Source organism: Ambystoma mexicanum, chromosome 1p, assembly GCF_040938575.1.
Source record: "Ambystoma mexicanum isolate Mex_15411 chromosome 1p, UKY_AmexF1_1, whole genome shotgun sequence".
NCBI lineage: Eukaryota > Metazoa > Chordata > Amphibia > Caudata > Ambystomatidae > Ambystoma > Ambystoma mexicanum.
In genome coordinates, this window is record NC_090921.1 from 1,077,148,650 (window position 1) to 1,077,725,365 (window position 576,716).

At 47.3% G+C, this 576,716-nt stretch overlaps 1 protein-coding gene and 1 pseudogene across 2 annotated transcripts; one reads left to right on the plus strand and one right to left on the minus strand.

The window, feature by feature from the left end:
* Window positions 1-12,568: 12,568 nt before the first annotated feature.
* PRCC (proline rich mitotic checkpoint control factor) lies at window positions 12,569-446,200 on the minus strand. 2 transcript variants are annotated; one of them, XM_069604586.1, is made up of 7 exons: window positions 445,545-446,200; window positions 352,175-352,225; window positions 300,284-300,901; window positions 264,244-264,342; window positions 139,704-139,847; window positions 80,740-80,805; window positions 12,569-13,403 (listed from the first exon to the last, which is right to left on the minus strand). In XM_069604586.1, the coding sequence occupies exons 1-7, from the start codon at window positions 445,911-445,913 to the stop codon at window positions 13,317-13,319; spliced, it is 1,434 nt and encodes a 477-aa protein (XP_069460687.1). In that variant the 5' UTR covers window positions 445,914-446,200; the 3' UTR covers window positions 12,569-13,316. The 2 variants fall into 2 exon arrangements, with proteins under 2 accessions (XP_069460687.1, XP_069460689.1); XM_069604588.1 differs by having other exon boundaries at window positions 300,284-300,898; window positions 445,545-446,118.
* LOC138448050 (cofilin-1 pseudogene) lies at window positions 284,643-285,100 on the plus strand (annotated as a pseudogene).
* Window positions 446,201-576,716: the final 130,516 nt, after the last annotated feature.

Sequence of the window (576,716 nt, forward strand, 5' to 3'; positions counted from 1 at the left end):
CGCGAACCTCAGGTACTTCCTGTGCTTGGGATGAATCGCCACTTGAAAGTAAGCATCCTTGAGGTCGAGAGACAGCAACCAATCCTGAAGTTGAAGGGCCTGGAGGACTTGAGAAAGAGTGACCATCTTGAACTTGTCCTTCCTGAGGAGCTTGTTCAGCCGACGCAAGTCCATGATGGGTCTCAATCACCCGTCCTTTTTCGGGATCAAAAAATAAGGGGCATACCATCCATTGCTCCTCTCCGCTACAGGCACCAGTTCTATGGTGCCTTTCTCCAGCAGGGATAGGATTTCCTGCGCAAGGAGCGGATCCGGACGCTTCAAAGAGAGTTTCCCCGGTGGATTGTCGTGAGGCCTCTGCCATAAGGGAAGACAGTAGCCGTGGGCTATGATCTCCAGAACCCACACATCTGAAGTAATGGCTCGCCATTCTCCAAGATGCTGCACAAGTCTGCCCCAAACCGGCGAACCATGGGACATGGCCTCATGACTGAGCGGACTCGGCTGAAGCAGTGCCTGAGGGCAAAGAGGCAACTGCCCGAGCGGCTTTGCACCTCGAGTACCTTGCTTTCCACCTCTGGTACTCCTACGGTGGCCCCTTTGACTGGCAGCTCCTCTCGATCTACCAAAGGAAGAGTAGTACCGAAAGGAACCTCCCCGCCATTGCTGTCCCCTGGAGACGAAAAGGCGGAGGTTGACTGACTGCAGCGCTCAAAGACTTTGCTGCAGCTTTGGAGGTCTGCAACCTCTCAAGGCTCTCGTCAGCCTTGCTGCCAAACAGATGGACACCATCAAAGGGCATGCTGAGAAGCCGGGATTACATGTCAGGAGCAAATCCCGAATTCCGCAACCACGCAAACCTGCGTATCACGGTGCTCGCAGCCATGGACCGGCTGACACAGTCTGCCATGTCCAGACCAGACTGAACGGATTCACACATGGCATCCTTGCCGTCTTGCACGAGGGCTAGAAAACCATCCTGTTTTTTCCCTTCGGGAATATGCTCAGCCGCCAAAGATGCACAATTCCACAGAGTGCGAGTGAATCTCGCCAAGGCACAAACGGAATTGGCTGCCTTCAGAGCCATACCCCCAGAAGAAAACACCTTTGCCCAACCATCAAAGCGCTTGTCGTCCCCATCAGGAGGGATGGTAGGGTCTGCAGCCTGCTCTGCTGGGGCTGTAGCCGCCTGCACCACCAAACTCGCTGGAGTACGGTGCATCGACAAGTAGCAGGGGTCACTACTGGCTGGGCGGTATTTTTTCAGAGGCGACTTACCAACTGCCGGGAGACTCTCCGGAGCAGTCCAAGCCGCGGCCACCCTTCTTTGCAAAGCCATGTGAAATGGCAACACTGGGTCAGTGGGTGGACCTTGGTTCAGGATGTCCATCAGATCATCCTGATCAAAATCAACAGGTGGAGCAGACTACCCCAAGTATTCAGTCACCCTGCACTTGGGACGCCTATAGGAGGATTCAGCATGTGTGCCCGGCTCAGGCCTGCCAAACTCAAGGTGTCAAGACCACTGGCATCATGCAAGGACTGACAGAGTTCTTCCATCTGACTGTGACCAGACAAAGGTCATCAGGGACATCAGGAGGCACAACCATCTCCTCATCAGACCCTTCCTCCACTTCTGAAATATACTCCAAAGGCTGGAACAAGTACAATCTGGGAGGAGGAACAGAGTAGGGCTCAAAAACAGGCCTCGCAGATTTACTGAGAGCCTTCCTCTGAGCTTCCACAGCCCTCCGGGGCACCTACGGCAAATCCTCCACAAAAGGCGTCGAGGGAAACGAAGTCGAACGAGGTGGAGCCCCGAGAGCGTCCTTTGACGACACAGCACCAATGGCGTTGATGACTTCTTCGAGGGTGGAGCCCCGATAGCGTCCTTCAACGGACACTGCGCCAATGGTGTCGACGCCTTCCTCGACAGCGTCGAGGACTGGGACCTGGATCTGGCATGGCTACAGCGATCTTCCTTGTCCGGACGGGACCTCTACGGCTCTCAATGATTGCGCCGACCACCCGAGCCCGAAGGCGTGCGAGTGGTGGACCGAGCCCGTTCCCTGCCGGCTTCTTTCGAAGGCGTGGCCGGAACTGTGCCTTGCGATTCGAAAATCGCCATCATCTGCTGGCGGAATGCATCCCATTCTGCCCGCGACGAAGACTTGGTGGGACAAGTCAACCGCCGTCTGGCGGAGTCCTCCGATGAGGACGGGGAAGGCGACCAGTGACAGCGCTTATGCGAATGCCTCGAAGAGGCAGAGGAATGGCGGGAACCACTCTGAGACCGAGACCCCATGGACTTTCGCCGACGCAGAGAGTCACCCCTCGAGTCGTTGGTCGAAAGCCCAGCAGATTTCCACTTATGGGGCTTGGACACCCTAACTACTGTTAATTTCTTCTTCTGTTCCCGCAAGGCCTTTGATGTCAGGGACTGGCAGTCATCGCAGTCGTCTGTGGCATGGCTTTTGCCGAGGCACCAGAGGCAGATGTTGTGCGAGTCTGTGATGGACATTTTCGAACCGCAGTCCCGACATTTTTTAAAGCCCCGACTTCAGGGTTGAAGACGAAGACATCGTTTTCGAAGTAGAAGAATCGAGCGCGCCGAGATTCCGAAGCAAACACGTTTGCGGAAAAAACTGAACTGAGGCTACGGGTGCCGTGCGTCCTATATATAACATCTGGTGACTTCGACCCTCGACGGAGGCCCTCGAGGGACTTGTCAACGTCAGACGTCTACGCCCAAAAAATTTCCGAAGCAGCACAGCTGTGGTCATTGCCCGTCATAGATGTGGAATACGTCGGAGGACACAATCCCCTCGAAATATCCCTAGTGCAGTGAAGACCTCTCTCCAGCTAGCTCTCCTCTCGGCACTGCACCCCATAGAATACAGTTCAGGGCCATGATGAATTTGGTACAATAGTACACATAGCTCCACCACTTTTTCCTTCTCATGCCTTCCTGCACGTCTTATTTATCCCTCACCTTCATACCACCTATCACCACGACCTTGCACCTCGGTATCACTACTGAATGTTCCATTATACTCCTCCTTTGCCTCTGTGACAGGCAAAAGTGTTTTGACACCACAACTTACGGCAGGAGGTGCTATACAAATTCAAGATAACATAACACCCTAGATAAGGGAACTGGGCTTATCCAAGCTTTTTGGAAGGGTGTAGTTTATTCAAGTGCTGCAATTATATTTGTGTACCTGGAAATAGGCTGCAGTTTGCTTAGAGAATTCATGCATCATCAGACTTTTAGAATTACTGCATATCATTCGATGTAATGGTCATTCAAATGTAGTGACAGACTAGTGGTAATAACGTAAAGCTCCTTTCATCTTTGTGCGCACCCCATTCTACTGTTTACGGCTGCAAGACCATAGTGCCATGTTTGCAGTTTTAGCACTATAGATCAAACTTATTAGCTTGACCGTAAAGTTCAGTGTGTCTGTTCCACCCACAAAAGTAGTGAGAAAGAGCTAACATAATATCCTCCAACTGCACGTAGATTTTCTTTGCTAATGGATGTGCTAGAAAGTATGGCCTGGATAGTTTTTTTAATCTTGGGGATTTTTATAGTTTTGGTAATAAACAAGCGTATTTTTTTCCATTTTCCTCAGCATAGGTGAAGTATTTAACTGTGCTGCCCAATTAATGTATTTTACCTATAGTAGGACCTACTTTTTATTTTCAAGTATAAATCCAGACACTTCGATAAAAGTGTTAGTTACAGCTTTACAGACTGCTTTCCATTAGTTTGGAAAAATGTTCTGGCATATTTGACAGTTATCAAATACAAAATAGCATGTTGTGTCTGCATGCTATAATGAAAACATTTTGGCCACAGAGTGGCAAGTAGTTTTCTAAGGACAGGTAGCTTTCTCTAACATTTTTCTCTTGGACAGCTAGATTTAAAAAACTAGTCCACACCCCTGAATAACATGCTGTTATTCCAATACTTGACTATTTATTAAAAGTGGAAGGCAAAGTGATACGTAAAACACCTCTATTTGTTTACTGTTGGTTTACAGTATAAGGGGGGGTGCAGAGAACCAAATAGGTTCTACCTCATGAGAGAAGAAAGTAGTAAACTATTGTTGTGGCCGAAATTTAATATGGTCTTCTGTTTACGTACTTGATCTTTCTCTCGCTCACGCTAGCTCAGCCAGCCGCGGCTGCCATGTTAATCCCTGCCTCACTGCATTGTCCTGCGTCATTGGGTATGTCTTAACGTGAAGGTGATTCTAGTTACAGCACTCGATGCAGCTTGCTTCTGCTTTACTGACTGACCTAGTTCCTTTTAGGCACAAGCAAGTGAGTTTTAGTTCATGACCTCGCTTCTGCAGGTAGAGTTAGCACCCTTAGGTGGACAGGCCACTGCCTGAGCTGTGAGAGAGAAAACCGTGGAGTTGCTAAGAAACGTATCCAATGATCTCTACTGCTTGCTGCAAGAATTATTTGCCAGGATGTGATAAGCTAATCAATCTCGGGGAACCGCGTAATTCTCACTGAAACATAGTATACTGCTGCCACAGTACAATACATGGACCACCCCCTTCCATAGAAAACCCCTGTGGCGCCTTACTGTATGAACACAGCGTCACGGGAAGGGGGTTGCTGTATTGAAAACAGTTGAATCATTGGTTTCATGTCCTGTCTTGTGAATAATTTGTATGCTGCTTTGCTGACTGCCATTAGAAGGCGTTCGCCTATCTACCCAAAGAGTATGCGGTTGATTTGCCACAACACTATGGTATCTACAAATTAGAAGCAAGCGAAACACCAGATGAAAATTAAGAGATGAAGTACAAGTATTCATTAGGGTGGTATAAATAACTGAATTCCTCATGAAGCACATTAACATTGTTTTTTTTTTAATAACTATTGAATTTAAACAGCACAAAAATAACATAAAAATAAACCGGCATTCATTAGAAAGGCAAGGCAATATCGACAGCGGCCATGGCAATGCTGGGCCGAGGGCCATGAGACGGTTTTGAGACAAATAAATGCTGGCAGTACTGGTTGCGTAATGGGGAGGGGTGGGTTTCATTGAGAGTCGAGCCATTTACCCCTTACCTTTTCAAATTTACGGGGGCAGCCCCGCGCGTTATAGATTCGCCGCTCCGAAGTTCCACAACTGTTTAGTTCGTTACTCCAGCGGTTCGGGTGCAGTGGGTCTGCAGAACCCCAGTTGGCAGCGATGAGCGTTTTGCCCGACCCCAGCGCGACAGCCAAAAACAATTTTTCATACTTTGTCAGGCCCACTTCTCCCCAGATGTCCAGAAGTGTCATTTTAGGATCTCTAGGGATTGGTGACACCAGGACCGTAGAGATTGCGTCAATGCAATCCCCCAGAAGACCTGCAGCACCCGACAGTCCCAGATCATATGGTAGGTGGCCGGTTCACTCTTGCATCTGATGCATGTCCCATCTTCGGTTCCCCCCCACCTGGCCATAGCAGTGCGAGAGAAGTGAGAGTGGTGGAGGATTCTAAGTTGTATTAGTCCAAGTTTTGCTTCTATCCAGATTTCTCTGGGGGACATTAATGCGTCTATCCAGTCTTCTGGTTCAAGTTCACCCAAATCTCTCTCCCACCTTTCCTTGAGCCTAACGAGTTGTGTGGCCCCGAAACAGTTGAGGGCCTGATGGAGGGTAGACGTGACCCTAGAGGGGATTCGTTGCGGGAGGACATTGGTCTCAATGGGAGAGCAGGGGGGTATAGTTGTTATGTCTGGGAACTGGGTGCGAATGGCGTGGGCCAAATGCACATGTCAAAACTGATCCATAGGTGTCAAGCCAAATTGCTCTTGCATAGCCTGAAAGCTTAGGAGGCGACTCCCTTGGATCACGTGCGCTAGTGTGTTTATCTCTTTTGCCCTCCAGTGTTCAAAAGAGCACATTTTCATTATTTCCGGGAGGTATGCATTATGCCATATGGGTTGGGATATTGTAGGCTTTCCTTTCCAGCCAACCAGTTTGTGTGCGTCTCGCCAGGCGCGACGGATATGTGTTATTTTTGGCAGTGTGGGGAGCCGATTGCTGGCGGCATACAGGACCTGTAGTGGGGGGACTGGGGACATGGTCTCCCTTTCAATGCGGATCTGTGGCAGTGTGGGTTCTGCGTGTAACCAATCATTCACCACGCCTACCTCCGCCGCTAGGTAATACCGATCTCTGGAGCGTGTTAAGGGCAATTCTGGGTGGCGTCCCTCCCCACAGCAGTGTGCGGAGGTTCCTATCAATGAGTGCGAAGGTTTCCTGGGGGATAGTGAGCGGGGCATTTTGGAGAACATGAAGGAGTCTGGGGAGGGTCATCATCTTGAACAGCGCAGCCCTGCCCATTAGCGATAGGGATAGTGATTGCCAGTGGGAGACATCTCTATTAAATCGTGAGGTACTCGGGTTGCTGAGGTATATAAGGAGGTCATCCGCGTAGAGCGAAAGTCGGTCCTCCCCTCCCCCAGGCCAGGCGAATCTGGACCAGTTTTGGTTTGATCTGAGCTCTATTGCTAGTGGTTCGATGGCGAGAAGGAAGAGAAGTGGGGAAAGGGGGCACCCCTGTCTAGTACCTCGGCCCAGAGGGAATGGTTTAGAGGACCTGCCGTTCACCCTCGCAGTGTCCTCCGGGAGTGCATAGAGGAGTTTGACCCATGATATGAATGTTTGCCCCAGGTTCATTCTGGCCATGATGGCCCATAAGGCGTCCAATCCCACAGAGTCAAATGCCTTTTCAAAATCCACCGTCAGGAGGACCAGTGGTGCTGGTATTTCGGCGGCTCTGCTCAGAGCAAGTTGAATTCTTCGTAAGTTCATGCAAGTGGGTTTGTTAGGCATAAATCCACATTGACCTGGGTGGACGAGTGTCTCAATCACCTTTAGTAGTCTATTAGCAAGTGCTCTGGCGAGAACCTTGGCCTCTCCGTTGATCAGTGAAATGGGACGGTAGGAGGCACATTCCTCCGGGGGTTTTCCGGTTTTATGTACAACGACTATGCATGCCTTCCTGAGGTCCTGTGGAAGTGCTCTTTGTTCCTTACTACGTAAGAACATGCGGTGCATATGAGTCGATAGTGCGCCGCCTATGGACTTCCAGGTCTCTGTTGGGAAGCCATTGGGGCCTGGGGTTTTCCTGGGGTGGAGCTGTGCGAGCACCTCTTGTATTTCATTCTCCGTAATTTCAGTGTTCAGGAGGTCTGTTTGCTGTTGTGAGAGTTTCGGGATCTCAATCCGGTCAAGATAGAGCGAAGACTCGAGTGTGGGGCGTCAGATGGGCGGGGTGTAGAGCTTCTTATAGTAGGCAGCAAATGTTTCGACTATATCAGAGTCTTCCGTCAGCAACACTCCCTCCGGAGATATGATAGCTTGCACCTGTCCTCGGCTCAGTTCACGTTTCTCCAACCAGGCCAGAGTTTTGTTAGCTTTATCACCTCGTTCGTAAATTTTACTCCGGACCAGCTGATGCGCCATTCGTGCGTTGTCCAGGGCTATATTGCTGAGGGCTTCCTGTGCCGTGATCAGGGCTTCCTTTGCTGCTTGAGTGTGATGTGCAAGGATTTGCCGTTCACATCCTAGTACTTGGGCCTCTGCCTCCCTGACCTTTTGGGCATGTCGTTTCCGGTGGGCGGATATCGCCGAGATAGCCTCCCCTCGGAGGACTGTTTTAAATGCCTCCCAAATCGGGATCGGGCCTTCCACTGAGCCTTCATTCACCTCGAAGTATTCTGCAGTCTTTTTCTCAAGTTCTTCCGCGATTTCAGGGAGCCGTAAGTGATGTGTTCAGACGCCAGTTGCTATCCGGACGTTGCCCGGCCTTCTTCATGGTTATAAGGAGCGGAGAGTGGTCCGCAATTCCTCTTGCAAGGAATTCAGCTGATAGGAGTCTATGGGTTGTGCTGCAGGGGATGAAGGCGTAATCAATTCTTGAGAATGTTTTATGTATGCTGGAGAAAAAGGAAAATCCGGCCTCATCGGCATGAAGTGAGTGCCATGTGTCTATTAGCCCCAGCGTTTCGGCAAACGCGGCGAGCGAGGTCGAGGCCTGTCAGGTTCCAGGTCTCCAAAAAGACCTATAGACAGTGACGTCCATCACTTCTTTAAAGTCTCCTCCTATCACCCATAGGCTGGCTTCTTCTTCCAGGAGCAATTTCCGCAGTTCAGCCAGCAATTCTTTCGTGAGCGTAGGGGGGGCATAGGTTGCGGCGAGGCCCCACTTCTCACCCCAGATGTCAGCGAATAGTATCAAATAGCGGCCTCAGGGATCAGTCATTACTTTTCTGACCTGTAGGGGAACTCGTTTATGGATGAGTATCATTGCACCCGTGGCGCCTTTTGTGAATCCAGCTTGGTAGGTGTGCAGGTAATTTGAACGTTTGAAGAAGTTGCAGTTCGTGCCAATCAGATGTGTTTCATTGAGGAGAACTATGTCTGGTGAATATCGGTTAAGATACTGAAGCAACAATCTACGTCTCATGCTGGATCCAAGGCCGATAACATTCCAGGACTATAAGGATAGCGCGTTGGTGCTTACTTTATCTGCGTGGGTCGCGTAGTGGGGCGTTTGGGAGGATCAATGGTGGTCACATATTTTCAAGGTGTGTGGAGGTATACACCAGAGGGAGACGTCCGGAGGTTGCCATGTGATTGTGTGATCGATAACTGGGTAGCTCAGGTATCATTGGCCCCGCCTGTGGACAGTGTTTTATTTCCATGCCAGTGTGTGCCGGTGTCATGCCTTCTCATCCTGTGATTCAGGTTACGTGTACCCCTAAAACTCCCCCCACTCTGTTCCCCCTCACCTCCCCAACTGGGATCACCTGTGGCCCAAACATTAAACTTGAAATGAGAGAACTTCTTCGGGATGACCCGGACTGGGGTGGTGCCTACACCGCTTGATGAGCGGCGGCCGCTAGGGTAGAGTTCCCGTGTCGTTGCACTGAAGGTCAGCACCCGTTTTGCAGAGGACTCATCTATTCTCTGTGGGGCTGTCGGTCAAATGCTGCGTGGTGTCCCCATCCGCACTTGTCAGGGATAGAGGGGGCGAGGGTCGCCCGGGCCGGGGTTTTTGCACCGGCGGGCCAGGTGATGTGCGGCTTGCTCTAGAGTTAGTGAGGACTCGTGTTTCAAGCCAATCCCATGTGTCCTTGGGGTTGAAGAACAGATGAGTGGTGCCCTCGTAGTGGACTTTAAGTAGTGCCGGGAAGAACAGGGCATATTTGACAGATAGCGACTGGAGTTGCTTCTTGACTGAATCGAACGACTGGTGAGCCTTCTGAACTTCCTTAGTGTAATCGGGGTAGAACCGGACCCTGTAGCCGTTGTATGCGATTGGGCTGGAAGCCCTCACCATCTGCAGGATCGCATTGCGGTCTCGATAGTTCAACAGGCATGCAATTATTGTTCTAGGCGGGGCACCAGGAGTAGGGCACCCTGTGTGCTCTTTCTATGGAGAAGAATTTGGATAATTTTTTGGGAGTGAAGACGTGAGCCAGCCAGTCTTCCAGGAAAAGTTCAGCACTGGGGCCTTCCTTCTTCTCCGGTATCCCAAGGATCCTGAGATTATTACGACGCGCCATTCCCTCGCTGTCCTCAAGGCGATATTCCAGCTGGGTGATTGTGGCGAGTTGTTGTTCCAGCCGGTGACACCCTCTGTTCTGCTTCACCGACCTTAGCCGACAGGTTGCGTAAATCCTGGCGAATGAGGGACACCTCTGTGGATAGGCCTCTCCATTTGAGCTCCAATGATTTTCTCGAGTCCCCAATCGCTTTCATGAGGTCTGTCAAAGAGATTGGAGGGTCGTGGGGCTCCTCGCTGGCACCTTCCTCTTCTGGAGTTTGAGTCCCTCGGCGGGGAGGGGCCCCCGTCATGTACAAGTCCATTTTACTTTGAAGAGTTTGCCTTTTAGACTTTTCTTTTCCCATGTTGCGGTTGGCGCGCCAGGAATGGCAGCAGGTCCGGGTATTCCTCGTTGTCAGACAGGGAGGGAGGGTGGGTGGGTGTTGCGGCCTGGAGGGACCTTGCGTGGGTCAGAATGTTATATCGCAGCAACACAGGGTATCTACGGTGCGTCTACGCAAAGGGTGGCGCCGAAGCCAGTAGAGCGTGTTCCCCTTGGATGTGGGCCCCCTCTTCCAGGGCTGCCAGGCACGTGGGTTGGTGCAGTGTGTGCAGGGGAGAGTTCGCCTTTGCTGCACTGGCCCCCCATAGGAGCTGTTCTGAGGGTTGTCTCCTGCCGGCGCACCCCCACCGCAGCCCGATTATGCGTAGGTCCTGCTGAGGGGTGGGGATATGATCTTCTCAACAAATGCGGGACCTTGCCATTGCACTGTTCACCAGCGTAGCACTAGCCAGTGCTTATTCCCACCACAAGAGTTCCGTTCACAGGCTTGTGGGCCCTGTCACCGGTCCGAGTGTATGAGGAGCAGTGGGGGGTAGTGGGGAAGACAGTGCAAGCCCCCCCACCCCACGGGCACTCCTACCTTGCTGTTTTTGGGTCCGTTGTCGATGTGTTGTCCACCAGCGGGGGAGCGCAGCACTCAGCCCTTCTTATCGTGCTGCGACTCGATCCCTGGCGATGCAGTCTCGCTGACGGGAGGGGGGGAATTGCCAGGGGAGGGCAGGCAGTGTGGGCCCGGGCCTGGGCCAAGCGGTCACAGTGGCTCTTAGGTCCGTGCGTAGGGTGCGGTGGTCCTCCGCCGCACATTAACATTGTTGACAAAGAAAAATTGAAACAGTTAGCTAAATTATAGCACATCATTTAAAAACAATTTTTTAAATGTCAGTGCAACTCGGCTCGATTCTCTCTTGAACAATCTTCTGTACTGCCCATTAGGAGAGAAACATGCTAGACATTCCCAACGATGTCGACACTTGGTTGAAATGGAAGTACTGGATCTTTCGCAAAACTCTTAAAACACAGCTCTTCTCTTATCCTGCAACCCCTCCCGCTCATCCCACAGACCTGTAAATATTATCAGGACTCTGGTCACCACCATGCATGTTACTATTTCGCTTCTATGCAACCAATTTATTGTTCTCATTACTGACGTAATCTGCTAACTGTATGACAAAGTATGCTTCCTTGACTTGTACCTGCAACAGCGCCTCTATGCCTTCGGGCTGTTTGTGCACTTTACAGATGAAATAAGTAGTGCAGAAAGATCATATGTAAATCTGTATGTTATGCAACTATGATTTACCACTCAGAACACGGGGCCAACAGAATATTCTGAATTTTGCACATAACCAGTTTAGGAGATGAGATTAATTCTGCAATCATTAAATAAATGCTTTGCCTTTATCGAGCCCGGAAACTAAATATGGTATGATTTCCATAATCTGCACAGTTTGCCATTTATGCATATCTTTTTGTAATAAATTTGTAAATAAAAAGTATATATGTATATTACAGACTGCATGAGTTAATACAACTAAAAGCATTTTAAATCATAGGGGACTATTGCAGGTGTGGCAAGCAATTCAGTATCATCCTGTGACATAACCATTTTCGAAGTGAAAACAGTGTCTGCATGTTCACTTTAGATTCAGCTAATATTGTGTATGTTTTTGTTTATAGAATTGTAGATTTGTAACCATCAATAGGAACGTATTCCACCAAAGGATTTCAAGTGACTTCTGAAACAATAGGGAAGCTTGAGTTGGTGATTATGTCGCTCGCATTCCGTAGGTGAAATGTAACCCATTGATTTGCGTCATTACACTTTTTTTTGTATACCCCACCCACATCAGTTTTGCAGCTCTTGTGTTGTCCCTACAGACTAATGCAAGTGATGGACAAGAGAGACATGAGTTGCCTAGACAACCCGGGCTAAAACAAAAACACATGTGACCTCCCAAATCAATAGATCATCTTCTTGTGTCCTCATCCTTCCCCTCCAACACATTACCCGAGACCACAGAGAAGCATAGAAAGCACCATATTTCCCTGTTCATACTTAACACCACTGTTCAGGACTTCTGTTCCACTCGTGTGATGTCAAAGCACAAAGATATAGCATTTAGAAACGTCTTTGTTCGCTCTAGGCTTCAGAGAAAAGTAGCAATTGATACTATTAAATACTGAAGCTCAGATCTGATTAGCTCTTAGAGGCTTCTACAAGCTCACCGCTTCTGTGTTCCTTTGAAATTCGTGCATGTGTTAGGTGCAACAGTAGCAGATTTTAAAATGGAAAATAAATTAAAAGTAGGTAATTTAGGCAGGCTTGTTATCTCCAGATTGGTTTTGCTAAGGGAAGTTAATCGTTTTTGGCATAGCATTCGTCCCAGGAGCTAGAGATAAACCCCAGACAGTGCATTGCCACAATTATGCCCTTATGAAGTTTTCATAGAAAGACTGGCAACATTAACATAGCAGTGGAAAAACATCAGTGCCTGTCAGTTCTCTGACTGCATACCCAAAATAGTTAGGAAAACAAAATTATTGCTTGAGATTAACATTCAGGCCTGCACCTATAAAAGGGAATACAGTGAATTTAAATGTACCTTCATGAGAAACAACATTACATGCTTCCCCCCTGCAAATACAGAGACGGGTTAGATTTCGTTTTTTATTACAACTTTTCTGAATGGACAATGCTAGCCTTATAGAAAATAAGAGGTTCCCTGTGGTAATCAAGAAAACAGCTACAGATTACACCCGGAGTATTAAGAGCTAATTAAAAAAACATTAGGAAATCTCGACCTGTAAGGACGCATTACGTGTCTCCGAAATCAGGAGTTGAAATTAGTTTTTTATTTAAAAAAAGGATAAATACTTTTGATTTCAGGTATTGCAGAGAGCAAATGAGCATGAAAATAGCACCTGCTAACACAACGTTCAAGGAAAGCGGTGACATAACTGCGGTTTTCTTTCAACACATTTTAAAGTCTACGCCTAAAAATGGGAACCATATAACAAAAGCAAAATAAAACCAGCATCCTAGTAGTCCATTTATCAAGAGGCCGAAGACATCCGTGTGCTCGTCCTTGATGCTTTCAGACAGGTCCCATATCAAATTTATCCTAGAACTTCCAGTTCATAAATCAGTCTCTATTTACACAAAAGTGTTTCTCAGTGCCTCTCAATTTTCCACAATTAGGACTTGCATCATGGTCGGAGCTGTGGATCAAACAAACTGTTAGCCACAAACAGCTTTCAAAGAAAGAGGATTGTGCCCGCACACACCACACATCCATGTTGGAAAACACTGTCTGATTAAGCGCCTCGAGGTGGAATAGCTGAATCCAGGGAGCAGGTTTGGGTCGTTAATACCAAATCCAACCTGGAAGCAAAACAGACACCCTAAAATCCATACTTGGCTTGGGTCTGGCGCCTGCTAAGTTTGTTTTCCGACCAGGCATTTTTCAGCTCCAATTCTCGCTCTTTCGCCTAGGACAAGAAAAAATAAAAGTTACATTTAAAATCTGTGCATAAGAAAAGAAAATGTATCCTGTGCACTAGCAAGAGTATCCTACTCGAAAGCTTTGTAGTAATTCCCTGCCCGTATTCTGGATACCAGAATACCAACAAATTCAAACAAAAAAAAAGCGCATTTGAAAGTCTTCTGGAAAAAGGACTCAATGTGTAGGTTTATGAACGAATTTATGAATGGCGTCCCACAATGCATGTAACCGCATAATATATCCGTTTGTATTCTGCGGTTCAGATATAGATTTCTTATTCTCTCAGGAAGGATAGAAAGGGATGGTCATCCCGACGCTGGGGCGGACATGCCTTGCGGGGCGACTACTTTTTAAAAGGTGAGTAACTTTCCCTTTCCCAGATTCATAAGATTTAGAAGTCGTCATGTTGCCTTGCAAATGTATGCCATATATTATGCGCATCGAGTTTAAGGGGGCCGTGGTAGCACTGGTCTTCATGTAGAGAGGACCCTAGGAAACCGGAATAGAGCTCTTTTGGGCTGTACAATATCCTGGTGGGGTTGCAGTAGACTATGCTATCAGAAGGCGGTTTAAAAATTGCAGCACTTTTTTCAAGCAGGAAACCGAAGTAATGAGAAAAAAAAAACCTTGTTCTAGTTTTTCTGATTAAGGCAGTTTATCCAACCCTACATACTAGACACTAGAAAAGTGATCTTCCACAGTGAAAATGTCATCTCACACGCATACTTAGGCTTAAAGGGATTCAATTAAATTCCCACATATGTGTTTATGTACATTAAGGAAGTTTGATTTGCAGCATTACAAAACTAAGGCAAAATGAAACTATAAATAAATATTTCTACAATGGAAACTCTAAACTGTGGTGGACGATAAATGGACTCACAGAGAAAAATACTTGCAACCAGCCCTGGCAAGGTGCAAAATGAAAGTCGCTTATTGTAGTAACTCCTGTACTTCAAGCCTTCACTGATACGCTTGATGTCCAGATACAGTTTTGCACCAAAGTAGGGTTACAAGTGAAGGAACCTGACAGTGGAGTGTGTTTCCCAATTCCAATTATAACCACAGCCTGGCCTACATATCACTGTTTAGCTGAGCCACTTCTCTGTTCACGAGGGAATAACAGAGCAAGAGCTACTGCCTGGATTATCTTCCTCAATCCTACTCGCAAAAGGACTGTCAAGCGTAGGTTACAATGGAGAGATTTTAGCACGATGTCCAGGAAACAATGAAACCATAACTGTTTTCCAACATGGTCTGCCCAAACTAGGAGCATACACTTAACACCCGACACCATGCTAGGTCCCTACGAGCAGTCAAAAGCCTAATTTAACGCACATAAAAATAGAAAAACAACATAACCAGCACTTTCTGTGCCCGTTTGCTTGTCTAGGAATAACGAGACATGAGACATGTAGCCACTCCTGTTTGCACAGAGAACACCCGCACCTCCAAACACTGCCACCACCAACCTTAATATTGTACAAATTTAGAAGGGGTCTTTGCAATATGTTGCCCCAATCATCTATCAATAAAGAACTATTAGGACTACAAGTACCATTTTCTTCTCCATCATTGGATTTTTGTTATTAATCAGAAAATCCATGCTTGCGGCAGCAAGCCACACCCCAAAGAGGAAGTGGCCATGTCATTCTGGCGAATCAGATTCCAGCAGCCTTAAACTGCAAGCCCCATCTATTTATTTAGTATGTATTTATTTATGACACTACTTAGTTCCAAAGAAACGTTTACAATTCAATCTTAAATAAACAATCACATTTTGAGTAACAAATCACATCACAAACATCTTTGCATTCATTATTTTACATTTTTAAGAACAGCAATACACATTTAATATTAAACGTTACTCTATTAAAATGTAGTCAAATCTATTTTACAAAAATAGAAAAATACAAGTGTCAGGGATATTACAAATTTCCACCCAAATATTTCCGCATATTCTGCCATACTCTAAAATGTGCTATGTGCGCTGCAGTAGATTCTGTATCGAGGAAGTAAACCCAAAATTCTGGCGATTTAATTGAGGCGTAGTTATGCAACATTTTACATAAGATGGTCATGTATACAGGGCCAAAACGCGGATATTCAGCAAAGAGATGTTTAATGGTTTCTTTGCTAGTCTGTACTTGGCAAATTCTGCAAAAGCATACATCTGGGTGTAACTTCCATTTTGTCCCACAGGTAGCCCGTAAAGGTTATTGGTTTGAATGTGGCTGCAAACGGAAATGACACACTAGATCTGGACATTTCACTAGGTAGGATTGGGGTTTCATATAACTATGTACCACCTGCGCCACGTGGGGGGGGGGGGGGATTACGTAGCTTCATCAGGTGTTCATAATTCTCCCCCACTACCATCTAGACAGCCTCCTCTGTAATGCCCCCCACCCCCTTAGAGTAGAATAATTATTACATTGTTTGAAATCAGGGAACCAGTTTAACACATCACACAGATCTCTCATCAGCATGGTGAAAGGGTCTCGAGTTTTACCTGCGGTATTCAGGTTGAAGAAAGCTCCTAAATTCCCCAAAATGGGACACAAAAGAGATGTTTTGGCTTTCAAGAAGAGCTCTCCTCTGCGCTTCAGTAGCACGGCCTTCAAGGAAAGCAAACCTAGCTCAAGGCGGATATACTCAATCAGGGTTCAGCGCAGTAGGCCAGAAATAGTGTGCCAGAAAAAACCCTCCATAGTATTCAGCCATTTCACATCCTTTAGGCCCAGCGCCTCCAGACCATACAATACTGACGGACACAAGCACTGATGGAAAAAGATAAGTATACCCCCTAGAGAAAAACCAGCATATTGATATGCACATTTTCATACTAGCAGCGTAATTTGGTTTGCCCTTCTTATAAGCGGCAAGCCCTATTAGAGGGCAATTAGTGAAAGGAGTAATAAAGACATTTAGAGCTCTCTTGGCTCAATTAAACATGTTATGCAGGAACCCTGACCTACCTGGTAGCCAATACAGTCTAAAACAATAATGCCTAATAAATGTGTGAACCCATTTCCATGTAGCCCATCTGAAATAAGGAAAAATAGCGGTTTATTCACAGAGCAAATATTGCTGCCTTGGACTACAACTCCCATCAGCCATAGGCAGCAAAATCCATGTTTAGGGATCATGGAGGTTGTAGTTGAAAACATCTGGAGAGCCACAGGTTGCAGACCCCTGCTGTAGAGTAATGCCAGACTGCCTTCTGTAAACGAGATTTGTAATGCTTTCTTCTAATCAAGCACCACAATTCCTCATTTTCTGCTCCTCATCCCCAAAAGTAAAAAACAGTGTGGTCCCCGACAGCGTTGAGCTGTGCATCTTCTCTTCTGGGTGTCCCACATGAATGATTTTCATCTTGAAGACAACTTGTTAAGTGATAGGCTGTGGCAACAGCTTTTTGATGAAAGGTCTGCTGAAGTCCAGTTGACTTGATTGGACACTATTCTGCACCCTCACTCCAACATCGCACCCACGTTTTTTTCCTCCTGGGCATATACACAGCTATGCCGGACCCTAAATCCTAGAGGGACCTAACCAAAGAATAAAACGAGGCTCAACACTAAAAGCTCTCTGACCTGTGTAACCAGAGATGCTTATTTGCTTACATGCATGATGCAGGTTTCCCTTAAGGAGGCACGCAAGGTGGGAAAAGTGTTGCCACTTGCAAGACCCTCGGAATGGATAGTTGGCTCAAGGCGGTCTGGGATAGTGGACTTCAACACTTGTCAGTTATTTTTGCCTTCACAGTGAGAGCCTTCAAGGCCTTCCACCATAGCTGGGTTCCCGCATTAGTGTGAATTTGATCGAAATTGTTGTAGGCCACCCTGGCCTCTGTGTTTAAGGTGGTCAAGCATCATTTTCCACTACATTTCCCCAACACCCACTGCGGACAAAATACTACGTCAATTGTGCTTAACATTTCATTAAGCTCACCCTATTGTACTAGCTTAATGTGCTTTAAACTGCACAATATATCATTTGAGGGAAGCACCATGGAAGAACCCCAGATTCATGGTGGAAAGTAGTTTTAAATTGCCATTTAGTTATGACCAATGTTACTTCCCCCTTGAGCTTTAAAAACCTTCCGTGGGAAAACATCACCAACCGTCAGCTTGAAATGTTATGTCAGGTTATGTTGATTTATACCACACACTGCTGCCATTTCCATGGTCGCCAGAGGCTCTTCTGGATCTGAAATGGAAGGGGGTTGGGATTGGTTAGGGGAGAAGAGGGAAAGACAAGGTGTTATGCTTAGTCATTGCTTTGAGTAGAACCAGGAGTAACTGGTGACTGTGCTTACTGGGTGGGGTTTGAGTTGTATATCAGAGGTCTAGTATTTCTGGATGGTATGTCTGGTGTTTGACTTTTTTGAACCAGTCATTGTGCTTTGCATGGTGGTTTGAGAGATGTGGTTCTGGCTATTTCTGTTTGCGTGGTTGGTCAGCACGTGGTGAGTGAGTGCGATTGAGAAGGAGCTAGTTAGTGGGTATTGTAAGGAAGGCATGATATCAAACAGTAAGACAGACAACTGATCACAGTTCAAGGGTGTTTATTGAACTTCAATTGGGTTTGAAAAAAATGCCCATCTAAACCTAATTCTAAAGATGCGAGCAAACTACGACCATCAAATAATAGCAGTCCTAGTCTGTCAAAATAAAAGGGCCTATACTAATAAACCTATTGCCAATCCTTACTTCTAAATACAAATAGTGTGGGAAACAATGTTATGCAAAAGAAAAGTGTCGAAGAAATGATTTATCAGGATATTCAAGCCGTTGGGTTCCCTTACCCACGTTTTCAGCACAGGATAAGGCAGCACACTCGAGCTTAGCCCACTCTCTGGCTTCTCTAGCACGATGATGCAGTTCAAAACCTCAACATCAGGGCCTTCTGTACCAAAGTCTCTTTGCCATTCAAAGTCTCTTATTTCAGAGGGCCTGATGCAACACGACAAACATTAAAGTTCCTTTCTACTTAGGATTTCACATATACAACTTCTCGGGTGATTTACTGTTAACTCTGGGTCCCCCTCTGTCGGGCTCAGTCCCACTTCAGCACAAAAACTTCAATTCAGTCTCCCTCTGCTGGGTTCGGACCAAACTTATCTACTTTTTCAAACTTTCTCTACTTCATCAAAATCGAAGACTTGCGACTGCGCGCAGGATTTTGCATGACTCGTTGCAGGACCACTTCGATTCACAATTACTTGTTCTCTTCTTGATATAACCTTTTTCTCACTTTTGCCACTTTTCAGCTAGATACCTTACAGAGACCTATGATTCAGCACCCACGCAGTGCCGGACCACTCCGTCAAAGGAACAAGTTACTTACCTGTAGCTGTTGTTCTCAAGCATGGGTCTGGCATGGATTCACATGCTCATGAATATTCCCCGTCAGGCCGGGAATCCTCGGTAAAGAAAAAAATCAGTTTCGTTTCTGATCTGTCTTTCTTAGTAGTAACCAATCACTGATCTCTGGGTCATACTGCCCCCAGCCAATGACCGCCCTCTCCATAAGCCCCTCCCCTGGCAGCCATCCTCATATTTGGTAGCACGTAAAGTGGCAGTATGACCAAGTGAAGAGCCGCAGAGGGGAAGGAGGGAGGGTTCGCATGTGAATCCATGCCAGATCCATGCTGGAGAACAACAGTTACAGGTAAGTAACTTGTTCCTTCTCCAGCATGGGGTCTGGCATGGATTCACATGCTCATGAATATAAGAATACATAGCAGTATACACATGCACAACCACGGGAGGTGGCAACAGGCTCAACATTAAGCAATACAACAACTCAATATTAAGCATCTCTTACCTCCTCACCAGGATCACCTTAAGCGAACAGGTTGCCCAGCACTGCTTGGCCGACCCTGGACTCCTCCCTGGAGTCCGATCGACGCAGTAGAATCTTGTGAAGGTGTGCGCCGACCTCCACGTAGCAGCCCTGCAGATGTCCAGCAGGGGCACACCAGACAGGAACGCTGTGGTAGCAGCTATCGCTCTGGTCGAATGGGCTCTCGGACGGCCGGGCAGCGGTCGGTTTGCCAACCGGTGACAGTGCATGATGCAGCCGGAGAGCCATCTGGAAATGGAAGCCTTCGAGAGAGCCTTCCCTTGATTCACAGGTCCAAAGTTCACAAACAGCTGTGATGTCATCCGAAAACTCTTTGTGCGGTCCACGTAGAACTTCAGCGCTCTAGCCACATCCAGCGAGTGCAAAGTCCTCTCGGCCGGAGACGAAGGCGACGGGAAGAAAACTGGCAACACCAAGGGCTCGTTGAGGTGGAAGTCCGACGGCACCTTGGGCATAAAGGAGGGGTGCGTCCTCAGCACCACCCTCGTGTCGTGAAATGTCAAGTATGGAGGCTTGCAAGATGCGGTCTGGATCTCTCCCACTCGTCGTGCGGAGGTGATGGCCACGAGAAATGCTGTCTTCCACGACAGGAATTTCAACGGCGCCGAGTGCATAGGCTCAAATGGGGGCTCCCATGAGCCTGGTCAGCACCATGTTGAGCTTCCACGCCGGGGCGGGCGCCTTCACCGGTGGGAACGATCGGAATAGTCCCTTCATAAATTCCTTCACCAGGCGATGAGACCACAAGGACGCCCGTCCTGTAGTTCTGGTGTATCGGGAGATGGCAGCCAGATGTATCTTGATGGAGGCGTGAGCCAGTCCAGCTTTGGCCAGCGACAGTAGGTATGGCAATACTTGAGGGGCCGTAATCCGCAGAGTGTTAATCTTCTGTGCACGGCACCAGACAGAGAACCTCTTCCACTTACGTCCATAGCATTTGAGAGTTGAGGACGCCCTGGCTTTTGCAAGAACCTCTCTGCGGTCAGCCGGGATATCGTATCCTCCAAACTCTAGTGCTGCAGGAGCCAAGCCTGCAAGTTCAGCGACTCCGGGTCGTGATGAAGAATGGCGCCTCCTTCTCTGGAGAGAAGAACCGCGTCCGTCGCCAGCTTGATAGGTGGGGACGCTGACAAGTCCAGAAGGTCCGGGAACCAGATCTGTCTCGGCCACGCCGGTGCGACGAGGATCATTCTGCACCTGGACCTCTTGAGCTGGTCGATGAGACGGAGCAGCAACGGCAACGGAGGGAACGCGTACAGGAACAGGCCGTCCCAAGGGAACGAGAAAGCATCGCCCATGCTCCTCGGTTGTGCGAACCTGCTGGCGAACCTCTGGCACTTGGAGTTCGTCGCCGTCGCAAACAGGTCAATCTGGGGTTTGCCCCACCGTTGAAAGAGCCGATCCACCTGGTCCTGGCGTAGTTCCCACTCGTGGCACAAGCACAACTCCCTGCTGAGTGAGTCGGCAATGGTTTTTATTCCTGCCAGGTGGAAGGGAACCAGAAACATCCCCTGGGCGACGGCACAGTGCCACAGATCCTGGGCCTCTTTGGACAGGGCTGGGGATCTGGTACCTCCCTGCTTCCGGATGTAGAACATTGTGGTGGTGTTGTCGGTGAAGATCCTCACCACTTTGTCCTTGAGGGACGGAAGGAACGATTTGAGCGCCCAGAACACGGCTCATAGCTCCAGGATGTTGATGTGGAGAGACCTTGCCTCCAGGAGCCAGAGGCCTCTTGTGTGGAGATCTCCGGTGTGGGCCCCCCATCCCTCCAGGGAGGTGTCCGTCGTTACCGTCTCCTGATACGCCGGGGCCTGAAAGTCCATGTCTGCCGTGAGGTGCGCACAGGCACCCCACCATAGAATCGCCCGACAGAACTCCTCGTCGAGCGGGATTCTGTCCTCGAAGCTGCCCGCTGCTTGAATCCAGCGGGCGCCGAGGAACTCTTGTAGCGGTCGCATCCGAAGTCTGAAAAGGGGCACCAGGTAGATGCATGAGGACATCATCCCGAGGAGGGACTTTATGGACCTCACTCTGGCCACATGAGTGGCTAACAGGCGCTGCACTTTGCCCAAAATGGCCTTCGTCCTTTCTTCCAACGGAGATGCCAATCGCTTCACTGTATCGAGCTTCGCTCCCAGAAACCGTGCCACCTGCGACGGGACCAGATGGGATTGGGGTAGTTGATGGCGAATCCCAGCTCCGTGAGCAGGCGGATGGTCCTCGCCGTGTGTTCGACGGCAAGTTCTCTTGACCTTGCACGGATTAGCCAGTCGTCCAGGTAGGGGTAGGCGTGGATCCCTTGCAGGCACAGCCGCGCCACCACAGGTGCGAGGTACTTGGTGAACACTCTGGGTGCTGACTTTAATCCGAACGGCAGGGCTCTGAATTGGTAGTGACGGCCCTGGACTACGAATCTGAGGAACTTTGTGTCTTTTTAGAATGGGGATGTGGAAGTAAGCATCCTCCAGGTCCAGTGACGATAGGAAGTCGCCCTCCTCCAGCTGTCCCAGCACATGCTGGAGGGTGACCATCCTGAATTTCTGTGCCTTGATGTACTTGTTCAACCGACGCAGGTCCAGGATGGGGCGCCAACCGCCTGTCTTCTTTCTGACGAGGAAGTATCTTGAGTATACTCCGGAGCCCCGGAGCCTCTTGGGGAAAAGCTCGATGGCACCTTTCTTGAGCATCGCCCTTACCTCCAACAGCAGTTGAGGGACGTGATTCTCCTTCCTGGCCACGGGAGGAATGCAAGGGCACTTCTTTTGAAATTCTAGTGAGTGTCCACGGGCCAGGGTGTCCAGCACCCAACGGTCGGTGGAGATGGACTCCCACATGCTGACAAACTTCGTCAGCCGGCCTCCCACCGGGGTGCTTCGGTGGGGGCACGACACTATGGTCAGTTCAGTCCTGCTTGGAAGGGGTCTTGCCGCCTTGGCCTCCTTGCCGATGGCGGCGAGACCCTCCTTGCTTGCCGCGGCCCCTGTAGGCCTCCTGGGACAAGGAGCAAGCCACCTGGCGGTAAGTAGAAGAGCCACCGCTGGATCCCTTGGAGGCTCCCCTTCTGCCTCCAGAGCTCCGAAAGGGCCGCCGTTGCTGAAGGACTCCTAGGGCTCGGGCTGTTTCCGTGTGTCTTCATGGCCTGGAGGGACTCATCCACCGTCTTTCCAAACAGGTTGTTGCCATCGAACGGCATGTCCAACACTCTGGTCTGGACGTCCTGGCGAAAGTCTGTCGCCCTGAACCATCCTCGTCATCGGAGGCAAATCCTGTTGCCCAGTTGGCGAAATCCGGTATCGGCAATGTCCGTTGCCACCGTTATGGCGTGATCCGCCGCCACCTCACCTTCCTGCAGAATCTGTAGGGCCTCCACCCTCTTGTCGTCCGGTAGGAAGTCTGACAGCGGAGCTATCTGGAACCAAAGCTCCCTGTCGTAACGGGCCACAATCGCTAAAGCATTGGCCGCCTAATCGTCGTCGCCGCCGATGAGATGACTCGTCGTCCCATGGAGTCCAACTTCTTGCCCTCGCTGTCTGGCGGGGAAGTGGAAGTTGAAGCCGCCGCACTCGCTGCCTTCTTCTTGGCTGCTGCCGAGATGACAGAGTCCGGCGTGGGCTGGGCCCTGAGGCACAAGGGGGCGGCATCGGGGACCCGGTACTTTTTCTCCTACCTGTCCCTTTTGGCGGGTGTCGTGGAATGGTTCTTAAAGATAGCCAGCCCCTCGTCCCAGATGTCGTCGAGGAACGGCACCGCGAGGACCGTCTTTCTCTTGGCCTCCCGCCGTTGGTAAAGAAAACCTTCCTTTTTCTATTCCTCAGGGCAGAGCTGGAAGAGCTCGGATGTCCTGGCTATCATGGCGTGAAAAGATCCAATTTTGTCGGACGGAGGGGCCCGAGGTGGGGGTGATGAAGGGATGTCCGTTGTATCATTGCCGCCGTCCGTCCCTGTATCCGTCGCTGTATCCTCCTGAGGGTCCGGCGAGGGGGATGAGGGGTCCGCAGGCCTCGCGGGCAAGAAGTGCGGAGCGGGGTGGACTCTCCTCCGCTTGTTAGGAGGGCTTCCCGACAGTCCTGGTTCTGGATCCTCCGTCGGGGTGCTCCACTGGGCCCTGGACGTCGCCATCGTCGCTATATTCGATCACATCAGCGGGAACCTTCCCCTGGGATCGAACCTTCTGGAACCTTTCGTTGAGGCCTATGAATCTCTCGTTGAGGCCTTTCACGGTTTCCATTGGATCCTCCTCGGAGGCTGAATCCGAGTCCGTAATGGCCACCAGCCCCTCCCTCTTTTTGCGCCGGGGTCTTCACGGGGGTCTTAACGATGGTCTGGAAAGAGGATTCCCTCTGTGGTGGCAGGGAAACTCTGGGCCCCGAAGCCGCCTCCACTGGCGTAGCCTCTGCCGGCTTCGCCAGGGCCGCTGCGACAACCTCGACAGAGGCCTTTGCCAGATGGATCAAGGCCCTCACCACCTTAGGCGCGTCCTGGGCCTTCGCTTTGGGGGGAGGGTCATCGCCTCGCTCCCCCTCGGCTCCCTTCGAGATCGGCCGGGGCCTCTCCAGAAGCTTACCCGGGTTCTCAGACTTCCTCTACCACGAACCAGAGCGCTGGCTCGTGGTTGATCGTGCCTGGGAAGTCGCGCCCTGCCTGGCAGCAGAGGAGCCCGACCTTTCGGCGCTCCCGGTGCCCTCAGACTCACGGTGCTTGGCCTTCTGTTGGGCCCCCGTCGCCGGGGCGCCCTCACAGGACTTAGAAGACTGCTTAGACTTTCTTTGCCTTCTCACCTGCTGTGCCCTTCTCCAGCCAGGCGGCGAGGCGGGAACGACGATCTTGTTTGGTACGTTCCGACAGGTTCTTGCAGAACGCGCAGTCCTTCTCCACGTGCGTCTTGTCCTCATGAAGGCAGTAGAGGCATCTCAAATGCTCGTCCTCCTTGAAAACATTTTGCAATCCACATCCTGGGCAGCTCCTCTATAGCTTGGATCCGGGCGTCGAGCTTCCCTTGTCCTGGGCCATGTCCGTTGAGGTAGGCCACAGATCTTCTGGAATCCTCCAAGAAGCGTAACTCGACGAAAACTTCACCCTTGAGGGGCATAGAAGAATTCCGAAACGGGTCCCCGTTATCAGAAGTAGAAACGGTGGAGCTTGAGGCTCGTTTGACCGAAAAAATGAGAAAAATCTCCTGAAAAAGCGCGAAAACGCAGTAAAAGCACGAGGGCTAAAGCACGAGGACTCCCAACACTTGAACGTGCGGTAAAAATCTGAGGATGGCTGCCAGGGGAGGGGCTTAGGGAGAGGGCAGTCATTGGCTGGGGGCAGTATGACCCAGAGATCAGTGATTGGTTACTACTAAGAAAGACAGATCAGAAACGAAACTGATACTGATTTTTTTCTTTACCGAGGATTCCCGGCCTGATGACGGGGAATATTCATGAGCATGTGAATCCATGCCAGACCCCATTTAAGTTCAGTCACTCATCAGCAGTTCAACTTTACTTGCGTTTCTAATTACACGCGTAACATTGTTCGTTCCAGCACTTGCCATACAATGTTGCTGCTTGCAACCTTGGCTTCAACAAAGGCTGCTCTTGTATCGCTCTCCCCAACTCAACTAAATATCCTACCTGGTAGGATGGGGCAAAGGCGTTCTAGGGAAAGGGATATTGCCTCTCACCATCCTCTGTCCATCTTCCACAAGACCCCCTCATCCAGGTGTTCCTCCAGGAACTGGATCCAAAAGCGATGGCTGTGTCCTGGCCACCTGGATGACAAATCCCAGGGGACTATTGGGTGAGACACCTTCTGGTTTCACACAGTATTCATGACAGTTTGCAAGATAATGCTGGGCATAGTACAAAAGGTACGGTTTGCCTTAGCAGCAAAGCCTTCATGCAAACACAAAATAGCAAGTTTCCAATACAGTGCTGGGATCCCTGTTGTACCCAGATGTGGGCCATACCGTAGGTGCAGTGATGCAAGCCCTCTTGTTCAGCGTGTCCAGGTGGGAGGCCCATACACAATGGTATAGGAGAAGGCAACCACAGCGGTCTACTCCTGATTTTAAAGTATATTTGAGCAACTGAGACCAGCATCACTGGTTCTCTTGGTGACATGAAAGAGCTTCCATGGAAGGTCTGTGTTTGTAAAGGAGGTGCACGAGTGGCACGACTGTTAAGTTTCTTCTGTGGTTTTTGTGTTATTAGCTTTCAAAAAAGTTAGTGCATTATTTTGATTATTTCTGTGTGCCCTTTGACTGGTGGCGTCTTCTTGTTGTGAAAAGCCAGAGGGCGTTTCACTGCCTAAACCCCGGGGGATCCCTTATTCTGGCGGCCAGGGCACGGCCATCGCCTTTGGATCCAGACCATAGGAGTGGACAAGTGCGGGATGATCACCTGGGTGAGGGGTCCCCTGGGAGTGGGGGAGGAACGCCTGATGGCGCGACATGGCATCCCCTTTTCAAATACCCCTGTCCCATCCTATTTTATAGGATATTCCAACTTCCTCGATGCCCCCCTCTTTCCTACACAAACACTGTGCCGAGGAAGAGGAGATTTCAGGCTAAAAGGAGTACTACCCATGCAATACATTGGACATGTCCCACTAATAAGATTAGGCAGGGTCAGGCACTTGATCTTAATCACAAACACCTGAAAACTATTAGCTCTCCCCACATGGTTAAAAGGTGGAACTCTGAGTCACTGAGCAAGGCGGTGCACGAGAAGGAGCAGTTCTTCCAGGGCGAGAGATCGTCACCTCCGAAGGGCCTTGAAGGTTGCACAACGAAGCCCAGCCAGAGAGAAGTGTCAAACCTCTTTTGTATTTCAAGGATACCAGCCACCCTCCTGGGTGAACGACAGAGTTTGGGAGGTGCAGCAGCAGTTGTGGTGAATTGGGACAGCCAACCCAGCCCTTTAAGATGAGATAGCAATACTTGTAGACAGATGGGGATGCAGAATATTACTCAAACATCAATAATCTAACTCAGGAAGTTGGCAAAATGCGACCGTTTTAATATCAATTATCTAAAACAGGGAGTTACAACGAACATCAACACGTTTGCTCGATCCTCACACTCAATTCAACACAAAAAAAAATCAGGTTATGTACTACAAACTTGTCACTGTTGACGTCAATCTATGTTGCAAACTACAAAAACCTTCTTGGAATGGTGATAGGCTTACAAGGAGCATCTAGGTATATGTTCCATACTGGTCAGGGAAAGTGATTGGGTCTCTAACATCAAGTGGGCAACTAAGCCCTCTAGTGCTGGTCACTACAAACGTCAAATACACAACGTCCCATTGGTTATACAAACTATAGGGCTTTCCATTACGTGTCCCTCTACAATTGGTTGGCACCCTTGTACCCCTATGTAATATTCCACATGCGTAAGCAGCACGCTGGCTGGCATCCAGGTGCCAGTGGGCTGGCCACAACCCTAGCTTCCCACCAATTAGCCCTGGCATCCATCATCACACTTGCTGTCTACTAGTGAATTAAGACTTTGAACTCAGCCCTGGAAATGTTCTCTGTGAAGAATATGAGGGAGTATAGCATACTCAGTCTTCTCGGTTTCGATACAGTTCATCATAGTGTCTATTTTCGTCTGACCACGTGACTGTAGACCACGGTTTCAAGTCTTACTGCATTAAAAATACAATTTGATGAAGCTCCGACGTCTTCAATGTTCTCGCCTCTCACTAGAGACATGAGTTTTGTTCTTTCACACGTTCTGTAATTGTTTGTGCGCACACCCAGGCCCAAGATGGTCTTGGCTTCTTGGTGTTGATCAAACCAAGCCTTTCTTTGATCCACCTCCATGCTTGAGTTTTCGATTTCTAACAGCGACATACTGAAAACGGAATCCAGCTCTGCTAAAGCGCATTGTGGAATCATCCATAGTCCCTATACTTCTCATGTATATACGATACGTTGGCGCATTGGCGCAATCTATTTACTACATAGCCAGCGTTTAAAGATTACTTTGTCTACTTGTGTTACTGCTTTTGTACACTTATAAAATTATTCAATAACTTCTTCATTATTTCTGTAGCATGAACATCATCTCGAGCCCGAAATGTTGCTCATCTTTAACACCCTGAACTTAGTGCTTATAGAATCTTTATGTTCTCTCGTCTTCTGCATCTCTTCTGTGTGCGTCAATTCTGTTTTTCATGACATCACCAATCTGCTTTCTCACTTGCTTTTCCCTCTTCCTCAGGGATTTCATTCAAATGGCCATCATATTGTCATGGAAGCATGTACGGCTTCCTCAATGGAAATCTTACTTCCAGGATTCTCTTCGGTATAGGTATTCTTACTGGCAATGCACGTGTTTTACATTCTGGCTCCCAACATATAGGCATCACGGGAGAGGAGCTTTGGGTGGGGGTACTCAACTCCTCCTCTACAGTGCTATCAGTGAAGAGGGATGGGGAAGTTTACCCCCTCCTCCCTTCTCCTCTAAGATACATGACGCGGAAGAAGGCCAGGAGAGAACGAAATCGCCCATACTATTTTGGACCAATTCCTAGTGCTCCAATGATAGATAAGTATGTTGAGAGATATCCCCTCAGACAGCCCAAATCTACCCCAGAATGGACGAGGAGCCCCAGGCTGCAACTAAAGAGAGCTCAATTGACAGTATTGATTAAAGCGCCAAGAAGCCATATTCCTGACGTCGATAGAGGCACCACGACTTAGCAGCGTTAGACATGAAGCACACGTGCCATCTGCACTTCGGGACACAAACACACTCGAATACACAAAGAACACAAGCGTACAGTTCTATAGAGGACAGATACGTAGACATACTGTCATTGCTTTTATTATTTTGCCACTAGCTAGACACAGCAATTCAGAAACCGCAAGAGTAAGAGATCCTGAACAGAGCTTGCAGATGCTTACACACAAATAACCTTATGGAACCGCAGGAGCACCTATGGGACCTGACGGAACCAAGTGTGACTAACCTATGGAGAATATAGAATAGCACAAACATTGTATAAACCGCATTATGGTTAAGGAAAATTACAGCAGGCCACAGGCCTCTCAGCGAGGATCAAGCTGAGCTGAATTCAGGCTGGGCAAGAGCAGAACGTTTGAGACAGGACCCCCTGCCAAGGCTACCAGATACAGATGACATTGCATTCCCTGAACGACAGTAGCCCCAGCTGCAGTAAATGCAAATAATTCCTCATAATTCAGAGCTGCACAGCTCTAAATCATGGTCTTGGAACACGTAACCCTGCCGATGCAGACAATGGACAGCAACCAGCGCTGAGAAAGGGAGCCGATCTCAGGCTACCAGACAGAAGCTTGCAACAAAGATACCACAATGTGGGACAAGTGTTGCACTGAGCAGAAGAGCACTCGTATAGACTAAGGTGGTTCACACAAGTTACAATGCAGACACAGTCACTCTTGTTACCTTGAAAAGGTACACCAAGAGCTGAGAACCTATGCAGTTCCCATGCCTGGGGATGTCAGCTCTAGCCAATCACAGTTCAGTATCCTAGGAGTGGGTAGCAACGGCCAAGAACCAATGGTAAGACCCTTGCACTGCAACACTGTTATAGATAGTGACTTGGGGATGGGCCAGGCCAGCCACCTGACATGGCAGAAACAGTAGAATAACACATATAGGCGATCATATAAGGTTATTAGGCTCCTTGCGGGCAATACCAAAGGGCGATAGGTTTTCTGGAGTACGGCCCAGGTTGTAGCATCACGCTGATGTCATTAGGGTACACAACTGCCCTGCGAGCCAGAAGTTGTTGAGACGTCCACGGATTTCTTCTGTCCTTGTGATGATCCCTGTTGGTTTTATTTGACATTAAACTGCAGTTTGAACTTTCCGTTGACCGAGTCCTCCGTTTGTCCTGTGGAAGGTGTTGGGCCTTCTGAGATTCCGTGAACTCCTAGTGGCCCTCTGGCATACCTGGGAGTTTGTCCCAACAAGTTGCTAGCAGAGGGATGGTCGGCTGAGCCAGCCCGGCACCAGGTCGACTCCGTCGCATATTTCGAAAAGACGGGAAAGCGTGTGCCCGTTTACAGGTCGTCAGGAGCCCCCTAGAAATCATCCTGCCCGAAGTCAGCGAGTTGTCCAGGCAGACCAGGACGGGGAGGCAAGAGCCTTGACGGGGAGCCGGCAGTCAAGCAGCACTAGCAAACCACAGAGTGCAAGTATTGACCCAGTCTAACGGCAACTGCGGGTGTGAGGGAGGGTATGGAGTATTGTTTAGTATCATCTAGTATTGTTTGGTAGTATTATAGTGAGTAGGGCCGGGCGCAGAGGTAGAAGTCCCTTTTCTATTTTTAGTGCACATTCGGTCTTCGAGGTAAATGGTTCTGGTGAATAATTTGGACTATTGACTTGAGGGCTTCGATGACAAAAGTTATGTAAATAAGGTATTTCTGTGGGTTGGGTGTTTTAGCTCGGGTCATAGATAACTGTATTCGCGTGAGGGTTAGCAAGGGAGCTAGCATAGATTGCGGAAAGTGAGTTGAATGGTTAAGACTCCTGGAGTGAGGTGTTTCACAACGTTAGGCAACGCAGCGGGTGCAGTTAGATCACAAGAGAATTAACTAAGTTACTCACCGTAGTGACCATCAGTCCATAGTCCATAGTCCATAGTCCATAGTCCCCTTTCCTCTATACTTGTGGGACATTCTGTCCTTTTGGACGGGACCGGAGCACTTTTGTCAAAAAGCATCAAATTTAGAATGTTTGTCCTATTTTTACGTGGGGCCATAGCACGTTGCCGTAACCTCGCCCTCCTGAGCTCCGCCCCGCGCAGTGCCCTTCAGTCCTTTTCTATCGCCAGGTCTGAGACCATTTAAGCTATAATAGAGGATACTTTTTAGAGGGGCATGGCAGGCGGGCATATGTAGGAAAGGGCACTAGGAGCAAGATAGTCACTATGGTGAGTAACTTTGTTATACTCCTACATCCCATCCCCTTTCCTTCATACTTGTGGGAGATTCCCAAGCACGCACCACAGTTAGTACGAGTGGATGGATAAACCCCTTAACTGGAATAAGTTCTTAAGAACAGCCTGGCCGAATTGGCTATCAGCCCTGGAGCTCAGGTCGAAGCAGTAATGCCTACAGAAAGCTGATGGGGAGGCCCAAGTAGCCGCCTTGACAATGGACTTCCAAGGCACATATTTTTGGAAGGCAACAGCAGCCGCTTTGCCACATACCAGATAAGCATAGATGCCTTTCGGGGGTTGAAAGCTTTGAATGGGATAGGCTTCTGAAATACATGAGGCTATCCATCGGGAGATAGTTGCTTTGAAAGCCGGTTTCCCTTTCAGGTCTCCGAATGTGACAAAGTTGTGAAGAGATCCTGAGTTCACTCGTCCAAACTGTGTAAAACTCTCTCGGCATCCGATGCCGGATTAGGAAAAAAAACAGGTAAGGAGATCGATTGGTTCAAATGAAAATCGGTAACCACCTTAGGCAGGAAGGAAGTATTAGTGCGAAGCACAATCTTATCCTTTTGGAAACTGAGGAATGGATGATGTTCCACGGAAAGAGCTTGGAGCTCACTTAAGCGCATTGCCGATGTCACTGCGATCAGAAAAGTGACCTTCCAGGAGAGGTATTTAAGATCGGTAGTGGCCATGGGATCAAATGGCTAATGGCATAACGCAGTGAAGACCACATTCAAATCCCATTTCGGATGAGGTGTGCGCACCGGCGGGAAGAGGTGAAGACCACCCGCAAAATGTCTTCTAATGACCGGGTTAGTCAGTGAAAAAAACAGCTGTCCGTGGACAGGTAGGCCGCAATGGCAGAAAAATAAGTTCTGCAAGACAGAACATGAATGCCGGAAGCTGCGAGGTGAGACACGAATGATAAAACAGTGTCAACTGTAACGTGCCTGTGGTCAAGCGGTTTAGCTAAGCACCAGTGGCAAAAACAGAGCAATTTGCTCCTATATCGAGCCCTCGTCGGTGGTTTTCTGGCCGCTTGGATAAAAAGCATATTGTCCTCAGGCAGATTAAATTGCTCTAAAGCTCTGAATTCAGGCACCAGGCCGCCAAGCTTAACTATTGTGCGGAGGGATGCCACAGCTGGTGATCGCTCTGGTGAATATCATTGGGAATCAGCGGCAAGCTGATCGGAGGAAGACTCAACAGATGCTGAAGTTCCGATAACCAAAATCTCTCTTGCCACCAAGGAGCTATGAAGAGGAGAGTGCAATTCAATGTGCCCCTGAGCTTGCAGAGGGACTGATGAATCGGAGGCAATGGAGGCAAAGCATAAGCCTTCCTGTTGTGCCACGGAATCTCGAGTGCGTCTCCCAGTGAGGACGCTCCGAGGCCGTCCCTGGATGCATAAAGAGGAAGTTTCCTGTTTGAGAACGTCGCAAAGAGGGCCACTCTTGGAGAACATGTTGGAGAACATCGCTGTTCAATTCCCACTCGTAGCTGGCTGCTGAGTGAGTCTGCAGTCACATTGATGTGACCCGGGATACGTACAGCCTGGCGTTAGACCTTGTGCTGGATGGCCCAGTCCCAAATTTGTATGGATAGGTCCACAAGGAGAAGTGACTTGGTGCCACCCTGCTTGTTGATGTAAAACATCGCCACAGAATGGTCTGTGCGAATACGGACTACCTTGTTGGTGATAGACAGTTGAAAAGCTCTGAGCGCCAGAGAAATAGCCAGGAGTTCCAGATAACTGAGATGGAACTGCCTGTCCTGAAGCATCCACATGTCGAATACTTCCAGGTGACCTAGCATCGCTCCCCACCCTAGAAGGGAGGAGTCCATGGTAACAGTCACTTGTGGGCAGGGCTCCTGGTGGGAGGCCACCACTGAAAGGTTGCTGGTCGAAGACCACCATTGTAGGTCCGCTGTCATGCAGGATGGAACTGGGATTATCTTGGAATCCGGGTACGTAGTCTGAGACCAACTGCTCTGAAGAACCAGCTGAGTACACCTCATCTTCAGACGTGCAAGTGGTAGAGCTAGCACGCAAGAGGCCATGAGACCCAGAAGTCTTTGGAACCACCAGGCCATCATGTGCGAGGACTGGAGGAAGAGACGACATGTGGACGACAGGTCTGCAATCCTGTCTGCCGTTAGGAACACCCTGGTACTGACTGTATTCCAACAGAAACCCCGGAAATCAAATCTTGAGAGACCGCCGTGGACTATTTCCGCCAATTCACTGACAGCCAAAGATGGAACAGGAGCTGAAGGAGAGACTGAAGATTGGTCAAGGCCGTCTGTGGGCAAGGACAGAGCAGGAGCCAATCGTCCTAATATGGATATACATGAATCCCCAGCAGTCTGAGGAAAGCTGTGATGACCGACCTCTTCGTAAAGACACGCAACGCCGCGACCAAAAGGGAGCACAAAGAACTGGAAGTGGTCCTCTCCCAGGGAGAACCGCAGGTATTTCCGATGTGGGCTCCATATCAGAATGCGCATGTATGCGTCCTGAAGGTCCACTACACTGAGCCAGTCGCCCTTCCGAAGAGAGGACTTTATTTGGCAAGTCATGATCATCTTTGAATTTCTCTTGGTGAAGAGAAATATTGAACTTGGAAAGATCGAGGATAGTGTGCAGGCCAGCCTGGTTGGGTTTGGGATCTGAACAGACAGTAGTAGCCCTCCCCTTGCTCCCTGAGGGGAACAGGCTCCACCACCCTGAGGACTAGAAGTTTCGGTACCTCAGCTCTGAGGGAGGGCGACCCAGTGTGCTGGAAGGGAGGGTTGAAGTGTGGGGTAAGGGGGGGGCGCGCAAGTGGAAGCCCGCCCGAGCGATGGACAAAGCCCATCGGTCTTCAGTGATGGTCTGCCACGCCTCCAGATGAGATGAGATTCATTCTCCCACCGGAGTCTCGTGCAACTCAAAATATCATTTGGTCTCCAGGGTCTCCAGGGAGACTACCTGTCCCTGGAGAGGAGGCTGATGGACGAGAGAAAAACCGACCACCTTAACGTTGTTGCTTACGATGGGGCACGCCAATCGGAGCTTCAGATTGGCGCGCACAATGATCCTGAAACCCCTTGAACCCAGGGAAGGACAGAGTTTGGGACCCTGACCTCGGTGTATAAAGGGCCTTAGCTGGATCTTTCGCTAGGACAGATTAAGACTCGTCAGTTTGGGTACTCGCCTTAGTCTTTGGGAGTTCCTCATTTGTGGAGGAATGGAATAACTCCTTGCCATCAAAAGGAAGGTCCAACACCTTGTCCTGCACTTCCTTTGAAAACTTTGTCACATGGAGCCACGCTTGGTGGGAGATATCGACCAAACCAGAATACCTCGAGCTGAGGTATCCACGTGATGTGTCACAGATTCCAGTAAAACCTGTGCCAACAACTTGGCGTCCGACAAGTCAGCTTTGAAGTCGTCTAACCTATCGGCAGGAACACATTCTTGGAAATCAGCTAGCTACTTCCAGAGCCTAAGATTGGCTGCTGCCAGGATATGCTCGGTGTTAGCTTGGCGAAGCGCCGAATTGGAAAATACTTTCTTGCCAATGGCGTCCATAAGTTTATCCTCCTTGGAGAGGATTTGGGTCGCTGCAGTGGAGGATGCGGATGCCGGCTTGAACTGGAGAGTGGCAGCTGCCACCACCGTCGACTATGGGAGCAGACAAGCAGACAAGGCTAGATCTTCTGAGGCATGAAGCTTTTATCGAGCGTCAATCCTCTTGTGGAGATGGAGCCCGGTATGGAGTTCGTACCAAACTTTACGGGGCTCGGTCAAGACGTCCTTCTGGAGGAACAAGCCGGTGCGCTCCTGCAGTGGTAGGGGGAAAAGCTCCAGAAAGCACCCCCCTCCTGTAGAGCGGGGGCCTCAGGTACTGGAATATCAAGCAAGTTCATCATATCCAGCACCCGGTCATGAAATGATCTGATGGAGCTGGGCTGTTCATCACTGTCCGGGTCAGCATTCAGTGAAGCGGGAACAGAAGACTGATCCACTGCACTTGGTGCCTCAGTTGTTAAAGTGTTGTCTAGTGGCGCACCCAATGTTTTTTCTATAGGGGACAGTGTAGGCAGAGGAGGAAGCATTGGAGGATGTCCAACAGGTAGATGTGGAGGAAGTGGCACCAATGGGACCTGCATAGGGTCAGCTGGGGCCAAAGGCGGTACGGGTGTAGCAGGGTACAACTCCCTAAAAAGGACCTTAAAGTACGCCCTCATGGGATCAGAGTGCATGAGCGTCTGAAACTTCCACAAAAAAAAAAAACATCCTCCAACAAAGGTCTAGGCGCTGGCAGAGGCTGCTCTTGAGGGGCATACCCCCATTAGCGCAACAAGAATGGTTGCCAGGACAGCCCACCACTGGTTGGGTCTACGTAAATGAGTGGTGCAGAACCAGGGGGAAGCGAGACTGTATGAGGCAGCGGTGCCCGAGCACTCCAATCCATGGATGGGCAGAACCGGTTCTTGTTGTCCACATGGCGTGGAAAAAACTGCTCAGCCCCAAAAGGAATCCTCCCAGAACCTGCTGTCGTGAAAGTTTGTGTAAGGGAGGTATCCAAAATGGCCACCATAGACCACGGCAGTTGAGCCACCATTTTGTTAACACCTGAGGAGAACTGCGTCACAGAAGAAAGTGAGGCAACTGTCTACTCAGGAGTGTCAGGGGTCTTAAGTGACATTTTAGCCTTGAAACAAGGATCCTCGGCCGAGCCGGTGCTGGCAGATCTAGAATTTTACTGGACATCTTCGGTACTGCCCCAAAATTAGCCTCCAGTGGAGGAACCTCGCCAGAGCCGGTACTCGAATGCCTATGGTGCGTAACCGCATTCTTTGCCCCCTCGACAGAACTGGTACCACCACGACCCTGAGCGTGGGAAGGTTGAGGAATGTACCTCACCGACGGGGACCCTCAAAGAGGAACCCTCGATTCTGGCGATATTGGATTTAACCCCAAGAAAGGGAACCTTGGGTTCTAACACGGTACGTTTAGCTCCCTCAAAAGGGAGCTCAAGTCGCAACTCTGTGTGAAATGCTCCACAAATGGAGACCTCAGGGCGAACCCCGGTATCGGTGTGGAAAGCTCCAGAAATTGAGACCTCAGGGCGAACCCCGATATCCAGAGCCCCAGAAGAACTGGGCTGAACTTGAGGCCCCAAAAGGGGAACCTCGGAACATCCGGTTTCGGCAGGCCCACTGCGGGAACCCTCGGAGGAACCTCTGGTGTGCCTATTAGGCCCCTTGTGGAGCACCTCAGGGATGCCCCTGGTAACAGAGCTATGTAAGACCCTCCTGGACCTGGAAGACCCCGGGAAGGAGTCACCTGGCCGGGCCGCCCTAAAAAGTAAAGAACTTACCGGGCGTTTCTTCTTTTCGTCGATGAAGAGCTGAAAATGCGGTGGAAGAATGCGTTGAAACACCTCCTCCCACCGAAGACCTTGTTGGCGTGCCGGGACGGAGAGGGAATCGCAATAAAAACACAAGTGCCAACGATGTTCTGGGCCTCGACACTCTAGACAAAGAGTGGGGATCCGCCCTCGCGAAACGAACAGGAAACAAATCCCAAACGCTCCGGCATAGACGGAGGACAAGATGACTGTGGAACCGGAGCAGGAAGGAAGGACAAAGGGAATAAAAAGAAAAAATTCCCAGTGATGGTAGTGCGTCCAGCCCCTACTGCGTGCAGAAAAGGACTGAAGGGTGCGGGGCAGAGCTTACGAGGGCTGGGTTACGGCCACGTGCTGTGGCCCCTTGTAAAAATAGGTGAACAATTCCACATTTTTGATGATTTTTGACAAAACTGCTCTGGTCCCATCCCGAAGGACGCAATGTCCCACAAGTATGGAGGAAAGGGGACGGGACGTAAGAGTAATTGGTATACTCTGCCTGGAGTGCATGGTTTGGGAGTAACAGGCTATTGTGAGCGCAATATTTAATTTTCCTATGGCGTTATGGTAGCTTGGTGACATCACCCTTAGGTTTGCATATAGGACACGGAGAGCTTGAGACATTGAGGAGCTAGTATTGGAAACTTGGGATTGGTAGACTAGGTGAACGAGCGACAGTGTGCGGAAGGCGCATGCACAAGATTATGGGTGTACTTGAGGAGGCGGTGGTTGCAAAGACGGCGGTGCGCAGAGCCCGCCTGGTAAGTTGTGGAGCCAGAGAGGCTTATAGAAATTGGTAAGTATTGCATCATGACTTATCACTAAACAGCGGATTATCAAAACCCTCGACTTGAGGTCGGTTAAAAGGTATTGAGATGTACCCAGGTAAACGTGGGGGGATACGCCCCTACAGCACTTGTGTAAAACGCTTCCACCTTATAAGGGAAAGATCTGTAAATATAGCATAAAATGGTCCAAAAGTACTGAGGGCACATTAACCAAACCATGGCCACCTTGTGGGAGTTTGTCCAAAGACTTGCAGTAATCTCTATGGACACACATGCAGGGTACCTATAAAGGGAAGAAATTGACCAAACGCATGGCCATATTCGAGTTGTGGTGCATGTTTCAGGAGGGGGAGGGGGATGCTGCGAGGCATCAGTGGATGCTAAGCCAGCAGGAGGTGAAGGACCAAGGGACCCATCCATCCGCACCTATCCCTGCCCCTCCGAGTGTAGTATCTGATGATACAGCCGATGAGCAGGGAATGGATCCCATGGGGGACTTGGAGCAGCAGAAGGGTATTCAAATCTGACATAAAAGCCAACAGTATATACGAAGGAGGAGAACCCGAAAGGCGCACGGCAGCCAGCTAGTGATTCAGGGGCGAACAGTGAGCAGCGCGCAAATGGATAGCAGCGCAGGTACTTTTGAAGCTCGAACGGCAGACAAATGGAGTGGCAGAAGGGGGCGACTGAGGCAATAGAAAGCCTAAAAAGGGACAGCAGCACGACAGACTGGGCAGAATTAATGCACAAGGAGGATTGAAGAGAGAAGGACAGGGAGGTAAGATTAGAGCGAAAGGACAGAGAAAGAAGGCGAAAGGAGAAACTGGAGCGGGAAGACAGAATGAAGAAGGGAGGAAGCGAGGGAACCTTGGAAAGGGAGCAAGAAGAAAGAATATAGAGATCTTGAAGAAAGGAAAAGGGCAGAAAGGGAGATGAGGAAGAAAAGGGAGCGGGAACTGGAAAAAGCAGAGGGATGGAGAGAGATAGCAGAACAAGACAAACGCAAGTTAGCAGAGATGGAACAGAGGAAGTTGCAGTTGTACAGGCTGGCAAGGGAACAATCGCGCAGGGAGGATGACGAGCGAGCAATATGGGCAGTGAGGACACAGGCAGCGCTTGATGGGGAAAAGAATAGACGTAAGGACAGACAAGCTGAGCCAGATAGCACAAACCCACAAGTTTCTTCAAAACTCTTATCCACAAGTGCCTTCACGATCAAGCACCTCCCTATCTGACACAGAGGATAACTAGACAAACTGTCTCCAGACCCTCAAGGGCAGCCTATGCCAACCGCATCACTGTTCCACACACACGGAGAGTGCGTGCAGGAGGCACCAGCTTCCCCACTATGGTGGCTACCCTTTGGAACAACCTCCCAGCTCAGATGAGGTCAATCGACTCACAAACGGCATTCCGCAAGGCCTTAAAAACCAAGCTCTTCATCTAAAGAGCCTGTCACTCTAGGTATGCATTATTACTGTATTCACCATGTATAGGAGACTATATACCTAGAGAAGATTAGTAACAAACTGTAAATCAATCTGTATCATATGTAACCATGCAAATGTGCATAAGCGAATGTATTTAAACAGACCTTTGGGGCCGCTTACTGTAACCCCTCAAGCAAGCCTTCTTAAAAACTCCTTATAGCGCCTCGTTGCCTGTGGGCTGTAGTGCGCTCTACAAATGCTAAAATAAAATAAATAAGGCAGGAGCGCAACTGAGGAAGGAGGAGCAGGCTTAGAGGCCTGGGCAGGAGGTAGCAAGTAGGATTTAAAATACATCAATTTTAGCATGAAACCTAACAGACTTGACATCGATAATTTCTGTAGCAACATGGGCACAGGATCCGATAATGAAGACAAATACAGAAGGGACTTGAGGGGGGGGGCGATCACAGTCCACGGGGACAGACAAGAGGGCGTCATGGGAATTCAGGACCCAAATACAAGGGGCCGATTCAGAAGAGCAGGCACAGCAGACGAACGAAACAAATCAGAGTCAAAAGGTGGTCGACTTCCGTCTATACCTTAACCGTTATACCACATAAATGACAGAAGGATGATTGTTAAAAAGTTAGTCCTAACGCTGGGTCCCTAGCGAGAATTGGTTAGCCCTATAGGTGAGGAACCTCCTACACAGTCGATACCAACCCTAGTTAGTGCTGGTGTGCCGCCTGCAAATGGGGTGCAGAGGTCCCGACCCTGTTCCCTCTCACTACTTTCCTAGTTTCTAAAAGTAAGTGCACATGTGGTGGGGGTCGGTCTAAGTCTTTAATGTTGCCGCCTCCAATATGTTTGTCTTACCACAAAAAAAAAAAAAATTCTATGACCAATGGTCATGGAATGTTAAAAAAGCTATTTTTCAGTTCACCTAACAGTAAGTTAGATAGAAGAACAAGTTACTTCTTACCTTGTAACGTTCTTTTGATGGGATGTTCCTCCGACGTATTCCTTATCTTTGATAATTCATCTCCAGCTTGCTGGCCTCGGAAATATTTTCTCTGTAGAGGGCGCTGCACGTAGACGTCCGCCGAGTCTATGTCCCTCGACAGCCACTCTATCGGCGCCGACATCACCATGCCCATAAATAGTCACGCGCGGCGTCCGTTGCTCAGTTCCGTTTTGTAGCATAAGATAAGTCATGCCTGAATTGGTTATTGACCTTGAAGGAGCATAAGCTGCAACCACAATTACTGTGGGGATGGATGCGAGGGGCGATAAAGAATACATCGGAGGAACATCCCATCGAAAGAACGTTACAAGGTAAGAAGTAACTTGTTCTTCGAAGGGATTGTGTCCTCCGACATATTCCTCATCTTTGATAGACTCCCATAGCAGTGGCATGTAATTGGAAGTGGGAGCAATAATGTCATGTATCCCTTTTAGGAATGAACCGCATGTAATACGGCTTTTCCAAATCTGGTCTCTTGACTAGCGGAGGAATCCAGGTTGTAAAATTTTGTGAACGTATGTGTGGACGACCATGTGGCAGCCGCACATGTCTCACATGTGTCTCGGACCGGTACCCCTCTTTGTAATATGAAATTCAGAAACCACCTTTGGGAGGATATTAGGCTTCACCTGTAGGACAACTTTGTCCTTATGGAAAATTGTGCGGGGGGGGGGGTTTACAAGAGAGCTTGTAGCTCGCTCACCCTCCTAGCAGATGTTAGTGCTACCAATAGGACAGTTTTAAGCGTGAGAAATCTCAGCGAACAAGAGTGCAGTGGTTTGAATGGAGTACCCATTAGGAAGTTTAAGACTAAATTTAAGTCCCATAAGGGAACTTGGAATGGTCTTGGAGGATAAACATTAGTTAATCCCTTGAGAAATTGTATTACTAGAGGTAGTTTGAAACACAATGGTTCCTCCGCAGTGCGCTTGAAGATTGAAAGCACTGCGAGATAGCCTTTTACAGTGCCAACTGGAAGGCCCGAGTTTGCCAAGTAGAGTAGAAACGATAACACCGTTTGTGTACCACATGAAAAAGGGTCGATATTCCCTTCTCTATACCAGCTGCAAAATTTGTTCCAACGGCAGCGGTATAAAGACTTTGTTGCTGGCCTTCTGACCGAAAGCAACACCTCCACAACGTCATCAGGGAGGTCCCAATCCTTGTATCTCACCCTTTCAGAAGCCAAGCGTGAAGGTTGAGGGTTCTGATGTCTGGATGGAGAACCGGACCTCCCTTCTGTGAGAGAAGATTCTCTTTGAGTGGACGACGGATGGGAGGGCAGATGGACATATCTAGAAGGTCCGGGTACCACGTTCTCCTGGCCCAGTCCCGGGCAATAAGGATCATGGTTTTCCAGAATCTTCTCAACCTCCTGATCATTTGAGGAATAACAGGGACTGGTGGAAATGGGTAAAGGAGTGGGAACTCCCAGTCCACTACGTACGCGCCTCCTAGAGCTCCTCTCGGGGGAAATTCCCTCGAACAGAACAGATCGCACTTCCTGTTGGTGCTTGTGGCGAATAGATCCACCTGAGGGGTTCCCCAAAGGGCAAAGATCTCTTGAAGGACTTCCTGAGCTAGCTCCCACTCGTGTGAGACTATGCTCTGCCTGTTCAGAGCGTCCACTGTCAAGTTCTTCTCTCCGGCTAGGCGGACTGCCGATAGAGAAATTCCTTCCTGAATTGCCCAAAACCAGAGCTGCATTGCCTCTCTGCACAGTGGCAGTGACCCAACGCCCCCTCTTTTGTTGAGGTAGTGCATGGCCACCGTGTTGTCCGTCATTATCAGGACATTTCTCCCCTGTACTGATGGCAGGAAAGCTTTCAGCGCTAGTCTGATCGCTCTCAGCTCTAATAGGTTGATGTGTAGTCTGTAATCAGATGGAGACCAACGACCGCTGATGGTCAAGTCGCTGGCATGGGCTCCCCACCCCGTGAGTGAGGCGTCTGACTACCGTTATCTCCGGCCATGGTTGCCAAAACAGTTCTCCTTTCAAGATGTTCTCTGGATAGGCCCACCATAGAAAGTCGTGGGCTACCTTGTCCGGAATCCGGAGGAGATCTGTCATTCTCCCTGAGAATTGTGACCACAGAGTTCTCAGCGCCCACTGAAGAGATCTCATTCTCAGGCGAGCCTCTGGCACAAGGAAGATGCAGGATGCCATGAGGCCTAGCAACCTCAAAAAGTTTTTGAGTAAAGAGACTCAATGTCCATGGTCACAATATAGATGTCATGGCTCTCCAGTGTGAGGTTATTCAGATGGACCAGGACTGCAGTGGTGTCTTTCGTGTATGAGCGCATTTTGCTGACTTTTCCCCTTAGGAAAAAGTCTGCAAATTGTGACAATGGTTCTAATATGGAGCCAATGCCAGAAACTATCGGATGCCCAGGTATTGGAGAGATTCCCTTATGAATTTTAGGCAGGGCATAAAAGGCGGATCACTGAGAATGTTGTGGAATCAAGAAATCTGCTTCTTTGGCACTAATGTAGCCTTCGGCTTCTGCTTCCTCAATAATTGGATTAATCATATTCCTCAGTCTCTCTGTGGGATCACTTCCAAGGTTTTGATAAATTGCTCGATCTTCTATCAGAGTATTTACCATACTGTCACAATCTAGTTTGTTCATGATAACGATGGCTCCCCCTTTATCCGCAGGTTTTATTATTATATCTCCATTCGTCTGTAGTTCTTTCAAGGCTGTACTTTCCATTCTTGTCATGTTATGGAAGCCGCCGCTGGTTTCTTCTGCTTCAATTTCTTCTAGTTTCTTGAGAATGACTTTTTCAAAGGTCTGGGATTTGTTGTGACTTGTAGAATGTGGAATGAAGAGAGAATAGAACTAGAATGGGTATGCCAGGAAAAGGATTGAAGAGCAGGCAGTTAAGAAATGGAATAAAAGGAGTTGCGACATGAAGGTTGTCTCCTGGCATTATTTAATAGAAACATGGTGACTAATGATATAATCAGATACATTACATTTGGCGACGAGGTAGTGACTGACTAATGCTGTAAAACAGGAAAAAATAAACGATCAAGACACAGATGGTCTGTGGAGGTGACTGGAAGAAAATGACTGGTGAGGAGCCAATTGCTGGACAGATGGGGAATGAACCTATATGATAAGCAAGGGGGGGGGGGGGATGTTGTGGCTTGTAGAATGTGGAATGAAGAGAGAATAGAACTAGAATGGGTATGCCAGGAAAAGGATTGAAGAGCAGGCAGTTAAGAAATAGAATAAAAAGGAGTTGAGACATGAAGGTGGTCTCTTGGCATTATTTAATAGAAACATGGTGACTAATGATATAATCAGATACATAACAGGATTCCACTGTAACTGCATGTGGGGGCGGATAATAAGTGGATTTATTATGTAGTCCCGTGACATCAGGTGCTCCTTCATAGATGTTTTTAGAGGAAAATTGTTTCAACCATATTTGTCTCATCAATTGGATGATTTCAATTCTAGTCTGGAACGGATCATGTGAGGATGTGGGTTCAAAAGAGGCACCTTTTTGGAGAACTCTTAGATGTTTAGTTGATAAAGTAAACGCTGAAAGGTTGACTACCAATGATTCTTTCCCGGTTTTATCGGGGTCTGTTCTTACTCTTGGGGGGTGTTCTGAGGGTACGCATTCTGTTGGTACCACCCTTTCCCTCTGTTCCTGGTGACCCTGGGTGATTGTTCCTGCCACCAACCCCTGTCTCTTCCGCATCCTCTTGGGGCCTGAAAACCCAGAGTTTTTCCACCTCTATTCTGCTGTTAGTCTTCAAAGCGGACGTTACTGTTGGTTCTGCCTGTGTCTTCATCCGAGCTACCGCTCGAGCAGTTCCAGTTCCCCGGCCTAGGTCTATTTCTTTGTTGGTATGGTTTGCTTCTCATGGGTCCTGTACAGGGCATTTTTGCATTTTTCTCTTGTTCCTCATAGTATGCATCCGTTGTGTACGGGCACTTCTTTTCATGAGAGTATGCTGTGATGTCCTTTTTTAGTTTGATCACGTTTTTGTTGATGTTCAAATCTTTGAACTCTTTCATTGTTGCATCCAAGGCTGCCAGATACTCTCCTACAATAATTTTGGTTGTTATGGCATCTTGTTTGGCAATAATTTCATTCATTAGTCTCTCTAAGACAGTTTTTGCCGCATTTATGATCAGTATGATCCAGTCCCTTGTACACTTGTTTGAGATAAAACTCCAGTCCTTTCTAAATTTGAGTTCTTCCAGGAAGATTCGGGGTTATATTCGGATGATGAGACCATTCGGGGATATATGCGCCCGAAGATACTCGGTCATTATGGCCCCATGGAGTTCAGTTCTAATCAACTTTTTTCGTAGCGCCTCCAGTTCGTTCCAGCCATCGCCTTTCGTTGCTATGGCGGCTTGTTGTTCTACGCCCAACATTGAGGGGTTAGCTAAATTTCCCTCTATTAATTCCTCTGCAAAGGCCAAGTATGTTGCCTCTGCCATCGCGTTGTCTCTTTGTTAGAAAGCACTTGTATATGTAGTCCACGTCCATTCTTATTCATTATTCTATGATTTTTAAAATGTCCTATTGGTACACTGAGTCACGGTTTTAGACACCGCCAGAAGATAAAGTAACAACAAATCAGAGTCGAAAGGTGGTCGCCTTCCGTCTATACCTTAACCGTTATACCACATAAATGACAGGATGATTGTTAAAAAGTTATTCCTAACGCTGGGCCCCTAGCGATAATTGGTTAGCCCTATAGGTGAGGAACCTGCTACCCAGTCGATACCAACCCTAGTTAGTGCTGGTGTGCCGCCTGCAGGACTCGGGCCTCTAGAGCCTGGCATCCTCTTCAAAAGCCCTAATGGGGCCAGAACTGGCGCCTATGAGCCAGTCCTGGCGCCTGTGGCGCCAGGCTCATACACCATGAAAAACAATGTGCTTGAGAACTAATTTATTGTATTGTCAGCCAACATGGAGGCATCCACATAGCTTGGTTCCTAAGAACCAACCAATGCGGTCTAGTGTTTTGGGTGTGGAAGCCTAGGGACTACTTTACCTGGACTATTTTGTTGGGGCCATTTAAACCACACCAGAGCAAGACAGCACGCTTCGCGTTATTTTGCAGCTTGCAACGCGACACTCACCGTGTCCAGCTATTCCCTCGAATCTCGGAGAAGTAGAACATGCAAGGAGAAAAAAAGAAAGGCATGCAGGATAGCAACAAAACTAAAGAACAGCAATAAGACCTACCTGAACAATATCAAACGGGCCGGCGTCAGTGAAGTAACTGGACCGCACTCGCCCATGAAAGACAACGCGCTCCTGCAAAGAAGGCAGGACGTAGAGCACGCCTAATTCTACCACAAGGTGAGGAGAGGGCACCAGAGGGACTGAAATCATACGGGGGTGGAGGGAGGATACTTACCCCAGTCGGTCAGTTTTGAACACAGTCCTCCTGTATTTTCAGGCACAACCACATCAGGGCAAAGCTGAGAAGCATACCAGCGAGTAACCTGGCTGGGTGGCGTCCCTGTGGATACCAGGTGAGCGTAACAGAACGCGAAGCCTACCATAACAAATCTACCTGGGTTCCATGGAGACATCAGAAATGGACCCAATTACTAGGAGAACTTTGTGCTGAGGTTCATTCTGCCCAACAAGAAACTAATGCCCTCCGGAGAGACCTAATAGTGACCAAAGAACGCACTGAAGAGATTAGCAGGCAATACTTGCAATCACAGGCAGCACAGGCGCCTCTACCTGGAAGCAATCCAATGATGCAGAACCCCGCCGTATCACCCACTCCAGTACAGAACACCTTACCTAGAACACTGCCCGTGGCACCACCAGAAAGGTTCTCAGGCGACCCACGGAAGTATGCAGCATTCATCAATCAGTGCCACCTTCATTTTCTTTGTAGGCCTGGAGCATTTCCAAACGACCAAGCTCGGGTAGCTTTTGTTTTATCATACCTGAGTGGTAGTGCAGCAGATTGGTCGGTGCCATTGGTAACCCAGGACGATCATCTATTACATGACTTTGAGGGGTTCCAGAGAGAAATGAAAAAAGCTTTTGCTCGCCATACCCAGGAACAAGCAGTAGACAATGAACTCGTGTCCCTCCGACAGGGGAATCAGGACTTGTTAACGTACATTGCTACCTTCAACAGACTGGTTGCCGAAGCTAGGTGGCCAGAAAACAAAAGAAACACGTTATTCCATCAAGGCTTACGAGGCGAATTAAAGGACGTCTTAGCCCAGGTGGTTGATCCACCCAGAGACTGTGCAGCATTCATAAATCTGGTCGTGCAGCTAGACCACCAGTTGCAGGACCGAAAGGCAGACCGGTCTAAGACGGACCCTCGGACCATGTATGTTCGAGCAAGGGAGAAAACGCCATGTGTACCTGAAAATGCTGAAGAACCCATGCAGATTGGAGGGATACGGCCTCCATTAACAAAACAAGAGCAGGACAAAAGAAGACAACAGCAGCTTTGTTTGTATTGTGGGAAACCAGGATATTGCCTGAAGGACTGTCCAGTAAAACTCCCAAGAAGAACAGTCGGGGCCACAGAGAAGGATGAAGCTAAGGAATCGGAAAACTACCAAGCTCGACAAACGTAGAGGTCAGTTTGTCGAGAGAGAAGAAAGAGTTGCTGACATCGCACTTTGCAATACCAGTGATCTTAATTAACCACCAACAGTCATCAAGAATGCATGCCGTTGAAGCATACCTCGACAGCAAAGCAGTTGGAAATTATATTGATCAAGAACTGGCAGCAGAGATGGGGTTTCCTTTGTGTTCTAAGCCAACTATGGACAAGGTAACCACCGTGGATGGGACAGAAAACGCTTCCTGACCAGTAACCCAGTGCACCGCCAGGGTAACCTTGCTGTGCCAGGACAGACATCGGGAGTCTATTTCATTCGATCTCATCAAGGCACCTCAGTTCAGGCTAATACTAAGGATGCCATGGTTGGTTGCTCACAACCCTTTGATAGACTGGCGGGCACGAAAATTAACCTTTCCCGGTGACTGCTCCCCTGCCTGCCTGGTAATAACCAAGAGGAGAAACCAGACGTCTGTATCCCCATGACTCCCGGAGCGACAGTATCAACCCTCGGAGCAACTAATACCTTGCCAAGTGAATGCCATGATTTCCAGGATGTTTTCCGAAAGGACCAAGCCAATACATTGCCGCCACACAGGCCCTATGACTGTCAGATCGACCTTGTTCCTGGTGCACAAATCCCTTGCGGCAGGATCTACGCTCTCACAGAACCAGAAAACCTTCATTTTAAATCCTATTTAGACCAGTACCTTGCAAACGGATTTATCCGTCCTTCAAAGTCCCCGGCAGCCAGTCCTTTGTTCTTCGTACCGAAAAAGGAAGGAGACTTGAGAACCTGTATGGACTACCGCGCATTGAACCAGATCACCGTGAAGAACCGCTACCCCCTTGCCACTTATCCCGAAATATTGACCAAGTTAAAGATGCCCAGATTTATACTAAAGTGGACCTTCGAGGAGCGTGCCACCTGGTCCTAGTCAGAAAAGGAGACGAATGGAAAACCGCCTTCCGTACTAAGTACGGCTTGTTTGAATATCAAGTCATGCCCTTCGGGTTATGCAACGCTCCTGCGGCATTCCAGTATTTCATGAATGACGTCTTAAGGGAGTTAACTGATGTGTGCGCTTTAGTGTGCATAGACGACATCTTAGTATACTCAGCCTCGGAACAAGATCATGTCAGGCACGTTTGTTCGGTCCTCACCAAGCTCCGTCAACATCGCTTGTTTGCAAAGCTTGCAAAATGCTTTTTTCACGTCACTGAAGTAGAATTTCTTGGTTTTATCCTTACTCCAGGAGGCATCAGAATGGACGTGCACAAGGTAGATGCCATTCTGAAATGGCCTTCACCGACGTCTCTGAAAGGGGTACAAAGCATGCTGGGCTTTACGAGCTACCGCCGGTTCATCCCAGACTTCTCTCAGGTTGTGCACCCAATCACAGTACTATTACGAAAAAACAATAAAAAGTTTGCTTGGACCGAAGAAGCAGAAGAAGCCTTTCAGGAACTTAAACAAAGCTTTACCTCCGCTCCAATCCTGCGACATCCTCGTCCAGACCTCCCTTATGTCGTTGAAACTGATGCGTCCAGTCTCACAATGGGGGCTGTCCTTTCACAGAGAGACCCGTAAACTGGCCAGCTACATCCTGTGGCTTTCTGGTCGAAAAAGTTCTCACCTCCAGAGATTAATTATGCCATCACGGACAAGGAACTCCTGGCTATCAAATCCACCTTTAAAGCCTGGAGGCAATACCTTCTGGGGGCCAGACACACCATTACAGTCATCACAGACCACCGAAACCTGCAATATCTCAAAACAGCCAAGGCCCAGTCCTCGCGCCAATTACGGTGAGCCCTTTTCTTCGCCAAATATGATTATGTAATCACATTTCGACCAGGAGTCAGAAACGGAAAGGCGGATGCCTTATCTCGCATGGGCATAGATGAAATAGTATATACAATTCCAGACCCAGTACCTATTATACCTGAAGACAAACTCTTGGGTATCACGACAGCCTTAACACAAGCAGAACTACAAAAAAGAAATCCAACGGACAATGAATCCTGATGCCTACCTCGCATGGCAAACTCAAGGAGAACAATATACCATCAAGGACCATCTACCCTTTTTTAGGGATCGCCTATATGTACCCAAGAAGGAATTACAACACCATATTATTTCAAACTATCACGATTCACTGATCGAAGGGCATCCTGGGATCGTCAAAACCCTAGCTAAGGTGAAAGAACTTTTGGCGGCCTACCTGGCGTAAGGACCTCATTCAGTATATTCAGTCCTGCGGTGTCTGCGCACAAAATAAATCACAGAAACAAAAACCATCTGGTCTCCTACAACCATTGGACATTCCTCCAGTTCATGGCACACTCTTTCCCTTTACTTCATCACTGATCTACTTCCAAGCCAAGGGTTCAACACCATCCTTGTAGTTGTGGACCTATTCTCGAAGATGGCCCATTTTATTCCTCTCAAAGGCCTCCCAGACACAGCGACTTTAGCAAGAGTGTTCCTGGAGGGCATGGTTAAGCTATATGGCTTCCCTTCGGTTCTGGTCTCTGATCGAGGCAGCCAGTTTGTTTCAAACTTCTGGAAAAAATGTTGTGCAATGGCGCAGATCGATGTTCAGCTATCTACCAGTCACCATCCCCAAACGGACGGCCAAACCGAGAGAACCAATCAGACACTCGAGCAATATTTACAGTGCATGCTGCACCACGCACAAAGGAATTGGAAAGACCTACTATGGATAGCCGAATAAGCATATAACAGTTCTTTGCATTCAAGCACAGGACAAACGCCCTCCTATACCCTTTATGGCAGACATCCACATACCTCTGAACTAGACCTTCCAGCCAGCTTGGAAATGCCAGCGGTAAAGACTCTACACACAACCATTACTCAGGCTTTCAAAAGGGCAAAGGAACACCTTAGTCATGCCAAAGAAAAACAAAAGAGATTCCCCGACCAACACCGGAAAAAGGCCCCCGATTATCAAGTAGGAGACAAAGTTTGGTTAGCCGCTAAATTCGTACCCAGCAAGGGAACCCGGACCTTTCATCCCATATTCTTAGGACCCTATACCATTAAGGCAATTACCAACCCAGCAGCCGTGAAACTGGATTTACCACCTAATCTACACATCCACCCGGTATTCCATGTGTCCCTCCTGAAACAAATGCAACCCGGCACACGGATTGGGACACCACCTAAACCCATACTTGTTGACGGAGAACCAGAATTCGAAGTCAAAGATATCTTGGACTCTAAATACTCTAGGACCAAGCTATATTATCTCGTCGATTGGAAAGGATTTGGACCACAAGATATATCCTGGGAGCCCAGTGAGAATATTCATGCACCACGTCTAATCAGGAAATTCCATTGGAACTTCCCAACCAAACCTGGGCCAGACAGAGGGAACACCATGGGAGGGGCCTTAGGGGGAGTGCTGTCACGACCCTCGCCCAAAAACCCTCTGGCAAACCCATTGGCCAGGTGGAGTCAGGACTCGGGCCTCTACAGCCTGGCATCCTCTTCCAAAGCCCTCATGGGGCCAGTCCTGAAAAACAACGTGCTTGGGAACTACTTTATTGTATTGTCAGCCAACATGGAGGCATCCACATAGCTTGGTTCCTAAGAACCCAGCTATGCGGTCTAGTATTTTGGGTGTGGCAGACTCGGGACTACTTTACCTGGACTATTTTGTTGGGGCTATTTAAACCACACCCGAGCAAGACAACAAGCTTCGCGTTATTTTGCAGCTTGCAACGTGACGCTCACTGTGTCCAGCTATTCCCTCGAACCTCGGAGAAGTAGAACCTGCAAGGAGACAAAAGGAACATCATTAGCAGCAGCAGCTTACCTGCAGTCTTCATCTTTAAACACTCGCAGCTACTGAGAACAGCTTTCTCGAATCTGCACGCCTCCCGGACAGAATGAACTGAAAAAGGAAGATAGAGGCAACATTAAAGAAAGCAGTAGAGACATTTACAAATTACGAACTGCTCAAAAGGCTTACCTGGCTGGTCGCCTCTCGGCTGGCACCACTCTGGACATTCCACTTGCGCTGAAGAACACCGCGACCTACAAGGAAGGAAAACACAGGTTAGCAAAGGCAAGACTTCGCAGAGCTGCGCATAGCGCTTACTTACCGCATCATAGCACTCTTAATGCGTCATCATTTACCAGCAGGGCTCAACCAAGCCAGTTCGCCGCGCTATAGCTCCGCATACCTAAGGGAGTAAAAAAAAGGCATTTTAAACAAAGAAAGGCATGCAGGATAGCAACAAAACTAAAGAACAGCAATTAGACCTAGCTGAACAATATCAAACGGGCCGGCGTCAGTGAAGTAACTGGACCTAACTCGTCCATGAAAGACAACGCGCCCCTGCAAAGAAAGCAGGGCAGAGAGCATGCCTAATTCTACCACAAGGTGAGCAGAGGGTGCCAGGGGGACTGAAATCATACGGGGGTGGAGGGAGGATACTTACCCCAGTCGGTCAGTCTTGAACACAGTCCTCCTGTATTTTCAGGCAGAACCCTCCCCGCAGACCACATCAGGACAAAGCTGAGAAGCATACCAGCGAGTAACCCGGCTGGGTGGCGTCCCTGTGGCGATCAGGTGAGCGTAACAGAAGTGATGTACATTGGACTGGTGATATCCAAGGACGGCCGACAGATTAAGCAACGGGGAGCAGGGACAAAACGCAAGACACCCCAGCCTACAACAATGAGGGAGATGCAATAGTTCTTGGGGTTGTTTTATTACAACAGAGCATGGGTCTTTGACTACATCACATACACAAGACCACTACTGGGCGCTCTGAAAGAGGCACAGAGGGGAACAAAGACATTGACATGGACCGCAGAGATGACTGAGGCCTTTGAGGAACTGAAGAAAGCCGCAATCCTTGTTAGCTACAGCGTTCTCAGTGGAGAAGTCATCAGCCATAGCAATGGGGTGCACCACCACTTTGTATGTGGAGCACGCCCTCTTCACGATACTGCGTAAGCCAAAGAGCACATTGACCACACAGAGCATCAGGGTACGAGGTGATACTATCGCATGTAGGACTTTAGATAGTAAGATGCAAGACTGTAAACCCAGCAACATTTATGGCATATGTTTTACAGGTAGATTATGAACACGACTGTACAAAGAACATCGATATGTTCACTGAGACACGCAAAGCGGTGAGTAATGTATCCCTTCTGAGGCTTGTGGAATCTGCTTAGATCACATGCTATGCATAGATTAGCGAGCAGTATTAGGAGAAGGTGGTGGGTTGTGAGAAGGAGCAGCAGCAAATAGATGTTTTAGAACCGCTTGTCCCACCTGTATATCTGCTTTGGAATATGTGTCAATGCAGTAGTGCTGAGTGAAGGTGTGTACTGAGCTCCATGTAGCTGCTTTGCAAATGCTGTCTAAGGGTACATTTGCGATAAAAGCCAGAGTAGCTGCTGCGCTTCGTGTGGAGTGAGCTCTTGGTGTGAAAGGCAGTGTATTATTTGATAAGGAATATCATCATTGTATACATTTGACTATCCAATTGGAGATGACATTCTTGCAAATGTGGTCTCCTTCTCTGCCTGTTGCTATTGAGACAGTTGGTCTGTTTTCCTAAACGGCCTGGTCGTGTATACGTAGTAGAGGACCACTCTCCTCACATCTAGTGTGTGGAGTTTAACCTCAGCTGAGCTAGTTGGATTCTGAAAGAAAGCCGGAAGCTCAATGGATTGGTTTACGTGGAATTTAGAAATCAATTTAGGAGAGAATCTAGGATGAGTATGTGAAACCAATTTATCTTTATGGATAATAAAGAAAGGGTCCTGCACTGACAATGCTTGCAATTCACTGACTCTTCTTAAGGAAGTAATAGCCACTAAGAAGGCCGTTTTGTAAGTCAGGTGTTTAAAGACTTGACTGATGCATAGGCTCGAAAGGGGGTCACATGAGCTTTGCAAGTTTTACAATGAGATCCCATCCTGGCGGGGGGTTTGAAATTGGAAGGTGGAGTCTCTTTACTCCCTCCATGAATGCCTTAATGGCTGGCACTTTCCACCACAATACTTTACTTTGAGAGGTGGTATAGGCTGATAAAGCTGCCCGGTGGACCTTTATAGAGTTGAATACTAACCCTGAATCTAACAAGTGGAGCATATCATTTAGAATGTGTGAAGGAGTACATTGTATGGGGTTTATTTGTTTTGACTGGTACCAAATTACAAATCTTCTCCACTTGTCGAAATAGCAGTGCCTAGTGTTTGGTTTTCGTGCCTCCTTGAGGATATCCATACACCGCGGTGGTAGATTAAGGTGTCCAAACTCTATGACTTCAGGAGCCAGGCTGCCAAGTTCATAGTGTGTGGCTGTGGGTGCACCGTTGTTCCCCCCGTGTTGGGTTAACAGGTCGGTCAGGTATGGGAGCTTAATGGGATCGCACATCGCCAGTTTGCGCAGATGTGGATACTATGTTTGTCTCACCCACATAGGAGCAACTAGGATGAGCGTCATCTGTTCCCTGTGCATCTTGTTCACTATTCTGCTCATTTAGTGTGTCAGGGAGTTGGGGGGGGGAGGTAGCGTAAGCAAATTTCCCTGACCAGCTCATCCATAGAAGTTCCCCTTGGAGTCTGGCTGGGGGAACTTGGACGCGAAGTCTGGGCATTGCTCGTTTTCTCCTGTAGCGAACAAGTCTAGTGTGGGATAACCCCACTGAGAGAACATGTGGTCTTCGTCGCTTGAGTCTAGTTGCCATTCGTGTTCCTCTGGTAGGGGATCTCTGCTTAGAGAGTCTGCTAGAGTGTTGAGTACCCCTGGTCAGCTACCTTCGTTGCTTGTAGCCTGTGCAAACAGATACTAGTACCATTAATATAAAAAAAAAATGTTTGCCCCATAATGGCAACAATAAACAATACAGCCCTACCAGTACGTGCCGGAGTATTCCGAGGCAGAATTACTTGAAAGTGAAAGATGCGCAAACGATGGGGCTTCGGACAACAGTTTCGAGGACGATTCAACAGATCAAGAGCCTGAGCCTAGTCGCATGGACAGCGTTTCCACCTGGTGTACCTGCAATCGGTGTGCGCTAATGCCAAACGAGGAGGAGAGCTGCTGCTGCCGAGAAAACTTTGGATGCTTGTCCTACATATCGGAAGGCGAGACACAGCCACAATGCGTTACCAAGCTGGCAGCCTGCCTCACAAGGTCCGTGTTGAAGATTATGATGATGCTTATGCACGAACTTCGAGTAACAGTTCGCCCTCGCAATCCAGGTAACGAGTAAGTGTATTCTAGTTGTGATATCACTTAGGCACTTAGGACACTACCATTTCATGGTCGTCTCCTATATTGTTGTAACTTTGATCTAATCAATGCCAAACAAATGTAGTCTTGCAATTCTATACATCACTCGCAATTTGGGGAAATCATAGTGGTCTCCTTCTGTTTATTTCATGTACAGCCATGAAGCAATATTTCTTTGTGTCCCAAATGTAATGGAATGCACAGTCGTTCAATATTGTACAGTGTTTAAGTAACATTTGTACTGGCAACAATGCCATTGGATACAAGATTTGTCATTGGCAACTAAGGTTTAATACACTTATCTTGTTAATTTAAAAATAGTTTTTAATCTTTCTCTTTCACAGGTGGTACAGGCTGGTGGCCTATCGCTCATTTACATGGTGGCTTCATGGGAGGCTTGGACACTGCGTTCGACGAGTAATACCCTGTGTCATTGGTGCCATTAGAGAAACCTTCCCCAGTGACAGCGGTCAGTACAGGGGATTTTCCCACACTGTGCTGCAACCAGAAGTTGTACATTTATGCCATCAAAATCAGCAACAAAATAAAACACAACTGAACTTTTATCAATGGTGGTTTCAGTTTTTCAGTGAATCAAGTGCATCTCCATTCAGCAGTGTTTCGGCCCTTTCCTGCACGCCTCAGGCCCATCCATCCCCCTTACATTATCAAAGGCAGTTGGCACCAGTGGATGTGCGCTGCCAAAGGGGTGGGAACGGCCAAGGTGCCAAACACCATGTACACTTCATAAATGGAAAATTGAAAACAAATTCTATTCAAAGTACATTCTCTGAAAAACGGTTCAGGCTAGCTGGCGATGGACAGTGTGACAGCCCCGGATTTTCAGCTAAGTACTGAACATACCACTTTCAGGACATGGAAACTAAAAACATTGTGAGTTTGGTGGTCGTGCAGGTGTCTGAATGTAAATCCTCAGTGGCCATGGAGAAACTTGGTTTTATAAAATCCCTGGAAGATCTCCAATCGAGGGGAATACAAATCAACCTCATAGCCACGGACAGACACGTTTCAATAACCAAGAAAATGAGAGAGCAGTTTCCAAATATTCACCATCAATTTTATGTATGGTATGTTGCAAAATCAATCAAAAAAATCTCAGCTGCAGAAAAAAAAAAAAAAGGTTCTGAAAATATTTGACAGTGGTCCCAGTCTTTCAGCAACCATCTTTGGTGGAGCTCCAAAACTTGTGATGGTCTGTGGAAATTCTACTAGAGAAATGGCGGTCACTAATGCACCACTGTTCCAACATTCACTTTGGACAGAAAACCAACATTTCCACCAATGTGCACATGGCCCTTTGTCCCGGAGCAGGAACGGAAGAAGTGGTTGATTCCATCTTCACCTCCACACAAAGCTCTTGAGAAGATTCTGTTTGATAAAACTCTCAAGAGATCTGAAGGGACTCTCAGAATTCTGTCACATGGGAAATTTGGAGGTGTTCCACAATATGTGCCTAAAGTACAGGCCAAAGAAATTGCATTTCAGCATAGACGGGATGCAATATAGGACATTACTGGCGGCATTGGCGCATAACAAGAATGTAGGGCGTGAACAAGCAAGGACTGCGGGAAACTTTGGGATGCTTCTCTACACAATGGCCTTTACGAAAAGAAGCAAAAATGGGTGGTCAAGCCAATATATGAGGAAATGTAATTCGATTTTGTGAAAGATCTTATTAGGACCTCTTGGAGATACAAACTCACTGAATTGCACACGATTTTGTTCCGAGGACACATACATTTGATTGTTTGTTTATTTATTTGATAATGCGCCCCAAGCCCTTGGGCAGCTGGGCACATCAGTACAAGAAGTCTCGAAGCTCAGTTACAGTGCCTGCCACAGGCTGGTACATACATGTAAGTACAATGTAAAATACAGTATATAATACAGTACAGACAATTGCCAATAGAAAAAAACAAAGGGAATATCTGATCATATGCATAACATGGATCAGGCTTAACACTGCGTATGTTTAGGGAGCGTCTGCAGCTTTGGACAAACAGGTTCAGAGTGTAAGTTGCAGTGATGATGTTAGTGTGGCAGTGGGGGGGGTGGTTACGGGTTGTTAGTGCGAAGCCATTTGAGAGCGTTACTTCTAAATCTGGCGTAAGGTAGTGGGCGCCTGAGGTCAATTGGGAGTGTGTTCCATGATTGCGCAGCTTTTGACAGGGAAGCTGGTTCCTCCAGCTGTGGTCAGTTTAAATCTAGGGATTTCAAGCATAAATGTGTTCGCAGATCTCGGTCGGGTTGTGGATCTCCTGGTGATTTTTTCAGATAAGTAGGGAGGTGCTAGATTATTTAGGCATTTGGAAGTGATAGTGATGGTTTTAAGGAGGATTCTATCCTTTATTTTTAGCCAATGGACTTCTGTCCGGAATTTAGAGATATGCCCTCTAAGTGGGATGTTCAGCGCTGCTCTTAGGGCGTTATTTTGCAAAATTTGGAGTTTGTCAGTGATAGACTTTTTGGCTCCTGAGTACAGGGCATTGCAATAGTCTAGTCTAGACATAAGAGCATTGGCCAGGATGAGACAGCTGGCACTGGAGAGGAATGGTCTAGCAGCTCGGATAAATTTTCAGGTGTAAGCTGTTGTGGAGGAGAGGGAGTTGACTTGCTTCTTAAGGGTGAGAGAGGAGTCCAGATAGAATCCTAGAGTTTTTACCTCTGGCATAACCTTAATGATGATGTTGTCAATGTTAAAAGGTGCGTAGTTGGGGGTGAGTTTTTTTTAGGTTAGAGTCAAAACCGAGGAGCCGGATCTCAGTTTTATCGTCGTTACGGCAGAGGCCATGGGTTGCCATCCATGCCTGAATGAGGATGTATATCTTATCCACCAAGGCCAGGTCCGCTTCATAGTTGCCGAAAGGCTTATGAGGATCTGGGTATCATCTGCATAATTAGTGTACGTGACGCCCAGTCTGTCAAACAGTGGCTTGGTGAAAATGTTATACATGGTGGGTGAGACACAGGAACCCTGTGGGACTCCACATGTTATTTGGATAGGATCAGCGCAGGTGAAGGTAGAGAAAACGCTCATAGTCCGGTTGGCTAGAAAGGATTAGACCCAGGTTATAGCTTCCCCTGTGAAGTTGGCAGCGTGCCTAAGGTGGTTGCATAAAACTGCGTGATCCACCAAGTCAAAGGCTGCTGACAAGTCCAGTAAGAGTAACAAAGCTCCTTTTCCGCTATCCTTTAAATCCTCGATTTTTGTCTTGAGGTCTAGCAAAGCCGTTTCGGTGCCATGGAGGGGGCGAAAACCCCGATTGCCGAGACCCTAGCAAATGGTTGGCTTCCAAATAATCTTGAATTTGTAAGTAGGCTACTCTGTCGATAATTTTAAGTAGGAAGGGCACAGTGGTGATGGGCCAGTAGTTAGTTGGGATAGATGGATCAAGGGTTTGTTTTTTGAGTAAGGGGAGGACCCAAGATTCTTTCAGGTTAGACGGTACTGTGTTTAATTTAAAGGAGTTTATGAGCTTCGAGATAAACGGGGCTAAGTCCCTAGCTGCAGCCTTTATTATTTGCGCTGGGTAACTGTCACCCTTACAGTTGGAGGGTTTGAGGGAGAGAATGACCTTTTCAGTATCAATGATTGAGATGGCTTTGAAGCTAAAGGGCGGGGTAGTGTTAGGCTCAGTGGGCAATGGAGCTTGTTGATCAGCGAGGGGCAGAGAGTCCTTTTTTTGGTTATTTTAAGTTGGAGGGTAGAGATTTTATTCGATAGGGCGTTTTGTATGTTAGTACACCATATCTTGTCCTTGGGGACAGTGTCAACTGGTTGGAGGGGGGATTCCATTTCCCAGAGGATGGAAAAGACTTCCTTAGTGTTTGATTTGGCTTTTGTGATTCTGTCATTTGGGGTGGGGGGAGAGGGCCACCACAAATGGTGGGACAGGCCCCCCAATAGATGGGGCAGTAGGGTTTGGGCACCATGGGAGCAGATAGGCACATTAATGTGGCCATCTGCGCCAAGCAAAGTTGGGTAAACAAAGAAAATAATACAAAATTGTAGGCTGCTTTTTAGCGGGGGCTGAGGGGCACCCTACATTGCCGGCAAATGTTCTACTGTAACAGGGGGTGGCCCTCTCCCCCCCCACCCCAAATGGAGAGCCCCACCTCATGCATCCCTCCCTGGCGTCAGATAGGGGGGGCCCCACCTCATGCATCCCTCCCTGGGGTCAGATGCCCCTTCCAAGGAGCAGATATCTGCCCCCATGGAGGGTTGCATTAGGTGGGGCCCTCTATTTGGGGTGGGGGGGGGCGAGTGCCACCCCCCGTTGCAGTACAACATTCGTTGTCAATTTAGGGTGGCCCTCAGCCCCCCCCAAAAAGCAGCCTACGATTTTGTATTATTTTCTTTGTGTACCCAACTTCGCTTGGCGCAGATGGGCACATTAGTGTGCCAATCTGCCCCCAGGGTGCCCAAACCCTACTGCCCCATGCATTGGGGGGCCTGTCCCACCATTTTTGGGGGCCCACTCCCCCCCACCCCAAATGGTGGGGGGGTGTACCTCACGCAGCCGTTTGTAGGAGGCCTGCATGAGGTGCCCCTGCCAATAAGGGGCAGTAAGGTTTGGGAACCCCGGGGCCAGATTGGCACACCAATGTGCCCCTCTGCACCAAGGCACGTTTAGTAAACAAAGAAAAAAATGGAAAATGGTGGAACGCTTTTTAGGGAAGGGCTGTGGGGCACCCCAAAGGGTCTGGGAAGTTTCTAATGGGATGGGGCATTGATCCCCCTCTCCCCCAGCCGCAATGGAGTGGGTGCCATGTCATGCAGCCCTCCCTGGGACCAGATATCTGCTCCTAGGCACGGACGCCTGAGCCCAGGGAGGAGTGCAGGACAGCCCCCCCCCCCCATTATCTGCCCCTGGGGAGGGCTACATGAGATGGGCCGCCCCTCCAATTTGGCCATGTGTGGGTTCCCACGGGTGTCCTCTTTTGGAAAATGTGTGGGGTTCCCCGTTTTCCTTGCTGGCTTCGACACCCTAGTCCCAAATCTGTAGGTTGCCCACATGAACAAAATGGGCAGTGGCTTAAGGCTTGGGGTTACCAGTGGATTACCCTTTTCCTTTTGCGCCCACGGTAGGTGCACGCACACATGTGAGGTACTGTTTTCATTGGGACACGTGTGGGGACGCGGGAAGGTAGGCCACGTGTTGTTGGCGGTGTGTTACAGTGGGTGGCCAGAGCGAAATGTCTGAGAATTGTCTGCATTTTCAGCCAATTTCAGAGACATTTCCCTGTGTCCACTCACCGAAACACGTCGCCAACAACACGTGGCCTACCTTCCCGTGGGCAACCTACAGATTTGGGCCTCGGGTGTCGAAGCCAGCAAGGAAAACCGGGAACCCCATGCATTTCCCAAAAGAGGGCACCCGTGCGAATGCACAGAGGTCTGACTTGCGCGAAGCGGCCCAGAATTTATTACCCAGAACCCCAGACAAAGTGAACATTGTGTTTTTTCCCCACCAAATAGCACACTTTGTCGGGGATTGTGGCTAATATAAACTGGGGCAATTTGCCTAAGGCATACCTCTGTGGATTCACACAGGTGTCCTCTTTTGGGAAATGTAAGGGGTTCCATGTTTTCCTTGCTGGCTTCGACACCCTAGGCCCAAATCTATAGGTTACCCACATGAACAAAATGGGCAGTGGCGAAAGGCTTGGGGTTACCAGTGGGTTACCCTTTTCCGCCCCCGGTAGGTGCACCCACACATGTGACGTACCGTTTTCATCGGGACACCTGTGGGAACGCGGGACGGTAGGCCATGTGTTGTTGGGGGTGTGTTTCGATGTGTGAGCCCAGCGAAATGTGCGGAAAATGCGTTTTTTTCCCCACATTTCGGACTTTGCGGGGGTGTCTGGGTAATAAATTCTGGGGCGATGTGCGCAAATCATACCTCTGCGGATTCAAACGGGTGTCCTCTTTTAGGAAATGCATGGGGTTTCCTGTTTTCCTTGGTGGCTTGGACACCCGAGGCCCATATCTGTATGTTGTGCCGTTCGGCAGAGCGTCTGAAATTCCGGTCTGAAAACAGACTTGGGGTTACTTGTGTTTTAGGCTTTCCCCTTGGCGGCCAGGTAGGTGCACCCACACATGTGAGGCGCCGTTTTCATCGGGACACCCGTGGCAACGCGGGACGGTAGGCCATGTGTTGCGTTTGTGTGGTTTTCATAAGGTTTTGACCCATTTGCTGGTGCCCTTTGTCACACAACCCTTTAATTTCCCAAATGTGCCCTACATTTAGTCGCTGCTTTAGGCACCATACACTTTAGTAACCTGCACAAGTCACCTACCCTTGAAAAGGTCTGCCTGAGCCCTTTCACAAAAATGTATGCTTGCCGTTCCTTACCACATTGTTTTTCCCGATTTACACATGCTAAGTGCGTCTGTTCAGGCCGTGAGTGTAAAACTCCTGTGTACCATGGCTTAGTGTTTGGCTTGTGGTAATCCTTGTTTTGTAAAACACTACAAAAAATGTGTGCTTTCCTAACTGCAAGAGTCGGGGGAATGTAGGGAAGCATTGCTTTTCTCAAAATTCATAGAAGCCCTTGCCGTACCAAGCCAACCATGTCCAACACACCTTTTTTTCGGTTATTTTCCCGCTTTTCCCCCGACCTATGGCAGTTTCCCCTACCTAGTTGTTGCCTGACCTACGCAAATCACCCCTCCCTAAACTTGGAATTTTGTCTACTTTTCAGAAATATATGCCTTTCTGTCCTCCAATTCGGCTTTCCTACCCTTTTCTCCCATTCCGTCCATGCATGTCCAATTGGCAAAAATTGGCAAAATCGCCTACCTCTCACAAAACGGTTGAGAACCACATCAAAATATTTCTTTTTTGTTTCCACTCAACCTGTTCCTGAAAGCCAGGAAATTCAGGAACTCAGCACAGCAAACCATTTGTTCCTAGCTCTTACAAGGAAAAAACCACAGGCTTCTTTGTACGTCATTTTATTGGCATTTTTTGAAAAAACCCAACATTTTCGCCCTTTTTGCTTATTTTCTCTCACCCCCCTACAGCAACCTAGGATTCCTGGGTGGCTTTACAACCGCCTACATGTGGGGAAAAAAGGAGCCACATTTGGCCGAGATAGCTCATGTAACAAAACAAGTTACAAGCCATTGAATGGCCACATACCAAAATCACCAAAAAAAGGCCGTGGCACTGGGGGGAAATACCCATGGCAGTTAAAGGGTTAAAGATAGCTAAACTGTTTACATAAATGCAAGACTGGGACAGCAAGGTATGGTACAGGTAAACAGTAGCAGATAGCGCTGCAACAGACAAAGCGAGGCTGGGCAGTTAGTGGCACTAATGTCAGTAGTACTCTTGCTTTGGGTCGATACACACATGAGTCAGCAGGCTGCAGTAGAAAGTAAACATGAGTCGTGGTAAATGCACAATGTGCGCAGTTGTTTAGCACAAAGTAGTGTGATAAAGGGACACAATATGATTAGTGGGGAAGCGGACACAGCACTGTAATAAAAGAAATAGTAAATCCGCACACAGATGTAATACCCAATACAGTCTCAAGCAAAGTTGTGAGTAATGGTTTAATCACAAAACATCGCCATGGTGTACACTTCCAGGTACAAATGATTACCATCTGTTTTTTTGATCCACAATGTTTATATGAAGTGTCCAAATATAACAACAAGTACCATTTTTACGAATGCCATACAATGTAATGCTGTACTTTCACACTTCCCAGTTTGGTCGAGCTACTGTGGGACATTCACTGATCGTGGGAGGGCCAGATGGATAACAGAATGAAAGCAACTTTGGGGTTCTGCAGTTGCCTTACAAAACAGTTGCCTAAATAGCTGAATAACTACTCGTCCCACAAAAGGGATGAGACCTAGGCTAGATAAGATACTCGGCACGCAAGAACTACTGACTGTGAGCAAAACAGTGCATCAAAGTGGGTTGTTGGTGAGAAATAGCTGCACTCTGACCAATATATTCATGGGGGCATGTGTTGGGGGTCGTTTGAGTGGGTCGTTTGAGCCCCCGGCCCCCATACATTATACGCAAAAGTGACACCCTGCTCTTGCAGTCGTGGGGGACGCCTCCTTTGCCCTTCTACTGCCATGGGGAAGAAGGCCCTGACATAAGCAGAGGTAGGGCTATTGCTAGACACACTTGGAATCCATTTTGTGTACCCTCGACTCCAACTATGGACTACGCCGCATTCTGTCATTGCAAAGTTTCCCCTACCCCTCAGCAGCGCCGCGAGCTGCGAGCACTAACAGCCCCCACATTTTTCCTCCTGTGCCTGTGCCTCACAAGTCCCTTTCTCATGGATGCACCGAGACAAGATGTTGCAAACTAAGAATGTATTAATTTAAATCTTCCTCCGAGATCACTGTCCTGTGTGCGTCAGAGCCAAACCATGACTTGTAGTTGTTCATCCATCTCAACAATTGTTCTCCTGCACCTCTCACCACTGCTGCTGGAATATTACTGCTTGTTCAACCTTGTGCCCCTCTAAAGCTATTCTTTTCATGTACCAGAAGTGTGACCCTTCCTTGCTGACCACCCCAGAGTGCCTCCCAATAAAACAAGACCCCAGTCAGAGTATATGCTGCCCTAAACTAACATGCGTCACTCCACCCCCTTTCTAGCTCTGATGTGCCAGACTTGTGAGCCATCAATATCGACCACCGCTGGTTGCCTCAGGGGCAAGACCCCCACACCCTTCAACTCGCTAGTGACCCAAAGTGGGATAGTACAAACACATGTTCAATTTATAGGCCCTCTAATATATAATTGCGGTCATAGGTTCAGGGGACCGCGGCCTGGCAGGAGGGGGTTGCAGCAGGGCTTGTTCGGACATTCTCGTACAAGCACATTTTGTCAGGGCTCGAGACTTGCTCCTTGAGAAAAATGTGTACGTGATTTGCCGTGTGAACACAAGGCGGGCTGAGCTGACAGGTGGTGTGGTCTGGCTCTGGGAGTCGCTGAGAGAGTGTGAAGTTCTCCAGAGGAACCAAGTAAAACACTAGAAATTTCGAGCGCCATTGGTGGATGGCAGCAAACAATTTCTAAAGTCACTATGGTCTGAAGGGCTATTGGCTCCCATTCTGAGTGAAGGTCAGCAGCTTTGAATTTTTGCTTGCGAGCTGAGCAAGCCCACGCATCGCACACATTATAAGGTTCAATTGTTTTTCGACCTTGAGAGAAAGGGATGATTCCGAAAGCAATTAATGAAGGGAGCGGTGTAATACCGTCAAATATGATAAGGTTCACCATACCAAAACTGGACAAAGGAACATGTAATTTCATTTTATGAAAAATCGTTAATCTAAACGGAGTCTGAATTACGCCAAAAGAACGGAAATGCCGAATATTATGCAAGTTTCACTTTGGACGATTTTATAGACCAACGAGTCAACTTATCATTAGCTGACTATTATTGCTGGCTTACATTGTACTGGTTGTTTTTTGTGGCATATTGCAAAGACACGCAAATACAACCTGTGTATGTACTTGTCTTTGTCCCGGGCACATGTGCAGTCAAACATCGAGATGCATGCAGTCCACCACTGGGTTTCCCCAGGTTCAACGCTAATATTTTATTAAAATGCCATCTACGTGTTCTTCAAATTGTAGCATCAGCTTCTGCATCCCATTTCGAGCTGAACATACTCCATAGCACTAACTTCTGAAGCAAATTGTAGACTACTTTCTATGTTGTTTCTCTGTGTTCCCATTGTTTCACGTCTGTGTTCATCATTAGTTTTAACAAAGGGCCGAATTAATGGGTAAAATGATGCATTGTAATAAAGATCGGCTACTGAGACACATTTCTGTTATGTTTTTCAAACAGCTACATCCTGCCTTTCTGCGATTGTCATCGATTCCAGATACCAACAGATGGATTTTTTAATTGGCAGCTGCAGATACACTTGAATGGCTGGATCACAATGCCGCTTTTTTGAGATGATCGCCAAGGGCCGATATGCCCTTACGCAGTCGCAGCGATAAGGAGCAACTGGACATGGTTTACGGTGGCCTAGCGCCAAGCTGATGCCCAATGCTTTGCGATTCACAGTGCATCCAATGCGCTTCTTATACCCAAAAAGGAACACTGCGTTACTCACGATAAACTTTCGTGGATCGAGAACAATGAAAAAAATTACCCATTTGATTGAATATGGCAATCGCCAGATGTTCTCACAGTGTTTATTGTGAAATAAAAGTACTTTACAAATTGTACAGTTTTGCTATTTCCTTTAAAAGTATAGTTTTATATTCCAAATTGTGACGCGCTGTGTTGTGAGATATGTGTTGATATTCAGGGTTCTGCGTCAACTAACGTTAACATGTAGGTGATGAGTGGGCACGTTTGGCCACGCTTGGCCACGCTGCCCAGTAACGTCATGGAGATAGGCGGAGAATATCACTAGGTTTGGGGATTTCAGCCTCAGGGGCGGGGGATATGATTTAGTGCCGCCAGTGCAGTCCACCTTGGGCGATGCAGCAAAAGATAAGATTATCACAAGATGGCCGTGCCCTGCTGCCTGATTTCGCATGTGTACAAAAGAGGAAAACTACGGTAAGGTGCATAGGAAATGTTTGTACGATCGATCAACATCTGCTTAAAAAACACATGCCCCAACCCTCGGGACAATCAAGGAATAGTGCACTCAAAAATATTAAACTGCAATAACAGTTTTTAATTACTAGAAATCCCTTTTCTTCCCTAATCTAACCAACTCAACCCTCCATCTCAAAGCACCTTGCACAACACAGACCACCATGTACATAGTTTTATGCTTCCCATCATATTAATACTATGGAGCAATAGCCAAGCTTACATCTTTAGCGCCATCAAACACCTCCCACCAGTGGCTCACCCAATCACCCAGCACTTCAATTTAATAGACCTTGGATTCTCTGGCTGGATAAAACGCATACCAGTGGACAGAATCTGCTTGCCTGCTTAGCTGTACCAATGCCAGAGGGTATGGCATGCTGCTCTGGATCTAGACCCCACTACCAGTAGTAGGTAGCATCTGCTTCACTGAAGGCAGCACCATTACCAATGGTTAGCATTTGCTGTCTGTGGTTATGATAACCCCCAGAGCAGCATACTTGAACAATCAACAGTGTATACTTCCTCCAGTGACCACCCTGTACTAGTGTTCAGTTTGATTAATCAGAGGCAGCAGCATTTTTGAATAGGAATTGCTTGCTGCTTAGGAGGGACCCATTTTTGCGATTGGACAGTAGCTTATGTCTTGGAGGGTGTGGCAATGGGAATTGTACACTGCCTTGGAGCCAGCACATAATTTCAATGGGAAGAACATTGACAGCATTACGGGAGCCTTGTTGATGGGGCTGCATGGTTATATCATTTGTGCAATTGAGAGCCGCACATTTGGGCACATCTTATCCATGTCTTTGTCTGGATTACATCACCTCATGGGGGCAACAGCTGCCTGCATTTATTTTGCCAAATAGAGCCTAGCACTTTCAGGCCGTTGGGCTTGCCCTGGGTTACCATTTCACAGTTTGTCTTTGCAAGTGTTAAATGGCATTTTCTAGTGGATACTCGGATGATGGGGGAGGGGATGCGTCTCCTTTTCACCAGCCTAGTTTGCTTAACCTTTTTCTAGATCGGTGTTTGGAGGAGTGAATCCTTTTGGTATAAATATTGGCAGTGGTAAGTTATGCTTTATAGCATGTTAACTTTAGGGTCTGAACCTACAGCTGATTCTAAGTTTACCTCCTATTCTTTCCGTATCTATTCGTATGGCACCCCATTCCATGCTGCACATTGGTAGGATTTGCCATGGCTAATCTGTCATCACTTGAAGTCCGGTCTGTTTTTACTCTTTTCACATCTAAGCAGTGCTTATGCTTTCAGGTGGGTAGGAGGCACTTGCACGAGTCATTACATGCATAATCTAGTTACCGTAGTCTTTTATGGTTGTTCTCCCTGCACGTTTCAATCAATACCTTAAACCACACTCCTCTATTGCCTTCTTCGAGGTCAAAGGATACTAAGTGCCATGTTAAGATTTTGCAGGTGAGACTAGGTTTCACGGTCCGTCCACTCAGGCTAGCCTAACTTCCTTCCTTTAAGGCGGGGACATGCTATATACTATGCCCGTATGGAGGTTTTTTGTCATTGCCATTGAAAAGTTTACTAATAAGAATATTGTTATATGGCCTGTCAGAGAGAAAGCTCCCATAGCTAGCACAGGCTACCCCATCTAATCATCCAATGCACAGCGCAGGAAAACACCATTCAGTATATTTTCCAATGGTCCCTTATATCGCAGGATTAGGTCAGGCCTTTCTGTAACATAATTGGGCACTCTCATTCTCTCACTACCATGGGATGCTATCATAGTACTGCTCTGGTTGAGAGGGTGCAGCAGGAAGGCTAGGACACAAAGGTGGCATAGTTTTGGCTATAAACATGTATTTAATAGAAAAGGGGTTGGGAAAATGGCCCCTCTGTCCCTAAAGATATGAGGGGTTTCCCTGCCTCAAATAAAACTAGTGATCATGTCAGGATGACAAAATAAAGAGTCAGTCACGGTCGCGTCCCAAAGACCTACTTCTGACCCCAACACTAATAACCTAAACTAAATGTGCAAGGATGTTCTTTTCCAAAGTAAAGTGGTAACGACAGTGCTTGCCAACAGAAAAGTTCCCAGTGGCTCTGTTGATTAAAACAACAAAAGAAATGTTACACAATATGCAAATCTGAGGATTTAGGGGTTTATGTCTTTCCCTTCAATTCATTCTGGTTCTATTTTTCATTTATGTCTTTGGATCCCAGACCGTGTATTTTTTTTAATGTACTTCACTGTACCTGTATAGGTTCACTGTACCCGTATAGGTTCCTTGGGTGTGAGTCCCAGACTGGAGGTCTGTATTATATCAACTTGGTGTACTCTGCCGACAAGCATAGGCTCTCCTCGGATAAGTATTTTGCTGTCATGGTCCCAGACCCTCTTATTCTCAACTTCCATGTGGGTGCAGGCCCCAGACTTGCAATGTGTGGTTGCAGTAGTTTGGTTTACTCTCTTGCCAAGCCTATGGTCCCTTATGTACTGTCTCTGCTTCGTTCAGGGCCCCAGACGCCCAGGTTAGCCCACTCATTTAGGTGTGCGCCGCAGAACCTCTTATCTCATGTTCTGCAGCCGTTCACCACTTCCTCCTGGACCTCCGGCACCTCTCGTTCTGCCCGGGTACCTGTTGCTTTGGTTCACGCCCTCAGAACAGCGGTGCTTTCCTGGGGCTACTGCAGCATTCGGGTGTTCTTTGCGGTCGTCGGCGTCCTCGCTGGTGAGCTTGCTGTCAGGTTTCTCTTTTCGGCAGTGGTCGCTCTGCCAGTCTCGTTTCCCTTCTCGGGAAGGGGCTTTTGCTTTCTAGCAGCTTGCTGGAGGTTTGCTTGGGCAGCGTGTCAAGTAGCTGCTGTTGCTTGGATTAATTCTGTGCTCCCGTTTGCCTCTGTGCACAGCGTCTCCTGCTGCAGTCCCCTGTTCACCGATTCGGCGTCTCCCAGGCTTCCTCATCGAAGGATGGCTCTCTCCACGTTTCCCTCTACAGATTTGTATTTTCCATGACCAATAAAAAGCGGCGATACACTAGACTGTTCACTCTGGTTCTCTGGAGTGTTCATCATACTCCTGTTCATCATCTTTTCTTGGTCACAGTACTGGATTTGATTTATATGGGAAACAGTTGATATTTTCTGGGCCACCAGTCAGATGCAACATAGCAGGTTGCTTGACCTGACAATAAAAGATATTGGCACTGATTGGGCCTAGGGAAGGAATAAAGCTGAGTAATACTGCGTTCTCTGGGAATGGTCGTCCCTAATTCCATAAGGGTCTTCCTCTGCCATGCGATTGTCCCCGGTGCACCATCCCCAGGGAGACTATTGTACCGTTGACGCACTGCCCTGGCCCTATGGGAAAGGTCTCCCCTCAGGGGAGAAGGGACCACATCCTCATTTGTCACAGGGAGATTAGTTTGTCATTTCGCCCCCTTTGTGCTCTCCATCTTTCCTTTCCGAACAGTCAACTCTTGTCTCGGACACCTCTGTCAGTGGGCTCAGTAGCACCAGTTCCTCAGGGAATCCTCATAAGAGACAATACGAATATCTAGTCTCCAAGACTCCGCAACATCCAGGAACTCTTGCACATCTCAAGGACATCACAGATCCATAGCCTTACTTGTAATTAAACCTACCGCACATTGCACACCTAACTGACGAGATAAGCGATTTGCCCATTCGGGACAGCTCCTGATTCTTTTCATGACCGTTTTGGTCTAAACCTTTACTGCGCTACATACATCCAAGGTATTGCTACCACTCAATCCTCATGTTATCTTCCCCTCTCCTCGTCACCTTTTTGTTTTCTGCTCGCTCTGACTTTTCCAGCTGTTGCCAATTCCCACTTACCTTTTTCCTCATTTACATCTCACTCCACAGCACACATTCTGCTTCGCCCCCTGAGTGGGGTAACAGTTCACCCAAATGGACAAAGTTTCAGCACTGTAAGAACACTATGGTGGTGAGGTGAGCAATATAAAAGCTAAATAACATAACAAAGGCGACATCACCACAAATCACATCAATACTCCTGCCCTGCACTGAACAACCCAAGGCATCACATCTGCCTCTCCCTATACCCCACTAACATTCCAACTCCACTTTTAGCTTTAGAGCTACATGCAACAAGACTACCAAAAGAGCAGAGGTGACTAAACAAAACCTTACATTAGGGAAATAGAGGGAGAAATGTATGGTGTGGTCAGTCAACCATATTGACAGAAGATGCCAAATACAGCATGTGAATTGGCTAAGAGTGAAAGAATACTGAGAGCAAGTAATCTGGGAAAGCCCAATCAAGGACTGTGCGATCCACTGAGGGGGGGGAAACTACAGTTCCTAAATACCTGACCAGAACAAGAAAAATACAAGGTTTTTCTGGAAGAAATGCAATCCTTTTTTGGAAAGATCTGGGAACATTAAGGGATTCCTTAAGCACATAAGAACCCTTAGGAAATAACATTAGACAAGAACCATACCAGCTAGCCAAAGCCAGAAAGTAAATTTAGGAGGTTGAAAAACAGGAAATAGGCATTGGAAAGAAACAAGTTACTTACCTGTAACTGTTCTCCAGCATGGGTCTGGCATGGATTCACATGCTCATGAATATTTCCCGACGTCAGGCCGGGAATCCTCGGTACAGAAAAAAATCAGTATCAGTTTCGTTTCTGATCTGTCTTTCCTAGTAGTAACCAATCACTGATCTCTGGGTCATACTGCCCACAGCCAATGACTGCCCTCTGCCTAAGCCCCGCCTCCGGCAGCCATCCTCAGATTTGGTAGCACGTAAAGTGGAAGTATGACCAAGTGAAGAGCCGCAGAGGGGTAGGCGGGAGGGTTCACATGTGAATCCATGCCAGACCCATGCTGGAGAACAACAGTTACAGGTAAGTAACTTGTTCCTTCTCCAGCATGGGGTCTGGCATGGATTCACATGCTCATGAATATAAGATTATATAGCAGTACACACATGCAAACATGGGAGGTGGCAAAAGGCTCAACATTAAGCAATACATAAACTCAACATTAAGCAACTCTGACCTCCTCACCAGGCCTTTCAGGCGAACAGGTTGCGCAGCACTGCTTGGCCGACCCTGGACTCCTCCCTAGAATCCCGATCTACGCAGTAGAATTTAGTGAAGGTGTGCGTCGACCTCCACGTAGCAGCCCTGCAGATGTCCAGCAGGGGCACACCAGACAAGAACGCTGTGGTAGCAGCGATCGCTCTGGTCGAATGGGCTCTCGGACGGCCGGGCAGCGGTCGGTTTGCCAACCGGTGACAGTGCATGATACAGCCGGAGAGCCATCTGGAAATGGAAGCCTTCGAGAGAGCCTTCCCTTGATTCACAGGTCCAAAGTTCACAAAAAGCTGCAACGTCTTCCGAAAACTCTTCGTGCGGTCCACGTAGAACTTCAGCGCTCTAGCTACATCCAGCGAGTGCAAAGTCCTCTCGGCCGGCGACAAAGGCGACGGGAAGAAAACACCAAGGGCTCGTTGAGGTGGAAGTCCGACGGCACCTTGGGCATGAAGGAGGGATGCGTCCTGAGCACCACCCTCGTGTCGTGAAAAGTCAAGTATGGAGGCCTGAATCTCTCCCACACGCCGTGCGGAGGTGATGGCCACAAGAAAAGCTGTTTTCCATGATAGGAACTTCAACGGTGCCGTGTGCATAGGCCCGAAGGGGGCCCCCCCATGAGCCGAGTCAGCACCACGTTGATCTTGCACGTCGGGGCTGGGTCCCTCACCGGCGGGAACGAGCGGAATAGTTCCTTCATAAATTCCTTCACCAGGCGATGAGACCATAAGGACACCCATCCTGTTGTCCTGGTGAATCTGGAGATGGCAGCCAGATGTATCTTGATGGAGGCGTGAGCTAGTCCAGCCTTGGCCAACGACAGTAGGTACGGCAGTACTTGAGGGGCCATGATCCGTAGAGGGTTAATCTTCTGTGCCTGGCACCAGACAGAGAACCTCTCCCATTTGTGTCCATAACACTTGAGAGTTGAGGACGCCCCGGCCTTTGCCAGAACACCTCTGCAGTCGGCCGGTATATCGTATCCTCCAAACTCTAGTGCTGCAGGAGCCAGGCCTGCAAGTTCAGCGACTTCGGGTCGTGATGAAGAATGGCGCCTCCTTCTCTGGAGAGAAGATCCGCGTCCACAGGCAGTTTGACTGGTGGGGACGCTGATAAGTCCAGAAGGTCCGGGAATCAGATCTGTCTCGGCCATGCCGGTGCGACGAGGATCATCCTGCACCGGGACCTCTTGAGCTGGTTGACGAGCCAGAGTAGCAGTGGCAACGGTGGGAAAGCAGAGGAACAGGTTGTCCCAGGGGAACGAGAAAGCATCGCCCATGCTCCTCGGTTGGAGGAACCTGCTGGCGAACCTCTGGCACTTGGAGTTCGTCGCCGTCGCGAAGAGATCAACCTGGGGTCTGCCCCACAGCCTGAAGAGTCGATCCACCTGATCCTGGCGTAGCTCCCACTCGTGGCACGAGCGCAGCTCCCTGCTGAGTGAGTCGGCGATGGTGTTCTTTATCCCTGCCAGATGAAAAGGTACCAGAAACATCCCCTGGTCGACGTCCCAGTGCCACAGATCCTGGGCTTCCTTGGACAGGGCTGGGGATCTGGTTCCACCATGCTTCCTGATGAAGAACATCATGGTGGTGTTGTCAGTGAAGATCCTCGCCACCTTACCCTTGAGGGACGGAAGAAAGGACCCGAGGGCCCAAAACACTGCACGGAGCTCCAGAATGTTGATATGAAGCTGTTTTCCCTCCGGGAGCCAAAGGCCTCTCGTGTGGAGATCTCCGGTATGCGCTCCCCACCCTTCCAGGGAGGCATCCGTCGTCACCGTTACCTGGTGAGCTGGGGTCTGAAAGTCCGCGCCCGCCGTCAGATGAGTGCGGGTGCTCCACCACCGGATCGCTCGTCGGAAGGTCTCGTTGAGTGGTATCCTGTCCTCGAAGCTGCCCGACGCCTGGATCCAGCGTGCGTCGAGGAACTCTTGCAGTGGATGCATTTGAAGTCTGCACAGGCGTACCAGATAGATGCAGGAGGCCATCATCCCGAGAAGGTATTTGATGGATCTTACCCTGGCTACGTCCGTGGCTAGCAGGCGTTGCACCTTGCCCAGGATGGCTTTCGTCCTTTCGTCGGACGGCGAGGCCAGCCGTGCCACTGTGTCGAGCTTGGCTTCCAGAAACAGGGCGACCTGCGAAGGGACCAGGTGGGATTTGGGGAAGTTGATGGAGGACCCCAGGTCCGTGAGTAGCTGGATGGTCTTCGCTGTGTGTTCCACGGCGAGCTCCCTTGTCCTTGCTCGGATGAGCCAGTCGTCCAGGGAGGGATAGACGTGGATCTATTGTAGGCGTAGCCACGCCGCCACCGGTGCTACGCACTTGAATACCCTGGGTGCCGACTTTAATCCGAACGGGAGGGCCTTGAACTGGTAGTGTCGTCCTTGGACCACGAACGTGAGGAACTTCCGGTGTCTTTTTAGAATGGGGATGTGGAATTAGGCATCCTCCAAGTCCAACGACGACAGGAAATCGTCTTCCTCCAGCTGTCCCAGCACGTGCTGGAGAGTAACCATCCGGAATTCTGAGCCTTGATGTACTTGTTCAGACGCTGCAGGTCCAGGATGGGACGCCAACCTCCTGTCGTCTTCTTTACGAGAAAGTATCTGGAGTAGACTCCAGAGCCCTGAAGTCTCTTTGGGACGAGCTCGATGGCACCTTTCATGAGCATCGCCCTTACCTCCAGCAGCAGCTGGGGCACGTGCTTTTCGTTCCTGGCCACGGGTGGCACGCGAGGGCACTTCTTTAGAAACTCGAGGGCGTGCCCCTGGGCCAGGGTTTCCAGCACCCAACGGTCGGTGGAGATGGACTCCCACACGCTGACGAACTTCGCCCGCCGACCTCCCACCGGGGTGCTTCGGCGGTGGGGGCCCGACACCACAGTCGGTTCAGTCCTGTTTCGAGGCCGCCTTGACCTCCCTGGCGACGACGGCGGGAACCTCCAGACTTGCCCCGTCCTCTATAGGCCTCCTGCGACGAGGAACGGGCTGCTTGACAGTAGAGGAGCCGCTGCCGGAACCTTTGGAGGCCCCTTGCTTGCCTCCGGTGTTCCGAAAGGACGGCTGTCATTGCTGGAGAACTCCCAGGGCCCGGGCTGTCTCTGTGTCCATTTTGATGGCTTGCAGGGACTCATCGACTGTCCTCCAAAACAGGTTGTTCCCGTCGATGGGCATGTCCACACTTTGGCTTGTACGTCCTGGCGGAAATCCGTCGCCTTAAGCCATCCGCACCGTCTGAGGCAAACACCGTTGCCCAACTGGCGGAAACTGGTGTCAGCGATGTCAGTCGCCACCATTATGGCGTGGTCCGACGCCACCTTGCCTTCTTGCAAGATTTCCAAGGCTTCTGCCCTTTTGTCGTCCGGCAGGAAGTCCAACAAGGGAGCGATTTTATACCAAAGTTCCCTGTCGTAAAGGGCAACGATAGCCAGGGCGTTGGCCGCCTTAATCGTCGTCGCCGCTGACGTGATGACTCATCGTCCCATCGCATCGAGCTTCTTTCCCTCGCCGTCCGGCGGCGAAGTCTATGCCGATGCCCCCCGCCTTCTTCCTGGCCGCCGCCGAGACGACTGAATCCGGGGTCGGCTGTGTTCTACGGCAGAGGGGCCGCGTCGGGGACCCAGTACTTCTTTTAGTATCGCTCCCTTTTTGCCGGCGTCGTGGACAGGTTCTTGAGGAGGGAGAGCCCCTTGTCCCAGATGACATCCAGTAGAGGTACCGCGAGGACCGTCTTCCTCTTGGTCTCTCGACGTTGATAAAGGAACCCCTCCTTTTCTCCGTTGCAGAGCTGGAAAAGCTTGGATGCCCTGGAGATCATCGCATGGAAGGATCCAATCTCATCGGGCGGAGAAGCCCAGGGAGGGGGGGACGACTGGAGGTCCACCCCGCCGTCACCGCCCTCGGCGTCCATGCCCGTCATGGCCGTGTTCGTGCCTGTGTCATCCCTGCAGACCGTGTACGGGGAGGAGGGTTGAGCAGGTCTTGAGGGCTGGAAGGGTGTAGGAGGATGTGTTCTTCTCCTCTTGGGTGGTGGACTTCCCGACGGGCCTTCCGCTGGCTCCTCCGTTGGGCCTGGCTCCGGCTTCTCCTTTGGGGGTAAAGGCAATCTCGTCCTTATTTCAGAGCATAAGGATTGAATTGCCATCAAATTGGCCGCCGAGTTGTCCTGCTGCGACGGTTGGTCTGGGGTCCCGTCGGCGCCGCCGCTTCCGTTGTCCCCAGCGTCGGGATGCCTCTCAACGGGCTGGTCCTCCATGCCCGCGTATGGTTCTCAGGGACTTCGACAAGTTCCTCCTCGGAGGTTGTGTCTGAATCCACGACAGCCACTGCCCCCCCCCCTCTTTCTCCGCCGCGGGCTTTGTGGGGTTTCGATGGGCTTGAAAGATGCCTCCCTCCGAGGTGGCAGGGACACTCTGGGCCCCGAGGCTGCTACCACAGGTGCAACCTCCATAGGCTGCACCAGGGTTGCCGCCACCACCTCGATAGAGGCCTTGGCTGGGTGAATCAAGGCCTTAGTCACCGACTGCGTGCTTGTGGCCTTCACCTTGGGGGAGGGCTCCCCGCCTCGCTCCCCATCAGCCGAAATCTTCGAGATCGACCGGGGCCTCTCCAGAAGCTTGGCCGGGTTCTCGGATTTCTTCTTACCCGAGCCAGAGCGTTGGCTCGTGGTCGATGGCGCCGGGGAGGATGCGCCCTGCCAGGCAGCCGAGGAGCCCGACCGCTCGGCGCTCCCGGTGCCCGCGCACTCGCAGTGCTTAGCCTTCTGTTGGGCCCCCGTCGCCGGGGCGCCCTCACAGGACTTAGAAGACCACTCGGATTTCTTCTTTTTCTTCGCACCTGACAGGCTCTTTCCCTCCAGCCAGTTGGCGAGACGAAGATGGCGGTCCCTCATGGTCCGCTCCGACATGTTCCCGCAAAATGCACAGTCCTCCTCCACATGCGTTTTGTCCTCGTGAAGACAGAGGCATAAGGCATGCTCTTCTTCCTTTAACACGTTCTGCAGCTGGCATCCAGGGCAGGCCCTGAACAGCTTCCCGGGCGTCGAGCTCCCTTTCTCCTGGGCCATGTCTGGGGTAGGCCTCAGAAACTTCTGGAGTCCTCCAAAAGCGTTGTTCGATGAAATCTTCACCCTTGAGGGGCATAGAAACTTCGGAAACAGGTCCCCGTTGATCGGATGTAAAGACGGTGGAGCTTGAGGCTCAATTTAACCGGAGAGTGAGAAATTCTCTTTGAAAAAGCACGAAAACGCAGCAAAAGCTCCAGAGCTATAGCACAAGGACTCCCAACACTTGAACGTGCGGTAAAAATCTGAAGATGGTTGCTGGAGGCGGGGTTTAGGGAGAGGGCAGTCATTGGCTAAGGGCAGTATGACCCAGAGATCAGTGATTGGTTACTACTAGGAAAGACAGATCAGAAACGAAACTGATACTGATTTTTTTCTGTACCGAGGATTCCCGGCCTGACAGGGAATATTCATGAGCATGTGAATCCATGCCAGATCCCATGCTGGAGAAGTACAGTTAACAGTCGTACGAATTTGGCAACAGGAGGAGAAAAACAAAAAAAAAAAAACAGAGCTGAACCACTATAGGGACCATAATCAGGATGCATTGTACCAAACACTTTGGGGAAGCTGTGTGAAGTACAAACAGTTGATGCTGAACTATTCAATTAGAGGCAAACTTGCCAACACAAGAAGACTGCAATCTCCAATATTATGGAATTCACAATCTTGTGAATCCTAACAAAGACAAGAGGCCAAGACTGCCATGTCAAAGAAGAAATACAGAGGTTTATGATGAAGCTTCTGCAAGACTGCTAATCTGAGAAGGAGTATGAGAGCTGGTGTCAAACCTAGAGGAAACGAAGGTGCCATTCAACTCATGTCACCAATAAAAGAAAAACACTTTGTAAAAATCCTGGTACATTTGTCCTTTTGACCTTTTATCATCGACATTAGTCAGGGATGTTGTGTAAAGCTGCATTTCCTACCTAGAGTGGGTAGGGGAGAAAGAAAAACATAACTGTGGCAACCACAAAGAAATACATTGCACAATCAATAAAACGAAGAAGGTAAACATTTTGGTTCTCGGAGATGGCATAGATAGAGGAAATAGGGGAATAAAGCTAGCACAGCCTCAGATCATAGAAGTGGTAAACATCCACCATCATGAGCCTGTTGGGACATTCTTATAGAGCAGTAATAGTCTTGAGGAGGGGGTCCGGTAGACTTCGGCAACCCAGATGCCATAGAGGACTCCCGCAGATTAACGAGAGCAGCAACAAAACAAGCGGCCAGAAAGAGTCAATAAACAATCTTGTGATGAACCTATCAGATTTTGAACTAGATGATGAAATTAGTTTACTAAATAAAGGATTATCATTTGCCCCTACATCATACATGGAACCCATGCAAGTACACATAGACCTGTTCAAGTTTGTACGAAAACTTAAAAAATTATTTTCTACTGCAGTGACATCAGGAAAACAACAACCAAGCAAAGTAATCAGGAGTGAAGTGACAATAGAAGAACTAGGAAATATACATCTTCTAAGATCATTGCAAGAAACAGAATCTTTTCCGATTCATCAAACCATGGAAGAATTAGCAATTGTGCCAACAGGCTTAACCACAAAAGAACTGAAAGCAACTTCCAAATTTTTACCACAATTTCCAGCAGATAACATGATTGATGCTTTCTACAAATCAGTAACGAAAGACTTACAAGAAACAGAGGCCAGACAAAGAAAAATGGGTAGAAGGAGAGAGCAGGAAAACCTCACACCACAAGAAAGAAATTCCCTTAAAAAATTGGAGAAGAATCGCGCAATTGTCATTAAAGAGGCTGATAAGGGTGGAAACATAGTTATTATGAATCGTCCAGATTACATCAAGATGGCCCAAAACCATCTAGACACACCAAACGTATGAGAAAATACCCAGGAACCCAAAAGCTGAAATTATACAAAACCTTAAGGATGCAATTGATGGTTGGTACAGACCAGGCCTCATAACTGATGAGGAAAAAAGATTTCTGTTCATTCCCAAACCGATCTTGCCAACCATTTACTTTCTTCCCAAAGTACACAAACCCTTTGAAACTATTCCAGAAGGCAGACCTATACTAAGTGGAATAGGCTGGGCTACTGAGTCCATTTCAGAATATATTGACAACATATTAAGACCAAAAGGTTCTAACGTGGTTAAAGCTTATTTGAAAGATTCAGCTGCAGCAATAAATATCATTGAAACCATCCAATGGCATTCCACTTACTTGAAACTTTGGACGTTAAGGCCCTTTATACTTCTATAGGCCATGACCTCGCCATGGACGCAATTGATCACACCTTCAGACATGAATCAGCATCCTATCTTCCATTCATTTATATGCTCAAAGAGATGCTCATGGCTACACTGGATAATAGTGTCTTTATGTTTAACAACAGCTTCTTCAAACAGAAACGCGGTGTGGCGATGGGGGTAAAATATGCACCGGCATTAGCAAACCTAGTAATGGGGATGTTCAAGGATGTACGGATTTATCCCACAGAGACATAGTCAACATGTTGTAAAATGGACTCGGTACATCGATGATGTGTTGTTCATATGGAAAGGAACATCTGAAGAATTGGAACTGTTCAGACAAGAAATAAACACAAATGATTTAGGCATTGAATTTACAGGGGAATCAAGTACATCAGAGATTAATTTTTTAGATTTGACGATCTATGTATCAGGCAACTGTCTCAAATCCAAAACATACAGGAAGACCACTGAAGTGAACTCTACATTGCATGCAACTAGTTGCCATTATGAACCGGTGATTCGAAATATCCCCAAGGGGGAGTATATCAGAGCTAGGAGAAATTGTTACGAACAAACTAATTTTGAGGAAGAATGCAACATCCTTTCTACCAGATTTAAAGCAAGAGGCTATTCGGGGAAAAAATATTAAAACAGCCTACAAGAAGGCGCATCAAATACATAGATCACAAACACTTGTACAACGCAACCACCCAACTCAAAAAGAAAGGGTGCAATTTATTACAACGTTCTGTGCCAATAACAAATTGATCAGGAGAATCCTTAAAAGACATTGGGACTTGCTCAAGTTGGACCCACATATTGGGCAATTGATAGAGGATTATCCATCAATAGTTTATCGACGGGCTAAAACCTTGAAACTGAGCCTTAGTCCTTCATTACTACCAGAAGACAATAAAGAGAGACCAGAGAATTGGCTAGACAAACCTAAACTGGAAATGTGGAACTTGCACTATGTGTTAACATGCGGTTTCTATGACAATTTCATGAACACGAATGGGATAAAAATTAAAATCGGATAACAAATCAATTGTCATACCAAGTACGTGATTTATGCAATTATATGCATTTGTGGAAAAAATCTACATCAGGAGTACGATTCGTGAACTTCGGGTGAGAATCCGAGAACACCTGGCAGCAATTGGGAGCCAGGATAAGAACTTACCACTTGCAGAACACTGGCAGAAATCCCACCAAATGGACCGCAAGCAAGACATCAAATTTATTGGTCTCAAGAAGGTTTCCCTAGGGCGTAGAGGTGGAAATCAAGAATTACGGCTACGCCAGGAGGAAGCAAAATTAATTAACCATTTCAGATGCATTGAGTCTGGTCTGAACACTGACAATGAGATGTCTAATTTCTTGTAAAGAATTAAGGATCAAATACGTTTACAGTGTGTAGGAAACAATAGGCTGAATATGTTTGGAGCGGGACTTACTATGAATAAACTCTTAAATATTCTAAAATTTTATATCACATAAGTTGACTAATAAGGAATTATAAAAACACATACCAGTTAAATTTCAATGTGAACATATGACCTTTCAAATATCATACGATTACATTCTTATACATTTTGTGCACCTGCGCTGACGACACAATGGTGGTTCTTTTTTAAAATTGCAGGAAATATATGTTTTGATGAAGGAAGTTGTTAACCATAAGCAAAACGTATCTCCCTAGAAAAACTAAGGAGAACAGGCTGAACACTAGAACAGGCTTTGAAAACTACAAACCCCATGAGGTCAGGGGTACATACACACGTAAAACTATGTGGTAAATATATGCAAAACCAAATTGAGTTTACAAAATAGTTTTTGTGTAATGCTAACGAACATATTGCCTATTATGTTTTTCCCATATTGTTCAAATTCAATCAAAATTACTGAAGGGGAAAGACGGAAACTGATATTTACATATGGACCACAACTCCCATGAGTCCACGGTAGTATAGAACTACATGATTGAGTTCAATTAACCCACTAAAAACAAGAAAGATATATACATATATATTTTTTTTCCGAGATATATTTGCATTTAAGTAACAAGATTATTATTCGTAAATAAGAAACTAATATGAGAAACAGAATTGTAAGTAACAAGTAGGAGCTAAAACTCTGCGTTAATATGGCTGAGTTCAATTGCCTTCCTGCTAAAAACAAGGAAGATCTATTTTTCTCGCGATGAACTTGTAATTAAGGAACAAGAATTAATATTCGTAAAAAAGAAACTATCATGAGAAGCGGAATTGTAAATAACAAATAAGAGTCAAAACTCTGCGGTAAAATGGCCGCCGAGTTTTTCCTCAGAATCCGAAATGGAGATAGGACGAACAGGTTACCCTGGATACAATACATATACATCACACGACAACCCGAGCAAGCTCTCAGAAGGGACGCGATACGTGATGCAGGACACATGAATTTGTAGGTAAGCCCTAGCAATCTATGCGGGACCACCCATCTGCACCTCCAATTAGGTTCAGATCCGCATGAAAAGCAGGCGGCTATTATGTACCGCTGCCCGTTTTTGTAATGCAGAATTCACATTTCAAATGTGTTTAAGGTTAAATTGTTTGTATTGGAAGGACAATAGCTCTACTCCTCGGCAGGAGATGGGCTGTAAGTAACAGCTACGTAACTTTGACAAAATAAGAAATGGAAATATGTAGATTTTTCCTTTTAACAAATGCACATGAATGGGCAGACATTAAAATTAACGTATTTTGAGCATATATAGAGTAATTAACACTATGTTTATTATCTTTTACCACTAAAGCTGAGACTACAGTACAAGTCTGATGGGACTCCAGTAATTCGAATACATTATTAGAGAGGTTATTCTTGAACACCAAACAATAGGTAAGCTTCTTTGTAACCAATTTACAAAAAAGGACATGAACAATAGCAAATTAGCCAACTGTCTAAGGTTGTATTCAATATCACCCTTGATGACCTCTGTTCCCATTTTTCGTCATTTTCCTGATCTCCTTTCCCCCCCCCTTTTTTGGGGGCTATTCATTTATCCATTTAATTAATCTTCCTAAATTAGTTTACTCCTGACCTTCGGTTATATTTGGTCCTACCGTTCATCTCTCCACCTTCACTTCACCTTGGTGTTGCATCTATTCTAGTCTCTCTACACTGAAGTCTAAGATGGCCGCCACCTTTCCGCCCCCTTTTTGGGCCCTTTGGGACTCTACTAACATGGTAGATGGAATGCCGCGTTTCCATGACTACTCTGAGGCGTTGCCTCCTCGCGCTTTCAGTCGACCCACGGAGCCGTCCTGACTGGTACCTGGCATATTTCGCCACGTACTTTCTTCACTAGGTAAGCCTCGCGTCCGATTGCTAACGTTAAAACCATGCTGGCCCAGAACAATGTAGATTTACACGACTGATGGATCGTTCTTGTTATTTATGTAATTGCTTTGTTACAGCGTTGAACGAAGGGAATCTCTTCCTTCAGCCAGCCCGACTCGAGGCGTGTCTGTAGACTGTACCCCAGCTGTCACTTTTACAAGGTATTCTTTCTCCCCGTCCCGTGCTGTCTCGGCAACTCTCATCACTATTCTGATTCGTATTGAGGGGTCGCAACCGGCACGTGCACACCACTGGCATCTGCAGCTTTCACTTTGTTTCATTTTTCATTCTACTCTCCCCAGGGCTCCATCCTTTCATCTGTACTGTTACACGGTGCCTCTTTTCAACTGTTTCTGATTAAGAACATACGCATCTCCTCGTTTATATTGGTGCACATGAATGTTATGGGTCACTGCTGCTCTCTCCGCTCTCTTTCTTCTCTCGGAACTCCCATTTTTCGGGCTCCATGTTATGGCGTGTCCCGCTTATGGCTCCTCTTTAACCCAGCCTAGTTCTTTCGGATTGGTCTTTTAATTCTGCTTTATCGCTGTGAGCACATTTAAGCTTCGTTTTAAGCAATCCCTGATGCTTAATGGACATTTCTATCTTTAGTAGGACCGACCTAGTCGTCTCCCACAACCTACTATGTATAGTAGAGAGCTCCCACCAGCACCATTCTAGGTAAATATTCCCCTTCATATGGTGCTCTAGTTCATGTACTAGAACTCTTCAAAGCATTTAGCTATTCATAAGCTGACCCTTTGTTTTTTGTGTTTTTACTTTTCAGATGCTATGAAACTTTTGTTGTTGCTAAGATTGCTCCAATTGTAACTAGGCTACGTTGTTAAAATTCTCCCTCCTGATGAATGTTCCACACTGAAGCCTTGATGAACAGAAACATGTCGAGACATCTCTCTGGACTATAAACAGATATAAATCTTTTACACATTTATTCTAACAAATTGGGTACCATACTATTTGCTTTACAAGTACCCTATGTGTTTGTTTTTTCTGTGACACCGTTTTAACTTGCTATTCAAGGTTGATACGTATTCCTTGTTGTTTTACATATTGGATGTTAAGTTTTGTACTGTGCACCCCTTTAATGTTTTAATTATTACGCTTCTTTATTAAAATTTGATATGCACTTTTTATCCTGATTGGTCCCCCATTTGAATTACTTTGAGTATTTATGTTCTGTATCTCTAGCATCTGCACTATAGCTTTGTCTTCTTATATAATGATGACTTGCCAAAATGTTCCAGTTCTACAACGCAGTTTTGTTCATAGGCCCATGGACACTTTAAACAACAAATCAGCAACCTGAAAGTCGTCTGGCCAGAGTGTTCCAGCTGACATTCCAATGCTAAACATGTGAAGCTGGAAACGTGTGTATGGTATTAAATGCACAATGGTGGCTCTACAGTGACAAAAGGTCTACTAGGAATTAGGTATCTGAGTTTTATGACGGCAGTCCTACCCAGCCATTTGAATGTTATCACGAAATTTAAAGCACACAAATTAACAACTGCCAGCCTAGGAATTCCACTTTAAAAGAAAAGGCGTCACGTATGTGTGAGCACACGTAAAATAAGAGCTTCCTAAGGAGAAAGCCAGCAGAGCAAGATACTTTACCTGGTGGATCAAGTATGTGATCTGGTGCTTTCTTCTCTGCTGTCCTGTGGGTTGATCTCCTTTTTTCTAAGAAGGAAAGAAAAGGGCCTCAATTACAAGACAGGCACAGCATTTGTTATGACATGTAACTATTGCATGACGATCACTATTACACTTAATAGCTTAGTGGAAACAAATACGATCACTGAAACGGCTGAATTGTTTTCTAAAGTCATTTTTTGAAGTGTTCCTTTTGAAGGTGCCCTTGACTTCATTTAAAGTTCTACTCATTTATATTATTACATTAATAGCCTTGTTCTTCAGCATTTAATAAAGCGGCACATTTTATTATTCAGCATCTCCTAGTAACAGTTGTAGAAAGTATCTGGATAAAACAAGAAGCTTAACAAAGTTTCTGTGCGAGGTAAACAAACTTCTAGATGGTAGAACACTGGTAAACATTGCAAAAAGGCTCGAAAGATTTGCTACCTGCCTTTTTACTTTGTAAAACTGTTTTCTGACACCCAGATAACCAACATTCGGTTAGCCGGCATACCTACTTATCCCAATGATAAGACCACTTTTCTCAACAGGTTTTTAGTTTTGTCTAATAGGTGCTGCAGTTCGCGCTGCTTGTAAACAAACTCTTACCATGGGAAGTGAACAGTGGAGATAGACGGGAAGTGAAGAGGGACACATCCTGGTGGTGTTTGGCGTTTTACCCAACAAATACCTCCAACAGCTATGCCATCCTATAGGATCTCTCCGAGCTAGCTCTGTGCTTTTAAGGGTATTCAAATGTTATTTGCAAGAAGACTTCTGAAAGGTAATGGCTTAGTTCCACCTGTAAAGCAGCTTTTGGAATTATATCTTAATTAAATGAGCCTTCATCCACTTCATATTTATGAAACATGTGAATTTGGTTAACAAAATACATTAGAAAAGCCAACGATTTGGGTTTTGTATATGAATTACATAGGCATTTGTCAGACCCTGCCAAAATCTACCAAGGTACTAAACACTGTTCTAGCTGCTGCCATTTTATAGCCAAGAAGTACCATTATGGCAGGGCTTGGAAAATTCCTATCCTAGGTCTACACAAAGGCCAAAACTGTTGACTTTGCCCAAGCTTGTTATAGAACTCTTCTGGTCCAATTCCACCAGCTTTTAAGCACTGTCATGATAGCTATAGTTATCCAATTTACAACTACTGAATTATCAATCACAGAAAACTAAGGGGCTTCATTATTTGACTGATGATTTAAATGACCATTCGCTGCATTTTAATCAAGGGGAAATTTACAGAAGTGAAGATTTTTAACAAAGCCGTAGGGGGCCGGGATATGAAGAAAGCTTTCAAAATGTGTACCTCTATCTTTTAGGTGAAGGCCAAGAAGCACAATGTATTTTACCTATTCACTTCACATGACACCGACATGCGCACCTAAATTTTCATATTTCAATGCAGAGGTTATTTATTTAAGCATGCAATATTGAACCCAAATAATTGCTACATGTTCTACGTTTCAAATAAATATACCGATGGTCAAACAAATAGTAATGCCTAATACTCTCATCTTTCCCATATTAAACATGAATCATCAATTTTTCATGGTGCCAATCATACATTTCCTTTGATGCCATGAATATTCTTTCGTGCCACCATGTGAATGGATCCCTGGGATTTTCTTCAAGGCTTCTGTATATTGTTAATATTCATGATTTCAATCTGATTGGTCCTATCGCAAAGTATGTGCAAATCTATTCTTGATCCCATTTCAATGATCCTTCATTCAATATGTCCTTTTCAGTAGAATACCTATTTCCAATGATATGGTTCTGTCTGCTTTTGATGCCATAAGCAATAATACAAGGTCAAGCCAAGAAGTGAGCTTACTGAAAAGTATCAATGTAAACAGAAGTATGTACATACAATATATGAGAAAAAGCAGACAGCCTTATTGGAAATCTGCATTATATTGAATAGGACATATTGAATGAAGGATTATTAAAATTAGAGCATCTCTGCCACTTGCATAAAAACACAGGGCCGATTAAAACCCAGCTCAACGATGGCCACCAAGGGGCGCGCTCGTATCGAGCACGTAGCTCCTGTGTTGCTGGGCCATTTGGTGCAAAGAGCCCCTACATAGACCCCAACCAGGCAGGCAGACACCAGTGGCACCACTTAGGTGCGAAGTATCAAGGTGCATTCCCCAAAGGTTGGAAGGAGTTTGAGCACTTTGCGACAGAGTTGTGGCTGACTGAAGCCAGTCGCGGGAAAGTGAAAGTATCTTTCCCTGATGCAGCGGCCCAGCCCGAGAGACCATTGCGGCTACAGCAGCAGTGTGAGGTGTGTACGTGGAGGTCCGAGCAACAGAGAGGATCGAATTTACCAGCGGAGGGGAGAAACCGGGCTTGGAGCAGCTGTCAGCGCATGCCCAGCGAGCCCCAGAGGAGAGGGACGTGCAACAGCGGTGCGCCTACAGAGGGACAGTGTAGCATCTGAGAAGTGAGGCTCGCCTGGAGACACGGAGGCCCAGCAGGGGCAGGGGGCCCACAGTAAGGACCAGCCCCCTGTGAGGTGAGACTGCAGTGTGGGTGAAGTGCGTTACCGGCTGCACCAGAAGAGAGCCAACCCACCTCAGAATCAGCGCGGCTACGCCTTCGCCTGGGAAGGTGCAGGCCCCCAGGCTGTGGCCAGGGGCATGTGCCCGCCTCCTGGGTTGGCAAAGGCCCCTAATTAGGGACTGCCATGCGAACTCTAGGTGACGACCTACTGGAGTAGTGGGGGGAGCTGCCATCGAGGAGCAGTGGACCCGGTGAGAGGAGCTCCATGTGAGGAGGAGCAGGCCTGTGGAGAAACTCAGGAAGGAGTGTGCTAACATCCTGGGCCCCAGAACTGAGCAAGCACCTATAGAAGGGGCCCCGGAAAGGAAGTTGGGTCAGGTGGGCATTGGGAACCCAGCAGAACCAGAAGGCACAAGGGTACATCGTAGTGTTTGGGGAAGGTAGGCGGCCGGTGACCCTCCGGGCCCCTTGTAAGGAGGCACCACTGCGGAAGAGTGGAGACTGGTGGTGATTCCCAGTAGAAGCACACTCTGTGGTCCTTCCCGACCCCTAACTGTGCCGGCCCCGGACAGAGGGACTGGACTTTCACATGGACTGGAAATCGAAGTTGGGGCACTTCCAAATACACAAGGAACACGGAATTGGGAGGGGGTACCTTGCCTGGCAGCATGGCGGAGGGAGGTGAGGACCCCATGTCCATGAGGGATGGATATTGCCTCTTTGCTGGATGAGATTAGGGGAATGAGGGCTGATATCGGAGGGAAAGTGGGCAAAATCAATGTGCGGATAGACACGATGGACAAGAGGCTCCAGACGGTCGAAAACAACCAGACATCCATGGAGACACTGGAAATACAGATGGACAGGAGAATAGCGGAAATGGAAAGGAGGCAAGGGGAAGTCGCCCTCAAAATGGACGATTTCAAGAATCGTGAAAGGAGAAACAACCCGAGATTCTTTGGAATACCAGAGAAAGAGGGCAAAATTGAAAGACCATGAGAAGGATCGTACAGGAGGTAGCGAAAGCACTATTCAGGGATGATGCCATCGACGAGACGAAATTAGACAGTGCACAGAGCGGGAGGGGCAGGTAGAGGCTCGCGAACCATCCTGATGTGCTTTCACAACTACCCTGACAAGCAGAATATCCTGGAGAGAGCGAGGGGGCAGTTGTGGTGGCACTGGGAAATGCAAAAATCATGATCTTTCAGGACCTCTCATCACTTACGTTGGCAAAGCGACGACAATGCATGCCGCTTTACAAAGTGGCTGAACGAGAAGGGAGTGAGGTACAGGTGGGGCTTCCCCTTCTCCATCTCCATCTCCATCTCATTCGTAGTGGACAGATAAGGATACAAACTGGTCACGGAGGAGGACATACGCAGGGTTACAGAACCAATTGGAGAGTAGATGGGCCCAATGGAAGGACTGAAAGGCCTCGAAGATAGACAATGGCGCATAAAAGGCCCAAACAGGTGCAGGGTTCCTGGCTCAAGGAAATCTAGGAAGTTGAACACGCCGCCGGAATTTCAACACCTCCTTGGGCACGTACATATGAGTGTCTCATATGCAAGTAGTTTATGGTCTGTTGGTAATGTAAGAAGGGTCCGGGTTCGAGTTTCAGGGGAGGGAAGATTCTGATGAGCAGACGGGCTCGGGTGGGCGTTGGAGGATTGCACTGGATTACACAGAGGGGTCTCTCTGGTGGGGACCCATCGAAGAACACAGTTGTCAGTTAGGGGAGGGACAAAGGGGAGTTCTTGGGGGGAGTTCAGAGGAATAAAGACAGTGGGGGCTCTTGATGGTGAGGCAGCCTGGATCCTATTGGTGGTCTGGTTTTCGTCCAGTGATGTTAACTGGAGCGGATTGGGTGCCGTAGGGAGGAGTTTGGGGGGCGGGTGGGAGGATGGAGGAGGATGAGGACATGGTTGGGAAAGGGGAGCAACGAGTTCGTTTTTTTGGCCTGGGGATAAATGCAGAGTATTGGATGCAATCTGTCCAAAGAATGAGACTTGATGTAAGGGAATGGCGGATCTGAATAGGGGAGAAGGGGATAATTGGCTCAGAATTTGCACACTGAATGTTAAAAGGCTCAAGTCACCAACGAAAAGGTCCTTAGTGGCCAGGGAGTTTAGTAGAATGGGGATGGATGTGATATTCCTCCAGGAAACTGGGTTCACCAGGAGTGAGGAAAGGAAGATTCCATGCAGATTTATCGGTCAGACATTCTGGTGCTCAGGGTATGCTAGGAGAGGGGGCTTGGGCATTCTGATACGTAAGCAGCTAAAAATGGAAGTTGAGAGGGTGTTGTCTGATGGGGAGGGGAGAACAATATTGCTGGAAGGCTCATTGAGTGGAGTTCGATTCACCTTTATGGTACAGTATGGCCCCAACCAAGGGCAATTGCACTTCCTTAAACTCATGTTAGCGAAAGCCCTGAATGATGGAGTAGGACACTTGGTGGTGGGTGGAGACTTCAACATGTGGGCAGACCTGCAATGGGATAGGATATAAATGGGACAGACTGACGGCAGTTCCCGCATGGGCGGAAGGAGGCTTACAGGATTGTTTGGAGACGCATGGCCTGCGGGATGTGTGGCGATTCTTCCACCCACAAGAAGGACGATTTACTTTTTATACCCGCTCCATGGGACCTACAGATTACCTTTGTATCTCAAGAGACATCCAGGAGGGGGCGCTGGGCTCAGAGATTCACCTGATTGCATGGTCCAACCATGGCATGGTATCCCTAAATCTCACTTGGAGACTTAGGCCCCAACAACTTCAAATGGAGATGTAATGAATCCCTGAAGGGTCGGGCATTCCGAGAGAAATTTGAGGGGGCGATGAAGGACTATTTCCTGCTGAATGACATGGGTGAGGTGGATCAGGGGACGGTATGGGATGCAGGGAAGGCGACTTGGAAGGGCCTGCTGATTAGAGAGGGGGCACGCAGGAAGCGAGAGAGGACCCTACTGGAGAACAGGTTGCGCAAGGAGATTAGGGGCCTAGAAAGACGGGTACAGGCAGCAGAGGCAGGAACTGATAGAGGAGGTGAGAGGGAAAAGAGGAACTGCGACTGCTGGAGGTGAGCAGGATAACCCGGAAGCTTCAGTTTCTGAAGCAGACATACTATGAAAGAGAGGACAAAGCAGATGCTCTCCTAGCAGCAAGGCTATGTGGCCAGCATGCAGACAGATTGATATCGGGGGTTTTGAGTCCAGGGGGCATGCTGAAGACGTCTACAGGAGGAGTGGTTGATACTTTGCAGATTTTTACGAGGGCTTAGACCCTTCGGGGGGGGGGACGGGACGCTGTGGGAGCCTACCTAGGAGGTTTCCCTACCGAAATTGACCCTGGAAGAGGCAAGGGAATTGGATGCCCCCATTACAGGAGAAAAGATTGCCACAGCAATCCGTAGGTTGCAACTGGGAAAGGCACCGGGGAAAGATGGGCATACCGCTGGATTCTACAAAACGTTTGCAGGCATCCTTGTTCCAGACTTGGACAAAGTATTCAACCATATCCTGGAAACTGGAAGGGCCACAAATACATTTGTGAGGGCTCTCATAACGGTGATACATAAAGAAGGTAGGGACCGCAAGGTGTGTGGATCGTATCGCCCGATCTCACTCCTTAATGTGGATGTGAAAATGTTAACCAGAGTCCTAGCAACGAGACCTGACGTGCATATGCCGAGATTGGTCCACTCTGGCCAGGTGGGTTTCATAAGGGGGAGACAGGGGGCTGACATGATGCACAAATCCTTGCACTTGATCGTGGAAGCCCGTGAGGGAGGGGGTAACCCCACACTGTTGTCTGTGGATGCAGAAAAGGCATTTGACAGGGTGAACTGGGATTGTTTTAAAGGCAACTCTGATCAAGTTTGGATTGGAATCGGGCTTCTTAACGGGTTTCCTGTCCTTCTACTCGGACCCGAAGGCGTGTTGCTGCCAATGGGAATTTCTCACGATGGTTTGGACTGGGTCGGGGCACAAAACAGGGCTGCCCCCTCTCGCTGGAACCCTTGGCCCAGAAACTATGCGACGATCCTCGAGCAGAAGGGATTTGTGTGGGGTCGGGGGGGCGAGTACAAGCTGGGCTTAAATGCAGATGACATTTTGCAGCACCTCAGAAATCCGGGGTCCTCAGTGCCAGCAGTGATCAAGATAGTTGAGGAACACAGGGCACTTTCCGCCTTCCTAACCGACAGGGGGAAATCCATTCTGTTCCTGTTAATGGAACTGAGCGACAAGCAGGGCCTAGATACATTGGGGATGAGGCAAGAGGTGGAACTGTTGCAATATTTAGGTGTTAATGTTACAAGGGAAATACAGGATTTATACGGAGCAAACTTCCCATCACTCCTAGCGAAACTGTTTGAGGACCTTCAGAAATGGGGGAAATTGACGATTCCCTGGATGGGCCGGTTAAATACAATAAAAATGAACTTTCTCCCAAGAATCCTCTACTTAATGCTTCTGATCCAAATTCCAAAGCTAGGTTCTGAGAAATTAAGGGCGGTCTCTTGAAATTCCTGTGGTGGGGTAAGAAAGCGAGAGTTGTCTAAGAGGTCCTGGTGCTTCCAAAGGAAAAGGAAGCAGTGGTATTCCCTTACATCTTCTGATACTACAAGGCGACACAGCTGAGGGTTCTGGTCCTGCACTTATGGGAACAGAGGGACTGTCGGTGGGTGGAGCTGGAGAACTCCCATCACAGACCGCCGAACTGTAGGAGAATGGATCTGGGTGCCGAGAGAATAACTTCCGAGGACGATTTGGGAACACCCCATCCTAGGGGTCATCTGTTATCTATGGCGGAAGGGACCAGAGATGAAAGGTGTCACGACATGGCCTCCCCCTTCGAGTCATCTGTGGACCCCCAGGGTAAGGGACCGCATCACAAACCCAGAGAGGTTCCAGATTTGGTTTGATGCCAGCCTCAAGGATTGGTCAGTTATGGAGAGTGATCCAGTTTATCTCATTGGTTGACCTGGAGGGGGAACTGAGAATTGGAAACTTACCAGTCTTTTCTGACTTGCAGTTGAAAGGTGTTCTCACTCTGACGACTGGAAGGACAGGGGACAGAGGGGCCCAACGGCCTGGGAGAAGTATTAAGAAAGAGTTGATTTCTGCCTTGTATAGGGCCTTGATAGTGGCGGGCAGGGGAAGTACAGAGAAACTCCAGAGAAGGTGGGAAAAAGCGCCATGGCAGAGAATGTGCTGTAGGGTGTTCCAGACCTCTATTACTTGCCAATATAAACTTCATAGTATCAAATCGCTCCATAGGTGGCAGTACAACCCAGTGCGCCCCTCTAAGACGTTCCCATGGACGAGTCCTCTATGTTGGCATGGATGTAGGAAACAGGCGGATTACTGGCATATGTGGTGGGGGTGTGCCAAGGTTCAAATCTACTGGGATGAAGTCTTTGGGTGAATCAAGGAGGTAGAGGAGATCCCCAGACTGAAAACACTGCTCCTGGTCCTGTTTGGTTTGGAAGAAAGTGAGGGGGAATACAGCGGCCTTCATCACTTGTCGCACACACTGTTGCTGGCGGGAAGGGCCTGTCTGGCAATGCCAGGGAAAAGTCCTGCCCTTCTGATTGAGAGGGAATGGATAAACAAGGGGAAGACTATATACGTGATGGAAAAGATTATGGCGGCCATACCGGGTAGAAGGGGAGGGGGGGGGTGTTCCTCTTGGCGGAATGGGTGGAATTCCGGAGTAGATATATGCCTTCGGAGACATGAGTTGGGCACCCCAGAGGTGGAGAGGAAGGTGGGCAGGGACACAGGGGAAATAGTGCAAAGGTTTGAGCCCATCAAATTTTTTGAAATGAGCAAGACATTAAAGTGGACAAGTGGGACAGACTGCATGGAACTCAACAGCCATGATTGTTCCTTGTGCCAAGTGGTGGATTGGGTGTTAGGGGCGGGAGGGATATAGAATAACAGTTAAGAGTAAGGTTTTTGTCAGCCAGAAGAGTGTTGACTTTTCTTGTTCATGTTCTGTGATGGGCCGTATTGTATTGCATACAGGAAGCTTGCGTGGGAATGAGAAGTGAAGTGTGAACAATTTCATTAACACACCCCCTTCAAGGATAACACATTTAATTACTGGGAGAACTTGTAGATAAAAAGTATTGATTGGTAGTGGTCCATGCTAAAAAGTAGTATTGCATTACCAGTAATGAGATACCAGTAATGAGATAATGCCCCATGCAGTACCTTAAGGTGCAATTACATATAAAAGCATGAGTAAGGGCTCGGGTAGAAAAAGGAAGTAAATTATGTGGCATTACGTTCCATGTACATGCATAAGTTAAGGTTTTCATATGATGCCTGAAAAGAAAAAACATTTTCTATGTCAAAAGGGCACCTACGGATGTCAATATTGCATCAGAATCTTATCTGATTCGGTTGTTCCACAACCCTGTATGTCCCTGTCCACGTGCATCAGCAGATACCTCGTGTATGACAACAATCTTTATTGGAAGTTGCTTTTGGGTGTAAACCTTTTCCTGGCAAATGCTTATTACCATGAAAATGTGTAAATCAGTTAAATTTACTCTGCCTGTTATTTTATGGTGCATTATCCAAACAGTATGATCTCTTATCTGGATAGGATGGTGAGCAGTAAAGTCAAGCATTCAGAGAGTTATCACATTTGTTACCATTCTGTGTGCCACTCACAAGGCCATAGGCATTGCGCTTTTTAGAAACTTTTGCAAGTTTAATTGCATGCAAATCTTAAGGGGATGCTACTAAGAATCTTGGTTCCAACTAGTTGCCTTAAAACTAATTTCATACTTCAAAATCTCTGGGCAAGTCCACTGACACAAAAGCAATACTTCCAAATGTTCAATTATGACCACTATGTCCTTAAAGTGCTATATGTCATGGCCCTGCCTCAGTGTCCATCTCTTGTACAGCTCACGCTGTAGTCTTCCCTCCAAACAGTAAAAACGTTTGAAGTGAATATCTTATGTTAGCTTCAGGAGACAACAGTCACCTGCAAAACACATATGCTTCCATCGTTCATGTCCTCTGTCACTTTAAAAACAGTCCTATCCTTTGGAGTTAGTGGACTGTGCTGTAGTACGAAAGTAGGTATTTGAAAAATATATGTGTTCAGTAATGTAGGAAAGTACTCCTATTCTCAAAATAGAATACACAAAATAATCACCACCAAAGGCAATTAGCAAACACGAGGATTCTCTGTAGATTCATACAGATGAAGTAATTCTGCACTGCCAGGCCGAGGAACAGTTCCTGAAAATTAAATTAAAATGGTATTCCTTATGAAAATCAAAATAAAGGAAAATAGACGTGCTAAATTTCAGAGGGCTAATTATTTGCAAAATGCTTAACAGCAAGCACATTCTCTCTCAGTTTCCCGGTGCAAATGAGCGACCCTGCTGCTGATCAAAGTGAGGAAACGGAAAAGGAAGAAGAGTATGCCAGCATAGGAGACAATTCATGACAGTGAAGAAGCATGCAGCAAGGGATCCATCCCAAATTCTTACCCGTACGAGAGACTTCACAGCATTACCCTCACGGAGGGAGGAGGCAATGAGGAATACACGATTTTCCAAACGATGACTGAAAGGCTTTTTAAACTGACATGGTTTCTAGAAATGTCAAAGGCTCCTCATGTTAATGCCAGATTAAGGCAATTTAGAGAACACCCCCCATACATTTGAAAATACTATAGAGCGGAAGCTAGCTTCCTGCTAGCAAAACCCTACATAGGAGACCAGGCCATCAGAATGTGGTGTGCTTAATGCAAATACTCTTCCCCACGCTATCCAAGACTGACATTTGATCCAAGAACACGAGTGCTGAAATGTACACTGGTAGACAAAGTGCAAATTTGACCTCTTCTTAAGTGACGGCCGAAACCAGTCCTAAAATTGGGACGATTATCTAGCATGGCCCAAGAGCGGCCGGGAGGGCGAAGCGAATTACAGCCAGTAATCAAGTCTTAAACTCAATTATTTCTTAACGTGGTCTTAAAAAACTTAATTTGGCAAAAAGCATCACGGCCAAGAAAGATGGCAGGCTGTAACAGCGTCTTGCTCCATGACGCGTCATGGTGCGGGCCCGCACAGAGTGATGACGAGACAGAGTACAAGCGGAGGTAGAGGCGAAAAAGAAGAGTGCAGAGCAACCGCTCCAGCTCAATATATATGCCAGGGGTTTGTTACACATAGGCAACAAGATTAAATGCATGTCCTAACCATCACAGACTCCTTAACCTCATGATAAGAAGCATCCATTTTCTACAGTGGCGACGAAAGTGGGATTGGGTCATGCGTAGGTCCTGCAGCGCAACACCAACACCCAAAGGACATCACGTATGAGAGGGACCATTTTTACTGGAATTGCAAAGACACGAAAATCATGCAAGGAGTCACTGTGCATTGCCCATCTACGTGCGAACCCTAGGTGAGCGACCCATTCCATGGGTCAAGTGGAAGACCCAGTTCCATATATACATTAAAGCGACCAAATTTGCTCAAGAAAGAAAACTGATTTACTTAGAAACACACTACAGACAGAAGGCCAAAGACTGCTCACATTAGCAGATGTTGCTAATAAACCAGATGGGGCTGCACAGGACGATGCCTACGAAGAAGCACTAGCCAGGTTAGAAAGCAGATTCGAAAAATCCCAAACATAGCACGAGAAGGACAACCATTTTCCACCATGCTACAAATCAGAGTTAATAAACGACTTTGTGACCGCCCTGAAGGAACTAGTGACTATGTGTGCATTCAGCAACATGACCGACCAACTCACAAGAGACCAACTCAAAGTACAGTGTTGCGATTATAGGCAGCCGGGACCTGATGGTTTTGACAATCACCACAGCACAACGGAAGAGTAATTTAATGCAATTAGTATTGGACACAGAAGAGAAAAAATTCCGAGAGGACACCACAGTAGTAGATGCAAAAAATATATTAATTTACCTCCAGAAACAGTTTGAGGATTTCAAAATCGCAACTCTAAGTAGGAAAACAAAGAAACTTCATAAGGACATTAAGGACTTCCAACTAGAAGTGGTCCATCCCTACATTGCCAAGAACTACGTCCCCACCAACTCAGGAGGATCCCCAGGCTCCTCAACGGGCTCAACATCAGCAAGACCCAAGAGGAGGCGACGCAGAGGGGTAAACTTTTCGGGCTCCAGCAGTGGGTCATCCTCGGATGACCTACGCAAACAACCGGCCCCATCCTTTCAACCGAACTACCCCTACCCACCCCCTCAACTTTTTCCCCCTTTTCTAAAAGGAGGCCATTTTGGCAATCAACCAAGGGGCCCTCCACAATGGGGTCCGCCCCCCAGAGGAGGCAGACCAGGCAACGCAGGAGACGACCGAGGTATTAACCTCCCAAGACGAGACCTCGACCACTTCCATATTCAATCTGGCCAATATAGAACTCACAGGACAGGAAAGCATTCTGAACAAGGGGCTCACATTCGTACTGGTCAAACAAACAGACTGGTACGACTTGGAGATGGAAATCAGAACATTTCTACGAAAAGTGCGACTCCGAACCTTTTTCAGACAACATGAGCCAAACACACAGGAAGAAGTGGAAGACACAGGTCTACATCCCCAATCCACCTTTACTCCGATGGACAACCAAATACCACCAGAATTGTTAACATTTGAGAAGTGCATCCTCCAGGACCTCGAGAAATTGAAAACCAAGAAAATAAAACTTAAACACAATCTCACATGGAAGGAGCGACACACAACAAGAACATAACAATCAAACCAGCAGACAAAGGAGGAGCTATAGTCATCATGTCAACAATCCAATACCAACAAATGGTACACACTATCCTAGAAGACCGAGAATGCTATTACCCCCTTCGTAGCAATCCAACTAAGAACTTGGAGCAAGAAATTGCAGAAATAGTTGATTTCGCAATGCAACGAGAACGGGTGACAGAAAAAGAAGCAGCATTTCTGACCAGGAAGGGGGGACGTACACCTTGCTTTTACGCTCTACCCAAAATTCACAAGGACCCCATAAACCCCCCGGGCCGCCCAATTGTGTCAGGATGCTGCTCAATCCTGGAACCTCTGTGCACGTTTATAGACACTTTCCTACAACCATTGAGCATGCTAACTGATAGATATTTACGTGACACGAAGCACACAATTACCATATTTGAGGGCAAAGAATTTAACCCAGAAACGGACATACTGGTCACTATGGACATAAAAGCCCTGTACTCCAATATTCCACAAGAGGCAGCCATTGAGTGCATACGAGAATGGCTCACCAGAAACCCATTACAACAAAGGGTCCCGATCAACTTCATCCTCGAGCTGATGACAATAACCCTCACAAAGAACTTCTTAACATTCGATGGACAGATGTATTTACAAACAAAAGGTACGGCAATGGGGGCAGCCTTTACCCAGAGTGTGGCCACCTTATATATGACCACATTTGAAGAAAAATATGTACTATCACAAACAAACCAGTGGAGGACACACGTGAGCTCCTGGTTTAGGTACATAGATGACGTCATCCTAATATGGCGGGGAGATCAGACCAACCTTGTACAATTCTGGCAATGGTTAAACAATTGTAACCAAGATATCCAATTCCCTATGGAACATGGCACCGACCAAGTTGCCTTCCTGGATCTGATTATCCGACACAAGGGCGGAAAACTGGAGTGCGATCTATATCGGAAACCATCGGATAGGAACACCCTTCTGCACCACACTAGTAATCATCCCGACCATACAAGAGCCAATCTACCATACGGACAATACCTACGAGTAAGGCGGACCTGCACGTCCAAAGATGATTACAAAAAACATTCAAAAGCCCTTACCAACAGGCTCAGAAACAGAGGGTACCCAGTAGCAGCCCTCAAACAAGCAGCTAAAAGAGCCCTCAACACAAATCAAGAAATACTACTAGAACAGGACAATCAAACAAGGCAAGATGGAGAGGATGAGGACCAAATGACATGTGTTATTACCCATGGGGTTCATACATCGCAAATGAAAAAAAACATATGCAGACATTGGCACATAGCCCCATTAAATTTACCAGATGATCCTCCTCCTCGCTTTGCATACAAGCGAGGTAACAATTTAAAGGAATCATTGGTACACTCCCTTTTTCAACCTGATCTAAGACATCAATCACAAAGAGTTCTACAACCACTAGAAGGACACCACCCATGTGGAAATTGTACGGCATGTAAATTCACGAACAAACTCAAATCCTTTAAAATAGGTCAGCGCGAATGGCACCTCCGTGACCTTACAAACTGCAAGAGTGAATGTGTGGTTTACTGTATCCAATGCCCATGTGGACTTAAGTACGTGGGCCAGACCACAAGGGCAGCCAATCTATGAATATCGGAACACCGCTCACGGATCCATCGGGAGTCGAGATGGATACACCGGTTAGATACATACCACCATGGACTGAACGAGTCCTTTCAACCCAGCCTTTTTTGATCCTGGCATCTACAGACACACACCCAACTCATGATCAGAGTGGTAATGTCACTACAGAGATACTCATCCTTAAACCCCCCTCCTGTTGCGCAACACCTTGAATTCTACTCTCACGGGCTGTAGTCTGCCACACACCCTGTGTAAATCAGTTGGGTTAGTGTACCCAGACTAGCAGACCACCCGGCAGACCCCTTTCCTGTTTTTTCCACCCCCCCCCCCCACACACACACCCAGGAATTAGGTCCCCTAAGATATGGGGCACCTCCGTACTAAGACCCCCACGGGCCTTTTTTAATGGCATGACTGTACGGCCACGCACGACCATACAAAACATACCGGCAGACGTCGATCCTCACATACTGAGGCAGGGAATGGCTAACGCAACATGATGCAGCCTTACACACTTCATTCCCCGGTCCTTATACTTCATGTCCCTCAGCGTAAGACTAATGACGGCCTCGCATGTCACTTATCTTCCACGTATCACAGCTTCTGCCTCAGTGCCAGAGCCCACGGCTTTGTTCAAATCGTCACACACCGTGAGCCCCGCAGCCCAGACATCGTTTGGGCAACGAATCAGGAAGCACGTTGAACAACGAGCCCCATGACGCCTTACGCCACACAAATCCACGCATAGCTTGCTCTAACGGTCGCCATAACTACCTGCTGGTGTCCACTTCAGCAAGGCTGAGGCGAGGCACTCGGAAGCAGACACCGGAGCTGCAGACAGGGACCACTAGAGGGACGCAGAAGAGCCCTCCGCACCATGTGCGAGCCGGATACACAATGGTATCGTCCCTAACCACATGCACGGGATTAAGGGTGAGGGGCACGCGCAGCGCCAGCACCTTGCCCCCAGCGCTCTGGCCCTCGTGGCACAGTCCATCTCAGTACAGGAGAATTCTTGCATTTAAAGTACCTCTCCACCCCCGGGCATGGGATAAAGGGAGGGGGGCATGCCTACCACCACTGCCCCCGTCCATCTGACCCCCCCCCTGGGCCAGACCCACCCTATAGAGTGGGCTCCTTTTACTACAAGACACAGGCATGATTCCGCACCCGGGACACAACTGGCCCAGAGGCCCTGGCAGCCACCTACACCAGGTAGTCATCCGGCTGCACCAGATACCCATCCTACTTAATGACAACACATTATAGTGGACCAGGACCATGTCAGCTCACACTGGACTATGCTTGCTTTACGCAGACAGACGCTCCTACTCCCTAGAGGCAAGCGCCGTAGAGAAGTGGCTTTCCGCTCTCCCTCCGGATCCTACTTCCACAACCACCGCATGGCATTATGGACAGCTGGAAGAATAGAATAGGTCTACATAAAGAGACCACCTAGAAGGTAAACAGATCTCATCAGCCGGAGACACATTGTTCCTCTCTCCCCTTCATACCACGTCTCTGATAGATGCTGATTCCTGCCTCTTCTCTCTCCCCAAACCCCCCTCCCCTCCTTTCCCTTTCCTTGCCCCTTCTTTTCTTTTCTCCCTCTCCAGAGAGGTACTTCCGACAACACACGTAAGCCCTCCACTGTCTGCACTAGAAGCCGCCTGTCCACGGTCCTCTGTGAGTGCCCCTTCCAACCCGGATCCTCCAGGAAACTTGGGATATTGATACCGGCACAGCTTCAAGTATAGCTGGTAACTAGAGCTACCCTGTTAAATCACTAAATATAAAGCTGCACTCACAGCTTCATAAACCTGAGAAACTCACACATCTCTCTTTGCTATCTGGTCTCCACACAGGGTCTACCCACTGGACGCCCTGAAGAAGGTGCCCTATACTTTCTAAGTATAAAAGAAGCACCAAAACGTGTACACACTAGTCAGCATACTGAAGATGATTAAGGACAGAATAGACCACAATACTTCTCTCACTTAGTGTGTCTAACAAATGTTTTTTGAAAACGTTGGCCACAATTCGAGATATCCCTTAAGTCCAAAGACTTAGACCTCTTTTCAACAAATAATTATTGTGAGCATTTGAAATGAGACCCGTCAACAAAATCCCTCTCAAATGACTAATCGCAGAGGAAACTGTTCCTCACAGCACCTACAACATCCCAGATATGCTCTAATTGTTTAGTGCAATTGTATGTCAAGAGGAATATGTCTTTTAAGAACCACTAAAGTTGAATGTATGCTTCTCTCTACTTTGTATACCAAATCTTTGGCACTGAATATGTAAAGTGAAACATGGTTATATTTGGTTTTCGTTTGAACACTGTATATATGTGTCACTGTGAATTTGTCAGTATTTCACCACACACCTGTTCCATATAAATTATTATTTTTTTCAATACACTTGGTTATATATGGTCATTTGTTTTCCAGTTTGGTACGTACAGAGCCTGAATCAATAGAGGCGTGGTACAAACTGTAGAAACAGACATAGACCGTGACCAGCGCAGACGAATGTTGCAAGTTTCTCAGTAGTCCCTTTGTCCAAGACCTAGTGTAGATTCAGACAGGGACAAGGCAGGAACCAGTTTATGCCCCCACCAATGTAAGGAGGGCATTTGACAATCTGTACAATGGGAAAGGGGACAACTTTTTCTTTGTTGGCATAGCGATTATAGGCATCAACAGGCATGGAGGACGAGCACAGACCCTTTCCTCAAACACAAGCTACCAACATTGCAAAAACAGTGGAACACTCCATTCAATCAAAGAAATTACCCAAGCTCCTATCAAAGAAGAAGTTGGCATGGTGAGAAGAAAAGAGACGGTACGGGGGAGGAGCGAGTATCATCACAAATCGCAGAACCTCAATGGACGCTCAGACAACCCTCAGAATACCAGAGACAAGATCAACCACAAGAATGTTTCAGATGCATAAATCACGACATGCCCTGACATGAGCAAGTAGTGCCTGGAGTGCATGGAATGCCACAAAATAGACCATTTTGCTATGTTGTGCAACTCCAAGAAACGACGCACCATTGCAGCAGTGCAAGACATATCAGAGGATGATAAACCAAGCGAACAGCGAGAATTAATCCTGTACATGGACAAGAATAACCACAGGAAGCAGAACTGTAACATCAAAATAGATAAATTACTGACATACTAGCAGACTCAGGATCCAATTGTGCCATCCTGCCACAGGAAAGATACTTCAAAATATTTCTATAACGCAGAGATCCCCCTTCAATACTCAAACATAGCACTGGCAGCTTATGGTGTTCACAAGATTGAACTAATAGGATAGATGCAGCACGATATCCTTCAAACGCAGCTCAGATATGTTAAAGCTGTACGCATCAGAGAATTGTTGCGACCAAAGACTATTCAAGATGAAATTGATGTCTGTTCTCCATTGCAACCAACGACCACTACAAACTTGCTCAATTGTCATGACAGGAACATTCAAACAATATGTCCATAAAATCATTCAGCATCTGAATGCTGTCCCTGTGAAGCTTAAGGTATGCCAGGTTCCATGGATCACACGCATGAGCTAAAACTTCTTGATGTACTGAACCATAGAATCAGTGGAAGCCACGGGGTGGGTGAGTCCCGTGGTGCTCACAAAGAAACAGGGCACACACAAACTGTTTGTGTGTGGACCTTCACAGCCAAAACATGAACAAAGTCACAGATTTGTATCCACTGCCAAAAATCACAGAGCTGCTGCTTCTGGTACAAGATGCTAGACAATTCACCAGACTAGACCTTAAGACATCATACCACAAAATTCGACTTCACCCTGACTCAAAAGCATTCTCGGTCATCATCACACCAAACGGAAAGTCTTAATATACTAGGATGCCTTTTGGCCCATCCTCAGCAGCTACTATGTTCCAAAGACTCATCACAAATGCATTTTTCTAAGAGGACACACTACTCTAGGGTCGAGACGCATTCACATTGCACCACACAAGAGAGTATGTAAGATGCTGGAAGAAAGCGGCCTTATACTGAGGAAAGAGAAGTGATAGTTTGAAAAACCAGAAGTAGAATATTTAGGCAAAACACCATGTTTGCATAGGGCATTGGTACCAAAGTCTCTCCACTACAAGCCGTAGCAAATGCACCCAGTCCCACCACAAAAGAACTAATACACTCCATCATGTCAGAATATTAAACTAAATTTGTGGAATCGCTTTCAGCAAAAAACAAACCACTACGAGCTCCAATCAAAAAGAATGTGCCCTAGGAGTGAAGACAGTCATGCCAATCCGCATTTGACACAATCAAATTAAACTTCTATAGTGCCCCCACCTTGCATTCATTTGTATCTGATAAGCCAGTCATCACCATGGACACTAGTGCCTAGGACCTTGGCATGACTTTGAAGCATAAAGAAAAGGAATGGCACTGCATTGAAGCTTTTGCTTCCAGAGAACTCATAGATGCCGACTAAACTATTCAGTCACCAAAAAAGATGCTTGCGCTACCGAACATTTCTGAACCTACATATGGGTAAGACAATTGACCCCTTCATACCGATCACAAACCTCTGTTCCACATCTTGACATAGGCAGTACCAGCAAAGGAACGTATCGACAAGTACAGCTAGAAGCAATACTGCAGGAGTTCATGTTTAAAGTACGATATGTCTCTGGTTGGCAGAAGACTTTCACGATTCCCCATGCCGCACAAACCCATTGACGGAAAGAACGCAGAAGACTGTAGTCGCATTTGCGCAAGACGAAGGAGGCATGGCATCCAGTTTCATGGCACACAATGGGAGACGAAACACTCAAGACGACCACACACTACGGCTCAATGCAGCATACACCAAAGTTGAATGGCCATCGAAAAAAGACCTGCGACCCACCTTGTGTACATTCAACAGAGTACCAACCAAAACCACAGAGGAAGATGGTCTGCTTTGCAGAAATGACAATCCAATTCCTTCCGCAACACTCACTGGATCTGAATTCATTAACACATGACGTTCGAAATGCAGATTATGAGAAAAACTTGTGGCTAGGAATGGACAGTGAAATGAAGACATGTTACTACCTGTACAGCCTGCAAATAATGTGACTAACGGCTCATCACACACACGGACAGGAGTTCTCTGGCAGAAACTAGGAATTTACTTTATTGCCTCCATGGAGCACATGCCCTTCGAACAGAAATACGCCCTGGTCCTAGTTGACTATACATCAAAGTGGGTGGAAGCGAAGGTCATGCCTACTATAAACAGCAACAACTATCCAAGAACTCACAAAAATATTCAAAAAAGAGGAATGTCTGGTGGCACTAGTACCAGACAGCTGAATCTAGTTTAAATCCAGTGAAATGGCGAGTTGTCTAAAAAGAAAATCATCAGCTTCATGTAGCTCTTTACCACCCCAGGGACAATGGGCAAGTAGAAAGGTGAATAGAATGATAAGGAAGAGATACAACAAGCTAGGGAAAATGGCTCCACTGTCACAAAACAGTTTAAAAGACAATCTCAGTACGCAAAGTTACAGTCAACTCCACAAAAGGTTTCGCACCTTTCTAACTGGTAGGACGCCGAAGAACAAACACAAAGCTGAAACCTTCATGAACGAACTCATGTCCAGACACATCGGAAATACATTCCCCAGGAGTACTTGTCAAAGTGTCAGGTGTACAGAAGTACCAAAAATACTCATTCGACAGAAATACTACAACCTCCACGAGATTACCATAGAAAATCAAGTGAAAATGAGAATGCCCCGTAAGGACAGAATCACCTTATCGAAATACAGCAACGTTTTAATAATTATGGGATACACCAAGACATTAACTACCGAAGTGGGCAAGAAGTGGAACATTTCAAAGGAATGGGCTCTGTAACCAGAGTAGTAGATGATCATCACCATGACCTTAGTAATGGATACCTCCTTCCAAGAAGATGTAGAAATGCACATCAAGGCATAAATTAGATTTCAAAAATTGATTAGCCGAGTTTGCTAATTAAAATGTACTTGATTAGCAAACAAACCCATTTGATTAGCAATGTTCTACTCATTTTAGTAATGTCACAAGAAGTTAATTGTACACACGACAATGTGAGCTACTGTACAACGGTTTTATGTACAGCTGAAGACATAAGTGAGATGAGCCAGCCCTGAAAATTCTTTAAACTTCCCCTGCAGGTCGAGTAACTTAGTTTACCTACTCGACCTAAAAGAAATGCACTCTCCCCATGGCAACGGATGACAACGAAGTTAAATGTGCTTTCTGTAAAATGGTGCAGGTCCCCACCAACCCACTTTGCTTAGCACACTGCTGCCACTCAGAGGCCAGCCATGCACAGTCAAACTTATTTGAGATTTACTGCAAAGTACATGTTAAATAAATGTTTCAAACATCCCCTGCAAAAGGTACTTGCCCTTCATAAAATCTACTCTACTATTCGAGGGGGCAATGAGACTTTGCAAGCCCTGGAAGAGTGCCTACAAAATGTAAAAGGTTAGCTGCACGACAGGACACAGATGTGATAAAAAGACACTGAAAACCGGTGCCAACATATAATGCAATCCTAATCCTAGAACAAAGCAAGCACGAGAGGATAAATACAGTGTATGCTAGTGCGTTAGATGGAAATTCGATGGAAATATTGATAACTACTTTGCGTAAACATCTAGTGAGCTTATGTATTCGTTATGTAAGAGGAAAGAAAGTAAGAGACTAAGTAGATTGGATGGCGTAGCAGGCAGAGAACTGAGCAAACCAGGTGAAATATTGCAGTTTGCGGCCATCTCACTTTCAGGGTAGCAGGCATAAAGCAACAGGGTGATAAGCTAGAATGTCAGAGCATGGGATCACCTCATAGGCACCAGTTGCACAACGTATGCAACCAGCAGGTCACAGAATTAGGTTTGCCATCACACACATTTTGGTTGTCTGATCATGTGCATTTTCAAAAACGTTCACTCATAAATATGATACATCTTCCCCAACAAAATGAAATATAGTTGACACTGCGATTTAGATACACAAACGTATTTATTTCCTGTAAAGCATTGAGACCATGCAGTGTTCTACAGTAACAATAGTGTAATTATGCATTATGTAACAACTTACACTTTTAGGAATGGAATTGCATGAGTGTCTTTTAAAAGAAAATAAAGCTAACATATATCTGTCTTTGCCACACAGGATGTAGTTCGCTTAATAAAAGTATCATCCCGATTACTTCTGGTTTGCAACTATTTGAAAAATAAAATAAACATTCTTGCCTAGCACTCGCACACATGCCTTTGGCATGCAAGATTGGAGGCTACTGCACGCACTCTCCATCCGCCCCTTTGAACTTATAGAAAAGAGGAGAGAGACCTGAAGGCAAGAGAGGACTGCAGAGACAGCTATGTTTTCATTGAACAAGGCAACTTAAATAGCTAGCTTTGCTACACAAGTGCTTATTTAATTAGCAAACGTGCAAAATTGCACAGCAATTCGCTATGCAACACTGCTTATGTTACGTCTTGCACAGAGAGACTACAGACCAAAGAGGTTACAGAAGACAACAGAAATACAACAGGAAGAAATAGCTAAAGAAATGGGGAAAACAGATCGCAGTACGCCATCGACAGACCAATGAGGAAGAAGAGCATACCGAGAGATTCAGTCTGTATGAACTTTATTGAAAAACAATGGGAATGATGCATTATCACGTCCTGCTCCCTCCAACACTGTGGCACTGGCCCGCCCTGGGTGATGACACAATGTGGAGTACGAGCAGAGGTGAGCAAGAAGAACGTGGAGCAGATGCTTCCCCTGGGTATTGGTTAGTGTTAAAATAGATCTCTAGAATATGGCATGGTGGACAGATTTTCAAACGCCACCCTGGTTATGATGAACAGGTAGCTCCGAGATGTTAGACAAAACACAATCAAGGTATGTGGATGGGCAGTCAAACTTAGAGTTGGGAGAGTGAAAGTGAGATAAATACCCCTCAATGAGTCCACACAGGAAAGCACACAATTCAATTTAGATAGTTAATTATAAAAATAAAGTTATTTATTTTATGCCTTTAGAACACACTGGCAATGAAACTAGCAAGTAATACTAACCTCTTCTTAGTCTTCTTGATGCCAAAATGACCTGCAGGGGGGACCTAAAGCACCAATTGCAGGAGGAAGTGTCTCACATGAAGGGGGGCCACTAACCCCCTAAGGTCTCATTCAGTGGACTCTGCAGGTTCACTATACAGTAACCCACATTCCAAATAAATCTTATGCTTCCCAGGGGGTTTCACCAGCCAATTGGAATGGGCCTTTTTCCTTTAGCCTTCAAATGATGGACACTCATGTTGGCCCTTACTGGTCTCATCCCTAGAGGGAGCCCATTCTGCAAGGACACTTTGCAATCCAGGGTGCTCATAAGGAAGGAGAATTTCAGGCAATCCCTCTTGTCAGGTTCAGGGGTTTGACCAACTACCTCAACCTCGGCTCAGTAAGGGGGAATGTTCTCTTTTCCTCTTCTTGGTTGTTTCACTACTTTAGCGTTAGGTTTCCACTTTGGCTTAGGCTTGGCTGAGGCCTCCTTGGTCCGAGACCTAGTGGGTGGACGTTCTGCAGTGTCCCCCAAAAGAGCCAAATGCCTGGGGTAATTCCCTAACAGACCTTTTCTTGGAACTTGCCTCTGCACACTGACAGGTATCCTGACCTCTCCCCCATTAGCAGCTAGAGTAACAAGCATAGCTGGGAAGTTGAGAGCACCCATCAGCCAACTTAGTGGGCATCAGAGGAGCTCTGTCCAAGTCTGAGTTTACCAAAGTGGAATCTACTGCACTTCGACTGGCCCCAGTACCCCCAATAGCAGAGGTGTCGGCACCATCTACCAGTACACTATCCTTAATGTTTAGTATTATCAGGGATGGAAGAACACGCTTCAGCAACTCTAACTTCCCAGGATATCAGGCAAACGAAAACATCTTCAGATCCAATGCCACTGGGAAAGCGGTCTGAAAAAAAGGATGCTCATTTGAGAATCTCTTCCTCTTTTAGAAGGAAGTCCGATTCACAAAAAGGATCCCAAAGGTCTTACCCTTACATCTGGGGTCCCCCTTCACGTGTCCACTTGCTCCACAGGTTACACAAGGTCCAATGGACCTTTGCATGTCAGGAACTCCACAGTGTCCACCTTCTTGCTTGGTATGGGGAGTCCCACTAACCTTTCCATGATCATGTGATTTACCCCCCGCCCCTTATTAGACAAAGAATTTTCAGAGTGCTCAGCATCTTTCCCTTTTCGCTTTTTCCATCCTTGTGCTTACCAGAAGCAGGTTTGACCTTTATGGGACACTATGTGAAACCCACAGATCAGCATCAATGGCCAGCTTCTTAGGATTTAGCTCCTTTGAATCTGCAAAATGCTGTTTCAGCTCAGGGAGAACAAGAGGCTAAAATAAGTTCTTGCAGGACAGGGTTAATCAGTCTTTCAGATTTGGTTACTCTATGGCCTTCAACACAACCACACACATTTTACAATGAGTCTTTCACAAATGTAACTCAAGTACTACCTTCTTTCTTTTTGTGGTCTCTAAATCTCTTGAGGCATCGGGCAAGAGTGTTCCCAAACTTCAAGAGCAGAGCCTGGTTTAATTTCTCCAAGTCTTTTCTGTCAGGCTTCGACAACTCCATAATGGCACTGCAGCCACTACTGAGAAGTCTACTGAGCAACCATGCAATCTTATCAGGCTCTCCTACTTTTTAGACTTAACATGCATACTCAAAAGCAGTCAACCAATCGATTATATTTTTCTCTTCATACATGAGCACCAAATCCAGGAAATCTTGCAATGTGACGGGGACCCAAAGCCACTTCTAGATCCTTTAGAGTAGCCTTGAGACCCTTGTAGTCTGGCCAACTTCAGCTGGAATGCTAGTTCCTTCTTTGCAACTCTATCAAACTCCAGCTTGACCTTGTTACACTCAAGTTCTTTCTCTTCGAGCACACGTTTTTCTTTCTTCAATTCAAACAAAGCTTCAGCTTCTGAAGTAGACACCGAGATAGGAGACGACCTCTCCTCATGTGTCTTTTCAATAGCAGTTACCACAGGACCATTGCTACTGCTAGGCCCTGCCCCAACATCAACTGCATCCCTAGCCATAGGCAAAGGAATTATTCTAGATTCCTGGTGATCCATTAATTAAGCAATATAACCCAAGGAGGGGGTCATTACCAGTGAGGTATGCCCCGGGCAGCAGCCAGAAGCCCGAGAGAAGCAAGAGCTTTAACGTGAGCCTGGGGCATTAACTTGCTGGTAATGCCCCCCTCTGAGGGTTATATTGCTATTAGTACCCCGGCACGTTCTACTGGGGTACTAACAGTGTTTTTATCACAAGCTGAGAAATGGCATCTTTGCTGTTTCTCAGCTCGTGATAACACTACAAATAAAGATGGCCGGCATGGATTGGGGAGAAGGTAACTGTTTGTTGTCCCTTCTCATGGCAGCCATTCAAATACAAATACAAAAATTCAAAAGGTTTCCCTATTACTGATAGTCTGATGGACTGATCGGTTTGCCTTCTCTTCCAAAAGTCGGGGTAGGATAAAAAACTGAGCAAAAAGAATGGAAATCCACAGGAAACTATGGAGGGAAAGTTGCAAAAAGAAAATCTTTTCTTACAGTTACACATATGCCACAAAATTAAATGTATTTCAAAAATGTTTTTTTTTAAATGATTAGTTAAAACATGTTCAACCTTAACAATACAAACAGTAAAGAAAGAGGAGAAAAAAAAAAATATATATCTTTACATTAATAAATAGGTTATTTCATTAGACCACAATCTGGCAAGGCATAAATCATTGTGCCACCCTCAAAATACATAACCGAATAAAACCGTCAGTTCAGTTATAATAAATTCAGATATTTGTGCAAACCTACAATATAATTTTATCAAGCCAAATCCAACCCACAGTCTTTGAAATAACGTAGTCTTTTCAAATAAAGTTCTGATAAACATCTTCAATAGCAAATTTTAAAAAATGAAAATCCTTCTGGTGGCCTTAAACTTCTCCCCTCTATTCTATTTTCATTTCCCTCCAAATGCAAACTGTTAAATGAAATTCACCAACAATATAGCAATTAATGCAGGGTAGCCGCTCAAACACTTTTAAAGTGCATTAGTCTTTGTACCTTCAAACTAGGACACAACAACAGTACGTGCTTTATGGTTTCCAGTATTCCAAATGGTTTACAAAATCTGCAACCTGATGCCTCCACCTAAATTATTTTGAGTCTTAAAGTTTCACACGTGAGATACAAATTCCACCTAAAAGTGACAAAATCTTTCCCAACCCGGGGGCACGGAAAGACTTTAAAGGTGGGACGCAGCGAACCCCATTCGCTTATGTTCTCCCGTTAGGTGTATTAAACTAGTATAGCTGTGAACTTTTTGCGTTGTACACCAGTCATTCTTGAGTCAAGATCTTTTAACCCTATGAGGCTCCTACATCAGGTACTTTTTGTGAGGCAGCAAGCACCCAAGAGAAGCCCAAATGGTTCAGCATAATCATAGCCAGTACTGAGCCTTGGTCAAATAAGATCCCAATATTATCATAGAGCGTGTTAACATGAGGGCACAGGAATTTATGGTACAGAGACAGGATATACCACTGTCCTCTAAAATTAAGGGAGTTTACCCCCATTTCGAACCCAATTGCGACTGTTGGCACCGCATTAGGGGATCCCTAGTACCATGTGCATATTATACTTTATGGAGTTCCTAAATAATCCAGCAGCCACTCATGCAATAATGTTATCCCATAAAGGAATTTTGGTTTTACTTTCCCCACAAAGTATTTAATTAATGGGAGGCACGAAAATGTACAGTACCAGCTCTTTATAAATTTCATTTTAGAAATAAAGGCCTCCGCTTTCCCCCCTCAAATGATTTGTTAAGTAAACCTTGTCAGGGCTGCCCGTAATATGAAATCCCAGATAATCAAGTTATTAACTTTATCTAAAGGAATTTCCTTCAGAGTCCATCTCATAGCGGCTTGTTTTTTTCTTTTTGTTAGTGAAATAATTCCCTGCATTAATCTTTTAAAAGTTTGCAGAACTATAAAAAGGTGACGGGAGTCTCTGTAACCCTATACTGATGCACTCTACTAAAATCAAATCATCGGCATCAGCCAACAAATGTAGAGCTTTCCAAATCTGGGTGTAGTAAAGGCAGCAGGTTCCATACATTTACCCACGTCCAATACATACGGAATTAAAAAGCAGGGGGCCAAAATGCAACCACTGCATTAGGCCGTTACGGGTAGCGATATTCTGAGACAGGGCCCCATCGTGATTCAGCTGCGCCTGCCTGTTAGAATCTTTGTGCAGCTTGATTACCAAATTTAACAGAGACACACAGATACCCAATCCGTGCAATTTTCGCCATGATCGATTTCGCCAAACCATGTCAAATGAGGAGGATAAGTCGATGGCTGCTAGATGTATAACTGTACTTTGCTTTATCAATTGAATCTTGGAAGCATCCTATAATTAACCCATTAAGATTAGTCCCGTGTAGCTTTCTGAACCCCGTTTGGTTTTTATTAATTCTTCCACTACCCATCGCCCAATCTTCTAGATGTTTCAATGCCAGACTTGCAAAGATTTTACTGTCTGCGTCTAGTATTGTGATCGGATAATAGTTTTTTGTGGTCCGATCTTTCACCACTTTTGAATATGGGTATGATATCATATGTTATTTATAACACAATACCCAGAGGTTTCTAAGCGCGGACCCGGGGATCGAACCTGCGTTGCTACGTCTCATCTTGTTTCCAAGGTGAGAAAGTTGCCCCTGAGCTATCCTTCCGAGACCTATGATACAGGATGTCTGCCAGGTAATTGGAAAGTTCCCCCATTCAAGATATTGTCAAACAGTAAACGGTACTTTTAAAATTACAGCCCAAGTTTTCAAATCACCCTTGAATAACATGTTAGATGTCTGATTAGGTCCAGAGCTCTGAAATTACTGGCACTCATGATGATTGTATGCACATCCTCCACCTCGTATTCAAGGTCGTTATATCGACAGTTATTAGTCATAAAACCCATTTCCAAATCACCTGGCTCTCTATATGCAGCACCCAATCTGTTCCGAAAACAGCATTGATACTCTGCTCACCATGCCCCATTTTCAAAGCATTAACTAATTTCCAAAAAGATCTTGTATCCTTTAAACAAATACTGGACACCATTTCCTCCACATCTGCTTGCAAGAGCAAGGCTTTATGATTTGTTACCCAGTTTTTGAATCGGTGCATAACTTTTTTATTCTCTCATTTTGTTCAGTCACATTTGTTTTACCCCTTTTAACATCCCCAATAGCCCCCCTCATTTCTTTTTTATGTAGTTAGTTATACTTATGCGTTTTTTGGGATATTTTCAGTGTCCGACCATCCCATTTTAGTTTCTCCCCAGAGATCTTTCCATCACTTCAGCAAAGGAATTGTTAAAATGATCATGGGTGAATTTGAGGAGCTTCCAGTCAGATGTGAAGGCTCCCAATGCCCCTGCTAGTTCATTATTTGCTCTTTCAATACGGTTGCCATTCTATGTGACTATTCAATGCAACATTAGGAGTCACCACTTCCATGTAGTAATCATTGGAAGATTGCAATTCCAAAATGAAGGAGCACTTCAGCATGTAGTGGTCACTCCACATATTCTGGCTAATTTCCAACTACTTCCCAAAGAGGAGCTTATCCACGAAAATGTAATCCAAGGTGGATGAAGCAACTTCACTATAACATGTTGGGCGACCCTCCAAATTGCCTTCTATTACACCTTTCAATGTATGCAAGCCGACATTACTAAGTCCATTAAACCATTTGCCACCGTTTTCAGTTTTAACTTAATTATTTTTTTGTGTGTTAAAAGATTGAAAGGAACCAACACACGTTTCGGCTCCTCTTTTCCTTTTGTACAAGACAAATTAAAATCTCCCAGAACCAACACATGTCCATTAGCATGCTTACCCGTCCAACAGGCAACAAGTTCCAACAAGCTTACCAGGAACGTGTCTGGTTGGCATACCATCTATGCCAGTAAATGTTGCACAATAAAAATTGCAAAGAAACACCTCTTTCTTTAATACGATACTCCACTGCTAACAAACTCTCTCTAATATACTTCTTAATGTCAACAAAACCGCACTCTGATTTCAACATAATTAGCAAGCCCCCCTTAGGTCTTCCCAGGATGCCTTTGGTAGCAGGCTGATGGCAGGCAGTATACCCATCCCAATCTGGGCGTTCAATCAGCCAAGATTCTTGCAAACAAAGAATTTCACAATTTATTAGCAAACACCCTAACTCAGGATTTGAACAATAACTGTGTATGGCCTCTGGCGTTCCATGATAGCATGTTCAGAGAGATTGGCGCTAGATTCTATTCGAGGAGTTCAGTGTAAACGTTTGTTTACTTAGCGAGCCGGCTAACCAGGGCCAGTCTTCATCTTTATTTCCGTTCCTGGTTTCAACCCTGCCAAAGTTTACTTTCCTTTGTATGAGGAAGCCATCATTTACAGATGTTTCATTAGGAACACACCTTACTATATCCAAGCCTTCTCCACTAAGCCTCCCTTTATTTAGAGTACCGGATTCAAATGGAGACACGAGGAAGCCAATTTGCCTCAATGTTATTGACTCCTTCAAAACCAGCTCATAAACAACTCTGGACTGAAAACTGAGGAGCACCATATCTGTTCTCTCTCGTTCAAAAAAGTCCACCCTCTGTATGTCCCTCGAGGTTATTGCACTTAAAATAAAAATCTCTGAAAACAAAATGCCAGACCTATTTAAAACCGGTCTCCGGTTATCTTTAAAAATAATTCTTCCAATCATTATCTTAAACAAGTTGTGTGGGGGAGTGATACATGAAGTTGGTGTGGTGTCCATTTCGTTTTTAGACCTCTGTGTTCAATTCTCATGTGTTTCCCCATTTGGCATGGGCCTTGATTCCAAGCCCCTGGCCCACTTCAAAATTAAATGTAAACAGGGCCCTTTTGGGCATTGGTTCATACCAACCCGTATGGTTCAAAGCTCTAAAAGGACACAACTTCTCGTGTATGTATGTATTTTAACAATCACAGGCTACTTTTCTTCATAGTAAGACGTGCCAGGCTTAAATAAAAACAAAAAGGCAAAAAAAAAACGCTTTTGTAAAACTACTGTAACTGCTTCAACTCTAATTGCGCGAGCAAGAATAGTCTAACTTCGTACAACTTTCCAGCAAATAGAGGCATTTGAACCCTTTGTCACAGTTGTGTCTGCAAAAACAGAACTAATATAATACATGTTGCAATAATTAAATAGCACAAAAAAGGCGCAAAGAATAAGACTGGGCCAATAAATTACGTAATCTGAAAATATATGTTCCTAAATAAGAGCAACTGGCTTTTGTAGTGCTTTTTCAGATAAGGCTTCCTAATGGCCTATAGCAGCCAGGTCTCGCAAGAGAAAAATGAAGCAAGCAAAAATACTTTCAGGAACCAAGAACACAACAGTCATGAGGGCGGGCGGGGCTAAAATGCTCTCTCATTCAGCTCTCTAATAGAAAATAAACAAAGAAACAGTGAGTAGCATGAGATCTAAAATAATGTATCTGAACACGGCCAATGAGGAGCAATTAAGATTGCATTCATGGAGCTCTCATTTTCAGTTTTGCATTAGCCTTCTGAAACGGTTGTAAAACAATACAAGAACGGCCTTGAGTTTATTGCTTTTCAATATGCAAGAGACGATCCACTGTGCAACAGATACCTTACATGTGCTCCTGAATGGGGAAGACCCCACCACAAGTGCCAAAAAGCCCGTCTGAAGAGCGAACTGCTTAATTGTGTCCAGATAAAAAAAAAACTTAATGGCTCTCGAATGTCTAAATTCAGAGCTCACTCAGCTTCTGCAGAATGGTTCGGAAAGCAGGTTGGGTGATCAATGTCATCTTAGTTCCAAAGGACTGAACAGGATTTCATATCAAAAGGAAGGATGTGTCCTATGCACAGGGCTTTAAGCGGGCCGGGGCTAGTCGGGGCAGAGCCCCGGCAGGCTTTGAAAATTGTTGGGGCCCCGATTAGGCTCCCTTAAATCCCGTGCTAATCCCAGCTCAACAGCCTGCTAGAAGGCAAGGCTTTTTTCGAAAGCCTGAAGCTCTCGCATGTAAGCAAGAGCTTCATGCTTTAGAAAAAAAGCCTCGCTTTTTCATTGCTGTCGCCTACCCCCTCGCCCCCTGCCGGGCACCCCCTTTTTTTATTAGAGATGCAAGGGTGATGATCCTTGCATCTCTAACGGAAGGGGCGTCTGGCAGATGATCGGCAACACAATGAAACGGCAAGGCACTCTTTTTTAAAGCCTGGAGTGCTCACGTGTAAGTGAAAGCTTCAGGTTCCACACAACAAAAGCCTCGCCTTTTTATTGTGTCGCCGACCTCCTGCCAAACGCCCCTTTCATTAGAGATGCAGGTATCACTCTTGCACCCCAGGTGTCCGGGTGATGATCCCTGCATCTCCAGTGAAAGGGTTAGGGGCAGCAATTAAAAGTTAGGAAAAACTTACCTGACATGAATGCTGCCTGTTAGGCCCCAGTCCCAGCCCTGTTGCAAAATCTGCGGTGGGGGTGGACACTCGGGATAGCAACTAAATTTAATGGGGATAGAAACAAAATTTACTAAGCCAAGGACAAAAAAGTCCCCTTTCTCTAAAAAAGCCAGAATCTACAGAGAATCATGCCTCTGCGGCAGAAAAAAGACTGACCACCAGAGCTGGAAGTGATTAAACGAGGTGATACCTCAGGGTGGATGGAGCCAATCCCAGGCTTTCAAGACCATTGTTTTCAAAGCTCCACCTTCCAGTAGAAGGGCACCTGCATCATCATCATCCAACTTGAGGCCGACTCAATCATATAATTTCTGGGATGTTACATTACAAATCAGATTAGTGAAATGCATAAAAAAGTAGTCCTACCTACCGGTTCACCTTCAGGCAAGATGATCATTGTTTTTGATCAAATTGAAAGAACGATATAATATTTCTCGAGGTGCAGAAATGCAAGGGATAGTTTCCAGGCCCATATAAGTACATTCAAATTCATCCAATCCGGTGTGTTTCAGATAGGAAACCCCCATCAGTAATTTGAGTTAAATGTCTGTACGTGATGAAAATCCACACTTCATAATTCTTAAAGAAATAGTAAGTTCTAAGACTTTAGAATAAAGGAGGTGGAAGATCCCCTTGAAGAGCTTACACCTAACACTAGTCAAAAAAGGACATCTCCAGGACAACAATGCCCGTCAGATAGACAAAAGGTCAAATTAAGGCATTGGTCGAAGGAAAGACTGCTGCCTGCTAGACGAGCTCCAGCCTCCGCCTGCATTTCAGTAAAGTCCCCTGCCACTCCTTCTACCCCTGGAGTAAGTTGCACCTTGGTGACTGTGAATTCCACTCCCAATACAGCCAGGGCTGTGGAGTGGAGCAGAAGGGCATACAGAACACCCTCCGCTGGACTACGCAGGGCTAATAGAAGTTAGCATAAGGAGGCCCTCCATACCAAATGTGCAAGTGTCCCAGACATGGCTAGAACAATGGACGTGCAGGGGGAACTGGCATAGAAGAGGAAGATACACTTTGAGCGTCATTTGACCGTAAGGCTGGAAGTTCCCCGTCTGGAAGTAGGACTGGCCAACTAGGATGGGGGTACTTTGAGGACAAAAGCACATATTAGCGGATGCTACGAGGCTACTCTAATAGACAAATTATATGTTGATTCTTCATCTGTGTCCCAGTCACAAAGGCGATCTATGAACTTCTTGGCAGTCAGAAAATGAAAGTGAGGAAAAATAAAATTACAGGCAGGGTTTTGCTTGCCCTACAGGAGTAGGAGTTTGTGATGTGAAATCACAAGGGGAAGCAGCCCCAGAAACACAGGGGAGAATATGGAGACAGCCACCCAGCAAGATATAAAGGATATACTTCGAGAAATGTGAGCGATGAGGTGTGTAGTTCAGGTAACCATTACAGAATTTAGGATCAAAATGGACAAGGTCAAAGTTAGACTGCCACCGATGTCCTGGAACTTAGATGGAACTTCTTATGAGAACTCTAGCGATGAAGATTAATGAGGAAGGTGAAACTCCAAAAAAGGAAGTGTGAGAGATAGTAAAGGAGCTTTTTAAAGATGATCCCACTTTCACCTTTAAGATAGAGAGCCCATCAATGAGGCCAGATGAGAGTTGGCCCGAGAACTATAGTGGTGAGGTGCCACCGTTTTTGCGATACAGACCAAATTCTGAATAAAGCTAGAGAGGTGAAGTATGTAGTCTACAAGAGTGCCATGGAACAAGTCTTGCATCACAATCAACATTAAGATTAGCAAAAAGGAGAGAATGTAGTCAGTTCACTGGTTGGCGGAGACAAAGAGAGACAGGCTTAGCACTTAACTTTGGTTTCAAAATAGAGAAAGCATACCCACTTTCCCAAGTAGAGAGGTGTGTCAAAAGACTCAAATATTAGCGTGGAAATGAAGAAAGGAGAAAGGGCGAGATGAGAAACTCATTGTGTATAACAGGGACAACAGGGACAGAATGAAGATCCCAGTATCCACGAAGTTTAGAATATTGAATACTCAGCCAGTCAGAAAGAGTGGTAAAGGCCTATGTTTCACGTGAGATTCAAACATGACTTTGGCTGTGCGACAGAGGGTGGAACTGTGAAAACAATATAAAACTGGAGAAAAGAAAGATTGAAAGCTTGCAGGCATAGATAGGCCAGACCTTTTGGGCTTAGACAAGATACATAAAAAGCTGGGCTTGGGATATAAATATCCCATAAATCTAGGTTTAAAGAGAGGAGAATGCTGGGGGGCATGTTGCTCCTGGCTAAAGGGATCATTAAAAGGAGTCAGGTTGACCTAAGGCAGTTACGTGCCCAATGTGACCCAGGTTAGATGTTTGGATAGGGTGCAGAATGCGATTCAGACTTGGGTTGAAGGCTTCCTGATTGTGGGTGGCGACTGTTGGTGCTATATCGGACAATGTATAGGTTATCTCAGATTGTGAGAAGGCGAAGGGGCAGATGAAACGATAACCCAGAGGAGTTCCTTATTGCAAAAACATATCTTGGCAGATGCATGGAAGTGTGCTTACCCACAGCATAGGGCGCGTACCTTCTCCCCCCTGACACAGTCTCACTCTAGTTATTCTGGACTAGATAATTTCTAGTTGAAGGAAAATCAAAGTCAATTTATAGGAAGGGCAGTTCTCACTGGTTGTCTGGTCGGATCACATTATGGTGGCGTTGAGCCTCCCAGAAGGGGTAGTGGGATGGGCAGATGGTAAGGATAACCAAGGTAAGCAAGTGTTCTCTATATAATGTCATAGCACTGCCAAGACTTCAAACTTTGAGCAGCAAATTGCCATGACAGGATCTCGTGGCTAAATAACCAGGTGTCTATGATTCAATAATTAATCCACATCCCGCGTTTACTCAGAAAGGTTTGAATTTGTCGACAACCCCCGATTTGGCGACTACCAAATATGCCCGATTAGAAGCTGGATGTGTATTGTGAGGAGACAGGAATGAGTCGCAGACACAGGGGGTTCATGGTTTTGGCCAAGCCCTTCATTGACAAAAGTGAAGGGCATTGGGAAAAGCCTCTCTGTCCCAACTCTAAGAGGTGTTGCCCTACCTAAAGCAAAACTAAGGATCAGTCAAAGTTCGGAATGTTCAAAGCAAACCCTCCTCTGTGTCCAAAGTACTATCCTGGCCCTCACATTCTAAAAATCAACTGTGAGGTGAAAGGGGAAAAGAGGTCTTTGGCTTTAAGTAGTGTACAAATGTTAATAAGGAAATGCGTAATTCCAAAACAAAAGTTCCAGAAGGATAGAGTTCCTTGTTCCAGAGGGTGGTTCATTTCCCCTGTATTTCTATTCACTCTGTTTCATACTTTCAAGAATATTAGTTCCTTAAGTATATCTCGATCAACAACACAACTGTTACACAACACAATTTGGCTCTTAGTCTGTATCTTGGTAGGATACCCGGTGTACTCTTCTGCCATGTTTTCATGTATGTATGCTCTTGTGACTTGAATCTGCCTGGTATACTCTTTTGCAAAGGTTTTCATATATGTATGCTCTTGTGACTTGAATCTGCCTGGTATACTCTTTTGCACAGGTTTTCATATATTTATGCACTTGTGACTTGAATCTGCATGGTAGACTGTCTCGGGAGGATAGCACAGGGGCAACGTGCTCGCCTTGGAAGCAAGACGACACGGAGCAACACAGGTTTGATCCCCGGTTCTGCGCTTAGAAACATCTAGGTATTAAGCGCGTTATAAATAACGGATCATATCATATATCCTGCCAGGGCTTTCCTTATAGGTATATGGCATACACTTACAAGCTTGACAGTCTCTTACATTTACTTTGCTCCGTCTTCAAGTGTATTCACTTGCTCGTCCTTTCTCATATACTGTATTCACCATTATTTGCTTTCTGCAGGATTGCCAATACACCCTGTTGTCTCTTCTTCCCTTGGATGGAATCACCGGCTCTTGCTGGAGTGTGTAAGCTCTCCCGTGGACGTCTCTCTTTGGCGTTCCACTCTTGCTCGCTGCCTCTGCACAGTAGCTTCCGTGTCTCCTGCGGCTCCCGCTCATCTGTTCAGCATCTCTCTGGGCTCGGGTACTGTGGAAGCTGCCTTTCCATAAAAGAACGCTCTGAAGCCTTTCTGCCGCTTTGGGCGCCCTTGCAGGGTACCGTACTCTGCAGTCAGCTCTCCTAGGGCTCTTCGGTGAGCCAGTTGGCTCCACAGATCTCGCACCAGCCCTGCAGTTCCGTGGTCGAGACAGGACTATAGTTCTCCAGCCACTGGCTCCCGATCACCTGGTTCGCTGGTTTAAATTTCACAGCATCAGGCATGTTCCTGCAACAACTAGAGCGCAGCTTGAGCTCTTGGGCTCCATTGATCTCCATTACTTGCTCATCTTCGTCACAGCATTTTCATATTTCGGTAAATGGAAGTCAGTTCTTGGTGACATGTATAAAAAGTCTGGGACCGTGTTCTCAGTGATCTTGAAAGGCAAGTCAGTTCTTGATGACTTGTATGCAGAATATGGGAAGATGTTTTCAGGACCCTTCCTAGGTTGGTGACGGGAGGCATGAAAATATGCCATTAAGGTATGGGGAATGGATGGGGTATCCTCAAAACAAAAAGGGGATACCATGTCTCGTCCAATGATATGTCACCTCCTTGAGAGTTGCCCCCCTCGTTGTGATCCTCCCTTATATTGCCTCCCGGAGGTCAGGATAGGGTAGCGGCATCCGTCCCCTGGCCACACGGGGAGAGGTCACCATTGGGGAAGGAGTGATGACACCATCGTATTCATCACAGCATCCAGTTCCCAAGTGGGCCATAATAGTGACCACCGTCGTCTTAGTCCATAGCTCCCTTTTCTCTGTACTCATGGGTGCCTGTTCCATTGGAACGAGATCGTTTCATTTTGCACCAAACATTTTAATTTGGAGACGGAGCCCACGTACACACAGGGCGATGCCTCGGGGACATGGGCTTCTCCAACCTGCCAGTCCCCCTTCTTCCTCCCTTAACAGACTGGCTAAGCCAACTACGCATTTTAAAGGAGAGAGGCTAAGCAAATGGAGGAAAGAGGACTAGTGACTAGAAGGACAGTAGTCATTACAGTAGTAACTTTTACAGTTTTACAAAGGAGGGAACTCAGATGTCTGGAGTCCCCGAGTTGTACACTTTGGTTGGGGGATGGAACCTGGAAACCCTGCACAACTGTCGCTGAACCACAACTATGACAGTGCCTTTTACCTCTAATCAGGAGGCTCTTGGCCCATCTTTGTCAGAATGGATAACATTGCTTCATAGGATTCTGCAAAGCTTTGAAAACTCCTTTTCTCCCATACATTTAAATGTTTACCACCCTGCTCTCCTTTTGAGACATCCGAGATTACCTTGCCACATTTACCGTCTGCGCGAGTCTGGCCTAAACCAAGAGAGTCTGAAACCTAGGAGTAGATTCCTGGACACAAAAACGTGCTGTATAGGGAAAAACCCTTCTAGCATGGAGGGCAAAAACAGCAAGTCTCTAACAGATTTTGCAGTGCCATCACGAAAAAAATACAGACTTCAATTTTGCAATGTTGGACCTACAGTGACAAACCAAGGGTATCGGCCTGAAATGATCCAGTCAGAGAAAATTACTCTCCTCACACCAAAATCCTAGCTAGCGCAATAAAGGTCTCATCAGCTGCTCACAAAAGCACATGTAAGAAAATGGACAACTGGAAAGAGAAGACCCATTACACTCAGCTGGGCATCTTTCATCAAGTTTGGAAGATTGAGTGGCTGTGCAAAACCTAAGCTCAAGACACTGCAGCTGGCATACAATGGCTGTGTCTAGCGTAAAACAGAAGTACTCAGGGATATCAAGGCAGTACCTGAATGCAGCTCGGCATAGCAGCGACTTCTACCTCGGTCAAAAAGTCCCATAACCTGTTTCCCCTTCATTACTTCTAGTGCCTGGGGTGTCGTTTATATGCCTGTCTATAGCATGCCATCGTCTTTGTTCTGCTGCCCTCAAACAATGGTGCCGTATTATTAATTTGTATATCTCTGTATTTAACTTAATGCAACTTTCATTCCCTTGAATTTCCTCCCTTTCTCATCTTGCTATGTACAGGGCTACATGTCTCGTAGGACTAAATTAGCATTTTCGAAATATTCGTAAAATAAGAAGATTATTAAAAGAAAAAAAAAAGAAGTTTACACATAATACACCGCACATTTAGATACAATCAATAACAGTGTAATGCAATTTAAAACACTAAGCAGCAAGTGCACATCACCTTGCCTTAAAGACCATCACTGGCTCACAGTTAAATTCAAAATAACTTTCAATTTATTTATTTTTAATTTTTGTTAAGCGTTGACCCTACCCAGAGGGTCGCGGAGCGCCTTACATGGTTCAAACATTGAAAAGGTGGTAGTTGGAAAAAAAGTTATGCAATGTTTTCAGTAAAGGATAGAAAGATTAGGATAGACAAGTGATAGCAGTGGAGGGGGAAGAAGGGTTGTGTGTGGGGAAACGGGTATGTTTTGAGGTTCTTTCTGAAAGTGGTGATGGAGGATCCAGTGCTTATGTGGAGAGGTACAGTGTTCCATGCCATGGGTACCCATTGGGTAAATGCTTGCGTTTGTGTCCATATGAGTTTGCAGAGTGGAATGTGTAGAACGTGTTGACAAGCTGGTCTGATGTTTGTGTGGGTGATGGGTTTGAGTTGGATATGATATACAATATGATATGGCATTTATAATGTGCCTGTAAACAATGTTTCTAGGTGTGACAAGAAAAGGAGGGTGAAACAGAAGGAAAACAAAAACCTTACTAAGCCCTGTGTCATTCATATCGCGCAAGTGACAGGAAGTGGAAGGGGGGAAATGCCAGGGGGTGGGGGGGGGGGGAGGGGGAGTGCAGGTAACTCAATAAGTGCAGCCAGCGGGTGGCTCATAAGTGCAGAAGAAAGGACTGTAGGGTTGCAGATACAGACCATAAGTGCTGGGGGAGCTCGGAGGTAGTGCGAGGACAACCGGACATGCCTGAGCCTGGGCCGAAGTTCAAAGGGTAGCCAGTTGACTAGTGTGTGGAGCAGTCGGGACATCAGCAGGGGAGCGGAAGAGAGAAAGCAGAAGCGAAAAGGAAGGTCTTCAGTTGCTTCCGGAACCAGAGGTGGTTCTGCTCAAGTTTGAGAGAGGCAGGAAGGTCCCAGCCGAAGAGAGAGATTTGCCCCCAACTCTGCTTGGAAAAGCGTCTGACCGTCAAAGATTTGGAAGTGGATGAGTGGAGAGCTCGAGAAGGAAGATGTTTAGGAAGAGAGTTGGATGTAGTGCGGTCCCAGGCCCCAGAAAGCCACGTGGACGGGTCTTGAACTTGATCCTCTCAGCCACAGGGAGCCAGTGAAGAGATTTCAGAGCTGGAGAGACAATCCCTGGATTTGAAGTCAAGGACAAGTCTCACAGTCCTCTTCTGGATAAGTTGTGGCGGTCGGAGAGTAAAGGCAGGCAGATTTAGAAAGAGGCTGTTGCAGTAGTCCAACCTAGAGAGTACCAGAGCTCTGGAGACAGTGAGCTTCTGTGGGAAAGTGAGGAAAGGGAGAATACCTCTGAGGAGGTGCAGCTGTTGGTTTGACTTCTTAGAGACAGAGATGTGAGGAGAGAAGGAGAGGGTGGAGTCGAAGATGACACCAAGGTTCTTAGCCTCACAGGTAGGAGCAGGAAGAGGGCCCACAGTGGGCAGCCAGAGAGAGGGATCTGGTGTTCCAATGAGGAGGATATCAGTCTTACTGCCATTAAGGCAGAGATCATTAGCGGCACACCCTTCCTGATTTGCAGCCACACAGTCTGGTTCGAGAGATGGGGGAAGAGGCGGCTGAGAGGAGCCTGAAAGAGCTGTGTCTCATCCGCATAACACTGAAAGTTGGAGCAGAAAGTAGCGATGCAGTGGGCAAGAGGTGCCGGGTAGTGATTTAAAACCCAGGGAGAAAAATTGGACCCCTGGGGAACACCACAAGTAGAGAGAGAGATAGAAGAGGAGGAAAGACCCCAGTTGGACCTGAGAGGGTCGGTCAGTGAGAAAGGAGGTGAGCCAGGCCATGGCCTGATCAGTGATATCCAGGTTATCAAGGAGGCGATTGCGCAGGATGTCAGTTGACCGTATCAAAAGCAGAAGAAGATCGAGGATAATGAGGACAGAAGGAAGGTTAGAGTCATGGCTAGAGAGCAGGTCTACACGGGTGTTCAGGAGATGCGTTTCCGTGCTTCTGGCAGCTCTGAAGCCAAACTGGTGGTCGTGGAGACAACCAACAGATTCAGTGTGCAGATTAAGCTGGGAGATGGCAATTTTTTCCAAGAGTTTGCCCAGAAAAGGAGTGATGGAGATCAGGGGATAGTTATCCGGAGAGAGGAAGTATCAGCAGAGGGTTTCTTTAGTAGGGGGTGCACAAGAGAGTGCTTAAGGTGGAGGGGAAGGTTCCAGAGGCAAAGGAGGGACTGCAGAAATCGGCCAAGGCTGGAGCAAGAGTGTCAATGTGGTCCTTGATGGTTCTGGATGAGCAGGGGAGGACCTGCTTTGACAAGACTTTCATAGATCTGACTTGTCTAGAAACATCGTCTGGGGTGAACAAGGGAAAGGAAGAGAAAGGAGGAGGAGAGACAACCACAGGCGGGCTAGGAGTGGTGGTGGAGGAGGTGGTAGAGGAACAGAGAGTGGACAGGAAGTCCTGTGTTTTAGTGATGAAATGAGAAGCCAAGGCCTTGCAGACGGTCTGGGAAGGAACAGGAAAGGTCGAGACTGCAGCAGGATTGGCCAGCTCCTTGCAGATTTTGAAGAATTTGGCTGAGTTGTTAGATGCTGCAGAGACACAGGCTTGGATGTGGGCTCTCTTCATAGCGAGGACAGTCTGTATTGCCTTTGGAGCAGGCGGCAGGCCAGTTTATCAGGCGGTGTGCCTGATGCCCTCCACTTCCTCTCAGCCACCCTACAATTGCGTTTAGGGTGACTAGGTCGGAATTGTAACAAGAGTTGCACTCGGATTTCAAACAGATCCTGACGACAGGGGAAAAGGACATCAAGAGTGATCGAGCTAGAGAGATGAAGGTTAGATAAGGCTGTGTCTGGGTGTGAGTCAGCCAAAGTTGCAAAGGAGGAGCGAAAGTAGCAGCAAAAGCCTCAACTGAGACACGCTTCATGGGTTGGATGACCAAGAAGGCAGGTGGCAGTGCTGGAGTCGGCTTGGCATGGGGGTAGAGAGAGAGGTGGGAGGAAAGGAGAAAGTCATCACTCCAGGAGCTGGAAGTGGTGAGAGGGTTAGAAAGGGGAGGTCTGAGGAGATCAGAACATCCAGGGTGTGACCTGCACAGTGTGTTGGACCAGAGGGAAGACTAGAAAGCGAGAGAGAGAGTCACAGAGGTTGCAAAAGAATCACAAAAAAGGGCAAGTAGCATCCATGTTTAGGTTTCAGAGCAGGAGAAGTTGAGAGATAGAGGCAAGGAGGAGAGGTCAGCCCACTCAGAGGAAGAGGGTGACCTGGCCAGGCGGCCTGTAGATAGTGGCTACAGTGAGAGAGGCCAGGAGAGAGAGAGAGCCTGCAGGCCAGGCATTCAAAGGAGTAGTCCTGCACAGGATCAATAGAGGCAATCCACTCAGGGAAGATCTAGGCTACACCCACACCGGGACGGTTGGTTCTGGCTCAGAGAGGATCTTGTAGCCATCAGGAAGGAGAGTGTCAAACCTTGCGACAGAGCTGGCTGTGAACCAAGTCTTGGTGAGACCCATAACATCCAAATCAAGTTCTTCCAGGAGATGGCAGATGTCAGAGGAGTGTTTGACAGCTGAGCGAGAGTTGAGAGTAGTGATGTGGAGCAGGTTGCCACCCTTGGAGGACTTCCGTGGAGGGGTACATGCGAGAGGTACACCTTGCGGAACTGTTGGAGGTGCCCGAGGATGGGTGGTGGAGGAGGAAGGCAAGATAGCCAGCGAGGAGGAAGAGGGTGCCAGAGGGGTGGCGGAGCAAACAGGCAACAGGGTGGCCATAGAAGCTGAGGGTGCCGTAGAGGTGGCAGAGGACGGAGGCTGCAGAGGAGCCAGATAGGGGAAAGAAGGGATAGCAGGAGAGGAAAGGAAGTCGATACGTCGCAGGACGCATTTATCTGAAAGGACGAAGTTGGCCTGATGGCCCTGGACCAAGACAGTGCCATTTAAGTAGACATTAATGATGGTACTGGAGGAGTGGAAGGTAACCAGGAAGGCCTCTCACTGGGGGGGCCACCATTAATGGGAGAAGAGGAAAAAGGAGCGAGAACAGAGACCATATGGGGGGGGGATCCATAGGCCTGGAGAGGGAACGACAAAGAGGATGTCGGTAAGGGTCTGTCTGGAGGTAGCACTGGTGTAGCTATCAGCAAAAGGGAGGCCTGGGTTGGAGATCAGGATGTCCTTTTTGAGCTTCTTCCTGCCAGACATAGTGAGAGGGATAGGATAGTCAATAGAAAAGCAGTTGGAGAAGTTTGATGAGACAGAGAGCACCATAGAGGGTGCAGAGAGGAAGAGTGATGGGTGTGTGGGGCTGAGGCGAGTGCTGGGGAGCAGGTAGGCGGGGGAACCATGAGGAGGGGTACATGAAAAGGGGGGGCAGACAAGGACAAGAGCAACGGACCAGAGAAATCGGATGCAATACATAATCAACAGCAAAGTACAGCCCAAAATAGGGAACCTAGAAGAAAAAAGGATGCAGATGCAAAGGACCAACAACAGAGCAAAGGGGACCTAGAAGGGAAGAAAGGCAGAGCCACAACAAAGAACTGAGCACAGCAGGGGACCTAGATTGGAAGAAACAGGCAGAATAGCGTGATACCAAGAACCGTGGAGAACAGCACAAAATCAGAGCAAAGGACGCCACAAAAGGTTAATCACAAAAGGAACCTACAAGTAAAGAATGTACACAACAGGAATGCAGGCAATGCATGTAAGCCAACAACCATGGAGCAACAGAAAAACCGTCAAGAACAGTACACAATAGATCAAGGAAGGGAGCCAATATGAGAGGGTGAGGCAAGAGGCGGCGGGTACTAAGATGCGAGGGAAAGCAGTGACTAAGAGAAGGAGGGGTGCACGCGGCCAAGTAGCGAGGAAGCCCACACGTCCTAAGTCACGGGGAGTGCATGCGTCCTAAGTTGCGCAGGGGCACTCTCGGCCTAAGTTGCGAGGAAGCGTACGCGCCCTAGTATGCGAGAGGTAAGATGGCGTTAACATGTTTGAGGTGGATGGCTTTGAATGCAGAGTTCTTTGAAGGCAATTCTCTGAGGGATAGGGAGCCAGTGGAGCTAGGCAAGAGCGGGGTGATGTGTGAATGTTTGGGTAGGAGGAAGAGGAATCCGGCTGCTGCAGTTTGTATGGCTTGCAGGGGGGCACAGGTGTTGGGGAGACCAGTGAGGAGAGCATTTCCATAGTCCAGCTTAGAGAGAGCCAGTGCTTGGACTGCTTTGCGGAAGTCATCAAAAGGAAGGGTAGGTCTGATTTTGAATAGGAGGTGTAGTTGTAGATTGCATGTTTTGGTCACAGCGGCTATGTGGTGTGTGAAGGAAAGGTGGGAGTCGATGGTGAAGCCAGGGGATTTAACATGTGTGGAAAGAAATGTGTGGGTTGTCCGTGACAAGTTCTTGGATGCAGGGGGTGAGGTTGGATTTCTGCATTGGGGGACAGATGAGGAGGTACTCTGTTGCGTAAAGGTCGAGTTAGAAGAAGTGAGTGGCCATCCAGCTGGTGATGGTGTGGAGACATGTTTTAAGGGTGTGGAGTTGTGATGGGGGGATGAAATTTGGGAAAGTATTTGGGTCATCAGCGTATTGATGGAAATGTACTTTATTTTTGCCAAGAGTCTGTCCAAGGGATTCAACATATAGGTTGAAGAGGCGTAAAGGAGAATACGCCCTTGCAGGCCCCTATTCTTGATTGAGGTGGGGTCTGTAAGGAAGGCATGGTATCAAGAATAGACAGACACAAGTGATCACAGTTCAAGGGTGTTTATTAAACCTGATATGCAGGTTGGAAAAACACCTAATATAAACCTAAAGCTAAGATGGGAGCAAGATACAACCATCTAAAGAAAAATAAGGCAGTCTTAGTGGCGTTGTGTAAAAATAAAAGGGCCTATACTAAGAAAAACCTATTGCCAATCCTTATGCTAAATACAAAAAGAGTGTGGTATACGTTTCACAAGAAAGAAGTGTTCAGAAATGATAAGTCAGGAAGTGTTAGCCGGGGGTCTCTCTTCCCTACGTTTTGAGCGCGGGACAAAGCGGGCTTCCTGAGCACAGCACACGCTCGAGCTTTCCCAACGCAAGACAACAGTTCCGTTTCCAGTTATCAGGGCCTTCAGGGGTGAAGTCTCCTTTCTACAAAAGTCTCTTTCCTCCAAGGACCTGATGTGTTCAAAATAAACAAAAGTTCCTTTCCAAATTTGCGTTGGGTGATGACTTTTCACCCATGGACCTCCCCTCTTCCGGTCTCAGGTCCACAAACAGTTACTATCGATATCGGGACCTTCGGAGGTTAGCTTTCTTGCTTCCGATGGCCTAATAGGTTCAAAATAACAAAAAGTTCCTTTCTGAGTGCACATGAGATGACGATTCTGCACCCCCTGGGTCACATCTCTTCCAGGCTCAGACTCCTCTCGAATATCAGCCTCCCTCCGGTCAGGTTCACTTATATTCAAAATTATTTCTCGGTTGCATTCACAAATCGTTGGAGTGATTGCTTCTCACCCCTGGATCCCCCTCTTCCGGGCTCTGACCCTTTCTTGAATGTTTGCCTCCCTCTGTTGGGGTCACTCTGGCTTTTGCAAAGATCTTCTCCCCTTGGCATTCACAAATCTTAATCTCTTTTTAAACAATTCACTGTGGACATCCCTGTCGGGTTCACCTTTGTCAACACACTGTTCATTCGGACTTTAGGCTTCGCCCCTTTCCATCAGCATCCCTCTGTCGGGTTCACTCTTGCCAACTTTTACCAATCGCATAATTTCTTCTGCTTTCTTACGATGCGGGATTCACGTCCCTTAGTGTTACAATCTTCTGTCGGTCAAAGACTTGACCGCACAGATGATTTCACTAGACCCTTTCTCACCCCGTTCCCAAGGCCTTCTGGTAACGATAGTTTCAACAATAGGGTGATCGCCCAGAGTTTCTCGAGTAAACACCCACGTGGTGCCGGACTCCTCTGCAGCTGGTTTTCCCCACTCATATAAACAGTTATTTGTACCTTTCTTTAATTACCTGTTTGCTACTTTGCTCCACACAGTTCGGTTTATCGGTTCTCCCCTCGACTCACCGGCTGTGATAAACCACTTGGCTTTTCTTTTATCTGGAGTCAAGGATGGTACCCCGGGTAGCATGCGTCCCTCTTGGTCCTGCTCATCAGCATAAGCATGCTCCGTTGACATCTGCTGCAAAACACGTTGGCTATTGTCTGCGGTCTTACGATTCCTTTCAGGGAGGCTTCAAGGGTCTGGGTTGGAAAGGGCAAGGTCGCTTCTCTCCTTGTCACCCTCTCGATTCTCGCCGCCTTTCTCCTCCTCTTGAACTGCCGTGCCTGGATAGCAGTCTCGTCGTGCAGTATGCCTTGTTCGTCTTGTGTTCTCATGCTCCACCTTTTATCCCTGTGGGGAAAGGAAAGGGCCGTCGGGTGTGTGTGATTCTGGTCAAGTGCCTGACTTTTCCTGATCCTCGAGTTGGGACATGTGAGGTAAACTGCTTCAGTGTCAATCCGTTGTCTTGTGTGTCAGGATAAAGTGTTTGTGTCGAAAAGGGGAGGGAGGGCGTTCATGAGAAATTATATTCTTCGTCCTAAGGGAGTTGGTTAATTCAGAAGGGTGAGATTGGTAGGGTTTGAGAAACAAATGGAAATTACTGGGATTATTAACATTTATTTATAAAATGTATTACACGCCCAGACCCTTGGGTATCACGGCGTAGTTACAGACATCTTTAGCATTGAACTTGGGCATAGTTGCATACATATTAGCAGCAAGATAACGTTACAAAATAGTTCTTAAGGAATATGCTTGATTAACATGAAATGAACACGGGGGCTTGTGGAAACTGTAGTGTTTTGTCTGAGCAGATTGGGAGTGCGGGAAATAATTAGAGGCACAGGAAGGGGAACGACTGGGAGTATTTGGGTAGAACATAGGAAAACAGGGATTTTGGGACATAGTTTCTGGATATAATGGGGGTTTGGGATCATAAGGGATTTGGTATATTTGGGCAAGAGAGGAAAGGTGAGGAACGGAGGCAAATGTGGCCCGGCCTACAAAAGCCTCAGGGATTTCCGTCCTCCTCACCTTCCTCTTTGGTATAATACCACGTCTCCCCTGGGTTAATTCCCCGAGCACAACCCTGGGCTCCCATACACAGATTTTTACCCCGTTCGTCTACCCTTGGGTTAGGATAAGAGGGCCAGTTCTTCCCTGGCCACCTGAATAAGGAATTTCCAGAATCTACTTGGGAGAATACTCTCGGGTTTCTCACAGGTCTGAACGATAAGGGGGCACAGAGACAAAGTGTCCTGTCAGAGAGAAAGGAGGTGTACCAGTAGAGTACAGTGCCAGAGAGATTCATCCTATGGGTTAGGATGTCTAGTAGAAAGGTGTTATCGATGGTGTTGAAGGCTGCAGAGAAATCGAGGAGTATGAGTCGAACCGAGTGTCTTTTGTCGGTGATGCTGTGGTCACGAGGATGTGTAGAGTAGCAGTGTCCGTGCTGTGTCCAGGCTGAAAGCCAGATTGGGAGAGTTTGAGTAGGTTTGTGGTAATGTGTTGTTGCAGTTTCACGGTTTTATGCATCATCCACAATGTAATTTGAAACTCAAGACCAAAGTACCTGACATCTATTGACTCCATGTTTCATCCAAGAAGCTGCGCTGAGCCACCAATGGCCTCTAAGAACATCCAAACCATGATGAGAATGCGGTTATCAGCATCCCCCAAAATTCAGAATGAGCTCCCAGAGACCCTCCAACTACAGCAGAGCCACTCAAAAATCAGCACACTTAATAACCAGCCTATCCAGACAGGCCGTCTAACATGTCCTTATCTAATATCCACCTGTCTGGCTAGCATCTGGTTGGCCTCATACCCAACATCAGGACTACTCCCCTCCCTCTCACCCTTGATTTTCTAGGGACTTTGACTATGACAGAGGGGCGCAGCAGCAAAGAACCTAGAGTATGGCTTGTTTCCCAATACAGCTGCTACAATTATCACTTCCTCCCTAGTCTCTTGGTGTGTTACAAAAGAAAACCGATTGGCGATGCTCAATTAAAGTTGACTGTTCTATGTAATAGGTTATTACTGTGCCTTAATGTATGCTCTTTGGAGAAATGGCACTTCCTCCTCTCTTGGTATGATAAGGTTGGAATGCCTCTGTGGGTAGAGGGATGGGAGCAGAACCACAAGATGGGTGAGGTACTAACCAGAGGTAGCGTTATCGAGCACCCAAAGTGCCCTTTTCTTAAGTCATAAAGATGAAACTATGACATATTGGACTCCATCTCCTATAAGGCGGCATTCCCATGCAGGGAAGACCCAGAGTGAAGCCAGGAGTGAAGAAAGCCTGATGGAGAAAGTAGAAACGTGAAAGGGAACGCTAAACATCTGAAAAGCCCTTTCATGCATTTAAGAACTACACCCTCCATGATGCACTATTTAAGATGGGAAGATAGAGTGTAAGACAATAGAAAAAAATAACTCCCAAAGAGCCCCTTCACTTTAAGCCAGTACCTGGATTGGAGTAATATGACTACAGTTGCTGAATTCCTGAATCTGCCCCAGAATTTTGCACTGCCTCACAGAATGAGCAGGGAGACTGCAGAAGCCAGGTAAGCCGGAAAGAGGCAGTACAGGAGAAGCAGGCACACTAGATCCACAAGGTACAGCACACCACCAGCACCTCAAGCAGAGTCGCCATTTTGTTTTCAACAACATCCAAGATGGTTGGCAGTCCTTTTAAGCCCTCCAATAACCTAGAAATAGAAGAACAACCAGATTCCAAGTCATCTAATGGGAGTAAAGGAGATGGAAAGAAAGGAATGAGAGGGAGAGGCACCAAGCGCCAGGAGCAAATCAGAGGAGCGTGACTCAAATGTTTGAGAAGGGGCTGATCAGGAAATGGAAAGCCATGGGCAAGGACTATAAAAAGAGGACAATCAGAACAGCGTATCCTGGGGGGGGAAGGATGTTCCCTGCTGCAGTGTTCCATAAGGAAAGTAGAGGAAAAGGCTGTAGCCCACTTGAGGCAGAGAAGAGGGAACCTTTACCTGGTTGCTCCAGTACAAGGAGGAGACTGGTGAAGCAGATGCCAAGAGTCTGTGGCTACGCTGGGAACAAATTGTGGGCAGACACACGCTGTACTGCAGTGTTGATCGGCGATGCCGTACATTATCAGGAAATGAATAGCAGATTAAACGTGAAGACAAAAGGGTGTAATATGGCATAGAGTTGGTTGCTAAGCAGTCTATGGACCGGCTCACTGGAATTTCTCCAGTTGACAATACAATGTTGAAGATGTAAAATAGGCATGTTGCATTCATCACAAGAGGAAATGGGTGGACCAGTGACTGATGGAAAACACCTTTTTGTCTTGAGAAAGGCCAAATTCAAAATGTAGAGCCAGAACTAAGACTCCAGTACCTAATCTCAATGGCTGAAACAGAGTTATATTGACACAAAGATTATTGGTTGTTTATTTGCATAGGTTTCGATGCATATCAAGGTTACCTGAGACCAATCTACATTGTAGAGTGCGGAGAGGCCTTCTGTTCCTAGTCTCTTCCTACAGATCAAGGATGTGGGACATTGCTTGAATGATGTGATCTGTTCATAGGATCTATATAGTGTAGGAGGTTTCTGATCGTATAAGATATCAAATTTAAGTAATGATCTGTATATGACACTACAGATATTAAGTCACAGTAATACATAACCATCACAAAAACGCCTTGGAAGAACGATAATCTAATTTGAGAAGTGATGTCTGTTGCAATAATATTCAATTTAAACAAGTTTTAGAAGAATAAAAGGAGATACATGACAAGTGTGTGTGTGTGTGACCATTCCCTGTCAAGTAGTGAGAGCTGAACGTGTGCTACTCCAGTTAAGTGCTTTATGAGAGAGTCCTACTGCAAATCCTGCAGCTTATGATGGAGGCCTGCTGTAACCATTCAAACCTGGGGCCTATGAAGCCTAAACCCAATGTCTGGGAGAGCGAGTGTTGGAGTAGTTGATAAGGGCCCCACGGGTAAAGAGATGTTTAAATTGTGCGTGCCATATTGGTGGCTGATGTTGACAATGTGGCAATTTAGCATGAATCCAGTGTAGCAAATGGGAATGAGGTATGCATTATTTTTAGTGTCGTTTATGTTTTAGTTGATTCATTTTCAAATTGGATGTGCACAGCATGATAAATATCAAAACTGCTGATACAATATAAACGCAAAAAGGTGCCTCATGCCACATATATCACTTAATCAAGCAGCGAGGAGGTCTACATGTGCATGCGAGGAAGGAGATTTGAAATGGAAAAATCAGTGCGAGAGGATGCAGTAGTCCTGAACATACATGTATAGGTACACATTCATGGGGGTCTCTAGGGAAATAGGTTTTGGGCAGCATGAATGATCTGTTTTTCTGCAGAGTTCTCTGATAAATTAGGAATTGTGCTGGCTGAAAACCTGGGTTGGGCAATTGAACTCTGTGTGACTGAAAAACTAGCTTTACAAGGTTGGGGAAGGACAGCAGCAGCTGTGATGAATATCAGATGGTCAGTTTCGGGCAGCCCATTTGTATGGCCTAAGTGCATTGTGAAGGGGAGAAGCAATCTCTGTATATGATATGGCATTTATAACGCGTCTTTACACAAGTGTTTCAAGGCATAATTATATAGGCGTCTGTCACGAACCTCGCCCAAAACCCCCTCTGGCAAACCCATTGGCCAGGTGGAGTCAGGACTCGGGCCTCTAGAGCCTGGCATCCTCTTCAAAAGCCCTTATGGAGCCAGTCCTGGCGCCTGTGGCGTCAGGCTCCTACACCAAGAAAAACAATATGCTTGGGAACTACTTTATTGTATTGTCAGCAGAGATAGAGGCATCCACATAGCTTGGTTCTTAAGAACCAAGCTATGCGGTCTACTGTTTTGAGTGTGGTACCCTAGGGACTACTTTACCTGGACTATTTAAACCACCCCGAGCAAGACAACACGCTTCGCGTTACTTTGCAGCTTGCATAGTGACGCTCACCATGTCCAGCTATTCCCTCGAACCTCGGAGAAGCAGAACCTGCAAGGAGACAAAAGGAACATCATCCCACTCGCAGCTACTGAAAACTGTACGCTTCCCGGACAGAACGACCTGAAAGAGGAAGATAGAGGCAACATTAAAGAAAGCAGTAGAGACATTTACAAATTACGAACTGCTCAAATGGCTTACCTGGGTGGTCGCCTCTCGGCTGGCACCACTCTGGACATTCCACTCTGAAGAACACTGCGACCTACAAGGAAGGAAAACACAGGTTAGCAAAGGCAAGACTTTGCAGCGCTGCGCATAGCGCTTACTTACCGCATCATAGTGCTCTTAATGTACCATCATTTACCAGCGGGGCTCAACCAAGCCAGTTCGCCGCGCTGAAGCTCTGCATACCTAAGGGAGAAAAAGGAGACATTTTAAACAAAGAAAGGCATGCAGGATAGCAACAAAACTAAAGAACAGCAATAAGACCTAGCTGAACAATATCAAACGGGCCGGCGTCAGTGAAGTAACTGGACCGCACTTGCCCATGAAAGAAAACACGCCCCTGCAAAGAAGGCAGGACGGAGAGCACGCCTAATTCTACCACAAGGCAGAACCTTCCCCGTAGACCACATCAGGGCAAAGCTGAGAAGCATACCAGCGAGTAACCCGGCTGGGTGGCATCCCTGTGGATACCAGGTGAGCGTAACAGAACGCAAAGCCTACCATATCAAATCCACCTGGGCGCCATGGAGACATCAGAAATGGACCAATTGGCCCAATTACTAGGAGAGCTTCGTGCTGAGGTTCATTCTGCCCGACAAGAGACTAATGCCCTCCGGAGAGACCTAATAGTGACCAAAGAACGCACTGAAGAGATTAGCAGGCAATACTTGCAATCACAGGCAGGACAGACGCCTCTACCTGGAAGCAATCCAACAATGCAAAACCCTGCCATACAACCCACTCCGGTACAGATCACGTTACCTGGAACAGTGCCCCTGGCACCACCAGAAAGGTTCTCAGGCGACCCACGGAAGTATGCGGCGTTCATCAATCAGTGCCGCCTTTATTTTCTTTGTAGGCATGGAGCATTCCCAAACGACCAAGCTCAGGTAGCTTTTGTCTTATCATACCTGAGTGGTAGTGCAGCAGATTGGTCGGTGCCGTTGGTAACCCATAACGATCCTCTATTACATGACTTTGGGGGGTTCCAGAGAGAAATGGAAAAACGTTTTGCTCGCCATAGCCAGGAACAAGCAGTAGACAATGAACTCTTGTCCCTCCGACAGGGGAATCGGGACTCATTAACGTACATTGCTACCTTCAACAGACTGGTTGCCGAAGCTAGGTGACCAGAAAACAAAAGAACCACTTTATTCCATCAAGGCTTACGAGGCGAATTAAAGGTCGTCTTAGCCCACGTGGTCGATCCACCCAGAGACTGAAGAATTCATAAATCTGGTCGTGCAGCTAGACCACCGGTTGCAGGACCAAAAGGCAGACCGGTCTAAGACGGAATCTCGGACAGAGTATGTTCGACCAAGGGAAAACACATCACGTGTACCTGAAAATGCTGAAGAACCCATGCAGATTGGAGGGATACGGCCTCCATTAACAAAACAAGAGCGGGACAAAAGAAGACAACAGCTTTGTTTGTATTGTGGTAAACCAGGACATTTCCTGAAGGACTGTCCAGTAAAACCCCCAAGAAGAACAGTCGGGGCCACAGAGAAGGATGAAGCTAAGGAATCGGAAAACTACGAAGCTCGACAAACGTAGAGGTCAGTTTGTCGAGTGAGAAGAAAGAGTTGCTGACCTCGCACTTTGCAATACCAGTGATCTTAATTAACCACCAACAGTCGTCAAGAATGCATGCTGTTGAAGCATACATTGATAGCGGAGCAGTTGGAAATTATTTTGATCAAGAACTGGCAGCAGAGATGGGGCTTCCTTTGTGTTCTAAGCCAACTATGGAAAAGGTAACCACCGTGGATGGGACAGAAATCACTTCCGGACCAGTAACCCAGTGCATAGCCAGGGTAACCTTGCTGTGCCAGGACGGACATCAGGAGTCTATTTCATTCGATCTCATCAAGGCACCTCAGTTCAGGCTAATACTAGGGATGCCATGGTTGGTTGCTCACAACCCTTTGATAGACTGGCGGGCATGAAAATTAACCTTCCCCGGTGACTGCTCCCCTGCCTGCTATTACCAAGAGGAGAAACCCGATGTCTGTATCCCCATGACTCCCGGAGCGATAGTATCAACCCTGGGAGCAACTAATACCTTGCCAAGTGAATACCATGATTTCCAGGCTGTTTTCCGAAAGGACCAAGCCAATAAATTGCCGCCGCACAGGCCCTATGACTGTCAGATCGACCTTGTTCCTGGTGCACAAATCCCTTGCGGCAGGATCTACGCTCTCACAGAACCAGAAAACCTTCAGTTGAAATCCTATTTAGATCAGTACCTTGCAAACGGATTTATCCGTCCTTTGAAGTCCCCCGCAGCCAGTCCTTTTTTCTTCATAACGAAAAAAGGAGACTTGAGAACCTGTATTGACTACCGCGCATTGAACCAGATCACCATAAAGAACCGCTACCGCTTGCCACTTATCCCCGAGATGCTAGACCAAGTTAAAGATGCCCAGATTTATACCAAATTGGACCTTCGAGGAGCGTACCACCTGGTCCGAGTCAGAAAAGGAGATGAATGGAAAACCGCCTTCCGTACTAAGTACGGCTTTTTTGAATATCAAGTCATGCGCTTCGGGTTATGCAACGCTCCTGCGGCATTCCAGTATTTCATGAATGACGTCTTAAGGGAGTTAATTGATGTGTGCGCCTTAGTGTACATAGACAACATCTTGGTATACTCGGCCTCGAAACAAGATCATGTCGGGCACGTTCGTTCAGTCCTCACCGAGCTCAGTCAACATCGCTTGTTTGCAAAGCTTGAAAAATGCCTTTTTCACATCACCAAAGAAGAATCTCTTGGTTTTATCCTTACTCCAGGAGGCATCAGAATGGACGTGCACAAGGAAGATGCCATTCTGAAATGGCCTTCACCGATGTCTTTGAAAGGGGTACAAAGCATGCTGGGCTTTGCAAACTTCTACCACCGGTTCATCCCAGACTTCTGTCAGGTTGTGCACCCAATCACAGTACTATTACGGAAAAAATAAAAAGTTTGGTTGGACCGAAGAAGCAGAAGAAGCCTTTCAGGAACTTAAACAAAGGTTTACCTCCGCTCCAATCCTGCGACATCCTCATCCAGACCTCCCTTATGTTGTTGAAACTGATGCGTCCAGTCTTGCAATGGGGGCTGTCCTTTCACAGAGAGACCCGGAATCTGGCCAGCTACATCCTGTGGCCTTCTGGTCAAAAAAGTTCTCACCTCCAGAGATTAATTATGCCATCACGGACAAGGAACTCCTGGCTATCAAATCCGCCTTTAAAGCCTGGAGGCACTACCTTCGGGGGGCCAGACACACCATTACAGTGATCACAGACCACCGAAACCTGCAATATCTCAAAACAGCCAAGGCCCAGTCCTCGCGCCAATAACGGTGGGCCCTTTCTTCGCCGAATATGATTATGTAATCACATTTCGACCAGGAGTCAGAAACGGAAAGGCAGATGCCTTATCTCGCATGGGATGGGCATGGATGAAATAGTATATACAACTCCAGACCCAGTACCTATTATACCTGAAGACAAACTCTTGGGTATCACGACAGCCTTAACACAAGCAGAACTACGAAAAGAAATCCAACGGACAATGAATCATGATGCCTACCTTGCATGATAAACTCAAGGAGAACAATATACCATCAAGGACCAACTACCCTTTTTTAGGGATCGCCCATATGTACCCAAGAAGGAATTACAACAGCATATTATTTCAAACTATCACGATTCAATGATCGAAGGGCATCCTGGGATCGCCAAAACCCTAGCTAAGGTGAAAGAGAACTTTTGGTGGCTTACCTGGCGCAAGGACATCATTCAGTATATTCAGTCCTGCGGTGTCTGCGCACAAAATAAATCACAGAAACAAAAACCATCTGGTCTCCTACAACCATTGGACATTCCTCCAGTTCCATGACACACTCTTTCCCTTGACTTCATCACTGATCTACCTCCAAGCCAAGGGTTCAACACCATCCTTTTAGTTGTGGACTTATTCTCGAAGAAGGCCCATTTTATTACTCTCAAAGGCCTCCCAGACGCAGCCACTTTAGCAAAAGTGTTCCTGGAGGGCGTGGTTAAGCTACATCACTTCCCTTCGGTTCTGGTCTCTGATCGAGGCAGCCAGTTTGTTTCAAACTTCTGGAAAAAATGTTGTGCAATGGCGCAGATTGACGTTCGGCTATCTACCAGTCACCATCCCCAAACAGACGGCCAAACCGAGAGAACCAATCAGACACTCGAGCAATATTTACGGGGCATGCTGCACCACGAACAAAGTAATTGGAAAGACCTACTATGGATAGCCGAATATGCATATAACAATTCTTTGCATTCAAGCACGGGACAAATGCCCTTCTATACCCTTTATGGCAGACATCCATGTACCTCTGAACTAGACCTTCCAGCCAGCTTGGAAATGCCAGCGGTAAAGACTCTACACACAACCATTACTCAGGCTTTCAAAAGGGCAAAGGAACGCCTTATTCATGCCAAAGAAAAACAAAAGAGATTTGCCGACCAACACCGGAAAAAGGCCCCCGATTATCAAGTAGGAGACAAAGTTTGGTTAGCCGCTAAATTTGTACCCATCAAGGGAACCCAGACCTTTCATCCCAGATTCTTAGGACCCTATACCATTAAGGCAATTATCAACCAAGCAGCCGTGAAACTGGATTTACCACCTAATCTACACATCCACCCGGTATTCCATGTGTCCCTCCTGAAACCAATGCAACCCGGCACACGGATTGGGACACCACCTAAGCCCATACTTGTTGACGGAGAACCAGGATTCAAAGTCAAAGATACCTTGGACTCTACATACTCTAGGACCAAGATATATTATCTCGTCGATTTGAAATGATTTGGAGCACAAGATAGATCCTGGGAGCCCAGTGAGAATATCCAAGCACCACGTCTAATCAGGAAATTCCATTGGAACTTCCCAACCAAACCTGGGCCAGACAGAAGGAACACCATGGGAGGGGCCTTAGGGGGGAGTGCTGTCACGACCCTCGCCCAAAACCCCCTCTGGCAAACCCATTAGCCAGGTGGAGTCAGGACTCGGGCCTCTAGAGCCTGGCATCCTCTTCAAAAGCCCTCATGGGGCCAGTCCTGGCACCTATGGCGCCAGGCTCATACACCATGAAAAACAATGTGCTTGGGAACTACTTTATTGTATTGTCAGCCAACATGGAGGCATCCACATAGTTTGGTTCATAAGAACCAAGCTATGCCGTCTAGTGTTTTGGGTGTGGTAGCCTAGGAACTACTTTACCTGGACTATTTTGTTGGGGCTATTTAAACCACATCGAGCAAGACAACACGCTTTGCGTTACTTTGCAGCTTGCAACGTGATGCTCACCGTGTCCAGCTATTCCCTCGAACCTCGGAGAAGCAGAACCTGCAGGGAGACAAAAGGAACATCATTAGCAGCAGCATCTTACCTGCAGTCTTCATCTTTAAACACTCGCAGCTACTCAGAACAGCTTCCTCGAATCTGCACACCTCCCGGACAGAACGACCTGAAAGAGGAAGATAGAGGCAACATTAAAGAAAGCAGTAGAGACATTTACAAATTATGAACTGCTCAAAAGGCTTACCTGGCTGGTCGCCTCTCGGCTGGCACCACTCCAGACGTTCCACTCGCGCTGAAGAACACTGCGACCTACAAGGAAGGAAAACACAGGTTAGCATAGGCAAGACTTTGCAGCGCTGCGCATAGCGCTTACTTACCGCATCATAGCATCATGAGATCCAGTGTGTCTATATGGGCGTGTAATCTATGGGCTGCGCGTGATGGGGCTCTGCGGGCCGTCCCGGACCTATCCAGGTCTTTGTCTAGAATCAAATTCATGTCACCGCCCCATATGATGGGACTCCCAATATATTTCAGAAGGGTGGTGGTGATGGCATCAAAGAACTCAGGGGCATCAAAATTAGGGGCATATGTGTTCACTACGAGGCATCCCATATTAGCGAGTGAGCAATGGAGGATCACGTATCTACCCTCAGGGTCAATATGGCTGGAGCGCAGGGAAAACTGGACTGACTTATGGATTAGAGTTAGGACCCCCCCCCCTGGATTGGGTGGAGTACTTTGTATAGAATCTGTTGCCCCACGTGACGGCGAGACATGCTGCTAGGCGCCCAAGAGCATGGGTTTCTTGGAGGAAGAGGATTTTGGCGCCATGTCGCTGGGCATAGGCAGTTATCCTGCGGGCCTTAGTGAAATTGCTTAGGCCACAAATATTCCATGTGACAATGTTCAGAGACATAGCGACATATTATGGACCATCCCAGTCGTAGTATTCGTTAGGAGTTTTCCTTATACGCTTGCTGTGTGCACAGTAGTGTTGAGTTGAAGTCATGCGTCTCTCAGCCATGTTTTTAACTGTTAACACAACCCCAATTACGCCACCCCCCCACCCTCACTGCCCAACCCCAACATGCAGTGCAGACCTCCCACCCCAGAACCGAAGCCCCTTGGGCCTGCTCCGACCGGAAACCAAAAGTTAAGAGGACCAGATCCAACGTGGGTAGGGCCATATCCTAGCCCAACAGGGGCCAGTCAATAGAAAGTGAAAGCAAACATTGCAACTGCAACGGGGGTGGCGCTGGTGCCGTGCGGCCGGCCTTTGTGGCTTGATGTGGGGCAGCAGATGCTGTCCCGAATGTGTTGCTGCGGTACAACGGGTATCACAGACAGCCTCTGAGACCAGAGAGTACCCTCTGGCAAGTTGACATCGCGAGAGAGAGCCGGGTACAGGGATAGCTCCAGGAGCCAAGTGGGGGAGAAGGCAAAGAAGCAGTTTAGGAGCTAGCCTGTGGCCCGCATACACATGTCAAGAGGCCGCAGTTACTGAGTGGACACGGTGGGGTTGCCATCAAAACATCGAAAGTCATGGATCCGTGGACATTTTTATAAAATCGTGGGCTGTGTAGTCTATGGCGTGTGGTCGCCTCGCGGCCCGGGAAGAGGTATATGTAATTCAATGAACTTCACCGCTTCGTCAGGGACAGTGAAGAAGCAGATCTTGCCATCATGAGTAATCTTTAGTCGTGCCGGGAACAGGATGGCGTAGGGGACGTTGCGCTCCCTGAGCAGCTTTTTGACGCCTAGGAACTGGCGCCTTTCCTGCTGCACCGCCAGCGAGAACTCCGGGAAGATTCTAACAGTATGGGCTTCAAATCGCAGGTCTCCCTTTTCCCGCGACAGGCGGAAGATGAGATCTCTGTCGCGGTAGTTGAGAATCCTGGCGATAATGGGTCTGGGGATGTCGCCGGGTCTGGGGCACGGAGACAGGGCCCGATGAGCCTGCTCGACCGTGAAATGCGGAGAGAGGGCAGGGTCGTCCAGTAGGTCCTTGAGGAGTTTCTCCACTACATCCTCCGTCCGCCCCTTAAGGGCATTCTCAGGGACCCCGATGATGCGCAAGTTGTTCCTACGGGAGCGTGACTCCAGATCGTCACACTTCGCCTTGACACTTTTCAGGTCGCGCGTTAGGGAGGCCACAGTGTCCTGGTGTGCGGTGATGCCATCTTCGTTCACCGAGATCCTATTTTCAGTCTCGGTGATCCTCGATCCCGCCTGGTCCACTCAAGCCTTAAGCGAGGCGACATTAGCATTGATGTCTAATTTTTCATGGAAGAAGGCAAAGATTTTAGCCATGGATTCCATTAGTAGGGTGCGGTCAGGGGCTCCGACCGCTCAGTGCAGGGTCAAGTCTGGCTCGTCTTGGGGCGATGATGTGCTGGCTGGCTCATCTCGAGGGACCGCTTTAGCGTACTTGTCCATTGTACCTCCTTGGGCCCCCGCCTTGTTTCTGCTAGGCATTGTCGTTGTGGTGGGCCCGGTTGCATTGAGGGCCCATTTATGAGTAGGATGGAGAACTGAGAAGGGCAGGGGCCGGCAGGCTCAAACGCAGTGTCCTTCGGTGGCGGTAGGCGGTAGAGGGCAGTTGGGGGGCCACCACAGATAGCAGAGAGTCAGCGGTGGAGCGGCAAGTCTGATGGCAAGCGATCGCGGCCTCCTCATGTGTACAGGTTGCATGGGGGTGCCAGCGGGATCTTTCTTAGGAGGGCGCCGGCAGAGGCGGCGACAATGTCAGCGGGAAAGTGGGCAGACAGTATGGTGAGGGATGCTTCCTTATGACAGTACTGGCCCGTAAGGTTGCACACAGCGGGCAGAGGTCTCGACGCCCACCGCTCCAGCCCCTACTCACCTGGTCCGCTGCGGCAGCGGGGCGATAAGATCCTCCGTGTTGTCGGCACCGGGGAGGTTGCGATGATCAGTGACGCAGCAGGTGGCATTCACAGTATGGCGGCGTCCGCAGCAGGACCCCCAGGCACCCACGCGATTACACATAGCGGCGGGAAGCAGGAGCGGGGAGGGGACCCAGAAGTCAGGCAGGCCAGGCGGGAGGGCCGGATGTTAGGCAACCGCCGGGGCCGGGTGGAATACTAGGCCCAAATCCGACAGGGCCGTCAGCCAGGTCCCAGGTGGGCCGATCGAGACCAAAATCGCACAAAATGTCCAGTGCAGTGGCAGATAGTCCTTCACAATGTCGGGAACCGCATATGGGAGCAGATGAACGCCGAGGCCGCACGGAGCTGAAAGGCTAGGCAGCCATCTTGGGCTGCTCCACAGTGCCACCCCCGGTAAGTCACATAGTTTAGAATGAAATGTGGACACCAACATGTTTGGGCGATAAAACCACCAACAATAGATCAAAAGGAAATTTGTCTTCACATCAATGGTATTTTCATAGAATAGCTTTGTGCGTCACAAGTAGAGGTAAAGGTATCTAACCAGATGGAACCTGTGATAATTGAAATTGTAAGTTGTGTGAACTGTGTAACTAGGAGATGAGGCTATGACCAAACATGGAAAGGCCCCAGAGAGGGGTGTAGAGCAAATATGGAACATGCAAAAAGTTAGAGAGGATGGTGCTTAGATTAATGTACTAATACGAAGTGTGGGAAGTGAAGGGATTATGAATACATTGTGTAGGTTTAACCAATCATGTGTTGGGGGGGGGGTTGACTCTAACCAAACCTTTGGGAGTGTTTTAACTGTTGCAAATTGTATAACATGTGTGCTTCTGGGAGACAGGTTAGTTTGACTCTTTAATGTCATCTAACCCCTCCCGGCCGATTGTACAATAAACTTGCTTTACAGACAAAGCATGTACATACTCTTTAAGGGTGGGCCTGCTTTTGGTTCCAGTGATCAAAAGGCCCATTGCTACATTAGCCCTGTTTGGAGCCTGAAATGCATGTTTCAGGAGTGACTGGTTGTAAATCCAGAGAGAACTAAAGACCAATCTGTTTTTTGTATCACAATCAGAATGATCTTAAAAATAGGATTTAAAACGGTTTGCTCTGGCCAAACCTTGAAAGTTGTATGTCATTAGGTTAGGGTAGCCAGAAGGATATGGACTAAAGACTATGGGCCTACAAGGATTAGGTTAAGCAATTTAGAGAGTCGGAACAGTAGAACCGCTTATTTTGTTAGCCCATACAGACACATTTTTTGTACAGCGAAATCACTTTAGTTTTAGGGTTTTCCCTAGTTCCAGTAGGCGTTTGTCGTGGCACCACTTTGATCTTGACAGTAAAGTAAGGGTGTTAAACCAGATTTATAGTTTTGACGTTTCCCACTGTCTAGTTACGCACAGCTTTAAGGTTTCCAGAAACAAGACTAATTTAGCTCTGATTGATGGCCCTCCCCTCCCTGTACACTGAAGCATTGTTGCATGTGGAACGTAACAAAAGCCCAAAAAAGGAGTTGCAAATTTCAATGAATTTTAAAAACCTTTAGTTCTTTTTTAAGTAGCATCCAATATTGCGAAAAAACCTGAAAGGTTCTGTGGCTTGCTTTCTTTGTAGACTCTGACACGTCAACCTACCTTACTGAAGGATTTCATGTTTTTTTCTTCAGTCAGAGACTTAGTCAGCCACTGTTGGTTCCCACTCAACTGGTCATCTCCTTTAATCTCCAGAAAATTGATCTCTTCTCTGCCGCGGTTTCGCTTTCCTTGGAGACGCTTAAACTATATAAAGAAACAAAAAGAGACCAGAAACATGTATACTTGAGTATCAGTTTGTGGGTAACACTCTTTCATACAGTGTCAATTCAATAAGGGATTACACATCTTACATTATATTTTATAGGACTGAGTAGTACAGGAATTGCACTGTAGTTACTGTCCTCAAACAAGTAGGTTTTGAAGCATAGTATAAAGACCAGAACATGGCTTGTCTAATAGGCTTGGAAGAGAGGTTTTGGGGTCCAGCAAGAGATGGATGAGGACTGGTGGCATATGTGTTAGGGTGGTAGGCTGAGCGAAACGGTGTTCTGTCTCACTGTTTACTGAACAAGACAGTTGGTTATGAACCAGATACAAGGAGGGACAGCGAATTACATTGTTGATTGAGCAATATCCCAAAACTATAGTAATCGTAAGAAATCCAATCAAAACCAATCCTGTTGGAAATGCCCTAAAATAATATCACTAAGGAAATCCTAGCATTAAATAGAACATACCACTCATGTTGTTGGAATCAATCGACACCCAAAGCAGGTTTACAATCACAGATATTACCAATGTTTACTACACTAACTTGAAGAAGCAAGGGTGCCCTAAACACAGGCCCCGTGTCGGCACCATCTTTTTACTTTTGTCAACTTCACATATCCATTAAAAATAATAAATTCACATACACATGATTACTTTTCACAGGTTTAAATATAAATTGAGGAATTAGTGCAGACTACTGAAACCCATAAAGACTACTCCAGCTTGCTTACATATGACACAGGGTATACTGCACCTCGCACATAAAGGAAGTTGAGCAACATTTGCATAGTATTAATTTGGCTTCGCACAAGGGATGCAAATTCCTCCTACACAATATATGCATACATAAACTGAGTAAATATCTTAGTTTCAAGTGAAGATGGCTCCTATTCCATGGTGCTCTTATGGAAGAGCTTTACTTCTTCGCCAAGGAGGTGAAGGCGTTTAGAGGATAACTGCCAGTGCCTGGGGTTGTATACTGCAAAGCTTTATCTGCAGTTCGATGTAATGAAGTACCCTATTTTACAAGTGTCCAATACCCACTTATCCAAGGTCATTTATGTCATCCATCCCCCAAGGGTGCAACAGAGAGGACCTGAATTTGGGAGTCATTGTTTTGAGGAAGAGAATGGGTGTTCCTCTTCCGAGGCATCTGTCACGGTACTGCAGCTTTCATTGTGAATGAGAGAACGGTGGGAATCCTGTTGCACGTTCTCCCCAAACTCTCTTGGTTGTCTGTGATATTGGTGGGGTACACCATAACTGTGGCTTTTAGTCTGGACATTTTGGGACCCGACGATGCCCGCCCAGAGCAGATAGGTCTGCGTTGTGTGTTGGTCCATTGTTTTTAAGTTATCAAACTCGGGGTGTGGCCAGCTGTCTGAGCATGAGCATGTAGCTCTCTGGTGCGCCCGAGCCACCTGACAACATCCTAAATAAATCCTGCATTTGTGGATATCTAAATTTGCCCACAACAGACTCAGTGAAGTGACTGTACAGTGATAGGGGGAGCATCTCCTTCACCTTCTTTATTCACTCAGTGAGAGGAAACCACGAGATAAGATTCTGCTTGCATTGGGGCAGGTTTGGAGGAGGCAAGGAGGGTCTCAGGGTGGAGGGGCAGACCTCTGAAGCATCTTGGCACTAAGTAAGTGCAGACCCTTGTTGTACATAATAGAGCAACGTAGACTCACAGGGAGAAGTGGGGGCTAAGAACTGGCACATCGAAGCACCCAGCCTAACCCTTATATCTGGAGGACTTGAAGAGGACGGAGAAGCAGCTGAGGAGCCGGGAAGCAGGCAGCCACTCTGGGCTTGGTGAGGCATAGAGATGGAACAACCCCATCCTACCCCCAGTCGGAATATCCTGCAGCTCGGTGGCCAGAGAGCCTGGGGGAGAACTAACGGACTGAGCACCCCTCCTGAGAAGAGCGGGAGTGGGTAAAAGGGAGCCAGTTATATATGATATGATATATATATATTTTATTTATATTGCGCCCATACACAGGTGTTTCAGAGCGCGACCAGGCAAAGGGAGGGGGAGCAGGGGAGAAAAACAAAACAATCTTACTAGGCCCAGTGACATTGAGAATGCGCAAGTGCACGGGATAGGGTAAGGGGGAAAAGTGCAAAGGAAAAAAGGGAGGGGGTAAGGAAGTGCAAGACATAGGAAAACTATAAGTTGGTGAATAAAATAAGTGAATAAATAAGGCGATAAGAGCAGTGATTGGTGCAGCCCGTGAAGGGAGAAGTGCAGGGCAAGTCAGATAGGGTAACATCTGATAAGTGCAGGAGAGGAGTGGGGGGACCTGTAAGGGTACAGATAACAGATCCCAGTGCAAGTGTGGCCAGGAGGCAGTCCCGTAGATGTCCGGGAGGGCACTTAACTGAGTCAAGGGGGCCCCGTTGGCAGGTGAGGCAAAGCTGAGAAGAGAAGGCAGATCAACAGGGGAGGACAGTGGCAAAGGCAGATGCGAAGGGGAAGGTCTCAAGGAGCTTCCGAAATCATGGATGGTTTTCCTCCAGTTTCAGGGTGGCAGGGAGGCCATTCCAAAGAGATCTGCCCCCTGCACGTTTCTTAGAAAAACGGCTGACCCTGAGGGAGTTAGAGGTAGAGGAGCGAAGGGCTCGGGAAGGCAGGTATTTACGGAGGGATAGTTGAAGGTATTTTGGACCCAGGCCCCAGAAAGCCTTGTGGACGATGCAAAGGGTTTTGAATTTAATCCTTGCATCCACTGGGAGCCAATGGAGGGATTTCAGTACTGGAGTGATACAATCCCAGGGCTTGAGGCCAATGACAAGTCTTGCAGTTCTGTTCTGGATTAGTTACACAGAGAGCTGAGAGGGAGACACCAGAGGGAGTCGGGACAGAAGCCGGAGGCTGCGAGGAAAGCAACAGGAATGCGAGAGAGAGGAGAAATCACCAGAGGGGGGCGACCGCTGGAGGGTCTGGGGGAGTGACACTGGAAGCCCTAATGGAAGCCATTCAAGCCACGAGGACCTCACTGGAAGGGAACATCAAAGTAGTGGAGGTATATGTATCCCTGGTCAGAGCAGACTTGCAGAAGGTGTGTCAAAGGTTCACAGAGGTGGAGCAGAGAGTAAGCAATGTGGAGGATGATTTGCAACACCTTAAAAACCAGGTAGCCAGCATGGTGGGAGTAGCAAGAACGCTGGAAACAAGAGCGGAGAACGCAGAGGGACAATCTCGGCACTGTGATATCCAGCTGATTGGGGCTCTCCCCCCTTTTAGGGACCCCTATGTGGAGAATCTCGTCCAGAAGACTCTTGGTGTTAAAGGACTTTCAAAACTCTTTACAGTGGATCGGGCCTACCGAATCCCAGGCAAGGCTCCGCCACCGGGGGGACCACCGAGGGAGACAGTAGCCAAGATACTACATTTTCAGGCCATAGATGCTATTTGGGGATGTGGGGGGGGATGAGCTACAGAGGGGTAGAATGGGCGATGCCATAAACTAGAGTTAAACTGGCTGGAGGTGATGGAGAGAGGCAGGAGGGTTATGCAGTAGAAGTTGGAATGGGTGGTGTGGGGGTAGAAGAGAGACCCCCAAATACTTCTGGTAGTTTCTCTACGGAGGGGGAGAGGAGCGTGGCGAGAATGACCAAGGGGGTTAAGAGTAGGGGTTGGTGGAGGGCACTGGTTGGGGGAAGTTAAGAGGGGTTAGGGGAGTTGAGACAGGGGTAGGATGGGAGACATGAATAAGGGAGGGAGGATAGAGGGGGTGGGTGGGGGTGTTTTGGGGGAGGGTGGCTGAGCAGATGGTTAGGGCAAGCCTGCCATGTTGGTTAAAGTCTGCAGCTAGGTTGACGAAGCAGACAGACATGGTTCAAGAATAGGGGAGGTGCACAGGAGGGAGGGACATAAGGAGAGATGTACATTTCCGTATCCAGCATGAGGGGTCATAATTTGAAAATTGGGACTTGGAACGTCCAAGGGTTGGGTAAGAAAATGAAATGTCAGCGAATTGGGGAATTCTTGAAGTGACACAGGGTGCACTTAGCCCTGGTGCAAGAAACCCACTTGACACGGAAAGGTTTGGAATCATTAACAAGGTGGGGGGGAGGTAGGGACGTCTTTCAACATACGCTAGAGGTGTTCTGATTTGGATAGCGGCAGGGGTGCCTTTGCAGATGAACAAGGCGCTGACTGATGATGTTGCGAGAACGGTGGTTCTCTTAGGCTCACTAGAAGGTAGGGATCTCTGTGTGATTAACTCCTATGTCCCCAACGTGGACGATAAGAGACTATTTCCCATCAGTAATGCAACTGGCAGGGGGATATCGGAAGAGCTGTTTTTAAACTATGATTGCCTTTTAGATCTGGGATTAGATGGTACCGGGAACTCCGGCCAAATCAAACAGGCGGCAACGTCTTTACGGAATATTGTAGGTTACCTGGATCTGGGTGAGTTGTGGCAGGAATCGCATGGACAAGAACGGGGCTATTCCTACTTTTCAGGATCCTACTCCCGTCTGGATTATATTTTTTTGGGGGCGGAATACTTCCATAGATTTGGTAATACAGCATATCTAGGGAGGATCTTATCAGATCATTCGCCCTTAGTCACATATCTAGAGGGAGAGCGGAGGAAATCGTCGGCAAGCTTGTGACACCCATTGACCACAAACTTAGCTGTGGCATTTGGGGCGACGTTGTGGAAAGAAATAGTACCATTTTATTCAATTAATGACGGTTCGGTGAAGGGACTGGGGACCTTGTGGGAGGCATTTACGTTCATGGTCAGGGGGATTTGTATTTCCAAAGTGACGGGAATCAGGAAGACATTGCAGGAGAAGCTAAGGGAACTAGGAGTGGTCCTCATCTTAGAGAAGGGGTTAGAGGAGGCCCGGGGGATGGGATCAGAGCTAACAGGGACCCTGCTTTCACAGTTAGAGACGCAGGATCCACTATCAAAGTTTGATGGGAGTAGGCGGGATGGAACAAGTTACTTACCTGTAACTGTTGTTCTCCAGCATGGGTCTGGCATGGATTCACATGCTCATGAATATTCCCCGTCGTCAGGCTGGGAATCCTCGGTAAAGAAAAAACCAGTATCAGTTTCGTTTCTGATCTGTCTTTCGTAGTAATAACCAATCACTGATCTCTGTGTCATACTGACCACAGCCAATGACTGCCCTCTACCTAAGCCCCGCCTCTGGCAGCCATCTTCAGATTTGGAAGCACGTGAAGTGGCAGTATGACCAAGTGAAGAGCCGCAGAGGGGTAGGCGGGAGGGTTCGCATGTGAATCCATGCCAGACCCATGCTGGAGAACAACAGTTACAGGTAAGTAACTTGTTCCTTCTCCAGCATGGGGTCTGGCATGGATTCACATGCTCATGAATAAAGAATACATAGCAGTACACACATGCACAACCACGGGAGGTGGCAAAGGCTCAACATTAAGAATTACATCAAACTCAACATTAAGGATCTTACCTCCTCACCAGGCTCACCTCAGGCGAACAGGTTGCGCAGCACTGCTTGGCCGACCCTGGACTCCTCCCTGGAATCCCGGTCGACGCACTAGAATTTCGTGAAGGTGTGCGTCGACCTCCACGTAGCAGCCCTGCATATGTCCAGCAGGGGCACACCAGATAGGAACGCCGTGGTAGCTGCGATCGCTCTGGTGGAATGGGCTCTCGGACGGCCAGGCAGCGGTCGGTTTGCCAACCGGTGACAGTACATGATACAGCCGGAGAGCCATCTGGAAATGGAAGCCTTCGAGAGAGCCTTCCCCTGATTGACAGGTCCAAAGTTCACAAAGAGTTGTGACGTCTTCCGAAAACACTTCGTGCGGTCCACGTAGAACTTTAGCGCTCTAGCCACATCCAGCGAGTGCAAAGTCCTCTCAGCCGGCGACGAAGGCGACGGGAAGAACACAGGCAACACCAAGGGTTCGTTGAGATGGAAGTCCGACGGTACCTTGGGCATGAAGGAGGGGTGCGTCCTGAGCACTACCCTCGTTGCGTGAAAAGTCAAGTATGGGGCCTTGCAGGAAAGGGCCTGGATCTCTCCCACTCGTCGTGCGGAGGTGATGGCCACAAGAAACGCTGTTTTCCACGACAGAAATTTCAACGGAGCTGAGTGCAGAGGCTCGAACGGAGGTCCCATGGGCTTGGTCAGCACCACATTGAGCTCCCACGCCGGGGCCGGAGCCTTCACCGGCGGGAATGATCTGAACAGTCCCTTCATGAACTCTTTCACCAGACGATGAGACCACAAGGACGTCCGCCCCGTGGTTCTGGTGTATCGGGAGATCGCAGCAAGATGAATCTTGATGGACGCGTGTGCCAGTCCAGCTTTGGCCAGCGTCAGCAGGTACGGCAGTACTTGGGGGGCCGTAATCCGTAGAGGGTTAATCTTCTGTGCGCTGCACCAGACAGAGAACCTCTTCCATTTGTGTCCGTAGCATTTAAGAGTCGAGGACGCCCTGGCCTTTGCAAGAACCTCTCTGCAGTCGGCCGGTATGTCGTATCCTCCAAACTCTAGCGCTGCAGGAGCCAGGCCTGCAAGTTCAGCGATTTCGGGTCGTGGTGGAGGATGGCGCCCCCTTCCCTGGAGAGTAGATCCGCGTCCACCGGCAGCTTGATGGGCGGGGACGCTGACAAGTCCAGAAGGTCCGGGAACCATATCTGCCTCGGCCACGCAGGTGCGACGAGGATCATCCTGCACCGTGACCTCTTGAGCTGGTTGACGAGCCGGATTAGCAGTGGCAAAGAAGGGAACGCGTAGAGGAACAGGCCCTCCCAGGGGAACGAGAAAGCATCGCCCATGCTCCTCGCCTGGGGAAACCTGCTGGCGAACCTCCGGCACTTGGAGTTCGTCGCCGTCGCGAACAGGTCGATCTGGGGTGTGCCCCACCGTCGGAAGAGGCGATCCACTAGATCCTGCCGTAAGCTCCCACTCGTGGCACGAGCGCAGCTCCCTGCTGAGTGAGTCGGCGATGGTGTTTTTTATCCCTGCCAGATGAAACGGCACCAGAAATATCCTTTGGGCGACGGCCCAATGCCACAGGTCCTGCGCCTCCTTGGACAGTGCTGGGGACCTGGTTCCGCCCTGTTTCCTGATGTAAAACATGGTGGTGGTGTTGTCGGTGAAGATCCTCACCACCTTGCCCTTGAGGGACGGAAGGAAGGACCTGAGGGCCCAAAACACTGCACGGAGCTCCAGGACGTTGATATGTAGGGATTTCTCCGTCAGGAGCCAAAGGCCTCTTGCGTGCAGATTTTCGGTGTGCGCTCCCCACCCTTCCAGGGAGGCATCCGTGGTCACTGTCTCCTGGTGGGCTGGGGTCTGGAAGTCCATGCCCGCCGTCAGATGCGCGCGGGTGCCCCACCACCGGATCGCTCGTCGGAAACTCTCGTCGAGTGTGATCCTTTCCTCGAAGCTGCCCGTCGTTTGGATCCAGCGCGCGTCCAGGAACTCCTGCAACGGGCGCATCCGGAGCCTGCACATGGGAATGAGGTAGATGCAGGAAGACATAATTCCGAGGAGGGACTTGATGGACCTCACCTTGGCCGCGTCGGCCACCAACATCCGCCGCACCTTGCCCAGGATGGTCCTGGTCCTCTCCTCCGACGGGGAGGCCAGAAGGGACACTGTGTTGAGCCTCGCTCCCAGAAACAGAGCGTCTTGCGCGGGTACCAGGTGGGATTTGGCGTAGTTCACGGAGAATCCCAGGTCCGTGAGAAGTTGGACGGTCCTTGCCGTGTGAACCACGGCGAGCTCCTTCGTCTTGGCTCGGATGAGCCAGTCGTCCAGGTAGGGGTAGACGTGGACCCCCTCGCGGCGCAGCTGCGCCGCCACCGGTGCGAGGCACTTGGTGAATACCCTGGGTGCCGACCGTAGTCCGAAGGGGAGGGCTTTGAACTGGTAATGACGCCCTTGGACCACAAACCTGAGGAATTTTCGGTGCCCCTTTAGGATGGGAATATGGAAGTAGGCATCCTCCAAATCCAACGACGACAGGAAGTCTCCTTCCTCCAGCTGACCCAGGACGTGCTGGAGGGTGACCATCCGGAACTTCTGCGCCTTGATGAACTTGTTCAGACGTCGCAGGTCCAGGATGGGGCGCCATCCTCCCGTCTTCTTCTTCACGAGGAAGTATCTCGAGTAAACTCCGGAGCCCCGAAGCCTCTTTGGGACGAGTTCGATGGCGCCCTTCCTGAGCATCGCTTTTACCTCCAAGAGAAGTTGAGGGACGTGAAGTTCTTTCCGGGCCACGGGGGGGACGCGCCGACACCGTCTCTGGAACTCGAGCGCGTGGCCCCGGGCCAAGGCGTCCAGCACCCAACGGTCGGTGGAGATGGACTCCCACACGCTGACGAAGCTCGCCAGCCGGTTCAATCCTGCTTCGACGAGGCTTTGCCGCCTTGACCTCCTTGGCGACGACGGCGGGGTCTGCCAGACTTGCCTCGTCCTCTGTAGGCCTCCTGAGACGACGAGCGGGCCGCTTGACGGTAGGTGGAGAAACCGCCGCCGGAACCTTTGGAGGCGCCCTTGCCTCCGCTGCTCCGAAAGGGCGTCCGTCGTTGTTGCAGAACTCCCAGGGCCCGGGCCGTCTCAGTGTCCGCTTTAATGGCCTGAAGGGAATCGTCCACTGTTTTCCCAAACAGATTGTTCCCATCGAAGGGCATGTCCAGGACTCTGGTCTGAACGTCTTGACGGAAGTCCGTAGCCTTGAGCCATCCACGCCGCCTAAGGCAAACGCCGTTGCCCAACTGGCGGAACCCAGTGTCGGCGATGTCCGTCGCAACGGTAATGGCATGGTCAGAAGCCACCTCACCTTCCTGCAGGATCTCCAGGGCCTCTGTCCTCTTGTCGTCCGGCAGGAAGTCCAGCAGGGGAGCCAGTTTGTACCAGAGCTCCCTGTCGTAGCGGGCCACGATAGCGAAGGCGTTGGCCGCTTTAATCGTCGTCGCTGCCGACGAGATGACTCTGCGTCCCATAGCGTCCAATTTCTTTCCCTCACCGTCCGGTGGGGAAGTCGATGTGGAGGCCGTACCCCCCCCCCGCTTTCTTCCTGGCCGCCGCGGAGACGACAGAGTCCGGGGTAGGCTGCGCCCGGAGGCACAGGGGGGCCGTGTCCGGGACCCGGTACTTCTTCTCGTACCGGTCTCTTCTAGCTGGCGTCGTGGAAGGGTTCTTGAGGAGGGTGAGGCCCTCATCCTAAATGTCGTCCAATAGAGGCACTGAGAGGACCGTCTTCCTCTTGGCCTCGCGCCGCTGATAAAGGAAACCTTCCTTCTTCTTCTCCTCAGGGCAGAGTTGGAAAAGCTCGGATGCCCTGGTGATCATGGAGTGGAACGATCCAATCTCGTCGGGCGGAGAAGCCCTGGTGGGAGGCGACGACGGTACATCCTCGTCGTATACCTCATCGTCCGTACCCGTCGCTGCCGTGTCAGTCCCCGTATCATCCCCTCGGGTGGACGGGGAGGAGGGCTGGACGGGGCGCGACGGCTGAAAAGGAGGTGGAGGGTGGATCCTTCTTTTCTTAGTAGGGGGAACACCAGAAGGTCCCGGTTCTGGGTCCCCAGACGGGAGAGGTTCCTCCGTCGGCAACGGTAGTCTCGTCCTTATCTCTGAGCATAAGGACTGTATAGCCAACAAAATGGCCGCCGAGTTGTCTCGCGGCGCTGGCAGAGGGGAATCCGACGGGCGAACAGGGGCCCCGTCGGTACCCTCGGCGATGTCGTCGTCACCTGCGTCGGGATCCAACCCGACGGGTCGGTCTTCTTCCACGCAGAGGCCGTGGCTTAAGACCTCGATCAGTTCCTCCTCCGAGGTTGAGGCCGAATCTACGACGACGCCCTGCCCCCCTTTCTCTTCCCCTCGGGGGATTTCACGGGGGTCCTATCGATGGGCACAAAAGAGGACTCCCTCCGAGGTGGTAGGGAGACTCTGAGCCCCGAGGTCGCCACCACTGGTGTAGCCTGCACAGGCTGAGCCAGGGCCGCCGCGACAGTTTCGATAGAGGGCTTGGCCGGATGGATTAAGGCCTTCAGCACCTTAGGTGCGCTCACCGCCTTATCCTTGAGGGGGGGGGGACACCGCCTTGCTCCCCCTCCGCCTTCGAGCTCGACCGGGGCCTCTCCAGGAGCTTCGCCGGGTGCTCGGCCTTCCTCTTACCCGACCCAGAGCGTTGGCTCGTGGTTGATGGTGCCGGGGAGGGTGCGCCCTGCCTGGCGCCCGTAGAGCCCGACCGTTCGGCGCTCCCGGTGCCAGCGGACTCGCGGTGCTTGGCCTTATGTTGGACCCCCGTCGCCGGGGCGTCCTCAAAGGTCTTAGAAGACCGCTCGGATTTCTTCTTCTTCTCCTCGCCGGACGGGCTCTTCCCTTCTAGCCAGTTGGCGAGACGTTGATGGCGGTCCTTCATGGTCCGCTCCGACATGTTGCCGCAAAACGCACAGTCCTTCTCCACGTGCGTCTTGTCCTCATGTAGGCAGTAGAGACAAAAAGAGTGTTCGTCCTCCTTGAAGACGTTCTGCAGCTGGCATCCAGGGCAGACCCTGAACAGCTTTCCGGGCGTCGAGCTTCCCTTCTCCTGGGCCATGACCGGGCCTGAGAAACTTCTGGAGTCCTCCAAAAGCGTAGCTCGACGAAATCTTCACCCTTGAGGGGCGCAGACGAATCCGACACGGGTCCCCGTTGATCGGATAGAGAGTCGAGTCGGTGGAGCTTGAGGCTCTTTTGACCGAAAAAAAAGAAGTTTTTTGAGAAAAAACGTGAAAAAATAGCACTAACGCTCGAGAGCAATAGCCAACACATAGGATCCCAACACATGAACGTGTGGTAAAAATCTGAAGATGGCTGCCAGAGGCGGGGCTTAGGTAGAGGGCAGTCATTGGCTGTGGTCAGTATGACAGAGATCAGTGATTGGTTATTACTACGAAAGAGATCAGAAACGAAACTGATACTGGTTTTTTCTTTACCGAGGATTCCCAGCCTGACGACGGGGAATATTCATGAGCATGTGAATCCATGCCAGACCCCATGCTGGAGAAGTACAGATTCACGGGGAGGGGGATAAAGTGGGACAATTGCTGGGCTGGCTGATCCGCCGGGACAACCTTGGCACACTTACTCGGATAAGGCAGAAGTCTGGGGAACTAGCCACCACTCAGGAGATCAAGGAGACCTTCCAGGGTTTCTACCGATCCCTATATACATGAGCGAGGGCATGTACTCGGCTGAGGATGCAGAGGAACTATTAGACTTGGTGCAGCTGCCAACCCCGGCGGGAGAGGCTGGAGGAACCCATAGAGGAATCTGAAATAAGTGGGGTGTTGCAATCCATGCATAAGGGTAGGTCCCTGGGGAATGACGGCCTTCCAGTGGAGTTCTGATTGTAGGTATGAGGGTCTCCTGGTCCCCCGACTCAAGAAAGTCTATGATGAGGCCTTTGCGACGGGAGTTTTACCGGACTCAATGCGAGAGGCGGTAATAACGGTTCTACTGAAAGAACGTAAAGATCCCCGGATTGCGCATCCCTCAGTCCAATCTCCTTACTAAATGTCGATGCAAAAATTCTGGCGCCTAGACTGTCCAGGGTGGCTCGGCTATTGGTACATACTTGCCAGTGTGGATAGGGAGGCGTAATGCCACAATTAAATTTATACCGTTTACATCATGTGATGGATCAGGTCAAAGGCTCTCACGTGGACATGGCACTGGCTTCTTATGATGCTATGAAGGCCTTTGATTCCGTGGAGTGGAAATGGTTGTTTAGGGTGCTGGGGGTCTTTGCATTTGGGGATATTTGCCGGTGACTACGACTCTTATATAATAAACCAATGGCAGGAGTGAAGACGAACAAATGGGTGTCGCTGAGGTGGGAGTTGGGTAGGGGGACGGTTCAGGGGTGTCCTAGTCTCGCCGATATTATTCTCAATGGCACTGCAAACACTGGAGCAGTATCTCAGGAAGGAGGGGCCGGTATATTAGCAAGGAGAGTGAGGCACAGTCCCCCTATATGCTGATATGTTATTGTTATATGTGGGGAAACCCGGTGGAAAATCTGCCGATATTACTGGGGGTACAAAGTAATTTCCAGAAGTTGTCCGGCTTTTGAATCAAAAAGCAAAAGTCATTGATGTTCCCACTGGGGGGGCCTTCGCAGCCGGGACCTTGCTGACCTTCCTGACTGGGGGGGGGGATTAGGTGAGCGGGGGGTTGGGGAGGGAATTTAGATAGATACTTGGGTATCTGGATTTTTCATGACATCGAGGACACGTTTGTGCATAATACGGGTAGGGCACTGTTGGGGATAGGGCATTCGGTCCAATTCTGGAGGAAGTTGCAGATATCTTTGATGGGAAGGGTAGCATTGTGTAAAATGGTCATCCTCCCAAGACTCCTACTACTTCAGTAAATTGTTACTCACCGTAGTGACTAGCGTACTCTAATAGTTACTCACCCATATTCCCCTTTCCTCCATACTGTATGGGCGTACCTCGCAAGGGACGGGAGACTGAACCTTTTTCACCGAAAATCATCTTCCCCTTTAAATTTAAAGGCGTGTGGGGGCGTGGCCCTGGGGTCGTGGCCCTGGGAGCATGCGCTCGTCTGACTCCACCCACCAGCGCCACTCAGTCCCAATTGACGCGTCGACAATATTCAGAATTGCCAAATGACACCAGTATAATTAGGGGGGAGGATGGTGGGACATATGGAAGAAAGGGGACTATGGACTAAGAGTACATTAGTCACTACGGTGAGTAATTATATAATTACTCTTATGTCCCCGCCCCTTTCCTCCATACTGTATGGATGATTACAACTGAATTAGCCCCAGGGTGGAGGGGAGACCTTAAGAAAACCGGTTTCTTAGAACCGCCTGCACGAACGCCGCATTTGACCTAGAGGCGGCGTCCAAACAGTAGTGCTTACAGAAGGCCAAAGGGGTGGCCCAGGTAGCCGCCCTGCTGATGACCTGCCACGGCACATGGCGTCGGAATGCGATGGCCGTGGCCTTGGCTCTGACCGCATGGGCATGCAAGTTAGCTGGCACCAGCTTGTGCTGCCCCTCATAAGCCTCCTTGATGGTCGCGACCATCCACCTTGCTATGGAGGCCTTACAAGCCTGATAACTGGGTCTTGACCCACCGAAATTGACAAACGGGGCATCCAACTTGCAGAAGTCCTTGGTCCTATCCAGGTAGTATTTCAGAGCGCCTCTGGGCAAGACAGTGCAAGACACTCTGAGGCTCATCCTTGGGGTCGGCAAAGAACGTGGGTAAGACTATCTCCTCGTTCAGATGGAAGGAGGTGGTCACCTTGGGTAGGAACGCAGGGTGCATTTGCAGGACCACTTTGTCCTTGTGAAAAGTGGTGTAGGGCTCTGATGCCACCAGAGCCTGAATTTCGCTGACTCTGCGAGCGGAGGTGATGCCAACGAGTAGAGCTGTCTTTATGGTGACCAGCCTGATGTCTGCGGATGCCATTGGCTCGAAAGGTTTGTGCGCCAAGGCGCCCAACACGGTTTATAGTCATAATCTTGAATACAAATATGTCGAAAGTCATAATGTCGAAAAAATAAAGTCGAAACAAAAATGTTGAATCTTTTGTTGATTTTTATTCGAAATGGGGGGTTCCCCCTAACCCCCCTTTTTTAATTTTTTTTAATGTTTTACCCCTTTTTTTTACCACCGGAACCCCAAAAAACATGTAAATAAAAAAATGAAAAAAAATTAAAAAATACATTTTTGTTTGACATTATTGTAATTCGACATTTTGTTTGAGATTATGATTGGACACCGCCCAACACAAGATTGAGGTCCCACACGTGGTTTCTTTATAGACGGGTAGAGTCTGTGGAGACCCACCAGATGTCACTTGACCACCGGGTTGGAAGAGGAGAAGAGGCCCTTCTCCAAATTCCTGTAAGCCCCTATGGCTACCAGATAGGTGTGGCATGTGTCCACCTGTACGCCGGCGTGAGCGAGGTGTGCTGAGAAGGAGAGCATGTCGTCCAAGGTGCACCTAAGATGGTCGATCCCCTTAGAGTCGGCCAAATGACAGAATCTCGACCATTTACTCCTATATTGGCTCCTAGCAGCCTTTCTTCTAGCGCCCTGGATGATCTCTAGGTTAGCTTGAGAGAGGTTCAAGTGTTTCAACTTGACTTGCTCAAGAACCACGCTGCGAGGGCTAGTTTGTGAGGAGCCGGGTGCAGTACCCTGCCCTCCCTGCTGGGCCAGGAGAGGAGCCAGGCTCAGCGGGAGGTGAATGAGTGGCCTGTTCGATAGGCTGAGTAGCTCGGAAAACCACAGTCTCGCCGGCCACCATGGAGCTATCAAAATGATGCAGAGGCGATGAGATTCCTTTATCTTACAGATCTCTGCCAGGCCAGCCTGGCTCTTCTTCTTTATGGTGAAAATCCTGGAATAAAAGCCCTAGCCTCGCTGGGAGGTTGGACCTTCTTCCACAGCTTGGCTCCCGACGAGCGACCGGATCTCTAACAACAGAGTTGCTGTCCCAATCTGTGGGAGAGGAGGGGAGGGGAGGGGAGGAAGGTACCGGTAGGCGGTACCCTGTGGAGACTATGGGGAATATCCGGGGAAGAGCGTGTGGTATTACATGGCTGTAGCCAAACCCAGAAGCGCTGGTGAATTCAGCCCTTTCCCGTTGACGCGGAAAATGGGACTGAGTGGAGCTTGTGGGCGGAGTCAGGCGAGCACATGCACCCAAGGCCGCACCCCTGCATGCCTCTAAATTTAAAGGGGAAGAAGAATTTTCTGGTGAAAAAAGTTCCGTACCCCGTCCCTCGTGAAGGACGCACATACAGTATGGAGGACAGGGGACGGGACTTAAGAGGATATCCCCTACTGTATTAAGAAGATCTTTTTTAAGATGTTGATGAACAGTTTGGGGAACTATTGTATAATGCGGGGAGGAGAGTCTCAATGGCGACCCAGCAACGTCTGCATAGGACGGGGGCCTCAATTTACTGAAACTATGAATGGCACTTCATGGCAGCGCAACTGCAGGAGAATTGGTATGGGTGGACGAAAAGGGGGGACCTTCCAGTTGGTCAGAAAGGGGTGCAACTGTTGTGGGGTACGATTGGAGGGAAGGGGGGCCACTAATATATTCTGGGTGGTGCAGGAAATCTGGAAGAAACTCCTACGAAGACTACGGGTACCAGGGCTCTACAGCACAGATCTGCCATGGAGCACAGACCTCCGACTCTGGTCGGCGATACTGCAGGCAGGGTTCTCGGGCCTGGTGGATAAGGGATGTCGATCAGTGGGGGACTTATTTGAGGGAGGGGAACATGAAGCCGTTTAGAGAATGCAGTAGTATAGGGTCTCAAGAGGGCAATTCCTTACTTACGGGTCAGTGACCAGGCGTCTGGCCGCTATGTGACAGATATAATGGAGGAACCTACCACAAACCCACTGATGCAGCTGCTGCTCAGCAGGGTGAGGGGAGAGCCAAGATCTCTCAGATCTATTGGGTCATAGGGGGGGCCGTTTCACCTGGAGGAGTTGACGTTTAAGACCAAGTGGGAAAGAGATATGGGGGACCCAGATCTCCGAGACAGACTGGGATACAATGTGGAAGCAGGTTAGCAAGGTTTTGAGAAATGCCAGATTTCAACAAATTCCGTTTAATATCTTGCATAGGGTATATGTGACCCCAACTAAATTTCATGCAATGAATATACACCAAGTATGGATTGTCCATGATGTGGGTCTGGACCTGCGGGTATCTGGCACATGTTGTGGGGATGCGCAGTCACGCTATTGGCAGGCAGTGGTGTCCAAGATTAACGAGTTGCTGAATTCCAGTTTAGATTGTGGTCCAAAAGTGTGCCTCTGAGGATAACGGGCGGAAAGCGGCACACTGAGGAAACGGTTGGCACAGTTCATGCTGATCCTAGCGAAAAGGAGCGCAGCCATTGCCTGGAAGAAACCCCAGGGCCAGTCCTTGGTGCAATGGATTAGACGAAGGGGTGTTGGTGGTTTAGAGCCAGCTGTTAAATGAACTACACTCCTCGGTAGACCTGATACCTTCCTGAAGGGTAATGAAGGGTTGGCAGGTTCAACGAGGTATTGGAGGAGGAGGGGTGGGGGCTGTTATTCCAAAGCTTTCAATGTTTTTTCTCCTGGTTTTGTTGTGTAAAAATGTGTAACCGTCAATACAGTATTGTGCTTTGTATGCATATAAAAAACCTGAATAAAAAGATGTTTTAAAAAAAGGTATCAAACTCTTTTTGCTTTTTCCAAAGCCTTGTCAAGGGATTCCCAAATAAAGAAGATTTCTACAGGAGCTTATCAATTAGGGGATCCTGTGTTTTCAAAAGTAATCCTGTACGAAGAACCCAAGTATCGCTAAAACCACCACCCTGCAACTGGCCGAACGTGCTGCTTCTGTGGCAGCAAGTGTATTCTTCATTAATACATTAGCAGCTCATTGGCCCCTCCTGAACCATGGGTTGTACTCCATCCTGTAGAGTGGTTTGCATGTTTTTCATGAGACAGATTTTCCCATTGAGCACAATTGTAGTGTGCCATGAAAACTGTGGCATTGGCCACACATACAATGTAAGCCGCTCTCCTTTTCTCTGAAGGGTGCCTCCAAGGGCAGCATGCCTCTTCCTAGCTTCAGTGACCACCAGTGGTGTGATGTCCCCTAATATAAACAGGGTCGGATGGTGCAGCATATTTTTTCAATTCAAACAGTTAAAGCTCCTGCAGAGGCCAGTGTTTGACTTTTGCCCTCTACTTTGTAGCCACACTGGTCCTCTATGGGTGAATTAGTAAGGGGCGGTCTGTTAATGTCTAATTATGGGGTACCCCGGATGTTTCTCAGGTCCTGAAGTATAACATTTGTTCCGTTTTAGTCTGACTCGGTGCAAGTCTCAAAATGTTACACTTTTGGGCACCAAGAGTAATCAAGGCTAGATGTCTCTGCACTATAGTCTCCCATTTTGACGAGTGACAGAACTGAGGACTGAGTGGTCTCCGGCTTTCTTGGAGACTTGTGAAACTGATCCTGTTTAAAAAGAATCTTGTACTGGCATGTATGCTTAGTGTCAACCCTGAACCATTGGTGCTGATCTTGCAGGCAGACGTCTCAGTGTCATGCTTCAAAGCCTTGGGATGGGCCTTGGTCTTTGAGGGTGTCTGGTGTGACACATTCTCATCGTCTCCAGATGTTGTCTTTGAGCAGGTCCGCTGCAGTTGGGGGCTGACTGCAAGGGTGACCCAGCAATACCCTCAGGTCAGAAATATCCCCTTCTCTCGACTTTCTAAAGATCTTAAGAAGTGGACTTGAAATGAGTTTAGTGGAAGGTAGAGAGAGAAAAGTACTGGAAGGAGAGTTGGAGGTTGAAGGAAGAGGCACTGTCAGAAAGAGAGACCTGGGAAACTGTCACCTGGAAAATAATTGTTGGGAAGCAGGGGGGATTGGGGTAGAGTTGTGAGGAAGTTGGACGAAAATTGGGTAACACATGAAGGAGAAGAATGAAGACTGAAGGGAGTTCTTTGAAAAGGCAGAAGAGGGATTTGGTAACACCTGGGAGAAGGGGAGCAAGGTTGAAGGAAACAAATCATCAGGGGCAAAGGAGAGCAGTAAGGGTCAGATGGGGGGAGGAGATACTTCCATCTGCTAAAAAGATTCTATAAGTGGAGACGAGACCCAGCTACAATACCGTAGGAAGAGGAAAGAGGGCATGAACTGCTTCTAGAAAGAAGGTTAAGGACAGTTTTGGCAAACCAGGTAATCTAGGGCAGAATATAAGAATGTAGAGGCATTGCTAGGAGGAACAAGAGGGCCCAATCTCACCAGGGGACAGGGAGTTTATGATTGCGGGGGTGAGTCAGCAAGTTGGTGTCTTGAAAAACTTAGGAGCAGGGAGGGGGGCATAAGAGGGAGAGCACCCCTTGGCTGCGACCCTGGGAGAGTGCACTGCCACTGAAGAACAACAAGAGCCTCAACATCATGGAGTTCTTCAGATTTTTTCCAAGCTCAGATTATGCTGGCCTCGCAGGGCCTAACATCGTACTCAAACAAGGGTTCAGGAATCCCATGAAACGACAACTCAAAAACCAGGATCATCGACTGGACATTTGAGCAGGGCCAGACAGCCTACTTCTTGGGATTTTGTAAGAACTTTCATTGCAATCCGTTTGTTTAAAGACTGCACTGAAGAAGCAAGATTACAAGATTCCTAGCTTTCTAGATCCCATCCTTCCTGTTTGCATGCATCAAGGGCTTATATAATCTCGGGTATAAAGCCAAAAACCCCAAGACGGCCCTATAAACAAATCCAGTTTAAGCCAAGCTCATTTCCTTACTTATGCACCTTTTACTTTGTTATTCCCCACACTCGCTTGCCTCAACTACATTTTTATTTTGTAAAAATAATACAAATCCAAACTTTAGCACTGAGATTGATCTTGCTTTTGTATCCCTCTTTCTCACACTTTGTCAAAAAAGTTGCAACTCCTGTTGAAAGTCCCAGAAGGAATTTTTTGTTCTCATCTACAGAAGACAAAAAACACAACACATACTGGAGAGATCTGCAGCAAACATTTCCATGGAGCTAGCACCTGGGACAACTTGAGTGCTTTGCTTGGCAAAAAATCCATAGTTTTGTTTTTTTATTAAAAAAAATACAATAAATCTGGAGTAATTTGAATTATGGCAGATGCAGTCACAGATATTCATGTTAAATTGGGCCGCAAGGATGGCTCAGAGGAAACATGTTTTGTCTTGGAAGCAAGACAAAGCAGACCACCACAAATCCAATCCCAGTCCAGCGATTAAAGACTGGTCTGTGGTATTGAGCGCGTTATAAAAAGAATTCATTCAATCTCAAAGTTTGTGTTAATTGGCACGTATGCTGTAATTTGAATGGCTAGATCTGGATCTGGGAGTAGTCGCAGAGATGCATTACCAAATATTGCATGACTTAATTTGCATGACTTAATTTGCTGATCAGAAATATGAAATGCCTGCCATATTGGATCTGGAGATTTGATGTGAAACCTGCAGATCCAGCACGGAAACATGTTATGTCAAAAAGCTTAAAAAGGACAAAAACACAATGTGGAGATATACAGCCCGCATTGGGTGAGGATATGCTCCATAGGGGAATAACTGCACGAAACCCAACCACAATGCTTTGTCATTACCCCTTGTCCTGCTCCCCATTACCCCACGCATCCTCGTCCCCAGTTCCACATCACCACGCGCATCCAGGTCCCTTATTACCACACACATACCCGTCCTGCGGCCTCATTACTATATGCATCCTTGTTCCGGTCCCTCACGCACAGTAGAAAATTACCTTTTTTTTTTTAACAAAATCTGAGTGAAGGACACCAGACCAGGGTCCCAGGTGAAAGCTCACTATAAGAGAGTCACGTTGTGCAGAGGTGGAGGGGTGGGGGGGGTTTGATTTGTATAAAGTCTCGGAGACTATCAATAAACTCTGAAAGTGGATCTTTGAAATGCGACCAACACAATGGTGGAAAAAAACAATCTGAGCACCTTGTCGCGTGAAGGACCATGGTTGGAGAACACGCCACAGTATTACAAACCGGTCCTGTCTAATAGATAAGGTATGTGGTGTAGAATGTTGGATGGTGAACATTCAATTGGATTTAAGGACTGGGATCTGCACCATACCACAAACCTTTTTCACATGTTTAACTAACAGTGTCTGGTGTTGGGTTTTTGTGACTCCTTTAGAATATTCATACACCTTTGAGGAAAATTTAATTGATCAAACTCTATGGACTTCAGGAGCCAGGCTGCCAAGTACTAAGACTGAGTGCTGTCCCCTCGTGTTGGGATTTGGGTTATCATTTCGCAGCGGATTTAAGAGCAGCGAGAAAACTGGGGCTGAAATGTTAAAATCCAAACATTCTGCATGCCCCTATTCCCACTACCCACCATCCCTTTACCCCATTAAAGCACCATAAAATAACCCCACCCACCTGCGTTTGTCAACCACTGTCCTACTTCTCCCTGCAACGTCAGTTCTGCCTCCCAGTTATGGGCGGCAATTGACGCTGCAGGGTCCTTTCCTTTTTTTTTATTGTCCCCCGATTTCCATGTAACCAGGCACATCTTCATCCAGGTCCCTCATTACCGTACACATACTCATCCTGGGGCCTCATTACTATATGCATACTTGTTCCGGTCCCTCATTACGAAGAGATAGAATATAGCCTTTTTTTTAACAAAAACTGGGTTAAGGACACCACATCAGACACCTTCTCTCCGCACCCCCCCCCCCAAGGAGTGAAAGTTCACTATAAAAGAGCCATGTTGTGCATAGAAGGGGGTGTGTGGGGTTGGAGTTTCTAAAGTCTCTGAGAAAATCAAACTCAGAAAGTGAAAATCTGTGAAATGCGACCGACACAATGGCGGAAAAAAAAACAATCTGAGCACGTCACCGTAGAGTAATTGTTTATTTGTACAGCGCTTATACACAAGTGAAGTGCTTCAAAACGCTTCAAGGGGGGTGGGGCTAACAAAGGGGATGCAATAGCCATTCTTAGGCCTTGAAGTCTCTGAATGATCTAACAAAAAATAACTAGCGTACTAGGCCTGACAGCATTTCTCCTAGTGCATGTGCATGAGGTGTTTCAGGCGCAATCAAGCTAGGGAGGGGAGACAAAGGGGGGAACCAGACAAACTTACTAAGCCTTAGTACAATCAGGTCATGCAGGTGTACAGATGGAAGTGCAAGGGCGGGGTGTGCGAGAGTGGGTGAGGGTGCAACAAGTACGTCCAGTCCAGCCGGGCTCTGGGTTAAGTACAGGGAGTTTATCCCTCTCATGGAACGTATGCTGAAGTGTAGTAGGTCTGAACAAATTGCAGACTGGGACCTGTGAGGCTCTGGAGGTGAATCAGGCGACCAGTCCGCAAAAAGCTGAACAGAGTTAGGAGGAGGGAGGCAGAGAAAAGAAAGGTCAGCAGGGGAGAAGGAGAAAGAAAGAGGAAGAGAAGAGGAAGGTCTTGAGGAGTTTCCAGAACTTAAGGATCTCTGGCTCAAGACGGAGATGCAGGGAGGCTGTTCCAGAGGGAGGCACCTGCGGAGGATAAAGATCTACCTCCAAAACTCTATTTGGAAAAACGACTCACACGCAAAGAGTTGGAGGACTACCGGAGGGCTCTAGTGGGAGACTATTGGGAGACTATTTGGGAAGAGAGTGTTGCAAATAGTGCAGACCCCAGCCCCAGAAAGCCTTGTGGACTATGCAGAGGTTCTTGAACTTTATCCTTGCGGCCACAGGGAGCCAGTGGAGGGATTTCAGAATTGGAGAGATGCAGTCCCTGTGCTTGAGGCCAAAGATAAGTCTTGTGGTTATGTTCTGGATGAGTTGTAGCGGACAGAGAGCAGAAGTAGGAAGATTGAGAAAGAGGCTGTTGCACTAGTCCAGCATAGAGAGAACCAGGGCTCTGGAGACAGTGAGCCTTTGGAGGAAAGTGAGAAAAGGTAGAATACCTCATAGAAGGTGCAGCTGGTAGTGGGACTTTTTGGAGATGTCAGATGCGAGAAGAGAAGGAGAGAGTGGAGTCGAAAATGACCCCCAGATATTTTGCCTCACTAGCAGGTGGGGGTGCAGGGCCAAGTGGTAAAGAGGGAGCAGTGGTCCCAATGAGGACGATCTCTGTCTTACTGCAATTGAGGCAGGGATCATTAGCAGAAAACCAATTGCAGACAGTCAGCTAGAACAGGAGGAAGAGGCCGCGGGTAGCCTGAAAGCGAGCTGCGCGTCCTCCACATAACACTGGAAGTTAATGGTGAAGGTAGAGATCCTGTGCGCCAGAGGGGCCATGGAGAGATTGGAGAACCAGGGGCATAAGTTAGATTCCTGGGTGACACCACATGTAGAGAGGGTGATAGAGGCGAGAAAGGAACCAAGTTCCACCTGGGAAGGACAATCAGAGAAAGGAGGCACGCCACGCCAGGCCAGGGCCAGATCTGTGATACACAGGGTATCACGAGACGGGCGATCATGATGTTGTGGTTTACCGTGTTAAAGGCAGAAGAAAGGTCAAGGAGAAAGAAGACAGAAGGAGAGTTTGAGTCTAGATTTGAGAACAGGTCTTCACGGGTGTCCAGAAGACCAGTTCCTGTGCATCCGGATGCTGTAAAGCCAAACTGGAGGTCATGGAGACAACCAACAGATTCAGTGTGGAGGGTAAGTTGAGAGATAGCTAATTTCTTCAGGAGTTTACCCAGGAAAGAAGTGATGGAGATCGGGCGATAGTTTGCTGGGATAGAAGGGTCAGCAAAGGGTTTTCTGATCAGAGGGTGCACAAGAGTGCTTGAGAGCAGTGGGGAAAACTCCATTGGCAAAGGAGGTTGCAGAGGTCGGCCAAGGCTGGAGCAAGCAAATCAATGTTGTCCTTGATTGTTTTAGGAGGGCATGGGTCCACCTGTTCAGAGGAGGCTTTCATGGACTGGACTTGTCTAGAGACCTCCTCAGGTGTTACAGGGGAGAGGGAGGAAAGAAGGGGGGATGGAGATGCGGGTCGGGGGGCAATAAGGGCCCAAGAGATGTGGGTGCAGGCAAAGCTGGGGGGGGTGCAAGAAAGCACAGGATGTGTGGTTTGGGAGTGAAATGTGCAGCCAGGGCCAAGCAAAGGGCCAGGGTGGGTTCAGTAAAGGAAGAGGCTGCAGTACGATTGGCTAGTTCCATGCAGACTGAAGAGTTCAGCCATGTTGTTGGATGCAGCTGAAATGCAGGCTTGAATATAGACTATTCTTGTAGTGGATGCAGAGTCTATATTGCCTTTTGAAAAAAGACAGCAGGCCAATTTGTCAGATGGTGCACCTGAAGATCACCATTTCCGTTCCACTGCTCTGCACTTTCATTTAAGGGCAGCCAGCTCTGAGTCGTACCAAGAGTTGCACTTTTTGGAAGGCTTCAGGCGGACCCTCATGACAGGGGCAAGAATGTCAAGAGTGTTGGAAATGGAAAGGTGAAAGTTAAAGAGGGCTGTGTCAGGGTGGGAGTCAGCCGCAGGAGTAGGAGAGTAGGTGGAGGTGAAGGCAGCCACTGTCACTTTTCATGGGTCGGATGAACTTAAAGGCAGGAGGCAGTGAAGGGTGTGCCAGTGCTAAAGGAGATGAGAGCTTCAAGTAGAAAGAGGAGAGAATGATCAGTCCAGGAGAGTCAGGTAGTGAGAGGGATAGAAAGCGGGATGTCTGTAGAAATAAGAGCATCTGAGGTGTAGCCAGCGGTGTGCGTCGGGCCAGAAGGTAGAATGGAAAGAGAAAGTCTTGCATAGGTTGCGGAAAGGACCCGAAGAGTCAGGAAAATCAAGATGGATGTTAAGATCCCCCAGAAGGAGGAGTTGGGAGGAGGAAAGCAGAAGAGGTCAGGTCAGCACATTCCGAGAGGAAGCGGGTGGACTGGCCCAGCAGCTGATAGAAGGTGGCCAGAGTAAAAGAGGAGACCGGAGAGAGAGTCTGCAGACCAGGCATTCAAAGGAAGAGTAGACTTGAGTGGGAATGATGTAATCAGGGATCCAGTCAGGAAAGATCAGGGCAACTCGGTTAGGCACAGTTTGTATGCAGTACCCTCTGGGAACACTACAAACAACTGACTACAGGTATAGGAAACCCAACCTTTCGTAGAAGCTTGTACTACACAGTTTTGGTAGCGTGTTGAGCAGCCAGGCTCCTCTCAAGAGGGGTCAATGTGAGCTGTAGTGGAGGTACAGAGATTTACAGTTACAAGTATTCAAATAAACTCTTCCACTCAAGATTTCTTGAATAAACAATTATTAGTTTGTCAGTTAGAATAAGCCTTCTTCAGAAGGGAGCAGTATAATAGTAACACTCCAATACTTTTTTTCATTATTTATTTGTTTTGGTTTTACACGAAAAACCTTTACAAAACCACAGTAAAATATAAAACCGACAATTATATTTGACTACATACAAAAATAGGACGAGGAGAAAATATTCCGAGACAATATTCCAAGAAAACCAGGGGCAGCAAAGGGAGACCGATCAAGACCCTCTTGTGCTCATTTAGGTGGGCAGTGTCTTATAAACTTGAGTATGTAACATTTTCCAGGAGTTTTACAATTGTGGCCGTGAGCATAATTTCTTGGCCAGTGATCAGTCTATCCCAGAAAAGATCATGTAAAAGACTCTCTTCTTTAGCCACACATCTCCTGAGTAGCAACAGTCTTGTTTCCCAGGTGCCTTCGCACTCCATTAGCAAGTGTCTAAGAGATTGTCGGCTTGGAGAGTCACATTGTCTGCAGAGTTTTTTTGCTTTGTCCCCCTGGTTTCTTCGGAACAAAATTTCCCCCGTATAGGCTATGTTAAGTCTTAGTCTCAAAAAGTTATTTCTTATGCTTTTATCTGGGAACTTTTGAAGAGATTGCGGAAGAGTGCCAAGCTTTCTGTCCACCTTTAATAGTAATACTCCAATACACTTCATGTAATACACACTCTTAATATCTCTAAGTCAGTAGATACCCTTTTGGGATGGCCCACAGACACTACCTACACCCTCGGGTGACTTCAATTGCTAGGGTGCTGGGGACATTAATATATCACTGTTGTATTTAGGATCATATAGTAATAAGTCAAAAGAAAAGGATTATTTAGAACAAACAAGAGACCACAAATATTCTTTAGTAGGCAAATACTTTCAGATCCTCCAATAAGAGTCATTCAGTGGAAGAGGCTAAGCCAAAGTCAATAAGCCAAAGTCTATGTAAGCTGAAGCACTTCTTTGTAGGTAAGTAGGAAGTCTTTGCACAATGTTTTAGAAGTCTTTGACGAAAAAGAAGAATCAAAAGTAGGGCCACAAGCTGATTAGACTTGTGAGTAGTAGAAGATGTAAGCAACTCTACAGCAAGCGGTAAGTTCTCTTAGACTTTGTACAGTACCTTTACAAATGAAGAAAAGATGCAGCAGATGTTAATGTTAATGTTAAAGGTCATTTGTACAGCGCACTATCACCACCGGAGTGGTCCCCTGGCGCTCTGGCGGCTCTGAAAGAGGGGGGGATGGTGGGTTAGTGGGTGGAGGCTGGAAAAGTGCAAGATTGCAGTGATGTGCTGTTGGCAGCCTCAGCCCGGTGGTTCCGTCGGCTGGGCCTGGGGTGTATGCGGCCGGTAGTCGTCGTGTGCTGGTGTGCGAGTCTATGTGTTTTTTTGTTTTGTTGTTGCAGTGTAGTGAAGTTCATGCGGTTTGCTGCGCTAGAGGTTTGTGGTTGTGTTTGGTTTGGAGTTTGAGAGGTGTATGCAGAGAAGGAAATTGTTAATGGTATTCGTTAGTCATCTCTATCCTGGACTGAACCGGTTGGGCTCGTGTAATCTTACCCGACGGGATGCTTGTACACCCTGAGCCTCAGGAGGTACGTGCCCGATTTTCCATTCGAGGCCGTTTGAGGATCTAGCTGTCCCCTCCGCCCGCTCCCTTAATAAACCTTGCATGCTCCTCCCCCCCTCCACATGACTAGCGCTGCTGCTAGTGTCCATACACCCGGTTGGTGGTATCTTGTCTGTGGTGATTGGTGGTATCTTGTCTGTTCCACAGCCTCGTGGGACCTAGTTGTGGCTGTAAGGGCGGTGGGGGATGGTAAGGGTTGGCTGGAGTAGTTGTATCCGTTTCTCTGTGTCTCGCGGGTGGACCCCTGTGTCCAGCGTCAGCCCTGCTGGTGCCCAGGGTACTTCTGTCGGTTCTAGCGGTTTGTCACTGTCCTTTTTTGATGATTCGTTTGTCTTATTGTTGTTTCGGTTTTAGTCTCCGGTGTTGAAGAGGTAGGTTTTTAGTAATTTTCTGAATTTAAGGTGGTCTTTGGTGTTCCTTATTAATTTTGGGATGTTGTTCCAGGTTTTCGCGGCTAAGTGGTAGAAAGCGGTGCCTCCAAGTTTCTTCTTGATGTAAGGTTTTTGTTCCAGTCGGATTTCGTTGGTTGACCTGAGTGGTCTTGTTGGCTTGTAGATTGTTATTTTTTTTTTGTAGGAATTCAGCTCCTTGTCCGCTGATTGCCTGTGCGTTATGCACATTGTTTTGAAGATGATACGCTGTTTTACTGGGAGCCAGTGTAGTGTTTTTAGGGCCGGGGTGATGTGGTCTCTTCTGGATAGTTTGAGGAGTAGTCTGGCTGCAGTGTTTTGGATCCGTTGTAGCTTCTTCAGTAGGTATTCCGGTATACCGAGGTAGAGGCTGTTTGCATAGTCGATACTTGACATGATGAGGCCGACGATGGTGAGTGTTTTGTGTGTGAAGGAGAGGAAAGGTAGTATTTTCCTTGCCGTGTGGAGGAGGAAGAAGCATTTCTTGACTGTTGCGTTTATTTGCGGTTCTAAGGTTAGGGTGTTGTCCATCAGGACTCCCAGATTTTTTACTACCTTAGATGGTGATGGTATAGATCCCATTTCCGTTGGCCACGGGATGGCGGTTTCCTTCTCTTGGTCTTTGGATATGATCATGATTTCTGTTTTTCCTGGGTTGATTTTCAGGTTGTTGGCATTCATCCAGTTGAAGACTTCTTTTAGACAGTCGGTTAGGTTTGAATGATCGGCTTGGGTGTCTTCAATCTTGTAGATGATTTGAGTGTCGTCTGCATAGTTGTAGCATTTGATGTTGCGTTTCTTGAAGATTCTGATTACAGGGGTTTGGTAGATGTTGAAGTACAATGGAGATAGTGAGGATCCTTGTGGTACTCCACAGTCGTTGACTCGTGGGGTGGATTTGAAGGGTTTGATCCAGACGGTTTCAGTTCTGTCTGCTAGGAATGATTTAGTCCAGCGTAGCACTGTTTCTGTTATGCCTATGTCTTCTAGTCTTTTGGTTAGGGTGTCATGGCTAACTGTGTCGAAGGCTGCTGAGAGGTCGAGCAGGATAAGGGCAGATGTTGTGTTGGAGTCTGCGTTTGTTTTTAGGTCATCCCAGATGGATAGTAGTGCTGTTTCTGTACCTCTTGTGGGTCTGAAGCCGACTTGAGCTTGGTCTAGCAGGTGGTGTTCTTCAACGTATTCTTGGGTTAGTTTGTATACGTAGGTTTCGAGGAGTTTGGCTGGGTAGGGGATGTTGGAGATTGGTCTGTAGTTGGAGAGGTCATCTACATCCCCGCTTGTGTTTTTCAGAAGTGGTTTGATGTAAGCCGATTTGAAGAACCTTGGTACTGTCCCTGTTGCCAGTGATAGATTTAGAAGGTTTCTGAAGTATTCTGCTGGTGTTCCTTGTCCGAGGATTGATTTGTAGATGTCCGGGGGGCAGGGATTCATCGGTGAGCCCGCTTTCTTGCTGTGTTTTATTAGCATTGCAATGCCTCTGCTGATATTTGAGGGTAGTTATTGAGTTTGTGCTGCGGTTCTGATTTGGGTTCTTTTGGTTGTAAGTCGCTGCTGGTTGGTCTCTGTTGGATGGTTTGTCGGATGTCATTGATCTTCTTTTTGAAGTGGTCTGCAAGGTTGTTGCATAGTTTCTCCGAGGGGGTTGGGGTGTTGTCACAGCCTGGTGGGTTTCTCATTTCTTTAATGATACGGAACATTTCTTTTTGTGTGTTGGTGGCATTTGTGATTCTGTCATCATAATGCTTTCTCTTTGCCTTTTGAATTTCCTTCTTGTATGCGCGAATGTGCTTCTGGAACATTGTTTTTTTGTCTGGATTGTAATCTTTCCTCCATTCCGTTTCCATCTTTTTGTTTTCCTTTTTCATGGTGCTTAGTAGTGGGGTAAACCATTTTGCCATTGCTCTTTTTTTTGATGGTGTGAATGGTTTTTCTGGGGCCATCTTGTCGATTGTATCTGCAATCCATTTGTGTAGTATCTCCGCTTTCCCGTCTAGGTCAGCTAGGTCTAGTTCTGTTGTTGAGGGCTTGGTTAACTCCAGTTGTTCGAATAGATTGCCTTTTTTGACGTCTTTCCAGTTTCTTTTTGTGGTGGCTGTGAGTTTGGGAGGTTGGATGTAGACTTGAGTAGGCAGAGTGATTACGAATGGGATGATGAGATGGTCACTCCACAGTATTTGTATCGGCGGTGCCATGGTGATGAGTTTTTCCTCTGAGAATATTGCGTCCAAGGTGCGTCCTGCCGAGTGAGTTGCCCCTTTTACTAGTTGTCGTAGTTTCATGGTTGCGAGTTGTTCAATCAGTGAGTTTTGGGAGTTGGCATGACTGTCTTCGAACCAGATGTTGAAATCCCCCAGTATGATTAGGTGTTCGTGGTTGATGGCTATGTTGGTTATGGCTTCTATGAAGTTGTCGACGAAGGATGCATCATAAGTTGGGGGTCTGTACACCAGGATGAATGTTATGTTGGTTTTTGGGCTAGTTGTTAGGTGTATGACCATGGACTCGCAGTTGGGGATGTTGAGTGGTTCGTCTGTTCTTATTGTTAGCTGCTCTTTAAATGCTATTGCGATGCCTCCTCCTTTTCTGTTTTTCCTGTTTATTTGAAGGCATTTAAAGTTTGCTGGGAGGCAGCTTTGGAGTGTGATTTTGTAGTTGTCGTCCAGCCAAGTTTCTGTGATGAATAGGATGTCGATGCCGTTGTCGTCGAGTAGGTCGAAGATCTCTGTAGAGTGTTTTGACATGGATCTTGCATTTATTAGATTGCAGTGGAGTTTAGAGGTGTAGCTTGGTTTGCCTTTTTTTGTTAGGGTCGTTTTCTGATCTTGTTCAGGAGCAGGTTTCGGGTTGTCAGCGTTCTCAAGTAGTACTTCTAGGTTTAGCCTAGGGTTTTTGTTTTCATCTGGTTCGTCTTCCAGGGGACATGGTTGTGGGTTGGGGTTTCTTCTTGCTTTGGTGATGTATGGTGTTATCGCTTCAGTTGTGCGCATGTTGTATCTGGTGGAGTTTGTCATTCTTCGTGATGTTGGTAGGTTGTTCAGTGTAGTTGGTTTTGGCGTCGCGTTGTTTCGATCTGGTGAGTAGGTCTCAGTGAGGTATGGAGTTAGGTAAAGGGATTTGTCTCTTCTTTCAGTGTTGGTCCGATCTTTGAACCTGTCTGTGGGGGTGTGTTCTGTTGTTGCGGTTCTTAGTTGAAGTTTCGGGGTGTTTGTTCTTTCTTCTCTTCTTTCCCTCTGGGTGGGTCGTTTGCGCGGCATTGTACGATTCTGAGTTGTTTTAGTTTAGTGGTTGTCTTGGTCGGGGTGTAAGGGTGGAGTTAAGGGTTGTATAGTTATGTAGTTGGGTTCTAACAGTGGCTCTCTTTAGTCTCCGTCTCCCTTAGCGACAATGCAGATTTGGGCACGGCGGCCCTGCTAGGTTTGAGACACCTGTATAGTGTGGGAGTGGCCTATCAGTGCAGTTTTGAGAACAGACAATGCACTTTGGGCACGGCGGCCCAGCTAAATTTGAGGCAACTGTATAGAGGGAGAGGGGCCTATCAATGCAGTTTGGGGGACAGACAATGTAATTTGGGCGCGGTGGCCCTGCTAAGTTTGAGACACCTGTATAGTGGGAGAAAAGCCTATCAGTGCAGTCTGGAGAACAGACAATGCAATTTGGGCACGTCGGCCCTGTTAGGTTTGAGACACCTGTATAGTGTGGGGTGGCCTATCAGTGCAGTTTGGAGAACAGACAATACACTTTGGGCACGGCGGCCCTTTTATCTGCTAAGTTTGAGAGACACCTGTATAGTGGGAGAGAGGCCTATCAATGCAGTTTGGAGAACAGGCAATGCAATTTGGGCACGGCGGCCCTTTTATCTGCTAAGTTTGAGAGACACCTGTATAGTGGGAGAGAGGCCCGTCAATGAAGCTTGGCGAACAGACAGTGCAATTTGGGCAAGGCGGCCTTCTATCTGTTACGTTTGAGAGACACCTGTATAGTGTGGGAGTGGCCTATCGGTGCAGTTTGGAGAACAGACAATACACTTTGGGCACGGCGGCCCTGCTAAGTTTGAGACACCTGCATAGTGGGAGAAAAGCCTATCAGTGCAGTTTGGAGAGCAGGCAGTGCAAATTGGGCACGGCGGCCCTTTTATCTGTTACGTTTGAGTGACACCTGAGATGACTCCTGTTCCTGTGCAGATCTCACTGTTCCTGGGCCTCAGTCATGGGAACAAGAGGGAGGACATCCGCGGACTCCTGCACTGCACTGGGACGGTCAAAACTCGCAACCGGCAAAGTTCACTTTCAGTGGCTGTTCAGTGTTTCAGCTCCTTGCGTCTACCGCAAATCTCCTTGCATCTACCGCAAATAGCAGCACTGCGGGGTCCTGGCTGTCGAGATGGACTTTCCTTGCTTCTGGGGTCTCACACTCTGTTGAGGGGGCTCAGGCTCGGTCAGTCCTGCCTTCTGGGAGTCCGGAGGATCTTTCTGGAGCTCTAGGCCAGCTTAAAAGCAACACACACAATCTGTGTTCCTCTCCCTGGCTATACGGTTTCCATCAGCAACTCTGTGGAAATTCAACCAGCTCTGAGATGGATTGGTCCCACCAACTCAAGGGGAAAAGTCATCCTTGCAGGGGCTTCTCTGTCGATGCGAACTTGGCGTTTCAGCACTGCAGCAGGGCTTCACCGGGCAAACCAACGGTCCAGGAGTTTCAGCAGGCGTCCTCTTCAAGTTCTTCTTCGGTTCCTTCGTCCAGTGGCCGACTCTGCCTTCCAAGCCAAAAGCCTCGCCTTTTATTCAGTTCTCTCCCATTCATTTCAGCCTAGCTGTCGGTCACCCAGCAGGGTGGCTGTCCTTGCCGGACAGTCAGCCGGCCAATCACCACAGAGTGCATTTGGGTCTCCTAGGAGACCCAAGCACAGGGAGTTTCGGGCACCTCCCTCACTTCCTGCCTACCCCAGACATCCTGGAGCCAGAGGCGGGCTTCACTCGTGAATCCCGCCAAAGGCAAAGCAATGGGACCAAGCCTGGTTTGGCACGCAGAGTAAATCTTAAGAAGGACCTTTCTACAAAGGAATGGTTAAAAAGACGACTGGGGTCATTTTGACAAAAATGGCACCCTTGGGTGCTTTACTGCAGCTGCGAACACAGCCCGCGGTAAATGCACACCACAGTAGTTAAAACAAAACCACTGCCACCGGCCATTCAGTGAGGAAAGGGTAACGTACATTATTTTACATGAAAAGCTAGACAAAGGAGATTTTAGGTAACCCCTCCAGCACCCTATTGTAAGATTACAAATGTAAGTAAAGTCAATTTAACTTTACTGCTCTGGGAAACAGATAAGGTATTCAAACCTTTGGGAAATCTGCAAGACTTCCCTGTGTCACTGCACTGAAGGTGCTGTGTGACACAATGTAAAAGATGATGCCTATGGAGTTTGTCAGACTCCATAACCAAACGAAACAGTGTTCAAGAATCACATTAAAATACATGCGAGAGTGGGGGGAAAGGTCTCACTCACTCCAGGTTAAAAAAAAAAAATCAGTCCTCAAGATCCAGCAAAGTTGCTGGGGCTCTCTAAGGTGGAGGGAATTAGCACATTTCTGAGAATTCTTCCTAACAAACTCCACCTCCTGGCCGGTTAGGTCTGGGCTCAGAGATGATCTTGTAGCCTTCATGGAGAAGTGTCAAAACTCATGACAGAGCGGTCCTTAAAAATTAACAAGGGGGGTCCTGGGAGTCTCTCTGCCAGACATTAGTCCTGGTTACGAGCAGTGCAAGTAGGCAAGGGAGCCTGTACAGTTGAGAGTGATAAAGGAGGAGTTGAGAGGCGGTGAGGTCAGTAGGGGGCACAGTAGCCAAGGTGGACGTAGCTGGCAAGGGAGCCATGGCGGAAGTAGAACCAGATGGCAAGGCAGCCCGTGAGGAGGAAAGTTGGTAAGGCGAGGAATAAGCCTATTAATAAGTAAGAGGCTGGGTTGAGGCCCTTGTACCAGGATGGTACCATTTCTATAGACTTTTATGATGACCCTGGTGGTGAAGAAGACAAGAAGGACCTCCCAGCAGGTGCCACCATTAATGTGTGAAGAAGAGTAAGGAGAGAGCAGAGCGACCATATGTAGAGTCCACAGGTTAGGAGAAGGAACGACAAAGAGGATGTCAGTGATGGTCTCTCTGGCAGAGGCACTGGCGCAGGTGTCAGCTACAGGCAGGCAGGCCTGGGTTGGAGCCCAGGGTGTCCTTGAGTTTCTTCCCGCCAGACTTCGTGAGAGGTGAAGCAGAGGAAATAGAAAAGCAGTTGGAGAAGATCGGAGGGATAGAAAGCGCCATAGCGAGGGGCACAGAGTGAGGTACACTTAACCAGGCAGAGCAGCTGAGGTACGTGGGAGGAAGTAGGCAAGGAGGGATCAGGCGCACAAAGACAAATGGGAATGGGAAGGAACAATGGGGATCAGGCACACAAGGAGCCAGACAGGACTGGGAAGGAACAATGGGAACAGAAGAGGGTAAGGGAACAGAACACAGACCAGAACAGGGGGGAAGGGAGAAGTCAGCGCAGTCTGAAGAAAATGCAGGAAGTGCACACACACAAATTCGATTTTTAACTAGCAGCAAAACAATGTAGGATGGGCATACACCAAAAGTAGCAAAACAATGCAGAATGAGCACAAACCTAAATTCGAACTAGCAGCAAAACAATGCAGGATGAGCACAAACCTAAATTAGATTTTTAACTAGCAGCAAAACAATGCAGGATGAGTACAGAGGTGCCTAGTGGTAGTGTTGGCACAAGAAGGTAGAAAATAGTTGCTGTTTATGACCATGTAGTACTGGGAAGAAATGCCATCCAAGATGGATTAGAGAGATTGTCAGGAGTGACACAGGGACAGAGTCAGAAGAGATGCAACAGTAAAACTCGCATAATAGCTAAGGGAGGGGTCCCATAGCCCAAGGGCGCATGCATGTGGTACCCAGCCTCAAGGTGCATATTGATTAAAGTAGAATGTAAAGTGGCCCACAATGCCCAGCCAGGCCCGGACAAGCACAGACGGGGCCTTATGATCGGGCCTTGGGAGGTGGGCCGGCCTCACCTGATTGGGCCCCTTCTGCCTTCTAAATCCCAATCACAGCGCAGCGAGAAAGAAAAAAAAAAAGAACAAAAGAACAAAGGAAAGCCCTCCTGCGCCTGTAGAGCAGTGGCGGCCATGTTGGCATGAATGTCCCACACCAGAAAGCAGTGAAATCAAGAAGCAAAGCGGCAAATAAGACAGAGTTGGAGCGCTGATGCAGGCATTAAATTGAAAAATGCATCTGTCAAAAATATAGATTTTTTAAAAATGGGCAAAATTCACACCACAATCTTGCTGATGTAATCTGCACAGAAGCCCCACTGGGCTTAACTTGAGTCTGCTGGGGGAGGGTGGGCTGGAGGAGAGATCCTCTTGCTGGCAGCGAAGCTGATGCTGGAGAAAGGAGTACACGTCACAGTAGGGCTAGTATTACAAACGGGTCCCGTCATCCCTTTTCAATGTAGAAAACAAGTCATGTAATACTCAACACGAACCACTAGATTTCGGCCTATGCAACCGATTTGATTCTAAGCAGAACCACAAGCCCATACATGACTCACCAGAATCGGATTTCTGATGCTTGCATCTGCTTAGATTCACATGCTATGCATAGGCCAACATCTAGTGGTAGTCGCAAGTATTACCAAATTTCTTTCTAAACTCGAAAAGGGACGTTGACTGGGTGTGTTAGTAATACTGTGCATCATCTACAGTACCCATGGTCCTTCACGCATCAAGGTACCTCAGATTGTTTTGTTTCTGACATGATGTTGCATGAAGTGTAGTGTGAGTACAGATGTAATAAACCAGAAAATAGCGATGGAGCAAGAAACATCCATGCACCTTTGACTCGAGGAGGGGAAGAAGGGTGGGCAAATGTGAATCTAAGCAGATACAAGCCTCAGAAATAGGATTACTGTGAGTAATGTATTCCTTGTGAGGCTTGTGGATCTGCTTAGATCACATGCTATGCATCGATGATCGAGCAGTATATCGAGAAGGAGGTGGGGTGTTAGGAGGTACATCCGCAAATAGATATTTCAGCACTGCTTGTCCCACCTGTGAATCTGCTTTAGAGCGTGTGTCAATGCAGTAATACTGTGTAAAGGTATGAATGGAACTCTAGGTAGCTGCTTTGCAAATGGCGTTTAGGGGGGACGTTGGCAATACATGCTAGGGTAGCTCCTGGTAGAGTGAGCTCTAGGAGTGAAAGGTAGGGTCTTTTTGGATCGTGAATAGCACAGCTGCATGCATTTGACTATCCATATGGAGATGGCATTTTTAGAAATGTGATCACCTTCCCTACCTGGTGCTATGGAAACAAAGAGCGGACCCATTTTCCTTAGAGGCTTTGTTTTGTTTACGTAGTACAAGACCGCCCTCCTTACATCTAATGTATGGAGGCTTCTTTCAGCTGAGTTTGATGGATTTTGGAAAAAAGTAGGTAGTTCAATGGATTGGTTGACATGGAACTGAATTTAGGTGAACACCTAGGCTGTTGTCTCAGGACCAGTCCTTGTGGATTATTAAGAAGGGGCTGTGTACAGATAATGCCTGTAGCTCACAGACTCATTTTATCAAGGTGATGGCCACTAGAAAGGCGTTTTGTATGTTAAGTGTTTTAGGCTGGCTTTGTGCATAGGCTCAAAGAGCTGGCCCATGAGTTATGAGAGTACTACATTAAGGTCCCAACCTGGTGGAGGGTTAGAAATGGGAGGCTATAATCTTGTTACTCCCTCCATGAAAGTCTTGATAAAAGACACTTTCCACCAAGGCACCTTGTTCTGCGAAGCAGTGTATGCGAACAAGGACGCTAGGTGAACTTTGATGGAGTTAAATACTAGGCCAGAGTCTAGTAGATAAAGAATGTGGTGTAGAATGTTGGATGGTGAACATTAGATTTGAGGACTGATCTGCACCATACCACAAACCTTTTCCACTTGTTGAAGTAACAGTGTCTGGTGTCGGGTTTCCGTGACTCCTTTAGGATATCCAAACACCTTTGAGGAAGATTTAAGTGACCAAACTCTATGGACTTCAGGAGCCAGGCTGCCAAGTTCATAGACTGAGGATGTAGATGGAGTGCAGTCCCCTCGTGTTGGGTTTTGGGTTGTAATTTCGCAGCGGATTTAAATGTGGCATGAAAAACCGGGGCTGACATTTTTTAACCCAAATGTTTTGCATACCCATACCCACACTACTCCATCCACTTACCCCATTAAAGTACCCTAAAATACCCCCACTTATCTGCGTTTGCCAACCACCATCCGCTTCTCCCTGCAACGTCAGTTCCGTCTCCCAGTTATGGGCGGCAAGTGACACTGCAGGGTCCTTTCCTTTTTTAAAGTTTATTTGTTGTCTCCCGCTTTCCATGTAATGGAAGCGGGTGAAACCCAGGCACCCCCCCCCCCCCCAACACAATGTCAAACTAAGGGTGCGGGGGACATGTCCGCTCCCATGTTCGACATTATGCGATTTCGGTATTTTAGTACTGGCCAAATTCGATTTATTTTTCCATTCGACCATTTTTATTCGAAACCTTTGGCTGTTTCCACGTGTTGGGACAGCATGTTGGAGGTGCACGGAAGCTTGATTGGATTGCACATTGGCAGTTTGCACTAATGTGGAAACCAAGGTCAACTTGCCCACATTGGTGCAATCAGGATTAGAGTGACTTGTTCCTAGAGCATCTTGTGCACTATCCTGCTCAGGCATGGCGTCGGAGGTGTGGGGGGGAAAGCATAAGACAATGTTCCTGACCAATACATCCAAAGGGCATCCCCCTTGGACCGGGTTGGGGAAAGCTGGGCGCAAAGTCTGGGTATTGTGCGTTTCAGCTTGTGGCTAACAAGTCTAAGGGAGGATAAACCCAGTGGGAAAAGATTTAGTTAAGAATATCTCAGTTGATTTGCCACTCGTGTTCCTCTGGCAGGGGTTTCTGCTTAGAGAGTCTGCTAGATCATCGTGTTCCCCTGGAACGTGTTGCGAGACTAGGAACATGTTCCGCTTGAGTGCCCACTTCCACATTTTTTGGGATAACCTAGGAGTGTGTGTGGCCCCTTCTTTATGTAAAACATGGCAGTTGTGTCATCTGTGAGGACTTGCACTGTCCAACCTACTCGATGCTGCTGAAAAGCCTGTAGAGCTTTGAGAACTGCCAGAAGTTCTAGGAGGTTGATATGGGTTTGGGCTGTGGTGTGTGTCCATAGTCCCTGAGCTGTGTGGTGAAGGTAATGGGCTCCCAATCTGGAGAGTGAGGCATCTGTAGATAGTATTGCTTGAATTGGTGGACTGCGAAAGGGTTTTCCTTTTAGCAGGTTGTCCCTTGACCACCAGCCAAGAGCCAGTACTAAGGTTAGCGAAACAACCAGTAGATTGTCCCACTGACCGCTTGCCTGAGACAATTTGTTCCACTGACCACTCCTACACTGGGCGCACGCGCAGTCGTGCGTGTGGGACCAGATAAATTCATGATACCATCATTCCGAGTAGGCGCATTGCCTTGCGTACGGTTATCTGGCAACCGGCTAGGTAATGAGGCATTTGCAACAGTATGTTTTGAACTCTTGTCATTTGAGGGGAAGACAAGCCCCTCCCTTGTCTTTAGGATTGATCCCAGAAATTCTTTTGTGTTACTCGGTGTAAGACGATTTTTTCTCGTTGATGAAAAGGTTGATTGTTCTTTGGGTGTTGTATTTGCATATTTGAGGGGGCTCCCCGGTTATTAGCCAGTCGTCCAAATAAGGGAACACTGGGATTTACTGTCTGCGTAGGTGCGCTGCTAACAGTGCTAGTACTTTTGTGAATATCCTTGAGGCTGAGGCTATGCCGAAAAGGAACACCTTGAACTGGTAGTATTCTCCTTCTATTTGGAAGCACATATACTCTGCGCTGGAAACACTGAAATATGAAAGTATCCATCTTTCATGTTCAATGTTGCCATGTAAACACTCTGTTTTAAGAGGGGAATTACCTCCTGAAGCGTTGTCATGTGAAATTTGTGGGGCTTGACATATGTGTACACTGGCCTCAGGTCTAGCACTGGGTGCATAATTAGGTCTTTCGTTGGCACAAGGAAGTACATTGAATAAATACCCTTTTTTACCTGGTTTGCTGGGACGATCTCTAGGGCGTATTTTTCCAGCAGGGCTTCCACTTCCTCCAATAATGTGCGCCTTTCTTTTGGTGTCATTTTCCTGTGTTTTGGCGGGGGTTGGGTGGCTTTTGTAGATGTTCTATACACTATCCGCCCACCACGGTGGACAACAACCACTTTATAAAACCTTTATTTTTGGTATTTAACACACCGAACAATTACACACCCACATTAGGGTGGATTATCAACTTTGCGCCGTTAACTCAGACCCTTTCCATCCACCTCCCCGTGCTCCCCGCCCGCCCCCCCGCCCCCACCGCCGCCGCCACAAGGCAGATATGCTGGTGGGCAACAGTTCGCCCCACTGAGTCCTTGCACCAGGGATTATTGGCCTGACTTCAGACTGTATCAGGGTGCGCTGCCTGGCTCTGAAGTGCCTGTTGAGGAGGTTTCTTCTTCATTTATCAGAAAAGTTATCAGCGGGCCCCAGATGTCAGGTGGGCGTGCGTGCTGAGTAAGAAGTTTAATGAAGTCTGCCTCTACATCCTGGTAATAGAGTAGGTCCTTTCGCCAGGCTGTGTAGGACGGAGGGGGACCGCGGCCCCATGCCAGGGCGACTCTCCTGCGGGCCAGTGTTAGTAGGACTCCGGCCAGTTTCCTCGAAGGGGCGGATAGCAGTCTGGTCATCCCCAGCAGGGCTGCCGTGCATCTCGGTTGTATTGCTTCTCCCACGATTGCTGTTGACGTATCCAGCACCCTATTCCAGAAGGGGGCTACCTCAGGGCATTCCCATGCCAAGTGAATAAAGCTTGCGGCTATGGTTCCGCATCTCTTGCACTCTGCCTGGATGTCGGGATGGTGTTTGATAGCTTTTTCCGGTGTGTAGTATGTTTGGTGAAGTAAATTGAAATGAATAAGTTTGAGCCGGGAGTTAAGTGCAATTTTCTGAGTCTGATTCAATATGTAGTTCCAATCTGAGTCTGTTATATTTGTATTTAGCGCTTTTTCCCCATCTGGTTTTCGCCCCAGTGTTGACGGGGGGTGTTCCAGTGGTTAGGGTTTTGTATATTTGCGACACCAACCTGCCGTCTCCTTGTGCTTGGATGACATTGTGCAGCAATTGCCACGTAGGTGGTTGACGCAGGAAGTCTGGCAGGTGGGTCTGCAGGGTGTAGCGAGTTCGGAAGTAGAGGAACACATCTAGCGCCGCGTTACCCCCTTTCTGTTTGGCTTGGTCTGGTGTCATGAAACCCTCTTCTGTGAATAGATCCCCTAGGGATCGTATATGCAGTTTATCAACCCAATGGTGAAACACTTTCTCTGATGTCAGAGGGATTCCAGGCATAAATTTGACTGGCAAGAGGGGAAGAGTACCTTGTGTGCACCCCCAACTTCTTCGCCACAGTCCTCCAGACCTTGTATCTTGTGAGCATCACGTTCATCGTGCGATTGGGAACAGGGAGCTGGGCGAAGATCACTGCCGTCAGGAAGTTGGGAGTCGCCAGGGCTCGTTCCACCTGTACATGAGGGCGGATTGTTTGCGTTGCATACCAGTGGCTGAGATACTGTGCTTCGGCTACCCAGAAATATTTTTCAAGGTCAGGGAGGACCAGGCCGCCGCTGTTCACGGGGAGTGTCAGTATCGTATGCGCCACTCGAGCTGGTTTGCCAGCCCAGAGTAACTCAAGGACCAAGCTTTTGAACCTTTTCAAGAAGGATTGTGGTAGTAAAAGCGGTATATTGTTGAAGAGGTACAGTAATTTTGGCAACACTACCATTTTGACTAATGAGGTTCTGCCCCAGAGTGTCAGTGGGAGTGTCTTCCAGCGAGAAACCTTGTCGTGCAGGGACTTGAGCACCTCTTCATAGTTATCCCGGAACACTACTTGATGGTCCAGCGACAGCTGGATCCCCAGATATCGAACCCCGGTGGTTCTCCACCTGAGTCCGAAGTCATCGGCAAACTGTTTTGTGTCTCGGGTCAGTGGGAAGACGACAGATTTTGAATGATTGATTTTCAATCCGGAGGCCGCCCCGAATTTGATGACTTCCCGCATGACTGGGTTCAGATTAACCTCTGGGTCCCGTATATATAGAGCCACGTCATCGGCGTATAGAGATACTATGAGCTTGTGTGGGCCGATGAGGAGACCCCTCTGTTGACAGAGTTCCCGCAGGTTGGAAGCTAGTGGCTCCATTACCAGAGCGAATATTAGTGCCGAAAGCGGGCACCCTTGTCTTGTGTCACGCTGCAGGTTTATTGAGGATGATTTTGCCGTGCCCACTACGAAATTAGCTTGTGGATTGGTGTATAGGAGGGAGATGAGCTTGATGAAGCGAGCCCCAACCCCATCCTGGTGAGAACCAGGAACATAAACGGCCACTCCATAGAATCGAACGCCTTTTCTGCGTCTAACAGGACTGCAATTGCTTGGTCTGCTGGGTCAAGAGCCTCGATGATTCCAAACATTCTTCGGCTGCCAAAGGTCGTATTGCGGCCTGGTATAAAGCCTGCTTGGTCTGCTAGCACCAGAGCAGGCATCAGGGGCATCAATCTATTCGCTAGGATTTTGGCAAGGATTTTATTGTCCAGGTTAAGCAGTGAGATCGGGCGGTACGAGGCGCATTCTTCCAGTGGTTTTCCTGATTTGTGTAGTAGAATGACATTGGCTTCCCGGGAGGAGTGAGGAAGGGACCCACGCTCCAACGCTTCCTCATATACTTCTGCCAACAGGGGGGCCAGGGTTTCTGCAAAGGTTTTATAGAATTCACCCGTTAGGCCGTCAGGGCCTGGTGCCCTGGAGGATGGTAGGGTTTTTATAGCTGCTCGGATCTCTTCCTGTGAAATCAGTTCAGAGGTTCGCGTAGCTGATGCTCGACCCAATAGAGTTCAGTGTCTAAGTATTTGAGAGGGAGGTTCGAGTTTTTCGGGAGCCTGGCGCTGTAGAGATCTTGGTAGAAAAGCCTAAATTCTTCTGCTATCTTTTCATCCGTGTGGACTTCCTCTCCTTGCCTGGTTCTGATCTTTTCGATTTGGGACTGCTTGTTGTCGGCTCTGATTAGATTTGCCAGTAGAGCTCCTGGTTTCTGGCCCTCACCATATTGACGGACTTGGCTGATGCGGTATAGAAACTTAACGTCACGTTCCGCTGCTGCGTTGAATTTCTGCAGTTCCGTTTTTATAGCAACTGCTGACTGCAGGTTGGTTTTGTTCGGATTCTGGATCTCGAGTTGCTTCAATTTTTTTTCGCTGGTTGTAAGCTCGCTCCTAATAAGTTTGAGAATGCCATTTTCTTTGGCGAGGCAGACTCCTCTGATGCAGCATTTTAAGGATTCCCAGATTGTGCCTGCTCAGGGGACCGACCCCAGGTTGGCCTCCAGGAACACGTCGATCTCCTCTCTTCAGATGCAAAGACCTCGTCCCGAAGTGATCCCTGTTTAAAGCGCCAACGCTGTAGCGGCGGGGCGGGGTTGGCTGGTTTGAGCTTAAGGAGGATTGGTGAGTGGTCCGATAGTGTTCTCGGGTGGATGGAGCACCGGCCGCATGATAGGGGGGCGCTTGTTGAGGTGAAGTAGTCAATCCTGGAGCTTGTATTGCGGACTGTCGAGTGAAAGGTATATTCACGCTGTTCCCCATTGGAGACTCTCCATGCGCCTTGTAAATCAAATGCTCTACAAATTTCTTTTATCTGGAGACTGGCCTTGGAGGGTGGATGTTGAGCGGTCGTCGATCTGTCTCTTACAGGATCTATCGCCGTGTTCATGTCTCCGCCCCAGACAATTGTAGCCGGGTTGAGCGACGAGAGCCGTGTTGACACCCAGCCAAAGTTGTCGAGGCCATCTATATTCGGAGCATAAGAATTAACAAAGGTCACTTTTTGACCTGCGATGATGCCACACACCAATAGTGCTCTGCCTTTGTCGTCTTTTGCCGTGTGTAGTAGCCGGAAACTGAGCCTCCTGTTTAGAAGGATGGCGACTCCTCTCGAGTATGTGGAGTAAGATGAAAAGTATCTGTGGCAGCCCCAACTTTTGGCCCACTGGTGGTCCTTCCCTTGAGTAAAATGAGTCTCTTGAATCAATGCTACGTCCACTTCGTGACGCCTTAGGTATTGCAGAATTTTCCTGGATTTAGCCGGAATGTTGCCGTCTCTTATATTCCACGTTAGAACATTGAATGGGGCGACGTAGATTTTATATCGAGCCGTGTTTCTGGTTTCATGGGTTGCGAAGGTCTGGCCGTATTTGAGCTTTCGTCGGGGTCTTCGCTCCCGGGCTGTGGGCCCCGGTGCGGCGACGGGTTCGGCAGCGGGCAGGGAGCCGGCGAGGAGCCGGACAGTCGTGATCCGGTTAACTTTCCCCTTAACATCGAGGGGCTCGAACTACGGGCTAACCTCAACAGGCCCGAGACGTAACTCTCCCCTGGGTGGGCAACCCCAAACTGGCCCGCCGGGAGTTTCTGAATTACCCACCACAAAACCAAGAAGGCCCATGGAGTCGCCATGCCGAGGCGTTAGATCACACCCCGAATGTACCGACTCAACGTAGGCAAACAGTAACTGAACAGTAGCTGTGCTGGGGGCACCTGGGGTCTCCCAAGTGACCCTGCCCCGACTCGTACTGCTGTAAATGAACTGGTTTACTCTGCGCTGCTGTGCCGCATTTTGAGCGTAGCTTTGAAGTGCCTTTTAAGGAGGATTCCTGGGGTTCCTGTCTCTTTGAGGTCTGGGGCGAGCCTGGTTCTGATCTGGGAGACATAGGCGGTCCAGGAACAGATTTGCTTCGTCTGGGGTTTGGAAGAATTGGACCCTCCCCTCGTGTTGGATTCTCAAGCGTGCTGGATAGAGCATTGAATACGGCAGTTGGTTGTTACGGAGTCTGTTTGACGCTAGCAAATGTTTTCCTTTGTAACTGTACTGCTGGGGAAAAGTCGGGATAGAGGTGGATTGTGTCCCCGTCGTAACTTAGCTCGCCCTTTTCCCTGGCGAGACGGAGCAGGGCATCGCGATCTCTGTAATTCAGCAACCTCGCTATTATTGGCCTGGGAGGAGCGCCTGGAGCTGGTCTCGTCGCGGGAATCCTGTGGGGTCGCTCAATAATAAATAGTTGGGATAAGGCCTCACGGCCAAATAGATTGGTGCATAGCCATTCCACAAAGTCCTCCATTTTCTCCTGCGTTTGCCGTTCTCTCACTCTGACTATCCGCAGGTTGTTCCGCCTCGATCGACCCTCTAGGTCCTCACATTTGGCAGTGGTCAGTTTCATCTGTGTTTCCAGCTGAGAGACTCTGTTGGTTAGGGTTGCCGAACCATCATCGAGATCCGACACCCTTTGCTCCATCTCGTTCATGCATTCGGCATGGGAATCCATGCGATGTTGTAGGAGATCGACCTTAGACGCTAGACCGTCCATTTTGTTATTCAAACTGCCAATGCCTGCTTTGCGGTCCAGAAGGATTTCTTTTATTTCAAAGGGGTTTTCCGCGACTACTTCCTGTTGGGGGCAGACAGACGAAGAAGCTTGGTCTTCTTGGTGGGGCAGAGCCCTGGAGGTCGTGCCATTTTCGAAGTTCTGCTTCCTCTGCGATTTATCATATTTCCCCATCGTGGCTGCGGGATCGAGACAGCTTACATGTGGGATGCGGGAGGTCTTGCTGTGGGTCCACCTTCGGGCGAGGTTGAGCGTAATAGGAGATTTAGCAGCAGTGCAGGAGTAGGGTGGGGGGGTCTATTCTCGTCGTATATGGAGCCCTCCTCCAATGGCGCAGATTCCACGATAAGTTTAGTTGCAGGACTGATGTGTGACGAGGGGTACCCGCCCTATGGGCTTCTTAGACTGAGGAGCCGACTGTCATGGGGCGCCTTTGATAAGATGTCCGGGATGTTTAACGTTGGGCCTTTCGGGCAAATCTAGCGCAGGAGGAGTAGGTGGGATTGTCTAATGTCCCTACCGCTGTGTAGTAGTACAGGGTACCTCAAGCGGGGCTGGTGTGTAAGTTTAGCTGGGAGCGGGTCCCCACCCCTCGGGGCAGCTCCTGGGGAGAGTCACAATCTCTCCACCCCTCCTTACGTCCCGGCAGCCCTGGGACGCCACCAGCTGTGTTCGATTCGCACTGGGCACTTTCTCCTAATGCTTCTCCTGATCGGGCTCCGATCGCCGGACGGGCTCGGTGGAGGAGGCCGGGCTCAGATGAAGAGGCTGCTGGAGGCGCAGCCGCACGACGACTCCTCGCGTCGTTGCTGCTCCCTCTGGTTCTTCACCGCCTTCTTCGGCGGGGGGGATGAGGCTACGCTCCACAGCCCATGGCTGGGAAGCCGGCTGCCGGAGCAGATGGGGGCGGGCGATGAAGCAGCCCAATCCACCGACTTGTCTCCGCTGCACGTGGGGGAGAGAGGAAAGTCAGGATCACCCAATGGTTCGTCACCGGCCGGGGCGCGTTCTTCGGCCCGCTGCTGATCTTCTCCCTCTCTCTGGGCCCACTCTCCGTAGACAGCACGGGGGGTGCTCGATGTTGTTGTAGACTGGCCGGCCCTGGGAGCGTGGCGTCGAGTGGGCCGGCCCTGCGCTGTTCGGCGGTCAGGCCGCTTGGGCCGATTTTCGGGCAGGGAGCGCCGATTTTCCTCCAAATTTCGGGGGAGTGTTGTTAAGGAGGCCAGCACTTCAGGGACAGGGGTTCCGGGACACAGCAGCGCCAGGAACCGCAGGATCAGGCAGGATTGATGCGGGGCTACACGGGAGCTGAGACTTAAATGGCCATCTTGGATGGCCCTCTAGCACCCTCTCTGGACAACACCCACTTGTCTGAAGTGTTCTCCACCCATGCCTGTGGGCATTGTGAGATGAGACCTCCTACTGGAGTGGTCTGGAGTGGGGCGTAATTGTTTGGGTGGGGTGAAGCCTCTGGCTGAGGAGGCTCTAGGAGGATGATTGTGCCCGTGAGCTGCCCCAGGATGAGGATTGGTTACCCTGGCTGCACCAGAGGAGCGTTGAGGGTCCTGCCCACGAAACCTTGTGTTGGAAGACCCCCTTTGGAAAAACGGCTTGTTGGTAAGTTGACCAAGAGATTTGAGGGCGTGATATTCTTCCTTGGCACTTTCCAGGTCAGCTTCCACTGCCTTACCGAACAGGGCATTAGGCTCGATGGACATGTTGAGCAACGTAGTCTGCGTTTCTAATTGGAACCCGGACTGTTTCAGCCAGGCATGGCATTTGATTAGGGTGCCTTTGGCTATGATGAGGCCTACGTTGTCTGCAGCATGTAGGTTATTCTTCAAGATGCAATTGGCCACTTGCTTGCCCTCAGACAATGTTTTTTGAAGTTGTGACTTCAGGGGTTCTGGGACTGCTTCGATTTGTTGCTCCAGCTTGTCTCACTTCTGGCAACCATAGCTAGCCAGGAGGGTTGCATTATTGGCTATTCTACTTTGGTAGGCAGTCAAGGAAGCCACCTTCCTACCAAAGGTGTACATCTTTTTACTCTCTTTAGCTGGTGGGGCCTCCGCAGAGGCCAGCAGGGTGCCTGCCCTTTTTCTTGTAGCGGTAACAACTAAGGAATCGGGTTTAAGCCCACCCCTGATGTACAAGGGCTCAGTAGGTGCTGGTCTGAAATAATTTTTTGATACAAGGGTTTACCGTCATCGTAAGGTTTGGTGCGAGGAGAGAAGGCTGAATACGCTGATGGATGTATTGCAAGAAGGGGATAAATTGAGTGGTGGACTTCTTGTCACACAGAACGTGTTCCACCAAGTCCTTGTCGGACTCCAAGATGTCCATTTTAAAATGTTGAGCAGCCTTGAGAAGGAGCCAATTATATTGAAGTTAGTTGTTGACTGGTGAGTCAGCCACTGGCTTGTCTGGTGACTGGATGACGTAGATGTCATCATCGTCATCATAATAATATTGGGCCTGGCCTAAAGTACAGGTCTTGAGAGGAATCGTGGTACCTGGAGGTGACCTGGGTCTGGGTGGAAGTGCTGGGCTGTGAAACGTCGAGATGCAGCCCTTTAGCCAATGGTTCATGCCTGGCCACCCCTTTGCCCAGTTTAGGGACTTGGAGATTTTTAAGTTATTCAGGGTGCCTGTCCATGAAGTCTACAAAGCTGGACATTTTTCTCATAATGAGATCAAAGCTCTCTGGGGTCCACTCAGTTGAATTGGTAAATACTGAGGGGGCAGGTGTGTCATGTAAGGAAGTCTGTACTTTGTGGTGCACTATCCCTGAAAGGGTGACTACAGAGGTAGAAAGGCCACTATGTTGAGGGTTAGGGGCTTGGACGTTTAATGCGTCGAAGATTTGGCTGTCTTCGATGTCTTTGCCTTTAAGATGGTGGCAGGAACATGTTTGTTAAGGTACCTCATTTTTGATGAGGACGGGGCCGCCAAAGCACCTTTCCGACGCATGCCCTTCGGCGCGTGAAATTATGTTTTTATGCGCACAGCGTCAGAAACGGCTTTTTGCACCCGTTTCGGAAGCCTGTTGTGCAGCAAAAGCGAGCGTGATTGCCCAGAGGACCTCTCCTTTGACACCATGGGTCTTTCGAACCCTGGTCGCCCTCTGCGTCACTAAAGACGTCAATGCTGCCCTCGCTGGATTCCCCGCCACGTTTATGGAGGCCTCAGCCTGCATGGTGTGTGCGGGCCAGCGTTTCGTTCGGTGATCCTTTAGGGATTTTGGAAGAAAAGTTTACAGGAATTGCAGCTTTTCTCATGGTAGTCGCTTGGCGTACAGTGGTTGCACACCCTGTGTGTGTCCTTCCAAGGGAACCTGCTATTGCAGGGGGCAACATTTCAAAAGCGGTATCTCCATTGGTAATGGAGAGTGCAGCGCAGCAACAAAAGGGAAGATAAGGGGGTCAGAAGAGGCATTCTCTTAGGGTACAAAGTATATGGCCTCCTCCACTCTCCTACTGTGAAGGGCTGAGGCCCGTGTAGGCCGCAGTCCTCTTTCATCAAGACAGTTGAACATAGTCGACGATAGAGCTTTACGTAAGCCACCAAAGAAGATAGTGCAGCGTCCGGTAAAAGTAAGGATATACAGAGGTGTTAGCTAGAAAGGAACTTTGCAACTTGTGGGTCTGCTTAGATCACATACTATGCATAGGTCAACATCTAGTGGTAGTCGCGGAGTAATACATGACTTTTTTTAAATTCGAAAATGGACGTCGACTGGGAATTTTTGTAATACGTTCCCTAGTGTGACGTCTACTGTACCCATGGTCCTTCATGCATCGAGGACCCTCAGATTGTTTTGTTTCAGACACGCTATTTTGAAGATATTTTCTGTGCACAGGGAGCATTGAAATATGAAATTATGCATCTTTCATATCCAAAGTTGCCATGTAGTCCCCCTGTTATAAGAGGGGGGGGGGGTCAACTCTTGAAGCGTGTTCATGCGAAACATTTGGGGCTTGACATTTGTTTGCAGGGCGCAGACCGAGTACTGGGCGCATGGAAAGGTCTTTCTTTGGCACAAGGAAGTAAGTTGAATAAATACCTTTGTTTACCCGATTTGCTGGGATGATCCCTATGGCGTTCTTTTTCAGCAGTGTCTTTACTTCTTCAAATAGTGTGTGCTACTCTTCTGGCATCATCTTTCTGTGTCATGGCGGCGGTTGGGTGGCTTTTGTAAAAGTGTGATGCAATACCTGCCTGCCACGGTAGACAAAATCCACTTGTCTGACGTTATCCCCGCCCATGCATGGGTGAAGTATGAAATTCGACCTCCTACTGAGGTGGCATGGGAGGGAGCCCGCAGCAGTATATCATTGTTTGGAAGGGTAAGATCCTCTCCTAGATGAGGTTCTGCCTCTTCCTCTGGATCTTTTATTTCCTCTTTGAAATCCAGAAGAGGAAGATTGTCATTGCGATGGGCCCCAAGTTGAAGACTGTCTGCCCGAGTGCATCCGGAAGAGCGTTGTGAACCCTGACCCCGAAACCTTCTGGAGTTTGAGGAGCCCCGTTGTATGTATGGTTTGTTGGCTAATTGGCCGAGGGATTGAAGAGTGCCATACTCTTCCTTCACGCTCTTGAGGGCGTCTTCGACAGCCTTACCGAAAAGGACATTAGGTTCCACTGGCATGGTAAGGAGGGTGGCCTGTGTCTCTAATTGAAATCCAGACTGAGCCAGGCGCGGTGCTTGATGTTTGTGCGATGATGTGTCCTGCATTGCCTGCTGCATCGAGATTATTCTTAAGGATGCAGTTAGATACCCGCTAGCCCTCTGAGATGGTGCTTTTTAGGGGATTCTGGAACCACTTGAACCTGGTGTTCCAAGTCATCCCACTTGTGGTAGCCATAACTCGCTAGGAGTGTAGTGTTATTTGCAATTCTAGCTTGATATGCCGCTGAGGAGGCAACCTTCCTTCAGAAAGTGTTGATTTATTAGTTTCTGTGTCTCGTGGCGGGTCAGCCAACGCCAGAGGAGTGCTAGCCCTCTTTCTGGTAGTGGTGACGACCAGTGAGTCAGGTTTTAACTGAACCCTAATATACAGGGGGGGTCTGTGGGCACTGGCCTGAATATTTTTTCGATTCTAGGGTCACCCGCCCTTGTGAGGTAAGATGCAAGTAAGGAGGGTTGTATACGTCTCTTTATAGACTAACAGTGGAATAAACTGAGTGGCAGACTTCTTGTCGCCAAGAATGTCCTGCACAAAGTCCTTGTCTCCTTGTGCCTGTTGGATGTCAATACTAAAATGTTGCCCAGTATTCAGCAGCAGTTTGTTGTATTGGAGCAGATTATCTACAGGTGAATCTGCTACAGGCTTATCTTGGTAGTGAGACGACTAGATGACAGATGTCGTCATCGTAGTACTGGTCCTGGCTGTTTAAGTCTCCTTGAGAGCCGGGGTCTTGCGACCCAGAGAGATCAATACCATACATGTCCTTAGCGGGTTCTTGGTAAGAGGAAGCCGGGGGACCTATGCTGGAAGTGCTTGGCTGTGAGTCAAGACATGGTTTCTTGGCAGGGGGTTGATTTTTTGCCGCCCCTGACTGTAAGGCGTCTCTAAGGGACATTAGTTCTTCTGGATGTTTTTCCATGAAGTTAAAGCACGACACACTGTTCATAATTCTGTTGAACTGTTAAGGGGTCCAGTCATAGGAGGGTGGAAAGCCTGAAGTGGTAGTGGCTTGGGAGGGTGCCTAATCCTTATGATGCATAGCCCCCGAGTGTGTCGACAGGGGAGGAGGAATCCATAACCCGAGAGCTTTGAGAAGACAAAGGCATCAAGGATTCAGATTTTTTCGGTGACCTTGCATTTAACAGGATAGCGGGACGTGTTTTACAATTAGTTCTTGCATTTTCGATGTATGTTTAGGGGACTCTGATGCACCTTTCTGGCCTGTTTTTCAGAGTGCGAAAGGAGGGACATTTTGTGCATTGTCCGAATCGACTTTGTGGGCCGGTTTCGGAGGCCTGTCATGAGCAAAAGCAAAAGCGATGGCCCAGAGGACAAGTAAGATCTAGAGGCTTTTTCTGCATACACCACGTAGGCCTAGACGCTCAACGATTTCGTTGAATGTCGGCCGCAGGCTATGTGCTCGGTGTTTTTGGACTTGTGTGTGCTATGGCCGCCGGGTGTCGTCTCCGTCACAGAGCCGCAGGCCTGCTTAGTAGAGTTGCAGGCCCACACATGGGGTTCTGATGAACCCTGGTCGCCTTCGCCGTCACTAAGCACACTGATACTGCCCTACCTGCAATCCTTCATCACGTCGATGGAGGCTTTGGCATGCATTGCGTGGACAGCCCAGCGCTTGGTCCGGTGGTCCTTAAAGAGTTTTCGGGCAGAAAAGTTTGCAGGGCTTGCAAAGCTTTTCGGGGTGATCCCTAGGGAGACAATGACTTTACTCGGTGCGTGTCCTTCCACAGGAAGTTTCAATGGCAAGTAGGGCACAATTTAAAAGGTTTTTTTTATTGGAAATGGAAAGGGCAGTTAGGCGAGAAAAGGGTAAAGGGGTGGCAGAATAGGCATTCTCTAAAAGGAGTAGCTGTATGAAAACCTCGCCCCTCTCTCCCTACTGTAAAGGCCGAGGCCTGAAGAAGCTTGTGAAGGCTGCGTCTGGTCGTCGATTCATGAAGTTGTCGACGATGGAGTTGTCCGCCGAGGGCCGTCAAACAGTTTGGTGACACTGCAGCAAAAAAGGACAGCAAAGAAAGAAATATGCGAATAAACTTAACTGGTCAAAGGCATCAGTCTGGAAAGGAACTCTGCAACTTGCGACCAACCACGATAGCGGAAAGTAACAATCAGAGGGACCTCGACGCATGAATGACCATGGGTACAGTGCACGTAACACTAGGGATAGTATTACTAACACACCGTGTCGACGCCCGTTTTCGACTTTCGAAAACAAATCTTTTAATACTCTGCCACACCCACTAGTAGATGCACATGCTATGCATAGGCCGACATCTAGTGGTAGCTGCGTACTATTACAGTTTTTGTTTTATCGAAACTCAAAAAGGGACATCGACAGGGCGTGCCAGTAATACTATCCCTTGTGTGATGTCTACTGTACCATGGTCCTTCACGCGTCAATGTCCCTCCGATTGTTTTGTTTCTGACATGAGGTAGCATGAAGTGTAGAGTGAGTACAGGTGTGTAAAGCAGATAATTGCAGATCAAGCCAGAGAAAATCTATGCACCTTCTACTCCACAGGGGAGGAAAGGTGGGCACATGTGACCAAGCAGAAACAAGCATCAGAAATACGATTAACGTGAGTAATTTATCCCTTCTGAGGCTTGTGGAATCTGCTTAGATCACAAGCTATGCATAGATTAGCAAGCAGTGTCTGGAGAAGGTGGTGGGACGTGAGAAGATACAGCGACAACTAGATGTTTTAGCACCTCTTGTCCACCTGTGAATCTGCTTTAGAATGTGTGTTAATGCAGTAGTGTTGAGTAAAGGTATGAATAGAGCTCCATGTAGCTGCTTTGCAAATTGTTTCTAGAGGGACGTTTACAATCAAGGCCAAGGTTGCGCCTGTAGCATTACTAGTGTGAAAGCCAGAGTTGTATTTGATAGAGAGTAACAGAGCTGTATGCATTTCACCATCCATTTGGAGATGGCGTTTTTGAGACGCAATCACCTTCCCTGCCAGGTGCTATGGAGACAAACAGTTGATCTGTTTTCCGTAGCAGTCTTGTCTTGTTTACATAGAAAAGGACTGCTCTGCTTACATCTAGTGTATGGAGTTTTTTCTCAGCCACCAGAAAAGCAGTCATATGCAAGGTGTTTAAGGCTGGATGTTATGCATAGGCTCAAAGGGGGGTGGGGTCTCATGGGTTTGGCAAGTACCACATTTAAGTCCCACCCCGGAAGCGAGAATGAGATGAGAGGGTAGAGTTTTTACTCCTTCCATAAATGCGTTTATGACCGGGACCTTCCACCAGGACACCTTGCTTTGAGAAGCATGTACGCAGATAAAGCTGCCAGGTGAACCTTAATGGAGTTAAATACTAGGCCAGAGTCTAGTAAGTGGAGCATATAGTGGAGCATGTGTGATGGCGTAGATTCAATCGGGTTTATACTCATTGACTGACACCATATTAAAAATCTTTTCCATTTGTTGAAATAACAGTGTCTGGTTTGCATGCCTCCTTGAGGATGTCTATAAACCTTTGAAGTTGTTTTAAAATGGCCAAACTCTATGACTTCAGGAGCCAAGCTGGCAAGTTCATAGACCAAGGTTGTGGGTGGAACTTTGTTCCCCCGTGCTGTGTGAGCATGTTGTTGGGGCACGGGTGTTTGATTGGATAGAACATGACCAGTTTGCGCAGATGTGGAAACCAAGGTTGTTAGGAGCAACTAGGATTAGTGCCACTTGTTCCTGGTGCATTTTGTTCACCAACCTGCTCAGTAGCAGGGTCAGGGGGAAAGCTTTTCCCTGACCAGTTCATCCACAGAGCGTTCCCCTTGGACCAGTGTTGGGGAAACCTGGATGCAAAGTCTGGGCATTGGGTGTTTTGGCTTGTGGCGAACAAGTCTAAAGGGGGGTAACCCCATAGGAGAAGATATTGCCTAGGATATCTTTGTCAAGTTGCCACTCGTGCTCTTCAGGTAGAGGATCTCTGCTTAATGAGTCTGCCAGAGAATTGAATTCCCCCAGAACATGTTTGATATTAGTATCATGCCCCGCTTGAGTGCCCACTTCCAAATTTGTTGTGCTAGCCTGGACAGACTTGGAGAGTGTGTGCACCTCTGCTTGTTTATGTAAAACATGGCAGTGGTGCTGTCCGTGAGTACTTGTACTGATTAACCTGACAGGTGCAATTGGAAAGCTTGCAGAGCTTTGCGCACTGCTAGTAGTTCATAAAGGTTTATGTGATTTTGGCTGTGATTTGTATCCACAGGCCATGCGCTGTGTGGTGAAGGTAATGGGCTCCCCACCCGGTGAGTATGTCTTGTGACAACTGCTTGCACCATCGGGTTGTGAAGAGGTTTTCCCTTGTCCACCAGCGTAGCGTTGGAACCAGGGTTAGCGAAACCACCACTAGATAATCCCACTGACCGTTTGCCTGAGACCACTGTTCCGCTAACCACTCTTGCACTGGACACATGCGCAGCCGTGCGGGCGGAACCAGGTAAATGCATGATGCAATCATCCCGATCAAGCGTATTGCTTGGCATACAGTTATTTGGCGACCGCCAGATACTGAGGTATTTTTGCAGCAGTATTTTTTGTACTCTTATTTGACGGTAAGACTAGACCTTATGTTTTAATGACAGCCCCTAAGAACTGTTTAGTCTTGCTTGGAACGAGACTTGATTTTTTCACGTTAATTGAGAATTCCAATTGGAACAGGAGATTGATAGCTCTGTGGGTGTTCTGCTTGCAAATTTTGGGGGGATTCCCCCGTTATCAGACAGTCGTCCAGATAAGGGTACACTGCGATTGATTGCCTGTGTAGATGCGCTGCCACTACCGCTAGTACCTTGGTGAATACCCTTGGAGTCGAGGCTATGCCAAAGGGTAGAACTTTGAATTAGTAGTGCTGGTTCACCATTTTAAAACACAAGAACCTTCTGTGTGCTGGGAACATTGAAATATGAAAGTATGCATCTTTCATATCCAAGGTTGCCATGTAGTCCCCCTGCTTTAGCAGTGGTATTACCTCCTGTAGCGTTGTCATGCAGACATTCTGTGGCTAATACTTAAGTGTTTGCAGGGCGCAGGGACAGGGCGTATTGTTAAACCTTTTTTTGGCACAAGGAAGCACATTGAATAGATACCCTTGTTTACCTGGATAATTTCTATGGCGTCCTTTAGAAGCAGCGCCTTCACTTCTTCCAACAGGATACGTTAATATTCATGTGAAGACTGCCTTTGAATTGGCGGGTGGCTGTTTGGCGTTTGGATCAGATCTATGAGGTATCCCTGAGCCATCTTGATTGTAATTTGAGGCCTGTTGGGAGTTTTGTCCTCTGAAACGGCAAGAGTTGGAGCCTCCTCTTTGCTCAAAGGGTTTGTTGGTAAGCTGCCCTAAGGATTTGAGGGCGTCATACCATCTTTCGCGCTCTTGAGAGCATCGTCCACCACTTTGCCAAACAAAGCATTGGGTTCAATGGGCATGTTTAGGAGGGTTGCCTGGGTTTCTAGTTTGAAACCTGATTGGCGTAGCCATGCGTGGCGCTTAATCAGTGTGCCTTCTGCCACGATTCTCCCTGCATTGTCCACTGCGTCCAAGTTCTTTTTAAGGATTCAGTTGGCTACTTGTCTTCCCTCTGCGATAAGAGCTGTGTTTTGAGCGGCTCTGGGTCCAAGTCTACCTGTTGAGCGATTTCATCGCACATTTACTATTATAACTGGCTAATAACGTAGTGTTATTAGCAATCCTTCCTTCCAGCCCATGGTGTAGTATCTTATTACTCTCCTTGTTAGGAGGGGCTTCGGCAGAGGCTAGAGGGGTTCCTCCCCTCTTTCATGTAGTAGTAACTAATAAAGAGTCAGGCTTCAAACGCCCCTGGATGTATAAGGAGTGCGAGGGGGCTGGTCTGAACATCTTCTCATTGGGCGGCTTGACTGCCAGTGTTAAATTGGGTGTAAGCAGAGAGGGTTGGCTGCGTCTCTGTACCGATTGTAACAGGGGGCTATATTGGGTTGCTGATTTTTTTTATCCCCAAGGTTGTCCTCCACAAAGTCTTTGTAGACTTGGGCTTATGTGCCTATTTTGAAGTGCTCTGTGGCTTTTATGAGCAGGTCATTATATTGTAACTGGTTGTCTACCGGGGAGTCAGCCGCCGGTGGTGGGAGTGATCTGGTGACTGGTTAGCATATACGTCCTCATCGTCCTAATATTGGTCCAAGTCCACCAAGTCCCCCTTCCTCCTCTGGATCTGTTTATGTGCCAGGGTCTTGTGAGCCTTGCGTGGTATGGTAATAAGTATCTTTCCCTAGGTCCTGATGCGAGGTGGTAGCCTGCGTGGTGTCACGGCGGGCTGAGTGACTGCTGCTCCACTCTGTGGGGTTCCCTGAAGATTTGGGAGGACCTCGGGTTGGTCAAAGAAATTAATAAAAAAGGACATCATCCTCATAACTTTATCAAATTGCTCTGTGGTCCACTGTGAGTAGCAGGTGTAAATGGGGGCTCTGGGACAGGGGTTCCTCTTATGGCGCATATCCCCTGAAAGAGTGCCCTCTGGGGGTACTGGAATCTCTGCTTCTAGTAATTTGGACTTTTTCCATCTGAGATGTGAAGATGTGTGGTCTTTCGACCCTCAGGGTTGTCGGAAAAGACTTTACCGTCTGTTTTGGGGCCCTCTCATGTGGTGATCGAGCCCACGATGGCCCAGAGGACAGAGAAAATTCGGACCTCCCTTTCGACACCACGTGTGGCCCATCAGTCGGTGGTGTGGTGGTGGTGGTCGACCTTCGCCTGTGGGAGGTGTGCTTAGTGTGATGAGACTTTGTAGTGCTTGAGCCGCCAGATGCCGTCCACGTAGCAGAACCACCGGTGTGCCTGGTGGGGTCGGGGGCTCGCACACATGAATCTGATGAACCCTGATCGTCCTCGTCGTCACTTAAGACGTCAATGCTGCCGTCACTGAAGGCTTCCTCAATGTCCATGGCGGCTTCAGCCTGCATGGCGTAGACTCACTGAGAGAACGTTTCCGTGTAGACGCCATTCGTGTTCCTCTGGAAGGGGATCTCTGCTCAGAGCGTATGCTAGCGAGTTGAGTTCCCCTGGAACATGTTGGGCCAACAGGTAAATCTTCTGTTTGAGTGCCCATTTCCAAATTTGTTGGGCATGCTTGGACAGATTTTGAGAACGAGTAGCCCCCTGTTTGTTTATGTAAAACATGGCAGTTGTGCGGTCTGTAAGGACCTGCACTGACTGGTTCGATAGGAGGGGTTTGAATGCCCGAGGCGCTCTGAATACTACTAGAAGTTCCAGCAGATTGATTTGGTTCTGAGCAACCTTGCGAGACCATAGACCCCGAGCTGTGTGGTGAAGGTAGTGAGCTCCCCACCCTGTTAAGGAGGCATCTGTTGTGACGATGGCCTGAACCTCTGGGTCGTAGAAGGATTTTCCTTTCGTAAGATTCTCTCTCGTCCACCAGCAAAGATTCTGTACTAGTGTTGGCGAAACGACCACTATATCGTCCCACTGATCACTGTTTCACCAACCACTCCTGCATGGGTCGCATGACCAGGCGCGCGTGGGGAACCAGGCAAATGCAAGACACCATCATGCCTAGGAAACGCATTGCTTTGCACACCCTTATTTGGCGACCGGCTTGATATTGAGGAATTTGCAGCAACAAATTTCAAATTCTTTCCTCCGACGGAAAAGCCAACCCCTCTTGAGTATTTAGGACAACTCCTAGGCACTGTTTGGAGGTGTCTGGCACGAAGCTTGACTTTTTCTCGTTGATGAGAAGCCCAATTGAAAGAGAAAGTTGATTGTTCTTTGGATGTTTTGTCTGCAAATTAGGGGGGACTCCCCTGTAATGAGTAAGTTGTCCAGGTAAGGGTACACTGGGTATGCCTCCCTAGGCAGGTGCACTGCCACCACCGCCAGTACCTTGGTGAATACCCTTGGAGCCAAGGCTATTCCGAAGGGTAGCACCATGAATTGGTAGTGCTGGTTCGCTATCTTGAAACACAAGAATCTTCTGTGCGCTGGGAACATTGAAATATGAAAATAGGCATCTTTCATATCCAGCGTTGCCATGTAATCCCCTTTTTTAGTAGGGGGGGGAATTACCTCTTGTAGCGTAGTCATGCAGAACTTTAAGTGGCTTGTTTGCAGGGCGCAAATCTAATACTGGGCTCATTGCGAGATCTTTCTTTGGCACAAGGAAATAGGTTGACTAAATACCCCTATTTATCCGATTTGCTGGGACGACCTCTATGGCGTCCTTTGATAGCAGAGTCGCGATCTCCTCGCAGAGGATTTTTTGATGTTCCTGCGAGTGTACTCTCTGACGTGGAGAATGATTGTGGGGGCGTTCTAGTAACTCGATGCAGTAGCCTCCAGACACTGGACAGCACCCATCTGTCTGAGGTGATACCCTCCCATGCGCGGGTGAAGTTTGTAATGTGCCCCCCTACAGGGGATGCATGGGAGGGGACCTGAAGAGGAACGTCACTGTTTGGTAGGTGGCATACCACCTCTATCAGGGCTGCCTCTTACCCACCCACGACCTCAGCGCTGCCCTCTTAGGTAGCCCTGGGAAGATTGCGACTGGTAATTCCCCCCACGATGAGCCCTGGTTTCGGCTATAGTTTGACCCTCTCTGGGAATTTTGGCCTCGAAAGCAGCGAAAATGACTGTTTCCCCTCTATCCAGAGGGTTTGTTGGTGAGCTGACCAAGGGATTTTAAGGTGTCGTACTCTTCTTTCGCCGTTTTGAGTGCGTCTTCGACGGCTTTGCCGAATAATACATTAGGCTCGACCGGCATGTCTAGCGGAGTCGCCCAAGTTTCTGGCTTGAATCCTGACCGTCTTAACCTTGCAGGCTTCTTAATGATCATACCTCCAGCGATTATTCTACCGGCATTATCAGCTGCATCGAAGTTGGTCTTCAGGAGACAGCCCGAGTAAAGGTTCAGGTGCGGAGAAAAGCAATGCAGATACTTCCTCCCACTTATGGCAATTATAACTTGCCAAGAGGGTGGCACTGTTGGCTATCCTAGCCTGATAAGCCGCAGATTAAGCGACTTTCCTTCCTAGACCATAGATTATTTTGCTTTCCTTATCTGGAGGAGCCTCCGAGGAAGCAAGTGGGGTTCCCGCTCTCTTTCTAGTGGTGGTAACGACCAGGGAATCTGGCTTTAGTTGTCACCTGATATATAAAGGGTCAGAGGGAGCAGCGCAAAATAACCTTTCAACACGTGGATTTACTGCACGCGTGAGGTTAGGGGTCTGCAAGGAAGGCAGAATTCTGCGCTGGACTGATTTTAGTAAAGGGATGGACTAAGTTACTGACCTTTTGTCTACCAGGATTTGCTCTGCGAAATCCCTGTCCTCGTGAACTTCCTGTGTATCTGTCTGGAAGTGTTCAGCAGCCTTAGCCAAAACATCATTAAGGAGAGGCTGGATATTGGCTGGAGAATCATTAACAGGAGGGTCCTTAGGAATTGGGGAGTTTAAAGTGTAAGCTTCAGTCTCAGCCTCAGCCTCCCCGTCGTAGTAAGGGTCTGCAGCCTGTTCCTCCTCGAATTGAGGGTCAGGTTCTTCATGGTAAGAACTTTGGTCATAAGGCTCCACTACAAAGGGGTCTATTACTAAGTCCTGAAAGGGAGTATCAGAGCGAGCCCTCTTAGGAGTGGGTTGAGGAGACACAGAAGTGGCCCTGGAACCAGAAGGAGCTGAGGTGGGAGGGGTGTTCCTATAACTGAAAATAATTTGGATCTTTTTCATAAAAATCTGCCATAAAGGTCATCCGTTTCATTACTCTGTCTATATTTTGAGAGCTCCATTGTTTGGAGCTTGGTATAATAACAGAATGAGGGGTAAGGCCCATGTCCTCATCTGTGGGACGTATAACTTTGGTCTTGGGGGCTGACTGAGGTTCTTTTGATTTTTTTAGCAGCCTTGTCCTCCCTATGCTTCTCTTTAGGAGTGTGGGTATCTTTAGATCACTGAGGAGTTTAGCCCCTCCCCCATGGCTAGAGGTGGTTTTACTAGACTTTTTGGGGCCTTCCGCTTGGTCCGACGCATCGTGTCGACTCTCGGAGGCGTAATCCAATGAGGAGCGTCGAATTTCGGGTGTAGGGTTAGACGTGGAGCGTCTAGTTTCGGTAGTGGGTCCAGACACGGTGTTGTCGTCGGACGAGCGGGTCTCGGTGGCGGTTTGACGGGTGGGCCTTGTCGTGAGGTGACCGGGAACGCCCAGGACACAAGAATTCGGTTGACTGCTCTCTAGGTGTCGACCGTTGCCGATCGCTCGACACGCTTGTCGAGTCTCGGCTGGGGCTAATGTGCTTGGTGGTGGATATTCGTGTTGCACTTTTGCTGCCGGGTGTGGTCCCCACAACATGGCCACCGGCCAGTCCTATGGGGTCGGGGGTCGGGGGTCTGCGCCTGGGTAGCTGAAGCCACCCCGTCGCCATCCGATTCAGCAGCGTTGCTGCCATCGCTAAAGCCCCCTCTACGTCCATGGCCTCAAGCTGCCTGGCGTAGTGGGCCCATCGCTTCGTGGAGCGGTCCTTTAGGGTTTTAGGCTTGAAAAGCCTACAGGCCTTACAATATGTCTCAAAGTGGTCTAGAGGGAGACACAAATTGCAAACAGTATGTGTATCAACCCAGGGGAATTTTTTGTTACATTTGGGGCATAATTTAAATGGAGTACTCTCCAAAAGGGCAAGGTATGGCAGCGGGGCGAATATACGTAGGAAAAAGGGGAATATCTATATATGTATGACCTCCCCCCACTTTCCCTACTGACTGGTCTGAGGTGGCCTTCTAAGGCCTGGGGTCTGTCGCAGCAGTGTTCGACAGAAGTCTCTCTGATCGTCACCGGCATCGTTCTTCAGCGTATAAAGGATAGGAAGAGATCTAATAGTAATTGAAATATAGATAAGACTGTACGCCGAAAGGAACTCCGCACACATGCGTCCGACTAGTATGGCGGAAAAAACAATCTGAGGGACCTACACTTGTGAGGGATCATGGGTACAGGGGACGTCACACTAGGGATAGTATTAATGGCACGCCCTATTCGATGTCCCTTTTCGAGTTTCAAAAACAACAACTGTAATAATGTGCAGCTTCCACTAGATGTCGGCCTATGCACAGCATGCGATCTAAGCAAATTCCACAAGCCTCAGAAATATATATACTTTAAAAACAGTCATGCAATTCCATTCCTAAAGATTATTACATAATGCATAATTACAGTATTGCTACTGTATAACACTGCATTGTCAACATGCTTTACAGTAACATGCTTTACAGTAAAGCTTAGATTATTGTACCATAAATCTATTTTTCATTTTGTGGAAGATGCATCATATTGACGAGTGATCACTTTTGAAAATGTACATCATAACACAGCCAAATGCTTGTGATGGCAAACCTAGTTCTGTGGCCTGCTGGTTGCATATGTCTATTCAACTGGTGCTCAACCCACAAGCTGATACCAGACTCCTTGGCATTCTATCTGATCACCCTGTGGCTTTATACCAGCTACCTTGAAAGTGAGATGGTCACAACCTACAATATTCCACCTAATTTGCACAGTGCATGCTACGCCATCCACTCTGCTTAGTCTCTTTTCTTTCTTCTTAAATAATGAAAACGCAAAGCAAGCTAGATGTTTACGCAAAATAGTAATCAATAGCCCCATCAAGTCTTTACATCTAGACATCTACTGCAATACTATACACTGTAGTTAGCCTCAAAAGCTTGCTTTCCTCTATTACTACATTATAGATTGGCACCGCTGGGAGCGAGCCGGTCAAACTGTTTTCAGAGCCTTTTTATCATATTTATTTGTGTCCATTCAGCTAACCTTTTACATTTTACAGACACTCACGAAGGGCTTGCACAGTCTACTCGCCCACTCGCATAGGCAAGCAGATTTTATGAAGGGTACGGACCATTTGTTTGCAGTAAATGTCACAAAGGTTTCACTGTGGGCATTGTGGTAGCAGCAGTGTGCCAAACAAAGTGGGTTTGTGGTGAAATTGACCATTTTACAGAAAGCGCATTTACATTTTTTGTCAACAGTTACAGGTTGAGTATTTCTTTTAGGTCAAGTAGGTAAACCAAGTTACTCGACCTGCAGTTCTAGCAGATGTTAAAGAATGTGCAAAGCCTGACTCATCTTACTAATGTTTTAGTTTTACTTCAGTGGTACACAAAAATGCTGTATTGTTGTTCATTTTGTGTCTTGGGTAAAAATAGCTTCTGGTGACATGTTACAGTATAATAAAAAGGCGAGATGTAGGTTTGGATCTATAGGTTTGTCCGATGCAGTCATAGCTTTGCCTGTTGTCACTGCTAGAGGGAGCTGTTGCCTTACGATATGTAATGGTCCTACTGTCTTACTGAACCCTGCACTTTGGCCCGTGTACACGGGCTTCTACACTATTTAATATTAGTACAACATTGCTAATCAAATGGATTTGTTTGCTAATGAAGCAAACTTTAACTAGCAAACTGCTAATTAATTTTTGAAAACTAGTTTATGCCTTGCCTATGATGCATAGCAGCAGCTTAGGCTTTTTATAATTGAGAAGCAGCCATTGTTTACTTACAAGTATGATGCATTACAAGATGCTTGACATATTAGAAGGGGGATGTTTGTGAAGGTTTGAAGTTTGTAAGCTTCCTGGAAATGTATCCATAATCTTTTTCCTGCTTTTGCTAACATTAGCCATGGTATTCACGAGGACCACCCAGGGCAGGAACCAAAACATGTTTTAAAGTATCAAAAAGCAAACTTAATGCACATAAAGTCACTGTTCCATCCCCTAATTAGGGTGCATAAATGTGGTGTTTAAATATGTGGATTGTGTTCTAGATTATCTTAAAACCTTTCTCTGGTGTTTAGCGTGGGGAAGTATTCGGTCATGCCAAAACAATGGGTTGACTTGTTTACAACCGAGCAGTGCAATGGGTGCTTAAGTTTTACCAGCATGGGTCACGATGATGCGTTGAATTGATTAGATGAAACCTTTAATATTGGAACCATGAAACCTCGAATGCATTAGTGTAAACGTCACAAGGATCATGAGGCTTATTCGTCCTTGTCCCTTAACTGCGCACACTCCGGGTCTCTTCTTACTACGAGAGCATGCATTATCGCCCCAGGCCATCATGACCATTACCAAGTGCACACCATCCCCTCAATACCATGTGCCTCCCCATCGCAGCCCCTTATTACTATTACCCCATGCATCCGATCCCTCATTACCATTACCATGTGCATCCTTGTCCAGGTCCCTCATTACCATTAGTGCATGCATTCCTGCTCAGGCCCTTCATTACAGCACAACGGTCATTGGTGCCCACAAACCCGTAAAGGGGGGATAACCACATGCTGAATGAATAGCTTAGAAACACACTGATCTCACGTTATCAAAAGAAAACAAGTTTAGTGCTACAAGTGGTCTGACATCTAGAATAATAAAACACTTTAAATTCAGTGGCTAGATGAAGGTGCCAGTTTAACATGACAAAATGCCAGAAATTCAGCAGGTGGTGGATCCTACGCCTCCCCAACTCCGAGCCCACAACTGCACAGCCTCTGAGCACATAGATGACATCGCAGATAACAATTCATAAGTGCACATTTGACAGCAAGACAGCCTACCCATCAGAATGCTCCAATTAAAGACCTAGGACAAACTCATTCTATAAATGTACACGTGGTGAATATTAGCAGAGATTTAATATAACCTGTCTGTAGGTCATACATGCTTATCTGAATGCAGAAAAGTATTTTGCCAGTAGCAAAAATAATGAAAGAATGACTTTTAGAAAGTAGTTCACACTCCAGGTAATCTACAATTTCATACACTACAAATCTTTAAGCAGTAGAGTATATTTGTACAAATAACGTTTTGTCCCTACAACATGGAACTGTATTGCAGGTCATCTAACAATCATACTTTTCATATCGTTGGAGCCTACCTTCTCCTGGTGCAAGGTGGCATATTTTGCTTTCCCGGCAATATGAGCCAAGGAGCACCACTTAGTTTCCTTCAGACCCTCAGATTCTTCCTCCCAATACGGATACCTCACCCGCAATACGCTAGCCAGCAACTTGAATCCGCGCCTTCTCCTGCTCCACTTGATGCAGAGACCCACAGCATTCTCAGCCACCGACTGGCACAGACAGATGAAACCTTGTCTACTTATTCAGGGACTTTAATCAACAGGAATTTTCCCACCTTCAGCCCCTATCAACTACCGGCCTGAGCGGACCGTCACGGAGCTGCATTCCTAACACTATACCAAGCATTGCTTGCTACATCTAGGAGGTGCATTCTTCAACCCTTAGAACCAAGGCGGTGCAGCAGTCGTCTCTACGGCGGCAAGGTAGATGTTTACATGGAAACCATGTGTACTCTGATGACACTTCCTCCTCCACAACCACATGAAGGACATCATAATCATTTGGGGATGTCTGTTGCCTGCAGACCTTAAGGAGAACCGTTGATGGGCTCTCTACCACTGAATTGACGCTTTATTTTTGTGGCGTTTCTATGCATTCACAACACCTGATGATTGAATTCATGTTTAGTTCCCCTATGTATATAATTTGAATTCTGTTTTTATAACATTTAATAATGGTCTTTTATTATTATTGTATATTGTGAGCAATTTGATTGCTTTGTTTTTTTCGTTTTTTTCATTTATTGCTGCTCTAATTGAGATTTCATAAAATTGTTTATTTTTTAATACATAGCTGTTGAGTTTGAGGTTTCTGGACTCTGCTCTTTGAGGTCACTTTACAGTCAGGCATCTAGCTCCTGTACTAGGTAGTTCTTGCCCCCTAACACATGCGTTTACATATTAAGGTTTCTAACCTTTACTGAGGAATTGTTAGGTTCGGGCGTTGTGTCCTTTTACCTCTCTCGGTTTTCCTTTGCCATATTTTGTTGGGACATGAAAACTGAAAGGATTCATAAAACTGTTCCCTCGGTTATATTACTAGCCTTCTCTGGACTGCTGCAAACTCAGTTAAAATATTCACTATCTCCCTCTAGTTCTTCATCATGCTATGAAAGACTATATAATGCTGACCTCTCAACACGTGACTGGATTCATTTCAACATATTGCGAAGTCCCAAGTCACTACTTTAGTATCCCACCCATTTGACTGTGGTTTCATGCAAAATGTACCCATTTAAAGACAGTTATAAAAAGTAACTAAAATAAATGTCTCTTTGCAAATACTCATCACGGTTGAAATGCAGCAGTACGTTTACATGACAAAGTCAAGACAAACTTTGTGCATTAGGTGCAGTAGTGATAATTCTTAAAAATCACAGCTCTCTCTTACAGATGCCAAACAGGTCGTCAGTGTTAGGACAGTTTTTCTAAAGTACACCTCTTTGAGCTTCATTAAACCATATCTGAGGCAGTACAATACTCCACTCTTAGTATAAGGCTGTACCAGCAGAGAACACTTGGTAGAGTAGGCAGAGTAGCCAGTCTTACCTTAAGAGGGAGAGAGGGCTGTAGCTTGGTACAAAGAAATTGTAGCATACATATGGTCCAAAGAGAAACAAACACTATGCATTGTAAAAATAAAGGGTTTATTTAAATACAAGTAGGCCAAGATAAATCTTGGGGGTAGGTACTCTACATATCATATAAAAACAATTATAAAAACCAACTCAATACTTATTATTTAGATTACAATAAGTAGTCAAGGCGAGTCAAACCTATAACCCATTCAGAATGGCATTAAGCTATTCTTGGGGAGTACCACCAAGTTTAGGTATACTTTCAGAATAAAATCAGTAATTCAAGGGTAGTAGGCCCTATTGGTCCCAATATACAGTACTATTCAGTTAGACACTTAATTAGACCAACACTGTTAAAAGTATCTCTTGCAACATATGTAACTTTCTTCTACCAATAATGGATACAGTTACACACCATTGTAACTTTTTAGAACACAGTTCAGAGGGAGTAACTTAACCTGTACATTACATAGAGGGGCCTTTAGCTACTCAGGGGCAAGTAAGACCTAGTGAAACTATTTTACAAGTGCCCAGAAGCAATTCAGGCAAAGCACAACCCAACGGGTGAGTAATTTTCCATGTACTCTTCTCACCACACACAGTGACTTCAGTCAGGCAAGTAAGAATATGTATTTGAATTAACTAAGCAACCTTACAGTTTAAGAAGAGCAGCGGCTATTCAAGGTCAGTAAGTAACCTATTATATAAACTTAGTATACTATTTCTATTATAGGAACAGATAGTTTAACCAAGGATACTTTTCAGACGTGTAATATACAGTTCTAAGGCAAGTATGAAATGTGTGACTATTTTAGAAGTGCTCTAAAGCAGTTCAGGGAAAGCACAACCTGATGGTACACTTTAAGAAAGACACAATGTATTTCAAGGTAAGTAAAGAACCTCATACTAATAAGAGGGGCTAAAAGTAACTCAAAGGAAAATATTTACTCCAAAACTGTTTTAGGACTGCACTAAAGCAGATCAGGGATAGCTAAACCCAATAACACATTTAGAAGAGCACACAGCTAATCAAGGTGGGTAAATCCCATTGGAAGGCTTTTACACTTGGTTACTTTAGAAATGATAAACTACCAACTCTATTATTTCTTTAAGTGTGAACCACAATTCAAAGCTAGTAAAATAACTTCTATACTTTTTAAAGGCGCAACAAGCAACTTAAAGTATTAACTTTTAGACACTATGCAACTTATTATATTGTCTTTAGGATATAGCAGCACAGTATCCGGTCCTTGGGCTCTTGGTCTGGAGACTGAAGAAATTGACACAAAAGGAAAATTGGGGCAGTCATCGATGAAGAAGGCTTCCAACAAAGGATTCTTTGCAGCTTCACGTGAATTTGATACCCTTTTTCCATAGTCGCTCTCTTAGTCCTGCGCTCTGGTGAGGGAACTTCACGGATACGAATCGTACCTCTGGAGGTCCAGCAGGACGTTTCAGATGAAATTGAAATTCAGAAGAGCATGCACTGCACTCTGGCTCGAGGTCCCTGGGTTTACATCTGGCTGTTTGCATCCCAGCAAGGTTGCAGCACGTCAAGGAGACGGTTGGAGAATGGGACTCTGCCTGCTTGGTGTAGTCCGCCAACCGCTTTGTGTGCCTTTCTCTAGGCGTCTTAGGCCTAAAGAGTCGACAGGCTTTGCAACGCAGCTCATCGTGGTCACGTAGCAAACAGTTATTGCACTCCCTAGGAGTGTCCTTCCACGGAGAAGTGAAACATTTAAATGGAGTTCTATCCATCTTAAAATAGAAAAAGAGCAGCCAGACGAGTCAAGGAAGAGGAGGGAAAGGAAAGAAAAGGTATTCTCTAAAGAGAAATGTCAAGCAGGATCCCCACTCCATCTACTATAATGCAAAAGCCTGAAGGAAAATGCCAGCGGCAGCCGTTGAGTCAATCGAAGATTCACAGGACAGCAAACGGAACAATCATTGAAGAATTCCAAGGATGCGTCAGACGCATGGAACAGCAATAAATCTCATTAACACAAGCTCTGCATGAAAGCAACCGACCAGAATGGTGGAAAAAAAATGATCTGGGGGACCTCGATGCATGAGAAATCATGGGTACACTGCAGTTACAGGCACGCCAAAATCAATATCCCTTTTGAATCTTCCAAAAAAAAAAAAAGAAAGATGCAATACTCCGCAATTACCACTAGATGTCTGACTTTACACACGTGATTCTAAGCAGATTCAGAAGCATCGGAATCAAAATGAATCACTTAAATAAAAGTAGACATTGGCAGGCGTGTGTTCAGGTCATACTATAACTGTGTGCAGGTACTCATAGGATGTTATGTTATCACGGTTTTATATAGTGCAGCAAATACCTGAAGGTGTCAAGGCGCTGTAAAGTCAAAATATGCATCCCGATTTATGGGGGAAACATTAAAGAGAAACAAAGCAAGAGATGGTGGGAGGGAACGATGGGGGTCAGATACTGGGTTTTGTTAAAAATAAATGTTTTAAGAGGTTTCCAACAACGCATTAGGTTCGTCCCTCTTCGAAGGGAGATTCGAAGGCTGTTGCAAAGCCTAGAGGCTTGGTCCACAATGGTGCAGCTGCCCTGTTTTTCAGCTGTCCAGGTTGGATTAAAACAGCAGGGGTGGTTATGCGAGCTGATCACTCAGTGCCTATGTTTTCCATGCTAAGCGTAGTATTGTGCCCATGCCCCTACATGCAGCCAGATAAAGTACACTTGAATTCAGTGTACCAAACATTGGTAAGGTTAGGGAATGCATGCAACTCTAAACAGATACAAGCACCAGAACGACTATTACTGGGTAAGTAAAGTTAATCCTCTGGGGCTTGTGAATCGGTTTTGATTCACATGCTATGTGCATACATTTTCAAGCAATACATTACTCGCAGAATGTGTGCAGGTTGCATTGTAGGAAACAAGTCCCACTGAACTCGCCTGACCCCAAGCGAGAGTCGGTTTGTCTTTGGGGCATATATACAGCAGTATTTTGTCAATGTGTGTATACATGCCCACTTCTTGCAGATGGAGTCTAGAAGTACCCTGATCAGAAATGCTAGTATAGGTCATGTCATTGTAGTAGAAGGAGTTCTGTGAGATGCAGTTAAGAGTTTCTTTCTACATACTTGAATACATTGCACAATCAATCTTGCAATGGTGGTCTTTGTGGCAGCACTGCCCTCCTGCCCTGTTGCAAAGAAATAAAAAAAAGAGACTTGTTTTTCCATTTTGTGTGCGTTTAATCCATACAGAAAGTTACTAAGCATCATACATATGAAGTGATCTTTCCACCTGTGATTTGGATTTTTGGAAGAACTCTGGAGGTCAAAGGATTGTTTTACACTGAATTTGGAGATGTATTTTGAGAAGAAGCAAGAGTGTGATCTGAAAACCACCTTGTCCTTGCGAATGGTGACAAAAGGATTGTCAACTGGTAAAGCTTGTAGTAAAATAAGAAAGGAAAACCGTAGGATTCCAATTACAAATCTGCTTACTGCTCCACCACCATTGCGGCAGCCTCAAACAGGAGCAATGTCCTCTTTGAAGTAGTAAAGCATTGTATCAAACCCTCAACCGACCCAGAGGTACCAGCACCGCAAGAAAAATGCAACAGAATCACTTTTTTTTTTTTTAAACGAAATCCGAGAGGACATCGAATCAACTTCTCACAGAATTAGCATCCCCTGCACCCAGGCACGTACACTGCCCCTCTGGACCGAATTCTCGCCTCTTTCTCCTGGATCTCCTAAAAATGATGGTCTCCCTCAAACTTACTTCTTTCTCTGACAATATAATTCAGGCCTCCATCATTAAAGGATTGACAGGCCTGGATCTCAATGCGCTCCTCAGCATCATCAATGCCTCCCTCGCAGAAGGATAATTCCCGGACACCCTCAAGACTGGTCTCGTATGGCCTCATTTGGAGAGAAAAAAAAACATCCCTAGATCCAGACAACCTGGCCAACTGAAGGCCCATTACAAACCTCCCGTTTATTGTCAAAGTCTCCGAAAAAGTAGTTGCTACACAATTACTCATCAGAATCTAACAACTCCACCTCCTAAATGACAATCTGTCAGGGTTTTGCCCAAAGTGTAGCAGAGACAGCCACCATCCAATCTGGTGGATGATGCTCTCCATATCATAGATATGGGTGACTCATGCCTCATCGTCCCCATTGACCTCTCGGCTGCATTAGACACTGCCAACCACTGTATCCTTCTCTCCCTCCTTGCAGAGAGGATGTGATTCTCTAGCAGTGTCCTGAATTGGTTTACCTCATACCTCTCAGGCAGACCCCAGGGTGTCCAGATGTACCCGTTGCATTCCAACTGACTCCAGGTCTCCTGCAGAGTCACCCAAGGCTTCATGTCACCAATTCTTATTAACTTTTAAATGGAGCCTCTGGGCACTCTTCTCAAAGACCCTAATACAGCCATTCACCAATATGCAGACGATATTATAATCAGTTGTACATGAGAGTAAATAGTGAGCAGGACATCATTCGTCTCTACTATTACCTAGCCATTATCCAGTCCTGGATGTCGACTGCCTACCTCAAACTAAACCCATCCAAGACCGAATTTCTCCTCATCGGTGCACCCACTAAAAACAACTTGTCCAACAATGGCTCAATGATATGCACCTAGAAGGATTTGATCCACAATGCTGACTCAAGAAAATCCAGAGGCTTCACCATTGACAGCAATCTGTCCTTCTAGAAACACATAGCCAAGAAGGCCCCAACAGCTTGGCTCAGAAACTCTACCATTCGTAAAAATCAAACCACTTCATCCCGCCACAGGACTTCCGGACCGTATTGCAGGCACTTGTGGTCTTGCACACTCATAAGGGAAATGTTCTCCTGACAGGGCACTGAGCAGCTCATATGGCACCCGTAAAAGCAGTCCAGCACACTGCAGCACGCCTTAAGGGAGCACAGAAATGTGAGCGAATTACCCCCTTCCTACACGAAATACACTGGCTTTTACTCCAAGCCAGGATACTCTTCAAGAATGCATGCATAATCTACAAAGCAGTCATGAGTAGCAAACCAGCATACCTGGTGGCTAAGCTCCACATATCTGGTGACACAGACACACGCTCCTCGCACAGCAAATTGACCATGCCTTTGACATGTCGTGCTACTTTTTTCCGCCTTTGAGCGTTTCTTCCACTTTCCACAAAAACGTGCTGCCTGTCAAGCAAAGTGATGAATAGTCTGCGTTAAGCATAAAAACAGTTACCCAGAGCCAGGAGTACTGTTAAGAGTACTATAGCAAATGTAACCTGGTGGCCCGCGGGCCAAGTCTCATCGACAGTGCGCTGGATGACCATACTGGGGAAGAGTTGGCCTTTTAGGATAGTTTGTTCCTTTACCAAGAGGTTTTGGGGGCATGTCTTCGTGGAGATCTACTTTGCTAATATCTGTCCCCTCAGCGTTCCTGTGAAGGCGTCTACTCATTCGGACTTCACTACAGAAATAATGATAGCGATGCCCCGTTAAGTGCACTATGACCACAGGATGGCACCCAATTAAATGCTGCAATCAGTGAGTACCTTTAAGAGCACGAAGCTGACTTGCTGTGGAGGTTGTTTTGGCAATTGAACAAGATGCAAGGGGGTTCACAATTTCATTTTGAGCACTCCTGATGAAGGTGGTATAAAATATATTGCTTCCCACTGAAACCAGTTGATGACATAAAAGGATGTGTGAAGTATAGATACATCGGGGAAACTGTAGTTTGAGAATAGTGCCATGTGAAGGCTACTCCTCACTTGTTCCCTTTGCCAATTCATTTAACAAAGATGAAAGTAGCTAGGATAAACAAGTAATAGACATGGAATAGGTTTACACAGCAATCCATATTTTCAGAATGTTTAGATTTTGTTCTTGTATGGTGGTTAAACTATAAAACAGATTGTGACCAGTTACAACCAGCTATACGAGTGGCTGGTTCTTACAAACCAGATAGTATAGATAGCAACAGCTCTCCCTCTCATCTTTTACCTCGCACAGAAGTGACATTTAGGACCTTTTCAGGGACATTTACCTAGGTTTACAGGTTGACAAGATGATGGTAGGATCCTCTCTTCACAGTGCTTACATGTTAAGTATTGGGCACTAGAGAGGAAATGTGTTTTCTGCCCAAGAGGCTTTTTGGTTTGTTTTTGTCCCAAACAAGGCGGTCAGAATGCTTAGAGACCATGGATCAGATTTGGAGACAGGCGTCAGGATTTCAATCTTGCTGTATCTGGTTGTTAGGGATGGAACAAGTTACTTACCTGTAACTGTTGTTCTCCAGGATGGGTCTGGCATGGATTCACATGCTCATGAATATTCCCCGTCGTCAGGCTGGGAATCCTCGGTAAAGAAAAAATCAGTATCAGTTTCGTTTGTGATCTGACTTTCGTAGTAGTAACCAATCACTGATTTCTGCGTCATACTGACCACAGCCAATGACTGCCCTCTCCCTAAGCCCCGCCTCTGGCAGCCATCCTCAGATTTGGTAGCACGTGAAGTGGCAGTATGACCAAGTGAAGAGCCGCAGAGGGGTAGGAGGGAGGGTTGGCATGTGAATCCATGTCAGACCCATGCTGGAGAACAATAGTTACAGGTAAGTAACTTGTTCCTTCTCCAGCATGGGGTCTGGCATGGATTCACATGCTCATGAATAAGAGAATACATAGCAGTACACACATGCACAACCACGGGAGGTGGCAACAGGCTCAACATTAAGCAATACAACAACTCAACATTAAGCATCTCTTACCTCCTCACCAGGCTCACCTTAGGCGAACAGGTTGCGCAGCACTGCTTGGCCGACCCTGGACTCCTCCCTGGAATCCAGGTCGACGCAGTAGAATTTCGTGAAGGTGTGCGTCGACCTCCACGTAGCAGCCCTGCAGATGTCCAGCAGGGGCACACCAGATAGGAACGCCGTGGTAGCTGCGATCGCTCTGGTGGAATGGGCTCTCGGACGGCCAGGCAGCGGTCGGTTTGCCAACCGATGACAGTACATGATACAGCCGGAGAGCCATCTGGAAATGGAAGCCTTTGAGAGAGCCTTCCCCTGATTGACAGGTCCAAAGTTCACAAAAAGTTGTGACGTCTTCCGAAAGCTCTTCGTGCGGTCCACGTAGAACTTCAGCGCTCTAGCCACATCCAGCGAGTGCAAAGTCCTTTCAGCCGGCGACGAAGGCGACGGGAAGAAAACAGGCAACACCAAGGGTTTGCCGTAATCCGTAGAGGGTTAATCTTCTGTGCGTGGCACCAGACAGAGAACCTCTTCCATTTATGTCCGTACCATTTAAGAGTTGAGGACGCCCTGGCCTTGACAAGAACCTCTCTGCAGTCGGCCGGTATGTCGTAACCTCCAAACTCTAGCGCTGCAGGAGCCAGGCCTGCAAGTTCAGCGACTTCGGGTCGTGATGGAGGATGGCGCCTCCTTCCCTGGAGAGAAGATCCGCGTCCACTGGCAGCTTGATTGACGGGGACGCTGACAAGTCCAGAAGGTCCGGGAACCATATCTGCCTCGGCCAGGCGGGTGCGACGAGTATCATCCTGCACCGTGACCTCTTGAGCTGGTTGATGAGCCGGATCAGCAACGGCAAAGGAGGGAACGCGTACAGAAATAGGCCCTCCCAGGGAAACGAGAAAGCATCGCCCCATGCTCCTCGGCTGGGGAAACCTGCTGGCGAACCTCCGGCACTTGGAGTTCGTCACCGTCGCGAACAGATCAATCTGGGGAGTGCCCCAGAGTCGGAAGAGGCGGTCCACTAGATCCTGTCATAGTTCCCACTCGTGGCACGAGCGCAGCTCTCTGCTGAGCGAGTCGGCGATGGTGTTTTTTATTCCTGCCAGATGAAACGGCACCAGAAACATCCCTTGGGCGACGGCCCAATGCCACAGATCCTGCGCCTCCTTGGACAGGGCTGGGGATCTGGTACCGCCCTGCTTCCTGATGTAGAACATGGTGGTGGTGTTGTCGGTGAAGATCCTCACAACCTTGCCCTTGAGGGACGGAAGGAAGGACCTGAGGGCCCAAAACACTGCACAGAGCTCCAGGATCGTTGATATGGAGGGATTTCTCCGTCTGAAGCCCAAGGCCTCTCGCATGCAGATTTTCAGTGTGCGCTCCCCACCCTTCCAGGGAGGCATCCGTGGTCACGGTCTTCTGGTGGCCCGGGGTCTAGAAGTCCATGCCCGCCGTCAGATGCGTGCGGGTGCCCCACCACCGGATCGCTCGTCGGAAACTCTCGTCGAGTGTGATCCTGTCCTTGAAGCTGCCCGTCGTCTGGACCCAGCGAGCGTCCAGGAACTCCTGCAACGGGCGCATCCGAAGCCTGCACAGGCGGATGAGATAAATGCAAGAAGACATCATTCCGAGGAGGGATTTGATGGACCTCACCTTGGCCGCGTCCGCAACCAGCATCTGCTGCACCTTGCCCAAGATGGCCCTCGTTCTTTCCTCCGACGGCGAGGCCCGAAGCGCCACTGTCGAGTTTCGCTCCCAGAAACAGTCGTCTTGCGCGGGCACCAGGTGGGTCTTGGCGTAGTTTATGGAGAATCCCAGGTCTGTGAGTAGTTGGGACGGTCCTCGCTGTGTGTTCCGCGGCGAGCTCCCTGGTCTTTGCTCGGATGAGCCAGTCGTCCAGGTTGGGGAAGACGTGGATCCCCCTCCAGGCGCAGCCGTGCCGCCACCGGTGCGAGGCACTAGGTGAACACCCTGGGTGCTGACCTCAATCCGAAGGGAAGGGCTCTGAACTGGTAGTGCCGCCCTTGGACCACGAATCTGAGAAACTTTCGGTGTCCCTTTAGGATGGGGATATGGAAGTAAGCATCCTCCAAATCCAACGACGACAGGAAAATTGCCCTCCTCCAGCTGACCCAGGACGTGCTGGAGCGTGACCATCCGGAACTTCTGTGCCTTGATGAATTTGTTCAGTCGTCGTAGGTCCAGGATGGGACGCCATCCTCCCATCTTCTTCACGAGGAAGTAACTTGAGTAAACTCCGGAGCCCCGAAGCCTCTTTGGGACGAGCTCGATGGCGCCTTTGAGCATCGCCTTTACCTCCAAGAGAAGTTGAGGGACGTGATGTTCCTTCCTGGCCACGGGGGGGACGCGCGGGCACTCTTTAGAAACTCGAGCGCGTGACCCTGGGCCAGGGTGGAGATGGACTCCCACACGCCGACGAAGTTCGCCAGCCGGCCTCCCACCGGGGTGCTTCGGTGGGGGCCCGACCCCACGGCCGGTTCAGTCCTGCTTTGACGAGGCTTTGCCGCCTTGTCCTCCCTGGCGACGACGGCGGGGTCCGCCCGACTTGCCTCGTCCCCTGTAGGCTTCCTGTGACGACGAACGGGCCGCTTGACGGTAGGTGGAATATCCGCCGCCGGAACCTTTAGAGGCACCCTGCTTGCCTCCGGTGCTCCGAAAGGGCGGCCGTCGTTGCTGGAGAACACCAAGAGCCCGGGCCGTCTCCGTGTCCGCCTTGATGGCTTGCAGGGAATCGTCCACTGTTTTCCCAAACAGGTTGTTCCCGTCGAACGGCATGTCCAAAACTCTGGTCTGCACGCCCTGCCGGAAGTCCGTTGCCTTGAGCCATCCACGGCGTCTAAGGCACACGCCGTTGCCCAACTGGCGAAAACCAGTATCAGCGATGTCCGTCGCTACCGTAATGGCGTGGTCCGACGGCACTTCCCCTTCCTGCAAGATCTCTAGGGCCTCAGCCCTCTTGTCGTCCGGTAGGAAGTCCAGCAGATGGGCAATCTTGTACCACAACTCCCTGTCGTAGCGTGCTACGATAGCCAAGGCGTTGGCAGCCTTAATCGTCGTGGCTGCCGATGAGATGACTCTGCGTCCCATCGTGTCCAATTTCTTTCCCTTGCCGTCTTGGGGATGGGGTTGGAGGGGGGGGGTTGACGTGGAGGCCGATGCCCCCCCCGCTTTCTTCATGGCTGCCGCGGAGAAGCGGGGTCGGCTGTGCCCGAAGGCAGAAGGGGGCCGCGTCTGGGACCCGGTACTTCTTCTCGTACTGATACCTTCTCGCAGGCGTTGTGGATGGGTTCTTGAGGGAGAGAGAGACCCTCATCCCAGATATCGTCCAGTAGAGGTACAGCGAGGACCGTCTTCCTCTTGGTCTCGCGCAGTTGATAAAGGAAGCCTTCCTTCTTCTCTTCCGGGCAGAGCTGGAAAAGCTCGGATGCCCTGGCGATCATGGCATGAAATGATCCAATCTCGTCGGGCGGGGAAGCCCGGGGAGGAGGTGACGACGGAGGATCCTCGCCGTAAACTTCGTCTGTACCCGTCGCGGCCGTGTCCGTCCCCGTGTCATCCCCCTGGGTCGTCGACGGGGAGGAGGGCTGAGACGGGCGCGATGGTTGAAAGGGAGGTGGAGGATGAATCCTTCTCTTAGGAGGAGGGCTCCCAGAAGGGCCCGGCTCCGGGTCCCCCGTCGGGAGCAGTTCCTCCGTCGGTGGTAACGGCAATCTCGTCCTCATCTCCAAGCATAAGGACTGTATAGCCAACAAAACGGCCGCCGAGTTGTCTTGCGGCACTGGTTGAGGGGGTTCCGACAGGCGGACAGGAACTTCGTCGGTACCCTCGACGTTCTCGTCGGTATCCTCGACGTTCTCGTCGTCCCCCTCGTCGGGCTGGTCTTCCTCCACGCCAATGCCGTAGCCAGAGCGTTGGCTCGTGGTTGATGGCGCCGGGGAGGTTGCGCCCTGCCTGGCAACCGAAAAGCCCGACCGTTCGGCGCTCCCGGTGCCCGCGGACTCGCGGTGCTTGGCCTTCTGTTGGGCCCCTGTCGCCGGGGTGCCCTCAAAGGTCTTAGAAGACCGCTCAGACTTCTTTTGCTCGCCTGACGGGCTCTTCCCCTTCCAGCCAGTTGGCGAGACGCAGATGGCGGTCCTTCATGGTCCGCTCCGACATGTTCCCGCAAAACCCACAGTCCTTCTCCACGTGCGTCTTGTCCTCATGCAGGCAGTAGAGGCAAAGGGAGTGTTCGTCCTCCTTAAAGACATTCTGAAGCTGGCATGCAGGGCAGACCCTGAACAGCTTCCCGGGCGTCGAGCTTCCCTTCTCCTGGGCCATGTCCGAGATGGGCCTGAGAAAGTACTGGAGTCCTCCAAAAGCGTGGCTCGACGAAATCTTAACCCTTGACGGGCGTAGAAGAATCCGACACAGGTCCCCGTTGATCGGATATAGAAACGGTGGAGCTTGAGGCTCTTTTGACCGAAAAAAGAATTTTCCTATGAAAAAAGCGCGAAAACGCACTAAAGCTCGAGAGCAATAGCACGAGGATCCCAACACTTGAACGTGCGGTAAAAATCTGAGGATGGCTGCCAGAGGCGGGGCTTAGGGAGAGGGCAGTCATTGGCTGTGGTCAGCATCACGCAGAAATCAGTGATTGGTTACTACTACGAAAGTCAGATCAGAAACGAAACTGATAATGATTTTTTCTTTACCGAGGATTCCCATCCTGACGGGGAATATTCATGAGCATGTGAATCCATGCCAGACCCCATGCTGGAGAAACAGGCTTTAAGGTGGATTGAACAGCATGTTGGATGATCCAGCTGTAGTGGGCTGTCTGCACACAGAAAGAAATGTATGGCAAAAGATTCAATCAGTTGAGCCAGTGGAATCACATACAGGATGACAATGGGGTGGACAAAACTCATCCTTGTGGGAAGTCTAAAGCCCGACATGATAACCCCAGTAGGGATAGATGGCTCAAAGTAGCCAATGGTTGACTAAGTCAAAAGCAGCTGACAGATCCAGCAATAGAAGTGCTGCCACATCGCCAACAGCCGCCTGCCTAATGTCATCAAGGATATTTACCAGGATGGATTTGATGCCTGTACCAAGATGAAAACCGACCAGGTTTTCAGGAAGGTGACCTGCGAATCCTGCATAAGTATGCAACTCATCACTCATTACACATGCCAAGATTTTAGATCTACAGATGGTTCATTCTATACTTAAGATATCACACATTTGGTGAAGAAATATAATTTGCAAGAGGAAGTTGCTCCTGTGTAAGGGCCTTGCTCGAAACGAGTCAAGCTCATAATTTTATTTTATCTTGTGTTGATTAAATAACTTGTCAATTCAAGACTGTATAAAGTATTCTTTATAAGGGTATGTCCACGAAAAGTAATCATTGGAGAACTAATGTAAATGACATATTATGCAATAAGCATTACTACATTTACTATTCCAGCGTGCTCAAGATGATGCCGAGACCATGCTAAGAACCATTTGTGGAAAGAACGCGCAGGACTTTTGGTCCCTAATCAAGGGGGATTCGAAAGTGCTGAACCAAGCTTTGCAAAATTCAATAAGTGACTAAAGATGGGTATCTCATTTCAGTGATCTTTATGGTGTCCCAGCATCATCTAAAAATCTTCAGACAACCGGACAAAAGAACTCTTGGGCTATTCCAACTGATCTTGAGACGATCCAATGGAAAATCAAAAAGCTTAATGTTCTAGAGCAGCGGGCCCCGATGGCATTACAAACTTTGATCTGAGAAAAAATCTGAAATCTTGGTCCATTTTCATCAAAGAGGTATTCACGATCTGTGTCAAGCTCTCAGAGATTCCACCGTTGTCGAAGAAGGCAATAGTGGTGCCAATTTTCAAAAAGGGCTCAAAAGACAACCCCTCGAATGATCGCCCTATAGCATTGTTGGACACAATAGGAAAACTTTTTGGGGCATTGGTCTTAGACAATCTACAATCCTGGATATCTACATCAGCCCTGTTTGATCCACTACAGGGAGGCTTTGTGAAAAACATTGGGATAACTGCAAATATCCTGGCAATGAGCACACTGAAAGCAAAGGTATATAAGGTAAAATATACATGGCATTTATTGATCTGGTACAGGCCTTTGACTGAGTAGATAGAATGCTACTGTGGGCCAAATTACACCATCATGCCTGTCCCTCCGAGATCTTGGTGTCATGATCACTGCTTCCAAGGAGCCAGGACCAGCCCAACGTCCTTGGAAGCAGGCCCCTAATCCTAAGCCTAGGCACCAGCCGGTCCCCACTGGGACCTTTTGGACCTTGTCCTGGCGCCAGTGGCACCAGGCTCATCAAAGCCATCGGTCCCGGCACTGAAGGGCCGGGCTCATAATATGTGTGAAGATGCTTGGCTGGACTTACCTGCAGCAGACCATGCTGCTTACTTACCAGCTACATAGGAATCCTCTGTAAGCCGGAACTATTTTCTTACCTGGGTGGGGCAAGCTCCACGCCCTGGATACAACACTGGAACTCTTCTGGAACAGGAACTCTTTTCTTACCTAGGCGGGACCGTGGAGGAAGACGCCTCATCACTCCTAGGCTATTTAAACCACACCCGATTGATGAAGCGTGCTTCGCGTTATTCTGCATCTGCAGCAGAACGCTCACCGAGTCTGTTCCAGCTTTTCTTCTTCCGATCCTGTACCTGCAAGAACAATACTTACCATTCCAGTATCCAGTCTTCAGCAGCGCCTGTAAAAGACAAGAAACAACAGGTTAGCACGGCGACTTCACATGCAACGCATTCCTTACCTGGTCCATCGGCAGCGACCATTTCTTCACGCTGCACCTCCGCCTGTGGAGACAAAAGCATAGTTATTACTTACCGGCAATCCGCGAATTCCGGATGTTTTCAACGCTGCAACCCAGCATCTGAAAGACAAAAGAAGAGACATTAGACAGGTATTTACTTACGCCCATCGCGCTCGCCACAATAGAGCGCCTGCAACTACTCCGGCGTTTTCCAGCATCTCTTCAGCACGAACTCACAGCTGTGAAGGAAAGAGACAGTTAATGCACTTGCATTTACTTACGCATTTCCAAGCGCTTCTTTCCAAGGCTCTGGCTCCAGCTTTGGCTCTCTTCATTCCATCTTCTAACACAAGAGCCCTGTATAAAAAATAGAAGAAAGCATTATTCCGAGCCCTGTTCAATACTTACGTGTCCACGCACCTAAAGACTATATGGACTAAAAGGTGTCCGGAAACTCACCGCTCGTGCTATTAACGGCGGTTGCGTTCGTCTGATGTTAAGAGGCCTACGTTTCACCCAGGGAAGGAACTGGCAACGGCACCCTGCACCAGACGCAGATGGAGAGTCCAGCATTCACCTATCTAAGGTGAGCACGTTGACCTGGGGGCTCTACGGAGAAGCTTAGAAGAGAGAGAGAGAGAAGGACACTCAATTGCCCAGATCTTTAACCCCATATATTCTTTCACCTGCAGAAATCTCACCCTTCGAGTTCGACACAGTGCGAAGAGGCTCAGCCCCAGAAGCCAATCGAGTCCTGCACATCACCTTTCGAGTCACAGACACCTTCCTGCCTAGACCAGCGCCTCCGTGGGAATCAGGTGAGCGTTACACTTGGATCCAATAAAGGCCCTCTATTCAGAAACCTCAATGAGTGTGCGCTTAAACAACTTGGGTCGGCTTTCTTCTTGGATCAAGAGAGAGGGGTTAAACAAGGATGCCCACTGGCCCTGGCTTTGTACAACGCCTATATAGCGGACTACAAGGACTAGGAGGATAGAGTCCGCTCTTTCCTCCCCGACATTGGGAACAAGTAAAATATCAAGGCTGCTATACGCAGACGACATTATCCTCATGGACCTCACCCCTATAGGCCTACAGAGGCAGATCAACAATCTTAATGCATACCTCAAAGAAAATCAGCTCCAGATGAATCTTGATAAAACTAAAGTAATGACTTTTGGAAAGACGCCCCGGGATGTGGAGAAATTTGTCTGGTCAGTGGATAACAAACAGCTGGAAAATGTAACCAACTTCAAGTACCTTGGCATCATCTTAAATAAAATAAAAGTATTAAAGAAGTCCCAATGCAAGAAAACATAATGACGAAAACTCGTCTCATTGCCCAGTCGTGTGCAGTGAGCGCTTCACGCTACTACCAGTACTGACCTTCTATAGAACGAAGGTAGTACCCAGCTTGACTTCTGGAGCTGAAGCACTACCAAGCATGCCAACGAACTTCTGGGCAAGAGTAGAGGGACTCTATTGGAAAAAGGTCCTCAATCTCCCACAGTCTTTTCCAATCGTACTAATAAGAAGGGAGCTGTCGCTTCAATCTTTGAGTTCCATTGTGGCCCGAAATGAAATTATGCTTTATTGCAAAACTTTGTTACCCTCTCTGCCGCTGATCCTGAAGGAAATACATCAGAAAATAATGTCAGGATCGTGTAAAATGTTGTCGGATTGGTCACTAAGGATACAAACTTTGCTACACTGGGCAGGTAGTTCCAATGAGGAACTCAACAATCCTGTAAAGGTAAAACAGCGTATTATGGAAAGACTGGATTGATACGCTGGACAAGGCTTCGACTACAAAACTGATACACGATTTACCTTTGATCTGGCCGAAAGTCAACTCTCTAAAACCTTACTTGTCAAAATGTCCTGACAAGAAAGTTCGAGAGTGTTTCCTGAGAATTCGGTTGAACATCATACATACGAAGTAAGTTTTGTCAAGATGGAAACAGTCAGAAGAAAAATTTTGCAGATTCTGCCAGCTGCTGATGAATTGTCCAGGGGTGTCGACTTCTCACACATTACATCTCGGACCCTTGTTCAGAAATTGACATTCGTACGATGAAGAATGGTGGTGTCGATTAATCGGTGGAGAAAAGACGACTTGGGTCATCGCAGTGGTGGGCTTTTTCTGAGATGTTGGATTATTAACTCAATAAGAAAGGGATAGTAAATGCCCACACTGCTCACACCGTTTGCTTCCGTTGGAGATACCAAAAACGTTGCATTCAAAAGAGACTTTGACTGAGAATCAAATAGGATTTTCTTTTTCATGGTTTTATCTTCTCTTCCTGTTATTTAAGGGAACCAATCTTGTAAAAATTGTTTTTTTAACAATTAAATCAAGTAAATAAAAAAATAAAAAAATAAGCATTACTACATTTACTATTTGACTGATTTAAGTTAAGGTGGTGTGCAGGGGATGGGAGTGTCCACCACTTTAAGACACAATTCTTTTGCATGTGATTGGAACGGCTTTTAGTGCCGGAGCCGTGGTTTTCTCCCCCCACCCCATACAACAATTGAACCGATGAATCTCATCTCTATATTCATTTTTAAACACATGCTAGAAACTGGTGTGCAGGCCACACCCAACTTAAGATATTAGACGTGTAAGGTAGTTGAAATATGGTTCAGAATTTAGTTGCCTCAACAGGACTTGGTTGGGTTTTTTGACAAAGGGACTAAAATGCAGTTTCTTTTTTTTTAAAACATTTTTTTTTAAATACAGGTGGTTCTCTAACGAGGCAATGAAAAAGAGGGTTCAATTTCAAAGGTTAACATTAAACGGGGAGTCAGATGGATGACCCTTTAGGCCCATGTCAACTCTTATCTGCAATCTTGGTGGTGAACTGTTCTCTGAGCGCTAGTTCGAGTGATCATCCTATGAGCAATTCAAAGTGTTTCAAGTGATATGCAACTACATACAGACCAAATAATCTAATATGTGACATCCAACCCGGTTTAGGATCAGTTTGGCTGTGCCCATATCATCAGAGGCTAAAATCTGAAAAAAGATTGGAAAAGTATAGGGCTTTGACCAGGCAATAGAGGCCGGGGGTCTAAATTACAATTTGACGACCAGGAGCAAAAAGTAGCTCTTGGGTATCAGGTATCACCCTTTAGGCAGGAGCTACGTCTGAGAAACCAGGAGCTAGTACACAGTGCGCGAGATACAAACTAACTTTTTGTCCATTATAGATTATCAAATACGCTTTAAATGGCTTTTAGGTGTGTCCTTTATTCTCTTCTAGACACATTCCCAAATCTCCACAGTTAATATAAAATAGCTATGTTTATGTGACACCACTTGCCTGCGGAGTCACAAGTAGCTCCTGGTAGCTCTTGGTTTCAAGCTAACCAGGCCTGGACTATAACCATGAGTTAAAAAGCCCCTAGCTCCTGGAAGTGTTGAACCCTTACTGAATAGGTTTCTGGGCATAGGGTGAGAAGTCGAAAAGACAGGATCACCCAGAGCACTTTGTCTTTGCTACATTCATACTGACTAAGGGGCAAGAAGATGATTTGCCACAAAGAACGAGGATGGGTTCAGCCAGGGCTTCATCAAATGATAGGAACCTATTTAAAAAAGAAAATGTAATTACAGTTTATAGCATTTCTCATAAGGAATACAAATAACTAAAGCCTAAAGCGTTAACGCTGTCCGCTGAGAAACAGCCAAATACAGAGAGTTCCACATATGGCCACGGACATTTCATATTATATGTTAGCAAAACAAAAGGGGTGAGTGATGGCTGGAAGGTTTAGAATGAATCTTAACCTTTGGCATTGCTCTGGGCAACCCTCCAGACCATTGTTCTTCACCTGCCAAGCCATTACAAAAGGGGAAAGACCATGTAGAAATCAGGCTTAGTCCCACCCCAAAAGAAGCAGTCCAGCCCGAACTGCTTGATCAAATCCCTTCTGCACGAGTGCGCAAGCATCCCCAAGCATAGCTCAGCCTGGTTGGGCCTCAGGTAGGAGTAGCTTGGGTCTCTAGGCATACCCGTCCTACTTGGCTTGACAATAGCAAAACAAAAGGGACAATGGCTGGAAGGTTTATAATTAACCTTGACCTCTGGCATTGATCTGGGCAAACCTCCAGACCATTGCTCTTCACCCGACAAGCCATTACAAAAAAGGGAAAGAATATTATGTTGCCATTTTGAAGCACAAAGAATAACCCTTCAACTGATCGTATTGGCCTAACCATCCCCAACTAGCAAATCCCAAACCAGTACAATAAAGGCACACTCCTGATGAATCAAATTCAAATATAGATATGTTGTGGTGCAATGAAAGTCAAACCTTTTCCTCAGATTTTAGCATAACAAAATAAAGTGGCACTTATTAAGATTCAAACATGAACCTTTGAAGTGTGTTGGGTTTTAGTACTAGGTCTTAGTCCTTTGAAAAGTTTCTAGCAAAGTCTCAATATCCTAAAGTCCATCCCTTGGCCTTCCCTGGTCTCCTATAATATTTCTCCCAATTTCTTTAGCTCAGGTATTGCAAGGGTCTATTAGAACTTTTTTTGTTGGTCTCTCACGCTCATCTGTGCCACGGTAGGAAATTTGGTCATGATTCTCATCAAGGTATTTCAAACTTCATCAGTGCTGGCAGAAGGTTTCTCTTTCTTTCAAACTATGTCCTACAAATGCAATCTTGTATTCATGATTCAACACTTGCCAACGCTTCAGACCATCTCTTCATGGTTCTAATCTCAGGAGGACTTTTTGCAACGCTTTCAAGTGCGTTTCACTTTTTACAGGTAACAGACCTTCCAAAATATAGTTTCTAACCCCTGTAACTTGAACGTCATAGTGTTTCTAACTTTTACAAGTGTTTACTTTACTTTTGGGGTTTATAGTACTTTGTAGGATTAGAGTACTCCCCAGGAACCCAACATCTGGGTCTTCAAAGGATGCCGCTGTATTTTACTTCCCAGGCCAACTTTCAAAGACACTACTTTGCAGAATTAAGTCAAGAATGGGTATAGTGGTAATAACAAATGGTAGACAAGTAAGTGTCTGAATATATAGTCCAAAAGGCATTAAGTAACATTTTGCACATGGGCAAATCACCAAAATACCCAAGAACTTCTTTGGATAAACCTTAAGAAGCGGGTAGGCAAAGTGGCATGCAAATGGAGAGAGAATTACAGGGCCATTTAAACCTCAAAACCAGTGCCACCTGAAGGGCAGGTTCCTGTGTGGGGCCCAGAGATAGTTCAGCTGAATGAAGAGGAGGAAGCATTGGCCTCAAAGACCACACCGGGTGAACTCTGATAGTGTTCGGTAGAGAGGTGCATTTGTTAATGGCTTCAAGTGTTTTCATTTCTGGTGTTCTCCATTGAATGGTGTTCTTGAAATGTTAAACATTTTCTTAAATGGTTAACTTCTTGAAAGACCAAGAGAAGCTACACTCCATGCAGTTATCTGAAGCTTGATGAGCTTGGAGAGATGCAGATTGGGACATCTTCCTTCTGCTTTTCTTTTTCTACGGGTTGATGGGGGTTGGCTTGGTCTTTGCATCAGAACATATTGGGGACTGTTTTGTGCATAGAGTGAGGCGACCAGGAATATCGCCCTACTATACCTGTGTAGAACCAAAAAGCGCATACCATCACCCTTCACAATTTTGGGTGCACTGACTGGCAGCAAAGACAGGCAGTGGTGTCGTGATTCAACCCAAGGCAGCACATTATGCATCAATGTGGGTTTTTCACCAACATTTGCCTCTTGCATCCATCGCAATGTGTAAAGCCCTAATAGTTTGGTGAAAGCATGGTTGAAGAGAGACACAAATACAATGAAAATGGTGGCAAAGATCCCAGAATTGAATCTGCAGTGCTCAGAGACAAGGGGCACAGGGCATTATAAACTCTTGTGTAGCAAGGGCATCACTTCCAAGTTCAGTGGTGTTATTATTGACAGCTCTGAGGTTGGCCAATGTCTCATCAATAGCAGTGTTATGATTTTCGGGGTAAAACAGATTGCAGAATCTTGAATATAGGGGTTGCCTTACATTATTGTAGTGAAGCTAGGGAGTCAGAGAAACGGTATTAAGAATGGGATATTCTATGGTGAGGTGGTCATTGAATACACCCAAAAATGAACGGCAAGATACAGTTTACTAAGGGAGATAACCACCTCCCTGAAAAGCCCCTCTAGGAAAGCAACTGGAAACACAAAAATTGTCAGAGTGCCCTTTTAGATAGCAGGACCGACTTAAAAACCTACACTCCATAAAAAAATGTCAGGCAAAATGACAGTTCTGTTTGACATTCTGAAGCAGCAAGTCCCTTCAGACAAATCCCAAAGATGTAAGCAGGGGGCAAAATGTCAAGTTGCAAGCTACTTTCCAGGCACAAAAAGTATCTAGCCACCTCAATTATGCATACACACACAGCATGTTTCTTCCTCGTCAGTCAATGAATACTCACCAATTACTAGGGCAGAGTGCACATTTTGAGCCGTCATGTAAATATGTTTGTTTATTTAATTATTTATAATGCGCTCCAGACCCTGGGGTATCAGGGTGCAACAGTTACAGAATATGAGAAGCTTGAATACAGACGTTTCAGGGTGATACAGGAACAATCGTGGATACATCACATGGTACGGGAACAATCATGGATACATCATACAGTAACATACATAATGGAAATTATATAAATTCTATATACAAGTTAGTTAGCTGGGTGAGAAGGGGGCAGGGGTGTGCAGAAGTGGAAGGCAAGTCTGTAAAAATGTGTGAATCTGTGGATTTAAGCCAATTAATTTAATTAAGTCTGAAGTTCTGGTAAGGTTGGTCTTCACTGATGAGGTGTGGCAAAGAGTTCCAGAGTTGGGCCGCTTTGACGGGGAAGCTACACCCACCGATTTCGGTAAACTTAAATCTTGGGATGGTGCTGCAGTTGGAATGGGCTAGTCACGTGGGTCTGGTAGATGTTCTCCTATGGAATTTCTCAATCAGGTAACTAGGGGCAGCATTGTTGAGTGCTTTATAAGTAAGGGATGCTCTTTTTAATAAGATTTTATTGCAACTCAACTCAAGGTATGCCTAGGAAAATCAGGACAACTGTGCGAACGTCCTCACTAACAGCAAATTCCATTAGCACTGGGGACGAAAGCAAACAAATCGTTCCCAACGCTTATGCTACAAGCTATATAGCAAGATAAAATGCTGAACCATATTATAAAATGCAAGGGAGAGAAAAATGAGCCACTCTGTTAATGAGCTATAGTGGAATAGAACTCCTGCCACACCGAGGGGGTGAGGAAAGCACTGGAAACATTTGCAGCATCAAAGTTACTTCTCAGTTGGAATTTATCTCCAAAAATATTAGAGAGGTGGCCTGGAAAATGATCTTCCCGGTGCAAAACCCAATTGGGATTTGTGTTAACATTTTGCATAGATTTTCACATCCAGATTAATAAGGGAAATGAGACGGCAATTGAGCCACTGTCGGGTCCCTTCTCAGTTTGGTGAATCGCAGTGCTGAGTCCCCTAATGTAATTCTTCTAAAAACGTCCTTGATTCTTATGCTTCCTAATACATGTTCTCAAGTAATAATGATTTGATTTATACATTATTTGTAAAATTCACAAAAGAATCCATGCTTCCCCTTTACTTCCCCCGCCTCCACCCTACCAGTCTGAAGCGTTGCTCAGTTATTCTCTTCATTGCTTATCAAGTTTTAGGTTTTTCTAAGGTTAGTCTATTTCTGTAGCAATTGAATTGGCATAGTTACGAGTTTGAAGGGGGATATAAAGATGTCCTCTACACAACTAGAAAAAGGTATCCAGAATCTGTGTGAGCAGAGATCATAGCCTGGCTTTCATTTGAGGAAAGGTACAACCTCTGCGCATGCTTTTTCTTGATTCTTAGTGCAAGTAGCTTACCTCCTTTGTTGCCTTGTCCATAATATGTATACAGAAGGTGGAAGAGTGTGTACTCCGTCCGATTAGATTTGGTCAGGTCCCTCAGTAATATGAAGGGCAAGGACAAATACTGCTGCACGAGTTTCAAAAGCTTATCTTCCAACCTAGTTTTGGTTACTCCATTTGCTTTCTTCGCAACTGATCTATCTTGTTGCCGCTTCGTACTCAAATGTTTTGGTCAATGCCCAGAATCTTCAAGGCGTTTGGACTGAGTGCACATTTAGCGTCGGATAATAATGCAATGTCTCGTGCAGGCTGAATTTGTATATGGAGCTCCCAATAAAGGCTTTGAGGCCCGTTCCTTTGTGGACCTACCTGCTGAGGAATTAGCCCAGGAGCTTCAGCGCGGGTTCGCTGGTGCAAGGCGGTTGCCGCAGCCTCAGGGCCTGGTCAGAACAGGCCCAATTTCCTGCGGGGAGTTGTCTTTGGCTACTGGTCTGTGCCAAGGCTTCCAAACATCTGTTGAAGCCTCTGCTGGGACCACCTGGAGCCCCCTACCTTCAGCTGAGGGGGAGGCAACACAGAGGATGACTAGCTCTTCCACCAGGTGAGTTGGACTGCTATACACCCTGGCAAATTCATTGTCTGCACGTTGCGTCCGCAATCTTTGAACACTGCAGGCATGAAGCCTCCTTGTTACGCTCCCGGGGGAAAGATCTCATGATATCTGGAACTGCGTGGGGAACTTCACAATTCAGTGGCTGGCTCTCAGTCCAGAGGGCCAGGATCTCAACACTGCTAACGAAAATAAACAATACGCTCTGGTTCTATTGTATTCCTTATACAACCATTAAGTGGATATCACGACAGGCTGAATTGAATTAAATTGATATTTTATTTATATCGCGCTCATACACATGTGTTTCAGAGTGTGACAAGGCAAGGGAGGGGAACAGGGGAGAAGACAAAACAGCAATCTTACTAGGCCCAGTGACATTGAGAACGCGCAAGTGCTTGGGAGAGGGTGAAAAGTGCAAGGGAGGGGGGAGAAGTGGAAAGTGCAGAGCAAGGGGAGAGCAGAAATGGTACAGGACAAGTCATTTCTGGCTTAGAAGGGCACATAGATCCCCTGATCCCCCAACCCTCCACCCCCCCACCTCCTCGGTCTCACTCCTCTTAGTCCTTCCCTCCCTACCACCCCTACTGCTAGTTGAGAATCGATTAAAAAACTGAATCTCACACACATACACACACACAGCCAGCCAGCCAGCCAGCCAGCCAGCCAGCCAGCCAGCCACCGATCCAGCCACCAACCGCCCCCCCCCCCAGTCCCAGCTGATACAATCATGTTGCCAATCCCATACCATAGCTGGTATGTGATCAGGTACAAATAAACAAGCTTAACTGGATGGCATTGCAAGAACGTCTCTGGAGCATACAGGATCTGAAAATAAATCTTCAAACTCTGAAACCGCTGTAAATGATAAATCTCCTGGATCCATCACAGAAATGATCATATAGTTCCAGCTAAGCATCTGTAATATCGACCAGAAGCTGGATATGCTCACGGATCGAACAATTGTGTACAAGGAGGGAGGTAGAACAAAGGATTGGCAGTGGAAACTTCCACGGAATGCCTGGAAACGGAGTTGTCATTAATGCGTAAAGAGATTGACACCATTCAATTCCAAAATGACGACTTGGAAAATAGATAGATGAAAGATTATCAGTATTATTGGCCTACCTTAGTCTACACACAGTAGCCCATTTTACTGTTCTTTGAAAAAAAGATGCTCCCAAATCTCCTTGCAAACAGTATTTTCCAGCCACTTTCAGGTGGCAAGAGCACACAGTTCCCACAACCAGCTCTTGCTTTAGCACCTATGCTCTTAATAGCCAGGATTATTAATAACTAGGACTGAGAGATCCTCCTAAAAAGGCAGCTCAGAGATGGGAACTTCAGTATCACTTGTCTAAACTTCTTGTATCCCTTGACTATTGCACTACTGTATAATACTCTCATCAAAACTTCGAGGAGGTTCCCAGAACTCTGGCCTACATATCCAATATGACATGCTGCTCCCTGCCAAGCTCAAAATCCTCAACCACAACAAGCCTTGCTTCTTTACTACAACGGAGAGGGCCACGCATTTCATAGATACCTCAATTAGGAAGTGTAGCTCATAAATCGATTGAAAATTCCTACATTGTGTTTTTGTTTCTTTTTTGCTCAAAGGCTACACGCTCTACCAATATCCGTAAACCGGCTGTGAGCAACACCCTCATTCCAGCTTCCACTACAGCATTTTTGCCCTCATGGTTCCAGGTATTTCACATGCCTGGCACGTTTTGGGTTCTACACTTCTAGTTGGGGTGAAACCAGTACAAGTGGGAGAAGGGGGCAGGGAGTTGGTCTCAGGAATGTTAAAAGTTCAAACACTTCGATTTTGTATTTGGTATGTAGTACACTATGGCAACATTGCACACATCTTCTCTCCTTTTTTTCTCCTTTTTCACTGAGGCGGACCTGCTCCTTTCTAGGCCACAACCACTACTGACCCTGCTGCAATGATCTGCCTTACATGTACATCTTGGAATGTTCAGGGCCTAAATTATCTGATAAAGACCTGCGAAATCATGGCATACCTCAACCGTTATAAGGCCTCTCATATTCCCAGAAGAAACTCATCTCTCAGGTAAATCACACAAGACACTTACTGGTAATTGGGGGCCAAAACAAATGGTATGCCAGCTAGTTGCTGTACAGAGGTATGTTAATACATCGTCAATTACTCTTTATCTATGATCACTGTGTACTGGACCCAGAGGGTAGATACGCATTAGTGGCTGGCAACCTTTAAGATATTTATTTATATGGTATTGATTTGTTTATTTGCACCCAATACAGGCACCATGAAATTTTTTGACATGATACTTGCCAAATGCCGAGAATATGATAAGACACATGCTTATTGCATCAGACTTTAATGTGGCTTTCAATACCATCATCTACAAGTCCTCACCTCCTCCATATACAATTCCTGGTTTAGCCGATGTAATTAAGGAGCATAGGACCGACTTGTCCTTCATCGATGTGTGGCACAAATTTCAAAATACAGAGTCCAAGATTCTCATTCTAGACTGGAATTGTGGTGGAGTTCATTTTGTCTTGCACGTCTGATAACTGCACCATACTGCCCAGTATTCTTTCATATTATTCTCCCATAGCACTCACATTGGAGTTAATCCAGCCCCATCCTCCAATCAATAATTTGAGTCTTAAGCCCAACTCTCTTAATGATATGGTTTTTAATCAGGAGCTTTCCAATTAAATAAAGGCCTTTTTCAGGCCAAAGATGGATCAGTATCCAATTGTACCACCATATGGGAAACATTCAAATGTTCTATACAAGGATATCGTATCTCCAAAGAAACACTGGGGTTCTAAAAGTGATCTGAACTGAATTAACTTCCTTGAATGCTCCTTGTATGATTTAAAAGCTGAATATGTCAAAGAAAACTGAGACAATAGCACTCCAAATTGGCAATACCCTTTCAAGGTCTCACTCTTACCAAGAGCAAAACCAAATTCATGTATGGCAGGTCAACCTGCTGAGAGTGACAGTCCAGGAATGATGCTGTCCAGGGCTATTAATACGGACCGCGGATGCACCGAAATGGGACTATCCTAACAGAGGGCCACAACTCTAGGAGTCCAGAATCCATAAACAAAGCATTTGTTGATTATACTACATCTTTCACTTGACCAGCACGCAAATGTAAGTTTCCCTAGATCGAGCTGTATTAATATGGTTAGATGATGACCAGTGTAACCAGCTGAATACGTTAAATTACAGCCAAAGAAATTGCATCTGCTATAGCTGATTTGAACCAAGGAAAATCCCCTTGTCCCGATTGACTACCCACTGTGCTTTCAAAGAGTTTGCTGGTGTACTATCCCCGAAACCGGTGGGGGTATGTTGGGAAGCATTGGAACAGAACATTTGACCTGCTACTCCAACTAGAGAAGCACTCGTAGTCCTACTCCAACAAGAAAGACATTAAAACCCATCGCCCATTTTCTATGTTAAATCTTGTCAATAAGAGAATTGCTAAATTACTAGCCCGTAGAAAACATCCACTTTTGCAGTTAGTGGTTCTCACTGAACCAACTGGTTTCACCAGAGGCAGATCCACTGCCTGCAATCTGCGGAAATGATTTCATGCATTCACTTTCAAATATGAACACCAATGGGCAAAAATGCAAGCTGCAAGATACTAATCAGCCATAAAAAAAGTCACCCTTTTCTTTTATCTAAATCCACAGTTGAGCTGGTGTGACTGAATTGTGTGGCCTTAGTTGTGGGCCCCAGTGTGTCTCCTGCAAGTATTTAAGTGACCAGAACTCTAGGAACTTAACAATCTAATGCCCTACATAAATTGGGAAAATGGTGTACGCCACCCACCTCCATTGCAGCAAGAATTAAACTGGTTACAATGATTATACTACCTAAATGTTTATACCCATTTACCAATTTCCATATTCAGTTAACCTAGATTTGTATTCCAAACTCGAAAATCTGCATTCATATTCTTTATCTGGAATGGAAACAGGCACATTTAGCCAAGGACAGACACACTCCCTATGAATGCGTTGGATGGGGGGCACCGGTATGGAAACATATGCGTTTATAGATATTGCGTTGATAGATATTGCGCAGCATTCCATCGCCCGGTACAACTCTGCCCCGATCTGACACCAATGTAAGAATGTAGAAAATGCTGGTGATCCCAACTCACTGGATGTAATCCTTCTTACACCCCTACGTCCATATAAGCCTAAAATGAACAACATACAAACTTCACCATACACAACCACTGTTTATTTAGACCGATTAAAAAGGCCTCACATTCGACCAAGGCTTAGTTAAGGAATTACGTAGATGTGGTCTAGCCACAATAGAGAACCTCTATCACTACCAAGATTTTAAGAGCTTAGAACCCTTTCGTTCTCCCACACCTTATATGTAAAGTCAGAAGCAGGAGACGGATAAGGAGGCATGTTATCTGATCTCTTATTCTTCAAGATAAAAATACCCATTTGAACCCTATCCAACCACCAGATTAGCCAATCAGGTGGCTGGAACAGAAGGCAAGAATATACATTCTCTGCTCGCTGCTGCAGCCACCTGATGCCCTTCCCCGGGTGGCACCATTTTTTTTATGTGGGGAGCTTCTCCCTGTTGCCTCCCCACCTCCCTGACACCCAAAACCAACTATAACCCTTCCGCAGCCGCCACTCCTAATTTACCTGCAAGACCAGAGTTTTAAGCTCCGGTCCCTGTGCTCCTTCCGATCCTGGCCACCATAGACATGGAAAAGGGACTTAGTGTTGGCTGTGCAGCAGCATGAATCTGACAACATTGTATAAGTATAGACAATGGACTAACAAGCCTGTCAAACCTAGTCAGGAAAGGTAACAGGTGTGGAAACTAGCGGGAATTTCAAATGCTGTGGACAGACCAGAGTCAGAAGAGAGCAGAGGATGCAGGCGCAGCACAGAAGGAGTTCTGAGGGTCCAGCAGACGCTGACCCAAACATGAAGCCGGAGAGAAGAGACAAGCAGCATGCCAGAGCATGGAGCCACCACGGTGCTGTGGAAATCCGGAGAGAGAAGCCCAGTGCATCAGAGAGAAGAACCCCAGACACAGGAAGTCACGGTGGCATGCAGCCATCCCTCAGAAGGTATTGGGAGGTGCGAGACACCCGGAGTGGACACAGGGGTGGAAGAGAGTCTGGTTGGGGTCCCTAATAGTTGTATACCAAGCATCCGAGGAGAGCGTCGCCGTTCGCAGTGATGACAATAAGCCCATTGACCACCAGAGAAGGGTCTGGGACCCCAACAAAAAGGAACTGAGAGAAGCAAGGATAACTTCCTCATCGCAGGGGTGACATTAAGCACAGCGATCAACCAAGAAGAATTTGGGACTATGCTAACACCAAATCAGAGTGGCAAAGTGTACATCAAGCTGAGGACTGTGAGAAATAACGTGAGACACCAGGGGAAGGGTGTCATCCCCCCAGGTCTTGTGAACTGTGCAAAGCAATACCAGGCAAAGGGAGTCATTCACCTGGTCCCGAACAGGGAGTTGTGCTAGAAACACCAGGGGAAGGGAGCCATTCCCCTAGTTTTATTGGAAACTGTATAGATCTATAACAGCAGAAGAGTCATTTCCCTGGACGTAGAATTGTATGAAGACAAACCCGCAAGCCGGGGGTAAGGGAGTCATTCCCCCTGGCATTCTCGTTGCAATAAAACATTCTTTTAAACACTATTTGAGCATCAGGAGAAGGGAGACTTTCTCCTGGAGAAGGAACTCTGTTAGATTATCCTTTAGTTGTAGTGTGAGGGAGAGAAGTAGGTTGTGACACAGGACGGTGGCATTTCATTTGACAGACATTGTGACAGACCCTTTAGTATTCGTTTTTAGGAGGGAAACCCCTCTTAGAAGATAGGGATAGCGAGGAACGTTTCATGCAAAAAATACCACCACCATGCCACCTTTGTGTTAGCTTCCTTTTTTGACAGCCTTAAAGTATGTACACTGGCCTTTATTATGTATCCATTAGGAACATGGTTAATTTGAAGTTAATACCCCTTAATGTTAACTGCATGAATAGTTTTGTTGAAAGAAAGAGGGTCCTTCAGTATCCGCAGCCCAACAGACACACCATCACCCAGTGCAAACATGTGAACAATTCACAGGAATTGTAACAAAAGCATTTAGGACTGCCTCTAGAAAACTGCTTCTTAAAAAGAGACAGCTAGAAATTCAGACGATCCCTGTAATTGCGATCTCTTTTAAACCTACTGTATCTAGACAAAATTCTCGACAGCAGCAGCCTCATACAAGTAACCGAATGGATGATCGTTAACAACTGCAAAATGTATCCAAATACAGAAATGATAGACTTGCCTCATGCTGCCCATGAAAGACCTTACGCAGAGCCACTGAAAATAGGTAATGACCCTAGAACATCTAAAGTGATCAAATATTTCTGCATGCTAATGGCCTCACAGTGGAACCCCAAGTCAACACAATAGTCAAAAAGTGCTCCGTCATCTACAGACACATTATGACCCATCATCACACTTTCTGACAGAATCCTGTCCGTCATTTCTCAGGTTCTCTCAAATGGATTATGCCAACAGCCTTTATTTACTGAATAAACTTACAAAAAAGCAAATTTTACCCACTGTATGGATTTCTTTAGTCCTAGCCCACAATCCCTTTTCCTCCACACTCTATGGGAGTCCCCCAATGGGGACAAGGAGCAGGGCATTTTGCACCATGAGAGTACCTTGACCTATACATCTTTGGGGGCATGTGTGGAGTGGCTCTGTATCGACGCCGTCAGTCCCCCCCCCCCTTTATTTTTGTTGCACCTTGCTCTGGAGGCCTAAGCCAACTCATTTGAGGGGGCTCGTGAGAGGAGCGTATATATAAAAAGGGACTATGCACTAGAAGTACAGAAGTTACTACTGAAAGTAGTTTATTTTTCTCCAACATCCTGTCCCCTTTCCTCCAAACGGTAAGGGCTATTTCACAACACAAATTGAATGGGAGAAGGAATCTGGTGTAGTCCAAGAGAAAAGATTGCTTTATAATGCTTGACCGACAGCTTTATCAAAGCGAGAGCTAGCATCAACGGAGTAATGTGGGTGACGCGTAGACCAAGTCATCCACTTTTCAAAAGCACTAGCAGTGGCTTTAGCCCTCACAGTATGAGTGTGCAAGCCTTTGCGGTGGTTTTATACTGTGTTTTGAAGGCTTCCGGAATTGCTGGAGCCACGCAACGGGAGCTTTTCAAGCTTGATGAGCAACCAAAGGTCACAAATAGAGTTCAGATTTTCAGAAGGCTTTGGAACAAGCAAGATAAAAATGTTAGCACCCTTCTAACATCAAGACAGGGAATGGTGGGGTGTGGACAAGAGAAGTATGCGCAAGATGCGAGCATTCATAGCACTGCTGTTCGTCCACTGAGACCCTGCAAAACACTGCCCACTGAAACAGTCTGTAGATCGTTTGGCGCCACTAGGCCCGAGAAAGCACCATCGGCGACTCAAGCCACCATCTTGGATCATGGCACTGCAGAGGCATCAGCCCACTACAGCTGGACTAGCCGTGAGGTGGGCACGGGCCGAGACGGCAGCCTCGGACCACAGCAAGGCACCCTCTGTATGCACAGCACTCTGTAAGGTGGGCACTCCAGGGAGGCTTCAGAGACGTTCGGATCGGAGGTGCCTCTCCTTCCCCTCATCTTCCTCTCCCCCTCACCTCCCAAGTCTGTGCCCATGCGGCAGGCAACGCTGATCCTCGCCTAGGCTGTGGACGCCGGAGGTGCCCTGCTGGAGGACAACTGTACCTGATCAGCGCTGTATGGGTTGGCCGGCTGGCTCCTGCTGTGCAGAGGGATGCCTTGACTGCAAGAAGGTAAATCCGTCAGGACTGAGCCACGGGGGCCGGCTAGCCCCCTTGCTGTGCGGCATATCTGGCTCTGGGATGGGGGCCTAGGATTGAGGGCACAGCCTCAATCTGTGCCCATGCGGCAGGCAACGCTGATCCTCGCCTAGGCTGTGGACGCCGGAGGTGCCCTGCTGGAGGACAACTGTACCTGATCAGCGCTGTATGGGTTGGCCGGCTGGCTCCTGCTGTGCAGAGGGATGCCTTGACTGCAAGAAGGTAAATCCGTCAGGACTGAGCCACGGGGGCCGGCTAGCCCCCTTGCTGTGCGGCATATCTGGCTCTGGGATGGGGGCCTAGGATTGAGGGCACAGCCTCTGAAGGTCCACTACATAGTGGTGGCCCCACACGGCCAAAAAACACTTAAAATTAGTACATGGAAACCCAGTCTATGTGAAGCATATTGGTCAACTAGTGAGTGCTAAATATTCATGGGCGACAGAGTGCAAGTCAAGTGCCCCCGAGCAAGAAGGCACGGACACTGGAAGTGAAGATCAGTATCCCCTTCACATTGACAGGGATTAAGCAGCTGAAAGGACACAGGTTGGAGACTGGGGTGCAGCGGTCTTGCGATGTTGGCCTGGTCATAGGGGCCAACAAGAGCAGCACCGCCTGTGTGGAGGGCACATCGGCACAAACGTAACAATTTTCTGTGGAAGCAAACAGTGAGCGAGAGAGAAGAGTGCGCACCGTTACTGGCATGGTCAAAGGTCAGCAGCTGAAGCTGGAACAATGCATGCGAGTAAAAGGTGGGCATCCCAAGCAAGGCCTGCAGCCGGTGGGAGACCCTGGGGGAGCTGCGGTGCTGAACAGTAGGATTACCATGGAGAAGCTGCTGGAAGCGATCCAGAACTCCTGATCCTCTCTGGAAACCAAGGTGCAGACAGTGGGAATTGAGGTGTCCCTGGTCTGAGCCGACCTTAAAAATGGCAGCAAAAAGATTCCAAGATGGCCGCCACCCTGTGAGGACGCACGTCCCTGCTCCTCCGCCCGAACGAAGAAATATAAAGGAGTAAATAACGCAGAAAACGGCCATAACCCCGAAGACAGCAGCGAAATTTGGACACCTCACTCGCCAAACACTCTGAAAATTCGAATCCGGACGCATCCCGCCCCCAACAACTATCCAGACTACCAACGCGGCAAGAGCCTCGAACAGAGCAGAGAGCCCTCTATAGGCGACGGCGCTGAAGGATCCGGCGGAACACATCAGGTGGGCATAACAACTGCGAACAGCCGGGAGAGGACACGCATCAGGCCCGCAAACCCCCAGCTGAAAGAAAAAGCACCCCCCCCGGAAACCCCCTGAGCGCGGAAGAGCGCGAGAAAAGAGAAACCGGGCTGCGACCCGCCAGCTCTCCGGCAACGGGGAACCAAAGAAAGCCCTGGGGACACCCGGACAGGGGAAAACAGTGTGCCCTCCCACCACTAGACCGCTACACCAAATTGGAACCTGCCCGCACCCTCGCACCCCCGTGAAAGAACCGACCGCAAGCCCTCATTACTACCTGGCGGCGGTCCCTGCACCTCGTAGAAGAGTGGATTGAACTGCGCGGGCAAACCCAGGAGGAACCAACACCCAGCAAAGGCTCTGAGCAACCCTAACCCCAACACGGGCGGCCTAACTGCTGTGGACAACATAAGAAATATATAGCGGGCCCGCAGCCCCCAACGAAGGGTGAAAGCCCAGCAGAACATGGAAGAACCTGCTGAAATCTGAAAGCACCTCGGCAGCGTGGTACATTGAACCGGAGAAAGCCACGGGGACAGCTGCACATAGGGAACACAGGGCACCCCAGGAAGGTACATGAACCGGCCAGCAAGGGGGGGGGGGGACTAAACATAATAGAACAAATAAAGCAAGCAAAAATAGCGTGGCCACCCTTGAACACACTATACTGGATTCTGGATGGCTCCCACCCCCCCCCCCCCACACACCCCAAGAAAAACACCGGCCACTAGGCCCGACATCTGACAGCGACCCCTTCCTCACCACACCCCCGCACTAGAGCAAAGAGATAACCTGAGAAACTAGAGCGGGCAGGCCCCGGGGGAATCCAGCGCCCTCCAACGGAACCAGACATTGAACTACCCAGCTGATTCCCAGCGCCGACCAACACACTTGGGGAGTGGAGACAGATTGCGGACCTCCAAGCAGAGGTCTACCTTCAGGAGAGGTGGCCGGAACCGGCGCCCAGAAAACCAGGGGAACCCTCTTCAACCCTCCCGCCAACGCTGGGTCCCAAACCTGCAAAAGGGAGAGCCCCCACCAACACGACTACAACAACGGCAGGAGACTGCAAAAGAACAAGGACAAGAGCCCCAGAAAGGCCTGAAAGCAGGATCAGAACCCACCTGATCCCAAACTAAAAATGCCCCATGGAAGGATCAACTTGCGAGGAGTGACTCCCAGGTACACCATAGCCAAGGTCACACACGCTGGCCACAGACACCGAATGACAATAAGAAGCCATACTACCACCCATACAACAGACGCAGGACACAGATGTCAGGCACCAAACCAAAGAACACCCCAGCAAGAACCAGATCCACAGCGAAAGGGCGAAACAGACAACTGGAACTGTACTGGAAACAGCCTCATGAGGGGAAACAATACAGGAACAAGATAGAAGACGACTCAAACACTGAAATGGACATAACAAATAACGACACCATGGCGCTAAATAAGGAGGACCTACAGGAATGCCGGAGAGGCATGGAGAACAGAATGATGGAATCCCTCCAAAGACAACTAGGCACAATCCGCAAATTACTAAAATCCTCCCTCCAGGAGGTGACGAAAGACATTGGGGAGCTGGGAGACATGGACATCACGGAGAAGGGCCTCTCGGGTACAACAGAAGAGGTCAGACAGAATAGCATCCTCCTAGAACAGATCTCCAGAGCCAGACACAACTTAGAACTGCAAGCGGAGGACCTTGAGAACCACTCACGAAGGTCCAACATACGAGTCAAAGGCCTGGACGAGACAATCAGAGACAAAGACCTTAAAAGACACAATCCAACTATGCTTCAGCAGAATGCTCAACGACATTCCACCAGAAGAAATATCATTCGACAGAATACATTGAGTGGGGCCTAAGCGAAATGACCCGGGATCCAGACCAAGAGACGTACTCATGGCAATGTCCTCATATCTAATAAGGGAGGATATATTACGAGCAGCCTGCACGCGACAGACAGTCACCATTAACGGCAGCCAAATCCAACTCTTCCATGACTTAGCCCTATCCACGCTGCACAAAAGAAGACTAATGCAACCAGTCACGAGAGCACTGAAAGCAAAAGAAAATATACAGATGGGCATATCCTTTTGGACTACAATTTACATGGGAGGGCAAACCACAACGGATCTCCATATGTGAAGAAGGAATAACCCTGCTGCAGTTAGAAGATGAAGATGAACTCCAGAAAAATACGGAAACACCAACCAAGAAAGCTGGTGGGACCCAGACGATGGGAATGGTCCCCTGACTCCAGGAGACGCCAGGAAAGAGAACCCGCACCAAAAGGCTACAAACCGCGATAAACCTTAAAGGAACAAGCCTGACAAAACAACAAGGAACAGAACACCTAGAGACCTGTAAATGGAACGGAAGAGAAACCGATGACCGCATCAAGGACACAGCAAAAGGTAATTTAGAAAGGAGACTGAAATAAGCCTGGGCGGAGAAGGGGGCTGGGGGGGAATCTTGGAACCCACGACCAAGCCTTGATATGACCCAGCGAATGAGAGGCTGGGGGAATCAAGGGGCCCAACGCTCCGGGTGGACCCTGGAGGAGGCGCACAGACTCCTTGGTCCCATCACTGTGCGGGTGAAACAAGTTTGGAAGTTTATAATAGTTCTGGTTCAGTTAGGTTTTGAGGGGATTTGTTTGGAGCATGATCCGCAACTACACACTCATTTATTGTTGATAAGAGGGCTCACTGATTAAGAGAAACCCACCACACAAGACTCATGCCCGAGTTAACTGTCATGACCCTGAATGTACAGGGCCTAAACTCACCAGTGAAGCGACGCAGTATACTGACACGCCTGACGGAACTCCAAGCCGCAATAGTGTTCCTGCAAGAAACACACCTGCTCACGATAGATGAGACGCATGACCCATAAGGCATTCCCTAAACAGTACTTTGCTTCCAGAGAAGTGGGGAACAAAACTAGAGGGGTCGCAATCCTATTAAATGCTAACTTACCATTTAAGGAAAAGGCTGTACACAGAGGGTAGGTTCCCGTTCTTGAAAGGGACCCTACATGATCAAACATACACTCTAATAACACTATACGCCCCGAATGACAGACCAGACATCTTCCTAGGCGAAATCCTGCAGAACCTGGGTAGTTGGTTCGAGGGGCAGACTAACTGTGTAATAGACCCTGTTCTAGTTAAGACCCTCCCCCCTACTGCGGCAGATGGCAGGAACAGACAAACGCTAGGCAAACTACTCAGGGACCTAGGGGTAATAGAAACATGGAGATTCTTTCACGGCACAGAAAAATAATTTACTCACTACTCGCCAGTTCACAGGGGCTACTCGAGGATAGATATGATCCTAACCTCATCCACACTCATCCCACAAATTGAAAATGTACAAATAGGAGTACAATACCTCACTGACCACGCCCCAGTCATACTAAAATTGATCCCTACAGGCACCCCGTACTAATAGAACCTGGAAACTGAACGAGATCATACTCAGGGATATCGCCCTTAGAGCCCACATGGAAACAGCGCTGAACAACTATTTTCAGGACAACGCCAACAGCGAAACAAACTGGGGGGGGGTGATATGGGACACAGGAAAAGCAGTAATACAGGGAAAATTCATATCACAAACTACAGCATACACACGGGAGAGAAAGCTGCTCAAACAGAAACTTGAGCTGGAACTGAAGGAAGCAGAAACACAACATAAGGCCAAACAAACACCCAAAACAGTACGAAACCTTCGAAAAGTGAGAGCCCAACTAGAAAACCACATGGCAGATCACAAAGCACAATCCCTACTACGCACTTAACAGTCCTACTACACACACGGAGGCAAAGCTAACAGGTTCCTAGCAGCTAAAAAGACCCGTAATTACATAATGAGCCTTAGGAACCCAAAAGGGAGGACAAGCACATCAGAGGATGAAAAGTTGGACATCATGGAAAAGTTCCACCTAGGCTTTCTCGAAAGAGAGGAACTATCCCCACAACTCCAACTAGAATACATGGCCAAAATAACTCTCCCCCAGATAACGGAAGAAGACAACCTGAAATTCCAAGCCCCCATAACGGCCCAATAAATAAGCGATGCCATAACACACTTACCACTCAATAAGACACCTGGGCCGGACGGACTCAGGAATGGGTACTATAAAACCTTCAGGAACAAACTACTGGGCCCGCTAACGAACCTTTTCACCTACATCAGAGAAACTGGGGCAGTTACGCCAGACATGGGGAAGTCAACCACAGTCCTAATCCTCAAACCAGGGAAAGATCCCACAGATTGCACAAGCTACAGGCCAATATCATTACTTAATAGCAATGCCAAATTATATGCAAAGATCCTAGCAACTAGGTCGGCGAAGATCCTACCCCAAATAATTCACGAAGACCAGGCGGGATTCATTGTAGGGAGACACACACAGGACATCAGGCGGGCGGTAGACGACATAGAAGTAGGGAATACAACAAAACAGAAATTCTCCATAGCGGCCTTGGACGCACATAGAGCATTCAACAGCCTAGACTGGGCGTACCTGAAGCTAACCCTGGAAAAATACGGTTGCAACCCTACCTTCATAAGAATGGTATTGGCAAACTACAAACTCCCCTCAACGACATTCATAGTCAATGTTAGACCCACCACAACAATACAAATTCGGAGAGGCACGCAACAGGGCTGCCCGCTATCCCCCCCGTTATATTTGCAATGGCAATGGAACCAGTGGCAAAAACTAAGACAGGACCTAGAAATAAAAGGGGTGCTAGCAGGAGGGATAGAGCACAAAATAGCACTATACGCAGACGATATCCTAGTATTCCTAAGAAACACTGCCATATCACTACCCAAAACCCTAGAAAGACTACGAGAATTTGCTAAGGTATCAGGGTTCACAATTAACTACGGGAAATCAAAAGCTCTAAACATAACCGAGGAAGAGGAGATACCCAAAGAAATGGCGAAACAATACCCACTGATCTGGGAACCCAAGGCCATAGACTACCTGAGCGTCCAACTAACACAGGAATATAAGCAACTATACGGGGAGAACATAGTACTACTATGGAAAAAAATGGAAGGAGGACCTCTCGAGATGGGATACCCAGGAGCTCTCATGGTTTGCACGAATAACCGCACTCAAGATGACACTGACCCCGCCTCTTGTATGTCATTAGCTACCTCCCGATAGAGATCCCCCCCGAAAAGGAGTAGAACACTACAAAAGGATTTAGTAACCTTTGTATGGAATGGGAGGAAACCCAGAATCCAAAAAGGGATCCTAACCAGGCCAGTCTTATTGGGAGGACTGGAACTCCCCCGACGTAGAAAGATACGCATTAGCAGCCTAGATGTCCCCTATGCTGAAATGGATGGGGGGAAATGCAAGCAAGGGATGGGTGGGAATAGAACAGGGGGAAACCACAATTCCACTAGGGACTTTGCACGCCCTACGAGCAGGAGCCAGAGAGGTGGAGGGACACCTATTAGAATCTACCCGCATCTCACTAAAAGCATGGGACACAGCACTCGGGAAACGTCACATAGCGCCTGGACTGGGCCCCTTTACACCGATAGCACATAATCAGGATTTCACCCCGGGTAGACAAGACAGATACTGGGCAAACTGGGGACAACCTCACCCGATCCACCTGAAAGAATTTTACCAGGAAGGAACCCCATTACAATTTGAGGAATGCAAGCAGAAATTCGGGATAGGGGAAAAAGATAGGTACACATATATACAAATGAGGCACTAGATCTCACAGGAAAGAGTTAAGGAAGCGGCCACCAGGACCCCCATAGGATTGAAGCTCACCCTACAGGAAGGCCAGACCCACAAACCAATAACAAGAATATACAAGTTGCTAGACAACGCACGAATCTAGGACCAAATCTCAGACAATTGGGATAAATTCTTGGGAACCCCAATCACGGAGGAGGAATGGGGGCAAATCTGGAGGGCTCAGAAAGCATCCAAATGCATCACAATTAAAGAAACCTCATAAGCTACACACATGGTGGTACCGCACTCCACAAAGATTAAACAAAATGAACCCTAAATACCCCCCCAAAATGCTGGAGACAATGTGGTAACAGAGGGGACCTATACCACATGTGGTGGACCTGCCCTAAAGCTGAAATATACTGGAAGGAAATATTGGGACACAAGAGAAATCACGGGACGACAACTCCCACATGACCCAAAGGTAATATTGATGGGAACTGCAGTTGAAGGAGTGTACGCAGAGACGGGCAACAACGCAACCCTGATCACACAACTACTAAATACAGCAAAAATAACACTGGGTCAGGGATGGAAAAACCCCGGGAGCCCAGTGGTTGCATGCTGGTGGGTTAAGATATGGCACATATTGGCAACGGAAAAGGTGGGGGCCATAAAAGACAACAGATACCTGAAATTCAGGGCAGTATGGGACCCATTCATAGACTTTGTAGCAGATAGGGAAGCCCATTTCCATAGACCAAACTTGATGAGAACGATTTTGAACTAAAACGTCCTGGCAGGACGGAAGCCTGAACGGGCCCAAAGCAATCGATAACAGACCAACAACGCCCGAACTGAATCTGCATCAATTAATGGCGTAGAAAATGGACCAGCCCAGTGGGGGCAGGGAGGGATGAGAGGGGACATTCATTACTAGTTCTATGGTACACACAGGGTGGGGGGTTATAAATGTTAAAACTCATGGATTTCCTGTAGGACTGAGATGAGAATTGGAAAAGGAGAACAGTTACATGAATACTATACACTGTTGCTCATACATATGTTTGTAACTTGAATCCATGTGAAGAAAAAAAAGTTGGTAAAAAAAGAAATGCCAGCGAAAGGGTGACAGATGGAATGGAGGTTGGGAGAGCCTGAAGAGGAGGTTGCAGGACTGCGGAAAGAATTAACGCTCTGTGGAAAATTGTGAGTCATGCTCTGTTTAAACGCATTCTGAATGAATAAATCTTTGACTGCTAAAATAGCGCTGTGCCGGTATCTCATTCTTGGTGTGTGTCCACGAGCGAGCACACTCTTACGTTCCGTCCTCTTTCCTCCATACTGCATGGGCGTCCCTTCCTAGGGACGGGAGACAACCTTTTTCACCAGACAAAACCTTCCCCTTTAAATTTAGAGGCGTGCGGGGTGTGGCCCTGGTAGCATGCGTTGCCCTGACTCCGCCCTCCAATGCCACACCTCAGTCCCCTTTTCCGCGTAGACAGGAATGGGACGAATTCACCAGCGCTCCTGGGTTTGGCTTCGGCCATGTAATTCCACACGCAGATACTTCTTCTCTTCTGTCTTTTTTGTCTTTTTATCACAGGTACTCAGTCCTCAGGTATCACGCTCCTCCCCGGAGCATGTCTACTTCCACAGGGTTCAGCAGGTGTCCATCCTGCGACGGGCTCTTTCCAACTTCAGACCCGCCCCCATGCCCTCTGCCTACATTGCCATGGCCCAGACTACGGCTGGCAAGCTTGTACCACGTGCAACGCGCATTCCTCAAGGTCTCTGAAGAACAGACTAGCCAGATGGAGGGAGCTCTTCCAGAGATCAGCTCGAGAGGACCTGAAGGACTTGGTCAATCATCGATCCAGGCTCATGGTAGGGCCATTCTTTTCCAGCGCACCCCGCAAGGGAGACTCCTTTCCAAGGACTCATCTGCACGGGAGGAACCGCTCAGGTTCTCATACCAGCACGAGTACCAAGGCTAAGTCAGCTACCGGCCGGCAGGCCGAGGGGTCAGTAGAACCTACCGGTGACAGTGCTGAGGGACTGGAAGCTTCTTTTACCAGGTCTTCACCCGAGGGGCTACTACCCTACTACCGGCAACATGTCTGAGGGGGCGCCTATACGCAGTTCTACCGGCAGATCCACCGATGGCGAAACACCTACCAGGTCTCGGCCTGAGGAACATGGTAGGCCTCGTGATCCACACTCAAGAGTCCTGGACGAAGCTAGGCACAGTTAACCAAGCAACACGACAGGCACGTGGAAGGCAGCTCGACAAGATGGGCGCTGTGCCAGACTTTTCTGACACCCGCCCAATACCGCACCAAGGCAGGGAGCAGGTGGAGGAACGAGTGTCAAGGTGGGACTGATGTCAACCAGGTATGTGGCCTACAGCCTACCCTTCATTTGCGCAGGGCAGGTTCCCGCTGTGTCCGTATGGTCAGGGTACGCAACAGCTCCAGCAGCCGCCCGCTACCCCGTCAATATCGCCTACCACCCCTCCGGCCTGTGATGACAGATTTTGAAATGTTCCTCGGGCTCATGAAATTTCCTCGGATGGGGGTCGGGGGGGGGGGGGGGGATCATTCTCAAGGACGCCATCAGGGACCTGCTCTCGCCAATGGCTCTTGCGCCGCCCGCTCCGGCCCCCCAAACCGATTGTGCAGGCGGTTCCGTACCAGCCTCCGACTCCAGCCTTCAGATCCCAGCACCCCTCCACTGGTGCCGGACCAACCAGACCCTCAGGTGGACACAGATGAGGACAACCACCCAGACATCAGCAAAGGCCTTCCATGAACGTCTTGCAGGGCTGGCAGAGTACTTGGGCCTTCCTCAACCAGAGGTCGAGCAACCATCAGAAGGGGTCCTCACCAAAGTCTTCACACTACGTCCCGCAGCGAGAACGTGGATCCCGATGCAGAAGGACTTGCTCAAGCCCCACTCTGTCCAGTCGGTCAATCGACACCGCCAAGTACAGGCAGATGGAGAGGGATCTCCTCCTCCTCCTCCTCCTCCTCCTCCTCCTCCTCCTCCCTCCCCCCCCCCCCAGGCACGAGGAGAAGATCTTGAGGCATACAGGAAGAAGCTGTATTGCAACACGTCCCTGCATCTTCGTCAAGCCAACGCGCATGCCATACTGGCAGCCGATAACCAGAGGCTTTGGCAGGAAATTGCTGATTTCCTCCCAGAGCTTCCGGCACAGAGCCAGTCGCGATTCAAGGCGGGACTGGCAGAGGCCAAGATGGTGACACAAGACATGGAGTCCACTGTGGCCCACATTGACACATCTGGCCGGGCCATCTGCATTGCCACCGACATGAGAAGAACAGCCTGCCTCTGTGCTACTAAATTCAACCTGCATGTCCAGGAACGCATCTTAGACCTGCTGATTCGAAGAGGGTGACCTCTCCGACTCCACTACACACGAGGAGCTGGATAAAAAGAAAAACAGCTCGCAGACGATGAAGTCTATCAATCCTTACAAAGACAACGCTCAAAACGTACACCCAGTCACAGCAGTGCTCGGACAAGGGGCGTACATACGGAGGGTTCCGTGGCTTCCAAGAGCGGAGGTCCAGGCAGCCGGACCTCTCGCCGACCCAACATCGACGCAGGCATCAAAAAAGGGGAGGGGAGTAAGGGCTTTTTCCAGTCCCCCTCCTCCGAGGGAAAGAAGGCATGACACACCCTTCCAGGTCCATGTGTGGGGGTAGGCTTGCTCTCCATGAACACTTCTGGCACCAGAATGTCGCTGACCCCTGGATCCTCTCTGTAATATTCACAGGCTACCGCCTGCACATCCCAGCCACTCCACTCCACTCCACTCCACTCCACAGATTGGGACAGCAACTCTTTTGGCGGCAATCCGGTCGCTCGTCGAGAGCCAGGCAGTGGAGGAAGTCCCAGTCTCCCAGCAAGGCTTGGGCTTCTACTCCAGGATTTTTGCCATTCAGAAAGAGAACCAGGCGGGCCTGAGAGTTGTGCTGGACCTTTCCACCTTCAACCTCTCTGTAACTACAAAAATTCAAGATGGTTACACCAGCTTTAATAGACTTTGTGCAGGGCAGACTGGATGTGCTCCCTGGATCTGAAAGACTCGTACTTACACGTCCCGATTTGGCAGCCTCATCCTTCTTTTCTACGATTCAGGATCATGGGCTACCATTTTGAATACAAGGTGCTTCCCTTTGGCCTCAATTCGGCCCCCAGGGTCTTTACCAGGCTGATTAATACAGTGGCGGCCCTCCTTAGGGCCACCACATACCCGTACCTAGACGACTGGCTCGTCAGGGCTTCATCTCCGGAGGTGCTACACCGGACCTCCCACGCTCTTATGAACACACTGCACAATCTGGGCTTTTCGCTCAATCTCAAGAAGTCGCAACTGCAGCCCACGCAGAGTCTGACCTTCTTGGGGCTCATATGGGACACATGCACCAAGAGTTTTTCCTTTGGAGGACAAGATCATGACCATCAAGAGGGCCATGGCGCACATCCTCAGCAGAGAATTGACTTTGGCCTGGTGGTACCAACACCTACTGGGTCTCATGGCAGCAGTCCTACTGGCTGTACCCCACACGAGACTCAACATGAGGAGGATACCGCTGCACTTCGCAGCATCATGGAACCAGGAGCGGGGCTCTCAGGCGGAGATTATCCACGTTCTTCCTCCTCTGCACCCGTACCTCACATGGTGGTCCAGGAATTACAACCTGCGGACGGGCAGGCCCTTCCGGCAACCTACCCCACAGATCACCATCACTATGGACTCCTCTCTCAAGGGATGGGGGGCCACCTTGGACAACCACTGCGTCCATGGCACCTTGACCCAGCAGGAGCAGGAGTACAACATCAATTGGCTGGAGCTGAAGGCCATCTGGCTATCGCTCAGGGTCTTCCTTCCGGTTATCGAAGGCAAGGTCGGCCTCACTCAGACAACTCAAACAGCATGTTCTATGTCAACAAGCAGGGGGTACCAGGTCTCTTCCACTGTGCAGACTGGCAGTCAGCATGTGGGAAGGGGCCCTGGAGAACATCATCTACCTCACGGCAGTCCACCTCCTGGGGGAATCCAACCTGGAGGCGGACAGGCTCAGCATGCTTGGAGCAGACAATTACAAGTGGCAATTGAACAAGCTTGTGCTGCAGGAGATAGTCAGCAGATGGGCACACCCCCAGGTGGACCTCTTTGCCACCGGGAACAAAAGGAAGTGCCAACAGTTCGCCTCCTGGCAGGGATAGGGCCCCAGCTCCCTGGGCGATGCATTTCAGATTCAGTGGAACGGCATGACAGCATACGCCTTCCTGCCCACACCGCTGATACACAGAGTGATATGCAAGATCAAGGAGTCTCGCCACCACAGCGTCATTCCGATAGCTCCATGGTGGCCAGCCAGGCCATGGTTCTTGGAGCTGCTCAGCCTCTCTGAGAGACCTCCCACTCGCCTTCCGACTGACCCAGCACATCATCTGGCGCAGCGGGGGGCAGGGTCATCCACCCCACGCCACGCCACAGAAACTAGCCCTCACAGCGTGGTTCCTGAGCAGATCACGCTAGGTCACCTCAGCCTTTCCCAGGCTAATCTAGAGATCATACAGGGTGTAGGAGTAAAGCTAGCAGGAGCAAGTGTACCAGGTTCTGCCACTGGGCAGACTCTAAAGATATCAACCCCCTTGCTTGTACATTGGACAACGTGCTCTCCTCCTCAGCGCACCACACCCACTCGGGCGTGCAGGTAGAGACTTACCGCACGTACTTGCCAGCCATTGGGACCTACAGGTACTCCAAGGAAGAGGTGTTCTCCTCTTCCAACCAGATTGTCAAGAAGCATTTGACGGGACTCGCCCGACTATACCCGCCCATCAAGAGGCCACACCCCGTGTGGGGCCTTAACATAGTTTTTGGGGCCCTGGCGCACAAACCATTTGAGCCAATGGCATCCGCGGACATCAAGCTGGTCACCATTAAGACGGCCTTGCTAGTCGGCCTCACCTCGGCATGCAGAGTCAGCGAAATCCAGGCACTGGTCACCTCGGAGCCCTATACTACATTTCACAAGGAAAAAGTAGTCCTGCGGACACACCCAGCATTCCTACCTAAGAGGCCTTCCGCATTACACCTGAACTAGGAAATAGTGCTGCCTATGTTTTTTGCTGAGCTTAAGGAAGAGGCACAGAGAGTTTTGCACTGCCTCGATGTCAGGCGTGCCCTGAAATTCTACTTGGACAGGACCAAGGGCTTCCGCAAGTCAAGACGCCCGGTTTGTCACCTTCGGCGGCTCAAGACCAGGGGTATCAAGCCTCCAAGGCCACCATAGCCGGTTGGATGGTCTCTGCCATCAAAGAAGCATACGAGGGACAGCATAAGCCACTGTCGGACAACATGCACGCCCACGCGGTCAGAGCCAAGGCAACGGCCAAGGCATTCCAGCGGCATGTCCCCAGGCAAGTCATAAGCAGGGCCATCCCTTCGGCTTTCTGCAAGCACTACTGTTTGGATGCCGGCTGTAGGTAAGACACAGATTTTGGACAGGCGGTTCTTAGAAACCTATTTGCTTAAGGAGGGTCTCCTCTCCACCCTGGGGCTACACCAAGTTGTAATCGCCCAGCCAGTATGGAGGAAAGGTGACAGGACGTAAGATTAATTATAAGTTACTCACCGTAGTGACTAACACTCTTAGTCCTTAGTGCCCTTTCCTCCATACATATTGTCGACGTGTTTATGGGTTCTGAGGTGCGGCGCTGCAGGGCAGCGCATGCTCCCATGGCTGCACCCCCACGCCTCTATTTAAAGAGGAAGAAGGTTTTTTCTGGTAAAAAAGGTTTGTCTGCCGTCCCTAGAAAGGGACGCCCATACAGTATGGAGGAAAGGGGACTAAGAGTAGGTTATAATTTATGAATGGATTATTTCCCACAAAATGGCACCTACATTTGGGCCCTCGTCTCGTATAGGATCCAGTTGGACAGTGTGCCACGGTCAGGGAACAAGCAGTGGACGGTGAAGCACATGGGGCGCACTGCACGAGGTGGACAGAGGTTTCCTGCAGCCATGTATTTCACCCGCCAGCTGTTTCCTCGACATGCTGATCCTCCGTGACGGAGGTCCTTGCTTGTTGGACAGATGGAAGGCGGCAGAGACAACTGAATTGGGCGAGACCATTCTGGGTGCAGTATGTTTATGATGGGATGATGAGCACGCAATGATGTATTCTGGATGAATCAAGAAATTAGCGTTTAGGGATGTACTTTCTATGGAAGCATTGTGATAAATGAGCCATAGAGAAATGCAACTTGTGTACACAAGTTGAAACCATGGGTAAGGCAATTAGACCCTTGCAATGGGAAACAGACAATGGGAAGATCATGCTAGACCAACATCTATGAGGGGAAACAGATGAAAAAATGTAAACCGCAATCCGAAAAAGACAAAGACCGCGCATATGATCATAAAGAGATGAAAAAGGACGGTGAAGTGGTAGACGGGGCATTTCATAAGAATTAAGGGTGCGTATGTAGCCAAGGCTTGTCTCTCAGCCCCGACACCCGATTCAGGAGTGACCTTCAAGGATGAGACAGACCCGTTGTTATAAAGTTTAATGGTTAAAAGGTCTCTGCCTAGCCCCTATCGAGTACCTGCTGATAAGACGCTCTCCTTGCCGCCTTTTGCCCACAGGATTACAGCCCAGGACACCGAAACAATGAAAAAGGTTGTGTTGGCATGGATCAAAAAAGGGCTAGAAGGAATAGAACAAGCCACAATATATGTGCCCTAGCAACGAGTGCTAGCACTAACTAGGCGCATGTAGCTGTTAATAAAAAGTACATAAAAAGGTGACATATGGCACCAATCAAGAATGCAAGACAGTTTAAATCCTATCAAAGTCGGATGAGCAGACCTTGGCAGCGAGCGAAAGTGGGAAGACTGGGGAAATGTCCAAAGAAATAATAGCTCTTCCAGCACTGGTTCCCCGCAAGCAAATTAATTGGGATAAGCTGACCACTTGCAGGCAAGAAGAAGGGGAGTCAGTTGAAAAATATTTAGCACAAAAGGAAGCTTTTACCTCGTTTAGTCGGATGGATAGGTCTACCCCAAAGGGGCAAAAGGCGTTCTGTTCCCATTTTGTTGAAGGGTTCTTACTTCACTTAAAAAATGACAGACATACAAGTCCACCTGGCCAACCCAAAGTGCTGCTCAATTATTGCCCATAGCTAGGTATTATGCAAATCGCCATGCTAAAGACAATAAGGAAAAGAAAATGAGAGAGTTAAAGACCAGAGCATTAATGCAGCAAGCTTTTCCCAAAAGAGGTAGGGGAAACATGCACATGCAGAGAGGAAGAGGAGAATGCGCACCTATTGAAAGGCTGCATATCATTGGATCTGAGAATGTCCGCTAAGGAGAAGAGGTGCCCGATCATTGAGTCGCGGCATGTCAAGGAGAGCATTTATAAAGTCTGAAAGCGGCATTCAAACAAATAGTGGGGCACCTGAAGGGATTAGCAACCAGCTCAATAACTTGGACCCACAACAGGGTTATCAGTATTCGGCTAGGGAATATTATGTGGATGACTATACAGTGGGTGACTATGTGGTATAGGGCTGGCCAGGAGAGGATAAGGGACGTGTGTGTATCCCTGTAGATCCAAATAGACCATTTGTTGAAATGGCGTTACATTCCTTTTAGACACCAGTGAATCCAACACATCGATATCTCACGAAACAATGTATTAATTTTCCCGGAGAGGGGAATGGAATACATCAGTGGGTTTCGCAAATTAACCCATTCAAAGTCCAATATCAGAACCAGTGTTAGTCACCATTGGTCCTACCTCTTATAAGGCTCCATTGGTGGTTATGGACAAATGTGCTTTGAACATGTTGGCTATGGATCTACTTAGGCGCTTGCATGCCAACATTTATTGCTCGCCTGATGGAGTACATCTGACGTGTTGTGCAGAGTCCAGTACATCTGACGTGTTGTGCAGAGTCCTTCTCTAAGTGCTTTGTTTTTGCCGCTAACGAATTACCTCAAGCATTAAAAAAATTAACCCAGTTATTTGGGCCACTGGCTCTAATGATGTAGGCTGCATGGTAGTGGAGCCCATTAAAATCAGAGTAAAGGTAGGGGCGTGGTTACCCAGATTACCCCAATATAAAATGCAAAGGAAGGGTTAGAAGGGATCAAATCAATAATACAGGACCTATTGATGAAGGGGATATTAAAAGGAAATGATGCCCCTGTAACAGTCATATACTACCCATACAGAAGCAAAGTGAAGGAAAGACAGATTCTCCTACTGAGTGGAGGCTTATAATTCATCTGCTCACCATTAATAAGATCGTATTTCCTCAGTTCCCTGTGGTCACTGACATGATCTCCCTTTTTACTACGATTCCACCATCAGCAGAATATTTTACTGTCATTGATCGTAAAAATGACTTTTAGCATTCCTATCCACAAAGACAGTCACTACCCATTTGCTTTTAATGTTGAAGGGCGATTGTATACTTTCTGAAGAATACCGGAGGGATACACGAAGTCCGAGTATATATAGCCAAGCTTTAAAGACACAATTGGACATGTTCACTCTAACCACTCATACAGTGCTTTTACAATATGTTGACTATCTTTTGATAGCAGCTGACAACCAAGAACAATGTGCAGATTGCACAGTGCGACTATTGCAGTTACTAGCACCCCTTGAGCATAAATTATCTCCCAGTAAGTTGCAGTTTTGTAAGACACAGGTCACTTATTTGGGACATCTATTGTCAAAGGGGAAGAGGATGAGAGACACCTGCATCCTCAGCGCTTTCCAGCTATTATGAAAATAGCTGTCCCAACCATGCAGCAAGGAGTCAGGTGGTTTCTAGGGGTGACATTCTGTAGGCAGTGGATCCCTAATTTTTCCCTCCTGGCTACACCATTGCTAGAACTAACCTCGAGCAACACTCCTAGTCCATTGCCATGGACTGTTGCTCACCAGGAAAGCTTTAACGTACTAAAATCAGCACTTTGTACCTCACCTGCTTTGGGAACTCCGGAACCCTTTGCTCGGTTTGTGCATGAGAGCAAAGGCTGTGCATGGACTGTACCAAAAGCAACTGCAAGGGTGTAAACATAGGCCATGTGCATATTTTTCTTCCACTTCGGGTCCACTAGCAAAGACATTACCAAACTGTTTGGGAGGTGTTGCTGCTGCAGCATTCACCATGAAACAAGCAGATGCATATTGTTAGGACACCCCGTTACTCTTTCAGTCGCTCATAAAATAGACATATTGATGAACAAAACCAAGACCCAACATTAAACGAATGCCAGGCTTACTAGGTAGGAATTGATATTATTGGCACCACACATTGCGATTCAGCGTTGTAATACCCTGAATCCAACCACCCTGCTACCGCTTGCTTCTGATGGTTCTGTTGAAATGCACGATTGTGTACTAACCACTGATGAAGAGACGTAGGGACGGGTGTATCTGGTGGACGTCCCTGTCAAACAGCCGCATGGTACTTTGTATGTAGATGGGTCTTGTTTTAAATTACCAGATGGCACCTCTAAAGCAGCATATGCCATTACAACTTTAAAAACAATAGTTGAAACCTGTAGGAATCCTCAGCAGTCAGCCCAGGCAGCCGAAATGATTGACCTTACCAGAGCATGTGTGCTCAGTACAGGACTTACAGTAGACATGTAAACAGATAGCCAGTATGCTTTTGGCGTAGCACACAATTTTGGTTGCCGAGGGGCTGAAAGAGGGTTTTCTGACTTCACATGGCACAAAAATACAACATTATTTTTTGAATGCCCTGACATTACCAAATAAACTGCCCATCATTGAATGCAGTGCCCCCAAAACAATTGTAGATATAGAAAAAGGCAATGCCTTTGCTGATCAGACTGCCAAAGCAACTTGCTCAGTCTTCTGTATCACTTAGGTAGGTCTGCCACGCACGAAAAAAAGACACTGGGATATTTGACAACATTATAGAGATGGTAAAACGAATTCAGTCTGAGTCTACTGCCCAAGAATTAGAGGAATGAAAACAGACTCCGAAATATGTAGATGGTTGTTGGCTAGACACGCAAGATGAGGGGAAAATGGAAATTGCCACATATGTATTTACTTTAATATTGTCCTATGCTCATGTAGGTGCAGAAGGAAGGTACAAGTTTGCTCACTACAGTGTGGAGTAACACTAAGCCAAGACCAGCCACAGTTGCTTTTTGTAAAAAATGTTTAGTATGTGCGTCCTATAACATTGGGAAGAGTGAGGGAGCCCCAAAGGGACATTTTCTGCCACCTGAATTTCCATTTGAAGCGTTACAAGTGGATTTTTATTGAATTGCCAATGGCAAGGGAAATGTGTTAGTGATAGTACGCATGTTTAGCAAATGGGTAGAAGCATTCCCCTTAAAAGAGAATAATGCATCAAGTACTGCTAAAATAATCGTAAAGCGTATTTAGCCCAATTTGGACTACCTCACACTGTCTGGAGCGACAATGGTGTGCGTTTTGTTAATACCACAATGGAATTAGTGTGTAAAGCATTAGGCGTACGGCACAAATTCTATGCAATTTATCATCCCCAGGCAGCAGGATTGGTGGGGAGAACAAACTCACTTTAAAGAATAAGCTGTCCAAGATATGTCCTAGCAGTACCCTAGGGTGGGTAGGCGCACTCCCACTAGCATTATTCTTCATGAGAAGAGTTATGCACTCAGGTTTTGGATTGTCTCCTTATGAAGTAGTCATGGGCTGCCCGGCAAATGTATGGGGCGTGCCAAATCCAAAGATACTGAAAAATGTGCCATGTCCATTGTTAATCGACTACTGTAAAGAGTTAACTAAAAACCTGTCCATTCTCTGTAAACAGGGTGCAGATGGTCTACCAACACCATTGGAGGGGCCAGTAGACAGCATCCAGGCAGGTGATTGGGTCTTTACAAAGAACTTATAGCAATCATCAGGACTGCAGCCCAGGTAAAAAGGGTTGGTGCAGGTATTGCTCGCAACTCAGGCGGCTGTGAAATGTCCTGGCCGCAAGCAATGGGCCCATGCTTCACATATAAAGTGGCCACCATCTTCTCGGCTATCCACACCAATGCCTGCCGTGTCCAGTGTTAAAAGCACCCCTTCTGCTAAGACACTGCATTGTTGCTGCTAGCCCAAAAGACATTACTGAAACAGTAGAGGTGCCAAGGTACAATCTACGACCAAGGAAACTATAAGGAATCCTTTTCCAGGAGGGACAACTGCCAGGCGGTCAAGACTGCCAACTTTAATTGACTACTTAGGGGTGCAGTAGCACAAAGAGGCACTCCAAGGAGAAATTAAGCTCTGGCTGGAATTTCCTTTTGTTGTTTTGCTTTGCTCCATATACAAGCTATGCCAAACCATGTGTGTATGGCTATTTCAACCCAGAGAAGGTCCGTGCATCTCTAGGCTTCTGTCAAAGACAACAATAAAAATGGTATTGGTCCAAGGGGTTCATATATGTAGCACTGTTAGGAGTGTTTGTGTGTTAGGTGGGTGGTTATTACTAGATAATTTTGTAGCACCATCCCTGTTTGGTACAGTAATCCATGTTTCCAATGCCACCCGGACTCCTATCCAGCAGTATCGTAGAGAAAGGATCATAGAGAAAAATACTTTTGTTCAGAACATCGCTGACCAAGCTCATGTCCCTACGGGCACATTAGATATTGGTGGATCCTTGTGGTACCTAATGACAACATTAGGGTGGAAGCTTGTGTCAATTATCTTTGTTTTGTTGGCCATTCTTCCTTTTGTATGTCTTTGTATTAACTGCATACCTGCCTTGTGCCAAATATTTGCCTCATGCCTCAGACCGCAGACAACTTCAGTATCCATCACAAATGCGTTTATTATGCAAGAGAATGTTAGATGTATGCTGACCATAGATGTAACGTACCAACATACTTACACTAAATATTACATTAAGATAATAGAACTTATGTTCAAAGGGTCGATTGTGGAAAATTGTGAACAAAGTAATTATAGCCACTGCAAGATAAGTGAACACTAGCTCTCTAATCATGCCATTCTGAGCACACGACCATAGTATGCTTGCCTTGCAGTAAAAAACACCACTTGCTTCTCAGATAGGCATTTATTCTGGGAGCGGGCTCCATGAGTGGAAATAACCCAGATAGCAACTGCACTAACAGTAGCCTGAGACCCGGACTTGGTGGTCATGTTTAGCTTGTGATTTAATACCACTCATGAAGAAATGTAACACCAAGTGTATAAAAGTTGTTTTGTTTCCAGAATAACCTCAGAGTTACAGACAAAACTTTGCTGTTGTTTTGCTCCGTTTAAACGAATTCTGAATGAATAAACCTTGACTGCCAAAATAGCGCAGTGCCGGTATCTCATTCTTGGTGTGTGTCCACGAGCGGGCATTATGAATAGATTATTTCCCACAACCTTCACACTGAAGATAGAGGGTCTTTCAAAGTGATTTTTGGTGTGGACAGCACACAGAGTGGCTGGTAATAAATCCCAGGTAGGAGCACCCATGCGACCGATTGTAGCCAAACTACTTAATTTGAGATAGGGATGCTATCCATCAAGATGCCTGGAGGACCACTGTACATAGGGTGGGAAACTCTGAAATAGTTATCTTTCCAGATTTCACTTAAGAGGTGCAAAGACCACGCAGATCATTTGACTCAGGAAACAGAGAAGGGCTACAAGTATATGAGGTTTTACCCCACCAAGCTTAAAGATATGGTAGATAAGTACTCAATTTTTCACAGACAACAAGAAGCTTGGGACTGACTGGACAAGGCACAATCAGGCAGGCTGGAGAGTGGTGAAAGGGATGGAAGAACAGGATGGTCGGTGCGCAGCGGAATGGTCGTACCAACACTTTGTTGGCAGAGGCGCAGATGGTCCGCCATGACTTGCTTGTGAAAGGAGTGACCCCCAGATATTGTTGTGGGAACGGGCGGGGGGGTGGGGGGGTCTGTAGGGGGAGTGTGGGTGGTGGGACAATGGCACAGACTGAGTAGGAACCAGGCAGGTGGAGCCACAGGGAACAGGGATGATAGCGCTGGGAGGCTAGGGTAATAACTGAGCACCAATCATGTAAAGAGTGGGTGACATTCTAGATGGGGGGGGTGACGGGGGTGGTCAGTGGGTGAGGGCCCATTATTGGTTTAGGGATGGAGAGCTGCTCCGGATGCTTCTCTAAGGGGTTCCCTTTTTGTTCACAAGGGGTCTAAGGGAGTAACGGTGCTGATCCGAAAACACGTACCTTTTACAAATTCCACCAAGGTCCATGCCGCTTGAGGAAGGTAAATGTTGGTAATCTAAACACTCTGGGAGATGTATCTGGGTCTCCTAAATATGTATTCCCCACCACCATTGAAGGTCGAGGTCCTGCATGAGTAACAAGGGCTGTTCGTAAAGCACCAGGTGAACCGGTGTCTAGTAGAGGGGACTTTAATGATATGATGGACTATGCTTGGGACAGGCTCCCAAACATGATGGGGTATAGGAGAGGGGGTCAGAGAAGGTCAGAACTTCGCGCTTAAGGCATGGTGGATGTGTGGCGCAGGGAAAACCCGCAGAAGTGGGGGTACTCCTTACATTCCGGGGCGAACCTCTCCCTCTCAAGAATTGACTATTTCCTTGTCCCTTACTCAGAAGCGCCTCGGATCATAGATGCCAAACGGCTACCAAGAGGCATCTCCGATCACTCCCCGCTACTGGTATCAATGGGCCCTGATAAGACGCATGGCCACTCATCGTGGCAGTTGAATGCATACTTTTTGGGCTTCCCAAAGTGGTTAGCAAGTTGCAGGAAAAACACAGAATATTTCTATCTAAACACGGCTTCAGTGGAAAGCCCTGGCACGCTCTAGGAGTGCAATAAGGTGGTAATTTGGGGAGAAGTAATCTCTGTGCTCGCTACCAGAGTTCACTCAGCCGTTGCTTGTTCTGGGATCGGTTCACACAAAAATGTTGCTGCAACAACTGTAGTTTAACCTTTATCACCTTGTCCATCGTTTCCAGAGGTTGAACTACAGCTGTTGCTGCTGGAGCAACTATTTCTTGTGGACCTGCTGTATCCATACCAAAGGGTCACGAAGGCAGTGTCTCACTGTATGCAGATGACCTGCTGCTGTACGCCGGGGAGTGTTATTGGCCATGCGCATGGATCATGGAACTTATGAACCAACAATACAGCGGCCTCAAGGTCAATGGGGATAAGTCCATTCTTTTTCCTGTACAGGGGGGCACTGGGATCATCCCGGACAACTGTGTTCCGGGTCCCGGTTGGCTCGTTTAAATATCCAAGTATTCATATTTGCCAGGATCCATCCATCTTTCTCACATGCAAACTTGACTTTCTGCTGACATCACATTTTGGTCGGCCCTTCCCCCGGTCATTATTGGACAGAGGAGCAATGTTCAAAATGAGGTCACTGCCCAGATACTTGTACGTCCCCTACAATACCCCCGTTACAAACTCTAATAGTTAGTTTCGGACCATCGAGAGAGCCCAGAGAAAGCTGTTGTGGCAGAATTCCCAGCCGAGGATTGCCTTGTGACTCCTGTACAACTCGGTATGGGATGATGGGATCGGTTTCCCAAATCTCCAGAACGATTATTGGAACGTCCAGTTGGCAGTAGCAAATGTATGGGCAAACAGGTCCCCCTGCAACTACTAATTAGACTGGAACAGGCCATCATGGTATATGCAGATCCCTTACAGACACTTCATTGAAGGGTGGGGGTGGGCTAGTCGTCCATCAGTCTCGCAACAGGCGGTACCTGGGGGAGAGAGAGAGGAGAGTGACTGGGATCTGCCAGCGCGGGGAAGTTGACCTTCACAGCTCACTGGCATGGGAACAACATATAAGAGTAATGGGAGACGTTCTCAAGGAGGGGTGCCTGTGGTCTTTTGAGGAAATGCAACAAATTTCAGAACACAGGACGACGTCCATTGTTAGGCCCAATTCAGACACCATGTGTTCACAGTTCCATGGGAACTATGAATGCACAGTCCCCTATAGAAACCAGTACGTATTCTGACCTGTTCGTCAAGAAGGCAATCTCAAACCTGTACCAGAATCTTTGCAGCTTCACAGCACACCCCTTCCCAAACTGCAGCAAACATTGGGAGGGCTATCTAAGCACTATTGCAGCAGAGGACTGGCAGAAGAAACAATTGCCACCAAGCAGATTGCGGTCCCGCCCCAGTTCAGACTCCTTCAATTAAATATATACCCGAGAAATGTTTAGGTGGGGCCAGGTGGCAGATCCCAACTGTTTGCGGTGCCATGTGGGTCAGGGAACATTTTACCACACCCCATGGGCATTCGCTGAAGATTCAGAGGTTTTGGAGAAGGGTAATCCACAAAATATTCACAATGGTGTCTGAGCCAGTACCGGAAGAACCGCAGCTAACGCTGGGGAGAAACAGCTTATTCTCATTACGAGAAACTATTCTAATGCGTGGATAGTGGCAAAAAGGAATACTACTATCAAATTGCGGGGAGGAGGTACCCAAGATTGCTAAATGGGTGTTGGACAGACTCCTGCAGATCAATGGAAGACTGAGTGTATCGGTCAAGAGGTTGCCCGTCCAAGTTTAGAAAGCTTTGGAACAGATGGGATAATGCAACGTGACGTCAAAAAACACAATGGGGACTATCTTGACCCACTCCCAGATGTGTCTCACACCATGCCATGTTGATGTGATTGACAATGCTTCTGCCTAGATTGTTCTTTTTCTTGCTTTCTTTTCCAATATGCAGCTGCTTATTAGACCTTTATATTTCTTGTATTATCGATACTGTGCTGTGATTATGTGTCTGCTTTATATTTTGTTGTTACCTTTAAAACAAATTAAAATGACTGTATGCGGTGAACCATTACCATCCGGTTGCATGGTTATTGCAGCCCACTAGTGGGTCCTGTAGTAAGATGAAGAGCCACATGAAGGCAAACCGGTTTCTGCCTTCTTGTCATGCCTGGCAGTCATTTTGTGCAGGGTTCAATGACGCTTTACCTTAGGAGTGCACTGGATATTCTGGTCTAGAGCAAAGCCCTGGTGCCCAAGTTCCATGGAACTCTAGGGAGATAATTCAGTGTTAGCGCAGAGGACTTGCTCTGTAAGCCTTGAACCTTCAGAGGAAGGGCCACCAGTTATCCTGAAACTTTAAGGCCCGGTACCAGAGCACCATTGGCATAAGAGACGGTGGAAGAAGCCCTAATGGATTCAGGCTTGTACTAAGTACTAGAGCTAAATTACCCCTTAATGCAAGTACCAGTAAGTAAAGCCTGATATGGTGAGAAGACCTAAGAATTTGTTGCGAGGACAGAAGACCCACCCGTCCCAGCATAGGATACCCCAGAAAGGAGGTCCCCCACCCCACCTGCTGGCGTGTCGAGGACAACAAGGGTGAACTAACCCTGCTGATTCGAGAATTCTGATCAGTGAACTGTTCAAATGTGGGGGACGTAGAAAATACTTAAGCAACAGAGTAAGCGCATCACAAGCGACACAGGCATCAGACCGGTGCACAGCACCGAGGCACCCCAGAGAGTGAGAGCATTGTCCAGCGCCAGAAAAGGGGTTGCAAGATGCGCATCTGGAGAACTCCACAAACAGACATGCAAAGGAAGAGCCAGGGGAGCCGAAGGCTGGAGAAGAACAATTTAAAAAAGAAACAATAGGGGAAAGTTCACCAAAAAAAAGTGCCAAGGTGAAGGCAGCCATTCTAGTCCAGAAAATGGACTGATGGTTGGCACCAGAGTGCATGGCTCATGGGGCCGAGACACAGTGTCCATGTGCGATTTCAAAGGTTAATGGGCGAGGCACTCCTGTGGTGCAAAAGACTCTGGTTCCATCCCCATAGTATGGGGAAGGACAGGACATAGAAGAATAATAATGAATCCAAAACACAGCAGCTAGACTATTACACAGACTCAAAAGGAAAACATAACACCTGCTCTTAGAGCATTACACTAGCAACCAGTCTAAAAGGGAATCCACTACAAGGACATCAGCCACTGCAAGGCTGTCTGCATCGCCCACAGAGGGCTCCAAAGTCAAGGAGTAGAAATCATCTAAAGCAAATTCTCACGTTCCTAACCAACTAGAGATCAAAGATCCAGAAATGTGCTAATAAGAACCAGGACATTTTGCAGAGGCTCCATCTTCTTCATTATGGTGGCCAAACTGTGGAACAGGCTACAAAGGGACATGGGCTCATTTGTTAGGACTATGCAGAGGACTCCAGTCATATGCAAAAATACATGTGAGGAAAACTCCATTACCACACTCAGCAACTACCTCATGCAAGTAAGCTAATGAATGAAGGATAACAACCGAACAATGAATCCAGACAAAACAGAAATGATAGGCCCACCTCATGCCACCCTTGAAACACCTCAGGCAGAACCTCCAGAAATATGTAATGACCCTAGAAAGTTTGTGGCAAAATAAGAAGGTGCCTTACGTACATGCCAACATGTAATTTGCCTTTTGGGAGAAACTCACCCAGTCCCTTATTTCTTTTTCTATTTTTTTTATTGAATCAACTGATAAGTCAACTTTACAATATATAGACTTTAAAATACAACATTTTTAATCTACACAAAACAATCTTGTGATTTTAAGAATTAAAAACCTTGGAATTTTAAATTAGATCATTAAAATGCAAATGTACATAGACACTCAATATATATCAGTTGTTCCTTTGTCAGTCATGACTTGCAAGACTATTAGATCAATTTCAGGGCATACAAAAAGTTGAGAACAGCAATTCGACATCCGGCCAAGTGGCCCGTAAATAGAATTTGCCACAATTGATCAGAGGTAACTGTTCGATAATCCCATAACAGTTTTTAAAAGTGCAATGTGCGTAAATCATGTAGCATAATACAGTCGATAAATAAATGTAAGGTTTCTTTGTTCTCAACATTCAGACAAAAATTGACAGAAATTTTCACAGTTAGAGATCTGCCCGCGTCTATTTAGGATATCTCTTGTAGACCATAGATTAAATCTCAGCCGTAGAAATTCATGCCTATGAGAAACTGAGGGCGATTTAAGCAAATATGGTTCAACAATACTGTATTTTCTGTCGCAAAATGGGTTGCCTTAAAGTTTTTATACTTATGGCATTTATCTCTAGTACGAATCCAATAGTATTGGAACAGCTTGGTTTTCGCCTTGTTCGGATTCACTAGAAGAATTTAAAGCAATATTTCCGCTTGAGCTAAGGTCTGAATAACTAGGTCAATCCACTTCTGGACAAACTCGTGAGTGGTCGTGAACATGTACTTAGACAAAATGATTAGCAACAATGTTTGAATCAGGTGCCAGACATTTTCTAAATAAGGAAATTACTTGACATAGGTTTCTGAAATACAGGGAATTCAAACCCAGTTCATAACGGATTCACACAACTGGGACACAGTTTGGTAAAACTAACAAGCGCCGCCAGCATTTGCCTTCAAATTTCTGCAGCGTCATTTCAGTAAATATGGGCTTTGTTTCCGCCCCATACAATATCGGTGTAACCTACCGTCTATAAAATGTAACGACAGGATTAAGTGAACATTTCCCATATTTTGCTTGAATAATGACCGATTAGGTTATGCCTGTGGTTAATTTTGTCTCAAGTTTCGTAAAATATAATTTGTCGTTCCTGACATTACCAAGTACTACTCCCAAGTATGTGTACTGTTGTACAATCTCCAAAGATGTACTCTGTAGGCAACCATTTCTTACGTCTTTCAGTTTGCTCGTTATTGTTGCATATCACAATTTTTTTTTATTCAAAATGATTGTCAACAAGTTTTGGTCAACATAGGACAAGGCATCTAAAAGACGTTGAGGACCTTAGGTGCCTTTGACATCAAAACAAGGTTGTCCGCATAAAATAAAGCCGAATTTGTTGATCATTGATCTTGGGGGCAATCACTGTCAATATCCCTATAGCCATCACTCATGTCTGAAAAGAAGAAATTAATGAGAGCCGAGGCAAGTATACATCCCTGCCTCAGCCCTCGATAAGTTCTAATCAGTGGGGTCATGTTGCCCTTCATAGAAGTTCTTACTTGGATCTTAGATCTTAGTGTTTGTATGAAGGGCCTCAATTAATGCAATGAGGCTCAAGGGGCAATCCGCTCTTCTCAGTTACTCAAATAAGATCGGAACCGAATCAAACGCGGCCTGGAAATCTACAAAGGCCATGTAGAGAGGTTGTCCAGAGGTAAAATGATGTTGAATGGCTGCGATGGTGAATAAATTCATTGACGTACCTAAGCCGGCCACGAAGCCAGTCTGAAAACAATTTCTTTGTTGATTTTTAATTGTCCACTGATTGAAGTTTCTGAGAATGAATCTAGAGAAGATCTTACCAGGAGCATCAAGAAGGGCAATCAGTCGGTAATTAGCAAGACACGGTTGATCACCCTTCTTGAAAATGGGAACAATTATTGAATGACACCATGAGTCTGGGATTCTTCTAGTAGTAAGGACATGTTGGAATATATTACAGAGAACCGTTTCCCACGCCTGGGGATGTTGTTTAAACATTCTATTATGCAGGCCATCTGGGCCAAGGCCTCTGGAATGACTTGATTTAATTAGGTAGTGTAAAACGTTGTCCTCTTCAACTGATAAGTGAAAATAAGAGCTACAGAATAGCAACTCCCAGTGGCGACAGGACAATCAGAGATGAGTAGAATACTGGATCCACTGTTCATTTGTAACTCCATTAATTTGTACAGGGAGTTGTGTAATGTTGATTTGCCAAATTTAGAAATTCCCATATTTGCGCAGAATTTTCCTCAAAGATGGCTTTTAGCATCAACTCGCCATCTGTCTGATAAAGTTGTATTTTTTTGGAGCGTCGCCAATTATTATATTTACATTTTAGGGATCTTAGTAGGTCAGCTCTTTCATAAGATCTCAACAGCACTAGTTTTTTATGCATTCTCAAATCCCTTTTTCATTCTTGTACCTCTAAATTAAATGCATGTTTTTTCTTGTAATTATTCCCTGTATTCAAAGTGGAGTACATTTCGAATATTTGCAGAGCATTAATGTACTTATCAGATATATTAAAATCAGTAGTTTTAGTTTGAATTTCAATTATATTTTCATTAAGAAGATTCAATGATCTATCATTCCAGAAAAAAATGAGTTCTAGCATTGTTAACTTGTAAACATTTGGTGTAACGCCTTTGTATGGTCTGTAAGACCGTCATTTGCAAATGGCATTTAAGTATGAGCATTCTGCTTGACCACTTCAAATTTCTCAATTTTAGAATAGGTTCCAGAATCAACATAAATGTAATCTATATTGTATTCACTTTCCTCTGCACCAGGAGACAGCAGGGGGAACATCACCTTTGATAGATACATTCAGCATATGCAGCTGACTTATCCATAAGGTATGTCCATATATCAAACTGCATTTTTCTTCTTCTTCTTCTTAGTGCTAGATAAACATTGCTACACTTATTACATTTAGTAGTTCAAGATCATTAAAGAATCTAAGATCAGTTAAAACAGCAGGGTTTCTGTATGTTAATTAAGGCAATCACACCACCAGGGTAATACATTTTAACCATGTGTAAATGTGGGTTAGGTGATGCTCAAGATTGTAGATTCAGACCTATATTGTTTTTGGTGACTACCATAAGGCCTGAAGTTGGACGACCTTTATTCTTGACTGATGCTGGAATTAAGTTGATATTATGATTTTCCCAGATTGGCTGCTCAACCAACCATGTTTCTTGAAAGACTAATATATCAAACAAGTCAATTGAACCCGCACTCTCAATACACAAATGAAGATGACCTTGTGTGTTCCAGCTTGATAATGCTATTATTTTGTCTGCATTTATGTCAACTTGCTACTGTTTGTCACTTGTACTCCATTGCTCTGCTGTAGACTTACATTTATTTGTGTGATTTAGAGAAAGAGAATGCATCTCTTCACTAAATCTTCGATATTGTGGACATTTGGCAGAATCATTATGCAATCCTTTGGTAGAGGGATGGTTATATACCATCGGATCCTGTGCTACCACAACGCCCAGTCTAAATAGTTCCATTTTGGCCTGCCAAATAGTGTTTCGCACCACACCCAAGCGTATCCAAAGTCTCACTATTGACAAGTCCTCTTCATTCAAGAATTCCACCTGATCAATATCTGATGAGGTGATATCCTCTAGCTGATGTAGTTCAGCAAATATACCTAGAATGTTAGTACGACATAGATCATAGGTAGAGAATGGTAATGGACGACACTTCATTATCAGTCGATGGTAATGATTTGTATTATTTTTCGTTTTAGAAGTATTAATAAGATTAGATTCAATGTTGGTGTTCAATTCTAGACCTTGTGCTTGCGGACATGAATCTCCACATTTAGCGATGTTACAACTGATGGATTATTTATATGCTTGATGTTCTTCATGAGTGAACCCACTTCCAAGAACCTCCATTGATGCTACATTATGAACTTCAACAGGAATCTGATGTTGTACTTTTGTTAACAAAAAGTCTTCAAGTGGACTTTTGAATCTCAGCCCTTATTTGGGGCAAAAGAGTTTCACTCAAGACTGTTTCTATAACTTGATCAACATTTTTTCCTTGAGATCGAATGTTTTCTTTAGAATTCTTTTCAGTCACTAACAGGTTAACCCTGCTAGTTCTCCGATTATCTTCAATGGCAGTCACCAAATCATCCAAAGGTTGGTAACTACTAGGCAGTTTCATTTTGGGCCGACTGCCCTGGTTTATACTACAAGTCATTTTTATATTTAGTGAGCACTGCTGTACTAGCAATTATATTGCGTGTTTTTGGCGCATTCATTTTTTGTATGAATTGTTTGACTTGTGATGTAGACTAGGGCTTACTTGCTTTTTCATTTTTGGATTTCTTTTTAGTTACTGCACTTGATTCTTGCATACGTCTATTTTGCGATTTGCATGTTGCAAATTGAAAACCTAATGTGAAATCAGCGGTTGAGGCCTCAATTTGCTAGCATGAGTTAGCAACATTTGGGAATCAATACATTCAAGAGAACGGTCTATGTTTGGGGTTTGCTCTACGCTGGCAACCGCCTCAGGTCGTATTATGTGTGCAATGGATGGAAGTGATAACCGTGAGTTTTCAACTGAATTGCTTACATTCTTCAAGGGGCTTATGTTTCGTTTGGGAAGCACAACCTGGAATCATTGTTATTATGAGATAACATTCAGTTCTTTCCTCTCGTTTTTCTGTAATTCACACATCCATGGCATAATCTGATCGATTTGTTGTGATTGCTTCGTAATTTTGCAATCTAGTGTGTCAAACAGTTTAACTAGAGACCTATGGTCATATGCATCGCCATTAAGGTTATTCCTAAAAGGGGAAGCTGTGTCTTAGGCAATTCATGGTTAAGGTATGGAGTTTGTTATCCACTATGCGGTATGCCGCTCTTACGAGGTGGTAGGACAAATAAGAAACAGGTCTAGAGAGTCTTGTTTAGAAATTTCAAATATGTCTGGAGATTGAGATAAAGAACGAGAATAGTGAGGCGGGCAGGTGCCATTAAGTGAGGGGGAAAATGCAAATCGTTGTTCGCGTCAGGCGCACCAACCTGAAAAGGAAAACACATATCAGCTGCTAGAGAACCAACAATAGGCACCACAGTAATGTCCGGAATATCAAAAATACCAACCTCCTTTGCTAAAAATGCATCTGGCGTGAGAGAGACATTTATTGGAGTCGGTTGATAACAAGGTACTTGCCACAGTCCATTTAAATCTTGGGCAATTACTGTTATTGCAGCATCTTTCTCGCTCGCTAAGAATATTGAATCGGATATAGTATCAAGACATACCGTTGGAACCTGCACATTGTTTAACTGGGTCAAAAAAGATTCAGGACCAACAGTATCAGAAGGGGTAATAAAACAGTCCGTTTCGGACAAAGTGGAACCAATCTCAGATCAAACTTGACAGAAATCACAGATATCTACATTTGCAGGCTTGCTTTTTAAAATTTCTGGTGCCTTTTTCTCTTTCCTGGCAGAAAGAATCATGGGAGCCAACTTCGGTGAACAACCTTTTGATGTGGCCGACGCTCATGACAACAGTGCAAAGCGACATGTTTGATTGCAAGGAATGCAAATGAGACTGCATAAACCTCACGAAGGATGCTACAATCAAAAAAAAGATCATAGTAATAATATATATCTTTACCTACTCTAGATGTTAACAGCAACAACATTCACAGGAAAAACACTTGCATAATGATTAACACTACTGCTCATGCCGCAGCGAAGCAGCCTTCCTCCAACACTTCCAATTGCACTTCTCGATTACACGCATGCATTCCAGGGATATGGGAAGTGAGGCAACAGAGGGAGGAGCACGCTGGGGCAGAGTTCACCGCGACAATGTAGCCAGTTGGCAAAGCACGTAATCCAAGTAACCCAGCAGGTAATCGTGGAGCGGCACTGTCCACACACAGGGAGACCAGCAGCAAAGCAGCCTTCCTCTAACACTTCCGATCACACTTCCGAATGCGCTCATCCAGGCCCATTGCCTTTTCATTATAGGACTTCAAAATTCAGTACTTCCAATAGGAAAGAAACACTGCAAGGCCAAAAATGTAAAGAAAAACAGAATTGGATATTCATCTACCCCGAGAGATGTGGCAAGTTAACAAGTGTGACTTTATGATCCATCACTTAGCCAAGGACAAGATACCCTTGTGTCAAAATATAATACTCTTACCGCTTCATCATCAATAAAAGATGATGGCTCCTCATTGCTTTCAGTTGGTGATGCTGCAGCTTGATCGGATTCTGGATAATACCCTGCAGTGTAATACTCCTGTCAAAAGAGAAGCAAGGGTTAATTATGAACAAGCATAGGAATATTTTAGTATTTGATGGATTTTTACAAAATTCAACATTGAGAAAAACCCGTCATCGTATGCATACTGAAATAATGTTAATTAGTTGAAAGTAGAACCCATATCTTTCAGTTCTACTGATCCAGATCTCGACTTAAACCTCACAAAGCAACCATACAACAGCAGAAATCACAATTTTTGTTTTTTGTTGAATGGTGGTCGAAGCAATCAACCACTACATTTAGAGAGGAGGAAGGGTTCCACCGAGTTAAGCGTTGCATTCCACAGCATTTGATACTGTTTGCATCCAGTCCACCCTCCATAATCTGCCTCAACCTCTAAGGTGCTCCCTGTGCCTCTCCCCTACCTCACAGACAAATGGAGTCAGGTCAGGTAAAGAGGAGCTGTGGAGGCGACAGAGTGATAAAGCTCCAACAACCCTCTTCAGGCCAGAGTAAGCCTTCATAATTCTTACTCGTGTGATATTAAGACTGTTTCTTTCCTTTCAACATCTATTTTTCAGCACTATGATGAATCTGATGGTATCATCACTCCTTTCTGAGTACAGACCTTCTCCCATGTGGCCAGGGGACGGGAGTTGTTACCCGATCCTGACACTGGGGGTGGCTACACGAGGGAGGATCACAGGGTGGGAGACAACTTCCTATAGGGGGTGATGGTTTATCAGTGGCCGAGACATGGTTTCCCCTTTCCCTTGCAGGATAAACCTCCCATTTGCAACACTAATGACCTATTGTAACTCCTTCTCTATTCCCTCCATGGAGTAGTGAATCCTTTTTGATACAACCTATAGAGCAGCTCTCAAATACATACTTGCCTTGTAAACTGGCTAAAATCATCTGCCATAATGCCACATACCAATTCTCCATGACTGTCTTGCCATTAAAACCCATTATGGACATTCAAACATGTTCATGCAAGTTGCCAAAACGACTGTTCACATAACCACCTCAACACTGCGACGAAGAAGAGGAGGAGGAGGAGGAGTGGAGGAATGCAGAACAAGAGAAGCCCCGAGCACAAGCAGCAGTCTAGTTGCTGCAAGCACACAGCTGCCTGGGACATTTAAATCAGGGCTGCAAGAAAGTCAGCGCAACTGCTGGTGGGAGTGTACTGCTCTTCTCTGTGTGATTGACTGGCTGGAAGAAGGTCAGTGGAGCCAAACGGTTCAGAAGCTGAAGGCTGTGCAGAGAAGACGGCACATGGTGGGAATGCCAGAAGCCAGTGCAGGGCTACTGGGAATTTGCTGGTGTCGGGAAGCAGCATTTCTCCTACCGGAGACCTGTGCAAAGAACGGGAGGATAGCTCAGGGGCAACACACTCGCCTCTGAAGCAAGACGACGTGGAGCAACACAGGTTTGATCCACGGTCCACGCTTGGAAACCTATGGGTATTAAGAGGTGTTTAAATACCCAATTACAAAGGAGACGAGACCAGCTGGAGCCACGGAAAGAAGGGACGCAGAAAGAGATTGGTCTCAAGGAAGAAAGCACTCGAAGACTTAACGGCGGGCTGCAGGAGAAATAAAGAACACCACGAAGAGCCGGTGAGTCCACGTTGGGACAAAGGGGACACCAGGCTGTATTGGCAACCATACCAAATTTTAATAATTAATCCAGACAGAACAGAGAGAAAGAAAGCCGTTTACCAAAACCAGAGAAAGTGCATCTTCTAAAGAACAAACACTTTGAAGTTTGTGAGTACGTACGATGTTTGCGTATGAGAAACTCCAACAGAGCAGCATACAACAAACACATTTATTAGATAATGAGGCTAATGGGGTCAACTATCAAGAGTGGAAGTGTGAGCATAGGAACACAAGTGGAAAGCCCTGGCAGGAGAGTATACCAGGCAGTTACAGGTATATGTTTCCAAGAAGCCCTGGCAGGAGAGTATACAGGCAAATACAGGAGTGTGATTCCAAGAAAGCCTGCAGGAGAGTACACCAGTTGGGTACAAGCGCACAAGGAAAGTCCTGTTAAGGAAACATACCAGGCAAGGACAAATTATGAAACATAAGAATAACCAGCAAGTCAGAATTGGTCCAAGAACTGTTATTTGACTAAGGAGCAACCACCTGGCAGGAGAATATGCAGGTATCCTAACAAAACAAAGAACAAACAAAGTTGTATATAATTTTGTTGTCAAACAAGAGGAAAACCAAGAACTGCGATTTGTAAGAAAACGTAATGTTATGAACCCAGTGGATTCTATGTCAAGACCGGAGGTTCCCATTATGCTTCTTTTTCTTTCCTTAGAATCATAGAGAAAAGCTCAGCAGCAAGATATATGCACCAGAGTTTGATATTACATAGAAACATGAAAGGTGCAAAAAACATTTAAATATGTAAAACAACTCTAGTCCATGAAATAAAGTCATTGGGAAGAAAACTCAGTTTCCCAGGAGGCTTAGCCAAGTTCATAACTGGTCACAGAACATGTGACTAAAGCATCCAATGAGATGTAGGCAGTCCCTCCAAATAGGAGCTAGCACTGATCCACTGCCTCTGTCTTTGCTGCTCACAGCAAGAGATAAGTGGGAATTTCATTACATACTAATATTGCTTTGTGCGATTTATCTGCAGCGTTAGCGATAATTTATTGTTTCCAGTCACTCGACTGCACTGCTGTCTATTTGTTACCTCAGTAATAGCTTTTATATTGCAGCGCCGCCTAACACTTGCTGTCTTTTTTCTCCTCTCCTCTCCTTTCCGACACCAGCTGTTCCCTCAGCAGGTGTCAGAGGACTTCCATTTCACTAACGGAGGCTCGCCGTCGCATGTGAAGCCTCCGGTGACTGTTTTCATGCGTCAGCATGATTTGTTTGGATTGCCGTTCGCTCGCGCTCCTCCCTCCACGTATTTTCCATCTCTGTGGGAAGCAGTAGGCCGCGCGAAGCACACCGCATCAGTGACAGCCCTCGCCAGCGTATTTCCTTTGACTTTTTAACATGCAACAAGCACCGGAAACACTGCTTACAGTGTTCTCTACAAGAAAAATGGGGCTTATTTTGTTTGAAGTTGCTCCAGCAGGCGACTCCTTCCAATCCCTTATGTAAATTGATTATTGAAAAAGCATTAGTTAGGATATTGTTGTCATCCAAATAGTCGCAGGTCACTGGATTTGGACGGATACTAAGCCCATACCGTCCACACAAATAACAGAAAACATGAAAAAAAAACTCCAGGACTCCGCGCCAGTGTAGAGTTGGATTGTTTAATGGCACAATCTGTTTGCACAATCTTATGTGCGAGCCCTCTACTCGATTACGCGTTTCGGCTCCCACGAGCCTTTATCAAATCAGGGCTACATTCATTATTCAAACCAGAATTTTTTATTCATAAAACATAATATAATCGGCAAATGCATGATTCAGTTGCACACATTGTATATACATTAATTTGTTACAAAACATATAGCACATTGTCATTAGACAGAGAAACAGGGGTTGGTGAAAGGGAGGATTGAGTGGGTTGAGAATATTCAAAAACAAAGTCATCATATCAACCATAATCATATCGTGTTCAATTAATAATCATAAGAAAAACAAAATGAAATTGTTTCAAAAAACGAGGAAACGGGAAAATGGAAAAAACAAAAAGAAAAGCCCATTAGTTCCAGTTACTACAAAGACGAATCACTGAGTATAATGCTGTATTTCAAATAGAGTACATGCCTGGGGCTTACCCAGTAGCAGAAAAATCCGTACGAACATTGTCTGAAACGCAGTTTCAAGATGAATCTCGCCTTCGCGAGTAATTACAATACGGCAGCCAAGACACTTCGTTGCCACTATCGGATCACTGGCAGAATTGCCATCAGTTGCAAAATAAATCTGATATTAGATTCATTGGTTTAAAACAAGTTACCTTGAGCAAACGAGGAGGAGATAGATTGAAGGCATTGCGGCAGTCGGAAGCACGCATAATTTGTTTTTTTAATTCCACCAAAACAGGTTTGAACAATGACAATGAGATGGCTTCCTTCCTATAGAATTCTGGTTACTCTGTGTTTTAGTGTTTTCTTGTTGTTGAATCGTTTTTACTGTTTGGAATCATGTCCAGTATTTTTGGCCATGTATTTTGGGATATGGAAGGCCAAGGGGTTTTTTGTTACATGTATTTACGAATAATGTGTCTTCAATTATTCCAGTTTTTTTTAGGGATGGTTTTTTGTCTTATACATGGTTTGCGTCCTTCAGGTATAATGTAAATAAATCTTTTTCTCTCCACATTGATATTTTAGGATGTCATTTAAACAATATATGTATTTAATAACAGTAGTAATGCATTTTCCCAATTTTTCGAGCTGAAAGGCATTGAATGAATTTGTATAAAGGCATTTCTTCGTTGTCCAAGCGCTTTAGGGTAACTTCCCCTTTAATTTGGGTCATTGCAAGGCACTGAGCCAGGTTGCCGCAGCAACGGGTGCTAAAGTTGCCGTGACAACGATACTATTTAGATTTTTCAAAATGGCGCCGGCTGCATCTAACATTCGAGCAGCCGACGCGAAAGACTACAGAGCAGAATAGTGAGTTTCTTTTACCTTTTTAATGAGCACGGTTTTTTGTGAGGATGCAGTTCGACTAAGCGGCACGCATTCGTATTGTAATTAAATACTCGCGAAGGCGAGATTCATCTTCAATATATGTCTGTATGAATTAGATATAACGGCATAGTGTGATGTTACATTTTTAACACCTGTGAAGGCGAGGTCCATTTTTTGGTAAATGATACGAGCATACCATTGAATGTAACTTTATATTTTGGTAGTCATACACTCGCGAAGGCGAGGTCGGTTTTTATTGAGATAGAAAGGCGCAATGCAGGTTGGAAAATTCGTGAAAGCGCAACTAGATGTTGCTATGTAAGAAACTATAATGGCCTTCTCACAATCCCACTAATACAGGTCAATGTTTAATTTTTGTGTTTACAGAATATCTACCTTGGGATTTGTCCCTATAACTGTGTTTCAGACAATGTTCGTACGGATTTTTCTGCTACTGGGTAAGCCCCAGGCATGTACTCTATTTGAAATACAGCATTATACTCAGTGATTCGTCTTTGTAGTAACTGGAACTAATGGGCTTTTCTTTTTGTTTTTTCCATTTCCCCGTTTCCTCGTTTTTTGAAACAATTTTATTTTGTTTTTCTTATGATTATTAATTGAACACGATATGATTATGGTTGATATGATGACTTTGTTTTTGAATATTCTCAACCCACTCAATCCTCCCTTTCACCAACCCCTGTTTCTCTGTCGAATGACAATGTGCTATATGTTTTGTAACAAATTAATGTATATACAATGTGTGCAACTGAATCATGCATTTGCCTATTATATTATGTGTTTTATGAACAAAAAATTCTGGTTTGAATAATGAATGTAGCCCTGATTTGATAAAGGCTTGTGGGAGCCGAAACGCGTAATCGAGTAGAGGGCTCACACATAAGATTGTACAGTGTTCTCTATCCTTCTGCCAATATTTACGGATGAATCCAAAAATAAATTAAAAGAAAAGTGGGACTGGAGAAGGCTAAATTGTTTACCCACTGACAGATTCAAAAACAAAAAAAAGAAGAACAGGCAAATATCTCTTAACATACATGGTAGCTCAACACTCTCTCCAATCTGATCAGGAGTGGTCGGAGGAGGAGAAGTAGTATATGAGATAGATAATGTGGCTATGGCAGACAATTTAAAAAAGTGCTGGGATCCTCAGTGGAGATCACTATCAAGAAAGCTGTGTCAGACATGCTGATGCCCATCCAACAATGCTTGGATAACATTGAGACACACCTGAAGGCAGTGGCCCCACAAGGGAGAAAGAGAACTCCGAGAATAAACACTTCTGATGGGGCAAGTACACTGAGTAAAGAGGACCCTTTGACCCCCCTACCCACAAAAACCCACCCCAAGTCAGCCAGAACAAGCCACAACCGCCATCACAGATGCCTTCTCCAGGCTCAAGAAAGCCTTTCTGACCAGGAAGTAGAACCCTTCCGATCCTAGGTCCTCTCACCCTGAGGAGAATAATGCAAATGCTAGACCCTCGAGTCTGGAGGAGAATCATCAGGGCACAGATGACGAGGAGAATAAGGGGGAGGACCGCAATAACAATCAGACTCCCCAATCCTCAGAGGAAAATGAAGATGCAGGGTCAAGACCCCACCACCTCTAGGAACGCGGCAGCCCCCATTCCCAAACAGCCAACCAGCGAACATTCTGCTCATGAGGGAATGTTTGTTGCAGAAGATTTGATTCACCCCAGGTGACCAGACTGGGTGCCGTCATCCAGGGCTATGGAACATATTAATGCAAGACTGTCGGCCCCTGGAGAAGGAGGTCAGGGCTAAGCTCAAAGCTGAATGCTCCCACCCAGAGATTCCCGCAAACACCGATAGGAGGGAGGATAGCTCTCTTCGCGCAAGCTTGGGACTCATCAGGAGATGCCTGCATCAGGGACACAGCAAGCGGGTTTCGTCTAGAATTCTTTGCCCAACCCTATCAAGCACGTCATCCAACACAGATAGTAATGTCACACGCAGCAGCCTTAGCACTAGACAGAAAGCTGCGCAGTCTACACCTAAAACACGCCATACGCCCTTGCTCAGGTCAGGACGGATTCTTCAGCCTGATATATCTTGTCCGCAGGAAGCAAAAGGTTTGACTGGTAAAAAACCTCAGAGCCTTCAACGACTTCATCAATTACTGCCATTTCAAAATGGAGGGAATTCACATGCTCAGAGACATTTTAAGACCAGGCACAGGCCTACTCCCCTAGACTTGAAAGACGCATATCTAGCGGTGCCCATCCACCAGGCACATGTAAGTTACCTGAGGTTCACATGGAGGGGTCAGGATTAGAAGTGCACAAGCTTGCCCTTCTGGCTCTTTTAGGCTCCCTGGGCATTCAGCAAATTCCTAAGGCCAATCGTAGCACAGCTCAGGGAGAAAGGTGTCATGCTTATATGCCTGGACAATATCATTCTCATAGCTCAGTCCGTGGACCTGACAAAGCAGCAAACCTGGGTTGCCATAGACCTACTACACAACCTAGGCTTCCTCATCAACTGGGAGAAGTCAATTCTCTCGCCCTCCAGGAACCTGGAATTTCTGGGTTTCATAGTAGACACTCAGAACTCGCAGCTCCACCTGCCAGCTCTCAAGATACACTCCATTCGTCCAGAGATCTGCAGGCTTCTACAGAGGAACGTCATCTCCCTCTGGGAGTTAGCAAGAGTAATAGGTCTCCCATCATCCATTCAGGCAATATGTCCCAACCCGCTGCACTGCCGCGAATTACAGAGACTAAAAGGTCAGCATCGGAGGCACAACCTTTCTTAATCACAGCGGCTAGCCTTCTCGTCTCAGGCAAGACCGGAGCTCATCTGGTGGCTCACTCACATGAAAGCCTGGAACGGCAGGGTGACCTTCGGTTCCACCCATGACATAGTGATAGAGTTGGACGCCAGCCGTTCAGGTTGGGGAGCAAGATCGGCCCTGTGGCCACGGGGATAACTTGGTCTCCCCAGGAGCTAGAGATGCACATAAACTGCCTGGAACTTCTAGCAGGCTCATTCGCAGTGCAATCTTTCACCAGAGGCAGAGTGAGTTGTTGTATCAAGATGGACAAAACTTCTGGAGTGAGATACATCATCTGGGTGGCACCAAATCGAAGCCTCGAGCAGAGCTAGCCCAGGATCTTTGCCATTTCTGCCCAGAACACCAGATATCCGTTAAAGCGGAATACCTTCCAGGGCTCAGAAACGAGGTGGCGGACTGGCATTCCTGCCACTCCACCGACTACAGCGACTGGAGACTCGACGGAGATCTTCACACGCCTACAGCAAATATGGGGCCCCTTTTCCAGGGATTTGTTTGCTTCTTGCCTTAACACCCAGCTTCACGAATTCTACAGCTGGAAAACGGACGCAGCGGCCACAGCCACAGACGCCTTCCTACAACGGTGGACTGGGAGAATCCCTTACGCCTTTACCCCGTTCACCATGATAGCGAGGACCCTGGCGAAGGCCAGTCAGGAACAAACAGAGCTAGTTCTCATTGCCCCGGTTTGGACCTATCAGACTTGTATCCAGTTCTTCTGGATCTTTCCTCGGATTTTCCAATCCTGCTACCCGAATCTCCAGATCTGCTGTCGGATCTGACAGGGCAACGCCAACCCTATCTCCTGAGTGGGTGGTTGACCTTAGCAGCCTGGAGGATTTCAGAGCAAGATGGATGACCCCGGGCATTTCAAGCAAAGTTGTTAAGCTTATCGAGAAGAGCTGGGCCCCTGCAACCTCTAAGAGGTACTCTAACTCCTAGAGCGCCTGGACATGCTGGTGCTTGTAGCGGGTACTCCATCCAGTTTCAGCACCTGTAGAGGAATTTAAACTTCCTAGCCTCATTGGTAGAGCGTGGTCTAGTTTACAGGACAGTAAACAGTGACCATTACGCAATATCAGCCGGCCACGATCTTGTCGAGGGTTGCCCAGCAGGGGCACACCACCTCGTATGCAGGCTACTTAAAAAGGTATACGCCTAACGGTACTGCCTCCGGCCCGCTACAACAAACTTTGGGATGTAAACAGAGTACTCAAGCTTTTTCTTTCCTGGCCTCGTAACGAGGAACTATCTTGTACAGCTCTTTCCGGAAAGCTCACTTCTTTACTGTGCCTAGTCTCCTGCAGAAGAGTCTCAGGCGTCAGAGCTCTCGATCTAGCAGGCAGGACGTTCTCTCCAGACGTAATAGTCTTCCACATATCCAAAAGAACTAAGTGCCACTCAAGAGTGATACCATATGCAGCCTTTAGCGAACAACCCAAGCTATGTCTAGTAAGGTGCCTGAAGATCTAGGAAGAGGTGACTGCGCCACTCAGGACCAAAACCACCAGGCAGCTATTGATCGCACTTTGCATATCACAAGGCGGTTTCCGCCCCTACACTGGCTTGCTGGGTGCGCTGGTCTCGCTCAAGCATGAATTAAACCAATCACTTTGGTGCACACTCAGTAAGATGCATCATGGCTTCCAAAGCTTTCCAGGTCGGAGTCCAGTTAGCGGACATTATGAGAATGTGCGACTGGGCAGGCGAGTCGGTTTTCAAACAATTCTACCTGAAACCGGTATAACAACCCGCAAATGTAGTGGTAAATAAGCTTTAAACTAGCATAATGGGAGCCTCCGGTCGTGATATAGAATAAAGATTTTCCAGAATAACTTTTAAGAAAGTCTTGATTCTATTAAAGACACAGAGACGAGCATTATCCTGCCCGATTAAAGAAATAAACAGCACAATAACAGGAGGGTGTACAGTTATTGAATATGTTATTTGAAAGCTTATGATTTGGTTTTATCGTATACAATATAAAGTTATATAGTTACTTTACTAATTTCTTTCCATCCCATTCACATCCAATAGGGTTATTACACAAATCAGGTAATCGTTTGATGTTTCTCTCTTGTTTCCGATAGGGACTTCGGACAAGCACTCTTGACCTAAGCAGGGTTCAGCAGGATGTCCACAAGAACAGGACTTTGTCAACCATTTCTCTTTACCATGGTTCGCAGCGTTGGAAGAGGAAGTGGATCAGCACTAGCTTGTTCTGTGACCAGTTATGAACTTGGCTATACCTCCTGGGAAACAGAGCTTTCTTCCTAGTGACTTTGTTTCATGGACTAGAGTTGTTTTACATGTTTAAATGGTTTTTGTTTCATGCGATTTCTGCACCTTTTTCATGTTTTTATGTAATATCAAACTCTGGTGCATAAATCTTTCTGCTGAGCTTTCCGCTATGATTCTAAAGAAAGAAGCATAATGCTTGCCTCTGTCTTTAATAGAATCACGACTTTCTTTAAAGTTATTCTGGAATATCTTCATCCATCACTGATTTCCCGGGGGTGACATCCTCCCATGTGGCCAGTGGACAGCAGCCGCTACCTGATGCTGACCCAGGCGACAGCTATATGAGGGAGGATCACATGGGGGAGACAACCTCTGGGTATATGTCATGCTTCATCGGGTGAGACTGGGTATTCACCATTTTCCCTTAAAGATAACCCTCCCATATACAACACCCTCATGGCCTATTATCATGCATCTACTCCTTCTCAAATGAAGGATAGGGAAAACCCTTTCCTCAGTCCTACAGCCCAACCTTCCAACTTTGGTCTGCCTTGTGAAACTTATGAAACTGCCCTCTCCAGTACCACCCATCAATCATTCAGGGCCGATTTGCCATTTAAAACCATTGGGAATGTTTATCCAAGTTTTTCGAACCAATTGTCAAAACTGGACTTCCTTTCACAGAATGACCGAAATACTTGAACGGGAACGAGGTGTAGAGCAATGTGGAGCGAAGGCGGCCACAAGCCCAGCGAGCCCTCCATTGGTTGCTCGCATACACCGGAGCCTGGGAAATTTGAAAAGCAAAAGCAGAGAGTCAATGTCTGCTGCTGGAGGGAGAGAGCTGCGCAAGGTACGAGAAACAAAGGCTGAAACAGGAGTGGTGGAGCCAGGCGTCTCACTGACAAAAGAGAAAGAAGCTTCTGCAAGATAAGGACCCGTTGCAGGCACGCCAGGAGCCGGTGAGAGACTTCTGGATGTTTGCAGCTGACAAAGAGCAGCGCTTCACTTACCATAACGTGGAACGAAGCAGACTCATCAAGTGGAAGATGCGAGGCGGGAAAACCAAGAGGAAGCTGTCGCAAAAAGGAAGCAGACGGAAATGCTTTAGCGGCTGACCGTGGTACAATCCAGGAACACCAACAAGAGCCGGTGAGTTCTCCCAGAGACAGTGGGGACACGGGTGTGTTGACGGCCAGGTCAAATGCAAGTAATTGCAAATCAAGCAACCAAGAGAGAAAGAGCGAAAGGACTTCATGTTAAAGGGGGAATTTAACTAAGAGCAACAACCTTACAAATAAGAGAATGTATACAGTAGAAGTATAAGGGAAACCTGGACAGGATTATATATCAAGTAGATACATTGACAAATAATGTATATGTGCAACTCTGGGAGAGGGCAGAAACCCTGTATAAACAGAAGCCCTGTCAAGTGAGTATACCAGGCAATTATAAAGGTGTGAATACAAGAAGCCCTGCCAGGGCAATGTGAAATAAAGAAGTCCTGATAAGAAATATCAGGACTAAGAAAGGGATTGTTTTAACCAGGAGAGAAGGAGCAAAGCCCTGGCAGAAAAGTATACCAGGTGTCCTGAAAGAGACAATTACAAAGCCAGCTGTATGTGTCAGTGTTGTTGGCCAAGCAAGGAACTGTTTGTGAAACCGAGAGTAAAGAGAAATCCAGGGCAAGAGAATCACCCTCTGAAGCAAGAACCTTTATCCTTGAATAACTTGTGTTGGAGCCATTTGTTCTTTTATGAACATGGTTCTAAACCACTCAAGGTTAAAGACATTCCCACCGTACAGCCGAGAACATTGCGTCTGGACAGGGCTGGTTATGGTTGGAGGCAGCCCTCAAGATGTTCGCGAGTACAAGACCTACTCAATAACAGCTTTAACCCTCACACTCTTGTACTAACTAGTTGGAATACTTGCAAGTACAGCAATTTATTCAAGGCTCTGAACCAGACTAACTTCTTCCCCAACAGGGATGTTCTACTTTTTCAAGAAGCAATGGCTGTCTCATCCTGAATTACAGGGTTTCCAAACTTACACCAAACCAGCCACTAGAGGCCTGATCAGTTGCCCTACACGAGGTCTTGCCATCGCCTTGGACCTTAGTCTGAAGGCCAAATACAAAGAAATAACCACCAAACAAGCTGTATAGTTTTCTCCTGACCAGATATCCTGGTCTTTAATCTTTATTGAAATCCAAAGAAAATTTGAACCAACTTCATGCAGGATGGTTTGTAAGATTTAATGACCAAATTGTTGGACTTGGATTACTCACACAAAATTGTTATAGATAGTTACTAGGACGCAAATTGTGCAGAGTGGGCCAGAACTAAACACGTTTCGCCCACAACCCATGCCAGGTTCTTTCGGCACGTGGTCAACAGTGGTACAGCTTCATGCAATCTTGGGGTCTCTACCTGGCCCTACCTCGAAGAACTACTGAAGAGGTGGTGGTGTCGACTTGGAGTAGAAGTCTGTTGGCTTTGTGGATTGACCAAATTCACTTTTCTAGTCCTCTTTATACTTGTTTGGGCTGCTCGCTATCCACAAGCTGGGCTTCAGTGACCACTCAATCTTAGAGCTCAATATGGACTTGGTCTTGAGTGGACAACGTTTTGGCAGCCCTGGTTCCACTTTCTGCAGCCAGGGGTGGGTCAACGGTGAAGTGGCATCACAAACTGTCGCAAGGGGGTGGTCCTGGGAGTTCTTCTGCCGGACATTTGTCCCAGTTACGAGAGCCTTGCACAGATTATTTAGCTCACTATCTTTCACAGAGAAAGACAAAGGCAATGAGACTGTTGAATCAACTGGGTGGCAATAGTCTGACCGTCTTCAAAAACGACAGGTTTAATATTGCAACATCACACCACTCATAACTGTTGAGACAAGGTCAAGTTGCGAGGTTTAAAGCCACCTTGCCATGTTTTTGACAATTGTACTACACAGGCAAAAAAAAGAAAAGACAACTAAGGGAACTACAAAAAACACTTTATGACGGAAACCTATATAGTTCATGAAAGTGGCTTATTATGCAACGACATAAGAACACAGTGAAGAACCTAAGAATGCAATTATACATCAATGACAATCAGACCATCCTGGAGAAGCTGAAACACCACACTGCAGAATTCTGGGCCATGATTGGGTCCAAGTTAGGAACAGCCAAACGCAACATGATTTGCAGCAAGTACTTGGCTGGATTACTACTCAATCAATTTTAAACCACCTGTAAGGGTGGTTTCAGGGGATCAGAGACTGACGGGCCACACCGGATGGCATGGCGCAGATTTTACTGAAGAGCAACCTTCAAGCTTGGGTTGCTCCATTGGGGTTTCTGTTCTCATCTATCTTCTCTACTCACTAGCAGACATCGACTCTGCTTTTGCTTTTCAAATTTCCCAGGCTCCGGTGTATGCGAGCAACCAATGGAGGGCTCGCTGGGCTTGTGGCCGCCTTCGCTCCACATTGCTCTACACCTCCTTCTTGGCATGCGTCTTATTTTTCCCAACCATAAAAATATCCCACCACCGATCCTAACAACTATAGGCCATAAATGCTCCTAGATGCAGCAAGTAAAATATTTACTTCTTTACTACTTTGTGATCTCAATCACTCGTTGCAGCATCTGGAGTGCTTAAATGTTTTCAGGTGGGCTTCTGATCAGGTATGGGAACGGCTCTTAATGCCACAGTAGAACCAGTTACTTACCCCTGGTAACGTTCTTTCGACTGGATGTTCCTCCAACTTATTCCTCATCTTTGACATGTAATGTCCAGATTTGACTGCTTCAAGAAAAAGAATTCGGCAGAGGGCGTCCTGCGTCGATGGCGTTGCGTCAATGTTGCTCAAAGGCCTGCATCAAGGGTGACGTCATCAGATGTTATAAGTAGCACGCACAGTGCCTGTTGGCCTCAGTTCTGTTTTTACCCCTCTTCGTGTGTCAGAATTGCCCATAAGCGCGGACCGGACAGTACACACCCTTGTGGGAATGAAAGCTGTAATAGCATGGAAAATTCAAAAGAGGAGTAGGTTGGGAAGGCAATGAGGAATACGGTGGAGGAACATCCAGTCGGAAAAAGGGTACATGCGGTAAGTAACTTGTTCTTTGAATGGATTTTGTCCTCCAACGTATTCCTCATCTTAGACAGACTCCCAAACCAGTATCCATGGTAGGAGGAGGGTGGGAATTTAGACATGCAGAATTTTCAAAGGGCAGAATAAAGGACCGCCTTGCCAAAAGCAACACCCTGAGCGTGGGAAGTTTCCAAAGAGTAATGCTTGGTAAACGTGTGTATGGATGACCACGTTACAACATCACATATGTTTTTAATAGGGACACCACACTGCAGGGCAGACGAAGTGGCCATGCCTCTGGTGGAATGAGCACACAAACCCTCAGGAGGGTCCTTGCCTGCCAGCCTGTAGCATTCCGAAATAGCTAGGATGATCCAACTAGACGAGGTCTGTTTGGAAACAGCTTGGCCTAACCTGTGTCCTGTATACCCTATATAGAGTTGGTCATCCACCCTCAATTTGGACATCAAAATCTTAACACCCTCCCAGGGTCCAAACGATGCAGCCTTTCCTCTTCCTTACTAGGATGCTGGGGAGGATAGAATGCTGGTAGCACAATTTTCTGCCGTAGGTGAAACTCCGAAACAACCTTAGGCAAAAAGGAGGGCTTCACCCTCAATACAACCCTGTCCTTGTGGAATATGGTTCCCCACCCCATGAGTGAGGCGTTCGTCACTACAGTTATATCAGGCCATGGTTGCCAAAAGTGTTTGCCCTTCAGAACATTGTCCTCGCAGGTCCACCACAGCAGATCCCGTGAGACTCTAGGTGGAATCTGGAGGCGGTCCGACATCGGTCCTGTAAACTGGGACCATTGCGATCGGAGAGCCCATTGAAGGGATCTCATCCTCAAACGGGCATCTTGCAACAGGAAAATGCAGGATGCCATGAGGCCAAGCAATCTCAAGAACTCGAAGGCCAGAAGATTCTGGGCATGCTGGAATTTCGTAACCATCTGGAGAATGTCTTGAGTCTTCACCTTGGGAGGCGAGCACTTTCCCAAGGAAGTGTCTAACACAGCCAGATGTACTGGAGCTGTTAGGAAGGAGTCCTAGGGGACTTCTTGAAAATGAGGGAGAAGCCCAGTCTGTGAAGAGAGCGGCAGGCAACATTGAGATAATCATGGGCTTGTTAGGGAGAACGGACCCTGATCAGCCAATCGTCCAGGTAGGGGGAGTCGTAAATCCCTCCTCTCCTGAGATGCCCTGCCACCACCACCATCAGCTTGGTGAACACCCTTGAGGGCGGATTCAACCAGAATGGCAGGACACGAAACTGATAGTGCGAGCCACCAACGGCGAACCTCAGGTATTTCCTGTGCTTGGGATGGATTGGCACATGAAAATAAGCATCCTAAAGGTCCAATGACACCAACCAATCCTGAAGTTGGAGGGCCTGAAGGATCCGAGAAGGAGTGACCATCTTGAATTTGTCTTTCCTATGGAACTTGTTAAAGTATCTCAAGTCCAAGATGGTTCTCAGTCCCCAGTCCTTTTTGGGAAACAAAAAATATGGGGAATACCAACCCTTGTAGCTCTCCGCTACAGGTACTGGTTCTACAGCGCCTTTCTCTAGCAGGGTTAAAATCTCCTGCTCATGGAGCAGATCCGGAATCCTCAAAGAGTGTTCCCCGGTGGATTGGTCTGAGGCTTCTTGAAAAGGGAAGGCAGTAGCCGTAGGCTATATATTTCCAGAGCCCACACATATGAAGTAATGGCTCGCCATTCTTCGAGATGCTGAGACAGCCTGCACCCCACTAGTGAATTGTAACTGAAGCCTTAAGAGCGGTTTTGAAGCAGCTGTTGCAGAGGCTGATGGCACAGAGGCTGCTGCTGGAGCGGACTTGGCACCTCTACCTCGAACACCACGAGGGAACTTAAGTTGGCCCCTTTGACTGCCCATTCCCCTCTGCAAATCAGGAGTAATTACTAAAGGATCTACCCCTCCATGGTGGTCCACTAGCACGAAAACGCTGAGGTTGCCTAACAGTGGCACTTAAAGACTTGGCAGCCACCTTAGAGGTCCGCAACTTCCCAAGGCTCTCGCCAGCCTTGCTGCCAAAAAGATGAGACCCGTCAAATGGCATGTTGAAGAGATGAGCCTCCACATCATGTGAAAAACCTGAACCATGCAAAGCTGCACACAATGATGCTCATGGCCATGGATCTGCTAATACTATCCGCAGAATCCAATACATATTGGAGGGACACACACATGGCCTCCTTGCCGTCCTTAACAATAGCTAGGAAGCCGCCCCCTTCATCCTCTTCTGGAATGTGCTCCGCAGCCTTGGAGATGCACTTCCACAGAGTGTCCGAAGATTTCGCCAGTGCAAAGGTGGAGTTGGTTGATTTTAATGCCATACCCTACGCTGAAAATACCTTCCGTGCTCATCCATCTACACGCTTATCGGCCCTATCAGGAGGGATGGTAGGGTACGCGGCCTGCTTCGAGGTAGCTGTAGCTGCCTGGACCACAAGACTCTCGGGAGCGGGGTGTTGTGACAGATAGCCGGGGTCACTACTGGAGGGGCAGTATTTTCTTGTTAGAGACTTGTCCAATGCCGGATTAGTTTCTGGGGTCTCCCAATTCCTTGCCACCCTTTTTTGCAGAGCCACATGGCATCCATAAGATCATCCTGATAAGGGACTGGTGGCCTGGACCAGCCCAAGTACTCCGCCACTTTAGACAAAAGGTGCCTATATGAGTCGGCATGCTCCCCATGGTCTGGCTTGCCGAACTCCAGCTCAGGAGAGGTATCAATCCCACTTGCGCTATGTAAAGTGCCACACACTATGTAAAGTGTCCTGCATCCTGCACTCCTCTGAAACGAGGCACATTAGGTGTGCCACACCGGAGCCCAAAGGCAACCTCCTCCTCTGAATGTTCCTCCTCAAAAATAGAAGTGAGGTTTCTAAAAAAAAAAAAAAAAATCCTTTTTCGGAAGAGGGCAAAGCTTTTCTCTGGTATGGAGGCCAGAAGCTTGGAATGCTTCGAAGGCGTCGACTGAGATTTAGCCAAAGCCTTTCTAGGAGGATAAACAGGCTGAACCGGTAAACTAGGCCCCACCGGCGTCGACGACTTCTGCGTCGACGGTTTGTTTGTTTATTTTATTTATATAGCGTGCATGACCCAGAGGTATCTGGGCGCTTTCCAGGTAACATACATATTTACATTACATATAAAGGGCATACAGATAAGGCAGAACACATAGTACATACATCATTGTAAGGGCAAAGGCAGAATACAGGCAGATGATAAAGGGCTAAACACAGTCATGTCGGGTAAGTGGTAATACAATTGGGTATGGGGTCAAGTAGGGGGCTAGGTAGCAGTAAGTAGGTGCTGGGCCGCAGTAAACTAGTTTTTGCCGAGTATCCAAGAGGTAACGCATCTCCTAGCGGTGTCGGCATCTGCGTCGACAGCAGTGAAAAAGACGCAACCGGCGCCAACAACGGCTTTGAGGGCTTGGAAGGCCTCAACGAAGTCGGAGACTGTGACCTCTCGCTCCGCTTCGAGTGTTCCTTGGGCCCCTTGCCACAAGGCCTTGAGGGCACTCGATGGGAATCACGCAGAGTACCCCGGCTCGAGGGCGCGCGACTATCGGGTCGAGACCGTTCCTTGACGGCTTCTACAGAAGGCGCAGACAGAGCCTTGCCCTGTCTCAAAAATCTTAAGCATCTCCACCCAGAAAGCTTCCCACTCTGCCGGTGTCGATGACTTGGAGGGGCATGTGACCCTCTGGTGGGTACCGCCTGACTAAGACGACGAGGAAGGCGGCAGCAGGTGCCTTTGCTTTGACCGCTTCGACGAGGACGAAGAGTGATGAGAAACACTACGTGACCCGGTCGGGATTTACAGGGCTTTATTTCACAGACAATATTCAGCCTCTTGTTCTTACTATGAAATGAGTGGGATTGTGTTATTGAATTTCTTGGCCCCATGCAAAAAAAATGTAAACATTTTACAAAGGTAGGACCATAATTCTGATAATAAAATACTGCTTTTAGTTCAGGGTTCACCTTTAAACCTTCCTAAATTATCTTTTGTGCTTTATTCTTTAACAGTGATCATCAAGGAAAATATACATTATTTTACCAATGCCACATATTTCCCTGCAGAATGCTTTACAATTGTTACAAGGGACAGAAACATGTTGGAATCTTACATACATGAGATATTTTCCATGTTGCAATTGACAATTTAATCCTTTTCACGGTTTCCTTCTCTTTGTTATGTTTGTAGTATATTGGGTCATTATACTTTTGTATTGAATTTAATACAGGGACTGGTTTGTTTTTGTACCACATGCATTTGTGTTACATTTATTATCTGTGTTACATTTATTATCTGAGTAGACCCTTCCTTATTTTCATACTTCAGATTTATTGTAATTAACTGAATGATTTTCGAATATGCATTTTATTTAAAACTCCCACTATTTATCTATTAGTTTCAATTTACTCACAATTTTGGGCAGGCTCCATTTCAGAGAGAACATATGCGAGAACTTTCTAGGATTAATAGGCCTGTCCTCTCCTTTTTTCTGGAGTCTTGACTTAGAGGTCCCTCTGTCGCTCAGCACCCACGTAGTGTCAATGGGCTTAGTAAAAACTTGCTGGGAGAGGGAGCAGTGATGCTGACCTCCATCCCCAAACTAGCATAATGAAAGAAGATGTTGGCAAGAGTATGTAGTAATTTCAAGGCAACACCAGGCAATATGGTGAGAAAAAATTATTCAGGTACTACTTAGCAAGCTTGGGAGCACCACGGCACTGAATGGCCGTACCCACCAATGGCAGATGGCAATATCTGGAATCTGTGTACCTGGACATTTTCTGGCATTTCCTAGCACAGTTGGGAGTACACGAGCATATAACAGCAATAGCTGGGATAGTATAGATGGGAGCATAACATGGAAATACCTGGAGAATGATGGACGCGACTGGGCTGTCAAAAGTGGGCCAATGGTGAATGCCTACACAAAAGTTAAAGCTACCGGCATGGTTTTGTTTGAGCGTCAAACCTCTCCAGGAGTGAGCAGCAGCTCCAAGTGCCAGTAATCAAGAATAACAGATTAAGCTACAATTAAATAAGACCGAATACCTTGGCCGAAGCAGGTGAAGAGTTTGTCCTCTCAGATTTAAAGTCTGACCTACAACACTGGTGAATCTGAATAAGGGTGTTGGAAAATATGTTTCGTGTATTGTTTCTCTTCAATTGTACAAGATAATTTGATATAGGTATAACTTCCATCTAGTAATCATCACCCTCCCCACCTCCGTTTGCCCCGTCGTGCACAAGAGTGTGTGCGTGTACACACACACACCACCCCCCCCAGTATATTGTAAAGTTACCACTCCTAAGCAATATAGACATTACCAACTCCAGATGGGTAGCTCACGTATGGTGAGAACATTTATAGGGTGTAATGGCTTCCATTATGCAGTGTAGGTATGGCCGCAAAAAGTGCTGGGAAGGTAGTAAGTAATGACACAAGCAAAAAAAGGTAATTACGTCAGTGGTAAACATTTCATTTTGCAAGCTACTATCCCGCCTTAAAAAGTCCCTTGCCACCGCTATTCTGTATACACGCACATAGACCGCACAACATTTCTTAGTTGTCAAGAGCTAATTATCACTAGCCAATGCAAGAGCCAATTTTGCACCCAGATTAAATTCATGAGATCGTGCAGATAAGGCCCCATTAGGCAGTACATTGGCCTACCCTTTAAGTAGTAAAGTTGCATCAAAACCAAATATTACACAATTCGGTAGATCGGTAGGTAATGCATTTGTATAGCGAACTGCTCGCCTCGAAGGAGGCACTGAGGCACAAACATATGAAAAAACCTCTACCTTCCGCGCTGGAAAAGCGTTTAACTCGGAAAGAGCTAGGTCGTCAAACAACATCTGAATTCTAGATGGTTCGAAATGGTCAAAGATGGGATGGGAGGCCATTACAAATCTTAGGCGCTAATATACTGAAGGATTGGCCTCCCCAACGCTGGTAATTCATCTTCAGCACTTTCAACCGATTGGCTGAAGCAGATTTTAATTGTCCTCGAGTGGTTTACCACACAAAGTGAACATGAATAAAGGATGGTCCTTTATGGTAGACATTTATGTGTACCATACAGAGTGTCCTGAAGTATATCCTTTTTACCACAGTCTTTATGGACAGAAGAAATATTAGCCCGCCTGCTCAGATGAAACAGAACTCTGGCAGCAGCATTCTAAATTATTTGCAATTAAAAAAGCTTTTTCTTAGACAAACCAAGATATATTGCATTACAATAATCCAAGTGACTCAAGATAAAAAGCATTCATGATTTGGATGCTTCCTGGAAAGGTAAAATAGTCCAGAAGAACAAGTTATTTACCCCATGTAACTTTCTTTTGACTGTATGTTCCCCCCAGGAACTTAAGTAACTTGTTCTTCGAATCGATTGTGTCCTCCCACCACATATTGCTCATCTTATGATCGACTGCTTCTGTCTTAGTCTGCGCCCAAGCACAAGCGTGAAAGGTGCTCCTGATATTCAGCCATGGCTTCCGGAGTAACTGTATCCGATGAGGTCATGGAAGTGTTTAATGATATGAAGGTGAGGAAGGCTTCATCGCCAGAAGAGATCAAGAAGAGGAAGAAGGCAGTCATATTCTGACTCATTCCAGACAAAAGCATGTTAAGAAGGGAAAGAAATTTTAGTTGGGGATTGTTGTGACCTTGACTATGTGTACAGTCACTTTATTAAACCGCTTCCAAAGGATGATTGCCGTTACGCAAGGGAGTATCTGCTCTTCATCTTCTGGGCTCTGGAATGTTCACCTTTGAAAAGTAAAATAATTTATGCAAGCACCAAGGATGGATTTAGGAAAAAGTGGACAGGAGTCGAACACGAGCATCAGGTGAACAACCAGGAAGATATCGAAGATCGTTGTACTGTGGCTAACAAGGTGGGGCCAACAGTCATTAGCCTGGGGGGCAAGCCCATATGAAGCGGCGGTGTCTGTGCCAATTACTGAAGGAGCATCCACCTATGCGTCTTGTGCTACCTTTTGTTGGGGTTGAGGGAGAGAAGGTGCAGCATCTTTTGTTCAGACCTTGTCCTGTTAGCATGCCAGTAGACTCCCAAAGCAGTATCTGGTTCTTTTAGAGGAGGGATTAAGAATCAAGAGTTATTGTTTGTCCAGAATGGAGCATAGAACTGCCTTCCCAAATCTTCCTTCATTGTTAGAAGTGTCTAAACATTAATGTTTTATGAATGTGTGCAAGGTGGACCAGGTAGCTGCCTCACAGATGTGCTTTATCGGTACTCTCCTCTGAAAGGCAGAGGAAGTTGCTATGCCCCTAGTGTAATGAGCCCTTAAACCATCTGGGGGATCTTTCCCAGCTAGCCTGTAGCACTCTGAAACTGCCAATATGCTCCATCTGGATAGGGTCTGTTTGGTGACTGACAGACCTAGTTAGTGTCTTGCGTATCCAATGAAAAGTTGGGCGTATTGTCGCACCATTGACATCCTTGAAATATAAAAGCTTTGAGCTCTCCTCTGATCGAGTCTATGGAATCTTTCCTCTTCCTTGCTAGAATGAGGTGGAGGATAGATGGCCGGAAGCAAAATGTTCTGTGCTAAATGGTAACCCGACACAATCCCAGGTATAAAAGAGGGTTTTACCTTAAGGACAACCTTATCCTTGTACAAATAAGGGTTAGCTGAGGTTTACAGGATAATGCCCGCAACTCACTCACCCTGCTAGCTGATGTTATCACTATTAACAAAATGGTTTTGTAAGTTAGCAGCCTTAAAGGGCAGGAATGGAGTGGCTCGAAAGGAGCACACGTCAAAGACTTTGAAACCAAGTTAAGGTCCCAAGTTGGTATTCGGAATGGTGTACGAGGAAACATATTTGTAAGTCCTTTAAGAAATTGAATTAATAAAAAGGTATTTTGAAATAGGATGCCTCTACCGAGGTGCGCTTGAATATGGAAAGCATTGTTAAATAACCCTTGATTGTTCCAATCTGGAGCCTTCCTCACCCATGCAAATCTGAGTATGACAGTGCTTGCCGTCATGGCCTTGCTAACGCCATCAGAAGTGTCCAGACCTGAATGCAATGACTCCCACATGGCCTCCTTGCCATACCTTACCAAGTTCATGAAGCAGTCTATTTCTTCACCCTCAGGGATGTGATCAGCCGCCACTGCTATGCAGTCCCACAAGGTGAATGTAAACTTTGCAAGGGAACATTTGGAATTAGCAGACTTTTAAGCCATGCTGCTTGCAGAAAATACTTTCTTTGCACAAGAATCAACACGTTTGTTATCCCTATTAGGTGGAATGATTGGGTACACAGATTGCTTGGAGGCAGATGTAGCTGCTTGTACTACTAGGCTTTAAGTTGGATGTATTGACAGGGTCGCTACTGGATGGCCTGTATTTCTTCATCAGATTTTTGTTTACTGCCGGGCTGGACTCTGGAGCCTCCCAGTTTGCTGCAACCCTTTTTTTGCAGTGCCACATGGAATGGTAATATAGGGTCATATTGAGGCCCTTTGTCCAATATATCAAGTCAGGCCATCTTGTTCAAAAGCAGGAGCTGGTCCACTCCATCCCGGGAATTCCACAGGTCTGTTTCCCAAAATCTAGTTCTGGGGAGGTGCCGACCCCACTAGCTGATTGTAGGGTGTCATGCAGTTGCCCAACCCTGGTCTCTTCTGAAATGAAACATTCAGGTATTCAGTATGTCAATTGGAGACCACATGGAGGGGTGTCATATGCGGTTTCATAGCCCTCATATATGGATGTTAAGGATTTAAACCCCTGCACTTGCATGTTCTCAATGTCAATGTGCCTATTAAGATCGTTTTGTTCTCATTGTTTTTATCCTCCCTTGTAATCCTCCCTTGCCTCGTCGCGCCATGAAACACTGGTGTATGGGTGCGAAATCAAACTATCATATCATAAAGAAATCCTTTTTAGGTAAATGTTTAAAAACCTTTTCCTGGCTTTTTTGTGGTAAAGGCATTGAACAATGTACAATCAGTGGCGTCAATGGCTTGACTTTGTCCTTGAGCTTCGAGGGACTGGACCACAACTAATTCTTTGATGATTTCTCATCGAGTACTCGAAAATTTGAGTAGTCTTAGGCTTACGACCCGTGGTCGAGGGCGCACAGGTTTTTGCCTTGGCCTCATGCTTATAAACGACCATAGCATGGCCACTTTTCTTATGCTGGAGGATGGGGCCTGAACCTCGAAGATTTTGCACATCTTCATCCTAGAGTTCCCGCTCCTCTTTTGAGGAAGATTTAGCCAGGCAGACTACGCTCCTTTCTGAGGAAGAAGGTGGTGATCTGTGCCTTTGCTTTGATTTTTTTGATGACTACGAGTGTCTGCTCCTCGAGTGGGACCATTTTTTTGATAATTTCGACTCGTGGAATGGCCCAAGTTTAGATGGAGTGGACAGGGATTTGGAAACAATCATACTCACCAACAGTTTAGCTTTGCACTCTTTCAAGACCTTACCTGTCATCGACTGCCGGGGTCGACAGTCATTGGTTACATGCTCGATACCCAGACAGCAGATACATATCTTATGGGGGTCCATGATGGACATTTTGGTGCAGCAATTTGGGCACTTTTTGAAGCCTGCCTTTGGAGTATTGGGAGCTGAAGACGAGGTCATTTTTAATGCGTTTTTTTGAAGAAAACTGAAGCACGCCATAATTCTCAAAGCTGTCGCATTCGCAGAAAAACAGAAGTGAAGCCAACGGGCTCTGCACGTGGTATATATACTCGATGGTGACATCAGCTGAGATGGAAGCCCTTGAGGGACATCGAGTCGACCGCACACAGCGCCCTCTGCCGAGAAACATTGTTTTCCGAAGCAGCTGAAGCTGGAAGCCAAGGTATCATAAGATGAACAATACGTGGGAGGACAATCCAGTCTTAACCTTTCTATAGATATTAGTTGAAAAAAGCTAATGCTCACAGGTTTGTGGCAAAAGGGTAAGATTTGAGTCAAGGCAAACACCCAGATTTACGAACAGATGTTACAGGTGTATGACACATACCAAAGAAGTAGGCCAGAAGTTGGTGCTCTCCGTTACTCTCTGGGATGATGAATCATGCATCACATATACATGCATCAGGCCTTTTCTTTGCAGAAGATAACCTTGGTTTTTTGCGCATTAAGTTGCAGGCGATTTATAGACATCCAGTACCCAACTTGCTCTATGCATGCTTTATTAACATTGATTGGATCTTGATTAATACCTTCTAGTAGCTGGAAAGGTTGGGTATAATCTGCATACTCGCATCCCAGCAGCATGCAAAAGGTCAGCCAATGGTTTCAAGTACATATTTAAAATAAGTGGACTGAAGGAAGACCCATGGGGTACTCCACAAATGATAGATGTTTGAGAAGATTGAAATGGTGCAAGAGAGATCTGTTGGGCTCAGTCATTCAAATACCATTTGACCGAGTTCCAGGGTATTCCTTTTGGACGTATTCTATATGTCCCAGAAGGATGTTGTGGTCCATGGTATCGAAGGCTGCAGACACATTTAATAAAATCAACACATCTGTTGAGTCAATCCATACCCTTACATTGTCCGAGGCAGCCTTTACCACTGATTCTGTATTAAAAGCTGAACAGAAACATGCTTGTGCTTCATGAAACCACCCATTTTCTGCAGTTAAAGTCTGGAGTGGAGATGTTGCTACAGCCTCCAACAGCTTGGCGACAACTGCGAAATAGGTTGACAAATAGCTGGGCATGTTGGGTCAAGAAATGGCTTTTTAATTAGCAGTTACCGCCACCCTTTTTAGTGAGCTAGGTACCACTCCTAAAGACAAAGATTGATTGATAATATTGCAAATGTCACAAAACAAGAGCGCCCCATTTTTTAAGACCTGCCGAACAAGGGCCCGAGTTGAGCCCGATGGTCATGACTCAGCCATGACAAATTGGCAAACATGGCAAAGATGTTCACGTACTCCATCGGATGTAACAAATACATCAGGGTTGCATGCTAAGAATGAGACCATCAACTGAGCTCCGATATTCAGAATCTTCATATCCAAAAAAAGCAGCCAGCTCATCACAAAGATTGAGAGGGCTTTGGAGAAGATCCTGCAGCTTGCAAGAAGCATAACTCATGTAAGAGTTTGAACAGATCCTTACTGCTATTGGAACTTAAAGATAATCACTCTGCAACATACAAAAAATAAAAAAAATGCATCCTTTTATATCCACTCACGTCTGAAATAAGCGGGTCCACTGGATAAACCTCTGTATTCACCAGATGAGACTTTTTTGCACTTCTAATTTCCTCACTACACAAAGATTTTTTTTTACATTGAGTAAATTTGACCATTTTTCATCTTGGCTGGAGCAAGAATATCTGCCACTGACCCAAATTCTTCATAAGTGGGATAGTAAAGAGGAAAGATCAAAGGAATAAGAGGAATAAGGTTAAGCTAGTCCCTAGGAGAGGGAAGACATCGGGGGTAGAGAGTGGAAATTGGGGAGAGGGGGAGAAACTGAGGAGAGAGGGGACTTCAGGGAGAGGGAGGACTTCGGGGGGGGAGAGAGAAGGTAACAAAAGGATGCTGGATTAGAGAAGGAGGGAAGAGAAGTAGTAAGGGAAAGGAAAGAGGAGCGGGTGAGTGTGAGAAAGGACCAGGGTGTCTGCAATTGGCACAAATAACCCATCATTCTGTTTTTGAACACTGGGAATAGGAGACATTAGAAGAACCCCAGAGGAAGCCAGATAGACATTGCTTTGACCTTTAGGTTCTCACCTAAGCTAACCTTACGTAGAAGGTACTTCGAGCGCTACTTGGGGGAACCCAGGATTTAGAAAAACCTGGGCTAGGGAAGGAAACCCCACAAAAGACAATAGAGGGAAGCCCAGTAGGGTATACCCCTCCACCCCTTTTCAGCCTGGTAGATATTCAACAATCTGCTCCTATTAACCATTTCACAGTGAAATTGTTTAGAAGAATAAAAGCCCTTGAACTGTCTCCCAGTTTATGTGAATTATTAAGGTCAAGCGCCCCAAAAAAAGTAATACAGTGACTGCTTAGAGTAGGAAATATAATCCGATATGGCATCTGGTGGAGCTGAGCAACTATATTTTTTCCTCATGGCTGAGGTCCAAACAATATTTTTCCTCCAGGGTGGTGGAGGGGAAGGGGGGCTCGGCAACAATATGTTTTACCCAAGGGGGTGCTCAGCATTAAAAAAAAGTGAATATCACTGCATTAGGCAATAAATATCCTGGGCTGGTGGGATGCATTCCCAGTCTTTTGTAAGAAAACAGAATGCTCCATCTATTTCACAAGCTTAGAAAGTGTGGCTATATCTTCCCTTCCCATTCCCCCTGCCCCCCCCCCACCTCCCTCCCAGCATGGGGAGTTTGATAATGGCAAGGCAACAAAACTTGCCTCCTCAAATCAAACGAAAACGTATTGATTTGTGGTCGATGTGTTCTGATGAGCAATGAAAGACCGTAAAGCCATTTAGAAGTACAATAGCCTCAAAATACATTCAAACGGCCCATTGTCATTTTAATGAATGGCTCAACCAGTCCTTAAATATTTTTGCCCTTGGTGTGTGTGGTGTGTATAAAACGCTCAGGAAAACTGACATCAAGACCAATGGCAGGACAGACAGTTGAGGAAAGAAAAGCAGGGAGGCAACGGTAGAGAAAAAGAAAGGAGTAGGTAAGGATGGCTACAGGAGAACGCTGTAGCGTGCACAGCAAAATGAAGACAGTAAGGCAGACAGGAGGATTGAGAGTAGACTGAAAAAGAATGCAATAGAGAGACAGCATAATATTGAGCAGACCCAGCAGATTAATAGAAAGGCATTGTAGGCACAGCAATAAAACAATACCCAGCACAGTAAGGAATTACAAAGTGATTCTATTGCACAGTAACATGTATGCCATTTGCGGCACTGTATTTGATGTGCAGACCGGTTTTAAAGTAACTGAAGGGAAACGTGTACATAAACGGATGTACAGTCATTTTTAGTTTTGGCTTAAGCACAGCTAGGGAGAAATGACATAGGAGAAGTGACACAAAACTTGTAAGTGTTTGGTTATTTACCCACCCATTGACTGTCCATGGCCATGATGAACCCTATGGCCCCTGCCCACCCAAAGCACACCCTCCTGTGATCTCCGAGATAGGGTTATCAAGTCTTACCATCAAATTTGGTACACAAAGTGCACTGCCAGTGTTTTTTCAAAGCAATCTTCTGAGAGTTAAGGACTTCATTGGAGCTGCAAACATGCTACTGTGTAATGTTAATGTTAAAGGATATTTGTACCGCGCACTATCACCACCGGAGTGGTCCCCTTGCGCTCTAGCGGCTCTGAAAAATGGAGAAGGGGGGGGGGGGTTGAGTTAGTGGGATTAAGCTGGAAAAGTGCAAGAGAGCAGTGATGTGCTGTTGGCAGCATCAGCACGGTAGGTCCGGCTGGGCTTGGGGTGTTTTATGGTCGGAAGTCGTTGCGTGCTGTTGTGCAAGTCTATGTGTGATTTGTTTTGTTGTTGCAATGTAGTGAAGTTTGTGCGGATTGCTGTGTTTTAGGTTTGTGATTGTGTTTGGTTAGAGTTTGAGAGGTGTATGAAGAGGGATGAGATTGTTAGTGGATTGGTTAGTTGGTATTGCTGTCCTTGCAATCGTGTCTAGGCGTGATGCTTGCATTCATTCACTGTTCCATCTGACTGTGGCTAATCGTCAATATCATGTCTAGATGTGAGGCAGGCTAGTGATCACAATTCTATCCAAGTGTGGCACTTGTCATCATCGACAGTTTAATCTAGATATGGCACACGCCAACATTCACAATCCTATCTAGATGCGATGTCAGCTAAATTAAGAATTACAGCTAAGTGTGGCACATGCTAAAATACACAATCCTGTCTAGATGTGACAAAGCTAGAATTCCATCCAAGTGTGACACATGCTAACATTCACAATCCTATCTAGATGTGATGACAGCTAAGTTAAGAATTCCAGCTAAGTGTGGCACATGCTAACATACACAATCCTGTCTAGATGTGACAAAGCTAGAATTCCATCTAACTGTGGCACATGCTAACTTTGTTACACCTGTCTAAGTGTGACGCAAGGTAATCTTGATCGTTCTCTGCATGTGTGGCACTAGTCAGCATTGGTTAGAACGCTAGTGTGTAGTGGAATGCAACATTTACAGTTCAGTCAAGACTGGATTTAGGCTGATAGCCACAAAATCTCTTTGGGTATACAAGGTGCAGTTCTATGGCAGTTTACGCTATGGAAGGTAAGATAGAGTGGAAAGGGCTTTCTGGAATAGAGCGATTGCTCTACTCCCCACCCATGCCACACTCAGTTTTGTTGGTGTTTGGCTTCCTTTGCTTTCCTGAGGACACCTGCAGACATATCTTGGAGCCGCCTATGTAGGGGCTGCCCTTTGCCTTGGGGCCCTTAGCCACAGGGGCTGCCGGGCAGAGGGCTGCCCTGGGAGGGTGAATTAAGTGCAGCGATCCAGCCAATGGCGGGTGGAGGGAGGGAGCACGGAGGGGAAACAAAATATGTGTGCTGGGGGCTAGGCCCTCTCCAGCATCCACAGGGCGAATAGCCAATGGGAGCCAAGGGGAGGCGGGTCAATGGAGGGGGAAGCTGCAAGGCAGCTCCGAAGCCCGCGAGGCTCCAGCTGGATATTCCAGCGCCATGATGGTGCGGGGGGGGGGGGGCCAGGAGGACCGCATTCATGTGCTTACCTCAGTGCCAGGATGGAGGATAAATAAAAAAATGTAAACCAGGACTGCCGTCAACCAGTATTTATAAGCACTATGCATGTCTTTCACTGATGTCCTGTTCAAAACAAGCATTGGCATTGCCAACAGTTTTGATTTGTGTATAAGTATTAGGCATTTGCCATATGCCTAGTGTGACGAATATTTGAATGACGTCCCTTCTTCTGTAGGGGGAGACATGAGGCCAAGGAGGTGAGGCTGCTAACAGATAATCCCCCTGGGGGTAGTACTCAGTGAGAGTATCTCATAGGGAGGGATCCCCCTAAGGCATTAGGGAAGACTATCTGAAGAGAAAATGGTATACGCCCATAGACCACCTGACCAACCTTCCTCTCTAAACCCCTACAACACAACTAGTATTAGTATCGGTTTTCTTAATGCCAGTAAGGTAGGGAATACTGAGATAAGGAAGAAACCAATTGACTCACTGGGAATCTCCAAGAAAATTACTGAAACGAGGAAGAGGACAACCGACTCACTGGGAGTCCTCAAGATCAGTACTGAGACGAGGAGCAAGTGCAGAAGCATAGAGAGCCCCTCTATGAACAACACTGCGTGGTCTAGCCTTTATAGGCTTCCTTTTGGCCAAGGCACAACTGAAACAGAAGAGGGAACTCCAAACGAGGGGAGAGATGCTCCCTGGAGGAACCAAGAGCTACGGAGCCCACGGTCAGGAGCTGAAGGAAGCAACAGAGGGTGGGATGTTTTCCAACAAGGACGTTCAGGAGAGCTCCGACGTGGACGGTCATGTCCCAAAGCAGGAAGACAGAGCGCCAGATGACTGTGGAAGCTTTAGAGCGTGGTCTACCGGGGATGTGGCACCAGTCGCTGTGGAGCCGCCGCAGAGCTGGGAAGTCTGAACGAGAGTGAGAGACCCAGAAGCAGCTGACTGGTGAGCAACCAGAGGAGGGTTGGGAATCTGTGAGGATTGCTGGGAACCCCGAGAGACTCCATTACAGTGCAACACAAGTCGTGTACCCACATCCAATGAGGAGTGGCCTCCAGAGTCATCTTCCTCGTGGCAGCCCCTGGCAGCGTGGAAGAACAGGGCTGCCCTAAGGCACAAGATAAAGAAACCAAAGGGGTCTGTGACCAGAAGGAGAAAACCCAACGAGGTATGGGACCTGAAAGAGAAAAACCAACAGGGTCTGGGACTCAAGAGAAAGAAGTCCATACCAAAGGGGCCTAGGACCAGAGTGAGAGAAACCAAAAGGGCATGGGACCTGAGAGAGAAAAACCAAAGGGGTCTGTGACCTGAGAGAGAAAAGCCAAGAGAGGGAAGCCAAGAGTGAAGCCAAAAGGGTCTGGAACCCCAAGAGAGGGAAGCCAAAAGGGCCCGGGACCCCACGAGAAAGAAGCTGACATTACAGGGGTCTGGGACCAGACAAAAGGAATACCTGGCAGGATAGTGAACCGGGTACAACTAATAAAAATCAAGAAGAATCAAGAAGAGATTGGGATCCATGCCCAATAATTAACTGCCTACAAAACATGTGTCCTAGTTACAGTGCCTGGTAGGATAGTGAACCAGGTAGCTTGTGGACACCGTTGAGGAAAAGACAAGGGAAGGAAGTTTTAACATTGTTGAATGAGTCAAGTGAAGACGAATCATTCTTTTGACATTACAAAAGTTAGAGAAAGGGATCCTTCTCTTGAAATTACAAAAATACAAGACTTTGTTCAATGTGCCTTATTGGAACCTCCATCCAAGGGACCTTTGAGACTTTTGATTTGCTTCCCCCCCCTCAAGAAGAACATAAACATGCCTCCTGTGCTTCAGTCTCCTCCTTCCATGCCCTTACATTATGTAATGACACCATTTTGCAACTGCTACCATAGATGACTAGCGAGTACCACTATGGCAGTGCATGTCAAATGCCTTTCCAATGCCTCCACAAAAGCCAAAACTGTTGGCATTGCCAATGTGTGTTCAAAGTACTGCATGGTCTGGCATTCGGAGGCACAGTTGTGCACGTTTATTGATTTATTAGTTTGTCTAACATTTCCCACCCAAGAATAACAGGGGAACTACATGGTTGCTGGGTATAATTTAAGTATCCATTGCCCTATACAAGGGCACATGACAAAGTATTTTTTGGGCACATTAATACTAATGTACATAAATGTGGCACATGAATGCCGATTTGCATAGTGTCTCGTGCAGTAATTTCCAAAGTTACAAGACCCATGCTATTTATCCAGGAACATGAGTTACAAATAGTTTCTTCGAAGGTGTCATTTATCAACTTTTCCAGTAGCATTAAAATATTTGACTGTACATCAGAGCAATATGCGTTTACTCCTACAAATGAACAGCCCAACAACGGGTCTGTCTGCACCTCTGGCTCTCCAGTTGTTTTGGACAACTCCCATCATCCCTAACCAGCATAGTTAATAGCTGTAGAGGGGGTACCAAGCTCGATTCACACTCGAACCATCCATTTTGAAGTACCAGGAATGTTCACGCCAAAATACGTGACGTATGATGAGCAAATAAACCAGCAGAGAGCCGTCCAGTACCTATCAGAAGAACAGCAAAGAAAACCTGGACAGTAAGGTACCCATTGAGAAAACCATTTCAACAAATGAGACAGAATGACGATTGTCAGAATGCAATCCCTCAAGAAGCTAAAAAGATAATGAAGGAAGACTAATGGTGACGTCACGAGAACCCGGACTGACTCACATATAGAAGATATGACGACCTGTGAATGATGAAAAGAAATCAGACACCATGGATAAATAACATCCTGAGACTAAAGTGAAATAATTGATGTCAAATGTGAGAAACTTATGCCATGAGCACGATGAAGATATTCAGTAAGTTTAAACGTGTACATATGCAAGGAACCACAAGCAGCAAGAATTTGTGAGGCTTGCTTATGCTTAGTAGCAAGATAGTTTGCGGCAAGCGCCACCTATACATATCTACCTCAAAAGGGGCACTTTATATAAGTATAGTTCCACCATGCACAAGAGCAGAATAGACTAGAGGTTACTAAAGGTCTCAAGAAGAGAGCTTCGCAGAGAACAAATCAAGAATTAAAGACAGAAACTCAGACGAAGGCAATTCATGCCAAGGAGCCAAGCTCATATCGGCTGAAATAGACTCAAAATGGATACAATCAATGAGAAGAAGAACAGAGTATCCTATTCAGAAAGGTCAAGATAAGCCGCAGATGGCTGGCAGAATTAAATCAAATACACAAATTGCATGAAGACAAAGATGATTTCACAGTGTTGCAATCACGTGACCAGACGAGCAAGAAAGGAATGAAACTTTCACACCTACGCGTGGACTTGTGCCATGCACAGATGTCTTAACTTTACCAGACCAAGAAGCAGTCTCGAGGCCAATCACAAAGAAATAATTGACACATGACCACTGAGGTGATAATTGATTGTAGCAATAATTGTGCAGACAAACTCCTTTCACCTGGCCGGCTATTCTGCACGCTGCTAAGCAAGTGGAAAAGCATGTGTGGGGTTGATGCCAACCAAATCATAGTGGACCAAGTAATCTAGGGTCCCATAGTTAGCAGAACCAATGAGATCGTACTTTTAGTGACCTTTACAGTAGCCATTTTGAATGAAGGGTTTAGATGCCCCACCTGACACTGTTTCTCCAATCCCCTCACTTTGTTACCATTTACAGATAGATTATAGTACCTATATTAAAGTTACCTTCCTAGGACCAATAGAATTGCATGCCAGATTTAAAGAGTTACACGTTAGTAATGGCGAGTTTTTGGTATAAATGATGTGTTTTTACTGAAATTAATTGGAGTTGAAGCAAGAAGGAAGATCGAGCGATTGCCGATATTCATGAACTCCCTGTTTTTTGTCCCTTTGCCAAACTATCGAGTTGTCATTACTGATTTGAAGCAAGAGTATTAATCTGCATCCCCATCCATCTCGAGGGTGCTGCTATTCATTCCTCCCAGCTCTATGGGCCGGCTGGGGTCCTACTACACATAGCCAAATATCATGAGAATTGCAGTCCAAAGCAAACGCTGTTTGTACAGAGCAGGGCATGTTTAAGCTTCCGTTGGTGTGGAACATTGCTGTTGGCTGCTATAAAACCTTTCACGAGCACGTATTCAGAACCGTCTATAAAAAAAAAAAATTTAAAAAAAAGGCCATTCTGCGTTTATATTTGGGGAAAAAAATTCTAATGCATAACTGGGCCAATTTCATTTGGGAAACTGTTTGCTCACTACGATGACCTCACATAGTGGCTTACCAGGGGTCCTCAGTTACAGACATTACATAAAAGCATGCAAAAAAATATTCCACAGCTGAAAACTCGGGACACAATTATAGGTAATAGAGATAGTCAGAGGCACCAATGTTATCTCCCAAACAGGGTAGGCCTGTTGCAATTACAAAAATCGCACAGTTAGGTATTTGTACTTATTAGAGCTTCCATCAATTAAACACCCCCAGGGTGAGCACTCCCAATATAGAGTATTTAACAGTGTTTGATAGCCATTAATTGGGCTGACAAGATGCAGGTGGCAGAGATGGGGAGGAAATGGTGGGAATATTGTGGAATAGATTGATAAAACACGGTAAACATTACCCAGAGTATTTTACTATTGTGTGTGTGTGTGTGGTTGGGGGATTAAGGGATGGGGGGTGGATTTCGACACTATAGGTCTTGCATGCTCCGTCCCTGGATCAGAGATGCCGTTAGAGGCTTCTACAGCTTCTGTGTTCATGGTTAAGTTCAAGGGGTAGGACATTAATGGGAAGAAAGCACGAAGCGTAAAAGAGTAGAAAGAAGCGTGATGCATTGCGGGTTGATGGCGCCGAGAAGCAATCAGGTCTCCACATTTGCACTCGCTACCACATAGTTTGGGAGCCGGGTAGCAGCAAGGGGCAGGTGGGAAAGGGGGTGTAGCAGAAAAGAAAGAGCAGATTAAGAAAATGTGTTTAATAACTCAGCCCTCTGGTGCAGAAACCTTACATGGGAAGATGAAATGCCTCCATACTTTCTAGCAATATATAAAGATTAGGATAGGAGTTTATAGACACATTAAAAAAAACAATGGAAAACAAGTATGAACCAGGATTGCATTGTGGACTTGGCAATACACCAGGAGGGGGTGGCTGTGATTGGAAACAGGCTGTGCCACAGTAGACTAGCCACAGATAATACTCTTGCGCTGTGTGTGAGCACGTGAAAAGGAAGCACTGAGTACTTCTTTATGGGTCAATTACAGTTTCAGGTTTATTCAGGTGACCACAGGGCTACAGATGCTTGCAGGTTACAAACAGGCGATTTCACGGTGACTGGCTTCTCAGGGTATACCAGGTCTCAGAATGGACAGGGTCTCAAAGTGCACAAGGTTTCAGGGTGTGCATAGTTTCAGGGTGTTCTGGCTTACTCCGGGACGTCGGGATGGTGGATTCCCAGGGTGTACCAGGTCTGGGGGGGAAAAAAGGGAGAGGGGACACGAGAAGGAAAGGGGAGGGGGGAGCAAGAGGAAAGGGGAGGGGGGGACCAAGAGGACAGGGGAGGTGGGACCAAGAGGAAAGGGGAGGTGGGGGACCAAGAGGAAAGGGGAGGGGGGGACCAAGAGGAAAGGGGAGGGGGGGGACCAAGAGGAAAGGGGAGGGGGGGACCAAGAGGAAAGGGGAGGGGGGGACCAAGAGGAAAGGGGAGGGGGGGGACCAAGAGGAAAGGGGAGGGGGGGGACCAAGAGGAAAGGGGAGGGGGGGACCAAGAGGAAAGGGGAGGGGGGGGACCAAGAGGAAAGGGGGGGCCAAAAGAGAAAGTGAAAAGAGGGCAGGAGAGAGGGTGAAAAGATGGAAGGAGAGAGGGTGAAAAGAGGGTGAAAGGGAAGGTGAACGGTGGAAAAAGGGAAGGAGAGAGAGGGGAAAAGAGTGAAGGAGGGCGGGGGAAAAGAGGGAGAGAGGGAAAGGAAAACATGAAATGGGACAAAGATCCAGCAGAGCTTCGCCTTGGCAGTACGACCCAGCCGTCTCCCCTCGGACCATGGACCGAGGGGCACTATTTATCCCCCTTTCCACTGCAACACTGACTGTTGGAAGTACATTTCCAGCTGGGGTGTTTTGCTACAGTCAAATTACCCCTTGTTAGCTATATAAATTTTATGAGGGGTGCCGCAGCCATAGGATGAAAGACCAGGGCCCCCAGGGATCTCCGGCTGGGGCGTGTGCAGCTGTTTGGGCAGGAAGCGGGTGTGGTGGCCATTTCCAAACCCACGGGTTCTCAGGGAGGGGGGCTCTAGGATCCCTACTGACGGTGGGGAATGGGAAAAATGTGGTGGAATCATGACAAGATGGCTGCACAGAGGCTCGAGCTTATCTGAGGAGGAGAGGCTGGTCAAGTGCACAGTGGCCAATCAGAGATTGACAGACGGGGCAGGGGTGACCCGAGCACCCTAGACTGTACATGATCATAATGTGATAGAATCATAGCAATATACGCAATCCATAACAATGACGAATCAATGCATACCAAGTTACAGATGAAGGCACGTGTAGACACAGAATGTCAGACATCCATTAGTAAAACAGGCATTTCCAAAGCATTCATTTTGACTCGACTTTAGTACACTATATACAAAAGGTAAGCACACAAAGCGTCGACTTTAGTACACTATATACAAAGTTAAGCACACAAAGCGTACAGAGATATTCACATCCTTATTCAACCATTTTAAAAACAGTTTACAAACATTCTAAGTAATACAAAGAAAACTCTTCCCCTTTTTAAATAAAACAAGCAAGGGTTACTGTGTTCAAAAAATGTCTTTACGCTATGGAGATTAGAAAAATCGCAGATGGGATGAAATGCCGGCCTACTCAGGTTTGTTAACTCTTTCCAGCCCACGCAGTATTTCTGAGCCAGTAGGGGGCAATGTTCCAGCAAGAAGGTTTTTCTTTAACCTTTGCATTTTAAAGCTGGCATAGGCACTGTACATGTGCTACAAGTAACCAACTAAGAATCGGAAAATAACCGTTTGGAGCCTTGCACCGAACCAGACAGGTAATTTCACTCATGTGCTACAAATATACAGAAATAGGTTGCTTAGGCAGAGCATCATAAATCCCTTCCATGAATAACGGCCGGCTGTAAAATACAGTGCACGTGCACTCACCCCTTTTTGCAAAACTGTTGGGTAGCAAGGAAATACCGCTTACCTTACAACCCGCATAAGGAATGCCAATTGGTGAAATCATCCACGTTTTAGGAGGCATGCTATTGTTTTTATATTCATTTCTACATAAAGCACTTCAGAGCAACATGAAATAGCAAAAGAGCAGCAAGTTGGCACTCTACGTATAAAAAAGGAAAACCAGCAAATAAACTGGTACATGTAACATTACACAAACCTCATAGTAAGATGCACCACCGGCAGCAGGCGCCACGCTAGATCCACTGTATTCATTGTACCGACTATAAGGTTGGCTGTGGATCTCTTCTCCTGGTTTGGGTTCCCAAACGTCTGAAGTCCCAGGTGGTGGAGGGGTATCTGGACACTCTTCAGATTCCGATTTAAACTCCAGCGGGGCATTGGCAGAGTTATCCGACAGTTGAACGGGGTTCCTCTCCAGAGATGAGCTATCAGTCACAATGGTAGCAGTGTACAAAAATGGTTCAGTTCGGACAACCGGTGGGTCACTGTTCTCAGACAAAGAAAAAAAGTTGCCATGCTTCACCTCCTCATCACTGTCCTCTTCCTCCTGGGCTATTTGTCTGGCAATCTGAAGGCTGGCACACTTGGCTGCAGCTTTGATTAGAGATGGTGAGGGTGCCGTAACCACCTCAGACTTGGAAATGGGTTTGGGCTTGGAAGAGAGTGCCTTCTTTGCTGGCTTTTCATCACTAGAGCTCTCTGCAGCCTTTTTCGTGAACGTGTAAGGCAGGAGCTGGCGCTTGGACTCCTTTCCAGCTAGGTTTTTTGGTTGAGGAAGCAAAGCAGACAATCCAGATCCTTCTGCGGCCCCCTGCTGTACAAACAAGAAATTAGGCTATTGTTAAGAATATTGATCTACTTTGTCATTTTATGGGTTTTGATAATTAGGTCATATACAGCCATTTTCAAACAGAGCATTTAGTGGAAAAAAAGTAAATTTCTTGAAATAAAGTTCTCCTCTCCACAATCATTCATATACATATTTTAATGTATAGGTAAATTAATTTAAAGATTGTTGTATTTTTTTCTCACTATTTTTGGCAATTTTCCATATTTGGACATGTTACTGTGGCTAGATGACATTGTGTCAAATAAAAGTCTTTTGAACTGAACTGAAAATAAACAAACATTCAGTGAAAAAAACGTCGGTTAAGATACACGAATAAAAACCTATCAAATTCAGGGAAAAACTTGATGAAAAAGGGACATTATGGTTACAAGGAAAATCAAAAAACCCAAGAATTCCGCCAGTTATGGTCAGCTATGCAACCATAACTCGCGCCACCGCCATGCACTGCTAACACGAACACCCAGGACATCAAAGATGACATCCCAAATGACATTACCCATCTGGGGTGTTTTTTTTCTTTTCCAGTGACAGTATTCATTTTAAGCTGAGGAGTTGATGTGGTTATATTACATTGAAACCACGATCCACATACTATAAAGGTACTGTGCGTCTAGAGCTTGACAATGTGCTATATTCTGAAGTTCTTTTCCCTACAGTTTACCCTGAGGTCAGAATGCACATACATAGAACAAGAAGCAGGTCCCATGCATATAATACATTTCTCAAGAATGTGATCTGTTTCGACTTATCATTGTACTACCTAAACAGAATACTTCTTTCTATGATCCATACTGCATTCATTGTTTCTCTTTATGTAATATTTGATTGCTGTATTCACAGAAAACTTCACGACAAAGTTTCTTTTTCAATAAGCACCTTTTATGTGGCATGGAGTAGTTTATTACAAGGCTAATGATCAACTTTGATATGGTGTAAACGAGACTGAGCGGTACCCCTTATATCGACGTTCCATTTGCATTGGTACTCAGTAGCAATATCATATGTTATGGCATCAGTGATGTCATCAATGTAATTTGTGATGTCATCTTTGATGTCCTGGGTGTTAGTGCATGAAGATGGTGCGAGTTATGGTTGCATAGCTTACCATAACTTGTGCATTTCTCGGGTTTTATGATTTTACTTGTAACCATAATGTCCCTTTAACAAAGTTTTTTTCAGTATATATATCTGCCTACTTGATATGAGCACTGAAACCGGTAGGAGAACACCAGTGGCTGAGTAGGTGAATTGTGCAGGAAAACAGAGTGTGCCCCCATCCTTCCTGTACTATATATATATCATGCATTACTTACCGTAATAGCATTTGATGATTGTATCTGCTTAGATTCACAGGCTGTGTATATAGTCCAACATCTAGTGGTAATTGCGGAGTATTGCATCTTTCTTTCGAGGATCGAAAGGGGACGTCGACATGGCTGTGCCTGTAACACTATCCCTAACGTGACATGTAGTGTACCCAAAATCCTTCGCTTGTCGAGGTCCCTCGGATTGTGTTTTTTCTGCCGTGAGGGAGCCTTATGACAACGTGAGCGAGTACAGAGAGAGAAGGTGTAAGAGGTCTATATTCCTGCTACTCCAAGATGGGATGAAGGATGGGCGCATTCAAATCCAAGCAGACATCATAAATGCTATTACGGCACGTAATGCATATCGTCTGATGCTTGTGAATCTGCTTAGAGTCATATACTGTGCATAGACTAGCGAGCAGTACACAGATGGTGGTGGGATGTGTGAAGGAACAGTAGCAAAGAGATGTTTTAGTACCGCTTGTCCCACCTGAGAATCAGACCTAGAGTGTGTATCCAGGCAGTAGTGTTTTGTAAAGGTGTGTACAGAACTCCAGGTTGCTGCTTTACAAATGGACTCAAGAGGAACATTTGCATTGAATGCTATGGAAGCCCCCGTGCCCAGAGTAGAGTGTGCTCTAGGCTTGAAGGGCAGATCTCTCTTGGCAAGAGTGTAACACAGTATGATGCAGTTTACGATCCACTTTGAAATAGCCGATTTATACTCAAAGCCACCGAAACGAAAAACTGGTTTGTCTTCCTTAGTGGTCTTGTCTTTTCCAGATAATAGATCACCGCTTCTTCACATCAAGTGTGTGGAGGCTTCTTTCTGCCATGTTCGTGGGGTTCTGGAAAAAGGTGGTTAGTTCTATTGATTGGTTCACATGGAACTTTGAAATAAATTTAAGCGCAAACCATGGGTGAGTGCGCAGCGCCACCTTATCTTTGCAAATCGTGATAAATGGTTCTTGAACTGAAAGGGCCTGCAGTTCACCAACTCCTTATTGATGTGACTGCCACCAGGAAGGCGGTCTTGTAAGTGAATGCTTTAAGGCTAGCCGTACAGATAGGTTCAAAGGGAGAACCCATTAGTCTAGTCAGTACAACGTTCAGGTCCCATCCGGGAGCTGGGTTGGAGATAGGGGCATAAAGTCCTTTGACCCCCTCCAAAACCTTGACTACTGGAATTTTCCACCACAAAACATTCTTCTGGGAAGTGGTGTAATCTAAAAGTGCAGCTAAGTGGACTTTCAAGGAATTGAAAACTATGCCTGAATCTAGTAGGCGAGTTAGGTACAGGACAATATGTGTAGCTGAGCATTCAATAGGATTGATGCTCCTGGCATTGCATCAGATGACAAAGCGTTTCCATTTACTAGAGTAGCAATGTCTGGTGTTGGGTTTTCGTGCTACTTGAAGTATGTCCATGCATCTTTGAGGGAGTTGGAGGTGATCAAACTCTATGACCTCAGGAGCCAGGCTGCTAAATTGAGAGCATGGATCAAGTGTTTTCCCCCCCGTCTTGTGCCAGCATGTTGTACGGGCAAGGTAGTTGCAGGGGAGACTGACATTGCCATCAGATGAGAGAACCAGGGTTGGCGGACCCACATCGGGGCCACCAGGATCATCGTGACTGGTCCCTGGTGCATCTTGTTTACTAGAGGAGTTGTGGGGAAAGGGTAGACAAATTTCCCTGACCATGTTATCCAGAGTCTGTTCCCCTTGGAGCGGTTCTGCGGGTAACTGGAGGCCTAATCTGAGCATTGAGCATTCTCCAGAGTTGCAAACAAGTCCATCTCTGGGAAGCCATAGGCTGCGGAGACGCTGTAGACAATGTCTTCGTGTAACCGCCATTCGTACTCTCCGGGTAGTGGGAAGTATCTGCTGAGCACGTCCGCCAGAGGATCGAGTTCCCCTGGAACGTGTTGCAACAGGAGGAACATCTTGTGTTTGAGAGCCCATTTCCCTATGTTCTGCGACAGTTTGGATAGCCCTGGAGAGTGCATGCCCCCTTGCTTGTTCAGGTAATACATGGCTGTGGTGCAGTCCTTGAGAACTAGGACTGTCTTTCCCTGTAGTTGTGTTTGAAAAGCATTCAGGGCCTTGAACACTGCTAGCAATTCCAACAGGTTTATGTGGTTGGATGCTATTGCTCGGGACCAAACGCCATGCGCCGTCTGAAGGAGGTGAGCCCCACCCCCCCGACCCAGTCAGAGATGCGTCCATGGCGAGAGTGGCTTCTACTGCGGGGTGGTGAAGGTCTTCCCATGTAAGAGGTTTTCCCTTGACCACCACTGCTGAGAGGAAACAAGGGCTGACGAGAAAACCACTAGATCGTCCCATTACCGCTGGCCTGACACATTGGCTCGAGAGCCACTCTTGCATGGGGCGCATGTGCAAACGTGCGTGTGGGACTAGATAACTGCAGGAGGCCATCATCCCAAACAGTCGCACGGCTTTGCATATGGTCACCTTGCGATTGGCTACATAGTGAGGGAACTGGAACAGAATGTTTTGAACCCTCTCAGAGGGGAAGACGAGCCTGTCTTGGGTCCAAATTCGAGCCCTCAGAAACTGCTCGACTTGGCTCTGGTCTAGGCTGGACTTTTTCTCATTGATCAAGAATCCCAGACTGAAGAGGAGATCTACCATCTTTTGGGTATTTGATAGGCATGTTCCGTATGAATCCCGTTATTAGCCAGTCGTCGAGCTAAGGATAGACTGCCTGCACAGGTGAACCGCTACTACCGCCAGCACCTTCCTAACACCCTTGGGGCCGAGGCAATGCCGAAGGGGAGGACTTTTAACTGATAGTGCTTGTCCTCTATCATGAACCTTAGGTACTTTCTGTGAGCTGGCAACATTGAAATATGAAAGTATGCATCTTTCATATCCAGAGTTGCCATTTAATCCCCTGTGCTAACAGTGGGATTACTTCCTGCAATGTTGTCATTCTGAACTTTTGTGGCTTGAGAAACTTGTTCGCTGGGCGCAAGTCCAGCACAGTGCGCATGGTGAGATCCCTTTTGGGTACAAGGAAGTACACTGAATAAATACTGTTGTATACCTGATGAATGGGGACGACTTCTATGGTCCCCTTTTCTTGGAGGATCTGCACATCGTCCAGCAGAATCTGCAGGTATGCTGGCGAAAGGCGTCTGGATGGTGTGGATGTTATCGAGGTGGCCAGTGGAACTCGATACAATAACCGTGGCCGACGGTCTTTAGCACCCACTGGTCTGAAGTGACCCCCGCCCATGCGTGAAGAAAAGATGTTAAACGTCCCCTGACCTGGGAGGCATGGGAGGGGACCCAGACTGGCAAGTAATTTCTGAGCGGAGGCCAGGGAGCCTCTTGGGGTGGAGTTCCTACCCCTGCCTTTGCCTCTATGCTGACCCCTCGGCTAGTATTGACTTGTGCCAGCTGCGCCCTGTCCGGAGGAGAACAGTGTACCCCCTGTTCCATACTGGTTGTGTGGCAAACAGGATAAAGATTGCCCCGAAAGGAGCAGTGAGAGTTGCCTCCCCACTTTTGATAAGGCCGAGCAGTGATTTCATCAGGAGACTCTAGTATCATGCTCTTTTTTCGCTCTCTCCAAGGCATCATCCACAATTTTCCCAACAAATGTGCATCTTCCACCAGTTTGTTTATTAGGGAGGCCTGGGTTTACGGTTTAAACCCAGAGTTCTTGAGCCAGGTGTGCCTTTTAAGAAGAGTACCCTGAGCCAGGGTCTGCCCCGCCGTCTCAGCGGCATCCAACATGTTTTTAGGATGTTATGCGTTACCCGTTCCCCATCTGAGACAACCGCCAGTAGGCGTGATCGTACCGATTCCAGGACTTCCTGGGGACCTTTATGAAGAAAGTTCCACTGCACATCACTATAACTTGCAAGAAGTGTAGAGTTATTAGCAATTCTTGTGGAATATGCCGCTGAAGTGTGATGTGTTTGCTGAGGGCGTACAACTTTTTGCAGTATTTGTCAGGGGGCTGTTCTGAAGTAGACAATGGATCTCGGCACCAATATGGGCATTGGTCAGGTGTGTCCTGCCCAAAAGGATTGTCTTGTTGGTCATAGGGATCCCCATAGACATTTTCAGGTTCAGAGAATTCAAAAACGTCTTCCTGTGGAGTTTGGCTGGAGAGTTTTTGTACCTTTGGAAAACTAGGGCAGGAATCCTCGTCCCTAGGTCTCTTAGGGGTGAAAAAGAAGTCTACAAACTGACAGTTTGTTCATACTGCTCTGAAACCTTACTCTGGTCCATGAGGATGGGGGGGTATGTGGAGAGGAAGGCTCTCCAGGAGATAAAGGCTCCTTAGAAGCGGGGACCTCATCAGACAAAGTCTTAAAGAGGGGCTGTGACTCTTCTTAATACTCCTCTCGACGAGAGGATATGCTTTTCGGCTTATTTGCCATCAAAATAATGTTTGCGAGACTCTTGCGTAGCACTGTTGGATTAGGGAGAGATTTCGACGCGCCTCTTTGGGGCTGACACGTTCTTAGACAGTGCGCCAACGCTCTTTTGTTTTTTGACAGACGTCCTTATGGGTGGAGTGCTGAGACGATGGATGCGAGGAAGGCAGCCGATTGAGAGGATTGGCAGGCGCAGTTGAAACTTTCAGCAGGCTTGTTGGCGTCTGTTGCTTCCTCAACATATCGGTCGAGGAAGCTTGTGGGGTTGTGTGTTCATACTTCTGTGGTGCGGGTGGGCCCCTGTCACCGGGATGTAGTCTCCCCATAGAAGTACCGGTGGCCTGGCTATCGGGGCTGGGGACGGGCAACTGGGAACCGGACAGTTCCGCGGAAAGGTCTAGGGCCTCGACATTGGCTGCCGCTTGAATCCTCGTCACTTGAGGCGCCTGCGCAGACGGGGGAACCACTCTCGGCCTGCATGGCGTAGGCCTTCCACCGTTTCGTCCGCTGATCCTTTAGCATCTTTGGATGGAAAAGTTGACAAGACTTGCAGGATCGCTCGTTGTGATCACGAGGCAGACACCTGTTCGTTGAGTGTCTTTCCACGGGTGCTTTCCGTTACAAGACAGACAGAACTTAAAAGGAGTCCTATCCATAGTAGAGGTAAACGGAGGCAGCCAGACAAGAAGGGAAAAGAGGGGGGGGAAAAGGAAATTCATTCTAGAGAATCAAACCCCGGGGGCCCCAATCTCCCTACTGTATAGGCCTGGCCGAGGCCATGCGGTCGACAGCATTGACCGATGCACAAGGCGTCAACAGCAGTAGTCTTCGGCATAGGGGTCCACAAGTAGCCATCGAGTGAAGAAGGTAGAAGACTAAACGACCATTGGTCGTGGGACAAAAGTTATAACTTTTCCAATAAATCTCTTTCGTGCTCCGCATAGGGCGACCAGCTAGCTGGAACGGAAAAACTGGTCTGAGGGACCTTGATGCGTGATGTATTTTGGGTACACTACATGTCACGGATGGTGTTACAGGCACGCCCATGTAGACGTCCCCTTTCGTTCCTCGAAAGAAAGATGCAATACTCTGCAATTACCACTAGATGTCGGCCTATATGCACAGCATGCGACTTTAAGCAGATTCACAAGCATAAGAATGATACATTACTCACCGTAATCATATTTCTGATGCATGTATCTGCTTAGATTCACATGCTATGCATAGGCCGACATCTAGTGGTAGCCGCAGAGTATTAAATTTTTTGCTTTCGAAATTCAAAAAGGGAAGGCGTGCCAGTAATGCTATCCCTAGTTTGACGTCCACTATACCCATGGTCCTTCACGCGTCGAGGTCCCTCAGATTGTTTTGTGTCCGACAGGAGGTAGCATGAAGTGTAGCGCGAGTACAGATGTAATAAAGCAGATAAGGGTAGATAACCAGAAAACATCTATGCACCTTCTACTCTATAGTGGAGGAAGGGTTGGCGCATGTGAAAAAGCAGATGCAAGCATCAGAAATACGATTATGGTTCGTAATCTTTTCCTTCTGAGGCTTGTGGATCTGCTTAGATCACATGCTATGCATAGATTTGCAAGCAGTGTCTGGAGAAGGTGGTGGGTGGCGAGAAGGTACAGCAGCAAATAGATGTTTTAGCACGGCTGGTCCAACCTGTGAATCTGCTTTAGAATGTGTGTCAATTCAGTAGTGCTGAGTAAAAGTATGTATAGAGCTCCATGAAGCTGCTTTGCAAATGGCGTCCAGCGGGACGTTTGCAATAAAGGCCAAGGCAGTTCATGTACCCCTGGTAGAGCGAGCTCTTGGCGTGAAAGGCAGAGTCTTGTTTGATAGAGAGAAACAGAGCTGTATGCACTTCACTATCCATCTGGCGATGGCGTTCTTTGAAACGTGATCACCTTCCCTGCCAGGTGCTATGGAGACAAACAGTTGGTCTGTTTTTCATAGCGGTCTTGTCTTGCTTACATAGTAAAGTACTGCCCTCCTTACATCCAGTGTATGGAGGTTTTTATGAGCTGAGCTTGAAGGAATTTGAAAGAAAGCGGGTAGTTCAATGGACTGGTTTAAATGGAACTTGGATATGAACTTAGGTGAAAACCTAGGCTGCATTCTTAGTACCACCTTGTATTTGTGGATAACAAAAAGGGTTTTGCACTGATGAAGCTTGTAGTTCACCGACCCTTCTTATGAAAGTGATGACCACCAGAAAAGCCGTTTTATACGTTAGGTGTTTGAGGCTGTATTTGTGCATAGGCTCAAAGGGGGTTGGGCGGGGGGGGGCTATGAGCTTTGCGAGTACCACATTTAGATCCCACCCTTGAGACGGGTTTGAAATGGGGGGGGGGGACCTTTTTTACACCTTCCATGAATGCCTTAATGACAGGGACTTCCCACCATGGCACCTTGCTTTGAGAAGTGGTGTACGTGGATAGAGCCGCTAGGTGAACGTTGATGGAATTGAATACTAGACCAGAGTCAAGTTAGTTAGGCTACTTGGCATTTATATAGCACTTTATATATCATTGGTAGGACCTTAAAGTGCAGGTAGGTGGAACGCCCTCGGGAACCGTAGTTCAAGTCAGTAGAGAGAGATAAGTTTGTATGGTGCATGGTTGCAACGGATATGTGTGCAGCTGGTGTAGTAGTTGGATGGTAGCTACTTCCTAGCGATAGGTGTGGTGCTTAAGATATCAGTAGGATGTGTGCAGTCTGGTGGATTGACACCCAGACTGGGTTCTGGCTGCGTCAGGCCTTAGGAACACCTACGTGAGAAGCTAGCTGCGTTTTATTAGGGTGATGAGGTGTTCATGGGGTCATATTCGTATGTGAACAGCTAGGCCAAATTATAAGGGGAATAGATGTGTTCTAGTTGAATGATAGTGTATAGTATAGAGTAAGCTAGTGGTGTGATATGGTAGTTATCTATAAAAGCGCCTTAGGTCTTAGAACTGGTACGTGGACAGGACGGTGGGGTATACGTAGCGACATACGGATATATAGCAGCAGGGTGGATATATATATATATATATATATATATATATATATATATGGCACAGATATAAATGGGGCTACAGATGAATAGTAACAGGGGGCAATACAGGAATATAAGGGGATACAGATGCATATGGGGGTACAGATACATAGCATATATAGGGGATACATATATATGTTAACAACATGGGAACAGGTGCACAGTGATACAACGTGTGGTACATCCACTCTGTCCAGTTCCATCCACTCAGTCCTGATCCAACGATTCTGTTGAGGTCCATGCACTCTGTCCGGGTCCATCTATTCCATCTAGTTCTGTCTACTCTATCTAGTTCCATTAGTGTTATCCGATTCCATCCACTCCATTTGTGTCGGTTTAGTTTAATGCCACCCATTTACATCTATCTCGTCCAGTTCCATTCGAGTCATCCAATTCAATCTACTCAGACACTCCATCCACTTCATTTCATCCGCTGCATCTACTTTCTCCGTTTCGTCCACTCCAATCCGTTTTGTCCACTCCAATCCGTTCCGTGTGGTTCAATCTGGTCCCATCCGGTCCATGTGGAGCGTGTAATGAAGAATGTTTGATGGAATACATTTGATCGGGGTTTACATTTTTTGACTAGCAATGTATTAAAATGATAATTGGATCCACTCCAAACCCTCTCGTACATATGTATGAATGTGCTTTATTTCCAAGAAGAGTATACTAGCCGTCTTACTTATGGCTATGGAGACTATCTTTAACAATACACCAAGTTAATAGGGGACTTTTAAAGAAAATCATGGCATAGACAATCGCGGAGTGACACCCTTGAGCTTTTCAACTTTGTGATGGAATATCTTTAATAGCTTTATATTCCAAGATGGCAGTGTTTACATTGAGATAATGTGGCGCTAGTAACCTGTTCCATGGGCTACACTGATAACAGTCTGGCAGCCCAAGTTAATGGCCTGAGCAAAGTGGGGTCGGTTAACAAGGGAACCAGGACGATACCCCCCCCACCCCCTGGTGTAGCCCATGGAACTTTTGACTAACGACATTAGCGCCCTGGGTTACCAAACCAGAAACCTAGGGTGTGAAAAGTATTTTCTTTCATTGAACGGGACCCCGCATGGTTCCCGGTCAATGAATGAAAAGACTTTGCCAAGATGTCATGGCCACTGGACAGGAACCCCAGTTCACATCCCCTAAAGGGTCCACACACTTTCCCTTGGGCACGTGTCATTCCATCTCACATCAGTCAACCACGTGTATCCTGCAGTCATGAAGTTAGATTTAAACTAACATGCGGACCCATCCGGTATTCCACGTCTCCCTCTTGAAACCAATGAAGCCAGATACTCGGATAGAAACACCACCCAAACCAGCTGTCATATAAGGGGAACCGGAATACAAAGTCAAAGAGATTTTGGATTCTAAGGTAGTACAATCCAAACTGTACTATTTAATTGATTGGAAAGGCTACGGACAGCAAGATCGAACCTGGGAGCCCAGTGAATTCGTCCATGCCCCACGGCTCGTTAGACAATTTCATCATAATAATCCACCAAACCAAGGCCAGGAGGGGGAACAATCGTGAGAGGAGCCTTGAAGAGGGAGTGCTGTCATGGCCACTGGACAGGAACCCAGGTTCACATCCCCTAAAGGGTCCAGTTGGACCCAGTCCTGGCACCTTTGGTGCCAGGCTCATAAGAAAGTGTGCTCTGCACACTTTTTCCCTTGGGCACGTGTCATTCCATCTCACATCAGTCAACCATGTGTATCTGGGCCGGGCGTGGCCATAGGAATCAATGAAGCTGCACGTGCAGCATCATTTGGGAATGGCAGGGTGGAGCCATCTAGCAGAGCAAGGGGGCCGCCCACAGGCCTAGGCTTTACGTTATTCTGCCTAAGCAGCGTAACGCTCTCCGCCGCCTGAGAAGCATCTTACCTCTTGTCCACCGAAACCATCGCGGAGAAGAATCTTACCTGCATAGCCAGCCAAACCATTGTGGATGCGCAACTTACCCGTTTTCTCCATCAGAACCAGCTGAATCATCGCTGAAGCGTCTCTTACCTGCTCGCAGTGACTCCATCTGCGATCGACCAGGGCGTACTTACCTGGCTCATGGAATACAACCACTGACTGCAAGCCTTACCGGACCTTCAGCTCGGACACCAACTCAGAAGTTCTACACAGGCAGCTTCGTCGCGGTCGCAGGCATCCTTCACCCGCCACCAGGTCCGCACACCAGTACTCTTCTCCAAGCACCCCTACACCTGCAGAAGGAAAGAACAAATAAGGTTAGAAACCCAATAGAGACATTTGCTAAGGTCGCGCGCCATCACATCTAGCGCTTACCTTTGGATTCCAATTAGTCATCTTCTTGGGGACACTTCAAAGTCCTCCAACGGCTCCGCTGGGCTGCCATCACCTATAAGGGAGAAGAACAAGTTACTTTCTTACCTGGTAACCTCTTTCGATGGGATGGTCTGACGACGTATTCCATATCTATGACAGTAATCACCACAGCTGTGCTGCTTCGGAAAATATTCGGCGTCTGCGTCCTGTGTCGTTGACGTCGATACGCCCCCCCCACGACCTCCTCAGACAGCCGACGTCACTGGATGTTATAAGTAGGATGCACGACGCCCGTAGCCTCAGTTGTAGTTTTTTCCCAGAAAGTGTGCCACCAGTCTTCTGCCAGTCTGACACACAAAGCATTGCGGAAACGTAAGCTGCAATCGCATAAGAAATTCTGTAGCGGGGAAGGTAGGGAGGGACTGATATGGAATACATCGTCGGACCATCCCATCGAAAGAACGTTACCAGGTAAGAGAGTAACTTGTTCTTCGAGGGGATTGGGGCCTCCGACGTATTCCATATCTATGACAGACTCCCAAAGCAGTACCAATGCAAGGAGGTGGGAAAAGAATTTAGAAAATAGAAATTTAGCATGCCCAATCAAATTGCGGAGTAAAGGACCGCCTTGCCAAAGGCCAGATCCTGCCCCCAGATGGAATCGAGGGAATAGTGACGTACAAAAGTATGTACCGAAGCCCAGGTGGCTGCATCACAGATGTTTTTCGAATAGGAACACCTGTCATAAATCACCAAAGTATCTTATGAAAAGGATACGGTAACCAAAAAGGATACAATTGATAGGGGTCTTCCGGATCCTTGAATTTACACGATTTGATAGTAGTGATGTCAATTTAGACCTTCCAAATGATACAACTCTCTGACTGGTAAAACAGGCAGAGAGAAGGATCACTGGAAAGGGCGTGTGAGTGTAATAGGAAGGCAGCCTAGGAAAAAAATAAGCATCATGAGAAACTATCTCAACTAATCTCTTTGATAAAATGGCAATAACGCTAATGCCAACACTAACCTGTAGGCTTAGAACTGGAGTATTCACCAAAGTCTATGAAGAAATCCAGGAAAAGAACCAACGACAAAGGAGGGAAGGTTGGTAAGGGAGACCTATCCCGAACGGCACGAGGCTCACGCTAGATACCGGGTTGGTGCACCACAGGATAGCGTCCAGAGTTCTGTGCACGGTCACCTTCAAATAAAAGTAGTAGAAAAACCTTCCTTTCCCACAAAGGACAGAACAAAATTGAAATGAGTCCACCTGTTATTTCCTCACAGGTTCAAACCAAGCGCGTGCTGGATACACGCAAACCAAGTACACGCAGCCAGGCCAGCCGCGCTTGAAGAATTCCAGCATCCGCCTGGGATTTTACACATGAACTAAATACACGCAGCCAGGCCAGCCGCGCTTGAAGATTTCCAGCGTCCGCGTGGGATTTTACACGCGAACCAAGTACACGCAGCCAGGTCAGCCGCGCTCAGAGTTCCAGCGTCTGCATTAGAGTGAAAGCGGAAACTTACACACGTACAGGAAAACAGCATGCGAATGGAACAGGAACCCGCGTGTGAAAAGACACGCTAACGAAACCTGGCAGATACAGGAGATCGCGTGTGAAGGAAACATATCGATGAAGGGCAAGGAAGCAACCGACGGAATGCAAAGACGCAGATGAAGAGTTCAGCTACCAAGACGCAAAAATGTTCAATCAGAAGCAGCGAGCCACGTATCCACGCTGCTTATGAACGTTCTGCCGTAACACGTGACTATCCTGAATCACGTGAATTCAGCGACGTGAATAATGCAGACGTCGTTTTCCTGATAGTACATCAAACAACCTCCATCTCGAATAAAACGGTCTAGCAGTTCTATGAGCATAACTTGTTCTGCGAACAGACGGAGTAGTTCCAGATCCAGAGGTAAAATGTCCAGCATGCATGACAACACCCCTCTGCAGGACAGTAGAGGCAGCCATACCCCTGGTAGAATGGGCCCGTAAGCCGACTGGTGGGTCCTTACCCGCCAAGCGGTAACACTCAGATAGCCAAAATAATCCAGCGAGACAAAGTCTGTTTCGTCACAGCCTGTCCCAGACGCTTTTCAGCGTAACCAATGAAGAGCTGATTGTCCACTCTGACCCGGGACATGAGTGAAATATAAAAGCTTAACGCTCTCCTAGGATCAAGCCTATGGAGCCTCTCCTCTTCCTTACCAGGATGTGGAGGAGGATAAAAGGCCAGAAGAACAACCTTCTGGCCTAAATGAAATTCCGACACCACCTTCGGAAGAAAAGAAGGACAAACTCTAAGAACAACCCTGTCCTTATGAAACACAGTGAAGGGTGGCTTAACTGAAAGTGCCTGTAACTCACTCACTCTGCGAGCGGAAGTGACCGCAACCAAAAATACAGTTTTAAGAGTTAACAGTCTCAAAGAGCATGCATGCAAAGGCTCAAACGGAGCACCCATCAGAAACTTGAGAACAAGGTTCAAATCCCAACCGGGCACCTGGGAAGGCGACGGAGGGAACAACCAGTGAGCCCTTTCAGAAACTGAGAAATTAAAGGAATTTTAAATTAGGAACACTCTTCAGACAATCGCTTAAATATGGACAGCGCCGCCAGGTAACCTTTAATGGTACCCACTTGAAGGCCCCTGTGGGCCAAAGAAAGCAAAAAAGACAGAACCATGGGAATTTCACATGCAAAAGGATCCACATTCTTAACTCTGCACCAGTCGCAGAACTTTCTCCAACGGCAACGGTACAGAGACTTTGTTGTGGGCCTTCTGGCCGAAAGCAACACCTCCATCACGTCTTCAGGGAGGTCCCAATCCTTATACCTCAACCTTTCAGAAACCAAACGTGAAGGTTGAGGGACTTGACCTCTGGATGGAGAACCTGACCCCCCCCCCCCACCCTCCCGTGAGACCAGATCGTCTCGGTAGGGAAGACGACGTGGAGGACAGATGGACAAGTCGAGAAGGTCCAGGTACCACGTCCTCCGGGCCCACACCGGAGCAATGAGGATCATCCTGGAACCGAACCTCGGTAACCTCTGCAGTACTTGCGGGATGACGGGGACTGGACGAAACGCATACAGCAGTGGGAATGACCACTCCACCACGAACGCGTCTCCTAAGGCTCCGTTTGGAGGAAATCCCCACGAGCAGAACCTCTCGCACTTCTGGTTGACACTGGAGGCGAAGAGATCCACTTGAGGGGTCCCCCAAAGGGCTAAGATCTCCAGGAGAATCTCCTGAGCCAACTCCCACTCGTGAGAGATCGCGCTCTGCCTGCTCAGAGCGTCCCCCGTCTCGTTTTCGTCTCCTGCCAGATGAACTGCCGAGATCAAAACTTCCTGCTGGATTGCCCAGAACCAGAGCTGCATCGCCTCTCTGCACAGAGGAAGTGACCCTGCCCCCCCCCCTTTTTGTTGAGGTAGTGCATGGCCACCGTGTTGTCCGTCAGGATCAGGACATTCTTTCCTCGCACAGTCGGCAGAAAAGCCTTCAGGGCTAGCCTGACGGCCCTCAGCTCCAACAGATTGATATGGAGTCTGGACTCCGACGGAGACCAACGACCGCTGACTGTCAACTCGTTGGCATGAGCTCCCAATCCCGTGAGGGATGAGTCCGTCACGATCGTCACCTCTGGCCAGGGCAGCCAAAATGGAGCCCCGTTCATAAGATTGCCATCGTCGGCCCACCACAGAAGGTCCCGGGCGACCGAAGACGGCACCTGAACAGGGTCCGACATCCTGCCGGAGGACATAACCACTGGAGCTTGAGTGCCCATTGCAAAGATCTCATTCGCAACCTGGCCTCTGGCACCAGAAGAATGCAGGATGCCATGAGGCCGAGCAGTCTCAAGAACTCGAACGCTGGGAGAGTTCGGGCAAGTTGAAACTTGTGCACCATCTGCTGAATGTGATGAGCCCTCACCTGGGGAAGAAAACACTGCCCCAGGGACGTGTCGAGCACTGCTCCGATGTACTGGAGCCTCGGAGTTGGTTTCAAAAGGGACTTTAAGTTGAGGGAGAAGTCCAGCTTGTGGAGGAAGTGGCAGGTGACTGACAGATGATGCAGGACTTGCTAGGGAGAGTGCGCCCTGATCAACCAATCGTCCAGGTAGGGGTAGACGTGAATCCCCACTTTCCTGAGGTGCACTGCCACTACTACCATGAGCTTGGTGAAGACCCTCGGGGCAGAGGTCAATACGAAGGGCAGGACCCGAAACTAGAAGGGGCGAGTCGCCAACCGCAAACCTCAGGTACTTGTGCTTTGGATGGATTGGCAAATGAAAATAAGCATCCTCGAGGTCGAGAGACACCAACCAGTACTGAAGTTGAAGGGCCTGGAGGACTTGAGAGAGAGTAACCATCTTGAACTTGTCCTTCCTGAGGAGTCTGTTCAAACCGCGCAAGTCCATGATGGGTCTCAATCCCCCCAGTCTTTCTTGGAAATCAAAAAATAAGGGGAATGCCATCCCTTGTTCCTCTCCGCTACAGGCACCAGTTCTATGGTGCCTGTCTCCAGCAGGGATTGAATTTCCTGCGCAAGGAGCGGATTCGGACTCTTCAAAGAGAGAATCCCCAGTGGATTGTCTTGTCTTGAGGCCTCTGCCGGAAAGGAAGACAGTAGCCATGGGTTAGGATCTCCAGAACCCACACATCTGAAGTAATGGCGCGCCACTCTGCAAGATGCTGCGCCAGCCTTCTCCCAACCGGCGAACCATGGGACATGGCCTCATGATTGAGCTGAAGCGGCTGCGGCGTTGCCCGAGGGCAACGAGGCAACAGCCCGAGCGGCCTTGGCACCTCGAGTACTTTGTTTTCCACCTCTGGCACTCCTACGGTGGTCCCTTTGACTGGCAGCTCCTCTCGCTTTACCAAAGGATGAGTAATAACGAAATGAACCTCCCCTCCATTGCTGTCCCCTAGGACGAAAAGGCAGAGGTTGCCGAACTGCAGCGCCCAACGACTTGGCTGCAGCTTTTGAGGTGTGCAACCTCTCAAGGCTCTTGTCAGCCTTGCTGCTAAAAAGATGTTCCCCGTCAAAGGGCATGTTGAGGAGCCGGGCCTGCACATCAGGAGCAAACCCCGACTTCCGCAACCATGCAAACCTGCGTATCACGGTGCTCGCCGCCATGGACCGGCTGACGCAAGCTGCCATGTCCAAACCCGACTGAACGGCCTCACACATGGCATCCTTGCCATCCTGAACCATGGAAAGGAAACCATCCCGTTCATCCCCCTTCGGGAATATGTTCAGCCGCCAAGGAAACAGAGTGTGCGTGAAACGAGACAAGGCACAAATGGAGTTGGCCGTCTGAAGCGCCATACCCATACCCCCTGCAGAAAACACTTTCTTCGCCCCAGCCTTCAAAACGTTTGTAGTCCCTATCAGGAGGGATGGTAGGGTACGACGCCTGCTTTGCCGGGGCCATAGCCGCCTGGACCACCAAACTCTGGAGTAGGGTGCTTGGACAAGTAGCAGGGGTCACTACTGGCTGGGCGGTATTTTCGCGGCAAAGACTTGCTCACTGCCGGGAGACTCTCCGGAGCAGTCCAAGCCGCTGCCACCCTTCTTTGCAGAGCCATATGGAATAGCAGTACTGGGTCAGTTGCTGGACCAATGTCGAGGATATCTGTAAGGTCATCTTGAACAAACTCCCCTGGGGGAGCAGACCATCCTAAGTACTCAGTGACACGTGACATAAGGCGCCGGTACGAAGAATCGTCATGAGTGCCAGGCGCAGGCCTACAAAACTCCACCTCGGGAGAGGTGTCCAGCCCACTAGCATCATGCAGGGACTGCCTCAGGTCCTCAAACTGGCTATGGCCCGCGAGAATCTCGTCAGGCACCGGGTCAAGCACCATGCCATCATCAGAGCCCTCATCCACCTCTGAAATGAACTCCAGATGGCGGTAAGAAGGCACAGAACTGGAACCAAAGCCATGCTTGACTTTGGCCAGAGCCTTTCTAGGTGGTTCCCCCGAGCCACGAGGTACCCCCGCCGACACAGCCTCGAAAGGCGTCGAGGGTGCCGTGTGAATCGGCGCCGGGGTCGAGAGAATCGGCATCGACGACAGATGCGGCACCAACGTCGACACAGGCCTCGAAGGCGGAGCCCAGAGCGTGTCCCTCGACATCCTGGGCGCCAATGGCTTCCTTGGAGGCGGAGCCTCGAGAGAGTCCGTCGACGACCTCGGCGCCACAAGCGTCGATGTCTTCCTCGAAGACTTCACAGGTTCACACGGTCTTGAGTGCGTCGAGGACCGGGACCTGGACCGGGCATGCCGAGAACGATTCCCCTTGTCCGAGCGGGACCTTTCCCGCGAATCGTGACGACCACCCGAGCCCGAAGGCGTGCGAGCGGCGTCTCTCGGCTGATCATTACTGACCCCACTCGGAGGCGTGGCCGGACCAGTGCCCTGCGATTCGAGAATCGCCAACATTTTCTTCCCGAAGGAAGCCCATTCCTCCGGTGTCGCATGCTTGGTGGGGTAAGCGACCCGCCGATGGGCGGAGTCCTCGGATGAGGACGGGGAAGGCGACCGATGACAGCACTTCCGTGAGTGGCTCGAAGAGGCAGAGGAGTGGTGAGACCGACTCCGGGACCGAGACCCACTGGACATCCGACGACGACGCGGAGAGTCGCGCTTCGGATCGTCCGTCGAAAGCCCTGCAGACCTCGACTTCTGGGGCTTGGACACCTTACCTACCGATAACAACTTCTTGCGCTCCCGCAAGGCTTTCAACGTGAGCGACTGGCAGTCGACAGTCATCCGTGTCATGGGCCTCCCCGAAGCACCAGAGGCAGGCGTTGTGCGAGTCCGTGACCGACATCTTGGACCCACAGTCCCCGCACTTCTTAAAGCCCGGACGCAGTGTGGAAGATGAGGTAGACATCTTCACGAAGAAATATTCCACAAACAGGTTCGAAGAACCGAGAAAGCAACAGAAACACCAAAGAGTCGAGGCGCGCCCAGATTCCCGAAGCGAACACGTTCGCGGAAAAAACGGAACTGAGGGTCCGGGTGTCGTGCGCCCTACTTATAACATCTAGTGACGTCGGCCGTCGGAGGAGGTCCTCGAGGGCGGCGTATCGACGTCATCGACGCAGCCGAAGATTTTCCGAAGCAGCAAAGCTGTGGTGATTACTGTCTTAGATATGGAATACGTCGGAAGACCCAATCCCCTCGAAAGAGACATTATTAAGAGTACGAACTTAAATCATGTGACAAGACATTAATACTTATATGAAAAATAATCATCACAAAGACTCCTACCTTCAAAGTGGTTCGGTCACAGCCGGCTTGGCCCGCCACATCTATGGACCAGTGAAGCAACTGGGTCTTCTTGAAGCGCCCCTGCTGATGAGAAGCAGGGCGGAGAGCTCGCCCTAACTAGATATCATGTGAGCCTGTATGGGTAAACGCTTACTTACCTCATTTTGGCACAAAAGGTCAGAAGGGAGTCACAATACCTCCACACCCTTCTCATTGCCTCTCGTGTTCCCGCAGGGGCAGTACCACCATCCAGAACAGTATACTTGGCAGCAGCTGGGGGTGAGAACCGATCCTGGGGAGCCGAATCCAGGGAGGGCTCCAACCGTGCCCCAATGTCCCAGCAGAGACCAGGTGAGTGTAACACAAGATGGCCACCATGGTTGTAGAAGGCGGGGCTCAGTATGGCCGGAAAATCAAGATCCATGGAAGCTGCTATGGCAGATAAGTGGGGTTTTGGGGGGGGCAGGGAGGGAGAACTACTTTAAAAGGGGGAGGAGGGGGGGGGAGATGGCACCTTTGGGTCGGGGGAATCAGTTTCTGTGGAATGAGGGCTGAGATCAGGGTTTCGGCATGTGATCCGCAGAACCCGAATGGCTTCGGTCCCCGCCCGGGTGTTAATTAGCTACCGATTATAGTTATTGGATGTAAATTCTAGTAATGTATTCACACCAGGTCTAAGAAGCAGAAATCTGATTGGCTTGCTGTAAAATAACCTTTACCATATCTAAAAGCTCACACTTTTTTGGCACGGTTTCTAGAAATTCTGTTCAACATGTTTTGCCACCTAACTGGGTCTGTTTCCCGCTTATAAGTCTTCCTCCAATTCCTATAATACGTTTTTCTTTTTTTTTTTACTGCTAACATTTGCTCAGTAGTCGTAAGATAGGGATAATGTATTGACTCCATATCCCTCTTAGTTGAGCACTTTTGATGACCAATGGTCGATCATATTTATGTTCATGGTCATTTTTGCTTGGATTTTCATTGTTACCGCTTTCGTTGTGGTCAAATAGTAAAAGACATTTTTTTCCACATTCCAAAAAGAAATAAGTTTGGGGATGAAAACACTTGGCAAACCCAGCAGCTTGGATGTAGAAGTATTAATCAAGCACTTGCATAGGAGCCCAAGATATTGTATGAGTTTCCTGTAGGCGGATATGCCATCCTTTCAATTTCACAATTAGGTGGATGCAATAGTTTCAATTCTAAGCCCAGTAGACCCTGCATAAATTGTGCATCTTTCAACTCTCCTGACAAAGTCTACAGTCTCAGAACCCTGTTGAGGTATTCTAAAGCAATTTAATAGGTCTAATCACTGAAGTACACCACCAAACATAGTGTAGCCACTGAATACATTTGTTAGCGAGATTCTGCTGGATTTCAAAGTGATTTTGACCAGGTTTAGCAACTTTATGCATACAAATAATGTGTTTGGGAAAATTATGCAGCTGAACCCCTATCAGGTCAGCTGTTTGTTGGCCAGGATATAGTTCAGAGCTTAAGTTGCATTCAAGGTTATAACTACCTCAATAGTAGTGTTGCTCTGATAGACTTCAGCCTCTCTGCCTTCCTCTAATGAGATCCAGCGCCATCATAGTGGCATGGTACATATGCATCCGGTCCAAGACTGTTTTGGCAATTGGGAGCACTACTCAACCTCCACGACTCCCCCTTGGTAATGCTTGTCCATAAAGAGGCGGGTTACGTGGGGGATGTATGTTGACTTTAAGGGTTTCTTCGGGCGGTCTAGTCAAAAGCTAAATAGATAATGGAAGCATGCTCTTAGCGGGTCACTGTTGTCCATCTGCTATGTCTTGGTTTTTGTTGCCATTTTGCCTCTTCACTGTAGCTAAAGCCTGAAGCTGTGAAGCTACCCCTATCGCCGAAGTGCAATGTGGGCTCTGGGAACATGCGACCCTTAACTCTGAAATGTCCGCCTTAAGGCTTAGAATGAATTTCTTTACTGACGTCATCTCTTCTAACAACTTTTTTTAAAAAAAAAATTTTATTGTAAAACTTCAGTTCAATATATTCTATCAAACTTTTGTTACATTAATTCCAGAAAAAAAAATGAACTCTCCACTCCATACCAATGGATTATAGACCAAGATTGATGTTCTCAAAAGAAATAAAAAATACTAAAGAAATCAAGGTAAGATCAAAAACAGATCATAACAGAAGAAAATAGGCACAGAAAAAGCACAGCCTCAACAAGTTCATGAGATCGTATTTGTAGTTCAGTTTGAAACTAACTGTAATGATGCGTCGAGAAAATTAATTAAGTCACAGGAGAGTTTTATGTTATGGCCTGCTACAACATGCTCCCACCAGTCATCAGGCATATAAAGTTGAGGTTTAAATTCACTTAAGAGAAGTTCACGCAAGTTCGTCTGCATCGGGCATGCGGTAACTAGATGTGTTAAGGACTCAATTTCATATGATTTACAGAATCGACAAGTGTTGGTTGTTGTCTCTTTGTTCTTACGTAGCCAAAGCATTTCGTTGGTGTTTAAAGCATTCAATCTGAGTCTAAGGAACTGTGACCTGTGGTGACGAGATGGACAGTTTGTAAGATATTTGGGTTGCAGATGTAGTTTCACCAAACCTCTGATGGTCGGCAGAGAGGTTTTAAGTGCTAGGCGATTATTATAAGTTGTTATCCAGTCCCATGCAGCTAGCTTCTTTTTGGCATATTGGGGACGACTTCTTCAGATTTGCCAGCATCTTCCATAATTGCATGTAATTTGAATTTCCATGATAATATTAAGGAAGAGTCATGACCATCTTCATCTTTCTAAAAGATTTTATATGCAGGAATGGAAGAACCAAGCAGCATTTTGCGTAAAGTGGATAATGATTTCCACACAATAGTCATGTAGATTGAATTTAGGGCTAGTTCATATCTCAGAGCTGACATTGAAATATAATTAGGAAGGCCTAGCACACGCCTCCAAAACATGCCTTCTAATTTTTGCCACAGGTTATGGTCGACATTCCAGGCTGATTCCCCACCGAAGGTAAGAGTTGGAATTACCTTCTGAAGGTAGAATATTATTACAGGAGTTGTTGATAATTTCCCGTAGTCCTTGTTGATTTTTGCGCCTTGGATAATCAGATTTTTTGTTTTGGTTACCAGGTCGCTAATCCAGGCGGCTTCACAGATTGAGTCGTTTACCATTACGCCCAAGTAGCGAATTGATTTGACAACAGTTAGGGCCTTTTTTTCTATGAACCATCTGTAGCTCCTATCCTTCTTTGACATGGATCGGCCAATACTCATGATCTTAGTTTTTTCAGTTTTTAGCAGCAGTTCATTAGCAGTTAGGAACTCATGTAAACGAAGAATCAGGTGTTGTAATCCAATTTGGGTTTGGTCAACCAACACTATGTCGTCTGCATAGACCAAGTATTTAACAAAGCATCCATTCAGCTTTGGTGGGAAGCAATGGACCGAATGTAGCCACTTTGGCAAATCAGCAAGAAAAAGTTTGAAGAAGTCTGCTGCTAGTGGGCATCCTTGTTTGACCCCTTTAAATGTTCTTATTGATTCGGTAAGATCTCCCTGCGAGTTCACTCTTATTTGGATTGAAGTATTAGAGTGCAGGGCGATTATAGGGTCTAGCAACATTTCTGGGCATTGGCAAGATCGTAGTTTGGCCCATAATTTGGTGCAATTAACAGCATCAAAGGCTTGGCGGAGATCAACAAACGCAAAAAAAAAAAATTCTTGGCCTCCAGTGCTGACAATATTAAGATTGACAGAATTGTGAGGTTTACATCAACGCCCACTTGGCTCGTGAAGCCCGTTTGGCGACAATCGACTATAACCGCAGAGAGCGCCCAATTCACCAGACGTTGTCGCAGGATGGAGCCAAAGATTTTCCCAATTGTATCAAGGAGGGCGATCGGGCGATAGTTCGGTGGATCAGCCTGACAGCCCTTCTTGTATATTGGCACCACAATTGCTTTTGACCAGGAGGATGGAAGTTTCTTGCTGTATGTGATCTGAAAAAATAGCCCGTTGATAAATTTGGCCCACAAAACTTTGTGCTTTTTAAGCATAAGATTTGAAATTTGGTCCGGACCAGCGGCTCGCGAGTTCTTTAGTTTGGAGATCAAGCTCTCAAGCTCTTCGCAGGAGAGTGTTATGTCCCAAGTGGCAGATGTCACTATAGTTTGCTTCGGGGCTTCTAACAACTAACATGTTACTCTATGTATACAATTTTCACTAGAAACATTTTGAGTACTCAAAATGCTGGGCTTTTCTAAAGAAGATTGATATATCTTTTGAGTGCCAAGGGGTGCCGCTGACACTGGAATAGCTGCACTGTTTCCAGACAGTGCCTCTTAAACCAAGGTACTCTCTGGTCTAATAGTTACCTCTACAGTAGACAAATGTGCAAACCTATTAGTAGTAGGTATAGCATATTCCAACAACAACCCTCCGCCCCACTATTATCTTCCTTGCTTCACACAGTTGAAATGTTATGATATGGTCCAGAGAGCTGTGTGCCTGATGTATGCCACATAATCTGGACATCAGAGTTGGGGGGTGCAGGGAGGGTGAGGCGGTTGGGTGGGGATGCTGCTGTATTCTGCTTGTCATTATCAACATAGCATGATTGGCCGAGTGTACCAGGGGCCTTGGCAATCTGCTCCTTGCAATTCGATGAATGTACCATTGCAGATATATTGTAGCATCTACCAGCCTCCCGTTTCTTAAGAACAGTGGTTTCAAATTCAGCAAGTGGGTACACTATATTCTTTCCCTTTTGGGTATTGTACGCTTGGAGAGTCAAACTTTCTCCAGGGCTGCCTGGTGTCACATTCTGTGGCCATATGCTCGTGTAAAATACTTTCACTAAAATAGTATTTTTTTTGGCCAAGCTATGTGATAATAAGCTTGATGTGGCTTTCCTCTTGCCCATATTTCCGGCCGTAAAGCAATGAACTCTAGTACGAGACAGGCTGGGAACTGAAAAAGGAGAGAGAAGAGAGAGAGAAGGCCTAACTGCTCGAGGATCAGTCTGAGTCAGTCTCTACCCCCTTCCTGCCTCTCGCCACAGTCAATATGACCCTCCACCAAATCAGCCTGTCAGCCCCTTTGCAGACTAGAGTTGCAGTGGCTTTGCAGATAATACACTTTTTTTTTGCTAGTGCATGCTATAGGTGTGTAGGTGGCACAGATAATAGACTTTGGCCGAGAAAGGGTTTGGCCACTGCCCGTTCCCAACCCTTTCCAGTCAGCAAACAGTCATAAAACGCATAACGAGCATAACTAAGTGATCCAACAAAGTCGATGTGAAACCCCGGCAGCAGCAGCGGCAGTGCCTCCGGCAGTGCAGTGCCTCCTTCCCTGTATGTACATGCCAATGGGGGCAGCAATGTGATCAATCGCTACCAAAGAACTCCAATGTGAACAGCAACATGGTGCCAGCAGCAGTGCGCTCTGACCGATCCGAGAGGGCTAAACACACGAAAGTTCGTGACAGGGCTCACTCGCATCAACTGCAGCGCCCTTAGCCTGGCGGTGTTCGCCGCCACGGGGGCCCACTCTCACCGTTGATAAGGGCGGGCTTCCAACATGGTACAACGCTGCTTGCTCCAATTGGGTCCTGGGCCACTTCTTTCCCCAACAGCACAGCCCCTTACATGGCACCTTTTTCAAGCCTATGTATGCAAGATAGTTGTCCATTTGATTTTCACACAACCTCCTCCCCTAGCCTTTGCTTTGCTTTCGGTTGTACTAATGGGTCCACCCGCCCGGACTTTGTCCGGAAAGATGGCATTTTACTGTTGGCTCCGGCCGTTTGGTTTTTACCTCTTTAATCTACTTTTATAAGAATCTCTAGGGATTGAGGACACAATCTTGCTTCAAGGTGTAAACAATAAGAAAGGAAGAAAGATGAATGGCGATACAAGAGGGGTGAGGAGAAATTAAGAAGAACGGAGCGTTAGGATTAAGGGCAGGAGGAGACAGGGATATGAAGGTGTGAGGTGGGGATAAGGATGAGAAGAAAAAAATAAGTGTGAAACAGTAAGGAGAAGAAGACACGCATCCAGGAGTATGAGTTACAAGGAGGTGAAGTGGGATAGGATGGTGTTAGAGAAGAGAAGGAGTGACTAGAGAAAGGGATAGAAACTGATGTTTGAAGGTAGGGATACGAAGTAAGTACATGAGCGTGAAGACTAAAATAGAATAGCAAGAAGAGAGAGAGGAAGAAAAGTGGGCATGCAAAGGTTAGAGAAAAAAGGAAGTGTATTATCCTACCCTCGCCCTTTATTGGGATTGTAAACCCACACTAGGGTTGAATTATACCTGGATTACATAGTATCAAAAAGCGGCACATACACTTCTTTAAATTCAGATCAAATACATTGCCTTTGGCCACATGCACCAACAAATGGTGCCCCACGCACCCACAAATGTGGAAAACTCCAAATAATCTCTTGCTACATTGTCACAACACGAGAGAAACCGTGACTCACTTCCTGTTGCTTGTTCACATGTACAACAGTCTGCGAAGATCTTACTTGAAAACCAGATTCAGATTTTAGAACTGCCAACTGAAGGAGATGGCTGCTTGAGAGCTCTGCTCCTGTCCCGAGATCCAGTTTATATTTGAAGATGGCAGACTCAGCCTCTATTGAAATAACAGACCCCCTGCACCCCCCCCTTGCTCCAGAAGATCCAAACAGGGGGATGAATCCGCTGAATTTCACAAAAGTGACATCCAACCCTCCAATAGAATTAAGGGAGATAGACTGATTGCCTGTAGGACTGAGGGTCAATCTACAGAAGATTACCTGACAGATTATGGCCAGCGTTGTCCTAGCCATTGGAAATATCAGACTGTTCCAGAGATGAAAATTGACCAGGTTTTGGTTAAAAAACAAACTGAAATGCTAGAGACCAGGGGCTCCGACTCTGAAGATCATCTTTGTGCACTAAAAGGCAAAGTTACTCATCTGTCACTACACTTGGATGATGCTCAGAAAAAGATTTCTGAGCAAGAAAACTACTCAAGATGGTAAAATCGAACAACTGGTTTTCCTGAAGGAGTGGAGAATGGACGCTGTGTGGATTTCCTACAGAAAACTTTGGCAACACTACTGAAACTCCAGCCGGGAGACCTGCTTGAAATTGAGCGAGCACACTGCACTTTGGCCCCGAAACCTACTCTTGGCCAACCGCCCAGGGCTTTTCTGGTGAGACTGCTCAGAGTTCCTGTCAAGGAGCTGCTATTAAAAAAGGCTAAGAACTTGGAGAACAACAGGATTATGCTTTTTAATGCCTACAGCAAGGAAATCGCTGTTCAAAAAAAGCTTTTCTTGGAGTCAAAGCGTATGGCACGGAAGTAACATCTTACTCACTACATGATCTACCTTGCAATCTTCAAAGTTGTTGTGGATGGTGTCACGTATGCCTTTACTGACTGACCCAAAGCCATGAGCTTTCTGAACGCTCCACACCCAGGAAAAAAATTGAAAATTACTGTTCATGAAATGGAGAAATGAACGCATGGCTAATGTGCTGGTTTTGTTTCTCATCTTAATATTAGATTCACTTTTATCCTTCTCATGTGTTATTTACAAATGTAATCATATTTCTCTTTCGTTTTAACGTTACTATTGTAAACATCTTTCAATCTCCTATTGCCGTTATAGAAAGTCAGTTAGCTTGAAACTTTGCAGCGCGCGTTGATTACACTGATGGGAGTCCTTTCCTTTAATGCCTCGCTTCTGTACAATGTGCCCGGATGAGTTTGCTGTGACTGGCAACTTGTCCGCCATTACCCCGGTGAGGGCTTGTCCACGAGGCCTGAAGCTAAATATTTACTGGCAAGGAGCTCCCGATAAGAAGCGCAAGCGGCTAAACGTCCTCAGGGAAGGGAGCCCCTGCTGGGTTTAAAGATTGACCCATGCACTGTTTCTCATGTGCAGTGCTTATACCCGCCGCTTCTTCCAGCTAAGTGATACAGCCTTGAGACCCGGTGCAGCTTGACGGCCGATTAAGTGTTTTCAATCACTGCCCGCCTCATGTACACTCAATAACGTGATACTTTGGTTGCGTCACCTTTGCCAATTAGAAGCGTTTATGTTGGGTGGGAGTGGGGGGTGGGTCATACATTGAAAACCAGAATGTTTTATTGTATACGACTGGCGGATTGGTGAGCTCAGATGGAGCACCCATCTGACACTCTGTTCTCAACTCAGAACCACTTGCTGTTGTGTTTTTCTCATTTTCTACACCCGCACAGCTTGCCTGGATCAGTCTTTTGTGTGACGCATAGTTTGCAGATGCAAACCATTGAGAGTTTTGAGGGACAGAAAGTAGAATAAAGGGAAAAGAAAAAAGAAAAAATAAGGCGGGGGGAAGAAAGGAAAGAAAAATGGAACAGGGGAATGTCGAGTGAACAAGGCCTGCACACCCCAGACATGCTATAACTCATGAGATTTTAAAGGCATATTTTATCAGGAAAGTTTCAATGTATGATAAGCTATATCATATTGTGTGCAATGCGTGCTGCAGCCTCTTAATAATTTGACAGATATTGTACTAAGGTGCAAGTTTTTTAATGCGTGCTGTGTCTTTCTCCTGGATGATGCAGCATGTGAATTTGGTATATTTTCTTTTTTTTGTGAGGTAGGTAAATGACGCAGAGACGTGAAAAATAAGAGTTTGTCTTGTTGGTTCAGGGCGCTAAATTGCATGCATTGGTAAAAAGTAACTGTAAACCTGCATTAGTAATTGGGCTTGGCCTTTGGTAGTGAAACATGCGTATTTCCACCTGCCTCATGGTTTGACTCGCCCCCATCTTGCAGAATTGCGTTTGAAATGTAATGATTTAGAAAAGAACATATGAAACATGGTTATGAGAGTGCACACCAGGATATATGATATGTTGAAGAGGGTAGGAAGAAAAAAAAAAAGAGAATGAAAAAATAAGAGTAAAAGAATGCCTTATGCCACTATCCACTAGGAACATTGCGCCCCCTTGCTGTTTATTACATATTTAACTTGCCTACCCACTATGAACTGATTATTCAATGCATTGATATGCACAGTCCTGGTTAATACTGCCTGTGAGTGATGGTGTGCTCCTGCCTATCCTTGGTTGTTGCAATTTCGTTCTTTGCACAATCCTTAATTTGAAAGTTCGGGAGATATTTGCACAGGTCCATGCCTCCTTTTGGACTCGATGGCGTTCAGTTTCCTATTGTATTGTATCACTTAAATGTGCACCCTTTGTGCAGGAAAGTGTAGGTTCAGCATATGGTTTAATTTTTGTTTTTTTTCTTTCAACTGGCTTTAGAGTAGGTCATATTTAGATAATGTTATTGTACCTATTTTTCTGTTGATACTTAATAAATCAGTAGTAAGGTTCATTTCATTCTTCTCTAATGTAGGAACTTTCTGGCTGGGGAAGGGAGAATGTGTTATTAGTTTGTAAAAATATTTTTGCACAGTTGCTTTTGTTGATGACATTTTTGGTTCTTTAACTTGTTTTCATTATTTTTATCAATTGTTAAAAAGACTATGTATTTTCATTATTTTGTAGTCCCAATTCCTTTACACTTTTCAGGTAGTATGCTAAAATCTGCTTGATCCATCTGCATCATCTTCTTAATTTGTTAAAATACGTGGCTGGGCGGCTGCAGGATCTCCATCTGCTACTCTTCAGCCATGTTCTGGCCTCAAATTGTTTTAGATTATTTGGTCCATTACTTTTATTTTCACAAAGTTGTTTTTAATGTTTACATTTTTATTTATCTCTTTTGATTTTAAGTATGTATTTCTTACTTCCTTCTATTTTGTAGGGAATTTGACCTTTCATGTTACTAACAGATACATTACGAATATGCATTTTGAGAGATGTCGTCCTATATAAGGGGCCTAATATTCATTGAGGATGAGGCCCTGGTCAATTCAAAATTTCAAAACAGAACTTGTTTCTTGTCCATATGACAATTTACGTATCATAAATTGGAATGTGAAGGGGGTGACTAATCCAATAAAGAGCAAGAAAGTGGTTCATTTCCTGAACAGAAAGATACCCGATATTGGCCAACTCCAGGAAACCCATTTGCAGCAGAATAAGATAGAGTATATCCTGAATAATGTTATTTGTGAAAGAATATTCCAGTGCTTTTGCCAGTAACTCTAGAGGGGTAGCTATTTTGTTTAGGAAAAGCCTGTGATTCTTTGTGGAAAGGGTAGATATTGATTCTGAGAGTTGATTTGTGGCCGTTAAGCTGCTAGTGGAGAATAGACGTTTAATAATTCTAAACATTCATGCCCCTAATATTGTACAATCTGATTTCTTTTCCTAATGAACATGGGAGACAACAAAATATTAATAGGTGGGGACTTCAACACCATCCTGGATAAAGTGCTGGATAAATCACAACTCTCACGTTCTTATGCAGTGGAGAGGGCCAGAAAGGGTCTCTTGCAACTTGTGCACTCATGGGACTTACATGATATAGGGCATGAACTAAATCCAGATAAGAGATGGTATATTTTCTGCTCGATACTGCATGGTACCTCATCTCGGATTGATTACATTTTAGTTAACAGGGACCCCTATGGTGCCGTAAATGTGTCAAATATGGATGATATTGTGATCTCCGACCATGCTTGTGTGTACCTGGAGTTGGATCAGACCTTAGGATGTGAAAGAGGCAATATGCAATGGCGATTAAATACTCGCTTATTGTTTGATGAAGATTCTGTTAAGCAAATGGGCACAGAGAGCTCACTTTTTCTCAGGGATAACGCTGACTCAGTTAATAGGTTGTCTAGTATCTGGGATGCATTGAAAGCATACCTTTGTGGTAAGATAATTAGTTACGCCCCTTATAAAAAAAAGGTCACTGGGGCAGACTATGTACTTCTAGAGTCTAATTATAAGCTTTCAGTAGGAGGCCATACTACCTCTCCCTTCTGCGGTTACCCTGTCTAAAATGATAAGTGGCAAACAGTCATTGGATAGTGTAATTCACACTAAAGCAGAGAGATTTATTTTACACCAGAGAGGCATTGTGGGAACACAGAAAAAAATCTGGAGCTTTACTGGCTAACAAACTGAGGGGGAGGGAGCGAGGAAGGCAGGTACTGTCCATATCGGAAGGAAATGGGCAAATTTACAGAAAAATTAGGACATTTGTGGCACATTCCAGAAGTTTTATACTGTGAAGATGGGCATATATAAGTGATGAGGTATCAGAATACCTTCACCGAATCCCTATCCCTAAATTAAAGGATGGTGATAGACTTTGCCAGGAAGGTGAGATTATGGCGCAGGAAATATAGACGCCATGGGGTTATGAACACCTGGTAAATGTCCGGGACCGGATGGGTTTCCAATTGAGTTTCATGCAAAATTCAGCTCTTTGCTTGCACCCTTCCTGGTTGGACTTTTTACAGAGATCATTGAATCAAAGCGAGTGTCTGAGTCCATGAAAACTGCAGTGATCTCAGCGATCCACAAGCCTGGTAAGGATCACTCAATGTGCAGTAATTATAGACCCATATCTTTATTGAATGCAGATGTTAATCTTTTAGCCAAAATGTATGCAGTAAGAATTGACCCTTTACTAGCGAAACTGATCCACCAAAATCAGACGTGTTTTATCATTTGTAGGAATATTTGATAGTTTGAGGGAACTACTGGACGTTATACATCTAGAAGGCAACTCAATGGACCCCTATGCTGCGATTAGTATTGATGCAGAAAAGGCCTTTGACAGGGTTAGCTGGGTATTCATTCGAAAAGTATTAACAAGAGTGAATTGTGGTCCTCGTTTTTTTAAAGCTCTTTAATGCCCTCTATAATGATGCAGAGGCTAGAGTCCTGGTAAATGGTTGGTTGTCAGAATGTTTTCCAATCCATCGGGTTACAAGGCAAGGTTGTCCCTTATCCCCTCTATTTGCTCTTTTTATAGAACCTCTGGCTATCACTATCAGAGAAAACATTGGAATGAAAGGTATCTTGATAGATAACTGCACCTCTAAAGTCCTTCTTTAAGTGGACAACCTTCTAGTTTTACTTTCTGACCCCGAGTCTTCATTGATCTTCCCAATTTGAACATCATGTCAGAGGACTATTTGGAGTTCAGGAGGATGGTTGGGCAGAGAACAATTTAAAATATCTGGGAATACACATTTCTAGGTGAGTTAATTGCTTATTAGCTTCTAATATTCAGGTCAAACCTGCAGAGATAGCGGTGCTATGTTTGAAGTGGAAAAGGTTTAACCCAACGTTGTGGGGAAATATTAATGTAATAAAGATGACCCTACTTCCAAAACTGCTTACGTCTTTAGCATGCTTCCTCTTCCTCTGACGGGGGATTTACTTTGTGATATTAATAGAGTTTGAGAAGGGAGTAGATCCAAGATCCCATGGATGTGCTTATGAAACCAGTGCGCTTGGGGGGGGGGGTTTGCTTTCCCTAACATAGTCTCATACCATAGTGCCGTTAGTTGCCCGAAATGGGTTAATATAGAGAAGACAACTGTTCATCCAGTCCCCCTGGACTGCATTATTAGTATTGGGAAAAAAAGATAGCAGCAGACAAACCTGTGACGTTTGTTGACATATCCTAAAAGACTGGAAGAAATGTTAAATATCTACTGAGTTCGGAATCTTCCATCTGGAGGATCTCGGCAATATGATTTAATAATCATACCCTCTTGTGGCCCTCTTCGCAGTCTGCGGGCATCTGGAAATTGGGGCAGATTTACAATGCTCAAATTTAAAGTTTCTTAAATTTAAATATAAGTTGCGTATGTCAGAAGATCATCGATATCGTGTGCTTTGCGAAGTTTGAGCTTTATTTTGCGCAATTAAATGCCTCATTGCATAATGTTCCACCTACGCCAACTTTATCCAAAAGTACGCCTCTTTGTGCTTCTACTCTGTATAAACTTCTTGCGCCGGTGGACACTAATGTTCCTTCTGAGCAGGGTAGGGCTACCTGGAGCTTGGAATTGGGTTTTGACTTATTGGATGGAGATTGGAATTGCATTTGTGCAAGACCTTACCTTACACATACAAAGTCGACTTGGATCTGAGGTTTACTCAACAACAGGTTGTGCATTGTATGTATTGGACCCCTTTGAAAATGAAATGTAAGTTTGTGCATGACGATATATGCTGGAATTGTAAATCAGATGTTGGTACTGGTTGGCATATGTTCTGGTCCGGTCGGAAACTTACTAGCTTTTGGGATGATGTCCTGCAGCGTATGGTCCTAGATTTATCACTCCCTCATACTCCATTGCTATGTGTGCTTGGTTTGTTTCCAGTACATATTCGGCTGTCTGTTCAGCTCTTTTGGGCTTGTAGAGTACTGTTGGTAGCTAAGAAGCAGACACTAAAATGCTGGAAGAGGGATGTTAGGCCTTCCATAGATGACTGGCTACAGGATTTAACCATTCTATCAACTACTGAAAAAGTGACTTATGAAAGGTTAAATAAAAAAAATGTAAAAAAATATTCTGCTATATGGAATATCAAATTGTTTTATATATTATTTTTTTCTCTTCCTGTCTGCTCTTTTCTCTTACCTTATCTGATTCTATCTTTTTTCCTGCCTATTGCACTATTTGTAAAAACTGTGCAAAAATAATATTATGTCGTCTAAATTATGCTGTTTCCTTGAAAAAAAATGTTTTTTTCTTCATGTTAAAAAATGAAATAAAAAAAAAAAAAAAAGAAAACCAGATTCAATTAAAACAACATACGAACTATTTGCGTAAGGTATAGAAGCTTATAAAAATAATAACTGGGATGTCTTGGTTCATACCACATCAAACTACATTTATCTGGCTTTAATTACTAGGAGCACATTTTGTTCATGCAACTTTTAAGCAGGAGGAAAACCTTAAAAATAGACGGTGATCAACCTACTCTGCACTAACCCACCTTTGGGATGATAAACGTCTGAGGAGTGGTGCTACTGAGCAAAAATTGATACCAAGGAGGAAATTACCTTAATAGGAATTCTTGGGACGGCGTACAGCGTATCATGTAGTTTAATAAATATATCTTTCTTGGCGTTGTGTATATATAGTTGGGGCCTTGCGGTGCTACAGCTATATTACTCATGTAACTTTTATGCAGTGGGCTCATTACTTGCTTGGCACTTTACCATGATGGTATTCAGTTCTGTCACTATTTGTGCAATTGACGGCCATCAGCATGTCTATGTTTATTAGTGGACTCCTTCCTAAAAGTGGTCGTTTACTGTATTAACTTTATTATCACTCCATTACGATGGACGGCAAGCAGTCACCCAGGTATGTGCATATTTTCACGTGCCTAAGATTCGCTGATATATTACTATTTTTGCCATCATGTCTGTGTTTCACAGTTGAAGTTTTAACAAGTCTGATTGCATTTGCACTTTTCCATCTAGTACATTATGACAAGTTGTGCTGATATGCTGCTATTTGTGCCACCGTGCTTGCACTTTTTATCTTGAGTTTTATCAAGTCTGACTGCATTTGCACTTTCATTTTATCTAACTTGTCAGGACCATAGGCTCTGCTGATATGCTGCTATATATGCCACGGTGGTCGCACTTTATTTTTGGAGTTTCCAACTCGGATTGCACTTGCACTTTATACTATGTGTCATGGACTTATTTACACTCCAACTCCGATATGGTGCTGCACACCATTTGAACCTGGTTGTTCAGTTGTTCCCAGTCAACTGACTTTTAGATGCCTGTATTTTCAAGTGACTATGTGAAAGTTAGCCTTGGGGTGGTCCCTCGGTAAGCAGAGATTGCACGTGGCGTGCCTGTCAACCCAAGGGTACTTGCGGTTGCACTTGGGGCAAAATTGGAAAGGGGTACCCTCCATATGCACCTTGTGGCAGCGGGCTAATGAGTGTAGCAATATATAAGAATGTACCTATATACCAAAAGAGTGTAGAGTATGTCCACCCCCCACTCTCCCTACTTGCAGGGCCGAGGCCAGAAGCCTCCCGAGGCCCAAATCCGTTGTGCAGCTCTCGACGGTCGATTCTTTCTCCGGGCCAGCGTCGAGAGTGGATGCGGTGGCTCGACGTTGGGGTGGAGAAATGGGGAAATATAACAATATTTTAGCAAAAGTATGGCTAAGGCCAGGGAACTCCGCAGGCTTCCGACCAGTATGGTGGAAAAAAACAATCTGAGGGTCCTAGACGAGTGAGGGATCATGGGTACAGTGGACGTCACACTAGGGAGAGTATTACTGGCACGCCCTGTGTCGACGCCCATTTTTGAGTTTCGAAAAACAAACTAATACTCTGCAGCTTCCACTAGATGTCGGCCTATGCACAGGATGGGATCTAAGCAGATTCCACAAGCCTCAGAAATATATATTTGCACTTGATGGTTATGAAATGAGAGAATAACATGATGCATCAAATTGTATACCATTAGTTAGTTATACAATTAATATAAAATGAAGGCAGAGGTTTAGGATAACATTGTTGCAAATGAATTATTATATTATCCATATTGTTTTAGCGCAGTCTAATATGTCTTTTATGGGTCAAACAGTGGATACTTTTATTCTGTGTACTTTGGAAACTTGGCAACACGATTGTGCATTCCATGTACTTTTATGGCAATCGCCAAAATAAAAGATTGGACTACTTCTGAAACGAGGACGTGGAAAGGACGAGAAGAAAATGGATGAAGGAGGTAAAAGAGAAGAAGAGAGAAAGAAGGGGGAGTGATAAATAGGGAAGAGGTAAAGAGCAAGGAAAAGGGGAAAGATGGGGTATAAGGAAAGCATGAGAGCGAGGGTGACGACAGCAAAGGAGGGAGATGAAGGGGATGTAATAAAAAATGACGTAGTAAAGATGGCAAGAAGCAGGGGCAAAGTGAAAGAAAAGGAGTGAGTGGAGACAACAAAGGGCAAAAGAGACACACAAAGGGACAAAGTAATGGGAAAGTCGAGTAAATGGATGTCAAGAGGGTGGAGCAAAAGAGATACTGAACGAGAACATGCGCAACGTTGCGGCGCAAAATAGGCATTTGAAGTGAATAAAAATTTATCTATTGTGAAAAAGGTGTCGCCCGAGATAGTGTATTCATAATGGGCATGGCGCAATGGTAGGTTTTCACGTAAACAAAGGTGGGAATCCCAGATGTACTACTTCCTTTTTTTGTTTTAGAGGGATCCACACTTGTGTGGCCTATCCTGCATCTACCTCCAGGAAGATTTTTGATGGGTTATTAATCTCGAGCATTCTGGTGTTTTGCAAGTCACTTTACTTAACATTGAACGCTCTTAAAACACAACAATGCAGAGCGCAGGTGGGAGTGGTTTATTGCTGAAATGCTAACAGAAGAACCGAAACACCTAGTTTAATGTTGTGGATTTGCACAATCCCAATCACTCATCTGTAGGCTGATAAAACAAGTCACTCATGTTGGCTACAATGCTGCAGCTAACTTCTCACAATTATAAAATAGAAAAATGTCACCTGCACTGATGTGAAAGGGATATATTGTATAACTATGGATCATCTGTATAGAAAGAGTGAAGGAATATTAAACTCAAATTTCGATTTCTCCCATTTCTTTTTTTTTCTAAAGTCCAATATGTAACCGAATTTCGGTGTGGCTTTCCTTTGGAGACCCAGCTCTACATTGCAGCGGGCTGGCAATCTACTTTGTGTGAGGGCGGAACAGTTATGCCAAGCAAGATGAGCCTTCAATTAATAGATTTATTGCAGGAGGGCAATTTAAGGGCAAGCTTTATTTTGTTCTTCACCTATTGAGGTTTGAAAGACACCTTTAAAGACAATGCAGCTGAAAACTGGATAGGCAGCTGGGATCCTGAATGTGTCATCATCATTGTGTTGTGCATTAATAGTATAGGGTTTGCTAGATTGGAAATCTTTCTTTAAAGCAATCGTTTTTAAAATCTTGCCCAATTATGCTTTTGTATCCTGCCAGATTACTCACGTTATAGGAAAGGCGGCAATAGGGGCTCTATTAGAATCTACTTCTTATGGCATTACCTTTACTATGGTAGGGGGGTGAGGAAAGGGGGAGCACAGCCATGAGGGTGGAAAGTAGTAGTCTTAATTTTGTTCTGCCCCAAGAAAGTGATAGGTGTACATATACGCTGGGGTTCAGGGCCGGCCCTTGCAGAGGACCACCTGGGGCACCATTACCCCCCCTCCCCCGCCCCCGCCATGCAAGCTCGGGGGAGTCTTTAAAGGTGTCACCCAAACTGGCATGTTGAGAGAAGGCATGGCAGGTGCTGGCGCCCTATAATATGCGCCAAATTTTTGTTTTGCTGCCCACCATAAGGTCATCCCTCCCAGGGGGGGGGGGGTCCCTGCATTAACTACGCTGTGCATAGTGGTTCACGTGTGGGTGGGAGGGAGTGGATAATGTTGAATAACCTGTGCTGCGGGACTATAACTATGAGAAGTAGTGCACAGACTGGTCAGTGAGAGGGTAGGAGTGGTGGTAGGGAGGGTTAATCCCACCTCACTTGACAAAAGCACAGAATTGGTAAGAAAAGGCGCTGGGGCTTGTGATGTCTCGGGTGAGGGGTACAATGCTGCCTCACAAATTACAGATCAAGGTGGAGGGCCTACTGCTGGATTATGGAAGAGATTGTGTAGGTAATTCGTGTCTAAATACATCTGCGAGAGGGTGTGTACAGTACGTTTATGTGTGTATCGGACATGAGGGGTGAGGGTCAACCTTGCATTACGCTTACTGTGAGGCATGCACAGGTGGTTGGGTGTAGGGAAATGTGTAGAGTGCGGGTTTTTTTTTACTATACATGCCGATATGGCATGGCTTACAAGGACTATAAGGGGGAAAAGGGAGGCATGTTTGAATGTGCCTTACCATTAGCGTCACAGAGGAGCTGGGCGATGTTGCCGACAGTATGTTGTTCTAAAAACAGAAAGACGCTGATCACACCTTCTGCAAGCCTCAACCATGCCCACACTTCGTCCCATCCAGGGTCTTCTGAAACAATAGAGATTGCTCTTGGGTGGTAGGCACTTGCTGGGGAATACGTTGTAGTGGGATGGGCTCCGGCCAGCCCCCGTCACAGTTCGAATTGAAAACAGCCTAGGCTGTAGCTCTCCCGCTCCTCAAGTCCCACAAAAGCAGGGACTGAAGGAAAGTTGTGCATATCAAGTGCACAATCCGGGCACCATGTTTCCAATCTGCTGGGTACTGTTGTTGAAAGGGGTGCACATGTACTCGTAGGATTGTGGAGACTGAGCACTCGCCTGGCTGTTGCATTGTCATAATTCCTCCAATGAGTCTGTGCCACCATGTCTCTTCTTCTTGTAGGATGTCAAGTCCAACCATGGTGGACAAATAGCATTGCCTGATTTCTTTGGTTGCTGGACACGCCATCACAAGATGTCGTATTGTTTCAGTTGGTGGGGGTGTGGTGTTATGGCAAAATCGGCACTGCGACGATTGACTGAGACCTCCAATATGGAGAATTTCATTAGTTTTGAAGAGATTCAGACGAGCGCGTAGGATTAAGTTGCACGCTTTTTTGTTTGGAAATTGCTTTATTAGCTGCTGTGGCTCGTTTCGTTTTGATGTGTTGCTTGGAAGATGTGAGATGAGTTGTAGTTTAGCTGCCATGTCATTAGTCTTGGCCCAGTCCGCGTGAGTTTACGTAAAACTCTGCAGGGATTTGAAATTAATTCGTCTTCATCTGACGCGATTGTCTGGAGCACGGTTTGATTTTCTTTTTGCCATTTGATCAGCATCTCAGATTTTTGCCCATCCATCTAGAGTTTAATCATGCAGAATATTGCATTGCTGTTTTTCATTCTGCATTTTCTGAAAAGCATTATGGTGTTGCAGCTCACCGTGCATTCCAATGACTGGAGACTTAATTCACGTTGATTGCTACTCCTGATGTTGAATTCGGGAGTTTAAGCACCTGTCGCCAGAACAAGGCTTCGAGTTCGGTCCATATTTGCTTGGGAATGGTTGGCATAGCTTTGGTGCCGTATGTGACGGCGGGTACAATTTTCATTCTGTAAAAATTGATGATTGGCAACATGGAAAATTTCCCAAATTTATTGTCTATGGCCTTTGCTTGGGCCACTAATTTGTTGATTTTTGTCTGCAGCTCGTGTTGCATGGTCGTTTTGTGCTGCGAGCTGTCTAGGTGGACTCCCAGATATTTAAACGATTTCACAATGTCAATTTTTTTTTGCCCCAACAACCAGTTGAAGTCTGTTTGTCCTTTCGTGTTTTTGGAGGATCATGATTTTGGTTTGGTCTCTATTGATTTCAAGATGATTGTGGTTTGCGTATTGTAGAAGGCCGTTTAGTTGGCGTTGCAGCCCTATTCGTGTCTGGTCAAACAACGGGAGGTTGTCCGCGTAGAGAAAACGTCCTGTTATGGTGTTACCAATCTTCGGAGGAAAAGTTCTTGTAGACGCCTCAATTGATTGGATATCTCCAATGTAGGCCAGAAAAAGTGTTGATGCTAACGGGCAGCCTTGCTTTACCCCGCGTGTACTTGGAATTTCAGCTGACAACTCGCACTCACGGCTCAAGCGCACTCTCAACGTGGTGTTATGGTGAAGTGCTTGTATTGGGGCTAGGATGTCCTCCCGACAATTCCAAGTTTTTAGTTTATCCCACAAGCGAGATCTTTCAACACGGTCGAACACTTGAGTAAAATCAATAAACGCTGTGAACTGGCATTGGTTCCTTTGTAAGGCTTTGCCTTTTAAAATGCTGAAGGCTAATATGTTACAGGTAGTCCCTGCATTTTTTTTGAAGCCAGCTTGCAGCTCATCATTGCATTGGGCGGTGCTGGCCAATAGCAGAGTAGCGTAAATCTTACCCATGACATCCAGTAAGGCTATAGGGCGAAAATTCGATGGATCCGCAACGTCGCCTTTCTTATAGATTGGTATGATTAAAGCCTTGGTCCATGTTGCCGGTATGGATCTCGTGTCTGCGCAGCGCTGAAAGTTGATGCTCAGGAAGTCAGCCCACTCATTCGGATGCGTCTTTAATTCGAAGTTTGTCAGACCATCCGGCCCTGGTGCTCTTGAGTTTTTTAGTTTTTTGATGATGTCCAAGATATCGTCTCGGTTTTCGAGGTCGACCCACTTCTCGCCCTCTTGGCGTTGGTCATTGGTTATGTCCCCTGTGACTGATTTGAACACCGTTTCAAAGTGCTTTTCCAAAGTTACTGGATTGATATTGTTCATTATTTGCTTTTCCAAGGGATTATCTGTTCTCAGAAACTACCAAAATTCTCTGCTGTTTGTAACTAGTGCTTTTGTGATTTGCTGAGCGTCTGCCTGGTACAGTTTATGCCTGTAAAATCGCACCCAAGTTTTGTAAGCCACTTTTAGGCCTTTGATGTTTATCTGTACGGCTGGCGTGTCGGGTTGTTTTTTTGCTATGCGCAGAGCTTTTCTGTAAATACGTCTTTTGTCAACGAGCTCCACATTGTAGTAGTGTTTTATATTTTGTCTTACGGTGTTCAAGACTTTTTTCATTTGCATGTGTGGTATTAGCAAGGGCTGATATTCAATTGGTTTGTTTGTTTCTGATTGTGCCTTCGCTTTGTATTTTGACGTTAAGTCTTTGATGGCCTCAGCACTTAGTTTTAGCCTGGTGCCTTGGGCATTTGGCTCAAATAGGAGATTAGTTTGGTTACGTTTCTTAGTTGGTAACTGCTATGTTGTCTCTAGCAGGTTATGATCACTAGCTGAAGTGCATAGTACATTGAATGACTTTGTAATGTTTAAAAGTGGCTGAGAGACAAAAATGTAGTCAATTGTTGTTGCAGAGTTTCCTCGCTGCCAGGTTGGCTTGCTGATTATTTGCGGGAATGCATTGCTCTGATTGTGGAGTTCACGAGAGGTGGTAAAGTTGAGCCATGTTTTGTCTCGTAGTTCTGAGGCAGAATTTGGATTGGATGCAGAGTTCTTTTGCTGGGGTTTACAAACTGCATTTAAGTCACCGCATAAGATAATGTTAGTTGTGGGATCTTCTGACATTGCTTCGGCGATCGTTTGTTCGCACAGTGCGATGAAATAGTTTGTGGTTATTGCTGCCGGATTCCAATAGGTGTTTATTATTACAACTTTGTTAAACGAGACTTCGGAGTTGCTTTCAGTCTTGCAGACGAGTTCGATTGATTTGCAATTATTGTTTTTTTGATGGTGGCACTGCATCCATTACGACATGCCATCATTAGTCCTGAGATTGGCTGGCCTGTACCACCTCTGGCTGCTGGAGCTAAGATGACCTGATAGCCATTTAGAGTTGGAACGTGTTGCTTGGAGGCAAATGATGTCATATTCTCCAAGGTTTAGCCCCCCTGGTTGAGTAAGATGCGCGTGTCCTCGCGTATTCCATGAGCAGAGCATAATTTCTTGTAGACACTCCTCTGCCTGTGGTGTTGACGATGCCTCTGTGCTCCTGGATGGCCATTTGTTGCGTTGCATTGTGAGGGCTTTGGGTAACCAGGCCCATATTCCTCGTTTGTCCATTTGCAGTGATTTTGTCCTTTGATGCAGGGCAACATGAACTGCTGTTTGTTCGATGGTTCTTGTCGTGTTCTCACTTTTTTTTTAACCGCTGTTATTCTTTCTCTTTTTTTTTATTCGGTGGACTTCTCTGTTGTGGAGGGATTCATCTTGCGTGTTTGAGTCCTCAACAGAGTTGTGTTGATTTTCTTTTCCATGTTCATTCTTCTGTTTTATTGCGTACTTATTCTTGTTGTTCGTGTTGTTGTCGAACTCAAGTTTCTTGTCTCTATCTGCAACTTCTTGGTTTTTATTGTGTTTTTGCATGTCCACTTGTTGCTCACGTTTCGTTACATCTTCCACGTTAAAACTGCATTTGTAAATGTTGTGTTCTTGCCTCTGGATTTGTTTGTGGACACCTGATTTGAAGTGGAGTATTGCTGCTGCTCCATGTCAGTTGTTCCAGGGATCGACAATGCTTATGTCTTCCGATTTTAGGCCTCTTAAACTACCAATTTGGTGTAGTATGTATAGTATGGTTCTTCTGTTTAGAACAAGCTCATCTTTGTTGTTAGATCTTTGTGTCATTTTGATTGAGCATTTGAAGTTTTTCCTTTTTTGGCTAGGGTAGGTGTAGTCCGCAGAAGTCAGTCTGGTTTGGAAGTTATCTAATTTTGTACGCCGTTTGCTTGATCTTAGTCCTATATTTTGTTGCAGTTTGAGTTCTTCGGGCTGGGGCTTTATTGATGACCTGGCGCCGTGTCTATGTTGCGATTCATAATGATGTTTTTCTTTTCAATCCTGATCTTGCTCATTAGGTTTGGGGGTGTGGTTTCGCGATCTCGACCTCTCTCTTGTTTGTTGTACCTTTCTTCTTTCTTCGTTTGAGTGTTTATGTCTTTCATCTGTATTGTTGCCGACATCTTGTCTCTCCTCTTTTTTTGAAGGACTCTCTCCCGAATGATTATTGCTTTGCCCTTGTGAGTTTCTGCTTTCTCTCATCTGCATTTTATTGAGTAATCAAATTCGTTTGTCTTCTAATGTTTCGAAGTCTCGTTCTCTGTGCTCTTTGGCAGTGTTGTTATCTTTGTTTGTTCTCTTAGGTGATGCTTCGAATACTGAACAATGATTCTGCGATTTTGTTTGCTTGCATAACAGGGGAGTAGATGGATGGTTTGAATCTTCGTAAGAATGTACGCTTAAGTTCATTAGCGTCTCATCTAGGTCAGAATTGCCTACTGAAATTATAGCTTCCGAGGGACTGTTGGTAAGATTGGTGTCTGCTAATTCGGCGGCACCCAGCCCCTCCTGCGAATCCTTTTTTGAAAACACTGAAGTTGCACCATGCCGCTTGCTGGCAGTCGCAGTGGCTGATTCGAGTTGTATGTTACTTGTCAATCTCTGATGTTTAACGTTGGTGGCCAATATGTTGGTTGGTTCATCAGGTTTTTCTTTTGAATTGTGTGACTCGAATATTGCATATGAAGTTTCTGGAACTTCGTTATTGATTTTATTGGTTGTAGTCGGTACAACCGATTGGTTGTGTTTTATTGATTGTGTTCAGTACCAGGACCACTTTTTCGACCTTTTTTTTTGCTCAGCCGTGACTAGGTGTGAGCTAGTTTTGTTTGCTTCTTTGCGTTGGGGTGTCTTGAGGATCCAACGAGTTGTTGTTGTTAGGACTTTTACGTTGAGTCGGTAGTTTTGACTGCTCCGACTGATTGTTGTCAAGCGTTAAGTCAATTAGTGTTTTCGTTTGAGTGCTTGAATTCTTCGTGTTGCAGCCATTAGCGTTTTTTTGATTCGAGTGATGCATTGATTGTGGGTTTGAGTTTATCCATTAATTCACTTGTCACTTGCTTTATCACCTCCTTATTAATGTTATTGTCTTCTTTGGTTGTTATGTATCCTTCAAGGTGTAAATCTTTAGTCAGGATCAAGGCTTGAGTGACCTGTTGGTTCTTGACTGTTGTTTATCGCCTCATACAATTTACAGAAGGGATTGAGTGTGATTGTTATGGCAGACATTATGCTTAACAAGTCGTTTTTCCCTGCAGATGAGTCTTGATTGAAGCCTGCTGTCTGTGGCATAAAACCTCTGCCAAGGGTCTGAACATGATCACTTTGTCTTCTTCGCGGAGTTTGTGGCACGAAGGCTACTCTGGGGAGTTTAAACGGTGAAGGAGCGCCCGCCGATGGCAAGGAGTGTTTCCTTGTGTCATGTTGGATGCACTGTGCATCCTGTTCTGCTGCTGCAGGTGCCTTGTTTGATGATTCTGCGATAATGCAAGTTGCGTTAGTTGATTTCTCTATTTCTTTCAGGCTTGATAGATTTGACTCAATGTTGATGTCTATCTCCTGTAACGGACTTGGGTCGTGTTGCTTGGGCGGAGGAGTGCTGGAATGTGGTGCACTCTGGCCAGTTGTGATTTTCTGCGGAGATTTTGAATTCGTGTTTTGTTTTTTAGCTACAGGCTTGGAAGACGCCTCCTTAGCTGGCACATTATTTGTTTCTCTCGCACTATCGAGGGATGTGTCGTCTCCGCCGTCTTGTTGTGCATTGGATTGACTCTGAAGTGGGGAACTGGTAAGTGATGCTCTTCGTTTGTGAGCCATTGTGTCCTTTTTTGGTACGTTTTGTTTGGCCGTTGTTTCTGCAGGTTCTTCTACCAACTGGAGATCTGTAAGTTCTTCTGACTCTTGTGTTGTCCCCAGTGAGAGGTTTAATTTGCGTTGCTTAGCGACAGGCAATGGTTCTATCACGGCAGCCAACATTTCAGCATCGGACAGTTCACTGTATCTTTTAGTTTTTGTAAATATTTGTGATTCAAAAAAGTCCGTCAAGTATCGCATCGTGCATGATTTCTTTCCTGCTGTTACGCTTGAGTTTTTACTGGTGCTTTATTGAATTTCTGGGTGTGCTTGTTAGGTACCCGTGAATGTGCTGTTTTTTTTGTTTTCTTTTATTTTTTGTAGTTATTTGACTTCTTGCGCTCAGTGCCGATTTTCCACTGTCTTCTCGTGATCTTTTTTTCTATTTTTTGAAGCCGATAGTGAGTCGACTGCTTGGCCCAGACTAGGCTGCGAGTTGTCTTGCTCTGGTGCTGTATCTGATCTGCAACGTGTGCGCTGGGCCTGTCTCCATCAACGTGCACCTGAGCCGTCACCAGCTGAACAGCTTCTTGTGATGTGACTGTGCAGGTTCGAGACGTCGTCGTTGTCATTGACCATGTGCGTCACATGATCTGTGGTCCCACATCCTAGCCCCTCCTCACGTCTGGGCTCCTGCACTGCCCCCTGCCGATCCGTGTCACGACCGGACACGGCGCATGGGGGCTCCGCTGCAGCAACAACACATCCGCGCGTATCACCAATCGCCCGGCCGCCAGCAAGAAGGGCTTCAGCGTCCACCGTGGAGCCGTCGCTGCCCTGTCTCGCCTTTTCCTTCCGTGAGAACGCGGCAGAAACAGCGTTGCGGCGTCAGGTATGGACGCTGGGGACCCTTGTGGCACGACGCCGGTCGCCAGCACTGGAGGCGCATCTCCTGCCTCGCGTGGCGTGTCTTCCTCTTCGACATCGGGTGAGTCGGGGACTTTAGATGGAAGGGGGAGGGGGGGTGTGGGCACCTATGGAGGTCATTTCTTTGTTTGCCTCTAAGCATGTACTGATATTAGGGCAGCCGTTAGTACGCTGTGAGCCGCCCTTTCTTTGTGTTGAGGAACTATGTCCTAGTCCTCCACAGCCCTTCTTTGAGCTAAGTAGACTACGGCTGTTTTCCTCATCACACTCGCAATCATTGATCACCGGTTTGGACGTTTTTGATTTTAAAGTCATTTTGCTTTCTTGCTTATGTTTATCTCAAAGGCTATTAAATGGAGGAGTGTGTAAAAAGAGTTAAATGCAGTTTTGTGTCTTACCGTGGATCAGTGGCACTTAGCCGGTGTCAGTCGGTTGTGGCAAACAAGCCAACTGGTCTGCTTATATTCTTTAGGCCCCTCGGCCTCCCGCCGGACCACAACAGACCACTTGCTTCTCCACTTCCTCTCCGTGCTGAAAATGATGTTTTATGCAGGTAGCTGGTTGTTGCCACAGGGGTTGCTCCTCCTCCAGCAGTCTCCACAGTAGACAGACTCAGAAGGCAGTGTAGTAGCCCACGACAGACCACTTGCTTCTCCACTTTTTTTTAAAAATACCTTAATAGGAAGCCTGAGGTCATCACATAGAACGCAGTCATTACTTACTACTGCTCAAGAACATCCCGATTTACTGTAGAAACTGAGGCAAGTATTATGCCCCCCACCGCTCCCCCCCACCCCCCCCATTGTTGTATGGCTGTAGTCCCAGGCTGCTTGAAGGCCATTTTAAACAAATTCTCAAAGTAACACGATTGTTCATCTGTTCATGGCTGCAGCATAAAAGTGTCACTTCGATCACACGTGTTTGTCACAACCTAGATGGTACTCGCATTTGTTAGACTGGATTTCTAAACTCTGGCCTGGTGTACAATGTTTAGGAGGCCAATTTAGTTATAGTGAACAGGGACGACCTATCTAGGTAGCATGGAGAGTGGTCGAGGCCAAGTCTTCGGAGCGAGTGTGGTAAGGGGTCCTCAATGAGTCGAACACAATGAGCAGTCAAGGATTAGTACAAAAAAATCTCTATTTATGGCCAAGAACACACTGTGAAAAATGACTAATAGCAGGTAGTAATATCACACAATACTAAATAGTCAAAAGCATATATACAATCACAGTGAGTTGTTGTAAAGCATTCAGTTCAATATCCCTCCCTCCCTCCCCCGACCACCACCACCAATACCAATACCTGAAAGGGGATGTAAGTAAATAGTTATTACACCAACAGTCCACAGGAATATCAGCCCTAACTTGCTAAGTCCATCCCTAAATTGTATGGGGTCCTTGTGCCCAAAAGTTCAAACTTTCCAATAGTTTATAGGAGAGGGCAAAAGTTAGGAGGGTCCTGTGGATGTGAGGGAGGTTCCAAAGGTCAGAAGAGGACATATTCTGGTGGATAAGACTGTTCCTAGCATTCAGAGGGCTTTCGGCAACAAGTTTCGCCAAACAGTTGTAAAAGTTTCAAAAGTTAGTCAAACTTTCAAGGGCAGAGATAAGGCGGGCAGGTAAGTATTGCTACAATTTACCCGCACTCCAGTTTTTCTCCAGACCTGGCAGGTCGTTGGAGGTCAGTTTTCCAGCTGTTGGTCCTATCGAAGCAGCTGCTGTGCAAGAAGAGTTCGGATTGGTTACAACAGCTTTGTGAAACCTCTTCGACGAACAATGTAGCAGGCACTGTTGCAGGACTCTTCAGGATGGTCGACCAGATGCGAGAACACCAGTTTCAGGGATGGTCACCATTGCACGGCAACAGCAGGGGACACAGATGTCGCAATCGAAGTTGGTCCTCTATCTCGGGCCCACTCTTGCAGGATAAGCTGATGAACCCTTGAGTTCAGAGCCGAAACACAGAGCGACGACTCTGCTAATGCAGCTAGCGCAAATTGGAGCTGGTCAGTCCAATGAATGGCCCAGAGACACCTCTGAAGGTTCCAACTTGTTAAGTTACCAGAAGAATTCGAGAATGGTTGTTCCCACCACTGCTACGGGTCGAAGCACCAATGAAGGTCTTCTAAGATCATTAGCCAGACAGGGCTCCACCGGACTGCAGCAAAAGTTGGTCCTCAGGCCTTCTGAAGTCTTCACGGCTATGCAGGATACTGGGCTCCATGCAGGATCTCTGGGGAATGGCAGCAGGACTCATCTTATGGAAAAATGGAAGATCTGCCCCTCACACACACCCCAGCAGTGGTCCAATCAGGGACCACTGTTGGTGAAACTCATGCATACACTCCAAAAACCAGTTTGTGTTTTGGGACCAGCCAGTCTCAACCCACTTCCTGGCTTGTAACACACATGCCCTGCACCAGCACGTGAAAATCAAGACATTCCAGGGAGAGTGCTTGACCAAAAAAGGAATTTCCTGACCTTGCAAGGCAGGAAGAAGGCCAACAAACAAAATGGCAAAAAGAGCAAGCAAAAACCTTTTGGCACGGCCACGTTAGGACACCAACCACAGTTAGTAGTCAAACGTGGTAAAGCCAAAATAAAATATAGTAAAAATAGTGAAAAGTAACAGCTGCCACCAGCTTCTCTTTAAGCACATTTAAAACAATCATTTTGAGTATAGTCTAGGGTCATACAAAAGAAGCCCTATTGCACTGAACTGCAAGATGTATTATGCAATGTTACACAAAGTTACCCAGACAGGTAACAAAGTCACAAGACTAAAGGAAACAGTTTCCCAGTATCAACAGTCTGAAGGACTAGTCAGTTTCCCCCAAAACATATGAGGAAAAGGCCAGTGGTGTGAAGCTTAAGGCTTCACTGCAAAATTTCAGGACAAAAGTGCTCAAACAAAAAGCAAAATGTTTGGGGGGTCCATAAAATATTGAGGAAAAGTTGCTCCAAGAGAACATTTTCCTAACAGCCTTATGCATCCATACACCAAGGAAATTAAAATGTAAAATTGGTTTGTGGACAATCAGCCCTGGTTCCAGGTCGCAGGCAAGATTCCTGTTCAAATGCCATGCACTAAGTGGAGGTTGGACTGTTTATTTTTTGGTTTTCATTGAAGAAAGTGGAGGTTGCATGTTGGTTATGGTTTTCTGGAAGAGGAAAGGCAGATTGTGTTATCACACAACAATGTATATGTTCTGCTGCTGTCAATAAGTCTTAAGCAATAATGTTCCTTTACTGAACTCATTAAAAGGATTAAGACTGTCCATAACAGAATAAAAATAAAACTGCTTTCCAAATAAATGTGGATTTTCCATTCCTGGTAAATACTAATCCTTTACAGGTAAATCTTATTGAACTAGAAACTGACCGAGTAGTTACAGGGTGGTGGAGTATCCCGGCATGTTTATATGTGATTCTAATTTGCTAGAGTGCAACAGTTCACTGTTCTGATTTTAAAAGGCTTTGTTGCATTTAATGACTGAAAACCACACACACACACACACACACAACGACAACAAAAGAATTAGGTTATCATATGGTCTCACATTTCTAAACTTAACCCTACTTCCTTTATTCCAACAGAAACAGGTTGAATTCCTTTCTCCTTAACTACGTATTGTAACGAATCCAAGGATTTCCCTCCAAGGTGAGCCACTTCCTGCAAGACTTGGAAGGTGAGCAAGTAACTCCCACTTAGGGGTCAAAGGCTCCCAGTCGAACAATGTAGCATCCCCTTAAACCCAATGTCCCACGTATTTTCTGCATACATGAGAGCAGATGATGGTATTAATGTAACAGAGCACTCGCACGTATTTGGCTTGGTTGCGGCCCCTCCTTAAAGAAGCCGCCCTAGGACCAATGGAATAGAGTTCCCTCTATTTAGAGACGAGCATATAAGGGACATAGCCCTTACCTGGGAGCAGAAAGGAGGTGGTGTGCATCCAGCCAACCCAACAGACTGGAAATCGCCAATACACTGCAGAGCAGATGCAGCCTGCGGCAGGACCACAACTGCTACGTGGTGAGCAGCGAGCCGGCGCAACGCTGCTGAGCGCAAGTGAGCCGGAAGACCACCGTTCCAAGTTCTCTTTCAGCAAGAGACCAAACCCAGACCAATGCGGGCGGGGGGCCAAAGTACCAGAGAGAAGGCAGCCGCTGAGAAGGCAGCCGCAACAGGAAACAAGGAACTGGTGTCCAGCACAAGAAGGTTCTGTTGCAGAATGAGCAACCGCCTCCCCATGTGAAGAAGGCCGCAGAGCAACAGGTACACAGTATGGAATAAGGAGAGGCAGGAGAGCCGAGACTACCCCCAAGCCACTGTGTAAGAGACTTCGATTAATGAAGCTGTTCAAGTAGCTCATGGGCCAGGGGGGCCTAGTCAAGAAAAGAAAAACTCCATGAAGGGGTTTAAAAATCCTGAACAGAAGGGTGGATTAGTAGAAACCAGGCTATAAAGGAATCCCTAAAAGGGGGGCAAACTAGAAACATATACCGTAGAAAGGGGAAGACTGAAGAAGAGAAAGTGTCCCGAGAGGGGTTTGTGTAAAGGACACAACCTTCCTGAAAGAGACACGACAGAGAGACAAAGGCCGGAACCAGACAAATAACCAAACTCCCAGATGATGGTTACAAAACCATAATCAGGGGTTCATGAACAGAAGAGGGGATTACTAGAAACCAGGAGATGAAAAGAATCACTAAAAAGAAGGCAGCTTCTCGAACAAGACACTTCCATCCGAAAAAAAATGCAAAGCGTGAAGAAAACGAAAAGTCCAGAGATGAGGTTTTATAAAGGACAGCTTTTTTGAGGGAAACACAAAGCCGAGAAGCAGAGGTCAGAACCAGACATATAACCAAAGTCATAGACAGCAGCTAGAAACCCAAAATCATTTAATTGAATCTGGATCTACAGACCCACCAAAAGATATCCCACTAAGAGAACAAAAGGTCCCAGAAGGGGTGAGTGAAAGCAAACTCTTGCAACAGTTGAAACATACACCAAACCAAGCCCTACAGACTGAAAAGAAACTTTTAAAAGTTACAGACTTTGATGGAGGGGCACCAGGGTTGCCAATTGTGTTATGAGGAAACCTTGAAGACCTGGATAACTTACCAAGATTTACAGGAGGCCAGGTCTAAGAAAGACAAGAGGAACACTGACAAGTGGAACATTGGAACTGTGAAAGTTAACACAGAACCTGGGAAACCGACAGGGGCAATTTCTAGAGACATTGTATAGGAGGGGGTCATGCATGAGCCAACAACCAGCAAAACCATTGCTTGAATTTGCTTTTCCTTTAATAGTGGTAGGGTCAGGTAGAAAGCTTAGGTTTTGGACAGTGGATAGAACCAGCTTGTGTCTGGCAGTCTGACTGGCACATTTTCAATTTGCTTAATCAGACAGGGATTTTCTCCCATAGCCGTAGAGCTAGGTGAGGGATTTTCCTTCACTTTCATAAAACTTAAAGTATTTACTCACCCATGTCCAGCTGCCAATGACCCATCTGCGATCAACCACAGTAGTTTGAAATGTAGAATGCAGCAGAAAACTAAGAAACTAGAACTTTCATTCCTTTAGTCTAATGCCCAATGACACTTGGCGTCATGCAACGCGGTTGGCGAAATGCTCCCTTAAACTATTGACATTATATCTGCTTGATACGAAAGAATGGATCTCTACTCATTGCCATGTAAATACCTTTAAATCTCCCAGCTAGTATTTGCAAAATCTTCACAAACAAGCTTTAAATATTCTCACGAGGATGTAATTGATAAAATAAATGTGTGCCTTCTGATTCTGGAGACTTTATTCAATTGCTTCACATCACAAAGATACAGGTTATGACCATAAGCCGACCTTTACTAAAGCATAAACAAAAGCCAATAATTGTGTCCAAAATAGTTTTGCGCTAATTTAAACTTTAAGTTGCTGCACAATTTTCTGTCAGCAAAGGCATGGCGGATATTTTTAACTATGAAAAGTGAAGGGGCAACTTCGAACCTTTTGGGTTTAACTATGAAAATATAACATTTAAGAAAGCATTAAATAAACCTATTTTGCAGATGCCTATTCAGGGAAATGAGAGCATGGCGCTTAAAAAAAAAAACATGAAAAAAAGATAGCCTGACTAAGGTAGACTTAAACAGCGTGCGAAGATGAAATGGAGTTAAATGTATCAACAGGAGTAGGAGACCATGCCACTGAAAGGCATTAGATTGTTAGATTTCTCTTTTTTTTTTAATTAACACATTGCATCTAAACGCTATTTATCATCATCTGGCACCCTTTAATGATCAAGTTATTCTTCTCCCATACTAGTCTCTACTGATCAAAAAACAAGAATACCCCCCCCCCACTCTATGGTTTATATGCCGCCAACATACCTAGGAGCACTGAAACTCTGGCTAACCATGGGCTTCGAACTAGCTTCCTGTGACCAGTAAAAGCAAAGGGGCAGTGCATATCTATCCATTCAGCTGTATGGACAAATGATCAATACCAAACTGTAGTGGACCCACTAATCTGGCAGGATGACTGGTGGTGTAACAAAAACAAAACAAAAAACGAAAAAATGCACACTAACCTGGGGCAACCCATGAACTTTGGTGCTGTGAAATCCTATAGCAGCATTAGTGAAATGGCACAAATGTGTTTTCTTTCTGTAGTAGCGACATCAGTCAACAAGAGTTGTAAAAGTACAGATCGCTCCAAACCTGTACACATTCAGTGTACTCCAGGGCTCCATTTTGTTACGATGGGGAGGACATGCAATAGAATAAGGGCGTCAACCTTGGAAGACTAGGCACTTTGGGGTTTGCTCCTATTGCTCTGACCCGGTTAAATTCAGCTTGGCAATTGGAGAGGGATTCAACCTGCCTTCTCGTGGTCGCTCAAGCGTAATCTCTGGGCTTCAACATCGATTCTGTGCTGAACAAACAGCCCATCAAATAAGCTTGCTGCGGCCTTATAGATTTCAAGTGCAGCTACTTAGGATTTGAATCAGTTTTCCAGGTTCTATTTATTACTTGTGTGAACAGTAGAAATGATGTGCTTGTAGGGGTTTCAATTTTAAATGATTCAAGGGAGTTGCTGAACACACATGCTAGTGGTGTTGCAGGTGTGGCAAGAGTTTGGTAGAATTACACGCCTGAGGTCAGAACTCGGGTTAAAATGAGTTGGCTGGTATATTGATTAGTCAACCACCACTTAATACAGAAAACGGTTGTGTCTAGAGGCTGCAGTTATCAAAATCTCTGCCGGTCAACCAAATGCTTACATGAACAAATGATTGTCACACAATCTTCAGGTCGCATACATTGAACACCTTAATACCCTGCAAGAATCAGAAAGCTCATTGGTTTACTCTTAACATGGAAGTTTAATTATTTTATTATAGAGTGTTTAAATGGTAGATCATTTGTATAAATGTACAAAAGCCACAGGTCTGTAGGACAGCAAAAACTGCAATATTATTTAGGCTTCCAAATATCAGTTACACAGTTAAAGTAGACATTTCAGATTTCGATTTGAATGTTCTATCTGCTCACCAGCATTACTTGGAGTAGTTTTAGAAGGAACAAAAGCAAGTGTTTTCAATTCAAGACATGTGCCCCAGTTTAAATAAATGCTTTCATCCAAGAAGTTGTTAACGGTAAATGGCATTACTCCATGTTGTAAGTACATGAAACATGAAAGCACTCACATTTACATCCAAAACGAGAGGCGTTTCTTCTCAGGGCACCCTTGTACAGCTGCACAAAAAGAACATTTTTGGTATTTTATCAAGACAACGTAAGAGACAAAATGTTGCATTAATGACTTACCCTATGAAAGTTCTTCTTCTTCTTAGCAGGCTCGTCTTCCTCAGAATCTGACTAAGAAGGAAAAGCACACAAAATTAGGCCAGAAGAGGCAATGCAAATTGATTTGATTTTTGAACTTGCACAGCGCACTCACGTGGAACCATGTAGAATCTGCATCTAGGCGCAGATTATCAAAGAAGTTAAACAGGGAGCTAAGACGCATCAGAGGAGTTATTCAAAATGTTATGTTTTAAGCCTTTTCCTAAAGATACTGAATTGATTTTTTGTAAATCAGTTGGCAACAATTCTCAAACTCATTTTAATAATCATGCCTTCAGTTTATAATTTTTTAAAATAAACCTGACGTTAATAGTTTATATTAAAACAAAGGTTGCAGATGAAAACAAAAGTGACAGACCAAAGCCTGATGCGTGCGCTAGACACAAATCTGCTTAGAGGTGCAAGGGATCCAGCTGCGTTGTCCGGTCATTGACTGGGCAGGTCTGTTCACACCCACAATATAGTAGACAAAAGGGTGAATGACCAGTATGTAAGCGCGCTCTCCCTTAAAGTTTCAAAGCTAAATTGAGTATTGCAAAACTAAAGCGGAACTGTTGGACTAAAAAACTTTTTGTCCATGTCCAAAATCCATCGTTAATAAATGTTGCTATATGTTGGTCAAAAAATTAATTCTTGATTAGAAGTGTTTATTGTATGAAGAAGTCAGCCGACACGAATTTCGAAAATCATGTCGTTTTCAAGGCTGACATTATAAACCACCAAAATAAATGTAAACAATATAGTTACGAGCAACGTGAAAAGGAAATACAAAAGGAGCCTAAAAAACATGCATCTCGCCATCAACCTACTGTTGATCTGATTACCAAGTTTACTAGGGACTCCAAACATCTCTATCGGCTACTATACAGATACTGGGACATCTTACTACTTGATCCAGGTATCAGGTGTTATTTAGCAGATAAACCGAAGCTTATATTCACCAGTTCAGAGACAATTCGGGACAAAATCAGTCCCTCATTTTTACAGATCAAGCCCGCAGACTCCAATGCACGTAAAACATGGTTGTCCCCAGTCTCTGGTTTTCATAAATGTGGTAACTGCTCGATGTGTAAACATGTGGACAATAATGTGATTCAACAACTTGATATTAACGGCCAAAAAGTTCAGATACATGACTATCAATTGCAGAACGACCTATGTAGTATATGCTTTGATATGGGTCTGTAGCAAGATTTACATTGGGTCTACCATCAGACAGGTACGTTTCAGAATTCGAGAACACTTGGCCAGTTTGGGTAGCCAGGACGCCAGACTGCCCTTAGCAGCACATTGGCAAGCCAAACATCAAACTGATAACAAAGGATATTCGCTTTGTGGGCTTAAGTAAGGCTAAATTAGGTAAAAAGAGGGGGTAACATCACCCTCAAGTTGAGACAAATGGAAGCTAAATTGATTTGCTCTCTCCCATGTACCGAAATGGGTCTCAACACCGACAATGAGATGCACGTTTTCTTACGACTCTTTCAAGGGTACATAAATTCAGATATTCTTAAATCAGGCACTCCATTCATCTCTCATCTTCACCCAAGAATGCGTAATCCACGCTATGATTAAAGTTTTCTTAAATAATATACTAGTTGCCATGAATATTGTGCGATCACTAGTTTACAGTATTGCTCCAACTCCAAGGTATACTATCACAATGGATATTCTAATACACATTTATAATACTGGCATTTATGAGATTGTGTTGGATCTTACAACCTATCCTGATGCAGTGTTGATTTAGCATGCATAACACAATTCACCCCGTAGGGATGCTGATATGGTCACTGACTGAATTTCATGATAATCTGTTAAATATGTATAAGATAGAATTTAGTTTAATTGCTCATACCATGATAAATAAGATTGCATTTTTCACTGTGTTAGATAACTCGTATTTGTAACATTTGTGCATGTATGTCAGCATGTCCAGATTGCTGTGCCCCACTTCCAACGTCATTTTATTGGCGATCTCTGCGCATATATTATCTTTTTCCAATGATATACAAGTAATACTCTACATGCTAGTTACACATCCACACTAGCAACACTATTCCCCGTTCCGATAGACTAACAGCACAGCTCAAGACACTTAGTATGCATGCGCACCTCCGACACACTGAGTTGCAACTGAGCATGTCCATTCGATTAGCGCACCCACTTTTGGACATGCGCAATAACACTCATTAATCTCTATCGGTCTGTCCATGTCAGACATTATTTAAACTGGTATTTTCGGTGGACTCCATTTTTTACGCGGAAGTTACTCGATTCGGGATTGAACGCTTTAATAAGGTAAGAAGTAGGAAAATCTGACATATAATATTTTGCTTGATAACTTTCTATTACTTGACTGATATGTCAATTAACACAGCATATTCTAATTATTTGACAGATTGTTCACTTGACAAATACCAAGGCGAACAGCAGCTAATACTAAAGACCATTAAGTCATTACCAAGTTTCCGACTTATCACGCATTACTGGATGGTGATTTCCATCTCATATTTCACACCAAACTTAAAACTCTGCATAGCCTCTTAATTTTCACACATATGCATGTTGCACAATTCATGCATTTAAAAGCACGTATAAACCACACGAGGAGATATTATCCCAACTACCTGTCACTCTATAATATGGGGTGTCATTCTTTTGGACCTCAATACCTCTAACATACACATATTTGGTTTCCACTTTCTGGTGAAAGTTGGGAGTGGGGTGTATGCACTGGCGTTGTGGGACACACATGCCAAATGACTCTCTGTATCTAATATTTTCACTGTATTATATAATATACATCTTAAATGCCCTGCTGTTCTCTTTTCTTTTCTCTTGCTCCCTTCGTGCAAAACCATACCGCTTTTCATCTGATTGGGTATGTTAATATTACATCATGCTTTTTTATTGCAGTTCCGATTTTGTTTTGCAATACTCAATTTAGCTTTGAAACTTTAAGGGTGAGCGCACTAACATAAAGGTTGCAGATGGTTTACTTTTCACTACCCTTTCTCCCTCTCCCTCTCCCTCTCCCTCTCCCCACTCTCCCCGTTTCGGTCAAAGCAAGCACTATTCAACTCAATCTATCTGAGCACAATCTAACCAGAGCTACAAGCTTGCAGATCCAGTTTGGCGCACCACTGCAATCCCATTTTACGCAAGCTAGTCACAACATCAGCAAAATATAGTCGAGGTACCACTCATCCAGACCCCAAACTCCTCCAACCTGCCAGATATCCGAGCTGTTAGACATCGGAAAAGGATGCAGCATTGCAAAGCCATACAAATGGCAGATGTGCACTACACAAAACATGACATATGTAGATTGTATGGCAACTTTGGGAGTAGAATACATGTCTAGTCTTCTTTCTGTCTAAAAGAGATTGCCTAGGCAAATCAATTAAAATTGGTTAGGGTTCAATGTGTCTACCTTGGGCATGGGGTTGGTGGGGCAAGATCCAGCCTCTTCCCAGTAAAGTACAAGCTGTACAGGACTGGGCAACCCCCACTACCTAAACCCAGCTGAGAGCTTTTTTGAGGCCTCACTGGGTACTACAGACATTTCATGGCAGACTATGGCACTGCAGCTGCCCCTCTGACTGCTCTCACTATTCCAAAGAAATCCAAGAAGGTGACTTGGTCTGAGGAGTGCAAGGGGGCCTTCCAAGGCGTGAAGGATTCCCTGTGTCAGGCCTAATTCATAGCGTAAGCAGATGTGCTTATCCCAGCGCCAGAGGCAGTACTGTAAAAGCTAGATGATAAAGGCAGGGAACATCCCATATGTTTAATAAGCTGCTGCCAGTTTAAGGACAGAGAGCTCAGGTGGTCTACTGTGGGACAGGAAAGTTATTCCATTGTGTGGAGCCTTAGGAGGCTGAGATCCGACCTCTATGGGACTCACTTCACTGTGCAGACTGACCATGGGCCTTTAAAGTGGTTGATGAACATGAAAGCAGAGACTCCAAATTAGCTCAAGATTGCAATGTTGAGGGGCTGTCCAGGATGTATAACCAACTTGAGCAGGATACCCATCCAGAGGTAGATTAGTTCCCCGTTCCTAGTCTTGGGCGAGGGATTTCTATACTCTGGCCTGGGGGGGGGGGGGGGGGGGCAGCGTTCAGGAGGCCACCCTAGTTATAGTGAACAGGGAGAAACTTCAGGGAGTTTAGCCAAATCAATCGAGGTAGCATGGAGATGTGGGCAAGGCTCAATCTCATGAGATGCGAGTGGGGTCAGGAGTACACGATGAGCTCACACAGTTAAGCAATCAAGAATTATACTTAGACAATAAGTTATACAAATATTCTATTATAGGCTCAAAAACACTAGGAAAATGACTTTGAAGGTAATCACAGTTAGTCAGTGCAGAATAATCAATTCACCCCTACAATACCTGAAATGGAAGGTAAGTAATAAGTTATAGCAATGACAGTCCCCAGGAATCATAACCATATCTTCTAAAGTCCAACCTTAAGTTGATTGGGGCCTTGTAACCAAAGTTTACAAAGTTTTAGAAGTTGGGGGAAAAAGAGTGGGATGGTTCCAGATGATGTGAAGATGGGTCCAAAAGATTGTCCAAAGAGTTTACAAGTAAGTAAAATGCTTTTCTATATTTTGGAGGGGTTTCAGAACAAGTGTCGCCATACGTCATTTTTTTCTGCTGAAGAAGCCCAGGAGCTGCGGGTGCAAGAAGTGTTCCGGTCGGGTACAGGAGCTGTGACCAACCTCTTCTCGTGGAACAATGCAGTAGGCACCGATACAGGACTCTTCAGGGTTCTCGACTAGATGCAGGAAAGCCAGTTGCAGCGTTTGCCACTGATGCACAGACAGCAGGCATCACAGATGTCGAGTTTGAAGCCAGCCTTCAATCTCAGGACCGGTCGGTACTGGGATGCCGAAATCTCGCAGGAAGGCTACTTATAGGGCAAGCTGAAGTTCCAGGTGAAAATGCAGAACAGTGGCGCTTCTACCGCGTTAGCCCAAACCGGAGTTGGGCAGTCCACTGGATGGCCCAGGGAGACTACGAAGACTCCAATTCGAAAGGTACCAAGAAGAGGTTGAGACGTTGTTCCCCACGGTCCAGAGGGTTGGAGCACCAACAACGGCCTTCTGAGATCAATAGCCAGACATGGCTCTACCAGGACTGCAGCAAGAATTGGTCACCAGCCCTCTTCAGGGATCGTCCTTGATCATTCACTGCTACACAGTATACTTGGCTCCTCTTCAGATCTACTGGAATGGCTGCAGGACATCTCTTCTTATCCCAAAGTCAGGTGATTGATCAGACTCAACCCTCCAGTGGAAAGATCTGCCCCCCACATGCACACCAGCAGTGGTCCAAACAAGGACCTCTGTGGGTCGATTCATGCATGCACACAAGACATACTGGCACCAGTATGTGGATTCAGACCAGACAGTCCCAACCCACGTGGTAGGCACTAGTCGCGAAAAGCAAGGGTTTCCCAGGCAAGTGCAGGACCATAAAATGAAATTCCTGACCTGGCAAGGCAGGAAGAAGGCTAAAGGACAAAATGACCAAGGTTAATAGCCAAATGGGGTAAACATGAGAAGGCTAACTAAAACTACAGTAAAACTAGTAAAAATGTAACTGCTGCCACCAGTTTATCTTTAAGCACATTTATAAGTAACCAAAAGAAGAGAGAGAGTGTGAGTGTGAGTTTTTTTTTTCTAGGGTGCACACAAGTATCCCCATTGCTCTCCATTGGAAGATGCATTGTGCAACATGAAAGTTACCCAAAATAGATAACATTTAACAAGGTTAAGGGAAATGGTTTCCCCATAACAAGTGAGCAAAAGGCCAGTGACGTGCGCTTCAAGGCAAACAAGTCGTGACAAATTGTAAAACAAAATGAAAAAGCTTGGCGGCCAATTGAATATGGAGAGCAAGTTGCTAAAAGAAAAAGGTTCCCAACAATTACAAATTATAGAGAACAACAAAGTAAATTTCCCCCCACACATACAGACACACCCACACTCCTAAACGGAACTCCAAGAAATGTAGCAAAATGTTATTCAATATTATAAAAATTATCTAAAAAGTTAGAAAGTATTTGTTAATAAAAGAGACAGCAAGGACAAAGTGCGCATGACAATAATTGATTTTACAATATTCCTTTACAATTGTTCAACACCGATGTCAAAATGACTTCGGAAAAAGCCACCTGAGAATTTACAACAACATTTACAGGTGAGACAATAATCCCTCGCCGGGTTTCAAATCGATAAAGAATACAACACATATAACTCGTACTAATCATTACTAGTCTTTTGCCTCGACATGTTTCAGCTCTACAGATTTAGTACAGAACTTTCTTCGGGAGGAACGAAACTTTGTCACTTCGACCTTGACATAGCTTCTAAGAGCACTAAAAGAATGTGGTCTTGATCCTGTTTTTCACAGGTGGTTATGCTGGTAGTGGGGAGATAAGAACAAACAAGGAGCAAAATTAGCCCATTGTCTATATTTACATTCAAGTTAAAAAGACAGTCTTATTCCGTCTACCAGGAGGCAGAAAATTGATTATTTACCTCAAGGCTCTGCGGTTAAGTCCTCAAACATATACTGGAATTTCTAAATATGCCAGTCCCACCAGGTCCCGAACTTAATTAGGGAGGGTAATCTGTAATAATGCAGAAATTGTGTATCAGACTTAAAGGAGAGCCCAGAGAACACACACAGCCGTTGTGAGCACCTTTTATACTTTAATATCATTATAAAAAAACACTAAAAAAGAGCTGACCTAGAAAAACGACCAGACACTATAAATGCATTGCTATAAGACCTCATGCTGCAGTTCACTAACCCATACGGGGTTCCACCTTATTTAGATGCAAGAACGCTATTTGTAAAGCAGAAACCAAGGACTTGGAGATCTCACGGCTCTTGGGGAAAAGTAGCCCCAGGTAGCTACTGTTGTGCATTACACATTGGGTCTTGGGAACCGCCCAATATCAATTCCCACTTTCTACCCACAGCACACTAGCTTACCATAAGCATGTTGCTGCAACATTCTGGTTTCTTCCTAAACTCTGATCAAATCAAGAGGGGCACAGGGCCTCCAACGGGCGGTGTCGTGCTGTTTCCCTGAAAAACTACACAGGTAAAGAAAAGGGCCTTTAGTTAACGACGTAGGCTTCACTTCCCAATATGTAGAGTTTAACCAAGTAGTCACTCGCATCGTAGTGCAAACCGGCAAAGACAAACTCTAGTCACAATGCTTACCAGAGGGAGGATTTTCACATTAGTTAATCCTCATCCATACGGGCGCAGTGCATCTCTCTCTGCCCATTCAAGTCTCAAATTCAAACTCGCAGTTTCGAATGTCCGCGGTAAACGCCGTGTTTGCAGTTGAAAGCGCCATCTTGCTAGTGCTGGTGTTAAAAAGCTTCAGACACTGCTAACAAACAGTCCGTTTTTCTTGTCGTTTGCCTTCTCAAGTTATACACAAGGCAATCTGATCAATAGTGCGGTTCGAATTGCTGTAATCTACAGCAAATGAAAACCCATTGGGAACTTGCATCGTGCAGGTACCGTCACGTCTGTAAATACAGGCCTCCGTTTAGATGCACAACTCTTCTCCCTGTTAGTAAGCACAATAGTTAGCATACATATTCCTACGTGTTTTATAGTATTAGAGTGGAAAGGAGGCAGTTTATTTAATCTTGTGCCATTCGATAGACTCACTGAGGCCCACAAGATCCCTTCGTGTTTTGAAAATAAGGTTCTGTTCTTTGTGGATCAGGATTTTATTCACATAATGTGCAAAATGTTAGTTTGCCTCACCGGTACAAGTTACATTTCTGGTGCACCCATAACCACTTTTGGTTCCCCAGTAGTAGCCTCCTCCCTAGTGGGTGATGCCCTACACCCAGGAGCTGGTTTTAGGTCCTGCTCAAGAATCAATTTCGTAATAGGTCTTGGAATCTGGATCCCTGGCTTGCATGGCCATCACGGAGCATCTAGATGGGTGGCGGTGTAGCACTGGGGTCCTTGTCCAGACAAACGCTAGCTAGAAAAAGCAATGCCAGCTTTCCCTCCATCTCACTCACTAGAACCCTAGATAAAAGTATCCATCAGGCAGAGGACCAGAAAGGGCCTGTCTGCATACTATCAGGGAAGCTGGTGACAAACGCATAACCCACAAGTCAGTCGTCATCCCTTTCCTCAAAATGCTCCATAACAGAACCAGTTTCTTTTCATGATGATCCTCCAGATTTATTTTCCTACCTCACCCCTTCTACTCCTTTCTTATCTTCCCCTTCAGTGCTGAGCATTAATTACAAAACAAGAAACTTACATACAGGTACTTCTAACTGCCCAATAATTGAAGCATATGGGAAGGAGTGTCTGAGTTATGCGTTAAAGTGAATCTAATGTACAGATACCATACATGATTTCTTTTCTATGACGTTATGCGAGTAAGCATTCCGTAAACAGAACTTATCTGGGCTTCCATCTGCTGTCTCGCCGGTCTTGGTGGCAGTACCGGACTGATGGCTGGACCCCTTTTGCGATGGTGCAGACAGGCAAAAAAAATAAAAAATGATAGTGTGGAAGATTGCCCAGAGCATTGCCAGTGGTTCAGATTTATTCAAAACCTTCCACCCATCACTTTTTGGGTTGTAAAAAGATGCTGTCTGTTAATCCAAAAATAAATGTTAAATCACAATATAATCCAAAAATAAATGTTTTACCTCACAAATGAGGACTATAATCGACAAGGTATTGTCGTTTTTCGATTGATCCCCTTTTAAACTTCTAGGGGAGGGGTGGGGGGAGTTGTGGCGCCCTTCTAATATGGCTTTGAAATCAATCCATTGGCAGATAATATTGATTTGGGGGTGCCTAAAGGGAAGAGTCAAAGCAAAAACCTTTTGAAACAGACTGGTCTGAGACCAGGAACAACATTTTGAAATACAAACTGTACACCCATTTAAAATGGGATATTTGTTCCAAGGCACAACTCTGAAATACCTAAATAGCATGCCCAATTCGTTTTGGTGCTTGCAGTTTTTAGCTTTAGGTAAGATTGCTTATTAACTGGTGAGAAACTGGATAAGAAAAAGGGCCGACTGTAAAATACAAATGTGCTCGCACTGCAACGTAGGGAGAATTATGGAAAATCTTATCCTTAGTATTTTAAAATTCCCAGGTTGCCAGCAGTTACGACCCCGATATTTTGACAATTTTGGATGATCGCAAATGCTTGAATACAGAGGTCTTTTGGCAAAGGGTTGTAGCAGGACATGAATTGCGACTCATCAACGCTGCTCAGATTTTAAGTGTTATTAATCTAGTGGTTTTAAAGTAACATTATCATTTAGATGTTCTTTTAACTGTAAAAATTGACTAATACTATTTATGATTTTTAGGCTGAACAAAATCTTACTCTTTTTACATGATCTAAGTTTCTCAAGATGTTGGACTTTAGGTTGCTTACATTTCGTAATAGTATGTTCTTTTGTAGAATGGACAAAGCTGGCGATGCTGACCTGGGGATATGTTGATGCTTCTATGTTGTGCATCACCTTCTCCTCCATTTGTATTTATTGTGAATGAGAATCTGTAACAAGAATGTACTGTTGAGTGGTGCGAATGTTTGCAAACTAATATGCACTTAATACAAATATTATTAATACAAATAACCTTACTTTCAGGAGATAACAATTGTTCAATGTCCCAGAACAGTGATAGCTTAGGAATTGAATCGTTTACCCACTGCATCATGGGTTATTTCTCAACAGAGGTACACCATTATAGAACATGAAAAAACAAAGTTATAAAATGAGGCAGAGTGCCATCATCAGAGGTTATAGTAATAGGGTTTGAGAAATGAACTTCACTGCATTGCCTGAGGGAGATCTGAATTGTTATGTTGCTTTTTGTATAGCGCCTACTGCCATAGGGCTTGGTGTCAAAGTGATTTTTGCCCGTCAGAGAGGCAAAGGAAGAGTATGATAGAACATTCCATAGTGGAAGGGAGAAACAAAGTCAGGCAGATGCGAGATAGATGAGATGCTCAGGAAGGCATTGGAAGGGAAGGTGGAGGGGCCAGTTGTACAACTGGACCGGATTTATCGTGGGACTTAGCGTATTCTACAGGGCGCAGTGCTGAAGAAAGGCGTTTGCTGCGCCAGGGTTATGTCTGGAATGTACCCATCTCATGGTGAGCCAATACTTGGTGAAGTCATGCCCAAAAAGACAGACAATTCTCATGTGTTTTCCAATTCCCTTCAACCTAGGGACCGCAGCTCTTTTGCTGGACTTTAGGACTTTTTAACTTTAACCCTGGAGTGACTGGGCCCTTTTTCTCACTCTGTGTTTTGACCTGATTTGGATTGCATGTTTGCCTTGTTTTGGCAGTCTGACCAACTCCATAGGCATCTACTTTTTGTATGGTGACAACCAGCACCTTCAGTGCAGCGTCAGCGTAATCCTTTAGATTTCTCATAAGATTTAAATACCGTTTCTTGTGTCAACTACTGTTCCCAGGAATAGTAAAGTGAAATTACCTTTACGTACTTTTCCTCTTTGTAGGTCCAGCACACACCATCTTATGTGGAGTGCTGGAGGGTTACCTAGTAGTCCCTTATCCTACCGACTCAAGTAACATTTTTTATGCTACCCTCACTACTTTAAATGGCTGGTGGCAGTGGTTGAATTTTCCTACCATTGTGCTTTTTTACCGCAGGCTGTATCCTCAGCTGCAGTATAGCACCCATGGGTGACCATTTTGTCAAAATGGCCCTGGTGTTCTTTTTTTTGCCATTTTCTGTATGTGCGGTCTTTCTTGGGTTTTACTCTGCGCGCTAAGCCAGGTTTGAGCCCTTTGTTAGTTTTGCCTTTGGTGGGTTTTCAGTCCTGAAACCCGCCTCTGGCTCCAGTGTGTCTGAGAGGGCAGGAAGTGAGGGAGGTTCCCAAAACTCCCCTGTTCTTGGTCTCTAGAAATGCCTGAATGCACCCAGTCCCGAATGGCTAGCCAGCTGGCTGTCCTTTCAAGACAGCCACCCTGCTGTTAGAGTGACAACCTAGGCTGTGCATGAATGTGAGAAACCTGCTTAAAAAGGCAGGGGTTTTGGGACTAGAGGCAGAGTCGACCACTAGGAAGAACACCAGATTAAGAAACCGTGAACTAAGCTTGCTGCATCCTCCTGGACCTTTAAATTGCCCGGTGAAGCCCTGCTGCTGTGCTGAAACTCCTTTTTCTAAATTGACAAGAGAAGCTCCCGAACGGACCACTTCTTCACTTGGGTTAGTGGGACCAACTAAACCCGAGATGAACTCCACTGGACCATCTTCCCCGACTTGCTGTACTTCTTTGCTGCTGCAGGAACCGAGTGCTAGGGTCGAGAAATCCATAGTCCAGTGCAAAGTCTGCAAACCGGCCAGAAGCTAAGAACCCTCCAGAAGCAGGACGACCAGAGCTCAAGTCCACACCACCAGACTGCGGGACTCAAAGCGTGAAGGCAGAAGCCCAACCGGTATCCAAGATCTGGGTGGCGCGGTTTACCGCTCGCTGAAACCATGAAGTGCTGCTGATCCAAAAAGAACCTGTAGCTGCCGACAACCTCCAAATTGCTGCCGCAGAAGTCCTCCAGACGTCCTCCCTCTTGTCCCCACAACTGAGGCACAGGAAGCCAGGATCTGCATCGCTGCAACAGGACAGAAGCCAGCTGGACCACTCTTCATCAAACCAGAGGTACTGTTCAGACTTGGGATACTTTCCTCAGTGTCTTTTGCTCTGCTCTTCTCAAATGAAACTTGCAGTAGCTACTTTTGTTAGAGTGGATTTCAGCAGGGGTGCTAGAGAGCCCGAGACCAATGTGGCCGCACTTCTCTAGGCTCCACATAGTGCCAGCGGAGTGAGGAGGTTGTATATATGTATCCATTGGGCACGGTCCTGCAGAGAAACAGCATGACACCCAGCTAACAGTGTCAGCTACACTCGGCAAAAGTTTGGCAGCTGGTAAAGTCCTCTAAGCGAACGAAAACGACTGAGGCTCGTTCACCGAGTGGACCAGGTGACACGCCTCCGCCCTGGCCCAGCAGGCGAGTAACAGAAAAGCAGCCTGCGGCGCGAATTCTGCAGAGCCCCACCGAAACGGGAGAGAGGAATCCCCAAGGCAATTCCGAAAGGTGCTGATAATTCTCCCTCGGTGGGTTGAAAACGTCTAACGTCAGCTGTCCAGTCGCAGGACTGAGGTGAGGAGCGAGAGGGTAGGTCTGGGCACACCCCGCGCCACAGAGTAGCAGCCATACAGAGAGCCACGGTGGCAGGGACACTCCAAGACCGACTGAGAGGGCTTGGCCCGGATGCCTTGTGCGAAGTGAGTGGACACTGCGGGGAACAACAGAGGACCGCCCCCTCCCCCCCGCTGCTGTAACCCAGAACCGGGTTGGAAGGCCTGTGAGCCCAGCAAGGTGGAGAGCACACACCCACAGCAGGGATCACTGTGCCAGAGGGTGCCCCGCTGCAAGTTGGGACAGTGCCCCACCCCCACGAGGAGCAGCACTCACAGGACGTGCTGGGGACTATTGGAGTCCATCCACCGAGCAAAGGAATCTCTGACAACGGCCAAGACACTGGTTGGCCGCCGGCTGAATATAAACAGGTGCATTTCCCTCGTGGCAACATGAAGAGGAGAGCACCACAGAAACCCTAAAAGAGAGGGAGCATAAGGGCTAGACCACCTGCCCTGAAACATCGCTCCCACAGGGACACCAGCAGTGGAAGACTGAATGCAGAGACAGGGCAGCGAGAGGAGCAGAGAGGGGCGCACTTTGGGAGGTACTGGCAATTAAAGTGTCAGTGAGTAGGGATAAGGCCCAATCCGAGGCCGACTACCCTTGCGGACCGATAGCTGCGAGCGAGCACGCTGCCCACTTCCTCTGGAACCCTCCCCCCCACCCCCCCCACCCCCTCGCCTGGACACAGCAATAGGTGAGTCAATTCAGGGGCCTGACCAGACAGACGGCGACCTCCGCCCCATATTCAACGCAGAGTGCTGCTGGGTGTACACAGGTCAAGGACAAGCAGACCCGCAAGGGGGAGGGAAGAACATCCGCTGAACGCAAGGAATATCACAGCTCCGGCCCGGACACAGGCTCAATAACGACACAAAGGCTGGGCCCGCCTGGGGAATTCACATTTTTCACCGGATGACAACATAAGGAGCCAGAACCAACTGGGGTGTGACAAAAGGAAGCGGGCATACGTCAGTTAAGAAAAGAAGAGAGCTGCATGGCAAAAGGCAATACAAAACAGTCCCAGATGCAATTCTCCCAGAAAGAAGGCCTGTACAAAAATAGTGAGGATTTCGAGCCCCCGGGATTGCACGGCCAAGGAAACACCCTTGGGTGGAGAGGAGCACTCCGAATGCTCTAATGGCGGCTCCTAGCGATCTGAACTGAGCCAAGTACTTGCCAAGATGAGGTCAGGTTTTGCCTCGGTCAACACCAAGCTGGACGGACTGGCGTACAAGGTGGACAGGATGCAAGAGCGCATTGAAAAGGAAAGCGGAATGATATCGGAAGCTGAACACCGAGTGGGTGCTCTGGAAGATACTAGTGGAGACGGTATAAGCAATCCAGGAACTACGAAGGGATGTCAGATTAATTAAGGAATAGAATGAGGACCTTGGTGAGATCCTGAAGAAATAACATGCGTGTGGTATTCATGTGGTAGGAGTACCCAAATCAGTCCCCCAGCGAAACATGGAGACCTTCATGGAGAACTTTAAAAAGGAGGTCCTGCAAGATCCCCAGTTATCAACTCTGTTTCTGGTGGAAAGGGCACATCAGGTGTCACAAACAGCTACCAGACCGGGTCAGAACCCCCGGCAGATCATAACGCGCCTATAAACTACGGAGACTGTTATACAGTTTTGCACAGAGCCAGCGAACTGAGAGACCCAATGTACAAGAACACCAGGGTCTCCTTCTACCCAGACTTTACTCCATCAGGCCAGAGAGCTCACCTCTCCTTCTTAGCAGCAAAGAGAGCCGTACGCGACCAGGGAATACAGTATGCCATGCTGTATCCATCTTAGCTGCGGGTCCAACACGGAGGCCAAGCCCACTTTTTCACCGAACCAGGGGCAGTGCACAAATTTGAGTCCCTCCTGAAGAATCGTCCCGATCCATCATGACCTAGGTGCAGCAACAAGCAAGCAGTGATAGAGGGAAATACCAAATCACGGACATAATGGTCAGGGTGGACTTCTGCCTTGACCGAGTCATACAGAAGCTGGGATCAATAAGTACTTCCCGATGGAGATTATCTATGTAACTTTAAGAAAATGTAATGAATCAGTCCAGTAGCGTAATGTGAGTAATGCTATTGCGATCTCCTCTCCCCACCCCGTGGGCTGGGGATTTAAGTGGTCACTTGGGTCGAGGAGTCTGGCGCCCCAGGTAGATCTATTTGTTGGGGGGAGCAAGGGGGTGGGGTCAGGGGGACAAGTCACTGCGAGTTGAGGGCGGGCGGTGGGGGAAGGCGGAGCGGGGGAAGTTTGGAGCTGGGGCGGGGAGTGTGACGGGAGCCGTGTGGAGGAATGCTGGGCGTTTAAAATTGAAATTGATTCACATCTCATGGTTACGGGACTTGGTAGTGGCACATTTCACGCCAAACTTGGGAAGCAACAGCTGCTTTTACACGAGACAGAAATATAATGAAGATCAAGGTTATTAGCTGGAACATACGGGCCTGAATAACCCATGCAAGGCCCGCAAGGTAATTCAATTCTGTGAACGACAGAGCCAAGGTGGTCCTCCTGCAAGAAACGCACCTAGTGGGTAGTGCGGATGAGGGTGTTGCCAGGTCATGGCGAGCATGCAGACACTCTAATTCATACTCTACCTACTATGCTGGGGTTATGACACTGGTGTACAAGTCACTTGTTTTCCACATGTCCGAGGTGATAGTTGATACCCTGGGATAGGGGGGTTGGTGCTCCAGATGTAGAATATTTCTTGGCATCCCAGCTCTACTTTGCCTCATAATTGATGCCAGGAGCCCAGGCCTCTCATGTTCGCATTGAAAAATGCTTGGTTCGCCCGTTCTCTCTCCAAGGGGTCCTGATGTCCTGCAGGGTAGCAGATAAATGCAAGTTTGACCCCGTGGCGTGTACACGCCATGCATGGAAGAGGGTCCTAAGAAGATTGAAGGTAGATCTCCCCTTTGACCCGACATTCAGTTGTGAAATGTGGAAACTAGAGCATCAACCTGTGATGAAGACATAATCCGGGAATGGGGGGGGGGGTTGTGTGGGGGAGGGGTATTTGGATTACACTGTATGGAGGATATGTACCCAAATGATACCTTTGTCACCCAGGAATTATTTACAGAAAGGATGGGGGGGGTGGGGAGTCTTCACCGTAGCTTACAGTATCTAAGAATGAGGGCCGCCTTCAGGGAGTGGTCCCCGGTGATCCCGAAGCGGCCGTCCACTACACAGCTCCTGAGGTACATCGTGAACTCACCTGTTGTAGAGGAGTGGTCTCTGCACTATACACGCAAATTCTACATGATACACCACAAGTACACTTAAAATGCAGACAGTGATGGGAGGAGGATGCCGGGACCCGGACCCCCTTCGCAGATAAGCAGTGGGCGGTGATGTGCGAAAATACGCATAAGGGGGCTTTCAACACGCGTTTACAGTTGATTCAACTAAAAACTCTACACCGCGCATATATACTGGCAGCGCTGTGGCCACGACCCAGCTGACTTCTTACATATGATGTGGGCATGCACCAAGCTGCAACCATTCTGGGAGGGGGTGGTGGAGTGCTGCCCTGTAATTCTGGGACAGACCATCCTCTGAACTACTACACTGTATGTTTGGGTGGGCCCCGGATCTACCTAGGCAGCACCATACATTGATTACGACCTGCACGATACTCTCCAGGTGATGTATCCTATTCCAATGGACTGGTTTGTCTGCCCCGGGGATAATGTTGTGGCTTAGGGACTTAACGTGGCATAGTGACACAGATAATAAATATGGGAGCCTGTGTGGGCAGCAAAACAGACCAAAAGATATTTGAGACTGCCTACTTATTATCCTGAAACCCCGATTTAGCAGAATGAACGAAATGTGCCAGGGGAGCACCTGCGCTTGAAGTAGACCTTATACACAAGCAAGTTTTGGTGAACTGCCCCCTTGAGTCAACGGAGCAATGTGAAGATGCGTCGTCTGGTGTCTTGTTAATGTAAGGTGATGATTCAATGTATGTTTACCGATACTATGTGATGTGAATCTCCAATAAAAGAAGGTTTTGAAAATAAAATAAACAACATTTTAAAAAAAGTTGATTTCAGCTCTGCTCTCCTCAAGTCTAACAGCTTGTGACCCTACAGTGATTTTCTACAAAACTCTCTAACTTTGTACAAGACTTTTATTAACTACGAAGTGCCTCAGCTCCATAGACTGTGCTCCAATTATCTTTGGCTGTCCTGGCTCCCTGCAGACTCTTCTAGTCCCTTGACTTTGATATTTTCTGTCCCTCAGAGGTGATAACTTGCGTTTAAACTGTTATTGCTGGGAAGGATGTTGTCTAGACTTCATTGGAAGATTTAAGCATACTCACATGCCCAGAGAACCTGTACAACCTTTTTCTTTCCTTAAACATTTCCTTTCTGCAACCTCAGAATCTGCAAAGTGTACTAGTGATAAATAAATGCCATTACTGTCCTGGTTAATGAGGTCACCTCCAGGTGTAGGAAGTGTGTAAAAAGAATCTCTAAAGAGTATCTACTAAACTTATGCTGATTCTGGAAAAGTATTTTAAAGTATATTTGATTGTTACTTATCTTGCCCTTTTTAAAGAATGCTCATTTAAAAACCGATGTGGAATAAATAACTATTTATAACTGAAACCTTGAGTACAAGTGTTACTTGGCTACTTGCATTTGAGAATTCTATTGCTACACCTCTACGGCTCACATTTACCCAACTTGTGTAATACAGCCGTATACCAAAAGGTGGGTTACTAATACCAAGTAAACAGGTGTTGTGTAGTCTCACACAGTGTTACTACATCAATTCTTGCGTAACCCCCCCCCCAAACCTTTGGTAGGGACTGCATGTCAGAAATCCGAACTGTCAAGTATGAAAAAGCTCCCAGAAAAGCGAGCAAAACCAGCTTGATTTACATTTTTGGGCTTCCTATTTATGTCATGGTTACCAAAAGGGTTAGTTTTACCAAAAACATTAATTGTGCTTCTCTGCAAGGTCCTTAAGGACACAAAGTAGATCTGTTGCTCTACAGTGGTCAGACATTTGAGCCTTCCGCAATTGGCTGGGAGAGAAAGAGGTCCCGACTTCGCAGATGGAGAACCTGCACTGGCCAAAGGAAGACCGTTCCCATTCAAAGGTCACCAGTGTGCAGCAATGAAACAGCAAAACACTGCAATTTTGACCAGCCATGCCTCTGACGCACTGAGGCGCAGAGATTGATACAGGCATCGAGTGCATGCATGCTGGCCACAGAAATGTGTCTGACCCGCAAAACAGCAGTCCAGATTGAGAAGGCAGGTGGCTACGTGGGCAAAGCAAAACGGAGGTGAGGTGGAGCAGTTGACTAGGGTGGGAGCAGGGGAGCAATGAGGCAGAGAGCCTGGTGAAATTTAGCAATGTCAGTGAAGAGTGGCCCAAAAAACTTGGATCAGGAAGGTTTCACAGACAAAGCATGCCAGGGGCAGTGCAGAGGGGGGAAATTAAGGAGTAGAGAAGTAAGGAAAGCCACCATAACACCAGACAGAGGAGTGTGCAGACCCTGAAAATCTGAGGTCAAAGTAGAAACAGTGTTTGCCAGTATGTGCACCTCGGGCAGCCTCACAATCACACGCACACGCATACCAAGAGAGACTGAAACACGTCTGGGGTTTGCGAGGTCCCGCCGGCAACTGCTGTACGGGGCACGTTTATTAGTAACACGCATGCGTGAGCCCAAACGAGGCCTGCGTATGCATACATGCACCTTACTCCGTAACATCCCTCCTTTTCTTTAAACAGAAACCAGACAACAATAAGTAACATAACTGTGACTCAACGTGAGTCGCTTAACCTTGGCCACTGAGTGCTCAGTCCACTGAGTCCATGAGGTAGTCTTTGAACCGAGCCGTGTTATACCCTGTATTCTCTAGGGCTAGGATTGTGTGGTCACACGCGGTGGACTCCACCAGCTCTACTTCAGGATACCTTGACTACTGGTCTATGACCGCCAAGAAGTACATCCCTCTGCCCGTCGAGCCAAAATCTGCATGTACACTTCCCCACGGCTGTTCGCTCCTGTCCATGGATTTTATGGGGGGGTGCTCTTTCTGCTGGACTTGCAGCCTGACATGGCAGGCATCTCCGCACATGCTCATCCACCCTCTCTTCCAGGTCGGGAAACCACACTTTCGGCCCTTTCGTTTTGGCGAACCCCTGGTGGCCAGTATGCGCTAGTTCAAGTACCTTTGGCACGAGTGCACATGGGATCACTATCTGCCCCGTAGGAGCAGGCCTTCTTCCACAGCGCTTGCAGATCCCGCTGCGCTCTCAACTCCCGCCTTGCATTGTTGTTAAGGACCTCCTTCCACTCTCCACTCCTGATTGCAAACTGTATGATCTTGAATATTTCATCTTCATCGGACGCCTTGACCACGTCCTCTCTTGACAGCGCTACCGGCATGGCCACTTCCACAACGTTGTGTACTATTTCCTGACATGCCACAATCTCCCCTTGGCCTTGTTCCCTTCTGCTGTTAGGATGGCGGGACAAGTAGTCGGCGGGATCGTTTGTCCCGGGCCTGTACTGAAGTTTCACCCCGTATTCTATGAGTGACAGCATCCAGCGTTCGATGCGCGGGGGAGGTTTCGAGGATGCTCCTGCCATGATGGGGATCAGGGGCTTATGATCTGTGACTTCAACGACAGGCTTCCCCAGAATGTAGAGGCGGAAGTGCCGGCAGCCCCACTGAATCGCAAGCGCTTCTCTCTCAATTTGGGAGTATCTTTTCTCGGTCTCGGACAGCGCCTTGCTCGCGTATGCGATGGGCCGCATACTTCCTTGGGTACCTGCCTGCAGCAGCACAGCTCCTAAGCCTATGGGGCTGGCATCCACCACAATCTCCAATTCAACTGCCGGATCGAAGTAGGCCAGGGTGTCTTGGTCCGACAGTGTCATTTTGATGTCCTGGAACGCCTTTTGTTCCCTCTTGTCCCATGTCCACGGCACGTCATTCTTCGTCAGAGCGATATGCAAGTCCTTTGATGAAACAACCACAATATTTCACCATGCCAAGAAAGCTGCCGACTTCTGCTGGCGACTCTGGTGCTGCGGCCTCGCGAATATCGCAAACCCTTTCCTGGTCGGGTGAGATCCCCCCCGTGTGAAAGACTAACCGGAAAAACTAAGCGGCATTTGAAGAATTCGCATTTACTTCGGTGCAAGGTCAAACCTAGGTTGCGCAATCTCTGCAGGGTCAGTTCTAGCCTCTTCATGTGTTCCATCTCCGACGACCCTAACACCAAAATATCGTTGCTTATGTAGAGGACCCCACGTAAGCCAGCCAGTGCTCCCCTGATCGTGTTTTGAAACACTTTGGCGGCGGAAGACACGCCAAAACTGTCTCTCTTAAATTGGTATAGCCCTTCATGGGTCGTGAAGGTCGTACTGTACCTGGATTCTGGGTGGAGTTCAAGCTGGTGGTACCCCGGAATGTAGGTCCAACTTTGAAAACACTTTGGCCCCTTGCAGCTCACTGACCACCAGCGTTGGGGAAATGTGGCGTTCCCTTTTAATGGCTGCTTCAGGCAGCCGCATGTCCACACAGATGCAAACATTACCTGGTTGCTTGGGTTTAGGAGCCACTACGATTGGCGACACCCACGGCGTGGGCCCTTCAACTTTCTCAATAACGTCCATCTCAATCAGAGTTTGCAGCTCTTTCTCCACTTGCGTCCTCAAGTGGAAAGGTATCCTCCTATGCTTGAGTGCAGTGGGCCTTACAGTCTTGTCAATGTGCAGGCGAATTGGTTCTGCTTTTAGCTTGCACACCCATTGGAAGATGCTTTCAAACCTACTTAGGAGTTGTTCAATGTCTGACTGGTACACCGCTAATGTGAAACGAACAATGTTCAGGGCCTCGGATGCTGCGCAACTTAAAAGATTGTGGGCTGACATCCGTTACATAAAACCGGGCTTTGATCGCATTGGAGCCATGGATAACCGGTACTACAAAGACACCTTGGATCGGCAGCGGCGTGTCGCCCCTGAATGTGTAAATTCTGTCTTTTGAATGTTCCAGCTGCGGCGGGCCAGGGAGGACTTTGTAGTGTTCAGTGGCCAGAACGCACACGGACTTACCAGTGTCTATGAGGACCGGTGTGGGGGTGCCCTTGATGTCCACTACGCAGGTGGGTTGCCTTCTTTTCTTGGCTCCTGTAGCTATATTGGATATGAAGAATATTTCTTCTTCCTCTTCTTCAGCCAGGTTAAGCCTCTGTGTGTCCGGTTCTAGCGTGGCCACGCTCTGTGGCCTCCTGAAATTCCCACCGCTCGGCCTCGCTGGGCCCCTGTGGGTCATTACTGGCGCTGCCGGTCTGTACATTCTTGCGTAGTGGCCTGGTGTGTTGCACCTGCCACATACCCTTGACTTTGCGGGGCAGTCCTCTGTGTGTGGTAGATCGTACCCGCAATACTGACACACTGCTGGGGTGCCCTGGGCGTGGGATGCGCCTTGACGATTTTGGCTCCACCAAGACTTTGATGGGGTGGACTTGCCTAGGACAAAAGCCTCTTCCCCTTTGCTTGGTCGTACTGCCGCGTCCATTTTTGCCCCTCTGCTTTCCGCTAGTTCATATATCCTGCCAGTGTCTAGGATTTCAGCCAACGTCATCCCAGGTTCCCGCAGGATCTGCCTTCGCAACTTACTTGAATTGCACCCTTGTATCAGCTGGTTTCTTATCATCCCTTCTTCATTGTCCCATCTGCACGTGCTTGACAGTTGGCGCAGTCGCGCACAGAATTGGTCTAGGGACTCATTGTCATGTTGCTTTTCGCTGCACATCACAAACCGCTCAAAGTCCGCATTCGAAAGCGGTATGAAATTATTCTGAAGAGCAGTCTTGATGGCGGCATATGTTACTACCTGAATGTCGGTGCCCGCTGAGTACAGCTGCGTTGCAACTTTAGCATCATCGTCGTCTTCCCCAGTTGCTCTGAAGAACATGTCTAGCTTCTGGATCCATATGAGCCACTTGGGCCCCAACTTGGAGGGAGGACCTGATGTGTCGAATTCCGGCATTGGTGCCAGAGTGCCATGCTGTTGGTGAGACACTTGCGCAGGTGCCGCTGCTTCACCTTCTTGGTCACTCATTTTCACAGGTCGCACAGGCACCTCATCCACTTGTGTGAGGCCGCAAACCTTTCTCCCCAGACAGCACTTAAATGCTGGAAAAATTGTGGGCAGAAGTGAGCTTCCTGTCCAGTTCCTGGTTGACCACTGACCTTTTCTGCAGCGAGCAGGCACCTTGTCCCAGCAACTCTCCATTGCCCTCACAGGCACCATATGGCCAGCTGGCTGGCTTCATTATGTGCCTTCCATGAACTTAAAGCCTGCTCTGGCAACCCCTACGCCGTTACTGCTGAACACTAGGTCCCTCCCAGCTCACACTGATGAAATTTGGGACCTACTGTCCAGTAGACAACCAGATTTTTTATGCTTAACTGAAACTTGGCTTTCCCCCAGCTCAGCACTGGCACTAGTTCAAGCTATTCCCCCCGCTTACCTCATTATTCACCATGACCGCCCAACCCCCTAACGTGGAGGTGGAATCGCGGTTATTTTTCAGGACAAGTATGCGATCACCCAACTGCCGTGCTCTCATAGACTTGACATGGAAGCTCTTCTTTTAAAAGTGGTTATTACACCACTTCGTATTATCCATCTCCTGCTTGTATACCGTCCTCCAGGTCCTATAGGTTCCTTTGGGATAGGTCTGACTGACCTTACAGCTGGTTTGAATCTGCAATATACCAATTTAGTGGTATTAGGGGATCTTACCTTACATTTTAATCTGCCAAGACCTACTGAGTTTACTACCCTTTTTAACAGTTTCACTGAGCTACATCTACATCAATTGATTCAGGCCCCCACCCATTCTCATGGAAACACGCTTGATTTAATGTTTTCCAAGGACGAATTGCTATGTCCTGGCCCCATCGAGCCAGTGGTGTGGTCTGATCACCACCTGGTATCCTGTACTTTAACACTTATGAATCCACCTCCTAAAATACTTCCGCCAAAAACTCTACTGCGTTCCTGGCGATCGGTCGATACTAAGGCTCTAAGCACCCAACTAGTCACAGACTGTGCTTCTCGGAGGCCACCATCTCTAAAATCTCTCCCCCAATCATTTCTGGCCGCCACAGATCTGCATGCCCCTCTTAAATTAATTCAAGGCCGTAGACTACCCCCTCAACCCTGGTTTTCCGACCATCTTAAATGTGCTCGTCTGAAACTCAGACAACTGGAGCGAAAGTGGCGCAACAGCTATAACCCGGTGCTCAGAGACTCCTACAAACTTGGACTCTCTAATTATCTGGCCGAGGTTAAGCTGGCTAAATCCTCCTTTTTTTCCTCAGAAAATTGAAGATGCTTTATGCCAGCCCAAAGCCCTATTCTCAATTGTACATTCATTAGCCTCCTCTGAGGCCCTTACCTGAAGGGTCAAGCCCTCTCAAAAGATATGCAACGACCTTGCCTCTTTCTTTATCACCAAAATCGAAGTGATTAGCTCAAATATCGCAAAATCCTCTGCAATAAGGCCACCAGATGCTATTACACCTACATCTGTCCCCCCCCCCATTGACCAGTCAGTTAGCTGGTCCACCTTCCCACTTTTTAGTGAAGAAGAGGTCTTAGCTGCCATCTTGAAAATTAAATCTTTGTCTCCTGAGGATGCTATGCCCGTCACTATCATGAAGAAGATTGCCCCAGATCTACTAACAGACATTACCTTGGCCATCAATGACTCATGCCAATCAGGCCTGGTCCCTTTGGAGCTTAAATCGGCAAGGGTCATTCCCCTTCTTAAGAAGCCCACACTTGACCCCACGGCCCCTGCTAATTTTCATCCAATTTCCTTATTCTCCTTTTTGTCTAAACTTTTGGAGTCTCTCATCACTCCCCTCAGGTCTTCTTTTTTGGAATCTTCCAAAATTCTCAACTCTGCTCAGGCTGGCTTTAGACCAGGGAGAGGTGCGGAAAGTGTACTGGTATCGGTACAAGACGATATGTCCAGACTAGTTGACGCAGGTCGAGTAGGTGCTTTGATTCTGCTGGACCCATCAGCCGCTTTCGATACGGTTGACCATCCAATTCTGTTCTCACGTTTGGCTCAGATTGGGATATCTGGCCAAGTTCTTGCATGGTTTACTTCCTTCCTTTCAGATCGCACCCAAACTCTGGCCATGCCCCCCTTTCTTTCTTCTTCCTGCTCCCTTACCTGTGGTGTCCCGCAGGGATCTTCACTTTCGCCAATTTTGTTTAACATATACATTTGGGCGCTGGTCTGCCTCATCCGCTCTTACGGCCTCAATTGCTATTCTTATGTGGACGATAGCCAAATTCTGATCCGCTTAGATCAAGACCAGGGTAGGGTTTCGTCGTGTCTTCATGATTGCTTGAGAGCCGTGGGGGACTGGATGGACCAGAACTGGCTTAAACTTAATGACGACAAAATAGAGGTAATGGTGGTGGGCTGCTCTCCGGACGCCACACTGTGGACCTCAGCCTTTTGGCCCTCCTCTTTGGGCCCGCTTCCGAGCCCAGTCGACAAAGTGAGAAATCTGGCCGTCATACTTTCTGCTACCCTCTCCATGTCCAATCAAGTGACGGCTGTGTGCCAAGCTGCCCATCACCAGATCAGGCTCATTAAGAGGGCCCTACCTATGATACCAGAAGCCGTCCGCCCCCCTGCGGTGGCTGTGTTGGAGCTTTCACGTTTGGACTATTGTAAGTCCCTGTATCTGTCGCAGCCAATTGGTCTAATACAGCAGTTACAGCATATGCAAAACCTGGCGTTTTTGCAAGCGAAATGTACTCGCTATGTCCCTACACAGGCTCTGCGCTCCTCGACCACCAATCTTCTAGTTGTCTCAAAATTCAACCGTGAAAGGATCGGGGCCAGAGCCTTTCCTATTACTGCGGCTAGACTATGGAACAACCTTCCCCCGACACTAGGAAGTGCCTCTCATCATCTTGGTTTCAGAAGAGCTCTTAAGACCATCCATTTCTAATTCTTCTCTTCTTGGCCACCTTCTGTGGGATCAGCTCTCCCTCCTCAGCGCCATGATGCCTCGGCGACTGTGCGCTTTATAAGCTTAAAAAAAATTTAAATAAAAAAAAAACACCCCTCCTTGATGAGACCTTCAGGATGTGTGATTGGTTTTTTTTTTTCTGGGTCCTCCAGGGCCAAAATCGTGGCTCCCTACGCAGGAGAACCACGAAAATTCCAAAAATTGAAAGTCTTTCAATCACGTGGGAAGCGCACGAGCACCCTCGTGGGCCGCTACTACCGCGCGTGTGAATTCAAAATGGCCGACCGTAGCAGCGTTGAATTCCAGCTGCGTAGTAAGGAAGACTGCCACGCCTCGCGGGTCGTAACTGTGTTGCATCCACACACTCACTACACGCGGATATCCTCGTCACCAATGTTGGCCAGTATGAGCACCTCGGGCCGCCTCACAGTCACACGAACACGCATACCAAGAGAGACTCTGAAACACGTCCGGGGTTTGCGGGTTCCCGGCGGCAACTGCCGTACAGGGCGCATTTATTAGTAACAGTAAAGTAAAAGTATTAGTTTATTAGTAAAGGAAGGGGGCGCAGGGTTTGAGTACAGGACAAAGTGAGAAGGAGAGTCTTTTGAGATGACTGCAAGGGCACCACGGCCAAGAACAGAAAGGCACAAAAGGGGAGCAAGTAGCATGCAGACTGTGTGCTGGTGCATGTGCTCGAACAAACCAGCTCTTAAGTTTAATAGACTGAAAGAGAAAACCTTTGTATCCAATTAAGCACCCTAATCCTCTTTCCGGTTTCCCTAATCTCCCCTTACCCATCCACAACTTCTACCCACCTCCCCCACCATCTGTGTGCTCTCCCCACGTCTCCTCACTTTGACACGGTTTAGTGCAGTGCAGTGCTTTGCAGTACAGATATCTTGGAAACGGTGCGTCCTAGTGCCTTGAAATGTGGTGGTCAAGCTTTTGAGTTTTGTTCCTCGCATCGGATGCTTAAAATGAGCTATGTTCGCTCCTCTTTCGACCACATTGATGTTTGCGAGATTTTAGGCAACGGTCTCGTGTGTGAAGGGGCTGAAATCTGGACAAAGGGACGAGGTGTCCAAATGTCATGTAGCCTGTAATGTCCGGAGAGTCCGAACCGGTAACTGTCAAAACCAACCCCGGAGCTTACAGGGAACATCAAACCGGAAACCGGACATATCACGACAGGACCTGACAACATGACAATATTGACATTCTGAAAGAACACACGCAGACATGTTAAAAATGTGTTCCGAGGTTTGCATGTAGGACAACCTTTACGGATTGCTGGTTACAGAGTCAGATTTACACCGTTTAACAGTACAAGGAAAGGATTTACAGCAGTGTTGTCGCTGGCAAAACATCCACATTTGCAGTGGTTTTCGGTCATGTGTAATGTCCGCACCAGCGCCAAGGAAAGCCTGGTTTAATGGAGGGCAAACAATTAAAAATTTCTGCTGTCTTCACGCTTGTGTCAAGACATGCATTGTCATGTTGCTTTCAATAATGAAAATCATAGCACAGTTCCAGCAAGAAACACTGACATATTTGGCCATGTCATTGCCACTAAAACCAGAGCAAATCCAGCTGCTCCACCATAGAGACCAGCGGGTTACTGCACTGGTGATCCAACAACACAGGCGTTGCTGAGGTTTCCCCACTAGAAAGTGTACGAATGCGTTTTTGTTCCAATTTATAAAAGGCCTCCTGACTCACCAGAACTTGTGCAGAAACAAACTATAGCTACAACCAGGAAGGCCAACTGGCCATAGATGGCAAGAACAGCATTGTGACAATAAAATCCTAAGCTTGGAGTAATGAAGATTTGTGATTATAACTTATAATCACAATTTAATTTTATAACCTTTCGCATAAATCAATGAGGATCCTACAAGCTGTCCAAACTTCAATTTGGGGTTGTGGGGGATCAATATGCAGATGGACTGATGCACACAGCATGCCTTTATTAACAGAAAAGCAATTAAATTATTAGAAACAAAAAAAGCTTGGTCCAAAAATACCTAAACTTTTTTTTTTTTTATTAAGGGGGGGGGAGAATTGGAAAAACTCAACCCTGCAATACACAATGTAAGGTTAAAGTGTTTGGATTATCCCAAATAGCAGATACAAGGTCTATATATATTTCAGACAATGTCATGCACTGAAATTCAGTCAAAAAAAATCAACAACCTGCCTCACTGCATCCCTCCACTGGGTACATCTACCCAGAAGTTAGAAAAGGAGGGCACATTTGGATAATGTATATACTGCAAACAAAGCAAACCTCAACCAGTGGCTGATGTCACACAACAGAAGGTGTTTGTCCTCCAGCTGACAGCCAAATGAGACAAAAAATTAATGTGGCAGACAAAAAAGCTTCAGTCCTGGGTACATAAATAGTAATGGACTGGCAAATGTCTAAATTATACCACTGATCTGCCTCCTCCATCGAACGATTTGGATAAAAGGGAAAACAAAGACTTGTTTCAAGTTAAACTTACAACTGAGGTTTTGGAGAATATCCACACCTGAACACATTACCACCCTATTTGGAAAGTACATAAAGAAGGGCTCCAAGTGTTCCAAGGTTGCCCATTCTCCTAGCTATAGCTACAAGAAAAGTACCTTCGCCAAACAGACCATTGAAGACCATCATGAACAATCTACAAGACCCACCTCATCCAAACTACAAAGCCACATCAGTTTTCGTCTGGCAGTGCGCTTCCACTCTTTGGTGCTTACAACGGCAGGACGACATGGCATCTTGCGTGTTTGTTGTGCTCTAATGCAGAGCACACCCAAAGCCTCCAGTGAGCCATATCATGGAGTTCTGGGATCCCCAGTTTACCCTTTCTCGATTCCATTCTCTGAGAATGTTCACAAGTCCTATTACTGTGGATGAATCCTGACAGCCACCACAGGGCAGTGGATATGGACCTACTGGCTCCTTTGGTGTTTAACAGTTATATTGATGTCATGTAGCTGGGTTGCAACTCTAGGGGCCCTGTAAATACAGTGCCTTTCAGGTCTTCAAATCGGAGGGTACTATGCTCAATGATCCAGTGATTCACTCTTCAGCCGAAGGGGGTTCAGTCCATTTGTGAAAACAGAATCTGGTGGCCATGTTCAACTTCACAGGAGAGGGTGAAGGGGTTGTCAATGTCTTGTTCTCTGGCAGAGGTTGCTCTCATTTGCCAGTGATGGAGCTTGGTAAACATGCTACAAATTCTCTAATCAAAAGAACATCACACTGCACCACACTGCTATATAATAGGGGCAAAACTCAAATGTGGCCATCTACATCCTTGAAAGATGCTGGTCTTGTGCTGATAAAGCCATGTATGCATAGATGTATGACATAGGTTTATCTCATCTGGATCTACAAATGCAAAATAATTCTCAGCTAAATACCAACAATCTGTTGCACTGGGACTCTGGAGTTCAACTTCGAGGCACGGTATTAACTGAAAACAGCCAATTATACTCTTAGATTATACAAGTAAGCAAAGGTCGCCCTGCACACCCGCATGTCTTCTCACATCTGGGTGTAAAGACTTTACAGAATATTACCCCTCACTGTTGGGTATTTCCTGCAGCTCAGCCTATTAAACCCAATGTGCGCACAATTCAGTACGACACACAGAGCTGCCTAAATCCAATCAAAAATTGATGTTGCCCAGACAGTGATCGGAACCCACAAACATTGTGCGTGGATACCCTTTCCTTCAGGTGGCCTTCTCACGGTCCCTGCCCTCTGCTCCCACTGAGAAATGCTCTTCACAACATCAGGAGGGTATGGGGGTGGGGGGGGAGAATTCAGGCAGAGCACCACGTCCCCCTGCCTTCTTGAATCTCCCTCACTTGGCCCGCTTCATACTACACATATCTAAAGTCTGAATAGACATTTCCAGGAAAGGGTTATTTCATGGTGGTAGCTTTCTCCTTGCAGAGTTCCAGCCTTCAATGCTGAAGGTTTATTCTGGTCAGAGGCCTACTTCGTGGCCTTGTTCTCCTTTACTGGGATTGTCGAAGGGTGCAGAACTTCCTTAGGTAAGGTTGTCCCTTAGCCTATGTATATCTGTTGCCTCGCTCAAAGATCAACTGCCACCCATCAGGGTTTTCTAGGCTAGCACTTCTTCTGTGCAGTCGCATGCTTCAAGGCAAATTAAGGGCTGTGAACATGACACACCAGACATAGGGTCTGATCCCCTTTCCCTCTTTGAATGTCTTGCTTTTGTTCTCTCTAGTTTGCCTCCTTTGAATTCTTCAAGTCCCATAGTTCAAACAAAGTTTCTTTCCCAATTCCCATAATCTCGGTATGAAGTATAGGAGAATAGGGGACACCCATGTGTAAAGACCACTTTTTAATATAACCTCCCGAGGAGTTGGTTTCCTGCCCCTCCCAGTCTTACCTCCCCAAATTCCCTGCTTTATGTTCACCAGTTCCTTAACCGTCCCTCCTTTAATCCCCTGAAGGCTTGGACTGGGAACTTGTTGCCCTTGGTGCTGGTTGGGAAGTCAAGCCATACTTTGAATGAACACCCTACCCTCCCTCTGGGTCACAGATTTTTGTCTCGTTTGATAACTGGCATCATGGTAAAAAGAATTCCACTGTTAAGTCCTGATGTGGAAAGAGTGCTGCGGCAATCAAAATGAATAAATCTCATTATGTTGCATGGTGCCTGGGCATCTGCCGATAAGAGCAGCAGATTTTGATGGAGGCAGTAAAGTTGCTGTTTTTATGCACGGCACTGAGGAACAGACATAACAGATTAACCACCACTTCTGTAACATTCTGTGCCTGCGCAGTCCATTCCAATAAAATAATGCATGCATCAGGATATGGTTTCACATGGACAAGATATGCATTTAAAGTGATGCTCTGGTCTACAATCAACTGCCACTCTATCATGTAGGCATGAAAAATGTTGCTTGCTGTAGCTAGAAGCCTTTGGACATGGTGGGCCCACAAGGGTGCTCAAGTTTTAGACATAACTCCCTAGTATAAGAGGACCTCCAAATATGGGTTATGACTGGGGCATAGTGAGGTTGGCTATTTGGTCCTCATGCATAGCTCCAAGGCCCAGCATCAAGTAGCAGGTTGGATTTGCCAGCCAATATAGCTACCCTAACCTCTACCCCCATGGCGACTTTGTCACACAGCACAAAACCAAAATCTGTTGCAAATTGACAGGCAACGACAATGTGTGTTTTAAAGAAGTAAAAAGGGTACTTCATGCGCAGCACTCGTATCTAAGCCTGGCTCCCAATTTCCGTATTATGTACATCTATTGTACTGAATCACATTAACATCTTAATGCCAATGGCAACGCTGAGGCTTGTCTAGAAGGTGGTGTACTGTGCCACTACCCCAATTATCCAGACGGTAGTCTATGGAGAGGAGGAAAAGAAAATGTAGAAGTCTGGGAGTAGGAAAGAGCAGATAAAAACAATGTTGGGGAGAGATTGTAAGAGGTATGGCAGAAAGTGTTTGATAGGCTTGACGTATAAACACTTTTCTCAGGAGAGAAGTGCTTTATACAAACCATAGGGGGTGCAGCTATTCCAGGATGCCTATATTTTAAGGCAGTATTGGCGGGAGGGTAGTTTTAGTACTCCGTAGATAGTACTTCTAATAAGTATGTGGCTGTGTGATGTCTCGAGATGTGCTCAAGCGTTGCTTTGAAGCATGGAGGTTTGTTTAAAATGGTTATGTTTTGCTATCTTAAGACAAATGCCAGATGCTTAAACCTGTGGATTCAAAACCCAACTGTCAATGAGAAAGTCAAGGGTTGACTTTATGAAAAGGTGAATCTGAAATATTGGAAAGAAATAAGGCGTGGGAAGACGGGGAAAGACGTCAAACTGGATGAAACACCTACTTGGCCACTTATATAGACTGGCGATTCCAGTGCTCCAGATAAGATTTCGAAGTGAGAGCCCTGTACTCCCTATTTTTTAAAGTTGGGAGTAAAAATACTTTTTTACTACCTTAAAATGCAAGTCCGTTTGCCAAAGAGTATTAAGTAAAAATAAATTCACTGGAAGAAAAAAAAGAATTATTTTGTAATATAAATGTCTTTGCATTCAGGTACTCATGCACATTAAACGGATACATGTTTACCTCTTTAGATCAGCCAGTTATAGAAGGGTTTTCTCATGTGCCACTATGTGTACTTCTGGTAGACGCATACATGGAGCTGTGTGGATAAATGCAGGGGAACAGGCTCCTAGGTGTCCGTTTCCTATTTTTTGTTGGGAATATTTTTACTCCCCAATGTTCTTTTTTGGGAATAGTTGCCCATTTTAGGGAGTGAAAGTGGTTGGTACTTTATTTGTAGTACTGGCTGGGTCCAAGTGACTCCTTATTACCTTGGAGAAGCGCATTGTGCCAGCTACCAGGCCAACCAACGACGCCACAGGAGAAGAATTGCTAAAATAAAAGGCAAGGTGTACATGGAATAAAAACGTAAAAATTGATTGACCTAGTTTGATTGCAAATATAAGATGACAAATGCTTTATCCTTGACAATACAAAGAAAAGCAGAGCCATGAAATACATATATGGACACAATTAATACAAGTGGCAATAGGACTACTGAGTTAAGTTTTATTTATCGTATATTAAAGTTTAATTTAGGTTTTTAAAACTAAATTTCTGCATGGTCTGACCCACACAAAAGGTTTATTTGTACGTTAAATGTTTGTTAAAACAGAAAATATGTGCAATCACTCTTTTATGTTCGCGTGTATCATGAAGGATTAATAGTTCTAACATATTCATGGAGCTTTGGTTTAGATTGCTTTCCCACTTCTCAGCTAGATCACCATGGTTAGTGGATTTCAGCAGGCAGAAATAGTTGAAAGCTAAGACTGATCCAATTAGTGGGTTCAATCTGACTTTTGTGCGCTAATGATCATTGATCTAAACCTTTTGCCATCAAGAACTGAGGGTTGAGCGCAAGCTAGCATTGCAAACTCTCAAATTCCCTGTGCTTCAAATTTACAAACCTTGTGGGGGGTTTGTAGGAATAGTAAGCTTGCAGACACCCACCCTTCTCTACATCATATAATTTTTCTTTTAACAGTATCCTGACAGGAAGTAGAAAGTGGTCATTAGCGCACAAAAGTCAGGTGCAACCCATTAATTGGATCAGTCTCATCTTTCGACTATTTGTGCCTGCTGAAATCCACTAACCATGGTGGACTAGACGTCCAACAGAGACGAAGACAGGGCCCCTCATTTTGCTCTTAGAGACAGTACTTCTAACCCCTTCAGGAGCAGCTATAATTCAGTAGAAGCGCTCAAAGAGAAATTTATAGAATTAGAACGACTATCAAAAAGAGAAATCAACAAATACTGGGAACAAGCCTCCCTCGCTAATTATCTTGAAAATTATATTATTCCCAAAGGCCTCTGAGTACTTATCTTTCCGAACTCTGACAACGAAGAAGATGCAGATCTAGCTGAGAAGTGGGAAAGCAATCAAAACCAAGAATATGTTAGAACTATTAATCCTTCATGCTACAAGCAAACATAAGAGAGGGATTCCACAGATTAAGACTTTGAAAGAAGAGATCCAAAATATGTCTAATGATGAAGCCACAAAACAAAATTGAAAAAATGAATGAAATCTTGCGTGAATACCACGATGAGATTAAGATGAGAACATTTTGTAAATTCTTTAGAGATGACAGAGACTACAGACAGTATAGAGTTTACACTTTTCAACTCAAATATGATAATATTGTACCAAGACAAAGACCCCACTCATCCAACAACTCCATCCAGCTCAGATCCGGATTCGGAGGAAGACAGCCCATTAGCTGTTATCAATAACAAAGAGGCTGAAGAATTACCTAACAGGAGAGGTTTCGCTTATTTAGATCAAATATGCAGACACAAAAAAGGCAATCAGAGACTTCTCAATGCAAAACAGGTCAGGTTTCCAACTCCGCTTACAGCACCTACTCCAATGCCAAGTACGGCTGTCCGTCACTTCCAATTAAACTCATGTTTCATGAATATCTGAATTGTTATCAGTACTGTCATTGATCCAAACCTTTTGCTATCAATAACAGAGGGTTGAGCGCAAGCTAACATTCCAAACTTTCAAAGTCCCAAAACTGAAAATATGCTTATTCTACAAGTTAATTGTAGTTATAATTCAGCTGTACTCACCAGGGACTAACCCTTCCAGGGGAACACAAGATATGTTATTAGAAATTCTAATACAGCTGGAGACATATGATAAAACCCTTGTGTGGGTATATGCGAGTCTGGACTACTCTACACATGGCATCTCTGTATGGTACAACATTCATCCATCGCCTGGTTATTTTTTGCGCAGCACTTTTTGCTGAAAATTGTTTTGCAAAAAAAAAAAAAATTCAGAAAATATGGTGGGCGTAAGGGCCCCCGCACTCCTCACCCAAATAAAAAAATAATAATAAAAAACTATTCTGCAAAACGTGACAAAAAAGACGCTAAAAATAAAACTGGGGACGTATGAACATGGAACCGGATGATTAATCTATAATTGATGCCATTAATGTCTCATTTGGCATATCTTTATGGCAAATCACATATCTAGGTGAGAATGTCAATGCCAATTCAATCTTTCACCCATGATGGATAAACAGCCTAATGAGAGTCAAGTGAGACTTAAGGTTCTGCACCTATTCAATGTCTCGCCCCTCTGCATTTACCGCCTGCATGTTAGTGCCCAAACCCATTCAACTGTTGGCTTTTCATGAATGAACATACATACGTAATACTGCATGCACGTTTTTGCTCATTCAACACCTACTCTGGGCCATCTTAGCCGCTACCTGTTGGCTTTGCCAATGCTTTTTTTCGAATTTTTTTATTTTAAATTTTTATTTTTTATTTTTTAATGGACACTTTCATTGTTAGCGTTACGGATCGTCTGGTCAAAAAACCGAACAGAAAAAAAATCAAGTGGCGTTTTCAGAATGACCATAAAATGCACTACATGTACATTACACATTATTGTGGTGTACCAGAAGACATACTCGGGCCAGAAGACATTCCGTTTACAAGGACTTCAAGAAAATGCCTTTCTAACCCTACTGCCAATAGGGAAGTTCCCTACCTACCAAACTAAATTAAGGGTTCTTGTCAATATTACTCAAAATATTAAAGCTTGTCCTCTGTCCAAATCCTAGGTTCGAAATTGAGCCTACCATTTGGGAAAATGGGCACTATAGGCTGCCCTAATGTTCTTTACCCTGCCTTCACGTTTCTTTATCAGGAGATAGGTTTTCTCTAGTTTATCAGTTTGTGTCCATCTTGTCACAGTTCAACAAATAAAGAAAATGTTTTTCCTCAGATATAACAATCCTAAATTCTCAAGTTCCAAAGAAAGACAACTCTTGCAAAGTTTGTAGATGACGGGCAGTTTCCTTAATCTTCCACCATTCACTATGTGGGTCTCTCCCCACGAGAGTGCAATCTTGCTCGATGATTCTTTCCATTGCAGCGATTTTTGCTTTGCTTTATAAGGCTCTCTGGCTCCCTTGAGTGCCCCGTTACCAGATTCTCACTCAAACCATTTGGATATACACATCTCTTCCCAGGATACCCATCCCCCTGGTTTCTGTGACTGCCTTTGAGACGTTTGGCAGATTCCAACCCTCAGGTTTTCAGAGTTTCCATAACCGCTCTTACTATGTGTGTCTGGTTTCTTGTGGTGCAAACCGGGGGCTGGGGGACTCATTCGCCAGGTTCAGCAGTGTTTCTTTGGCTACAAGACCAACACGTCTTTCGGGACAGCTCTACTCGGCCTTGCCAACTCTGTACATTCCTGTGCCTCGTTAGCCAAGTTTCTCTCCCCCTCGGGCTTCTCTCCCGGTATCTTTCTTGGTCTCCGACTGGACCTGCTTCCAGGTCCTTCTCCACCTCCCAATGGCGGCAGTATGTCAGAGCTTGCCTCTGCGTATCGTGTCTCCTCCATTCAAGTGAGTAAATGGTTTCATCCTTGGTATCGGATATGAAAGGGGTATGCTTTATTGTCCAGCCCCTGGACAGACCAGCATTGCTTTGAGCCAACTGTTCAAATATATTTCCTACATTATTTGTAGTTCCTCAACTGGCAGACAGAACCACTTCTGGCATTCCCATGTATGCAGATAAAGTCCCAGAAAAATTAAAAAAGCGTTCCTTGCTGGAATGGGAGTCCCTGCCCCTGTTGGGGAGTCCCTCCCAGTGAAGTCCTGGTTTCCCAAACCCCTAGGGAAGGTTTTGTTTAGCATGCTCACCTTCCTGGCCTCAAACGGGGTGGTTGCCGCTGGGAAGAAGGGACAAAACCTCCAGATGGGTCACATTATTTTTAAATGTTTGCCTTCTTAAAGAGAAGTACTATTTGGAGGACTGGTGAGAGAATCCTTAGCAGCTTGCGATTTGAGACTGTTGCAAATTTGCAAAACTGCTTTACTTCAAAAAGGTCAGAAAAGCGACTATTCCGCGTTCAGACTTATTGGGGATAAATATTTTTATTGGATATATTAAGGGATATTAAGACAAACACATTAGCGGTTATCATAAGCAGATCACTAGTGTGGCCGAAAACTGAACAGCATGTGGTGCAATGCAAAATAAATGTCATATTTGCTTCGCATAGTACATACAGGTTAACAATTTCTAACCCCGTTATTGGTGTGCATTGTATTGGTTTCATTAAATAGCATACATTTCTGCAAATTCCGAGATTGCTGAAAGTTTGTGACCAATATGGATTTTATAGTTTGAAAACATGCAGGTGGTCATAATTTTTATGTTACAGGGTGACAAAAAAAGCACATTGGCAAAGTGTGATGCTCGCTTCTGGATCACATGTATGTTTTAAAGTGGAATGAAGATGTATTATTTACAGTTGTCTGCACAGTAAAAGACTTACTGCCACCCCCAATGTGGGAACATCCTGCCGTGTAGAAAAGAAAATTTATTTTAGTGCTCCAATGCACGTGAATTTTGACAAATATTTATTCCAATAGGAAAGAGGCAGCAACATGGTGAACCGGTATCAATGAATGGTGGTTATTGAAAGACAATCAATTGATGCCCTCAGTTTTAATATCCTTATGATAGTAAACTGCAACAAGCCTAGTGGTCACCCCCTCTTTTGCTGGCCATACATGGCATGTTCAATACAGAAGAAACGTGTATAGCTCCACTTTATAATGCAGCCATGGGGTCCTCCAATCATCTCTCTGGGTTTTCCAATAGCGTTGCTAATATACTGTTCCCACATATGCAAATCAAGCAGTGAACTATGTACTTTATTTTATTTACGTGCATATTGTTTATTCATAAACCTTCAACTACACATACAAAACATACAAATATAAAGAAAATACAAATAACAAAATATAATGTATCATTAAGGAGATATTGCTTCAAGCACATAATGCAAAAGGTAAAAATAGAATATTAAAACAAATTTAAATCTAAAAGCATTCAAAACAGTTAATTCAAACCAATATCTTCCAATAGTTACCAGTGCACAGTACAATGCCCACAATTATTTTCTAGCTAGATTTCTAATACGTAATGTATTGCACGATTGCTCCTCACAAAGCCAGGCTAGTTTTACAAATCACAAGGAATTTATTTTCACAAGTGACAACTTCCGCAAAGAATGTGCTGCTGCAGTAACAACCAACGATTTGGCCGAGAATAATGCACTCCAAAGATAGTCAGAGAATTGGCTATCAAATGGACTTATTAAATTACCGTAGCCCTTACATACTGTTCTCTCAGGGCATTCTAGTAATATGTGCCAACTTTCCACCGTCAGCCCACAGACGGCAGAGTCTCGCATCCCGGGCAGTTCCTTGCCATGTCCCCAGGTGTTCAAAAGGTGAGTCAAATAGCCAAGCGCAAGTATATTATAAACCTCCTCAGGGGGATTGAGATTAGTTTTTTTCAAATAAGTACAGGGTCGATCAGGCCGAAAGCCTTGAAAACATACTCCGAATATTTCTCTCATGCTCAGCTTTGAGGAGTTCATCGCCCTATCCCACACTCTAGTTCTGTTTGAGGGATAACCAATTGAGGAGAATCCTCCTTGAGTGGTACTTCTAATGCAATACTTAGGAGATGGTTTTCCACTGTGTGGTCCAGATCTAGATATAGAGTTCAGGGAATTGATTTTAACACCTTCAACTAATATACCCAGCAGGGAATCCGTCCCATTACCTGACCATATCATGTTAAAGTAGAATTTGCATCGGGCGATCATCCACTGGGCAACCAGTGAGGTCGTCCTGAGCTCACACCGGAGAGCTTCAACAGGAACACTCTTTGGTACACCCAATAACGATCACAATAGCTTGCCCTCAATACGATCTAACAAATTAACCAACTACGAAAACAATAGTTGGTTTTTTTTTTCCTTTTCATTCAGTTTATTACAAACTTTTGAAAAAAGAAAAACCTTTAAAAAACACTAAATTTACAAATCCCTTTAGTCCATGTCGCCTTATTTTTGGCAAGGTTTCTTATCGGTTGTCTATTTCGACATTATTGCTAGTTCAGTTTTGCTGTATCCTTCAGTCAGTTCGTCAGGCAGCTTCAATAGTTCTAAAGCGTAAAGGATATGTATGTGCAGCCATACTCGTCCTGCAGATCACCAAGCAAGCAGCTACATTATATCCCCTTTTCCGGGCAATGTTTTTTTAAGATCGCCCACTTTCTCGTTACTTCATTGGTTACAAATGTTTCAAAGAAATATAACGTTGGGAGTACTTTTATTTAGATACCCAGTTATACATATGAATTGACCACCTGAAAGGGATCCTCGCCCAATTTCCAACTAAAGCTGGGATAGGGGTTTGGTTGCTTGCCCATTAACATTGACTTGGACTTAAGATTGATTTGCACCTCGGTCCCATTGACATAACCGAGGAGAGCCTCCAGTGAGCGCTGGAGGCCAATTTGTGTCTGATCCAGTAAGACAGTGTCATCGGCATATGCCAACCAAGGAATGCTTTATCTGCCAATGTGTGGTGGAAAGTTCGACAGGAGCCATCATCCAGGTCAGCGACATACAGGTTGAAAAGCAGGGGTGCTAGTTCACACCCCTGCTTCAAACCTTGATTTGTCCCGACAAGGTGCGTAGCTTGTCCCTCCTGCGGCAGTCGCACCACTGCTGATGTATTAGAGACTTAATCTGATAAAGTAAAGTTGGGTCTATATCCCATTGGACAAGTTTGGACGCAGTCGAACACTGCAGCGTAATCTATAACACAGATGGATAAACATTTGCTTTTGGAGCGCATCACATCTGTCATTAAGAAGTTCAGTACTCAGCTATTATGTGAAGTACAGTTGTGTCTGAACCCAACATAGGAAGGAGCCTGTAATTCATAGGGCTCGATCTGCACCCCTTTTTAAAAGGCAGGTACTAAGGTCGATTCTCGCCAACTAGCAGGTATTAATCCAGTCTTGAGTACATCTCCGAAGACTGAAGTTAATAGAGATGCCCACAGTTCCGGGTTTGCCTTTATCACTGCTTTACCAGACTATCCAGCCCGGCGGCACCCGAGGATTTCATTTGTCCTATGGCTAATAGGACAGCCTCCCTCTCAAAGCCCTTCACCAGGCTGTCAGAATACCTGCACCCTTTTGTGGGGGCTTTCAATCAGATTCTGGTCATAATGCAGACACTTGATCAGAGTGACCCTCAGAGTCCTCCGAGATTGGACTTAGCTCAACCGGATTTACTTCAGCCATGAATCTTCTATAGTAGGCCCAGAACTTCCTGAAGCAATTCTGCTTCATCAATAAAAAAAGAAACTTCCAATTGCCATTGTTCTTACTCTGCTTAGGATGAGTACCCAGTTCAGATCCTAGCCCCAAGAGATTTCATGGTTTCCCCCATGTATATTCCTCAGATCTTAGGATCACTCATAGGTCTCTGCGGCAGGGGTGTCACGGTATTCGTTTTATGACGGTATGATAACCTTCTTGCCAAATGACGGTATATCATGGTTATCGCAGTATAGCAGGTGGAGTTAACTGATCTTAACAAATATTTTCTAAAAGGTCATAAATTGACAGATTTATGATCACAAACAAAACCAGGCACCCAGGGCCAGAATTGGGCTTTTCAACATACTTTCCATTGAAATGCCTTGCTTCCACCAAACACACGTGTGGAGGCCTGCTGCAACTGGCAAAGCAAACTGAAAAGCTTTTCTTAAGTGGTCATTTAGGCTCTTTGCTTCCCCACTGGCTACTGGTGAAGATGAACATGTTGCCATCTTGATAACCTGCATGCCACAGATCAATGGAGGCTGATGGTAGTATACGCTTGTGCGCGCACACACACACACACACACACACACACACACTTTCTTTTTACGTTACAGCCTTTAGTTTACTTGCGGGCCAAAAGGTGTTCAGTAATCACTGACATGTTACCCTTTGGTATGGCAGCAGGGAATACCCACAGAGATGAGTGAATTTCGCAGTGACACTTATTATATGTAAATTCAATGATAGAACCAGGGAAATCCCCCATTGCCATATGTTTAGAGAACATTATCCATTATAAATATATAAACCCCAAAGCCGCCACCCCAAAGTAAACCCTTTTCCTTCTTGGCACTATATCTATTCTTCCTATTGCTAACATATTGATTTTGTGTAAGGCACGTGTGGTTTATGGAATGGCATTAAAAACTGCTCCAACTGAAACTACTTGGCAGACGGCACATCCAACAGTGCAAAACCAAGACTGTGCAGCAATTGCTTACTGCAGCCTTTCCAAATCAGATTGAAAAGCACACTTAACGGTATGAACGGTATAACGGTATAAACAATGTGACGGTTATTATTGTTCAATTAAGTGGTTCACCGTATCTTTAACGGTATACCGTTATATTAAGCCTTTTTAGCAGTATCAATATTCTACAGGCCAGCATTATTGTTGATTGATCTGTGATAGACCTGACCACGATGCATGGTTCTTATTGCATGGTCCATCATGTGTCGAAACTCTCGATGGTGAGATTCTAGTAATTCTTCAGCTGCACCATCAAATTGGCTAAACCAGGAGTTCAATCTTTTCGCATTTTTATTGTTCCAGATGACATGATAGCCCTGCACATTGACAGTCGTATCAGATGATACGCGCATTCTACTCTCAAAAGATCTTAAATTAAACATACAGGCAATCATGGCATGATCACTTAGACCTGTGAATGTAACAAGTGCTGTCGATGACTTGGCCCACAGTTTATAGCCCACAAAGACAGGGTCTAGAGAAATGGTTGCCATTTGACCACGTGAATGGAGCCTTCACATCGTTAGGATCACATAAAGAGAGCAGTTTCAGGCCAAGGGTACCCAGTAATTCAGTCCACCACTGGCAGGTAATCCAAGCTCTGCCAGAATGTGATTCTGCATCCAGCAGGTTAGGCATGGTTGAGCTACTGCAGTCCATGCAGTCGTTCTCAATTGACTCAATAAATTACAATGGGCATTGAAATCACCAAGAACAAATATATTGTGGTTAGAATATTTGTTTGTAAGGCGCTTATACATCAAGAAAATTGTGTTTCAAAGCGTCCACAGGGCAAAGGGAAGGGAACAAGGGAAACAGCAGCACAATGGAATATGCAAAATACATAAAAGAGCGGTCCTACTAGGCGTTGTGAACATTTGGATCTTACATATAAACAACAATATATGTACGTTAAAGAATTAATTTGGGTGCAGGGGAGATAGCACTACCCTGACACGGAGTAGGATACAAACATGGAGAGATACAAGATGGTGTCTGAAGAGTCTGGGGCACTTCCGTCCCCTGCACACCTATGTGCTGTAAACCAGCCAATATTTAGTACAACAAGTAATGTAATTTGAATTGTTTTTTGTGAACTAACTTGTCATACAAAAGGAGCCAATTCTGTGCGCAATTCTTTATATTTCCAAATAAAGGGCACAACGCGTTTCAGGATAAACAGTTCCCGTCATCAGGTGCAGATCTGTTGATCTAGAATACAACATTTTCCCAAATTAGTCATAGTTATTGACAGAAGGAACAATCATCATATTTAACATAAATTGGTTTACCAAGCAAAAAAAAAAAAAACAACAAACACTTGCAGTGGAACTAATTGCAACTGGTCAGTAAGAGCATTACTCTATAGTGAACACAATAGTAAGGAAAGTTTCAGGTGGTGAAAGTAGAGAGATTCCAAGTAGTTCACTGGACAACGAGGGCGAGAGGAATTAAGAACATAAAGAGCCCAAATCACCCTACTGTAGGTAATCATGCAAGAGTGTAAATGTGGAGAAAATTACCTGTGGGGATATGTGATAGATATGTGAGAGAACTCAATCTTGTGCCAGTAGGCCTCGTGGAATGGAGAGGGGTTCTTGCACCTGGGCAAACCTCAACAATGAAGGCGTTATTGCACCTGGGCAGACCTCTACAAAGTAGGCAAGGCAAGTAAAACAAGACCGTGTGATAAAAAGAGTTGAAAAAATCTCACATTGCGAATATGTGAAAGGAAAGCTAATATTGACCTATTCGTTAAATTCATGAAGATGAGTTTGGAGAAAGTAACCCTTGGATCATCAAGGTTTAAGAAAACCTTGTTAGATTAGACAATGGCAGTGGCGAAATCGCTGATGCGCGAGCTGTAATGAAAGTAAAGGCCAATGTAAGATAGATAACTACGATCTAGAAGAGGAAGTCTGTTAATATACATACCATAATAACTCTTGGGTAAGTGTAAAAGAATCATGAACACTTACAGTCTACGACCGCAGGAGCGGTAAAGTCTGTGCTGCCGTGGGAGACCAGCGCAATTAAAGCAGGACAAAGTGCATCCGAGAGGTATGAATGAGGAGTTCGACCTACAATGCCTTCTATGAAACATTACGTTTTTGACCATGGTTCTTTTTTAACACCAGTTACTTTTCAACACCAATTATTTTTAATTCTTTTAATATTGTTTGATACCACTGGATCTGATACCCTGTGGTATTATATAAATCGCTTGATTCACACTGTTTGTCTTTTTTTGAACAGTATATCATCACTTTGTATTTTTTCAATGTTTACCAAACGTGTTGCTCTATATCCAGTTGTGCCATTTTGTGACAATTTGTTGACTGCTTGACGTAAGTTGCATACCACAAGTGATCTTTCATACAATACACCTTGCTATAACATGTATAGGCTTGGTTCTCTATTTTCTCTGAATGGCTTGTTCCCCTCTTATCATTAACTACTACTCCATATGGTGAATTGGCAAATTAGCTCAATATGCTTTTGTTACTAGCTTATACATCCATTCTGTACTCTAAGAACTACTTGCAACACATGTAATTGGCTAATCTTGTTTCGCCCTTACACACAGCTGTTTCTGCATTAGATCGAGTCCACATTTGCATTACTGAACACCAGTCTTTGACTCTTCTGATCGTATCATTCACTATTAATGGGAACTCTGAAATATTTCCATTCCTCTTTACGCACTACATCTCAAACAGTCCTCTTTCTATATCCACACTGCAGCGTTTCCCTTTGTATGTGAATGCACCTTGTAACCATAGTAACACTGATAACATATGCTGCTTGCACGACTAGACTGCTTTCCTCATGCTGGTTTCCCACGGCAGCACAGACTGACTGCATCTGCGGTCGTAGACTAAGTGTTCATGATTCTGTTACACTTAACCAAGAGTTGCTATTATGGCGTTTATATTAAAAGACTTCCTCTTCTAGATCTTGGTGATCTATTTTACATTGGCCTTTACTTTCATTACAGCTAGCGCATCTGCGATTTCGCCACCGCCATTGTCTAATCTAACTTAATAATCCAAGGGTTACTTTCTCCAAACTGATCTTTATGAATTTTACCAAACAGATAAAATATTAGCTTTCCTTTCACATATCCACAACGTGACATTTTTTCAACTCTTTATCACACAGTCTTCTTTTACTTGTCTTGTTTACATTGTAGAGGTCTGCCAAGGTGCAAGGAACCCTCTCCCATTCCCCACAGCCTACTGGCACAAGATTGAGTTCTATCACATATCCCCTCAGGTAATTTTCTCCACATTTATTTTCTTGCATGATTACTTACAGTGAGGCGATCTGGGCTGATTATGTTCTCAATTCCTCTCTCCCTAGTTTTCCAGTGATATACTTGGAGTCTCTCTACTTTCACCACCTGAAACCTTCCATACTATTGTGTTCACTATAGAGTAATGCTCTTACTGACTTTATTACAGAGAACTAGCCATACGCATGAATCCACCAGTTGCAATTTGTTCCATTGAAACTATTTCTTTGATTTTCTTGCTTGGTAAACCAATATATGTTAAATATGAGGATTGTTCCTTCTGTCAATAACTAGGACTCATTTGGGAAAATGTATTCTAGATCAACAGATCTGCACCCGATGAAGGGAACTGTTTATCCCAAAACGCATTATGCCTTTTTAAAGAAGAATTGCACACAGAATTGGTTCCATTGAATAGTTTTTTGTGCCCTCACTCATCATACAAATTGCAAGTGTTTTAATACATATTGGCTGGTTTACAGCACATAGGTGCGCAGGGGACGAGAGTGTCCGAGTCTCTTCCGACACCATTTTGTATCTCTCCATGACAGAGGGGAAAGACCCAGTGGCAAGAGAGTGATTGCAGATGTCTGTGAGTGCAGTGGCAAGGGAGCCAATATTCTCCTTAATAGTTCTGGAAGAACAAGGGAAGACCTGCTTGGAGGAGGCCTTCATAGAGCAGACAACTCTAGTGACCTCATCCGGTATGATAGGAGAGAAGGAGGAAAGAGTGGGTGAACGGGCAGGAGGGGCCAAGGGCGGTACGGGAGGAGGAGAGAGGGCTCAGGAGGTCTTGTTTTAGCAGTGAAGTGGGTGGCCAGTACAGAGGGCCTGGGAAGGAAGCAGCGAGGTAGAGACTGCAGATGGGTTGGCTAGTTCCTTGCAGATTTTAAAGAGTTCAGCCACGTTGTTAGAAGCTCCAGAGACGTGGGCCCGGATGTGAACCCTCTTCTTGGAGCGAATGGAGGGACGAGATTGCCTTTGGAGAAGGCGACAGGCCAGTTTATCAGAGGATGAACTTGCGTTTCAGGGCTTCTAGATCAGAGTCACACCAAGTGTTACACTTGGAGGTAAGTTTCAGGCAGATCCTCATGACAGGGGCAAGAATATTGAGAGTGTGAGTGATAGCGAGAGAAAAATTGTTGAGAGCAGATTCAGTAGTTCAGTCGGAAGTTGGCGGGAGGGGTGAAGGTGTAAGCGAAGCCAGCAACTGACACTTGCATCATTGGACGCATGACCGCAAACGAGGCTGGCAGAGCTAGGGGAAGTTCGGTCAGAGGGCAGAGAGCTCCCAAGTGGCAGGAAAGGAGAGTGTGATTAGACCAGAAAAGGAGGGTGGAGAATGGGGTAGAGAGTAAGTGATCAGAATGGATGAAGGCATCAAGAGTGTGTCCAGCTGAGTGGATGGGGCCAGACATGAGACTAGAGAGGGAGAGAGAGGTGCAAAGGTCACAGAAGAGACGGCAGGCCGTGATTGACAAGTCAAAATGGATGTTGAAGTCACCCAGGAGGAGGATATTGGAGGTGGAGGTCAGGAGAGCGGAGGAGGAGAAATTGGCCCATTCTGAAAGAAAAGAGGAGATGGGGCCTGGTAGCCTGTGGATAATAGCAATGGTCAAAGAGCAAGTGGGAGTGATGCCAGGTTTGCAGACCAGGTTTTCGAAGGAGTAGGGCTGGGTGGCTATGAGGGATGAAGGGACCCACTCAGGGAAGATCAGGGCTACACTACTGCCAGTGCGGTTGGGACGAGGCTTTGAGAGGAGAGTCAAAAGCAGTGACTGAGCTCGCATTGTACCACATCTTAGTGAAAGCGAGGCCGTCAACATCAAAGTCTTCAAGGAGGAAGCAGACGCCGGAAGAATGTTTGATAGTGGAGCAAGGATTACCAGTGGCTAAGTGTAAGGTGGTCACCACCCTTAAAGGTTTTCGAGGAGGGGTAAGGGGGTGGGTATACCCGTCGAAAGTGGTGAAAGAGGTGCTGAGAGAGGGGAAGGAGGAGTGGCAGGAGCAGGAAGGAAATTGAGAGATGGCAGGCTCCAGTCAAAGAGGAAGAGATTGGTTGAGGACCCTGGGCCACGATCGCGCCATTGTGATCGACATTAATGATGCACCTCTACGATGAGAAGCCAGCCAGGAGAACTTCCCATCTAGTGCCACCATTAATGGGTGAGGAAGAGGAGGGGGAGAGCGTGGAAATCGGATGCTGGGTCCATAGGTCCGAAGAGGGGACAGAAAAGAGGATGTCAATGACAATGTATCTAATGTGGCACTGATGTTGGTGTCTGAGATAGGTAATCTAGCCTTACAAGAAAGGAGATCTTGCTTGTACGTTTTTCCTTCCAGACTTAGTGAGAGAGGGTGGGAATCGATGATAGTATAGCTGTTGGAGTAGATGGGAGGGATGGAGATGGTCATAGAGTGAGGTAGAGAGGGAAGTGAGACGGGAATAGATATTCCACAGGCACAATACAGTTCACCTGACGGCCTAGCAGCCGGGGTTGGTGAGTAGTTAAAAAGCACACCTAGACTTGACTTTGCACAAAAGCACTGAAATAGCAAAAAAGTGGATGGTAGCGAAAATTTAAAAAGCACACCTAGAGTTGACTTAAAAGCACCAGTACAACATTAAAAAGGGTTAGACGCAGTGGGCAGCAGAAGCAGCTAAGAAAGAAATGTACAGGTGGTAGCCTTTGCAAGTTGGAGGAAGACCAAGATTAGTAGTGTGGCTGTGAGCCAGGGGATGCAGAGTCAGGCAGTCAGGTTGCGAGTTAATGGCCAAGGCAGGTGATCCGGTGTACTTACCGGGGCAAGGTGGTTGCACATTGTCAATGGCCTTTGGTGCATGAAGCAGATTGTTTCTTCAGTAATGGGTGGAACGCTGGTGCAACAGGATGGAGTGTGCCATCCAGCGCCGGAGAAAGCCAGACGGGGGGGGGGGTTGTGGGTGGGATTTTCTTGCAGTGGGCCTTCGAGGGGACCAGCTCCTCGCCTGCCGGCTCCCATGATTAGCCTTTGGGTGATAGGACTGTCCAATCAGTGCATGGTCAGGAAGGGCTGATCAGGAACTCCAGTACCGGAACGAGTGGCTGCCATGATGGAGGGTGTACAAGGGCCAAGTACACACAGCCCAGCTGGGCTTTTTGTGATGAGATGCATACACACTGGGCTTCTAGTCCAGGATTAAGCGCTGCCTGATGAGAGCACACGCAATCAGGCAATACGGCAAATGCTGGTAAATGAAAGTGCTTGACGCTCCCATCAGATTAAAAGAGCGCAAAACACACAAAGCCCACCTCATGAATGATTGAGAGTGCTGCTCCTGCAGCTTTATGGGGATGGAGGGGGCGAGGGGACACAGGAGGCCTCTGTTGGTACTGTACTCACCCATGCAATTATCATCCCCTCCACATGTCGCTGTATGATGGTGGACATGTCTCCCCCTGATGCGGGGAGTGTGGGGGAGGAGGGGTTGAGGATCAAAGGTTGATTCCCAAACAGTGGTGATAGGATTTTCCACCATCACACCACTAGCATGTGGGGAAGGCCTATCATATTGATACTACCTTATGGTGATGGACGCCTTCACCCCCACTGCCAGGCCACCCTTTAGGCAGCCACCAATCGAGGGAGTAGCTAGACAAATACGGGTGAAACCATCCACAACCAATTCATCACAAGCCCAGGTTTCCTGTAGGAAAAAGAGGTTATCAGCACATATAGCTGAAAAACCAAGGGGATTATTTCATCGGTTAAGACCCCTCTTAGCAACCAAGGCATTCTGGGATCCAACGTGCAGCCTGACCCACTACTGGTAATCTCTCTAATGTTTTGATTTTTCCAGTTTAAGAGATAAAACTGAACGCTCTGAAACAAAACCCTGGTTGGGGGACGCCAATGGATGACAATTCCATGGCTGTATAATCTCAGTTGATAGTTTTGTAAATAAATGTTTTCAGCAGACAACAAGATCAAAACCCATAGCCCCAACCCAAGGGGACTAGAATGGGCATACCAATTTAAAAAAAAAAAATATTTTTTTTTTTAAACACAAACAATAATGGGTGAGACAAATTCCACGATGCCCCAATTTTGACAACAATCCATCGAAGGTAGTTGCACATATTCAATGTCAGATGATGTAATAGGCATCAGTGAAGGGATTGTACACAAAAAAATTGATATTATTGCTTCGATTCAGAATGGGCTAGCCGCTGTGAGGGAAGTGCATGATTTTGACCTATTTACCATGTGTCTGAGCTGATATGCACCGCATGGTAGAATCCTTTATGCAAACCTTCCTAGATGACTAATGCAGTGAGGCCTCTGAAACAACATCAGCTACTGTCATGAACCACCGATTTCGCCCCTTCTGGACTTCGTGGTCCATGATGCACCGCGGCTTGAGGTCAGTGATTCTTCCAACATGGCCGACGGCCCAGAAACGCTACGCCCAACACTCGGCTTCCTAGAAAACAGGCATGCCCCCGCGACGCTGTGCGTCTCAACACAACTGCTTGGAGTTGTTAGGCGTGTGTTTCGAGTCCGTATATACCGTACCATCTCCAGTTCCTTACCCCTTTTTACTTCCTTCCTAGAACCCTCTCCCGATTCCTGCATTTTACCCGCTAGCCTATTTCTCCTCATCCCGTTTTGTGCATGGTGCCGCGCACTCTGCAAGCATAGGACACTTGCTCCTCCTCCTTCCTGGATCCATCGCTAACATTCCTGGATACTGAGCGCTATCTGGCTTAGGCAGCCGGCTACCTCCCGCTGGAACCCGAAGACTTGCGCTCCAACCTGTACAAGTCTCGGACAGTGAGGAAGAAGGAAAGCGCTTCCAAGAAGACCAGAAGCAAGGAAAAACAGGTGAGGAAGAAGCTTGCGACAGCTACATTTTGGTAATCCAGAACACCTTGTAAAACTGCTTTACTGTCAGACTCCACATTCAGAGCGGGTGCTTGAGTAAAAACTTCCCGATGCTGCAGCCAGTTGTCCAGCGGTCCCACCGGACAGTGCTAGGGGGAATTCACGGTCATTGCTGCGGTCCTAGTCGCAGAGTTATTGTAACGCTTACCTCATAAACTCTGCGGGAGCACTTCTCTGGAAAATCTGTTTGTACTATTCTTAGTGTGCGTCATTAATCTATGTAGTCCGATTAGCTAAGAAGAAACATTCAGCAATCCTTAATATGCTAGTCTAATGCACCCATTCAGGAATTAGCTCCCTAACACTTCAGAGGTCGTTACCTGTTGTTATTGGTTGGTGAGCTCTCCATCCTGCTTCTACGCAGGGGTGCTTGTTCTGAAGAATGGAGATGAAATGTAATTTTCTGAGGGAAGGAAGGATCGCTAGTGTGCGCGATATACGAGGGTGAGGTAAATAGGGACAGGGTAGGAGTTAGAAACTATCCCTGGCAAAATAGCAGAATTAAGCCGTTCCATTAACAATTGACGTGCATGAACACCTAGTCATACCAAACCCAACAAATGAGGAACGACTATATGTGCGTGTGAACAAATGGCCAGAACAATGTTAACTGCTGAGAAATTGTATTGTCCTTTTTTTACATAAAACTGTAGCTTTGTGCGTATTGTAGTGTATGCTAACTAGTGGAGAAAACTTCCAACCGCTAACAATATGACCCTAGTTAGTTCTGCTGACTGGAAGAAATTGTAACACCCAAGATATGACAACTCAAAACTTTGTCACAGAATTGCAGTACTACATAGCGTGTGTAAAAAGGCTGACTGACAGGGGAACAACTTATTACAGCTGCCACAAAAAACAATGGGCGCAACAACATTAACAGCCAATACTTGCGATAAATGCTGGTTAACGAGACAACAGGCTTCAAACTGCTGAGGGAGATTCACGAAAATATTCCGCCGACAGGAATGAGTGCGGCAACAGTGCTGAGGCAGACGTGAAGGGAACTTCCGAGAATGCTGACTAAAACCAAACACCATGGAATACTGTGGAAATGACTGGAATGTACACGGCTAACTTCAGAGGAAAACTATGGAACCACGGTCAGGAGATTACAAGAATGGGCTGAGGAAAACTGTGACTGGAACTGGCGCCGCGGTAAGCGTACACTGCGAAGCAGACGACGCGAAGCGCGGAGCAGGTGAGGGGAGGGGCTTATATATGCTGCGAGTGTGAAGCACTAGACCATAACTATCACTTCCCATAGAACCACTAGGCCGCCATTTTAGGTAATGAGGAAGTGTCTTTTGCCATATAGCCTAAACATGGTTCTTTCCTTGTTACAGACCAAGCATGATAAGCCGTGGTCCACGAATTCTTAGAGGCTAATCTGGGGGCATGACCCAAGCTCATGACAGTTATCTAGCACATTTGGATGGTGGTGTAGGACCATTTTAAGGGAAGCTTGAGTGGAAAGGCCTTTTCCACAAAACTAGTTTGCTAATGTTTCCGATTTACGTTGCGCCCCAGGTTTGGCCTTCTTGCCTCTCTTTTTGCGCTTAGGCAAGGCCGCTAGACGGGTTCCTACGGCAGGCTCTGTGGCATTAGGTGTCACCACAGAGTGATTAGAGAGCTCCATTATAATTTCTGAATGTGGCGCTACTTTTGTTACATGGCCATCCTTACCCTTAGTACTAGGTTGGAATTGTTCAATGTTCGTAGCGGTCTCCTGGGCCTCAGAATAAGAAATATGCGACAATCTGCTGGGGTTGAACGAGCATCCGAGGATGAAATGCTGGTGTAAAGATCACTGGGAATATCACTAACCCGCAGTATAATGTCCACCACCTTCGCTAATATCTGCTTCAATTTTAGTTGCTCCTTTGCCATATTAGAGCATGGTCCCAGCACAGCATCAATTGTAGCTGCAATGGCGCTCAAGTTCGAGGTATAGGCCAGAGGATGACCGAGTAGACTGTAGAGTCCAAATCACTATCCAAAGTACAGCATTACAGCGCATTTTTTCCAAGTCAGGTGAGGCGAACAGATTTGTGTCAATGATATATTCCTGAGAAGGAATAGTGTTAACTTGGCTAGTGGCAGATCCTAGGGATTTCCTCTGCAGACCGATAGAGATTCAATAGTGAGTTGTTGTTATCAATCATAGGTGATGCAGAGACAGCATTTGGCATAATACTCAGGCACGTGTTAACGTTCACCAATGTGTGCTCTCCTGCTCCACATGGGTGGCCGAAGGCGTAACAGCTGAAAGAAATGTGGTAATTTTAGGCAACTCAACCTGTGCACCATCAAGTTTGTCTTTGCCACCTGCAGGGGTCAAGGGTGATTTTTAGCCCATTTCACCTTGCTGTGCAACGGATAAGCTTGTTTCTTTGCCCGTTTGGTGCTTTTTTTCATTGTCTTTCCAAGTTACTTCGAAGTTAACAGGGAAACTGCAGAGTAATAGCCATTTGCCTTACTTTTGCCAAGCAGTTGTTTTCAGTCCACCACAATTGTTACACCGCACCAGTGGCTACAATTACACCCTTGACACCAAAACACACTGGTGCACGGTTTCACGTCCGGGCACCTAAGGGGTTCTGACGTTTTAAGACAGAACAATGTTATAGTGGAAGCAGATTGTTTAAGGAGTCATTCCCCGAGTCGTGCAGGCTCGGGACGCAGATCATAGGGAAAAGTCAACAAGGCATAGAAAATCTGACCAAAGTGCTCGCCTCGTGTCCGCCCTAAGCACAGACCATAAGGCTGCAATGTGCTCTGCTCTGCTGTAGTTAAATCTCCAGTCTTCCAGTAATTATGCATAGCTGGTGACAAACCTCAAAGTGACTGGCCATTTCTACCGCGGACTGCCACAGACCGTCAACTCAGCGACCAACTCTGCTTATGGATGCTTTTCAAAATCTGCCACTCCACACTCTTCTCTGCAGTCCTTCCTCCACGTGGTCTCTTGGTCTTTCTCCAACTCCACCAGCAGCCTAACCCGCTATGTACTTAATTTGACAGCTGATAAAAGGTTTTTACCTAATGGGAGCAGTTGATAGCCAATTTGAAATATGTTGTATTAATGGCAGAATGAGTGCATGCAGTACATTTATTGCATTTGCAAATACAAATCAAATGTGTGTTAGCTACGTTTTTATTGCTGCAAGGTGGCCTCTGGCAAAAGGCTGGCAATCACCGAATTCCTAGGGTCTGGATCCAATCATAGCAAATAAGAATTTTGAACATTAATGAGTCCATTTAGAAATTTTTTTTTATCAATCTGACAGTATCGGATTGTGGGTTTAGGTCAGTGTTCTCTTGCAACTTTGTAACTGTTTATTAATATTAAGAAAGTTATTGAAAAAAAGTTTATCAAATTCAGGGTGAGCTGTCCAAATGTAAAATTAACTTGGTGGCAGTTGGCTTGTGTAACAATTTGGCTTTTCAAGTCCAAAAAGGTTATTTGCATGAAACACTATTTCATAATAAGTGTGATAGTCATACCTGACTGAGCTGACCGAGCGTAGCCACGCAGCCAGGTGACGTCCTTATGCCCAAAAACTTCTGCAATTCATCTTGCCTCTAGTGCCCCTCTGGCTAACTCAACCAGCAGTGCTTGAACACCTGCAATGAAAGGTAATCCACGCGACCTGCACCACCTTAAATGTACTTTATTGACTCTGAGATACAGCGCTCTCCTTACCGTCTATAGTGCTCGCCCCCAGTTTGCTACCAACGTGCTCACCTGCAGCACCCCCGTGTAACACCTGCCATACTGCCTATGCTTTACCTGCTATGCTCCCTTATTGCGCCTGCCTCAGACTAATGTGCGCGATTCTTGAGTTAGTTTGCCTACCTACTGCATTATCCAAACCTGCTGTTAACATATTCTGATCTGCTCCACATGTATGCTACATCGCTCTTCTGCCTGATAATGCTCGAGGTGCAATGCCTGTTTGACGTGCCACACTTATGAATGGTGCCTTGTGTACTCTGCACTGCTCCTTACTTGATGTAAGTGTAGTGTACTTGCATAACCTAACCTGCTGTGCCTCACTACTGATTGGTGCCCCATGTATGTTGCATTGCTCTTTGCCTGATAAGCCCACATTTGCTGCAAGCCTGGTATCCGCTTTGCCTTTTGTACCTCTGCTATGAATGTGCCCACTCATTCACCCAGTACTGCCTAGACTGCCGCATTGCTACAACTGTACCCTGTGACCTTTTTGAGACCCTTTTGGTTGCCTACCATGGCACCCTGTGACCTATCCCCTTGGTAGCCTGCCACTGCATCCTGTTACCTATTTAAGACCCTTGGGTCGCCTGCCTTGCACGTTGCTAACTACTCGAAGTCATGCATTTTAGTTCATATTGTGATTCTTGAATATCACGATCCATATCACTAGATGAACCCCTGGCTATAATTAGCCACCCGCAATCTATATTGCGACACCCTAGCCAGACATCCTAGCGAAGTAAGGGAAGTAACTTGAACCATTTAACTACTCTAACTACCATGTGTAGAAACCTGACCTCCCTGACCCTCCTAACTACAATCATGGCCTTTGCTACCTACAGCACTAGCCCCCCCACAGACAGAAACCTGAGACTTAGGGCAAGACTACCTTGCATTTATGAACCCAAATGAAATAGTGCAAACAATACTGTTAGATCCCCAACTATATAGACGCACTTGGATAAGTAAATTCAAGCCACAAAACCCTCAACTCTGACCCCGAATCCCACTCACTTTCATAAAAAGAAACACCCGAGTCGAAACAAGCACACAGATAAATCATGCAAGCTATCCAATTCCTAAGAATACTTTATCACTTACTGGATCCCTTATCAACGCCAGATCCATGGTAGGCCATGCAACTGAAATTGCTGACATACTAAACAGCAGCATCATCGACCTCCTTTCCGTACCAAACTTGGCTCCACGAGGCAGCATGACCCTCCCTGATGCTAGCCGTACCTGCCAATTACCAGATCCAGAGAGTAGATAGACCCAATGCTAAAGGCAGTGGCCTAGCCAACATCGCTAAAACTACTTTGCCTATCAGACTCACCACCTCACCTCCCTGTGCTTCCTGCGAAGTACTCTCAGCAAAATTGCAACTCTCTAATAACCGCACGCTAACTATTCACTTGATCTATAGGCCCCCAGGTCCCTTGGGAACCTTTGAAGATGACCTTACCATCCTCATAGCTAACAATACCCAAAATCACTCGCAAACGCTGTTGCTGGGTGACTTTAACATTGGCTTCAATGAGCCAGATAATAAAAATGCCCTCTCTATAACAGCTATCCTAAACGACCACAGCCTTACCCAAAAAGTCCTCACCCCCACACATGTTAAAAGGTAGAACCCTTGACTGGGTATCTGAACTTAACTGCAACATAGTCATTACTGACATGATCCCTCAACCATGGACCGACCACTATCTAATAAATTTCACTGCCACACTTGACCTCCTCAGCCCTAAAATTATCAAAATGATACCACCACTGCCCACCAGAAGTAAAAAAGACATTACTACAGAACAACTCATCCCCCTCCTCCTGCCTACTATCAATGGCCTGGAGAACAATACTGACCCAGACACCCTAGTAGACACCTTTAATAAAGCTATGTCTCATGCACTAGATACTATTGCACCACCCAAACTACGCAAAGCTAAACAAGAAGCCCACATTAATGCTTGGTTCACACCCCAACTTTAGGACCTTAGAAAGCAGAAACGAAAACTCCAAACTATCTGGCGCAATTCGCCTACTGACAACAAAGTTAACTTAACCCAATTCACCAAATATTACAAGACAGAAATTATCAATACAAAAAAAAAAATGTATTCAATGACAGAATTACTAATGCCAAATCTAATACCAAGGAACTTTTTGCCATCCTCCAGGAAATGGAATCCCCCATCCAACCAACTGACACGGTCCCCAAGGACAAGATATGGTGCACTAACATACAGAACGCCCTATCGAATAAAATTTCCACCCTCCAGCTGAAAATAACTAATAAATAGGGACGCCCTCTCTCCTACTGATCAACAAGCACCTCTAGTGACTGAACCTAATACTATCCCCCCTTTTAGCTTCAAACCCATCTCCATCATCGACACTGAAAAGGTTATCCTCTCACTGAAGCCTTCCAACTCTAAGGGCGACAATTGCCCAGCTCAAATAATAAAGGACGCAGCCAGAGATTTAGCCCCATTTATCTCGAAGCTCATCAACTCCTCTTTCAAATCCAACACAGTGCCAGCTAACCTAAAAGAATCCTGGGTCCTCCCCCTTCTTAAGGAACAAACCCTTGATCCATCCATCCCAACTAATTATAGGCCTATCACCACTGTACTTTTCCTACTAAAAATCATCGATAGAGTAGCCTATCTCCAAATTCAAGATTACTTAGAAGCTAACCATCTACTAGGCTCGCGCCAATCGGGCTTCCGCCCTCTCCATGGCACTGAAACAGCCTTGATAGATGTTAAAACTAAAATTGAGGAATTCAAGGATAGTGGGAAAACAGCGATGCTACTCCTACTGGACTTGTCAGCAGCTTTTGATTTGGTGGATCATGCAGTTTTATGCAACCACCTCAAGCTCGCTGCCAATTTCACAGGGGAAGCTATTGGATGGGTCCAATTCTTTCTAGTCAACCGGACCATGAGAGTCTTTTCCACCTCTACCTGTGCCGATCCCATCCAAATTACATGTGGAGTCCCACAGGGCTCCTGTGTCTCACCCACTATGTACAACATTTTCACTAAGCCATTGTTCGACAAGTTGGACAGACTGGGTGTCACCTACACAAATTATGCAGATGACACCCAGATCCTCATACCCCTTTCGGGCAACTATGAAGTGGACCTGGCTTTGGTGAATAAAATATACATCCTCATTCAGGCATGGCTGGCCACCCATGGCCTCTGCCTGAACAACGATAAAACTGAAATCCTGCTCCTCGGATCAGACCATAACCTAATTAAACTCACCCCGGACTATGCCTCATTTAACATCAACAATAATACTATTAAGGTTATGCGAGAGGTTAAAACTCTAGGTTTTTACCTGGACTCAGCTCTCACCCTTACAAAGCAAGTGAACTCCCACACCTCTACAACCACTTACACGTGTAAACTCATCTGTGCTGACAGACCATTCCTGTCCAGTGCCAGCTGCCTCACCTTGGCCAATGCCCTGGTCATGTCCAGACTGGACTATTGCAACGCCCTATACTCAGGTGCAAATAAGTCGGTCATTGACAAACTCCAGAGATTACAAAATAATGCCCTAAGAGCAGCTTTGAATATCCCACATAGAGAGCATATCTCCAAACACCGGACTGAGGCCCACTGGCTAAAGATAAAGGACAGAATCCTCCTTAAAACTATTTCTCTCACATCCAAATGCCTCAACAATCAAGCACCCCCCTACCTAGCTGAAAGAATCAACTGGAAACCCTCAAACCGACTGACGAGATCTGCCAACACCTTCTTACTTGAAGTCCAGAGATTCAAACTTACCACAGCGGGTGGATCCAGCTTCCCTGTTAGAGCTGCACAATCATGGAACATACTCCCACCTGACCTCAGACGCTCATTACCCTACACTAGATTTAGATGTAACGCTCTCAAATGGCTGCACAACAATGATATGTAACGATATTCATCCTTATCTAGCTGATCATGCTATACATATGTTAAGACGGTATTCTTCTACGCTTACCCATCTTGATCCTATATGTACTCTATCACTTGTATCATTTGTTGTAAGTTACCTCCGTTTGGTAATAGCCTGTGTCAGGCACTGTAACTAAGTTTCGAGTCTACTTGTATTGTTGCGCCCAGCTGCCCAAGGGCTTGGAGCGCATTATCAAATAAGCAAACACAAACAAACTAGTACAGATTACCATAATACCTCCAAAGCGCATGAATAAAGAACATCCAAGAACAATCAAAAAACAGCACAAAAACAAGCAAATAAGGCACAACACTAAGGCCACACAGTTGCCATTTTGACGGAGTAAAAAGGTTGTGTAAATAATAGGCGAGCTCCCATACATCAACTTCCCGTGCGTGCAGACACTAGCCAGAAAGAAATTACTTCTTTGCCGTAAGCGGAACACACATATTGTCAAACTCAGAAAGCAGAGATCTCACTGGATAATAATTAACTGTCGGGAAAGACAGGTAAGGAAGGCCCTAAGAAGAGTAAGGGCTTTCCACAGCATTGTGACCTCGTTTTATTTGTTGCCGACTGTCACCCCAGTTTGATTTACCATGAAGAGACAGTCATGTCTGCAGAGGCCCCAGACAATTGAGAACCAGCAAATTATTTTGGACAAGCTTTAATCTGTCCAAGAATGTGCTGGTAATCACTCATACTGTTTCAATACAAGATTTGCAAGATAGTCAGAGCTTGGCCAGGTGGACTGGGTCGAGCAGGGAGACAGTTCTGGAATAAGGACAAGCTGAAAATGAGGGACCTAGACAGCTGCATTAATCTAGAGTTCAAACGATAAGAAGTGCTCAGATCTGAAACCCAGGTTGTGAAAGGCAAAAAGCATGCCCTGCATCGTGCCTGCATTGAACAGAGCCATTTGCCTGCCATCCAAGCCACACAGCTGGACCACAATCAACCATTCTGGCACTAGCACCGGTCATTAGAACCAGATTGATTGCCAGCTGCGCATCGTCCGCATTTATTTGAAAACATAGATCAAACCTCGCAATCAGCCCTGCCTAAGGTCTTATATAAGCATCGAAGAGCAGATGGAAGAGATCCAAGCCTTGTGGGACCCTGCATGACAGGGGAGTAACCTCAGACCAGATATTGTCTAGGCTAACCTGCTGAAAGACAGAAACAATTGGCACAGTAGTTGGGAAGAAGCTGGTGATCAACGGTATTAAATGCAGCAAACAGAATCAGTGCTGTTTGCTTGCCTTGATCAACCGACTTGAGAAGTTACTCTTAGATGTCCAAGGCGGCAGTCTTGGCCCAGTACCGCAGTCAGAATTCATGAAAAAAGTGACTGGTTACAAAATGCTTTTGTTAGCTGTTGGGTCACAGTCTTTTCCAGAATACCACACGATCCAGAGTTGTAAGTGGGTGCTGATAATTGTCTAGCAAAAAAAAGGCAGATTTGTTTCTAAAACAGTACGATACAGCACGTTTACAAAAAAATAGGGAGAATACCTGTGTTCTGTATTTATTGATGAAGAATAGTAACTAAGGTAAGATGGATGCAACATATAACTTTTTGGTACAGGGATCCAACAGCGATTAATTTCACTCGCCTGAAATAACCTTGCACAACTGAAGAGAATCTAGGAGTCTGAAGCTAAAAACAATTCTATATTCACTTCTAGGATGTACCAATGGGACTTCAAAGATAGGCCGTTGGAGGTCTGACAAGAATAATATGGAATCTTATTTATTATGGTGAGAATTTTAGAAATGAAAACGTGAGAATATGCATAAAAAGGGAGGCAGATGTTTAGATAATTTCAAAAGCTTAATGGAATAGCTACTTGTTGAATCAAAAAGCTTAACATATAGCTTTTGTTTGGTGGATAAAATTGCTGAGATCTAGATTTTATGTTGAGCCTTGTAAGATTCCCCGTCTTTCAAGACGTGCCAAGAGCACCAACAGCATTCCCAGAAACAGCATATTTTCATGGAGGCGAGTTACGGAAAGAGCCAACAATTGATGCATTTTATGCCATCAGAGATTTGACATGCCATGCAACCAATCACATCATGAGTATTAGTGATGGCACAAAGCAGAGAAGACTGTTGGCATCAACGTTTGAATGGGTAGACTGTGAAAATAAGACTGATGAAAATTAACAGGAGGTTATGAGAAAAATAGAATTTGCAGGAATACCAAGAGTATATTGGGAGAATAATGAATCAAGAAGTGATGAGAACACCACAAATGATTAATAGTTTTGCCCATAATAGCAATGTCTCTGTCTAAATCGAAGTCCAATCGCTGGCCCGCAGTATGTGTGGAGCAATCCCCTCTCGGTAAAAAGCCAAATAGGTATAAAGTAGAAAATAACTCTTGGGCTGCTGTATTGGTGCATCACTGATGTGAAAGTTGAAATCACCCATCAGCAGAAGAGGTCTGGTGACCGAGGAAGATCTTCACGGCAAACAGGACATTCAGTGCAGGAAATAAAAGTTACATTTGGAAGGTTGATAAATGCAAACAATCGGTTTAACATGCTCAGAATGACTAGAATTCCATTAAATGTTCAAATTAGGATAGGGGCACTGTCGACCAGCCGAGTAAAGATGACTCTCTCCAAGGCTCTGTTCAGAGTGACCGTATCCTGCATTAAAAAAATATTTACTTTTTTTAAACAGCCTAGCGCCCTGGAAAATTAAGATTCTGGGCCGGGTATACAAACGTGGAAACTTGCAGAGCAACCTGATCCATCTCTGGCCTTTCCTGGTTCTTGTGTTCCGAAGACCTGCGCTTACCCGCATATCAATGCAACGCCGCCGACTGAGGCTGAGAGCGGCTCGGACATGTGCGGCATATAATAACGAGGAAGAGGTGATGCTGTCGAATTGCCAGGACGGCAGCAGTCTGCATCACTGCTGATGTCGCAGCATTCCCACACCAGGGATTTTCGACTGGATCCACCAATATGGTCAGGTCCCACTCAGAAATAGGGCAGATATGCAGCAAGGAGTCTGCAACTACTCATCCTGGGAGTTAGAGCAACGGCATGTCGGTCAACACCAGGCCGAGTGCCACAAACAGGGTCTTTACTCTGACGTTGTTCTGGTAGGTATCACGGATCGTCCCCGAACTGACCTGTGGCTTAATGACTGGTGGGAGTCTGCACCAGAGTTCCGGCCTGACGGCATACCGATGAATGCCTGGTTGAACACACGTTCTGTCACCAGACTAGCATAATTGTAAAAGCACCGATACAGGTTGACATCAAGGCGAGTGCACAAACAACATCCTGGTGAGTGCTGGGTATGCACAATTAATGTCACCCGATTAGCAGAGTTGTAAAAGCAATACTACAGGTGCCATTGCAGCCTATTGGATTCTGTCCAGCCTCGCGCTGGGGCAAGGTGTGAGAACCCCTGCAGAGTGCCTGCTTCAATTACAGAGGCGCAGTCTTTACATTTATCTGTCGTGGAATCGCTCAATATGCAGCAAATACTGGATACGATGCAACATGGATTCACCTTGATGAATTATGAGAAATTAGATAATAACACCAGTGTAGCATCCATTTGTATGCAGTTGGAGAAAGACGCAGAGGATCGCCATAGTAGACGGTAGAATAAGTAAGGCCGAAGATGACATCAATGCCCTGCAATCCACCATCACCTCCCTATCACAGGAGATAAAAACAATGAAAGCTAAACGTGAGGATTTAGAATCTCGCTCCCGCAGAAACAATATTCTCATAAAAAGGAGGGCCTGAAGAAGTGCTGTGAGGTACTATGGAGGTGGCAGTGGAGGATCTGCTCAAAAAGCTCCTCAAGACCTGTCATTATCACCACACTTTGCAGTGGAACGTGCTCATAGGGCGCTCTCATCGAAAACAAAGCCAGGGGACTAACCCCGATCTATCATTGCATGCATCATAAACTAAAAGGGACATAGATTTGATATTACGTTGAACCAGAGACAAGAAGGAACTCAGGTTAGACTCTAGCAGCATTCACATATTAGCAGACTTCATGGTGGCGGTACAGCAGGAACAATGCATTTTCCTGGGCGCTAAGAAGTTACTGGGGGAAAGGAATATCCCATATGTAATGTGGTTTCCTATAAGACTCAAATTTCAATACAATAATAAATCCCATTTCTTCACAGTTCCAGAAAAAGCTATATCCTTTATATAATCAAAAAAAGTACAAAGGGAGTTTACGACTCAGATATGTAGGGTGACACGGTCGGTCTCCTTCCTTAGGTAGAATGTTAGGGGGTTGGGTAACCCAATTAAGGCCTGCAAGATAGTAGCATATGCCAACAGAAACGGTGCCAAGATATCGTTCCTTCAAAAAACACATGCTCAGGATAGACAGGCAATCAGCCTTGCACCGAGTTGGGGCACACACAGATGCTACACATCATACGCCATGAAAGCTAGGGGAATCCTGACATGGATGCATCCTTTATTGCTGTTCATACATTTAGAAACCAGAGTAGATACGTATTGGCGCATGGCATCTTGTATCAAAGGGAAGTGCTCCTAACATTTAGGGGCCCAACATTGATGATCCAGACTTTTACAACAAGGTGTTCCAATAATGCGCCTCATACCTATTGGCTGAAATTATATGCAGAGGCAACCTGAATACTATACTACACTTGACCGCACAGGTACTACCGTCAGATCACTCTCCGGGGAGGGAGGAGGTGGCGGTGCGGGGGGAAAGACTGTCCTCACCAACATGCGTACATTAGGGCTACTAGACACATGGCGTGCACTGCACAGGGTGGAGACAGAGTATACATTTTATTCTTCTGTCCATGACATGCACTCACGCATTGATACATGGCTAACATCGGGCACGATGCTCAACAGTGTGGGTCATTGCAGGGAGGGCAGATCTCGCCCACAGTGGCGATTCAAACCCTCTGCTCTACATATCACAGCATTGTCTCTAAATCTATATGAACATGTGTCATTCTTTTTTGATAATAATGTGGGCTAGGTATCCTCCGTAGCGACACGATGAAAAGCTTTTAAGACATACACAAAAGAGGTGGTTATGTAACAGAGGTTTATGCTAGCTGGAAGATATGGCAAAGCAGATGGGCATGGTCGAACGTCAGCTCCACTTGGATCGGAAATTGGGAGCCAGCATATACATACATTAGAAAACGAGATGGTTCCACAGCACACACTGGCAAATACATAAATACTGTCTTCTATGAGTTCTACTCAATACTGTATCAACCAAAGGAGGCTGCCACACTGGAAGAGATAGAGCGATAGAGTGAGATATCGACTACTCCATTGTCCAGAGAACCGAGCGACTCACTTGAGACACCAGATTAAAACAGCCATTATGGATTTACAAAATGTTAAGGCGCTGGGATCCAACGTACTAGGAGCAGAATTTTAAAAAGATTACCAGGAAGTTCTTGACCCATATTTACTACAACTATGGGAAGAGGCATTATGAAAAAGTGTACTACCAGAGACGCTATAAGAAGCGATTAGAATTTTACTGCTCAAGCCAGATAAAGTCTAGAAGATTACGGGTGCTACAGACCACTCACTTATATAGACGTCAAAATACACGCTGAGGTGCTGTCAACCAGGCTCTCTCTTTTAATGCCATACATGGTCCATCCTGACAAATCTGGTTTTATACCTGGTCAGTCCTCAGCATTTAAGCCAAGAAGACTTTATAATATTATGGCTCAGGAATTGCCCATAAAAGCATGTAGTGGCAGTTTCTTTCGACATGCAGAAGCATTTGAGGTACTGAACAATTACAGCTTTGGCCCCAATTTTATCTCCTGGGTCAAATTACTCGTAAACATTTGCCAGAGTTAGCACAAATGGGAAACCATCCCAGATATGAGGCACCAGGCAGGGCTGCCCCCGCTACCCGATGCCATTTGCTTTAATAATTGAGCCCTTGGCAGATAGGATTTGTGACAAACACAGTAGAATTGACATCAAACGGAGGGAGGGCAGAAATAATATAATTATATGCGGATGACATCTTATGCATCCAAGACCCCTAGACCAACTTAGTGGAAGTGGTAGAAACTGTACTGGACTTTTGTTAGTACTCGTATCTCCACTTGAACAGTAATAAGTCCAAAATATTTTCATTAACTGAAAATACACCAGAACCCACCAATACTAAGGGGCTGAGCAAGCATTCTGATATTTAGGGATTTTAATAACTTGCACAGTACCCCTGGTAAAGGACTTATTATGGCATCTATACCACGGTAGTGAGAACCTAATTTTGGCGATGAGGGGTGGGGGCAGGGGAGACATCCCGATATCATTGCTGATTAAAATGATATTACCCAAATAATTGTACATGGACCATGCCAGACCCATGTTGGAGAACAACAGTTACAGGTAAGTAACTTGTTCCATCTCCAGCATGGGGTCTGGCATGGATTCACATGCTCATGAATAAAATACATAGCAGTACATAGACACACAACCATGGGAGGTGGCAAGGCTCAACAGAAGCAATTACTCTTGCATCCTCACCAGGCTCACCTTCAAGCGAACAGGTCGCGTAGCACTGCTTGGCCGACTCTGGACTCCTCCCTGGAATCCCTGTGGACGCAATAGAATTTCGTAAAGGTGTGCGTAGACGTCCACATAGCAGCCCTGAAGATGTCCAACAGGGGCACCAGACAGGAATGCCGTTGTAGCAGCAATCACCCTGGTAGAACGGGCTTGGACAGCCAGGTAGCAGTTTGTTTGCCAAACGGTGACAATGAGTGATGCAGCCGGAGAGCCACCTGGAGATGGAAGCCTTGGACAAGGCCTTCCCATGGTTCACTGGACCAAAGTTCACAAAAAGCGGAGAAGTCTTCCGGAAACTCTTTGTGCGGGCCACATAAACCTTCAGCACTCGAGCCACATCCAGCAAATGCAAAGTCTTTTCAGCCGGCGACGAAGGCATCGGAAAAAACAGACAACACCAAGGGTTTGTTGAGGTGATTGTCCAACAGAACCTGGGGCATGAAGTAAGAGGTGCATCCACAGCACCACCCTCGTCTCGTAGAAAGTCAGGTAGGGCTGCTTACAGGACAAGGCTTGGATCGCTCCCACCCTCCTGGCAGAGGTGATGCCCCCTCTCACCCCCAATGAGCCTGGTCAGCACCACGTTGCGATCCCATGCCGGGGCAGGCGCCTTTACCGGCGGGAACAATCGGAACAGTCCTTTAATGAACTCCTTCACTAGATGGTGGGACCAAAGAGAAGACCGTCCCGGAGACCTGGTGTAGCGGAAGATCGCCGCCAGATGCACATTGATGGAGGCGTGCGCCAGCCCCGATTTAGCGAATGACAACAAGTACGGAAGGAGTTGGGGGGCCGTGACCCTCAGATGGTTAATCTTCTGCGACAGGCACCAAGTCACAAAACGCTTCCATTTGTACCCGTAGCACTTCAAAGTCGACGACGCCCTGGCCTTGGCAAGGACCTCCCTGCACTCGGTCGGCAGCTCGTACCCACCAAACTCATGCAACCGGAGCCAGGCCTTCAGGTTCAGCGATCCTGGTTCGTGATGGAGGATTGCGTCTCCCTCCCCGACGAGGAAATCCGCGACCACTAGTAGCTGGACTGAGGGTGACGCCGACAAGATCCGGGTGCCAGATCTGCCTCGGCCAAGCTTGTGCGACGAGGATCATCCCGCACTGACACCATCTGAGTTGACTGATGACTCGTAGTAGTAGAGGAAACGCGTACAGGAACAGGCCTTCCCACAGGATGGAGAATGCGTCCCCCATGTTCCACCGCGGGTGAAACCTGCTGCAAATCTCTTGGCACTTGGTGTGTGTCGCCAATAGATCGTTCTGGGGTGTGCCCCACCTGAGGAAGAGGTTTTCCACTTGATCCTGCCAAAGCTGCCACTCGTAACAAGAGCGCAGCTCCCTGCTGAGAGAGTCGGTGATGGTGTTCCTCACTCCCGCCAGGTGAAAAAAAACGAGAAATATCCCCTGGGCGACGGCCAGTGCAACAGCTCCTGCGCCTCACTGGAGAGCGCCGAGGACCTGGTGTGCCCCCGCTTCCTGATGTAAAACATTGTGGTGGTATTGTCAGAGAAGACCCTCACCACCTTACCGTTGAGAGACGGAAGAAAGGACCTGGGGGCCCAAAACACTGCCCGCAGCTCCAGGACGTTTATGTGGAGCTCCTTCTCCTCTGGCAGCCACAGGCCTCTAGCGTGAAGATGTCCGGTGTGGGCTCCCCAGCCCTCCAGGAAGTGTCTATCGTGATCGTCTCCTGGTACGGGAGGCTCTGGAAGTCTCTGCCCCGGCGACGTTGGAGCGCACGCCCCACCACCATTGCTCAACGGAACTCCTTGTCGAGCACAACTCTGTCCTTGAAGATTCGGACATCTGGAGCCAACGGGTGTCCAGGAATTCCTGGAGGGGTCGCATCTGCAACATGCAGAGCCTGACCAGGTAGATACACAATGACATCATGCCGAGCAGCAACTTGATGGTCCTCACAGTGGCGATCTTCAGTGCTAAAAGCCATTGCACCTTGCCCAAAATGGCTGCTAGTCCCTCCCCCCCCGCCTTGCCCCCAGGAATAGTGCTTTCTGCGATGGAGTCAAGCAGGACTTTGCATAGTTCACCGAGAACCTCCGATCAGTCCTCTCCGTGTGATCGATGGCAATGCCCCTTGACTTGGCCAGGATGAGCCAGTTGTCGAGGTATAGGTACACATGAATCCCCTGCAGACGTTGATGGGCCGCCACTGGTGCCAGGCACTTCGTAAAGAATCTGGGTGCTGACTTCAGTCCAAAGAGCAGGGGCCTTGAACTTGTAGGGTTTGCCCTTGTACGACCAAGCACAGGAACTTGCGATGTTTTTTGTGAATGGGGGACATGGAAGTAAGAGTCCTCTAGATCCAACGATGACAGAAGACTCCTTCCTCCAGTTGGCCGAGCATGTGCGGCAACGTGACCATCCTGAATTTTTGGGACTTGATGTACTTGTTGAGTCGTCGCATATCTACAATGGGTCTCTAGCCTCCGGTCTTTCTTACTAGAAAGTATCTTGAGCAAACTCTGGGGGCCCAGGCGTCGCTTCGGAAACAGCTCCATCGCCCTTTATTTAATAAAAAAAAATAAAAAATGTTAACACATGGCGCAAACCTCCAACAGCAGCTGAGGGATGTGCTGTTCCTGCCGGGCCACCGGTGGTATTCGCAGACACTTGCTGAAACTCCAAAGTGTGTCCGTGGGCGAGAGCATCCAGCACCCATTCATCGGTGGAGATGTTTTCCCACATGCTGATGAAGTTCGCCAGCCAGCCTCACACCAGGGTGCAGTGGTGGGGGCACCGATGTCTTGGCCGGTTCAGTCCTGCTTGGAGGCCGGCGCGCCACCTTGAGAGCCTGGACGACGATGGCAGCCACCTCGAAGGACCTGGAGCGACCCATGTAGGCGTCCTGTGTCGTGAATGGGATGGCTGGTGGCAATGTTCCCTCTAAATATTTTTCTCTATGTGCGGAACTGGTTTGCTGTTGTGCGTCATTATTTTCCATGTGCGCAAAAGAATAATGTGGTAAGTGAATTTGTGAGCAAGCGTATTTAGTGAACTACTGTTGCAGAAGGAAGTTTGGAAAGGAATTTCCTCTTCCCAGCCACTGCAATTCTTGACAAATCTTACAACTTTTCCAAAGACATAGGCTAATATAGAATATTGTGCCCAATAGCCTCTCTGAGGAAAGCTGCATTTAGAAGTGTACCCAATAGCCTATGTCTATTTACAAGTTGCGCCCAATAACCTCTCACCTACCACTGAGAAAAGTTGCATTTAGAAGTGTACCCAATAGCCTCTCTGAGAAAAATTGCATTAAGAAGTGTACCCAATAACGTATGCGTATTTAGAAGTTGTGCCCAATAGCCTCTCTGAGAAACGTTGCATCTAGAAATGTACCCAATAGCCTGTGTATTTAGAAGTTGTGCCCAATAGCCTCTGAGAAAGTTGCATTTAGAAGTTGTGCCCAATAGCCTCTGAGAAAGTTGCATTTAGAAGTTGTGCCCAATAGCCTCTCTGAAAAAAGTTGCATTTAGAAGTTGTGCCCAATAGCCTCTATGTATTTAGAAGTGTACCCAATAGCCTCTCTGAGAAAAGTTGCAATAAGAAGTGTACCCAATAGCCTATGTGTATTTAGAAGTTGTGCCAATAGCCTTTCTGAGAAAAGCTGCGTTTAGAAGTTGTGCCCAATAGCCTCTCTGAGAAAAGTTGCATTTAGAAGCGTATCAAACAGCCTATGTGTATTTAGAAGTGTAGCTGGTTCCAGTATGGTCTGGAATGCAGGGAACGTTTGGAAGAGCATGTAAACCCACCATATCACACCCCACGCTTACTCTCTCCTCTACATCACCACTCAAATAGAACACAGAGATACTATGACACCATTCGGTATAACTGTTCTCATACCAACACTTCTCGCTCACTCCCCATCACTCTAAGTAAACACCGCTGGTTACACACCCCCCAGCCAGGCGTTCTCCTCAGGCCTAACGCAGCCACAGTCGGTCTGGATAAATCCTGCCAGAACTAACACATACCCCTGACATCAACCACCACACCTACCGCTAAGAAGCAGCTATTTCACGAATAACGCACCAGCTGCACACATACCCGGTGCGCACACGTGCCGTTTGACCCTCCCCACTCTCTCTACTGACTTGAACTTCGGTTCCCAAGGGCGTTCAACCTACCAGCGCCTTCAGACCATACCAATGGTATATAAGGCGCTATATAAGTGCAAAATAACAATAACAATAACAATGTCATATGTGATTAAACAGAAAACTCATCAACCAGTCCACATCTGTCACAGTACCTTGCAAACGTTTTATGCCACTGGAAAATCACTCATGTGTACTACAAAACATAAACATCTCTTGTCATAAACTGATGTGGCGGTCAAGAAATTCAGACAGAATATAATATTTGCCGATGGATTAATGGCAATTAAAAGCAATGTGTCAGAAAACATGGAGTTCAAGTGCCACTTTAATGAAGTAATTCAAGGGCCAGAAAATGCTTCTAATAATTTGTGTAAGGATGATAATTGCATCAGAATAACTGCACCTCAGAATATGATGATCAAATATTCCAGTGCCTCTGCTTACTATCCACATTAGGTGTCCTTTGGGTAGTGATAACACCAGCCTTACAACTAAGAGACATACACACCATCCATTTTTACTCCCTAAGAAATGAAAATGTGCCCAACAAAAACAAAACAATGAACATTTTGTTGCTTCAACCCACTAAACTCCACTGATATGTTTTCGAATTAGTGACCAGTGAAGCATTGGCACAGGAAGGAACTCTTATAATATTAATGCTTGATCTCAACAGGAATGTTAAGGGGAAGAACATCATTTAATAAGCAGAAAGTATTCCTATTGGCAAGGCTAATTACTTGTTTACTCACTGAAAAATCATTTGACTCCAAGTAAGGAGAAAAATCTGATTAGAGCCCTGCTTATACCCCTGACATATGAAGTTAAATGACAGGGCACATAATAAAGTCTATAGTTTTACCCACCCTTCCACACCCCAGCCTACGTCAAATTAAATAAACTGAGGTTTGTTATGGAGCCCTGCTGAAGAAAATCACTATATATATACATATATATATATATATATGCGCCTTTTAAGTTAATAGCATCAATTAATCAGAGATACAACTGATTGAGTGCCTTGTTCTGTAACTATGAATCCCTCTTCTGTAATTCTTTGTGATCAGTTAAATAAGATGCAGGGGGATTCTAGAGACGATACACGAAGAACACATGGTTATATTGAAATGCCCTCAGCAGCTGAGCATAGAAAGAAGAATAAGGTGCTGTTGTCTAGACAGGTACTACAATTTCCCATCCTTTAGCAAACAAGCAACACATTTCCTTCAGTGTACTGCTGAAACACCTGACTTGGTTTTTGAAATGTGCTGCTTTGTTCATCACCCACAAAGAGTAGTGACCTGACCTGTGCTCTTTCACCCATACCCTTCCCCGGCCCCTGTGCTTGCCTCCAATACTAGTTGTTAGAGCACTGTAAAAAGTGAAGGATTGTAGCAGTAAACACTCACTGGGATATTTGCAGACCCACAATACTTTGCAAGGAAGGCATATTTAATGCCTCAACATATTGTGTGCATTTTAAGAATGTAATGACTCAGGATGTACACAATTCTTTTGCATTGCATACAAGATTGTTTGCAACATATCCCACCCTTATATCATTGTATAGGATTACGCAAGTGCTCAGTGAAACTGTTTTTGTATTGAAGCGAGTAACCATATAATGTGTCAAGGTCTATGCCCAAAGAAACTCTGAACACTTGGAAACAATGCAGATTGTGTGAAAAGCATTCTCCTGTCTGAATTTCCGGTGCCTGATACTATGGATGCGTAATGCCAGGCATAGTCCATGGCCATTATCACTTGTAGGCTAAGTAAATGATATTCAATGTTGCTCTCCAGATTATGGTAATGTTAGTAATGCTAAAATAGGAGATACTGAGCATCACATTTGTCTTCTCAAAATCCTTACAGGTCAATTTAATATTTGAGTTTTATAATGTGTTAACTTGCAAGTGGGCCGCTTCAATGTACTTGCATGACATATGTATAAAGAAGAGGAAGTATGGGATAAGGTTGCACATCCAGGTAGCCTGCTTACTTCCTGTCAGTAGCCGATATTTTAGCTGGTAGTTCGATTGTATTGTGTGGGTGACACTTTTGGTAAGGCACAATGAGTAACAGAAATTCTCACGTGAACGTTATTCATATTACAACAAACATAAAACAAGTGGATGTAGGTACTTGTCGGCTGACCTTTTGCAGAGCCAAGAGAGTCCAGGTTGTCTGGTACTATCTTAATGTGTTCTGGGGCAGAGGTTAGCATCATAAGGTAAAATTGTGGTAGAATCAAGCTTAGGAGTCATGGGTGGGGAGGGACATTAAACATTATTTGGTTAATGTGTGCAGGCATATCTTCGTTAGATTCTTCTGTTCATGGAGCCAGTGTTTAATTTTAGTTTTTAACCTCTTCTGTGTTTATTTTGGTGTTAGCGATTTTACATGTTTACCTCACCGTTGCATAGTAGTGTAATGCAAATTAGCCGAATAGCAAGGCTATTTGCTTATTTTAAGAGAAAGCAAATTTCAATTAATTGCTGTGGCTTGTGCCTTATTAAATATTTTTGAATAGGTGAGAATTGTCTGTGTGCGCTGCAAAAAATCTTCTGAGCGGCACCCAGAAGGAAGCTGGGCAAGCGCACATGCGCACAGCTTAGAGGGAACACTGGCTGGTGGTAAGAGGACAATCCGCTGCCAAAACCGTTCGAAGATCTGCCAGATTTATCTCCTGGGGAATGAAAGGACAGTGTTGTTGCAGCGTGCCCAGGGCTCGGGCCGTCACTGTGTCAGTGTTGATGGCCTGAAGAGATTTGACGCTTTTCCAAATAAATTGTCCCGAACGGCATGTCAAGACCGTGGTCTGGACCTCCTGCCTAAAGTTGGTGGCCTTCAGCCAGCCACGACAATGGAGGCAAACCCTGTTGAACATCTGGGGGAATCCTGTGTCCGCAATGTCCAGGGCCACGGTAATGGCATGGTCCGACGCCACCTCGCCTTCCTGAAGGATCTCCATCACTTCGACCTGCTTGTCCTCGGGGAAGAAATCCAGGATCTGAGCCATCTTGTACCAAAGCTCCCGGTCGCACCTGCCTGGATAGCAAGAGCGTTTGCCGCCTTGACTGTCGTTGCCGCCGAGTAGATAACCTTCCTCCTGATGGCATCCAACTTCCTCCTGATGGCATCCAACTTCTTCCCCTCGCCGTCCGGGGGAACGAAGGCCGAGGACGACGGATTGGGTGACTTCTTCCGTGCCGCCGCCGAGACCACAGAGTCCGGAGATGGCCGTGATCGAAGACATTTGGATGCCGACTCCGGAACCCGGTATTTCTTCTCCAGCTGCTCCCTTTTTTCGCCAGGGCTGATGCAGGGTTCTTCAGCAGCGTCAATCCCTCATCCCAGACATCGTCCAGGAGGGTCACTGCTAAAATGGTCTTCCTTTTCGCTCCTGGCATGGATAGAGGAAGCCCTCCTTCTCCTCCGGTTGGAGCTGGAAAAGTTCTGATGCACGGGCGATCATACATTGAAAGGAACCCACTTCGTCGGGGGGAGAAGCCCTTGGCGGCAGAGAGACGCCGCCAGCATTGGTGTCCGTCATCTTAGTGTCCGTCCCAGTGTCCCGGGGGAAGGGGGAGGGCACTGGCGGCTGGAGAGCAGCGTGGGATGCCTCTTCCTCAGCTGTGGTGGCTCTGGTGTCAATGGGGTCATCGCTGGTGGTGCCATAGGTGGAAGCATTCTCTTCTGTATTTCCGACACCAGTGTGGCAGATGATCTGTCATGGGACAGATCTCTAGGAGGTACCTGCGGAGAAAGGATGCTGGGCCCAGCGCCTATGTCGTCGTAACCGCCGACGTCCTCGTCACCTCCGGCGAACACTACCTCCGAGGTTTTCGGCATCATCGTCGTCCCCATATCTTCCTGGAAGGTGTGGACGGAACCCACGTCCTCTCCGTCAGAAGATGAAATATCTGTGATCTGGAGCTCTTCCATCCCTAGCCCCCCTTTTTCAGGGTCCTGAGGGTGTTGGTCCTGGACTAAGGGCCTCCATCCTCTTTACAGGGGTCTTTTCCACTGGCTTGGTCGCAGCCTCCCGCCTGGGAGGAAGAGTCACCATGACAGCCGTCGGTGCACCCTGGACCGGGTCCGCACCTTTCGCCTTGGAAAGGGCGGCCGCCACCAGTTCGATCGATGAGGACGTTTTCGCCTGCATCACCTGGGCTTTTACAGGCAGGTCGGGCAACTTGCCCTGCTTGACCTTCTCAGTTTTCTCGTGCAGCATCCCCGGGGTAACCAACCATCTCTTCGACAAAGAGCTGGAGCGGTGGCAGGTGACTGAAGCTGCTGGAGACGAGGAGTGCCCACCAACCGTTGTGGGACCCACTGGAGCAGCGGCCTAGACAGCACTGGACTTGCAGTGCCTAGCCTCATCTTGAGCCCCCATGGATGGAGCGCCCTCAAAAGGACTTGGAGGCCCGCTCTGGTTGCCTGGATTCAGAAGAGGCATGCCCCTGTGAACCACAAAAGGCAGGGGCCTTGGCTTAAAGCCAAGGCGCCAATCTGCTGTGCCGATCTTTCATAGTGCTCTTGGTAAAGGCACGACAGATCTTGCATTTTCCTTCCTTATGCGACAAGTGTAGACAATAGAGACACTGGGAATGCTTGTCCTCCATGAAGACGTTCCGCAGGCCACAGACGGAGCAGAGTTTGAAAAGGAATGAGCCGTCCTCCTCCTCTGCCATGGTATAGGCTCGATGGCCTTCCAGATGTTTTGAGAAGAAAAACACTCTACCTTTCTGCCCTTGAGGGGCAAAGAAAGATGCTAAAAAAATGTTAAGTCGGATGCAGAAGCAAAGGAGCACACAGGCTCGATTGAATTACTTAGTAAAAAAGGGCAAAGAAAACGCAGAAAGCTCTAAAACCGACACACGAGGACTCCCAACACTTGAACGTGCTGTAGAAATCTGAAGATGGCTGCCAGAGGGGGGGCTTAGGGAGAGGACATTGGCTAGGGGCAGTAGGACCCAGAGCTCAGTGATTGGTTTATAAGAGAAAGACAAGTTTATCAACGAAAGTGAAACTGTTTTTTTCTTTAACCAAGGATTCCTTGCCTGACGACTGGGAATATTCATGAGCATGTGAATCCATGCCAGACCCCCATGCTGGAGAATATACCGTTGTGGCCGGTTTGCGCATTCTTTACAGAACTCACCAGGGCATTCACATTACTCTGGTCTAAAGTCTGCATGAAATAGGTTCACTTAGTTCGACCTTAGGTCGGTGGGCTGGAAGCCCCCAACCTAGAGCTGTACTACTTAATGACACAAAAACACTATTGTAGTCAGGGGTCCGCTAATTAGTGCATATTAAAAACCACATACTCAAAAAAATGGAGCACAAGCCAGGCAATAAACAACGCTGCTTATTACAGCCGGGTGAGAACAAATCAAAACAAAACAATGGATTAGCTCTGATCGAGTGGCTCACATCTGAATGGACTATGAACAGCAGTTTTATAACTCGAAATTCATTAGTCAGAAGCCAGGAGAAACACTTGCAAGTTAAAGGATTCATTTTTTCTGCGCTTCCCAGGGATTTAATTGGTTTGCAATCTCTTTCTCCTCCTCGATAGTTACATTCATTAGTGAAAGCGTCATTAGAGCAAACAGTTCAATAGTTTCCCCATCACCTCACCATGTGGTACCACATTTTATTCACAACCCACCCAGGAACATATGGTTATTAATGAAGCAACATTTGTGCTGACCGCCGAACTTTAATACACTGCCGTTGGGTCAGCACCATTGAGAACGGGACACAAGACTCCATGAAGCTAGTGGGAAAGGGGACATTCACGCCTTACCGGTTAGATAATGACCTTCGCTGACTCAATGGTGGATACTTGGAGGGCTGGGCCCCTCGTCTATGCTTAGGATCTTACCATCCGATTGGCCACTTAGTCTTGTGTCTTCTGTTCCCACTGCCGCCTGCCGATTGGCATCAGCGGTCATGTGACCCACACACTAGTACAGAGCCACACTCCCCACTACGATGCAGGGTGCCTTGTTTGGCTGACCGCCCTGCAATTACACCACCCAGTTCCGGGTGTCTTAGTTGCCATATGACGAGTGAATTAAGCCTAGTCCCCCCGTCCCCCTCTGCACATACTTATCGTTGTGGTCATGTGTTTAAATTGAAAAGCTCAGAGGGATTTCCCACTACACATATGTGATTGTGCTATTTTTGTCCTTCCCCCTCCCTTTAGCTAATAGCAGAGCAATGTTTTGGCCCAAGTTTACATCCAATGTATCGTTACCCCCTACCATTCCCAGTGAAGTCCTTTATACAGTAGGTCTGTGGCTCAGAGTATCTGTGTTTATTCCCCATGTAGCCACCCCCACCGTGCTTCTTTACTCCTGCAGTTGGTAGGTGCATACCCCTATCTGGCGCTGAATTAGCACCTTCAACACATTCACCCCTTCGATCGATCTTTCGATCAATACTTCTGCCCCTTTCAGCTCTTTTTCCTTTTCTTTACGCACCCACACCCTTGTCATGTCCTCTTCCTCGTATCCGTCCAAGTATTCCCCAAAAATCAGTGTCCAGTCAGGCGAACACTCCCCCCCCCCCCCCTCCTCATAATGCACAGTAATTCTCCAAGTTTGGTGGTGGTGCTGATAAATATGATCTCTTCTTTACTCTCTCCCTCATTCACACTGGGTTCTTCTTCATCCAATACCTCCTTGACCTGGATTTTTTGCTTTGCACGCCCTTTCTTGTGCTGGTGATATTTACACCACTAGATAATCAGACGACCGATGTAGGCGACGATGAAGATTGCGACGAGCAGAGGGACAGAACATAGTCACAAGCCAGTTGGGTGCCCAGGCGAACAATGAATCCAACCAGGATGCTGATGAAATGTCTTGCTCCTCTGTCGTCATTCTCTTGTGTATTTTTCTTATTTCCTCTACCGCCTCTGTGATTGTTCCATTTGTAGCGTCATTGCCAGGAATTTGCGGTACAGCATGAGCTGCCTATCTTATGACACACCCCTCCCTCCATTGGCATCATGAAATCGAGAACTAAGCGGTTTTGTAGGGTTATCAACCGTAGAGCTCGTAGTTCTTCATGAACTGCATCGAGTCCCTTTTCAGTTGCATTTGCAAGTTGGAGCAGTTCATAGCGGGCGATTTGCCATTTTGCATTGGCTGCAGCTTGCACCTCAGGCACCAGAAGAGAAGTGAAGACAAATGCTTAACTGAACAGTTTCAAATGAGATGGAATGTTCTCTAAGCACTTGGTGGACTCCGCCGAGACATAGTTACTACTGGACCTGTTACCTTATGTTGGTTTGTTTGTTTGTTTTTCTGCTGCCGTTTTCTCCTTAGCCGTGGACAACCCACTGAGCGGTATGAAGTCTGCACAGGGCACCACTGTCGGGTTATGAAAAGTTACCAGTGCACACATTTCCTTCCAATCAGGTGGTAGTTGGGCATATGCTCTGCACGCCCATTAAGTGCCCATCACAGCAGCAGTCGCCTTCTGAAACGCTGCTATGTCCATCGTCCTCCTGCAGCAGGTATTCATTCAACACATTTTTGTTCCGTAGGCTCTGAAACAGACTACTCTGTCAGTTTATGTTTTCTGGACGTATTGTTTTGTTTATCCATGTTAAAGCATGTATATAACTAATCCAAATGTTCATACATCTAGCAATTATTTTCTTAACCACCTTTCTTCAAAGCCCACCAACCCGTCTGCACGGCATTGTGTCACCCACCTTTCCCATTGTGTAGCACCAAACCCTGGATTTGCACCAAGGGAATGGTGTGGCACCATGGCACATCATGCCATGTGGAGGTTTTACAATAGATTCTTTTATGGGCAGTGGCCACCTGTTTCTCCCCCCCGCACCCAACCCGTTACATAATCCAGAACCACAAGCTTATTTCCACCTCCTCCTGGGCCATGCTATCCAGTGGTTTAAAGTTGTCCTCGTACACCTCTTCCCCCTAATCAATCCAACTTACTTCTACCGTATTTCCCTGGAACATACCTCTGGTTCCACACAAGGCCATTTGTACTAGACACTCTCTATCTTCTGCCGTCACCTCTTGTGGTAAGAATTGCTTTGGTGTTCCCATGAGGTGTTGAATCAGTGAGCACATGTAGCAGGTATCATTGTTGCTCCCCCATCCCACTTCCTTTATTTCCCCCCTACCATATATTTTCTATGGCCAGATCTACCCCTACCCCGACAGTGTTTAATAATTCTAGTGTGTTAGCCCCACTTCTGTTAGTGCATATGTCCCTCTCACCACAAGCTGGTGGGCTCAATTTATCCTTGTTGAGTACTAAATACCAGAAGAGAAGAAACAAAGATGCAAAACAGTTCACTTCTGCCCATCAATCCCAGCCCCTATTCTTTTTCCTTGTCCATCGTCCATCTTCATCGTGGGCTTCCTGTAACACCTTAATATAGTACAAAACGTTCATGTAAAATGAGCTATACTTCCCGTCAAGTCACTGCTCCTCTTTCCAACATGCTGCTGGCATCTCGAACATCGGTGTGATGAATGCATGCACAATGTTTTTTTATCTTCACTGCTGTGGGTGTTGAGAAGATTACTTCAAGTGGGCCACAGAACCAAGGCTCTTTCCACTTTCTTTCTGTGTTTCGAATGAGGATCTTATCCCCCGGGTAGAGAGGCTGTGTTTGTGGAAATGCGTGTGCACTCCCTTCAATGTTGATGGCGAGTTTATGGATTGCTGGACATGGCAGGAAATGCAGCGAAGCACATTTGTCATCTCAGTTTTTCTTTTCCAGGGATTTCTGAGCCAGGGTTAGCGTCTGAAATTTTATATGAAGGAGGGACAGGCGTATGCATTCTCCTTCCCGTTGCAGTTTCATGCAGCGTGAGGTGGTGATCCGCAGAAGGTGTGTTACAGAGGGCAAAGAGTGCAAGAGGGAGGCAAAAAAAAGGCAATTTTGACACATGGCTAAGTTAACAAATACTAAGTGCTCTTTTAATCAACCGTTTATCCTTTCCATAATCCTGTTTGCCTGCAGCCGGTTAACCATGCAAAGTCTGTGTTTAATTCCTAGGAGACGTGTTATTGCCTCAAAGAAAACATTGGCAAAGTGCTGACCATTATCTCATCTCATCTCTTTACATACATCCCATCTTGGGAATACTTCCATGACTAGAAACTTAGCCACGGATTTGGCATCATTCTTTGCAGCTACTCAACTATCTCCGGGTGAGTGGTGCATTATGTCTCATTGGCCGACACTCCCTAAGGAGCCTCCTTCACATGCATGTTCATCATACATACTAATACATCTGGTAAGAAGAGCAGTTCTACATTATATAAATGGGCACAAACTATGGACACGCGAATAGTAATGTGCGCTAGGGCTAAATGGAGCAACGATCTTCATACAGAATTCACAGAGGAAGGCAATATGTGGTTTAACGAAAAGGGCGTCATTGAACTCAAAGTATCGCCTCAAACATTTGAAGTTCTTAATAGACTATTACCCTCCTTCCAAAATACGATTAATTCAAATGGATAATATAAATGTGTGCCCCACGCTAACTCACTGCATATGTTATGGCCATGCCAGAAACGGGTCGAATACTTGTCCATGATCTGTAGTACTTTGCCAGACATATCAGATCGACAATTGAACCCAAATGCGGGCGATTGCATGCTAGACTATACAGGCAAAATGGAAGTAACCAAATGCAGGTTCCCAAACTTGAGGCCGTTAGCCAAGAAAGCTATATTGATGAGATGGTACTGGAAAAAAAAAAAACACGTTTGATATATGGATGAAAGATGAAATATGGGCGAATGATGAGGAATTGTATTTTACATTCCTACCGCACTGCTGTCCCAAGGACATACGTTCAGACTTTAGAGCATATTTTGCTAAAGCAGAAGCATTATAAATCTTTGCAGTAATAACATTCCACTGCTGGTTGGAAATACAATGTTCCTTTTCTGGTTTGTTGTATGCATTGCACGGATGCCGAAATGTTGTAATGTGATGCTAACATTTACACATGCATTATTGTACTATTTCACCAAGTGCCTATTTGTTTTTTTGGGTTTTTTTTTTATTCAAATGTTGTAAAGAGGTGTTAAGTAACAGAAAATGTTAACTATCAGAAATCTCAGAAAATGAAGAATTACTGTGTGGTCTATTCAATAATATCTATGTAAGGTTTCCACAAATCACATCTTTGGTATCTGTTTGGGTGTATGAAAAACGATGTCTCTTGATCACTGGCCCATGTATAAATTAGAGTATGGGGCGGGTGGGGATTTGTTTCCGTGGCCATTCCCCTTAATCGATGCCTTAGATCCCTAAACAAAAAAAATGGTGTTGAGTTTAAATATTTTCAAGATTGCGTTGCTGTACACTAAACAACGTCCAACTTGGACAAAAAGGTATTTCTTTGCCAGAAATACCCATGTTTATGTTGGACATCGGTTACTGGAAAACTACAGGCTCTCTAGGACGCATGTTTATTTATTTTGGGCATTTAGGTTTTGTTAAGCAGTATGTGCAAAGCACTGCATTCACAATTTCCCTAGCTTATTCCAGCCGAATGCAGCCCAGGAGAACAGGCTATTTTCTCAGGAAGATTACCCTAGGGCTGGGGCCGAGGGCAGGGTGGGAGCGATGAGCTACATCCCCAAAAGCCTAGCAGATGATGTAGGCCTTTGGCTAAGGGGTGATCAGGCTTTGACACTCATTATTCCGCCTGGATGTCTTGCATGCTTGTCTGACATGTTTGTATGCTGTATGAATGCCTCCTGTCAAGGTGTGGGGTAGGCTCTGACCTCAAGTACACAGACCAGGAAGCTTTATTGTACATATATACATTTGTATAGGTTCCAGGTACATCACAGGATCAGAAGACACCAGTAGACATTTTAGGAACAGACCCACCAGCCACCCTCTCAGTCCCAGCTCAGGCCCCCAACTGACATTCATAGAACACTCACTAAACATTCTCCTGAGCTGCCCATCATGCATACATCAACATTCCATCAGCATGCGCTCCTGGCCAGTGATACATAAGACGACTGACTTACATTACAACATCTCCCTTCCTATAACCAGTCACACACCACAACATATCCCTTCCATACAGAAAACACACACACAGCATTCTCCACCACAACCAACAACCTTGCATCCGGACCTGCCACTCCCGGAATACAGAGTCTGCCACACTCCAACAGCAACACCCAAGGGTAACCATAAGAAACAAACTACACACCAAAAGGTGGGGGAACAAAAAAAAAAAAAGGGGAGGGGCGGATTGCCAGACACCGGACCTGGATGCATCGCAAAACATCGATGCAGAGCCAAAGCAAAACATTGCCACAGAAATCCACAAACTAACATCGGGAAGGTGGTGTTGTCCATAACAGGAACAAAAAGGGGTATGTAATCCACCAACTTCCACCCTCACATTCCAGACACAAACATTTGTAGTCGGCTCCCACTTATCTCCCAAATAAACAGTCCCACAAGAATATTAACCACCAAGAATACTATCCAAACGCTCACTCATGACTTCAAACATCTGTGCAAGTAACCATCACCAAGCATCCACAAATGCCAAACACTATCACATGACTGACGATCATGCACCACAACACTCAACACAAAATCAGTGGAGTGAGGCAGCAAAACAAAACATTTAAGGTAAGCAAACCTCTCACAACAGGTGGTGTCATGTCACATCCAACATGACAACTGCGAAGCGAACCATGTACATCTCTACCATGTTCATCATCCAAACACACCCGCGCCACATATATCCAGTGTAATCACACTCACATGCATGCACAAACATTACACCTTGCAGCACCACACAACATGTAACAAATTCAACATATAATTACAGTTAGTCCAGGAGCACCTTATATCACTCTAGTAACTTGGTAAGAAACCAATAGGGAAACTTGGCCAACATTTCTAAAACATAGCTAGCTTTTCTATACAATGCACAATTTACTATACTTTTTTCCCAGCTGGGTGCACTACAAAACGTTTCACTTTCCATCACTATGAACATTTTAACTTGTCCTAGTTCATGCATTTTTTTATTTCATTTACTTTTCCTGTTTTATGCCCAGACAACCTTTATGCACATTTTCCAGTTAGTGCACAATTTATACATTTACCTCTGTATGGCCTGTGCACGGCCACCACCTTAAGAAATGTGGACAAAAACAGTGTGGTACTAAGTTAGCGATGACGCATATGACAGGTTATTTGGGGCCACAACACTTAACACCACTCCATGTGACAACGGCCCAACATCAAGCATATCAATTACTGGATATCACTAGAACCCTACAACTGCATCAATCAGTTGATATTTCACTTCTACTCCCGATCACCACTTTCCAAAATCCTTTAATTTAATTCACACATGCATTTTGTCTTGACAAACAGTTTCAAATTAAATGATTCAACATCTTTTTTCATGTAAATCAACAATTCCCAATCAACACCCATATTCATATTTGAAACACAACAAATCTTCATGTCTCTTGATTGGAATGGTTCTGCAACTACATATTCCTCTTCAATCTCGGTGTACTGGTGTGATCAGGGCCAACACACATTTAAAAATGGCAAGTAAACTGCAGAAAAACTCGAAAATCACCAAAGAAATAAACGATTCATCCTTGTGCAACCAGAAGATTTTCATTCCAAGTGTAACTTAATAATCTCTCATTTCTTTTACAACTGCACATATTACCATGCTCAGCTGTTTCACCGTTCACTAGCTATCAGCGACTATCCATTTATAGATATTCCATTATTGTACTTCGCCTTTGCGAGGCCGTGACATTATCAAATCCACAGCTAATACTTGCATGAAAACTAAACCTCTTGCACGTAGGGTTGTTTCCTTTCAGCCAGCCCTGCTGAGAGCGCTGTGTTGCTTTCGTAACCGGATGCCAGGCTATCGGGACAACACCGAACGACACGCGTAAAGACATTTCACGTCTTTGCGGAGTTGGGTGCTTTCCTTACATTCAACCACTGTATATAGTAAAACAGACGACTGGCAATAGCCATCTCAACCCGGGTTGCAGTACTTTGTCTGGTTAAAAGGAGGGTGATCCAAGATCCAACAATGGTGCAGAGTCTGTTGGCCAGCTTACATTATGGTGGCGTTTTAATGGCTTGTGGCGGGCTCAAAATTTGACCACGCCACTGGCTAGCTAGAATTGACTCTTGGTGAATAAGAAATGGTATGCTGCGTTTATGGGGCATTTCGCAGCTGCCAAGAGTTTTGGATGCTGACTGGGAGCTATTTAGTTCGTTCTTACAGCCTAGAAGAGCCTGGTTAGCTTGACACCAAGAGCTAGCCAGAGCTACTTTTTGCTCCCCTGACCAACTTGTGCCATACAAACATACCTATGTGACAACGCTAGGTGTTTGGAAATGTGTCTAAATGAGCATCAGTGCTAGTTTACCCCACACCTAACCCTGCCATCCTCCACTGCGGGGTTTCGTTGCTACCCATTTTACTTGTAGTAACAGATCACGAGTGCAGATTTTAGAATTGTATTTTGCATTCTATTGCATGCTTTAGAATATTTTTAAAATAGTAGGGATCTGTGATTTTAATTGAATATTTAACTCGGCAATAGGCATAATAAGAAGGGACTTGTGGGGAATTGACTAACAGGCTTCCCGTTCTCTACTTGGCACACTATTGCAGGTTGAGCGATGTAGAAGGGAACTACATTTCCCATCGCTCACGGTGCTAGATGCTGTCTGAACCCGTCACCTGAGGCTTACACAGGCGAAGCCTGTTTGGGCCCGTTTACGGTCTGGAACGGCAGTCAGCAGGGGAGGCTGTGATTTTTAAACTAAGTTGTGACCCAGGTGAGCTGTGCCGTTTGGAAGGGATGGCTACCACAGTAGGAAGGAGAAGGCGTACATATGAAATATCTGTATTAAAGACCTTGAACAACAAACAATATGGGGGACATCATGTTGAGAAGTTCAAATAAAATTTGAAACTTGGGAATCTCTATTCCTATGGCGATATTGCCCCCCCCACGAGAGGGAAGCCGGAATGCATCAAGGCTGGCCTAATTAATGCCAGATCTGTGTGTGCACATGCCGTTGAGGTGGCTATCCTAATTAAGGAGCATACACTTGATGTCCTCTTTATAATGGAAACGTGGTTCACAGATGTCTCGCATGTTTTCCATAATTTAGTACCTGAGAATTTTTTGATCCAACATGTTGATCGAGTGGGTAAACGCGGTGGCGGCGTTGCAGTGATTCACAAAAATACACTGCATATTTCCCATCTCAATTTGCTTGAATAGGGAGGTGAATCACAAGTAGGGCAATTCACTATTGAGCTATCCCCAAACTCAGCCGTCAATGTGGTACTGGCATACAGGCCCCCAGGATCACATACAGAATTCCTGGAGGGTCTGGACCTCTTTAACTAGCTCCTGCAGTAAATATGGAGAAATACTATTACTGGCGGACTTGAAAAAATCATGGCCTCTGGCCTTTGGGAAAAACAACCACTCATAACAAAAGTCATTGTCTTGACTTGATTATAGTAAGAAGTGTCTGTACCTTCTTTTTAGATAATATGCCGATCCACTGGTCAGATCATACTGCGCTAATATTTGTAATAGTTGCAAAAATCGAAGAATACTCTAGGCCTGAAAGATGGTATCGGGATATTATCATGGAAGTGTAAAGATAAAATATCTGCACAGGAAGTGATGAAATTGCTATCCTCAGTTGATAATACACTACCTAGGGAGGATTTCTTTTTAACTGGAACTAAGCTTATGGATATCATATGCTCTAGGGTTGCATGTACGAAACCCATGAGAAAGAGGATCTCTAAGCCCTGGTTTACACAGAATTGGATTCTGTTGCGCAAACAAGCTAGCCTGACCGGGTGTAAATGGCAAAAACATCATACTGAAGAAAATAGTATTAAAGCTAAAAAACGGCCCTCTTTGTCTATATAAAAAAGCAATTTTTGAGGCTAAACGAAAGTTCCTACACAATGAAATTAGTGAGGCAAGTAATCATCCAAGAGAACTTTTTTCGATTATATCAAAGTTACATCATCCTATAACTAATGCTTTTAATAGTTTTTTTGAAGAAAAAAGTCATTGCAATTAAAAGCGATATTGCAGCCAAGAGCCCGACTCCATTTATTACCTCTTTGCAATCGAGCACGGACCAAGATTTTGGTGGTCAAGATCAAGTTAAAGACGTTGAGCTCCCAAAGAAGCTTAACTTCCATCATGTGACCGAGGATAATATGTACACTGAAAAACTCTGAAACCAACCAATGACTGTTTGTTCCCACTTCCTGCAGTGGAAGATAAGCGCATGGCTGAGGAAATTTCTCCGTTTATCATCACCACCTTTGTCAATAAATCGTTAGATCAAGGATCAGTACCTCAGATACTTAAATACACCATATTAACAGCTCTACTAAAAAGAAAAACAAAAAAATAAATAAAAGAAAACCTCATTTGGAACCTCTGGCCCTCCAGAACTATTGCACTATTGCTGGCCTTCCCTGGCCCAGGAAGGTTCTGGAAAAAGTGGCGACACCACAACTGCAGGCCTTTGTTGAAGAACAGTCACTTTTAGATTCCCTGCAGTCTGAGTTCTGTCCAAAATGTGGAAAGGAGACGGCTGTCCAAAATGTGGAAAGGAGACGGCTTTGTTGGCGGTCTATGATGACCTGTTGAGGGTGGCTGATCAGGACAAGCTTTCACTTCTGGTGATGCTTGACCCGTTAGCCACCTTCGATACAGTTAATGCTATCCTTCTAGATCGATTGAGGTTGGTCGGTAGAGTTTCGGAGCACACCATTCATTGGTTTAGCTCCTTTTTGGCGAATCACCAGCAATGTGTTAGACTGGGAGCCTTTACTTCAGACCCCAGTATTAACGGTTGTGGCGTCGAACAGGGGTCGTCGTTAGCGCTGCTCCTCTTTAACTTGCATCTTCAACGTTTGATGGAAATCTTGAGACATCACGGAATGAGGTTCCAATCTTATGCAGATGACACTCAGATTTTCATTACAATTGATAATGTCGAAGAAACATTTGCCAGGGTCAGTGAATGCTTCCAGGAGATTAGCGAGTGGATGGCTGCCAATCAACTTCAATTGAATGCTGCAAAAACAGAATTTATCTCGTTTGGTCCTGAACATCTTTGCACTACCATGAAAAAACAGTAAATTACCAGCTTATTGGGAGTTGAACCCAAATTCTCTGTAAAAAGTAAAAAAAAAACCTCTGCTGCATCTGGCAAGGATAATTTGGGCTGTGAAAGCCAGGTTGGAGCTAAAGTGAAAGCAATTTTCTACTCTCCAAGACTTCTTCGGCAGACTCTTCCGTATATTCCGGATGAGGATCATGCTTTGGTGGTGGGAGCACTTACAAATGCCCATTTAGATTACTTTAACAGTCAATTGATGGGCATTCCAAAAAAACAAACTTTATAGACTCCAAAGGCCCAGAATGCAGTAGTCTGACTGATCTGTGGACTGAACAAAACTTCTCATGTCTCTCCTTCACGTCGATTACTCCACTGGTTAGCGGGTGAAGATCGCATTAAGTTTGAGGTAGCACGTCGGGTATTTAAGTGTTTGAACAACCTAGCACCCGACTACTTGAAGGATAAGCTCAAGCAATATCAGCCTTCCAGATGTCTACGTTCAAGGAACCAAGCCTTGCTGCTTATTCCTCCATCCTCATTTATATCAAGAGGGGACAAAAGATTTGCAGTATTTGGCCCTAGACTCTGGAATAGTATACCTAGGGAAATTAGGACCCATGACTCACTCCAAGTTCCGTAAGGGCCTAAAAACATTTTTGTTTAAATAAAGTTAAACCATCTTCAGGCCTGTTGGGAACCATTTGGCCTTTAGGACGGGATGCAGGGTATCTATTCAATTCTGGTACTTATCTCTTTGGATGTCTCCTGCAAAATTATACGGTTTAGTCCGTTTCAAGCACATTATACATTCCTCAAAATCTTCCTCAAAATCAAATCAAAAAGCTATCACATGTCTATCCATAATCTCCCTTTCCTGAAAACATTTTGTAACAACTTCTTTCAACTCCCACCTTTTCAAACTATAGCATGGCCAAAAGGATATATAGTTCACCTCTTCCGTTAAAGTTAGATGTGGCTCACTACGTAGTAGCTGCTGCTTATTGGCTGGCGCTGGATAACCAAGAGCTGCTTTTTACTCCTCCTCAACAAATCTCGATTTGAGCCCTGTCGTGGAGAATATACAGGGCAGGCGACTACGTATGGCTGGTAGCTTGCAACTTGAAGAGTTCATGCTCGATTTATGGGATAACCCAGGTTTACGTTCCACCTCTGGATCAGTTGAGATCCATGAGGGGAATTGGGTCCTTCGTGTGCAGTTTTAATTGGGCTCCCTATGCACACACTTGTGGGGCTGTAACATTGGCTTCTCTGCATTATGGGAGTTGTGGCCTCCAAGACTTCTTTTGGTGTAGAATTACTGGGTTCACTATGCTTGTAAATTGCACTTAACCACATGCTATTAGTACCTTATTGGCTTGGTATAGCATTTTTTACTGGAACATAATTCTGAAGCTTCTTACCACAGGATTTACAACTGTGACAATAAGGACCAAGTTACAATGTGCAAACTTGAACGAATCAAGTAGAGAGACATCTCTGCTGCTGCATTCAGAACAAACTATGAATGGTTCAAAGAAAAGAAAACAAGCTTTGGCAAAGCCAGCAGTTGGGCTTTTGGGTAGGTATGGGATAGTCGTGAATATAATGGCCACAGCTGAAATTTGGAGCCGTTACACCTAAAGCAAAAACTGAGTTTGCTTGTTATCAAGTGGCTGAACACTCACTGACATCTATTACAGCAGTAGCTATTTAAGCTGCAATTAAGCCCTGGTGGCAGAAGGGCTGGTGCTGTTAGGCTGTTCGGCGTGTGCGGCTGCCGGATGCCAGTAAGTTCTATTATCCTTGTGTGGCTATTGGTACCTTGAGAGGAGAAAAGGCCTGGACTCGCTGTTTCCCGCTGGTTGCGGTGAGAAGCTGCATCGCTCCACGTCCGTCTTGGACTCGGACAATACGGTCAAACACTTCTATATAAACGCTGGTAAGTGGAAGCGGGAGCTGGTGTGTGTCCTTGCCGCGGATGTGGTCTAAGTCTCAAATGACAATTTAGAAACTATTCTTGTAACGGCTAACATTCACTGCTAAGGAGCATTACAGTGAACTTTAAGCGGGCTCGCACGATGCGAGAAACTCGTGCCCAGCGCAAACTAGAATCTATGCCGACCATGGAGCCGGCGCAGTATATAAATGAACAGCAGAAGGCTGCTAGTGCAGCAGGGTTACATATGGAGCGGCCTGCTGAGTTAATAAGCACTGTCATCCACCCAGCTGAGGTACTACACCTTAGTACCACCGCCTATACTATCTAGAGGTTCACTTCCAAGGGAACAAATAAGTGGTAATTTGCACAGTGCGATGCTGAAACCACCTAATTGCCTTGCTCGAGTCATGGATTGGGAGATTTGCCCTCAGACACTGCCCTCTACCGAGTTATCAGTGGAGTTATCAGTGGACGTACAGGAACAGGAAACTCGGTTGTCTGAGGAGCGGCATTCAATAAATGACATGAGTGGCAGTGCTGGGGCTACCCTTGTTGAAGATGTAAATGGAGAAGGATTCTACCTTGGATATTGTGCTGCCGGGGCAGGGGGGCCTACCGCTGTGGACGTGGTAGGCAGAGGGCCCCATCCAAGGCTTATGGAGCAGACAAGATCCCCTGCTGAAGCAAATATGGTGACAACTTCAGTTGTCTTGATGGACGATGTTGTCAAACTGCCATGCGAACTGCCATGTGAACAAAGTGTACTTGCTGGTGACAAGGCCAAGCATCAGATATCCATGGATGGTGCGACTTCACACTTGAATTTGTCTACTAATCAATCACCCAACTCCACTGGAAATCCGATGTCCCCACGGCCTAGGTTCTACAGTGCTGTAGATACAGCAGCCTTCATTGGCAATACCAACCACACGGCAGAGGATGCCAGCGATGAGGTATTCATGGGTAAGAATGGCTCAGAGTCATGTGGGGAAGATGTTGTGTTAATAAAGAGTGTGACACCACCATGGGTGGGAAGGGTGGCTAGCCAAGACCAAAATCAAGAGTCAACTATCCAAGATTGCCCTGCCCCCTTCAATGACCCGAAACCTGGATCGGAAAGAAGGAACTCTTTGGAGGTAGTTAACAAACTTTTAAACGCCCTCACACGCCTTAATGCGGAAAGAGCCTCAAAAAAATTAGCGAATTGTGGAGTGTCCATGTCGGTGTGTGAAAACATTGCTCCGTGTGTTGATGAAGCACCAACGTTACCACAGCCCATAACTCAATCACGAGAGGCAAGCTCCTTATTGAAACGTAGGAGGCTAATTGGGAGCATATCGCCTAGCGTCAGCTGTTCACAGAATAAAAAACTGAAAATGTCAACTATTCCACTAAAACCTTCGTCACCGCTCTTAACAACTAACACAATACGGCTAGAACCCAATAAACCCTTAGCCGCTACTGTTTCTTCAACAGATGAAGACTCTACTGACTCATCGATAATGGAACGCCCATACCCAAAGATTAGAAGACCTGTGAATCGTGATAGGGTACATCCACGAGCTATCAGTAACGTGTTAGAAGAGAGGGATACTGCTTACCATGTCAAAGACTTACAAGCAACTATAATCTCATCCATGACATTATCAATTGCTCCATTCATCAAAATCTTAATGAGAATGTAAAAGAGCTTTCATCAGTGGTTGCTACAATAAACAATAAGTTGCTTAGCATGGAAAACAAAAACTTCCACTATAAAGAAGTGCTTCATGAAATCCATCGAAAGACCGATTGGGCCATAGAAACCCTTGTTGACCATGCCAAAAATGCAAATTTGGACAAAAGATTGTTGGCTGAAGTTGCAAAAGAGGCACTGGGGATTTTTCAAAAGCAGAAAAAGAAGCACAACCAACAAATGGATGTGACCCGTTGTCCAGCAAACGGCCTGTTACCTAAAACAGCTAATCCAACAAATGTGGAACGCTTCACTGAACAAGATTGTGCCAATGTTACACGGAACATTCAAAAGCACCCTAGCGGCCCAGCACAAGATGCTACCTTAAGCTCACCGTTACAAATGGAAAACGCACTGAACCGTCAGAGCCCTGTTGGCAATGAGGTATTCTCATTACAAACACTGAAGAATCCTGGCAGTGTATCACTGTCTGTGGTTGCTGCGAATAGCACACTTGCAGTTGACTGCCAACCTGTGAACGTTCCTTTTAAAGAACTACACAAGGTCAGTAGTGCTTTCGCCAACGTTATCAACAAGTCCCAAGTGGCCTCGAATTTGGCGCTTTTAAATCCACAAGTGCCATCGACCTCAACACTACCAGCCATTAGGGAAGCAACAAGCACTCAAACGCCAGCTACGCCCCTCAATGGAGTGGCTGTCACGAGGCCCGAACTATATAACATCTTCAAAGGCCCATTGGACACTCAAAAGACCACTGCAAGTAGTGCACAGCCTAGGAGCGGCTTGATTAAAAAAAGTAAAAATCAGCCGCAAAGGAAAGCTAAACGCAATGCTGACTCAAGAAAATTCCTGCGTCATCTTAAAACAGTCAACGTAACGGTTAACGGACCCTTACATGGGGCTGAAAACGCTGGAATAAAGGAAGGAGTACATGTAGTACCAGCTGGCCCAATCGTTTTAGAAGAATCTATAAGTAGCAGCAGCGATGGCACCGAACTTCTGATAAACCTTTCAAAATATAATGATGAAGAACTTGTAGAGAAGGAGCCTGCCGTGCTCCACCCCTTGAGTTTGCTTGAAGCACTTATTATGATGCAACCTGTAATTGCTCTAGAAGGAATTATTGTGCCGGCGGTCCAGGACGACATAAAAGTATGTGATACGGTGACACAGGCTGTAACACAGGATCAAATTACAGCGACCTCCTCGACTTTTCCATACAGAAAGTGCCAACTTATCCAACCGTTACCCTCGCAACAAAATGCGAAGGATCGTTGGAACCTATATTTACGACACTAGAGGCCAAACGAAGATTAATTGCTGCCAAGTCGCAAATCGAAGGCCGGTTGTCAAATCCACAAGTTGACCAGGAGGTGTTGCGCGATACTGTTAACGCGCAAGATCAAAACAGAGAGGTTCTCTCTGTGAATAATGGTCACCCGATACCGCATAGAAATAGACAAACTTCATGCCTTAATACAGGAATTGACCTAAAGACGCAAACAGTGAGGCAGAGTTAAAAAAACGTGTATACTCCAAAAGTCAACAACAAGGGAAGGAAGTTACAAGCACATTCAACACAAGTGCTACACCGACTCCTCTTGGAACGAATTGAAACATCTGATGATCTAATTCTAAATCGACATAATGTGTTATGGTTGTGCCATTTAATTCCAAGTCTAAGAGCAATCGAATCCGCGGATCTAAAAATCGTTGAATTCTTCGATGAGAAGAAAAATGATGCTGTGATTTTACATCTGCAGTCTAAACTCATAGTGGAAGCCCTGTTGGACGCCGGCCCCGTATTAATATCGCTGGGGTTTGACATAGCGAAAATCAAAGAAGACAGACAGTTTGGCTCGTCCGAAGAGAAGACAGACCTGCAAACAGTTGCTGCCACAAATTATCCTCTCATTGAAGAAATAGAAACAAACCAGGGTGAAACCAAAACTGGCAAGTCGCCGTTGGGTCTGCATCATGCCTTAATCTCTACCGAGGCATCCCACATAAAGGATCCGATAAGAATAACGATTAATGGAATGACAAGCCCTTTGCGCACAGGGGTTGACACAAAGAATCAAGAATCCTCAGGCAACAGAGATGACTGGACATGGTTGGCTGCAACCATAAATAATCAACCAGAGAAGTAATGCCAGGAACCAGAGGACCCTAAAGGGTGCACCAGGGGCTCATGGAATACCCGTGGTTTTTTGCACCTCTTTGAATCACTGTGGGCCTGTGGATTGGACATAATATGCTTACAAGAAACTTGGCTCTCGCAAACTCCGTTGTTGGAAGGCTTTGATGTGGCATTTAATCCAGCCATAAAACAGGCAAAAGGCAGACCGATGGCCACTTGGCCTGCTTGTGGCCATAAAAAAAGCGTCTGGCCTTCGGATTTTGAATTCTTTCAATCCATCTTCTTTTATCCAGGTTGTCACCATCACTACCCACCAAAATGGATGTAAGGCACCTTGTCTATCATTAACGTATATTGGAATCATCTGGCCAAGGATGACTCACTTTTTATTGATCAAGTTACAGCATTGATCGATGATCTCTTAACAAAGGAGCTGCCACTGGACCTAATTGTGTGTGGGGATCTAAACATTGTCTGCGCCCAAAACGGAGATAGAACTGAGCTAAAAGATAAGAAGGCGCATAAACATGAAGGAATAGCAGCTCTGTGGTGCCTAGAAATGGAGTTTCGTGGTCTATCAATGCTCAACGGCCATACTGTTGGGGACATTCCTGCATGTCCTACATGGAGAAGATTTGATCAGGCCTCAGTACTTGACTATATCTTCCTTTCTGAAAACATCCACAAACGGACAAAAAAAATGGAAGTTATCAGAATGAAGCATAGTGACCACGATATGGTTCAATTCATATTTGAACTGTCTATTCCGTGTACTAAGGAAAGTTGGGGCTTTGCGGTGACTGCTGGTTCCAATAGGATTCATCTAAATTTGTTGGATGCAGAAGTTATTGCCATTACACACAATTTCCAATATGTCTCAAAAGCACTTGAATATCGAGACCCCCTGTGCGACTACGAAGAACAGAAACGCAACACATATCACAAGGGGTTTCGAGCAAAACACAAATTTGATATGGCTGTCATGCAACGAAAAAGAGCCATGCGACAAGAACTAAGGGCCATAAAAAAATACAAGCAGTTTAACTAGAAAGGAGTGTAAACGAATGATTAAACAAAGATATCGGAATTGGCACAAATCACATGCCGCAATTCTGATGCAAAATTACTCTGAACTTATGTTACAGAAAATGTCTGGTAAAAAAAAAAAAAAAAAAAATCGGCCGAGTACTGGAGATTGATAAACAACAGCTTGGCTCCTCAACATGCATTACAAGCCAACGCAGTCTCGGAAGAAAAGTGGGCCGAATTCTATTCGAATCTATACGCTAAAGATCCATCTTCCACAGTTTGGGTATATACGGCGCTAAAGAAATGGGATTTGGTGTTTGAGCGTCTTGACATACTTAATGTAATTAAAAACGTGCACGACTCTAGAGCATCCGGGTCAGATGGCTTAACCAACTTTACACTCAAGAAAAATCCAGAATTATGGACAGACTTTTGTGTAACGCTGTTTGAAAGGGTTATTAAGAACTGCTCGACCCCAAAGTCATGGAAAAACGCGGTGGTGGTACCTATTTTTAAAAAAGGGGACCAAACTAATCCTCGAAATTATAGACCTATAGCGCTACTTGACGTTTTGGGGAAGGTCTATGCCAGCCTCCTACAACAAAAACTCCTCAAATGGGCCACAGCTTCAAACCACGTAGATCCCAGACAAGCTGGCATTGTAAAAGGAGTAGGATGTGGGTTGAACTTGCTACTGCTAAATCTGCTAAAAATGGATGCACTGAAGTCAAACACAAAGATATACACGGCACTAATAGACCTGTCACAGGCGTTTGACAGCATAAACAGGGAGCTGTTGTGGGAAAATCTCACGAGGTGGAACTGTCCCTCGAGTCTAGCGGATGCAATCCGCGAGTTACACATGGACACTTCTATTAAGATTCGTTTGGATGAGAAAGGCACGTTGTCTGCTGATATTGCTACATATAAGGGCGTGAAGCAAGGCTGCCCATTGGCAGCAATTATCTTCAATCTCTTTATCTCAGATATAAAGCAAGCGTTCAATGGTGTAGCTACCTTTCCTCCAAAACTTTATGGAACCTCAATAGAATACTTGGTCTATGCTGATGACCTCATCTTGGTGGACTCGACGCCGATTGGGCTCCAGCGAAAACTCAATTGTCTTGAGCATTACACAAGAGAAAACAGCCTTAAAATCAACAAAGAAAAAAGTGAAATTTTGATTTTGGAAAAGTTACAGGGAAATAAAGGCAAAAAAGGAAAATTTCGCTGGCGAATTGCAAATGAGGACCTACAAATCGTAAAGAGCTCGACCTATCTGGGCATGAAAATTAGCGCCAGTAGAAGAGATGAGCCATGGTCTATTGTTGCAAAAAGCAAGTGTTGGCAGCTGGCGTGTCAAGCGCAATTAATCAATAAGAAATTTGGCAAATTTTCGTTAAAACCTGTCATTTTATTTTACGAGCAAAAAGCAGTACCTGCATTAATATATGGCAGAGAAAATGCATTTGGTTGTGCAGAGGACTTGGGGAAATCCCTAGAAAACGTTTTTTGGTCCCGTGTTTTGCAGCTTCCAAAGGGTACATCAAAAACATGTCTACGGTATGAGCTAGGGCTCATATCAATTAAAGCAAGAGTTACATGGAACCTACTAAGTATATATAGAAAAACGATGGTTAAAACTCTGGTGCCGCAATTTAAACTAATACACAAGTCTGACAAAGACAGAGTCACTACTACTTTGTTCGACTGGAACGTCCTCTGCCAGGCTCTACTAGAGGAGTATGGCATCAATCTCTCACTGCTAATAGAGAATCCAGACATGGCTAAAACGAAAATCTGGAGAACTGACTGGATATCGACCTGTGACTTAAGAGCAAATTCAATTCTAATGTGCGAGGTACCGGGAGAAGCAAAAGCTTACGGTCAGCGACACACATATCTAACCTGCTTACCAGATCAATACTCAAGAGCTCTGTACATGCGTTTCAGAATGAATTTGTTTTTAACAAAAGAACGTTTGGCTACATGGACAAAGTATGTTAACATTGATCCAATATGCAGATTTTGTAAAAAGAGCAATGAATCCATCAAACATTTAGTCATGAGTTGTTTTGCTTTTGAACAACTAAGAGAAAGACATTTTGGGAAATTGATCAACGAGCATCAATTCATGAATACAGAGGATTGGTGGAAGGCACTGTTTGAGGGGAACAACAGAGCAGTTCTATTTGCTCTAGTAAATTTCCTTTGATTGCTGAAAAGTAATTTAGACATGGAGAATGAGAAACTGGGTTTACGTAATTAAGAAAACTGTTACGGAATAGGAACATGGGTTGTATGTGTGAAATTAAAATGTTTCAGATTGATGAAGGAAACTAAGACTTGAAAGGAGAGACTGGGAGATTGTATTGTTATTTTAAAGGTTTGAATAAACCAAAAAAAAATAAAATAAAAAAATAAAAATAAAAAAATTAAGCCAAACTCTCAGCGGTCTGCTTAGAAAATCATTGGAAGGCAAAGGTTTGATGTTACTGCTTGAAAGAGGGAGCTCAAACAAATCCGAGGAGGGTGCGTTTGGGGTGGGACGTGACAGTTAGTGGGTGGGAATCGCCACGGGGATTAGCATGTACATGGGCAGTCAATGGGTGAGCAAATTACCAAACACCCACAAGCTGTGTGCCCCTCCTCACGTCATCTCCCTCCTACTTGTACACCAATGCAACCGTTTTGGCTCATAGGTGGCGCCCAACTAAAAACCTTTTTAGGAAAGTCATCAACGCAGCATTACCCCTTTCTCAGATCTTTGATGTGAGGCAGTTAATAGTTGGAGGTTAATGAAATTCAAGGTGTGGCTCAAGTTAGAAAATGGAACAATAAAAAGGGTCACCCACAGGAATTTTCATTAAGAAAGATATTCTCTATCATCATTTGGGCTACCTCGCCTAACCAAAGTTCTTGACCTGCGCTGCACTGAATTAATTCCTTCCATTCTGCATATTATATTACTACTGTTCAGGGATACAGAACTGACCCAAATGACACTGCATATGCACCTCCCAACACCCACAAAAAACTACTTAGCACGTTTCCAGTGCCCCTTTGCCCTGAAAAACGTTATGCTACATCAGATTCATGCATTTGTGGTGTTAACATGTTATGTTATGTTAGGTAACTTGGCATTTGTATACCGCTTTATATATCATTGGTATGACCTCAAAGCGCTGGTAGGTTGAGCGCCCTCTGGGAACCGCAGTTCAGGTCAGTAGAGAGAGGGGGCATCTTAGGGTGTGGGTGCACCAGTTATGTGTGCAGCTGATGTAATAGCTGTATGGTAACTGCATCCTAGCATTACGTGTATTGTTGAAGAAATTATTTGAAATGTGTGCAGTCTGGTGGGTGGACATCCAGACTGGGATTGGCTATGTTAGGCCTGAAGGACGCTTATGTGAGCAACTAGGCCGAAACGTCATTGGATAGCTGTGTTTTATTAAGGTGATGAGGTGTTCATGGGGTAGTGTTTGTATGTGAACAGCTAGGCCGAATTTGTCAGGGGGATAGCTGTGCTCTAGTTGAGTGACGGTATATAGCAGAGAGCAGGCGTAATGTGATATGATGGTTTGTCTTATTGACACACGGACACACAGTGACAGTGGGCTGGGCTTACAAAGACAGGAGGGGGCATACGGATAAATAGTAACAGCCTGGGATAAGAAAGCAGAGTGCACAGTGATGCACGGGCACGGTGGGCACACAATGAGATGGTTGGGTGATACATTGGGACACACAGCGACATTACTGGAATAGGATGGCAGGGAGCTCTGCGACATACGGACACACAATGACAGGGAGTGGTGGGCTTACATTCTATCCATTCCATCTACTCTATCCCTCCACACCATCCATCCATGCTATCCATCCATCTAATCCATCCTCTCCACTCACTTCATCTATTTTCTCCATTCTACCCATTTCATACTCTGTCCTCCCATCCACCTCATCCATTCTATCTACTCCCATCAATTTCATCATCTCGTCCATTCCATTCTAGCCATTTCCTATGTATTTATATGGGTAAGTGTTCCCAGTTGTTGGTAAGGGGCCACTAAACATAATTTTGAAATGCAGTCCCAGGCCGTCCCCATTGAAGCAAAGGCACGTGACACTGGTGGTGCAGTGCTTATACCCCATTCCTATGCAATTCGCTGGAATTACATCACAGAAAGATGCTTACAAACCATGTATGCCCCAGGAGGAAGCCGCCTGTATTCTAAAAATATCAGTCTCAGCTTGAGCAGCCGATTTAATGCTGCAAGGTGCAAACATCCCACAAGTCGTGTACTCCTTTGGTAACGGGAAGCCGTCGCCCCGGGACGAGATAGTTGGATAGCGAAGGCCAAGTGCAACGCATCCACCATCCTACGTAAACATTGGCTGATGCAGGCCTTCTCGATCCAAATCACGGACCCAACTGCCGGTAGATAACGACTTTGGCAGTGACCCATTCATATCCACCCAAACCCACGTCAGTACTCACATCATTTCTCTGTAGCTGGGGTGCACTGATCCTCACAGGCTCCGTCCGTTTCTTTGCTCCTGGGTGGCTTGTGATGTCCCCGGTGGGGGCGGGCAAGCTCAGACCGCTTCTTTTGGGAGGAGGGAGTGCGAGCCGAACTTCAACAATAGGTGCCTCTGGCAGGCTGGGTGAGACAGTCCGGTGAGGGGCAGGGAGGAAGCTGGGCTCTGTAGGGACAACAAGTGAGGGGCTGGGTGCCAGGGTGCTCTTTGGGGGCGGCAGGCTGGCAAAAAGCCCCCCACCACGTTGCTGCACCAGTACTGGAGGGGAGCCCGGCGGTTCGGTCTCCGAGTCGCTGTCATCACTGCTGGCGTAAGCCACCAGAGACATGACGGGGACACTCACTGCATGCAGTACCCGGCGGCCCTCTCTGGCTGAGTCCGGGGAGTCAAGGCTTCAGACTTCTGCGGCATAAGCCTCCAATTCGTTGCGACCGTTAAAAGACGGCCCGGCTCTTCAAGCCTCTATCACTAACACTAGGCGCTGGCCCCCATCATTTTCCCTGGAGAGCTATGTCAGGTTTCAGAGAATGGCCGCCTTCAAAGATGGCGGTATGGACTACAACTCCCATCAACATTGCCTGGCTGTGCCTCGGCCTCGCCTCTCCAAACCTACACTGCGCGTGTGCACGTCTACACGTATGTTGTTGTTGGACGTATTGTACGCACTCACTAGAACCAAACCAGTTATGTGAATAAAACGCTCATTGACAATCGCTATTAGAAAATTATGCGTTTTCATCCGGTGCTATGTAGTATTTGGTACCCCGTACATGTAGTGATCTCAAAATAGGGGCGCCCGAACAGCAGGGCAGACTGGAAATGTACTTGATACTAAATATTACATAACACAGATGCCAACTTTTCACTCCAAAATTGTGTATAATTTCCACTTCACTAAAAGGAGAAAATACGATGTGGAGTCATCACATACAATTTAATTAAAAAAACTAGAATTATAAACAAACTCGGTTTACAATTATATACCTTTTGTGATAGTCTTTAATAGTGTACATATGTGTATTTACCCTAATATAAGTGACAGTAAAGATTACTCGGAATAGAATAGTGCAGGGAGTCTTGATTCTATTAAAGATATGGAGACAAGCATTATGCTTTCTTTACTCAAACTCTAGCAGCATACAAAAGTATCCAAAAACGACTTTAACTGAATTATAAATCCCAAGTAAAAGTGAAATGTTTTATATTTCCACATGAAATGTCCCTTCTGAGCCTCCATGAAGCCACTCCTTTCTTAACACCCTATAAGTCCCTTATCTCGGAGAGTCCTTCCTCTTTCTTTGATGATCCAATGTTCTCTCCTCCTTTACTTCAAACATTACCAACCTCAATTGAACCTTATTGTGGTGTTACCAGTGTGGGCCCAGTCACGTCACGTGGGCGAGACCCGAGCCACGTGATGTGTGCGTGAATAAAGGACGGCCCGGAAGATCGTCATTCCAGGACCGAGAACTGAGCAAGTGAGTTGTGGTAACCAAATAAAGATCTGGGTGAGCCTTCCTTCAGTTTAAGCGTCTTTATTTAATAACGGCCCGGCACTCCCTCCACTACCACCGCTCACACTCTCGCCAACTACCCAACTCCCCAAGCAAACCATCTCATCCATTCAAATCGCAACATTCCTACCTTCCATTCCGGAGAGAGCGGACGCCAGTAATTCCACAAGGATACAACATGAGTCCTGTGTTTCTTGAGCGCCGAATGTGTGAGGCCCGAGCGGGCCTGCGAGTGCCTTCTGACCTTCCCCGTCAGCACTTGGGGTCAACTTTATTAACACAACACTTATAATTTCTCAACTGCAAACTATGAACAACTGTATTAACAAACTCATCCTGCGTCCTGCTGTCCTGCCCGTCAGGTATTTTGCTTCTGTTCTGCACCTGAAATCAATCAAAAGGATATGTTACGAGTGGGTTCCAATGTGTAAAGTCATCAAACATATCAATACTTGCTCGCTGCTGTGTATTTAATAGAATCAAGATTCCCTGCAGTATTCTAGTCTGAGTAATCTTTATTGTATGTCGTGACCAGAGGCAAGTATTATGCTAGTTCAAAGCTTCTCTATCACCATTGTTGCCACTTCTGTGATTGCTTTAAAGTAGAATCTCTTAAAAGCGCATCACTCTGTCACGCCCCCAGTCGCTCCATCTGACACACAACAGACACACCAGGACCACACACAGGTTAGGTCCCGCATACCCCTGCAGGTCTGCCGGCGAGGGGTTGACAACGGTCGGCATCCAAAACGACTGCAACCACCACGTTCTCCGTATCGGCGCTGGCGAGTGCCATGGAGGCTTGCCACCGGTTTTCTGCAGTGCCTGCAGCGCCAACGCCATGGGGGCTCTTCGGACACATCACACAGGACCTCACGTGACCACTGAGACGCTTAGTGTCTGTCACGCAATAAGGAACTACTTAATACTTCAGTCACGTGTCCCGGAGTGCGGTCACGTGACGAGAACTACGATCATGTGGTTTCTGTTGCATTCAAAAGCGACGCGCTGTCATTCAGCGCTTCACAGCTGATCCTGTTCATCACTGTTTGGCGTACTACGGATCGTCTGACTCTTGTTATTTCGACCACGGACCGTTTTTAGGATTCTGCTTTTGGATCTTCCCTTGGTACATTTGCCTGGATATTGTGTTTCACCAAACTAGACCTCGGCTATTCCCCTTGGACTGCCCTTTGGATTTCCTTTCTGCCTTAACAAGCCATACTGCCTTTTCGACCTCAGACTGTTCCTCGGATTGATCTTGGACTCCCCTGCCTTATTTGGATCATAGTTCTAGTGCTCTGCATCAGGTGGTGACGGCATCCAGGCGAGTGTCCTCCAGGTTACCAAACTGTCGTCAACCTCTGCCGGCTGCCTCAGACCCCATTTCCTTACACCTCTCATTGGGTTTCCTGCCATCTAAACTGGGTAAGCCCCCTTGTAGGTTCATTGTTTACTCTGGTTGACATTGTGTTCATTGTTTAACATAATTCTTGCCTTGCAGTGGTCCGGAGGGCATCCTTCCGGCATTCCTGGTTCCGGCTGACGGCACTCATCACCTGTGGCCTCAAGGATCGCACGGGCAGTATTATTATTGTTTGCTCGTGTGTTAGCTGGGGACAGAGGTATCATCGTCTACACGACCATCAAGTCCTGACAGACTGTGAAGCCTCTTTTTGGTCGCCTAGACGATGGAACCCGCTGCCGGAGACCCCGTGACCGCTCTAATGCAAGCTGTTGCGTCCCTTAGAACAGAAATGGCGGCTGTTACAACTGCAATACACCATCGCTTAGACTCCATACAAAGTGCCCGCAACCCATTACCGGCTGATGCTGAATTCAGTGACTCCACATCCCCCACCACGGGTCCTTCCACACCTCCCACACCACCGACACCCGTGGTATTACCTACCCCATTCCCTCTAGCAGCTCCTGAGAAATACCAGGGCGACTCCAGGAAATACCGTACCTTTATCAACCAGTGTAAGCTTCATTTTCTTTGTCGACCCCAGGTATTCCATGACTCTACTACCAAGGCCGCATTTCTGCTCTCCCACCTGACAGGAATAGCCGCTACCTGGGCTAACCCCTTCCTTGAAAATGATCACCATGCTCTTCATGATTTTGATCTTCTGGTGAACGAGATGGCTAAAATGTTTGATACCAGGTATAAAGCCCAGTCTCGGGATCTGGAGTTATTGGATCTTGCGCAAGGAAGACAGACCCTAATAAAATACATCACTCGGTTTAACCAGTTGTCAACAGAGACTTCCTTGCCTGAAAATAAGAAAGCCGTGGTGTTCTATAGAGGTCTGTGTAATACTATGAAGGACGCTCTTTCAGTAGTCCCTTCTCTCCCAGCTACCTACTCCGATCTGGTAGACCTAGCACTTCAGGTAGACGCTCGGAGGTCTGAACGTCGTGCAGAGACAGGCTTCTCAGCCAACCCATCTTCTCCCTCCCTAAATAGTGCAGGTGAACCCATGCAAATAGGAGGGTTACGAAGCCCCATCACCCAAACTGAAAGGGAACGCCGGAGAACAGACAATGCATGCTTCTACTGCGATCTCAATGGCCATTATGTCAAAGAGTGCCCACGACGCACAAAGAATAAGAACTCGGATTTTCGGAAAGCTCGTCCTTGAGTATGGGGGACAAGGCGAGCTTGGTTCACAACCCCGGGAAGGCTCCTACCTTCGGCCCTGTAAGATTAGTTATCGTCCAGGCAGTACTCCATCCGGCTAGGGATTGCTCACATGCAGTCCATATTGTTATCGATTCCGGGGCTACCGGCTGTTTCATCGATATCTCTTTAGCCAAATCGATGAATCTCCCGTTGGTAACCAAAACACATCCTGAGCCAGTCCAGACTGTTGATGGGTCCTCCCTCGTCTCCGGTCCGATCAAACAACAGACCGCTCAGATGGATGTGATCATCCAGGGTAACCCTAAGTAACTAATTTCTTTTGACCTTATCTCGACTCCACAGTTCGGAATAATCCTAGGCCTTCCCTGGTTAAAAAGACATAACCCTCTCATCGACTGGGGTACTGGACAGGCCTCTTTCGAATCTGAAGTGTGTCAGCACTTTTGTTTACTGGAGGAAGAAGGCATTACCAACCCTGCAAGGGCATTGGGGGGGCTACATTCGGTTTCTATAGGGGAGGGTGGTTCTTCCGAGACGAGACATACGGTGGGAGCCACTTTGTCTGGAGTGCCTTCGGAGTACCATGATTTCCATGTAGTATTCGATAAAGCATCTGCCGAGGTTCTGCCCCCTCACAGGCCATATGATTGCCCCATTGATCTAGTTGATGGGGAAGCGATTCCCAAGGGCCGTATCTATTCTTTGTCACCATCAGAAGAGGCGGCTCTGAAGGAATACATTCACCATGCTCTGTATCTAGGTCATATTAGGCCTTCCTCCTCACCCGCGGCTAGCCCCATATTTTTCCTTCCCAAGAAGGAGGGGGATCTTCGTCCCTGTGTGGACTACAGGCAGTTAAATGCAGTCACCATAAAAAAACGCTACCCCATCCCGCTCATTTCGACTTTACTAGACAAACTGACCAATGCTACGATTTATACCAAGCTGGACCTCCGGGGGGCGTACAACCTGATTCGTATGCGCTCTGGCGATGAATGGAAAATAGCTTTCTGCTCTCGCCAGGGATTATACGAGTATATGGTGATGCCCTTCGGCTTATGCAATGCCCCGGCGACCTTCCAGCATTTTGTAAATGATATATTTAGTGACATCCTGGACACCTATGTCGTGGTATATCTAGACGATATATTGGTGTTCTCCCATACACTCACTGAACATATTCTTCACGTTAGAGAAGTACTTACACGACTCAGGAAGAACTCATTATATGCAAAACCCGAGAAGTGTATGTTTCACACAAAGGAGGTTGAATTTCTGGGTTTTCACATCTCACCTGGGGGGCTGACAATGAACCGATCCAAAGTCCAAGCCATTACTGACTGGCCGGTCCCTGCCACTTTGAAGCAATTACAATCCTTTTTGGGATTTGCAAACTTTTACTGGCGATTCATCGTTAATTTCTCCTCCATTGTGGCACCTTTAACCGCCTTGACCAGTCCCCTGGTGTCCTTTGAATGGACTACAGAACATCAAGTGGCTTTTGATACCCTTAAGACCTCGTTTACCACGGCTCCGGTCCTACAACATCCGGATCTGGAGGTCCCTTTTATCGTAGAGGTGGATGCATCCTCGTTTGCACTAGGTGCTGTCCTGTCCCAGCCTTGTCCGTCCACCGGTTCACTACACCTGGTGGCTTACCATTCTAGGAAATTCACGCCAACCGAAACACATTATACGGTCACTGAAAAGGAGCTCCTAGCCATTAGGGATGCTTTTCAGGTCTGGAGAAACCACCTCCTGGGGGCAAAACACCAGACTATCGTTTACACAGACCACAAGAACCTGCAAGATCTGGCATCGCTAAAATGTGTTAATAGCCGACAAGTCCTTTGGCACCTTTTATTTGCCGCTTATGATTTCCTTGTCAAGCACAGACCTGGGGTGGTTCACGGTAAGGCTGATGCCTTGTCCCGTTCGCCTGGGGGGTTCCTCTTCCGTCTTACCCTGATACGCTCTTGGGCAAAGGGCACGTTGTATGTGACTGCACTCCAGCACCACCTATGCTAACGGCTATACGCCAATAGGTAGTACACCACCCCCAAGCCATGACCGATTGGGATCCGGTTTTTCAAGATGGGTTGCCTTTTGTTCAAGGGAAACTGTTCTTGCCCACCAGTGATACCCGCAACCAAGCCCTAGATTGATCCCACAATGCCCTTATCAATGGCCATCCGGGACAGCAACGCACTCTAGAGTTGTTGAAACGCTGGTGCTGATGGCCATCAATGCAGCGAGATGGGGAAACGTACGTGAACACATGCTCAATATGTGCACAATGCAAGACACGGAGGGGTCACCCTCTAGGGTTGCTACAGCCATTACCCATTCCTCCGAAACCTTGGCATACCGTCTCGATGGATTTAATAACGGACTTACCTCGTATACAAGGTTACGACACAATATGGGTTGTAGTGGACGCGTATACAAAAATGGCCCGTTTCGTACCTTGTAAAGGCATCCCTTCTGCTCCCTCTTTGGCTCGGATGTTTAAGTCCGTATTTTGTCTGTTCGGTCTGCCTTGTGTCATTGTGTCAGACCGTAGCTCACAGTTCACGTCTCGATTCTGGGTGGCCCTTACCAGACTGATGGGCATTGATGCGCACTTCTCCTCTGCTTATCATCCCGAGAGTGACGGCCAGACTGAGAGGGTGAATCAGGCATTGGAGCAATACTTACGCTGTTTAACTCTACAATTCCAATACACATGGCTTAACTCACTCCATCTTGCGGAGTTTGTGTATAACAATGCCCTACATTCATCCACAGGTTTTTCCCCGTTTTACTCGCTCTATGGTCAGCATCCACGTACCCTACCCTTTTCTGATTTTGCCCTTACTGGTAACCCTGCTGCTAACGATTGTGCCCGGGATCTTGCATCCGTCCATGCGCAGACCCTCATCCATCTCCAGGAAGCCCAGACTTCAATGAGGACTGCCGCTAACAGAAAGAGGTCGGATGCCCCTACATATAAGCCGGGTGATCGAGTTTGGCTATCTACACGACACTTACACATACCTGGGTGCCGCAAGTTGTTGCCCCGTTTTGTTGGCCTGTATAGGGTCTCCAACGCCTTGAATCCGGTGGCCTATCGCCTCAGTGTTCCCGTCTCATGGAGATTGCACCCTGTATTCTATACTTCGCTACTCAAGCCCTGTCCTGATTCTACTCGCATTGTTCCCACTCCAGGCCCTGTCTCGGTGGTTTCCCAAGACGAATACGAGGTGAGCGCCATTCTGGGTTCCCGTCTTGTTAGGGGGCGTTTGCACTACTTGGTGGACTGGTTGGGTTATGGGCCTGAGGAACGATCCTGGGTTCCCTCTTCCGACGTTCATGCTCCCTTATTGGTGGCTAGGTTCCGTAGAGACTACCCCTCTAGCCCACGTGGTCGTGGGCCTTTGAGGGGGGGCTCTGTCACGCCCCCAATAGTTCCGCCCCAGTCGCTCCATCTGACACACAACAGACACACCAGGATCCCACACAGGTTAGGTCCCGCATACCCCTGCATACCCCTGCAGGTCTGCCGGCGAGGGGTTGACAACGATCGGCGTCCAAAACAACTGCAACCACCACGTTCTCCATATCGGCGCTGGCGAGTGCCATGGAGGCTTGTCACCAGTTTTCTGCAGCGCCTGCAGCGCCGACGCCATGGGGCTCTTCGGACACACCACACAGCACCTCACGTGACCACTGAGACGCTTAGCGTCCGTCACGCAATAAGGAACTACTTAATACTTCAGTCACGTGTCCCGGAGTGCGAACATGTGGTTTCTGTTGCATTCAAAAGCAACGCGCTGACTGTCATTCAGCGCTTCACAGCTGATCCTGTTCATCACTGTTTGGCGTACTACGGATTGTCTGACTCTGTTATTTCGACCACGGACCGTTTTTGGATTCTGCTTTTGGATCTTCCCTTGGTACCTTTTCCTGGATATTGTGTTTCACCGGACTCGACCTCGGCTATTCCCCTTGGACTGCCTTTTGGATTTCCTTTCTGCCTTAACAAGCCATACTGCCTTTTCGACCCCAGACTGTTCCTCGGATTGGTCTTGGACTCCCCTGCCTTATTTGGATCATAGTTCTAGTGCTCTGCATCAGGTGGTGACGGCATCCAGGCGAGTGTCTTCCAGGTTACCAAACTGTCGTCAACCTCTGCCGGCTGCCTCAGACCCCATTTCCTTACACCTCTCATTGGGTTTCCTCCCATCTAAACTGGGTAAGCCCCCTTTTAGGTTCATTGTTTACTCTGGTTTATTTATTTATTTTTTTATTTTAATATTTATATCGCGCCGGTAGCTCGCGAGCCTCGGGGCGCCGAAACAAGAACACGAAAAGACAGAACAAACAGGTAGTGGGACGGATAGGATGGGGCGAACACAAGAAATTACTCTAACATGGGAGTTTGAAGGGTGGCAGATTATTTGAATATGTGGGTTTTTACCATTTTGCGAAAGCAAGTGTAGTTGGGTTCCAGTCTTAGGTGGTTTGGGAGGTTGTTCCAGAGACTGGCAGCTAGGGTCGGAAAGGCTCTGCCTAGGCCGCTTTTAAGTTTGTGTGGGGCTATGGCAATTTTGCCGAGTTGCGACGATCTCAGTGTTCTATTTGGGACGTATGGTTGGATCCTCATTTTTAGGTACGTTGGTGCCTTTCCGTGAATGCATCTATGCACAATGGTTAAGGTCTTAAAGTGCACCCTATCTTCGATTTTCAACCAGTGAAACTCCCTTCTGGATTTGCTGATATTCTCTGTTCTGGATTTGAGCTTGATAATTCTAACAGCGTTGTTCTGTACAACTTGGTAGCTTTGTAGGCACTGCTCGGATGCACCCAAGACTAAGGCGTTGCCATAGTCCAGGCGTGACAGGATGGTGGCTCTTGCTATGGTCGCGCAGTTGTCCTCTGATATAAATGGTCTGATGGCTTTTATCAGTCGTAGATGGTAGGCACAGTTTTTTGTGATGTATTGTGCTTGGGCATCAGCCCCCAAGGATGCTTCCAGCAGCATACCGAGGGTTTTAGCCTTGCCCAAGACCGATATGGGTGTATCTTTGATCTGAAAGGATGTGTAGGAAGGGATAACTTAGCACGGGCGGAGGTTGAACCGAAAATTATAAACTCAATTTTTTTCCCATTAAGGCACATCCAATTGGAGTCCATCCATTGCTCCACGTGGTTATATATTGTGGTAAGTTGCTCACTGTCTTTCTGATAATTGCCACTTAGTTCAAATACAAGCTGCGTATCATCAGCGTAGTTAGTGAAGTAGGTGTTGATATGGTCGAGAACGAGGCATAAGTACCTCAAGTAGAGATTAAACAGCAGTGGTGACATGCTGGCCCCTTGGGGAACTCCACAAAGGATTTATTTTTCTTAGGAGAACTTGTCCCCCCAGTGCACCCTGGATATTCTGTTTTTTAAAAATGACATTATTCAGCTGATGGCTTCATCAGAGCAGTTGGTGGACTTTTTTAGAGCATTCTGGAGTAAGTTGTGGTCAAGGAGGTCGAATGCGGCGCTGAGGTCAAGTAGGATGAGAAGGCCTGTCTTACCCTTGTCAATAATACCGACCATTTTGGTCTGAAGATCTAACATAGCTGTCTCGGTACTCTGGGCTGGTCGGAAACCGGACTGTTGTGGGTGGAGGGAGTTTGTTTCCTCCACATGTGTCTGAAGTTGCATGGTGGCAATCTTATCCATGATTTTGAGGATGAAATTGCAGTTAGTTATGGGTCTAAGGTTGACATTGTGTTCATTGTTTAACATAATTCTTGCCTTGCAGTGGTCAGGGGGGCATCCTTCCGGCGTTCCTGGTTCCGGCTGACGGCACTCATCACCTGTGGCCTCAAGGATCGCACGGGCAGTATTATTATTGTTTGCCTGTGTGCTACTTGGGGACAGAGGGATCATCGTCTACACGACCATCAAGTCCTGACACACTCGAACAATCCGCTGCTTTTACAATATCTTCCAAGCTAACTCCCATTGCAAAAGTCTTAGAAGCCATAGCGCTCCTGGCGGAACGTGCTCCAAACCTTGATACATCTACCCCTGATTTGACTAGGACCCATCTGATCCATCTGACAGGCTGGAGGTAGAGGCTGGCCAAGAGGGCTCACGCTGAGAAATAAACAACTGTTTAAAATTCGCCAGCCTATGCGCTTCATTCATTCTCTCATAGATTGTTAGATAGTTTGCTACACACAATGTAGGCTATCAGTGAAATAGGGATGAGGCTTTGTTTTACATGTGCATTTTGTATGCCGTGTCACTGTGATGGTCACTCCTTCTAGTGAGAACATCTTTTGTGAAATATCCAGTGCTCTCACATCCGACACTCTTACAGGATACCAGGCATACCAGCAATCTAGTTTAGCCACAATGTGTTTCAGACTTCAGTCCTCATTATTTGGCCATTCTTCCAGCTTTTTAAGAACTAAATTCATGTGCCACAGGGCTGAATATCTTGGCTCTGGTGGCCGGGTGAACCTAATCCCTTTCCACAAGCTACAGACTGCTGTTTGTTGCCCTATATGGATCCCTTCACAGAGCTTGTGTAGCTATAGACGCCTATTGTTCTAAATGCATTACCTTCTTGCGAAAGTTCTGCTAGAAAATTCAAGCGGACAAAGATTTCGCTGCATGCACCATCTGTCACAACTGCACCAATGGAGCACCAATTGGAACCCATTGTGGAATATTTGGGATTCATTCATCACCATAGCAAATGATATATATCATAATCCTCCCCGGACAATCCCTATTCATATTTTTGTCTTTATTTTACATTTGCAAGACTTTGGTAGTTCCTTATTTTTTTCTTTTTAAAAAAAACTTTATTTAACTTTTCAAAAGAATTACATCATTCCAAAACACGAAATATATGAAAAGTATTAAAAATATAAACAAAACATTACGTTAAACACATTGGTACAAATAGAACAGAAACAGAAACAACTTGTGAATTTATCAAAATACCCCCAATTATAACTTGACAATCATACTTTGAAATGACACAGAATCAATAATAAGTATTATATATAAAAAACACAAAGCACAACACCACACGAAACAAGACAAACACCAAACCACCTCATCAAATTAACCACTCTAAAGTTGATTTGAAGACAAATTAGAACCTGTCATCACCCATTTCAAGCATAGAGCTCATTAAATGCACTCCATTGCTCTTTGTAAAACTCCTCTCTATTTAATGCATGAAATGTTATCTTTTCAAACCGTGAGAGCAACTGCACCTGTATTAACCATTCTTCAATACATGGCTTTTTCCTCGTTTTCCAGAGATGCAAAATGTGCTGTGTCGCCACCAGAAACACTTTAGCAACCCAACATAGAGTCGCATAACTCAGATGACGAGTGCCAATTGGAGATTTCAAAAGTACCAATAACGGTGTCGTAGGGAAGGATATTTTCTAAACCAAGTCCACCCTATCTTAAATATCACTCCAGAAACCCTTAACCCTTAAACAATCCCATAACATGTGAAGCATAGTGCCTTCTTCCTTAGAGCAACTCCAGCATTTATTATCCTCTCTTAAACCAAATCTGTGCATCTTAGCCGGGGTCCAAAAAAGACGCCCCTAAATCCTCTGCTGAATATAATGTAGATTCAGATCAATCTTCATCCTAACTGGGACTTTCCATAGACTTTCACAATCCTTCATTGTAATTTCCCCACCAAATTCTTCACACCATGCAATAAGTAAACTATTCCATGATAATCTAACCTTTTCCTTTTATTTAATTTCACAAAATACATGTCCCACAATGCACCTTGGGGCAGTTCTCATTCCCTGGCCATTCCTATGCAGCAGTCTTAGAACCACAATCCCCAGAAGCCTAAGAGATCAGGGCTGCTTTCACTTTCCCAGGACAAGAGACAGAGGAGGTAAATTACCTTCAGGTGTGATACTCCAGGTGCTGCTAATTAACCTGCTTCTGCACAGGGCAGGTCAGTTTTTAAGCAGCTGCCTGCAGGAGCACAGGGCTATTGCACTGAGTTCACTCCCAGCTCTTTGTGCTTTGATCCTTGGATGGCTGATGTTTCCTGTTGCTTACAGAGCCTGCTCCTGTTCCAGTGCCCTGTGCTCTCCGCCTTGCAGCCCTGCTACTCTACCTACAGTCCCCTGCCTTCTGCCCTGCACCTCTGTGCTACCTGCACTGCAGCCCGGCTTGCAGTCTTCTGTTCCCTGTCTGCAGCCCCTTGCTCTCTACCACCTATTATCTTGATCCTTGCCTGCAGTTCCTTGTTCTATGCCCATAGTCTGTGTTACCTGACTTTAGCTTCCAGGTTTCCAGCCCTAAGTTTCCATGTTATCTGTCTGCAGTCCTGCCCTTGCTACTCCAGTCCACATGTACAGTTCCCTGAATTCCTTGTTACCCGTCTGCAGTTCAGTCCTTGTTTTCCTAGTCCAGAGTTTTGGTCCTTAGTTTTCTTGTTCCTGATCTATAGTTCAGTATGCTGTTCCATGATTCCGGTCCTTAGTTTCTAGTCTGCAGTTCCAGTCTCCTTTACCATTGCACTTAAATGCTTTTATTCTTGATGTTCCTCTTTCATTCCTGGTCTCTGTCCTGAACCTTGCTTACATTGACTTACTATTCGTCTCTGGATATTTCTGTTACTGTCCTTTTCGTCACTTGTGCTTGTGTAATTCCCTTGTTCAGAGTTTGGCTGCTGGGTTTCCCAGCAGGCAATCTCTGCCCCTTTCCTTTGTGATGTTTCAGTATTGTACCTTGTGCCAAATTGTTAACAGTGTGCTGGTTCCTGCTTCAGGAGGCAGTGTGAGAACCCTGAAGTTGTCTCACCTACTAGTCCTCGGGGATCTGTCATCCAGGTGGCCATCGCTGTTTCATCCAGTTCCTGGGAGGGAGGGCTAGTGTGGGAGGATCACCTGGATGGGGGTCCACAGGGAGTGGAAGTGGGTCGCCGAAGGGTTAGACACGGTATCCCCTTCTTTACAAAACCTTTTCCCCAACCTACTTGTAGGATACTTAAAACCTCAACCCCCACCCCCTTTCTTAACACAAACACTTTCTCACAGACTGATTACCCTGAAAGACAACCGACTAATACCAGAGCCGTATACCTGACAATTCCCAACTCAAGGGTGAGGCAGAGTCAGGCAATTACCACTAATTGCCCACACTTGATTGCCCTTTCCCTTCCCCATAGGGATAAAAGGCGTAGCACGAGAGCCCACTGTGAGCAAGGCAGAACGTACAAGCAAGCAGTGATTCCAGGACAGCAATTAAAATGGAGGACAAAGGCTGCGCGACCTGAAAGGATGTCATGGAGGGAATTGCCATTTCCTTTTTCAACCCAGACCCACGAAACCACTAAACCAAGAAACCTAAGACCATAAATCGCAGCTGGCAAATGGTGTGACGATTGTCAGCAGTACATGGGACCCTCCCTCACTGAAAGCCATGGCGCAGAGATGAGGTTACCATCAAGGTACCAGTCCAGCAGCAAAAGAAATGCCAATGAGTTCAACACAGCCAGTGAGTCGGGAGGGAACCTTATAAAAATCGAACTGCGTTGAACTTAAGGTTGAAGTGTCAACAATAAGGACGATTAAAACTGCAAATAACAAGAGACCGCAAGGAGGCCAATGGGAGGTGTCAAGGTGGTCATACAAGGGTCCAGCCAAATCCCTTGGACACATGAAACTCCTTGACACATTGGTAAAGAATAAAGAATTGTGAAACAGGCGTGTGCACCTGGATGAGGGAAATGGGGTGTGAACTATAAGAGAAAGCCTGACTGGGGACTGCAGGAAAGCTTGACAGGGGGCTGCAAGAAAGTCTGACTGGTGCTGAAAGTTAAGGGAAGGTCTGAGCCCGGATGAGGGGGACCTAAATAAGAAACGTGATTGTTTAAAAAGACATTGATACTCCTGAATATTGCCAATGAAGAGAGTATGAATGAAAGGCGGTAACAAACATGACTGAGGGACGTCAAGAGAAAAAATGGTGAGAAAGCTAACTGAACTGCATTGTGGGAGCAATCGTGAGCCCGACTGAGGGATGTCCACAGTGCTATTGGTTGGTCTGAGCCCGACTGAGGGAGATTAACTTTGACAAACGGATCAGAGCCCGGCTGAGGGGGATCCACAGGTAAAGAGTAATCGCCTTTCAGATGAGGACACAGGCAGTGAATATGGCAAGGGACATGTGCACAAGATCACACAGTGAATAGCTTTGAGTCAAACAATATGCACACAGGAACCAAGACACATGTACACTAAAACCCAGGAGTGCAAGTAGAGTGTGATAACAATAATAATATATCAAAAGGGATGTGGAGTAAGCACTTAGAAGCTCCTTATGATTACAAGGGAAGTCAGCAAGCTCCTTACCCACAATTGCTGTTACAGGTACTGACAGCGCTAAGCCCACGTACAGGGCAAGCAACAACAGGATCTGTGAGCTCACACTCTTGACAGTATTGAATAAGGTAACTTAAAAACAGTACTCACAAGGACGAGAAATACCACTTGAATGTCAGCGAAGCCCACAAACTCTGTTGATCAAACAGGGATCCAGAAAGGCTATAACAGCAATGGGAGCATAACTAAATACATACGACTCAAGACAAGGGACAAGTAGGAATAGTGATTAAAGAATAGCGAGGAAAACATAGGCATTCACACAAGACCTAGCTACAACAGCACACCACACCTAATAATCAATAAGAAATAAATGCAGAAGTGCAAGGGAAAACCTGGAATGGATTCCAAGAGAAAGTAAAGGAACAGGAGAAGAGAAAACGAAATTACAAAGGCAAACCCCCCCCACCCATCCAAAGAAAAAGGCAGGAAGCTAAATCTATAAAGAGGAAAGACTGAAGCATCAAGGTTTACAGCAGCAAAGGGCAAAGTCAAAGAAATAAAGAACACAGGCAAACTGGGCTGCACCAAAAAGGAAAGCACTGAGAAATGCTGCCTGCAAACAGAGGAAGACAGAAAGGGAATCTAGGAATCAGAAATCACAATTAAGCACATTAAATTCGAAATCCAGGGATAAGGAACACGAAATAGAAACTAGGAACTATGCACAAAGCTAAGAACCAGGAACAAGGGCCCAGCCACAAACAGGAACACTGCATCAATGACCAGCACTGACTTTAGCAAACTGGGGCTTTTAAAGCTTCTTAACGAGCACACGCTTAGGTGTGCTGCTTGTTGCACCTGCAGTCACAGGTGTTGCCTATCCTCCACCCAACCTTGTCCTGCAAGGGTGGAGATGAAGCAGTGGGCCAGGCATTCTGGGAAGCATAATCATTTGATTAAAGCAGCATGCTGGCTGCCAAAAACCTGGAATGGATCCGAAAGGGAGGTAGCTTGGAAAATAAAGATTTAGCGCTCCCAGTTCACCAAAGCACTGTAGCATAAAGTTTGGAAGTAATGTCCAGTAGGGAATAAACCCCAAATCATGCCGCCAAGTGGTGGGAACGGGAACGAAGGGAGCGGATCGTGACATTGCCCGACAACAAGAAAATTAGAAGGAACTTTTGTTTTATCGTTTACTATGTATCAGACCATCTGAAGTAAGAGACTTTATGTAACGCTCACCTGATTCCCACGGAGGCGCTGGTCTTGGCAGGAAGGTGTCTGTGACCCGAAAAGTGATGTGCAGGACTCGATTTGCTTCTGGGGCCGAACCTCTTCGCACTGTGTGTCGAACTCGAAGAGTGAGATTTCTGCAGGTGAAAGAATATGGGGGTTAATGATCTGGGTTGTTGAATGTCCCTCTCTCTCTCTCTCTTTCTAGCTTCTCCGTAGAGCCCCCAGGTCAACGTGCTCACCTTAGATAGGTGAATGCTGGACTCTCCATCTGCGTCTGGTGCAGGGTGCCGTTGCCAGTTCCTTCACTGGTGAAACATAGGCCTCTTGACATCAGAGGATCGCTACCGTCGTTAACTGCACGAGCGGTGAGTTTCCGGACACCTTTTTAGTCCTTAAAGTCTTTAGGTGCGTGGGCACGTTAATATAGAACAGGACTCTGTATAATGCTTTTCCTATTTGTCTTGCAGGGCTCTTGAGATAGGAGATGGTGTGAAGAGAGCCGAAGTTGGAGCCAGAGCCTTGGAATGAAGCGCTTGGAAATGCATAAGTAAATGCAAGCGCTCTAACTGTCTCTTTTCCCTTGCAGCTGTGAGTTCGTGCTGAAGAGATGCTGGAAAACGCCGGAGTATTTGCAGGCGTTCTATTGTGGCGAGCGCGATGGACGTGAGTAAATACCTGTCTAATGTCTCTTCGTTTGTCTTTCAGATGCTGGGTTGCAGCGTTGAAGAAATCCGGAATTCGCGGAGTGCCGGTAAGTAATAACAATGCTTTTGTCTTCACAGGCGGAGGTGCAGCGTGAAGAAATGTTCGCTGCCGATGGATCAGGTGAGGAAAGCGCTGCGTGTAAATGTTGCCGTGCTAACCTGTTGTTTCTTGTCTTTGCAGGTGCTGCTGAATACTGGATACAGGAGTGGTAAGTATTGTTCTTGCAGGTTCAGGATCGGAAGGAAGAAAGGCTGGAACAGACTTGGTGAGCGTTCTGCTGCAGATGCAGAATAACGCAAAGCACGTTTGTTCAATCGGGTGTGGTTTAAATAGCCTTGGAATGATGAGGCGTCTTCCTCCACGGCCCCGCCTAGGTAAGAAAAGAATTCCAGTTCCAGAAGAGTTCCCGTGTTGTATCCAGGGAGTGGAGCTTGCCCCACCCAGGTAAGAAAGTAGTTCCTGTTCACAGAGGATTCCTATGTGGCTGGTAAGTAAGCAGCATGGTCTGCTGCAGGTAAGTCCACCCAAGCATCTTCATACATATTATGAGCCCGGCGCTTCCAGTGCCGGGACCGATGGCTTTGATGAGCCTGGTGCCACCGGCGCCAGGACAAGGTCCAAAAGGTCCCAGTGGGGACCGGCTGGTGCCTAAGATAACGGTTAGGGGCCTGCTTCCAAGGACGTTGGGCTGTTCCTGACTCCTTGGAAGCAGTGATCATGACACTTTACTTGAAGGAGTCTTGGACACAGAAGGTCCTGGCATTGATGAAAGGAACTATAACCTTGTACAGGAGAAACCCAGGAGTGTGCTGTGCTTCATAGTCCCGCCTCTGTCCCGTCCTAGAAAACGTATGGAAGGGAGACCCCAGCCATAACATCCTGACCTATCATTTTTGTGAACACTTCTTTACTTTCTTGTGAACACTATCCCACACTGTTCTGTAATTTAGGCCCTTTTATTTTGACAAGACGCCACTAGGACGGCCTTATTATTATTTGATGGTCGTAGCTTGCTCCCATCTTAGATTTAGGTTAGGCATTTTTCTCACCCATTTATACACCCATTTATACATGTCCCAACAAATTCTTAAACATTTGATTTGTCTCCTATCCAGGATGTGTTTTCTGAAAGAAATCCTTACATATCGGGGCAGTACCTTTATGTCCAAGTTGATGGCAGAACAAATCCTATAGATTACGACCATACCCACTGCCGTATACCACCCAGATGCTTTGGTGGAATGTTTTAACCAAACACTGAAAAATGTTTGCAAAAAGTTGGTGGGAGCGGATGGATGTAACTGGGATTCCATGATACCTTGGGCTCTTTTTGCCATTCGAAAATCCTCACAGGCTTTGTTCAGTTTCTACCCCTTTGAAATCGTTTATGGACGTGATCCAAGAGATGTCTTGGACAGGCTCCAAGAGACATGGGAAGAAGGATAAGAGCCTGCTCTCCCCATGTCACAAATAATGCGACGCCTAAAATAATATATGGCTATTGTACAAGAATTGGTACAGAAACATCTGGGACATGCACAGAAAAACCTAAAAGCTCAGTATCAGATCAGGATCACAAAGCAGTATGTAGACCATTTGTCATGCATCCATGTCCACAGCATCACGTTTCCCAACATTCAGGCCCACATCACTACAGTTCCCAGAATGCCCCACCAGTATCTCCAAACACACCTACCCCACGTCCCGTGCCTTCACAGTGGCAGGGGGTGGTTCACCGAGGCTCCAGGGCAGTCCGGCGGCCTCAGGGTTCTAGCAACCGGCTGCACCCGCTTTTCTATTGGCAGCTTCCCTGGCTCGTCATTGCGCTCAAAAAGGAGTAGGGTTGCCATGACACCACGCTTTGATCCGCATCACGTGACATGGGGATCCTGATCATGTGACCGGATTTCAATGGCAACCCCCTTAAAACAATGAAGGACCCACCTTTCGTTGCTTCACAGCTGTGTTTCTGGCGTTTTCCTGGTGTTCGGACTCACAACTGCTTTTGGAACAGTTTACCTCGACCTCGGATACGTATTTGGACTGTCTTTGGATTTCCCTTCATTTGTCATTGTTCATACTGCTCCTGGACTTTCTGACCTCGGCATTGTATTACGGACTTCGATTTTGGATCACGCTTTGCTGAATACCTCCTAGTTCACTTGCACCAGCTCCAGTATTTGCTTCAGCTTCCTGGATCAGCTTGGAATTTACCTTAATACCGTCAAGTGAACTGTTCAAGTTACCATCTCTCAGGGGCTTCCAGTGAGAGCACTAACCACCACCTGCCACTGCTTTCACTGAGGGTACATTGATGCTCTCGGGGAGAGTGTTCTTCTCCTGCCATTCCTCAACCCCCCTTTTGGGATAGTAATCCCCAAAACGTAGGTAAGATTTCCAAGTCCTGCTTCCCTATTCTTTTCCAACCTATATTGCTTGCCATTTGTTTATCTTACCTGCATCATTCCTTTTCAGCTATCGGTGTTACCTGCGTTCCTGTACCTGCCACCTGTGACCCTAAAGACTGAACAGCAAGTTATTTTACCCTTCTGTTCGGTTCTTAGGGACAGAGGTCTTATATTCCGCACGACACTCAAGTCTTGACACCATTCTCTATCGGTCCTTTTGCCCACCTCAGAGAACAAGATGCTCTCACAGTGGTAAGGGGCATATAAAATATTAGAAAGAACTGGTCCATGCAATTATATGGTGGTTCAACGTGACCGAAAATCTAAAACCCAGATCTATCATGTGAACCTCTTGAACGAGTGGAAGGAGGTTCCAGTGGAAACCTCCTCCCCTCTGACGGACACATTATTATCAGAGGAATCATCCAAAATTGACCAAATTCCCTAAAACTTGCCCTATCACCAACAACAAAATATCCAGGACTTATTAGACCAGTTCACCGATGTTTTCAGTAATGAGCCTGGAACGGTTGAAGGGTTCCTACTCTATATCCGTACCCTTCATGGAAAGGTAGTCAAGCTAAAGCTCTATAGGACCCCTGAGGTGAGAAAAGAGTTGATCCAATCGGAGGTGGAGAAGATGCTAAAGGCGGACACAATAGAACCATCGGAAAGTTCATGGTCCTCGCCAAAAGTCATTGTTTCCAAGCCGGATCAGTCTTAGAGATTTTGTATAGACTTCAGAAAACTGAATGCAATATCCTAGTTTGACAATTATTCAATGCCACAGATTGACAGACTGGTATTGGCTGTCTGTATCTCGACAATTGATCTGACAAAGGGCTAATGGCAGGTGCCATTGAATCCCACCAAGAAGAAGACCGCTTTCTCCACTCCCCAGGGATTATTCCAATTTAAAGTCCTTCCCTTCAGGCTTCATGGGGCACCAGCAATATTTCAACGACTGATGGAAAAGGTATTGCAACCCTTTTCCAACTTCTGTAGCTCATACCATGATGATATATTGATCCACAGTCAAACCTGGGAGGAACATGTATTCCATTTACATGAAGTCACATAAGCCCTTAGACAAGCTGGTTTGACCGCCAACTCCAAAAAATGCAATTTGGCACAGTCAGCTGTGAAGTACGTAGGGTTCATTGTGGGGGAGGGTCTGGTACAACCCCAACTTGAAAAGGTCAAGGCAGTTCAGGAGACGCCTCCCCAGAAAACAAAGCGAGATCTTCAAGCACTATTCGGTCTAACATCCTGCTCAACCGATACACTGAATAATACAGAGGCCCAAACGTTGCATTGACAGAAACAAGATCCGGCCAGCTTTGACTCTTTAAAACACATTGGCCCTCATTACAACACGGGCGCTAAACCATGGCGCTATTAGCACCATGGTTAGTGCCGGTGTTGTAACGAGTCCGCCATGGTGAAATGGTGAAATACCGCCCCATTCCAAGGTTGGCGGGGCGGTATTTCCCCATTTCACCATGGCCCTTCCCCATTCCAATTTTTGCCCCATTGGGCTCAATGGGAATGGGGAAGGTGGCAATTACGGTACTGCAAATTGCGGTACCGTAATTGCCTGCAAGGTCCCTTTGTGGGTCCCTACCTTAACGGCTGGTCCAGACCAGCCGTTCAGGTCTGGTCCCGCAAAGGGACCTCGTAGTAAGGCGTTAAGTGGTTAACGGCGCCGTAGCCTTTTACGGCGCCGTTAACCACTTAGCGCCTCGGTCGTAATGAGGCCCATTCTCTGTAGTGAGCCGGTGTTGAAAGACCCTAATTTCAACAAAGAATTTACACTACAGACTGATGCATTCAAGGTCGGTTTGGGGGCTGTGCTTTCTGAGGATTATGATGGCGTGGCACATCCAGTTTTGTATATAAGCAGAAAGCTTTTCCTTTGAGGGAAAAACGACGCCACCATTGAACACTGGCCCTTGCCATCAAATGGGATATAGGATATTTACGATATTATCTAACTGGTCATAAATTCAAATTAGTGACGGACCACTCTCCTCTTACATGGCTTTGCTTAAGAAAGGACACAAACCCGCGGCTAATGCATTGGTTCCCAGACCTTCAACCATTTTGTTTCAGCGTTGAGCATAGAAAAGGCAAGGAACAGGGGAATGCTGACTTTCTATCTCGACTTCCCTTGCAGAGAGTTGGGGAAGCAGAAACAATTAGGGGAATGGTATGTGACAATTTACCCCTTCCAGGGGTTAAGGACATCCACCTGGGGCAAACCCTCCCTAAAACCCTGTCACATTTGATTTTATTTATTTATTTATATAGCGCACCGAGCCCTGGGGCATTTGGGCGCATTTTCTGGTTACAATGACAATATATTTACAATTACATATGATACAGGTGGAAACACATGAATTATTTACAGTTGCATATTGTTGCATATGCAATGATACGATTTATTTAAGTTACATATGGTACAATAGTTGTAAAGGACTTTGCGGTGAGGAGAAAGGAGGCAATGATTACAGTAATAATTAGTTAGGTGTATCTGAAGGTTCTTAGTCTTTTTTCCGAGAGAAGCCATGTTTTAGAATTTTTTCTGAATTGGTGGAAGGAGGGTTCTGATCTTAGGGTCAAAGGTAGAGTGTTCCACAATTTAGCGGCCAGCACAGGGAAGCTGCTACCGCCAGCTTTCTGAAGCTTGAACCTGGGGCTCTTCAGACAGTGGGCTTGGGCCGATCTGGTGGGACGTGTAGTGGTGTTTCGGGTGAAGTTGTCAGCAGGGTAGCTAGGCGCCAAGATGGCAAGGCACTTATGAGTGAGTGATAGAGTTTTGTACTCTATCCTTTGGATGATGGAGGGCCATTGGGTGTTTCGTCTAATATTCGAGATATGTTGGGACCTTGGGACATTTAATGCTGCTCTAAGGGCATTGTTTTGAATTACTTGCAACTTGTTGAGGTTGCGTTGACTCGTGCCCAGGTATAGTGCGTTGCAGTAATCAATTTTGGAGAGTACATACACTCTGGCTACGGAGGTGCAGTTAGTTGTGAATAGAAATGGTCTGCATGTGTTAATTAGCTTACAGGTGTAGGCGGTGGATGAGGATATTGCGTTGATTTGTCTGGTCAGGGTAAGTGAGGAGTCTATGTAAATTCCTAACGTTCTGACATCCTTGGATACCATTATAATATTACCGTCAATGTTAAATGATGAGTATTGTCTGTCAAGATTGTTAAATCTGGATTGGGAGCCTAACAAGAGTAACTCAGTCTTGTCGTCATTGAGGCAAAGTCCATGCCTAGCCATCCAGGTTAGGATGATAATATAAATGTCATTGAGGACTTTAGAATCTTTGAAGTAGTCTGCGGTTAAAGGGATGAGTATTTGGGTGTCATCTGCGTAATTTGTGTAGATGACACCCAAATGATCGAGGTCGTAAAACAGGGGTTTTGTGAACACATTATATAATGTTGGTGATACACAGGAACCCTGTGGGACACCACAAGTGACTGGTGCTGGCTCTGCCGTGGCTGAGTGTGCAAAGACCCTCATAGATCTATTGTTTAGGAATAACTGGATCCAGGCTTTAGCTTTGTCTGAAAAATGGGCTGCTGATGAGAGGTGGTTGCATAAGATTTTGTGGTTTACCAAGTCAAAGGCAGCCGAGAGGTCTATAGTAGTAAGAGGGCGAGTTTGCAATCGTCTTTTAATGTGCCCATGTGTGTCTTGAGATTGATTAAGGCAGTTTCCGTGCCGTGGTTTGGTCGGAAACCCTATTGCCTGAGGCCTAAAAGTTTGTGGTTTTCCAAATGGTTCTGTATCTGCAGGTAGGCTGCTCTGTCCAAACATCTTAAGAGTAATGATACTGTTGTGATGGGTCTATAATTCATTGGAATGTTAGGGTCTAAGGTAGGTTTTTTAAGAAGGGGGAGAACCCAGGGGTCTTTCAGATTGGTTGGTAGTATGCTTGATTCAAATGAGGCATTAATTAGTGTTGTGATAAAGGGAGCCAGTTGTTTTGCTATGTCTACCTCTAAACCCCTACCCTCATGGTCACCCTTTTCTTCCAACATTGATAGTGGAACCATGTGTTATTGTAAAGCCATGACTGTTACAAATGTAAAACATACTGAGAAGAGGAAGGGCAAGGGAAACATACGGAATAGTGGTATGCAAATACAATCAAGTAATGTAACAAGGTGGCCCACGGGAGGCATGAAGAATACTAAAGAGAATTTAGTGAATGGTGTTGACGTTTCACAAGGGTGGAGTCTGCAATATAAAGCAGAAAGCAAGAAAGGATAAAGAGAGTCTCATCGCGGATGCTTGCAGTATGAGAACCAAACCTGGGAAGTTCAGACTGGGAAGACCGATGGCGAAGCAGAGGCATCTCGCCGGAATGACAGGATGCTGCTGAATCGTCCTGGGAGCCGGCATGGAGCCGACTCACTTGGTGGTGGCGGGACCACAGAGAGGTGGACCGTAGGTTCCGGAAAGGACGCCGACACCACCAGCCTGCCACCGAGCTGCGCTGGAAGAAGGAAGAGAAGCTCCCGTGACCCTGTGAAGTACCAGACCACAGGTAACGGGAACGGCGGGAAGACTGAGTGGGATCCAAGAAGTGGGCAGAATAAAACAGATTGCAGTGGGAGTCTACTCCCTCACCGCATTGGTTTGTCAAATACCACTGATAAAGCAGAGTGCATTGGAAGTCATCTCCCTCAGCGCAATGGCCCAACAAATACAACTGTGAAAACAGAGTGTATTGGGAGTCATCTCATTTGGCGTAGTGGCCCAACAAATACCACACTGAAAACAGAGTGCATTGGGAGTCATCTCCCTCGGCGTAGTTGCCCAACAAATACCATTGTGAAAACAGGGTGCATCAGCAGTCATCTCCCTCATCGCAGTGGTACATCTAATGCCACTAATAATACGGAGTGTAATGGAGCCCTCTTCCTCGTAATACTGGTACATCAAGTACAGCTGGAAAACCAGAGTGCTTTGGGAGACATCTCCCCCATCAAGATACAATTCTTATGGAAAACAGTAAGGAGACAAATGGAAGAAATACAGAGATCCTGGGTTTAATATCCCGCGACAGAATGTCAAGTGTAAGCCAAACAAGGCTGTGAGCTTCAGTACTTCCTGGAAGGAAGTAAAGAGACTGATTCAAGTTGTCTACTCAAGTGCTTAAAGAACACTTTGCAGAGCTTTTACATAAGGTCCAGGAGAAGGGAGCCATTCCCCTGTTCCATTATAGTTGAACATTGAAGGAAATACTCCTACAATGCTATAAGACTGAAGTGTTAACCAGGAGAAGGGAGCCATTCTCCCGGTGAAGGAAACACAAACTTTACTTTAGTTATCTTTCTAGTGTTAGGGATAGATTAGATGGACATTCTGACGGTTGGGGTAGGGCAAGCCCCTTAAACATAGGGAAAGGTAGATTTCTTTATTTATATAATAAACATTTATAGCCCACACCATGACTCCTCCTTGTCAGTTTCCTTCTTCTAAACCCTCACACTCCTCACAATTCTGTCATGTGTTTATTTTTCCACTCATTTTACTTACACACCCTGTAAGCATGGGTGTTAGGGCCCAAGGACTAAATACAGCAGTGGTGGCTTGACATGTCGTGATGCAATTGAGTCTTTCTGACAATATACCCCTCAAGAGTACGAAAGGACAGACTGAGGTGAGCATTGCCCGAAAATATTGGTACACCCTGGTACCCAGACAGCTGGCTGCAAGAGAAAGTAACCAAGTATTAAAATATGACTCAAGACAACTAAATAACTAAGCAAGATGATGAGCAGATACTCACAAGCAAGAAATGGAGACTGGGACTGATACGTTCCAAGCTAGATTGGTGAGTATCCTGAAACAAGAGAAGTAACTATTACCATGAGTACAGGATAGTAAGAAAATGAAGAACCAGGCAGTTATGTGCTTACCAATGATTGTCCTGGATGTATTCTGAAGAAGAAATTGCTGTAATCAAGTGGTAGTCCTGGGAACACAAAGTCTTGTTTCCTATTCCCGCCGTCACGAGGATGCCTAAAGAAGTCTTTGATCCTTGCGCTGATGTCCTTTGATCCTTGCGCCGTTGCGCTAATTTCCTTTAAATTTCTTAGAGTCTTTGAGCCGAAAAAGAAGGAAGATGTGACGATGGTTTGGATATGAAGCAGTCCAATAGACGTTCCAGTTTGGCAGCAGGCAGGTAAGACGTGAGGGATGAGACGAATGCAGTCCAATAGATGTTCCGGTTTGGCAACAAGCAGGTAAGACGTGAGGGATGAGACGAATGCAGTCCGATAGACGTTCCGGTTTGGCGACAAGCAGGTAAGACTTGAGGGATGAGACGAATGCAGTCCGATAGACGTTCCGGTTTGGCAACAAGCAGGTAAGACTTGAGGGATGAGACAAATGCAGTCCGATAGACGTTCCGGTTTGGCAACAGGCAGGTAGGATGTGAAGGGATGAGGCGAATGCAGTCCGTGGACGTTCCGAGTCAACAACAGATACCAAGTAAGCAATGACAAAGAACGAGGCAAGGGAGGTCACAGAGCAGACCAGGATATCGAAGAACTGGATAACAAGGTAACAAAATACGAAGCTTAGGAATGACAAATTCAGAAGCAGCGCCGTGCAGCGGGGGCGGGGTTAATATACAGATCAGCTGACCGTACGAGCCGCCGTAGGCTTGAACACCTACGTGAATGCAAAGGGTGCCAGCGTTTCCAAGGCAACCCATAGCGTTCTCTGAAGGAACGCGTAAAAAGGGACGAACAAGGGTTCCGAGGATTTAATGAGAATCCCGAATTCAAATGAATACTGTTAAACCTACTGGGGAGTCGGGAATGTTTCTTCCTGTGTGTACCAGATCTATGACAAGAAAAGGAGGAATCAAACGGAACCCTGACAGTTTCCTCCCCCAAAGAAAGATCCCCGGAGCGAGAGGCCAAGAACCTGGACATGAGGAGAGGAGCATGCATATTTGACTCACGTTCCCATGTACGCTCTTCCGGACCGTACCCTTTCCAGTCAATGAGAAAATGACGAACCCCACGTATCTTCTTAGTATCCAGAATATCTTTAACCTCGTAGTCCTCCACACCCTTGACCATTACTGGTGCCGGACGAGAAGGGAGGCGACTGCCTGCAGGGCATGTTTTCAAAAGGGAAGCATGAAAGACTGGATGTATCTTCCACTGGGAAGGCAACTCTAAATGGACTACCAAAGGATTGAACACTTCCTTAATAGGAAAAGGACCCACAAAACGAGCTACCAGACATCTACGACCAGGCAAATGGAGGTTCTTAGAAGCCAACCAGACCAGCATTCCTGGTTGATAATCGGGGGCAGGAGTCCGGTGCTTGTCAGCATAGAGTTTAGCTTTCCGTTGCGCGGCCTCCAAGTGATCAGAGACTGTCTCCCTCAGGGAAATGAAATCACAAATGCAGTCTTGAGCTGCCGGATTGTCAGTGGTAGCAATAACATCCCCAGGAATTGACCTGGGATGTAGACCATAAAGGGCAAAGAATGGAGTGGTGCCAGTAGACGAATGGACTGAATTATTGTACGCATATTCTGCTGCTCCCAAATCATTTAACCAAGACTCTTGATGTTTAGCGATTAGACAGCGTACGAATTTTTCCATGGTGGCATTCGCCCTTTCTGTCTGCCCATCAGTTTCAGGGTGATAGGCCATGGAGTAACGTCCATCAATACCCAAGGCAGTGACGAGATGATGCCAGAAACGGGAGGTAAACTGTGAACCTCGATCAGTGATGATGATTTCTGGCAGACCAAAACGACGAAACACGTGCTGCAAGAACAATTCCGCTAGGACCGGAGCAGAAGGCATGCCTTGGCAAGGTACAAACAAGGCCATCTTAGTAACATAGTCTATGACCACCCATATGGTATCACAGCCTCTGACAAGAGGTAATTCTACCACAAAGTCCATCGAAATCATTAGCCAAGGTTTCTTTGGGACAGGCATGGGATGAATCAATCCCATTGGTTTGGATGCCGTACCTTTGCACTGAGCACAAATAGCGCAATTCCTGATGTAATCAGACACATCCTTAGTCATAATAGGCCAGAATGCCCATCGTTTTAATAGCTCAAGAGTCTTGCATTTATCCCGATGTGCGGCCATTAAGGCATCATGACACCACTGGAGAGCCAACACACAGGTTTCAGGTGTAGGAAGATAAAGCCGCCCTTGCACATATGGCATTGAGTGGGTGATTTCCATCTCATAGTCATGGAGTTCTGGAGGATTAGTCGCCATCCAGGATTGAATCAAACCCTTCAAAGAAGAATCAACAGTACAAGAACAAATGACAAATGACGGCTGTAATACCTTTCCTTCCCAGACAGGCGTCTGTCCACCTTCATTCAATCTGGATAGTGCATCTGCCTTAGAATGCAAACTGCCAGGACGGTAAGTGATTTGCAAGTTGTACATTGAAAAGAATTCATGCCAACGTGCGTGGCGGTGGTACAGCGTACTGATTTAAGAGCAAGAAGATTACGGTGGTCTGTGAAGACCTGTACTGGAGCAATAGTACCTAATAGAGGGTGTCTCCACAACAGGAATGCATCACGTATTGCGAGTAGTTCATGTTCAGTGATCGTATAATTCATCTCATACTTGGTAAGTTTTCTAGAATGATAGGCCACTGGATGTAGAAGACCGGTGTCCTCACATCTCTGGGAAAGAATAGCCCCAATAGCTTGATCAGAGGCATCGGCCTCAACAACAAATGGATGCTTTTGGTCCGGATGCTGGAGCACCGGGGTGAAGTAAACGTGGACTTAAGCGTGTCAAATGCTTCTTGGGCTCGATCAGTCCATACAAAGCAATTCCTGGAACTGGTTAGTGCATTCAAGGGAGCTGCGATAGCAGAAAAGGAATGGATGAACCGCCTGTAAAAGTTTGCAAACCCTAAAAAGGACTGAAGGGATTTTATATTAGTTGGGACAGGCCAGTCCAAGATCGCTTTAACCTTATTATTGCTCATCTTAACACCCTCACTGGTGATGTCATATCCTAAGAATTACACCTGATCAGCATGAAAGACACACTTCTCCAATTTAGCATAGAGACTGTTTTCACGCAGTCTCTGGAAAACAGTGGAGACGTGTTGAACATGTTCTTTGTAGGTAGAGGAATAAATGAGAATATCATCAAGATAGGCAACCATGACCCAGTCCAGTAAATCTTTGAAAACATCATTGATGACATACTGGAACATAGCTGGCGCCTTACATAAGACGAATGGCATGACCAAATATTCAAAAAGAATGTACTCTGTCTTAAATGCTGTCTTCCATTCGTCACTTTCTCTGATTCTCACCAGATTATAAACTCCCCTTAAATCCAGTTTGGTAAAACACCTGGAAGAACCCAGTTGATCCAACAGGACTGAAACCAGAGGAATTGGATACTGATTCTGGATTGGGATTGCATTCAGTTCTCTGCAATCAATACAGGGGCGTAGGTCTCCCTCTTTTTTGGGAACAAAAAAAAAGAGGTGATCCTGCTGGAGACCTAGAAGGACGAATGAATCCAGTACTGAGTGCTTGGTCTAAGTACTCTTTAGCACTACATCCTCCTTTTGCGTGAGTGAATAAATTCTACCAGAAGGAATACGGGCCTCTACCAGTAGTTCAATCGGGCAATCATAGGGACGATTTGGAGGTAGCTTTTCTGCCGCCTTTTTATCATAAACATCCCTGAAAGAATCATATTCTTTAGGAAGGAGCACTGTAGTGATAGCCCCAATAGTAAATGCTGCATCCAGGAGCATGGAACTAGGATTTCCTAATTCAACCCTAGATACATGAGAAGACTCCTGACATTGGTCCGACGTAAATTTAACAGAACGTGACACCCAGTCGATGATGGGATTGTGTTTAGTTAACCAGGGCAGTCCCAGCATCAGCTTGAGTTGTGGAGCTGAAATAACATCATAATGGATAACCTCTGAATGTGTGTTACCAATTGATAACACAGGGTCAATGGTTTGTTCCGTCACCAAACCAGAGATCAGAGATGTACCGTCCACTGCATTAACTAACTCTGATGTTTTCTTTGAAAGCAACGGAATGGAATGAGCACGAATATATTGAGCGTCCACATAATTTCCAGTTGCACCTGAATCAAGAATGGGTTCAACAGACCAGGGTTTCTCAGATGGACAAGACAAAGTAGCCAATACCGAGAAAGGAACCGAGGATCTGGGGTCCATGACAACTTGACTCGACAACGGGACCCTGTCTATTGTTGAGCTTTGGCGTTTCCCGCCTTCCTAGGTTTCTTGGGACAAAGTTTCAAAAAGTGTTCTGCCGAACCACAGTAGAAGCATAAATGATTGGCCCTTCAAAGCTCTCTTTCTGTGGGGGTAAGTGGGCCTCAAATGGCACCAATCTGCATTGGCTTGATGTTGAAACAGGTGTCAACACAGGCAGGACGGCTAGGGTGGTTCTTTGTTCGCCCTTTCGTTCTGCCTTGCGAGCGTCAATTGTCAACATAAGGTCAACCAGTTCTGGGAAACCACTAGGCACAACTGGTACCGTTGCTAAAACGTCCTTCAAGCCTTCTGAAAGACCTTTATAGAACAAAGCAGCTTTCTTTTCATCTGGCCAATCTGTTTCTGCAATTAGCTGGTTGAATTTAACCAAATAATCCAAAAGGGAACTGTTTTTCTGTTACAAAGAAAGCAATTCCAGGTCCATAGCCTGTGATTTATATCTGGTATCAAAGACACGGGTCATTGCCGTAATCAGTGCCTCACAATCATAAAGTAGTGGGCTACTTTGTTCCATCAGGGGATTGGCCCATACTGCAGCAGTACCCCCAAGGTTAGACAAAACAAAAGCTGCCTTTGTAGTAGCATCCGGAAAGGAGGCAGGCCTACACAAGAAATGTAAGCAGCACTGATTAATGAACGTTCGAAAGGTCTTAGGATCCCCTAGGAACCTTTTCTGGAGGAGCCAACGGAAACTCTGCTGCCATGTAGACAGGGCCTGACTCAATTCTCGATTAAGCCCTTCCTGCAGCAGAATCCGCACCAGAACTAGATGCTCGAGCCCCTGACTTAAAGCCAGCATGTAACTCATTGATACGACGTTGAGTAGCATCATGTGCTGCTGTCATGTCGGCCCTGGAGTCAGCTACCACCTTGGACAAAGCCGCCAAATGATCAGCGGCTTCTTCCATTTTATAGGCTTCTGAATATGTTAGGGCCCAAGGACTAAATCCAGCAGTGGTGGCTTGACACGTCGTGATGCAATTGAGTCTTTCTGACAATATACCCCTTAGGAGTACGAAAGGACAGATTGAGGTGAGTATTGCCCGAAAATATTGGTACACCCTGGTACCCAGACAGTTGGCTGCAAGAGAAAGTAACCAAGTATTAAAATATGACTCAAGACAACTAAATAACTAAGCAAGGTGATGAGCAGATACTCACAAGCAAGAAATGGAGACTGGGACTGATAAGTTCGAGCTAGATTGGTGAGTATCCTGAAACAAGAGAGGTAGCAATTACCATGAGTACAGGATAGTAAGAAAAGGAAGAACCAGGCAGTTGTGTGATTACCAACGATTGTCCTGGATGTATTCTGAAGAGGAAATTGCTGTAATCAAGTGGTAGTCATGGGAACACAAAGTCTTGTTTCCTATTCCTGTCGTCACGAGGATGCCTAAAGAAGTCTTTGATCCTTGCGCTGATGTCCTTTGATCCTTGCGCCGTTGCGCTAATTTCCTTTAAATTTCTTAGAGTCTTTTAGCCGAAAAAGAAGGAAGATGTGACGATGGTTTGGATATGAAGCAGTCCGATAGACGTTCCAGTTTGGCAGCAGGCAGGTAAGACGTGAGGGATGAGACAAATGCAGTCCAATAGATGTTCCGGTTTGGCAACAAGCAGGTAAGACGTGAGGGATGAGACGAATGCAGTCCGATGGACGTTCCGGTTTGGCGACAAGCAGGTAAGACTTGAGGGATGAGACGAATGCAGTCCGATAGACGTTCCGGTTTGGCAACAGGCAGGTAAGATGTGAAGGGATGAGGCGAATGCAGTCCGTGGACGTTCCGAGTCAACAACAGATACCAAGTAAGCAATGGCAAAGAACGAGGCAAGGGAGGTCACAGAGCAGACCAGGATATCGAAGAACTGGATAACAAGGTAACAAAATACGAAGCTTAGGAATGACAAATTCAGAAGCAGCGCCGTGCAGCGGGGGCGGGGTTAATATACAGATCAGCTGACCGTACAACGAGCCGCCGTAGGCTTGAACACCTACGTGAATGCAAAGGGTGCCAGCGTTTCCAAGGCAACCCATAGCGTTCTCTGAAGGAACGCGTAAACAGGGACGAACAAGGGTTCTGAGGATTTAATGGAATCCCGAATTCAAATGAATACTGTTAAACCTACTGGGGAGTCGGGAATGTTTCTTCCTGTGTGTACCAGATCTATGACAAGAAAAGGAGGAATCAAACGGAACCCTGACAGTTTCCTCCCCCAAAGAAAGATCCCCGGAGCAAGAGGCCAAGAACCTGGACATGAGGAGAGGAGCATGCATATTTGACTCACGTTCCCATGTACGCTCTTCCGGACCGTACCCTTTCCAGTCAATGAGAAAATGACGAACCCCACGTATCTTCTTAGTATCCAGAATATCTTTAACCTCGTAGTCCTCCACACCCTTGACCATTACTGGTGCCGGACGAGAAGGGAGGCGAGTGCCTGCAGGGCATGGTTTCAAAAGGGAAGCATGAAAGACTGGAGTTATCTTCCACTGGGAAGGCAACTCTAAATGGACTACCAAAGGATTGAACACTTCCTTAATAGGAAAAGGACCCACAAAACGAGCTACCAGACATCTACGACCAGGCAAATGGAGGTTCTTAGAAGCCAACCAGACCAGCACTCCTGGTTGATAATCGGGGGCAGGAGTCCGGTGCTTGTCAGCATAGAGTTTAGCTTTCCGTTGCGCGACCTCCAAGTGATCAGAGACTGTCTCCCTCAGGGAAATGAAATCACAAATGCAGTCTTGAGCTGCCGGATTGTCAGTGGTAGCAATAACATCCCCAGGATTTGACCTGGGATGTAGACCATAAAGGGCAAAGAATGGAGTGGTGCCAGTAGACGAATGGACTGAATTATTGTACGCATATTCTGCTGCTCCCAAATCATTTAACCAAGACTCTTGATGTTGAGCGATTAGACAGCGTAAGAATTTTTCCATGGTGGCATTCGCCCTTTCTGTCTGCCCATCAGTTTCAGGGTGATAGGCCGTGGAGTAACGTCCATCAATACCCAAGGCAGTGACGCGATGATGCCAGAAACGGGAGGTAAACTGTGAACCTCGATCAGTGATGATGATTTCTGGCAGACCAAAACGACGAAACACGTGCTGCAAGAACAATTCCGCTAGGACCGGAGCAGAAGGCATGCCTTGGCAAGGTACGAACAAGGCCATCTTAGTAAAATAGTCTATGACCACCCATATGGTATCACAGCCTCTGACAAGAGGTAATTCTACCACAAAGTCCATCGAAATCATTAGCCAAGGTTTCTTTGGGACAGGCATGGGATGAATCAATCCCATTTGTTTGGATGCCGTACCTTTGCACTGAGCACAAATAGCGCAATTCCTGATGCAATCAGACACATCCTTAGTCATAATAGGCCAGAATGCCCATCGTTTTAATAGCTCAAGAGTCTTGCATTTATCCGGATGTGCGGCCATTAAGGCATCATGACACCACTGGAGAGCCAACATACAGGTTTCAGGTGTAGGAAGATAACGCCGCCCTTGCACATATGGCATTGAGTGGGTGATTTCCATCTCATAGTCATGGAGTTCTGGAGGATTAGTCACCATCCAGGATTGAATCAAACCCTTCAAAGAAGAATCAACAGTACAAGAACAAATGACAAATGACGGCTGTAATACCTTTCCTTCCCAGACAGGCGTCTGTCCACCTTCATTTAATCTGGATAGTGCATCTGCCTTAGAATGCAAACTGCCAGGACGGTAAGTGATTTGGAAGTTGTACATTGAAAAGAATTCACGCCAACGTGCGTGGCGGTGGTACAGAGTACTGATTTAAGAGCAAGAAGATTACGGTGGTCTGTGAAGACCTGTACCGGAGCAATAGTACCTAATAGAGGGTGTCTCCACAACAGGAATGCATCACGTATTGCGAGTAGTTCATGTTCAGTGATCGTATAATTCATCTCATACTTGGTAAGTTTTCTAGAATGATAGGCCACTGGATGTAGAAGACCGGTGTCCTCACATCTCTGGGAAAGAATAGCCCCAATAGCTTGATCAGAGGCATCGGCCTCAACAATAAATGGATGCTTTTGGTCCGGATGCTGGAGCACCGGGGTGAAGTAAACGTGGACTTAAGCGTGTCAAATGCTTCTTGGGCTCGATCAGTCCATACAAAGCAATTCCTGGAACTGGTTAGTGCATTCAAGGGAGCTGCGATAGCAGAAAAGGAATGGATGAACCGCCTGTAAAAGTTTGCAAACCCTAAAAAGGACTGAAGGGATTTTATATTAGTTGGGACAGGCCAGTCCAAGATCGCTTTAACCTTATTATTGCTCATCTTAACACCCTCACTGGTGATGTCATATCCTAAGAATTACACCTGATCAGCATGAAAGACACACTTCTCCAATTTAGCATAGAGACTGTTTTCACGCAGTCTCTGCAAAACAGTGGAGACGTGTTGAACATGTTCTTTGTAGGTAGAGGAATAAATGAGAATATCATCAAGATAGGCAACCATGACCCAGTCCAGTAAATCTTTGAAAACATCATTGATGACATACTGGAACGTAGCTGGCGCCTTACATAAGACGAATGGCATGACCAAATATTCAAAAAGAATGTACTCTGTCTTAAATGCTGTCTTCCATTCGTCACTTTCTCTGATTCTCACCAGATTATAAACTCCCCTTAAATCCAGTTTGGTAAAAAACTTGGAAGAACCCAGTTGATCCAAAAGGACTGAAACCAGAGGAATTGGATACTGATTCCGGATTGGGATTGCATTCAGTTCTCTGCAATCAATACAGGGGCGTAGGTCTCCCTCTTTTTTGGGAACAAAAAAAAAGAGGTGATGCTGCTGGAGACCTAGAAGGACGAATGAATCCAGTACTGAGTGCTTGGTCTAAGTACTCTTTAGCACTACGTCCTCCTTTTGCGTGAGTGAATAAATTCTACCAGAAGGAATACAGGCCTCTACCAGTAGTTCAATTGGGCAGTCATAGGGACGATTTGGAGGTAGCTTTTCTGCCGCCTTTTTTTATCATAAACATCCCTGAAAGAATCATATTCTTTAGGAAGGAGCACTGTAGTGATAGCCCCAATAGTAAATGCTGCAACGAGGAGCATGGAACTAGGATTTCCTAATTCAACCCTAGATACATGAGAAGACTCCTGACATTGGTCCGACGTAAATTTAACAGAACGTGACACCCAGTCGATGATGGGATTGTGTTTAGTTAACCAGGGCAGTCCCAGAATCAGCTTGAGTTGTGGAGCTGAAATAACATCATAATGGATAACCTCTGAATGTGTGTTACCAATTGATAACACAGGGTCAATGGTTTGTTCCGTCACCAAACCAGAGATCAGAGATGTACCTTCCACTGCATTAACTAACTCTGGTGTTTTCTTTGAAAGCAACAGAATGGAATGAGCACGAATATATTGAGCGTCCACATAATTTCCAGTTGCACCTGAATCAAGAATGGGTTCAACAGACCAGGGTTTCTCAGATGGACAAGACAAAGTAGCCTATACCGAGAAAGGAACTGAGGATCTGGGGTCCATGACAACTTGACTCGACAACGGGACCCTGTCTATTGTCGAGCTTTGGCGTTTCCGGCCTTCCTAGGTTTCTTGGGACAAAGTTTCAAAAAGTGTTCTGCCGAACCACAGTAGAAGCATAAATGATTGGCCCTTCAAAGCTCTCTTTCTGTGGGGGTAAGTGGGCCTCAAATGGCACCAATCTGCATTGGCTTGATGTTGAAACAGGTGTCAACACAGGCAGGACGCCTAGGGTGGTTCTTTGTTCGCCCTTTCGTTCTGCCTTGCGAGCGTCAATTGTCAACATAAGGTCAACCAGTTCTGGGAAACCACTAGGCACAACTGGTACCGTTGCTAAAACGTCCTTCAAGCCTTCCGAAAGACCTTTATAGAACAAAGCAGCTTTCTTTTCATCTGGCCAATCTGTTTCTGCAATTAGCTGGTTGAATTTAACCAAATAATCTAAAAGGGAACTGTTTTTCTGTTGCAAAGAAAGCAATTCCAGGTCCATAGCCTGTGATTTATATCTGGTATCAAAGACACGGGTCATTGCCGTAATCAGTGCCTCACAATCATAAAGTAGCGGGCTACTTTGTTCCATCAGGGGATTGGCCCATACTGCAGCAGTACCCCCAAGGTCAGACAAAACAAAAGCTGCCTTTGTAGTAGCATCCGGAAAGGAGGCAGGCCTACACAAGAAATGTAAGCAGCACTGATTAATGAACGTTCGAAAGGTCTTAGGATCCCCTAGGAACCCTTCTGGAGGAGCCAACGGAAACTCTGCTGCCATGTAGACAGGGCCTGACTCAGTTCTCGATTAAGCCCTTCCTGCAGCAGAATCCGCACCAGAACTAGATGCTCGAGTCCCTGACTTCAAGCCAGCATGTAACTCATTGATACGACGTTGAGTAGCATCATGTGCTGCTGTCATGTCGGCCCTGGAGTCAGCCACCACCTTGGACAAAGCCGCCAAATGATCAGCGGCTTCTTCCATTTTATAGGCTTCTGAATATGTTAGGGCCCAAGGACTAAATCCAGCAGTGGTGGCTTGACACGTCGTGATGCAATTGAGTCTTTCTGACAATATACCCCTTAGGAGTACGAAAGGACAGATTGAGGTGAGTATTGCCCGAAAATATTGGTACACCCTGGTACCCAGATCGTTGGCTGCAAGAGAAAGTAACCAAGTATTAAAATATGACTCAAGACAACTAAATAACTAAGCAAGGTGATGAGCAGATACTCACAAGCAAGAAATGGAGACTGGGACTGATAAGTTCGAGCTAGATTGGTGAGTATCCTGAAACAAGAGAGGTAGCAATTACCATGAGTACAGGATAGTAAGAAAAGGAAGAACCAGGCAGTTGTGTGCTTACCAACGATTGTCCTGGATGTATTCTGAAGAGGAAATTGCTGTAATCAAGTGGTAGTCATGGGAACACAAAGTCTTGTTTCCTATTCCTGTCGGCACAAGGACACCTAAAGAAGTCTTTGATCCTTGCACCGTTGCGCTGATGTCCTTTGTGTTACGCTCACCTGGTATCCACAGGGACGCCACCGAGCTGGGTTACTCGCTGGTATGCTTCGCAGCTTTGCCCTGATGTGGTCTGCGGGGAAGGTTCTGCCTGAAAATACAGGAGGACTGTGTTCAAGACTGACCGACTGGGGTAAGTATCCTCCCTCCACCCCCGTATGATTTCAGTCCTTCTGGCGCCCTCTCCTCACCTTGTGGTAGATTTAGGCGTGCTCTCCGTCCTGCCTTCTTTGCAGGGGCGTGTTGTCTTTCATGGGCGAGTGCGGTCCAGTTACTTCACTGACACCGGCCCGTTTGATATTGTTCAGGTAGGTCTTATTGCTGTTCTTTAGTTTTGTTGCTATCCTGCATGCCTTTCTTTATTTATAATGTCTCTTTTTTCTCCCTTAGGTATGCAGAGCTTCAAGGCGGCGAACTGGCTTGGTTGAGCCCCGCTGGTAAATGATGGCGCATTAAGAGCGCTATGATGCGGTAACTAAGCGCTATACGCAGCGCTGCAAAGTCTTGCCTTTGCTAACCTGTGTTTTCCTTCCTTGTAGGTCGCAGTTGTCTTCAGCGCGAATGGAATGTCCAGAGTGGTGCCAGCCGAGAGGCGACCAGGCAGGTAAGCCTTTTGAGCAGTTCGTAATTTGTAAATGTCTCTACTGCTTTCTTTAATGTTGCCTCTATCTTCCTCTTTCAGGTTGTTCTGTCCGGGAGGCGTGCAGATTCAAGGAAGCTGTTCTCAGTAGCTGCAAGTGTTTAAAGATGAAGACTGCAGGTAAGATGCTGCTGCTAATGATGTTCCTTTTGTCTCCTTGCAGGTTATGCTTCTCCGAGGTTCGAGGGAATAGCTGGACACAGTGAGCGTCACGTTGCAAGCTGCAAAGTAACGCGAAGCGTGTTGTCTTGCTCGGGTGTGGTTTAAATAGCCCCAACAAAATAGTCCAGATAAAGTAGTCCCTAGGCTACCACACCCAAAACACTAGACCGCATAACTTGGTTCTTATGAACCAAGCTATGCGGATGCCTCCATGTTGGCTGACAATACAATAAAGTAGTTCCCAGGCACATTGTTTTTCATGGTGTATGAGCCTGGCGACATAAGCGGAAATTAAAACTGAAAGTTTTCTTCAATGATCTTGAGGAAGAAGAGAACGCTATGGAACCCTCAAGATTCCTAGAATTAACACCTAAAAGTGTCTTCAATCCCCCGGTTAGCAACCATGTGCTGGCGGTCTTTGAAAAAACTGTTTTGGACGAATTTAAGAAAATTTCTTTTAGAACAAAGGAGAGAGCGAACTTCATTATGGGTGAACGTCAAACCCTTAAAAAACTACTCGATAATAATGAGATCAGTTTTAAACCAGCAGACAAGGGGGGAGCCCTAGCCCTGATGGACAAAGTGAAATACATCGCAGAAATCGAATGACAACTGATGGATCGAGAAATTTATCAAGAGATTGACTACAATCCCACGGAACAAGTTAGAGATCTGATCAAGGAAGTATTGGATGAGGCTGAAAGAAGAGAGGTGATCTCCGAGAAGACACATAGATTCCTAGAAAAGACACATCCCATTACTCCGGTGATATATATACTCCCGAAGATTCATAAAAGACTAACAGATCCCCCCGGCCGGCCCATCATAGCGGCAACTGAGAGCATATTGTAGCCATTGGCGAAGTATTTGTATAAAATCCTACATCCTCTCATACAAGAAACCCTGATTTACATTAAGGATACTACCCACTTCTTAACACTACTGAAGGAGGTTGTTGTGTCTTCACTGTCGTGTAGCCGAAGAGTCCTCTGTCCACAATTGCCGCACAGAGAGAATCAATGTCACTCTCTGTGCAGCCTTTGAGGCCACAGGTGGGAGATGTTCTTCTGGAACTGCAGTACTCGTGGAACCCCCAACCACTGGAAACACCGGTTAAGTGTCAAGCCAAAACAGAACCAACAACCAATCAAGAAGTAAGTGGAACGGTCTTACCAAAAGGTGTCTGTGGAGTAGCGGTTGTACCTATGGGGGAGGTTCCGAGACCCAGCAAGGCTGTTCCTCTCTCTGTGTAGTGATCCCAGCAACGTTGCAAGTGCCGGGCCCACCTGATGCCAGAATCCGCACAAGAAAGGCGGAACGTAATAGGAGTCCGTGAAGCAGTCCGTGGTCGTAACGATGATCCAAAAGTAAGTACCAGAGCCAAGGGTTATCCGCTGCCAGTCCGTGAAACAAATCCGAGGTCAAGATCCAAAAAGGTGAGACAGAAGGTAAGTAGCGCCGTACAGGAATCCGAGGAAACAGCTGTGAAGCACCGAAGCACTGCAATACAGCCGTTTAAATACTGCCGCTGCTATTTCCTCCCGGTCACATGACCCGCGACCGCATCACGTGAGTGTAGTCCAGAAACACGTGAGCGGAAGGTGGCAGTCATGTGACGCGGAGGAAGCCGGTCTAGCAGCCGCCACGGAAGACGCCAAAGGGGCAGACGTCTCCACGGGCAAACAGCATGCAGACCCAAGCTTTGTGGCAATCAGCGCCGTGGCAACTGGGGCGAAGAGAGAACCTGTGAGTCCCGGAACCGGGCAAGAGGGTGAGGGGTGTTAGGGGCACGGGGATGAGGAAAGGGACCCCCAGAGGGACGAGTGGAGTGCGTGACAGAGGTTGAATTTGTTAACACAAAGGATACCCTCTTTACTATGGATGTGACCTCTCTCTACACCAACAACGTACATGAGGCTGGACTAGAAGCAGTGGAATGGCTACTTCTAAGGAGCGATAACTGTCAAGGGGACAGATTATTTGTATTGACACTGCTCATATTAGTGCTGATGAATAATTTCTTTCGATTCAAAGACACATTCTATCTTCAAGTCTCAGGGACCAGCATGGGGGCTGCGATAGCCCCAGTATATGCAAACACATACATGTACCATCTGGAAGAAGAACACATTCTGACATCTGCGAGGTGGTTACGTCATCTGACCATCTTTGTAAGATATATTGATGATGTGTTCGGCATCTGGTCAGGCCCAGATGATGAATTGAAGGAATTCTTTACCATGATGAATGCTATGCACCTGAGGATCAAATTCACTACCCAGACGAGCAAAACACTGATCAACTTCTTGAATGTTGAAATCTACGTTAAAGAAAACCGTCTGGAGACAAGAATTTTCACTAAAGCTACAGATAGAAACAGCCTTTTACTGGCAACAAGTTTCCATCCTCGGAGGACGATTGACAGTGTTCCTCTAAGCCAGTTCTTATGTTACCGGAGGAATATTTCGGAAAGCACAGAATATCATAGACAGTCAGAATCTCTACGTCATAAATTCAGAGAGAGAGGATATAATTCCACCAAACTATCACGAATTGAGGAGAGAGTGGCAACTATCGAAAGGGACACCTTGCTCACACCCAAGAACACCAAGAAAGATGATTCCATGGTGTATGTTACTACATACTCAGCACAGAGCAAGAAAATCAGGAGCATCATCCAAAGAAACTGGCCAATGTTGCAAATGGACCCACAGACACAACCACTCTTCCATCTTCCGATTTTTGCCTACAGAAACAGCAATGCTTTAAGGAACAGTTTAGTCAGAGCAGACCTGCCTACGACTCAGAGTGCACAAATAACACACAAGGGTACTCAACCACGTCATAACTGTCAACATTGCAGCAACATCATACCAGGCAATATAATCTCGCACCCGCACACAGGCAAACCCATTGTACTCAAACATTCCTGCACCTGTGATTTAACAAATGTAGTCTACGCTCTCAAGTGCCCCTGCTGCTATTATTACGTAGGAATCACTACAAGAAAGGCAAAACTGCGCTGGACTGAGCATAAGTCCAACATTCGGACCAAAAACCTGAGATCACCTGTGGCAATGCACTTTGTGGAAGCGAGACATTCAATTGCCCAATTGAAATGTATGATTTTAGAACAAGTCAAACTAGGTCCGAGAGGGGGAGATGTACAAAAGAGTCTACTCCAGAGGGAGATTATTTGGATTGACCTATTGGATTGCCTCAGCCCAAGGGGCATGAATTGTAAATTTGACATACAGGGTAATTCATAGAATTTCGCAGAAAAGTGTCGCAAGCGGCTGGCGCAGAGTGTCCGTGTGCGATTGTCTGCGCCAGGCACGTGCGCTAAAACCGATTTCCGCGCACAGCGTATTCATGGATTTTAGGCTCCCAAACCAGCCGTGGCGCAGAGAATCGCAGCGACCCTGCAGCAGCGCCAGTAACGCCCCCAAGAACACCCTCGCGCAAGGAAAAGCCATCAAAATCGCTAAATCATCGCAAAGGGCTGCACTAACCCTGGACCAGTTCACCGGGCTGGCAAACAGCAAACGCCAAGCGGGGAATGTGTATTTCAGGGGTGCGCGGGAAGTTCCACACGCGATTGGCCCCGTGCAAGCAGGGTACGTGTATTCCATGGGTGCGCGGGAAGTTCCACACGCGATTTCAGCAGGGTACGTGTATTCCAGGGGTGCGCAGGAAGTTCCACACGCGATTTCAACAGGGTACGTGTATTCCAGGGGTGCGCGGAAAGTTCCACACGTGGTTCCAGCGGGGTACGTGTATTTCAGGGGTGCGCGGGAAGTTCCACACGCGATTTCAGCAGGGTACGTGTATTTCAGGGGTGCGCGGGAAGTTCCACACGCGATTGGCCCAGTGCGAGCAGGGTACGTGTATTCCATGGGTGCGCGGGAAGTTCCACACGCGATTGGCCCCGTGCAAGCAGGGTACGTGTATTTCAGGGGTGCGCGGGAAGTTCCACACGCGATTGGCCCAGTGCAAGCAGGGTACGTGTATTCCATGGGTGCGCGGGAAGTTCCATACGCGATTTCAGCAGGGTACGTGTATTCCAGGGGTGCGCGGGAAGTTCCACACGCGATTTCAGCAGGGTACGTGTATTTCAGGGGTGCGCGGGAAGTTCCACACGCGATTTCAGCAGGGTATGTGTATTTCAGGGGTTTTGGGGAGTACTACCTGTGAATTGGCCGTGTGGGTCCTCCCAGGTGTACGCTCCACAACCTCCACGGCCCCTGCAGGCAGCCCACACCACGGGGGACTACCCTGCACCCCTGCTCATGTCCCGCAGGCAGCCCATCCACCAGGGGCATGCCCCCCAGCCAACCCACATGTCACCTTGCACTACTGATCAACAATGCATGTCTCCCACCATCCCCACCCCCCAGCAGTGCAGGGGCAGCCTCCACCAGGCCCCCACTCATGTCTCCCACCACCCCCACCCCCCAGCCACCATGGGCAGCCCCCACCAGGCCCCCACTCATGTCCCCTATCACCCCCACCCCCCAGCCACCAGGGGCAGCCTCCACCAGGCCCCCACTCATGTCTACCACCACCCCCACCCCCCAGCCACCAGGGGCAGCCCCCACCAGGCCCCAGCTCATGTCTCCCACCACCCCCACCCCCCAGCAGTGCAGGGGCAGCCTCCACCAGGCCCCCACTCATGTCTCCCACCACCCCCACCCCCCAGCAGTGCAGGGGCACCCTCCACCAGGCCCCCACTCATGTCTCCCACCACCCCCACCCCCAGCAGGGCAGGGGCAGCCTCCACCAGGCCCCCACTCATGTCTCCCACCACCCCCACCCCCCAGCCACCAGGGGCACCCTCCACCAGGCCCCCACTCATGTCTCCCACCACCCCCACCCCCCAGCAGTGCAGGGGCACCCTCCACCAGGCCCCCACTCATGTCTCCCACCACCCCCACCCCCCAGCCACCAGGGGCACCCTCCACCAGGCCCCCACTCATGTCTCCCACCACCCCCACCCCCCCAGCAGTGCAGGGGCAGCCTCCACCAGGCCCCCACTCATGTCTCCCACCACCCCCACCCCCCAGCAGTGCAGGGGCACCCTCCACCAGGCCCCCACTCATGTCTCCCACCACCCCCACACCCCAGCCAACAGGGGCACCCTCCACCAGGCCCCCACTCATGTCTCCTACCACCCCCACCCCCCAGCCACCAGGGGCACCCTCCACCAGGCCCCCACTCATGTCTCCCACCAACCCACCCCCCAGCCACCATGGGCAGCCTCCACCAGGCCCCCACTCATGTCTACCCCCACCCCCCAGCCACCAGGGGCAGCCCCCACCTGGCCCCCACTCATGTCACCTATCACCCCCACCCCCCAGCCACCAGGGGCACCCTCCACCAGGCCCCCACTCATGTCTCCCACCACCCCCATCCCCCAGCCACCAGGGGCACCCTCCACCAGGCCCCCACTCATGTCTCCCACCACCCCCACCCCCCAGCAGTGCAGGGGCACCCTCCACCAGGCCCCCACACATGTCTCCCTCCACCCCCCAGCCACCAGGGGCACCCTCCACCAGGCCCCCACTCATGTCTCCCACCACCCCCACCCCCCAGCCACCAGGGGCACCCTCCACCAGGCCCCCACTCATGTCTCCCACCACCCCCACCCCCCTGCAGTGCAGGGGCAGCCTCCACCAGGCCCCACTCATGTCTCCCACCACCCCCACCCCCAGCAGTGCAGGGGCACCCTCCACCAGGCCCCCACTCATGTCTCCCACCACCCCCACCCCCCAGCCACCAGGGGCACCCTCCACCAGGCCCCCACTCATGTCTCCCACCACCCCCACCCCCCAGCCACCAGGGGCAGCCTCCACCAGGCCCCCACTCATGTCCCCTATCACCCCCACCCCCCAGCAGTGCAGGGGCACCCTCCACCAGGCCCCCACTCATGTCTCCCAAGACCCCCACCACCCAGCAGTGCAGGGGCAGCCTCCACCAGGCCCCCACTCATGTCTCCCACCCACCCCACCCCCAGCCACCATGGGCAGCCTCCACCAGGCCCCCACTCATGTCTCCCACCACCCCCACCCCCCAGCAGTGCAGGGGCACCCTCCACCAGGCCCCCACTCATGTCTCCCACCACCCCCACCCCCAGCCACCAGGGGCACCCTCCACCAGGCCCCCACTCATGTCTCCCACCACCCCCACCCCCCAGCCACCAGGGACACCCTCCACCAGGCCCCCACTCATGTCTCCCACCACCCCCACCCCCCAGCAGTGCAGGGGCAGCCTCCACCAGGCCCCCACTCATGTCTCCCACCACCCCCACCACCCAGCCACCAGGGGCACCCTCCACCAGGCCCCCACTCATGTCTCCCACCACCCCCACCCCACAGCCACCAGGGGCACCCTCCACCAGGCCCCCACTCATGGCCCCTATCACCCCCACCCCCCCGCCACCAGGGGCAGCCTCCACCACGCCCCCACCCATGTGTCCCACCACCCCCAGCCACCATGGGCAGCCCCCACCAGGCCCCCACTCATGTCCCCTATCACCCCCACCCCCCAGCCACCAGGGGCAGCCTCCACCAGGCCCCCACTCATGTCCCCCTGCACCCCCACACCCCAGCCACCATGGGCAGCCTCCACCAGGTCCTCACAATCCCCAATCATGTGCGTTATGGTCAGCCTCCACAGCCAAAAAGCCCTACCAAGTAACCCATTCACCCACATGGAAATGGAAATTACATGTTACACCCCCAATGTTCATAAAGCTAATGAACCCATGTCCGTCACACACAATGGTTGCAATTGAATGGGAAAACACCCAACATGACATGCATGAAACCAATGAGATGATACCACACAGTGAAGTATGAAAACAAAAATGTATTAAAAAAAATAAGAATGCAAAAGAAATGAAACAAACTACAATGGCAATGAAAAAAAGATAAGCTGCATGTCCGTTTAAAAAAATAAAAACACCAAATCCTAATCCAAAAAAATGTCCAAAGTCAAATGAAAAATAAAATCAATCCAATGAAGAACTATGTACAAAACTTCCAAGGGTCCATGAGCCCAACTGAACAAAGGAAACCTACAAAAAACCCTAACTAAAATGCAACTATATACAAAAAGTGGAGCAGTGTCCGTCGACTCCAAATCATAAGAACAAACAAAGGAAACCTAAAACTAAAGAACTATATACAAAGGCGGCCGGCAAGTCCAGCGGCTCACTCCGTGGTGTTCCGGGCCAGGGCATCATCAAACTCCTGTTCGATGTCCCGGAGGCGGTCCTGTTCCATGGCCCCGAGGGTCCACAGGGACGACGCCGTGTCCTCCCCCAACCCCCTGCGGATTGCCTCGAGGCACTCGGCCCGCCTCAGGGCCCTCCGCATGGAGTTCTCCGCCCTGACCATTGTGAGCCGCGCCTCTTCCGCCCACCGCCGCTCCGCATCTATGGCGTGGCCCAACCGCTGCCACACGGAAGACACTCTCTGTCCTGGGTCCTCCTGCCCTCCGGCCGATGCCTGCCCCTCCGATGTCGAAGGCCCCGAGCCTTCATGGCTCCCACCATGTTGCTGCTGCTGCTCTGCCTCTGCCCGTGCACTGCCTCCTGCTGCCTGCACATCCTCCGCCGGCTGGGGTGCAGTCGTAGATGTGGCCACCCCTGCTGGACGTCCGACTCCCGACTGTGGCAGGGATGCCTCCTCCACCAGCCTGACCGCACCGTCAGAGGCAGCTCCACAGTGCACCCAGGTGACTGATGGGTGGGAAGATGGCACAGAGGACGACTGGCGCGTAGGGGGTCCAGTTGAGGAGGGGGTCGGAGCAAGCCCCATCAGACGGAGGAATCCGGCCTGGGTGACCTGTCCCAGCAGGCTGACGTGGTCAACGAGCCATTCGAGATGGCGTGCAGTCTCTCCATGAAAAGACTGCAGGTCACCTCGCATGGCCCGTTGACGCAACGCCACACCAGCCAGGACAGGCCAACCCGTGGAGCCTGTCCTGGCTGTCCACGTCCGCAGGCAGAGGAAGGCCAGTTGACGTCAGCTCATCCCCTGCCTGAAAACGGGTCTGGACGTAGGCATCCCTGCTGGTGCAAGATGATGCAGGGACAGGATCGGGGACAGGATTGCACACAGGCACCTCCGCGGCGGCCTGTGCTGCCTCCTGTCCCTGGTCCTGCACTGCACCACTAGCACCAGTGGGATCCCCACCTCCAGACCCCGTCTCTGGTGCTTGCACGGCCTCCTCCTCCACCAAACCCCCCACCAACCTGGATGACTCCGTGCCATCTTCCCCTGTTGGGCCCTGTGGGGTCCCAGCTGCCCCTTCTGCTGCCGAGGAGTCCAACTCCAACCTCCGCCTCTTGGACCTCCCCCCGGCAGCTGCGGCCTGGGACGCGGCACCGGACTCCTCACTCCCCGACGAGATGACAACACGGGAGGGGAGCCGGGCCTTGCGTCTCCGGCTGGTGGTGGGATCCCCGCCGCTGTGCTCCACAGCACCTTCTCCGCCCTCTTCATCAGTTGACGCTGCAGACAGGGAGAAACAAAACACAGGCATCAGGGCACTGTACAATGGACACATACACACATGACAGTTGCACATGAGTGGCTTTGGCAAACCTCAGACATGTCATCACAATCCCCAACACACATGTCATTACAACTCGCACACATGAGCCATACCACAGCCATATCGCAACTGCCACCATCATCCCTACACATACAACAGCATGAGCAGCCAAAGGTGAGCCCGACATCACATGCAACACAGGAAGTGCACCACACATGTACACACACCACCACACTTGCATGCATGTGTACACCTCTGCCAAGTGTCGCAGTGTTCAGACGGGCATCCATGTCACATCTGCCAATCAGGCTTCCACATACCGCTGTCACATGCATCCATGTTGCATCACTGTTGCACCCTTGTCAAATACACACACATGCACATGTACACAGTGCTGATACATGCAGCCGAAAACAACATACATGCGTGACATCACGGACATGTCTACTTACATACACATTCATCCAAACATGTGTGCCCACACAACTGCATTTGGCATGCAAGCCTACACACACAAGCACCATCCATGTCTCACACATTACAGCCCTCGCATGTGTCAGCCCCACGGCCCTGTACACCCCCACCCATACTCGACCCCATACAAACAGATGTGCAACCTGCACACTACCGAATAATCACCACACGCACTGCTCACAATCAGGATGCATGTACACTCACCGCTCGACTCCAGACGGGTCTGCTTCTCTAGGACCTGGACGTGGAGCGCTGGGGATATGCGTTCCAGGACCCTCATCTGTTCTTCCGACAAGTGGCCCCGGCGCCCCTTGGCATCCGCTGCCTTCAAGAGGCGCCGGGCCTTGTTCAGGGTCCTGGACCTGAAGTCCTCCCAGCGCTTCCTGACATGTTGTAAGTGGCGGACTGCCACCCCCTCCGCGTTGATGGCAGTCACGATGTCAGTCCAGATCCGAGTCCGTCCTTCCTTGTCGGCGCGGGAACTTCCGAAGAGGGCATCATACTGCCCCAGGACTTGCTCCACCAGGACACCAACTTCGGTGGCACTGAAGCTGGTGCCCCTCTGCCTCTCTGGCCGGGGGTTGTCAGTGGTCACAGATGGTGTTTGCCCCGACATGACAACCCCAGAGGCAGGAGTGGGTGGGCAACTGGGTCCTGGGGCTGGGCTGTGGAGCGATGGAATCCCAGTCGGGAGTCTTCGGTTCCAGCAGGGGTGGTCACAGCAACAGCACCCCTGGCTGATGTGCAGGCAGCAAATGGCAGTGCACGTGGGCAGCAGGCAGTCAGGCAACAGCGGATGGCAGGTGGGAGCGTGCTCGGGGGTCTGGGGGGCAGTAGTTCGGCCTTCTGGGCAGGAGCGTGGTCTTCCGTGTGCATACGCGTGGCCAGCTTGATACGGAGTGATTTGGCACGTGAAAAATCTGCACGTCAGCGTGTAATTCGAGGAAAGGCCCTTAGCGCGTAAGCGCGTCTGCACGCATACGCATTTTCATTGGACAGAAGGCCCCTCAAGCGCAAGCGCCCCTGTGACGTGACGCGTACAGACGTGCATGCGCATTTCAGCGCGCGTGAAAAACTGCACGTCCGCGTGTAATACGAGGAAAGGGCCATGCGCGTATGCACGGCAGCACGCATATGCGATGTCATTGGACCAAAGGCCCTTAGCGCGTAAACGCGTCGCCAGCGTATGCGCGTCTATGAAGTCACGTGCACGTTGAATTGGGCACACGTTTGAAAATGTTGCATGTTAAAAAAAATGAAAGACACGTCCGAGTGTCAAAGCGTGTAATTGGTGGGAATGGGCCTAGCACGTACACGTGGCAGTGACAAAGCGTGTAATTGGTGGAAATGGCCCTACACGCAGAAGTGACAAAGCGTGTAATTGGTGGAAATGGCCCTACACGCAGAAGTGACAAAGCGTGTAATTGGTGGAAATGGCCCTAGCGCGTACACGCCGCGTAAGTGACGCTGGACGTGTGGGCCTGTATAAAAGGTACGTGTAGAACACCATTTCCTTGTACGTGCTTTTCGTGGAGAGCGAGTGGGTGAATTCTGTACTTCTTGTCGTTTCACACGCGATTTACTTCACGGCGTTACAAGTTCGTATTCCCTGTTACCTCTGACAGCTTTTTCTCTTTTTTCTCTTTTACTGGTTTACCTGGGCCTGTTCCCTCAAACAGTGTTCCCTTCTACTGTTGTCCTGTCTCCTCAGACAGCGTACAAATCTTCTTTTGGCGGGGGTGTTGCCAACCAAACGCGCTCCTTTTTCACGCTCTTTTACCTGGCAGATGGTGAGTCACGCACGTATCTAACATCTGTGCTTGCCCCGTGTGTAGCCTACCCCTTCAGAGGTCATTCTAGGCTGCGTGTGACACGCATACGTTCATTCTTGTGTTACTGGGTGCCACAGCGTAGTGCAGGTTTTTCTTTCTGCACACGTGGTCTAGGAGGGGTTGCGTGCACGTCATCTCCCTTTTTGGGGCTCCTGTGCGTAGCGTGACCCGTCATCTTTCCCCAGTGGTTACATTCAGCCTTGCTAGAGCACTAGGGTACAATTACCATCTGGTACCCAACCCCTTTGACCCCCAATTGCCCAGGACAATAGTTTACAGTCACTCCCATACGCACATTAACATCAGTGCCATGGCTGGGAGGCGAGGATTCCGTAAGGGTGGCAAAGGTGGAAGAGCCACAAGTGGTGGCCGTGGTGGATCCGGTAGGGGACGTGGTCGTTACTTGCAGGGTGAGCCTGTCCCCCCATGTGTGGAGGACCAGTCAAGGGCACCCATAATCCCCCCCCCTCCCGTTGAGGCTGATGTGGCTGACACCATCCATGCTCAGCCCTTGTTGGACCAGCCCATTGTGGCACCAGACCTGGCTGACTCCATGGCTGACTTCCAGGTCAGCAGGCCTATGACACGTGCGCTGGTGCACGTTGATGTCATCATGCCACATGCATCTGGGGCAGCAAGGTCATCTGCTGCCCCAAGTAGGCAGGGCGGAGAGGCTGCAGGGGCAGCTGCGGCTCCATCCACCCCAGCTCTCACACACCCAGCCAGGACAGTGTCGGTCCTAGTCCATCCTGCTGACATTCCCCCTGACACCATTACACTTGAGCCAATGCCTGCACCAACTCCCATGCTGAGTGTGCAATCCCACACTCCTGATACAGAGTCCACCAGGGCTCCTGCCCCTAGTGTCCAGAGCGGCGCAGGACACTCAGGATCACCACCACCTTCCAAGCGGAAGAGGAAGAGTGCTCGTCCGGCACAGGCTGATGCCCCAGACACGGCTACACAGTCCGGCCCGTCGAGGAAGCCCAGCTTCACGGATGACGAACTGAATGCACTTGTCGAGTATGTGTCCGCACATGATAACGTGATGGTCATTGTTGCAGGATCCAAGACCACACCTGCACAACGCCAGGCACACTGGCAGACCGTTGCGGACATCGTAAGTGCCCTTGGAATCGTGAGGCGCACAGCCAATGATTGCTATAAGCGCTGGAATGACCTAAAGGGCAGGGCAAAGAGTAAGCTGGCCTCAAGTCATGCCGCAACTCTAGTGACTGGAGGTGGGTCTCCAGTAGTAGGCATGGAACTCACTCCACATGAGTCAGTCGCTGGGACCTACGTCACGGAGGAACAGATCCAAGGCGTGGGAGATCTGGCTGATTACGAGGCATTGTCCGGTGAGTGCACATGCATGTGTGTGTCATCCATGTGCATGGTGTGTGTGTGAGGGCTTCTGTTTGTGTGCCAGGTGAGAGTGTGTGCGCCTGAGTCATATGGGTCAGCCATGTGCTTCATGCAATACATCCTGCGCAGCTGCATTTGGCCATAGCAGTATCCCTTCTGCCAACAGTAGACATCTAGCCCAACTGCACGCCAGTTGCCCTTGAAGTGTCACCTTGCCACAACATTGTTGCTTATTTTTCACTGTTCATTCAGTCAGATTGTTTGCATTCCACCACTTTTACTAGGCATTTCGCAGTCCTCTAGTCACATGTCTGACATGGCTATGGTAAAGTGGAGTGACTTTGTTACCTGGATATCATTTGTTCACACATGTCCCTGTGCAATTGGACCATTTAGGACTGGCAGCTCCAGGTGAAAATTCTGACCTGTTTGAATTAGAAAAGCTATTACATGCGGGAACTGTACTGAATGAATAGGTGCTGCCCTCCTCTCCATCTTCACTCAATAGCAATGGTACATGCCATCTGTGTGATGGCATGTGTGTTTCACCTGGCAATCACAGGCCAATGTGTGATGCCACTGCCAGGCAGCATGCAGAAAATGTGTTCATCTTCCATCCTGGTGTCATCAATGTGTGCCATTTGCCTCCCCTTCATACGCAGTGAGGGTGCATGCATGGGAGGGTTTTAGTCATGTGTGACATGTGTCAATCAAGTACTGGTTCTCTTGCTTCTCAGCCCTCATTGTGTGCTATGGTGCTAATGCCTGTTTCCATTTCTTTGTTTTTATGTCTTTGCAGGGGAAGACGCACCTGATACTGCTGGGGTTGTGGAGATGGTGCAGACCCAGGAGGGGTCCGAGGGCCGACCAACCACCAGTGAGGGACGTGGTGTGGTGGTGGGTGAGAACCCACAAGTGCTGCAGGTCGTGCTCTCAAGGGGTGTCTCTGGCTGCACCTCCCCTGAGCTGTACTCAGGTGTTGATTCGGATGATGAGACCTACGTGCCGTCGCAGGTGAGTGTTCCAGGGAGGGATTCTGTTCTGTCCCACCCACCTGCACCAGGGTCAGAACCCTCAATGGGGATGTCAGTGTTGGCAGCTATGCCTTTGGTGGTTACGGATGCAGGGTCACACTCCGCGACATCTGATCCTGTTCCTGGGCCAGCAGATCAGAGGGGGAATGCAGTCCTGCAGCCTCAGACAGTGCCGGCACAGCAAGGCGCAGTTCGCCTTGCCCCAGACAGGTGTGGTGCCCGCCGACGTAGTGGCCGTACGCCACCTGGCAATACCGCATGGGAGCAATCCATTTACGGTATGGCAACCCAACAGGCAGCATCATCCGAGATGATGGCTCAGGCCATGGATAGGGTGGCCACTTCCATTGTCCCCCCTGAAAGGCTGATGGAGCGACTACAGCAGGCAACCGACTCCATCTGCCAGTCACACAGGGAGGACATGTTGGCGTCCAACAGGGACAGGCGGGCGGCACTGGCGACTCTGCAGGAGGCCATCTCCATAGAGTCCCAGGGCCACAGGGAAGCCCTGAGGCAGGAGCTCCTTCACCTCAGGACGACTCTTGTTGAGCTTGAGGCTTCAACACACCAAAGGACAGAACAGCAGCTGGAGCGTCTCACCCGTACGCTCTCAGCTGAGATGCAGGCAACGAGGGCGGAGGTCCGGGCATCCCGTGAGTTGTTGCATGGGGTCCTCCGCACACACATCCTCCAGAACGAGAACTACCACACCTGCATGCTTGCAGCCATGGAGGAGCAGACTAGGGCCTTGCGTGGGCTGCCTCCCATAGTGCAACCACCTCTGGATGCAGCTGCACAGGGTGATAATAGCGACAGCAGTGATACTCCCACAATAGGGTAGCCGTGTGGTCCATGAGCCCATGGAGGTGTTTTTTTTCCCAGGATCCACACAGGTGGGTTTTGGTGTGCACCCTGTCCTCGGACCTCCTGGGTGGCCTCCCCAACCCCCCCGGGCCCATCAATGGCCATTTTTTATTTTTTTTATTTTAATTTTTATTTTTATTTTTAAATATTTTTTTACCAATTTTTTTGGGACAATTTGTTGCCTTCCGTGGTTCCTGTGGGCATACGCTGCGTTGTGGCTGGGCACATGCAGGCTTTTCATGTATTTGGTTCAGATGCTTGGGTTTGAGTCACACACACCCCTCCTGCTTCCCGTTTCCATGGGCTTGCAAAGGGTGTGCCCAAGTGACATTGACGTACATGGTGACATTGGACTCCCACTACATGTGTGGGTAGTCTAGTCAATACTGTGTATACATTCCTAGTGCATATTGCTGTTGTGTTGTACACTGCATGTTGCATTGATGTGTAACTCATCATCTGTGTCTACCTCCCAATTTGCAGTTCCCTTCCTCATGTCTACGCAAGGCCCTCTAGTTTGGAGATGGGGTCCATGTTGGCAGCAGTGCACCGACAACTCTACATGGCGCCAACACTGCACAGTTGGTAGTGGTGGGAGTGCAGGCATTTCCAGGTGGTGAGACTACTAATTTGTTACATTTGTGATGTCATGTTAATGGTAGTACCTGCTCAAGTTTGTTGTTGGTCCTGCATTACTGTGAGCATTTCAGGTGTTGCAAGTTTCAATTAGGGACACTGTACATTGTGACACTAGTGTCATGTTGTGGGGATTACTTTGTTTACCTGCAAATAGCATGACATGGCATGGTGTGTCGTGTGGCGGTGCTGGGGATGGGTTGGCTGACATGGCACTGTCCTCTTGTTGCATTTTGCAAGTGGGTATTCATTTTAGCTGCTTGAATGTGTTTCTTCACAAAACTGCATTGGTGGTGTCTGTGTGGGTAGGGATGCACACATTGTAACACTTCCAGGTGAACAATCTCAGGCTGATATGGTTTTCACGGTTGATTCTCCAGACATTCAGGATCATTGTCAGGTTGAGTCATCATTGATTGTCAGATGGAATGTGCCAGGGCAGTGTGCACTCCACAGGGGTGTGATTTCTATGTGAAGTAATTAGCCACTAGCTGTGTACGAACTGCCTCCCCCGTGCCCTTTCCCCTCCCATGCGCAGCGGCTGTGCATGTGGTTGGGGATGTGGGCACCACCATGTCCACGGCCAGGCCCCGGCGTGTTGCAACGTTGTGCAGGACACATGCTGCCACTATGATCCTGCACACTACTGGGGGAGCGTACAACAGCTGCCCGCCAGAACGGTCAAGGGAGCGAAAGCTTGACTTTAGCACTCCGAATGTGCGCTCCACTATGCCCCGGGTTGTAATGTGGGCTGTGTTATATCTTACCTGGGATGGCGTGGTGGGGTTCCGAATTGGCGTCATCATGTGGGGGCTGAGAGGGTAGGCACTGTCCCCTGTGGAGGTGGTGATTGGTATCATTGGTGGGGTTGTGACCTTGCTCAGTATCTGACATGCATGCATGTGCAGTGGCATTCATACTCACCAAGCAGCCATGTATCGCCATGCCGCCCAGCTTCTAGGTCCCGGCTTAGGGTGGACATTCGGTAAATGAAGCTGTCGTGGGTGGACCCGGGATAGTTGGCATATACTGAGGTGATGATTCCCTTGGCATTACATGCTACCTGCACGCTGATGGAATGCCAGTGCTTGCGGTTCCTATAGATGTGCTCTGATGCCCTGGGGGGACGTAGAGCCACATGGGTGCAGTCGATGGCACTCAGCACTTTGGGGAATCGTGCCACACCGTAAAAATCCAGGGCGGCAGCATGCCTTTCTGCAGGTGTTCTGGGCAGGTATATGTGCCTGCGGACTGATGGGCGTGCAGTGATGATGTTCAAGACCTGGTGTAGGCAGCGTGACTGGGTGGCCTGTGATACCCCACCCACTATGGCACATGTCCGCTGAAATGATCCAGTGGCTAAGAAGTGCAGTACATTGAGGACCTTCTCCAGGGGGCTGAGTGCTTGGGAGCACAGGGTGGGTGATGTGAGGTCATCCTCCCACTCACTCACCAGGTCCAGTATTATGTGTGGTGGAAACCTGTACCTCCCATACACCTGGTCATCAGGCATCCCGAAAAGGCTGGTTCTGGGTGTGAATATTCTGGCCCTGACTATCCTCCTCCTCCTCCTTTGGTAGCCCATGCCCACTGCTGCTAGGAACGGTATGTTCATCCTGGGTCTGAGCTTGTTATTTAGTTAGCGCGCAAATGTATGCGTTGCGCGTGTTGTAGGCGAGCGTGTGACCCGCGCACCCCTGAAATCCAGTACCCAGTCCAATAGCGTGTGGAAATTCCCGCGCACCCCGGGATACAGGTGCGCTGACGTACTTGCGTGTGTAAGTGCCCGCGCACCCCTGATATACACGTACATAGGCCAATCGCGTGTACGCGCACTTTTGTCCAATTACACGCGATGACACTCTGACGTGCTGTCCAATTACACGCGATGACACTCTGACGTGCAGTCTTTCCACGTGTGCTCTGTCATCACGTGCTGTGTGGGAAACACCCGTGCGGGTCACGTCACAGACGCGCTTACGCGCTGAGGGCCTTTGGTCCAATAGAATCGCGTATGCGTGCTGACGCGCTTACGCGCTAAGGGCCTTTCCTCGAATTTCACGCTGACGTGCAGGATTTTCACGTGCCAAATCACTCCGTATCAAGCTGGCCACGCGAAAACACACGGAAGACCACGCTCCTGCCCAGAAGGCCGAATTACTGCCCCCCAGTGCCCCGAGCAGCCTCCCACGTGCCATCTGCTGCTGCCTGCCTGCCTGCCTGCTGCCACCGTGCCCTGCCATTTGGTGCCTGCACATCAGTCATCTGCAGGGGTCCAGTTGCTGTGTCCACCCCTGCTGGAACTGAAGACTCCTGACTGGGATTACATCGCTCCACAGCCCCAGGACCCAGTTGCCCACCCACACCTGCCTCTGGGGTTGCCATGTCGGGCACTTCCACATCTGGCACCAGTGGCAACCCCAGGCCAGAGGGGCAGAGGGGCACCAGCTTCACTGCCACCGAAGTTGGTGTACTGGTGGAGCATGTCCTGGGGCAGTATGATGCCCTCTTTGGATCGTCCCGCGCCAGCAAGGAAGGACGGGAGAGGATCTGGGCCGACTGTGTGGTTGCCATCAACGCGGAGGGGGTGGCAACCCGCGACGTCCAGAAGATCAAGAAGCGCTGGGAGGACTTGAGGTCCAGGACCCTCGTGAAGGCCCGGCGCCTCGTGGAGGGGGGCCGGGGCCGCATGAGTTCCATCCAGATGAGGGTCCTGGAACGCGTACGCCCAGCGCTCCACGCCCAGATCCTTGAGAGGGAGACCCGTCTGGAGTTGAGCGGTAAGTGTCCAAGCATTGCTGTGTGAGACAGGGCATGTTGCGGTGTGCTGGTTCTCTGATACTTGCCTGTATGTGTGACATAGGCCATGTATGCATGTATGTGTGCAGGGACATCATGGTAATGCATGTGCGACCAGTGATGTGTGAACCACATGGTTGTTGCATGTGTTTAAATGCCACATGGGGAGCCCTATGCAGATTTTAGACATGAGAGCATGCCAGTCTCTGTTCCTGGACATGGGTGGGGGTGAGGGATGGGTGCTGATGGCAGGTACATATATGGTAGCCATGTCTGTGTGCCTGACCTGCGTGTCTGTGACTTGTGCATGCCATGGATGCATGACACATGTGTGTGACAATGCACAGATTCACTGATGCAGCCTAGTTACCCTTGTATCCGCTGTGTTTGGGGTGTATGGGGCCAGATGGATGTGACTGAGGTGAAGTGTGTGCATGTGATAGGCATGACCCATGATGCATGTGAGTTCTATATCATTGTATGTTTCAAGAGTCCATTGGACATGTATGGAAATGTCCATGGCATGCACCATGCCTGTTACTGTGTGTGTTTTGCCTGGACTGACCCATGTGTTGTGGAGGGACATGATGGAAGTGTACTTTGACAGTGGTACACATCTGCTATTGCTTCCTGTCTAGGGGACCATTGTACAGTACCCTGATGCTTGTGTTCTTTGTCTCCCTCTACGCAGCGGCTAGTGAAGAAGAGGGCGGAGACGGTGCTGTGGAGCAAGGCGGGGGGGATGCCCCCACGGCTGCAGCGGAAGGGGTGGGTGAGCCCCCACAGGGGCCTGCTACGGTGGAAGACGGTGAGGAGCCATCCAGGTTGGTGGTTTCCATAGAGGAGGAGGAGGCCGCCACAGGGGCACACATGGGGCCTGGTGGGGGCATCCCTGCTGGTGCAAGTGGTGCAGTCCAGGGCCAGGGGCAGGAGGCAGCACAGGTCACCGTGGAGGGGCCTGTGCATGGCGCTGTCCCTGACCCTGTGAGTGCACCACCATGCACCAGCAGGGTTGCCCCGTCCCAGGCCCGTCCGCAGGTAGAGGGGATGTCCATGTCACCTGACTCCCCTCCACCTGCGGACGAGGGGACCCGTGTCCGTATGGAGAAGGTCCTGATTGGGGTTGCGATGCGCGCAGGTGCAATTCGTGATGACGTGCGTGCTTCCCGGGAGGAGCACGCACATCATCACGAAGAGCACCGTGCCGACGTGGCCCAATTGGGATCTTCCATGTTCGGGGGTTTGCTGCATGTGTCGGCCAATCTGGCGGCCCTCTCCTCCTCTGTGGAGGTTATACGCCAGTCGTTCTCCTTGCCGTCTTCCGGCCCAGATGCCACCAGGGCCCCCTGTGGACCTGCCCTGACCTATGCAGCCAGCTCGGTGGGGATCCCATCCCTGCCACAGTCGGGAGTCGGAGGTCAAGCAGGGGTGGACACCACAGCAACTGTACCCCAGCAGATGGAGGATGTGCCGGCATCATCAGGCAGGGCACGTGCACAACGGCGTCGGTGGATTCCATCAGCCTGGATGCCGTCGTGCTGGCAGAGGCAGTTGCGTCGGAGGCAGCAGCAGAGTCAACGTGGGAGGCATCATGGCTCGGGGCCATCAACATCGGAGGGGCAGGCATCGGCCGGAGGGCAGGAGGACCCAGGACAGGAAGTGTCTTCCGTGTGGCTGCGGTTGGGCCAGCAGATAGGTGCGGAGCGGCGGCGGGCGGAAGAGGAGCGGCTCACGATGGTCAGGGCGGAGAACTCCATGCGGAGGGCCCTGAGGCGGGCCGAGTGCCTCGAGGCAATCCGCAGGGGGTTGGAGGAGCAGATGGCGTCATCCCTGCGGACCCTCGGGGCCATGGAACAGGACCGCCTCCGGGACATAGACGAGGAGTTTGATGATGCCCTGGCCCGGAACACTACGGAGTGAGCCGCTGGACTTGCCCGCCGCCTTTGTATGTAGTTCTTTAGTTTTAGGTTTCTTTTGTTTATTCTTATGATTTGGAGTCGACGGACACAGCTCCACTTTTTGTATATAGTTGCATTTTTGTTAGGGTTTTTTGTAGGTTTCCTTTGTTCAGTTGGGCTCATGGACCCTTGGATATTTTGTACATAGTTCTTCATTGGATTGTTTTATTTTTTAATTTTATTTTTTCTTCTCCATGGAGCAATGGTGTTTGGATTTTATTTTTTTTCTGTCGGATTGAATTCATTTTTAATGTGACTTTGAAGTACATTTTTTTTGGATTTGGTGTTTTTCATTTTTTGGGACGGACATGCACCTTTTCTTTTTTTCATTGGCATTGTAGTTTGTTTCATTTCATTTGCATTCATATTTTTTTAATACATTTTTGTTTTCATACTTCACTGTGTGGTATCATCTCATTGGTTTCATGCATGTCATGTTGGGTGTTTTCAAATTCATTTGCAACCATTGTGTGTGACAGACATGGGTTCATTTGCTTTATGTACGTTGGGGGTGTAACATGTAATTTTCATTTCCATGTGGGTGAATGGGTTACTTGGTAGGGCCTTTTGGCTGTGGAGGCTGACCATTACGCACATGGTTGGTGATTGTGAGGACCTGGGTGCAGGGGGACATGAGTGGGGGCCTGGTGGAGGCTGCCCATGGTGGCTGGGGGGTGGGGGTGGGTGGGAGACATGAGTGGGGGCCTGGTGGGGGCTGCCCATGGTGGCTGGGGGGTGGGGGTGGGTGGGAGACATGAGTGGGGGCCTGGTGGGGGCTGCCCATGGTGGCTGGGGGGTGGGGGTGGGTGGGAGACATGAGTGGGGGCCTGGTGGGGGCTGCCCCTGGGGGGTGGGGGGTGGGGGTGGTGGTTGACATGAGTGGGGGCCTGGTGGAGGCTGCCCCTGCACTGCTGGGGGTGGGGGTGGTGGTAGGCATGAGTGGGGGCCTGGTGGAGGCTGCCCCTGCACTGCTGGGGGGTGGGGGTGGTGGGAGACATGAGTGGGGGCCTGGTGGAGGGTGTCCCTGCACTGCTGGGGGTGGGGGTGGTGGGAGACATGAGTGGGGGCCTGGTGGAGGCTGCCCCTGGTGGCGGGTGGGTGGGGGTGATAGGGGCCATGAGTGGGGGCCTGGTGGAGGGTGCCCCTGGATGCTGGGGGGTAGGGGTGGTGGGAGACATTAGTGGGGGCCTGGTGGAGGGTGCCCCTGGTGGCTGGGGGGTGGGGGTGATAGGGGACATGAATGGGGGCCTGGTGGGGGCTGCCCATGGTGGCTGGGGGGGTGGGGGTGGGTGGGAGACATGAGTGGGGGCCTGGTGGGGCTGCCCATGGTGGCTGGGGGGTGGGGGTGGTGGTAGACATGAGTGGGGGCCTGGTGGAGGCTGCCCCTGCACTGCTGGGGGGTGGGGGTGGTGGGAGACATGAGTGAGGGCCTGGTGGAGGCTGCCCCTGGTGGCGGGGGGGGGGTGGGGGTGATAGGGGCCATGAGTGGGGGCCTGGTGGAGGGTGCCCCTGGATGCTGGGGGGTGGGGGTGGTGGGAGACATGAGTGGGGGCCTGGTGGAGGGTGCCCCTGGTGGCTGGGGGGTGGGGGTGATAGGGGACATGAGTGGGGGCCTGGTGGGGGCTGCCCATGGTGGCTGGGGGGTGGGGGTGGGTGGGAGACATGAGTGGGGGCCTGGTGGGGGCTGCCCATGGTGGCTGGGGGGTGGGGGTGGGTGGGAGACATGAGTGGGGGCCTGGTGGGGGCTGCCCCTGGTGGCTGGGGGGTGGGGGTGGTGGTAGACATGAGTGGGGGCCTGGTGGAGGGTGCCCCTGGTGGCTGGGGGGTGGGGGTGATAGGGGACATGAGTGGGGGCCTGGTGGGGGCTGCCCATGGTGGCTGGGGGTGGGTGGGAGACATGAGTGGGGGCCTGGTGGGGGCTGCCCCTGGTGGCTGGGGGGTGGGTGTGGTGGTAGACATGAGTGGGGGCCTGGTGGAGGCTGCCCCTGCACTGCTGGGGGGTGGGGGTGATAGGGGCCATGAGTGGGGGCCTGGTGGAGGGTGCCCCTGGATGCTGGGGGGTGGGGGTGGTGGGAGACATGAGTGGGGGCCTGGTGGAGGGTGCCCCTGGTGGCTGGGGGGTGGGGGTGATAGGGGACATGAGTGGGGGCCTGGTGGGGGCTGCCCATGGTGGCTGGGGGGTTGGGGTGGGTGGGAGACATGAGTAGGGGCCTGGTGGGGGCTGCCCATGGTGGCTGGGGGGTGGGGGTGGTGGGAGACATGAGTGGGGGCCTGGTGGAGGGTGCCCCTGCACTGCTGGGGGGTGGGGGTGGTGGGAGACATGAGTGGGGGCCTGGTGGAGGGTGCCCCTGCACTGCTGGGGGGTGGGGGTGGTGGGAGACATGAGTGGGGGCCTGGTGGGGGCTGCCCATGGTGGCTGGGAAGTGGGGGTGGGTGGGAGACATGAGTGGGGGCCTGGTGGGGGCTGCCCCTGGTGGCTGGGGGGTGGGGGTGGTGGTAGACATGAGTGGGGGCCTGGTGGAGGGTGCCCCTGGTGGCTGGGGGGTGGGGGTGATAGGGGACATGAGTGGGGGCCTGGTGGGGGCTGCCCATGGTGGCTGGGGGGTGGGGTGGGTTGGAGACATGAGTGGGGGCCTGGTGGGGGCTGCCCCTGGTGGCTGGGGGGTGGGTGTGGTGGTAGACATGAGTGGGGGCCTGGTGGAGGCTCCCCCTGCACTGCTGGGGGGTGGGCGTGATAGGGGCCATGAGTGGGGGCCTGGTGGAGGGTGCCCCTGGATGCTGGGGGGTGGTGGATGGTAGGAGACATGAGTGGGGGCCTGGTGGAGGGTGCCCCTGGTGGCTGGGGGGTGGGGGTGATAGGGGACATGAGTGGGGGCCTGGTGGGGGCTGCCCATGGTGGCTGGGGGGTTGGGGTGGGTGGGAGACATGAGTGGGGGCCTGGTGGGGGCTGCCCATGGTGGCTGGGGGGTAGGGGTGGTGGGAGACATGAGTGGGGGCCTGGTGGAGGGTGCCCCTGCACTGCTGGGGGGTGGGGGTGGTGGGAGACATGAGTGGGGGCCTGGTGGAGGGTGCCCCTGCACTGCTGGGGGGTGGGGGTGGTGGGAGACATGAGTGGGGGCCTGGTGGAGGCTGCCCATGGTGGCTGGGGGGTGGGGGTGGGTGGGAGACATGACTGGGGGCCTGGTGGAGGGTGCCCCTGGTGGCTGGGTTGACATGAGTGGGGGCCTGGTGGAGGGTGCCCCTGGTGGCTGGGGGGTGGGGGTGGTGGGAGACATGAGTGGGGGCCTGGTGGAGGCTGCCCCTGCACTGCTGGGGGGTGGGGGTGGGTGTGGTGGGAGACATGAGTGGGGGCCTGGTGGAGGGTGCCCATGGTGGCTGGGGGGTGGGGGTGGTGGGAGACATGAGTGGGGGCCTGGTGGAGCGTGCCCCTGGTGGCTGGGGGGTGGGGGTGGTGGGAGACATGAGTGGGGGCCTGGTGGGGGCTGCCCATGGTGGCTGGGGGGTGGGGGTGGTGGGTGACATGGGTGGGGGCCTGGTGGAGGCTGCCCCTGGTGGCGGGGGGGTGGGGGCGATAGGGGCCATGAGTGGGGGCCTGGTGGAGGGTGCCCCTGCACTGCTGGGGGGTGGGGGTGATAGGGGACATGAGTGGGGGCCTGGTGGAGGGTGCCCCTGCACTGCTGGGGGGTGGGGGTGGTGGGAGACATGAGTGGGGGCCTGGTGGAGGCTGCCCCTGCACTGCTGGGGGGTGGGGGTGGTGGGAGACATGAGTGGGGGCCTGGTGGAGGCTGCCCCTGCACTGCTGGGGGGTGGGGGTGGTGGGAGACATGAGTGGGGGCCTGGTGGAGGGTGCCCCTGGTGGCTGGGGGGTGGGGGTGGTGGGAGACATGAGTGGGGGCCTGGTGGAGGGTGCCCCTGCACTGCTGGGGGGTGGGGGTGGTGGGAGACATGTGTGGGGGCCTGGTGGAGGGTGCCCCTGGTGGCTGGGGGGGTGGGGGTGGTGGGAGACCTGAGTGGGGGCCTGGTGGAGGCTGCCCCTGCACTGCTGGGGGGTGGGGGTGGGTGGGAGACATGAGTGGGGGCCTGGTGGGGGCTGCCCCTGGGGGTGGGGGGTGGGGGTGGTGGGAGACATGAGTGGGTGCCTGGTGGAGGGTGCCCCTGGTGGCTGGGGGGTGGGGGTGGTGGTAGACATGAGTGGGGGCCTGGTGGAGGCTGCCCCTGCACTGCTGGGGGGTGGGGGTGGTGGGAGACATGAGTGGGGGCCTGGTGGAGGGTGCCCCTGGTGGCGGGGGGGTGGGGGTGATAGGGGCCATGAGTGGGGGCCTGGTGGAGGGTGCCCCTGGATGCTGGGGGGTGGGGGTGGTGGGAGACATGAGTGGGGGCCTGGTGGAGGGTGCCCCTGGTGGCTGGGGGGTGGGGGTGATAGGGGACATGAGTGCGGGCCTGGTGGGGGCTGCCCATGGTGGCTGGGGGCTAGGGGTGGGTGGGAGACATGAGTGGGGGCCTGGTGGGGACTGCCCCTGGTGGCTGGGGGGTGGGGGTGGTGGTAGACATGAGTGGGGGCCTGGTGGAGGCTGCCCCTGCACTGCTGGGGGGTGGGGTGGTGGGAGACATGAATTGTGGCCTGGTGGAGGGTGTCCCTGGTGGCTGGGGGGTGGGGGAGGTGGGAGACATGAGTGGGGGCCAGGTGGAGGGTGCCCCTGGTGGCTGGGGGGTGGGGGTGGTGGGAGACATGAGTGGGGGCCTGGTGGAGGCTGCCCCTGCACTGCTGGGGGGTGGGGGTGGTGGGAGACATGAGTGGGGGCCTGGTGGAGGGTGCCCATGGTGGCTGGGGGCTGGGGGTGGGTGGGAGACATGAGTGGGGGCCTGGTGGGGGCTGCCCATGGTGGCTGGGGGGTGGGGTGGGTGGGAGACATGAGTGGGGGCCTGGTGGGGGCTGCCCCTGGTGGCTGGGGGGTGGGTGTGGTGGTAGACATGAGTGGGTGCCTGGTGGGGGCTGCCCCTGGTGGCTGGGGGGTGGGGGTGATAGGGGACATGAGTGGGGGCCTGGTGGGGGCTGCCCATGGTGGCTGGGGGGTGGGGGTGGTGGGAGACATGGGTGGGGGCCTGGTGGAGGCTGCCCCTGGTGGCGGGGGGTGGGGGTGATAGGGGCCATGAGTGGGGGCCTGGTGGAGGGTGCCCCTGCACTGCTGGGGGGTGGGGGCGATAGGGGACATGAGTGGGGGCCTGGTGGAGGCTGCCCCTGCACTGCTGGGGGGTGGGGGTGGTAGGAGACATGAGTGGGGGCCTGGTGGAGGCTGCCCATGGTGGCTGGGGGGTGGGGGTGGGTGGGAGACATGAGTGGGGGCCTGGTGGAGGGTGCCCCTGCACTGCTGGGGGGTGGGGGTGGTGGGAGACATGAGTGGGGGCCTGGTGGAGGGTGCCCCTGCACTGCTGGGGGGTGGGGGTGGTGGGAGACATGAGTGGGGGGCCTGGTGGAGGGTGCCCCTGCACTGCTGGGGGGTGGGGGTGATTGGGGACATGAGTGGGGGCCTGGTAGAGGCTGCCCCTGCACTGCTGGGGGGTGGGGGTGGTGGGAGACATGAGTGGTGGCCTGGTGGAGGGTGCCCCTGGTGGCTGGGGGTGCGGGTGGTGGGAGACATGAGTGGGGGCCTGGTGGAGGGTGCCCCTGCACTGCTGTGGGGTGGGGGTGATAGGGGACATGAGTGGGGGCCTGGTGGAGGCTGCCCCTGCACTGCTGGGGGGTGGGGGTGGTGGGAGACATGAGTGGTGGCCTGGTGGAGGGTGCCCCTGGTGGCTGGGGGGTGCGGGTGGTGGGAGACATGAGTGGGGGCCTGGTGGAGGGTGCCCCTGCACTGCTGGGGGGTGGGGGTGGTGGGAGACATGAGTGGGGGCCTGGTGGAGGCTGCCCCTGCACTGCTGGGGGGTGGGGGTGGTGGGAGACATGAGTGGGGGCCTGGTGGAGGGTGCCCATGGTGGCTGGGGGCTGGGGGTGGGTGGGAGACATGAGTGGGGGCCTGGTGGGGGCTGCCCATGGTGGCTGGGGGGTGGGGTGGGTGGGAGACATGAGTGGGGGCCTGGTGGGGGCTGCCCCTGGTGGCTGGGGGGTGGGGGTGGTGGTAGACATGAGTGGGTGCCTGGTGGGGGCTGCCCCTGGTGGCTGGGGGGTGGGGGTGATAGGGGACATGAGTGGGGGCCTGGTGGGGGCTGCCCATGGTGGCTGGGGGGTGGGGGTGGTGGGAGACATGGGTGGGGGCCTGGTGGAGGCTGCCCCTGGTGGCGGGGGGGTGGGGGTGATAGGGGCCATGAGTGGGGGCCTGGTGGAGGGTGCCCCTGCACTGCTGGGGGGTGGGGGTGATAGGGGACATGAGTGGGGGCCTGGTGGAGGCTGCCCCTGCACTGCTGGGGGGTGGGGGTGGTAGGAGACATGAGTGGGGGCCTGGTGGAGGCTGCCCATGGTGGCTGGGGGGTGGGGGTGGGTGGGAGACATGAGTGGGGGCCTGGTGGAGGGTGCCCCTGCACTGCTGGGGGGTGGGGGTGATAGGGGCCATGAGTGGGGGCCTGGTGGAGGGTGCCCCTGGATGCTGGGGGGTGGGGGTGGTGGGAGACATGAGTGGGGGCCTGGTGGAGGGTGCCCCTGGTGGCTGGGGGGTGGGGGTGATAGGGGACATGAGTGGGGGCCTGGTGGGGGCTGCCCATGGTGGCTGGGGGGTTGGGGTGGGTGGGAGACATGAGTAGGGGCCTGGTGGGGGCTGCCCATGGTGGCTGGGGGGTGGGGGTGGTGGGAGACATGAGTGGGGGCCTGGTGGAGGGTGCCCCTGCACTGCTGGGGGGTGGGGGTGGTGGGAGACATGAGTGGGGGCCTGGTGGAGGGTGCCCCTGCACTGCTGGGGGGTGGGGGTGGTGGGAGACATGAGTGGGGGCCTGGTGGGGGCTGCCCATGGTGGCTGGGAAGTGGGGGTGGGTGGGAGACATGAGTGGGGGCCTGGTGGGGGCTGCCCCTGGTGGCTGGGGGGTGGGGGTGGTGGTAGACATGAGTGGGGGCCTGGTGGAGGGTGCCCCTGGTGGCTGGGGGGTGGGGGTGATAGGGGACATGAGTGGGGGCCTGGTGGGGGCTGCCCATGGTGGCTGGGGGGTGGGGTGGGTTGGAGACATGAGTGGGGGCCTGGTGGGGGCTGCCCCTGGTGGCTGGGGGGTGGGTGTGGTGGTAGACATGAGTGGGGGCCTGGTGGAGGCTCCCCCTGCACTGCTGGGGGGTGGGCGTGATAGGGGCCATGAGTGGGGGCCTGGTGGAGGGTGCCCCTGGATGCTGGGGGGTGGTGGATGGTAGGAGACATGAGTGGGGGCCTGGTGGAGGGTGCCCCTGGTGGCTGGGGGGTGGGGGTGATAGGGGACATGAGTGGGGGCCTGGTGGGGGCTGCCCATGGTGGCTGGGGGGTTGGGGTGGGTGGGAGACATGAGTGGGGGCCTGGTGGGGGCTGCCCATGGTGGCTGGGGGGTAGGGGTGGTGGGAGACATGAGTGGGGGCCTGGTGGAGGGTGCCCCTGCACTGCTGGGGGGTGGGGGTGGTGGGAGACATGAGTGGGGGCCTGGTGGAGGGTGCCCCTGCACTGCTGGGGGGTGGGGGTGGTGGGAGACATGAGTGGGGGCCTGGTGGAGGCTGCCCATGGTGGCTGGGGGGTGGGGGTGGGTGGGAGACATGACTGGGGGCCTGGTGGAGGGTGCCCCTGGTGGCTGGGTTGACATGAGTGGGGGCCTGGTGGAGGGTGCCCCTGGTGGCTGGGGGGTGGGGGTGGTGGGAGACATGAGTGGGGGCCTGGTGGAGGCTGCCCCTGCACTGCTGGGGGGTGGGGGTGGGTGTGGTGGGAGACATGAGTGGGGGCCTGGTGGAGGGTGCCCATGGTGGCTGGGGGGTGGGGGTGGTGGGAGACATGAGTGGGGGCCTGGTGGAGCGTGCCCCTGGTGGCTGGGGGGTGGGGGTGGTGGGAGACATGAGTGGGGGCCTGGTGGGGGCTGCCCATGGTGGCTGGGGGGTGGGGGTGGTGGGTGACATGGGTGGGGGCCTGGTGGAGGCTGCCCCTGGTGGCGGGGGGGTGGGGGCGATAGGGGCCATGAGTGGGGGCCTGGTGGAGGGTGCCCCTGCACTGCTGGGGGGTGGGGGTGATAGGGGACATGAGTGGGGGCCTGGTGGAGGGTGCCCCTGCACTGCTGGGGGGTGGGGGTGGTGGGAGACATGAGTGGGGGCCTGGTGGAGGCTGCCCCTGCACTGCTGGGGGGTGGGGGTGGTGGGAGACATGAGTGGGGGCCTGGTGGAGGCTGCCCCTGCACTGCTGGGGGGTGGGGGTGGTGGGAGACATGAGTGGGGGCCTGGTGGAGGGTGCCCCTGGTGGCTGGGGGGTGGGGGTGGTGGGAGACATGAGTGGGGGCCTGGTGGAGGGTGCCCCTGCACTGCTGGGGGGTGGGGGTGGTGGGAGACATGTGTGGGGGCCTGGTGGAGGGTGCCCCTGGTGGCTGGGGGGGTGGGGGTGGTGGGAGACCTGAGTGGGGGCCTGGTGGAGGCTGCCCCTGCACTGCTGGGGGGTGGGGGTGGGTGGGAGACATGAGTGGGGGCCTGGTGGGGGCTGCCCCTGGGGGTGGGGGGTGGGGGTGGTGGGAGACATGAGTGGGTGCCTGGTGGAGGGTGCCCCTGGTGGCTGGGGGGTGGGGGTGGTGGTAGACATGAGTGGGGGCCTGGTGGAGGCTGCCCCTGCACTGCTGGGGGGTGGGGGTGGTGGGAGACATGAGTGGGGGCCTGGTGGAGGGTGCCCCTGGTGGCGGGGGGGTGGGGGTGATAGGGGCCATGAGTGGGGGCCTGGTGGAGGGTGCCCCTGGATGCTGGGGGGTGGGGGTGGTGGGAGACATGAGTGGGGGCCTGGTGGAGGGTGCCCCTGGTGGCTGGGGGGTGGGGGTGATAGGGGACATGAGTGCGGGCCTGGTGGGGGCTGCCCATGGTGGCTGGGGGCTAGGGGTGGGTGGGAGACATGAGTGGGGGCCTGGTGGGGACTGCCCCTGGTGGCTGGGGGGTGGGGGTGGTGGTAGACATGAGTGGGGGCCTGGTGGAGGCTGCCCCTGCACTGCTGGGGGGTGGGGTGGTGGGAGACATGAATTGTGGCCTGGTGGAGGGTGTCCCTGGTGGCTGGGGGGTGGGGGAGGTGGGAGACATGAGTGGGGGCCAGGTGGAGGGTGCCCCTGGTGGCTGGGGGGTGGGGGTGGTGGGAGACATGAGTGGGGGCCTGGTGGAGGCTGCCCCTGCACTGCTGGGGGGTGGGGGTGGTGGGAGACATGAGTGGGGGCCTGGTGGAGGGTGCCCATGGTGGCTGGGGGCTGGGGGTGGGTGGGAGACATGAGTGGGGGCCTGGTGGGGGCTGCCCATGGTGGCTGGGGGGTGGGGTGGGTGGGAGACATGAGTGGGGGCCTGGTGGGGGCTGCCCCTGGTGGCTGGGGGGTGGGTGTGGTGGTAGACATGAGTGGGTGCCTGGTGGGGGCTGCCCCTGGTGGCTGGGGGGTGGGGGTGATAGGGGACATGAGTGGGGGCCTGGTGGGGGCTGCCCATGGTGGCTGGGGGGTGGGGGTGGTGGGAGACATGGGTGGGGGCCTGGTGGAGGCTGCCCCTGGTGGCGGGGGGTGGGGGTGATAGGGGCCATGAGTGGGGGCCTGGTGGAGGGTGCCCCTGCACTGCTGGGGGGTGGGGGCGATAGGGGACATGAGTGGGGGCCTGGTGGAGGCTGCCCCTGCACTGCTGGGGGGTGGGGGTGGTAGGAGACATGAGTGGGGGCCTGGTGGAGGCTGCCCATGGTGGCTGGGGGGTGGGGGTGGGTGGGAGACATGAGTGGGGGCCTGGTGGAGGGTGCCCCTGCACTGCTGGGGGGTGGGGGTGGTGGGAGACATGAGTGGGGGCCTGGTGGAGGGTGCCCCTGCACTGCTGGGGGGTGGGGGTGGTGGGAGACATGAGTGGGGGGCCTGGTGGAGGGTGCCCCTGCACTGCTGGGGGGTGGGGGTGATTGGGGACATGAGTGGGGGCCTGGTAGAGGCTGCCCCTGCACTGCTGGGGGGTGGGGGTGGTGGGAGACATGAGTGGTGGCCTGGTGGAGGGTGCCCCTGGTGGCTGGGGGTGCGGGTGGTGGGAGACATGAGTGGGGGCCTGGTGGAGGGTGCCCCTGCACTGCTGTGGGGTGGGGGTGATAGGGGACATGAGTGGGGGCCTGGTGGAGGCTGCCCCTGCACTGCTGGGGGGTGGGGGTGGTGGGAGACATGAGTGGTGGCCTGGTGGAGGGTGCCCCTGGTGGCTGGGGGGTGCGGGTGGTGGGAGACATGAGTGGGGGCCTGGTGGAGGGTGCCCCTGCACTGCTGGGGGGTGGGGGTGGTGGGAGACATGAGTGGGGGCCTGGTGGAGGCTGCCCCTGCACTGCTGGGGGGTGGGGGTGGTGGGAGACATGAGTGGGGGCCTGGTGGAGGGTGCCCATGGTGGCTGGGGGCTGGGGGTGGGTGGGAGACATGAGTGGGGGCCTGGTGGGGGCTGCCCATGGTGGCTGGGGGGTGGGGTGGGTGGGAGACATGAGTGGGGGCCTGGTGGGGGCTGCCCCTGGTGGCTGGGGGGTGGGGGTGGTGGTAGACATGAGTGGGTGCCTGGTGGGGGCTGCCCCTGGTGGCTGGGGGGTGGGGGTGATAGGGGACATGAGTGGGGGCCTGGTGGGGGCTGCCCATGGTGGCTGGGGGGTGGGGGTGGTGGGAGACATGGGTGGGGGCCTGGTGGAGGCTGCCCCTGGTGGCGGGGGGGTGGGGGTGATAGGGGCCATGAGTGGGGGCCTGGTGGAGGGTGCCCCTGCACTGCTGGGGGGTGGGGGTGATAGGGGACATGAGTGGGGGCCTGGTGGAGGCTGCCCCTGCACTGCTGGGGGGTGGGGGTGGTAGGAGACATGAGTGGGGGCCTGGTGGAGGCTGCCCATGGTGGCTGGGGGGTGGGGGTGGGTGGGAGACATGAGTGGGGGCCTGGTGGAGGGTGCCCCTGCACTGCTGGGGGGTGGGGGTGGTGGGAGACATGAGTGGGGGCCTGGTGGAGGGTGCCCCTGCACTGCTGGGGGGTGGGGGTGGTGGGAGACATGAGTGGGGGGCCTGGTGGAGGGTGCCCCTGCACTGCTGGGGGGTGGGGGTGATTGGGGACATGAGTGGGGGCCTGGTAGAGGCTGCCCCTGCACTGCTGGGGGGTGGGGGTGGTGGGAGACATGAGTGGTGGCCTGGTGGAGGGTGCCCCTGGTGGCTGGGTGGTGCGGGTGGTGGGAGACATGAGTGGGGGCCTGGTGGAGGGTGCCCCTGCACTGCTGTGGGGTGGGGGTGATAGGGGACATGAGTGGGGGTCTGGTGGGGGCTGCCCATGGTGGCTGGGGGGTGGGGGTGGGTGGGAGACATGAGTGGGGGCCTGGTGGGGGCTGCCCATGGTGGCTGCGGGGTGGGGGTTTTTGGGAGACTTGAGTGGGGGCCTGATGGGGGCTGCCCATGGTGGCTGGGGGGTGGGGGTCGTGGGAGACATGAGTGGGGGCCTGGTGGAGGGTGCCCCTGGATGCTGGGGGGTGGGGGTGCTGGGTGACATGAGCAGGTGTGCAGGGTAGTCCCCTGTGGTGTGTGCTGCCTGCAGGGGCCGTGGAGGGTGTACAGGGAATACCTGGGAGCACACAGCCAAATCGCGTGTAGAATTTCCCGCGCACAACTGCAATCCACGTACCCTGACAAATCGCGTGTGGAACTTCCCGCGCACCCCTGAAATCCACGTACCCGGCCAAATCGCGTGTGGGACTTCCCGCGCACCCCTGAAATCCACGTACACGGCCAAATCGCGTGTGGAACTTCCCGCGCACCCCTGAAATCCATGTACCCTGACAAATCGCGTGTGGAACTTCCCGCGCACCCCTGAAATCCACGTACCCGGCCAAATCGCGTGTGGTACTTCCCGCGCACCCCTGAAATCCACGTACACGGCCAAATCCCGTGTGGAACTTCCCGCGCACCCCTGAAATCCACGTACCCGGCCAAATCGCGTGTGGGACTTCCCGTGCACCCCTGAAATCCACGTACACGGCCAAATCGCATGTGGAACTTCCCGCGCACCCCTGAAATCCACATACCCTGACAAATCGCTTGTGGAAGTTCCTGTGCACCCCTGAAATCCACGTACCCGGCCAAATCGCGTGTGGTACTTCCCGCGCAACCCCGAAATCCACGTACACGGCCAAATCACGTGTGGAACTTCCCGCGCACCACTGAAATCCACGTACCCTGACAAATCGCGTGTGGAACTTCCCGCGCACCCCTGTAATCCACGTACACGGCCAAATCACATGTGGAACTTCCCGCGCACCCCTGGAATCCACGTAGACGGCCAAATCGCGTGTGGAACCTCCCGCGCACCCCTGTAATCCACGTACCCTGACAAATCGCGTGTGGAACTTCCCGCAAACCCCTGGAATTCACATGCCCTGCCAATTCGCGTGTGAGACTTCCCGCGCACCCCGGTATACACGCACACATATTTTTTGTCAGCGGGTGTCCGTGTTTGTGGGTACCCCTTTGCACGTCATTTGTCCTGGAGGGCCACAGTATGGGACATTCATCATGGCAGTATATAGGTGCTATTTTTGCCTGCACCTTTTGGCGCACATTTCTTACAGGCGCAGAGACGCTACCGCCTGCTTTTTTGTGGCGGTCGTGTTTGTGCTTGTGCGCTGGTTTGAGCGTGCGCTTTTTTGTCCTATTCTATTCCATGAATACGTGTTGTAGGCGAGCGTGTGGGCGTTCCGCGCACTTGTACCCTGTACTTCCCCCGTGACGCCCACATTTTGGCAAGTTGTTCCCCATTCCGAGTGTTACGCCCCGTGTTCTGCCTACTTTTGTTGCGTGCGCCGTGCTATGTGCGATTTTCGCTGTGGCCTGTGTGATTTTCGCTGTGACCTGGCGCACACAGTTAGATGGCCTGTGCGCTAACGTGCGCCACGCACTTTATTATCGCACATCCGATGGTTTTCTCGCGCACGGCCTTCCATGAATCGATGTGCGCTGCTTTTCGTGCAATTTTCGCACTTGCACTGCGATTTTCGCTATTCCACTGCGATTCGCACGTTTTTGCCCACTTGCGCCACGCTAATTATTCCATGAATCGGCCTGATAATGTGTTTTCTCTAATATATTCCATGTCGATCCTGTTTTTTGTGTGCTTTTAACAGTGTTTTTAACAGTGTAATGCCTATAAATAGCTTGTTGATATATCATACGTCTGAATAAGAGTGTGTAATACTATTGATCCGCAATATACACCAGTTAGTGTGTAGGGCTTTCATTTTGGCCCCTGTATAAACAACTCAAGGGTTTGATTCAGGCTATGATCCTGCAGAATGCGAAATGGTTTGGCACCAGGAGCCTTTAATTTTAATTTTATTGAATAACTTTGTTACATGATTGGCCTGGTGTCTGGTGATGGAATGTGACTTTCAAGCAACTGTATAACTCATTCAAGAATGTGAACGGCATATCAGCCGAGAGTCCAGTTGAATCCTCTAGCAGATTCAAATACTGATTACTGCGAAGTCCATAACCCAAGGTGCGTTGGAGAGTTGAGATTTACGAAACTAACTAACCAAATAATTGTTGACAAACACTTGACAACCAGAATGACAGTCTTTGAGGGTGCGATGCAGGCAGATGCCTTAGCATCGACCCCCCGGTGTTGACTGTTACTCATTTGTAATCAAGCGGGTGGTAGGGGCACTAAGCAGTTCTTTACTGTCGTATTGCCCCTCCCCCGCCTCTCTCTTAATCCTTGTATAATTCTGGCCCTTATACGCTTAAACATAATACCTCCCCACCTAGCACTTCCACTATACTTTGTCTAGCAGATCTAATTGCCTCATCACACTATAGGGGGTTATTAGTAGCCAAGACACGCTTATCTGAACGTTGTTCGGCACACATGCACTTTCCCCTCCGGATCAGGGATGGTATGTGAATATACAGCATGAGAATGACAACGTGGCGCATGCCCTGTGCGCGTCCCTAGCAACAGTAGCTGTGGCACGCACGCGCAGCACCGCGTTTGCACTCAGTATATGCCTCATGAGTTTGGCCGCTACAAACAGCTTGGACCAATGCATGACCCAGTTGGACCATAGCAAAAGATCAAATAGAGACACGATCACTTCACGCATTACGATTGCGCCCGTGATACGGTGTCCCACACCAAGATGGCACCCCGCACAGGGACGTGCGTGCGCGTCTGCTCCCATGGCAACCTATTTTGCTTGGGAGAGCCGTGCAGCGCGTCCTTGTAATGGGCGGCTCCGTTTGGCGTCCCGTGGACAATTCTTTTCCAAGTAAGTTACAAGGAAATGCAGTCATTTACCGATAGTCTATGATCACGATCGTTGAACTGTGATTTACTTTAGTCTCTGTGTGTAACTACCACTGATTCGAAAATAGCGGTTAATAACCCACACTAAAGCTACAGACTCACACAGCCTTCTGTATTGGGAGTGTATGAATTAATATTACCCCTTTTTTCTCCATGCCTCCAGTTGCTCATTATTGGAGCCACAGCCCGATACTGCCATTGCACCCAGCGAGACATTTGGGTCTTTCGACCGGGTGAGTCATTATGAATTACATTAACAGCACTCTAGAGCATGACTCTGCACCCAGGATCTAACACTTATAAACTGCATGCTGTGTCACTTTAATCACACAGGTGACCATGAATCATCTCTGCTTATCAAGAAAAGCAGGTTAGTGTATCTCCATTCATGAGGGTTACCTATCGAGTTTCTTAAACTTTATATAAATCTAATGAGTGTATCCTTATACCTTGTAGGAATCCCAACCGAATTTTGTTGAAACTAAAACATGTCCTGCCCTGAAGATGGATTTCCAATAATCCGAAACGCATTGGCACTGATTACTCAATAGGAGTGTCTTTAGGAAAACTTCTGAGCAGAGCGAATGTAATTGCTCAGAAGCAGAGAAACACAAATGTGACAACTACCCTGTATATGAATTGCCTTATCAGCTTAGCTGGGATAAAGTGTGCTTTACTTTTGTTCTCTACCACACACGGTTTGTTTAGAGCGTTCTTTTAGCTCAATTGAAACTCTATCCTTTGTTTTTGAATGATAAATTGACTTGTATGAACTAATCTGTGAATCGAATTAGTTTTTCGCACACTTCTAAGGCATTAGTGTGGTGTAAATTAAATCTGTTTATGTGACGATATAACGACAATCGGGTCTGTCTTATGTCTGTTTGCTCTCAGCCAGATTGATTCTTGTTTGTAGGCTCGCAGCTAGACAGAGCCGAATGTACCCTGTTTGCTATTTGAACATTAGATAAAGTCAATTACACCACTTTGAAGACTGTTGAGATTGACCCTTGTTGAACAAATATTCCCACGTGGGAGTCTTTAGTCTCTGCAAGGCAGAATTACCACTTGGGACTAGTTCCCATTAGGAGTGCAGCACAGGGTTACCGGCTGGCAACGGTCGGTTTGTGTCTTGTTCTTCAGTATTTTGAACCTCGAGTGGCCTCGAGCTTCTCCCTGCTGCACCTGAAGTACTATATACTTAAATCAGACATAGCACCCAAGACCCCGAGGGGTAATTTACCTATAGTGAATTTGACTTATAGTTTGCAGTGCCTCCCAACCAATTTTCGTTTCTTCACCTGGTGCCATAGGTGCCAGGACTGGCCCCGTGAGGGCTTTTGAAGAGGATGCCAGGCTGTAGAGGCCTGAGTCCTGTCTCCACCTGGCCAATGGGTTTGCCAGAAGGGGTTTTGGGCGAGGGTCGTGACAGCACCCTCACCCCCTAAGGTAAGGCCCCTCCCATGGTGTTCCTTCTGTCTGGCCCAGGTTTGGTTGGGAAGTTCCGATGGAATTTCCTGATTAGTCGTGGTGCGTGGATATTCTCACTGGGCTCCCAGGATCTATCTTGTGGTCCAAATCCTTTCCAATCGACGAGCTAATATAGCTTGGTCCTAGAGTATTTAGAGTCCAAGATATCTTTGACTTCAAATTCTGGTTCTCCGTCAACAAGTATGGGCTTAGGTGGTGTCCCAATCCGTCTGCCGGGTTGCATTGGTTTCAGGAGGGATTTTTACCACACAAGGGATACATACTCAAAAGCATACAGGGGACAAATGAGTAACAAGATCAACACACATTGGGGAGTCCCCCAGATTAACCATTCAAGAACAAATTTGATGGCCCAGTCTTAACTCTTACTGGGTCCCACTCCGTAGGTTATTTGCATCGCCTCACAGAATGTAATACACAGTGCAGCGTATTTTTCATTTAGTATAAAAAGGTTATAATTTTATTTCATAGGCCATCTGGGATGAAAGGTCCGGGTTCCCTTGATGGGTAAGAATTTAGCGGCTAACCAAACTTTGTCTCCTACTTGATAATCAGGGGCCTTTTTCCGGTGTTGGTCGGCGAATCTCTTTTGTTTTTCTTTGGCATGAATAAGGTGTTCCTTTGCCCTTTTAAAAGCTTGACTAATGGTTGTGTGTAGAGTCTTTACCGCTGGCATTTCCAAGCTGGCTGGAAGGTCTAGTTCATAGGTACGTGGATGTCTGCCATAAAGGGTATAGAAGGGCGTTTGTCCCGTGCTTGAATGCAAAGAATTGTTATATGCATATTCGGCTATCCATAGTAGGTCTTTCCAATTCCTTTGTTCGTGGTGCAGCATGCAGCACGTAAATATTGCTCGAGTGTCTGATTGGTTCTCTCGGTTTGGCCGTCCGTTTGGGGATGGTGACTGGTAGATAGCGGAACGTCGATCTGCGCCATTGCACAACATTGTTTCCAGAGGTTTGAAACAAACTGGCTGCCTCGATCAGAGACCAGAACCGAAGGGAAGCCATGTAGCTTAACCACGCCCTCCAGGAACAATTTTGCTAAAGTGGCTGTGTCTGGGATGTCTTTGAGAGGAATAAAATGGGCCATCTTCGAGAATAAGTCCCCAACTACAAGGGTGGTGTTGAACCCTAGGCTTGGAGGTAGATCAGTGATGAAGTCAAGGGAAAGAGTGTGCCATGGAACTGGAGGAATGTCCAATGGTTGTAGGAGACCAGATGGTTTTTGTTTCTGTGATTTATTTTCTGCGCAGACACCGCAGGACTGAATATACTGAATGATGTCCTTACGCCAGGTAGGCCACCAAAGGTTCTCTTTCACTTTAGCTAGGGTTTTGGCGATCCCAGGATGCCCTTCGATCAGTGAATCATGATAGCTTGAAATAATATGCTGTTGTAATTCCGTCTTGGGTACATATAGGCGATCCCTAAAAAGGGTAGATGGTCCTTGATGGTATATTGTTCTCCTTGAGTTTGCCATGCGAGGTAGGCATCAGGATTCATTGTCCGTTGGATTTCTTTTCGCAGTTCTGCTTATGTTAAGGCTGTCGTGATACCCAAGAGTTTGTCTTCAGGTATAATAGGTACTGGGTCTGGAGTTGTATATACTATTTCATCTATGCCCATGCGAGATAAGGCATCCGTCTTTCCGTTTCTGACTCCTGGTCGAAATGTGATTACATAATCATATTCGGCGAAGAAAAGGGCCCACCTAATTGGCGTGAGGACTGGGCCTTGGCTGGTTTGAGATATTGCAGGTTTCGGTGGTCTGTGATGACTGTAATGGTGTGTCTGGCCCCCAGAAGGTAGTGCCTCCAGGCTTTAAAGGCGGATTTCATAGCCAGGAGTTCCTTGTCCATGATGGCATAATTAATCTCTGGAGGTGAGAACTTTTTCGACCAGAAGACCACAGGATGTAGCTGGCCGGTTTCTGGCTCTCTCTGTGAAAGGACAGCCCCCATTGCGAGACTGGACGCATCAGTGTCAACGACATAAGGGAGGTCTGGACGAGGATGTCGCAGAATTGGAGCAGAGGTAAACCTTTGTTTAAGTTCCTTAAAGGCTTCTTCAGCTTCTACGATCAAAGCAAACATTTTATTGTTTTTCGTAATAGTACTGTGATTGGGTGCACAACCTGAGAGAAGTCTGGGATGAACCGGCGGTAGAAGTTCGCAAAGCCCAGCATGCTTTGTACCCCTTTCAGAGACGTCGGTGAAGGCCATTTCAGAATGGCATCTACTTTGTGCACGTCCATTCTGATGCCTCCTGGAGTAAGGATAAAACCAAGAAATTCTACTTCGGTGATGTGAAAAAAGCATTTTTCAAGCTTTGCAAACAAGCGATGTTGACGGATCTTGGTGAGGACTGAACAAACGTGCCTGACATGATCTTGTTCCGAGGCTGAGTATACTAAGATGTCGTCTATGTACACTACGGCGCACACATCAATTAACTCCCTTAAGACGTAATTCATGAAATACTGGAATGCTGCAGAAGCATTGCATAACCCGAAGGGCATGACTTGATATTCAAACAAGCCATACTTAGTATGGAAGGCGGTTTTCCATTCATCTCCTTTTCTGACTCAGACCAGGTGGTACGCTCCTCGAAGCTCCAATTTGGTATAAATCTGGGGATCTTTAACTTGGTCTAGCATCTCAGGGATAAGTGGCAAGGGGTGGCGGTTCTTCTCGGTGATCTGGTTCAATGCACGGTAGTCAATACAGGTTCTCAAGTCTCCTTCCTTTTTCGGTACGAAGACCAAAGGGCTGGCTGCGGGGGACTTCGAAGGACGGATAAATCCATTTGCAAGGTACTGGTCTAAATAGGATTTCAAATGAAGGTTTTCTGGTTCTGTGAGAGCGTAGATCCTGACGCAAGGGATTTGTGCACCAGGAACAAGGTCGATCTGACCGTCATAGGGCCTGTGTGGCGGCAATGTATTGGCTTGGTCCTTTCGGAAAAAATCCTGGAAATCATGGTATTCACTTGGCAAGGTATTAGTTGCTCCCAGGGTTGATACTGTCGCTCCGGGAGTCATGGGGATACAGACGTCAGGTTTCTCCTCTTGGTAATAGCAGGCAGGGGAGCAGTCACCGGGGAAAGTTAATTTTCGTGCCCGCCAGTCTATCAAAGGGTTGTGAGCAACCAACCATGGCATCCCTAGGATTAGCCTGAACTCAGGTGCCTTGATGAGATCGAATGAAATAGACTCCCGATGTCCGTCCTGGCACAGCAAGGTTACCCTAGCTGTGCAGTGGGTTACTGGTCCGGAAGCGATTTCTGTCCCATCCACAGTGGTTACCTTGTCCATAGTTGGCTTAGAACACAAAGGAAGCCCCATCTCTGCTGCTAGTTCTTGATCAATATAATTTTCAACTGCTCTGCTATCGATGTATGCTTCAACGGCATGCATTCTTAACGACTGTTGGTGGTTAATTAAGATCACTGGTATTGCAAAGTGCGAGGTCAGCAACTCTTTCTTCTCACTCGACAAACTGACCTCTACGTTTGTCGAGCTTGGTAGTTTTCCGATTCCTTAGCTTCATCCTTCTCTGTGGCCCCGACTGTTCTTCTTGGGGGTTTTACTGGACAGTCCTTCAGGCAATGTCCTGGTTTCCCACAATACAAACAAAGTTGTTGTTGTATTCTTTTGTCCCGCACTTGTTTTGTTAATGGAGTCCGTATCCCGCCAAACTGCATGGGTTCTACAGCATTTTCAGGTACACAGGGTGTGTTTTCCCTTGGTCGAACATACACGGTCCGAGGGTCCGTCTTAGACCGGTCTGCCTTTCGGTCCTGCAACCGGTGGTCTAGCTGCACAACCAGATTTATGAATTCTGCACAGTCTCTGGGTGGATCAACCACCCGGGCTAAGACGTCCTTTAATTCGCCTCGTAAGCCTCGATGGAATAACGTGGTTCTTTTGTTTTCTGGCCACCTAGCTTCGGCAACCAGTCTGTTGAAGGTAGCAATGTTCGTTAACAAGTCCTGATTCCCCTGTCGGAGGGACAAGAGTTCATTGTCTACTACTTGTTCCTGGGTATGGCAAGCAAAAAGTTTTTCCATTTCTCTATGGAACCCCCCAAAGTCATGTAATAGAGGATCGTTCTGGGTTACCAACGGCACCGACCAATCTGCTGCACTACCACTCAGGTATGATAAGACAAAAGCTACCCGAGCTTGGTCGTTTGGAAATGCTCCAGGCCTACAAAGAAAATTAAGGCAGCACTGATTGATGAATGCCTCATACTTTCGTTGGTCGTCTGAGTGGTGCCAGGGGCACTGTTCCAGGTAACGTGATCTGTACCGGAGTGGATGGTATGGCGGGGCTTTGCATCGTTGGATTGCTTCCAGTTAGAGGCGTCTGTCCTGCCTGCGATTGCAAGTATTGCCTGCTAATCTCTTCAGTGCGTTCTTTGGTCACTATTAGGTCTCTCCGGAGGGCATTAGTCTCTTGTCGGGCAGAATGAACCTCGGCACGAAGCTCTCCTAGTAATTGGGCCAATTGGTCAATTTCTGATGTCTCCATGGCGCCCAGGTGGATTTGTTATGGTAGGCTTTGCATTCTGTTATGCTCACCTGGTATCCACAGGGACGCCACCCAGCCGGGTTACTCGCTGGTATGCTTCTCAGCTTTGCCCTTATGTGGTCTGCGGGGAAGGTTCTGCCTGAAAATACAGGAGGACTGTGTTCAAGACTGACCGACTGGGGTAAGTATCCTCCCTCCACCCCCGTATGATTTCAGTCCCTCTGGCGCCCTCTCCTCACCTTGTGGTAGAATTAGGCGTGCTCTCCGTCCTGCCTTCTTTGCAGGGGCGCATTGTCTTTACTGGGTGAGTGCGGTCCAGTTACTTCACTGACGCCGGCCCGTTTGATATTGTTCAGGTAGGTCTTATTGCTGTTCTTCAGTTTTGTTGCTATCCTGCATGCCTTTCTTTGTTTAAAATGTCTCTTTCTTCTCCCTTAGGTATGCGGAGCTTCAGCGCAGCGAACTGACTTGGTTGAGCCCCGCTGGTAAATGATGGCGCATTAAGAGCGATATGATGCGGTAAGTAAGCACTATGCACAGCGCTGCAAAGTCTTGCCTTTGCTAACCTGTTTTTTCGTTCCTTGTAGGTCGCAATGTTCTTCAGAGCGAGTGGAATGTCCAGAGTGGTGCCAGCCGAGAGGCGACCAGCCAGGTAAGCCTTTTGAGCAGTTCGTAATTTGTAAATGTCTCTACTGCTTTCTTTAATGTTGCCTCTATCTTCCTCTTTCAGGTCGTTCTGCCCGGGAGGCGTGCAGATTAGAGGAAGCTGTTCCCAGTAGATGCGAGTGTGTAAAGAGAAAGACTGCAGGTAAGATGCTGCTACTAATGATGTTCCTTTTGTCTCCTTGCAGGTTCTGCTTCTCCGAGGTTCAAGGGAATAGCTGGACACGGTGAGCGTCACGTTGCAAGCTGCAAAGTAACGCGAAGCGTGTTGTCTTGCTCGGGTGTAGCTTAAATAGCACCAGCAAAATAGTCCAGATAAAGTAGTCCCTAGGCTACCACACCCAAAACACTAGACCGCATAGCTTGGTTCATAGGAACCAAGCTATGTGGATGCCTCCATGTTGGCTGACAATACAACAAAGTAGTTCCCAAGCAAATTGTTTTTGATGGTGTATGAGCCTGGTGCCATAGGCGCCAGGACTGGCCCATGAGGGCTTTTGAAGAGGATGTCAGGCTCTAGAGGCTGAGTCCTGACTCCACCTGGCCAATGGGTTTGCCAGAGGGGGTTTTGGGCGAAGGTCGTGACACTTTGATCCTTGCGCTGTTGCGCTAATTTCCTTTAAGTTCCTTAGAGTCTTTGAGCCGAAAAAGAAGGAAGACGTGACAATGGTTTGGATATGAAGCAGTCCAATAGACATTCCGGTTTGGCAAGAAGCAGGTAAGACTTGAGGGATGAGACGAATGCAGTCCGATAGACGTACCGGTTTGGCAGCAGGCAGGTAAGACGTGAGGGATGAGACGAATGCAGTCCGATAGACGTTCCGGTTTGGCAACAGGCAGGTAGGACGTGAAGGGATGAGGCGAATGCAGTCCGTGGATGTTCCGAGTCAACAACAGATACCAAATAAGCAATGACAAAGAACGAGGCAACGAAGGTCACAGTGCAGACCAGGATATCGAAGAATTGGATAACAAGGTATAAAAATACAAAGCTTAGGAATTACTAATTCAGAAGCAGCACCATGCAGAGGGGGGCGGGGTTCATGTACAGATCAGCTGACCACACGCACAATGCGCTGCTGTAGGCTTGAATGCCTATGTGAATGCAAAGGGTGCCAGCGTTTCCAAGGCAACCCATAGCGTTCTCTGAAGGAACACGTAAACAGGGACGAACAAGGGTTCCGAGGGTTTAATGAGAATCCCGAATTCAAATGTATACTGTTAAACCTACTGGGGAGTCGGGAATGTTTCTTCCTGTGTGTACCAGATCTATGACAAGAAAAGGAGGAATCAAACGGAACCCTGACAATGGGATACGTGGTACCCTTAATCCTTTTCTTCATAACACTTATTTTCCCCTTCTTCTGTCCAGATCATCTCACCTCCTCCTCCTCACCTATAGTTTTCACCCCTCCTCCACAAATACCTTTTTGTTACATAGCTAAAGTGCCTACTTCTTTGCCGCCTCTTCCTTGGTAACCTACACCACCACCTCTTTAGCTTCTTTTACCACTTCCTCCTTGATTTGTCTCCCAACCTTCTCCTTTACTAATCCTCCCACTTAACCCCCACTTAACTCTCACTTAACTACTTCAACATCTGTTAACTCTTCCTTTTTAGGCAATTCTACCTCCTGTGCTACCTTCACTCCTCGGCCTCCTCTGTCTCTTTCTCCCAGGCATCACTCTCCCCATCATCCTGGGTCTGTCTCTCTCCATCCTCTGGGGTCTTTTTCTTTCACCTCATCCTCCAGGGTTTTTTTCTCTTCCCAGCCTCCTGGGTCTCTTTCTCCACAGCCCCTTGAGTCTTACTAGTGTTCTAGACCATTATTTTACCCCTCTGTGTTTCTCTCTCCCCAGCCTTCTTGGTCAACCTTTTATATTCCCGGCCTTGTGGGTTTATCTCTCCCAACCTGCTGGAGTTTTCTACGCTCAGTACTTTGTGGTTCTCTCTTCTCAGTCTCCTCAGGTTCACTCCTTTTATCCTCCTGTGTCTTCCTTTTCCCTAGCACTCTGGGTCTCTTCCCTATCTATTAGTTACACCAGCATCTTCGGTCTTTCGCTTCCCAAACTCCTGGGTCCCTCACCTTGTCTCCTGCTCCTTTTGCTCCCTTTTCCATATGTTGCCAAAGAAGCTCCTTTGCTAACCTCTCACACCTCTATTCTGCCCTTCTGTGGCCCTTTTATAGTCACCAAATGTTACCCCCTAGGATAACTTCCCAGGTATCAGGCTTAGGTGTGTTTAACTCGTCTGATGAACTGAAAATTGGCTTGCTTTAATTTATGGGCAGTGTTTCCTCTTATGTGGTTCTGCTAGCTCTGTGCAGGGAATGACTTTGTTTCTACCTGGTTCACCTGTGTATAGTTTGGATACAAAGCTCAGGACTGAAGATTCCCTCTGCCATGGTGGCTCTTCTGCCACTTACTTGTCTGTTGCCAAGCTCACTTTAGGATTTCAGACCAAACCTTTTTCATGGATGGCTGCCAACTTGGTTTTGCGAGCCAACGTTTGCACAGGGGAGTTTCTGCTTGGAGGCAGATACCATACTTCTGTCTGAGGTTCTCGCCTATATGTAGAAGACTGCAATGTATTAGAAATGCCTTGCCTACAAGGACTCATGTATTCAAGGCTTTTCTCCCCCTCTCTCCCTCTCATTGCAACAATGTGGCATCTGCAGAACCAATCACAGCCTCCATTGTAATAATCAGGCATCCCAAAGTATTGGATTTACTGAAGGGCATTATTTAGGCTGTGGGTTTACAAAGTACATCATGACTGTTCCACCTGTGAACACAATTGCAGACAGTGAAAGGAACAGGATCTTATAAGGTGGCAATGTGACACGCCCTTGCCTCCTGCCTGTGGAAAGATGGCCCGACACACTCTGCCGGGCACACCCTGAATGTTCTTATCTCATCAGACATCCCCCTCTCCAGCCCTCTCACCAGTCCTTTCTTTTGGACTGACCACTTTCTTCTCTCCTCTCACCTGTCGCTCTCTGTCCCCCAGATAAAGCTGACCCCAGCACTGCCACCTACCTTCTCGGTCATCGGACCATTGAAACATGTGTCAGTGGAGGCTTTCACCACTACTTTCTCTCCTCCTCCTACTCCTGAGGCTGACTCACACTATGACACAGCCCTCTCCAACCTGCATCTCTCAATTTCTAACACTCTTGATGTCCTTGCCCCTGTCATGAGGATCCATCTGAAGCCCACATCCAAGTGCAACTCTTGGTATGAATCTGACCTCGCCACCCTGAAACCCAAGTGTGGGTTGGCTGAGAGGAAGTGGAGGGCATCAGGCTCATCCTCTGACAAACTGGCCTGCCGCCTGCTCCAAAGGCAATATAGACTCTCTGTCCTGTCCAAGAAGAGAGCATGCATCAAAGCCTGCGTCTCCGCGGCCTCTAACAACTTGGCCGAACTTTTCAAATCTGCAAGGAGCTGGCCAATACTGCTACAGTCTCCACCTCTCCTGTTCCCACCCAGGCCCTTTGCACGGCACTGGCTTCTCACTTCATCACTAAAACACGGGACATCCTGTCCACTATCTCCTCTTCCTCTCCCTCTTCCACTACCGGCCCCTCTATGGCCATCTCTCCTCCTCAATTCTCCTCCTTCTCCTTGTTCACTCCCGACTATGTTTCTAGACAAGTCTGAATGTTAGACACTCCTCTGCACACCAGAACACTGCTAACATCTCCACAACACCTTCCCCGGGTTCCCACACTACTCCCTCCAGGGTTCGAGACTCACGTGATGTGGTTACCCCAAAGGACTGAAAGCTCCGTACCAGGTACAATGTACGTGCCCGGTTGCATCCCTTCCTGCATTGGCAGTTGCCATGGAGAACATACAGCAGAAGGGGCGGCGGAACACCTCCGCATCGATCATTCATTTGCTCACGTGATTCAGAGCGGCGTTTCCCACGTGACCATGGTGGACGTCACATGACTCAGAAGCGCACAGTATATAAAGCTTGATGCATGGAGCACTCACCGCTTCTCAGCTGTCTTTCGACTCTGTTTGGCGCTACGTTTGATATACTCTGTTGGTTTACCTTGATCTTGGATCTTTCACCTGGACTCCCTCGGATTACCATTTTGTACCTTTGCTTGGAACTGTTTACCCATTGCTGAACCTCGACCCGTCCCTCACCTGTCTTCGGATCATCCCTTGGTACTTTGTTGGACTTCTACGCCATTGCCCTTTGGGAACTCAAGCTAGGTCTTCAGCTCTACAGGTGGGCTATCCTGTGTCCACGCTTGACTCTGTTCCCTGTTGTTCTGGGGACCGCCTCTCATCTGAGTCTCGAACCTCCTTCACTAGGTTTCCCGGGTTTTCCAACCACCGGATAGGTAAGATTATTCAGATCCTCTGATTCTTGTGTTATATTGTATTTGCCTGGTACTTAACCTCGTTCTTTCTGCAGCAGCATCGGTGTTCCAGAGGTTCCGTGGATCCGGGAAGTAACATCTCCCACCTGTGGCTCCAAAGGTCGCACAGCGGGGTTCTTTTGGTTCCCCTGTGCGTCACTTGGGGACGGAGGTCTCAACGGTCTACACGACACTCAAGTCAGAACACTGATCTATGAAAGTCTCGTCAAAGCAGGTGCTCCCCTGCTTCTCCAGAACCATCAAGGACCACATCGACACCCTCACTCCAGCCTTGTCTGATTTCTACAATCAATCTTTTGCCACTGGAAGCTTCCCTTCACCCCTAAAGCACTCCCTTGTGCATCCTCTCCTCAGGAAGCCCTCTGGCAAACTCCTGGAAAAGCTGGCCATCGCCCAGCTTACTCTTCATACTGAATCTGTTGGTTGTCTCCATGACCACCAGTCTTGCTTTAGAGCAGCCAGAAGCGTGGAAACTGCTCTCCTGAACACCCATGAAGACTTTCTCTCTAATCCCGATGCTAACCTTCCTTCTGTCCTCATTCTCCTTGATCTATCCTCTGTTTCGATGCGGTCAACCACAGTATCCTGACCAATCGTCTCTGTGACAACCTGGGCATCACGGGTCAGGCACTAGCCTAGTTGAACTCCTTTCTCTCAGATCGACCCTTCCAGGTCCAACTTGGGTCCTTTCTCTCTACCACCTCTATCTCTACATGTGGTGTTGCCCAGGGCACCTTGGCTCTTGAACCATTACTTGGCACATCTGACCCACCTCATCTCTACCTTCTATCCTAACTTTCAGTGTTATGCAGATGACACTCAGCTCTCCTTCAGGCTCCCCTCAGCCTCCTCTGCTCTGTCGCTCATACCTGACTGTCTATCCGCGATTCAGGAATGGTGTACCTCCAACGATCTCTACCTTAATGCCAGTAAAACCGAGATCCTTCTCATTGGGACCCCTGCTCCTGCTTTCCCACTACAACTCTGTCAGCCACCCTGAGCCCTCTACCCTCACCTTCCTGTGAGGTGAAGAAACTTGGGGTCATCTTCGACTCCACCCTCTCCTTCTCTCCTCACATCTCTGACATCTCTAAGAAGTTACACTACCAGCTGCACCTCCTCAGAGCTATTCTTCCTTTTCTAACTTTTCCCCAGAAGCTCACTGTCTCCAGAGCCCAGATCTCTCCAGGCTTGTCTACTGCAAGAGCCTCTTCCTAAATCTGCCTGTCTCTACTCTTTGCCCCTTGCAACTAATCCAGAACAGGACTTCAAGAATTGTCCTTGGCCTCAAACCCAGGGATCGTATCTTTCGAGCCCTGAAATCTCTCCACTGGCTCCTGATGGCTGCAAGGATCAAGTTAAGGACCCTCTGCATCGTCCACAAGGCTTTCTGGGGACGGGGACCACACTATCTCCAACTCTCTCTTCCTAAGCATCTTCATTCTCGAGCCCTTCGCTCATCCACCTCCAACTCTCTGAGGGTTAGACGCTTCTCCAGGAAGAGATTGGGGGGTTGATCACTGTCCATGGTTGGGGCCTTCCTCTGGAACTGCCTCCCTGCCTCTCTCAAACTTGAGCAAGACCACCTAAGGTTCTGGAAGCAACTCAAGAACTTATTCTTCGCTTCCGATTTTTCTCTCTCCCCTGCTGATGCTCCTGTCTGCTGCGCTAACTGGTTACCTGTCCACCCACTGAACCGCAGGGGCACCAGGCTCCCGCATGACCAGTTGCCCTTTGCACTGCCTCCGGGCCTCCCACCCACTTAGGGTCTGTATCTGCAACCCTACAGTCCCCTGTCTCCCTGCACTTACTTGAGCCACCACCCTGGCAGCACTTACAGTGCTTTTTGCTACTGCATTTTCCCCCACCCTGCCTCCCCTGGCACTTCTCCTCTTCCTTCCACCTCGCACTTGCATGATCTGAATGACACAAGGCCTAGTAAGATTGTTTGTTTTGTCCTACCCCTGTCTACCCTTCCTTGTCTTGTCACGCCTAGAAACACTTGTGTATAGGCGCCTTATAAATGACTTATATCATATCATGTCATATAGACAGGGGAGCTTCCTTATGCAGCCCCTGGGCCTAATTTCACATGGCTTGCAGTACGACCTGGCTCCTCCATCCTTCCAGGGCTGCCAGAGGAGTTTGTCACAGAGGCCATGTGAAATCAAGACACCATTAATAGCACTATTGTGCCTGTGTCTTAGTTGCTGCTTTGAATTGTCCATGACTATATAAACAGTGCGAGAAGTAGCATAGATATTGTAGGCTTCTCAGTGAGTCCATGTCCACTGAAACGACAAGGAGAGGTAACAAGCCCTTGTATAATACCAACAACTCCTGGATGGTAAAATGCAGTGTGGTGTGAAATTAAAAGATCCTCAGGTTGCTATTGCCGTGCACTATCTCCTGTTCCCCTTGTACAGTTAGTGAAAAAACAGATAATAGTGGTTGCACTTTTTGGAGGCACTACTGAAATCCCCAATTTACAAACTCCAGCCCTGAGGTGTAGGCTAAGACCGACAATACAATAATATTACTTAAAATGCTTGATGAACTAGAACATGACATGAACCATATAATATGTCATGAAATAAAATGAACTGATGCCAAACTTACTGACCTGGTGAATAGCACTGCAGAGGGAAATATTTCACTTTGTGAAGTGCTTAGTAGTACCGTCTGCATGCAAAGGCCACAGCAGATCGATACAAAGCACCATCACTTGATTAATTAGGCAGGGAGGAGCAGGCAGGACGCATGCCAGGATTGCACATATGAAGTGCACATGCAACCTGGGTGTTCCTACCATTTGTGCCCCCTGAGCGCCAGCCTTGAGAAAGAACAGTGTGGGATACTAGCCTGACAAGCTGTGACCGGTTCCCTTAAAACATTGTGTTTTTTGTGATGATTCCAAGGGAATTGTCTACCCAAGAGTGAGCCACCCCCTTTCGGACTAGGGAGTTGAGCTTCCTATGCTTAACACCCCCAATGGGACAGAGTAAGCGGTATCCCTCTTGAAGTGACCCCCCTCCTCAGGGGACAGGTGAACCCCAGTAAGGGCACAATTCACCATCCCTCCCCCAGACACTAACACTGTCATGAGATATGTAGGAGCTAGGGTGTATGAAAGCCCTATAATCCCTGTTGCAATGGCTGATTTAGATTCTGGTTTCAACTATTCCCATTCGCCCTGGAAAACAGATGATAGGCAAATAGACCAGCGTCATAGAGAGAACCAGTCAGGAAAGCGGCTCGGCGAAGCCCGCAAAGTTCAATTTAGCCAGACGCTCAGAGAAGATGTGGCCGGTGTAAGGAAGGCACGGTATCAGTAAAACAGACACAAGTGATCACAGTTCAAAGGTGTTCATTAAATGTCAACTGGGTTTAAAAAACTGCTGTCTAATCCTAAATCTGAAGATGGAAGCAAGCTACGACCATCAAATAATAATAACGCAGTCCTAGTCGATTCTGTCAAAATAAAAGGGCCTATACTAATAAACCTATTGCCAATCCTTACTTCTAAATACAAATAGTGTGGGAAATAATGTTATGCAAAAGAAAAGGGTTCAAGAAATGATATGTCAGGATATTCAAGCCATTAGCTTCCCATCCCCATGTTTTCAACATGGGACAAGTCAGCACACTCGAGCATAGCACACTCTCTGGCTTCTCTAGCACAAGGAAGCAGTTCAAAACCTCAACATCAGGGCCTTCTTTGCCAAAGTCTCTTTGCCATTCAAAGTCTCTTATTTCAGAGGGCCTGATGCAACACGACAAACAGAGAAGTTCCTTTTTTCTTAGGATTTCACGTATACAACTTCTCGCGTGATAAATAGTTCTCCCCAGGCCCCCCTTCGCCGGGCTCAGACCCACTTTAACAAAAAACCTTCAATTGGTCTCCCTCCGCCGGGCTTGGACCAAATTGATCTACTTTTCCAAACTTTTTCTACTTCATCAAAATCGAAGACCTTCGACTGGCGCAGGATTTAGCTTCACCCGTCGCAGGATCACTTTGTTTCACAACTACTTGTTCTCTTCTTGATATAACCTTTTTCTCACTTTCACTTTTGGCATTTCTCAGCTGAGTACCTTACAGAGAACTTCGATTAAGCACCCACGCAGTGCCGGACCACTCTGCCAAAGGTATAGTATCTTGCTTTTAAAGTTCAATCACTCATCAGCAGTTCAACTTTATTTGCGTCTCTTATCACACACGTTTTGACAATGTTCGTTCCAGCTCTCGCCGTACAATGTTGCTGCTTGCAAGCTTGGCTTCAACACAGACCTGTCTCGTATCGGTCTCCCCAACTCACCGGCTATGTCGATTTCACTGATGGTGCTTTGTTCTTGGAGCCAAGAACGGTAACACGGCAGCTGGCACTTCCCCCGCCTTGATTATCGACGCGGGAGGGCCCCGGGTATCTCCAACACACAATGAAGGATTCTTCAGCCTAGTTTCCTGGTCTTATGCTTTTTATTCTCAAGGTTCTTTGAAAGTAATGGTTCCTTGTCGAAAAGGTCAAGGGAACTTCCCTGCTTGCGATCCCCTTCTGTTTTGCTGTCTTTCTTCTCTCGTTCTGCTGCTATCTCGAAACTGCTGTTTCCTCGCGTGCTTTGCCTCGCTTAGGGGGTGCTCCCGTGCTCCGCTTTTTATCTGTGTGGGGAAGCTTAATGGAAGTCAGGTGTGTGTTATGGTCAGTAATTGCCTGACCTTGCCTGACCATTGTATTGGGACACGTCCGGCATACTGCTCGGGTGTTGGTCTGTTTTCTCTCATAGCGGGCTATCCGTGTGAAAGTGTTTGTGTTGTAAAAGGAGCGGGGGTAGAATTCCTAAATATTCTAACTGGTAGGATGGGGTAAAGGTGTTACAGTGGAGGGGATAACTCGTCTCACCATCCGATGTCCCACTCCCACTCCCCGAAGACCCCTCACCCAGGTGATCCTCCCGCACTGGTCCACCCCCAGGAACTGGATCCAAAAGCGATGGCCGTGTCCTGGCCACCTGGATGACAGATCCCCGGGGACCAGTGGGTGAGACACCTTCTGGTTTCTCACACCGGTCAGAGAAAGAGGACACCATAAGCAGCATCCTGCCCAGCAGTCTGCACCACAGGAGTGCAGAGCGGCGCAGTGGAAAAGTAACCCGAAGAGTCCGGTTCGATGACGCCAACTAAGAGGAACCTTGGAGCACCAAAGGCAGAGGCCCAAGGAGGCGTTGCATTCCTGCACTAAGCATTCTGGAGAGGGAAGTCGCCAGTGGCTAACGTGGAACCCAGATTATGAGTTGTATAAGCAGCTATACTGCCGACAGACTCCATGCTCCTCTCAAGGAGCCCCACTCAGCATAAGTGGGTACACAATGGCTCAAGGGAACCAGAAGTTGGGCAGCAAGACAAGGGAGAGGAAGCAGAAACCCAGAGTGGGGAAAGAACTGACAAGCCCCAGAGATGGGAGAGGGAAAGAGACTTGACCCCAGAGTGGAGCCAGAGAAGGAAGCAGACCCCAAAGTATGGAGAGAAAAAGAGACTGATGCCAGAGTCGACAGAGCACCTTGAAGCCCCAGAGTGGGGAGAGAGGAAAACACTGACCCTGGTGTTGGCAGAGCACTGAGAAGCTGCGGAGTGTGGAGAGGGGAAAAGACTGACCCCAGATTTGGCAGAGCACAGAGAAGCCCCAGAGTGGGGAGAGAGGAAAAGACCGACTCTGGAGCAGGGAGAGAGCCGAGAAGCCCCAGAGTGTTGAGAGAGAACGAGACCAACCCCAGAGTGGGGAGAGAGCAGAGAAGCCCCAAAGTGGGGAGAGAGAGCGAGACCGGCCCTGGAGTGGGGAGAGAATAGAGAAACTCACAGAGTGGAGAGGGAGAAAGGAACAAACCCCAGAGTGGGAAGAGAAAGAAGAAACCACAGGATGGGGTGCAAGAAGGAGGAGAAAAGGAGAAAGAACCCCAAAGTGGGGAATCAGTAGGCATAGAGCGAGGCGTGAGAGACGTAAGAGACACCCAGAGACACCCAGAGTGAGGAAACAAGAAAGACAACAGTCTCCTCAAAGGGAGAAAGCCTGTAAGACTTAAAAGTCTGAAAAGGAAGAGAGGGACCTGGTTGGAGCCTGAGATGGCATTCCAGCCCTCCACAAACTATATAAACCAGAACTGTGAACATAGGCAAGGGTCTATGGCAGGGATGCATAGCTCCTTTTGCCGGAGGGCTGAATGTACCTCATATGCTGACTGCAGTGGGCCAAACTGTAAATGTAGGGTGGGACCGGTCGAAGGCGGGACTGGATGGGAGGAGATGGAGACAAGCGGGAGGAGCCATTTATGACCACAGGCACTTGGAATAAGGACAAGTATTTCGAGGTGTAGTTGTCTTTATTTCTATTTCATGCTTGCATTTTTATTGTTACTTTGTTTCACAAGGGAATATTGGTAACATTCTGTCTTTGGTTGCAGAAGTAGGGCAATCACAGTCAAAACATTCATTGATTTTCAGTAGAGGGGCTTTCACAATATTGTTTAATTTGTAAAACTTCGAGTTTCACCCTAACCAAGAGTAATCCAGACATGGGCCCCTTGCTCAATGTGCTAGAGAGGCACAGTTTCACCAAACTGAGGAGGCCCAACAAGGCTGAAACACGTTTCTGGGATTGCTGATGGTACTCTTTTTCAGAGGAGAATTGCCTAGCATTTCCGTGCTTGGGGGCCCTTGAAGGTGGGACCAGACTGATATGCAAATGGATATTCCTCCTCTGTGAAAGGTGCAGTGAACTAAAACGTGGTTGTAAACCCCCCCTGAGTGGGAGAAATTCCATAGAACAAGGCATTTGACCCATGTTCATTCTCAATAGAAGGGCTCCCACACGCTTGTTAAATTTGTAAAACCATGAGTTTCATGTTAGGTAACCCAGGGTAATCCAAACTTGGACCCCTTGTTCACTGTGCCTTAGAGACACACAGCTTCACCTCACTGAGGAGGCCCAACAAGGCCGAAACTTGTGTCTGGGGTTGCTGATGGTTCTCTTGTTCAGAGGAGAATTGCCTAGCACTTCGGTGCTGGACTGCCCTTGAGGGTGGGACCAGACTGATATGCAAATGGACATTTCCCCTCTGTGAACGGTTCAGTGAGTTAAAACGTGGTTGTAGACCCTCCTGAGTGGAAGACGTTCCATAGAACAGGGTATTTGACCCATGGTCATTCTCAGTAAAGGGGCTCCCACACGCTTGCTTAATTTGTAAAACTTGGGGTTTCACCCTAAGTAACCAAGTGTGAAGGCATCATGAAGTAAGACACAGACAACAGATTCACTTTTCTAAAATAAAATGGTTTATTTCTTAAATGTCAGGATGGAGTAATGCCTAACTTGCCCTATGCTAAGATGAAATGCCCCTACCTAAAGAAACTAAGGATACTCTGTTTCATTAAGTTCAACTCAAAACTCTGTCGGTGTCCAAAACCTACACTCACAACTAAAGATATACAATGTGTGAGGATGTCAGCAACCAAAGAAACAGTGTTCAAAATAATGTTCTGAACTTCTTCCAGCTCCTGGCTTGCTTTTCAGCTTCCCCTTCCCCAAGTTCAAAACAATTCCACAAAAATACCTCAGGGCTCCCTTCCCCAAGTTTAACACGGTTCCAACTGGCCTCAGGATTTCCGTCCCCAAGTTCAACTTGGTTCGCAAAGTCTCAAGGTTCCTTCCCCCAAGACGATACCTCTTCCCGCTTCAAAATCACAGTCAATTCAACTCTCTCAGCTTTCAATAATGATTCCAAATCTACTTTGTAACCTTTCAGGGTTTTCACCACTTCACATAGTTTGCTCCTTTCTTGATTTACTTTAACACTTATTAGGAAAAACTGTTTTAATATCTTGACTTTTCTTGGTTCTCTCCAAGTAAGGGGTTAGTCGGTCTAGGCGCAGTTGTTGGACCACATGTTTATCCATTACAGGTCACGCAACCAATAACCTTGGTACTTTGCGATGTTGACTTGATCTCATTGGACTTCCTTGTTAACACAGACTTCCTCCATGAACCTGTGTCTTTAGTCCATATTCAATTCTGTTTCTCCTTGGCAGTCCCTTGACTCTGCCACAACATGCCTTTCACACAATTCACTTTGTGGAGTGTATTCCTTGACACCACCTTGCTTTCACACTATCCAACACTGCTTATTATTTGCTTTCCACTTGATATAATATGATAAGTCATTTATAAAGCGCTTGTACACAAGTGTTTCTAGATGCGACAAGACAAGGGAGGGAACATAGAGGGAGGACAGGGCAAACAATCTTACTAGGCCTTGTGTCATTCAGATCGTGCAAGTGCGAGAATGGGAAGTGCAAGGGGAAAGGGAGGGGAGAGTGCAAGGGAGAGGAGAGGGGAAAACAGGGCAGCAATGCTCTGAGTAAGTGCAGCCAGGGCAGCGCGGCACTGGGTAGTGAAAGGAGAACAAGGGACTGTAGGGTAACATTTACAGGCCCTAAGTGCGTGGTAGGCCTGGAGGCAGTCCAAGGGAGACTGATCAAGAAAGAGCATGGTAACCAGTGAGACTCTGACGGTAACGAAGCAACCAGTCGGTACAGCAGACAGATAGGTTAGGTAGGTCCGCAAGGGAGGGAGACTGTCACGATCCTACGCACCTGCCACCCAGCACCGCTACATGCATCTCTGCCTTTATTTCCTTGTTTTACCGCTGCAGTTTAGGACTAATCTAATTGCATGTTCTATTCCGGCTTTTGGGTTAAACCAGCAGATGCATTCTGGGACATGTATGCTGTCAAAAAGGCAGAGGGCTGGAGGAGGCATACTAAATACATTTGTTTGCAGCAAGCTACTAAGAGCTGCAGAGGGCCTGAATGCATTCACCTGTTCCAAGCTACTGCAGGCTGGGCTGCAGAGAGCTGGAGAGCACTTGATTAGAAACCACTGCTGCTACTGCTGCTGGCTACTGAAGCCAGGGCTGGACTTAATTGAACACAGCTGCCAGAGTCTGCAATCAGCTCCACCCTGCTAGCCTACTAGCTGGGAGGGCCTTTATAAGCTCAGTTCGTGCTGGTGCTCCTGTTACCAGTTTTTGACCTTTCCTGGAAATTCTCTTTTAGCCTTTTGATTCCTGTTGCTGTTGATGCTTGCAGCTCCCTCTCCAGTCTGCTGCAGCCTTCTGCCCTGGTCCTCTGGGCTCCCACCTGGCAGCTCTGCCGCACTCTGTTGCCTTCTGCCCTGCTCCTCTGGGCTCCCACCTGGCGGCTCTGCCACACTCTGCTGCCTTCCGCCCTGCTCCTCTGGGCTCCCACCTGACGGCTCTGCCGCACTCTGCTGTCTTCCGCCCTGCTCCTCTGGGCTCCCACCTGGCGGCTCTGCCACACTCCGCTACCTTACGCCCTGCTCCTTTGGGCTCCCACCTGTACCTTCTGCCCTGCTCCTGTGGGCTCTCACCTGACGGCGCTGCTGCACTCCGTTGCCTTCTGCTGTGCTCCTCTGGGCTCCCGCCTGATGGCTCTGCCGCACTCCGCTGCCTTCTGCCCTTCTCCTCTGGGCTCCTTGCCTTGCTTCCTGCCTGTTCCAACTTCTGATATCCTATCCTGTCCTGTACCTGGTTATTTCTTTCAACACTGCTTTCTACTTGTATACATCTTGGTCCACTGTGGTGTTTCCATTTGAATCCGGTTTACAGTGTGACCCTGCATTGGTCTCCATTCAGATCAGATAAGGGAAGACTTCTGTTGCCTTCACCTAGTCTGTTGAAGTCGTACCTGCCTCAGTATATGGTCTTTCAGTTTTACCCTTGCACTGAGTACAACAGTTTCCTCGCCACGCCTAAGTCATGACGTTGCTGTATGACTGTTGTTAAGAGTAATATGCTGGAACCTATCCCAAGGGCTTTCCTTAATCCCTGGAGACCCCTTATCATATTCCAGTACACCCTTATTTCTGATCAGTCCAAGTTGCCCAGGGTACTTGCTTGTCTTTGCCTTTTCTCTGTCTCTTTGTTTACAGCCTGCTCATGCAGTTCCTGTGAATACCTGTTTCAACTAACAGCTTGGTATATACCTTTAATCTGTTATATTCTAGCATTGTCTCCGGAATCTCCCTTAATCTACTTGCATACAGTGAGAGATAGCCTCTGCCCTGTACTCTCCGCCTAGACTTGTGACAGAGACAGAGAAAGCATAGGAGAAGAGGAAAGTTTTGAGCTGCTTCCGGAACTTCAGGTGGTCCGGCTCAAGTTTGAGAGGGTCAGAGAGGCCATTCCAGAAGGAGGCACTTGCAGAGGAGAGAGATCTACCCCCTACTCCCTCCCTGGAGAAGCAACTAACCCTTAGAGATTTGGATGTAGCTGAGCAAAGGGCTCGAGAAGGAAGGTATTTTGGAAGAGAGCGTTCGATGTATTGCAGGCCCCGGCCCCAGAAAGCCATGTGGACAATGCAAAGGGTCTTGAACTTGATCCTTGCAGCCACCAGGAGCCAGTGGAGAGATTTCAGGGCTGGAGAGATACGGTCCCTGAGCTTGAGGCCATGGATAAGTCTTGCAGTCCTGTTCTGGATTAAACTTCGTAAACACCCATTACTTGTTTTTACTTGGCTCATACTTTCACATTGTCCATCAATGCTCTTTACTTGCTTTCACTGTGTTCGTGAATTGTTTATTTTATTGTGTTATAGTCAAAAGACTTTTCACAAATACACCAGTACAGAATACAGAAAATAAAAAGGATACACGTTGTATGTAAAAAAGCCTCAAAACGTAACTTGTGTTCGTAAATGTACATCACTTTCTTTTCACTCGTACGGTATTAGTTTCATATACTTGGCATATCTTTTCCTTAGTACGGTATTCAATAATTCATAAAGTACTTTGCAGCCTGTTCGGTATTCAATAATCTTCCCTTCAGTCTCAAGACGCCTTTATTACAAGTTTTCATTCGATCTGCATCTTTCTTTGCCCAAACCCAGCCCCTGCAGAACCCCTGTGGTCTCTCGTTCCCCTTTCACTTGCCAAGAGCTCCGGCGAGTAGCACTCATCTCTTCTGAACCTTCTTGATGCTGTCTGCAGCTTCTTGGAGTCTTCTGTGTCCTCCAGCTCTGGCTGTGGACACACAGCACATGAATCTGCAGGGTTCTCGACCCTCTTGGGGCCCGTTCGGGCTTCGGGGTCCTTCTCGCTCTCCTGCAGTGCTTGGCGTCCTTTTCACTGACCCCTCTCCAGCCTGCTCCACTTCGGGTTGCTGAGTCGTTCTCCACAGGAAGGTTCTCTCTTTAGTCTCGCTTGTCTCTCCTTATATGCACCTGCAGCCCCTCAATTGGCTGCAGGTGCAAGTCCTTTGGCTGACCGTAATTACCTTTATTAGTGGGACATGCCTGACCATGGTAGTTGTGCTTCACAGTCCTCTTCCTCATTTCAGTACCAAAGTTGTGTGCACAAATGGAAGTGTGCATTACTCCCAGTTACCTCTTCCTCATCCCAATCTGAAAGGAATATGAATGTGGGACAGTGAGTGGGTGTGAAAGAGGGGAAGACTGATAATAGCGTACTTATCCATTTGTAATAAACTGTCTAGAGTTTCATCAGACCTATAGCTTGTTGCTGACTTTTCTATTTTATAATACTGATGTCTGTGAATAATGAGCTTTCTTTGCACCTTTATTTGGTTTATGTGTTTGGTTTGTTGCACTCTGATGCCTATGGGCGTGTTGGCGCATTATAAGAAATACATTATAAGGGTGCATTCTGACAAGGGAAAGGGGGATACCATGCCTTATCTGAAGACATCCTCTCCCCAGTTCCAAGGTCCCTCCACCCAGGTGATCCTCCCTTGCATATGCACCCCCATGGTTGGGACCCAAAAACGATGACCTTTCCCTGGCCACCGGAGAAGAGGATCCAAGGCGATTAGATGGGAGGATGCCTTCAGGTTCCTCACACAAGGTGTGGTAGGTCAGAAAAAGGAGGCGGACCAAATGTAAAATTTGTTTTTATTTAAATGAAAGAGAAAAGGCCTGTCTGTCCCTATTAAAATGATTTGCTCCACCTGCCACAAAACAAACTCAGGTGTTTATCGTCAGTTGTGTAGTCCAAACCCAATGATCCGTATTCTGTTCAAAAAGCTATACTGTGCTGACCCTACCACTAATCAAACATCAAAAGAAAAAGAGGTCCGGGAGAAAGACTCCCTTCTCCGGGACAGGCTTCTAATATTCTATCTTCAAATAGTTCTTTGTGATTACATGAACAAGTTCCTTTTAGTTCTTCGAGGTTTCCCCTGTCATTCTTTGAACACAGTTCCTTATTTTATCAAGATAAGGTATTGACCCATTTTCCTTTGGGAATCTTGCAGTGTCTCTTTCTTACTTCTTATCCTTGGTTTGGTCTTCGACCACTCTCTGGGCTGAATTAATTTTATCTCAAAGGATTGTTCACTATCTTAACAATGTTCCCACTCACTGGGGTGGGTGTAGTCAGTCCCTTTGTACGCTAAACTTTCTTTAAAGTATTCACAATGACTGGGACGAGTATGATGAGTCCCTTGGTACGCTTCACTTTCTTTAAGGTATTCACAACCACTGGGATGAGTATGATGAGTCCTTGGTATTCTTCACTTTCTTTAAGGTTTTCACAACCACTGGGACGAGTATGATGAGTCCGTTTGTACTCTTTGCCCCGTGGTACTCTGCTTTCTTTGAGGTATTCACAACCACCAGGACAAGTATAATGAGTCCCATGGTATTCTTCACTTTCTTTAAGGTATTCATGACCACTAGGACGAGTATGATAAGTCCTGTCGGGCTCTTCCAGCCTTGTTCCCCTGCAGGTCTCCCGCCGCTCACTTTACCTTTGTTCTGCCAGATTGGCATCACTCTCATAGAAGGCATGTGTCAAGCCTCTGTAACCCCGCCCTATCCTCCTCCTCACCTGATACCTCGATAGGTTCCTCTTGGGTCTCGGATTCCTTCTTTCTGCGGGTCCTCTTGGTGTCCTTTAACTGTCTGTCCTTCTTTTGATGTAGATAGGGGCGAGCCCCCTCGGAGGCCACCTTGGCCCTTGAGAGAACTTAGGCCACGGGGAACTCCAAGGGGCAAGCCCCCAAAAAGTCCAGGGGAAAAAGCCACAAAGGCACAAAAAACCCTGTTGAAGTTTTAACCAGATGAGTTGACTGAAGTTGTAGTTGATAATATATTCTTGGTTTAGACAAGTTCCAATGTAGTTTGTGAGCTTTCCAGCGGCTGTATATATGAAGCAGGAGAGTTTCAACACAGTGCAGAAAAGTTCCAGCCTTTTGAACACAGAAGGTAAGGTAAGGTAATGTATCCAGAGAAATATAGGAAGGGCTCCAATAAGAAGAAATATAATACAAAGCAGATAGAAATAGAAATAGGAAATCACAACAGAAGTGTATAAGCAAACTAAGACCAGTGAATAAGAGGTACAGCAGGCGGATAAAAGGGAGAGACGTGCGCAGCAAGAGAAAGGAAAGCAGACGGAAAGTAGAAGGTAAACAGACCCCGCTACCGAAAGAGAAGTAAACCAGAGGGAGTTAAGAGCCTGAAAAGCGCGGTAGACCGTGGCAGAGAAAGAAAAAGACACAGAGCAGGTATAGCGGAACAAAGAAGGGCAAAGTGCCCATACACAACAGTAGAAATGCTGATACAACAGGAGCGAAGTATAGGCATGGCGTCAGGGCTTGAAGAACAGATACAACGCACCGGTAACAGAGACACACCCACAGATATACAGGTGGCAGCCATCTTGAGAGAAGACTAGACCGCATGGAGCGGTTAGGGAATGAACACAATTACAGTAGTTTCCATTGATTCCAGCACTTCTATTGTTGGCGCATGAAAGCATGCTTCTAGCATCTCTTTCTTCCTGCTCCAGTACGTTGCCGCACAGAGCCCCTTTCACAGTGGTCTCAGTGTCGTTTAAGGACCAGCCGGTCCACCTCTTCTGGGCACACCACTGCCTCGACTTTCCTTCTTGGGCATCCATGGATAGGCTCCATGCCCTCTCCATGTCTCCTTCCCTTCTCGGTTGCCAGCGCACTCTTGACAAAGGACTTCCCAGACTCTCTGGGTTTCTCTCTCTCCATGTTTGAAACTCCCAGACTCAACCAACATTGTACATTGGTCCTTCTTTCCTTTTTATTGGCAAGTGCTAGTTCATCCCCAGCGTAGAGCTGTAGTCCTTTGTCTCTCTTCCTTGAGCATTCTTTGTTACTCGCTAGATCTTCTTCTTCTTAGTATGCTTGTCTTTTAGTTGGTTAGTAGGTATGATGTTACAATAACACATATTGGGCCTCATTACAAGTGTGCTGGTCTGGAAACAATGGTGCCAGTAAGCTTACTGGCACAGTTTTTTCCAGACCGGCACACTACGGGTTTGCCTGCCGGGACCACTACATCTAGCAGGGCTGACCCTGCCGGGCACAGCGGCCACGGTAGGCAAGCCGTCACGGAAGCACCGGCATGGTTAACAACGGTGCTGGTGCTTCCGTGCTCCCCATTCCCATAGGGGACTTACAAATTGCTGGCGCCTGACTTCCCAGACTGCCGGGGTTGTAATCACCCGGTATTACCGGGAAGTCAGGCATCGGTAATTCATTCTGAGTGCGGTGGCAACCCGCCGGTAGCACCAGCAAGGTTATCGCCAGACTCGGAATGAGGCCCATTGACTTGTTTAGGATGGTTCTCAGGAAGTTTGGATGGCCTTCATAGTGGGGTTTAGGGCATTCCTTGATCGAACGGGAGTCATTGTTCACAAGAGGGGAGTCTTTCGCAGTGAGGGCCTGCTTACCGCCACACCTAGGGGGAATGTTGCATAGCGGACTCACCTCGCTAGCCTCACAGAAAAGGGCTCCCCTCTGGGGAGAAGTGACACGAATCCTATGAATCGTCACTAAGGGTGGTCCAGACGTGGACCCCATGCTCACTGTACCTCAGAAAAGCTCAACTTCACCTCACTGAGGAGGCCCAACAAGGCTGAAACAGGTGTCTGGGGTTGCTGATGGTTCTCTTGTTCAGAGGAGAATTGCCTAGCATTCCGGTGCTGAACTGCCCTTTAGGGTGGGACCAGACTCCTATGCAAATGAATATTTCTCCTCTGTGAAGGGTGCAATGAGCTAAACCGTAGTTGTATATCCTCCTGAGTGGAAGAAATCCCATAGAACAGATAATTTGCCCGAGTTCATTCTCAGTAGGCTCCCACACTATTGTTTAATTTGTGAAATATTCAGGAGGAACACACTTCCCTCAAACACATGTAATATTGTTTTGGATTTGTAAGGCACAATATCTGCATTGCTTCTGGGCACCGCTGTAAGTCAGTATTAATCGAGCAATGAACCATGAGCATTGGGAAATGCTATTGCTTCTTTTAAATGGGAGGCGAACCGATATACCAAACATACATTTATTTATTTTTAATGATTCCCCAAAACAACTCAAAAGGACCTAAGAGAAGTATATCTTAAAAAATGAGAACCAAAACTCAAATAGAATCTTACCTTGGCAGAGAAACAGGCTTTAATGAATCTCAAAAATAATTCAAAAATCACGGTGAAAGTAGCGGACAAAGGTGGCAATATTGTGCTACTCAAAACTTCAGACTACGTAACAATAGCAAATCAACACTTAGGAGATGAACAATGTTACAAAACACTTCAAAATAACCCAATCAGAAAACTACAAGAAGACTGGCATATTATGAGTGAACACTGGAAAAATAATGGACCTTCTGACAGAGGAAGAATACCTATATATAAACATTGCATACCCAATACTACTAACCATTTATTTCACGCCTAAGATTCCCAAAAAGTTTGAAGGACTCCCACAATGCAGGCCGATCATAAACAGCATAGGATCCTTAACTGAAACAATCTCTGAATATATCGATTTCCAACTTCAACCATTGGCAGCAGGACTCACATCTTACATAAAGACACAAAACACATAATACAACAACTTGAACATATAGATTGGGAACCAGATTTGTGGCTCGTAACATTAGACGTTTCAAGTCTGAGATGCCTCACTTAAGCTATCTTCTCAAAACATAGAGACTGCAATTTGATAAACACAAGGACAACAACAAGAAATCAAACCCAAACTTCTAAAGGAAATATAATCATGCCAAAGGAATTCACAAACTAGTTAAAGGTATATACAAACCAACTTAATGAAAACATAGAATTCAGTGACTGTTTTGGAAATACTAAACTGGAATCCATAAATGTGGTTATGATTAGGAGTGGACTAGAGACTCTATTGGAAATTTGAAACTAAACACAATATAATTTTTTGGAATCTCAAAGAAAATCAACGAAACCAGTGTTTGTCGAACAGACAGTTCAATCAACTAGAAACTTTTCCTTTGATTTTTTCTTTAACCTATCTCAAATAAAGGTGCACATTCAAAAATGTACCGCATTCTTCTGTTTGTTTCAGGACCTTCACATGCCAATGCTATTTTACATACTTCTCATGGGGGCACGCCTCTGGGCATGTGAGGAAGTATACCAGCATCCCTTTCCCCAGCTCGGCTGGCAGAATTGCAACTATATTTTAAAAGAACAAACTGCCTCAAACATATTAGTGATGAGAATTTGGGTTCCTTGCAACTTTAAATTCAAGTCATTCAAATGGCCTGTACGGGCAGTAAGAAAAGCAAAGTCAGTTACTCAGTCACTATTTTGCATGACAGAAGTGTCTCATCAAGGAATGCTTTTATTTCCTGTCGTAAAGCAAAGAATCATTCAGAACATTGCCACAACTAAAGAAACAGAAAGAGAATCCAAATCGCACACTCAATCACGAAGAGGTTATTTGTCTGAAGATAGTACAAGGAAATTAGGAGAACTAAAGATGCAGGGGAGAAAATAACAATCCTAGCACAGAGATTGTGACCAGCAAGCAAAACAAAAAAGGGTATCTAAGGTGGAGGATACTCCCGTCCCCTGCATTCTTTAATCAGGCTGGTATTGCCTAGTGATTTTTTTAAATATTTTGTGATGTTACAATAAATTCCAGGAAAAAAGGTTGTAATTAGTTCCAAAAGTCTAAAATAAGATACAGTTTATAATTAATGTGATAATCTTGCAAATAAATATCATAATCATTTTTGGAATATCCATTTATCATTTGAAAGCAGTCTTCAGGCGATGATATGTTTTTTAATTCAGCTCAACGCGTTTCGGGATGTGATCCCTTCATCAGGAGCATAAGTATTCAATTGTTCCAATGTCAAATCTATTTAAGAAAGCCAATGAATACATGTTTTAGGAATTGGGTATCATCATTATTTGATAGTACAGAGATTGTTAAAGCAAACTCACATGGGTATGAACATCAATTTACCTATACAACAAAGGATAAGGTTTTCTTCAAATGGAAATCAAGTAAATAATATAAATAATGTTACCAATGTAGTAGTTCCTTATGAATTTATCAGCACAATTCGATTTAATCTGTAATAGAAGATGCAGAAACATGTAGATAAGTTAATTAATATGGAGTACAGGTCCTGAAGAGTGATGGAGTGAGTTATTAGCTTACCTCCCTCATGGAGAAAGCTGATATGTGTAGGTCTTAGCAGTGAACAGCATTAGTTAACAGGAAATCATCTGAATATAATCACACAACATCATCAATATTAAAAGTGGCCTCTGCTTTAGTATTGTATTGCTCTCCCACAGTGCACGGACAATCATAAATCACCAATGCAATTACGGAGCCAATACTTTGAACGCAGGAAGACACAATAACTTGCAACCACACACTCTTAGAAAATAATGAGCACTTATACGGCTATTTATTCAAAGCTTAGAAGCAACCAGTGATAACATAGAAATAAATCACAGAAGAAACATAGAAATAAATTACAGAAGAACCAAAGAATTCAAAAGGAAATACATCACTGTGAGCGTAACTGGATTCCTCATCTCGCCAGAAGCAGCTAGAAGACCCCGATAACAGCCAGGCCGAGAGCACAACAACCCAGAGGTATGCCGGACGAAAGCGTCCCCCTCCGGGTGAAGTCTCACCTGACCGCTCAGGGGATCCGCATATATGCACCCTTCAAAAGGAGTGGCGATTTCTCGAAAATTCTGGCAACGCACTTGCGTATTGATGAGCAGCCGTTGGTTGCCAGCTGGGCCAACGGACAGTACCCTCAAGGAGCAAAGTGCCTCCCTCCTCTAAAAACAAGCACCACCATAGCTCATAACGAGACATAACAAAGTTAGCTTTCCCAGCAGAAATGTCCTTGTCTGCATACCAGGTCTGGAAAGCATGTTTTCTTCAGCATCGTGAATCTAACCCTCAGCAAAATGCGTGCAGCTTTTCACTGCGGCATGAAGTAAATATCCATCATGGCTCCGAGCGCTCCCAGAATGCACTGCGCACCAGCGCCATTTTAGCTCAAGCATAACAATTCCACCCTTGGATATTTATCTTCCATAGCCTAGTGGCAGAGGAGCCGGTCTCTGAAACCGCCGAAATATTAAAACTAAATTAGGAATACATTGAATACAACAACAAGCTATTATGATAGCTAATATAATGCAAATGCAAGCAAAAGCGTAACGTAGTGTACCCCCAACATCAGGAATCCATGAAAATAACCAAGCCCACCAATTCCCAGTACGATCTTGGGACACATGAGAAATGAGATCCCTCAAACCTCGAATATGACTTTCAATGGATCGTGAATGGTCACTTAGATTGAAACAAAACATACCTTCAACTGCGTTACAACCTAGATTATGCTTTAGCAATAGATAATCAACAGCAGCTCTGCTTTGCAAAGTTGCTTTTCTAATAACTTGACTATCAAGGAGTAATTCTTCTAATGCCTAAGAAGTATGATTAAGTCCTTTGACTACTAAACATGCTAATTTAATCAAAGATTTGTAACCCCCAGCAGCTAAACCCAAACTCCCACTAATGAAAGGGTTAATGCTAGAACCACAGCTTCTGATAACAAATGTACATGTGAACCACAATCGGGAGATAGACCCACAGACTCGAAAGTTGACCTTTTAGCCTCGAGTTATCGCTGGGTGTAAAGGAAACATCATTAGTCCTAATCGAGTTAAGGCACATGGACCTCCGGAAATGTTAGCTGGAATATAAGTGTATGTGATGTTGCCACATGAAAAGAGCCATCCTGTTGGAAGTTTCACATGATTCAATTGACTGGCAGCTATCACTGTATGATTACAAGACATAATATTATTCACACTGGTACATGTGCGTGGCACTCGCTAACATAATCGTTGCTCAAACATCGTATGATTTTGCTGTTTGGTTAAATCGAGCTGTTGGCATTTGCCAATTTCTTTTGCATTGCATGTCATAAGGTAGCACACATCGCCTTGGGTTATATTATAGGTTATAACACGTGTCAAATTTCTCCATTTGCGATCGGTTTCCTGGCAAAATCTGCAGTACTCATAGACGGAAAAAGATTGCCCAATATCGAAATCTTGAACCAAAGAATCATTGTGTGTGATGCCGAAAATATGCTTTAGAACCGGAACAGGCGTCGGCACTGCTACTAAGCACGTAGTCAATAAGGCTTCAGCATTGGGCACATCAGTAAGGCAAAAGTGCGTAATGTTTAGCACCTGTTGTGCTAGGTATATCCACATATTCTCTGTTTGTGTAATCATGGGAGAATGTTTTCGCCGTCCTGAAGATGCCTCTCGCATGACTGGCATCAAGGTTGTTTTCACTTGCTCCTGACGTGTTTGCCGCATTTCACGAATCCATGTCTTCGGTCTGGCTGGCTTTTCGGCATCGGCATGAGGCTGCTTTTGGACAACATTACTCATCACTATCAGTATCCCCTTGATCACTGGCACAGATGTGACATTTTTCGTTGGTAGCAGCATGCTGTTTAACTCTCCCAAATGGAGTCCATTTAGTACCACATTTACACCAGCCAGACACAGGATCTACAAGGCAAACCCAGAAAAGAGATATCAGTGTTGTACATCACTCTCTCAGGTAACATTTGTCTGCAGGCACATATTGCCATTTCTTTCTACCGGGCTCCATTACTAATACTACTTGGTCTTTGCCTGATGCAATGACATCTGCGGGCACTGGTGGGCCACTTGGCCTTTCCACCCACACCTTCGCACCCGGTACCATACTGTCTGAAGAGCCAAAACCCCGATCCCCACGGGTAGTTAACACTGTAGGAGGTTCCCCTTGTTAATCATGGACAACTTAACGGGAATGATAATCAATCGGGCCACCCGATCACCCTTGTGGATCGATAACAATTGGTCCCCACTATTCATCAGGATGACTTTGATCTCACCTTGGTAATCAGCATCAATTACTCCTCCCAACACTTGAACTCCCTTCAATGCTAGGCCAGATCTAGGGGCAATCCATCCCATATGCTCTGGGGGAATTTGTACTCGAACCTTCTGGCAACGCACTTGCGCATTGATGAGCAGCCGTTGGTTGCCAGCTGGGTCAACCGACAGTACCCTCAAGGAGCAAACTGCCTCCCTCCTCTAAAAACAAGCACCACGAAAAACAGTCCCATAGCTTATAACGAGACATAACAAAGTTAGCTTTCCCAGCAGAAATGTCCTTGACTGCATACCAGGTTTGGAAAGCATGTTTTCTTCAGCATCGTGAATCTAACTCTCAGCAAAATGTGTGCAGCTTTTCACTGCGGCATGAAGTAAATATCCATCATGGCTCCGAGCGCTCCCAGAATGCACTGTGCACCAGTGCCATTTTAGCTTAAGCATAACAAGTATACCCTCCTTCCTTACACCAAAACCAAAGTCTCCTTCCCTGTTCCAAGACAGTATTAATATCTGCTATTGTGAGGGTAACCATACTAATAAATCAGAGCTGACCAGCGGCCCTGGAAATACCAAATGCTTCCCATATAGCTCCACTATAAGCATCGTGAAGAAGAAGAAGATGAGCAGGAACATGATGATCACTTTCCAGAACCAGAGTGAACAGTCTAGTCTCTCATCGTACTTGATTAGCCCAAGGAAATACAAAACTGCAGAAGGAAACCAAAAGAGAGAGAGCCATCTTCTAGTGAGAAATTCTAGGAGAGGCTTACTCGGCGTGCAGGGGAAGCCGAGCACAGAGGCGAACAGGAGCGAGAAGCAGTCGGAGGAGGAGCTCCTTTGCATGCTGCCCCAACAAACCACCGGGTGCCCCAAGTCATGCCAGCTACCGGTAAGCAAAACCCCATAACGAGAAGGCAGACGGGACTGGCAGAGCGACCGACAACGAGAAGGGATAAATGAACGAAGATCGATTGGCGGGGACGCTGCCGACTGCAGAGAATGCCCATATGCTTCTGGAGCCTCAGAGGGAAGCACTGCTGCCCGGAAGATGTTCACGAGAGAAGCAGGTACATGGGCATGGCGAAAGGTGATGGAGGTCCAGGAGGTCTCAGGGAGCAACCGTAGAACAAAAATAAGAGGGTCTGGAATCCTGAAAGAAGCAGAGAGGGTGCCGATGGGAGAATATGCTTACCAGGGGAGTACACCAAGCTATTACAACAGCCCAGTATGAGTCGGGGACCCGCACCCATATGAGAACGAGCAAATAAGAGGGTCTTGGACCCTGAATAAAGCAGAGACAATAAAGAAGGGAGCATATGCTTGGCAGGAGAGGAAACCAAATCATTGCAACAGAATATTGCGAGTCTGAGACCCGCATTCATATAAGAGTCGAAGAATAAGAGGGTCTGGGACCCTTAGAGAAACAGATATAGTCCACGAGAGAACATATGCTTGGCAGGAGAATAAACCAAGCTATTGCAATCACACAGTCTGGGACTCACACCCACATGAGAGTTTGAGAATAAGACGATCAAGGGCCCTTGAAGTAAAAAAGACTGATCTGAAGAAAACCCATGCTTGGCAGGGAAGTGCACCAAGCTGATATAATAAAGAACTGCGAATCTGGGACTCGCACCCATGTGAAAATATAAAAGCACAGTGACATTTATCTAAGAAGATACGGGGGTCTGTAACCAAAAGAAAGGAAAGTAGAACCAGAAGGAATCCATGGGAAAGAAGCAACACCCTAATCCTTGGAGTGATACATTGTGGAGCATTTTTCTATTGTCATTTTGATCACCCAAGACATTGGGGATTTTTCGGTTGGCCACAGTTGTCATGAACACTTTACTTTGGGAAGAGATCATCCTTGCACAGTTGATTCAGGTTGTTAGTGTTAGGGACAGAAGTAGGTTTATGGAACACGACAGTAACAGACTTTTTATTTTGAAATCCTGACAAATTCACTCGTTTTATTTGAAGCAGGGAAACCCCCTCTTAGCTCTAGGGATAGAGAGGCATTTTTCCATTCCTTTACTGGTTAATAAAAGTTTATAACCAAAAACATGCCATGTTTGTGTCCAAGCCTTACTTCTGTACCCTTACAATTATTAACCCCACAAATGAAATAAGGAAATGGACTGTGCTCCGGGCATCTGCGCTCTCATCAAGGGCTGGTGAAAATAATGTTATCTCCTCACATTGCATTTTTCAGCCATATCTAAAACACGTTGCTGAATACTCATGCTGGAAAGGGTAACATTCTTAAAAACATCTTTTTTCTTTCCTTATACTTTGTCTCGCAAATCGCCATCAGGCAGTCTTTTACAAAATCCCTATCTGTAAAAGGCAGTGCTGACCTCGCAATAAGCGGTGCAACCTTATAACTTGCTGTGGTGGCACATTCAGATTCCTTTTCTCTGCTCAAAAACACCTTCTTGCTTAACCAATTGTGTTTTAGCTCCCCCACTTTCCTTTCTCTCGCTTCACCCTGCAAATCATCTATTTTCCATGTTTGGTTTCAGAGTGTTATGTTATGTTATGTTATGTTATGTTATGTTATGTTATAGCGCCTTATGTATCATTGGTATGACCTCAAAGAGCAGGTAGGTTGAATGCCCCCGGGAACTGCAGTTCAAGTCAGTAGAGAAAGAGTGTAGTATGGTGCGTGGGCGCACTGGATATTTGTGCAGCTGGTGTGGTTGTTGCATGATAGCCACTTCTTAGCAGTAGGTGTGGTGCTGGGGAAATCAGTTGGATGTGTTCATTCTGGATAGTGGACACACAGACTGAGTTCTGGCTGCGTTAGGCCTGAGGAGATGCCTAAGATAGCCGGTATGTGCTCAGCTAGCTGTGTTTTATTAGGAAGATGAGGTGTTCGTGGGGTCATGTTAGTATGAGAACAGCTAGGCCGAATGTGTCATAGCATAGCTGTGTTCTAGTTGAATGATGGTGTATAGGAGAGAGTAAGCGTAGTAGTGTGATATGGTGGTTATCAGTAAAGCGCCTGCGACCAAGGACGAAAGCAGGACCGGGGGCGTACATAGCAGCATACGTATATAAAGGCGACAGGATGGATAGGGTAAGCATGTGATACAGATAACATGGGTATACAGGTACATAGCATAAACATAGCATAAATAGGAGATACAGAGATATATATTTACTCCATCCACTAAACTTTAGCACAGTGATGATATTAGGGACACTTTCTAAATTCAACTATACCACAGTGATGCTGTTAGGCACACTTTCTAGATTCAACTATACTATAGTGACGCTATTAGGCACCCTTTCTAGATTTAACTATACCACAGTGACGCTATTAGGCACACTTTCTAGATTCAACGCTAGCACAGTGACGCTAATCAGGCACACTCTCTAAATTCAACTATACCACAATTACGCTATTAGGCACACTTTCTAGGTTTGAACTTTTGGCACAGTGACACTATTAGGCACACTTTCTAGATTCAAACTTTAGCACAGTGATGCTAATTAGGCACACTTTCTATATTGAACTATACCACAGTTACGCTATTAGGCACACTTTCTAGGTTCAAACCTTGACACAGTGATGCTATTAGGCACACTTTCTAGATTCAATTATACCACAATGATGCTATAAGGCAGACTTTCTAAATTAAATTATTCCACAGTGACGCTATTAGGCACACTTCTAGACTCAGCTTTAGCACAGTGATGATATTAGGCACACTTTCCAAGTTCAAAACTTTGGCAGAGTGACGCTATTAGGCACACTTTCTAAATTCAACTATACCACAGAGATGCTATTAAGCACATTTTCTAGGTTGAAACTTTGGCACAGTGACGCTATTCGGCACACTTTCTAAATTCAATTTTAATGCTATTAGGCACACTCAATGATGTTGGGAATACCTTCCAAGTTCAACTTCAGCACAGTGGCGCTATCAGGCACACTTTCCAAGTTAATCTTTAAAGCTATTAGGCACACTCAATGATGTTGGGAATGCCTTCCAAGTTCAACTCTAACACAGAGACGCTAATAGGGCACACTTTCTAAATTCAGCTTTAACACAGTGACGTTATTAGGCACACTTTCTAAATTCAGCTTTAACACAGTGGTGCTATTAGGCACACTTTCTAAATTCAGCTTTAACACAGTGACACTATTAGGCACACTCCATGTTGTTAAGAGCACTTTCTAAATTCAACTTTAGCACATTGACTATATAATGGCACACTTTCTAAGTTCAATTTTAACACAGTGACGCTGATTAGGGCACGCTCACTGGTGTTGGGAGTACAGTCAAGAAGCAAGGTTTAATATAGCGCAGCTAATACAGAACATGACCTTATTATGTTACTAAATGATGTAACATAATAAAATGTTTTAGACTTTTAAGTAAGGGTGGTAGGGCTTTCTGGCATGAAGTAATTGCTTCAGTCCCCACCCTTGACACACTTACGTTTTTGGTTGGTGCTGGTTGACGGCCGGCTACTGGCTTCATGCTTCTCCTGCGGGTACCTGCAGATACAATCTGGAGCCGCCTCTCTAGGAGCAGTGGTGGATATTGTATTCCTTGGGGACTGCGATATGCTCAACACAAATAAGGCATGAGTACACATGAGATTTGCACTCAATAAAAAAAACCTCTTAGTCCACTCAACCTTAAACTGACATTGCTGCTCTTCAATTTTCTTTTTTTTAACAGAACTGGGCCTTGGCAGGGACATATCTGCAGAAGAAACAGTGATGCAACACAATGCACACTGCTGTCTGTGCACAGAGATCAAGTATCAATGGTAAAAGGTGGGTTCAATGGTACCCTGGGTGATGTAGGACAAGTCTGGTGTTATGCTCACACTATGATGGCCCAAGTCTAGAGTATATAAAAATCATATGCTTTTCAAACACATGTCTAGAAGCAAAAAAAGAACACAATCAGATCAAGAACATACTCTCTCCGGGCTTTCTTTTCCTGTACGCAGAGGCGTTGCTAGGGGGTGGCTAAGGGGGCTAGAGCCCCTGGTCTTTTGGTTGTAGCCCCTGATAGAATCTCAGGAGCTACAGCCAAATTGCTGGTTAGCCCCCAGTTCCGACAGTTCCGACATTAGCGTAGCCCCAGGTCTTTTCCAGACCTAGCAACACCCCTGCCTGTACGTATTGGTGGATATTTGTTTCAAGAATAGCGCAAATGACGGGCTGCATAGCATATCAAACTGCTATCCATTATAATGTGGACAATACAGGAACTGCCTAGCCTTGCTACATCAGCCTTTTGCAATTTCTACGTGGCAGAGCTCTGCCTTAAAAATCCCACCTAAGAAACTTGCATTGACCCGGAGCACAAAAAGTAGAAGCACATACAAATGCATCAATGGAAGGTCCTACTTTCTAAAACACTAATTTTGGTAACTTTGCACCTACCCAGAGGATGGAGGTTGTCTGGAAAGTTAGTGTTCAGTGCAAGCACACTCACTGCTTCCCACCCTTTGCCCGTCTCCCATCACCACTCACCAATGCAAAACTCACCTCTGCCTCAAAGACCAACCTTCAGGTACAAGTAATGAAACTGAAAGGTCACATGTCAGAGGCAAACAATCGTTTCCCAGTGTACAAAAATAGATTTGAAACACAATACAATATTGGACAAGATAGCCCTCTAACATCCCCAAACACACATATGCATAAATGGCCTGGCTTTTACGCTCCACATATCCAATGACTGCCACTTGCAAAAGCATGTGGACACAGAACAACAATTTTGATAAAAAGAAATAATGGATTTCCCACGTTAACATAAAAAGGTAATTTGCCAGTTATGCATCAATGCAAGTCCTTAGTAGAAGAACGAAATCTCCCTATTATGTCACATCTCTTTACCAGAGTACCATAGACTTAGACATTTGGGTTCTATTTTATTTTGCCTAAAATAAATTACATATGTTTAACTTATATTGTCCTCCAACATTGTTCAGAAAGGCACTCAATAACCCCACATATTAAGTTCAGTGTGGGGGCTGAGGAGGGTCAGAAGAAGGACACGCACACTCTGAGGACATTCTCCAAAAGTTTTTTTTAATGAATAAGAATAAGGCGTAACTTTCCCTATCGCTATGGGATATTCCCTACCTATATATCTAACTAGGGTGCTCGTCAGTCATCTGTGAATGTCCAAATGAATAAGTCAGCTTTCCAAAATGAATCTAACTTACCCTACCACTATTCTAAGTAAACTTAAGGTCAGAAGAATGACCCCCTCCTCCTGAGGGTACTTTTTGTATCAATCTTTGGATTTCTTGTTAATAGGTAATCTCAAGTTACTTGCTGTATCAGCTCATGCAGTTCTTTCATAAGATTGTTAGCTTTTCTCTCCTCCTGAACAGTATCTTTCACTGACCTTTTATACTTTCTTTGATTGTTTTTATGGAACTCAGAACTATCTGGAAACATATAATGTCTTCTGTAGTTCTGGCTTTCTAGCCAATTGTGGTTCACCTTATTCTGACATTCTCCGGTCCCCCCGTGATGTTCCCTTGTGCCCCCCCATTCTCGCACACAGGTGTTGCCTGTTTTGCTTGATTCTTCTACCCTGCACTCCCTCACCCCACTCAAGCCTATTTTTGCAGGAGTCTGTCCTGATACATTCTGGTTTCACCATCACCGTCTTGTGGACAATGCTGGATTTGACTTTTATGGACTTCATTCATTCATGGTGCGTCACCCTTTCTCAACTCTCATGCTGAACTTCTTTTGCATCTTGTACTCATGGTGGCCCTGAATCATGCTGTTCCCATCTTCATCTTGTATCCTGGCTTGCAACATTATGTGTTACTACTGACTTCTGCAATTGTATTCACGCTCCCCTCTTGCTTCTCCACTCTTTTGACTGCTAACTCTCTGTTCTCTCCTACTTTCCCTTCTCCCTTTTCCTATCTCCTCCTCTTACTTTCTTCTATGCACTTACTCTATCAGAATTGTCCCTGGACCTAGTATGATAGCAACCTCGTCTGTCTCCTCCTCCCTCCCCTTACTGTTTTTTTCCTCCCCAACCCCCCTCCAGCACTATCTGAAATGTCGCCAGGCCTAATATGATAGTCGCTTGTTTTGTTCCTCCCCTACCTTTCTGCACCCCTCTCCCTCACCTCTTGTTTTTTTTCCGGCTCTACCAGAAATGTCGTCAGGCCTAGTACGGTAGACGCCTGTCTGTTTCCATTTCCTTCCCACTCTCCCCCTCCCCTCCTTATCTGTTTTAGCTCTTTCACTATCTGAAATGTCGTCAGGCCGAGTACGATAGTTAATTTCACATCCTTACTGTTCATGGCCTGTAAGAATGTCATTGTTTTTTCCCTTGTTCCCTCCCTTGCCTTGAAGCACTTTGAAACACATTGTGTATAGGCGCTATATAAATAAACTATCATATCATATCATATCTGTCTTGTATATTGTTTACATTGGTGGTCTCTTTGAGCTTCAATTTATAAGACTCTCTTTCTCTTAGAGTCCTCTCTTTTTCTTTTGAATAGCTTGTCTGTTTTCCCTCTTCACAAGGTATTGATATCCAGCTTCTCTTGTTCTCCCTCTCAGGGATTTCTATGAGCTTCTTTCTCACATTAATATCATAAAGGTTTCCTTATACTTAATATTCTCTTTGTCTTATGTTCCCTTTGTTCGGTGTTGAAGGCCTGAGTACTTTTCCCCTTTTCCCAGGGTAGTCATATGCAAGGTTGTTTTCTCTCCCACTCAGGGACTTCAATGATTCTCTTTCTTACATAATGTTCTCTTCCTCCTAGGTTCCCTTTGTTCTGTGTTGAAGGCTGGGGTACTTTCCCTTTTACCCAGGCTTCTGATATCCAAGGATGCTTTGGCTCCCTCTAAGGGACTTCAATGATTCTCTTTCTATCATAAAAGCAATTTAAGTACACCAGTTTTGTATTCATCTTTTTTTTTCTTGTGCTGGGACGAGTTTCTTGAACTGTACAATGATTCCCTTTTGGCCTCCCGATCTTCTCGTTCTCCCCAATACTTTCAACAGTAACGGGGCCGGGAGGATAGCTCAGGGGCAACACGCTCGCCTTGGAAGAAAGACAACGCAGAGCAACAAAGGTTCGATCCCCGAGTCTGCGCTTAGAAACCCCTGGGTATTAAGCATGTTATAAATAACCAATTACAATTACAAAAACTACAATTACAACAATTTTGGGGAACATGCCTTTTGGGAGCTTCTCTCTAACTCCTCGTTGCTATCAGCTCACTTTTCCAGGGATTCTCTCTCACTCCCGTGGCATGCCGGTGTTCCTTCAGGAAACCAGTCGGGTTGCTGCTTTGTTCTCGTGATGGTATTGGCATTGGTTTGTGGGCTGCCTGCCCACCACGTATCCTTTGTGGTCACGCCCACCACCTCGATCTGGGCTTCAGCCCTCTCTGCTTCTTGTATCTGGGGTATGCCATGTCTCTGGCATCTCCCCCTTCAGTTCAACACAAGCTTTAATGTTGCAGGCTTTGTGGCTTGCTTTTGCCCCGCCCCCTTCAGGTGTTACGCAGGAAGGGGGCCTCCTTGCCTGCATATGTGTTCCTCTTTCTCTCTGCTGTTCGGCATGTGCTCGCTATTCAACATACGCTTCTCAGTTAATTGGTGACTTTTTGTTACTCACCAAGGTGCGAGATATTAGTGATCCCAAACCCGGAGGTAAAGAATGGCGTGGTGTCCAGCAACCAGGTCCCCTGATAGCAAATATCAGGCTTCCTCTTAGAGAGGGGCTCTTCTTCATGATGTACCCCTCTGCGGATTCAGTAAGAACAGACAGAGCTGTCTATCACGCAGAAGAGCGGGAATTGAGTGCACCGCTAGACCCAATGCTGCAAGAAAATACAGAAAAGGTTAAGAAAGGTGTTTTAAGGGTTTAAAGGGTGTGGAAAGGAAGGAACAAGGAACAAGTGGTACCTGAAGTGGTTGATGTATTAAGGATGAGATGGTGGAAACTCGAAGAAGAAGATCCACAGGTAATGAAAACAACGGCAGGAGAAAATAATAAAATGGGAAGGTTAGTATAGGAATATCAACCCGATCGGCATGAGGGTCGCACTAGGGCCGGGTTGGTGCATAGGCTGGAGAGCGTTTGAATAATGCACTTATCAACCAACAGCAAAGGAAGTCCGTAGTTCTCAGATTAATGGCACAGTTCCCAGAATGATGCAGTGGTACAGTTCCCAGAATGATGCAATGGTACAGTTCCCAGAATGATGCAGTGGGTATCGGGTGGTGTATAGGCAATAGCACCAAATTATGCAGGACTGAAAAGGAGAGAATGGTGCCTATTACAGTACATACAGGATAAAAACGTGAAGAGGAGACAACTCACGCTAGGAAGGGAAGAGGTCCCGTGATGTAGCACCGCTCCTAGAATGTTTGTTGTCTCTGCTTGAAGCAGTTCTGTCTGTAGAATTCCTACGAGCGAAAGGCAGAGGTGCCCGTAGGGGTCCAGGCGGAGAACGAGCACTGCCGAGCCGGGAGAACCTCTGGGTTGAGCGGAGGAGCTCTTTACCGGCGTGCGGCAGCCAGATGACGGCTCGTATGTGAAGGAAAACACATGTAACACAAACCGAAGAGAAATCCGAGTGCAATCCAAAAACAGAGCCAGGTTCCGGTAACAAAGATTCAAAGCAAAAGGTGGAAGTCCGCGGAGGATAATCCGAGGAAAATATCCAGAGGCGGGCCACAAGGAATGAAGTCGTAACTTCAATTAGCAGCAGCGAGGTGTCTGCAGCTGCAAAGTTTAACGGACACGGGGGCGTGGCTACCTCGTAAGCGAAGCACGTCCGCGTCCGATCAGCTGTGAGGAACGTGGGCGTAGCTTCAGCAGTTTCCAAGGCAACTTGTAGCCTTGCCAGACCGAAGTCCACGATCGTAACGCTTTTGGCAAGAGCACCCCTCGTTGTCGTATCGTAACACTTTTATTTAAAGGGACATGTTCCCTTTCTTCTTGATAATGGTATAGATTGACTTTTTCTTCACCCAAGTCTTGCGTTATAAGTCTTTGGTATTTTAGAGAGTCCCATGTATGCCATTATGTGTAATGGTTTCGGGAGTTCTTAACAGGAACTGGAGTCCTTGTCCCCTAAGGCAGAGTCTCTCCCGGTGAGGTCCCACTTGTCTCGACCCCTGCGGAGGGTGTCGAGGAGTGGGAACACCTCTCTAGCCTCACAGGGGTGCTTCCATTTGGGGAGAAGGGATGAATTCCCTCAATTCGTCACAGGGCCCTTGTTATGCAACCATAATGGTAAAACCAGGAGGTGTTCAATAATCTCCAAGACTGTTAATGTGAGAGATACCTAAGACCACATGCCATCACAATAACTGTGAATTTGTTCATTAGGATTGAACACTAATCTAATGGAAATATTAAAAACAGGTGTTTGGGTTTGAAGTTTAAATAAAAGGTGTGCACTGTTTTTTACTTTGCCAGCAACATTATAGGAAATATTCCTGCTTTGGGCTATTTTCCAGGTGCTCATCATAAGTCCTCTGAGAGGCAAATGTTTGCAGATAAGGCACAGAAGGATAGACTGATTTGCCCAGTAGCACACACTTAAGTAGTAAAGGCAGGATTTGAAACTAGTCTGCAACTTGACCCCCACACCCACCAACAAACAGCATATTCCTGTTCCTGCGCCCTAACACCCACAAAAAGGCATGTTACTGCCCATCACCTGTAAAGGCCCCTCCCCGTCTTGCATGTGCTGCACCAAAAAATGTGACACACCCCAATGGGGAATGAGACTAAGAGAACAGGCTGCGAGGGTTAAGTTTTGTTTATGTAAAATTGGCATCCAGAGAACTCTGCTGCCCGAGAGCGCTCTGGCAAATAAAACACTTACAATTGATTAAAAGGGCAAAAAACATCATCAGTGATGTCAGATACGAATGTTACAAAAGTTCATTATGATTGGACACAAGACCACAATGTATAGGTGCATGTAGGCGCTGCTCCTCCGTGGTTGGCTGCTTGGTTGGCGGGAGGGTGAGTGTCACGAGGTCCATCTGTCTGTGTCCAGGTGGGGTGAGGGTCAGGTCGCGGTGAGGTAGGGCGGGCCCTAACTAAGCTAACGTGAGATACTACCATCAGACATGCATTAAATAATGGTGACTACAGTTCCTTTCAGTATATCATCATAAATCTATAAATCGTACCCATATAATCACAGCATTATTCATTGGGACTTATATCAAGTACCGAGCTTAGGGTCTTGGTCAGTAAGATAACATTGACAGTGGGGTGGGTCCAGGCGCATCAAAGAGGCTATAAGACATTCTGACATTTGTTAGTTCTAGGGTGCAATATACTGTGACTGTCACAGGTTTCCCCCTTTCTCACCTGTTTTCGTTGTCTGATGACTTCTTTATAGAGTACGCTGCGTAGAATGTGAAGACTGGTGAGCAGCGTTCTGAGCTTGTAGCCATGTTGGAGTATTATGGAGTGTAACCCCCGAAGTGTCAGGGACCAGGAGGCCCAGAAAGGGCGAGTTCGATGGTTCATGAAATTCTGGAGACCTCATACTCCAGTTGGTCATTGACGAGCACTGGGTGAGGCCGGAGGTTATTTCGAGAGGTCTGGACGTATGGCTTTATTAAGGATGTATGAAAGACTGGGTGGATTTTCTTCCAGGAGTCTGGTAATTTGAGTCGAAAGGCCACTGGGTTGATGATTTCCTTTATAGGGAAAGGCCCATAATACCAGCGAGCCAATTTATTTGGTCGTAGATGCCGTGGCAGTAGCTTCGAGGATAACCATACTTTATCCCCTATTGTGTAGGAAGGGCTCTGTCTTCTTTTAGAGTCCGCATACAGCTTGGTATGGGTCCTGGCCTTCTCTAATTGTTCTTTGGCCTCTCTTTGTACATTAATGAGTGTTTCAATCCAGGAGTCGACTGTGGGAACTGGTGTAGGATGTGGAAGGACAGAAGGTAGAACCGAAGGGTGGAATCCTTGGCTACAGAAAAAAGGGCTGGTCTTAACGGCCGAGTGATCCGAATTATTATAAGCCAATTCAGCCACTGGTATTAAAAGGGACCAATCGTCCTGGACCTCGGTATTGAAGCAACGGAGATATTGTTCCAAGGTTTGGTTAACACGCTCTGTAGCTCCATTGGTTTGGGGATGATAACCTGAGGAGAGGGCACATTGAATTCCTAGTATCCGGTAAAGGTGTTTCCAGAACTGAGAAATGTATTGAGGCCCTCTGTCCGATATGATCTTGGAAGGGAGTCCATGTAGTCGGAATATGTGTTCCAGGAAAATTCCAGCAAGTTCTGACGAGGATGGCAGTTTATACAGGGGTGTAAAATGAGCCATATGAGTGAACAAGTCAATGGTGACCATGATGGTTGTGTATCCCCTGGAAGGTGGTAACTCCACAATGAAGTCTGTAGCTATGAATTCCCAAGGCCTTGTTGGTAGCGGAGGTTGATGTAGTAGACCGCCGGTCTTTTGTTGTCGTGTTTGTTTTGATTATAGACAGAGCATGCCTGAACGTACAGTTGTACGTCAGCTTTCATTCCGGCCCACCAAAATTGCCTTTGTATTAGTCGTAGGGTATTGGTAATACCACGATGTCCGGAGTAAAGGGTATTGTGATAGAGGTTTATTATCCTTTGTTGTAGTTTTTGTGTTGGAATGACCAAGGCGTTATCTTTGAACAAGTATCCATGTTTGGTCTTCAAATTCCACTGGTTCTTGCTCGAGATGTCTTTCCAGAGCTCAGAGGATTGAGTTTGCATGCAAACTTCATCTAGGAGACTGATTGCCTGAGCTACAAATATTGTATGGGGAAACATCTTAGGAAATGTTCGGTCTTCAGGTCTTCAGGGGGTTCATAGTCAGGACGCCGAGACAGGGCATCAGATATTATATTTTGTGTTCCAGGAACATGGTGAATCTGGAACTGGTATTGGGCAAAGAAGAAGAACCAACGGGCCTGACGTCTGTTCCTGCATTCCAAGGCATGTAATACTTGGAGATTTCGATGGTCCGTGTGAACCTGGACAGGATGTTTAGCTCCTAGAAGTAAATGACGCCACTCGGTGAAGGCTTGGCGGATGGCTAGCAGTTCCTTTTCTAAAACCGAGTAATGAGTTTCACTGGGGGTCAATGTCCGTGAAAGATAGGCAATAGGATGTTCCAGTCCGTCATCGAGTTCCTGTTTCAAAACTGCTCCGATGGCATAGTTAGAGGCGTCTGTTTCCACTAGGAAGGGTCGATTTATATCAGGTTGAGCCAGGATGGGGGCTTGTGTAAACTCTGTTTTCAAGCGTTGGAAGGCCTTCTCCTGGACTGATGTCCAATGAAAGGGAGTATCTTTCTTCAACAAGGCAATAATCGGTTGAACAATCTCGGAGAAGGATGGTATGAACTTCCGATAGAAATTAGCTAGGCCCAGGAAAGACTGGATCTGTTTTACGGTGGTCGGAGTTGGCCAGGATAGTATGGCCTTAACCTTGGATTGATCCATTCCTATGCCGTCTGGGCTAAGGACAAATCCTAGATAGTGAACAGTGGAAACATGAAAAAGGCACTTCTCGGGTTTTGCTAGGAGCTTGTGTTCACAAAGTCGTTGTAATACTGCCTTAACATGTCCTTCATGCTTGAGAGGATCCTTAGAGAATATCAAAATATCGTCCAGGTAGACGATGACGAAAAGAAACAGCATATACGAAAACACCCGATCCATAAAGCGTTGGAAGATCGCCGGAGCATTAGCGAGTCCAAAGGGCATGACCAAGTATTCATAATGACCAAAGGGAGTTCTGAAGGCCGTCTTCCATTCGTCTCCTTTCTTAATACGGATCAGATGGTAGGCACCCCTGAGATCCAATTTGGTGAATATTACAACTCCTCTTACGGCTTCCAGGATATCTGAGATCAAGGGTAATGGATAAAGATCTTTAAGGGTGCACTGATTTAGACCTCGATAATCAAGACAAGGTCTGAGCTCCTTGGTGTCTTTCTTAGGAACAAAAAATAGTGAAGCTCCGGCTGGAGACTTGGATGGGCGTATGGTGCCGTTTTCTAGGTTAATATCTAGGTATTCACGAAGGGCCTTTTTCTCGGGCTCAGACAGAATAAACATCCTTCCAAAGGGAATCACAGCTGAAGGTTCGGTTTCAATAGCACAGTCTTCCGGCCTATGGGGTGGTAAGGCTTGGACAATAGCAGAAGAGAACACATCAATGTATTCCTGGTAGGCTTTAGGAAACTGGACGATGTTGGAGACCGTAACAGGACCTTGCTGGGTTGTTGAACGTTGTTCCGATGGTGTCGGAGAAAGATCCAGGAGTAGATAATGAGACATGCAAAATTCGGAACCTAGGAACAGGGAACCTGCTGTCCAATTGATGTATGGATTGTGTTTTTGTAGCCAGGGCATTCCCAATACCATTGGGTAATGGGCAGATTTTATGATGTCAAACTTTATCTTCTCTCGATGATGGTTTATTGCAAGCTCGATTTCCTTGGTCTGAAGGGTTATAGGTCCAGAAGAGAGGGGTCTCCCATCAATTGCTTATATGGGTTGCAAGGTGTTCCGGGATTCATAGGGAATATGATGTTTAAAGACCCATTCTTGATCTATGAATATTCCCATGGCCCCACAGTCCACTAATGCCAGAATGGGGCAGGTTTCCTTCTTGGATGGCGATAGAAAGGCCTGTAAAATTACCAGAGAGTTTTGTCCAGGAGAGTTCAAGGATGGTATAGATGTGGAGCCTACATCTCTCTCCCGAAACTGAGCTCCATCTAGGATCGGGAACTGGTGTTTCCCGAACGCCGCGGAGGGGCTATTGGACATTCTCTGACTAAATGCTTGTCCAAGGCACAGTACATGCATAAGCCGGTATGGATCCTTCGCAACCTTTCTTGGGGGGATATGGGTCCACAGAAGGCCCCTAGTTGCATGGGTTCAGGTTCGTTTGTAGGAGCAGAAGTATCTTCGGATTTCGAGGAGGTCTCTAAGGGGTTCTTCTGGAGGGGTGACTTGGTCTTCCTTTTCTCTGCCTTCCTTTCCTGTATGCGGAAATCAATCTGTAGAGCAAGATTCATAAGTGCCTGGTAAGAACTTGGACGTGCCATCCTGGCTAATTCATCCTTGATATCTTCATTTAGCCCTCTTCGAAAGAGAGTGAAGCAAGCTTCAGGAGGCCAACCCGCTTCTTTAGCCAGTTGCTTGAATCGAGTCACATAAGTGAGCATGTCCTGAGAGCCTTGCTGGAATCAAGTAAACGTTCTTGAGCACTAAAGACCTGTTCTGGGCGGTCAAACATGGTTTTAAGTGCTTGAATGAATCCGTCATAATCATCCAAGAGGGCATCTCCGGAATTAACTAATGATGTGTCCCAGGCTAATGCATTCCCGCAAAGGTGTGAAATAATAAAGCCCACTTTAGCCCTGGGGGTGGAGAAATAATAAGGTTTAAAGGTAAAGTGGACCAAACAAGAATCCAGGAATCCACGGAGGGTTTTTGCAGAGCCATCATATTTCTCAACAATGGCGCCCAATAACACACTGGGCCTCATTACACGGTAGGCGGTGAGCCATGGCGCTATTAGCGCCATGGCTCATGCCGGTAAAATACCGGCACCGCCTTGGTGGAAAGGGGATTTACCGCCCCATTCCAAGGTTGGAGGGGCGGTAAATCCCCCTTCCACCATTGCCCTTCCCCATTCCCATTTCTGCCCCATAGGGCTCTATGGGAATGGGGAAGGCGCTTATTACGGCACCGCAATTTTGGGGTGCCGTAATTAGCTCCGAGGTCCCTTTGCGGGTTGGATTTTAACGCCTGCAAAAAGCAGGCGTTAAATCCCCCAACCCGCAAAGGGACCTCGTAGTAAGGCGGTAAGGATTTACCGGTACCGGTATTTTACCGGTACCGGTAAATCCTTACCGCCATCCGTGTAATGAGGCCCACTGTCTTTTTTGGCAGAGTCGTGGGATAGCACCAATTGCTTTAACGTGGCGTTCTCAGCTTTCAGGTTCTGCACTTCAGTCGTTAGTTCCTGCATCCCGCGCATAAGATCCTGGATGGCCGCCTCCATGTCTGTATCGACTTTGGTCAGGTGGCGTCTCAATCTGTCACATGTTTCCCCCTTTCTCACCTGTTTTTGTTGTCTGATGAATTCTTTAGGAGGAGTCTTCTTTCGTATGGTTCGGGTCTTATACAAGCCCCCTCGGCCGTCCTCGGCTTCCAGTGTTCCTTCAGCTTCGATGTCCGGGATCAAGGGAAAACTCCAGGAAATTCAGAAAAAGGATATGGAGCACACGGAGGTGGTGCAGGGGTTCCGGGAAGGGCTGGATAAGAAGGAGGGAAGGTAGATTGGAGGAAGGGGTTCCAGGAACCAGGATACAACAGAATAATACAAGGGAGAGTACGGAGCACACTTCCGGTCACAGCTAATAGCAGCGTTGAGACGCGCGGGGCCGCAGGGGTGTGGCCTCTTTATAGAGTACGCTGCGTAGAACGTGAAGACTGGTGAGCAGCATTCTGAGCTTGCAGCCATGTTGGTAGTATTACGGAGTGTAATCCCTGACGTGTCAGGGACCAGGAGGCCCAGAAAGGGCGAGTTCGATGGTTCATGACAGTGACAGAGGTCTGTTGTTAGTTGTGGGCACACTGGGGTGGGCTTCACAGCAGGGTCACACGTCTGGTATATCAAGAGAATACCTTGCAGGGACACAGGGTTATAGTGGCAGTAATTTTCCAACAGCGGGGGTAAGAGGACATGGCAGGTATGTGGAGATGGATGGACCAAAAGTCATGTTCCAGGCCGGTTCACACACAGGACAGTGATCTCAGAGGAAGAGTGAAAATGTTACATTGGTGTATTTGTTTCAATTATCTCTGGCTCAGCCATGAGAAAGGAGCTGCAAAGTTTTCAAACACAGTGAGAAAAGGTGGGGGCCATGAGCCGGGAGTGCGCAGCTCTGCAGAGGGGAGAGAAGCCTTTTTGTATTATCGCAGTGAGGCCTAGTCCAAAGATGGAGTCGAGGGTACACAAAATGGAAGCCCAAGTGTCCCGCACAACAACCCTGCATCTGCTACTGTTAGCATGCCTACGAGAAATGGAAGAATCCCCCATTATGGTGCGAGCAAGTGGTTTAGATCGTGCTGAATGTATGAGGGGGGCCTAAACGAGCCCTCAGTCCCACACATTCCCCCTTTCGTTACATCTAAAGTAACAAACTACTTTTTAGTATTATTTTCATTCCGCTAATACTCTGCTTCTGCTACTGCCTCATCTCATGCAGGTGTACCCTTTATTGGCATCCAAGCCCTACATACACCTCCCAGGCTCTGCTCTCTTCTTGCGTACTCATCAGGTGTGCATGTCATATATATTCCTCCATCCCCATCCAGGTCCACCCACACTTCCCTGTACCATTGCAGCTCCTGTGGTTCTTTAATTGTTGTGTGATATGGACTATCCACCCTATCCGCATGTTGGCGATAGACAGCTGTCATGCAGTATTTTGGTGGGTTTTGTTCTCCAGTCTGTATTTGTGCATCTATCATGGTTGCTACCGTTGTCTGTTTGCCCATTGTTACCATCATCATTGTTAAACTAGGCATTGATTTCACACAAGATTGGATTCCTAGTTGGCACACACAGAAAAATAGTAAAATAAAAACGACGCCTGGAACAAAAATGTTCATTATGATGCTGAACCAGGACGGTATCCAATTGAACATGTTGTCGAACCAGTTACTCGGCTCTATTCCTCCTTCCTTCAGCATTCTCTCCCCCAGGCTGTGTACTGCCGAGATGACGTGGGAGAGGGTTCCATTTCCGCATCTTCAGAAGGTACGAATGTACAGCATGCGCTCCAGATTTTTCGGCAAACACTGCTGCCCATTGCTGTGAGAAGGTCCAGGACGTACCGGTTCTGCATTGTCATTAGGCGCAAGGCGCGAAGTTCCACCTTGATCTCATTGAATCCCTCTTCAGTTCCGTTGGCCAGTTGGATCAGTTCCCAGTGCACTATTTGCAGCCATTTGGCATTCGTTTGCGCCTGAAGTCCTGTCATTAGGAGGGAGGCAAAGAAGGTTTCTGCTGAATTTAACAACTTGTATTTTGCAGGGATTTCAGCGAGAAGGTTGGATGACTCACTGGAGATATAGTTTGATGACCTCCTTTGCGGGTTACTCTGTCTTGTAGCTCATTTTCAGACAGAGGGCCTCATTACGACCCAGGCGTTAAGGGTTAATGCCGTCGTTAACCCTTAACGCCTATTCTGATTTTAACGGCTGCTCTTAGCAGCCGTTAAAATCCATGGCGCTAACCTGCCATGATGCTAATTACGCCACCATAATTTACGGTGGCGTAATTAGCGCCTTCCCCGCTCCCATTATGCCCTATGGGGCAAAAATGGGGATGGGGAAGGGAAAATGGGAAATGGGGATTTACCGCCCCACTCACCTTGCAATGGGGCGGTAAATCCGCCATCCACCATGGTGTAAACGTAGTTTACACCATGGTAGTAAAGTTGGCGCAATTAGCGCCTGGGTCGTAATGACCCCCAGAATATTGTATGTGGAAGGCTCTGTGGTTGCTGGTTGGAGTGCTGCCGATGTGTCAGCCGAATCTCCTGCTGCCGATTTGCCAGCCAATTTGCCCTGCTGCCGAGATGCCAGCCAAACCTCCTCCCCTTGGATATTACTTTCTGGAATGGCCGCTGAATTAGCGCTGAATGCAGGGTGGCCAGGGTGCAAGTAACCTTCCATGATGCCGGTAGATGCAGGTAGGCTTGTTTGCCACACACCCAGTACATGTCCATGAGCTTTGCTGTACCTTTTTTCATATCTGGGATGATGATTGTTTTGTTGCATTGCTTGTTGGAACCCATCTGCACCTTTCCTTCCCCGTGAAATCAAAGTTCATGTGGAATTTCCTTCTGGGTTTTGATAGGTTTCTCGAGAGTAGTAACCCACGTAAGTTTTGCAATATGCTAGGACCAGGCTGGAGCACACGTTTCTTTGATCCATTGAAAGTTTTTCTTCAGTTAGTCCTCGTAGTGCCTCAGCTTTGCACGTGATCGTCTCGTGCCACTTATTCTCTGTGAACCTTGTCCCTTTGATGACAAAAAATGGTTCTTTGATGCAAATCACTCCTTGCAGCTTGCTTGTGCAGGTTTTTTCGTTCTGCAGCATTTCTATTGTAACTGTTGGCCTCATTACGAGTCAGCCGGTCCAGAAAGAACGGTGGTAGTAAATCCGCCATCACCGTTCTTTCTGGACCGGCTGATTAAGAGTCCTGCAGGTGGGAGGTGACACTCCCGCCAGGTCTGACCTGGCGGGTTTAACACCACCCACATGCAGGCGGACATGGAAACACTGGCACCATAACAGCATGGACTCCATGGGAATGGGGATTAACAGAATTCCGCCTCCAGAATTACCGGGTCACCGGGGTTGTAATGCCCCGGTGATTCTGGCAATCACGGAGGCGGAATGGTAATACGAGTCTGGCGGTAACCTGCTGGAATTTCCGGCACGGTTACCGCCAGACTCGTAATGAGGCCCAGTGTGTGACTGGAAGGTGCTCCGAATTCTACATAATAAGAGATGAATTAAACATTGGGCATCCGACAAGGGCACTTCTTGAGGTACAAGTATTTCAGGTGTGCCTGATGCGTGTGGTATGAGAGAGCAAACATAGCAGCTCTTGTTCGTGGCTTGTTTTGCTGTTGCACTCATGTCTGAGTACCATTTGTTAGATTGGTCTGGGTGGCGGGGGTCTTCAATTTCATTTAATGCCAGGCCATGGCAATCATCATAACTTTTCCCTCCCACCCCCCTTTTCTGTCTCCTCCTGCCCCCTTACCTGTTATCTATCAGTTTCACCCTTCTATAGTTTATGGGAAAGGCATTGGCCCATGTTGTGTCATTGGGTTCACTAGCAGCTTGCCAGGCCTGTGGTTGTGGAGTCTCTTGTGTAATTCTAGTAGCAGGATTAAAGTGCATTATAGTGCCATGTGAGGTAGGTTCTGTGGTTGTTTGCACATCAGTATTTATCAGGTCAGGCTCACCCTCCCAGGAGTAATCCCCATCATACTGATAGGTCTCGTTATCTTTACTTGCTTTAATAGCAGCAAGTGAAAAAAGTGGGGTTGTGACAGTATGATTTTTATGCAACGTAGTAAGATTGCTATTTGAAGAGTGGTTATGTTTCCACATAGTCTTAACTCCAGCCCATATAAGCGTTGAGCCCTCTTGTATCAGGTTTACCCAGCTCCCCCCCTCTTTCATATCCTTAATTATGATAGCCACAGTCCATTACCAGGCCGCAAAAAATAACATCACAGAAAACAGTATTGCTGCAAATTTAAGGCCACACTCCAGGCTACACCATATGCTTATTCTACTATCTACTCTATCACTATCTACATTTGTGTTGTCGGCAGTAAGTGCCTTCCTTTCTGCCATTTTTCCACCTGAAGGGGCGATATAAAATAGTTAAGTGACATGCATACATTTTATTATTACTCACATTTCTGTTTCATTGGTATCACATTACATTTCAACTTATGTGAACAGTTGAGGGTTGAGTTGAGGGGGCTGCACACTTCTATTCTATTCTGCTACTGTCTTTTATATTGCATCAACGTAAACTCAATTTTACATCACAGACATTTTTTATAATGATATTCACTTATCCGTGCATAATGTCAATCATGATAATGTGAGAAACAGAGAAAGAGAGAGTGATAGAAAGAGAGAGAGAGAGATAGAAAGGGAGAGAGAATAAGAGAACTCTACTTCTTCTTTACATACAGATATGTATTCTCATTTGTACACTTTTCTTTTCTTCTGTCATGCAATGTTTCTTATTCACCACTCTCAATTTTGTCCTTTTGTTTTTTGCACACCTATCTTTTATCCACTTGCAACTTCGTTGCTATTATTTTGTTGACATTGAGGAATTGCACTATCGCGCTCTTCTCACATCTGACAGATGCACCCAATATTTCAATCCCTTTACCTTTACTGCAGTAGGTGTGCAATATATAACCTTGTAGGGCACATGAAATCTTGGAGAATTCCATCTTCGTACAAAATTTCGCACGTACACATTTTCACCTGCCATTAATTGACCCTTTGGGCTGTCTTGTGCTGGCATTGTAGTATCTGTCTCAGCATTTTGTGTAAATGGTGGCGCGATCTGTCTTGCTATGCTACGCACTGCGCGTGTCAGTTGGGTAAGGTATTCCTTAAATTCATGCCCCAGCACTGTGGCAGCTCTGTGAGCGTCTGAGGCTCCTCTTACTGCGGAAAGTGGCGTATGGATGCGCCTACCCATCATTATTTCATGCAGGCTCTAATGATGGTCTTTACTTGGTTACATTCTGAGTTGGAACAGTGCTAGGGGTAAGCAATGCACCCAGTTCTTCTTAAGGGTGTTACACAGCTTTGATAGTTTGCTTTTGAGCAGGCCGTTGATTTTTTCCACCTTTCCATTCGCCTGCAGGTGATAAATCGAACATAACTTGTGCTTAACACCCAGTAATGTGGTTACTTCTTTGAATAGATCATTTACAAAGTGTGTGCCATTATCTGACCTTGTAACATCACATATGCCCCACCTCGAGAAAACTTCCTGCACTAGGAACTCTGCGGCACACTTTTCCTCCGGGTGGGAGCATGGTCCAGCTTCCACCCATCTTGAGAATGGACAAACTATTACAATCAGATATCGCGCTCCATTACATCTTTCCCCCATATCCGTGTAGTCAATGTGAGCTCTCTAAATGGGCCCACAGGACGCAGCAGCGTTCCTCACAATGTCCTCAGGATCATTCCTGAATTGTATGTCTGGCACTTTGTGCATTCTACTGTAAATTTTGACAAGCGTTCCGCAAATTTGGAACGAACAAATGTTCCTGTATTTCAACTGCAATGTGTTGTTTAGTCACATGTGTTGGGAAGTGTAGTTGTTGAAATGCTATTTCTAATAACTCCACTGGCATTACTACCTTCCCTGTTAGTTCCTGTCTCCATATTAAAATCTGTCAGGGACTATATACAACCTCTCTTCCCCACAACTCTTGTTCTTCTGTAGGTGCACGTTTTTGGAGTTCTATTACTTGGGCAACTGGTGTATGGCTGTATCCCTCCTCTGGTGTATCTGTACTGGGCGTTGTAACAATGCACTCTGTTGCTTGCGGAATATTGAAATACGCAGCGTCTTTCGCTACAGCGTCAGCTGCTGCGTTTCCCAATGAGATAGTGTCCTTGTTATTGGTATGTGCTTGGCATTTCACCAACGCTACCATTCATGGTTTTGCTAGTGCTTCTATCAGGTCATTTAGTAGGGATGCATGTTTTACTGGTGAACCATCTGCCCTTCAAAACCCTCTTCATCGCCATCGTGACAACCCTGAGTGCACTGTTGTTGTAGCATATGCTGAGTCAGAGCATATTGTGACAGCACATCCTTTTGCTGTATGCAGCGCTTCAATAAGCACTGTCAGTTCTGCTGCTTGAGCCGAGTAATGAGAGGGGAGGCGTTTTTGCACAATAATCTCATACCCTTCTTCCTCCATTCTTACAACTGCCGCCCCTATGTGCTTTTCTCCTGTCTCACTGTCTATTGATGCTGACCCATCCACAAAGTATATTTCCCCCTCCTGTAGTGCATTCTCACTCGCTTTGGGAATGTCATCTTCCTCTCCCTCATATGTAGCGCAATCATGCGCTTGTATGTCTTCTACTGTACATGGTTCGGTAATAAATATAGCTGGGTTTACTGTCTTGCATCTCACCACATGAACGTTTGGGCTGGATATTATAATCACATATGCCGCTGCCCTTTGTGTTGTTAAGGTAGATTTTGAACATTCTAAAATCGCAAATAGTGAGTGTTCTGTGTATAGTGTCACTGAGTATCCCATCACGATGGTGGCGCTTTTTTCTATTGCAGTGGCCGCGGCAGCGAGAGCCTGTTTGCATGCGAAGTGGCCTTGCATCACTGAATCTAATGTACTACTGTAGTAGGCCAATGGCTTGTGACCTAATGATGTTTTCTGAGTCAAAACGGCAGTCATTAAAATGCCATTGCAGTGTGAAAACAAGTAAACTCCTGATCATAATCAGGGTTCTCTAAAACTGGTGCGTGCGCAATAAGGTCCTGTAATTTGAAATGTTGTGTCATCATCTCATCTGTCCACTTCAATGGAACATTATTCTTTTGCACTTCTTTAGGGCTTGTAACAGTGGGCGTGTGTATGCTGCATAATCAAGTATCCAGGCACGGCAGTAATTGCAGATGCCGAGAAATTTTTGCATGTCCTTCACTGTCTTTGGTATCATCAGGTCGCGTATTGCTGCTACTCTATCTGGTAAAATTCTCTTATGATCTTTTGAAATTAGCTGTCCTAAGTTGAGTACCTCTGCTAGGCAATATTGCAGGTTACCTTTGTCCACCTTGTATCCTTTAGTGGCTAGTAAATTTAACAATGTTATCGAATCGGCCCTGCACTGTTCTTCACTTTTACTGCAGACGAGTAGATCGTCCACATACTGCATTATTGTGCTCTCTACATCAATGTTGCCAAGATCTTCGTGCAATATTCTATTGAAAAGGCTTGGGCTTTCACAATATCCCTGTGGTAACCTACAATGTTCATATCTGTTCCCGCCTACTGTGAACGCTGTGAGGTACTGACAACTTGGGTCAAGTGGTATCGGGAAGAAGGTGTTCCACTACTGTGAAGCAAGTAGATCTTTAGGTATGCTACACAAAATGGATGCAGGGTTAGGCACTAATGGAAACTCCTTTTGTATGATGTCATTAAGTGGGCGTAGGTCCTGGATCATCCTCCAAGCCCCGATCGGAAAAATTGCTGTGTTACATGGTGAATTGGATGGCACTATAATCCCTGTTGCAGTAATGCATTTATTGTTTCTCTTATCCCTTCCTCTGCCTCCTTTGATAATGGGTATTGTTTTACTCTAGGCGGTATTGCACCTGGTTTCAGTTTTATTTGGATGGGCGTAAGAACCCTACATCATGGGGGCCTGTGGTCCATATTTCTGGCAGGACCTTTTCCATATCATCCTCAAATATAGTGGGTGGCACACTAACACTTGCCATGAGAGGGTTGTGTATTTCCCTTTGTTGGATCATGATGTTATATGGTACACTTATTTCCATTATTATTTCCCCATCACTTTCATTGTCAGTGAACAATTCTTCATCAGTTAAATCGCACAACATTATATTTGGGTCTATGCACAGCACTGTTCTCCATTCGCATGCATGCGTGTCCAATCCTATCACTGCGATACGTTTACTCGAAACCTGTACCCCTTCAAGATAGACAAAATTGTGCCTGGTACAACATCTGTATTCACAATTGGGTGGAAGACAAAATCTGAGGGTACTTTCCATTATTTTCTTGTTATCTCTGGCACCACTCTGGCAAGTACCCTGATACCATATACAAACATGTCCATGTCTATGGGCACCCCTCTTGCAGCGATTTCATTGGTCATGATGCTAATAATCAGCATTGCCCTTACTGGGCACACTCCTGGGGTGGAACACACTATTCCCCGCTCAGTAAAGGAAATGGTCGTATTCAATTTACTAAGGAGAGCTCTTCCCAACACATTTATTGGCGAGTCTTCATGGTATAGTAGAGGTGTTTGCACCAGTTTCCCCCCCACTGTTATGTCAAGATCTTTTGTGGAAGGAACTTTTAAAATAGCCCAGAGAACCCTTGCGTTTCCACATTTTTTCCCAAGAGCGGGAAACAGCCTTCCATGAGACACGATTTTTCAGCTCCCGAGTCCACCATAAAGATGAAATGTTTGTTGCCTATCCACGCCCCCACTAGTGGTTCCTCTTCTGCACGTAGGGTAGTGGATAGGACTGGGCACGCAAGTGCTTTCTGTGGGCTGTACTTGTCTGCATATGTCTCTGTTCCTGGAACAGAGAATACATTGGCCCTCATTACAAGTCAGGCGGTGGACCATGGTGCTATAAGCACCATGGTCCATGCCGGATTCTGCCATGGTGGATGGCGGAATTACTGCCCCATTCCAAGGTGAGTGGGGGGTGGTAATTCCCCATTCACCATTTGCCCTTCCCCATTCCCATTTTTGCCCCATAGGGCATAATGGGGATGGGGAAGGCGCTAATTACGGTACCGTAAATTACGGTGCCGTAATTAGCACCAAGGTCGCTTAGCGCCTTGGACTTTAACGCCTGCAAAAAGCAGGCGTTAAAGTGTGAATCAGGCATTAAGGGTTAACGGCGCCGACCGCGCCGTTAAACCCTTAACACCTGACTTGTAGTGAGGGCCATTGTCCCCCACTACCACTGCGCTGCGAAAAGGTGCCGTTGCACCATTTGCAGATGTTACAAAAATGTTAGTGTTTGCATTACCCATATTCTTCTGCCTTGCCATTTGTTGCTGCATACCTCTCTGCTGTTGGTATTGTCTTTGTTGCATTTGTGGTTTCTCTGCTGTGGTTCATTATAGCATTGTTCGTTCTGCCCATTCCCTCCCATAGGTAACCCATAGGGACTTCCTGGGTGTGGTTGACCATACTGCTGCTCGTTTCCCATGGGGGGCTGCCCTTGGTAATAACCCATTGGTCTCATTCTGCACTCTCTCGAAAAATGTCCCCACCTCCGACAATTCCAACATGACCCTTGTGGTCCTCCCCTCATCCCTGGCCCTCCAAATCCTCTATTTCCCATTCCTCCAAATCCCCCTCTCGATCCTCGGTACCCACCTCGTCCTCTTGCGGGCCTTCATTGCCATGGGGCCCTCCGTACTGCTACTCTCCGTCCTATTGCTCCTTTCCATTTGCAGCCCACGTTGCGGCCATCCTTGCTGGCGTATTTCCTACCCCCTCCTCTCCTTCCCCCTGTCTATCAGTTGCTGTTGTGGCATTCATCGCCGCAACCTTCACTAATTTATTTTGTACTAACTTCGCTTCGTCTGCCACCCTTCTCTGTGCTATCTCTCTTTCTCTTTCTTTGATCCTCCTACAATGGTGCACGATTATACTCTGAATCTCTGGCCAGCCTTTGGCTTCTATCCCAGCTATTTTATCCGAGGCCTTCTGTACCTCCTTCGGGAGCCCTTTTTTAATTATAAAGTAGAACAAGGCGGTGGATTGGTCCCACGCCGTGCCTGTTTCAGATCCCCACAGGACTTGCACCCAGAGGATGAATTGCGTATTCTCCTCCTCCTCTCCCATAGTGCATTGCATCACTAAGTGTAAATCTGGAGTGTCTGGAAATGTTTTCCGCAATGCATCCCATACTTGTGCTCTGACGTTATTAAATGATGACCCATTATGGAGGTCACAGTTCATTGTAACTCCTCGGAATCCTGCTTTCACCCACACTGCGTCTCATTGGTCACCAACGGTGGACACTAGTAAACTTTTCACATCCCTTAGAGCTAATGGTACCCATGCTGTGTGTTTTTCGAAAGCATGTATCCACTTCCCCGCCCCACCCGAAAGTGGAGGGAGAAGTTTCAACAAGTTATTCTTGTTCATCTGTGCCCATGGTATGTAATGCGGTCTCCCTGCTCCCTTATGTATCAGAGGCATTTGTAGTTTTGCTTTTCTTCCTTTCTTACTTACCGTTCCCTTCTTTGTCTTACTCACCAGCATGTTCCCTACTCTTTGACTTAACCTCCCTTACCACCTTGGCGCAGCTCTTTCATCCTCTTGGTCGAATGGGAATGGCAGCGGAGATCCCACTGCTGCCACTCCCTCTTCATATTCATCTAGGTCACTCCATACTTCCTCTATCTCCTCTTCTGACTCGCTTTCTCCTTGTCCCTTCCCTCTTTGGCTATCTGGGGTTGCAGGTCTTATTATTCTCACAGGTTTGCCAGTTAAATGGAACAGGAACTCTCCTGATTGCCACTCTTGTTCCTGCCCCTTCGGTATGGGTGCCAGCTGCGGCGGGGATGGTGTGGATCCCCCTGCGACACTTGGCAGATGGGTGATGTCAACTGCTGACAATGGTGGTACTTACCCTCCCCCTGGCAACATCTGGCCCCTATCACACAAGGCTCTTAATTGCATTATTTCCATTTGTGCATGTGCAAGCTGTCTGTCTAAGTCTCCTGTTAGCCGTGCTAAGTTCACTGGAGGGGCATTAGTTGGCCAGTATAACCCTCCCGCTTCATATGGTGGTGGGGCAGTGGCTGATGCAGCTGCCGGGGTAGTTGGTGTGGTGGGTGCTGGCACATACAGGGGCTCACTGTAGACCACTGCGGGCCTTGTCAACAGCGGGTAAATTCTAGTAAGGTAATTCTCTCCCGTTGTTATTGTGCATTCTTCCACTGCAGCACTCTCTCCCTCCTCCGGGGGCCTTCTCTTTCTTGGTTAGTGTATCTTCACTCACCTCGCAGCTAGCCACTACTTCTTCGAACATTCGCCATAGATCCAGTACCTCCCTTCTGTTCTGCAATTGCTTTCCCCTATATTTCGCTAGCAGATGTGTTAACACAAGGTCCAATACATGTTTCTCAAAGGACCCTCCTACAGGCCATATAGGCGATACACCCTCTCCTTTTATTTCCGATACCCACTGATCGTGGTATTTCTGTATTTTCTCACTATACAGACAGAGATGTCGACAGATATGTGCTAATGGTGTAGTCCCTCCCATAATACTGTTTTTCTTGTTCTTACTTGTGTTCCCTTCTTTTTCTGGGTATAATTACACAATGTCAATAACCAAGTAACCTCCTTTCTTTAACACCTCTGTTCAACCTTATTTCACTGTCAACATCAAAAAATATCACAACCTCTTTTACTTACACCCTTTTGCAGTAATCACAAATTATTTACCAACATAAATCACAAATTATTTACCAATATTTCTCATCAGACCTTATTTTGGTGAATACACAGATACATATGTACTTACTGACAAACCAACACTAATAACTTTAACATATTGACGAAAAACCTTAACACATTGAACATGTAACATATACTCCCTTTCTCTTTTACCTCCTCTTTTGAATTACTTTAGTTTATTGTCCCTCGTTCTTATTTTCTCAGGCACTCCCCACCTTTGAGCCCCCTTAGGCTACCTCTCCAAGAATTCTGCTCACACGGAAAAAGAATATTCTAAATTACTACTCCGAGTCTACTAAATATTTGAGACTCCTACTTTTTTCTCTTTATCTCTACTTATTCCCTGCACTGGTCGAGACAATGCTATGCGGTGCCGCCTTCTACCCCCCTTCGGAGCTAGGATCCCGTACTCTTTTTATCTCTATTTCCACAACAACCTAATGGCCATATAAAGGATAGGTAAGAGAAAGCCTCAGTCACATTCACACAGTCCCTAAACTATACCCTCAGTTTCTGTTTTTATTTTCCCCTTTTTTTATCCCTTTTACTTTTTTATACCCCTTTCCCAATTTTTCCTTCCTCCCCTGAGAGTCTCGCAACTAGTACTCACGTGTTCAATAGGGTGGTCCGAGAGCCACCGTTCGCGGTCTATCCACAATCTGGTCTGCACCCCAACCAAGCCATGACGCGCCCTGGCGAGCAGTTTTAGTTGGCTATTTGGAAAACAGGAATCCTAGGAACCTCTTGTTTATGCGCGCAAACTGGTCAACCGCGGAGTCAATGGTTTTTCTGAGGGCGGCCCGGATCTCGCCGCATGGCACTGGGCCTCGGGGCACCTGTCCCAATC

Bases quoted from the DNA above. Each gene is read 5' to 3' on its own strand.
- PRCC (XM_069604586.1), bottom strand. From the start codon at position 445,913: ATGTCTCTGGTGGCTTACGCCAGCAGTGATGACAGCGACTCGGAGACC. The intron at 352,226-445,544 runs GTGAGTACTGAC...TTTCCTTCTTAG, and splicing joins CCCAGCTACAGAGAAATGAT to TCAGATTCTGAGGAAGACGA. The intron at 139,848-264,243 runs GTAAGAGTATTA...TTCTTTATATAG, and splicing joins CTTTTATTGATGATGAAGCG to TTTAAGCGTCTCCAAGGAAA.